The sequence below is a fragment of the Microcaecilia unicolor genome, chromosome 4 (assembly GCF_901765095.1).
Source record: "Microcaecilia unicolor chromosome 4, aMicUni1.1, whole genome shotgun sequence".
Classification (NCBI taxonomy): Eukaryota; Metazoa; Chordata; class Amphibia; order Gymnophiona; family Siphonopidae; genus Microcaecilia; species Microcaecilia unicolor.
Window position 1 is genome coordinate 170,993,052 of NC_044034.1, and position 576,716 is coordinate 171,569,767.

The following is a 576,716-nucleotide window of genomic DNA, read 5'->3' on the forward strand; positions in this document are numbered from 1 at the left end:
GCAGGTGGGGACTGGGTCGTGCAGGGGGGCTCAGATGGGATGTCGGGGTGGGGTGGGGTTCAAATTTATAGTATTTAACTTTTAAAGTTCATGGGGGGGGGGGGTAGAGAAGGGAAGAAGAAATGCATGCCCACCCAAACTACCCACTGGCCCACCCAAAAATTACATTCTGGCTACGCCACTGGTACCTGGATTGCTCTCTTGCCTGCCACCTGCCTACTGACTTGCCTATACCTGGATTACTCTCTTGCCTGCCGCCTGCCTACTGATTGTACCTGGATTACTCTCTTGACCTGCTGCCTGCCTGGCCGATACATTCATCACCCACTTCCAGCTCCGTCCCGTAAGTCCTGCAGGCCGCCCGCACCTAGGGGCTCAACCTCTGGGGAACAGCGGTCAACGCAGGTGAAACCTGGGGTTGTCCAGCCACCAAGCAGAATCTGGCCCAAGTACCGGGCTCAGCAGCGCTCTACTTGGTACAAGAACTCACAAGTCTGACACTCAGGGGTGGGGAGGGGTGAGCCTGAGTGGAGGCTGCCATGTGTTGGGCATGCAACAAAAATGGGCTGCAACCTGGGAGGAGGTCTGGCATTAGTAGGGTGCTGCCATCCGGAGGGGGATGCTAATGTTGGGGTCCATTACAGAGGGAGTAGTGATTTTAGTAAGGTGCTCCCACATCTATTTTTAGATTTTTCCCCTATGTGAAGCTCTCTAAAATCACTGGTCCCTTTGTATATGGACTGGAGGGACTTTGAAGTGCAGTCCTGCACCTATTTTACAAAAGGCTCTACATCTAGCAGTGCCTTTATGGCAAGTTTTTTTTTTTTTTCAAAACCTCTCCCTGACTCTCTATATTCTCTTTCCTTTGTCATCATTTTGGATCAGCTTTCCATTTTATGAAAGATGTCCTTGGTTTTAACAGCCTCTTGTTTACTGGTAATACAATTCTAAAATTTAATATTATTCTGGGAGCTTGTATCTCTCTATATAAAACGCACCTCCAACGTTCTGAAGCCTCTGTTAGCCAACATTCTAAGTGAAGGGGGTGAGATCGCATTGTGTCTGCCCCGCCCACGCGTCAAACGTGATGACGTCGAGGGCAGAGCAATGACACTCAACCAATCGCGTCGCTCGGCAGCGAAGCGTCAGGGAAGGAGGCGGTGCTCTCGACGTCTAGCCTTCCCTTCGCTGTGTTCCGCCTTCTTCTGACGTCAAGGATGACGTCAAAAGAAGGCGGAACACAGCGAAGGAAAACCTAGACGTCGGGAGCACCGCCTCCTTCCCTGACGCTTCGCTGCCGGAACCGCCACGGAGGTAAATTTAAAAACAAGAAAAAAAAAAAAAAACAACCATGTTGGGGGGAGAGAAGAGGGTGGCCACTAAAGTACAACAATAAGAGCGGGAGGGCAGGGGAGAAACGACAGCATGGATGCGAAGGGGGGGGGGAAGAGGGCGGGCCAGGCTGGGACATGGGAGAGAGAGGAGCATGGATGCGATGGGGGGGTCATGGAAGGGAGAGAGGGGACTTGCTCGAAAAGGATGAATGCAGGCGGCAGGGGACAGAGGAGCATGGATGGCCATGGATTGGGAGGGGAGGGCTCAGGGAGAGAGGGGAATTGCTGGAAAGGGATGAATGGAGGGGGCAGGGGACAGAGGAGCATGGATGGGCATGGATTGGGAGGGAAGGGCTCAGGGAGAGAGGGGAATTGCTAGAAAGGGATAAATGCAGGGAACAGATGGGCATGGATGGATATGGATTGCAGGGCAGGCCTCAAGGAGAGAGGGGAATTGCTGGATAGGGATGAATGGAGGGGCCAGGTGACAAAGGAGCATGGATGGGCATGGATTGGAAGGGCAGGACTCAGGGAGAGGGGAATTGCTGGATAGGTATGAATGGAGGGGACAGATGGCCATGGATGGATATGGATTGCAGGGCAGGCTTCAAGGAGAGAGGGGAATTGCTGGATAGGGATGAATGGAGGGGCCAGGTGACAAAGGAGCATGGATGGGCATGGATTGGAAGGGCAGGACTCAGGGAGAGGGGAATTGCTGGATAGGGATGAATGGAGGGGACAGATGGGCATGGATGGATATGGATTGCAGGGCAGGCCTCAGGCAGAGAGGGGAAATGCTGGATAGGGATGAATGGAGGGGCCAGGTGACAGAGGAGCATGGATTGGAAGGGCAGGACTCAGGAAGAGGGGAATTGCTGGATAGGGATGAATGGAGGGCACAGATGGGCATGGATGCATATGGATTGCAGGGCAGGCCTCAGGCAGAGAGGGGAATTGCTGGATAAGGATGAATGGAGGGGCCAGGTGACAGAGGAGCATGGATTGGAAGGGCAGGACTCAGGAAGAGGGGAATTGCTGGATAGGGATGAATGGAGGGCACAGATGGGCATGGATGCATATGGATTGCAGGGCAGGCCTCAGGCAGAGAGGGGAATTGCTGGATAGGGATGAATGGAGGAGCCAGGTGACAGAGGAGCATGGATTGGAAGGGCAGGACTCCGGGAGAGGGGAATTGCTGGATAGGGATGAATGGAGGGGACAGATGGGCATGGATGGATATGGATTGCAGGGCAGGCCTCAGGGACAGATGGGAATTGCTGGATAGGGATGAATGGAGGGGGCAGGTGACAGAGAAACATGGATGGCCATGGATTGGGAGGGCAGGGCTCAGGGAGAGAGTAGAATTGCTGGAAAAGGATGAATGGAGGGGGCAGGGCACAGATGGGCATGGATTGGGAGGGCAGGGCTCACACTCTCTCTCTCATATACAATGTCTTTCTGACTCTCACTCTCACACACTCTATCTCACACTGTATCACATTCACTCTCTATGTGCCACACACACTCACACACTCGCTTGGTCTCATACACTCACTCTCACAGAGAATCTGTGTCTCACACACACTCTCTCTCTCGCCCACACACACACACTCTCTCTCACACTGTGTCTCACATACACACTTGCACACACTCTCATTCTCACACACACACTCTGTCACAAACACACTCACACCCACACTCACTCTCTCTCTCACACACTCACACTCACTCTGACTCTCAAACAGTCACTCTCACATACACTCTCCCAAACATACACACTCCGAGGAAAACCTTGCTAGCGCCCGTTTCATTTGTGTCAGAAACAGGCCTTTTTTACTAGTCATTTAATATTGTGTTATTAGTTCCTGAGATACTCATCCTGTCATGACCTTTTTACTTTACAGTAAGCCAACATGTCAAAATATGACCTGATATGAACAACCTTATACAAGACACATCTTATAGACACAGATTATTCATTATCTGCAACCAACCTTGTCTAGAGGGCAAATGGACCCTTCTCCTCTTACAAAATCAATAAAGCCTAGATACTAGCATACTGCCTGCAGAAGAAAAAAGGGTATTAGTCACTTTTGAAACAGGCACAGACTAATCTACTCATCTAATCAACATCTGAAGCGCCAGTGAACTAGTTCATTAAAGGGAAAAGAATGCACGACTCATCCTTTCCTACCACTCGATATATGCCACTACCATTAGCTCTAAGCATTTATCTTCTAAAGCATGTGTATGTGACTTCTAACAAAGCTGTTGGTGACAAACAGCAAATTTGCATGTTACAGTACAGAGCAAGGCTGGATTATTTGTACAGTTGGGGATGGCTACAAATGATTTATTTTCAGCAAATACATTAATTTAACAAGATTTTATTCATAATAAGATAAACTCTTTTGTAAAAGTAGCTCTAAAATGTTGGGGTCAATTCTCAAAGGATTTAGGTGCCTAAGAGGCCCTTTTATTAAGCTATGGTAAAAGGAGCCCTTAGTTAATGGAAGCACAAGCTTTTGCCACGTGCAGAGTCCCCTTTTACTGCAGTGGGTAAAAAGGTGGGAAAAAAATATCCATGCGGTAAGTTCGCACTTGCCACACGGCCATTTTGGGGGGATCACTTACCGCCACCCATTGAGGTGGCAGTAAGGTCTCCTGCACTAACCCAGCGATAACTCCCTGTGGTGATCAATTGTGAAAAATTCCGGCAGCGCTGGGAATGCCGTGCACTGGGGGTGGAACTCTATACCTGAACAAGTTTGTGTAATTTCTAGTTATTTACAATTCAATTCCGCAAGGGCTGAAAACTTACCTTTTTGGTAAATATTTGAATGATTAACTTTTGTAAATTTTCTCAACTTTCCAGTATGTGTTTTGAATTTATGTAACCCGCTTAGATTCTTTATTGATATTAATGGCATATAAATACCTAGAACAGAATAGAACCCTTTAGTAAAAGGCCCCTAAGTTTGAGAGTTATACACTTTCATCAGTCCACTTCATAATTACTAAAGCCACACACCCAAATTTAGGGGTCCTTTTACTAAGCTGCGGCAAAAGGGGGCCTGCACTAATCAGCGTGTGTTTTTGATGCATGCTAAAGGGGCACACAATACCCCTTTTACTGCAGTGGGTAAAGGCGGTTTTTCTTTTTAAAGAAATGGCCGTGCGGCAAGCAAAGCACTTACCGCTCAGCCATTTGGGGGGGGGGGGGGGGGGAAGCACTTACCACCAACCATTAAGGTGGCGGTAAGGGCTCCCGCGCTAAATCGAGCACCGCCAATTACCGCCGGGTAAACACCGGTGCTACAAAAATTAAAATATTTTTGTAGTGCCGGAAATGGCATGTGCTGGGGGTGGGAACTACCACTAGGTTGCTGTGGTAGCCTGGCAGTACTTCCAGTTTAGTGAGCAGTAAGCCCGCGTTGGGCTTACTGCCTCTTAGTAAAGGACCCCCTTAGGAACCTATTTCCACCAGACTCCTAGGGCCCTGTTTACTAAGCCACGCTGTAGGCGTGCAAACATTTTAGCACAAGCTAATGCTAGAGACACCCACGGGAATATAATGGATGTCTCTATCATTAGCGCATGCTAATTTTTAGCATGTGCTAAAACGTTAGCGCACCTATAGCAGCTTAGTAAACAGAGCCCCTAAACTGTGGTTCCCACAAAGTGATGCCTATAGGAGTGGAGTTAGATCAGGGAAAAATGATGCAGCACAGATTTTTAGCACAAAACACATCACGTAGGGATCTTTTTACTAAGCTGTGGTAGAAAGTGGCCTTAGTGTGCTCTTACATGGGTTTTTCCCATGCGCTAAGGCCATTTTTACTGCAACAGTAAAAAGGCCGATTTTCCATTTTTTCAATTCATGGTCATGCGCTAATGTTGCCATTAGCGCATGGCCATAAAAAAAATTTGCATGCAAGCACTTACTGACACCTATTTTGTAGGTGGTAAGGGCTCACTCAGTAAGCCATGTGCTAATCAGTTAGCTCGTGATAATGTAGCTGCGTTAACTGATTAGTGCAGAAATGCCCACTCTTTTCCTCTAGAACTGCCCTCAGTGCAATAAAGTAAAAAATCATTTTTAGTTTGCATGTGCAGATCACAAAATTACCACAGGATACCTGAGTGCATTTTAAGCTGTGGTAAGGAATAAAAGAACCCCTTATTAATCTAAATCTAGGCATATGAATTGCCTTCCTCTGATTTTGGTTTCCAAATTTACAACAGACATTTTCAGCGAAAAATTTAGGTCTCTAAAAGAGGCACTGAGCGTTTTCCTAAAAACTGAATTCTTTAAGAGTACTAAATACTACTCAATTCCTCCCATATGCTATTTTGATGTATGTTGCTAAATCTTACTTCTTGAGTAGAAGCTATTCAGATTTCAGAGAGTATCCTTGGACATGAAACTATTCACAGCCTTTGCAAAAATGCCTACCCAGTTACACAGACAAAAGCAAGAAGATATCTTATATATATAAAATATTTGCTAGCAAGAAATACTAGCATTTTGGATTGAATTACTAAATAACCTCAGTTTAAAAAAAGGGGGTTTGTATTGTAAAATAATTAAAATGTTCCAAGTGTAACTAAGCATTCTCAGGGCTGGCATCCAAATTAGATAATTTTGGAATAAAGCCATCTATGTGCTAAGTCTATCAAATCCAGTATCCTGCTTCTAACGCTGGTTAACCAGGTTACAAGTACCTGGCCGGACCTCAAAAAGTCAATAGATTCCATATTCCTTACCTCCAGGGATAAGATGTGACTTTCTCAAGTCTGTCTGGCTAATAACGGTGAAATATTTCTCCAGGAACCTGAGCAACCTTTTTTAAAACTAGCTACAATACGTGCTTTTATTACACCCTCCAGCAACAAATTCCAGAGTTTAATTATGAGGTGAATGAAAAAAACATATTTTCTCTAATTAATTTTTAAATGTACTACTTACTAACTCCATGGCGTACTCCCTAATCTCTGAACCTTTGAAAGAGTAAATAAGCAATTACCATCTACCTGTACTCATGATTTTATAAATCTCTATCATATCTCCCCTTAGATGTCTTTTCTCCAAGCTGAAGAGCCTTAACCTCTTTAGTCTTTCCTCATACGAAAGTTGCTTTATCTCCTTTATCTTCTTTTTCTAATTCTGCGTGCTTTTTCTAATTCTGCTATATCTTTGAGATACAGCAACTAGAATTGCACACAATACTCAAAGTGTAGTCACACCATGAAGCAATAAAAGGAATTATGATATTCATTGCTGTATTTTCCAGTCTTTTCCTATTTGCTTTGTGTCAGGTTCTCAGGTTCAGAGCCCGCGGGGCCGGGCTCTGGAGCAAACGTGAGCCCTTGGGCTGCTGACGAGGAGCGACAGCAGCAGGCAAAACCCACCAACCAACACTGGGTAAGCACACCGGCAGGGACTGCAGGCACTGCCCAGCGAACCGGAACACATGGACTGGAATCCCCCGGACTGGAGGACACAGGACTGGAACACACACCGGACCGGAACACACTGGACTGGAGCACACCAGACTGGAACACCCTGGACTGGTCCCCCGGACTGGAGGACACAGGACCGGAACACGGGACTGGAGCACACTGGACTGGTCCAACAGCTTCACCTGTACTTAGCTACTAAGCCCCCCAAGAGTTGAGCTCCTGGGTTCGAGTAGCCGACAGGACTTACTGGATACCGGATGACATAGGGACCAGGACTGGAAACAGAAGTGCTCCTAACCCTAAACTGATCTACGTGCTCCCAAGCCCTAAACCAGCAGGAGTGTTCCTAACCGTAAACTGACAAAAGGACTTCCTAAGCCCTATACTAAACAGGAGCTCCTAATCCCTGCTCAAGAAAGGGACTTCCTAAGCCCTAAACTAACAGAGCAGGGAACTAAACACAAAGCTAACACAGGTGCTACTAAGCACCAAGCTACAAGCAGAGCTTTACACTAATAAGCTAAACACAGAACTAACCAGCTACCTAAGCACTGCTCTAGCCAGCTAGATACAACTAACAAGGTGCTTCCTAAGCACTACTCTGGCAAGCAACCAGAAGAGCTCCTAGCACTAAAAGGGAAGACAGGGGAGCCACAAGGAGGGAAGCTAACACATAAGCCAAAAGTGCTTCTAAAGCACCAAACACCAACAGCAAAGACTGCAATGCTCCCAATAGCACAAACACCAGAAGTACTTCTAACAGCAAACTCTGCAGTGTTCCTAACACCAAACCCTGAAGTACTTCTATCAGCAACAGAGCTTCCAAAGCCCTACACACACACAGCAATGCTTCCAAAACCAAAAGCAGGGGAACCATAAGGGAAAAACAGGAAAGCTAAACACACAGTCACCAGTGCACACTGCACTAACACTAACCTGGACCTTAGCAAAAGCAAGCAGGGAAACTAGACACAACGTCAGAAGTGCACACTGCACCACCCTACCTAAAGCAAACACCACCGTTGCAAAGGCCCTGAAGGAAACAAGACCACTTCCTTATCAAGGCCCTCCCTGATGATGTCACACTCCCTAGACCTAGGCAAAAGCACACTGACCCAGAGAGGCCCAACCCACACCAATGCAAAACTGTGAAACACTTGAAGCCAGTACACCCAAAGAGAGGTAGAGCAACTCAGGCAACATACCCACAGGTGCAGTGTAGTGAAACAATTAGAGCCATGCTGCTGGAAGCTGCCAGCACAGAGAGACAGAGCCAGCTCAGAAAGGACAGAGAAAAGAAACAGAAGCCAGCTAAGAAGCTGACCCCCAGGAAAGAGGTAAGTTTGAGAGGGGTTCAGACCCCAATCATAACAGCACCTCCCCCTCAAGGCTCCCGTGTCCCCACAGGAGCTCCAGGTCTCAAAAGACAATTTAGGTCTCCATGGGTAGCTGTGATGAAATCTCCCAATGGGTTTCACAACATAAATCTGGATGGCTGGGCAGGAAGTAACTAGTACATCTGGAACTTGGAAACCAGAGTGGCTTTGGCCGCCACGAGGCTCTTTAGTACGGCTGCTAGGCAGGATCAGAGTCTTGGATACACCAAGTGGAGTCCTATTCAACAGGAACCATCTCTTGAAGGAATCCACAACTTCCTTGACTTCCTGGCACTCCACTGTAGCAGCCAGAACTGGGCTAGAGCCCACACCCATCCTGGAATCTAAAGCCGGACAGGAACTCGAACAGGACTTCAGACTGGACCTTGCCTCTTGGCTGGAGCTGGAACTCAGGAGGGGTTCAACGTCTTGGTTGAAGTGGGAACTCAGAGTAGACTCAGCATCTTGCCTGAGACTGCAATCTGATCCGGCCTCAGCCTCTTGGCCGGAACTGCCACTCAATTCGGACTCAGCCTCTTGGCTGGACTCGGTACTCAACGTAGACTCAGCATCTCGGCTGGCACTGGGACTTGCTCCGGACTCAGCCTCTTGACCGGGACTGCAACTTGACCCGGACTCAGCCTCTTGACCGGGACTGCAACTTGACCCGGACTCAGCCTCTTGACCGGGACTGCAACTTGACCCGGACTCAGCATCTTGCCTGGGACTGGAACTCCAACTTGACCCAGACTCAGCATCTTGCCTGGGACTGGAAATCCAACTTGACCCGGACTCAGCATCTTGGCTGGGACCGCAACTCTCACCGGACTCAGCATCTTGGCCGGGACTGTAACTTGACCCGGACTCTGCATCTTGCCTGGAACTGGAACTCCAACTCTCACCGGACTCAACATCTTGGCCGGGACTGCAACTTGACCCAGACTCAGCATCTTGCCTGGGACTGGAACTCCAACTTAACCCGGACTCAGCATCTTGCCTGGGACTGTAACTCAATTCTGATTCGGCATCTCGGCTGAACTCTGCACTCGGTGCAGACTCAGCACTCATCGTGGACTCGTCATCTTGGCTGGGCTCTGCACTCATCGTGGACTCAGTATCTCGGCTGGCCTCTGCACTCGGTGCAGACTCAGCACTCATCATGGACTCATCACTCGGTGTAGACTCAGCATCCCGGCTGGGACTGCAACTCGATCCAGCCTCAGCCTCTTGACTGGAACTACAACTCGATCCAGACTCAGCATCTTGACTGCCAATGCTGCAACTCACTCCAGACTCAGCATCTTGACTGGAACTACAACTAGATCCAGACTCAGCATCTTGACTGGAACTGCAACTCGATCCAGACTCAGCATCTTGACTGGAACTGCAACTCGATCCAGACTCAGCATCTTGACTGCTAATGCTGCAACTCACTCCAGACTCAGCATCTTGACTGGAACTACAACCCGATCCAGCCTCAGCATCTTGACTGGAACTACAACTCAATCCAGACTCAGCACCTTGACTGGAACTGCAACTCGATCCAGCCTCAGCATCTTGACTGGAACTACAACTTGATCCAGCCTCAGCATCTTGACTGGAACTACAACTCGATCCAGCCTCAGCATCTTGACTGGAACTACAACTCGATCCAGACTCAGCATCCTGACTGCCAATGCTGCAACTCACTCCAGACTCAGTATCTTGACTGGAACTACAACTCGCTCCAGACTCAGCATCTTGACTGGAACTGCAACTCGATCCAGACTCAGCATCTTGGCTGCTCCTGCTGCAACTCGCTCTGGACTCAGCATCTTGGCTGTCACTGCTGCAACTCGCTCTGGACTCAGCATCTTGGCTGTCACTGCTGCAACTCGCTCCGGACTCAGCATCTGGGCTGGAACTCAAAACAGACTCAGGCACTGGGCTGGAACTCAAAACAGACTCAGGCACTGGGCTGGAACTCAGTGTGGACTCAGAAGCTTGGCAGACAAAGCCCTTCAGGCTGGACTCAGAAGTTTGTCGGGAAAAATCAGGAAGCCACCTTCTTTCAGCTTGGGCTTCAGGAGTATCCCGCAGGGTTGGCTCCGAGAGGAGTTGGAAGCGGTAAAAGAACAGCTTGGTAGAGGGATCAATAGCAGAAACTGGGTTTTCTTCGAACCCAAGCCAGGAGACACGCCTTCTTTCTGCTGCAGCTTCAGGAGTATTCTTCAGGGCTAGATCAGACAAAAGTGCAACCCGGTAATCCTGGAGTGTCAGAAACGGATCCAGATCAAAAATGGGGTTGGAACTGGGATCCAAACTGGTACTAGGAGACTCAGTAGACAGCGCCACTTGAACTGGATGCAGAGACTTGACTAGAAGCGCTGCTTGGACTGGACTCGGAGGCTCGGTCAGACGCATCCCTCGGACTGGACTCGGAGGCTTGAGTGGAAGCGCCACTTGAACTGGCATCGGAGGCTCGGTCAGCAGCGTCCCTCGGACTGGACTCTGAAGCTTGGCTGAACGCGCTGCTCGGACTGGATTCAGAGGCTTGTCTGGGCGCACTGCTTGAACGGGACTGGACCCCTGCTGGGCCCAGAGCGTGGCATTCCCAAGACGTCTTCTCTCAGCGACAGCTTCCGGAGTATCCCACAAAGCTGGATTCAGGACAAGGCTGCGGCGATACTCTGAGAGCATGATGAAAGGGTCCATATCTGAAACTGGGTTTTCAGCGATTCCAAGCCACCGGACACGTTTTCTCTCAGCTGCCGCTTCAGGGGTCTTCTTCAAAACAGGATGAGACAACAGTTTCCCACGATACTGACAAAGAGTCATAGAAGGATCAAGAACAACGATGGAGCTGGACCCCAGCTGGGTCAGCTGGGCGGAGGTTCTTGCCGGGCTCATGGCCTTTGCAATCTGTCAGGTTCTCAGGTTCAGAGCCCGCGGGGCCGGGCTCTGGAGCAAACGTGAGCCCTTGGGCTGCTGACGAGGAGCGACAGCAGCAGGCAAAACCCACCAACCAACACTGGGTAAGCACACCGGCAGGGACTGCAGGCACTGCCCAGCGAACCGGAACACATGGACTGGAATCCCCCGGACTGGAGGACACAGGACTGGAACACACACCGGACCGGAACACACTGGACTGGAGCACACCAGACTGGAACACCCTGGACTGGTCCCCCGGACTGGAGGACACAGGACCGGAACACGGGACTGGAGCACACTGGACTGGTCCAACAGCTTCACCTGTACTTAGCTACTAAGCCCCCCAAGAGTTGAGCTCCTGGGTTCGAGTAGCCGACAGGACTTACTGGATACCGGATGACATAGGGACCAGGACTGGAAACAGAAGTGCTCCTAACCCTAAACTGATCTACGTGCTCCCAAGCCCTAAACCAGCAGGAGTGTTCCTAACCGTAAACTGACAAAAGGACTTCCTAAGCCCTATACTAAACAGGAGCTCCTAATCCCTGCTCAAGAAAGGGACTTCCTAAGCCCTAAACTAACAGAGCAGGGAACTAAACACAAAGCTAACACAGGTGCTACTAAGCACCAAGCTACAAGCAGAGCTTTACACTAATAAGCTAAACACAGAACTAACCAGCTACCTAAGCACTGCTCTAGCCAGCTAGATACAACTAACAAGGTGCTTCCTAAGCACTACTCTGGCAAGCAACCAGAAGAGCTCCTAGCACTAAAAGGGAAGACAGGGGAGCCACAAGGAGGGAAGCTAACACATAAGCCAAAGTGCTTCTAAAGCACCAAACACCAACAGCAAAGACTGCAATGCTCCCAATAGCACAAACACCAGAAGTACTTCTAACAGCAAACTCTGCAGTGTTCCTAACACCAAACCCTGAAGTACTTCTATCAGCAACAGAGCTTCCAAAGCCCTACACACACACAGCAATGCTTCCAAAACCAAAAGCAGGGGAACCATAAGGGAAAAACAGGAAAGCTAAACACACAGTCACCAGTGCACACTGCACTAACACTAACCTGGACCTTAGCAAAAGCAAGCAGGGAAACTAGACACAACGTCAGAAGTGCACACTGCACCACCCTACCTAAAGCAAACACCACCGTTGCAAAGGCCCTGAAGGAAACAAGACCACTTCCTTATCAAGGCCCTCCCTGATGATGTCACACTCCCTAGACCTAGGCAAAAGCACACTGACCCAGAGAGGCCCAACCCACACCAATGCAAAACTGTGAAACACTTGAAGCCAGTACACCCAAAGAGAGGTAGAGCAACTCAGGCAACATACCCACAGGTGCAGTGTAGTGAAACAATTAGAGCCATGCTGCTGGAAGCTGCCAGCACAGAGAGACAGAGCCAGCTCAGAAAGGACAGAGAAAAGAAACAGAAGCCAGCTAAGAAGCTGACCCCCAGGAAAGAGGTAAGTTTGAGAGGGGTTCAGACCCCAATCATAACACTTTGTTGGCAGCCGCCTCACACTGAATGGCGAATATCAACATTGTCTATGATGATGCTTAGATCCTTTTCCTGGATGGCAACTCCTATTGCGGGACCTTCCTCCAGGTAGCTTATAGTTTGCATTATTCTTCCCTACATGCATAATTTTGCACCCCCTAGAACCAAAGTGAGGGGAAACTGGGCAAGGGAAAGAGCTTTTTCCTGAATAGCTCCCTCTTTGTGGAATACTATTCTGAAAGAAATACATGCTGAAATGAACTTAATGAAGTTCAAAATTATGCTTAAAAGTTTTTATTTTAGGTAGGTGTTTAATTTTTTTGGACAAGAGGAATTAAAATTTTGTTAGGTTTCTGTTTTTGTGAAGATCATAGCTTTGTAGATAACTTCTTGATGTTTTGAGAGAATGTGGTCAGGTCTTTCCTGTTAAATAAATGGCGTTCCTTTCCATTTAAAACTGTGATTTTATTATATTTTCAACCACCGTGATCTGTACAAACCACGTGGTATACTAAATCTCTACTATAATAAAAAGCACTTCCAATGTTCTGAAGCTGACTCCGTGGCTTCACTGAAGTGAAGGGTTCGTAAGGTTGGTCAGATTCGTCAGTCTGTCACCATCTCTCTCGGCCCCGCCCTCGCGTCAAAACGTGATGACGTCAAGGGCGCACCTATCAGAGGTGCGAGGGCGGGGCCGAGAGAGATGTTGACACACTGACGAATCTGACGAACCTTACAAACCCTTCACTTCAGTGAAGCCACGGAGTCAGCTTCACAATGTTGCAGGTGCATTTTATTACACTACACCTCCCTAATTTTGCAGTTAAACATCACAGGGTGGCTGGGGGGGGGGGAGAGGGGGGGCAACGACACTGGAACTGGGAGGGAGGGAGAGAGGGGGGCAACGATCATGGAACTGGAGGGAGGGAGGGAGGGGGGGGGCAGACCCTGGAACTTGGAGGGGGCGGGCGGACCCAGGACCTAGGAGGGAGGGGGGTGACCCTGAAACTGGGAGGGAGGGGGAGAGGGCCGACCCTACAACTGGGAGGTAGGGAGGGAGGGGGGCAACCCTGGAACTGGGATGGAGGGGGGCCCTTGGCACACACTCTCATTCTCACACACACTCTCGCACCCAGTCTCACTCTCTCTGTCACACACAATCACACATTCACTCTCTCTCTATCACACACTCACTCTCACACACACTCTGTAAAACACACACACTCTGAGGAAAACCTTGCTAGCGCCCGTTTCATATGTGTCAGAAACGGGCAGTGGTGTGCTGGTAAATTTTTAACAACAGGCTCTCTCCCCAGTCCACCTCAGTGTCCCCCCCCCTGTCCACCACTGCGCCCCCCCCCCCCCAAAATTGCAGAGCTGGCTATAGCAGGGGAGGGGGGCAATGCATTACTCTCTCCAGGAAAAAAAATTTAATGATCCCAGGTTCCAATCTAATTCATGTTTAATGTGGGATAAAATGCCATAAATAAGTAAATAAATATAAACTTATAATGTTGAGCACCTGATTCTCAAAGTGAACATATTCCAAACACTATAATGAAAATAAAATGATTTTTTTTCTACCTTTGTTGTCTGATGACTGTTTTTCTGATCATGCTAGCCCAGTATCCGATTCTGCTGCTATCTGTCCTCTTAACTCCGTTTCCAGGGCTTCCTTTCCATTTATTTCTTTCCTCCTTTCTTCTTCTTTTCTGGTCCTCAGCTTCTGCCTATTTTCTTCATCCATGTGCAGTTTTTCTCCTCTCTTCCTTTTCCCTCATCTCATCTCCTTCCTCACTCTTCTCTTCCCTCCATCCATGTCCAGCATTTCTTCTCTCTCCTCTCCTCTCCCCTGCCCTGCATGCACCCAGATGTCCAGCAGTGACCCTCCTCTCCCCTGCCCTGCATGCACCCAGATGTCCAGCAGTGACCCTTCTCTCCCCTGCATGCACCCATGTCCAGCAGTGTACCCTCCTCTCCCCTGCCCTGCATGCACCCATGTCCAGCAGTGACCCTCCTTTCCCCTGCCCTGCATGCACCCATGTCCAGCAGTTGACCCTCCTCTCCCCTGCCCTGCATGCACCCATACCCAGCGACCCTCCTCTGCCCTGCCCTGCATGCACCCAGATGTCCAGCAGTGACCCTTCTCTCCCCTGCCCTGCATGCACCCATGTCCAGCAGTGTACCCTCCTCTCCCCTGCCCTGCATGCACCCATGTCCAGTGACCCCCTCCATACACCCATGCCCAGCAGCGACTCTCTTTTCCCCCCTGCCACCCCCTCCCGAGTTGTTTTATGAAATTCTTCTTCTCCTCCCTCCCTCCCTCCCGATCCGGTCCCTCACCACGCGCCCGCTTGTTTTTTACATTCTTCGCTTCCAGTGCCGAGTCGCCGACTGTCCTGAGTCCTCCCTTGCCGATTCGCGCTTCAAAATGGCCGCCGAGACTTCAGACGAAGTCTCGCGAGGCTGCCTCTGGAAGTCTCGGCGGCCATTTCTTGGCAAGGGAGAACTCAGGACAGTCGGCGACTCGACGCTGGAAGCGAAGAATTTAAAAAACAAGCGGGCGGTGAAGCGGATCCGGAGGGAGGGAGGAGAGCCAGAGCCGGCTCGCTATTTGCAACAACCGGCTCGCAAGCCGGCTCCAGCACACCACTGGAAACGGGCCTTTTTCCCTAGTTTTTATAATAAACATAAACCTGCCAACATTATATTTCATCTGTCTTTTGGATGCTCAGCCTTTTAGTTTCCAACATCCTCTTGCAATTTCTTACAATCTGCTTGTGATTTAACAGCTTTGAATATGTGGAATGCCCTCCTGCAGGAGGTGGTGGAGATGAAAACGGTAATGGAGACAAGGTCCAAGATGGCCGACAGACAGGACGCTGAGATCACAGCTCCCCAAACAGAATCTAAAATTTATCCTGTTTAAATTTGTCTCTGATAAATTTTACCTTCTATGTTTGTGGAATGCCGAAGAGAAAGGGGAAATCGAGGGGACCTCTTCCTCCCAAGGTGGAAACCCCTTCTCTTCGCCAAACATCTATCTCGGCATTCTTGGCTTTCACTCCGATGGGCGTTTCCGCTGCCGGTGCTGGGGAGAGCACCAGCTTGGAGACTGGTTTCTCACTCAGGCCAGCTGACCCTTTGACTCCTCTGTTCCCGCAGCCGACCGTAGTATTAGTGCCGGAGAAGGTGAATCCTAAGTCTCCGAAGGAGAGGCAGACACCAGAAAAGTCCATAGAGGAGCGGGAGAAAATGGAGGAAGCCCAGTGTTCTCAGGCAACAGAGGCGGTCCCGACACAAGATCTTACCGCGTTACAAGCTGAAACAACTTTATTGTTGGCAGGGACACAGCCTCTGATAAGACCGGCTGAAATTTCGCTGGAGACTATTTGGACTGCGCTGGAAAGCCTCCACAAGGTCTGTTTATCTTTTATTTCTGTATCCCTGAATAATGCAACACAAGTAAAATCTATGAAAACTGAACTAGAAACTATTTCCGCTAAACAATTGAAAATGGATGGAGAGTTGAGAAAATTAAATGAAATCCAAACCCAAGTAGTTGGAGAAAAATTGATGACTATGAGAAAAATTGAAAATTTAGAAAATTCTCTGCGAAATCAAAATCTAAGAATTCTGAATTTTCCTTTGAATGACTTAATATCACCGAAAGAGATGTTCTTTAAATTTTTGAGAGGAGTTTAAGTACTCTGAACAAATGTACCCTCCTGTTCATAAAATCTACTACTTGCCAGTAAAACAGGAAATGTTAGAAGAACATGAACAAGGAATTCAAGATCAATCAAAAGACCAAGTAGAGGGCTTGGAGTTAACTACCTTTCTAGAACAATCCACTGAAGAGGAAAAAAGCGATCTACATTAATTGTGAAGTTTGTCTTCCTCCAAGATAAGGAAGCCTTATTGAAACTTTATTTTCAGAGAACTAAAATAGATTTCTTAGGAGGGAGAATTCTTATTTTTTCTGATGTATCAAAGTGGACACAAATGCGTTTTCCATGCAAATGTTTGGTATTATACAAGGATAAGAAATATGTTTTTTTATGAGGTTGATCAACTTTCTGACTTTATAAAGGCTAGGAGGCATTCTGGACAATCTTTATAGTTAATGGGTCTAAGTTATAAGAGAAGCCAAAAATGTTTGTTTTACTATTTTTGATTTACCACCAACTCCTCTTGGTTAATACTTAGGACATCTTGGATCCCAATTTGTGGACTAATTAGAGCCAAGAGTTAAGCTGATTTATATGTTTAAAACATTACCTATTGAATAAAAGTGTATCATGTGCTCTGTAATATTTCCTCAAAGATATTTATCTTTTTAAACCAAATGTTTAAAATGAATAAAAAAAAAAAAAAAAAGAAAACAGTAATGGAATTCAAACATGCGTGGGATAAACACAAAGTAATCCTGTTTAGAAGGAATGGTTCCGTGAAATCTTAGCGGAGATTGGGTGGCGACGCCGATAATTGGAAACAAAACGGGAGCTGGGCGACTTCTACGGTCTACACCCTGATCGTGACTGAATAGATAGGGATGGGCTGTAGTGTAAATTTTAAGGGGCTTCGATGTTAGCTTCAGAACTTAGTACAAGAACAGTACTGGGTAGACTCTATGGTCTGTGCCCTGAGAAAGGCAAGGACAAATCAAACTCGGGTATACATATAAAGTATCACATACCATGTAAAATGAGTTAATCCTGTTGGGCAGACTGGATGGACCGTACAGGTCTTTATCTACCGTCATTTACTATGTTACTATGAATATTTTTGTGCCATCTGCAAATCTAATCTTCTGATTCATCATTCCCACTTCCAGACATATCTTTGGTCTGATCCAGTACAGCAATTCTTACCAACATTCAAAACTGATCAATAATCTGCAGTTGCTGATCAATCTATATGTATCCATTTTCACTCTAATCCCAACGCATGGGGGCAGAGAATAGGAAAGGGAGGCCAGTACACAGCAGGGGGTGAGAGAGTGATTACAAAATGGGAAATATATGGTGGGAATGTAGTATTAGGACACGTTTGTTTCAAAATTGTATATAAAACTAAAGTGCCTGTAAAATATAAAATTGTTTTCCAATAAAAGTCACACTTAAGACACCCAGCATACTTTCATTTTTGAGATAAGCCTTTCTTTCCTAGTTCTTTCTTCTTTTTTGCAACCTTTTAATGCCTAGTTAATTATTTTAAGCCTGAAGTAAGTGTGGGGCTCTGGCTATTACATTAAAGTGACATGAGCTAAACAGCCTGGAATGAGTTAACTTACACACGAGGGGCGGGCACTGGGGAACTGGGTGGATGCCAAGGAGCTCCTGTAGATTGAGTGTTCTTAAGGGCTGGGAGTGACATCAGCTGACATGATATAAGGGCTTCCTCATGTTCTCTCAGGGGTTATATATTAAAGATACACATAGTCTAGTAAACAAATCTATTCATTAGCAAACAGTGTCAGCCACCGTGAAATACTAAGTGGTGAGTACAATATCATTCATTATGCTTGCTACATATACGTACAAGAAAAATGGTTTTACTAACATTTGATTATTCCACAGTTACATTTTAGTATTGTTTACATTATATATATATATATATATATATGTAGATATATATAGATATAATGAACAAGTTTAGGGCTTCTTCTACAAAGCCGCAATAGCGATTCCTGCGCGGCAAATGAGAGGAAGCCCATTCAATTTCTATGGGATTCTTCTCATTTGCCACGCAGAAATCAAGTATAAGAAACCAGGCTGCTATTATAATACTCATAATATAAAAAGTATCCTATTGTAAATGACAAATAGAATTTTATTTTGCTTCTAACAAATACTTCTTATCCTTGCAGTTTTAAGATTACCATTATTTCTCTTTTGTATAAAGTATAATAAGCAAGCACTTACTGACTATATCATTTCTTTATCTGCAGTTAACATGATTTTCAGAAGGGATGTGGCAAAACTTGCAGTCTTCTTCTGTGGAGTGTGTTTCTTTGCTAAGTGTGTGGGGAAGCCAGTTAGGTAAGTGCACTGGTATCCTGTGATTTTTAGTGTGCATTTTTAAAAAATATTTTCAATTGATTTACCTTGCCTCCTTGTTGTGCTCCAGGAAAAGAGCAGTAAGTGAAATGCAGCTCATGCATAGTCTTGGGAAGCACAGACATGCTACGGAGAGGCAAGAATGGCTGGAACGTAAACTGCAGGATGTGCACCCTGCCTCAGCCAGGGCACCGGAGAGCATCCAGACTGAAGCCATAGACTCTAAGATTCAGAGACCTAAACGGAAGGAGGAGAAGTGGAGAGAAATTAAGACCAGAAGGTTATTTCCAGACCAAATGCAAGCACTACAGAAGAAAGTCCTTGACAAAGTTTATATAGGTATACCTTTAAAAACAAATTCTCATTGAAAAGGAGTATATTACGTGGCCCTTTTACTAAGATGCGCTAACAGATTTAGCTTGTGCTAAATGCCGCGTAGCCCACTCTATACCTATGGACTGTGTGGCATTAAACGCACACTAATTTGTTAGTATGCTAAATCTGTTAGGGCACCTTAGCAAAAGGACCCCTATGTGTCTGTCTGCCTGCCTATTTATTTTGATGAGTGATTTTATTATCAAGGTCTGTTATTTTTAGATTATAATAATTCTTGGGTTCTCAAACTTTTAGTTTTGAGGTTGACGGTTGCCTGGAATTCTAATGCACCAGTACCTTAAAGGTTCTGTCATTGGCTGTTAAACAGCTACTTTGAAGAACTTGAACACATATCTCTGTTAATGTTAGATCACTGTTATTGTGAAGTGCATTTATACACTCTTCAACAGACAACAGAGATAAACTAAAATCTGTGCAACTAATATCTTGGCTGTATTACCAAAAATTAGAAGACTGCCAAGATGCCTTGTTGCACATCAGCAAGCAGCTCCAGTGTATGTGCAAGATGTGTGATCCTGTTAGTTTGCTGCAAGTGTCTTCATCTTGATGCATCACTGGATACAAAAATTCAAATCTGTGCTTGATTTTTGGCTCTAATATATTTGCTGAATAATACTAAGAACAATTATTTATAAAGATTTTCACCTGTATCTCAAAGACTTTCAAGTTAAAATGAAAAAAAGTAGCTTATTTTATTTTGAAGTTTTTAAAAATAAGGTACTTTCTAGAAGGAGTAAAAATAAATCATAGTCTGCAATGGCAAAAGGAAGCAAATCTAGTTATGCTCAAAAACTAGTTAGGTGCCTATATGTAATCTAGGAAATATGCATATTAGACTTCTGCACAGTCCCTTCAGAATCCCTAGAATTTCAGAGGCAAATGGCAGCAAGTTCAGTGCAGAGAAACCAAGCAAAACATGTTCCCCTTGCTCCCATTCCCACAAATCAGCCAGAATGAACTTATTTCCTTCTGCCATTGCAGGGCAGTACAGAACTAAATATAGTCCAGTATGAAGTTGGGTTTAAAGACACAGGAGGACCAAACGAGGAAAGGAGAGAAAAGAATAAAGCAAATGCCTCTGTAACTAACTTTCCAAGGAAAGCAAGCAGATTGGTGCGAATAAAAGGTAGAAGCTATTTAAAAAGATAAGGGAACATTAATTTAAAGTAGATTTGGAATTTGACATGGTGATGGAGGGCAGAGCAGTTCAAAGATGCAGGCAAAACATGTTGAAGACTGAACAAAAATAGGAAAGAGTAAAGTTGGTAAAAATGGAGAAGGTAGTGAGAAATTTCCTGGAAGTGGAGGTCAAGAAGAAACCATCAGAGTGTAAAAGAAGGGCAAGACATGAGGAAAGGGGGTAGTGAAGAGCTGAAAGGAAGTTTTGTGGACATAAGGAAAATCGGCAACATGTTACAGTAGTCTGTATTGCAAAGAACAAAGGCATTAGCCAGCATAAGACATGGAGATGGGAAAATGTGAACATAGACATTCATAAAATATGTCACAGAAAGAGAGTTATGGCCACCCCCCAAACTTGACAGATACTGAAAAATAGATTGAAGATTAGAGGTAACAAAATGGGAGAGGGGAGGGCATCCATGCTCAGTCTGAGGTGTGACATCAAAATGAATGTGGTTGAGAAGCAAGAAGAGATGTGAGAGAAATCAGGGAGGAAAGGATAAGAGGAGTTAGGTGTCAGAGTAACAGTGGCATAAAAAGTCAAAAAGAACAGCTAGGTGAGGAAGAGCATAAAAGGGAAAAGAAAAAGATTTTAAAAATCGAATCATATAGAATAGTGATCACACTAGGACAGGAAACAGGAGGTGGTGTTACTAAAAAGGAGCAACACACGGGTGGAAGAAAAGCAATCATCAGGATGGTCCAAAAACATTTATCGGCAGATAAGTAGTCCACAGGCCCAAACTTAGCTGGACTCAACACAAACCATGTTTTGGCTACCCAGCCTTCATCAGGAGTCCAATGTTGTGCAGATCGTGAGATTCAAATAAATGTGACCAACGCTGTACCTAGAAAACTCCTTATTCAGTTTAAACCCAACATGTAGTGATCTGTCGGATCACCAACCATAGAGTACAAGAACAGCTGTAAAACCAGTCAGTAATGCCTTGTGATTACTTTTCTTCCACCCGTGTGTTTCTGCTGATTATTTTGTGGACGTACTGGTTTTCCTTCTTGGCTATTAAAAAGGATACATGGAAAGAATGGGAGGCATGAAATTCACTGAATCAGGCTAAAATGCTCCATAATAAGTGTGCTCAAACTGGTTCTTGGCCTGCTTTTATCCTGGTAGGTTTTCAGTACATCCCTAATGAATATGTATAACTAATACCAAACTCAGGGTTAAATCATCAATCATTAGACATAATACATCAAAATTCCAACATCACTTGGCTAACACAATGTTTCTTTACCAAATTCAACACAAAACAAACATTCCAAACCCATTCATACATACATTTAAAATTACAATCTTTTGTAATTTTAAATATATGTATTAATGGGTTTGCAATGTTTGTTTTGTGTTGAATTTGGTAAAGAAACATTGTATTAGCCAAGTAATGTTGAAATTTTAATGAATATGTATGAGTTATATTTACATGCACTGCCTCCAATGTATATTTTATGCATTTTAATTAGGGGTAGCCTGAAATCCCCATGGCTAAGGTGGGGCCCAAGGATTGGGATGAACGCTATTTATAATTGAAGGGTGATGTTCTTGTCAATCGACTGCTCATCTATTTCATAGCGGTTATTTTGCCGAGCCTAGTCCTGGGGATCCTATTACTCACTTACATCCCAGGAACCAGGCCCTTTATAGAAAGTGAGCTTAGGCCTCTTCCTGTTTCACATACTTTTACTGGTCTCAGGCTTATGAAGGGAAGAGGGCAGAGATGGGCAGTGATGCAACTGAACAGCAGGAAAAGAACATTTACATATGAACAGCTTTTTCAATATTTTAGACAAACCTAAGCGGAGAGGTGGATTTATAGGAGCCAGCTCTGTGGGTGACAGTGGGTACTGAGCACCCCTCATTTTGAGGGAACTCCATTATGTTGAGGCAGGTATAATTTGTATTGTGTTTGGCAACCCCACCATTTTGAAATGTTTGTGTCTATGGGTGAGTTTATAGGGTTAAAAAGAGTGTCTTGAAAATATTCAGTGCTTAAACATATCAGATAATTTTCAAGAGAGGTAAAAAGAATCAAGAGATTGTGAGAGATAGGAAATAGACATAGTGAGGAAGAAAGACAGAAGGTAGAAAGAGAGATCAAGGGCATAAACAGAGGGCTAGACTCCATATATGGCACCAAAAAATAAGCATTATTCTATAAATGGTGCCTAGCGCCAGGAGCCACACCTAACTTTTAGGCATGAAGATTTACACCAACTGAAACCTGGTGTAAATCCCCATGCCTAAATTAGGCGTACATCAGGCATATTCTGTAACAGTGCATGCAAACTCTTGGAATGCCCATGACCCAGCCATGCCACCTCTTCAGATTCGCACACTAAAATTTACGCACGCATCTTTATAGAATACGCCTAGCAAGATGCATGCGCAAATTCTAAACGATGACAATTAGCATTGATAATTATTAGCACCCAATTATTGGCGCTAATTGGTTTGTTATTCAATTAAATTGCATGTGGAAATTGAGTGCATGTGCAATTTTGAGCGCCATATATATAATCTGTGGGAGAATATGATGATTAAACAAGCAGTTCTACCCAGAACTAAAAAGATGCAGATGTGTTGATCAAAAAAACTCCACCGATGTCGGAGTTCTGCAGTCCTTACTAAAGTCTTGAAATATAGTGCGTTCTCGCTATTTGCACATTTGCAGATATGTATATATAACAAAAAAATTGCCTTTTGCACTGCGTTCCTGGGTATGCGTGGACATGCATATTTTAAAACAATTTCTTTTGCATTCTTTGTTCATGCCATTTCCGGCTAATCATGGACATGCACATTTTAAAACAAGTTCTTTCCTTCGCTTTCGATTTCAAATGCAAGCCTCTCATGATCTACAGAACATAAAATCCTCACACACTTAAAGGAAGGAGCCTAAACTGCATGCCAATCCATTGGAGATGGACTGCAAAGCTTGGATAACATCCAAAATATTCTGGGATTGGTTCAACAACTGTTTCATCCCAGAAGTTGCACTCTATCTCCACCGCAAAAACATCATCTTCAAGGTTTTGCTGATTTTGTATAATGCCCCAGTACACTGTCATGAAGCCCTTGAACATGCTCACCAAGACTTCAAAGTCCTTTTTATTCCCCCGAACACTACTTCTGTCATCCAGCCCCTCGATCAGGGAATTAAAAAAGGCTTTCAAGTGTCACTATATGCAGGAACTTTACAGCAAAGCCTATGAAGCTTTAGATGCCAGCAATGAAACCACCATGCTTGATTACTGGAAGGCGGTGGTGATATGCAACTTAATTGACTAATGTTGGCATAGCCTGGGAAAGTGTGACACAGGCTACTATAAACAATTGTTGGAAAAAAAACTTGACCTGACTGCATAACAAACTTTGAGGGCTTTGAAGGTATTGCGGAAAATGTGTGTGGTGGGATAGTAAGCCCTAAATAAACTTGAAAACAAGATGTGGAAAACATAATGAGTTTTGCGTAAAGATTCAGTGGAGTGGGATTTAAGGACGACACAAGAAGATGTGAAGGAAATTTGGTTGAGACTGCAATACAGCCCAGCAATGAACAAGGCATCAGAGGCAGCGATGACGACAAAGAGAAAGATCAGCCTAAGGTTCCAAAAATTGTGCCTCTCACAACAGCAAAAACTGCAGAGTGGGCATCAATACTGGATACAATGTTCAGTGAAATGGAGGAATATGACAGTCTAAAATTTAAGCATCTTGCAAACTCTGCATTTGCCCCTTACACTGAGACACTTAGGGGGATTCTATACATGGCACCTAAAAATTTGGCACAGAAAACAGAGCCGACTAAGCGTATTCCATAATCGGTTCCTAGATTTAGGCGCCAATTATAGAATATGCTTAGTTGATAAATCAGCGCCTAGGTCTATGCGCAACCATTTAAACCAAAGAAAATGTGGCATCCCAGTGCGTAGATTGAGGCACACTGGGCCATATTCTATAACTAGTTGCCTAAATTTCGGAACACCCATGAAATGCCCATTTCCCCACCCATGCCCCTTTTTGCCTGCGCGTGTTAGAAATTCAACGCACATTGTTACAGAATACGCTTATAGTGACTTGTGCGTGTAAATTCTAATCAGTGCCAATTAGTGCTCTTATTGCTTGTTGAGTGCTATCAACGCTCATTGTTATAGAATCTGCACCAGTTTCGGCACGGATTTCTAGGCACACTATATAGAATCCTGGGGTTAAGGACTTAAGGAAAACCAAGCAGACAAGGCTGACACAGTTCTTCCAGTCAGCAAGACGTGAGAGCCAGGCTCCAGAGGTTCATCTGCCAGCTTCCCTATCTTTATTGTCTCCTACTTTGCAGTAGGCGCAAACCTCTTCTGAGGTCCATGGATCAGCCAGTGTCACATCCTGATTGTCTCCTACTGTGCAGGAGGTGCAAACCTCTCCTGAGGTCCATCAGCCAGTGTTGACATCTTCATTGTCTCCTACTGTGCAGGAGGTGCAAACCTCTCCCTCTCATGCAGTTGTTAATATATAATGCTGTTTTATTTTCCTGCACTATTTTCTGTGCATGTTTCTTTTAGTACTGTAACTGCTTTACTGTTACTGCAAATAAATAATTTATATTCAGTATACAGTGTTTGGTTCAGTATACAGTTTTTTGGTTTTTAATTGCCTGACAAGAATGCAAACTGGAACCTAACCCTGTACTTCTCACAGAAGCAATGCTGCCTTCACTTTTCACGAGATTGTCAGGAACCTAACCCTGTACTTCCCATAGGAACAATGCATTGCCTTTCGCAGCTTGCACAATTTTTTGAACCATATCTGCACGAACAGCGAGAACACACTGTGCAAAGATTATTAGAGCGTGAAAGAGACATAGAAATATCATGAGCCTTCCTTGCAGAGTAGGCTAAAATAAAAAAAGCAAGAAAAAGAATCAGGGCATGTTGGGGGATGAAGTAGAAATTGGTAAACTCAGAAAATGAAAAGGCCTGTCCTGTTAATAAGAAAAGTGCAACACCTATAGCTAGGGCTTAACTTCTAGACATAAAGGAGGTAGAGCTGTGGAGCCAGGGGATGCTAATTAGATAGTATATAAAAGAAATCAGAAACTTGAAAGGGGAGGGGGTGGAATAAGGGCAGGTGAAGAGGGGCTGGATTAAGGAGGAGAGCAACTGTTCTCTGCTCCACCTCCCTTGCAGTCTTCCTGGAAGAGAGGAGCTGAAGCAGAACACTTGTGTTGCTCTGGAGTCTGAAAGGAAGAGGTGGAACTGTGTTGTTTCAGGTCCTTATTCCCATAGCTCTAATGCTGCTAATTTATGATTATCTGTGTAAGATTTGCAAACTATCATGTATTTATTTAAAAAAACACTGTAAAATTAAAATGTCAAAAGTACTTTAAAAAACTGTATTTTAACTACTTCTGCTGGTTTAAAAAGCACTTTTAAGATTTATTTTTGTTAGTTTATTTATTGTATAATTTATAATTTTATAAAACTGCATTCTTGTGCCTTTATCCTAGACACATGCTAAAACCAAAGTTTATGTTTAATAAAACTAAAACAAAGATCTCTTGGAAAGTGTATTAAGAATATAACTGTTTAGCTCCTTGATCTGCGAAAATTTTGATTATGAGTTTCAAAAGTTTACTATTTTACTAATTTTCAACAAATAAAACATAATATTGTAATACGTATATGATATTATTTGGTTTTCTTTTACTTAAAGTATTTGTCTCCCATAAAATGTTTTTTTTTTCTTCCAACTTTATCATGTAGTAAGTGAAACAATTCATTTTCTCCAGATATTGCCTGCATTTTGCTTTTGTTTTAGTTTTTTAAGCAAGTGTTTCTCAGCCCTCTTTTGGAGGCACAACTAGCCAATCGGGTTTTCAGGATCACCACAACGAATATATATGAGAGAGATTTGAATACAAGAGGCCTCCATTATATGCAGATTTATCTCATGTATATTCATTGTGTAAATCTTGAAAACCTGAGGGGCTAGGTGTGCCTACAAGAGAGTACTGAAAAACACTGTCCTAAACTGTGTTTGATCCTTGTTTCTCTTGGAGGAAGGGTCTCCAAACGGGTTAGTTTCGTGCATATGCTCTATAGTGTGCAGAGACTTGTCATAATTTGTGATTGTGATGAGTAGACCTATATGTGCTAAAGTTTTATAGAACTGCAGCAACAAACCAAGAAAGAACCATTCAAGAAAACATAATTATATTGCACATTGAGGGGCATAATCGAATGGCGCTGGCCATCTTCAGGGCCGGCTCCACAAGGGGGCGTAGCCAACCATATTTTCGAAATATGGTTGGGGCCGGCTAAATCGATCACCGGGTTTAGAGGAGATGGCCGGCTTCATTTTTCAGCCATAATGGTCTCAAACCTGGCAAAATGCAAGGCATTTGGTCATGGGAGGAGCCAGCATTTGTAGTGCACTGGCCCCCCTCACATGCCAGGACACCAACCGGGCACCCTAGGGGGCAGTTCTAGAAATGAAAAAAAAAAAAAGCTCCCAGGTGCCTAGCTCCCTAACCTTGGGTACTGAGCCCCGCAAATCCCAGCCAAACCCCACAACTCTACACCATTACCATAGCCCTAAGGAGTGAAGGGGGGCACCTACATGTGGGTACAGTGGGTTTTGGAGGGCTCAACATTAACCACCACAAGTGGAACAGGTAGGGGGGTATGGGCCTGGGTCCACCTGCCTTAAGTGCACTGCACCCACTAAATACTGCTCCAGGGACCTGCATACTGCTGTCAGGGAGCTGGGTATGACATTTCAGGCTGGCAAAAAACTTTTTTTTTAAATTTTATTTGGGTGGGAGGGGGTATGTGACCACTGGGGGAGTAAGGGGAGGTCATCTGGTCAATTGGAGCACTTTTTTGTGACTTGGACCTAAAAATAAATGGACCAAGTGCAGCCGGCGAAATGCTCATCTGAGCCGGCCATCTTTTTTCCATTATGGGGTGAAGCTGGCTATCTCGTAACCACGCCCACGTCCCACCTTCTGTACCCTCCTTTGAAGGTTGGCCGGCGAAAAGCAGTTGGGGCCGGCTAAAATCGGCTTTCGATTATACCTATTGGGCCGGGATCAGGAGATCGCTGGCCATCTATCGATTTGTGTTGGAAGATGGCCGGCGATCTCTTTCGAAAATAAGCTGAACAGTCTCTGCTTTCCAATCAAGAAAGTACAATACAGCCAACAATCTTTCCGCTTTCTAATTTGGTCCTTTTGATGCAGTGGAACTTGAATGATTATAGTTAAATGCTGAGAAAGATGTCACCTAGATAGGATTCTAGATAGTGCTGGGGAGGAGTCCGCTGTCTTGGTACATGTGGGTACCAATGACATAGGAAAATGTGGGAGAGAGGTTCTGGAAGCAAAATTTAGGCTCTTAGGTAGAAAGCTGAAATCCAGATCCTCCAGGGTAGCATTTTCTGAAATGCTACCTGTGCCACGCGCAGGGCCCAAGAGACAGGCAGAGCTCCAGAGTCTCAATGCGTGGATGAGACGATGGTGCAGGGAGGAGGGCTTTAGATTTGTTAGGAACTGGGCAACATTCTGGGGAAGGGGGAGCCTATTCCGAAAGGATGGGCTCCATCTTAACCAGAGTGGGACCAGGCTGCTGGCATCGGCGTTTAAGAAGGAGATAGAGCAGCTTTTAAACTAGAAATGGGGGGAAGGCCGACAGTCGCTCAAAAGAGCATGGTTCGGGATAAGGTATCTTTCAAAGATATCACCATAACAGGGAAGATAGAGTATCCTGATAGTGAGGTTGCAAAAGAGATTGTAGTAGATCGGGTATCTTTAAATAACAATAAAAATCAGACAAAAGATTGCCAATTAATACTGTCAAGTACTAAGCATGATGTACTTAGGAACAACAAACATAGTTTGAAATGTCTATATGCGAATGCCAGGAGCCTAAGAAATAAGATGGGGGAGTTAGAATATATTGCACTAAATGAAAAATTAGATATAATAGGCATCTCTGAGACCTGGTGGAAGGAGGATAACCAGTGGGACACTGTCATACCGGGGTACAAATTATATCGTAGTGATAGGGTGAATCGGATTGGTGGAGGGGTAGCATTGTATATTAACGAGAGCCTTGAATCAAATAGATTGAAAATTCTGCAGGAAGCAAAACACTCCTTGGAATCACTGTGGATTGAAATTCCATGTGCAAAGGGGAAAAGGATAGTGATAGGAGTGTACTACCGTCCGCCTGGCCAGGACGAACAGACGGATGCGGAAATGTTAAAGGAAATCAGGGACGCAAACAAACTGGGCAACACAATAATAATGGGGGATTTCAATTACCCGCATATAGACTGGGGTAATGTAACATCTGTACACGCAAGGGACATAAGATTTCTTGATGAAATCAAGGACAGCTTCATGGAACAGCTAGTTCAGGAGCCGACAAGAGAAGGAAAAATATTAGACTTAGTCCTTAGTGGTGCTCATGATCTAGTGCAGGGGGTAACGATACGAGGGCCGCTTGATAACAGTGATCATAATATGATCGGTTTTGATATTGGCATTGAAGGAAGTGAAACTAGGAAATCAAGTACGCTAGCGTTTAACTATAGAAAAGGTGATTACGACAAAATGAGAAAAATGGTGAAAAAAAGACTGAAAGGAGCAGCTCGCAGAGTAAAAAACTTGCATCAGGCGTGGATGCTGTTTAAAAACACCATCCTGGAGGTTCAGGACAAATATATTCCACGTATTAGAAAAAAGGGAAAAAAGACTAAACGTCAGCCGGCGTGGCTAAACAGTAAGATAAAGGAAATCATTAGAGCCAAAAAACAATCCTTCAGAAAGTGGAGAAGAGAACCAACTGAAAGTAACAGGATAGATCATAAGGAATGCCAAGCCAAATGCAAAGCGGAGATAAGGAGGGCAAAAAAGGACTTTGAGAAGAAATTAGCGTTGGAAGCAAAAATACATAGTAAAAACTTTTTTAGATACATTAAAAGCAGGAAACCGGCCAAAGAGTCGGTTGGGCCGCTGGACGAAAATGGTGTTAAAGGGGCGATCAAGGAGGACAAAGCCGTAGCGGAGAAATTAAATGAATTCTTTGCTTCGGTCTTCACCGAGGAGGATTTGGGGGGGACACCGGTGCCGGAAAGAATATTTGAAGCGGGGGAGTCGGAGAAACTAAACAAATTCTCTGTAACCTTGGAGGATGTAATGGGTCAGTTCAGCAAGCTGAAGAGTAGTAAATCACCGGGACCTGATGGTATTCATCCCAGAGTATTAATAGAACTAAAAAATGAACTTGCGGAGCTACTGTTAGAAATATGCAATCTGTCCCTAAAATCGAGTGTAATACCGGAAGACTGGAGGGTAGCCAATGTTACTCCGATTTTTAAGAAAGGTTCCAGAGGAGATCCGGGAAATTATAGACCGGTGAGTCTGACGTCGGTGCCGGGCAAGATGGTGGAGGCTATTATTAAGAATAAAATTGCAGAGCATATACAAAAACATGGACTGATGAGACAAAGTCAGCACGGATTTAGTGAAGGGAAGTCTTGCCTCACCAATCTAATGCATTTTTTTGAGGGGGTAAGCAAACATGTGGACAATGGGGAGCCGGTTGATATTGTATATCTGGATTTTCAGAAGGCGTTTGACAAAGTGCCGCACGAAAGACTCCTGAAGAAATTGCAGAGTCATGGAATCGGAGGTAGGGTATTATTATGGATTAAGAACTGGTTGAAAGATAGGAAGCAGAGAGTAGGATTGCGTGGCCAGTATTCTCAGTGGAGGAGGGTAGTTAGTGGGGTCCCGCAGGGGTCTGTGCTGGGTCCGTTGCTTTTTAATGTATTTATAAATGACCTAGAGATGGGAATAACTAGTGAGGTAATTAAATTCGCCGATGACACAAAATTATTCAGGGTCGTCAAGTCGCAGGAGGAATGTGAACGATTACAGGAGGACCTTGCGAGACTGGGAGAATGGGCGTGCAAGTGGCAGATGAAGTTCAATGTTGACAAGTGCAAAGTGATGCATGTGGGTAAGAGGAACCCGAATTATAGCTACGTCTTGCAAGGTTCCGCGTTAGGAGTTACGGATCAAGAAAGGGATCTGGGTGTCGTCGTCGATGATACGCTGAAACCTTCTGCTCAGTGTGCTGCTGCGGCTAGGAAAGCGAATAGAATGTTTGGTGTTATTAAGAAGGGTATGGAGTCCAGGTGTGCGGATGTTATAATGCCGTTGTATCGCTCCATGGTGCGACCGCACCTGGAGTATTGTGTTCAGTACTGGTCTCCGTATCTCAAAAAAGATATAGTAGAATTGGAAAAGGTACAGCGAAGGGCGACGAAAATGATAGTGGGGATGGGACGACTTTCCTATGAAGAGAGGCTGAGAAGGCTAGGGCTTTTCAGCTTGGAGAAGAGACGGCTGAGGGGAGATATGATAGAAGTGTATAAAATAATGAGTGGAATGGATCGGGTGGATGTGAAGCGACTGTTCACGCTATCCAAAAATACTAGGACTAGAGGGCATGAGTTGAAGCTACAGTGTGGTAAATTTAAAACGAATCGGAGAAAATTTTTCTTCACCCAACGTGTAATTAGACTCTGGAATTCATTGCCGGAGAACGTGGTACGGGCGGTTAGCTTGACGGAGTTTAAAAAGGGGTTAGATAGATTCCTAAAGGACAAGTCCATAGACCGCTATTAAATGGACTGGAAAAATTCCTCATTTTTAGGTATAACTTGTCTGGAATGTTTTTACGTTTGGGGAGTGTGCCAGGTGCCCTTGACCTGGATTGGCCACTGTCGGTGACAGGATGCTGGGCTAGATGGACCTTTGGTCTTTCCCAGTATGGCACTACTTATGTACTTATGTAAATAACTCCTCCAACCTGTCACCCTTATTTCAATCACTCCACCATAAAACAAAAACATCTCCGGTATGAACTGCTAATTTCCGCAAACTACTAAAAACTTATCTCTTCGAGAAGATATATCACAAAGATCAACACGTGTAACTGCACAATCTTTAATATAGATAAGAATGTCTTATAACGTCTTTTGCTGTAATACAACCATGTACTTACCACCATGTAACCCAAACCCTCTATAAACCAAATGTATATTCTTTTCTATTTCCAATATTCACGATGAATTGTAAACCACATTGAGCCTGCAAAGAGGTGGGATAATGTGGGATACAAATGCAATAAATAAATAAATATGATATTCACATATAGCTTTTCAGTCTGCATGACCAGGGCCAGTGTCAGAAGTGCTGGGGCCCAAGGCAACAATTTGGGAGGGGGGCCAAGGCAACAACTTGGGAGGCTTCACATTCTTCTACTTTGGGCAGATTTGGAAACCCTTTGGCATGGGGGCCCAGGGCAATTGCTCTATTTGCACCCTCCCTAACGCTGACCTTGTATGTGATGAGTAACATTATCGTCTTGGAGCAGCATGAGAGCTTGAGGTTCTTAGAAATTGAGATGACCAGCTTCCTGTTTCATTGCTTACCTCATTAAAAACTGAAATTTTTTGGTCAAACATGACATCACATATTTGTACAAATACTTAAGAGCCACAAAATGAGAATTAAGAATTTTCATTTTGCTTTTACAAAGAGTGCTACAAAGGCAAAAATATAATTAATAGCACTCACTATTATCTATGATTTTCACAGAGCCACTAAGCAACGCACAGCACTGTCTATGTACTAGGCTGTATTAAAACTGTCCATTTACATAAATTAAACATGATTGTAATGCATCTTAGCAGCAAATTTAAGTACTGATGTACTAAAGGATACTGAGTGTTAAAAATCAGTTTTAGGATCTGTCAGCATTAAAATCTAATTACACTTCCCAAAGATTAAGTTAATGTGTAAACTATTGAGGTTAACACAAGATACCTCGCACAGAACCATGTGAGGTCAGCAAGTCACATTTCAAATTTGGTGCCAGCATGGTTGTGACATTTCAAAGGAACTGGACTGGATGAACAAGCCACTTTGATGTTGCACTTATTGTGAGGGGCATCAGGGCTCTGATGTTCCTTGATGTTGGGCTCAGGGGGAGGGAACTTATACAGAATAGAGTGCAACTTTGTGTTTAAGGTGTGCTGTTTGCCATATACTAAAAATATAAGTTTAATCATTAACCCTTATGCTTACTGTTCTTCACATTCTTATTGTTCAGGATGTTTTATTGGCGTTCTTTTAAGTTTTCTTCTTTAATATTTTAACATTGCAAATTATTTTAAGGGACTACTACTTATCATTTCTATAGCGCTACTAGACATACACAGTGCTGTACACTGAACATGTAAGAGACAGTCCCTGCTCGACAGAGCTTACAATCTAATCAAGACAGACCAACAGGTCAAATAAGGGATAAGGGAATTACTTAAGGTGGGAATTATAAAACAGAACATGTACGAGGAAAGGCTAAAGAGATTAGGGCTCTTCAGTTTGAAAAAGAGACGGATGAGGGGAGGTATGAATGAGGTCTACAAAATCCTGAGTGGTGTAGAACGAGTAGAAGTAAATCGATTTTTTTTACGTGCTCCAAAAGTACAAAGACTAGGGGACACTGGAGGAAGTTACATGGAAATACTTTTAAAACAAATAGGAGGAAATATTTTTTCACTCAACGAAGTTAAGCTCTGGAACTGTTTGCCGAAGGATGGGGTAACAGCAGTTAGCTTATCTGGGTTTAAAAAAGGTTTGGACAAATTCTTGGAGGAAAAATCCATAGTCTGCTATTGAGACAGAAATGGGAAGCAACTGCTTGTCCTGGGATTTGTAGTATGGAGTGTTGCCACGATTTGGGTTTCTGCCAGGTACTTGTGACCTGGCTTGGCCACTGTTTAGAAAACAGGATACTGGGCTAGATGGACCATTGGTCTGACTCAGAATGGCTACTCTTATGTTCTTACGACTTGGGTACTGAATAAGTGAATACAAGTTAGGAGTTAAAAACAGCCTCAAAGAGGTGGCCTTTTAGTCTAGACTTTGAAGATGGCCAGAGCTGGAGCTTGATGTACTGATTCAGGAAGTCTATCCTAGGCATATGGTGCAGCAAGGTAAAAGGAACGGAGTCTGGAGTTTGCAGTGGAGGAGAAGCGTACAGATAAGAGAGATTTACTGATGAACGAGTTTCCGAGGAGTGTAGGAAGAGATAAGAGTGAAAAGGTACTGAAGAGCTGTAGAGTGAATGCACTTGTAAGTCAGTAAGAGGAGTTTGAATTGTATGTGGAAACGGATAGAGAGCCAATGAAATGACTTGAGGAGAGGGCTAATATGAGCATAGCGACACAGGCGGAATATAAGTCATGCAGCAGAGTTTTGAACAGATTGGAGAGAGATGGCTTAGTTGGAGACCTGAGAGAAGCAAGTTGCAGTAGCCTAAGTGAGAGGCGGTAAGAATGTGGATAAGGGTTTTGATAGTGTGCTCAGAAAGGAAGGGACAAATTTTGGTGATGTTATAGAGAAAGAAATGACGTTTTAGCAGTCTGTTTGATATGTGCAGAGAAAGAGCGAGAGTCAAAGATGACCCCAAGGTTATGAGCTGATGAGAAGGGGGAAGACGAGAGTGTTATCCACAGAGATAGAGAATGGTGGAAGAGGAGAAGTAGGTTTAGGGGAAAAGATAAGAATCTCAGTCTTGGTCAAGTTAAGGTTCAGAAGGTGGTGAGACATCCAGCCAGCGATGTCAGACAGGCAGTTAAGCAGTATAGCAAATTTTCTATAAACCATACCAGTATACATATATTTACCTAATCATCAGAAGGAAATAAGAATTCTATCAGACCTGGGCTGAAGGCATTACTCAATAGTTCACAACTTTTTCCACCAAGGATCCTTTTAGCATCTAATTAAAACTTTCAGGACCCTGTTAATTTTCCCTGGATTATCCAACATCCACCAGCTGTGGTAGCAGCAGAAGCATGCTTCTTCAACCCGTGCTCCAAAGAGGGGCCATTTTGAAGCGAACTGACCTCCCTTGGATGACCAGCATCATGTTTTTTTGACAGTGAGGAAGATGAGGAAGAATCCTTTCTCTTCTCTGGGCAATGATCAGATGATGCCCGATCCCGACAGCCCCTATTGATGCTTGATGGAAACACTCCATGTCGATGCATCCCCAGGTCTGATGCAGCTCTGGGACCTATTAAGACTGATGCTTCCAATGCCAATGGGCCAGTTTTATCAGCCCCCAAAAGTTTTTCTTCTGAATTTCTATGGCATAAATCCTTCTCTTTGACATTTGGGAACACAGAATACAATGAGAACCAGGCTGCACTTTATAGCATTTTTTTGTCTTATTCACCATCCCTTTCCTAATAATTCCTAGCATCCCGTTTGCTTTTCTGGCCTCTGCTGCACACTGAGCAGATTTCAGCATATTATCTACACCACCACCTAAATCTTTTTCTTGATTTTAATCCCCAAGGTGGTCCCTAGCATCAGGTAACTACGATTCGGATTATTCTTTCCAATGTTCATCACCTTGCATTTGTCCACATTAAATTTAATCTGCCATTTGGATGCCCAATCTTCCAATTTCCTATGGTCTTCCTGCAATATTTCAGTATGTGTTTTAACAACCTGAATAGTTTTGTGTCATCTGCAAATTTAATCACCTCACTTCTCGTTCCGATTTCCATATCATTTAAAAATATGTTAAATAGCACAGGTCCCAGTTCTCCTGGGAGAACATAAGAGCTCTTGAACTGAAAGGACTAGATTCAGTAACTGACACTGAAAAAATCAGCGCTATTCTATAAAAGGCACAACAGGATGAGCGCCCTTTATAGAATAGTGCCTAGTGGGGATCTTCATGCCCAACTTTAGGCATGAGGACGTACGCCCTGAGGGGATGAGGACAGATTCTGTGGGTTTGGGAACAAGGTTTGTCCATGTGTCATTCTCTACTTTTGAAGGCTGTTAATGAATTCAACAATTATTTATGTTTGAGTGATGCAGGCAATGATGTTTTCATTTTTTTGAAAAATAAGCAAAAGTGCTGGCCACAACTGGCAAAATTTGCATGGGGGATCTTGTACATTGCTGCTATCTTCTCAGTAGTCATTTTCTTTTGCAGGAAGGACTGTGGAAAACAGGAGAGCTAGACTGAATCTTGAGATTGCTGATGTTATATTATTCATCCACAGATTAAAAAATCATAACAGGGCATATGCGGAATGGGTTGTATTTTGTACCCCATTTGAACAGAGTGATAGGGTTCCTTGGGGCTGTAGAAGTCAGCTATTGTTGGGATTGGAAGTATAGAGGGGGGGGGGGGCATTATAGTTGTTGTTATTGTTTTCTGTTTGTAATTTATAAACAACAGTTGCACAGAATATCGTTCCTTTTTATACTTTAATAATCAGATTTAAATACAAAATCATAAGTGTTCGAGGTGCCTTCATCTGAGGACAGAGCCCGCGGTGACGAATACTGACCCTGAGGGATGGGCCGGCGACAAACTTTGTCCCCGTGTTATTCTCTACGAATACAATGTAAAAGATAGTCCTTGCTTCACTGAACTTAGTCTAATCAGTTACTCAGATCTTATTGTTCTTGAAGGGAAATATACTTTCAAATTAAATCTTGCTGATAAAGATTGCTGGCACCGTTCCCTAACCATGTTTATCTGGCGTTACCAGTTGAGCCAGTAAATCTGCGAATGTGTATGAGGAAAGGGAGGAAGGGCAGCATCAGCACACCAACCCTGGCCTCGTCCCACACCACCGAGTTTGCTATACTTATAGGACAGGCGCAAGCAAAGTACAGTAAACTGCGAAAGTTTCAGAACGCCAAGTAAAAAAATACAGCGAAACGAACAAAGCAAAGCCTCAGACCTAGCTAAATGTTTACATCTACCACCCGCCGCTTCTACACCTCCACCGTCACAGGCTCAGCGTACTGCGAGACTCTGAGCTGACGCTTATTAACCGTAGTAGCCGGCGCCACGTCCGAGCGTGCTCACATCAATGGCGGTTGGGAGGAGTGGACTTCTCGCGAGAGCAGGGGCTGGGCCCGGGCGGGGATGGCATCTGCATGAGCACGCGCACGCCGGGCGGAGGCTAGTTGTTTCGCTCGCGAGAGTTGAGGCCGTGCTGGGTGCGCGGGGCGCGCGACTGCAGTGTAGTGGTGCGAGGTGGAGGAAGTCGAACGGATGCATTCGGTAGGTATCCTCCTGTGTATTGGTGTAGGGACGGTTGGATGTTGGGTGTCAGCGCTTTGGCGGATTTTACTGTGATGCCCTGGGCTTTGCAGAAGGTATGTGTCCCTGTTTTCGTCGCGGGGACTGGGTTTGTTTGTTATTGTTCGGTCTTTGCTGTGCGAGCAGGCCATGGTGGTGGAGGGCATCAGGTAGGAGACTGCTATTGAATGCCCTCCTACACCCCCCCCCCCCCGCCCCATCTTGGGCCTTGTCTTCCGGCCTGCCTCGGGGCACAGAGCCGTGTCACCGAGGGAACTGCAAGCGTGGTGTACAATTGCTCGGGGTTTATTTCCAGATCTCTGGGGATCGAAATGTCTGGGGCACTTCCTTTTCTTTTGGGAGCAATAGCTTCATTTTGATTTTGAATGAATGTGTGTGGAGTGGCTCTCGACATTGGGATAGATGGAAGGGAGGAAGGTCTGTTTTGGGAGTGCCTTTTTTTTCTGTCTTAGATAAGGTTTTTCTAATCGATCTGAGTAGTCGACGGTGTTAGTCTTAAGCAGATTTCAAAGATGTCACGAAATGGAGACATATTTCGTCTATATTTATAAAGATTATATTCTGGCCTCGCATGCTATAATGCTTAACAAAGTAGGGAGTTTTGTTCTCTTCAGATGTACTTTTAAGCTCGGCCTAAAGCATTTCGATTAAAAAAGTTACACGTTTTGCCTCTTAAACACACCTTGAAAAGTTATGATTATTTGTCTCTACGTTGTTAAGTGATTCAACAATTGACCCTTTTTATTCATCTGTAGCGATAGCCTACCTATATAATGACTTAATTTACAACATTTATACAGTTGATTATAAGGTTTCCCAAACTGTTTTGAGGACCCCACAGTCGGTCTGGATTTTAGGTTATCTGCATTGAATATGTACGAGAGAAATGAGCTTATATTCATTGTAAATACACTGACTGGAAACGTTGGGGTCTGGGACAGGCTTAGGTAGAACGGTTTCTTTCTGAAAACTAGACTTCTCCAAACTCGCTCGATTTCTAACATGACAGTGCATTGCCGTTTTGCTATCAGGCAAGTCCTCAGATTTAGTAGATTTTGGTTAGTTTGTTAGTCAATTTAGGAAATTCCTCTGCTAGAGTTAAAGTAATTTTGTATTTGAGAGGTTTTCAATGCTTGCCAGCCTGACCCGCAAACACAACATGTTTGGTCATTTGATAATCTGTTTTGTATTTGATGACCAATGGTAGTCAAGCTCTGTTTCTGCAAAGGAAGTGTCACCATTAATATGTTGATGTAATGTATGGAGAAGAAGCATTTTTCTAAATGGAAAAAAGTGGACTATATACAACTTATTCTATTTTATATTATATCTATCTGACACGTTTACCAAGTACTGCTATGAGGCATATTTTCAAAGCACTTTGGGAGGCTAAGTTCCATAGGTTTCTATGGAACTTTGGGAGGCTAAGTTCCATAGGTTTCTATGGAACTTTGGGAGGCTAAGTGCTTTGAAAATGAGCCTCTAAGTCTCCCAGAGCCAATTCAGTGATGTCTCATCAGGAACTTAAGTAGCTGACGTGTAAGCTGATAGTGTGACCTGTTTTGATGGATTGAGTCAGACAAATGAGAATTTACATAGCAGTTAAAGGTGCAAAAATTGACCATCAGACAATGAGGGCTAGATGCACTAAGTCCTCGGAAGAGCCGTTCCCTTACCGATTCTATAGCGAATCGTTAGGGAACGGCCATGCATCAAGGAAAGGGAATGCAAATGAGCTGCTCGTTGTAGCTTACTTGCATTCTCTATTCCCTCGGAAACCATTTGGCTGATCGAGTATGCGCAGAGCAGCCAAGTGTTATGCTGGCTGCTCTGCGCATGCCAAGGGCGTCCTTTGTGGACGTTCTTCACTAAAAAGAACAAACAAAAAAAAGGACGTCGTACTTCTTAATTTTTACTCTCGCTCTTCTGTTTTAAATCTTCCTTTGAGACATTTTTCCCTTCCTCATCGGCAGCTGGAGAGAGGGCTAATGGATGATTGTGAGGCCCCCCCACGGCCTCTCAGCCAATCACAGTGCGTTTAGCTGACACCAGTGAGAGCTAAACACGCTGTGATTGGCTGAGAGACCTAGAGGAGGGGCATAATGGAGCACCCTTGAAGAAAAGCTCGTCAGGGACGTCCTTTTTTTGGTTTAATGAAGGACGTCCACATTAGGCACTTTAGAAGGACGTCCCTGATGAGCCGGACGGCCTTTTCTTCAAGGGTGCTCGATTATGCCCCTCCTCCAGGTCTCTCAGCCAATCACAGCGTGTTTAGCTCTCACTGGTGTCAGCTAAACGCGCTGTGATTGGCTGAGAGGCCGTGGGGGGGCCTCACAATCGTCCATTAGCCCTCTCTTCAGCTGCCGATGAGGAAGGGAAAAATGTCTGAGGAAGATTTAAAAAAGAAGAGCGAGAGTAAAAATTAAGAAGTACGATGTCTTTTTTTTTTTTTTTTTTGAGTGAAGGACGTCTTTTTGGAGTGGTTTTTTATTATTATTATTATTATTATTATTATAAGTGAAGGACGTCCAAAAAGAACGTCTTTGGAGTGGGTTTTTTTTTTACAGGTGAAGGACGTCATTTTTTTTTTCTTCCCTTTGCCCCAACGAGAGGTGTAGACCTCCCGTTAGATTTTCCACGCTAAGTCAATCGGAAAACGGTAGTGCATCTCATTACAATACGATTTATACACATTGGGGTACTAATTTGCTCATCTGCATTCCGTTTTCATTAGCTGCTACCGTGATTGGAAAATGGCTCGGAGAAGCATTTAGTGCATGCCACGGTTTACTACTTGCTTGTTAATGGCTTGTTAAGTTTAGTGCATCTGGCCCTAAGTTCCCAAACTCTACTCAAGGTCTTCAACCAAATCTTTTTTTTCCCCAGGTCACTCAAATAATGTAACTTTTTGTGGTTGTTGGATAGTGTATATGTAACAATTTTCATTGTGGTTTCTAAAATACAGTTTGAGTATGTTTTGTTCTGAATAAGTGTATTGATAGCATAACAATATTTTGGTTTAGTAGTTTTCTTTCTGTTCATTTGGGCTTCCACCTCACTTCAATTTAAGCTATAGCATCTTGAGCCTTCATTGGCAAATATCTGAGGGGTAGATAATGAAAGGAATTAACCAGGCTTGAAGTGTCAGTTAACAGCACAGTTCTGCTGAGATCCAGTGTCTGCTGCAGCTCTATCTAGGGCAGAGGTGTGGTGGTGAAATGCCTGTCCTAAATTAATCAGGGAACTCACCTGGGTACTGGTCTGAAAATCGCTGATACCTGGATAGGTTCTGGGGCTGCCCAAGACCTGGATATTCATTGCTGGTGCCTGGATTGGGTCCAGCATTGAATAACCCAGTCAGACTCAGCTGGTGACGGTCAGTATGTTTGAAAATGCTGAGTACCACCACCTTAATATGGAAGGATGGGGTAATCCCAATTTGTAATCCATTCCAGTCCTTGACCTGGAGCCACTGACTTCAGTTTCCACTGCTACTGAGCAATCATCTCCTATTCCAAGGGTGAGGAGGGTTAAATTTTATTTGTTTCATTTATTTACACTTAGAGGCAGATGCACTAAACGTTTTTCATCGTTAAATGAGCCCTCGGGGAAGAATTTCCGATCCTTTCCATGCACTTAAGCCTATTTTCCGACGACAGTAGCAGCTAACGAAAACGGAATGGAGATGAGCAATTAGTGTGAAAACCCCATTGAAACGACATGCACTAACCTTTTCCGATTGCCTTTACGCAGGAAAAAGGCAGGAAAACTAACGAGAGGTCTGGACCTCTCGTTAGGACAGCTCCGTGGCAGGAAAAAGTGTTAAGTGAAAAAATAAACAAACTTTGAGCCAATCCCAGCGCATTAGCAGAGCTAAAAGCGCTGTGATTGGTCCAAAGGACCTCAGAAAACACATAAAAAAATAAAACTAAAAAAAGGATCGGGAGGGGGCAAGGGCGCTCATCAGGAGCGTCATGTACGGACGGCCTTGCCCCCCCCCCCGCCGCTGCTCCCCACTTTCCGCCGCTCCCCCCACCCCGAAAAAGCAAAATTGTAGCAGCCCCTGCCCCCCTCCCTTCCTCACTACTCTCAGCTCCGCCTCCCGACATCCTCCGTCTGTGCCCCGCCCCCTTTGGGGGTCGTCGCCGCCATTCCCCTTCTCCATCGGGCCCCCCTCCCTCTTACCGGGCCCGTGCAGCGCCTCTCTCCTCTGTCCGAAGGCGCTGCACGGGCAAGAAGAACGCTGAATCAGCTGATGCCTGCCTTCGATAGAGCGTCTTTCTCCTCCTGGGCCCGCCCCTGTCTGACGTCAGTAACCTACGTAGGTTACCGACGTCAGAAAGGGGCGGGCCCAGGAGGAGAAAGACGCTCTATCGAAGGCAGGCATCAGCTGATTCAGCGTTCTTCTTGCCCGTGCAGCGCCTTCGGACAGAGGAGAGAGGCGCTGCACGGGCCCGGTAAGAGGGAGGGGGGCCCGATGGAGAAGGGGAATGGCGGCGACGACCCCCAAAGGGGGCGGGGCACAGACGGAGGATGTCGGGAGGCGGAGCTGAGAGTAGTGAGGAAGGGAGGGGGGCAGGGGCTGCTACAATTTGCTTTTTCGGGGTGGGGGGAGCGGCGGAAAGTGGGGAGCAGCGGCGGGGGGGGGGGGGGGCAAGGCCGTCCGTACAGGACGCTCCTGATGAGCGCCCTTGCCCCCTCCCGATCCTTTTTTTAGTTTTATTTTTTTGTGTGTCAATTCAATTTGCCATGTGCTTGTGATTTGACTGTTTGTGGCATGCGCAGAGCAGCTAACATAACGCTTGGCTGCTCTGCGCATGATTTGGGGGCCGATTAACGATGTGTATTGTGATTCTTTGATACATTGTACGTTTCAATACCGATTCCAGCATGTGTGACTTTTTTTTTTGGTGCATTTTTCGTTATTTTAAAATCGTTAGGGACTTTAACGATTTAGATTTTTTTACGTTTGGTTGCTGCATCTGCCTCTTAATACATTAAGCCTCGACAATTTATATGCCACATAGTATGAAGGGTGGGTTTTGTTTTTGTTTGTTTTTAATATATCTAAAAATTATGTAGCCAGGGAAGCAGTAGACTGGAGGGTGTCATCACTGTGCTAGTTTGCAGGCAAGCCATAGACAGTTACAAGGGCAGTTAACATTAGCAGCAAGGACTTGACCGCTATTTAGTTCCAGCCCTTCTGTGGAACACAGGCATATGCCTGTATCAGAAATGGTTTTCAAGAGTGGTAATGCAGAGGAACGGAAAGAAATTTCATTTTACCTGAAAGATGTACTGAGACAAATTTAAAGAGTAGTAAATCACCTGAACTGGATGGCATACATCCAGGGGTACTCAAAGAACTCAAGCATGAAATTGTTGATCTGCAGTTAGTAATATGTAACCAGTTGTTAAAATCATCCATAGTACCTGAAGATTGGAGGGTGGCCAATGTAATGCCAATTAAAAAATTTTTTTTAATGGGTTCCAGGGGTGATCGGGAAATTGCAGACCAGTAAGCCTGACGGCCGTCCCTGGCAAAGTAGTGGAAATGGTACAGAGTTAGTATGGGTTCAGCCAAGAGAAGTCTTGCTTCACCAGTTTGCTTCATTTCTTTGAAGGTGTGAATAAACATTTGGATAAAGGTGAGCTGGTTGATGTAGTGTGCCGGTTGATGTAGTGTATCTAGATTTTCAGAAAGCTTTTGCTAAAGTTCCTCATGATGCTCCTGAGGCTATATTTCGCTAAAGATGTAAGAAGAGGTTCTTATGTGGATTAGGAATTGGTTATTTGACAGAAAAATGAGAGTAGGGTAAAATGGTCATTTCTCTCAATGGAGGAGGGTGAACAGTGGAGTGCTATAGGGATCAGTACTGGGACTGGTGCTATTTAACATATTTTTAAATGATATGGAAATCGTAATGGTAAGTGAGGTGATTAAATTTGCAGATCACACAAAACTATTCAGGTTGTTAAAACATGTGCGGACTGTGAAATATTTCGGGAAGACCTTAGGAAATTGGAAGGTTGGGCATTCAAATGGTAGATGAAATTTAATGTGGACAAATGCAAGCTGATGAACATTGGAAAGAATAATCCGAATCATAGTTACCTGATGCTAGGGACCACCTTGGGGGTCAGAATCAAGAAAAAGATCTAGGTGGTGGTGTAAATAATATGCTGAAATCTTCTCCTCAGTGTGCGACAGTTATTAAGCCTCTGTATCGCTCCATGGTGCGACCACACCTCGAGTATAGTGTTCAGTTCTGGTCACAGTATCTCAAAAAAGATAAAGCAGCATTAGAAAAGATTCAAAGAAGAGTGACTAAAATGATAAAGGGGATGGAAATTGTCTCGTATGAGGAAAGGCTAAAGAGGTTAGGGCTCTTCAACTTGGAAAAGAGAGATGCGGGAAGATGATTGAACAAGTAGAAGTAAATCGATTTTCCTTAGCGTCCCTCTGGACTGGCCCAGAAGATACTGGTGGGTTGTGCACTCCTTCTAGCAGGTGGAGACAGAGAGTCTCCTGGCTAGCTATAGTAAAATCCTGTATTCTTAGTCTCCAGCAGGTGGAAGGTGGTGAGCCCTTCAATCTCCTATTCTTGTTTAATATGTATCTATTTTATTCCCTGTTTCTGTTTTAAAGTATGTGTGTGTGTGTGTATATATCTATATATCTATATATAAAAGGCACCACCAACGTTCTATGAAGCCTCCAGCCGGAAGTGTGAAGGGGGAGAGATATCCGGTTTCCCCATGAGTGTCTGCCCCGCCCTCGCTCTCTCTGTAACACAAACAGTGAAGGAAAAAACACAGCAAAGCACGAAATCAAATCGCTCTCTCTGTAACAGTGAAGGACTCAGAGGGGGGAGGGGAGAGAGGGCAGAGGGCAGGGACACACACACTCCCACATGCACACAGAAGAAAACCTTGCTAGCCCCCCGTTTCATTTGCAACAGAAACGGGGCTTTTTTTTACTAGTGTATATATATAATTTCCTTGTCATCAAGCAGATGAAGCCATTACGTATGGGTTGTGTCCATCAACCAGCAGGGGGAGATAGAGAGCACTCAACTTTTCACAGTGCCTCATGGCCAGCCAGCTCCACTGCCTCTTCAGTATTCTCCATCTCCCCAAGCAGGGTGACTGCAGCTTCTTCGAGCTCCATCAAAAATCTGCCTGGGGGTGGCTCCTGGCTTGCCAGTTGTTAGCCGGGGTGTTAGAGGCTATAGCAGCTTCACTTTGAAGGCACATAGGTTAGCCCTTTCCCTGCCTTACCCATGCCCCCGTGGATGTGGACATATTAGCTTGCTTTTCCCTGTCCTTTCCCACTCAGTGGATGCAGGCACATTGGTTCGCCTTTCCCTGCCTTTCCCACTCATCTGAGCCTCCGGAGTTCTTATTACCTCTGCTTTCCTCACAGCGTTAAAAAAAAAAAAAAATGGAACAGAGGTTTTCCTTTGATTCTTCTATGGTACCGGAGCTGTGATACTCGGTCCGGTGAGGTAAGAGTGCTTTCTAACTCCTCTGGGGTGGGCCCGCGATCGGGGCTTTTTTGGCGCAAAACCGCCATTTTGAATTTTCCCGCCGTTTTCGGCGATGGCTGCAGAGAATGTAAAGCGCAAATCAGCAGCGGGACTCTGTAAATCGTGCTGTACAGGTGTAAGAGCCGGCTCGAGCATGGCGAGCGATGATTCTTTCCGCTCAGAGCTGGCAGCGGACGCCATTCTGAATTCTCCGCATGGCGCGGCCTCCGTAGAGACGGAGAGCCCTGAGCCCGGGGGGGGGGGGGGGACGGACCTCGAATTGAGGCTATTCAGGGAGCGGCTAGCCCCAGACGGGATCTGGGTGCCCAGGGCGAGTTTTTCTCCCCTGATTTTGTGTTGTTATTGCATAAAGCATACATGCTGAAAAGAGCTCTCCCTCAAGGGTCGTCTGAGGCCCCTTCTATTGTCCCCCCCCCCCCCGGTGGATTCTGGCCTGGGACTGCCCGCTGAGGTTATTTTCTCTGATAATTGGCATAAAGAAAAGCGTAGAAGGGCTAATTCCCCTTCAGATTTTGGTGCACCTCCTTTTACCCCCCCCCCCCCCCCCCCCTGTGGTCGGGCTGTGAGGATTCGGAGAGTTCTGGCAGGCCTTCGTGGTCTGAGGAGCCAGTCAGGTGCAGAATTACCACAGGATCTGGATGATTCCTCCGCGGTGAGGATTTTCCACCGTGATGAGCTGCCAGCGCTTATTTCAGATGCCCTACAGGTCCTTTCTATTGAAGAGCCTGACAGTGGCACGGCCTCCTCTGAATCCTAGGATGGCTAGTACCAAAAAGCCTGCTCGAGCCTTTCCTTTGCATGACTCCATCCAAGAGCTTATTTCCGCTCAGTGGGCTGACCCCGAGGGACCTTTGAAAGTTTTCAGGGCTATGGGGCAATTATACCCTCTGCGTGAGGAGCATTTGGCTCGCTTTGCAATGCCTAAAGTGGATTGCCCTAGTCACTGCGGTGACAAAGAGAACTACCCTCCCTGTGGAAAGAGGAGTTGCCCTGAAGGATATACAATACCGTAGGCTTGAAGCAGCACTTAAACGGTCCTTTGAAATTGCAGGTCTTACTGTTCGGGCGTCTGCATGCAGTTGTTATGCTGCTAGAGCCTGCCTGGCGTGGTTGCAACAGGCAGTGGAACAGCCCGGAGATGGAGCGGAGCCCTTCTCGGATGTGGCTCCGCGGCTGGAGTCCGCCTTGTCCTTTTTGGCTAATGCCCTTTATGATATTGTCAGAACTTCGGCTAAACAAATGGCATGGCAGCTTGCCGTCTTACTTGGCTACGACATTGGGCAGCGGACATGGCCTCTAAGCAAAGGTTGGTGAAGTTGCCCTTTCAAGGCCTTCTCCTATTTGGTGAGGAGTTGGAGAAAATTGTTAAAGGCCTGGGAGATCCTAAACCCCAGTGCTTGCCCGAAGATAGGCCGAGGCCTTCCTCCAAGGGCCAGGCGGTCCACTCCTCTTATAGACCTCGCTTCCGTGAAGCTAGAAGGTACCGCCCGGGGCGTTCTGCTGGGTTCACTTCTCGTGCCCGTTTTTCAGCAGAGGAACTCCTTTCGCTCGGACAAGCATTCCGCAGCCACCGACTCTAGGCCTGGAGTTCAGGGGCGACCCTCTCAATGATGGTGTGCCGGCCCCCTCCTCGCTTCCTGTCATCGGAGGATGACTTTCTCTCTTTGCTGAGGAGTGGGCCAATATTTCCTCAGATCAGTGGGTTCTGGACCTGATCAGAGATGGCTACAGAATAGAATTCAACGCCCCAGTAAGAGACGTGTTTGTGGAGTCCCGATGCGGTTCTGCCGCCAAATGGGCGGCGGTAGAGGAGACTTTGCAAGGTCTGATTCAGTTAGGGGCCGTGTCCCTGGTACCTCCCGCTGAACACGGCTACGGCTGATACTCCATCTACTTTGTGGTGCCGCAAAAAGGTGGGTCTTTTCGCTCTATTCTGGGCTTAAAAGAATTAAACAAGTACCTGAGAGTGCGGCATTTCCACATGGAAACCCTGCGCTCCGTCATTGTGGCGGTACAGCCAGGAGAGTTTCTCACGTCTCTAGACCTGAGAGAAGCTTACTTGCACATACTAATTTGGCCCCCGCACCAGACGTTTCTGAGGTTTGCGGTGTTGGGAAAACATTTCCAGTTCCGGGCCTTGCCTTTTGGCCTCACCACAGCTCCCCAAACCTTTTCGAAGGTAATGATGGTAGTAGCTGCTTTGCTCAGGTGAGAAGGTATCAGGGTTCACCCGTACCTAGACGACTAGCTCATCAGAGCAGACTCTGTAACAGAGAGCTATCATGCTACAGCCAGAGTGGTCTCAGTACTTCAATCTCTAGGCTGGGTCGTCAATATGGCCAAAAGTCACCTGACCCCCTCGCAATCTCTAGAATATTTGGGGACCAGGTTCGACACAGACTCGGGCTATGTATACATACCCGAGCTAAGGCAGTGCAAGCTTCAGAATCAGGTCTGTCTGCTCCTGAGGATGCCCCGCCCGTGAGCTTGGGACATTGTTCAGCTGCTGGGATCGATGACAGCCACATTGGAAGTGGTGCCCTGGGCGAGAGCGCACCTGAGACCCCTACAGTTATCCCTACTTCAAAGATGTTTTCCAGTTTCTCAGGATTATCAATGCAGACTTGCTTGGCTCCCTGCGGCCCGCCTCAGAATGGAGTGGTGGCTCTTAGACAGCATGCTGCAGCGAGGAATGCCGCTGGCGCTCCCCAATTGGTGTCTAGTAGTGACAGATGCCAGCCTGAAGGGCTGGGGCGCACATTGCAAGGGGAAGCATGCCCAGGGTCTATGGACACCCTAGGAGTTGGAGTGGTCCATCAACCGCCTGGAGTTGAAAGCGGTGTTTCAGGCGCTTCTGGCCTTTCAAGTGACACTGGAAGGATTGGCTGTCCGAGTGATGTCGGACAACACGACAGCAGTGGCCTACATAAATCGACAAGGCGGCACTCAGTGCAGAGCACTGGCCGCGCAGGCCGAACAGATTTGCCACTGGGCCGAGCTGCATCTTCAGTTTCTGTCGGCAGCTCACATTGCAGGTCAGAGCAACATGCAAGCCGATTATCTAAGCAGGCATCAGATCGATCCAGCAGAATGGGAACTAGCAGATGAAGTATTCCTGCAGATATATGCCAAATGGGGCAAGCCCGTGATGGATCTTATGGCGAAAAGTTCAAATGCCAAAGTCCCGTGCTGCTTCAGCAGACGAAGAGATCCTCGCTCGGCAGGGTTGGATGCCTTGACTCAGCCCTGGCCTCCGGGCCTACTATATGTGTTCCCTTGATAGGGCTCGTGCTCCTGCGAATTCGGCTGCACCCAGGAGAAGTGGTCCTCATCGCCCCGGATTGGCCCAGGAGGCCTTGGTATGCGGACCTCCGACAGATGCTAGTGGAGGCTCCCCTTTACCTCTGGTACCGAACCTGTTGTCACTGGGCCCGGTAGCCATGGAGGACGCCTGCCACTTTGGTCTTATGGCATGGCGATTGAGAGGGCGCAATTGAGGGACAAAGGCTATTAAAACAGTCATTTCCACTCTACTGCAGGCCCGCAAGCGTTCCACTTCCGTGGCTTATGCCAGGATTTGGTGCCAGTTTGAGTCTTGGTGTGCTTCAAAAGCGATCACACCCATGCGGGCTCCTGTCTCGCCGATTCTGGACTTTTTGCAGGATGGTGTACAAATAGGCTTGGCCTATAATTCCCTGCGGGTGCAAGTGGCAGCATTGGCCTCCCTTCGTGGTAAGGTTGAAGGCGTGTCTTTAGCTGCTCATCCAGATGTGCCACGGTTTCTTAGTGGGGTGCTTTGGCTCCAGCCTTCCGTGCGAGCACCCTGTCCAGCTTGGAAGCTGGGGCTAGTTTTGAAGGCCCTGCAGGCTTCTCCTTTTGAGCCGCTTCGGCGAGCATCGGAGAAAGATTTGACACTAAAGGCCATTTTTCTTGTGGCCATTACTTCGGCGAGACGGGTGTCAGAGCTCCAGGCGCTGTCCTGTAGAGACCCATTTCTGCAATTCTCAGAGTCCGGGGTCACGGTTCGAATCGTGCCTTCCTTCATGCCTAAGGTGGTTTCAGCGTTTCACCTAAGCCAGCCTATTTTCTTGCCCTCCTTTGATAAGGAGGAGTTTCCAGAATCTTTTGGGCAGTTGCACCTGTTTGATGTGCGCAGGACTCTGCTGCAGTATCTGCGAGTTACTATCTCTTTCAGGCTCTTTGATCATATGTTTGTTTTGCTATCAGGTCCTCGCAGAGGGTCTCCAGCGTCTAAAGCCACTATTGCCCGCTGGCTCAAAGAAACTATCTTTTCAGCTTATCTGCTTGCTGGCCGGTCTCCGCCTGTAGCCTTTAAGGCGCATTCTACCAGAGCGATTTTCTTCCTCTTGGGCTGAAACTGGAGCACTCTCTCATCAAGCGATATGTAGTACAGCAACATGGGCTTCTAAGCTCTCTTTTGCCCGACTTTACAGGCTGGGTGTGGCTGCTAGGAGGGATGCGCGTTTTGGAGCACAAGTGCTAGCGCGTGGTGTGACCTGTTCCCACCCTATATAGGGATTGCTTTGTTACATTCCATACGTAATGGCTTCATCTGCTTGATGACAAGGAAGGGAAAATTAGGTTCTTACCTTGGTAATTTTCTTTCCTTTAGTCATAGCAGATGAAGCCATGAGCTCTCCCTGTATGATTGTCTGTATGCTGTGAATTTGTTTCAGGTTCTGTTCTTGTTTCCTGAAGTTCCTTCCTTCGGAGTAAGTTGGAAAACAGTCTTCAGGATTCATGTTCACTTATAGGAGGATGAGTCCATTCCCTCCAGTTTGTTTTGAAGGATGAGTCCATTCCCTCCAGGAGGTTGCGTGTATCCCCTCCAGTTATACAATAAGGAGAACGAGTTTATTCCCTCCAGGAGGATGTGTTCATTCCCTCCTTTTGAGTTCATGCCCTTGTTAAGGGGCCATCGTTCGCTGTGAGGAAAGTTCATGTTATTCCCATTGCGGTTTGCCATACTGCTTTGGAAGCTTCAAATACTGAAGAGGCAGTGGAGCTGGCTGGCCATGAGGCACTGTGAAAAGTTGAGTGCTCTCTATCTCCCCCTGCTGGTTGATGGACACAACCCATACGTAATGGCTTCATCTGCTATGACTAAAGGAAAGAAAATTACCAAGGTAAGAACCTAATTTTTCCATACATACACACACACACACACACACACTGCAATCCGCTTAAGTGCAAGGGTCTTGGACCAATGAAATGCATGCAGTTAACCGGAGCGTGCACTTAACCGTTATAACCCAAAGAAGCTTGACATCTGATAAACGTATGTACAGTACTGTTTATTATACGTACAGTATGCAGTCTCAGTTAACTGACGTTAGGCTTACTTTAAATAATCAGTTATAGTCCTCTGTACACTATTGGGTCTGTGAGTTCCATAGACTACATCTGCCAGAATGTAAAAACTGGCAGATGACATACAGTGGCCCACACGGTGTTGAGACTCTTCAGCGCTCTTGCAAATGTGACAGGAGGAGGTTGTTGAATTTCATCAGCATGGGCCTCGCTGCTCATTTCGTCATCTGTTTCATCATCAGCCGTTGTTGCCTGCGTGTGGGTGCATATCTTGACATCAGTGCTGTCATCAGCTGTTTGTAGATCGTAATCAGCAGCTACATAGCGATGAAACTCCTCTTCAGTAACACCGGCTGGGATGTCAGTAACCTGTTCATCTGATGCGTTTGCAACAGCTGCATCTGTTTCGTCCCTCTCCACATCCTTAAAGCTTGCCCACTTGTAGCAGTTCACAATGGTTGCCTGTGTAACATGATTCCAGGCTTTTTTCTGCATATGTAGGGAATCCAACATTGATAGATTACGAGCCAGTTCAACAGCACATTTATCCTTGCCAGTCTGGTCATCCGTAACGCTCATCAGACGAGGTAGCACAAGAGCCCGATAATGTTGTTTGAAATTGGCTATTATGCCCTGATCCATAGGTTGGATCAGAGAGGTAGTGTTTGGTGGCAAGAAGACCACCTTGACGTTAGACAGCCTGACATCATCCCTGTGTGCAGCATAATTATCACAAATCAACAAAATCCGGCGCTTTTGTGCCCACATTCTAGTGTCTAACTTCTTTAGCCACTGCTTCCAAATTTCCCTAGTCCATGAATTTGCGTTAGCTTCTGATGACACAGGAAGTTGCTTAACTTTCTTGAAGCAACGACGAGGAGTTCCAACTTCTCACTCCCATCCATATTGCAGCAAAGGAGGATCATCAGTCGGTCCTTTGACGTTTTACCTCCAGTAGTTTCGGCATGTTTGAATGCAAGTGTTCCATCAGGAATCGCTTGCCACTAGAGACCGTTTTCGTCAGCATTGAAAATGTCACAAGGTGCAAACTCGTTCAAGATGGTAGGAAGAACTGAAATAACCCAATTTTCAGCACCAAAGTCATCAGCATCTTGTTTCTCACCATGCTGTTTCTTGAATTTTATGTTGTTCCTCTCCTTCCATCTTTCCAACCATCCAACAGTGGCTTTGAATTCAGTTAGTCCAAGACTTTCAGCTAGCTGGTTAGCTTTCTCCATATGCAGTGGACCACTGATAGGAAACTGTCTGCTCCTGATTCGAGAGAACCACCGAAGACCATCTTCTACCTCAGCTTTTCCCGCCCATTCAAGACACGTGAAATTTGACTGGGATTGACACCATATTCTTTAGCAATAGATGCTTGACTTTGTTTTCTAATTTTTTAAAGAACCTTCTATTCGTTCAGCCAGTGTTAAAGTCTTACAGTTCCTCCGCGACTACGACTCCAGCGTACACTCTAACAACATTCTTTCACTTATTCTGCTTGTGGCAGCTAAAGGGGTGGTAAATTTGAAATCTCGTTGGTTGTCACGTGCCAATCGGCTTCCATATTCCGTGCGCGCGCTTATGCAGAGTCTTTCCTGCAGAGGAGCGGTCTTAAACCATGCATATAAGCGAATCTTACACTTATCAGTGGTGCGCTAAACTGAAGTTTGTCCCCATAGAAATTGATGGCACCAAAAACGGGACCGAAGTACGGCATGCAGTTAAACAGAGCATGCACTTATCCGATGTGCACTTAAATGGAGTGCACTGAATTTACATTATTTCAGCTCTGTTCTGTGCAACGTTTAAAAAAAAAAATAGGCAAGCCTTATTGAGAGTGGAGGGAATGTGCTAGTATGGCTTAGTAAACGTATCCCTAAGGTTCTTGTTGTGGGAGGTACTTTTTTTTTTTTATTTTTTAACTTTATTCTTGTAAGCGTATTGTCACTTATGTGACCCCAGTCAATTGGAAATATTTCTTAAGTAAAAATCTATTTCTCTTAACACAGAATAACTTTATTTTTTTGTTACTGGTGAGGTTGGTTAGAGTTCTGAGAATTTTTGTGTATAACTGCAGCTAATTTATTAATAGTTTAGGTCACTTGTTTTCTTTTAACTGTTATCTTTGTTGACTTCTTCTCGATGTGGACTTGCTGCCTGTTGTTTTCCTTGGAAGTTTAATTGTATATTTTCTTTTAGGTATTTCCTTTATGTACTTAAAGATTAATATAAAAAAAATTGTGTAGCCTGCATCATCTACTGTATAGGACGGGTAACAAAACATATATAATCTTCAAGCCAAAAAAATTCAATATAAACTTCACACTGCAACGAGCATTTCTTATATTAACATATAATGCTTCCTACATGCAAAAATCCATTCTCTGCATAATTACCTGTGGTCTTATAGTGAAAACTCGGGGTCCTTCTACTAAGGTGTGCTAGCGGATTTAGGACCCTATTTACTAAGCCGCGCTAACACAGTTTAGTAAACAGGGCCCTTAGCGTGCACTAATGAATTAATGTGCGTTAAGTGCCATGCAGCCCCTAGGTATACAAGGGGCTGCACGGAATTTAGCATGCTCTAATCATTAGCGCATCTTAGGAAAAGGACCCCTCAGTTTACGTTTGTATGAATACCAGTGAATTAGTTCTCTTGAAATCAAAATGTGTTACAAATACTGTTTGAAAGTTAGGCAGAACTTACTATTTCTCCATTCACTAAGAGGAAGATTATCATGTTTAGTGTTCATAAATGTGAAGCTGTGAACTTAGTTTACTATTGTACAGATGTGAGGAACTGTAATAGTATAAAAATTACCTTTTGCTTAAGATGATAGTACTATAATATCAAATTGCTAATACTTTTGTTTCCTATTTTGTGTGTATATATGTGTGTGTGTATATATATATATATATATATATATATATATATATATATATATATATATTTTTTTTTTTTGTTTTTTTTTTTTGTTTCCTATTGTGTGTGTGTGTACATATATATTTTTATTTTTTGTTACATTTGTATCCCACATTTTCCCACCTTTTTGCAGGCTCAATGTGGTTTACATATAACCGTTAACGGTGTTAGCCGATTACGGTTTGAACAAATACATAGTATGAATGAATACAAAGTGATATTGTGGTATAATGAGGTGTGTGTGTGTATATATATAATATATATATAGCGAGAGAGAGACAAAATTTGGTTTTGCTCACACTTTTTTAGCAGTAGCTCAAGGTGAGTTACATTCAGGTACACTGGATATGTCCCTGTCCCTAGAGAGCTGACAATCTAAGTTGGTACCTGAGGCAGTGGAGGGTTAAGTGACTTGCCTATATATATATATATATATATATATATATATAAAACTCAGTTCTGTTCTTTTTTTTTTTTTATATAGGTTATGTCTGCTTCCAGAACAGTAATTTGAGGAAGTCTGGCGTGGGATGGCAGGACGGCCTCATTCTTATGACAGTAACTCCAGTGATCCAGAGAACTGGGATTGGAAATTGCAAAATAGACCTCGTAAACTTTATAAACATTCGAGGTTTGTGAATGATGGTGCCTGCAATATCAAATCTAACATCAATAATTTTTATATGAAGGGTGAATCTACTTGTCTACCCAGAGCTGGATTAGCGGGATATTGGGTTATTAGCAAACATATTTGTGGGCTTCTACCCCCATTCACTCACTCTTTCACATCCTCTCTGCAGAGCAGCAGCCTTTCCCTAATTCTCCCTCTTCCTGGTGTGTCTCCTCAGGCTTTGCTCCCCCACCCCCCAACCAGTGCATCTTTTCCTTAAATGGTTTGGAGTGGAGCCATTGTCTGATAGAGCAGTGATCTGAGAACCAGAGAAACCAGTAGAACATGCTTTTCTTCCTGATGTGCTATTTTCACCCTCCATTGCCTGTGGTACAAATGTAAATGGAAAGGACCTACCAACTGTATCTGAATTTGTAGTACACCTTTAACTTAATTTTGAAAAGATGAGCAGGAGGAATCACTTTGTAGCTTGAGTGTGTACTGATTTAGTCCATTCAGTCCCATACTTTTCCTTGCTAATGTCTCCTCTTCCCTTGCCTGAAATGGAAGTAGGAGCCAAAACCCCTGAGATTTTAAGCATCGCCATGCTGGGACAGACCAAGGGTCCATCGAGCCCAGCACCCTGTCACCGACAGTGGCCAAAAGAACAAGCAATTTGTCCAGCCCATCCTAGAAATACTGTATTATTCCCTCGTCCATTCAATAACATTCTATGGCTTTTTTCTCCAGGAAGCCGACCAACCCTTTTTTGAAGTCCGCTAAGTTAACCACCTTAACCACCTTTTCTGGCAGTGAATTCCAGAGTTTACGCGTTGAGTGAAGAAAAATTTCCATTTTAAATTTACCACACTGCAGCTTCATTGCATTCCCCCTTGTCCTAGTATTTTTGGAAAGCGTAAACAGACGCTCCACATCGACCTGTTCCATTCCACTCATTATCTTATAGACCTCTATCATATCTCCCCTCAGCCGCCTTTTCTCCAAGCTGAAGAGCCTCAGCCTATCCTGATAGGGATGTCGTCCCATCCCCTGTATCATCTTTGTCGCCCTTCTTCACTTTTTCCAATTCCACTAAATCTTTTTTGAGGTGCGGCAACCAGAATTGAACACAATACTCGAGGTGCGGTCGCACCATGAAGCGATACAATAGCAGAGTAATATCCTTATTTTTGTTTTCAATCCCTTTCCTAATGATACCCAACATTGTATTTGCTTTCCTAGCCGCAGCAGCACATTGCACAGAAGTTTTCAACGTATCATCAACGATGACACCTAGATCCCTTTCTCGGTCCGTGACTCCCAACACTGAGCCTTGCATGACGTAGTTATAGTTTGGGTTCCTCTTTCCCACATGCATCACTTTGCACTTGTTCACATTAAACATCATCTGCCATTTAGACGCCCAGTTTCCCAGTCTCGTAAGGTCCTCTTGTAGTTTTTCACAATCTTCCCGTGATTTGACTACTTTGAATAACTTTGTGTCATCGGCAAATTTGGTTACCTCACTAGTTACCCCCATCTCTAGGTCATTTATGAATATGTTAAAAACCAGACGTCCCAGAGGGACCCCGCGAATATTGACCTTTTAATCCTACTCTGTTTCCTATCTTTCAACCAGTTTTTAATCCACAGTAAGACACTACCTCCGATCCCATGTTCCTCTAATTTTCTCTGTAGTCTTTCATGAGGGACCTTATCAAACGCCTTCTGAAAATCTAGATACACAATATCAACCGGCTCACCTTTGTCTACATGTTTGTTTACCCCCTCATAGACATGCAGCAGATTAGTGAGGCAAGACTTCCCTTCACTAAATCCATGTTGACTTTGTCCCATTAGTCCATGCTTTTGAATGTGCTGTCTAATTTTGTTCTTGATTATAGTTTCTACCATTTTGCCCAGCACCGATGTCAGACTCACTGGTCTATAATTTCCTGGGTCTCCTTTGGAAACTTTTTTATATATCGGCGTTAACATTGGCCACCCTCCAATCTTCCAGTACCAAGCTCGATTTTTAAGGATAAATTGCAAATCAATAACAGTAGCTCTGCCAGCTCATTTTTTTAGTTCTATCAGTACCCTGGGGTGAATACCATCCGGTCCAGGAGATTTGCTACTCTTCAGTTTGGTGCTCCATTACATCTTCCAGATTTACAGATATTTCTTCTACTACTACTACTATTTAGCATTTATATAGCGCTACAAAGCGTACGCAGCGCTGCACAAACTTAGAAGAAAGACAGTCCCTGTTCAAAGAGCTTACAATCTAATAGACAAAAATAATAAAGTAAGCAAATCAATTAATGTGTAGAGGAAAGAGGAGAGGAGGGTAGGTAGAAGCGAGAGGTACAAGTGGTTACAAGTCAAAAGCGATGTTGGTGGGCTTTCAATCTAGATTTAAGGATGGGGCAAGACGTAGGGGCTCAGTTTGTACAGATTCTTGCAGGAAAAATAGACCTGAAATAAGTGTAATGAAATTAATTGGCAATGTGGAGAACTTTTCATTTTACTTGCCTTTACAGCTTTTGTTATTTTGCGGCTTTTGTAGATTTGTGTTTTCAAAATTAATGTACCATATCCTCCAGGATTTCATTTATATAGGGTTTAACCGGAGAAACCTTGTATTTCCATAGCATCCCACAGATCAATCCAGACACTTGTGGGTTATGTCCCTCTACCAGCTGGTGGAGATGGAGAACTTCAGATGTTTACTATATGTGGTCATGTGCAGTCACCTTAACTTCAGTATTCTCTCTATCTAGCAGGTGGATGGTCATATCTGTGCAGCTCTGGATTAATTGGCTCCTGGCCTGATCACCTGGATCTAGTCAAGCTGGGATCTGAGGTGTCCCAGTCCTGGGACTTGGGTGCACACCTGGTGGTGCCAGGTCCCTCCCTTCCTCACCCATCAACCCCTCCTCTCTGCCTGACTGGGATTTGTGATTCTCACTCTCCTGACTTTAAAAGGAGTCGGAGGTTTCTTTTGCTCCGGCATACTCTCCTACCTTTATAAAAAAAAAAAAAAAAATCTCCTCAGTCTGATTTGTCCAGTATGGCAAGCTCATGCTGGTTTGCAGTACCAGCTGAATGGTGTGAGAACCGACTTGGCATGTGACAGCGGTTCCTGAGGGGGTGAGTAGTGATTATCTTACCTGTACCAATGGGGCAGAGCAAAAGCGGTTCCCAGTGTGGGAGCCTCTGGGCTGCTGCAGTTTCCTGTGCTGGAGATCCACTGTAGAGCTCAACTCCGTGGAGTGGTGTGTTCCTTCCCTCCCGGCTCGTTTTGGCGGGCGGAGGGCAGTTATTGGGTGTGCATGCGCGTGTGAGGGTGCCATCTTTCTTGCTGCTCCACATGGCAATGCTGAAGCCCTGGCACTCCCCTGGGGCCTGATTTGCTTGCGATTCTGTCAGTTTTATGTGTAGGCTTTTCAGAAATGTGACTGGGGAACTGGAGTGGATCATTCCCAGTTTCTTTATATTTGGTATTTAAGGGCTTCTGAGAGAGTAGGCCTGGGACAGCTTTGTCTCCCGCAACTTTCCAGGGGCGAGACCCATTAGACCCCTGCAGCTGTTCTATGGCAGCGAGAGCCTTACGCTGCAGCTTGGAAAGTATTGACTATCTGAAAGTCTTCTGGTAGAGATGCCTGTGCTTCACTAGGTGATTTACACTAAGAATATTTCTGGATCCTCCTTGAGGAGGTTCAGGGTGTGTGTACATCATTAATGGAGGGGAGAAAGGGATCAGGATTAGGGATCCTACTCTAGGTTTTTCACTCGTTCCCTCTTCCCCTTTCTCAGAGCATGGCAGTGCAGTTTGTTTAGTTAGGCTTAGGGCTGTTGACTCCATGTTTCTGTGAGTAATGTTACATTTTGAGGCTAGTACAGACCTCTCAGGTTTCTCTCGGTTTCCGTGGTAATCCTGCACACTATGCTGCCCTGGTGGCATTTGCTCTGTGTGTACTGTTTACATCAAACTAGTTTTATTCAGTAGGGTGGCTGGCCTTTCAGCCTGAAGGTTGCTTGCAGTTCATCTGCATATCCTTTACAGCCTTCTCCGGGGAGACTCCCAGGTCCACTCCGATCCACTCAAGGCCTGCACTCTAGGTGCCGCGCACCGTTATTTTTCTCTTTACATTTATTTTTTCTCCCAGTTACTACTTATGGCTCCAGCACACTTTTTCTTCTTGGTACTGTCCCTTCCTAATTTGTTATTCCATCTTAAACCACTGTACACTGCAGGAACACATTGTCCACCCTCTATATTCATCATCTCAGCATCTTTTTTTTTTTTTTTCCTCTTCCTTTTTCTGAGCTCTCAACCTTCAACATTTCCTTCCTTCCATTCATCAATCTCCTTTCTATCTGAGTACATCTCGCCTTCGTCGCTGTCGTTGTACCTCTCCTACTCTTCTCAGTACTCTCTTGCTCCTCCTCCTGCTCTCCGCTGGGGACATTAACCCCAATCCTGGTCCTCCACATCAGCTCTCATCCTATTTGTGCAGGTCACATCGTGATATCTCCAATCTAATTTCTGTTCCTCTCCTCCTCCCTCCTTCCCTGCCTTTCTCTTGCGCTCTGTGGAATGCCTGCTCAGTCTGTAACAAACTTTCCTACATCCATGACCTCTTTATCTCTCGTACTCTCCATCTGCTTGCCCTAACTGAAACTTGGATTTACCCTGAAGACTCTGCTTCAGTCGTGGCCCTATGCCATGGAGGTTATCTTTTCTCCCATACTCCTTGCCCGGTTGGCTACGGAGGTGGTGTCTGGCTACTACTTTCACCCTCTTGTAGATTTCAACCTCTTCTTCCATATCATCATGCTGATCAATCCATAGACTGGTGGGTTGTGTCCATCTACCAGCAGGTGGAGATAGAGAGCAAACTTTTGCCTCCCTATATGTAGTCATGTGCTGCCGGAAACTCCTCAGTATGTTCTCTATCTCAGCAGGTGGTGGTCACACACAGCAGCAGCTCTGGCTAGGTCTCCAAGCCTAATTTTTAGGTTTTGTTGAGTACCTGGGGTTGAGGGCTCTTCTTGAGCAAGTGCAAACCTGGTGGTGCCTGGTCCCTCCTTTTCTCCCCCCTCCCGCTGGCTCCGTTAAAAAAAAAAAAAATTTGGACGTCCTTAAGGACGTTTATTTCAACGTTTATTGCAGCTACTCACTGGGACACCAGTTCGTTACAGCTCGGAGCGAGAAGCAGGTAATTTTTACCTTTTTGTAGCGGGCAGGGGGTTCCCTGATCGGTCTCCACGTGGCCTATGGCGTCGGAGGGCGAGGGCGCAAAGAATCGCTCCCCGGACCGCGTGTGCGCTTCTGGCGGGGATGCGGGGGTCTTAAAGTCTGATTCGCCCTTGTTGGGTGTCAGTTTGGATGCCGGTCAGTGTGCCGGTTCTTCCTCCGGTGCGGCGGTTTTTCCCCGCCATAAACTCCCATCCCCCGCTGCTCGCCTCTGCCATCTTGGCTGGCCACTCTGCTCGGACGGCTTCTTCTTGGGCCGCCCTTGAGGTGGGAGACGTTCATTCTATGGCCGCCCTTGATTTGGGCGACGGCAAAAAAGCGGCCAAAGTTAAGCGCCGTTCTTCCCGCGCGGCTCCTTCGCGGAGTGTCGCGCCGGACGCCATTTTGGATGCGCAGCATGTTTCTCCCCCGCTCTTGCGAGCGCCGGTTGAGGGTGCATCTAGGGCTGTGGCCCAGGCTGCTGAAGTGCACAGTCTGGGGGGTTTCTCCCCCGAGTTCATTTTGCTGCTGCATCAGGCCTTCCTTATGCAAAACGCTGCCCCGGCTCCCTTGTCCGATAAAGGGGTTGAGGCCCCCGGAAGTAAACGCCCTCGGGTGGATTTCCAGGCCTTAGAGGACTCTGTCTCCTCTGATGTAGATGAGGGCAGCGTATCTGGGTTCTCCCAACGGTCCCTTGGGGATTCCTTGGAGGAGACTGATTCCCGCTCGGATGGAGCGGATGACCCCTCTGCAGTGCGGATTTTTCGCTCAGAGGACTTGCCCAACCTGTTAGTGCAGGCCATGAGCATTTTGAAGATTTCCCCTCCGGAGGACGTCTCTCCCTCAGCCCCTGTTGGCTCCACCATTATGCTGGGGACGAAGCGCCCGCCCAGAACCTTCCACATGCATGATGCCATGCACACCTTGATTTTGGCTCAATGGGATGTCCCGGAAGCGAGCCTCAAAGTGGCTAGGGCTATGTCCCGCCTCTATCCTCTGCCTGAAAGTGAACGGGAGGCCTTTCTTTGGCCTACCGTGGATTCTTTAATCACTGCGGTGACTAAGAAAACGGCGTTGCCGGTGGAAGGTGGCACGGCCCTAAAGGATTCCCAAGACAGAAGATTGGAGGCGGCCTTAAGGTCGTCCTTCGAGGCGGCTGCTTTAAGTTTGCAGGCCTCAGTTTGCGGCTCCTATGTGGCCAGGGCGTGCCTGACGATTGTGCAGCGGGCTTCCCCCTCGGATCCTTCCTTGAGGGCTGATTGGCCGGCCCTGGAATCGGGCTTGGCTTATTTGGCAGACTTGCTGTATGATGTCTTGAGAGCCTCGGCTAAAGGTATGGCTCAGACAGTCTCTGCGCGGTGGTGGCTTTGGCTGAAGCATTGGTCTGCTGACCATGCCTCTAAGTCCCGCCTGGCTAAGTTGCCTTTTAAAGGCAAGCTGCTCTTTGTGGTCGAGCTGGACAAAATTGTGACTGATCTCGGCACGTCTAAGGGCAAGAGGCTACCAGAGGTCAGGGCTCGGGCCAGTGCGCGCCCCGGTAACTCCAGAGTACGGTTTCAGGAAGCCCGTCGGTACCCCCTGATAAGTGCCTGCCTTCCTTTCTTACTGACTTTGATGCTTGGATTTCCTTCTTTCTTGAACCTTCATCTCCTTCCCTCATTCTTTGGGATTTTAACATTCATGCTAATGATCCCTCTGACTCTTATGCTTCGCAGTTTCTTGCTTTAACATCCTCTTTCAATCTTCAACTGTGCTTCACTGCCCCCACTCACCAGAATGGCCACTGTCTTGATCTTATCCTTTTCTCAAACTGCTCACTCTCCAGTTTCTGTGCCTCAATTCTTCCCCTCTCTGACCATCATCTGATAACTTTCACACTTAAACACCCTCCTCCCCAGTCCCGTCCAATCTTAACCAATACATTTAGGAATCTTCAGGCTACTCTGTCCTCCAATGTTTCAAATCTCTTCTCTACCACTATGTTATCCAAGTCTGTCAATGAGGCTGTCTCTTCCTATAATACTATTCTCTCCTCTGCTCTGGATACTCTTGCTCCTCCCATTCCCCGTTCTGTAAAACATACTAAACCCCAGCCTTTGCTGACCTCTAGAATCCGCTGCCTACGTTCCTGTGCCCGCTCTGCCGAACGCCTTTGGCTGAAATCCCGTGCCCATGCTGACTTCATACATTTCAAATTCTTGCTGACCTCCTTCCAGTCTGCTCTTTTACTTGCCAAACAGGACTATTACATCCAGTTGACAAATTCTCTTGGCTCAAACCCTCGACGTCTCTTTGCCACACAGAACTCTCTCCTCAAAGTGCCTTCACCTCCAACCTCCCCTTCACTTCCCCCCAGACTCTGGCTGAGTTCTTTCATGATAAGGTTCACAAGATTAAACTTGAATTCTCAACTAGGTCACCTCCACCTCTCCTTTCCTTAGTCCATTCTCTCAACCCTCCAACCCCTGCCTCCTTTTCTGAAATCACTGAAGAGGAAACTACACATCTTCTTTCCTCCTCAAAACTAACTACCTGTTCCTCTGATCCTATGCCCACCCATCTACTTAACACTATCTCTCCTACTGTCATCCCTTTTATCTGTCATATCCTCAATCTTTCACTGTCCACTGCGACTGTTTCTGATGCCTTCAAACATGCCGTAGTCACACCTGTCCTTCCAACTATCGCCCCATCTCCCTCCTTCCTTTCCTATCCAAGATACTTGAACGTGCTGTTCACCGCCGTTGCCTTGACTTTCTTTTATCTCAAGCTATTCTTGATCCACTTCAATCTGGCTTTCGCCCCCTTCATTCAACTGAAACAGCACTTGCTAAAGTCTCCAATGATCTGTTCCTGGCCAGATCCAAAGGTCTCTATTCTGTCCTCATCCTTCTCGATCTATGTGCTGCTTTTGACACTGTTGATCAGTCTACTCCTTGATACGCTGTCCTCACTTGGATTTCAGGGCTCTGTTCTTTCCTGGTTTTCTTCTTATCTCTCCCAGCGTACCTTTAGTGTATACTCTAGTAGTTCCTCCTCTACTTCTATCCCACTGGCAGTTGGTGTACCTCAGGAATCTATTATGGGACCTCTTCTTTTCTCCATCTGTACTTCTTCCCTTGGTACTCTGATCTCATCCCATGGTTTTCAGTATCATCTTTACGCTGATGACTCCCAGATCTACCTCACACCTGAAATCTCAGCCGAAATCCAGGCCAAAGTATCAGCCTGCCTGTCTGATATTGCTGCCTGGATGTCTCGGCCCCATCTGAAACTAAACATGACCAAGACTGAGCTTCTCATCATTCCCCCTTAAACCAACCTCTCCTCCTCCCCCATTCTCTATTTCTGTGGATAACACTCTCATCCTTCCAGTCTCATCAGCTCGTAACCTTGGGGTCATCTTCGACTCCTCCCTCTCCTTCTCTGCATATATTCAACAGACTGCTAAAATCTGTCGTTTCTTTCTCTATAATATCACCAAAATTCGTCCTTTCCTTTCTGAGCACACTACCAGAACCCTCATCCACACACTTTATCACCTCTCGTTTTGACTATTGCAACTTACTTCTCACAGGTCTCCCACTTAGCCATCTCTCTCCTCTTCAATCTGTTCAAAATTCTGCTGCACGACTAATATTCCGCCAGTGTCATTATGCTCCCTCTCCTCAAGTCACTTCACTAGCTTCCTATCCATTTCTGCATACAGTTCAAACTCCTCTTATTGACCTATAAGTGCATTCACTCTGCAGCTCCTCAGTACCTCTCCACTCTCATCTCTCCCGACATTCCTGCCCGGGAACTCCGTTCACTGGGTAAATCTCTTTTATCTGCACCCTTCTCCTCCACTGCTAACTCCAGACTCCGTTCCTTTTATCTTGCTGCACCATATGTCTGGAATAGACTTCCTGAGCCGGTACGTCAAGCTCCATCTCTGGCCGTCTTCAAATCTAAGCTAAAAGCCCATCTTTTTGATGCTGCTTTTAACTCGTTCAGAACCCTTATTTTATCATCCTCACTTTAATATTCCCTTATCTCTTGTTTGTCCTGTTTGTCTGTCCTAATTAGATTGTAAGCTCTGTCGAGCAGGGACTCTCTTCATTTTCAAGTGTACAGCGCTGCGTATGTCTAGTAGCGCTTTAGAAATAAGTAGTAGTCAAGGCTGGTTTTATCCATCCTATTAGAAACTGTGGGCTCAGCTAGGTTTCCGGTGGGGCATATTTTATTTCATTGTCTCTTACTGCTTGCCTGGCCAGGCAGTTCTTGCATGACTGGAACAGTTATCGGAACTCTACTAAAGATTGATTGCCCTTCTCTCTGTCTCTTCGCACACTGATACTGGCCACACCTTTGCATACTAGCCTCAGCTACCCTGGTATCTTCAGCGTACCCGGTGTATCTCTGTTATAAATAGCCCCCAGATAACCTGAGAACCTATGCAAAAAGAACTTATAAAAGTGGATTGGTGAAACAAGTCTTAATTTATTGTTTTAAAAAAAACATACTTGCAAGAATGGGTGTCTGAAAGCAAGCAGGCACACCCTTCCTTAATGTTTAATAGTTTATGTTCTTTCTGGTTACATTAGGTGTCTGGATATTGATCACATTTACTCCCTATTACGCAAGTACTGATTATCATATGACAATCCCTTCTGAAAATTTTCCATAGACAGTGCCTTTGTTAGTTCTTCTGCTTGGTTTACATTTTCTTATCTTCAAACCTTTATGTGAGAACTCTGCATTAGCAGTTTTATACATGGTATGTTTCACCTTCCCCCCCCCCCACACACACACTTTCTTTTGGGTCATTCCATGCCAAGTGGTCTAAACCTTCCCACCATCATGTCTCCACTTTTGTTCAAATTTTATCTGTTGCGCGAGTCAGGTGTTAAACGAAGTTTCCCCAAATTTGAGGTCTCTAACTGCCAATAGTTGCAGATCTAGACCCCCTTTTCTGAAAGGTTGTCAGTCCATGAGCGTGCGACATTTACCAAAATGCCATTTTTGGGGTCTAATAAAATCCAAACACATTTATAAGAATGGCTAAAAAATTCAAATCCTGTACAGTTTTTTTTTATGCTATTTCCGATAAAATACATTTTAACATTATGGATGCAAAATCCAGTCAAACAAGTTGACTCAAAGTGTGCATCAAAATTGGTTGCGACTCATCGGAACATATTTGGACCAATATTCAGACCGCAACAACTTCCATGCAAACAAAGATACGGACTTTAAATTTTGAACAAGCATTATGCTTGTGCTGGACATAATACTGCCAGATTTGCAACTAACCAGCATCTATAACTGCCCTGCAGGATCTCTTCAAAGTTGGCACTGTCAGCGCAAATGGTAAAATGCACCAAAGTTCAAAGCCAATTATTAAAAAAGAATCTGCCTTTATCAGCTTGTGAACAGTATCATCTGAAAGAGAAAATTGTGCTCTACAACACTGATATGTTTTTGTTTTGCAATGCCACCATTAAGTAGCCATTTACTCAGGTTAAAGTATGTTATATTTTGTGTGTGCGATGTATTGCATTGGACCATGATGGCTGAGCCATTACTGGTTATCACATTGAAACCAGCATCCCCATCGCCATAGGGGCCACGCCCGATAGCCATGCAGTAACAGCCACGGGTGGGTATCTTTACTGCAGGATCCCAAGCCTGATTGTGGGTTTTGTGGGCCAGGAAAACTTCCACTATGACAAACCACCTGGTTGCTGGTAGAATGAGCTCTGTTTCAACTCCAGGTCTACCTATGCCTGTTGCATCCTCCAATGATGGAGTCTCAGTTCACTCCTTAGGCAGGACTCCTGCACTGGTTTCAGGAGGAGTGGACCAAGATTACCTCAGCTCAAATGTGTCTTAGTTTTTCTATTGCATGGTTACAACCTGGACTTCACTTCGAATTTTTCTTGGAGTCTGCATGCAAGCTCAAACACTGTCAGGCAGTTCTTGCCACTTTGCCAACATTTCTTCCTTTAGGCACAGCCGAGTCTATCTCCAGTTGCAGTTGGGGAATGGGAAGTTGTTCCTTTTGCTTTGTAGTTCCAACCAGGGAGCTTCCGTCCTGCTGAGTTTACGGTTCAACTTTTCACAATGGGAACCTTGCAGTGTGTAATAGTTCTATCTGGTGGGGAAAGTTTCTAGCCTCCCTGGACCTCAAGGAAACGTACTTTCTTACTTTTGTATTCCCAGTGCTCCTTTCTGCAGAGGGATCTTAGTGATTTATGACCATGTTATTCAGCTTTTCCACGTTGTCGAAGACATTTTTGCAAGGTCATGGGGGTAATGGCAGCTTTCCTTCGTGAGGATGGCTTGCAGGTTCATCCATACCTAGTGACTGGCTGCAAATTTCAACCAAGATAGCTACTCGTCTTCAGTCCTTAGGATTGGTAATCAGTGTCACCCAGAGTCAGTTGTTTCCAGCACAAATATTGGCTTATCGGGGAGTGCTGTTCCATATAGGCTTGGGAAGTCCTTTCTTCTTTTAGCTTCTCAGCAACAGGTGCCAACCCAAGTCAGGTTTTACTTTCCCCACCAAGTCCAGGATATGGAAATAGGTTCAAGTTATGGCACAAGGTTCTCTTTCTTGGATATTTTCCCTTGGGCCTGATTCCGTATCAGATCACTTCAGGGGTTCCTTCTCTGCTTTGGTCCCCATCTCTATGGTTCCCTTCAAGCCAACTTAGTCTCAATGGGTGATTTCAACACAGCTTTCCGCTGATATTTCAGAAGTTCTGTCTCCCTGGAGGTGGCTGTCTGCAGCTTGTAGGTGCTAGGGTGTGCCGTAGCTGGCAGCAACAGATTTTGGATCCCTTCCAGAAGGCAGGCAGTCGACTGCCTCCTCACTTGCCAGATGTAGAGTCTAGGCCGGGTTATTTGCCAGTTTTCTTCTATGACTTGTTTTGGGTGTCAAGTTGACGTTTTTGGCAGTCACAGCCTGTCATTTCATGTGGTTGCATTGCTGGGCGGTGAATGCAGCTTGTAACGGCGGGTGGTTCAGCTCCCTTTTCAGGGCAACTATTGTTTGAGGAATCCATGAAGTTGGTGGAAGATCTGGGTGACTTATAGACTTGGCGTCTTCCTGAGGACATGTCTACAAGTTCTTTTTGATCGGGTTAGGCTCGCCCTTATCTTTATGACACCAGGACTATCGTCTGGGGCAGCCTAGTTTTCTTTAGCAATCCAGTTCAGGCAGGATCTCGGAACTCCCAACTTCATCTGTTTGAGATCCTCTGGATTTCTACTGATGACGGGGCACACAATCCTGTCTTTTCTGCATACGGTGGTTTCTGTCTTCTATCCCATTCCACCTTTTTCTCTTCCCGCTTCTTGAATTTTCACCATATACTCCCATACTATTTGGAAGTGACCAGCGAGTTCTGTTGGTTAACTCGTTGCTGCTTGCTTTGCTCTGGACCACAGGAAGGTAATGCCCTTTCCAAAGCTATGCTGACTCGTCACTTTTAGATTGGCAGATGTGGGCATAGCGGTTTTGATGTCAGAAGGAGCAGACCTTTTGTAGAATAGGCGTCAGTGTGAAGCTGAAGAGCTGTTCAGCCTAAGCGCCATTTTATTCAAATGCTCCCCTTGCACCACACCTAGCTATGCCTCTGCATAGTGGGGCAGTGCCTGGGATGACCTACTGAGCAGAAGTGACTTCCTAGATAGGCTTATGCACTGCTAAAGACTGTAGCGGTCTTCTAGTGCTCACCATTTTAAGATTAGCAGATGCAGCAGTGGCAGGATCAGAAGCAGACATATTCAGAACCTGGAGATCCTTAGGTATATAGGAAGGTGGTGACTCCTTACGGAATACCCACACTGCGGTAGGATCATCAGATTCCTGACCTGCTGAGCAGAAATGCCTCCCGGCATAGCCTCATGCTGTCCTCTGACTGGTTACAAGAAAGGGGATCTGGCTTCAAGAGCCACAGTGGCCATTGGCTGAGAGAGGCAATTTCTTCAGCTGGCCTCTGTATGGGACAGTCTCTCCCATTGCGGGTGGCAGCACTTTCTTCCAGAGCGCAGTTGACTTCCTTTTTCCAAGTCCCGTCTGGCTTCCGTGGCTGCCCTTTGCAGTTCGGTCACTTGGTCCTCTGTCCTGCCGTGAATGGCTTTTGCAGATCGCCCACTTGATCTGCTGTCCTTCCCTTACCAGACTGTGCAGGCTTGGCATGGCAGCGCTAGGCATTTAAGATTTGACATTGCAGCGCATGTAACCGCGGCCTGTGGAGCATTGTTCTAGTCTGCTGAGGTTGTAGTACCGCTCCCCACTTGAGGACTACTTTGGTACATCCCACAAGTCTCTGGATTGATCTGTGGGACGCAATGGAAGGTAAACTTTAGTCCTTAACGGATAATTTTCTTTCCGTTAGTCCGAACAGATCAATCCAGAGGCCCACCCTTTGTTCTGGGTTGAGTGTTTTCTTCTAGTTGCCTCAATTTCATCAGATTCCTTCATTTGATTTTTGGCAAAAAAAAAAAAAAAATACAAAAGAAATCAAAACATAAAGGAAACCTTCTGTTACCATCCTGCAGGAGCGGTTGAGGAGCTTACGTGGGCTTTATGCAGACAGGAGAGGACTTCCTCTTTCGTCTTCCACTGCTTTGGTATCAACAATACTGAAGTTAAGGTGACTGCACATGACTACATATAGTAAATCTCTGAGTTCTGTCTATCTCCACCTGCTAGTAGAGGAACATAATCCACAAGTCTCTGGATTGATCTGTTGGGACTAATGGAAAGAAAATTATCAGGTAACGACTAATTTTACCTTTTCAGACTTTGACTTTTACATGTTCATGACTTAAGAAGCAGGTCAAAAGGTGTATGGTATTTTTTGTATTTTTTTTTTTTTCAGCTATGTATATGTGAATCTTAAGAGATGTTTAGTGGACGGCTTCATCTAGACAACTTACATTCATATGTTGAAACTAAGACATAACATAGAAACTAAGACATAACATAGAATAGGATGGCAGGTCAGTGGGGCCCATCTAGTCTGCCAAAATTACTTTGCTTGTGGTAGACCGCAGTTCTGCTTTGCTGCTGTTTGGATTTCAAAAACTGCTGGTTAGACTAAGTGGGTTGATTTGTTGGAATGTAAAATTCATGCAAAGTAGCAAAAACCTGAGATACCTAGGAACTGGTTTATGAGTGTCTTATTTTTCCATCATAATACTAATTTCATAAATCCAGAAAAATTCCTTTACTTCAGAAGTAAAATTCATGCAAAGTAGCAAAAACCTGAGATACCTAAGAACTGGTTTATGAGTGTCTTATTTTTCCATCATAATTCTAATTTCATAAATCCAGAAAAATTCATTTGCTTCAGAAAAGAGATGGAAGTATGAAGTGCTTTCCATTCTTTCACACTTCCTATTAGCAAACAGAAGTTCTTAGAAGGAACAGCTTTCTTCTTGAAGATATGGTTATCCTTATGTTGTTCCAAAGAAGTCCCCCCCCCTCCCCCCGGCTGGAATATTGTGTTTCATGATTTAAATTGATATAAGATGCTTATGATTTGACTGAGACCTTCTTGAAGAGTAATTGTTTTCCTGAAGGATTTTTTTTTCTTTGTAGAGGTTCTCATTTTATGTAACTTAGTTGTTTTAGAAACATTTTCTCCCAGATGTGCTTAATGAGAGAGCAGGGTACAGGATAAAGGATGCACATTATCCCCTTCAAATTGTGTTTTTCCTTGGATCTACAAGCTGCTTAGAAGTTGATGTGCCTGTATACAAATGCTAGAAACCTAAAAATTTATAGGGGAGAGTTAGAATAATGATGAGGTAGATAATAGGTTTCCTTGTCATCAGGCAGATGAAGCCATTACGTATGGGTTGTGTCCATCAACTAGCTCCAGTATTCTCTATCTCCCCAAGCAGGGTGGCTGCATCTTCTTCGAGCTCCATCAAAAATCTGCCTGGGGGTGACTCCTGGCTTGCCAGTTGTTAGCTGGGGTGTTAGAGGCTATAGCAGCTTCACTTTGAAGGCACATAGGTCAGCCCTTTCCCTGCCTTACCCATGCCCCCGTGGATGTGGACATATTAGCTTGCTTTTCCCTGTCCTTTCCCACTCAGTGGATGCAGGCACATTGGTTCGCCTTTCCCTGCCTTTCACACTTATCTGAGCCTCTGGAGTGTTTTTATTTACCTCTTTTGCCTCTGCTTTCCTCACAGCGTGAAAATAAATAAAGTCGCGCTCTAGCGCAGCGATCTTGGAAAAGAGGTTTTTTCTTGAGATTCTTCTGCAGGACTGGAGCTGTGATACTCCGTCTAGTGAGGTAAGAGTGTTTTCTGACTCCTCCGGGGTGGGCCCGCGATCGGGACGTTTTTGGCGCGAACCGCCATTTTTGAATTTTCCCGCCATTTTCGGCGATGGCTGCGGAGACTGTAAAGCGCTGTTCTAAATGTGGCAAGCACAAATCAGCAGCGGGGCTCTGTAATTCGTGCTGTACAGACGGTAGAGCCGGCCCGAGCATGGCGAGCGGCAATCTTTTGCGCTCTGAGCTGGCAGCGGACGCCATTTTGGATTTTCCACATGATGCAGAGAGCCCTGAATCCGGGGGGGGGGGGGGGGGGGTCCTCTGAGTGAGGCTAATAATAGAGCTGATAGCCCTGGGCAGGATCCGGGAGGTCAGGGAGCGGTTTTCTCCCCTGATTTTGTGTTAATGCTGCATAGGGCGTACATGTTTAAAAGAGCTTTTCCACAGGGATCTTCGGACCCTCTGCCTGCCCCCCCGGTGGATCCTGGCCTTTTGGAGTTGGCTTTGCCTGTTTCTTATCCTCCTGATAAACGCAGAAGGGCTAATTCCCCTTCTGAGTGTGGGCCCCCCCCCCCCCCGTGGTCGGGCTATGAGGATTCTGAGGGGTCTGGCAGAACTTCTTGGGCGGAGGAGCCAGAGTCGGGTGCAGAATTGCCACAGGAGCTTGATGATCCGTCTGCGGTGAGGAGTTTCCACCACAAGGAGCTGCCAGCGCTTATTTCAGATGCCTTACAAGCCCTCTCGATTGAAGATCCTGGGAGTGGCACAGCCTCCTCTGTTAATCCAAGGATGGCTAGTACCAGAAAGCCTGCTCAAGCCTTTCCTTTGCATGACTCCATCCAAGAGCTTATTTCGGCTCAATGGGCTGACCCCGAGGGACCTTTGAAGGTTGCCAGGGCTATGGGGCAATTATACCCTCTGAGTGAGGAACATTTGGCTCGCTTTGCAATGCCTAAAGTGGATGCCCTGGTCACGGCTGTGACAGAGAACTACCCTCCCTGTTGAAGGAGGTGTTGCCCTGAAGGATATTCAAGACCGCAGGCTTGATTCAGCTCTGAAGCGGTCCTTTGATTTGGCAGGTCTCACTGTTCGGGCGTCTGCATGCAGTTGTTATGCTGCTAGAGCCTGCCTGGCTTGGTTACAGCAGGCAGTGGAACAGCCCGCTGATGGAGCGGAGACCTTATCTGTAGTGGCTCCGCGGATGGAGTCGACCTTGTCCTTTTTGGCTGACGCCCTTTATGACATGGTCAGAGCTTCGGCTAAACAAATGGCTGTAGCAGTGGCGGCTCGCCGCACTCTTTGGCTACGACATTGGACGGCGGACATGGCCTCTAAGCAAAGGTTGGTGAAGTTGCCCTTTCAAGGCCTTCTCCTGTTAGGTGAGGAGCTGGAAAACATTGTTAAAGGCCTGGGGGATTCCAAACCTCAGCGCTTGCCCGAAGATAGGCCGAAGCCTTCCTCTAAGGGTCAGGTGGTCCACTCCTCTTACAGACCTCGCTTCCGTGAAGCTAGAAGGTACCGCCCGGGGCGTGCTGCTGGGTTCACTTCGCGTGCCCACTTTCAGCAGAGAAACTCCTTTCGCTCGGACAAATGTTCCGCAGCTGCCGGTTCAAGGCCTGGAGTTCAGGGGCGACCCGCTCAATGATGGTGCGCCGGCCCCCTCCTCGTTTCCTGTCATTGGAGGAAGACTTTCCCTCTTTTTCGAGGAGTGGTCCAAAATCTCCGCAGATCAGTGGGTCTTGAACCTGATCAGAGACGGATACCGAATAGAATTCGATGCCCCGGTGAGAGACGTGTTTGTGGAGTCCCGATGCGGTTCTGCCGCCAAACGGGCAGCGGTAGAGGAGACTTTGCACAGTCTGTGCCAGATAGGGGCGGTGACCCCGGTGCCTCCCGCTGAACAGGGTCTAGGCCGCTACTCCATTTTCGCCCGATCCTGGACTTAAAAGAGCTAAACAAGTCCTTAAGAGTGCGGCATTTTCACATGGAAACCCTGCGCTCCGTCATTGCGGCGGTACAGCCAGGAGAGTTTCTCACGTCTCTGGACCTGAAAGAAGCTTACTTGCACATACCAATTTGGCCCCCGCATCAGAAGTTTCTGCGGTTTGCGGTGTTGGGAAAACATTTCCAGCTTTTGGCCTCGCTACAGCTCCCCGAATCTTCTCCAAGGTAATGGTGGTAGTAGCTGCCTTTCTCAGGCAAGAGGGTATCAGGGTTCACCCGTACCTAGACGACTGGCTCATCAGAGCAGACTCAGAAAAAGAGAGTCATCTAGCAACAGCCAGAGTGGTTTCAGTCCTTCAATCTCTGGGCTGGGTCGTCAATATGGCCAAAAGTTACCTGACCCCCTCGCAATCTCTAGAATATTTGGTGGCCAGGTTCGACACAGCCTCGGGCTATGTGTATCTTCCTGAGCAAAGGCAATGCAAGCTTCAGAATCAGGTCCGTCTGCTCCTGAGGATGCCCCGCCCGCGAGCTTGGGACATTGTCCAGCTGTTGGGATCGATGACGGCCACCTTGGAAGTGGTGCCATGGGCGAGAGCGCACCTGAGATCTCTACAGTATTCTCTACTTCAACGATGGTCTCCAGTATCTCAGGATTATTAGTGCAGACTTTCTTGGCTCCCTGCGGCCCGCCTCAGTATGAAGTGGTGGCTCTTGGACAGCATGCTCTGGCAGGGAATGCCGCTGGCGCTCCCTGATTTGTGCCTGGTGGTGACAGATGCCAGCCTGAAGGGCTGGGGCGCACATTGCCAGGGGAAGCATGCCCAGGGTCTGTGGACGCCCGACGAGTCGGAGTGGTCTATCAACCGCCTGGAGTTGAAAGCGGTGTTTCTGGCTCTTCCGGCCTTTCAAGTGACCCTGGAAGGATTGGCTGTCCGAGTGATGTCGGACAACACGACAGCAGTGGCCTACATAAAATCGACAAGGCGGAACTCAGTGCAGAGTTCTAGCCGCGCAGGCCGAACAAATTTGCCACTGGGCCGAGCTGCATCTACAGTCCCTGTCAGCAGCTCACATTGCAGGTCAGAGCAACGTGCAAGCCGACTATCAAAGCAGGCATCAGATCGATCCAGCGGAGTGGGAACTAGCAGACGATGTATTCTTGCTGATATGTGCCAAATGGGGCAAGCCAGTGATGGATCTTATGGCGACCAGTTCCAATGCCAAAGTCCCGCGCTTCTTCAGCAGACGGAGGGATCCTCGCTCTGCCAGGTTGGATGCCTTGGCTCAACCCTGGCCCCTGGGCTTGCTGTATGTCTTCCCTCCGTGGCCCTTGATAGGGTGAGTGCTCCTGCGGATTCGGCTGCATCTAGGAGAAGTGGTGCTCATCGCCCTGGATTGGCCCAGGAGGCCTTGGTATGCGGACCTCTGACAGATGCTGTTGGAGGCTCCCTTTCCGTTACCTCTGGTTCCGCACCTGTTGTCACAGGGTCCGGTGGTCATGGAGGACGCCTGCCGCTTTGGTCTTATGGCATGGCGATTGAGAGGGCGCAATTGAGAGATAAAGGCTACTCAAATAAGGTAATTTCCATTCTTCTGCAGGCCCGTAAGCGCTCCACATCCGTGGCTTATGCCAGGATTTGGCACCAGTTTGAAGTCTGGTGTGTTTCAAGAGTGCTTTCTCCGTTGCGGGCTCCTGTTTCGCCGATTCTGGACTTTTTGCAGTATGGTGTACACAAAGGTTTGGCCTATAATTCCCTACGGGTGCAAGTGGCAGCATTGGCCTCCCTGCGTGGCAAGGTTGAAGGCGTGTCCTTAGCTGCTCATCCAGATGTGGCACGGTTTCTTAGAAGGGTGCTTCGGCTCCGTTCTCCCGTGCAGGCACCTTGTTCAGCTTGGAACCTGGGGTTAGTATTGAAGGCCCTTCAGGGGGGCTCCCTTTGAACCGCTTCGGCGTGCTGCAGAGAAAGATTTGACACTGAAGGCCGTCTTTTTAGTGGGCATTACCTCGGCGAGACGGGTGTCAGAGCTCCAGGCGCTGTCCTGTAGAGACCCTTTTCTGCAATTCTCAGAGTCAGGGGTCACGGTTCGGACCGTGCCTTCCTTCCTGCCTAAGGTGGTTTCAGCGTTTCACCTAAACCAGCCTTTTTTATTCCCTCCTTTGTTGAGGAAGAGTTTCCAGATTCATTTGGGCAGTTGCACCTTTTGGATGTGCGCGGGACTCTGTTGCAGTATCTGCGAATTACAAATGCTTTCAGGACCTCTGATCATCTTTTTGTGCTGTTTGCAGGCCCTCGCAGAGGGTCTTCAGCGTCTAAAGCCACTATTGCCCGTTGGCTCAAAGAAGCTATCTTTTCAGCATATCTGCTGTCTGGCCGGGCTCCGCCTGAAGCCTTTAAGGCACATTCCACAAGAGCGATTTTCCTCTTCCTGGGCGGAAACTGGGGCACTATCTCTTCATGAGATTTGCAGTGCTGCAACATGGGCTTCTAAGCTCTCTTTCGCTCGACATTACAGGCTGGATGTGGCTGCCAGGAGGGATGCGCGTTTTGGAGCACAGGTGCTAGCGCGTGGTGTGGCTTGTTCCCACCCTATTTAGGGATTGCTTTGTTACATCCCATACGTAATGGCTTCATCTGCTTGATGACAAGGAAGGGAAAATTAGTTTCTTACCATGATAATTTTCTTTCCTTTAGTCATAGCAGATGAAGCCATGAGCCCTCCCTGTATGATTGTCTGTATTGCAGTGATTCTGATTTTTAGGTGCTGTTCTTGTTTCCTGAAGTTATATTCCTTCCTTGGGGAGTCAGAAAACAGTCTTCAGGATTCTTGTTACAGTTATAGGAGGATGAGTTCATTCCCTCCAGTTCAGTTTTGGGAGGATGTTTATTCCCTCCAGGAGCATGCAAGTATTCCCTCCGTTTATACAAAGTGGAGGATGAGTTTATTCCCTCCAGGAGGATGAGTTCATTCCCTCCTTTTTTGAGTTTATGCCCTTGTTAAGGGCCATCGTTTGCTGTGAGGAAAGTTCGTTATTCCCATTGCGGTTTGCCATACTGCTTTGGAAGCTTCAAATACTGAAGAGGCAGTGGAGCTAGCTGGCCATGAGGCATTGTGAAAAGTTGAGTGCTCTCTATCTCCCCCTGCTGGTTGATGGACATAACCCATACGTAATGGCTTCATCTGCTATGACTAAAGGAAAGAAAATTATCATGGTAAGAACCTAATTTTCCCTTCCAAATTTATAATAATAATAAACATTTATACCTGTGAGCTTCTTAGCATTTTAACACTGCTAATTGTTAGTGCACCTTTAGTAAAAGCACCCCTTTGACATCAGTCTCTGAGCCTGGTATGCTGATTCTATTTTTATTCCAAATCTGCATGTCAGGGTAGTGGTGGTGCATAAACAGCAAGTAACAAAGTGTAGATTATAAGCATTGCAAGAGACATTTCGCTTTATCACCCCTTTCATCAGTCTTCATTAAGACTTGTGTGTTGGGCAGAGGTTGGAAGTCCAGGCATTGGACATGTTGGCAGACTCTCACTGCTCCTCCCACTCTTTCTGGGTCCTGTTCTATCCCATGTACAGTGTACATGTCTCAGAGCATGTGTATTTAATCTCGCTCTGGCCAACTGGGCTGAGTCCAAGAAGGACAGTCTTGAAATAAACATTGGATATATGTTCTGGGATGCACATCCATTACTGTGCCTTAAATTTAATGTGCACTAAATCAGTTTAATGCACGTTAACCTATGAAATCACATAGTTCATTTGTGATTATTAAAATTTGTATGCTAAAGTGCTTTTTTTGTTTTTTTTTGTAAAAGTAAAAAGTATGAAATGAACAGGAAAAAAAAATCTCTGAAAATTGAGACATCCAAAAATTCTGAAAAAGAAACGAAATTGTTTTGGCTGTGCATTGTTCAACCACACTTGCAAATGTTGTTTTGGCTGTAATTTGGTGGATTGAGCCCTTTGGTAGACAGATTAGGGCAATCCTATATTTGGATCCACTTACAGTGCTTTTGTTACTTTAGATTGTATCGAGTGATGCTTTATGGTGCTCATAGTGATGTGGCAGTAGTTTCCAGGGTTTGGGTATATTGCTAGGTTATCAGCAAACTACCACTGTAAAAGATTTGTTGATACTTTCATTCTAGAGTACTTAGGCACCATCAAAATATTTTACTATTGTGCATTTTGTTATAGTGTGGAAATTTATTCTTATTACAGTTCTAATAGAATTTATAGTGTCTTCTAGTGAGAATCCCAACTAAGTCAAATTTCTGGCACAACCTTCCAGTAGAAGTGCTGGACATCAGTATAGTATCAGAATTAGAGAATGGCACAGGGACAAGGTTTGTCCTTGTCCCTGTGAGCTCTGACTCCCATCTGCAAAAGCCTCAAATTGGACAATGTTGCCATATTTAGACTGACTCTGGACAGAATTTCAGCACGAAGGAAGCCCTTCCTTTTATTATTTAATACCTCACTGCATGCCACAAAACAAAAGGAGAAAGTTCCCATATGCCATCTTCGTTTGATGTAGGCATAGGAAAAAAGATGTTAAAAGCTCCCAAGTTTGATTGTTAAACACCTGATACTCTAACATGTCTGTTTTGGTGACCCTTTACAAGGTGAAAATATTTCTGCACAAATACAGGGAATCCCTATAACTAGCCCCTCCAAATGACACAATGATTTACAATTTAGAACTAATTACTACTCTTAACGGATGAAAACCAGTGCTTCCTCATTGTACATCCGTATGCTTCACAAGTTGGCATGCTTGAAAATGTAAGTGAGATCAAATAAAAATGCTACCAACAATAAAGAATGATAACTTGGACAGAGCAGCTTAAACTTTTGTTCACTTTGGGTGAACGGGGATGATGGCTTCGCAGAGGAGAGGAAAAGGAGACTACTAACCTCATGGGCTTCAGCCATCATGCTATCTCCAGTTCTCAATCTAACCTCTTTGGTCAACTCTTTCCTTCTCGCTCCCTGGGCCGCTGGCAGCATCAGAAAAGGTAAGTAAATATGCTGCCTTTGCTGCAGCCAGCTGGCAGCGATTCACCAAGACCAGCTCTGTAGCCTTCCTCCTCTCAAGGCCCGCCCTCTGTACTGCAACTTCGTTTGACGATAAGCAGGAAGTTGCATTAGAGAGGGTGGGACTTGACAGGAGGAAGGCCATGGAGCTGGCCTGTATGAATCGCTGACGCTGCCGGCTGACTGCAGGAAAGTGTAAGTCGTGACACCCGTGAGGAGGAGAGTATTTTTTTTTTTTTTACCTCGGGAACAAGGCTTTTTACCATTCTCACGGGGGTGGTAAATGTTTTGTTCCCACATCTGCAGGGATTTTTTTTCCAGTGTTGTCTTTACAATCTGTAAGGGGAAAGGGTTGTAGAGACTGGGATGTTGGATTGGATATGGTTTAGTTCCCTCCCCCCCCCCCCAGCTGGTTGCTGTTAGTGTGTGAATGCCTTAAAATAGGATAGCAAGAAAAAATTGCCAAATTACTGTTATGTGTAAACGTTTAAAGAAATGAAGTAACGTTGCTTAGAAGGCGGTGTCAGTGGCTGATGCAGGCACACACATTAGTTTAAATTAGTCTCAATTTGCTATTTGGAGGGAATTGCTTTGATTTTTCTTGATCTCCTTTAATCAGTTTTTGTAGTAGTAAATGGAGAATTGGTTACTCAGTATTTGTTACGATGCAAACTTGTTTTTCTTGTTCTCCTTTAATCAATTTTTGTAGTAGTAGTAGTAAATGGAGAGTTGATGTACTCAGTAATTTTATATGATTCAAATTTGTTGCAAAGAAACAAAGGCCAGGCCGAGTCTGATGTCCATTGGATTCAGCATCCTGTCCAACAGTGGCCTGTTCCTCTCCCCCAGTCTACCTGGCTAATAATTTCTTCAGGAACTTGGCCAAACCTCTTTCAAATCATGTTATATTGGTTGCCTTGTTTACATCCTCCAGTGCTGCTTGAATAAACTTTCTATAGTTTGTTTTCTTCTGCTGGTGAGTCAGTGGTTTAATGAAATATCGTCTGGGGTTTTTTTGGTTGGTTTTTTTTGTGGTATTTCCAAGTTATTCATTTTTTTGATATAACGTACCATCTGCAACTTCATCTGGACAGTTTACAAATACAATTAAATACTAATAGAAAAGAAATACAGCAATTCTTATAGAATAGAAATCTTAATCTCCATATGATGCAGCCTCTGCCACTGACCCTCTGTCAAGATTGACTCCTGACAGTGTTAGCAGTTAACATCAAGGGCTTTCTCATGTCAGTTTTTGACTAGATGGCTTTATGCGTAAAAAATAATGGTAGATAATTCCATAAAAATGGTCCTACCACCCTAAATGAACAAATACTATCGAGCCAGATTTAGTGAAGAGAGGTGTAACAAGAAGGTGTTGCTGTGATCTTAGGGAACAAGTAGGTACATAGTAAGTCAGTACTTGGGATGACAAACCCCATGCTACGAGTATTATGCACTGCAGTTAAATCTTGAAAAGGAATTCTCACGTAAAGTGGCGACAGTGTTCTTAAGCAAACGGAGTAACATGATCCCATCAAGTGGCTTCTGTTAATAAAAAACATTGCAGTTAAGGTAAGGTAATATCTTCAAATATTTGATTATCCATGAAACAGAGACCTGAAAAGCAGTTACAATAATCTAATTACCCTAGCACTAGAGAATGAAGTAGTTTCCATAAAGCTGTTTGATCAAAATAAGGTTTAACAGATCAAATCAGTTATTTTAATTTGTAGAATCATTTTTGGACCATAGAGGAAATGTTTCAAAGTTTTCCTATAAGAATCCCTAGGATTTGTGAAGGTCTTAAATATCAACTTTCACACCTTAGATTTTTAGACATATTTTGACAAGTTAAACATCATTCCCTATGTAACTATTCCATCCCATTCGTATCACCTCTTTTTTTTCTCCAAGCTGAAAAGCCCTAACCTGTTTAGCCTCCTCTCATAAGGAAGTGTTCCATTCCCTTTACATTTACTGAACCTTTTCTAGTTGCATTGTATCTTTTTTTTGTTTGTTTTTTGAGATGGAGTGACCTGAACTGCACACAGTACTGAAAGGTGCAGATATGCTAGGAACCCCATACATTAACATAATGATACCCAGATTTGTTCTCGGTCCTTTTTCAGATAATCCGTAACTAGGACTGGCCCAAGGATATGTGCCCTGGGTGAATCTTCAGCCAAATGTCCTCACTCCCACTTCACCACCACAGGACAGCTGAAGCCCCCCCCCCCCCCCCCCCCCATTGTGTCCAGCATCGTTTTCCCTAGCTTCGGAGTGATGCATTTGTGTCCTTGATTGTGCCTCGAGGGAAGAGCTGTGCAGGCAGGGAGAGGCAGCCTCTATATGTAAAAGGGGGAAAAAAACAAACCCCAAACCAAATGGCTATCGGCTGTTCTGTGAGGTCAAGCGAACAAAGCAGCTCCTTTTCTCCCCTTTGCGGCTGGACTTTCCTTTTCCCTTTACCGCCTTTGGTGGTGCCGCAGGTTGAACAAAAAAAAAGCGCCAGGTCTTTTTCTGTCGTCATCTATGTTACTTTGTTACTGTGTAGATTCACCTGTTGGGGCAGTCCTCAAGGCCGAGAGAATGGGATTCTCTTCAGGTTGGGTTCCATGGCGCCGGTGATTGAAGCAGTGCCCTGGGCACGGACTCATGTGGCCTCTTCAAAGTCTCTCCTATCCAGTTAGTCACCGCAGAAGTACATAAGTACATAAGTAGTGCCATACTGGGAAAGACCAAAGGTCCATCTAGCCCAGCATCCTGTCACCGACAGTGGCCAATCCAGGTCAAGGGCACCTGGCACGCTCCCCAAACGTAAAAACATTCCAGACAAGTTGTACCTAAAAATGAGGAATTTTTCCAGTCCATTTAATAGCGGTCTATGGACTTGTCCTTTAGGAATCTATCTAACCCCTTTTTAAACTCCGTCAAATTTGTCCCTGCCGACGCAGGTACGAACAGCCTCTGCTGGTGGCTCTGGAGGTCCAGTCTATTCAAGAGTATGTCCTTGCAGCAGCCGAAAGGAATAGTCGTCACAACAGATGCTGGTCTCAGGGGCTGGGGAGCTTGCTGTCAGGAGCAGTATGCTCAAGGTCTCCGGTCTTGTCAGGAGACATCTTTCTCGATTGACCTTCTGGACACCAGAGCACTTTGGCTGGCTCCCCAAGCATTTCATTGCCGGCTGGCGGGCAAGTCAGCCACATCGTGTCAGCCTACACCACAGCGGTGGCATATATGTATCAATCGCCAAAGGTGGTCAAGGTGTCGTCAGTTGAAGCAGGAGACAGTGGAACTACTTCATTGGGCGGAATTGCATTCAGTGGCTTTCTACGCTGCTCATGTCACAAGTGTTCAGAACGTTCAGGCAGGCTTTCTCAGTCGAAACACACTGGATCATGGAGAGTGGGCTCTCAGCAATGCAGTGTTTCAAGCAGTGGTAGAGCATTGGGGTCTTCCGACTGTGGTTTTTTTCGTGTCCGTGCTCAAGGCAAAGCTTCCTCTATACTTTAGTTGCTGAGAAGGCCCCAGAGCACAGAGGGGAGTTACTCTCCTTTGGCTTTGGCTGGCCAATCTGCTCTAGGTCTTTCCTCTGTGGCCTCTTAGGCCATCTCATTCAGAGGATTGAGGAGGCCGGGTAATTTCAGTGGATTTGGATTGGCCTTGCAGGCCTAGGTCCAGTGATCTTTGCTGCCTTCAGTTCGCCTGTTTGGATTGGCCTTGCAGGCCTAGGTCTATTGATCTTTGCTGCCTTCTGGTCAGTTCGCCTTTTTGGTTTCCGGTGTTGTTAGGTCTTCTGGGGCAGAGCCCAGTGTCTTATCCGGCTCTATTTGGTTTAAGTCTTTGCTCTTGAGTGGGTACGGTTGGCAAGCAAGGATACTCTTCAAGCGTGCTGGCCACTATGATTCAGTCAACGTGTCTGTCTCGGTTCATAATTTATGTTAAGACTTGGCGGATTTCTCGAAGCATAGTGTGAGGAGCTGAACATCTCCCTCTTTCGCATGTCAGTTCAGCAGTTGTTGAATTTCTTGCAGCAAAGTCTTCACAAAGAGCTGGCTTTGATCTCTCTTAGGATACAACTTGTCTCCTTTTCTTGTTTTTCGTAGTAGCGTTGAAGGTAAGCCCTTGGCCAGCCATCCGGTTGTAGCCGGGTTTTTTCCCCCTGCGGGGCAAGCCTTAAGAGTCCTCCTTCCGGGTCAGTTATTGTTTCTTCTTTGGGATCTTTTTGGTGCTCTCAGTTCTAACCAAGCCTCATTTGAGTTCTTGGTTCCCAGTACTTTATATGACTTCACATTTAATTCAGTATTTTGGTGGCTATCGCTTTAGCTTGGCGAGTTTCGGAGCTGCAAGCTTTTTCTTGTCTGTTTTTTGGACTTCTACGGATAGTGTGGACTTGCACCCCATTCCCTCATTTCTTCCCAAGGTCTTTTCTTGATCCCACTTGTCTCAGCCTGTGCTCTCATTGCTTCTCAGGGTCTTTTCTTGATCCCACTTCTCAGTCTGTGCTCGGTCTTCAGGATTGGAGGACCAGCGTCGCTTGGAATGTCTTGTTGTTTGGAAAGCTCTCAAGCTGTATTTAAAGTCTGTGGAGGACTTTTGTGGGGCAGATCTTCTGATCAGGGGTGTTACGCAAAGGTTTCATGGCTTCTAAAACCTACAGTTTCTCGTTGGCTTGGAACATGATAGTTTATGAGAGGACAGGCGGCCTCTTGGGCAGATTGTTTTTCTGATCCGTCCTTTGGAGTTTTTTCTAAGGCGATCAGTTGGTCATCTTTATATTCTTTTTCAAAGCTATTGGCTGGAGGTGCAGTGTTTTACAGATGCGATTTTCGGTTCATCGGTTATCTCGGTGGGGTTACTTAGCTCTCTCCCATGTTCATACTGTTTTGTTACTTCCCATCAGTCACATTCTAGGCCGGTCCGGAGGGATGCTAATAAAGGAGAAATTAGGCCTTACCTGCTAATTTGCTTTTCTTTAGTCCTTCTGGACCAACCCAGGTCCCTTCCACGTTTGCTGTTATAAATAAATGTATACATGCATAGCATGAAATAAAAAATTCAGTAAATAATTGAAAAGACACAACAAGAACTAAGTGCTCTGCCTGCAGTGGCATCTTTTAGAAGCACGTACGATATAAGGCACAGGCTCTATGTTGGCGAAGTGCCAGTGGCAGCTCAGGCCTGCGGAATATGCACAGCCGAGGTTCTCCTCCTTCCTTCAGAAAGAAACCACAGAGAGATAGCAAGGAATGAGACTGAAGGGCTCACCACCTTCCACCTGCTGGAGACTACTGGATCTTTCTCTAGCTGGCAAGGGCTCTTATTGGCTCTCTCTCTAGAGTCAGTGTTCTTAGTCTCCTTCTGGAAGACGTGCACAACATTCTGGGCCGGTCCAGAGGGACTAAATGAAAGCAAATTAGCAGGTAAGGCCTAATTTCGCCTTTAGTTGGTGCCGGTTTGGGCATCAACCCTCCCCAAATGGAGGAAGTTTACTTACCAGTCATCTGCCTTTTGTGGTGGGAGGAGCTTCCTAGCCTTAGACTGTTTTGGAGGCCTTGTGCTTTTTCGCTATTTCCACACCAGAGCCAGATAGAGCCCCACTTTGGAGGGCCTGGTAGGACTGCCCAAGGCCTTCTCTCTCCACAAGGCTCTCATACACATGATTTTGGCAGAGTGGTAGAGCCCAGAGGGGCTCTTGAGAGGCTTTGTCTCTGGGGTGCAGTTCACCATCGGGGAGGGGGGAAGGGCAGCAAATTTCAACTTTCTTTGACTTGGTCTACATCATGTCGCAATCAGTGCCCTCGGTCATGGCCAGGAGGCAGCTGTGGCTTCGCCACTGGGCTGCAAACACTTCCCCCAAGATACTTGTGAGTACTCTGTCCTTTTGAAAATGCTTGCTATTTGTAGAGGACTTGGAAAAGTTGGTCATGAATTTGGATGAGGCATGCCCACTTTGGCACCTAAAAGAACCTGGCTGGTCGGGACTGGGCAAGACCTGCTTGAAGGGGGTGCTGGCTGATTTTTGGCTGGATAATCACTCTCCAGGAGCATCCTGCAGTCCAGGTAAACCTTTCGGGGGAGGGTCAAGAGAACCTGGAGCCTAGGTGTCCTTAGGGGTTGTGGGTGCCATTGCCAGAGGAGTACAGTGAGGATTGGTTTTTTTTTTTTCGGGGGGGGGGGGGGGGGGGCGGGGAGCAGCAGTCTTCTTTTTTTTATTGCATGTAGGTCTGTATTACCTCTGATCATTGTGAGCCTTTGAGGTGTTCAGCCAAGGCAAAGCCTTTGAACTGATAGGACAAGTAACTAGATGCCTTCATGATCTCTTCCTGCGTCTTGCCTGAAAATACCGGGTGGTGGCCGTTGCACTTCTATATCTGCCCCATTTCTCCCTCAGAGCAAGGTGGAGGCTGCTATCCTAGTTTATGGTGCCACAGAAGGGAGGCTCTTAAAGACCCCTCCTTGTCCTTGAAGTTGATGCAATGCTCTAGATGCTATGGTTCAGGATGGAGATTTTTCATTTGGTGATTGCTTCAGTATGCTTGGGCGAGTTCCTCACCTCCTTAAGCCTTCAGATCCATCTCCACATTCCCTTCAGAGTGGGTCACAAGTATTACTTGAGCTTTTGTGCCTTGGGAAACACTTTCAATTCCATGCTCTCCCATTTGTTCTGGTGATGGTTCTATGCACCAGCGTAAAGATGATGGTGGTGGCCTAACTGTGCTTCCATGGCATCTGGATGTATCCCTGTCTAAATGATTGGCTGGTCTGAGCTGATTTGGAAGAGGAGTCCAGAACCACCCACCTTCCAGGTAATTCATCTTCTGGAGAGATTGGGCTGGGTGATGAAGCAGACCAGGCATTGCCTGGTTCCCTCTCAGTGGTTGGAGTATCTGGGAGTCTTGTTGATACGAGATTGGGCTGTCGAGAGCTGCAGTCTCAGTTGTGCATACTGCAGGCCCCGTGGGCGAAGGGCTACCTCTAAGGCCTGGGCTTCTTGGCGGCAGCCCTGGAAGTGGTCCCATGGGCACATATGCACATTAAGGCCTCTTCAGATGGCTCTCTTGTCATGCTGGTCTCTGAGGTCTCAGGGTTTCAAGGTTGGACTTCTTCTTCCATCAGTGATGTGAAGGAACCTGACCTGGTGGGATCACTCTGCCTGCCTCTTGAGAGGGTTTCCCTGGACCCACAAGAGCGGGTCATGATAACAGATGCCAGCCTCAGAGCGTGGGTGGCACAGGGGCACTGGTCTGGTCAGGAAGTATCCTGGTCGATCAGTTGCTTCAGGATGAGGACCATCAGGCTAGCATTCCTGGAGTTTCTCCTCATCCTTCAAGGAGGATTGGTCTGGGTGATGATGGAATGCTACAGGAGGTGGCAGTTAGATGTCAGTGGGTGGAGAGACATCTCTTGGTGCACTTTAATGGTCCACCAAGAGAAAGTCTGCTTGGACAAGACCATGTCCAAGCAGAATTTCTCAGCCTATTCATCTTGAAGTCTGACACTCCTTCAACTCTTGATAAACAGACAGGGTCAGTCAGTGCAGTGTTCAGCTTAATAGCTTTGAGGCACAACACCAAAGCAATTTTCAGTTCTTCAGTTGCAGAAGGGAAGCTGGCATTGCAGCTCTGGTGCTGGAGTGGCTCCAGCAGGTTCTTTTCTACTTTTTCCTCCAAAGCCTCTGATCAGGAGAGTGCCCCTGGTCGCTCCTTTCTTATCCTCCTGGAGGCCTTGGTACACAAACTTGGTTTACCTTCTAGCAGGCCCACCCCAGAGCTGCCTCAGACGAGCCAGTGGAGGATCCAGATCCTTTGAGAGACAGTTCTTTGCAAACTGAAGAGACTGTTGCTTCAGTTATTTCCACTCTTCAAAGGGCTTGTAAACCCTCTACTTTGTTGTCTTATGCTTGGGTCTGGAAGACCTATGAGTATCAATATGAGGTCTCAGTTGTGTTGGACTTCTTCATGTCTAGTGCGTTCGACATTGTAAACCATAGTATACTACTAAGCATCCTAGATTACTTTGGGATTGGTGGAAGTGTACTTAGCTGGATCAAGGGTTTCCTAACTACTAGAGCAAATCAAGTAAAATCTAATTCGAACATATCATCACCATGGAAAGGAGTCTGTGGAGTACCTCAAGGATCGCCACAATCACCGCTCCTTTTCAACCTAATGATGACCTCACTAGCCAAGTCCTTATCAAGGCCTTAACCCTTTCATATACGCAGACGATGTCACAATATACCTCCCTTACAAAAATGATCTAACAGAAATCACCAAAGAAGTCAAACTCAGCTTGAACATCATGAACTCATGGGCGAATGCATATCAACTAAAACTTAACACAGAAAAAACACACTGTCTTATCCTCTCATCCTATACAATAAAAAGCACCTCCAACGTTCTGAAGCCGAGAAAGTGAAGCCTTGAAGCATTCCTGCAACGTTCCGGAACTACGGCTTCAGAACGTTGGAGGTGCATTTTATTATATAGGATGTGCTTGGTGCTTTTCTGTAGCACATGGGGGGAATTTAATATATGCTGATTAAAGTGGCTGGAGGGGGGCAGGGGAGAGAGGAGATTTGCTGGGTTTCTGGAGGGGGGGGGGGCAAGGGAAAAAGGACAATCGCTGGGTGTCTGGAGGGGGGCAGGCAACAGAGGACAATCTCTCTCTCTCCTCTCTCTGGAAAACCTTGCTAGCGCCCGTTTCATGTGTGTCAGAAATGGGCCTGTTTTACTAGTCCCAATATAACACAAACATAACCACCCCAGATTATAGCCTGAAAATTCTCGGAGTTGCAATCGACAGAAATCTCGCACTAGAGAGCCGAGTGAAAGCTACAACAAAGAAAACGTTCCACTCAATGTGGAAGCTCAAACGAGTGAAACCTTTTTTCCCCCGAGGGAAATATTTTGCAGCTTCGTACAATCTATGGTACTAAGCCATCTAGACTACTGTAATGGAATCTATGCGGGATTCAAAGAACAAATCCTAAAGAAACTCCAAACTGCTCAAAACACAGCAGCCAGGCTTATATTTGGAAAAACAAGATTCGAAAGCACCAAACCCCTATGAGAAAAAACGCACTGGCTCCCAATCAAAGAACATATTGCGTTCAAAATCTGCACCCTGGTTCATACAATCATCTACGGCAATGTCCCAGGATACATGACAGACCTCATAGACCTACCAACCAAAAACACAACAAGATCAACACGAACATACCTAAATTTTCACCACCCAAGCTGTAAAGGGCTCAAATATAAATCAACCTATGCATCCAGCTTCTCTTATGTAAGCACACAACTATGGAATGCATTACCAAGCGCTGTGAAAACATATGACCACCTAAACTTCCAGAAACTCCTAAAAACTAACCTGTTCAAAAAGGCATGCCTTAACCCTGCAACACAACAAAATAAAAGCTCATACTGGACATAACTAAACTCTTCCACCTTTGATTCCCAATGTGTCTGTCACACATGAACTTTACCATAACCTCACTCTGTATTTGTTCATACCGGTATTGGCGATCACCTCTACGGTCCTATGTAAGCCACATTGAGCCTGTAAATAGGTGGGAAAATGTGGGATACAAATGCAACACACAAATAAAAACATAGCTTGGCCCTAAAATTCCTGGAGCTTCAGGTAACGGCGCTCACCTGTTTTGGGGGAAGGTTGGTCTTTCTTGGTGGCACAGCTGGATGTCTTGTGGCTCTTCAGAGGGGTGGTGCTCCGCACCCCCCACCCCTCAATGTGCCCCACATTACCCTCATGGGACACGAACTTCATATTGGATGTCCTGTTGTGTCCATCCTTAGAGCCATAGATGGCAGCCTCTCTAAAAGACCTTACATTGAAGGTAGTCATACTGCCATTGTGTTGGGGATGCAGGGTCTCAGAGTTGCAGGCCTTTTCCTGCCGCAACTTGTCCTGTTCAGAGGAGTCGTCTCCGTCTCCATCTGCACTGTATAGTCATGCCTACTAAAGGTTATTTCTTCATTCCATATTAACCAGGAGGTATCTCTCTCTTCTGCCTTAGAAAAATAAACGGACGAGCACTCCCGAAGGCTTCATAAATGGGATGTGCGGAGAGCTTTGCTCTGCTCTTTGCAGGAAAAAAAAAACCCTGCTGCTCAGACCATTTGTGCTGTTCCACAGACACTGCAAGGATCGAGCAGCTTCCAAGTCATTCATAGTGCACTGGATCAAAGTGGCTATCCAGGCGGCATACATTTGTCAGAACAAACAGGTGCTGAGGTGTCTTGGGGCTCACTCTGCCAATGTGCAGGTGACCTTGTGATTAGAAGCTAATGTGCTTTTGTGTGAAGACATCTGCAGCATCCTGTTTCCAGCAGTGGCCAATCCAGGTCACAAGTACCTGGCAAGATCCAAAAACAGTACATTTTATGCTACTTATCCTAGAAATAAGCAGTGAATTTTCCCCAAGTCATTTTAATAATGGCTTATGGACTTTTCTTTAGGAAGCTATCTAAAACCTTTTAAAACCCCTCTAAGCTAACTGCTTTCACTACATTCTCTGGCATATTACCTTAAGGCTTTTTTTTTTCTCCCCCCCCCCCCCCCCCCTTTCAGTTCATGCATTAGCACCAATTAAAATCTTTAACATCATTGGTGTTGAGTCCAAAAATAGTGAATAGTAAAGTTTTCAAGTGTTTGAAGGATTGTTGAAAAATTTGGAGGTGCAGTGTTTGAATTTGGTATTACCAGCTATTGAAGCTCTTGGAGCTGAGTAAGCTGAGACCACAAGATTCTGAGCGCTGGCCCCTATTTATAGTAAGAGTTTAAGTGTAGAGTTTATTAGATTTGCTTGTGAATCACTCTTCATATAGATTTCACTTTTTCAGAAAATAGGTAGGATATAAAATGCCTCCTTTTTGCCAAATCATGGACTTGGAGGCTTTCCAGCTTATTTTCGAAGGAGATCACCAGCCATCTTCTGACACACATCGGGAGATGGCCTGCGATCTCCTGAAGTCGGCCAAATCAGTATAATGGAAAGCCGATTTTGGCCGGCTTCAGTTGCTTTCCGTTGCGGAGCCGGCCAAACTTCAAGGGGGCATGTTGGTAGGGTGGTGAAGGCGGGACGGGGGTGTGCTCACGAGATGGCCGGCTTCACCAATAATGGAAAAAAGAAAGCAGGCTTTGACGAGCATTTCACCGGCTTTACTTGGTCCCTTTTTTTTCACAACCAAGCTTCAAAAAGGAGCCCCAACTGACCAAATGACCACCGGAGGGAGGGAATTGGGGATGACCTCCCCTTACTCCCCCAGTGGTCACCAACCCCCTCCCACCCCAAAAAAATATATATATTTTTTGCCAGCCTCAAATGTCATACCTAGCTCCCTGACAGCAGTATGCAGGTCCCTGGAGCAGTTTTAGTGGGTGCAGTGCACTTCAGGCAGGTAGACCCAGGCCCATCCCCCCCCCCTACCTGTTACACTTGTGGTGGTAAATATTGAGCTCTCCAACCCCCCCCCCCCCCCAAAACCAACTGTACCCACACCTAGGTGCCCCCCCCTTCATCCTTAAGGGCTATGGTAGTGGTGTACAGTTGTGGGGAGTGGGTTTTGTGGGGGAATTTGGGGGCTCAGCACACAAGGTAAAGGGGCTATGCACCTGGGAGCTATTTTTGAAGTCTACTGCAGTGCCCCCTAGGGTGCCCGGTTGGTATCCTGGCATGTCAGGGGGACCAGTGCACTACAAATGCTGGCCCCTGCCACGACCAAGTGGCTTGGATTTGACTGGGTCTGAGATGGCCGGTTTTGGTTTCCATTAATCGAAAACCGAAGCCGACCATCTCAAACCCGGCAATCTCAACATTTATGTCGAGATTTGGCCGGCCCCACCCATATGGAAAAAAAAAAGATGGCCGGCCATCTTTTTCGAAAATACGGTTGGCTCCGTCCATTTACGGAGCTGGCCCCAGAGATGGCCGCCCATAGAGATGGCTGGCCCCATTCGATTATGCCCCTCAATATGTACCAAATTAAGGAAACTAAAATTCTTGGATCAGAATTCTGTCAAAATCTTTGCAGGGATCCATTGGTCTGTGAATAAGATTAAAAGTTCAGTCCTGTGATGCTCATGTGCTTATAATTGTGTGAAAACTAAAGCGGAATATAGGTTAGATTTCAGCAAGTAAACTGAAAAGACCTCTCGCCTCTGGTCTGTTGCACAACATGTTTAGCAGATGACAATTGATGAACAAAAGACTTTTTGGAGGGGGGGGGGGGGGGGGGTGGCCAGATAATTTCTTCTTTGCTCCTTTTGGGCTTCTATTTCACTTAAAACTAGGGCTGGGATTTGGTACCATGAGTCCCATTCACAGCTTCATAGGGATATTTCTACTCCAGTTTTATTTTCTCTTTAGTTTGTTGCTGCAATGGATCAATCTTCAGCCAGTAGATTTAGAAAGGATGCCCCCTCCCATTTGTTCTGTTTAGTTCTTTGTGTGTCAGAAATGTGTTGTAGATTAAACTGAGACTTGAAATCATATTTAAAAGAAAAATCAAATAAGATAACTGTTCACTTTAAAAAATGCAGTAAGTGCTGGAAGACTGAGACAGGGAGGGATGGTATGGTAAATGGAATAAGCATACCTTTTTACAAACTACCTAGCTAACTGCCTCACAGCAAAGTAAGTTTGACATTCAAGCAGATTCTAGTTGATTAAAAGCGTGTGTTAAAAGTATGGTAAGATAGCTGTCGCCTTTTGAGATGTTGTATTGCAGTCTCTTAAATGGCAAGCTTATTCCTCTGGAAATAGCTTCAGAGATGGTGCTTGGCAGTATGCCCAAGTTCTCTTCCTCCCCTCCTCCTCACACCCAGCTTCCTGACTTTCTTTGCCTTGTCTGTCATTTGTATTATCCAGTAGCGGTTAGCGGACGAGGAAGTAGTTTAATATGTGCTAACAAACAGGAGGCTGTGAGGTTGAAGACGTCAGCATCACACTATGCACATTAGAGAGTGAATGACTAAGAAAACGATTTTATTAATACCTAAACCTGAAAGACTGCTTCGCCTGAGCATGAAATGACCAGACTGGCTACAATGAAATTAGCTGTAGGAAAAAGAGAAAAGAAAACGAAAGGCAGATTATTGGTGCAGTGGAACAGTGAAAAGATGATGGCAATATTAAATATGTTGAACTTGTCAAGTAATGCTCAAGGATGCTGAACTGACTTGGAAAGCTGCATTGTTTGCCGGAGCACAGTTCCTTTGTATTCTGATTCCAAAGATACTGCCATGTCTTTGTGTTTCTGCCCTGTCACTGACCAAGAGGAGGTGCGTATTGATAAGGACTTCCATAACCACAGGCAATGCATTAGGGGAAAGTATTCACTGTACCTTTTAAAACTTACTGCTGGTTTAAATTTCAGTTGAGACTTTTTAATTGTCTTTTATTTACACAATACTGGATATCAGTTGTTTTTTTTTTTTTGTTATCATTTTTGTATTGATGGGAGTTAAAAGGTGCAAGGATTTATTTGTTGGGGGGTGAGAGGGAGAAGTTTTTTTTTTTTTTTTTTGGTCTTTTTTTTTTTTTAAAACATGTTTTATGAATCTTTAAATTGCAGATGATACTTTAGCTGCAATCCCAAATATTACAATTAGTATATTTGAGTCAATTTACACATCACAGTTTTTGCAAACACTGGATAAAATTTTTAGCTGGATTTTTTTTTCTGACAGGTAAAACTGTATCTGGCTTTTTAAAGACAACAGGAACACCATACTGTTTATAAATACACATCAAGAAAACAATTTTATATAAAAAGTCTGTGTTCTTGACTCGGATAAATATGCTTTCTGTTCTTGGCTGTTTCAGCAAGACAATAGAAAGCATTTCCATTTATAGAGGCTGGACACAGTCTTTACCATTCTTGGCAGATTTCTCGTGTATATTCATTGTTGATATCGTGAAGACCTGACTGGTATGTATTTATACAAATTCATTTACAGAATGAAAGCTAGTTTATATCTTTCAGTTGCAGAAATTTTTATAAATTATCCCTTTTTTTTTTTTGACTGGAGATGAATATATGCATGTTCATGATAGGGATGTATATACACTAGTGTGCATTTGGGGGTCCTTTTATACTAAGTGGCAATAAGTGCTAGCCCATGCTTACCACAGTTTAAAATAGCTTACTGTGGGATGTACTTGGGCATCCTGCGTTGTTTGGGATCTGTGTGTGTGAAAAAATTTTGGAATTTTTCTGAGATGGGGCATATCTGGGAGCCAATCAGTATATCTATACTACTGCGCACTGATAGTGCAGGATTACCGTATGAGCCCTTACTACATACAAAATAGGTGGTGATAAGTGCTCACGCAGTAGTTGACTTTTAATGATAAATTTGTTAGCATTCGTGTAGCATATATGCATGCAGATCCCAAATTTAATGTAGCATGCCTGAGCACATCCCTCGGTAAGCGATTTTAAGCTGTGGTAAGCATGGACTAGCATTTAGTGCTGCTTAGTGCAAGGACCCCCAAATGCGCACTAGTGTGTATACATCCCTATCATTCTTCCCAGTTTCTTCTCCTCTGGTTGGGGATTATGGATTACAGATATTCATGTGATCCATTTTTTCTTTTGCCTTAGGCATATAGGAGGTATTTCTATAACTGTGCACCTCCACATAGGCCCCCAAGGCTGTGCAGCCTGGAACCTGTTTATTGACTGGTGCAGCCTGGAACCTGTTTATTGATTGTATTCAGACACTGTGGATGAAGGGTCTCTCTTACTAAACTGCACTAGCGATTCCTGCATGGCAATCGCGACTGGGCAGCGGTGCATTTTCACACTGAGAATCGCTAGCGTGGTTTAGTAAGAGGCCCTAAATTTTGGATTTTGTTTTATATGTAACTTTTAAATTGTGTGTTTTGTGATATAAATGTGGAAAAAAAGTGGCTGGATACTAATGGGGACAGTGCATGGCTATTAATACAAAAAAAATAGAAAACTAGACATTTTACTGCTGCAATAAAAGTGGCCTTGGTGCATGGGAAAAACCTGCATATGGGCGTGCTAGCACTTTTATTTTCCCATCATGTTGGTACCACTTCCTCTTTTTTTTTTTTTTTCTTGTATGCCTTTTGCTAATTCTCTTTCCAATCACTGCTATCCATTTGTGCTTTTTCCTCTTCTGTTTCTTGTTTTATTCCCTCACTACACCTGTCTGACATGATTTGTTTTGCTTTTTGCCCTTTCCTCCCTTTTTCTACTCTGCCTCTGTCCATTCAGTTTTCATCTTCTTTCTCTTTTTACTTTTTCATCTACCTCTGAACTTTCTATCTCCTTCTCTTATCCCCTAGCTCTCCCATTTCTCATCTCGCTCCTTCCTTAGCCTCCTATTCCCTTCCATCTTTCATCTGTGCCCTACTACTGCATTTCTGCTTACTGCACTCATTGTCCTCTCACTCGTCTCCTTGCCACCCACCCTTGGCTTCTTCCATATGGTTCCAGTATTGACAGCATCTCTCTCCTTCCATCATTGTAACCCAGCATCTCCTCCTACTCCCCCTTACCCCACTCTCGTGGACTGACAGCTCCCTGCCCTTTACACTCTACCCACACCAGCATCTTCCTGCCCCCTTCCCAATGGTTCAGCATATCTTCTCCTTTCCTCCCCCACCACTGTCTCTCTTTCTTGCTGACTTTCTATCCCCCTCCTCGTGATCCAGTGTATCTCCTCCCTCTGTCTAGCATCTCTCTCTCACTCCCCAGTAAACCCTGGAGCCTTCTCTCCGACATGTTGCGCCCACGTAGGAACTGCAAGTTGCATCGGGGGGGGGGAGGGAGAACAGAATGCCTTCATGTATTGGACACAATAAAAATTTCGGATTGGAAGTGCTATATAGCAAAAACACTGACAGTTATTGATGTGTTCAAATTTGCATTCTCTTAACCCAATTTCTGGCAAAAAAAAACAACAAAAAAACAGCGTTAGGTTAATACTAAGAACTGTCTTAAGTGATCCAACAGAATACTGCTAGTATTACGGGAGCCAGTTGGCCAACTCCTTCTAAAAATCCTGCTTATAAATCTGATGTAGTGTTTTAGCACTTCTCTCTATTCACAATATTTTAACACCTCTGTTGACTAATTTATACTAACTGATGCTAAATGTGTGTGGTTTTTTTTTTCCTTTTTTTTTAAAATAGTACTCCATCTCGTTGTAGTAAAGGAGGAGCAACAGGACACAGCAAAATGAGTCTTCACGGTGCTAGTGGTGGTCATGAGCGTTCAAGAGACAGGCGCCGGTCAAGTGACAGGTCCCGTGATTCATCCCATGAAAGGACAGAAAGCCAGCTTACGCCATGTATTAGGAATGTTACATCACCAACAAGACAGCATCACGGTGGTATATTAAGGCTTTTTCACATTTATTTGTTGGCCAAGAAAGAATTATATACCTTATTAGTTTGTAATCTGTTTTGTTCTGATGGAAGAATGGAATATTAGAGATTTTTTGTTATTTTATATGTAATATTGTTTTGACCATTTTACATCTTATTTAACTACGATGCAGTTCCTTCTCTGTGTAGTTCCAATTTTTTTTTTCCTCAAGAACACACAGGATAGTAAGGCCTTATGTATGAGTGGCATAGCCAGATAGAGCCCAGGCAGGTTTGTTTGTTTTGTTTCGAAGGTGACACACACCACCTTTGTGTATATAAATCTGCTTTTGGGTATTTGAATCAGAAGGGTCTTGGTGGATATGATAATCTTGTCTCAGTGATCTTCAACTGGTTGCAGGCAATTAAATCTTAGTATATACTGCCAAATTCATAATTTTCCTTTAATACTCTTGTGCATAATCTGTGTTGAATCTTATCCTTGATTATGTCTTGTAGATCGAGATAAGGAGCACAGCTCATCTCGGCCAAGCAGCCCCCGTCCTCAGAAAGCTTCCCCAAATGGCTCTAGTAGTAGTGTTGGGCTAAGTAGCAGGAATAGTAGCCAATCAAGTACAGATGGCAACTGTAAAGCTGCTGGGGAGATATTTGTTTATGAGAATGCAAAAGATGGTGCTCGAAATGTGAGAACCTCTGAACGAGTGACGCTGATAGTGGACAACACCAGATTTGTTGTAGATCCATCTATTTTCACTGCACAGCCAAACACAATGTTGGGCAGGTTTGTAATACATTTCTTTTACTACTTCAGAGGCTTAATTTCAGTCATATAACACTTCTAATTTGGTTTTAAATGTTTTAGATATTCTTTTATCATAGTTTTTTTTGTTACCTCTCAAATGTTTGTAATGGTTTGAATATTGATAACTTTTATTCAATGTTTTCTGGGTTAGCAGGAAACCAAATTGCTGTCCCCTTTGTTGTAATCTTTCCTTCCCAATGGAAGTTGGAAGGAATCATTAGAAAAGAAGTCACAAATGTCTGTCTAGGGGAAAACTAATTTGAATATTTAACAATGGGATGGAACTGGGTATGAGGGGAAGACAGGTGGAAAGATAGCTTCAGAGACATAAGCATCCTTCTCCCACCCCCTTCCAACAAAGGAAAGGGACCATTGCAGTTCTGTAGGAGATTATAGTTTATTAACATTTGCTGTACTGCCTGGCTTTCAGGTCTTGGTGGATTACAATAAAATACAAATATAAAGGGCAGAAAATAACTCCAGTAATATGAAAGGAAAGTGCAAACAACCATAACAGTAGAAAGTAAACGTCTAGTATACCCAAGGGAAGTATCACCTCCCACAAGCTCCTGCACCAAAGGCAGCCTCAAAGTAAGCCTTTAACTGTCCTTTAAACCTCTCTAGCAAACCACCTGAGTGATTCCACACTTCAGGCGCTAAAACAAAAAAAGCACACTCAAATGAATGGCCTGTGCACCCTAGATGGTGCTGGGATCTGTCAACCTGGCTGGCTCATGAGGATGATCAAGTTAGCAAGATAAGGTGGGAGCTTTTCATAATAAGTCCTGTGCGTTAACACAAGGAGCTTAAACCGGACATGATAAACACAGGTAACCAGTGATGATGTTGCTACAGTGGTGTCCATTGAATCCCGCCTCCCCCATCTTCCCCATCAAATTAATGGCAGTATTCTGAAGGGTCAGCAATGCTCTAATTGGCCTGGGAAATATAGTGCATTATCTAGAAAGATGGGAGATTCTAAAAATAGAATATTGGTGTGTCGGACTATGACACTTGTTATTTAAACCGCTCTGGCATTTCAGAGGAAATGTGGTTGGGATTTGAGGTGCAGGAAGTACCCGAAGGAGAAGAAGCAACAGACAGGCTAAGTCAATTTAAGCTAATCTGTGCTCTGAATGTTGCTATAAAGTGAATTAAATAAGCATTAAAAAATAAAAGAAAGAGTAACGAGGTTTTTGGCCAATGATGATGCAATCTTGCCCCTGAAGCTAAAACTTGAGCTGGGGGCTTCTTGAGGCCTTTTCCTCTGAAATGCCAGAGTGGTTTAAATAACAAGTGTCATAGTCCGACATACCAATATTCTACTTATAGAATCTCCCATCTTTCTAGATATCATGTTAATCATGTTAATTTACTCCCTGTTGAGTTTGACATATAGTACATTGCCATAGTTGAGATGAGATGATGATAATGCAGTTCTCACTTGAACAGCATAGAAAATAAGTTGGTGAGCCAAATCAGTTAGGGAATTGGTCCTTTCAAATGGTTTCTCTGTTCATTGTGCATGCATGTATTTTTATTCTGATCTATATTTGTTTCTTTGTTGTATTGTGAGAAGTAATGACTGAATCGGTCGTCTTGTTGGTTGCTAAGTGTGCTACCAACTAATATCGCTTAATAAAACAAGAGAATCCCACAGATTTGCTCAACACCTATTATGTAGTGTCAAAGATGCCTTAATTGGATAATATTGTAGAGTTCTCATAGTATTAGCAGGATCACCACAGACCCATAGGGTCCTCTATGTCCAAGTGTAATTTATAATCATTGTACTGTAAAAGGACTGAAGCAGTATCCATGCAGTAATGTTTCACAAAGGTGTGCACAGTGGACCACGTAGCTGCTCTGCAAATATCCTGCAGGGAAGTTCGTTGCAGATGAGCTTTCGTGGCCGCCATGGCCCTCAGATTATGAGCTGTAATATGCGGAATCTGTGAGGGAGTGGCTGCGGTGAGCTGGTAGCATAAGGTGATACAGTTCGCAATCCATTGGGATAGAGTCCCCTTGGTTACTGGCCTTGGGCAGTGAGGAGAGCGGAGTGAAAGGCATAATAAGGAAGGGTGGCATTGCCTGAGCCTGAGCCATAGAGGAGAAGTCTGCAGGAGTGACTGCTGCCCGAACTCCTGAATGATGGCTTGAATGATGTACAACTGTCATTCAGTCCTAAAAGGTTTCTACTTATTTATTAATTTATATTCTTCTGCCTAAGTACTAGGGGAATTGCAATAAAACATCCATAAACTTTACACTTACACAAGAGTAAAATTCAACATAAAACAAAAAGTAAACTGAAAAAGCTGTCCCACACTATAGACTGTACTCCCATTACACCAGAGGATATGCTAACAGAAAAAAATAGGTCTTCAACAGCCCTCTTAAATCTGGTCACTTTCGTGGCCAGATGTTAGTAACCCTGGCAAACTATTCCACAAACATGGGCCCTGCAGTCGTCTTGGGTCTCGGTCTCTGTTGAAATAGGCAGAGTTGGATGAGGACATTGGCAAACCACATACATACTTTCGACCCAAATGTTTAGGATGCCTTTGGGATGTAAGTAGAACTCAGTACGTTAGGGTTGCTAGCGTTCGGCTTTTCAGGATTCTACAAGTTTTTTCACACCATTTTGGATACTTGTTTTTTTTTTACTTTAAAACCGCTGAGTTTAAAACTGCTGACTGTATTTTTTAATTTCCACATGATGAGTGAGCCTTCCTGCCTGCTTCCAGAGAAAGTATTGCATAGAAGATAAATAGGCACCTCTTTCACAGCAGGGCAACAGAATAGTCTTGAAAACTATGCACCCGGATTCCCTCATATATAAGACAAAGATTCATGCTTCAATTTACCCTGTTTTTAGGGTCTCCAATTTTTATGCTGTGTGTATATTTGACGATGACCATGTGGGGTCATGCGTGTCTTGGCTTGCTTCTGCCTAGGCGTGATCCAAACACGCAGGGCCAAGACCCTCAAACAGTGGTAATTCAGCCTCCTGTCAAGCTTCCAGGCTTGAAGGAGATGATGATTCAATACCGTTTCTGGTACACCCAGGTACCAGAGGTTGCTCTTGGACTGATTCACAAAATCTTCTGTCTTTTCCATCTGGGCGCGCACCAAGGCCTGCAGCACTTCAACATCAGAGTGTGAGGTGCATTGCTCCAACTTAGTAGTGCCGGTTGGTATCAGCGAGCATTTGCTCCAGACGTGCTATCTGACCCAGTAGTTTGCTCAAATCAGGACTCAAGTGCCTTAACCATCGCTTTAGTTAGTTCAGCAAAAGCACTGAGAATTGCATTACATTCCCCACCCTCCGCCCGCCATCTGCTTGAAACAATCCTTTTCTTGCTTCGTGGTTTTAGCGGTCATAGTCATTCCAGTTTGTGACAGGTATTTGTCCATACACAAATATACCAGCTAAGGTGAGTAAACAACAGTTTGGGACTTGCGATTATGTAGATGCTGAGGGTGACACTGGTAGGCCTTGGAGCAAGTTAGGAACACGTCTTTCCCTCTTCACAGCACACTTGAGTCCACTTTCTGAAATTTTAATGGAATAGGTTGAAACTTGACCTGGAAAAAAAAAAACCTGGTGAAAAAGAGATCAGTCTGAAAATGTTTAGATTGGACTTGTGTTGGTGGGGGGAGGCTCCAGAGAGATAAGGCCAGGCCTGGCCTCCCCTCCCCCTCAATAGCCAGAGCATTTCTATGGGAGATGTTTTCATAGTAATATAGTAAATAATGGCAAAAAACCTGCACGGTCCTATTGTCTTGCTCATCAAGGGCAGCCAGAGCTGCATCCGCCACTCTGCAGGTTTCCACTCCTTCACGATTAAACACTAGCATCACGAACAGGAAACGTAGGCAAATTACCACAGTGCCAGCCTTAGAAAGGCCATATATGATGCAATCCTGGAGAATGGTTTTTGTATTTTGGTCTGCACAGGCGCATTCATTGTTAATATCATGATTAAACCAACAATCCAACAATTGTTAATATCACGTTTTATTTTGCTAATCTTTAATCTTAAGATGTCATCTCCCCCCACCCCCCCCCCCCCCCCCAATTGAGATACGTAACACCCACACTCATGCTTATGATATGGACGTTTTCTGCTTATTTTATACATATCCCAATTTTCGTTTTTGCAGTTTTGGGGACAAACTATCGAATATACCCAGCATTGGCCTTTATTCCTAACTGCTGGAATTGCTGCTGATACCCACTGTAACCTGTTCAGAACTTGTCCTTGCCATATTTGGAACACAAACCTTAGATGTCTGCCTGGCATTAGCCTTACCTTTCCAACTACTAGAGTTGCTGTCCTAAGCACCAATCAGTTTTGTTTTAATTCCATCTCCTTTCTCAGTTTACCCCATGCATTTTTGAATTCTGTCACTGTTTGTCTCCACTGGTTCCATTGAGAGCACATCCAAGCGTCCATCACCCACTCTGTCAAAAAGTACGCCCTTCTGTTACTCCTGAGTCTACTACCCTTCAACATCTATTCATGACCTCTAGTTCTAGAGTTTTCCTGTCTCTGGAAAAGTTGCTTGTTTGTATATTAATACCTTCCAGGTATTTAAATGTCTGTATCCTATCTCCTCCTATCCCTCCTTTCCTCTACGGAATACATGTTTAGGTCATCGTTTCTTTTCGTGTATCCTTTAGCAGAAACCCCATACCATTTGTGTCACCTTCTCCGAACTGCTTCAAGTCTGTTTTATGTCCTTAATGAGATATGGCCTCCAAAATTGAATCAAAAGCAACCACAAAAGTGGAGAAACTGGATCTGCTACAAGGGGAAGCACAGAAGCAGAGGAGTAGCATGATCAGCAGGACACTTCCAAAAAAAATCAGGAGACCGAAGAATAAGTAGTAATAATGTCCTTTAATAGTGGAAAATAAGACTCAACACGGCACTGTGTTTCGGCGAGAAACACCTGCCTCAGGAGTCTACAAATAAAAAAATCTCTCTATATAAAAGGCACCCCAACGTTCTGAAGCCTCCACGGAAGTTGAGGCACCCGAGATATCCGGTGTGCCCTGGAGTGTCTGCACCGCCCTTGCGTCAAAATGTCATGACACTCGAGGGCCGAAACGGAAACGCCACAGGCACGGCCACAGAGGCGCAGCAAAAAAAAAAAAACCCTCCCCACACACAGCGACGCGAACCTCGAACAAGGCAAGTAGCTCGGAGGGACGGAAGGAGGGGGCCCCCCTGCTAGCGCCCGTATTCATTGCGCATGTTTTCCTAGTATATAAATATGAGTCCATTAAAATGCATATAATGGAGTGGAGTAGATGGATATGTAATTATGCACATATTTGAACAGTAAAAACATATATAGCCATCTAGAAACACACACAAAGGTATATGGAAAACATAAAATCTAGGTACATAAAAGCATCTAAAACATACATAATTGTTTTTCCTTGTCATCAACAGCAGATGAATCCATTAACTGATGGGTTGTATCCGCCTACCAGCAGGTGGAGATAGAGAACACTGAAGAACCACAGTGACCCTTGGACGGCTAGCCCCATCTGCCTTTAGTATTTATCTCCCACCATCACTAGACCCTATCTGTCCTTCCAACTACCGCCCTATCTCCCTCCTACCCTTCCTCTCCAAGATACTTGAACGCGCCGTTCACAGCCGTTGCCTTGATTTTCTCTTCTCTCATGCCATCCTTGATCCGCTTCAATCCGGCTTTTGCCCTCTACACTCGACAGAAAGTCTGTAATGACCTGTTCCTTGCCAAATCCAAAGGTCATTACTCCATCCTCATCCTCCTCGACCTATCCGCCGCTTTTGACACTGTCAATCAAAACTTACTTCTTGCCACACTGTCCTCATTTGGATTCCAGGGCTCTGTCCTCTCCTGGTTCTCCTCTTATCTCTTCCACCGCACCTTCAGTGTACATTCTCAAGGATCTTCCTCCACCCCCATCCCGCTCTCTGTTGGAGTTCCTCAGGGATCTGTCCTTGGACCCCTTCTTTTTTCAATCTGCACCTCCCCTGGGTTCGCTGATCTCATCCCATTGTTTCCAATATCATCTTTATGCTGACGACACCCAACTTTACCTCTCCACACCGGACATCACTGCGGAAACCCAGGCCAAAGTATCGGCCTGCCTATCTGACATTGCTGCCTGGATGTCCAACCGCCACCTGAAACTGAACATGGCTAAGACCGAGCTTATTGTCTTTCCACCCAAACCCACTTCTCCTCTCCCTCCTCTCTCTGTCTCTGTTGATAACACCCTCATCCTCCCCGTCTCATCTGCCTGCAACCTCGGAGTCATCTTCGCCTCCTCCCTCTCCTTCTCTGCGCATATCCAGCAGATAGCCAAGACCTGTCGCTTCTTTCTCTATAACATCAGCAAAATTCGCCGTTTCCTCTCTGAGCATACCACCCGAACACTCGTCCACTCTCTCATTACTTCTCGCCTTGACTACTGCAACCTACTCCTCACTGGCCTCCCACTTAGCCATCTATCCCCCCTTCAATCCATTCAGAACTCTGCTGTACGTCTTATCTTCTGTCAGGACCGATATGCCCATATCACCCCTCTCCTCAAGTCACTTCACTGGCTTCCGATCAGGTACCGCATACAGTTCAAGCTTCTCCTACTTACCTACAAATGCACTCGATCTGCAGCCCCTCATTACCTCTCTACCCTCATCTCCACTTACGCTCCTACCCGTAACCTCCACTCCCAGGACAAATCCCTCCTCTCAGTACCCTTCTCCACCACCGCCAACTCCAGACTCCGCCCTTTCTGCCTCGCCTCACCCTATGCGTGGAATAAACTCCCTGAGCCCATACGCCAAGCCCCCTCGCTGCCTATCTTCAAATCCTTACTCAAAGCCCACCTCTTCAATGTCACCTTCGGCACATAACCATTATAGTGCCATTCAGGATATCTAGACTGCCCCAACTTTACATTTCGTTCTTTAGATTGTAAGCTCCTTTGAGCAGGGACTATCCTTCTTTGCTAAACTGTACAGCGCTGCGTTACCCTAGTAGCGCTTTAGAAATGTTTAGTAGTAAGTAGTAGCAGGTGTGGATGTAGCTTGATCAGCTCCTGGATTTCTGCCTGGGGTGACTCCTGTGCTTTGCCAGTTGAGCAGGGGTGTTGTGGCTGGTGGTGCCCACTTTAAAGGCATATAGGTTCGCCCTTTCCCTGCCTTACCCTTCTCCCCTTCTCCCCTCCTCCCGGAGTCCCTCTGTTGCTGCCTGCCTCCAACTTTCCTCACAGCGTTAAAAAAAAAAAAAAAAAGAGCGCGCCTTTACTAAGTAGCTGTTCTGAGGCCTTCTCCAGATATTCTTGTTCAGTGCAGCTTGACCGGAGCTCATTGACTTGGTCTTCTGAGGTGAGAGTGGTGCCCAGCTCCTCTGGGGAGGCTCCTGCGGACAGCGTTCCGAACGGGGTAAGTTTTGGTGCGAAGCCGCCATTTTGTTGCTATATTTCCATCCAGGTAGGCGATGACTGCTGAAGGAGTTAAGCGCTGCTCCCCCTGTGATAAGCGCAGGTCAGCAGCGGGGCTTTGCAGTACATGCTCCTTAGACGCTCGAGCTAGTACGAGCATGGCGAGCGGTGATTCTTCCCGCTCGATGGAGCTGGCAGCGGGCGCCATTTTGGAAGTGCCACATGCCTCGACCCCCGCGATGGCGGAGAAGTCTAAGTGCAGGGGGATGCCTCGTTTCAAGGCTGCCAGAGGAGCTCCAGCCTCCGTTTCACCTAATTCGGGGACGGCGGTCCAGGGTGAGTTTTTTTTCTCCCCTGAGTTTGTGCTACTGATGCATAAGGCCTTCATGCTGAAAAGAGCTGTGCCGCAGGTGTCTGACACTGCGTTGCATCCTGGGTTCCGTCTGGGTGTTGATGCCCCGGGGTTGGCTTCAGATGTTATTTCCTCCCCTGAGCATTGGAAACACGCTAAACATAGACTGGTGGCGCATATCCTCCCCCCAACCCCCCACCGGTGATCGGGCTGTTGGGAGTCTGAGGAATCTGGCCCTTAGTGACAGATGATCCAGAGGAGGGTGCCTGTTTGCCACTGGATCTGGATGATCCCAGTGCGGTTCGGATTTTCCACCGCAACGAGCTGCCAGCTCTCATTGCTGACTGCAGGCCCTCTCGATTGATGATCCTGCTGAAGGCGAGGCCTCCTCTGTTAATCTTAGGATGGCGAGTACTAAGAAGCCTACGCGGTCTTTCCTGTGCATGACTCCATCCAGGAGCTTATTTCAGCTCAATGGTCTGACCCCGATGGGCCTTTGAAAGTGACCAGGGCTTATGGGTCAGCTTTACCCTCTGAGTGAGGTCCACTTGGCCCTTTTTGGGTTGCCTAAAGTCACGGCTTTGACAAAAAAAAGACCACTCTCCCAGTAGGTGGGGGGGGGGGGGGGGGGGGGGGGGGGCGCTTTGAAAGACATGCAGGACCGGCGGCTAGAATTCGCATTGAAGCGGTCCTTTGAAATATCGGGCCTTGCCTTAAGGGCGTCTGTTGGCAGTTCCTATGCAGCCCGCGCCTGTCTTTCCTGGTTACAACAGGCGGTGGAGTAGCCCGCAGAGGGTGCGGGGTCCTTCTAAGGTTGCCCCGCGGATGGAGTCGGCCCTGTCATTTTTGGCTGACGCCCTTTATGATCTGGTCAGAGCTTTGGCTAAATAGAAGTCTGTGGCGGTTTCTGCCCGCCGCCTCCTTTGGCTGCGGCATTGGGCGGCTGACATGGCCTCTAAGCAAAGGCTGGTGAGGTGGCTCCTGTTATTTGGAGAGGATTTGGAGAAGATTGTTAAAGACCTAGGGGATTCTAAGCCCCAGCGATTACCTGAGGATAGGCCGAGGCCTTCTTCCAAGGGTCCTGTGTTTCCCTCCTCTTCCAGACCTCGCTTCCGTGAAGCTTGCAGGTATCGCCCGGGGCGCTCTGCTGGGTTTTCTCAACGTGCCCGTTTTCAGCAAAGGAACTCCTTTCGCTCAGACAAAAGTTCCGCAGTGGCTGGGTCGCGGCCAGGAGTTCAGGGGCGTACTCCACAATGATGGGACGCCGGTCCACTCCTCTGTCCTACAGTAGGAGGACGTCTTTCCCTCTTTCTAGAGGAGTGGACCAAGATAACTTTGGATCATTGGGTCCTGGACCTGATCAGAGAAGGTTACCAATTGGAATTCGGTGCCCCGGTGAGAGACGTGTTTTTGGAGTCCCGATGCAGCACTGCCGTCAAACGGGCAGCGGTAGAGGAGACCTTGCAAGTCTTGCTGCACCTCGGAATGGTGATCCCAGTGCCTTCCGCTGAACGCGGCTGCGGTCGTGACTCCATTTATTTTGTGGTCCCTCGAAAAGGCGGGTCTTTCAGACCGATCCTCGACTTACGACAAGTAAACGAGGCCTTAAGAGTGAGAGACTTCCGCATGGAAACCCTGCGCTCCGTCATTGCGGCGGTTCAGCCAGGAGCGTTTCTTACGTCTCGATAGGATGCTGCGACGAGGAATGTCGCTCGCGCTTCCTTCTTGGTGCCTGGTGATAACAGATTTCAGCCTTTTGGGCTGGGGAGCGCATTGCCAGGGGAAGCTATGCTGAGGGTCATTGGACATCCGTGGAAGCGGGGTGGTCCATCAATCGCTTGGAACTGAGAGTGATATTCCAGGCTCTTTTGGCCTTCCACAAGACTCTGAAGGGGCTTGCTGTCCGGATTCGGTCAGACAACACGACATCGGTGGCTACGTCAGTCGTCAGGGCGGCACTCAGTGCAGGGCCCTGGCCGTGGAGGCCACTCAGATTTGCCACTGGGCCGAGCTCCACCTGCAGCTTCTGTCAGCAGCTCACATAGCAGGTTAGAGCAACGTGCAAGCCGATTTTCTCAGCAGGCATCAAATCGTCCCGGCGGAATGGGAACTGGCAGAAGTGTTTCTTCAGATTTGTGCCAAATGGGGGACTCCCGGAATGGATCTTATGGGGTCAGTACAAACGACAAAGTCCCTCGCTTTTCAGCAGACGGAGAGATCCTCACTCGGCGGGGTGGATGCACTGGCTCAACCCTGGCCCTCAGGCCTCCTGTATGTGTTCCCTCCTTGGCCCTTGATAGGGCGAGGCCTCCTGCGGATTCGACTACACCGAGGATTGGTGATTCTCATCGTTCCAGATTGGCCAAGGCGTCCGTGGTATGTGGGGTGATTCTCATCGCTCCAGATTGGCCAAGGCGTCCGTGGTATGTGGATCTCCGCCGGATGCTGGTGGAGGCTCCACCTCCTTTGCCTCGGGTTCCGAACCTGTTGGTTCAAGGCCCGGTGACTATGGAGGATCCTTGCCGATTTGGTCTTACGGCCTGGCTCTTGAGAGGGCGTAATTGAGAGATAAGGGCTACTCTAACAAGGTCATCTCCACTCTCTTGCAGGCCTGCAAACGGTCTACTTCCGCAGCCTAAGCTCGGATATGGCGTAAGTTTGATGAGTGGTCTGCCCCGAAAGAGGTCACACCAGCGCGGGCTACGGTCTCGCTGGTCCTGGACTTTTTGCAGGATGGCTTACAAAAAGGCCTGGCTTACAATTCCCTTTGAGTGCAAGTGGCAGCGTTGGCATGCTACCGAGGGAAAGTCTCTGGCTTGTCCCTTGCTGCTCATCCGGACATTGCCCGATTTCTCAGAAGGGCGCGTCGGCTCCGCCCACCTGTGCGGTTGCCTTGTCCGGCCTGGAACCGGTGTTGAAGGCTCTCCAGCCGCTTAAGCAAACGTCTGAGAAGGATGTGACTCTCAAGACAGTCTTTTGGTGGCCATTACATTGGCTAGACGCGTATCTGAGCTTCAGTTGCTTTCCTGTCGGGACCCTTTTCTGCAGTTTTCAGAGTTCGGGGTGACGGTACGTACAGTGCCTTCCTTTATTCCTAAGGTGGTTTCAGCGTTTCACCTAAACCAGCCCATTTTTCTACCTTAGTTTTCTAGGGAGGACTTTCCGGATTCCTTTGGGCAATTAAATCTTTTGGATGTCCGCAGGGCTCTGTTGCAGTATCTACAGATGTCAAATGACTTCAGGACTTCTGATCATCTTTTTGTCTTGTTGACAGGTCCTCGACACAGGTGCCCAGCGTCTAAGGCCACTATAGCCCATTGGCTCAGAGAAGTCATCTTTTCTGCGTATCTGCTTTCAGGGCGGGCTCCCCCTGAAGCGTTTAAAGCGCATTCCACGAGAGCGATTTCCTCCTCGTGGGCTGAAACAGGTGTCCTTTCTCTTCAAGAGATCTGTCGTGCAGCTACTTGGGCTTCTCAACCCTCGTTTGTACGGCATTACAGGCTGGATGTGGCAGCGAAGTAGGGCGCGCATTTTGGAGCGCAGGTACTGGCTCGCTGAGTTGCCTGTTCCCACCCTACATAGGGAGTGCTTTTGTACATCCCATCAGTTAATGGATTCATCTGCTGTTGATGACAAGGAAGGGAAAACTAGGTTCTTACCTTGGTAATTTTCTTTCCTTTAGTCACAGCAGATGAATCCATGATCCCTCCCTGTCTGACTTTGTGTTTTTGTTCAGTTCTTTCATGCAGATATTGTATCTCATCAGGAGGAGTTGATGAACAGTTCTTACAGTTTCTACATGCTGTTCTATTGCAGGAGGTTGAGTTTGTCCCTTCTTTGTGTGGTTATTGCTCCGGTTCTGGGGCATTTATTCGCTGTGAGGAACATTTATGTGATGTTACCTTTCTTAGTCACTCTGCTTTGGAAATTTCAAATACTGAAGGCAGATGGGGCTAGCCGTTCAAGGGTCACTGTGGTTCTTCAGTGTTCTCTATCTCCACATACTGGTAGGCGGATACAACCCATCAGTTAATGGATTCATCTGCTATGACTAAAGGAAAGAAAATTACCAAGGTAAGAACCGAATTTTCCCTTAGGTCGTGTGTTTTTTTACCATTTAAGCCTATATATACATGTTCACGTTTCTTTTGTTCTCCATATTATGTTTTAGATGCTTTTATGTACCTAGATTTTGTGTTTTCCATATACCTTTATATGTGTTTCTAGATGGCTATATATGTTTTTACTGTTCAAATTAATATATGCATTTTAATGGACTCGTATTTATATATTTTTAAAATTGTAGACTGCTGAGGCAGGCGTTTCTCGCTGAAACATGGTGCTGTCGAGTCTTATTTTCCACTATTAAAGGACATTTTTACTACTTATTCTTCGGCTCCTTGGGGGGTGGTGGGGAGTGTGCTGCTGATTATGCTACTCTGCTTATGTGCACCAAAATTGAACGCCATACTCCCAAGTGCAGCCTCAACAATGACTTGTATAAAGGCATTGGTACCCTCTTTCGCTGGTTTTCTCCTCTGTACAGCCCAACATCCTTCTAGTTAAGGCTACTGCCTTACGATGTTTTTGCTGCCTTGAGATCATCAGACACTATCACTCCAAAATGTCTCTCCCAGACTATGCTTATCGACATCTTGCACCCTATCTCATATGTCTTTGGAATTTATACCCCAAGTGCATTATTCTGCACTCTTTTGCACAAAATTTTAACTGTCGGACCTCTGACCTCTCAGCTTCTGCAGAATAGAAAACAAGATGAAGTGAAACAAGTCAATTAGGGAATTCTGCCTTTCAAAGTACACCTTGTTTCCCTAGTCTCCCTGACTCCATCTCCTGAATTACCCCACCACTCGTGTTTTTAATATATGGTCATTCATCAAGATATCGTAGTTTACATACAGTAATATCAGAAAAGTATAGAAACAAGCATATGAGTGTGTAAAGATCCAAGGTAAAAGGATCCAACTTTGATGCATCCCATGTCCTATCCTGTTCACTCTCCCCCTGCACACAGGACCATCAATCCCCAAAAGGCTGGGAATTAAATGTAACCACAAAATAGGTTTGAAAGGGTTGGAAAGAATTCTGGAAGCCGTGCTATGCATGCGTTCTCCACTTGGCTGTTATCCCATGGAGACCAAATGATCAAAGTTCCAGAGAATCTACTACTGTTTCTCATTTTACCATGCAAATATCATTTGTCTAATTGTTTTTCCCATATTTCAGTTACATTTGGAATGTGTAAGGTCACCTCACAAGAGAATTTTAAGAAGGCCAAAGGTGTGTGTGTGTGTGTGTTTTTTTTTTAATCATTGAATGGTACACAGTGAGAACAAATAGTGACATTTTTAGAAAGGGTGTTCAAATCAAAATTGAGTTGTCTAGGATTTGCTGATACAGAGCCTGTTCTAAAATACATGAGAAATTAATCTTTGTGCATTGCTTATGTGTGGGGTGGCAGGAGCATCCATTTCAGAAACATCTAAAATATCAGCCAGTCTAGTGGGCACGTGTTTGTTTGCCATTAGAAACAACCATTTGTTTTTCCAAAAGCTGCCAGTTTTTTTTTTTTTTTTGTGGGGTGAGGGGGGGGATCAACTAATGGGTGACGTTAAGGAGGAAACTTCATCTAGTCCCTCTAAAGTACTGCTTAATATGAGCATTATTTTTAAACCTAGAAACCTGATGTCTGTGTTTATGGATGTAAAAATTCATTCCTCTTCTGAAATGGGGAACACGCCCAGACCATGCCCCGTTGCCCAGATGCATGTTTTTCAGTGTGTCCTGGCTTTGTAAAATACATGGCCAGTCTGTGCCTTTGGAAAACCCAAATAGAACTTTTACAAATAAGTACCATAATTTGATAAGGATGATATTGATGAACTGCAAGGATACTGATTTTACTTTTCATTCTGTGGTACTCAGTTAAACTTTTGATGAGGGTCAGGCAGTTGGAAGGAACTGTGCCTTGGAAAAGGCAGTGTTGCCTGACTAAAGAAACTCGTCATGCTATTTCTAACAGATACAGGTGCCCTTATGTTGGGACAATGTACACTAACTGTGAATGTCTGACTCTTGTCCTTGAAAGAGACTTATGTTGACTTTCTTGTGATGAGTAACTTATGGTTTTGTTGTACAGGATGTTTGGATCAGGCAGAGAACATAATTTCACACGGCCTAATGACAAGGGAGAGTTTGAAGTAGCAGATGGGATCAGCTCTACTGTGTTCCGTGCAATTCTGGTGAGATTTCCTTTCCCAAGTTGAGAACACTTTTCACATTTTTTTATTTCTTTGTTGAGGAGGTTCATGCAACTCTGAATTCTGGGCACCTAGTTCCTTGAGGTCTATCAGGATTTCCACAGTGAATGTACATGATATATATAATTCTGCATGCATTTGGTCCATGAGCCGGGTTGATTTTCTTAGTTTACCTGTCCTGAAAACCAGAGCTGTTGATTCTGGAGTACTAGCGTTAACTATCACTACTTTTTGAGCACTCTAATGACTCCAGAGGATGTAGAAATAAAGTTCAGTGAACAAGCTTTAGATGGTACCACTTTAATGGATTAACTCAGCACATCTGTGGTTAACTTTAAAGAGCTTTGCCTCTTTATCAGGTCAGTATAACTTGTATTGCATTAAGTTGAGGTGATTTCATCTTATTGGCTTGTTTTGATGCTTGTTTTTAGATATTCAAGTGGGCTAACATTGCAACCACAATATTAAAGTCTAGAAAATAAAAGTGAAACAGCAGTTTATATTGCTGTCTACCAGCTGCATCAAAGGGACACCTAACTGCTCTGATTTTCAGTTTATCTGCCACTTTACTTAATCATTTAGTTTGTGCTTTTTTCTAAGGCGAGTTAGATTTAAGTATGCTTCATATTTTCCCTGTCTCTAGGATGCTCACAATCTGAGTTTGTACCTTTGGGGCAATGGAGGGTTAAGTGATTTGTCCAAGATCACAGTGGGATTTGAACTGGGCTCCCTTGATTCTCAGCCCACTGCTCTATGTTCTAGGCTCCTCCTCCACTGCTTGAATATGCATATGAGACTTGGACACAGTGAGTCTTCAAATATGCAGACATTTGTTAGGTGTGACTCTGTGATTTGATTGGATAATGCCTTGGTTATAGAATGACTGTAGAATTGTATATGCTTTCTTTTCTCAATCTATACTGTCTCCACCATAGGACTACATTTCACTTAATTATGCACATGTTAATGTTTGTATAGCTGAAGAGCATAAACAGACCATTCACTAAACTGTGTTAGAAGGCTCTTGAATAGACCGTCTTTGTTTATACTAGCAAGAGGAGGAAAACACTGGATAAACATTTTAAATAAGATAATACAGTACAGTCTCGTTTACTTGACCTTCGCTAATCCGACCACCTGATATATCTAACAGACCCCTGGTGATGTCGTCATGTCTGTTTCCTTTTTCTGGCTTAGCATAGAAGGACGTTTTGCACCTGAGACGATTTGTTTCAGACTTGGCACCCTGCTTTTACAGCGTTTGTTTATGCATTGTTTGAGGGGTTAGCGTTGTTCTACGAGGGCAAGTAGGCTAAGTGTACAGCGACGGCCAAAAAAGCAAACAGGATGCTAGGAATTATTAGGAAAGGGATGGTGAATAAGACCAAAAATACTGTAATTCCTTTGTATTGCTCTGTGGTACATCCACACCTTGAGTATTGCGTTTATTTCTGGTCACTGTATCTCAAAAAAGATATAGCGGAATTAGAAAAGGTTCAAAGAAGAGCGACCAAAATGATAAAGGGACTGGAACTCCTCTAGAAGAGAGACTAAATTTATAAAGGGGATGGAACGCCTCTTGTATGAGGAAAGGCTAAAGAGGTTAGGGCTCTTCAGCTTGGAAAAGAGACAGATGAGGGGAGATATGATTGAGGTCTACAAAATCCTGAGTGATGTAGAACAAGTAGAAGTAAATTGATTTTTTACTTGTTCCAAAAGTACAAAGACTAGGGTACACTCGAGGAAGTTGCATGGAAATACTTTAAAACAAATAGGAGGAAATATTTTTTCGCTCAACGAATAGTTAAGCTCTGGAACTGTTTTAGCTCTGGAACTGTTTGCCGGTGGAAGTAGTAACAGCAGTTAGCGTATCTGGGTTTAAAAATGGTTTGGACAAATTCCTGGAGGAAAAGTCCATAGTGTGCTATTGAGACAGACATGGGAAGCAACTGCTTGCCCTGGGATTTTGTAGTATTGAGTGTTGGCATGATTTGGGTTTCTGTCAGGTACTTGTGACCTGGCTTGACCACTGTTTGGAAAACAGGATACGGCTAGATGGACCATTGGTCTGACTCAGTATGGCTACTCTTATGTTCTTACAATTCTCACAAGTGGGTAGAAGCATTCTGCGTCGCCTGGCCCAACACAATGCCAAAGAAAAAAGAATGAGAGCTTTCTGGAGTTGTGAGCAGCTCTCCAATGCGCTTTGTGAGTGCCTTCCCGCCTGCAGTGCAGCCGCGCCTTTCAGTTTCATTTTCCCTGCGTGAGAAGCAGCGGTTCTTTTTGCTTGCTCCTTACGTCCAGGAAAGAGATATTTTTATGCCTTTCTGCGGTGTTTCCTACCAACTTATTTTTTCTCCCTTTATTTTCTTTCAATTTGTCAAAAAACAAAACAAAACCCCAAATCCCTTACGATCCCTAGCTTTTTTGCCTGCGTTAAGTTTCTTTTTGGCGCTGGCCGGTTTTTGGCATGCTTGGTTGGGTCTCTTGTGCAGCCCTCCCCTTTTTTAAGCACCATCACAACTTTTAGATTCGCCGAAGCCATTTTTCCTTCCATATCATCAGTGCAACTGAACATCTCTTGGAAAAGACGCCCATTCTTGGTGTCTACAGTGCCTCTAGCCCGACCATAGCCCTGCCAATGGTGTCCTTTGTCTTCATATTAAAAGGACCCAAATTTCCAGAGAGGCTCAATATGAGAAGATATTTGGAGCCAGGTCTGGTTCTTTGACATTGGCATAAAGGTCTGAGGTGTCGACATAGAGTGTAGCACCGGCATTGGGAGTCACAGTAGGAATGGCTGCTGTAAGACCCCTAGACACTGGGAGCAGTGACTCATCGAGTTGGTATCCACCTGTCTGGAGGTCTTCTGCTGTGTAGGCCCCCGGGACCATCCATCGTCGGACCCGACGACGTCCTCATCGTTATCGAGTAGCATGGGTGATGTGCATCAGACGAAGACCAAGAAGCACCATCACTGATCTCCATCGACACTGTACTGGGAGCTCCGGGGTGCCAAGGGATTTGGCACCCGAAAAGCATTGATACCAAAGAGGAGCGCTCATGGGAATCAAAAGAGGATCCCAGGTACTTTTCTTCTGAGTATTTATTTATTTATTTATTTGGCTTTATTTACGGCCTTTTGAAGGAATTCACTCAAGGCTGTGTACAGTAAGAATAGATCAAACATGAGCAGTAGGCAAGTAGAGCAGTAAAAATATTCGAACAATACAAAGTATGGCATAGTATACTACTTGCAATGACAACACAATGAAGGCTAAGTGCTTTGAAAATATGCCCAAATATGTACTAGAATATTATAATTGGTAGTGAGGGGTAAGGCAAAGTTGTAACATATAGATGAGTAAGAAAGTAGGAAGAATTAGAAAGTAAGGTGATTGATTTGAAGAAAGTTGCACGTGAGGTCAGAGATGGTTAAATATTATCTCAGCTAGGGTGGGAGTGGATAAACATGTTCCGCTGCAGTATGTGCAGCCCGAGCCAATCCTTGTGTGTGTGAGTGAGACTAACGAGTTAGTTACTTCTTCCATTAAAGGCTTGGTTGAAGAGCCAAGCTTTCACCTGCTTCCTGAAGTAGAGATAGTCTTGTGTTAAGCGGAGCCTTTCAGGCAGTGCATTCCAGAGTGTGGGGGCTACTCCGGAGAAGGCTCGCTTGTGGGTATCACATCCTGTAATGTCTTTTGGAGAGGGTGTAGTTAGTGAAAGTCCTATGGGATCTCTTTTGAGCCCTCCCCTCCACCTGAGAGGAGACTGTCTCCATCTGAGAGCCTCTCATTCACCTCTTTTTATACAGGAAATGGCTGAGGCCATTCCATTCCCTGTAGATGTGGAGGATGAGCCCAGGGCCAAGATGCTCGAGTTCCTGGACTACACCTCCCCACTGAGGAGGCAGTGATGACTCCTCTCCACACGGTACTCAAGGCAGTCCTTGTCAGGAACTGGGCAACCCCTCTGTCCCTGTGGTCCCCAAGAAAATTGATACCCAGTATCTGATCCACGGGGAACCTGGGTTGGTGAGGTCTCAGTTACAAAAGGGAGAAACCACAGAAAAGGTTGAGGTGCACTTGTTCCCTACATATCACAATTTTATGCAAGAAAGGAGTAGGGAGAAATGGCTCTTCTCAAACAACGGAGGAGACATGTAGGTGGATAATAAAGACTTATCCACTTACACGTCTCCTCCGTTGTTTGAGAAGCCATTTCTCCCTACTCCTTTCTTGCTTTGAGGTCTCAGTTACCCCACTACTCCATGGTGGTGGGTGCTACTCTCAAAAAAGCCAGGACTAATAGGGACTATGCCTCGGCTCCCCCCAGGCACAGAAGCTAGTACCCTGGACTCTTTTGGGAGAAAAATGTATCAGGTTGCTATGGTCATCGCCTGTGTTTAGTCTTACCAGCGCTTCACCAGCGTTTACTTGCGGAACTCGATGCGGCAGCTGTCAGACTTGGTTGATGCGTTCCCTCCAGAGCAGGCCAAGCCATTTCGCCAGTTGGTCAAGCAGCAGAAAGCGTAACTCAAATTCTTGGCCAGGGCACTTTCTGACACTTTTGACGTGGTATCCAGAATTTCTGCCCAAGGTATAACAATCCGCAGACTCTCATGGCTGCGTGTCTCAGACCTGGACCATTCAGTCCAGCAGAGGATGGCGGATGCTTTTTCCAGGGGGGGGGGAATAATCTTTTTGGAGAAAAGGTCGAGGAGGTCGTTGACCAAATCAAGAAGCATACTGATGCTATGTCTTCTCTCTCCTGCCGGGTGTCTTCTGTAGCTGCCTTGTCATCCAGGAGATATTTTGGTAGGTCGCAGAGTGCCCCCCCTATTCCTATTCTAGGTATAGGGGTACACAACTGCGGTTCACCAGCCTGCTCAGGCTTAGTCCCAGTGCGCTCGTTCTCGTCAACAGCATACGCCCAAGGCCCCTGCTGCTCCCCAGCAAAAGCAAGGGACAAGCTTTTGACTGGCTCCAGCAGAGCATAGCCACAATCAAAGTGTCCGTCCCAGACTATTTGCCGGTTGGGGGGAGGTTAATGTTTTTCACCAAAGGTGGCCTCTCATAACCGACCGATGGGTTCTTCAAATACACCTTCAGTTTGCTTTCCAAACCTCCAAATTGTCCACTGAGAGCCCATTCCTTCAGCTCTCAGCACAGGCAGGTACTTGCAGAGAAACTCTGCCCTTCTCAAGGCCATGTGGTCAAACCCGTTCCACCAGGGGAAGAAGGGCAGGGATGTATTCCAGGTACTTCCTTGTGCAGAAAAAGACAAGGGGGATGCGTCCCGTCCTAGACATAAGGGCCCTGAACAAATTCCTAGACTGAGAAAAGTTCAGGATGGTTTCCCTGGGCACCCATCTTCCCATGATTCAGGAAAATGATTGGCTATGCTCTCTGGACTTGAGGATGCATACACGCACATCCTGATACATCCAGCCCACAGGAAGTATCTTCGATTTCGGCTCAGAGCACATCACGTTCAGTACGCGTGTTGCTTTTTGGCCTCGCATCAGCCCCAGGGTCTTTACAAAGTGCCTAGCAGTAGTTGCATTGTTTCCACGTAGACTGGGAGTTTGTGTTCCCACACAGACTGTGTTCCCTTATCTTGACAATTGGCTCGTGAAGAGCATCTCTGAGGATGGTGCTCAGGAGTCCATGTGGATGACTATTCGGGTGCTCGAACTAACGCAGGCAACCTTCTTTCCCTTGTGTCCAAGGTTCGGACATCGCAGCAGGTCACAGCTCGGCAGATGTTGAGAATATTGGGCCACATGGCTTCCACAGTGTATGTTACACCCATGGCACATCTACACATGAGATCTGTTCAATGGACCCTGGCTTCTCAGTGGTGTCCAGGCACGGGAAGTCTAGAAGATGTCATCCAGGTGTTCCCGGAGCTTGTGCGCTCTCTTCAGTGGTGGACAGTTTGGTCCAATTTGACCTTGGGACTTCCATTCCAGATTCCTCAGCCACAAAAAGTGCTGACAACGGATGCATCTCCCCTGGGTTGGGGAGCTCATATAGATGGTCTTCACACCCAAGGAGCTAGGTCCCTCCAGGAAACGAATCTTCAGGTCAATCTTCTGGCGCTCTGAGCGATCTAGAATGCTCTAAAGGCTTTGAGAGATCGGCTGTCCCATCTCAAACAGACAATCAGGTTGCGATGTATTATGCCAGCAAGCAAGGGGGCACCGGATCTCACCCTTTGTGTCAGGAAGCCATCCAGATGTGGCTTTGGGCATGCCGTCACGGCATGTTTCTCCAAGCCACTTATCTGGCTGGCGTAAACAACGACCTGGCCGACAGGCTGAGCAAGATAATGCAACCTCATGAGTGGTCTCTAAATATTGGCATAGCCCACAAGATCTTCCGAGCGTAGGGCATTCCTCAGCGGTTCTTTTTGCCACTCAACTCAATCCCAAGGTCCCTCAGTTCTGTTCCAGGCTTCAGGCCCATGACAGAGTAATGTCAGATGCCTTCCTTCTTCATTGGGGGACAGACCTGTATGCATATCCTCCCATACCTCTAGTGGGAAAAACTTTGTTGAAACTCAAGCAAGGCCGCGGAACCATGATTCTGATCGCGCCCTACTTAACATAAGTAATGCCACACTGGGAAAAGACCAAGGGTCCATCGAGCCCAGCATCCTGTCCACGACAGCGGCCAATCCAGGCCAAGGGCACCTGGCGAGCTTCCCAAACGTACAAACATTCTATACATGTTATTCCTGGAATTGTGAATTTTTCCCAAGTCCATTTAGTAGTGGTTTATGGGCTTGTTCTCTAGGAACAAATCTGGCCGCAACAGATTTGGTTCCCTCTTCTTGAATTGTCCTCTGAAGAACCGTGGAGATTGAAGTGTTTTCTGACCTTCATAACTCAGAATGAAGGGTTGCTTCTACATCCCAACCTCCATTCTCTGGCTCTCATGGCCTGGATGTTGAGAGCCTAGAATTTGCTCTTTTTGGGTCTTCCGGAGGGTGTCTTCCGGGTCTTGCAGGCCTCCAGGAAAGATTTCACAAAGAGGTGTTATCCTTGTAAATGGAGGAGGTTTGCCACCTGGTGTGACAGCAAGGCCATAGATTCCCTTGTCCTACACAGACTCTGCTTGAATACTTTCTACACTTATCTGAGTCTGGTCTAAAGATCAACCCCGTAAGGGTTCACCTTAGAGTAATTAGTGCTTATCAGCAGGTAGAAGGTAAGCCTATCTCTGGGCAGCCTTTAGTTCGCTTCATTAGAGGTTTGGTTTTGTCAAACATCCCTCTGTCAAACCTCCGCCAGTGTCATGGGATCTCAACGTTGTTCTCACCCAGCTGATGAAAGCTCCTTTTGAGCCACTGAATTCCTGCCATCTGAAGTACTTGACCTGGAAGGTCATTTTCTTGGTGGCTGTTACTTCATCTCTTAGGGTCAGTGAGCTTCATGCCTTAGTAGTGTGTGCATCTTCATACTAAGTTTCATCACAACAGAGTAGTCCTCTGCATGCACCTGCAGAGGACTGAAGAACTTTTCCTGCTGAAGGTGGTGTCTGAGTTCCATCTGAACCAGTTGATTGTCTTGCCAACATTCTTTTCCTGACCTCATGCCCACCCTGTCGAAAGCAGCTTCCACACCTTGGACTGCAAGAGAGCATTGACCTTTTACATGGAGTGGACAAAGCCCTTTAGACAAATCTGCCCAGTAGTTTGTTTCATTTGATCCCAACAAGGATGGTGGTCGCCATGGGAAAACGTACCATGTCCAGTTGGCTAGCAGATTGCATCTGCTTCGCTTATGCCCAGGCTGGGCTAACTTGGAGGTTCATGTCACTGCTCATAATGTTAGAGTCATGGCTGTGTCAGTGGCCCACTTGAAGTTAGCCTCCATAGAAAAGATTGGTAAGGCTGCAACATGGTCTTCAGTCCACACATTCACATCTCGCTACTTCCTTAAGCAGGATACCTGACGTGACAGTCGGTTTGGGCAGTCAGTGTTGCAGAATCTGTTTGTGGTCTAGAATCCAACTCCACCCTCCTAGGCCTGTTTTATTCTGTTCCAGGCTGCACCCTCATCTAGTTGTATATAGTTTCAGGTTAATATGCGTTAAGTCCTCGTCATTGCGAGGCCTAATTGACTAATGTTTGGGTGAGCCTGGATGCTAGGGATTCCCACTTGTAAGAATTGTAAGCCTGCTTGTCCTCGGAGAAAATGAAGATACTTACCTGTAGCAGGTATTCTCCAAGGATAGCGGGCTTATTATTCTCACAATCCCACCCACCTCCTCTTGGAGTTTTCTTTTCTTCATATTTTATTTCGTATTTTGCTTTTGTATTAAACTGAAAGGCGTAGCCTCGCTGCGAGCAGAAAGGCACTTGCCGGTGTGCGTTGGCGTGCTGCTCGCGCTCCAGAAATCTCTCGTTCTTTTTTTTTTCTTTGGTATTTTTGCTGGCCCCGGGCGATGTGGGATGAGTCTACCTACTTGTGAGAATATGAAGCCTTCTGTCCTCGGAGAATACCTGCTACGGGTAAAGTATCTTTGTTTTTCCGTATTATCTGGTTTTTCAGTTATCCAACAGTGGGTCAGTCCGGTTCATGTCACATAATAGAGATTCTGTCCATTCTAATATGCTAGTGTTTGCCAGACCTTTTTTACTAAACCATGTTACTAACCATAAGGCACAACCGTTAAATGAAATTAATTTATATTGGTCCCTGGAGGGTTGATTTTTGAATTGGGGTTTGGGGGGGTGGGGGGGGGTTAAGTAGGGCTGCATTTGTATTGCAATTTCAAATGGCACAATTAAAGGTATTTTTATTTATTTCCCACTGCATCTCCTTGTGACTCTGGGCAAATCACTTAACCCTAGGTGCACAATAAGTACCTGTATATAATATGTAAACTGCTTTGATTGTAACCACAAAGGCGGTATATCAGATCCCATCCCCCTTCCGTAATGGACTGATAATATCCCTTTTTCCCACTTCCAGTTTCAACATCTCTCCTTTTTCAACCTTTCATGTCTCTCCTGTTCCCCCAGGTCCATTGTTTCCTGGGGTCTCTCTCTGTCTCCCCCCCCACCCCACTATGAGTAGCACCAGCCTTCTTGTGGCTTCTGGAGCTCACTGTCTTGGTCATAGCTTCCGTTGGTGACCCCTCCCCCCTCCAGTTCTGCTTGGGGGTCTGCATCTCACACTTCTGGTCCTGGCAGTGGCATCAATGTATATATGCTTCTTGTGGCCTTCTCCTCAAGCTTTCCCTCTGGCTCATCCTGCCTCCTCTGCTTCTTGTGGCCTACTCCTCAAGCTTTCCCTCTGGCCCATCCTACCTCCTTTGATATCCCTTCTTATTTCTGTCTGGGCAGGACCAGACAGCATATGTGCAGTGTTGCCATTGGCGAGGATCAACAGAAGACCACCTTTTTAAGGTAGTCTGGCATGGGGAACGTGGGAGGGGAAATGAGTTAACTGCAATTAAAGTGCAGCTCTAGTTGTAAGCTGTTATGTGCTGTTGTAGGTGGAAATCTGGTAACTTGCAGTGTTCATGGAGACAGATTCTTGTCCTAAGGAAAGCATGTTTGTCCTTTTTGGAGACTGAGATTTTCTAGTGCTGTGGCAAGTGGTGCTAATGGTAGGGGCATATGTTACTGAAGAACTTTTCCTAGCGTCCTTAAAATTGTAAGGAGGCTTATAGTTCAGACTTCAACTCAAATATTTACAATGAAATTTGATTTTTTTTTTAAGCTCCCTAAGAAGAGCATTTAACTTCTAGCAGAGATTTTTATTTTTAAAATGTATAATGTAGAGATTAAGTATTCATCTTGTTGATAATTGGGGGGTCATTTACTAATGGTTAGCATGTGCTATCTGCTGCAGGGCCCATAGGAATACAGTAGATCCTGTGGCAGCTAGTGTGCACTAACTGTTCAGTGACCCCCATTTATCTTGTTGATTAAGGATTTCTAATATACACAACTTTGTTTTTCTTTCATGATATTTTGTTTTCACTAAAAAAAAAAAAAGATTGAGTAAATGTATTTTAAAAGCCACTGTCCTCTAGTACATATCTATATAATTCTAAGTAGACCTGCTTTTTGATTAAAATTAACAGGACTAATCACATGAATAAAGGTGTGTTTATTTTTCCTGCTGCAGCTCCTTGTGACTCCGGGCAAGTCACTTAACCTCCATTGCCCAGAGTCCCAAGTAACTACAGTGGGAACAAATATAAATAATCAATTAATCATAATTAAAAGTTTAATTGACATGCAGAGCTAAATAACTTCAAGAATAAAAAGTAATGAAAAAGATAAATACAAAATACAGATTGACACATTACAAATTTAAAGTGTTGGCATTGCCATGCAGTAGCCGCTAGTGAGGTTTAGTAATCGGGAGGATTAGTTTTCAGAGCCTACTTCAGAAAAGCAAGCCTAAATGTAACTATTTTGATTTAACTGTGATTAGTTAACTCTACATCTGCTTCTGCTACTGTTCTTAATAAAGAACTTTTTGTTTAAATGTCATGCTTACTCATAGTGGTTTCATTTTAGTATTTAATATTTTTTTAAATTTCATAAGGATTACTACAAGACTGGAATAATCCGGTGTCCTGATGGAATATCTATTCCTGAACTAAGAGAAGCTTGTGACTATCTGTGTATCTCATTTGAATATAGCACTATCAAATGTAGAGATCTCAGTAAGTATGGAATTTGTGAATGTAATATCTCAGCATAGTGTTACAAGGTACATACAGTGCTTTACAGACATGCAGGAAAGATTTCTTCCCCCATGGAGGTTTCCAAACTAGTTGATAGGATTATTTTAATGGATCAGGAATCTTGACATAATTTTAGCTGTAAAGAACAAGATTGACTGACTGGTATTAATTTTTTTTTTAACATTATGGTAAACATGTTAATAAAATTAGTAGTGAAAATATAGATCATAACTTAGTGGACATTTACAGGCAGAAATATTAACACTAAGAAAAGTGTGGTATTTTAAAACAACTATGCTGGTGCTCTTGATCTGCAAATATTTATACCATCTTATGTAAATCATCTAATTTATATATAATATAAATCACAATCATGATCATATATAAAACGGACACTACTCCAAAACTTACTCCATTCAACCTTTGGATTACTTTTTTAAAGTTAAATCAAGCCAAATATCCCTAAAGTAAGTGCCAGTATTAAAAGCTGTGGTAATATAAAATATATCACTTAATAAAATCTTCATTTATCTTGAATCTATTTCTCAATTGGTCCTTTCTAAATAAAGCAATTAACAGGCATTCTGAAAAGCCTGTGGAAATACTTGCATCTTAATGTGTTATGTAAACAATTGATAATTAAATACACATTGGTGAGCTGGCAAGCTATTCCATTGGTATGATTTTATTTATTTTATTTTTGTTACATTTGTACCCCACGCTTTCCCACTCATGGCAGGCTCAATGCGGCTTACATGGGGCAATGGAGGGTTAAGTGACTTGGCCAGAGACACAAGGAGCTGCCTGCGCCTGAAGTGGGAATTGAACTCAGTTCCTCAGTTCCCCAGGACCAAAGTCCACCACCCTAACCACTAGGCCACTCCTCCACTCCTGATGCTACAGCTGATAAAGCCCTTAGTCATTTCTAACCTCTTGATCCTGGTAAACAGCAAAAACCACTTCTTTGAAGGTTTAAGCTGATAGAGTGGGGAATATATCCTCAATGTGTTCTTCAAATATCTTCTTAAATGTTATTGTTCACCTGTGGAATTCAGATCACAGTTTGGAGAAACATGATCTACATACAATCCTCCCAGCAGACTTGCTGTATTTTAAACCAGTTGAAGCTGCAGCACCATTTGCTATGGAAACCCACAGTAGGCCATATTTTATTAGTCTAGCCTTAAATATGATCAGTGACTGGGCTGCTGAAATTAATTCTTTCATTAGCAGACAGCTGATGTGCTTTGTGTAATGGCCTAAAAAAGATGCATCCCAAGGTTATCTGGGCTGCTACAGATAACTGTAAAGATTCCTGATCTTGTATTGTCTGGCTGAGAGCGAGTGCTGGTTCCTCCCAATATTAAATGGAAGTTTGTTTTCCTTCCCAGTACAAAATATCTGTTCTTCCATATCATTCTTCTCTTTTGGAAAATCAAAATACAATTTCTATATAATGATCTCATAAGCTGAAAAACCTTGGTGCAGATGCTCCTTTCTATTCAGAAACTCCCTGTATTTGGTCCTATAGAAACGAATTAAATTACTGCATCATCGTGTCTGTAGATGGTTGATCATATCAAAGACTACAGACAGATCTAACAGAATAAGCACCAGATTACTTCCCCTCTATAGAGGTGATCCAGTAATGCAGTTAATATTGTCTTTCTGCATATCTTGCACAAAATCTTAATTGGTAGGTGTCCTGGTATTTCTGCCTCGTATTCAGAACCAAACAATTGGGTAGCTACTACTTTCTCCTGAGGACAAGCAAGCTGCTTGTTCTCACATGTGGGGTCGACGTCCGCGTCGGCCCGGGAACCAACATTTTTGCAAGTAAAATATAAAAACATCTTGCCAGAGCCTTCCCGCCCGTTGCGTGAGTGTTCCCGCTCAGTTATTTTTTCTCCGCGGTGAGGTGCGGTTGAGTTTTTTTTCTCCGCTCCTCTTAGGCCCGGGAAAGAGTCTTCCATTTTCTGGCTTTTGCCTTATTTCTTTATTTCTTTTAATAGATATTTACTTTAAAAAAAAAAAAACTTCCCTTTAGTTTTTCTGCCCTTTTTAAAGTTTTCTTTCTTTTTCAACGCGGCCGGGTTGTTCCCTTCTTTTCGTGTCCTTATTTTCTTTTCACAGGCACAATTGCGTCTTTTGATTTCGCTGAAGCTGTTTTTCCTTCCATGTCATCGAAAACACCCAGCAGCTTCAAACGTTGTACTCGGTGCAACCGGACCATCTCGTGTACCAATACCCATATCTGGTGTATCCAGTGCCTTGGGCCTGACCATAGTCCAGCCGCTTGTAATCTGTATCTTCGCATGAAGAAACGGACTCAAGTGTCTCGAGAGGCCCAGTGAGAGAAGCTTTTTGGGGCTCGGTCCGGTCCTTCGACATCCGTACCGAGGTTGGCGGCATCGACATCGGGAGCAAAGGTAATGGCTGTGGAACGACCAACTCGTGCTGGGAGCAGTGAGGCATCGAGTCAGTCTCCACCTGTCTCAAGGCCTCCTGTTATGCAGGCCCCCCCAGGACCAACCTTCGTCGGACCCGGCCCCGAGGAGACGTGAGGATTCCACGTCTTCCTCATTGGTCCCGAGGAGTCTCGATGACGGGCGTTGAGTGAAGGCGAAGAAGCACAGTCATCGTTCTCCTTCGACACACGGTGCCGGGAGCTCCGGGGTGTCGAGGGATCCGGCACCCGAGAAGAGTCGGCGCCAAGAGGATCACTCCTCCTCTTTTCAGGAGGTGCCAATGCGTCGGTCTAGCGGCCCGGTACCTGCTCCCGAGCCTCGACAGATTCTGCCACCGGCTCCTTTACCGACCCCGCAGCCTTGTCTGACGGTGGCTCTCGACGAGCACATCGGGGCCCTGCTTCCAGAGCTGGGTTACTGCGCCAGTCTGCTTCGGTGTCTGGGGTGCTTGTGCCTTCTGTACCGTCTGCTGCAGTGGTATCTGGCCCTTCGCCTGTGGTGAGGTCCCCGACCTCGGTGCCACCTGCGGCATCGGTCTCAGCTGCCACCCAGGTCGACTCCCTTTCGACGTCGGTGGAGGAAGCTTCACTGGAGTCCAGGTAGTCATCGACTTCTCGGCACCGCCATTGACATCATTCCTCGGCATCTAGGCAGGCTTAGTTTTGGACTGCTCTGAGAGATGTCTTGTCCTATACTGAAGATGAGCATTCATGGGAGGAAGAGGAGGATCCCAGGTACTTTTCTTCTGATGAACCCTATGGGATTCCTTCTGAACCTTCACCTCCACCAGAAAGGAGACTGTCTCCACTGGAGAGTCTATCCTTTACCTCCTTTGTCTGGGAAATGGCTGTGGCTGGTCCCTTCCCTATGGAGGTTGAGGATGAGCCCAGAGCTGAGATGCTCGAGGTCCTGGATTATCCTTCTCCACCTAGAGAGGCTGCAACTGCTCCTTTGCATAATGTACTGAAGGAAGTCCTTTTGCGAAACTGGTCGTTCCCTCTGTCTAATCCCAATATCGGATCCACGGGGAGCCTGGATTGATGAAGTCTCAGCTACCTCACAATTCCATGGTGGTGGACTCCGCTCTCAAAAGAGCCAAGAGTACTAGGAACTATGCCCCAGTGCCCCCAGGCAGAGAATCTAGAACCTTGGACTGTTTTGGGAGGAAGGCGTATTAGGCCACTATGCTCGCTGCCAAAATCCAGACATACCAGCTCTTCACGAGCATCCACTTGCGGACCTCGGTGAGGCAACTGTCTGGCTTGGATGATGCACTCCCTCCAGAGCAGGCCGAGCCTTTTCACCAGGTGGTCAGGCAGCGTGTCGAAAATTCCTGGCCAGGGGTAAGTTTGACACTTTTTTGATGCAGCATCCAGGATTGCTGCCCAAGATATAGTGATGCGCAGACTCTCATGGCTGCGTGTCTCTAAACTGGATCATTCGGTCCAGCAGTGGATGGCAGATGTTCCTTGCCAGGGGGATAACCTTTTTGGTGCGAAAGTAGAGGATCTGGTTGACAGCTCAAGAAGCACATTGATGCTATGGATTCTCTCTCCCGCCGGGCGTCTTCTGTTACTACCTCCTCATCAAGGAGGTTTTTTGAAGAAGAGGAGTGCTCCCTATTCCTATGCTAGGCGTAGGTACACTCCTGCTTCTCGGCAGCCTGTCCAGGCTCGTTCTCTTCAACAGCGTGCACCTAAGGCCTCTGTGGCTCCCCAGCAAAAGCAAGGGACAGGCTTTTGACTGGCTCCAGTTCAGCATAGAAAAACAACAAAGCAGATCAGTAGAAGATAATCAATTTATTAAATGGAGACCAAATATTCTAATCAGCCCGACACAGGCCGTGTTTCGCCCAGCAGGTCTGCGTCAGGGGCTATAAGACAATTAAAATAACATTTAGAAATCTTTATAGTAATAAAACAAATTAAAAAAACAATATACATATATTGATAAAATGACAAAAGAAATGTTAACTCAGTAAAAATTAAGCAAGAATAACATATAAATAAGAGAAGGTTATAACTTGTAGAGTCACCATAATATAAATGTAAATATCCCACAATCAGAAAAAGTTAACTCTCTCTCGTGCTCTCTCTATGAAGGAACAACCCTAAGTTGAGTTTGAGTTCCTGAAATGTGTGCCAGTTTTAGCCCACAAAGCAAGAGGGTTTCTCATGATTTCTGAAGAATTTCTTGGAATTTGTGTGGTGCTTGAAATATTGATGGACTCTTATTTTTAATTTCCTTTAGTTTCTTCAGACTAATCTTCCACCAAAGCTCTTCTCAATTTTTGCTGTCATATGTTCTGAATGTATGCTTCAAATATGACATTGAAGTAAAGATGTACTGTAGTTTAAAATAATGTTCCTGTTTTGTAAGTGCAGGCGATAATTACAGCAGATAAATATAGTACTTAAATTGCAACTCCACTGATTTAAGTAAAAAAAATATGTAAATGATCAATCTTCAATGATCATTGATGGAGGAAAAAGCCTCAAAGTATCAAGATTTATTAATATCCCTTACGGTACCAAATCAATCCCGTTTGCCGATTACTCGGTCATTTCAAAGGATTAGATATTGATCATCGGCTTTAAAAACCTCCTTACGTGTATGTGTGCGCGATGTAAAACAGATTAATAGGGCGCTCAGTGTCTTAGATCTCGCTCCTACTTGTCATCATTTGCATACACAGTTATATACGTTCACCAAAATGGACTTAGCTTGTGTTGTGCTTTCGCATGAAGTCCTCAATTGCCTCATCCAGATCTCCCCTGACCAACGGTGGCCAGCGTTTCACTGTGCTGTATACCAGACTAGCTGCTTCAGGGTCATATCGGGGAAGAGATCTATGAGAACGGTTCCAGCTTGGTTGCCAGTTCACTGCTCTCATTGATCTCTTCCCCAATAAATATCTAATCCCTTGAAATGACCGAGTAATCGGCAAACAGGATTGATTTGGTACCGTAAGGGATATTAATAAACATTGGTACTTTGAGGCTTTTTCCTCCATCAATGATCATTTACATATCTTTTCTTAAATCAGTGGAGTTGCAATTTAAGTACTATATTTATTGGAGTATCTCCACTACCACGTGATTGAGATTTAGAGGATTAAAGCAAATAAACCCATGATGCAGCTTTGACTTATTAAACTTCCATTCTAATATCCCCAAATTATGCATATATTGAATCTTAAAATTGTGTATCTGAAACCTTTGCTAGCATAACACTCATTATGCTAATACAGCCAAATTTTGATGATATTGATCATTTAAATTTTCATTTTCTCTGTTGTGCATCACATGCACATACAACACTTTTTTTGCTTTCAGGTAACAATACTGAATCTTCAACCCCTTCTTAATCCTTGAATAGTTCCTAATTTCCAGGAATGCTCAGCAAATTCTTGGCTTGCGAGTACAATACTGGACCTGGAATATAGTCCTGAAGCTTAGACTGAAGACATACAGGGACATACTGTGCATGAACTTTGAAAACTATAATACATTTGCTACTGTATCGGCAACCAGTATAAATGAGCCAGCACCAGAGATACCTGATCAAATTTTGTCAAACCATTAATCAAATATGCTGTGGTATTTCATACCAGCTGTAACCAATGCATATTCCTATAAGGTAGCCTCAAATAAATTACATTGCAATAGTCCATATGCAGAAGAAATAATGTTTGTGATAAATCCAAGCTGCATGTGAAACAAAAGGGCAGATGTGTAGTGTAAAGTAATAAACACACAAAAGCTTTGTAAATGGCTTATGAAAATTAATACATTCTTAATAGGTTGAAGTCTGACCTATGTCTTGTAAAACCTGCAACATTCATCTTTACCCATCTAACCCACTCTAGGACTCCATATAACTACTCATAATATGGTCACCAGTAACCACAATGGTTTCTGTAGCTAATATATTTAGTTGTCAGTGTTTAACCAAAAGAATATGCTGGATGTCTTTTTTCCATGCTTAAAAGGCTTTATTTAAATGTGCTCTTTGTACTGCAGCTATTTAATCTGATTGCTCTCTAGTAAATAAAATATGCTCTTTTGTATGACTTACACATGTCTTTATAAGGACAGTTCATTTACAATTGTGGCAAAATAGAATTTTGTTCAGCCAAGTAGAAGTATGTGCCTAGCTTGACACTAATCCAGTCTAGGCACAAGTGGGTCACTAGCAATCATATTGTAAATATGAGCGATGTACTGCTGAGAGCAGCCATTTTGTGTCACATTTGCTGCTTTGTTGATTTCAGCTCATTTCACTTTGAGTAGGCAACTTTTTTTTTAATCATTTATTTATAATTTTTCATTTTACAAGGGTCACTTGCAAACAGTAATACAGAGATGACTGACAATGAGGGTCCCAGAAAGTAGATCGTTTGCCATACAGAGATGACTGTACATTAATACAATATTAGAGGAAAACAATCTCAACTAGATAAATGGATTATATACAATCTTTCTCTTTCTTAGACCACAAAATAAATAGGGAGAGTGAAACAAGACAAGGAGATCAATTAAACAGTAAACAAAGAAAACGTGGTATTAACCTGATTATCCCTAGTTATTATTTATCTGAATCACTATTCCACATTGATTGGTTGGCTTCTTCAAACTTTAGATGGTATATAGTCAATTAATTTTGTTGGAAACACACTTATTGTCCAATATTAGTGGAAATAATACACCTGATTTCATTTTTTTCTCTTTTAAAACCAGAAATTATTTAACAATACAAACACTTGAATCTCTAATCCAGTTCCCACTGATTAAGGTAATCCCAGTTTCACAGGCTTCACTCCTTTTGAATTAATATACTTTTTTTTTTTAATATGACAGTAAGTGTTTTGTATCATCCATGGTAAAGAGTGTAATGCATTCAATTTTAAGTTTTTGCTGGACTGCATAAAAGAAATGTGGTTTAACACAAATATGGAACCGTCTTCCTTAAACCCTGAACAGTTCCTCCCCCCCCCCCCCCCCCCCAATTGTATCCACTCATAGAAAGTGAGCTGTGTTCTTCAGGTACAGGCACAACCTTGAAGACTCCTAATAGTAATTACAGTAGGAATCTTAAGGTTGCTGGAAGCTTGTTGTCTGACTAGACAGCCCCTTTCAGTAGGACCCTAGACCATTTCATTATTTTGTCCTGATAGATGTTCTTAATACCCCTTTGTTACATGGAGGTGTTGGTGACTCAGTAAAGCTGTGCTATAGTTCTTGTGAGATACAGATTTTTAAGGCGCCATGTTTATTTGTTTGTTTTTTTTTTGTGAGGATGGAGTAAAAAAAAAAATAAATCTTGAAATCAGATACATATTTTTAGGAAACTTTTAAAACCTCAATTTTTCAGTCTCCCAAATTTGCTTGTGATCTTGTTTCAGGTGCCCTTATGCATGAGCTCTCAAATGATGGTGCTCGAAGGCAGTTTGAATTTTACCTGGAAGAAATGATTCTCCCACTCATGGTGGCCAGTGCCCATAGTGGGGAAAGAGAATGTCACATTGTGGTGCTTACTGATGATGATGTAGTTGATTGGGATGAAGAATATCCTCCACAAATGGGAGAAGAATATTCCCAAAGTAAGTTGGGTTTTTGTGGATAAATTTGTTTGTATACAACTCTGCTCTAAGTGATCTGTCACTAATTTTTTTTCCTTTTTTTTTTTTTTTTTATATACCATCTCTTCAAAAAGCTTCAAAATTGTTTACAAGATAATCCTCTGTATTTTTTGGATTGTTACCTCTGTCACTTAAAAGGGCCATACTGTTTCTGAAACTATAAGTTATTAGTAATCTCTCACCTCAAGAGTTTATACTATAAAGCAGGCCCACAAGTATTGTCCTTGTTTTACTCTGCATTATACCCCCCCCCCCCCCCCACCCCCATGCAGTCCAATAATCCTAAGGCCCTAACTGATCTATACTACTGAAAGATCGTGCCAAATGCATCAGGTGCATATAATGTCTTAAACTAAAACAAACATTTTAAAATCTCTGTCCTCTGCTCCCTTTTTAGACACTAAGGTCCTAATTGATCTATACTGCTGAAAGATCGTTCCCAAATGCATTAGGTGCATATAGTAAATCTCTGTCCTCTGCTCTACTTCTTTTAACATAGGTCGAATGTGCTCTCAGAATTTTGTACCTGTAATCACTCTTTGTATCACCTGTAACTTTTGCATTTGGTATTTAGGCATTCACCTATTCAGTGAATTAAAGTAATCAAGCAGAGTGGTAATCCATGCATATACTTAAACAGCCAACTCTACTGTTGAGTCAAGATGGCAGCTTATTTGGAAAAACTGTACCACTGTGCTTCTCACTTAGTGTGGCACATGTCTTCACTTAGTGCAAAAAGTGACAAAGGCCATTGTCAGTGCTTCTGGCTTTGCGGTTTCAGGCGACACTTGGCAGTGCTTCAAAGTTGGCATGGGTGGCTGTGAAAGTGCAGCCCGGCCTGGCAGAATAGCTCTGTTAGGAGTCGGAGGGTAACATGCCGGCATGCTTTGAGTACCTTAACTTCTGCACAGCCCCTTGAACATCCGGTGCGGCACAGACAGGAGTCTGGTGGAATATTTTTCTGCCTTTTCCTTGGCGTTTGTATTGGTGCTTAACTAGGCCTCTTGTACAAAGCAAGGCTTGCTGATCCTGTCTACTCTGGATCCCACAGCTACCAGAGACAAGGAGAGGCCCTCTGGGACCAAGAGGCAGCACTTACCAGAAAAACAGGATCTAGATTTGTTTTCAGAGGTTTTTTTTAAAATCCCTGGATGAAGTTTTAAGCAAGGAAGCAGATTGGAAGGATGGCTTAGAGGCTGGAAGCTCAGTTTCCTATGAGTGAAGGCCCTACTGTAGCTCACATTTTCCTTAGACTGGAGCTTCCCTCCTTGATTACTTAAGTTTTATAGGTGATTTGCTTATCAAATGATGAGTCTCTAGTAACTACAAAAGGAGACCGATTTTTGAAAGGGATCAAGAAACCTTCGCTATCCTTCCGGTTATAATGAAGATATCAAGAGATGGTAGAGGCTGAATGGCTTTCTCCAACATGGCCCTAAGCAGAGCCATGGCTCACTTTTTTCAGTTTCCTTTGATGGATTTGGAGAATTCCAAGTTATCAAAGGTGGATGCAGTGGCCACAGTTGTCACCAAGAAGACAGCAATTCCCATTGAAGGAGGAGCAGCAGCATTAAAGAATCCTCTGAATTGAAGAAAGGAAGCCCTTATGAAGAGGTCCTTTGAGATCTCTGCTCTGGCATTGCAAGCAGCCATCCGTGGAAGCTGAGGTTGTAGCTTCTGCCTGTTCGCTGGGCAGAAAGACGTCCACATTCCCTGAAGAAACCACGGCACAAGTTTGAGGATGTTATAAACTCGGAGTTAGGTACAGCCTTTTTGGCAGACACCATGTATAATTTGGTTAGAGATTTGGCAAAGAATTTTCTCTTGGCAATGGTAGAGAGGCATTTCCTCTGACTAAAGAATTGGTCCACAGGTTTAGCTTCAAAGGTATGTTTGAGTCAGCTGCTGTTTAGGGGTAAGTTAACATTAGTGAAGACTTTGGAGAAGCCGGTGAATGATGAATCCAAAGTTTCTGGACTTCCTGAGGATGGATCTCACTTGGGGACTTTCTCAACAACCAAGGGGCGTTTAGAGACACGAGGAGACTGTCCAGGCAAGTTGAGTGAAGCCCAGTGAGGTAGGTTTTGGAATAGAGGTGTTCAGTCCCTTTTGAAGGAGTTTCTGTGGAGGTCAAGGGGCATCTGGAGCCCCTCAAGCCTCCCATTGAAGGTGTTCAGGCCCATCCTCCGATAATTCCCACAGGGGGGAATGTTGTAGCTGTTTCATTGGATATGGGCTCAAATTACCTCAGATCAGTGGGTTGTGGATATGCTCAGGCTAGGCTATGCTCTGGAATCTCTTGCAGGGTGAAACAAAAGTGTCAGGAAGAGGGTAAGTCCCCCTTCAAAGCTTTAGCTGTGTGTCAGACTTTAGACAGCTTTTAGCGTTGGAAGCCGTGGTTCCTGTTCCAATGAAGGAGGGATCTTATCAGCCAATTCTGGATTTGAAGAGGGTCAACAGGGCTCTGAAGGTTTTGTCCTTTCTCATGGAAATATTGCGGTCTGTCAGAGTGGCAGTCTATGGGGAATTCTTGATGTCTCTGGACTTGTCAGAGGCGTATTTGCACATTCCTCTTTGTCCAGATTACCAGAGGTGCGTCTTGGTGTGCTCAGGTGGACAACCTATACTGATGATTGTTGCCCCGCAGAACTGAGGGACAGTCTGGATTGGTGGCTAATCAGGAGTCATCTTCAACAGTCTTTAACAGGGGATGCTTCTTGAGACTTCAGAGTGGTTGTTGTAGACTTTATTTAACACTAGTAAAAATGGCCTGTTTCTGGCGGCGATGAAACGGGCGCTAGCGGGCAGGGGACTCTCTTCCCCTCCCCTTACGCGTGTCTCCCGGGTGGTCTAGAGGTACCTGTTCGGTGGGGGCAGGAAAGAAAGAGCCCCCTCTTTCCTGCCCGTAGCGGTGGTGGTAGCTTCCTTGCTGCATCGTGTGGGAGTCCAGCTCTTGGCGTTTCAAAATGGCCGCCGAGAGTTGAAGTCTCGCGATGCAGCTTGAACTCTCGGCGGCCATTTTGAAACGCCGAGAGCCAGACTCCCACACGATGCAGCAAGGAAGCTACCACCACCGCTACGGCCAGGAAAGAGGGGGCTCTTTCTTTCCTGCCCCGACCGAACAGGTACCTCTAGACCACCAGGAAGACACGAGTAAGGGAAGGGGAGGGGAGCGGGGAGGTGACAGGGGTGGAGGGACGTTGGTGAGGGTGAGTGTGGTACCGTGGGCGGGGCGGTAACTTCTAAGGGGTGGGGCTATGTGGCAAAAGGGGCCGGGTTGATGTGGACATCGTGGGCGGCTGGGATTTTTTGGAAGGGGAGGAGTAGGGAAACACGCTCCGCGTGTTTCCCTACTGCTCGCCGTGAGTTAATTAGCCTTGTTTTCGTGTTCCGCCCTCGACGTCATCATGTGACGCGAGGGCGGGGCATGAAGATGTTGTGATGGCTTCACCACCATGAAACCACGAACTGGTGTGTGAGTGACTTCAGTGACATCAGTGTCCTCAGAACGTTGAGGGTGCGTTTTATTATAGTAGATGTTTATATCCTGCCAAAATCCTAGGTGTCTTACAAAATTTACCATATATTATTTAAAAACAACAATATTGTATCATAACATTAATCTTTCTACATACACCATTAAACAAACCCCTCCCCCCCCCCCCCCCCCCCCCAGTAGACTAAGCCACTTAAAAACATATCCTCATCTGCTCCAAAAAGAAAATACCCAGCGCAAGGCCACTGGTCAAAGGAAGAAGCCCAGTGGCTGTTCAGTTGAAAATGAGAGCCATCCAACTGGCTCTCCTAACTTTTCGTGATCTCTTCAATCAGTGTTTAGGATCTTGTAGGATAACATGACAGCAATGGCTGTCAAGGGGGTACCATAGTCTACATCTGGCTCAGGAAGTGGCAAAGCTTTATGGCCTGGGCAGATCAAAATCTCTTGTGGCTCTCAGCAGTGCGTATGGCAGGAGTTTCCAAAGTAGAGGCAAACTTCCTCAGCACAAATTTTCTAGATCAGGGAAGTGGTCACTGTTGGTGAACACTTTTCAGTCCATTGCTCAGCACTTGCTAGCTTTGGCATTGACTGTGAATGTTGGTTTTTCAGTCTCCGGAAGGAGCCCCTGTCAGTGAGAATAGATGCTTTGGTACAACCAAGGTCCAGTCAAGGGGTGCTTTGTCTTCCCTTTGTGGCTGCTGTTCGGTCTTTATTGGACACTTTAGGGAGGCAGTAGCAGCATTATAGTGAGCCCCCAAAGGAGAGCTGTGTTAATGGGATGTCAGAAACAATAACAAAAGAAACTCGATAGGGCTGTCCCTTGTCCCACTTATTTATCCTGACATCGGACCTATATTTGTGAGAGGTGCAGAAAAACTCCAGAGATACAAGGGGTAAAAATTGGGCAAAAAGGAGTTTGATACAGCAGCATTCCTGGATGATTTGCTGGTCCATATTGAGCCTAGAAGATCACTGCAAGTATTAATGGACAGTTTGATTGGTAGCCTTTCGGGGCTGATATTTAATTAATCCAAATCTGAAGCACTGACTTTAGAGGAAGACCTCCAAGATGGAAGACTTTTCTTCTACAGTAGTCTAACTTTTCACCATAAATAAAAAGCATTGCTACTGTAATGAAATGAAGATAACTAATTCTGTTCCTCCAAAAGGGCATGTCATGATACTGGTAATGAATATTTGCAAGCCTTGTTTGCATGTAGTTGTTTTAAATGGAGCCTGTTTGTGTGTTGTGTTTTAACTTTTTAGAAGTCAGTTCCATCTGGTTGTCTCTCTATTTTATTTCTCACCTGACACAGTACTCTAGGTGACTTAAAGCAAGATAGATAAACATAATTACATGTAGAAAGAATTACGACTATATATGAATAAAATATACCACAAAATAACTACTGAAGAACACTGCAGTTTGTTTTGTTTTGTGTGATGATTTTTTTTTTTTTAATAGATATGCTCATTTCAATGGTAGTGCTCTGGGCCGCAGTGCAGAGGGCTTGAGCTTGATTTCCACCTCCAATCTCAACCATCTTGAGATGCTTCATAGGCATTATTCACAGCCTCTGGTGGAGGGAAATCCTATTCGTGTGTTGGTGATGCCTAGTGGCCAGACTTAAGCCCCATGATGGTGAAAGGAGCCTTAGCATGTTGCCACCAGTCAAGGACTATTAAGTACATAAGTATTACCATACTGGGACAGACCAAAGAAGGTCCGTCAAGCCCAGCATCCTCTTTCCAACAGTGACCAATCCAGGTCACAAATACTTGCTGGCAAGATCCCCAAAAAGTACAAAACATTTTATGCTGCTTATCCCAGAAGTAGTGGATTTTCCCCAAGTCCAATTTAATAATGGTCTATGGACTTTTCCTTTTTTTAAACTCTGCTAAACTAACAGCCTTTACCACATTCTCTGGCAACGAATTCCAGAGTTTAATTACATGTTGAGTGAAGAAACATTTTCTCCGATTCGTTTTAAATTTACCGCTCTGTAGCTTCATCGTATCCCCCCTAGTCCTTGTATTTTTGGAAAGCGTAAACAGACACTTAATGTTTACCCGTTCCACTCCACTCATTATTTTATAGACCTCTATCATATCTCCCCTCAGCTGTCTTTTTCCAAGCTGAAGAGCCGCAGCTGCTTTAGCCTTTCCTCATAGGGAAGTCGTCCCATCTCATTTATCGTTTTCGTTGCCCTCTGCACCTTTTCTAATTCCACAATATGTTTTTTGAGATGTGGAGACCAGAATTGAACACAATATTCGAGGTGTGGTCGCACCATGGAGCGATACAAAGGCATTATAACGTCCTCATTTTTGTTTTCTTTTCCTAATAATACCTAACATTCTATTTGCTTTCTTAGCCGCGGCAGCAGCATACTGAGCAGCAGGTTTCGACACTATCATCAGTGACGACACCTAGATCGCTTTCTTGGTTGGTGACTCCTAACGTGGAACCTTGCATAACATAGCTATAATTTGGGTTCCTCTTTCCCATATGCATCACTTTGCACTTGCTCACATTAAATGTCATCTGCCATTTAGACGCCCAGTCTCATAAGGTCCTCTTGTAATTTTTCACAATCCTCCCGCAATTTAATTACTTTGAATAACTTTGTGTTGTCAGCAAATTTAATTACCTCACTAGTTACTCCCATCTCTAGATCATTTATAAATATGTTAAAAAGCAGCGGTCCCAGAACAGACCCCTGGAGAACCCCACTAACTACCTTTCTCCATTGAGAATACTGACCATTTAACCCTACTCTGTTTTCTATCTTTTAACCAGTTTTTAATCCACAATAGGACAGTACTTCCTATCCAATGACTCTCCAATTTCCTCTGGAGTCTTTCATGAGGTACTTAGTCAAACGCCTTCTGAAATTCCAGATACACAATATCAACCGGCTCACCTTTATCCACGTTTGTTCACCCCTTCAAAGAAATGTAATAGATTAGTGAGGCAATCCTTTGTCTGATTTTTATTTTTATTTAAGGACATCTGATCTACTACGGTCTCTTTTGCAACCTCACTATTGGGATACCCTATCGTTCCTGTTTTGGTGATATCAAAGATACCTTATCCCGAACCATGCAATTTCTGCCTTCCCCAGTTTCTAGTTTAAAAGCTGCTCTATCTCCTTTTTAAATGCCGATGCCAGCATTTAAGCAGTCTTGTCCCCCCCTGGTTAAGGTGGAGCCCATCCTTTCAGAATAAGCTCCCCCTTCCCCAGAACGTTGCCCAGTTCCTAACAAATCTAAAACCCTCCTCCCTGCACCATCGTTTCATCCACACATTGAGACTCTGGAGCTCTGCTTGTCTTTTGGGCCCTGCGCGTGGAACGGGTAGCACTTCAGAAAATGCTACCCTAGAGGTTCTGGATTTGAGCTTTCTACCTAAGAGCCTAAATTTGACTTCCAGAACCTCTCTCCCACATTTTCCTATGTCATTGGTACCCACACGTACCAAGACAGCCGGCTCCTCCCCAGCACTATCTAAAATCCTATTGCTACAGTGATTTGAGTTGAGAGGAGAAATAAAATAGGAGGTAAGGTCCCTAGGTAGTTAAATTAAGGCTTTTTAGCACTAGATTCCATCTAGCACCGGATTGGAGTGAAGGAGTGGCCTAGTGGTTAGGGTGGTGGACTTTGGTCCTGGGGAACTGAAGAACTGAGTTCGATTCCCACTTCAGGCACAGGCAGCTCCTTGTGACTCTGGGCAAGTCACTTAACCCTCCATTGCCCTATGTAAGCCGCATTGAGCCTGCCATGAGTGGGAAAGCGCGGGGTACAAATGTAACAAAAATTTGATTTTAAGCTGGATGCCCAAAGGAACAACAGGAAACTGCTTGGTCAAAAAGTAACTGGATTCAGTCTGTTCTCGAATTACTATTTGTTTACTAACCTTGTGTGTACAATGTAATGGTCTGTAAAATACTTAATTATTTCCAGCTAGTTAATGTCAAAACGCCACTTAAAAATATTTTTCTTTTTCAGTTATTTACAGCACAAAATTGTATAGATTTTTCAAGTATATAGAAAACAGAGATGTCGCCAAATCTGTGTTGAAGGAGCGGGGCCTTAAAAAGATTCGACTGGGTATTGAAGGTAACCCCCCCCCCCCCCCCCCCCCCCCTTATGTTTTATTTTTGTTTTTTATTTGAGTTAAATGCTAACAGTAGTGAATTTTTTGCTGGTATTAGATTTGTGGTTTGACCTTCATTGCAAAGATTGGTACTAGAGATATTCATATGATTTTCTTTGTATTCCTAACTATAGTTGCCCCGAGTGAGTAGTTTGCTTTGTGCACCTGCTCCCTGATTATATTTTTAAATTGAGTTTCAGATTTCCTAGCTTCACTGTTTGGGAGGGGGGGTGGATTTTATAACAGTATGAATTCATTATTGGAGGCCTCTTAAGCTTATAAAGCAAGGGACACCATGTAAAGAGCTGTGAAGCTTGGCTGCACTGTTCTATGAGCAGACTGTTTGCAGTCCATCAGACCAACCATATGTAATAGAGAATTAATGCTTTCTGACAAGAGGCAGTCATTGTGATGGAAGTTGTGAAATAATCAGTGGAGTACCTGCTTTGCAAGTTCTGCATATATTTGGAGTCAACAGTAGCTTAATCTTTTATGTATGAATGAATTTAATTGTTTTTATTCTGTTGGATTGTTGCCCTACTTAACATTTTAGAGTAGCAAACTTTTTATCACTGGTTTGCACTGCACCACTCGGGCAACTAGAGGACATAAAATTGAAGTTGTGAGGTGGTAATTTCAGGAAATACTTTTCACAGAGGGCAGTGGATGCCTGGAATTCCTTCCCAGTGGAGATGGTGGAAACTAAAACAATGCATGGGATAGACACAGAGGATCCCTAAATAAAGAGGATAGTATCAAAACAAAACTTAAAAACATCAGTGAGATGTTTATTTTATGATGGGCAGGTGTGGTACTTATAAGACAGTTCCAGCAGTGGGAAAGTGAGGCCAGTGCTAGATGGGCTTTTATGGTCTGTCTCCCGTATATGGCAAGACAGATGTTAATATAGCAGAATGAACTATTAATATAACTTTTATAATATTAATATTATGGATTGGCTTTTTTTTTTCCAGGTTATCCTACGTACAAAGAAAAAGTTAAGAAAAGACCAGGTGGCAGGCCAGAGGTGATTTACAATTATGTCCAAAGACCATTCATTAGGATGTCGTGGGAAAAAGAGGAAGGAAAGAGCAGGCATGTCGACTTTCAGTGTGTGAAAAGCAAGTCTATTACAAATCTGGCAGCTGCTGCAGCAGACATTCCACAGGACCAGCTGGTAGTAATGCATCCAACACCACAAGTGGATGAGCTTGACATATTACCTATACATCCTCCACTGGGCAACAATGAAATTGATGCTGATGTCCAGAATCCATCTCTCTGATTTAGACTTATGATCAACAACTGGCATGTTTCTTCGAGCCCAGTGGCTCTAATCATATTGCACTGCAGTTGCAGTATTTGTTGGTTGTGTATTAAACATAACGAAAACATTTTAGGGAATTGCAGTGTGGACTTTTCAAAAGACCAAAGGAGTAAAACTATCATTATGGTTCTAGTTATATATTCCTTTACTAGTGGGTTTGTGATGTTGGTTCTTTGTATATTGGACTGTTTTTTCCTTGCCTCTTAAACCCCTCAACACCTTTCTCTAAAGAGTTGATGGATGGGGGGGGGGGGGGGGGGGGGGGGTGGAGAGAGAGTGTTTTCCCTGTTACATGGTGAACAAAATAGAGAATATGAAATTGATAGTAGCACTTTACAATTGGATGATAGGAGTTTGTAAAGCCATTTTTATAGTTGTAATGCACAATACTACCTAAAGTGCTTCTATAAAAAAAAAAATCTATATTCTTAATCTAATTATAGAGTTGAAAAACTTTTAAGTGATTTTATTATATATAGATGAGAGCACAAGGTGAATGTTTTCACCACAGGATTAAGTCAACATTCAGCTACCCTTTGACATCCTGTTCAGTTCTCTGCTAAGACATCCAGTGTGTTTGGATTTTTTTCCACTGATTTAGTATTAGATTGTGAACAGTTGATGTTGTCTAACTGAAGTTTTGTTCTTCTGTTAAAAGCATTTATTTATTTAAAAATAGTTTGACATAACTGAAGTGGTTAGGAAGGTGAGAATTGTTCACTCTTCATTTATTAAATGATTGTAAACAAGTTTTTCATTAAAATAAAGTTCCATTATTTTAATATTGGGTTCTTTTGTTATGGCAAAGTATAGACTGGAAGAGAAAGGGAGGTAGAGGGCGGGGGAGGACAGGCTTAACACTGAGGGGAGGGCTCCAGGAAGAATGGTGGGGATGAATTTGAGAGTTCCTGACCTTTTTGGAGTTAGAGGTTCCTAACCTTTTTTATTATGAGGACCCTTGGTTTAGATAAATCTTCAACCACATATAACAGTATATATTATTTTTGGCAAATAGGAAACCCAGGCTACTGCTAAGTGAATTACCTGAGAAAGCAGTAGGAAATGGAAAAGCTGTACATTAATAGGTAGCTAAAGGATCACCCTGACTGAGGGAGTTCTGAGTAGATCTATATTTATGGAGGTGGCTAAATATAAAAACCAACTATTCTAAAGCTTTGCTTCCTTAGCCTCTGCAGCAAACAAATCCATAAATTGGTGGGGTTGTCAATCTACCAGCAGGTGGATATAGATTACTGTACTGAATACAGTGATATAGGAAGGCCAGCCCCTTAGTCAGCCAGTATATCTCTCCTGCAGGCGGTGGATGGCAATCCGGTGCGTGTCCTGTCCGACATGACAGCAGTGGAAAGCATCAATCGACAGGGCGGCATACGGTGTCTGTCGCTGGTTTCAGAGGCTCAAGACCTCTTGGAGTAGGTGGAAGCTTGCCTGCTATATTTCGGTGGCTCATTGTGGGGAGCCTCTATTTGCAGGCAGACTTTCTGAGCCATAATGTCTTGGACCAGGTAGAGTGGGAGCTATTGGAGGAGGCCTTCCACCTGATCAAGCAGCAGTGAGGCACACCCACAATGGATCTCATGGCACTCTGGACAAACACGAAAGTACTCTGGGTTTTCAGCTGAAAAGGGAGGTCGGCTCCAAGGGACTCAACTCACTTTTCCAGCCATGGCCAGAGCCAGACCTGCTGTATGTCTTTCCTCAGTGGCCATTGATCGGCTGGATTCTGCACAAGATGGGGCACCACAGAGGACTGATCATTATAGTAGCGCCGGAGTGGTCCCCAAGGCCCTGGTATGTGGATTTGGTTCAACTTCTGGTGGACGAGCTTAGTCTCCCGGTGGCTCCCAGACTTCTGTTTCAGGGGCCCATGCCACTTTGGTCTTATGGCCTGGCTCTTCAGAGATCAAGACTGCAGCAAAAGGGTTATTCAGACACAGTGATTGACTCTTCTACGTGCTCAAAAGAGAGTGACTCTTTGAGGCATGGTGCGTATCCCAGACATGGGATCCCTTGCGGACGTCCTTGGATCTCTTACATTACTAAAGGATGTGCATCAAAAAGGTTTAGCCTATAATTCACTTCAGGTTCAATTTGTGGCTCTCACCTGTTATCGAGGGTGCGTGGCAGGCACCTCTCTGGCAGCCCACGCGGATGTGGTGTGTGTTTTGAAGGGGTGAATAATTTTGGCCTCCGCTTCATCGGCCATGTCTGGACTGGAATCTTAAGTTGGTTAAGGCTATGCAGTAAGTGCAGTTTGAGCCATTGCATGGGGCTTTGGAGAAAGATCTTATGCTGAAGGTGGTGTCCCTTGTCACAATGGCGTTGGCTCATCAGGTGTTCAGAGATTCAGACGTTGTCATGCAGGGACACATTCCTTTGGTTTTCCAACACAGGCGTAATGATACGTCTGACTCCATTTTTGATTAGTCATTTCAACTTTTCATTTTAATCAGATGCTGTTCCTGCCAGACTTTGCCGAATTGCGATGTGGATTGTGAAAAAAAAAAATGTAAAAAAGGGGAAGGGGGAATGAAGGGATATATTTGGGGAATTACATTAAACTGCACTGTAAAGTTTAAAGATGTGCTCAGAACATAAAGACCAGATATTTACCTTTAAAATGTTTATTTACAATACAGGCAATACAATAATGTTGTTAAGGCAGTTTTTAGGGATCTTACACAAGGAAAATGTGCCACAACATATAAATATTGTTAGAAAGTCTGAATTATAAATTAGGCTGAATTAATAGTAACTCACTCTGGAGGCTGCTGGTTGGACTGGGGAAAGAGGTCCTTGCTGGAAAAGAAGTCTTTTTGTTGCAGAGTTGTTGCTGGTGCCTGGAGAACGTCTTACCTTGGATGTGTGTGAAGTCCAGCAAGGCCCAGGGATTCAGTGACGGTCCTTAGAGGTGCAGATCAGGAAGGAGCAGAGAGTGAGCTGAGAATGTTCCAGGGTTTTATAATTTCTTGTTGGACCATAGGCTGAAGTCAGGTGGGGTGTATTTGATCCAATGAAAACTCGGGGATAGCTGAAAACTAGTTCCATCTAGTTTTGAGATGGAGCATGGTAACTGGTCACATGTTTAATGACATCATAAGAGTTCCTGTCTGGCTATCTGCTGTGATATACATCCAGAAGGTATTTGACAGGATTAAGAGTCATTGTCTGGAGTAGATGGGCTTTCTTTTGTTAGATTAGGTAGGTAGATGGGCTTTTCAGTCTGAGTTATTGTCTGTGAGTTTCATCCAATCTTTTTGATTGCTGTCAATATGCAGACTTTTGTTCTTTGGAGATATGGTGATGTTTTAAGCTAGCTTTTGTTACAGACCAGTTTTTCTGATACTACTTCAAGAAGTCTTTGCAAATATATATATATTTTATTTATATATGTATCTGATTCCAGCAAAATCAATAACTCTGAAAATTCCTTATCATGCTACATATTAAGTTCTAAGTTCTGGGACAGTCTAGAGTATAGAACTCTTATCATGCTACAGGATTTGCAGATGGTGCTCCTCTATTAGCTTACAGGTGACTAATGACTTCATCTTTTTGTCCTGCTTTTGGGTCCGTGTAGAGGCAGTGTGGCGTCCTAAGCGACCATTGCTCTGTGGCTAAAGGAGGTGTTTTTCTATCAGATGGTGGGGCAGTCGCCACCATTGACATTTTGAGCGCACTCAATTCGGGCAGATGCACGTGTTTTCGCTGGAAGAGATCGCTTGGGTGGCTACTTGGGCCTCCTGGCATACGGATATAGCTGTTTTGTCTGGGGAGAGCTTAAGGGTTTACTTTTTTTACATCCCACCAGTTTCTGGATTCATCTGCTGCAGAAGCTAAGGAAGGAAAAAGTATGTTCTTACCTGAAAAATTTCTTTCCTTTAGTCGCAACAGATGAATCCAGAATCCTGCCGTAGCACCCCGCTTCTGGGGGTGTTCCTGGATGGGGGGCTCTGTTGTGGGAGATAATGCAGGTAGTAATAGTTTTCCCTAGGCACAAGATGGTTCCTGACATGGAACAGGTTTCCATTCTCGCAGGCACTGTTTACGGCTGGCTTTGGATGCTACTGGTGTCTGCCTTGTTCTGTTTGCCTGACTGTGAAGAAGGCTATCAAATTATTTCCATTTCTTCTACTTTTGTGATAACATATATTGGCTTGACTAAGAGGCTGGCTGTCCTATGTCACTGTATTTTATTTTATTTTTTTTTATTTTTAATTACATTTGTACCCCGCGCTTTCCCACTCATGGCAGGCTCAATGTGGCTTACATGTACAGTAATCTCTATATCCACCTTCTGGTAGATGGACACAACCTATGTATTTCTGGATTTGTCTGCTGTGACTACAGGAAAGAAAATTATTAGGTAAAAACATTCAATTTTTCCTTTTACTGCTGTGAAAAGTTGGAAACACCATACTCTAGTTGCTTCTGTTTGAATAAAAACCTAAATTGTAGGCTAAGGTAAGTTGCTTCTAAACTATAACATTCTAGTGTCATTTATTTTACTCAGAAAAAAATGCAAGCATTATAGAATGCAGAAAACATTTTATTTTAAAAATAACTAATACATTATACTTTTTACCATATTTATAATAAAGGATTCTTACAAGAGAAGAAACTGCTTTATAGTACAAGTAATAAAAGAAATATCCACATGGAAATCTTTGTAGTGTAAAAACACCATTACATCTGAAATGACCATTGCATATAAAAGCTACTGTTCATGATCTCAAGTCCTTTTTCACATGATTAAAAAAAAATCAACACAAACATAATCCAAAATATACAATTAATGCAAGCTATACACAACTAACCAAATCAATGATGCAAGAACACTGTAGCAGAATGCTTTCCACTTTGTCTGAAATTATACATGGTATCTTCTGTTTATGGCTTTTATGAAATTTGTACATAAAAGCAGTCATGCTTTTAATCCAATATTTTTCATATACTGAAACTCCATTGGTAATGCACTTTTGATGCTGCAGATGTTGCTGAAGCAAGATGTGCTCACAAGGGCCATGGTAAGTCGCTGAAATCAACAGGGCCACCAAGACCTGCATCAGCCTCCAACAGGCTCATAATAACTGCCATAGCAGCTTCATCGTTGCTGGGGCTGCTAGAACCTGGGTCATTGTCAATCATGTCGATACCCATGTGGGAGTTCTCACCTGCAAGTATAGAGAGGAATATTTTGGATTTAGTTATTAGTGATTATGAAACAGCCTGGCTTAGATAGTTAAACATTCACTTAAGTATGATATATGCATTTTTAATAAGATGTTTACTCAAATCCTTATTGCACAGACCAGACGAGTGGGTTTGTAACTCTGCCAGTAGATGGAACCAGAGAAAAACAGCTCTGAGCTGACTTCCTTTATAGGGGGCTGGTGCTGCCTTCAGCTCCTCAGTATTTTCTCTGGCTCCAGCAGATGGTGCAGCAAGTACAAATAGGCTAAGTATGCCTAGATTCGCAGTAGTGCATAGACAGTCTTGGGATGCATGCTGTAGGCAACAGTCTTTTTGAGACTGATTTCCCTCCTCCACCAAACTACAAGACTAGGAGCCAAGGGATGCTGGAAGTCGATGGGGCTGGGTCCCTTCCTCCATAGTTGTGGGGCTTGTGGCTGCAGTGACTACAATATCCCTACTGGTGAGAGGGTAGCCAGAGACAGGTTCTCTTGAGTGCTGGCTAACTTTAAAAATTTTTGGAAGAGGAAGAAAAAAAAAAAAACCTAAAAAAAAATCCTTCAGTGCAGCCTCTTGGTCTGCTATGGTGCTGTCAGCTTGGGATTCAATCAGAGTCTGAAGTGATCATAACAGATCAAAATCTGCACTCAGGTTCATAAAATTATCTACTGTGAGGCCCCGGGATACATGACAGACCTCATAGACTTACCAACCAGGAACACAAAAAGATCAACACACTCGTACCTAAATCTCCACCACCCAAGCTGCAAAGGACTCCAATACAAATCAACATATGCATCCGCACGCAACTATGGAGCGCATGACCCTGCAAATTTCCAGAAATCATTAAAAACTAACCTGTTTAAAAAGGCATACCCTAATTAACCAACCTAAATGCCTGAACCCTGCAATACAAAGTAACTAATACTTGAACTGGACATTACCTAACTCCTCCTCCTCCTGTCTCCCTATTGGGCCTGTCACACATGAACTTTATCGCAGTACCACTCTGTACTTGTTATACTGGAACTGGCGATCGCCAAAACGGTACTATGTAAGCCACATTGAGCCTGCAGGAAAATGTGGGATACAAATGCAACAAATAATAATAATCTTGTGAAAGAGCAGCTGCATCTCCAAGTTCTGCTGCTGTAGGGACCAGTGAGAGAGCAGGGACTGCTGCAGAGGGTGCATGTGAGCCCTGGCCCAAGCCCCACTTGCAACGTAGCTGCTATAGAACCCAAGACCTGCAGATAATCCACCACTTAAGAGACTGAACTGACAAAAGGGTCCCTAACGACAAGAAAACGTGCTCGACCTGCATATTAAACAAGACCCCCAAATATTCCAGGACCTGAGAGGGAGAGAGCTGACTCTTGACTGGATTCACAATCCAACCTAGCTGTTCCAGAAATTACACCACACATGCTGTGACCTACTTGCTTTCTTGAAAAGACTTTGCAAAGAAGGCATTTTGGTACATCCCTATCTGGACAATTGGTTGATTTGAGCAAAGTGCTACTGCCATTACCATCACCTTGGGAAAAGTTCAAGGAGCTGTTGTGAGCCCGAATGCCAGTATGCAAAGTTGAAAGTGCTGCCCTAAGGCAGCAAAATGTAGGAACTGTTGGTGGGACTGGCAGGAATATGAAGATATGCCTCTGTAAGATCCAGGGAAGTAAGGAACCCCCTGTGACAATGCCAGATCTCAGAATCCTCCATATGAAAAGACAGCAACTTTAGGGTTCTGTTAACTTGTTCTAGATCTAAAATGGGCCAAAAGGGTACCCTCCTTTTTGGGGACCACAAAATAAATGGAACAACTGCTAGTTCACCGTGCTTCCTCCAGAATGGGCACAACAGCCTGCACTCAAAGGAGCTGCTGTAGCACATCCCTTATCACCCTCACCTTCAGTGGAAATAACAGAGGGACTCCAGAAACAGATCTGGTAGAAACTGCTTGAACTCTTGGACAATAGCTGTTCTAGATAGATGACCTCGAACTCTCTAGTCCTTGATAACCAGGGTCATCCTCTGGTAAAAATCTCTTAACTGAGCCCTAACTACCACTAGAAGATGGACCTTGGCGCTACATACCCAAGATGGCGTTGTGAATGGACGCACCTGTGTTAGCTCCTGGAAGTTGCTCTGTTTGTAGGTCCTCTTCGGTGCCTCTGTCGCCTCATCAAGCATGGGGAAACGGAGGGGAAAAGTGAAGGAACATCCCTCAGCTCCTGTGACTTCTTCAGCGACCAGGCAGACAACTTTGCAATTTTTCAGACAGCAACCAGGTCCTCAGGGCTTTTCGACCTCCTCTGCAACTCTCGGCGCTTCGGCGTCCATTGAGAATGGAAATGGGGCTTCCCTGAGCCCCGTGGAACGAGTTGCTCCACCTCAGCCTGGAGGGGAGTTGCTGGCAGCTCTGACAGGGAAGGAAGCCGAAGGGGCTTAGCCCGACCTGTTTGAGGGAGTGTCTGCAGTAACGGAGGCTGAATGTCAACGCTGAGAACTATTGCTACAATCAGCTTCAAAGGTATTGCCTCAGGATATAGTTTCTAAACTTGCTCGTGTTGAAGATCAACCTCACCCTTCTCCAGCCATTAGTGGTGTGAATAGACCAGCAACTGTGACATTAGAGTCACTATGGGATATGGTTTACAGCATTCACACTTCTATGCAAACTACTTTAAAAATGAATACTTCTGACATAAAGACTCTTTCTGAGGCTGCCCTGCTTCAGGTGCAAAAGACTGCACAGCAAACCTTAGATGTAGAGACTGTGAATATTAAAATTCAAGAAATGGGATCTGTAGAAACGGCTTTGGTTAAGGATAATAATTTCCTACATAAAAGATTGGAGTACCTGGAAAACCAGGCTAGAAGACTTAACCTCAGGTTTCTTAATTTTCCCAAATCGCCTTTAATTTCCCCTTTGGACATGGTTAAAAAAATATATGATTGATATTCTTGGAATGGATAAGGACTCACTGCCTCCCCTTACTCAGGCTTATTACATCAGGAGTGGTGGAAGAAAATCCCCCGATAGCAGGGGAAGGAATGGATCTTACTTCTTTCCTTGAAAGTTCATTGGAGATAATTACTCAGAGGTTGACTCTGCTTGTTACTTTTGTGCTGGAGCCTGATAGGAATACCGTATTAAGGCTTTCCTTGAGACACTTAGAAAATCTGTTTTTGGGCTCAAAAATTCGTATTTTTCCTGATCTCTCAAGGCCTACACAGATGAGACGGAGGGCCTTTTTGGAACTCCGCCCTAGGGTAGTGGCACTGGGAGCAACTTTTATATTACATTTTCCTTGTTATTGTAATGTAATGCTTGAGGGTAAACGGTTTCAATTTGTAGACCCAAAACGGTTAAAACAATTTCTAGATGCTAGAGTGGAATTGAATGTTGTGTGCCCTCCCTAAATGCAGGCTGGGGTCTGAACCTGAGGTTGCAACCACTAGTCCGTAATTATTGCTATATGTTTTACTTTAAATTCTAAATTCTTGGATTCCAGATTTCCTAAACTTGTGGACAGAAAGGCTCTTAATGATATTTCCTTTTATTTTTGCCTAATGCCGATTGCATATTCACGTATTGTGATGATATATTGAAATATATGAATAAAGAAATAATAAAAAAAAAAAAAAAAGAAGATGGACCTTGGCACCTTCACTAGAACTTTCTGGCCTGCTTGGCAGCCCCCAGGCCAGACTTGCACCTTCTGTGACTATCTCCATGATAGTTCTGCGTTCTGTGAAAGTAATGCCCCCTTTGGGTCCTGCTAGCTCTATCAGGCTAATAGTGACAGGCCTTGGTCTTCTGACTTGGGCAAGTGGGTAACTGAGGATTTGCCCAGACCTTTATCCATTTATCCACCTCCTCTCTAACCATAGATCCTCAGAATGGAAGAGTACAGTGCTTGGACTTGCTGGTTAGGCTGCAGATGTGGCTTCTAAGCCATAATACTCTGGGCTGCCACCAACAGGGCCATATTTGTTGCTGACACTCATAGCAGATCATAGAGCATATCTGCTAGAAAGGAAGAACCCATCTCTATCTGTGACATCCTTCTCCTCTTTTCACCTGTCTGGCAAAGGGCCTACCAGAAATAATCTCTGGCCACTAGCTTTCTGCAACTAGATGCTTGGAGTGCCAGCGCCAAGAGATCAAAACTAAACTTCAGCAACATTTCCATCTTTTCTGTGTATCTTTAAGCACAGCCCCGCCATCTACTGGGATTGTGGTTTTTTTTATGATAGCTATCACTAGTGTCCACTGTAGAAGGTTTAAAAACCTATCCTGATTGTGCTATACTAACTGCAGCAGCTATGGTTCCCTCTTGTTCTAGAATTATCCTCTGAAGAACCGTGGAGATTGGAGTGTTTTCTGACCCTCCTCATGCAGGACGAAGAGTCACTTCTGTATCCCAACCTCCAGTCTCTGGCTGTCACAGCTTGTTGAGAGCCTAGAATTCGCTTCCTCAGGTCTTTTGGAGGGTGTCTTCCAGGAAGGATTCCATTAAGAGGTGTTACTCTTTTAAATGGAGGAGGTTTGCCATCTGGTGTGAGAGCAAGGCCCTAGATCCCCTTACTTGCCCTACACAGACCCTGCTTGAAATACCTTCTTTTTTTTTTTTAATTGAGTATCTTGACTCATCCAAGAACAATATCAACAAATTGCATATATTGCATATCAACATAAGTAACTAAATAAATAACTTTACATTTGCACTTTTACCCTCTCCCACCTCTTGTGCTTCCATAAGATCTACTACATATAAATCTCCATATTATAACATAAAACTAGACTATTCCAATCTAAATCAACTGACCTTGATCCTCAATATATGCCTTCCCCCCCCCCCCCCAAACCATTCCGTTGCCCCATCCCTGTCCTCCCCCCCCCCCCCCCGGCCCTCCCTATCCCGTGATTCAATTTTTATAATTTGTTACCCACCCAGAGACAATCCCTATTCTAAGTACTACCCTCCCCCCTACCCCCAATATATATATTCCCAATCCCTCCCCTACAGCTCCTCCAGCATTTGATGAAGTCTTGTCCATCCCCTTTTACGCCGAAGTTCTCCCTCTCTCCTATATAGCGTCAGGCATTCCATCCACCATAATTGCCTCACTTTAACTTTCCAGTCACCCAAATTCGGGGGATCTGCTGCCTTCCAGCATCTCGCTATAAGGCATTTAGCTGCCGCCAATCACCATCTCATCATTTTACTCTCCTCCCAAGACTCCCATTCATTGTGCATACCTAGTAGACAAGCCCGAGGGCTGCACACCAAAGAAACTCCCATTATTTGAGCCAATGCTTTCATCACCTCCTGCCAGAACGGCACCACTCCTGAGTAAGTCCACCAGATATGCATAAAAGTGCACCCCTGTGCTTTATACCTCCAACAAACATCCGTAGCCCCCGGGTACATCCTTTTCAATCTCTCTGGTGTGTAATACCATCGCGTGAGTACCTTGTAAGCATTCTCTTGTACCAACACACAAACCGATGCTTTTTGAACTTCCCCACATATCCCCTCCCATTCTCGCTCACTAAATTGGCAATGCAAATCCTTCTCCCAAGCCCCCTGAAATGGATAAGGCTTTGGATCAGCTCCTCGAAAAAATTGATATATCACTGAAATAGGCTTCGGGACTTTCCCCAACAGTATCCACAGATTTTCTAGACACTTTCCCTACCTTGTATGTTCTCACTACTCCACCCAGATGTGGCAACAAAATGTTTTAGTTGCATGTAAGCAAAACTATCTCCCTCAGATATCCCATAATGGGCACACAACTCCCCCAAACTCCACAACTGACTCCCATGCAGCACATCCCTAAAGCACACCAATCCCTTCCGTTCCCATTTTGCAAATGTAGCATTTTCTCTATTTGCTCTGAACCTAGGCTCCCAACAAAGGGAAGCCAAGGAGGACACCCCCTCCCTCCACCCCCAGCGTCTCCTCACTACTCCCCATATTCTTAACAGAAGATATGGGCTACAATCCCCTGGTAGCCCCCTCCCCACGGCCTCAGTAGTCCACAAAAGAGAATGACCTCTGTGGCGAATATGATTGTTCTATCTGAACAGCGGATTTCTCTACTCCCCTCCCCCAATCCAAAATCAATCGAAGTTGCACCGCCAATAGTATCCAAGTTTGGTACCGCTCTTCCCCCCCGCCTTAAGAAATCTCCCCAGAGAACTCGCTTTGCCAAACGTGGCCTTCTGTTCCCCCATATGAAGTTTATTATAGACCTCTGCAACTTCTTAATAAGTGGTCTCGAAGCAGCGATAGGCAGTGATTGTGTTGCCCTGTTTGTTATTTTTATTTCATTCATCTTAATCACTGCCATCCTCCCCCACCACGACAACCACAAGCCTTTCCATCTCAACATATCATTCCTAATCTGCTCAGAAATACGGCCATAGTTAAGCTTAAATACCCTATTTAAGTCCCTGGGTATCTGTATCCCTAGATAACGAATTTGATGTGGCGACCATTTCATACCTTTCTCTCACCACCTCCTCACTTAAGATATACCCAACAATTCACTTTTGTCCATATTCACCCGCAAGCCCGCATACTTCCCAAACTCCCCAAAGATCCCCTGAATCACTGCGAGAGTCCTCCCCGGGTCTTCCACATATATCAACATATCGTCTGCAAACAAAGCAATATAATGCTCCCTTCCCCCAATCCTAATCCCCTACACCCCTGGATGGCCACGGATCAACTCCGCCAATGGCTCTATGTACAAAGCAAAAAGAAGCGGCGAAAGCGGACATCTCTGTCTGGTCCCTCTACCTCTATAGAAGAAGGGAGAATAATTCCCATTAATATTTAGACAAGCTCTCAGCCTCTTGTACAGACCTTCCAGCCACATACTAAAATTCCCCCCCCCCCCCCCCCCAGCCCCATTCTTTCCAACATCACCCTCAGGAACCCCCAACTTACCCTATCAAAGGCCTTTTCCGCGTCTATGGCCAGTAGGGCTATTCCCAGTCTGAAGCTTTGAGCCTCCCACAACAGGTGAAGTGTTCTTCTAATATTATCACCCACTTGTCTCCCTGGAATAAATCCTGATTGATCCGTGTGTATCAACTTGGGCAACAGCCTAAGTCTATTCGCCAAAATCTTAGCTAAGATTTTTGCATCCACATTCAACAGGGAAATGGGTCTATAAGACTCACACAAAGTTGGGTCTTTACCCGGTTTAGGCAAGACCGTCACCACCGCCTCTAACATTGATCTCGGGAGCTCCCGCCCCTCCAGTACTCCATTTCCCACCCTAAGCAATAAGGGGCTGAGTAGACTCTCAAAGTGTTTGTAAAACCAGCTTGTAAAACCATTCAACCCAGGGGCCTTGACATTAGGTAGCTTATTAATAACCCCCTGTACCTCTCCCAATCTGATTGGTTCCCCCATCCTTTGGCTGTCTGCCTCACTCAATTTATGTAAAGGAATCTGATCCACATATCTTACTACTCTCTCCTCCGACTCCCCCTCTGTAGCTGCATATAGCTCTTGGTAATATTTTAAGAAGCACCCTTCAATGTCCGAATCTGCATATACCCAACCTCCCCTTTCGTCCTTTATTTTCTGTATCAAGTATTTCTCCCTCCGAGCTCTCAGACATCGGGCCAGCATAGTACTTGATCTGTTCGCAAACTCAAAATACTGCTGTTTGAGCCTCATTCTCATATATTCGACCTCTGCCATCTGGGCCTGGTCTAACTCCACCCTGACTCTCTTAAGCTCAGCCTATACCTGGGGGGAGAGATTTCGTTGGTGTATCTTCTCCAACCTGTTCAAACTCTCACGCAAATTCATCAACCTCTGACCCATCTCTCTTTTCTTCCAGGCTCCCCACTTAAGACCCCCCTCCCCACACCACCACCTTCAAAGCATCCCACAACACCCCGTCATTTACCTCCCCTGTATCATTTAATCTGTAGTATTCTTGTACCGTTAACTGTATCTCCTTCCTCACCCTCTCATCCCCCAATAGAGATTCATTAAGTTTCCAAAAGCTAGTCCTCTTCTTGTGCCCCAGTCCTTTTACTTTTATCCAAACTGAAGCATGGTCTGAAATTTGAATGGGTTCTATCTCTGCTACCTCTACCATCTGCGCACTATTTCGGTGAACCCACAACCCATCTATCCTGGTGTATGAACATGCCACATGGGAGTAAAAAGTGTAGCCCCGTTGCACTCCATGCAACATCCTCCAACAGTCCACCAACTCCATCAGTCTCAAAAATGTATGTACTGCCTTTCTCCCAGGACCTGTCTGGTGTCCCCCTCCCCCAGAGTGATCCAATCTGGCCTCGCCCACGATCACCTGCCCTTCAAAATGTCCTTGAATCTCCTGTCATAAAGTATGATAAAATCCCAGCTGCCCTACATTAGGGGCATAGATGTTAACCAACGTAATCTCCTTTCCCTGCAACAGTCCCCTAATGGCTACGCATCTCCCTGTTGTGTCCTTAAATTCATTAGTAATGATCAACCCACATTTCTGCCCAATAAGGATGGCCACTCCTCCTGTCCTTCCCCCCCCCCCCCACTCCTCGCCCTGATGCACCACCACCTCCCTATAAGGTTTACCTCATAACAGATGCGCATCCCTCAGTCTCAAGTGTGTCTCTTGCAAGAAGGTCACATCCCACTTCAGCCTATACAATTCCTTCATAACTCTACTTCGTTTTCCTTGGTTATTAAGACCATTAACATTCCAAGATCCCACCCCCAATATCTCTCCTCCCTCCCCCTCCCCCTCCCATTCTCCCCCCATCCCCTCCCCTCGTTGTGATCTTGCTCGAATCGATCAGCCAAATAAGAAGTACTTCCCTCTCCCCCCCGAGGCCCCCATGCACCCCTAAACTCCCAAACCCCTCCTGTACAGAACCACATCTAGATATAGCCCTTACTCTATCCCTCCTTACTCCCCCCCTTTTACCACACATTCAGACATCAGTTCCCTTCTACTTCCAATCCCACCCTCTCCTCTCTATTCCTAATGACCCATAGGTATCCCCCTCTCCTACCTGCCCTAATCCATCCCCAACTCCTTACAATTCCCACGTAGGATCATCTCCTCACAAAACATTGCGAATATTCATTGTCCTTGCAATTTCACTATTCACATCTCTGCTCTTGCTCACTATGGTTATCAAGAAACCCTCTTGTCCACCTTCTTCCCACGAGCTGCCACCACCTGCCAAGCTGAATCCGTTCTGGGTTCTACCACCGATTGTGCCGGCTGCTCCCGGACTGGAACTTCCGCACAGCCCAGTGCTCTTAAAGCCTCCCACGCTTCTTCCGGCGTCTTCACCTTCCTCGATTTTCCCTCCACCGTGAGCCACATTGCAAAGGGGAAAAGCCATCTGTATCAAATACCCTTAGCTCGCATGAATCCTGTGACTTCCCTCAATGATCTGTGTTTTTGCAGCTTACTTCCAGCCAAATCTTGGTACACTCCAATCCTATAATTTTTCTATTGAATCACTTTCTGTTGTCTTGCTTTAGACAGAATCATTTCTTTAGTAGGGAAATCCAAAAAACAAGCTATTATGTCCTTTAGGGCAGAATCGCGCTGTGGCCCTGCACTGTGATGTACTCTCTGAAGACGGATGTCCTGCACACTCCCCTCATCCAAACTCAAAATATATTGGCACAATTCTTTAATCACCACCTCACAGTTAGTAAAAATGTCCAGCTCCAGGATTCCTTTGAACCACAGGTTATTGCGGCGCAATCTATGCCTGTTTTTTTTTTTTCATTTCTGCCTGGGCCATTTCCAGCTTCTCCACTTCATCCACACGAGACCCCAGGTCTCTGATCTCCGCCCGGATCTCTCTGAGAGAGCTTTGAATATCTTTTTGTACTCCCTCTATTTCGGACTTCAATTCCTTGAACCTGCCTACTACTTCCGCTTTTGTGATTTCTTCAGTGCTCTCAGGGACCTCTTTCTGGGGTTCCTCCTCGGAATCGGAGGGGATCACCTCCATCTTGTCATTTCTCTGACTTGGTCCCCCCGCCTCCGGCTGCGCCTTTCCAGTCTGTTCCACCGTATACCGGAATCTCCCCAAATTCTTTTTTGGTGGCATCCTGTATTGCTCCTATCTTCTTCCTTGTTTGCTCAATAGTCCAATTTGTCTTTCAGGGTGCCACCCTTTTACTATTCACCCCTGCAGGACTGCACCATAAAACAGCCCTCTCAGGCATTGACTTTCTGTCCTCGTTTTTATATCTTCCTTCTTCCAGCATTACCCTGAGGCAATTTGGAATGCAGCCGTCCATGTAGCCCAGCTGCCCGAATCAGACAGCCTTACCAGCCAGAGACTCCTCACTGCCACGCTTGCTGTCTAACCGCACTTTTTTTTTCCTTTGAAGCACTTCAGTGGCTGCACTCCAACTTCCTCTTCCCTTCGATTCTGCCTCTCCCTCCGGTACCTCCGTGGCCAATTCACTGCCAGTATGGCAATCCACTTCGCTCCACTACACTCCGTCACACTATCGCGCTGCCATCCGCTCCCTTCATCCGCACTCTCTACATCCTACACAACCTACTCGTCGTCTCCAACGTGGGGGAGGGGAAATCCACCGCGTCCACCTTCAGCGGCTCACACTGACTTCTCCGGACCTCCGCCTCTATTTTTATAAGCTTAGTTGTGTGGGAACAAAGCAACCATGAGACTACTGCAGCACTGACCTCAAACCATATAAGCAACTTGGAGGGTATTTTTGATACAATGTCTAAATCCAATTTTGGACGTTTTCAGAAAAATGTCCAAAATTCCAGTAGCAAACATGGCCATTTTCAAACCAAAACAAAATGGCCAACTTTGTTTTGAAAATGGCCAGTTGCTAGATGTTTTTGTGCTCAGTGCATCTCTCTTTTAGGGCCATTAAAAAAAAATCTAAGGGGAAAAATGCAGAAGCAAGCCATTGGGATGTAGTTGGGGGGGGGGGGGGGGGGGGAAGGGAACCAGCATTCTGAATAGACTGACTACATGAACATCCCAGCAGAGCAGTGGACTTCACATAAAAGGTCCCAGGTACACATCTCACTGTTACCCCCCTTATATAGTACAGTGAGCCCTCTGAAACCCACCAAAAATCTACTGTACCCAACTGTACACCACTACACTACCCCTTATAAGTACATAAGTATTGCCATACTGGGACAGACTGAAGGTCCATCAAGCCCAGCATCCTTTTTCCAACAGTGGTTAATCCAGGTCACAAGTACCTGGCAAGATCCCAAACCTGGCTGCAGGTGTCGCCTATATGCGAGTACAATAGGTTTTTGGAGGGTTCATACTTTCTACCACAAGTGTAACAAAGTGGATTATTTGGCCTGGGACCCCTTCACTGTGCACGGCACTAACCACTAGGCTACTCCAGGGATCTGCTTGCTGCTGTAATAGGATTGGCCATAACATCTAAAGCAGTTATAGTGGTTCATATGTACTGTTTCTTTTACTTCTTTGGGGTGGGGGGAAGGAGTATGCCTTAATTCCTCCAGTGGTCATCTGGGGCACCTGTTTGTGACTTAGGTGTGATTGATCTACAGATGAAACGAAATGTGAAGTCAGTCAAATATAGGAACCAGCTGATTCTTTTATTGCCAGTATCCGAAATATTCAAAGAGCCTGACACAGCTGTGTTTTGGCATAAGAATATGCCTGCATCAGGGGTTAAAAGAAAATCTTGTTTATGGGTAACAGTAGAAGGAATCAATGACTGGTTCTCAATTCTAATGCTCCACAGCAAAGTAATTTAAATATAGCTCTGCAAATGAAAACGTGTAATGTACTACTCAAACAGAATGCTTCGCTCTCAAATTCATCTGGTTCTTATATTTGCCTGACTCCACTTTTTGTTTCATCTGTGGCTCATTCCTTTTTTTGTTTTGTGTTAAGTGTGATTGAAACAGGTCTAGACCAAAATGTCTTAACTTTTAGCCTTGGATGTTTTTGCATTGTTCCATTATAGCATAAAAAGGTCCAAGTTTTGGGAAGTCCAAATCCAGCCCCCAACATACCTCCTTGTGATTTGCAAGAGAAAAAAAGTCTCAAATCAAGTTTCATAAAAATGTCTAAATGCCACTTTATCCTGTATTTGAGAGTTTTTAAAATCTTTTCCCCAAATCATGCCCCCAACATATACCTCCTTGTAATTTGCACGCACTGCAGAGAAAAAGTCTCAAATCCAAGTTTCATAAAAATGTCTAAATGCCACTTTATGCTGTATTTGAGAGTTTTTTTTTAATCTTTTGAAAATGAGCCCTTTAAAGTATAGGATTAGTTACCAAGCATAGAGGAACTGTCAGAATATGGATAACCAGGATTGTCTGGAATCTGCCCTGGCAAAGAACCGGCTGAAGAAATGTCTGGTGTTCCTCCATTTAAAATCTAAACAGAAAAGGAAATAAAAATATATACCTTGCTTTAGATAAAACAGATCACATCAATAATCTTTGGATAATATTAGCTATATATGATAATAGTAGACTTAAATGTGATGTTTTTAAATAACAATGTCCCTTACACAAGTTAAAAATTCAGATTAGCTAGGAGTAGCAGAATAAGTCTTAGAGGCAGATGCACTAAACGTTTTTCATCGTTAAATGAGCCCTCGGGGAAGAATTTCCGATCCTTTCCATGCACTTAAGCCTATTTTCCGACGACAGTAGCAGCTAACGAAAACGGAATGGAGATGAGCAATTAGTGTGAAAACCCCATTGAAACGACATGCACTAACCTTTTCCGATTGCCTTTACGCAGGAAAAAGGCAGGAAAACTAACGAGAGGTCTGGACCTCTCGTTAGGACAGCTCTGTGCCAGGAAAAAGTGTTAAGTGAAAAAATAAACAAACTTTGAGCCAATCCCAGCGCATTAGCAGAGCTAAAAGCGCTGTGATTGGTCCAAAGGACCTCAGAAAACACATAAAAAAATAAAACTAAAAAAAGGATCGGGAGGGGGCAAGGGCGCTCATCAGGAGCGTCCTGTACGGACGGCCTTGCCCCCCCCCCCCCCGCCGCTGCTCCCCACTTTCCGCCGCTCCCCCCACCCCGAAAAAGCAAAATTGTAGCAGCCCCTGCCCCCCTCCCATCCTCACTACTCTCAGCTCCGCCTCCCGACATCCTCCGTCTGTGCCCCGCCCCCTTTGGGGGTCGTCGCCGCCATTCCCCTTCTCCATCGGGCCCCCCTCCCTCTTACCGGGCCCGTGCAGCGCCTCTTTCCTCTGTCCGAAGGCGCTGCACGGGCAAGAAGAACGCTGAATCAGCTGATGCCTGCCTTCGCGATGGCGCGTCTTTCTCCTGCTGCGCCCGCCCCTGTCTGACGTCAGTTACTGACGTCAGACAGGGGCGGGCCCAGGAGGAGAAAGACGCTCTATCGCGAAGGCAGGCATCAGCTGATTCAGCGTTCTTCTTGCCCGTGCAGCGCCTTCGGACAGAGGAAAGAGGCGCTGCACGGGCCCGGTAAGAGGGAGGGGGGCCCGATGGAGAAGGGGAATGGCGGCGACGACCCCCAAAGGGGGCGGGGCACAGACGGAGGATGTCGGGAGGCGGAGCTGAGAGTAGTGAGGAAGGGAGGGGGGCAGGGGCTGCTACAATTTTGCTTTTTCGGGGTGGGGGGAGCGGCGGAAAGTGGGGAGCAGCGGCGGGGGGGGGGGGCAAGGCCGTCCGTACAGGACGCTCCTGATGAGCGCCCTTGCCCCTCCCGATCCTTTTTTAGTTTTATTTTTTTATGTGTCAATTCAATTTGCCATGTGCTTGTGATTTGACTGTTTGTGGCATGCGCAGAGCAGCTAACATAACGCTTGGCTGCTCTGCGCATGATTTGGGGGCCGATTAACGATGTGTATTGTGATTCTTTGATACATTCTACGTTTCAATACCGATTCCAGCATGTGTGACTTTTTTTTTTGGTGCATTTTTCGTTATTTTAAAATCGTTAGGGACTTTAACGATTTAGATTTTTTTACGTTTGGTTGCTGCATCTGCCTCTTAGTATGGTAAGGATGAGGAACTGTTTTGGGCATTTTCTAAGTCTAAAATTAGCAGTGGAATAATTTGTTGATTTTATCTTGACCCCCCACCCCCACCACTCCTATCTCATGACTAGTAATATTGGCAGTACCAGATAATCTCTGGCCCAGTCAAACTTCATTTACTTTGTTCCAGCTTATCATATTTAAAATTACTCCCTATGTGTGTATCTGATAACAGGAGTCTCTGAAGATGTGCATGTACTCTTCAGAGTATGTATCTTCATGCTTATTTCAGGTCCAAATATCCTTTATTGCATTTTTACTAAAAAAAAAACCCAAACAAACCAAAAAAACATGGAAACAGCAGACCATAAAGGTTCACTGCACAAAGGCAGTTATAAAGTTGAAAACATACTAACAAATTCCTAAAGCTTATTACATGATTGTTGACAGAGCAATCTGTCTGCTTTCACCAGCTAAAATTTATAAATCGTACAAATAGAATTCCACCAATAATGGAAATCAACAAGTGAAAAAGTCTTCCAATTTAGACAAAATAAAAATAAATAAAGCAATAGACATATCGAGAAGGCATCACTGCAGTCGTGATAAACTGTCCCGAAAAAGAGCAGACTTACGTATGATAGAAGCATAGAAAAGTCTCTACTGGAAGTGTAAAATTCAGAAATCCTTTCCCATACTGCATGCCAGACAGGTTGTAAAAAAAATACAGTAATATAAAATACACAGAACATTGCTCACAGACCACTACTGAGCTTGAAACAATTTAAGTGGGGTCTGGATTGTGCAATGTAGAACTGAAGTTAAACTGCATAATCTGAGTACAGGCACAAGCATGTGATGTCTTGCACCAGAGCTAAAGGCCACAAATTTTCTGCCTGCTCATTTTGCATCTCATATTTCCAGACTGACATCAAAGCAGTATTTCTGGAGCTATAAAATTCTCAACAACTCATAAAAGTTGGAAGCTATATGACCATCGCCATAAAACAGATTACACAGTCATAATATCCTGTTCTACATTAAGAAGTAGAAGGGAAGCACCACTGTGAATTTTATGCAGTGTTTAAGCTGAAGCCGTTTGAAAGATGTGATATATGGCTATAGTGCAGATTTATGGGACAGTACTGGAAATGTTAGCACACTGTCCTGCATAATTTGAAGTTTGAACTAATGTGTTAATCCCAACAAACCTGTTGCCATTTCCTCCAAAAGACACAATTTTTTTAAAATTTTGAACTTATTAGACCATAAAACTATTCAGTTAGCCTTATTCCAGGGTACATTTAATTTGCTATCTAGTTCCTGTAATACTAAGTAGGTTCATAAATCTTATGATTAGGGGGAGAGCATTTTGTATGCATATCCTTCAATTTCACTTATAGTTAAGAAGCTCTCAGGTTCAGGGAGCTAAGACAGATCTGGTTTCTTTTCAGGGGGATTCTCCAGCACTAATCGAGCAAGCACAGGACAATATTGCACCCCAGTGTCAGGTCCTTCAACCTTACAGCTTGGGTGTTGAAAGGGTAATATAGCTGTCCTGGATCTGATTTCTCTAGCAAGGTGATCTTATGGTTTTAGATTGACATGTGACTGAAAGACCTTTTATATCCCTTTTCCTGTGCCACATAAAACTACCTGAATAGTTTCACCTGAGAGACAGGTTTGAAAACAGGTTTTGAAAGCCTTAATGAGGGTTCATGTTAGTGCAATTGGTACTTACCAACACCATGTAGAAGGTAAAGCCTATCTCTGTATTGCCTCTACTTGTTTGATTTATGTGGGACTTGTCTCTATTGGAAAACTTCCAACAAATCACCTGCTGTGGTTTTGAATCTTGGTTTCACAATAATTTATTATTATTAGATTCTTGATATACCGCCTTTCTTTGATACATCCAAAGTGGTTTACATATTTCTCCATCCCTAATGAGCTCCCAATCTTAAATTTTGTACCTGGGGCAATGGAGGGTTAAGTGACAAGCAGCCACAGTGGGTTCTTGGCCCACTGCACTAACCACTAGGCTACTCCTCTACTCTAACCACTGTAACCCAGCTAATGAAAGCTTCCTTTGAGCCACTAGACTGGTGACCTGAAGATCTTATTTTTGGCAGTGGTCTCTTTTAGGACCACTTGACATTGACCTCTGTGGAGAAGATTTGCAAGCCTGTGACATAAATTTCAGCCCATACAGCCATATTTCATTAACATTCGGAAATGGATTCCCAACAAGACAGGTTTAGCTCATTGGTCTTGCAAAACTGCTTTGAGATTTAGAATTCAACTTCATTCACCTAGAACAGGCCATCTTGAAAAAAACAAAACAAAAAAAAAAACCCTTCAAACTGAAACTATCAGTACCAATAAAAGACTTGTATACAGCTCTATTCCCTTTCAGGTTCAACACGGTTCAAAAAGTGTTCAAATAAAAGTAACACATAATCTATATATATAAAAGGCAACCCCAACGTTCTGAAGCCTCCACGGAAGTTGAGGCGCCCGAGATATCCAGTGTGCCCTGGAGTTTCTGCACCGCCCTCGCGTCAAAACGTCATGACGTCGAGGGCGGAGCTATGACACTCGACGGCCGAAACGGCCCACAGCAAACAAGGCAAGTAGCTTCGAGGGACGGAGGGAGGGGGCCCCTTGCTAGCGCCCGTTTCATTCCGCTCAGAAACGGGCATTTTTTCCTAGTATACAATAATACTCAATCATACCATCCCCCCATAGCCCAACATCACTTGTCAAAAAAGTGTTGAACTTTTTTTGAAAAGTCAAGGATGTGGGCTCTAATCGAATCCAAGCTGGCAAACTGTTCCATAAAAGTAGCCTGTAGCTAGAGTGTCCTATCTGTGAGGACTTGTATCCTGCTTGCCCTAACAGAAAACTAAGTCACTTGTAACAAATGTTCTCTGTGGACAGTAGGATACAAGTCACCACATACCTACTGGAAGCAGAATACTGGGCTAGATGGACCATTAGTCTGACCCAGTATGGCTATTCTAAAAAATACAAAACAAAACCCCCACCATCTTAACAGTAGCCCTCTTTGATAACTAAATGGTACTATAACTCGAACATGCATCAGCTGGTTCTAGGCTTTATCAATAAAGGAACAAATTTATACCTTCTTGCCTCCTGGAGAAGACGCATCGGGAGGAGGTGTGCTGGTGATATTCAAAGGACTAGAACCACAGCTTGAAGGGGATGATCCTCTTATCCTGTCACATAGATAAAGGCAAATTAGGTGACCCTATTCACACCTTCAGCAAGCCATTTAAAATGTAACTCTACAGAATTATTTAAAGTTAAACATACCACAGTGCTGTAAGTAGCTACAATAATGGGTAGGTTTTTAGTCTTTGTGATAACAATAATGTACTAGAGATGAGCTGAAGAAACTCAGTGTGTGCCGCAAAGTATCTGTTGTAACTTAAAAAGCTACAGCAGTGGAGGCCTGGTGTCTTTTGTTCTGTCAGGAAATACTGGGGAGGCAATTCTACACCTGTGGCCCTCAGACAAAATGGGCTAGAGTACTTAAAGAATGTTAGCCCTTTACACACCTTTTAGACCTCTAAGATCCTCTCAAGGATCATCACTATCTGTCCCCTCATCAAACAACTTTGTACGATGTGATACCAGCCAGTGAGCATTCTCAGGAGTAGCCCCTATGCTCTGAAATTTACTCCCAGAGGGGCTACATATAACTCGAGAGTCTATTTCACAAAGCAGGTAAAAGCCTGGCTCTTCTCCATGGATGTAGTTTTTTTTTTTTTGGGGGGGGCGAGGGGGGCATTGGCAAACACCCACCACTAGCTTCTCCTCCTGGCTGCTGCTGTGGCAGCCTGGAGGAACCACGAGCTTCTGTGCTCTTTCCTTTCCTTCCCTGCCTCTCGCTCACTCCCTCCACCCCCCCTCCTTGGCAAAGCATAATGAAAACATATTTCTATTTTTAGTCTGTAGTTACATATTCTATATTTGGTGAGGGTTTAACTGCATTCTGCATGTGTGGAGGAGACCAGATTCTGTTAACACTGAGTGCCTATGCAGGATCTATCTGTAGTAATCTGGCTTGTTTAGTTTTCCAGTAGGTGTATTGATGTTCTAGTGCAGCTTTTATTAGGTAGGCCTTTCTTATGGTGCAGCTTTTTCTTAAAGTAGGCCCTTCTTGTGTGATTCCTGAAAATTAGTGGCAATTGTAGGGTTTGTATTACTTTACAGTATGTCTGATAGTGGATTTTGGTTTGAATTTAGATTACGCCTTTCTCAATAGTAGCTCAAGGCAAGTTATATTCAGGAACAGTAGATATTTCATTTTCCTGGAGGGCTTGCAGTCTAAATATGTACCTGGGGCAATGGAGTGTTGTGACTTGTCCAAGAAATCAAGGAGCAGCAGTGGGATTTGAACCCTGGCTTCCCTGGTTGGCAACCTGCTGCTCTAACCATTTGGTTCATCTAATACTGATGATACTTAATCCAAACATGTAACCCAACAATAAGCTAAAGGTTGGCAGATCTGAAGACTGTTGGCTATTTGGTAATGTACTAGGCAAATCAGTTAATGGTTGCTGGAAACCACAGGATTTCTGTTACAGTGCTGCCGGACATTACTGTTCACATGGCCAACAGGAAGACGCTGGACTAGGGAGCTAGAACTGATTGCTAGCCAAGTGTTAAAATACCTGCACATATTACCAGAATACTGAAAATACTAATCTGTTTAATATGTTGCTTCCCCCACTGTGTTGTGCTGTCCTTGCTTCCTCCACCTTGGTGGTGTGTTGTATTATTTTGCTGTACATTAATTAGATTTTTTTTGGCACTCCTGGAGTGGTGTTCAGTGTGCATATTATCAGTAAGAGAAATGATTGAGGGTGGCAGCTGTTGGCTCTGCAAAAGAGAGACCTTTAAGGGGTCTTTCCTTGCTGTGTTAAAAAATGTCCCTACTGTACCTTTACTGTTGATGTAAGAGTCCCCACCCACCACCCTAAGGATTTTAACTTACCCATCCCACCCCACCACCTTAGTCCCACCATCTGAACCTCCTCAAACAGTTGAATCATTGACTGTGTTATGCAAAATTTTCAGGGAGAAAAGATAAGTTGGAAGGGATATTTTAATGGAACTCTATAACAGGACACTTTATTTTTTGTGTGTGTGTAAAAAACTTGCCTTTAGTTTAGCCACCCATTTATTTATCCCAACTGACTCTACCACACATCTTGTCCCCATTTATGTATATCTGCATTTGGCCTCTCAGCTATATGGTAAGCAGTATTGTAGAAAAGCATTAGTATCATAGCAATGTTGTTTGAATGTTCTAATTGTGTGCTTATTAGATATTTCATCATTATTATGCTTGCATCCTATTATATCTCTGTTATTTGAATTTCAGAGCTGTTAAATGTGTATATTTTTGATCCTGTTTCATGGTAGCCCTATTATTAAGTTTCAATTTGCTGTTTTCAAATTTTCCTCTTTCATTGTATTTATACTTGCTTATTTTACTATTGGTATGCTATTAACAAAATTGTAAGTTTGATGTACTGTACACCACTTTGGGCGAATCTCTTCATAAAGGCTGTTAATAAGTCCCAATAAATGTATGTATTTCTGCATTCTTGTATCCCACTATTATCCAAAAAAACAAAGTGGCTAGTCAAATAGCACAGGGGTTCCCAAACTTGTCCTAGGGGAACCTTAACCAGTCAGGTTTTCAGGATATCCACAATGAATATGCATTAGATTTGCATCCCAAGGAGGCAGTGTATGCAAATCAATCTCATGAATAGTCAATGCAGATATCCTGAAAACCTGACTGGTTGGGGTTCCCCCAGGACAGGTTTGGAAATCACTGACCTAGTAAGGGCCTATTCTATAAAGAAACGTAGGCACCCACTTTCCTTTATAGAATACCGGGCAGACTCACATTTATATGCTGTAAGGTTTGTGTACATCTCCAGCATGTAGGCACAAGCACAAATGCCAGCTCTATGACAGGCGTAACTGTGCCTAAATTATAGGCATGTATTTTGGCATTTCAGTTATTTGATGCATTTAGTACCTTGGAGACATTTTTAGACAATTTTGCACAAGTTGCTACAGCAGGAACTGAACCTAGTTCCCCTGGTTCTCAGTCCACTGTTGTAACCATTAGGCAACTCTTCCATGCCACAACAGACAAAAATACAAAGACAGAGAGAACAAAAGGAAGGATATGAATAAGACAACAATAAATATCCCAAAATAGTGAATAGGTAATCATAACATTCAGACTGAACACAAAAGGAATACACCTCATGAGTAAACCAAAGAATGGAATTTACTTGCTGGCTTAATCAGAGGAATGCCTTGGCAAACTACCAAGTCTTCAATGCAGATATAAATCTTTGGTGGGAAGGTTACAAATGGAAACTCTGGTTCCAAAGAAAGCCATAACCAGCCAACTTCCAAGCTCATGATTTAACCTCACCATCTAAAAAAGGATCTTTCATGCAAAATGTCTTTCCTTGGATAGCTAAAACTGATTATTTGCTGGTCTTTCAGCTATTTATGCTTTGTAATAGAAATGAGTGGAGACTAGGTTGCACTGCTTTCTTACCTCTGAATCTCCATGATTTCTTCTGCTATCATTCTCCCTATCTTTCCAGCCCCTGCTCTTGTTCCCCCAGGAATGCCAGGTACAGTAGGTTGAGTTCTTTTGGTGCCACCTGAATTATTGACAAATTACTTGTGAGACAACATCACATCGGTATATGCTTCTTTATATCATGAAAAACAAATTTGAAAACTATACAGAGGGTAACACAGATGAAGACCCAGATACAGCCCCTGCAATACTTGTAATCATATTTTACAGCTTTCAAAATTCCACACAATTTTGGAAGAGGGAAGACCAAATTAGATTGTGCTCGCTCTTAAGTAGAGAGGTGTGGTAGCCATGTTAGTCCACTTTTAAAGGTAATCAATAGAAATAAAACATGGAAAAGAAAATAAGATGATACCTTTTTTATTGGACATAATACATTTCTTGATATTGCTGGCAGCAGGAGTAGCAGCAGTGCTGAAAATAGGCTGCCTGTGGGACCATCCCTTTGCCGATCTCGCCCCTCCAGAAACAGAAAGCAGAATCAGAGGAGGTGAGAATGGCTTATGGACCTTTCTTTAGGAACTTGTCTAAACCTTTTTTAAACCCTGTCAAGGTTTGGAATTTTTACAACTGATGCTCATTCTTAGATATTTTCTATAATTTTGTCATTTTTTAAATTAAACTTTTAGCTTCGTTTCCTGATCAGTTTCAGTTTGACAGAGGGCTGCTGTATTTTTTTCTCATTGTGTGCAGGACTAGGATGTCTGTCCTGCTTCTACTTCCTCCTCCACCCACTAGCAGTGTAGCCAGACCTGATTTTTTTGGTGGGGCCGGAGATTAACCTGGTTAGGCACAAGATGGTGCAAATGTTGACATCACCTCCAGCTCTTTCATTGACCTATGTGGCTGTCACTGACTGGGTGGTCCTGAGTTCAAAAATAGAAGGGCCCTAACTATGCTCCTGCCACCCTGTTAGGTCTGGAATGACAACTATAGAATGAGAAACTCAATTACGTGGCCAGAAGAGCAGGATATCAAGTTAAGCTTATCTCTCAAAATGCTGAATTTGAACCAGAAGCTCAATTGCTTATCTTAACACTGAATTGCTTATTAATGCATTTTTAAGGAATGGATCATTCTAATTGCAGAATTGCATTGCATCTTCTTAGTAAATATTAGAATATTCTGAGTTTGAAAAATGGCTTGGAAATAATACTTGGTGTTTCATATCTGCTAGGAGGCAAGATTTACCCATTAACAATTACTAGATTGTGTGTATTGTACAAATCCAGTAAATATATACAGCTTTGGTCTGTACTCCCAGTGCGAGGGCCTGGAGGGGTCATGTTTTCAGGATATACCTCTACTGAATGCAAATCTCATGCATATTCGTTAGTGATGTCCTGAAAACATGAAACTTTGGTGGCTCTCGAGGACTAGGAGTGAAGACCAAGGACACACAGGGATATTTACCTTCTCCAGACTGCAACACGCTGTCCATACTATGTGGAGAAGCCACTAGCTGAGGAAAGGCTGGGTCTCCACCATCAAGTAGACTGGTACTGCGGATTTAAAGTCAGCAAGAGAAACAGTTGCCATGTTAAAAGAAACATTTTCAAAGGTGGATGATAAACGAATAGTCAAAAGTTTTCAATGTGTCCACTAGTTCAGCAATAAGGTCCTTCCAGTCCAAGGGCCACACACTAGCTGGGTTTTCAGGCTATCCCTGATGAATACATGTGACATTTGCATACAACTAAAATGATGTGCTGAAAATCTCATGTATATTCATTATAACTCCTTCCAAATGACTGCAATTTACTTTGTGCTATTTATATTTTTTGTATTTTTATTCAATATCTAGTTTTTAACATGAATAACACCTATGTCATATTAGCATTTATTCTTAACTTAACTCCTTCCTCATGAGTAAATGGGGAACTGAGGAACTGAGTCGATTCCCACTTCAGGCACAGCTCCTTGTGACTGTGGGCAAGTCACTTAACCCTCCATTGCCCCAGGTACAAATAAGTACCTGTATATGTAAGCCGCATTGAGCCTGCCATGAGTGGGAAAGCGCGGGGTACAAATGTAACTAAAATAAAAAAAAATAAAAATGATTAAATGCTAATATGACATAGGTGTTATTCATGTTAAAAACTAGATATTGAATACAAATATAAAAAATATAAATAACACAAAGTAAATTGAAGTCATTTGGAAGGAGTTATATAGAGTCTGCAATATATCAAAGGGAGCTCATTTTGATATAGTATGTATATTCATTAGGGATACCCTGAAAACCCAACTGCTGTACAGCCCTCAAGCTTAGAGAGCCCCAAGTCCTAATGTTCCCTCACTGCACCACAGTAAAAAGTGATTTGCTGGCTGGCCTAGTGGCTCAGTGACAGAGTGAAAGCTCCTTTATTCAGTTCCTAGAGTAGGTAATCTGTGCTCCAAATTATGCAGATACAGCATTCACAGACCTGTGTCTTCATCAATAAAATCACCTACCAACCAGCTTTAGGGCCCATGATGCAGGTTCCAGTAGGAGCCCTGGTACAGGGTTGTCACTGCAAACACCACAAGAGGTAAGAGAGAGTATTAAATCTGGGGGAAATCCCCAGATACAGTGGTAGTGAATGAAGGTTTATGGCACCATGAGCCCCCGCACTGTTTCCAAGTGGAAAGAAAAATAAAATCTTCATTGGAGCTAGCAGACAGCACTTAGGAATCCAAGGTGCCTTCCCTAGATTACAAAGGTCTCAGTTTCATAAAAGTGAAGTTTAATCACTGGATTCAGTTCTGCTTTCAGATAATTTTGACAAAGAAAAGCAAAGCCATCTTTAAAAGCAGACCAATTTTTGCAAAACGATTCCAAACATTCAGTTGGTGATTACAGTACATAAAATATAATCACTAGGCCAGCCAATGCAGGAGCCTGTGAACTGCCTTGTGAATGTGATTACAAGCAGAAATACTGCAAATAGTGCACAAACCTGCATTTGTGAATTTCCATGATCTACGTTTACCACTGAATTTGACATATGCAAGAATTATGCAAAAATTGCTAACGAACTGAAGAACCATACAAAGCAACTTGCTAAACTGCTTGTGAAAAGAGTAGCAAAGTGATAATTTTGGGTGAAATTAAACTACATCTCTTTATTGAAACTATATAGTTTTAGCATGTAGACAGAGTACTTACGAAACAACAGTGTTGGTTGAAACTATATATTCTACTTCTTTGGTCCAAGGGTTCATGAAACTGAACCATCGACTGCTCAGTGTTATAAAAGAGCCATCTTTAATTTTAAACTTGTAGCAATTGGTGGTTATTTTTTCTCTTGTCTGCAAGACTGAAAAGAATAAAAGAATGTAAGAGTGTGCTAACAATTTCTTTGCTAACAAATAGAGCTGTAGTGAATATTTGTATTCAATTTGATTCGGCCTTGTGCCCCAGATATATTATTTGTATTCGGCCGAATAGCAATTTAAATTCAAATTCACATACAAATAATCTGGGGCTACTGTGCTAAATCCTCCTGAAATAAACATTTAGGGCCCTGTTTACTAAGGTGTGCTAGTGTTTTTAACGCATGCTAAAAATTAGCGCGTGCTAACCACGTAGTTGCTCATAGGAATATTATGGGTTTTTAAGCATGCACTAAAAATGCTAGCGCACCTCTAGTGTGGCTTAGTAAACAGGGCACTTGATTTCTGATTTCACATTTCTTCTTTTATTATTTGTTACGTTAAAGCTCAATGTCCATGATTCATATTCAGCTGAATAATATTTTTCATTATTCATATTCGGCTGAATAGTAAATTATGCTATTCGGTACAGATCTACAAATTCTGAAAGAATGCAGGGATTTCAGATACGAATCCTTTTCCCCTAGGGCACAGGTTCTCAAGTAGTGTGTTAGAACAAACTGGTGTGTCACTAAAAATTTGGCATTGACAAGCAAGCCTGTACTTTCCTTAACAACCATTTCTGCCTACAAGCTGAAGTGACCAGGGGTCCAGAGAATCAGGTACTAGAAATCCCCATAACTTGTCCCTGTTTCTGCTTCCTCATTACCCCAATGATGTATCACCGTGACCTGCCCCACTTGGACATATTGCAGGTCTGGTCTCCATAGGTAATGCTTGCTCTATAGTTTTTGAGTAGCATATTTGCAAGGTTTTGTGTTACTTCATAGTATCTGGCAGTGAAGAGATTTTGTTTCTGTCACTGAGGTGACCCCAGAATCTAAATATATATTTGTTCTGTATGGCAAGATGTAAGGAGATACATCCAACTTCTATGCTCTCTATAGATTTTACAATGGGTAAAATTTGCGTAATGTACGCAACATATCCATCACAGATTTCTCACTGCAAACAGAAAATTACAACTTTTGAGAAACATTGATGGTTATTTTTCAATGTGCTCAAGATGTTGGATAATTCGGCTTTCACCATTCCTTCGTGCCTGATTGGTGGGCTTTATGAAAAGCGGGCTGGAAGAGACATTTAATTTGAGTCTTCCTAACTTTCAAAGACCACTGCTTCATCATTTAAGTTTCCAGTTCATATACCTCTAGTGCAGTGGTTCTCAACCTTTTTTTAACTGTAACACACCAGAGCGACAATGTTCACATCTGTGATATACTGAATATTAAAATTCACAGCTGAACAAAAATAAATTCCTAAAAATGATTCAACAGAAATATTAAAATATACTTAAACAGTTTATAGGGGAAGGGGGATGGGATTTGATATACCACCTTTTTGTGGTTACAATCAAAGCGGATTACATACTATTCAGGTACTTATTTTCTACCTGGGGCAATGTGGTGTTAAGTGACTTGCCCAGAGTTACAAGGAGCTGCAGTGGGAATTGAACCTGGTTCCTCAGGCTGCTGCACTAACACGAGTATTACATTTTATTTAATACTTAGTGAATATTTTACAATTAAACATCTTATTTAAAACGATGTTTGTAAGGCTCTGTGCTCAGTACCTTGCTGGACAAAAAGCACCCCAAATTATTTGTATTATATCATGAAGTCTGAAATTCTTCTAATCAATATTTAGAAAACAAAATAAAGTTCAGCTTGCTTGCTAGGTAATCTGTTTCAAATACTATTTTGGTAAAGCAGCAATATAAAAGCAGTGTATATCCCTAGGTGTTTTAACATAGATTAAGACACGTTAACTGTTGTACTAAACACATAAGATGAAAATTCATGTGAAGCAGTGGAGAGTGAACCCAAAGGAAAGCGTGGCTATGGGAGGGGCATAAGTGGGTTAAGGGTGTTCCAAAGAATTATGCACAGTGTTATGGAATTTGGGGGGTTGAGCACCAGGATTTACACCAGGTTTCAGCTGGTGTAAGTCCTCAAGTCCAAAGTTAGGTGTTGAATACATGCTAAGCGCTATTCTGTACAGAGCGCTCAACCCAGAGCACCTTTATTAAATAGCACGGAGCATGAATTTTTTTCTGGCGCTTACTTTTCGGTGTCATTTACTGAATCCGGCCCCTTGTGCAGAGGTTAATGCAGCAGATAACACAACAATCAGAGGTTTAGTTAATGCTTGTTAACACTCGTTGTTTTGCATTATTTATTTATTTGGATTTTGCTCACACCTTTTTCAGTAGCAGTAGTAGCTCAAGTTGTCTAGCTGCCTTCCCTATCATCCGGGGAACAACCCTGCAGACGATTTGCACCGAGATGCATGTTTGTAAACAGGCCCTAAATGTTTTATGTTTAATTTGCTTTCCCAAAATGTTCATGCTTCTAAACGTATGAAAACAAATCCGTATACTTTTACCTTGCTTATGGCATTCTGCAAGATGCCCTATATCATCTTGGTGAAAATATTCATAACAAGATGTTCCTAAAAGTTCTTGTGGTAAATACCCCAAAATGGCTGTTGCCCTAAAATATAAAAACAAGAACAATTATATGTATTTTTCATAACCAATTATAAATAAGAAAACATTTCTCTCTATATATTTTTTGTCCTTACTGCTCAGGTTTGTAAAATTATGGTTATTAGAATTTTTCTACAGCAAAGAATGAATAAAAAAAAAAAATTTGAAAAGCCTCACCTCTGGTCTACAAACACAAATTTTCCATCTATCGCATGCCGAGAAACATATTCTGTAGATTTCACTCTAATTTCACCGTTGACGGGTTGTGGAACTATGTGAGGATGCAGGCGTCCAATTGCAACCAGACAGCTCAGGTTGCAGCCTTCGTTGTCTGGTTCATTGTCTTCATCCAAGCCCATCTTCGTAGGTGGCCAGCTTTTCAAATATCCTGTGCTATGTATAGTGCAAAAGCTTTTGCGGTCTGCTGTAAAACAAATAGTGTGGCCATCATAATCAATGCATGATATTTAGTCCCTTATATCCCACCTAGAGCCCTCAGATCTGCACAACTTCATCAACTCAATGTGCCATCTTATAGAGAGATCCATCATGAACATGTTAGGGATGCCATTTTTTCAGTACAAGTCCCAGAACTCTGAAATTCTCTGTAAATTACTTGAGACATTCCCAATTCTTTGATACGTTTGAAACCGACCTTAAAACATTTCTTTTTCAAGACGCTGATTCCACTAATTCATAATCCATATACTTTTATTTCTGAAATCGGTAAGATTGCTGCAGAGCTGGAAGGCAGTGTAGTATACCTTTCGTTTTTACCTAGCCCCACTTTACTATCATAAAATGGCGTTCTCCCTCCTTTCCTAATGTGTACAATAGGCTTTTGTGTGGAAATCATCTACCCCTTTTTATTTTAGAATGTATACTGCTTAGATGGAATTCCTATGGGCTCTCCCCGAAATGGCTGTGTCGCAAGTGCTTTACTTGCCGCACGGCCATTTCCTGCAGAAAAGAAATACTACCCTTTTACCAGCTGAGGTAAAAGGGGGCCTCGGCGTGCGTCAAAAACATACTGATGCCAGCGCAGGCTTCCTTTTGGTGCAGCGTGGTAAAAGGGGCCCTCAAATCTAGTTGGAAATTTGGTTGCACCACTTTTTAGAATCCCGAGGAATTGTTCTCATTACAAAAGTGATAAATTCGTATCCTGTGAATACGCAACTTATGAGCCACTTTGATAATATATTAAAAATATTCTGTGTGCTTTCAGAGTCAGAACTATCGATCAACCCACAGAAACTGAAGGGAATGACATTTTAATGACAATAGACTGCATTTCCCACAGCCCGTGTTCACATACACAATGACATCCTTCAAAAGTTTCAAGTGTTAAATTTTCTATCGTGCAGGAGCTGGAGTTGCGTGGACACTACAGGCCTTCCTCGGGGCGGACCCTTCCCTCCCCCGATACCCACCTTGTCACACACGTAGCCCACATTGGCTGTGACAAGCAGCAGCTCCACCCCACGGCCACCCAACCGCTCCCGGTCTTCCTCGACTCGGTCAGAGTGAGAACTTGCCACACCGCAAGCAACACCTGCCCCGGTACTAGTTCAGGAAACAGCAGCAAGGAAGCTAAGGCCACACCTTCCCACCCGCTAAGCAAAGCTGAAGAGATAAATCGCACCCCTCCCCCGCCGCTCGCTGAGCAGCTGAAGAGATAGATTCTCTGCTTCACTTACCCGGGTGTAGAGCTCGCAGGCGGACATGTCTAGGTGCTGATGGGGAGGGAGGGAGGAGAGCCGAGCCCGAGCATGCTGCGCGGGAAGGCAGCAGCGCATGAGCATAGGCGCCGACGCGCCAACGCGGTACGGTACGGTTTATTTTTTCAATTTTGAAATAGAACTCGACCGGCAGCACCGCGGCCGGCATAGCGCACTTGAAGGCAGGCACCCCCCTGCAGTGCTTACCCCGCTTACTGGGTTGGCACGGCCCTTGGAAATCCCTGTGCATGGTTTTAAGTGCATGCTTTGTTGCCAAAGCATGATTTTTTGAAGGTCCATGAATACAAAGGGTACCTGCAGGCCTGCAAGCTACTCATTGGGTTTACTGCCCTCACAATAAAAGACTGTACAGAAAATCTTAGGCTTACAGTTAGTCATGTAGATTGGGGGGGGGGGGGGGGTTTTTTAGCACATTTTTGTGTGCAATGTTTAAACCTTTTGGCAACCGAAATCAGGATTTTCAGGTTAGCAAAATCATTTGGAGAAAGCTACAGTCATGAATTTTCAGTCTTAAATTACAAATCATTAGTCCTGTATTCTAGTTGAGACTTTTATTGTAATATAAAAGTTTTCCATTTGTATTCTTGACATGAGGAAGTTAACACATTGTTATAAAAGAATAGGAGTGGAGGAGTGGCCTAATGGTTAGTGCAGCAGGCCTTAATCCTGGCGACCTGGGGTTCAATTCCCACTGCAGCTCCTTGTGGCCTTGGACAAGTCACATAACCCTCCATTGACCCAGGTACCAAAAAACTTAGATTGTGAGTCCTCTAGGGACAAAGTACCTGCATATAATGTGTACAGTACTGTGTACGTCTAATAGGGCTATAGAAATGATTAGTAGTAGTAGTCATTCTAAATAGATGTTACACATTATTCCTCATGATAGGTAAACACTATACCAAATTACTGACCTAATCCTGAATGCATTAGGCATGTAATGCAGCACAGTAATGGAACAATTCTATAACCTGGTGCCTCAGACTGAAGAAATCTTTCCTTGACCCTATCCATTCAGCTAATTATTGTCCCATCTTGTGGACAGACCTTCCTTACCTTTTTTCTTTGAGCAGGTAGAGGGAAAGTCCTTTTCCTCCACTTTCACCGACGGTCTATTGCATTTCATTCTACAGAAGAAGGAGCGCCTTGCACCAGAGCACAGCCGTGATGGCCCTGGTGTGATGTCAGTTTTAACTGGCAGGCCAGCTGCATTAATAGAAAAACAATTTAAGAATGCCTGATCTGCCTCAAAAACAAATGATAAATATACACACAAACTCACCTGCTGTAAACATTCAGAAACTTTTCATATAACAAAAAAATTGAATTCTAAGAATGTAACGTTTCCTAGGGGTATTTCAATTTCTTCAAACAACTGTAACCTAAGTAAAAGAATTCTTGACTTGTCGCAGAATTGACAGTAGGCTGCATTTACTAGAAACTGTTCTTCACTTTGGAGAAGAGACAGCTGACAGAAGATATGACTGAAGTCTAGAAAATTATAAGTGGGAAAGAACTGGTAAATAAGAAGTGGTTGTTTACCCTTTCAAACAGTACTAAGACTAGGGTGCACTTCATAAAGCTAAAAAAAAGAAAGAAAAAGAAAAGAATTCAGAAAATGTTTTTTTTTTCTCACTTAGGGCTCCTTTTACAAAGCGGCAGGTTGAATGTGAAGAAGCCCGTGGGAACTGAATGGACTTCTTCACATTTAGCGCGCCGCTAATCGATAGCGCAGCTTTGTAAAAGGAGCCCTTAGTATACAATTAAGTTACAAAATTTGTTACTCAACGATCTGGTGAAAGCACTTATCTAAACCCTTTTTAAATCCAGTTATGTTGAGCTCTTGGAAGGAAGGCCAGTAAACCACTATTAGCCTGGCAGACTTGGAAAAGCCACTGTTGGAAACAGGATACTGGGCTAATAGACATTGGTTCTGACCCAGCATGGCATTTCCTATGTCCTTACCACCAGTCCAAGTGTATGCAATGCGACCCATTTAATAACAGTATCTCTTAAAATAGTAGTATACATAAACCTAGCCCCCTATCAGCAACTTTTGGGAAAAGGAAACAATCCATGGGTTGTTGTGAATAAAGGGTCATAGCACTGGATCCCAGCCCTGGCTCTAACTGACTTGAAAGTACAAAGGAGCAGGAGAACTGTTGGGTCCAGAAAAGGAATCTTGACAGCTTACACAAGTGCAGTTTTCTGTTACAAATGTTCAAACTCTCTCCCTCCCACCCCTCTCCATTGCTCCTCATGAGAGCTTTACTAATTAATCTGGTTTCCTGCTCCACATTTCATTTTTCTAGATCTTTCTGTCCTGATGGTATATTTAAATTAATATGTCTTACAGCTACACTCCCTGCTTTTAAACATCTCTGTCTTCTTGAGTTCATGCATTCCTTGTCTGTGTGATATCTGCATGAGATTTTTCTGATGACTATCAGGTCAGTAGCACCTCGGGTGTCCTAGCACAAAGTTAGTTCCTTATCACTAGGAATGCAAGTACACAAATGTAATTAATTGCACACAGTATTTGAGGTGTGGTCGCACCATGGATCGATACAAAGGCATTATAACATCCCCATTTCTATTTTCCGTTCCTTTCATAATAATACCTAACATTCTATTTGCTTTCTTAGCCGCTGCCGAACACTGAGCTGAGGATTTCAACTTATCATCAACAATGACACATAGATCCCTTTTCTGGTTGGTGATTCCTAATGTGGAACAGTGCATCATGTAGCTATAGTTCTTGAAATTTCACACTGGATCAGATCAAGATCACTGTTCATTTTCTAAAGTTAGTATCAGCTGGGGACAATCTGTTATCCCATGCAATGATAACCAACAGAAATGAACTGAACTGGATAGTTTCAGTTTATGGTGAATCAAGTCAAGCTCAGTGACCAATATGCCACCACACAGAACATGAAATCATCTTATTCTATTAATTCTGAGCTAATTACACAACAGGTAATTAGCACTCTCTCTATATAGATTATAATGCTAGTCTTGCCACTAGGCTACATAAGAAATAGAAAAAAAATGTTAAAATTTGCTTAATATTTCAGAATGAAATGGTTCTCACTTTTTGCATCTATCAGTCTTTCCCGGGGTGCTGTGTCTGATGAAGAAAGCTGTTCCTTCACTTTGGCAATATCTTTAGGATGAAGGTAGTCAAACAAGCTTTGGCCAATCAAATCATTCTGTAAAAATACATCTGCAGGTTAATTAAATCCTACAATACAAAGCTCATCACAGGGTGAGAGGCAATTTAGACCAGGAGTTTGGAACACACACAAAAGGTGAAGCAGGTGCTATAACACTAGCAACAAAAAAAATAGGAGAGAGAGAGAAAGAACAGCATCAAGAAGCCGAAGAACCAGAAGTAACTTGAAAATGTTTATTCAACTTAGATCGTAGCCATGTTTCGCCCAAATGGGCTGCATCAGGGGTCATATATCATCAAAATGGATACGGTTTACTCAAATCACAGCAGAGCCACATTATCAAGTTCCTTTTCACAGGCAGACACCGTTGCAATGCTTGTGTGGAAGCAATGCAATAACTAAACTTTGGTCAGGTTACCTCTGGTTCTCCAAATTCTTAGTGCTGTTCTCTGTTTTTGTTTTGACTAGGAATTTGGTACAATCACATACACCAGCAAAAAGCAGCAACTGAGGCACATGTCAGCAAAAGGTAGTACATGTTAGCAGAAGACATCACCTGCCTCTCAGCAATTAGTGAAAGAAAATTATCTGAAAATTGTTTACATATGGTTCCAAACCATTTTAAAGAACTGAAAAGACCAAGAAGGGACTGTACTTTGCTCACTGCTCAGACTTTGTGCAGCACCCACATTGTCTATGCATCTTCTTAGCTAAATATAAAAGTGTAAGAAGAACAGTGACTTTATGGCTGTGATGGAGTATTTCAGCAATATAAGGGGTTAATCCCTTATTTGTACTGCAGGGTAGATAGCTGATAGCATCTAATGAGCAAAGTAATAAGAAAACTGCAGAATGGTTTCAGATGAAATCATAGAATGACTGAGATTTCTTTTGCTTTGTTTTTAACAAATGGAAATGAAAGAAATCCAGGTTTTCCAGAAATCACCCTCCCCTTCAGCTCTAAGGAAATTATAGCATAATTTATGTCAGTAGCAATAATGCCTGCCACCGTGTGAATTTGGGCTTAGATTGTAGGGCAGTGGTTTGCCATATGATCCTCAGGGTTCAAATGGCCAGTCAGGGTTTCAGTACAATATATCCACCATGAAATGTGAGTAAGATATATCTGCAAACAGTACAATGGAGGAATGTGCATTTTCTGAAAACCATTTGGGCAGATTATGTCCTTTAGGGCCAGGTTGAGAATCACGACTGTCACATATCAATCTTTAGAGTTTCCATAACTCAGTCTTCTCAGGATAAGCATGATAAATATTATGGTCTAAAAAGCTGGCCGATTTGCAGAGTGTGATAATCTTGAAAAGTAGACCTGCTCAAGAATTCCAAGGACAAGGTTTAGGAAATGTCCATATATTTCCACAGAAGTTGGGAGTTATTTAGCTTCTGCAATACACAGGTAATGAAATAGACCCTTGAACATTCAGAGAGGTAGTTAATGTGCATTAAGAACATAACACATTGACAGAAATAATATGCATTATATTACTACATTACAGGTTAATATTAGTTACTGTAGGATAAATACTAGTGAGATGCAAAGCAAGCAAATAAATGCAAAACACTTCATTACTGTACAAATCAAATAATGCAGCTTGCAATGAATACTGCAAGCTGCATTTTTCCTGGCCAGGAGTATCATGCTGTAGTCCAGTGCTTTCAGCCCACTTTTTAAAAAGGGGATGGACATTCATTTTCCCACTCCTTCCCCCTATAACCCCTCCAGTAGGCATATCCACCCCTCCCTTAGGACCCTTCCACTTTTACAATCCCTGTGGTCCGGTGGGGTGGGGACAGAAGTGATCTTCAGCCACTCCTTCACCTGCCAGTGCTGGGTTCAAAATTATGCTGGTGACCTCTAGCAGTAGTCTTGAGGTATTACTGCTAGAGGTCAAGCTGCCATATATGGGCAAAAAGTTGATTGCAAGCTGCATTATTCATATATCATAGAAATGACTAACCTCTAGAACTGATATACCACAGTTTAGTTATTCCTGCAGGAAATTAAGGTGTGGTAAAGGCCTGACTTTTAACCACACCTTAATAACTAATCCCCTAAGTAATTATTCTCATTTCCTGTATTGTACAAAAAAAAAGAAGTATAAAGTAGCTCTTGATATTCACATTTCTCATTTTGTAATCTAGTAATGAGGTACAGAATGTTACCTGACTGTAATTGAGGATCTTGAAAACAGATTCAGAAACAAACAGTATCTTCCCTCTGTCACAGCCCACAACAAACAGAAATCCATCTGCTGCCTAATTAAGAGAGGCATAAAAGTTAATAGGAAAGATTTCATCAAAAACCTGATGTTCACATTTTCTCAGAGATTTCAATTTAACTTTTACATTAGCTGTGCTGGAAATTCATTGGTCACATAACAGGTACTTCACGGGCGGAATAAATATAAGCTTTGGCTAGAGTCTGCTGGAGGGGAAGTTTGACTTCTGTGCTATTTAGATCTCTGGCTTTTCTGCTTAGACTGACAACAAATAACAAACAACAAATATTATGGGCAGACTGGATGGCCCAATTTCTCCCTATCTGCTAACATCTTCTATCTGGCCAATATTCAAAATCATTTAACTGATCAGGATCAGCATCTGGATGGTTAAATGCCCTCAAGCCAGCTATCCACTGATATTCAGTAGGAGATAACTGGATATCTCCTGCTGAATATCCCAGTTAGTGCCAATTCTTTGGCTGCTATAACTTAGCCGGTCAGCCGATCAACATCGGCTTAACCGGCTATATTTGACGTGCCCAAACCCCCCCCCCCCCCCCCCATAAATTCAATGCTGGTGGCTGGGTATGGCCCCGGCATTGAATTTCTAGGTTCACTGCCGAACATGGGAATTAGCCAGGCTAACTCCCGTGTTCTGAATATCAAGCCTTATATATTTGTGGCTCTTGGTGACTGAGACACTTGCTAGTAGAAGCCAGACTGAGACTAACTCCATGTGCCCTCCCTTACATACCCTCTATGGGTTTCATTCTTTATTTAGTTTACTAAGCCCATTATTTTAGAAACATATCCACATGACACAGTTCCATATACATGTGTATATCATACACATGTAAATACCGATTTCAGAAAGCCACTATTTACACATGGAGATTCACACCATGAAGAGATGAAGGGCACCTGGCATGCACAGGGCTAAACTCTAGAAACATTTTCCCATTTTACAAAGGAAGTTACATGTGTATGGGGAAAAATATCCATGTCAGGTTTTTAAACAAGTGCCTGTTTCAGCTGGGGCTTTAGATGAGAGACTGAGGGAATCATTATCCTTTAACCCTCCATTACTTATTTTTCCCTCCAAAATTAAGAAAGTTAAAATTGTGACCTCATTATTAATTGGTAGTACTTGCATGTATAGGTTTGTAAAATGAAGCATGTACATGTGTCCTTTGAGCAGGGACTGTCCTTCTATGTTAAATTGTACAGCACTGCGTAACCCTAGTAGCGCTTTAGAAATGTCAAGTAGTAGTGATGCCTCTTACACATGGAAATTATGAAATTGCCATTTCCACATGCAACACCGACACCCCCACATGGATTTGCTGGCATGTTTTACAGATACAAATTGAAAAACTGTATGCTGAGCTCATGCCATACAGTTTTTCAATTTGTATCTGTAAAACATGCCAGCAAATCCATGTGCATTCCTGTGAGCGTTTCAGAAATGTGTCAGCAGATCCTTTTGTAAAATACCACGAGAACCAAACATGTCTCGATCTAAATGTTTACATTGTATAGAAAATGAAGCCCCACATTATTTAATCATCCAAAAAAGAACTTTGTATTCGGAATAAGCCACTGTTAAAACTGAGCTCCTTATTAATTTCTTAGCATTGGCCCCTCGGTGTGGCAATGGCGAAATCAGGTACATCAGTTGGCCACATGGCAGGTGAGAGCTGCGTGAGGCTCCGTAAAGAGGAAGAAATCATTTTTACTGATGAAGAAAGACTGCCTATTCGAATACATTGAGTCCTAGAGGACGTATTTTATTATTGAATCATTTGTAAACATGGGAACAATACTTTTGAGTGTGAGTTGGTATGGGGGTGGGGACTGCCAGGAATGAGTCTTGTGGTTTGAGGGTGTGGGGGAGGGCTTCATTGGGGTGGAGGGATTGCTTCAAGGTCTACTTAAGGTGGGAATGATAAAACAAACATGGGTACTGAACAAGTGAATAGGAGTTAGGAGTTCAAAGCAGCCTCAAAAAGGTGGGCTTTTAGCCTAGATGGCCAGAGCTGGAGCTTAACCTACTGATTCAGGAAATTTATTCCAGGTGAATGGTGCAGCAAGATAAAAGGAACAGTGTCTGGAGTTGGCAGGGGAGGAGAAGGGTACAGATAAGAGAGATTTACCTAATGAATGGCATTCCAGGGGCAGAGTGTATGGAGAGATGAGAGTAGACACGTACTGAGGAGCTGCATAGTGAATGTACTTGTAAGTCAATAAGAGAAGTTTGAATTGTTTGTGGAAACGGATAGGGAGCCAATGAAATGACTTGAGGAGAGAGGGCTAATATGGGTGACTGGGGCTACAAGAGTAAGGGCTCACAGACCCCAGTGCTTCCATTTGTCATAGAGGGAAGGGGGGTGGTAAAAAATTTGATGACTGGTTCATACGTTTGAGTGTTGTTGAGGCTTTGCTCTGGTTAGTTAGTTAGGTGTGTAGGTATGTATGTATGTATTTTATTTATTTATGTGGGCTGGCAGGCAGGCTCTTCTTTGCCTATATCTGCTCTTGCTGTGACATCAATAAAAATTGTTGAAACCTCTTAACTTCTTAGCACTGGAAATTCAAGATTTCCTGAACAATGCATGATTCCCAACATCAACAAAGCAGAAGCCTAAGAAACCCTGGCTCTTGCTACTATAACATAGCACATTCTAGTCTCATAACCTGAGCAGTTTTATTTAATTATATCATCTTTCATACTAGAAATGAAAGTGCATTATCTTGACCAACTATTACTTGTGCATGGGTATTAATTTTGCATTGATTTTCAATTTAAAATGAGAAAAACGGATTAGTCTTACATCTCACTTTTGGCTGCTATTAGTAATTCTATATCCACAAGCAACATTTGAGCTAAATAAATCTGAGTCACCAACGCCATCTGTTAACAATTACAATACTATAAAGGTGGTAGCACTAATTTTATCTACCCTTTGTTGCTAATTTCAAGAGATAATCAGTTTGACAAGACACATTACTAAAATAACTATAGTTATCTGCAGTAGTGATTATAAGGATGGGAAGCCACATGAAGTAAGATGTTAATTATTCACCTAATGATACTATGATGTTATCAAGAGCTACGGTAAATACACTGCAGTTAAGCATCAGAGTTTCTACTGAAAGTACAAATTTAATTTCAGACATTTCAAGTAAGTTCTACATGACAGAATTTGCCTAGGATGTATGTTTTGGCTTATTTTCGAAAGAGAAGAGCGCCCATTTTTCGACACAAATTGGGAGATGGGCGTCCTTCTCTCAGGGTCGCCCAAATCGGCATAATCAAAAGCCGATTTTGGGCGTTCCCAACTGCTTCCCGTCGCGGGGACGACCAAAGTTCCCGGAGGCATGTTGGAGGCGTAGCAAAGGTGGGACTTGGGCGTGCCTAACAGATGGGTGTTAAAAAGGTGCCTGAACTGACCAGATGACCACTGGAGGGAATTGGAGATGACCTCCCCTGACTCCCCCAGTGGTGACTAATCCCCTCCCACCCTGAAAAAAACAACTTTAAAAACCTTTTTTGCCAGCCTCAAATATCATACTCAGGTCCATCGCAGCAGTATGCAGGTCCCTGGAGGGGGGGAGGTGTGTGTGTGTCAGCGGAGGCATAGTGAAGGCGTGGACGTCCTTCTTTCAAACATCCTGAACTGCCCCCCCACAGGGATGGCCAAATTTCAAGGGAGTGGAGTAGAGTGGAGGAATGGCCTAGTGGTTAGAGAACGGGTCTTGCAATCCAGAGGTAGCCAGTTCAAATTCCACTGCTGCTGTGATCCAAAATCCAAATAAATAAAGGGAGTGGCAGAGGCATAGCAAAGACATGGACGTCCTTCTCACAGAAACATCCAGGCATGGACATCCTCCTCACAGAAACATCCACATTTTGGACGTCCTCAACTGCCATTGCAGGGACGAAGGCATAGCAAAGGACGCCCTTCACCCATACTGTAAAAAAAAAAGACATCCCTGACTTGGACGTTTTCACCTGGACTTGTATTTTTCTAAGGTTGTAGACGGCTATTATACACGCTGCTTGTCTGCATGTATGAAGCCGTCTTTGGCTGCTCTGCACTGGCTTCCCCTCCTTAGGAAGGAAATCGTGTGCAAATGAGCTAACAGTGAGCAGTTCATTTGCATGCGATTTCCTTCATGCATGCCCGCTCCTTTTCGAATCACTAAGGGATCAGTAAGGGAAGGGCTTTTTCCGTTCAGTTAGTGCATCAGTTAGTCCACTGCAGTGCCCCCTAGGGTGCCCGGTTGGTGTCCTGGCATGTCAGGGGGACCAGTGCACTACGAATGCTGGCTCCTCCCACGACCAAATGAGTTGGATTTGGTCATTTTTGAGATGGGCGTCCTCGGTTTCCATTATCGTCAAAAACCGGAGACGACCATCTCTAAGGTCGACCATCTCAACATTTATGTAGACCATCTCTAAGGTCGACCTAAATGTTGAGATTTGGTCATCCCCGACCATATTATCGAAACAAAAGATGGACGCCCATCTTGTTTTGATAATATAGGTTTCCCTGCCCCTTCGCGGGGACATCCTGCAAGGACGCCCCTTCGATTATGCCCCTCTTAGCCTCACAAAGAAATTTCTTCATTTCAAGCAAGTAACTCAGGCACTCAAGAGAATTAGAATCTGGTCTTAGTAAGTCTTTACCATGTGGTAAGCCCAAATTCCACATGAAAAAAATTTAACCCATTATTGAATAATTTTTTCCAGGTTGTAGGCTAATGTTACTTGTAAAGAGTAAGGGGTCCTTTTACCAAGCCGTGGATAAAAAAGCCCCCAGACACACGACCATGCGGTGGGGAGCCCTTACCATCACTCACTGAGGTGGCGATAAGAGCTCCCGTGCTAACCCAGCGGTAACCAGGCAGCGTGCAGCGATGCCCGTTTACCTCTGGGTTATCACCGTGCAAGCCATTTCTAGGGGTTTTCTTTATCCCCTGGAAATGGCGCACGCTCAGGGTGGGACTACCACCAGCAGCTACGTTGGGCCGGTGGTAATCCCAGAAGAGCAAGCGGTAACCCTGCATTGGGCTTACCACCGCTCTATAAACGGGGCCCTAAGTGCAGAAACACTTTCTACCTCTTATTTAGAAGGCACAACATGCTCCCGCGCTAATTCAACACTAGTCAGTTAATGCACACTAATGCGAATGCGCTAGCTGGTTAGTGCTTCCACACCCATTCCTCACCCATGACACACTCCCTCCAAAACACATTTTTTAAAAATAACATTTTTTTTGTTTTGTGGTAGCCTGTTTTTTATGTGTTAAGCATGCGTTAGGGCTTAATGCCCTTCATTAGAAGGGCCCTCAATGAGGAGTGTTTAATACTATAAGATATAAACCACAAAAAAAGCGGAAGAAAAACCAAAAAACGAACCAGACAACAAGGGAGTAAAATCGCCAGAAGAGTTTAATGGGACCCTACACGGTCCGTGTTTCGGCCAACAGGCCTTCCTCAGGGGTCTAAAATGAACAACATATACAAATTAACATATATACAATTCAAATATTCCAAATTAATACATCAAAAATAACACATAAAACAATTCATATTAACAATAAATCTAAAAGGATTGTTATCAAAAGGATGCTGTAGCATCTTATGCACACACATAAATTATATAAATAAAAAAATAATAAAAGATAGTGATATGCTAAGAACAGAGAAAGAAGAGGAAGAGAGTCAAAACAATACTAATATGTTGTTCATTTTAGACCCCTGAGGAAGGCCTGTTGGCCGAAACACGGACCGTGTAGGGTCCCATTAAACTCTTCTGGCGATTTTACTCCCTTGTTGTCTGGTTCGTTTTTTGGTTTTTCTTCCGCTTTTTTTGTGGTTTGTTCTGGTTTTGCGGGAGATTTGGACTCCTTTTTTTGTTCGATAGATACTATAAGATATGCCATAAATGGCTCAGACCAAAAATCTCTTTTGAGTCCAATATTCTGTCAGACTGGCTGAATCAGGTCACAAAATACCCAGCACTGACTTGTTTTCATGTTTTATCTTGAATTTTTTACTTGCTGAGATCAAAATATATTAAAAGCCAGAAGAGACAAAAATCAGCTAATCCGATTGGCCACAATCACAAAAAAAAAAAAAAGAAGAGATTATGGGGTTGTCCTTTCACTAAGCTGCAGTAAAAAGTGACCTTAGTGCACCCTTACGCTGGTCTTTCCTGCACGCTAAAACATTTTTACCACACCTGTAAAATGGACAATTTTCTATTTTTTTCATATTAATGGCCATGCGCTAATGTCTCCATTAGCACACGGTCATTTAAAAATATTACCGTGTGAGCACTTACCACTACCCATTTTGTAGGCAGTAAGGGCTCATGCGCTAATTGTGTGCTACTCAGTCAGCACATGCTAATGTAGATGCATTCAAAAGTGCAGAAACGCCCCCCTCAACCAAAAAATAAAAATGTATTTTAAGCGTGCAGGTAGTGTGCACAGATTTAGGACTCCTGAGTGGTAAGCCCTTTTAAGCTGTGGTAAGAGCACACTAATGTATACTGCAGCTTAGTAAATGTCTCCTTTATTTGGAACCTAGCACTCAAATTTATATTTTTCCTTTAAATAATTCTCTTGGTAAATAAAACCACAGCTGTTCAATAGAAGCTCGCAGCAGTTCTGAATCACAAAAACTAAATGAGCTACAGTAGAACAAGCTGATATAAAAACTGATATAAAAACGTACACAGTATTCTGTTTTGGTGTATCATTCAAAGTTTTAAAAAGTTTTATCATCTACTGGTACAAAGGAGAAAATAAAATCTAAATACCCTGAGAATTAGATGTTTTAGTTCATCATCTGACAGAAAAGCAGGCTTGTAGTTTGCTTCTGTGTAAGGATTTGCGGCACCTTAAAAAAAGGAAAAAAGGTAGTCTAATTAAACCAAGATTTTTTAAACATTTGTACTGATCATGTTGGCATCCATTTCAATAGGGTAAATTCTAGAAGCACACATGGATTTCATACATATACCCCCAGATTCAATATAGCATGCCTAGAGTTATGTGCGGTTCCGCGCACAAATCTAGGCGTATTCTATAACTACTTGCGTAGATTCATTGCTTTAACAAGATGTTGAGCATTAACACCTCTTAACAAGCAATAAATGTAAGAGGGCATATCAAAAGTAGCGCAACAACAGAGAAAGGACCTTCTGCAAATCAAAGATAGTATATATATATATATATATATATATATATATATATATATATATATATACTATATTTGATATATATATATATATTATGATCATTTATCATCTGATATTATTAAAATATTAAGAAAATGTTTGCCATTGGTCCAGAACATACCATTTTTTTCAAATAAAGAATTATTAATGGCATACAAAAGGAAAAAGAATTAGAAAGATTTTGGCACCATCAGCACTGTCAATACCATTCAGGAAAGACTGTTTACAACGCTTAGAGGCATATTTTCAAAGCACTTAGCCTCCCAAAGTTCCATAGAAACCTATGGAACTTTGGAAGGCTAAGTGCTTTGAAAATATGCCTCTATGTCTGTTCAGTGAATCTTAAAACAAAATGTTTTGAACACCCGAGAACAAGAGAGAGATTTCAGTTAAAACAATATTCGAATTGTAAAACTTCACAAGTGATATATGCAGTATTTTGCCCATCTCAAAAACGACAAAATCCAAGCCATTTGGTCATGGGAGGAGCCAGCATTCGTAGTGCACTGGTCCCCCTGACATGCCAGGACATCAATCAGGCACCCTAGGGGGCACTGCAGTGGACTTCACAAATTGCTCCCAAGTGCATAGCTCCCTTACCTTGTGTGCTGAACCCCCACCCCCCACCTCAAAAACCCATTACCCACAACTGTATACCACTACCATAGCCCTTACGGGTGAAGGGGGGCACCTAGATGTGGTTACAGTGGGTTTCTGGTGGGTTTTGAAGGGCTCACATTTACCACCACAAGTGTAACAGGTAGGGGGGGATGGGCCTGGGTCCGCCTGCCTTAAGTGCACTGCACCCACTAAAACTGCTCCAGGGACCTGCATTCTGCTGTGAGGGACCTGAGTATGACATTTGAGGCTGGCAAAACATATTTTTAAAGTTGTTTTTTGAGGGTGGGAGGGGTTAGTTACCATTGGGGGAGTAAGGGGAGGTCTTCCCTGTTTCCATCCGGTGGTCATCTGGTCAGTTCGGGCACCTTTTTGAGGCTTGGTCGTAAGAAAAAAGGGACCAAGTAAAGTCGGCCAAGTGCTTGTCAGGGACACCCTTCCTTTTTCCATTATGGGTCGAGGACACCCATGTGTTAGACACACCCAAGTCCCACCTTCGCTACATCTCTGACATGCCTCCGGGAACTTTGGTCGTCCCTGTGACGGAAAGCAGTTGGGGGCGCCCAAAATCAGCTTTTGATTATGCCGATTTGGGTGACTCTGGGAGAAGGACCCATCTCCCGATTTGTGTTGAAAGATGGGCGCCCTTCTCTTTCGAAAATAAGCCTGATAGTGTACAACCCTTTTCCCATAGTTTTAAACTGAGATTTTCTCTAGAAATAGGCATTTTTCCCATAGTTTTAAACTGAAACCTTTTCTAGAGGTAGAAACTTAGCCTAAAACTCTTGTTTTAAAAGACAGTTATTTTCTGTTCTTTGGTTGCTGGAGAGGTAGCACATCCAGCGACCTAAATTAGGTGCTAACTAAGGTGTGGGAAAGTAGAATATTTGCATAGGTTGCAGAGGACATTTCTCTGATATGTGAACACTATTTTGCTTTGTGCTTTGAGAACTTAAAGATTGGGGTTTAAAGGAGGAATTGTAGGTTAGTGATAGGCAAAATAAAAATATAAAAAAGCAAAATTTGTCAACTAATCTCCATAGTCTTTTCCCTTTGTTTTAAAAACTTTGTACCACAGCATTAACAGATAGACTCTAGAAGGCACTGCAGGATCTAGTTTAGTAAATGGACGGGGAAAATCCACTATTTCTGGGATAAGCAGTATAGAATGTTTTGTACTTTTTTGGGGATCTTGCCAGGTATTTGTGACCTGGATTGGCCACTGTTGGAAACAGGATGCTGGGCTTGATGGCAATACTTATGTACTTATCAGGTTTAAGTTTATCAGAAGTATAGTAAAAGAAGAATCCTTTAGCATCATATTTTTTCAAATCCTGAGAGAATACTTTCAAAAGAACATCAATTGTGACCAAGCATGAGGAAATAATATATACTGTTATATGGTAAAGATACAATTTTAAGTATAACCAGTTTTATAAGAACATAGAAAGATCACTTTCTTGGTTCAAACCAAAAGGTATGAACTTCTGTTCTGCCTGCAATAATAGTCTATTTACATCTCCTCTTCTCCAAAGTGAATCAACGCGCGTCAATTTTGAGTTACTGCCCAGCTACCGCTTGGCCCTTGTGGTAATGTCATTTTTGATGCACGTCCACTATGTGTGCCGGAAAATATTTTTATTTTCTGGTGTGCAGGCAGTAATCGGCATTTTACATGCATAGACCATTACCACCCAGTTACTGCGTGAAACCTTACTGCTAGGTCAATGGCTGGCGGTAAGGTCTCAGACCCAAAATGGACGCACTGCAATTTTCATTTTGCCGCACGTCCATTTTCAGCAAAAATTTTAAAAAGGCATTTTTTACAGGTGCGCTGAAAAATGATTCTGCATGCGTCCAAAACTCATGTCTACACTAGCACAGCCCATTTTTCAGTGCACCTTAGTAAAAGGACCCCCTATGATTGTTGGGTAAGGAGGCCCCATCCATGCTGTAGATACGAGTGGCCAGACCTCACCCCATTTGCAAACCTTTGCCTGTAGGCTTATTAAGGGTAAGGAGGCCCAGTTCTAGCCATAAAAGCAAAAAATAGACCTTTCCAATGATCCATGGATAGCCCAACCCAGGCATACAAACATGAGAGCTAATTGCCCTCTAACACCATCATTATAAATGATAAATGAAATAAACTTCACTGAAATAATATAAAGAAGAACATAACTAAACCATATGTTAAGTAACAAGATATACCCAAATGTAAACCCTGAATGCACAATGCACAAAGTTACAACCTGTGAGGATACCCTATCCTTCCCACTCTATGTTTCTCCCTGGCCCTGAACTCTGTCCTTAGCAAGGTTTTGTTAGAGTCTGTTAAATATCAACCAACGTCTAGATAGGCCTGTGTGCAGAGAAAGCAAGAGGAGGCTTTTGTCTTTGACGCCATTGGATTTCCTTGTCAGACAAGCCCCCATGTAGGGTTGCTGGTGTGTTTTCACTATGACAGCACTGCAGGATTAAATTAAACACTGTTCCGTTTGTGAGGCACAAAGATTGGCTACCACAGTAGTAGGAAAATGCTGATAGGAGAGAGTCAATGAATGAGCAGCATTCTGGTTCCTCCCCCGACAACCCTGGAACTGGGAGGGAGGGAGAGGGGAGGGGGGATCCTGGCCCTGGAACTGGGAGAGAGAGGGGACCCTGTGGAACTCAGAGGGAGGGGGGATCCTGTTGAACTGGGAGGGAGGTGGACCCTGGAATTCGGGAGGAGGTGGAGGGGGGACGAGGGGGAAGGGGGAGAGGGAGAGGGAGGGGGACGAGAGGGAGGGGGGATGAGGGGGAGAGGGAGGGGGGACAAGAGGGAGGGGGGATGAGGGGGAGAGGGAGGGGGAGGTTGAATGGAACTTTGTGATAAATAATTAGATTTGGGGTTGCTGTTTGGGCACTCGTTCTCTGAAAGGTGGTCTCTTAAAGGTTTGCCATCACTGGCTTAGAGGGAAGAGTGCATGGTAGTCAGCCCAATCTCAGCTGACCCAGTACTGAGGAGCCTGGTCAGAGGCTGGGCCATAAAGCAGCAGGTATGTTGTGGCCTTGATTGCATTAACAGTGCAGTTGCTCAGGTCTTAGCTGCAAACTTTGTATGCAGTTTTTCTATCAAGAAATTATTACTAGGAGGTAGCAAGTCTCTCTGATCTCTTCTCAAGTCTTCCTTATTTGCATATAATTCCCAGTTGAAAGATTATGGAGCTCATTTTCGAAGGAGAAAAACATCTAAAAAGTGGCATAAAGCAGCATTTGGATGTTTTTCTCACAAAAAAGTCCAAATCAATATTTTCAAAACAAAATTTTAGATGTTTTTCTATGAAGTCCATCAGACGTGCATTGAACACAAGAGGGCGTGTTGGGGATGTGTTAAGGGTGGGATTTGGGCATTCCTAAGACTTGGACATTTTACAGCCATAATGGAACAAAACAAAACTGTCCACAACTAAAACTAAGATGGTTTGAGCTAGACCTGTTTTTATAACAAATAAGGCACAAAAGGGTGCTCTAAATGACCAGATGACCACTGGAGGGAATCAGGGATGACCCCACAATACCCACCCCCAGTGGTCACTGACCCCCTCCCACCCCCCAAAAATGTAAATAAGAATACAACTTCCCAGCCTCTATGACAGCCTCAGATGTTACAGCCAGGTCTATTAGAGCAGCATGCAGGTCCCTGGAGTAGTGTAGTGGTCAGTCCAGTGCACTTTGGGGGATTCAGGTCCCTATTTGCCTCTACCTGTCACATTTGTAGTGGAAACTGTGAGCCCTCCAAAACTCACCAGAAACCCACTGTACCCACATATAGGTGTCCCCTTCACTCATAAGGAATACTGTAGTGGTGTACAATTGGGAGTAGTGGGTTTTGGGGTGCTTAGCAGACCAAATAAGGGAGCAACAGTGCGAGCATGTTCTTTAAGTCCACTGCAGTGCACCCTAGGGTGCCCCATTTATCTCCTGGGATGTCTGGGGGACCAGCCTACAAAAAATGCTGGCTCCGCCCACATCCCAATGGCTTGATTTTGTGCATTTTGAACTTAGACTTTTTTTTTTTTTAAATGGACCAAAAAACAAAATGTCCAAATCACAAAACCTAGTTGAAAACAGTATTAAAAAAAATAAAAAAGATAGATGCTTTTCTTTTTTGAAAATGACTTTTTTTTATATTCAGATCTTGGACGTTTTGAGCAAAACATCCAAAGTCGGACTTAGACGTCATATCGAAAATGCCCCTTTATGTGCAATAATACATACGCTTCAAAATATGGAGACACTTTAAATAACCTCCAAAAGTCTTCAGATGGATGAAACGAATCATCACATACATTGCCTCAGGTACAAACTTAGATTGTGAGCCCTCCTGGGACAGAGAAATATCCAGAGTACCTGAATGTAACTCACCTTGTGCTACTACTGAAAAAGGTGTGAGCAAAATCTAAATAAATAATAATAATAATAATATGTTTCTTAGATATGTGAAAAATGTGTGGCAAGCAGAGGGAATCTATAGATTCCAATTGTGCATGCTCAAGGTCCTCTGACTCTTTCAAATAGGGCTGGCTTCATACATACAATGGAAAAAGAAAAGTGCTGTAGAAAACTTGACTCAAGAAGTGTTGGAGAAAATATGTCCTTCTTTCCTCACAAAAATAACTAGAATACAGCATATTTTTAAATAGAAATCTTCAGGGATCAAGACACTAGTCAAAAGGTAGTGCAACCATAAAGATTTTGGTCAAAGCTTCCCTCCTGCCTTGTTAAAGTACAGAGACAGTTAATACAAGATTAATGTAACACTAAAGTAAACATAGTAAGTTAAAATACAGTAGAATAAATACAGTTCAGGAAATTAATTTGCAACAAAATACACAATACATACAGGTTATAAAGTAAATACATTAAGTTTCAGTGATTTAAATTTATGATGCATTAAAATTAGCAGTCTGGTCTGAAAATAGTGAGATTATTTTCTAGTCTAATTATGAGAATTCAAAGACAGACTCATCCTACTATACTCCTTTTCTTCATAAACACACTGACAAAAAGCACCCAAAACAACTTAGCAGGGATGTGCATTCATTTAAAAACAAATAGAAAAATGTAACGAGATCAGGCCATTTTTGATCTAATCCTTCTAAAGGATGGCTACGGGTCCCTTCCTTTTCAGTGCCATTATAGTCTACATTTGACCAGTGTGAGGCTCACTAGAAACCTTTAGGAGTGGAGGCTACACAGTGGCAGCTGAAGCCAAGGAAGACAAACTAACGTAGAAATCAGCGTATACTTATCACCTGAGCAACAGAAGGAGAGGTATGCCCCTGGAGGATCCCAATGGGCCAGTATCAGGGGCATTCAATCAAGGACACATTCCATGCTGGACCAACAAGGCCCTTCAGGATAATCTCTCTCCTCCTGCTGCTTAGAGGAGAGCTATTTACTAGCTACTATCATGACTGCGCAGTTCCTGTGGCTTTTTCTCTTGTTTGTCATGAGTTCAATCTTCAGTAAGACTGGAAGCAACAAGGAAAAAGCAGGAAACTACTTGACCTAGCATCTCTAAAGTTTTTGAGAAGAAGTCAAACAAACCTGGCTCCAACACCATTTTCCTGCCATTTGTGTCAGGGGAGGTGTAGACTTCAGATGGAAAAGGGGTGAAAATGATCAGACACAGCAACAGAGAAAGCAAAGAACACACAAAGGTCTCAAAAACAGAAGGGATAGGAACTGAGTGGTTTGTATGTTAGTAAAAGGCAAGATCTGTAGTTCTGAGCAGACAGACTCTATTGAGAACCGTGAAAGAAAAAAAAAACTAAAAAGAAAGAAAAAAAAAACTAAAAAGAGCAAAGACAAGATAAGGCCAAAGCACAGTGGTAGGCAGAATATACACCTACTGAATTGATGTGTATAAAAATCACTTCTTTTAACTGGCTCTTCTGAAGTATCTACTAACTTTCAACTCTAATACCAGTATGATGTGTGCACTGTATATAATGTAATATATGGGGATTTATTGTTATTAACAATAAATCTTCATATATTACATTATACACAGAAACTGTTTGTTTCATTCAGACATGTCCATATATGTTCCATATATGTTACCATGTATGTATGCTCCTTAATGCAATACCATTTGTAATTCTGTTACCCGGAAATGGCAACCGCCATTACGGCAAATGTAAGCCACATTGAGCCTGCAAATAGGTGGGAAAATGTAGGATACAAATGCTACAAATAAATAAATAAATAAATAAATAAATAAATGTCAGTGCTTGCAAGACAAAGGAATGGGAATAGTGGGAGAAGCAGAGAAAGCTAGGTAGGTAGGGGATCCTCCAGAGAAATACAGTATAAATATTCAAAAATAAATTTTTGAAAATTTGTATAATTTTGTAAAAACTGTTAAAAAAATCACTCTTCAAAAGTGACAGTTCATAATGGCATCTTGGCACCAAAACACCAATACTAGCATAACCCATAATTGGAGCGCCTAATATTTACACACCATTAGCTATGCCAACCATTGACATGGCGTAATTGATGGTGTGTAAGTACAGCACGTCACATATAACTTACAGTATTCTGGAAGTTATGCATGTAACATGGCACCCCGTTCATGGCCCACCCAGGTCTATGCCCTCTTATAATTACCCATGATGCCTATGGAACTTATGTTTGTAACTGTCAATCTTCTTGGCAATAATATGTATAAGCGGCAAGCAAGTGTATGTACCAAGTTATAGAATTTCCCTTCACATTTAGAAAATCAATGAAGGAATATCACAAAGTATAACAGCAGCATCCAGTTTAATCTGTGTAACCACAAATCTTCAGGAAAGTACTTAAAGATATGTATAACTTACCTCGTAATGTCTTCATATGTTGAACAGCCATTCTGAGCACAGTTAGCTTATCAAGCTTTCGAGACATAGCATTGCACGTTGGTACCAAAGAAGCCAATTCATCAATAAAACTATTCATCTTATCTCTCCGTCTCTTTTCAATTTGACTGTGAGCCTCCCTGACCAATGAAAGGTTTTAATTTAGGTGACTATAAATCAATTCAGTCAAAAACATACCAAGACAATAGATGATGACAAGAAAGACCACCTGGACCATTCAGTCTGCCCAGTTACAGTGAGAATTAACTGCAAGTCCCACATTACTGAAATAATATTATATCATAGTCTTCAGCAGCAACATTAATTCTGTATAGTGTCAATGCACAGTTGGATATGGTTAGACATGAAATTTAGGCATGCATCCAATTTCCACGTGCAATTTGATTAACAAGAATTAGCACCAATAATTGTGTGCTAATAATTATTGGCACTAATTGGCCTTAATTGATATTTACGTATGCATTTTTAGTCACATGCGTATGCACGTAAATTTTAAATGCAGCTCCCAAAGAGGGCGAGACCATGAGAGGGTCATGGGCAGATCAGGGGCATTCCTAGAATTTATGCATGCTGTTATAGAATAAGGGAGATCTGTGCCTAATTTAGATGCAAGGATTTACACCAAGGTCTAAAATTAGGTGCTAACTGCTGGATTCTATATATCGCACCTTCATTTCCGTGTAGACATTGAAGCGTATTCTATAACAATGCGTGTAATTTTATTGGTTAACTAGCTAATCATTGCTGTCAATTGTATCCTAACAAGCAATTATCAGCACTAATTGGCATTAAGATTTATGCACAGAACTTGCTAAGTGTAACGTGGTGAATGTAAATTCTAAGTCACATAGTTGAAAAAGGGGCAAGGCCATGGGCGGGGCATAGGCATACCTAAAATATATGCATTTTATAGAATATACCTGCTTTGCACCTAATTTAGGCATCGGGATTTACACCAAGTAAAACATGGCATAAATGATCGCACTGAATCTGGTCATGTAGAGACACACTTGGATATTCTATATACCGTGCGGAAATTTAAGTCTATTCTATAAAATTTAGGCATACTTTAGAGAATACGCTTAGTCATATTTTTTTTCCGTGTGGAAATTTCAGGCTCCATATTGTGAGGAACCCCTGAGGGTCAGGGAAGAAGGGATCCGGGAGAGGAGCAAGATGGGTAGGTTTCATACCTGGGATTCCAACTACAAGTCCCAGGATCCTAGGGGCTGGGAAGCCTTGCCCCCATGGAAGCATAAGTTTCTCAAGAGCCGGAGAAGGGAGGAGGACTACAGTTTCCAAGAACCCCTTGAAAGCCCTGGGGGCAAGCAAAGGGAGCAGCAAGGGAACTACAAGTCCCAGGCTCCTGAGGGAGAGGAGAGGGATTGGCTGAGGAGGAATAATCAGGAGAGAGAGGACCAGCTGGGGACCATAAAGGGAGAGGAGCCCATGGAATGGGGGGTGGGGGGAGAAAGAGGTCGGAGAGGAGATCCAACCCAAGATGATTGGGGAAATGAGCCCATGACTTGAACTGTGTCCAGGAACCTGGCCATGCTGGGGAGGCAGTGAGTGATTTGAACTGTGTCCAGAAGTCATGCCATGCTGGGGAAGCAGTGAGTGATTTAAACTGTGTCCAGAAGTCATGCCATGCTGGGGAAGCAGTAAGTGACTTGCACTGTGTTCAGAACACTGCCATGCTGGTGAAACAGTGAGTGATTTAAAACTGTGTCCAGGAATCAGGCCATGCTGGGGAATCAGTGAATGATTTAAACTGTATCCAGAAACTGTGGCCGGCAGGGGGAAGGAACAAGGGGTGATATGTGTTGTAACCAAGGACTGTGTCTGGAAGAGGAAATGTCTTGGCCTTGCTGATGGGATAAAGCGGTTTTAAGCATATTTTTGGAGTCTGCTTCTGGGAGTGCTGTGTCCAGGGAAGGGCCCTTCCAGGGTCAGCCGAGTTCATACCTGCAGGAAGGCCTGAAGGTGGTGGCCTGCTGACAATATATAGAATCTAGCCCTAAGCATATTCTAACTTTCGTGCCATTTTAGCGTGTTATTTTTTTCAGCGCTATTTATACAATTTGGTCTAAAACTTTTCCAGTTAATGCATGGAACTAAAGCATAGAAGAGGGTTTCTGCATGAAAAATACAAGTGCAGGCCAAATGCAGGGCAGCTCTGTACATGCAAGAAAAGGCAGATACTGAGGAGACTAACCAATGCTGGAAAGAAATGATCACAGTCCAGAAAATATTTAATAAAACTGGCAAACAAGTGCTTACCGAGCATTTTTGATTCTACCCTGTTGGTCGGAATGCTCCAACCTAAAATAAAGAAAAAAAAGACTTGGTTATGTACAAGATAATCAACTCCATAGGTTTATTATATTATTAATTCTTGACAGTCAATATGGTGTTATGTGCTTTTTTTATTCTGTATTTCAGTATCATACACTAATTGACCTTATGGAACTGCTGAAGATAACGGATTATAACCAAATTCCTCATAATAAAAGGAAATGTTTATATTCATATCAGTCCAAGAAAAATTCTGGATTTTCGGGGGGATACTTGATACCGAACTAACATAAATACAACTGAAAAGGTTAATCTTAGGGGCATTATTTTAGGTTTTATTTAGCAGCCTGCATTTTAAAATTGTATGCTATCACATAGCACCTGGAGTAAATATTGCAAAAGGACAGAACTAGCAGAACTTGTTAAATGCAAAGCTGAATAAATGAAAATTTTACATCTCATCATTCAGAAAAACAGTTTCTCCAGTGGACAAACGACAGAGCAAAGCAAGGGACCTGTGTGATGTCTAGAACCCATGTGTGCACTGTGCAGAGGCTAGTGATTAGAACAGCAGGCAGAGTTGGTGAAAAGGTATTAGGTGCTTTAGGCAAACTTGCACCTCCCCCCTCCAGTTAATGGCAGGCCTCTTGGCCTCTGTTCAACAATCATGATCTCCATAGCACCATCCTTCCCAGAATAATGTGAGTAAATGGCAGTGGTGTAGCCAGAAGGCAATTTTTGGGTGGGCCAACAGGTTGGGTGGATGGGCACTAGAGAAACATCTGCCACCTGATATGCCCTGCCCACGCCCCTACTCCTACCGCACACCTAGCCCACTCCCAATAACTTCAATGGTTGTAGCAGTGCTGGCCTCTGTGGCTGCAGGCCACATTGAGAGCTAGGGGAAATATAAGAGGGTGCACTCTTCATCCTCCACTGAGCCACGGTCCAACACACATAGGCTTCCCTTAAATATGCCCTAAATATTACAGTGAGGCCCTAAAATATTTTGGTCACACATACAGAACACAAATGCCAAATACAGAATAAGTGACCACAAACCATAAACAAATTAAATCAAAATCCCAAGAGGCCAGACCTTGCATTTAGCACAGCACAGAGAAATACAAAGAGATGCATTTTCTCCTATACTGTGCAAAATCACATGCAAGAGACAGTGTTAGGGGAGGTACAACTAGGGCAACTGCGTTTGGCCCCCTAGCCAGAGAGAACCCCAGGCCAGCTGGAAGCTGAAGAAGGTGCAACCTATTAATAAGCTTTTGTGTCCCCTCCCAAATTTCTGCCTTGGGCCCCAGCCATATCTAGCAGGATGTACATTTTTGAAATCTGACATATTCTAGTCACAAAATAGAAAAATAAAATTCTTTTTTCTACCTTTTGTTGTCCGCTCATTTTATTTTTCAAGTCATGTTGGTCCCAGGCTCTGGTTTCTACATCATTCTCTTAACTCACTCACCAAGGTCTCATGTTCATTTGATAGTTCCACTCTCTCTCTCCATGTCCAGTATCCATCTTCTTCCATCTCTGTACCTCTATCTTCCTCCATGTTTAGTATCTCCCTTTCTCTGTGTCCCTATATTTCTCTGTCCAGCTTCTCCCCTCTCTTCGTTCCCAGTGCCAATATATCTCTACCCTCTCTGACCCTACCCCATCCAGCTTCTCTCCCTCTCACTCACTCCCCTTTCCAGCATCTGGTTAGGTTGCTTGGTTCCCTGCCTGCCCACCCACCCCGCCCTTCCTTCCTCCCTCACACTGTAGGTTTAGTATTTGTTCCCTTTTCCTTCATCTCTTTGGTCTAGTATCTCTATTTCTCTTCCCTACCTCCTTGTGCTGTACCAGCAGTTCTCTCCCTTCCCTCCAGTTCTCCTCCCCCTCTTCCTCCCACGTCCAGCAGCTCTCTCCCTTCCCTCCAGCCCCCTCTTGCTCCCACATCCAGCAACTCTCTCCCTTCTATCCAGATCCCCTCCTCCTCTTCCTCCAGCAGCTCTCTCCCTTCCATCCAGTCTCCTCCTCCTCTTTCTCCCAGTCTAGCAGCTGTCTTCCATCCCTCCAGCCCCCTCTTCCTCTGAAGTCCAGCAGCTCTCTCCCTTCCATGCAGATCCCCTCCTCCTCTTCCTCCAGCAGTTCTCTCCCTTCCATCCAGTCTCCTCCTCCTCTTTCTCCCAGTCTAGCAGCTGTCTTCCTTCTCTCCAGCCCCCTCTTCCTCTGAAGTCCAGCAGCTCTCTCCCTTCCCTCCAGTCCCTTCTTCCTCTTCCTCCCTTGTCCAGCAGCTCTCTCCCTTCTCTCCAGCCCCTTCCTCCTCTCCCTCCCCTGGCCAGAAGATTCCATCCAGATCCCCTCCTCCTTTTCCTCTCACCTCCAGCAACTTTCTCCCTTCCATTCAGTCCCCTCCTCTTCCTCTCATCTCCAGCAGCTCTCTCCCTTCCCTCCAGTCCCTTCTTCCTCTTCCTCCCTTGTCCAGCAGCTCTCTCCCTTCTCTTCAGCCCCTTCTTCCTCTCCCTCCCCTGGCCAGAAGATTCAATCCAGATCCCTTCCTCCTTTTCCTTCCACCTCCAGCAACTCTCTCCCTTCCATTCAGTCTCCTCCTCCTCTTCCTCCCACATCCAGCAGCTTTCTCCCTTCCCTCCAATCCCCTTCCTCCCACAAGTCCGGCAGCACTATCCCCCCCTCCCCAAGTCCAGCACATCTGCCTTCCTCCAATTCATCCTGCCCCAATCCAACACCCATGCTGCCTTTTCTCCCGCGGCTCCAGGTCCGGGAGCGTTGCCTGCCTCAAATTCTGCTCCTCCCTACCGCTACCTCGGTCCCTGCAGCATTCTTCTTCGGCCCATCGCCGGCAGCACTGCAATTCACACAAGCAGCTCTGCTCCCCTTTGCCACGCCCATCCGGCCCTCTCTGATGCACTTCCTGTTTACGTAGGGCCAGATGGACACGGAAGAGGGGAGCGGAGCTGCCTGTGTGAATCACAGCACTGCCAGCGACGGGCCAAAAAAAGAATGCTGCAGGGACCGAGGCAGCGGCGGGGAGGAGCAGAATTTGAGGCAGGCAACGCTCCCGGACGGCCGGAGCCGCGGGAGAAAAGGTAGCGGGGGATGTTGGGTTGGGGCTAGTTAGGGCGGGCCTCGAGCAGAAGTGGCTGGGCCTGGGCCTGTCCAGTCCCGCCCATGGCTACGCCCTTGGTAAATGGGCTATCTGTAAACTGCTCACTCTCCCAGCTGATATAAAATACCTCCTGCTATATATTTTGAGTCAAATTCAAGTGTGGAGGAAAGTGAGCCAGGACCCATAAAGCAACTTATAGCTATACTCATATATAGGTAAATTTTGTATATGATACATCTAGTTAGGGTCTAGAATATAGTGCACTAAGCAAGAATTCTATATCAGAGATTATGCACATAATACTACTATGCAGGAAATGGTTGAGCGGCAAGTAAAGCAATTCTGCGTGGCCATTTCAGGAGGGGGGAGCCCTTACCGCCACCTATTGAAGCTTGCGGCACTGCCCGATTACAGCTGGGTACACTCTGGCACTATAAATATATAATATATTTTTGTAGTGCCAGATATGACGGCAAGCTAGGGGTGGGAAGTACCACTGGGCTGCTGCAGTAGCCCGGCGGTACTTCCTGTTTAGTTAGCGGTAAGTCCACATTGGTCTTACCACCGCTTAGTAAAAGGGGCCCTAAGTCAGTATTTATGCGCCAACATTTAGGCAAGGCCACTAATGCCATATCAATGGCTGGTGTAGATGTCCACAACTAAATGCTGCATGTGTGCATGTAACTGATGTGATTCTTGAGGCTGAGCGCATAAATTTTTGGCACATCCCTGACCCAAATACCAATTCTCTCAGTGAAGGAGGGTGAATAGTGAAGTGCCCCAGGGATCTGTACTGATGCTATTTAACATATTTATTAATGATCTGGAAATGGGAACGACGAGTGAGGTGATTAAGTTTGTAGATAACACAAAACTATTAAAAGTTGTTAAAACACTTGCTGATTGTGAAAAAATTCAGGAAGACCTTAGGAAGTTAGAAGACTGGGTATCCAAATGGCAGATGAGATTTAATGTGGACAAGTGCAAAGTGTACTAGGTCAATCTTAGGAGTCAGCACCCAGGAAAAGGATCTAGGTGTCATCGTGGACTTATGTAGCGGTGGCCAAAAAAGCAAACAGAATGCTAGGAATTATTAGGAAACGGATGGAAAATAAGACAAAGAATATTATAATACCCCTGTATTGCACCGTGGTGTGACCTCACCTTGAGTATTGTGTGGAATTCTGGTTGATGTAGAATTATAAAAAGGTTCAAAGAAGGGCGACCAAAATAATTAAGGGGATGGAATTCCTCTCATATGAGGAAAGGATTAAGAGGTTAGGGCTCTTTAGTCTGGAAAAAAGTCGGCTGAGGGGAATATGATAGAGATCTACAAAATACTGAGTGGTGTAGAACGCTGAAAAGTACAGGGTCGGTCTTAGGGCAAGGCGATCGCATAGGGCCTCGCGCTCAAGGGGGCCCCGCGCGGCGTGCCTGAAGTCACCCCACCCCGCCCGAGCTCCAGTCCCCCCTCCCTTTGGATTTTAAAAATTACCTCGCGTTGACGTCGGGACGGGTAGCAGCAACAGCAGCCAGTGAAAAGTGTGCGAGCTGCTCGGCGCTTCCTTTCCCTCGCTCAGCTCTGGTCCCGCCCTCATGGAAACAGGAAATGAGGGCGGGACCAGAGCTGAGCGAGGGAAAGGAAGCGCCGAGCAGCTCGCACGCTTTTCACTGACTGCTGCTGTACATATGTATACATAAGTGCGGTCATAAACTAAGTACTGTACAGATACACTTGCAGGACAGAGGCAAAAATAAAATCATGCTGTGCCTGTGTTGGTATTGTAATAGCGATGTCCCCCACCCTAGAAAGGCGATATATGTGTCAGAAAAGGGGCGGTGGCAGATTCAGAGAGGCGGGGGAGGATCAGCAGGTATGTTTCTCCGTACCCCGGCGCTTAGCACCACCAGCCGGATCCGTGGTCTGGCAGAGAGGCCGGCGGTTGGTTCATCACATGCCCTCCAAACCATGCAATAAGCTAGCAGACCTCGTAAACCTGCCTCTTCTTATTGGCGGTGCCACCCTTCCCTTCCTTACTAGTAGAAACGGTCCCCCCCCCCCCCCCCCCCCCACACGCACCATTTCATGAAATCCACACAAACCTTCCTACCCCAAAGAAACAAGGAGTTGGGCTAATTCATCTGTCAGTCCAGTAAAACAGCAGCACAGAGAATAAAATAATGCTACGCGATGAACACGCAATCGGTACCAGCCTATAAGTATGTAGGAAAAGAAAACGAGCACACAACTTACAGTGTAGGTAGGGGGAGCGAGAGGTGCATGGTGCGGGGAGAGAGGCGGCGGATCCTGCCGGCGCTGTAGGTGAATGTATATGTTTGTGACAAGGGGGGGGGGAGCCCTGGAGCTGGCGGCCCTAGGGGGGAGGGGGCCTTGGAGCTGGGAAGGAGCGGCTTGGAGGGAGCGGCGGCCGGCCCTGGAGCTAGGGTGGGGGCGGGGCTAGGGTGGGGCCCCATCAAATTGGTCTGCATAGGGCCCCACACTTGCTAAGACCGGCCCTGGAAACGTAAATCGATATTTTACTCTTTCAAAAAGTACAAAGACTAGGGGACACTCAAGGAAGTTACATGGTACTACTTTTAAAAATGAACAGGAGGAAATATTTTTTTCACACAACAAAAGTTAAACTCTGGAACTTGTTGCCAGAGGATGTGTGTGCAAGATTATAGGATTAGGGGGATAATCCCTTAACATATTTCAGGAACTATACCTGAAAGTATTTATCTGCAAACATTTTAGAAATTCTTAAAAACTTATTTTAAAATCAGACAAAAATGATTTATTTGCAGATTGCTATAATTTGCACCAGATCAATATAAAAATAATTAAAGGAAATGATGAATACAAGTCCTTCAGAAAAGAGACTGTCAGATAAAAGATGGGATCTATTTGGTTAGAAAATTCAAACAGAACATTATGGTGCTCATTTTCAAAGCACATAGACTTACAAAGTTACGTGGTGGAGCATTTTTGATATGACATCTTAAGTCGATCTTTAGACATTTTGCATTAAACGTCCCAAATCTGAAAAGGAAATATGACCATTTTTGAAACAGCAAAACGTCTATTCTTTTTTTTATTTCAAAAATGGTCACACACAAGATGTTTTCGTGCTCTGGGCATTTATCTTTTTGGGCCATTTTCGAAAAAAAAAAAAAAAAAGTCCAAGTGAAAAACGTAGAAAATCAAGCCATTGGGATGTAGGAGGAGCCAGCTCTCATAGTAGACTGGCCACACAGACATCCCAGTGGATTTCATATAAAAGCTCCTAGGTAAACATCTCAATGTTACCGCCTTATACTGTATGCTGTGCCCTCCCAAACCCACCAAAAACCTACTGTACCCAACTATACCACTACAATAGCCCTTATGAGTGAAGGGGTCACCTGTTTGTGGGTACAGTAGGTTTCTGGTGAGTGTGGGAGGGCTCACACTTTCCACCACAAGTGTAACAGGTAGAGTGGAATATGGGCCTGGGTCCTCTTCTCTATAGTGCACTTCACTGATCACTACACTAATCCAGGACTTGCTTGCCACTCTAATAGACCTGGCTATAACATCTGAAGCTGTCATAGAGGCTGGAAAGTAATATTTTTAATCACACCTTTGGGGGATGGAAGACGGTCAGTGACCACTGGGGGAGTAAGGGAGGTCATTCTTGATTCTCTCTAGTGGTCATCTGGTAATTTAGGGCACCTTTTCGTGCCTTATTCATTCTAAAAATCATTTAACGATCAAAATAAACCAGCCAGAATACTTAAATATCAAACAAAATCCTAGCTGTGTCCAATTATTAATTTCTTTCAAATTCATTTCCAAATAGCACAAAATATTTTTTAAAGTCTTAAATATTTATTTCAGTAAGTTTCACTGATTTCAAAAAATGTTCTATGCCTTTATAAGCACATCTCTTACTCAACAATAAATTCTGGCGGACCACATCCTGAGGCAGCAATTGCGAAACATGCCGCATGTTGGTGGGGGTGTCTGTGCTCTGAAAAATGTGAAGATAAGTTTGAAGAGATTTTACCTGTGAACATTTTAAAGCAATTTCTAAAGAAAAGAAACGTGTTTGTAAAGACAAAGAACATGTTTTGAAATCAGTGAAACTTATTAAAATAAATGTAACGCCAATTTTTTAAAAAGGTTCCAGAGGAGATCTACTACTACTACTTAACATTTCTAGAGCGCTACTAGGGTTACGCAGCACTGTACAAAATAAACAAAGAAGGACGGTCCCTGCTCAAATGAGCTTACAATCTAAAGAACGAAATGTCAAGCTGGGCAGTCTAGATTTCCTGGGTAGAGGTGTAGAGGTTAGGTGCCGAAGGCGACATTGAAGAGGTGGGCTTTAAGCAGAGATTTGAAGATGGGGAGGGAGGGGTCCTGACATATGGGCTCGGGGAGTTTGTTCCACGCGTGGGGTGAGGCGAGGCAGAAAGGGCGGAGCCTGGAGTTGGCGGTGGTGGAGAAGGGTACTGAAAGGAGGGATTTGTCTTGAGAGCGGAGGTTATGGGTAGATCTGGGAAATTATAGACCGGTGAGTCTGACGTCGGTGCCGGGCAAAATGGTAGAGACTATTATTAAGAACAAAATTACAGAGCATATTCAAAAGCATGGATTAATGAGAAAAAGTCAACATGGATTTAGTGAGGGGAAATCTTGCCTCACCAAACTACTACATTTCTTTGAAGGGGTGAACAAACATGTGGATAAAGGTAAGCCGGCTGATATAGAGGCATATTTTCAAAGCACTTTGGGAGGCTAAGTTCCATATGTTTCTATGGAACTTTGGGAGGCTAAGTGCTTTGAAAATAAGCCTCATTGTGTATCTGGATTTTCAGAAGGCGTTTGACAAAGTACTTCATGAAAGACTCCAGAGGAAATTGGAGAATCATGGGATAGGAGGTAGTGTTCTATTGTGGATTAAAAACTGGTTAAAAGATAGAAAACAGAGAGTAGGGTTAAATAGTCAGTATACTCAATGGAGAAGGGTACTTAGTGGGGTTTCTCAGGGGTCTGTGCTAGGACCGCTGCTTTTTAATATATTTATAAATGACCTAGAGATGGGAGTAACTAGTGAGGTAATTAAATTTGCTGATGACACAAAGTTATTCAAAGTCGTTAAATCGCGGGAAGATTGTGAAAACTTACAAGAGGACCTTACGTTACTGGGAGACTGGGCGTCTAAATGGTAGATGACATTTAATGTGAGCAACTGCAAAGTGATGCATGTGGGAAAGCGGAACCCGAATTATAGCTACGTTATGCAAGGTTCCAGGTTAGGAGTCACGGACCAAGAAAGGGATCTAGGTGTCGTTGTTGATGATACGTTGAAACCTTCTGCTCAGTGTGCTGCTGCAGCTAAGAAAGCAAATAGAATGTTAGGTATTATTAGGAAAGGAATGGAAAACAAAAATGAGGATGTTATAATGCCTTTGCATCGCTCCATGATGCGACCGCACCTTGAATATTGTGTTCAATTCTGGTCGCCACATCTCAGAAAAGATATAGTGGAATTAGAAAAGGTGCAGAGAAGGGGGACGAAAATGATAAAGGGGATGGGACGACTTCCCTATGAGGAAAGGCTAAAGCGACTAGGGCTCTTTAGCTTGGAGAAAAGGCAGCTGAGGGGAGATATGATAGAGGTCTATAAAATAATGAGTGGAGTTGAACGGGTAGATGTGAAGCGTCTGTTCATGCTTTCCAAAAATATTTGGACTAGGGGGCATGCGATGAAGCTACAATGTAGTAAATTTAAAACGAATCAGAGAAAATTTTTCTTCACTCAACATGTAATTGGGCTCCGGAATTCGTTGCCAGAGAATGTGGAAAAGGTAGTTAGCTTAGCGAAGTTTAAAAAAGGTTTGGACGGCTTCCTAAAGGAAAAGTCCATAGTCCATTAATAATGGACTTGGGAAATCCACTATTTCTGGGATAAGCAGTATAAAATGTTTTGTACTTTTTTGGGATCTTGCCAGGTATTTGTGATCTGGATTGGCCACTGTTGGAAACAGGATGCTGGGCTTGATGGACCTTTGGTCTTTCCCAGTATGGCAATACTTATGTACTTATGTAAATATTTAAGACTTTAAGAAACATTTTTGTGCTATTTGGAACTGAATTTGAAAGAAATTAATAATTGGACATAGCTGGGATCTTATTCATTCTAAAAACAGGTGTAGATCAAAATGTTGAAGCTTAAGCCCTAAACGCTTTAATTTTCATTAAGGCTGTAAAATGTCCAAGTGTTAGGAACGCCCTAAGCCTGCCCCCGAAATACCCCCAACTTACCCCCAACTTACCCCCTTGTTATTTGGATGCACTGCAGATGAACTGCATAGATAAATGACTGCAAAACAGGTTTCAAAAATACAGACTTGGATGTTTTTGAGAAAACATTCATCCAAATGCTGCTCAATGACACTTTTTGCAGGTTTTTCTCTTTCAAAAATGAGCCCCATAGTAACATATGTAACTTTGTAAGTCTATGTGCTTTGAAAATGAGCCTCTGTATAAAATATGGAAGTTAAGCTGCTTAAGCAGCCAGAATAGGTTTTACTGCATGTTAGATGCTTGCAAGGACCCTCGCTAATGTCTACAGTGTGTTAAAAAGAAACAGCAGTATAGTAACAATATCCATGCTAGCTGCATAACATGGGTAAGGGTTAAAGCTGGACATTACATGGACGGGTTGTAGGTGTGGCTGGCTGTGGCATGCAGATCAGTACTCCATGCTAACTGTCATGACTGCCAACAGTGTGGCTACACTTACCGCCACATCAAGAGGAGGTACTAACTGTACACACAATACTGGTGAAGTTATGTGGCCCTCTCTTGCCTCCCCACAACATCTTATTTTCCTCAACATCCCCAATCGCAACCCCAACATCCCCCCGACACCCCTGATGTCAAGCATTCCAGTTTATTATACCACGTTGTTCACCTCCAGTTAAGTCCCAGGAGTGGGACAGGAAGTAGCATGGGGACAGAAATCCAACCCATCCCCGCAGGAATTTAACCCATCCCTGTCCGTCCTTGTGGGGAATCTAGCCCGTCCCTGCTCATCCCCATTGCAAGTAATCTTCCTCCATCCCAGCTCCTGGCCCACCAACCCCTTGTCATGCCCCAGTCACCTTGACCCCCCCTCAAAAAAAAGCCAGATTCTATAAGCAGTGAAAATACTAGTAAAAGTAACATAAATCATTTTCTTCCATACTCTGCTAAGACAGCAGATGTACAGATCGGCACAGGACCCAAATCAGTCCAAATTCAAAAACAAGTAAAGTCAGAAACAACAAAGTTTATATCTAATTGTTCAACCACCCTTAGGATTCACCTTTGGGATTAAAAAGCAAAACCATGTGCATGTAAGGACTGGATAAAAGAATTAAAATGAAGTTTAAAGCAAATGCCCTTAATATGTAATACTTGGTGACAATAATGAAACAGTGATAGAATATTCACATAGCAAGCAGCCTGAGGCAACTGATTTATTTCCTAGTGAACATAATTAACTTTGTATGAATTTGTTCGCTAATAGTGTGCTGAACTGGACAATGTTGGCACATTTCAACTAATGCTGGACAAAACTTCTGCATGAAGGAACCCTTCCCTAATTATTCAATATCTTTCTATGAAAAAGTAGTAGTAAAAAAGGCAAGTGCATTTTTATAATATACCACTGCAATTCACAAAACAAAAGGAGCAAGTTTCTACATGCCATCTTTTTCTTCTGATGTAGACACAGGAAATAATTTTTTTTAATGCTCCCAGGTTTCTACCTAATTCATGTTTAATGTGGGATATAAATATCACAATTAAGTAAACAGATAGAAGCTCTGAATGTTTGGCACCTGATTCTCATAATGTTGTCCGTTTTAGTGGCCCTTTACCAGGAGAAAAAATCTCTGCACAAATATAACAGTGCAAGGGTGTCTCTATAACCAGCCCCTTCAAATGACAGACTGATTACTATTTATAACAACACTACCTATGAAAAGTTATTCCGTCATTATACTTCCTCTGTGTACATCCGTATGCTGCACAAGCCAGCATGTTTGAAAATATAAGGGAGATTAAATAAAATGCCACGAACAATAAAGAACGACAACATGGTTTGCTCACTTTGTTTTGAGTGTACAGCGATGATGGCGGTGCAAGGAAGGGAAAACAGAGACACGCCCTTTCTACCATCCTGATTCCCAACTCCATCTATCCACCTCCTCTCCGACCCTGGGTGCCATCCCGGCACATAGCTCGAGGCCAGTGCTAGTTTACTACGTGATCATATTGGCCAAGTGGAAAGCGTGGCGTTAAAGGACAAGATCACTGCGCTGGGTAGACTGGTGTGTAGTCCCTTTGTATTACATAGTGTAAAATCAGTGTAAAATGTAAGAAAACCTAATAAGTATCAGATATTCTATGTTTGAAGTGTAATCTTGTGCAATCTACAATTAGGTACAGGTGGTGTACGGTGAATGGATGGAATGAGTGAGAGTTTTAGCTAGTTAGTAGTGTCAGTTGTTTTTGAGTGACACAATGGTTTAATAAAAAAGTCTTTTTTGATATTGAAAATACACTGGAGTCTTTGTGCAACAGGTTCTAATTTTGACTCTGGGAGTTGAGTGTTGTCCCCTAATAAGTAGTACTGCCCGATTACCGCCAGGTACACACCGGCACTACAAAAATAAACATATTTTTGGAGCACCAGATATGACGCGAGCTGAGAGTAGGAACTATCGCCGGGCTGCTGTGGTAGCCCAGTGGTACTTCTTTTTTAGCTTTGTAAAAGAGGCCCTAAATCTGTTCACGCTTTCCAAAAATACTAGGACTAGGGGGCATGCGATGAAAGTACAGTGTAGTAAATTTAACACAAATCGGAGAAAATGTTTCTTCACCCAATGCGTAATTAAACTCTGGAATTCGTTGCCGGAGAACGTGGTGAAGGCGGTTAGCTTGGCAGAGTTTAAAAAAGGGTTAGACGGTTTCCTAAAAGACAAGTCCATACACCGCTACTAAATGGACTTGGGAAAAATCCACAACTCCGGGAATAACATGTATAGAATGTTTGTACGTTTGGGAAGCTTGCCAGGTGCCCTTGGCCTGGATTGGCCGCTGTCGTGGACAGGATGCGGGCTCGATGGACCCTTGGTCTTTTCCCAGTGTGGCATTACTTATGTACTTATGTTCATCTACAGGGTGTCACAAGCCTCTGGAGTGTTTTTGAAAAACAAATTCACTTTGCTCCAGGACCAATAAAATGCTGCAAAGGGTGCAAAAATTCAAATGTATTCTCCTGTACCTTCCATGTAGGTCATCTTTGTCAGTGTCCATACCTTCACTGTAAAAGCAAACAAAAATAATTCCATTAACTGATGCTGTACTACCATCTGTGTTTGGTCTATCAATGATTTCAAGTGCAGGCTTATAAAAAGGAAACTTCAGAGTTTTTGTCAACGTCACTTTTTTTTAAAAAATTGAAACTAAGATCTTTATAATCTTAGGGGGTTATTTCCTAAAGTTTAGCTCGACTTATCTGCAGCAGGGCCCATTTTATTCCTATGGGCCCTGATGCAGATAACTCGAGCTATGCTTTAGTAAACAACCCCCTTAGACTGAATAGTTAACTTTCACATCAGCATAAACTGTGTTTAATTTTTTTTGCAATCCAACAGGTTGGAAAGAATTATCTAAAAGGGGTATTGAACGTCTGTCTGTCCATTCTTCTGACTGTCTGAAATTTTAATGGAATGGGATGAAACTTGGCAGCAGGGGAAAAAATGTAAAAATGTAAAAATAAAAAAGACACAAGTTCAAAAAATGGGCAAAATCAGACTAGGAGTTTCAGAGAAATAATCCCCCCCCCCCTCAAAAATGACCCAATACATTTCTATGGAACAAGGAGTTCCAGCTTTTGTATTAGAGAAAGGTAAAGCTCCTTTTACAAAGCTGCGCTAGTGATTCCAGTGCAAAAAAAGTGATAAAACCCTATGGGCTTCGTCGATTTGCCACGCCAGAATTGCTACCACGGATTTGTAAAAGGAGCCCTTCGAGTGAAATGTTGCAGGTAGAGAACAGAGAGATGATGTTTAAAGGTGGAATTCTCCATTCTTCCAAACACCACTAAAGTATGCCCTTGCTACTGCTCCATCCCTTCAAATGACCTCACAGCTCTAAAACCACCCACCTGCAAACCATACCAAAAAGCTAACCCCTACAACCTGCCCCATCCACAACAAATATTCCACTGCAACTGCCCCACCATCCTATACCCCCAAACTACCTCCCACAGTTCTCACACCCCGTAAACTGCTTTTTCCCCAGAATACCCCCTGCAACTGCCTCCTCCCCCGACATACTGCCCACACCCAAAACATATCCCACCACAACTGCCACACCACCCTGCAGTGACCCCTCCCCATAAATTAGCCCCTGCAACTGCCCCACAGCCATACAATTACCACTGCGATATCAACCCTAAACTGCTCCCACCCCCTAAAAATACACTCTGTAAACTGCCCTGCTCCAAAAACACTACCTTGCAACTGCCCCTGCAACTACTCCACCCCCACAAACTGCCCCATCTCCATAAACTACTCTCTGAAACTGCCCCACACCACCTCCATACTGTTCCTACCCCTAAAAATGCAACTGCCAAAATACCCCTAAAGTGGCCCCAACCCTTCCTGTAAATGCCCCATTCTTTAAAAAAAAAAAAACCTACTCTCCAACAGCCCCACCACTAGATAAACTGCCTCACACCCAAAAATGATGCTTTTCAGTTACACCCTACCTCCCCTCGTGTAAACTGCTCCACCCCTCCAACCTTCATCCCCATAAACCTCTACAAACTCTCAGACCTTAAATCTACCTTATCCACAACTGTCCAACACCTCACAAGTTGCCCCACCCCCAAAATTGGTACAACTACCATGCATGGTCAGAACTACCCCCTAAACTTGCTACCCCCCACCCCGCCACCTCCTCCATAGGCACAACACATGCCCAACATACACACAACACAGAAAAGAGATATATACAAAGGCACACAAACAAATACAGGGAATGTTAATATTCCCTATCCCTTTATTCCCTTTTTCTTTAGTGAATTATACTCTGAAGACTTCAGGAATCAGGCAGTTTTCTTAATGGGCAACGTGTATTGCCCAAGTGACATGTGTTGCCTTGGGCAGGCCCGGATTAAAACTTTGCACATACTTTGTGCCCACATGTTTAGGGGGGGGCCTGCGAGATGTCCTCATCACTCTGGAGGTTAGGACTGACAATTGTCTGACTTTTTTCAGAGGTCAGTACATTAATGTCCAGAATGTTGAGTGATGGGTAATACATCTGAACATTTTTCTGAGCTTAAAACCTGACATGACCTGACAGAAAACCACCACTGGTCTGTGGAGGTTTGTTCTAAAACCAGTCACACATCCTGATTTTGCCACTCAAAGAATAGTTAGACCAGACTTCACAACTTGGATAATATTCAAATGTCTCTTGCAAATCAGAACTAAGTGTATGCCCACCACAATTATAAAAATACCACTATAAATATGTGTTTATATATATGCAGATTTCACATGTTTTATATATTTATTGGGAACCCTCGGACGATACCACTTAACGGCAATTTCATTAGTTTTTTGCCTAGTGGCTAGGTCTCTCTTCATAGGGCATTCCCTTTTGTTAAACCATAAATAATTGCAGTTGCAAACACTTTCCACTCGTGCCCAAAAGTATACGTGCTCAAAATATAATAATTCAAAAGGAAAAAAGGAAAAAACTTATCTTGAACATTACTGCATGTCTCTCTGTTGAAGTCCACTTTGGCTTCCCCTAAATTACGCCTCAACAGCGAGAGTCTGCGTGCATGGACTGTTGAGGATTCAAGGCGGGCAAGATTAACCCGAGTCCCTGATGAAAATATTGAAACCCGCGGCGTCGGGCGTAATTTAGGGGAAGCCAAGTGGACTCAACAGAGAGACATGCAGTAATGTTCAAGATAAGTTTTTTCCTTTTTTCCTTTTTGAATTATTATATTTTGAGCACGTATACTTTTGGGCACGAGTGGAAAGTGTTTGCAACTGCAATTATTATGGTTTAACAAAAGGGAATGCCCTATGAAGAGAGACCTAGCCACTAGGCAAAAAACTAATGAAATTGCCGTTAAGTGGTATCGTCCGAGGGTTCCCAATAATATATAAAACATGTGAAATCTGCATATATATAAACACATATTTATAGTGGTATTTTTATAATTGTGGTGGGCATACACTTAGTTCTTATCTTTGGATGAGTGAAGAGCGAGATAGCAGTTTCCAAAGATTTGTGGATTGGAGACATTAGTGATTTCAGGTTCTTTGCAAATCAGGACATTGACTTTATTCAAGCCCTTGGCTGAACTTGAATCTTAACTATACAACTGAGATACTGCTTCATTCCTATCACTCATGCATAGCTGGCATTTTAAATGTGCATTTGCATACACACAGCCTGCATTTTTTTTAACACGTTAATATATGCAGCAGTGGTCACAGATACATTTTTAAAGTAAATTGTACCATCTTAGCATTAAAAAAAACTTATTAGTCAAACATGGCAACCCTAGTTATCTAGATAATTACAATTATCCTCCATAGTTCCAAAAATTAAAAAAAAAACACAACACTAAAGAGGCAATTCTATAACTTGGTGCAATCCAGTTAGCTGTGCATTGGAGCACAAGTCTATAACCACTTCTGTGCACCAGTACGTCTTTACAGAATACAAGCACGCACCTGACCTGGCGAACCTATATTAGGAATGATCACTTACGCCAGGCCAATGGAAGGCATAAATAGACGCGCCTAAGTGCACACTTGCAACGTACTTAACTTATTGTATTTTATCAGTTGCGCATGCAAGTTGCAGTCATGTCCATGCCCCTCCCAGGTTATGCCCCATATATGCCCCCTATGCAGTTATGTGCACTTATATGCTACCTTATAGAATAGCACATGATGCAAATACATGCTTAAGGGGTCGTTTAACGCTTAGCTTGAGTTATCTGCAGCAGGGTCCATGTTATTCCTATAGGCGCTGCTGATGATAACTCGAACTAGCTTTTAGTAAAAAAAACTCCTTAGTGCCAATTTCTTGGTACTTATGCATGAACTGCATGCACCCAGTTATAGAATTGCCCTGAATATGCTACCCTGCAGAAATGTTACAACCTTTTCCCCTCTATACCACAAACTCCTAATCCTACCAAAACCCACTGCATGAGAAACTAGCAAATACACAGCCTTTGGTCACTATTTGCAACTAATGGAGTTTCCTTCTATACAAACCAAAAAGGCAGATTATTAGTAACTGGTAAAGATAAATAGGTCTTCCACATATTCCAGTAATGCTCTCTCAGCTAGAAAGAAATGTTTATCTTCGAGAACGTATGCATGAAGAGATGCAAAACTTTCAGCTTGGAAATCTGCTGGCAATGGCCACAAACTGCGGGCTGGTTTAGAAAACAGACTAAGAAAAAAATGTGTTTAAATATGGAAACAAAATGATTAGTACAGCCTAGGATAAACAAAGACAGAAGAGTTCAGGAAAATGGTCTCTGGACGCTCAAGATCTCAAGAAGGATGAAGAAACGTTGGGAGAAAGAAGACAGTCCATAGCAATATGGTAACAGTTTGTTTATTGAGAACAGCCTGATGTGGCCAAGTTTCGGCTAATGCCTGCATCAGGGGCATACACTGAGATCCAGACTTCCAGCGGTCACATTAAAAAAGAAAGAAATGCACTTCTCACAATCAATTATGGAATATGTATCATTCCTTTAAAGACAGCAAACACCACTTGAATTAGTTGTCACACAGTCTCCTACCCTGGCTTTCAGCAGCTCATCTTACAAACACAACATGGCTGTGTGGGGACTGTCTTTCAAAAAAATGATAGTGATCTTACTGCTGCGGGACTTCCTTTTTTTCTTGACCTGGAGGTGTGTTGGGATTAACTCTGTCTGAAATCATGGCCACAGATGAAAAATAAACAAAAACAGAAGAGCATTGAGGGACTACTGCACCACAGAACTGTTGTATATGAGTGTGAAAGGCTTTGCTTTTGAGGATGGCTCTGAAAGGTTTGCCTTTCCCGTGCCAGCACAAACACGAGATCCCACATGTACAATTAAAGTGCACTACTCATCTATAGAGAAAAATGGCAATTTCTGGAACTAATCTATAATTACTTACATGCTAATGCATACAGTTATAGCTATTCTTGAATTCCCAAGATATGACTCCTCGTGAAACTTATCCCTCTTCTCTCAGCAAGACAGTTAACTGATTGGAGCTTAAACAGAGTGTCTTTAAATGCATGAAGGATCAGCATCAAAGCAGTTTCTTTATAAATGATTATTCTTGATCTTTGTTTCCATGCCTGCCCAGGGACTTAGCCAGAGAGGATAACATGATCATTTAGGCCCATCTCCTCAGCCTCTTTCTTAGGAATACCTTCATGTGCACAAACTACAGCATCTATATTTCATCTAAAATATATCACGTCAGTGCATTGTTTATTTGGTGAGGTACATTAAAATGTACTCCCCTTCTGTTCTTCTGTTAGAAGGAAAGCAAAGCAAAGCAAGAACTGTGACAGGCCTCCTTGTCCTAATACCATCTTTGCACTATGCCTGCTTAAGAGCAGGAAATGAAGGAAACAAGAGGTATTTTAGGCACACTACTGCAAATCCAGCTTATTTTATTTTATCATTGGGCAAGCACTGCTGTATTTTATAGCATTTCCTGGCTTCAAAGGGATGTCATTTCCAAAATCCCACCAGTTGGTGTCTCAGGAAATCGCACTGCCATGTCTACAACAGAGGAGGGACGGCACCAATAAAAAGGCTAAGGGGAGAATGGAGATAAAAGCCTAAGTGGCTGACTCTTTAAAGAAAAATGATGATGTAAGAGAGTCTGTGTGACTGGAATTAGTACGTCAATATACACTAAATACTGTTTTTCACAGAAAAGTATTCTAATTGTATGACGTTCAATCTAAATATAAGTTTAGAATGTAATATTCACCAAAACATAAAAGCACAATACACCATGACCAGGATCATACTTGGCAAATAAGTAATTCTGTTTCATTTGTTAATTGTGGTTAATGTACACAAATGAAAACAAACTGTCTGAATAATGCATTTTTCTGGTTAAAAAGATTTATGTATTTTCATGCAAAGTGACTGGTGGCTTTACTTGCCTATTCTTGTGCAAAGTTGCTATATTTATTTTAAAAGGCACATGTTAAGAGAGGGGAGAAAAAGAATCCAAAAATTATGTATTTGTTTACTTACTCAAAAGAAAAGCCATCAAGTCTGAAAAAGAAAGAACAATGTTGTAATACAAAGCACAAAAAGCATGCAATTAACCAATTTTAGCATCTGATATGGCATATTCTGCCAAATGTATTTAATTGCAGATTTGTGATTCAGTTTCTGATTTCAATGAAATAAAAAGTAATTTTCAAGGAAAGATGTAAAATGGAGAGGGAGAAGGAGGGATGCAAGCAAGCAGATTTTTGCCTTCTAATGAATTAGTTCATTTAGGGGTCCCTTTTTACTAAGGTGCATTAATAGATTTAGCATGTGCTAATGATTAGTGAGTGCTAAATAATAAGATCCAATGATATTCCTATGGGCACCTTACAAATTAGCACACAATAAATCCATTAGCGAACTTTAGTAGAAGGTAAACCCCTTATTTATAGGTGAATCCATGATTCCAGTGACCACTGCCAGGGTGTAGCTTCCCATACAAATGAGATCATGTGCTAGCAAAAGTAGGAATGGATGATCATACTGAACCAGTCAAGGTTCCCAGTGCTCATCAGAGCCCCAGGGTAACCATTTTTGTTGTGAATTGCTCCAAGAGTTTTGTAAATATCATGAAACATCGCAAATACGATGGTTCTTTACTGCTGACAAAGAGCTGTGAAATTATTAATAACAAACTCAAGTGGTTTGAAAGAGTAGCCCAATGCCTTAGTCTTCAATCCCAGTCCTTGAGGGCCACCTACAGGTCAGTTTTTCTGGATATCCCTAAAGAAAATAGAGCCCAACTGAACCCAGGATCTTCAGTTTGTGTTGAAACCAAATCTGCAACTAAATGGTCACCTTGGTTTCAGCAGAAACCTAAAAACTGCCCTCCCCATTTCCTCCTCCACACCTGACCAAAGAAGCCCTCCTCCTGAGACAACCTCGCCACCACTGGCCCCCACCTCATCTCCACCTCCCCATCCCACTCGACCACTTACCTTGGGAAGCACTTGTGGTCTAGTGGCCTCTTTGGAGACAGAAACAAATCCCACTCATTCCTGCTCCATGGCCGCTGCCCTAGCCAATGGTGACAACAATGCCAAAGGAGGTCCTGGCAGCCATTGCGATCGGAGCAGCAGCATGGAGCAGGAACGAGTGGGGTTTGTTCCTGCCCCCGGACCACAGAGCACCAGGGCTTCCTAAGATAGGCCTTGGGGAGGGCCTACGGGTGGTTGGGTGGTGATGGAGGGTGGGGAGAGAGTGATCGCGGCGGGGGAGGGGGGAGTGAGTTTCACTTTCAGGCCAAAAATGACACAGGCATTTTCTGCCAAAACCTGAACCTGGATTTCAGTCCAGTTTTGGTGCTGGAATTTGAAACAAAATTTGGTGGGCCTCTAAATGAATACGCATGAAAGAGATTTGCATACAATGGAGGTAGTAGGGCATGCAAATCTCTCTCATAACATATTTCTTAAGGATATCTGAAAACCTGAACCTTGTGCTGGTCCTTGATGACTGGGACTGAAGACCAAGGGGCTACTGGTTAGAAACATTGGGCTGAGAATTGGGAAGCCAGGATTCAAGTTCCACTGCCACTTCTTGTGATCTGGACAAGTCACTTAACTGTCTACTGCCTCAGGTTCAAACCTAGACTGTAAGCCGTCCAGAGTCAGAAATACCTACTATACCTAAATATAACTTATCTTCAGCTACAACTGAACTAAAGATGTGAACTAAATCCAAAATCCTTCCCTTCCATTCCATTTTCAAGATGAACACAGATCAAATTTATTGAAACTATCTTTAAAAGCTACCATACTATAGAAGCTACCACTTCTATCTAATCTATATGTGGCAGTTTGCATTAGTATATAATACATGACAGTATTTAATACCAACAAATGTGACCACTTTTGTTTCTTGTTATACCATACATCCTGTCTTAGTAGTCTTAGTAACCTTACCAACCTAAGGACAACTTTACAAGTGGCAGTACCCTACAGCCGCTTTGTTGCACATGTCAATCCAGCACTACTGCCGGGCTACTGCCATTTCTGGAGCTGAAAAATAAATTTTTTTTTTTAAGCACCAGAGGCTTATCCAGCGGTACTGAGGCAACCCTGTGTGCTGCCTGGTTACTACCAGGGTAGCACGGGAGCCCTTACTGTCTCCTAAATAGGCAGTAAGGGCTCCCCCAGGAAATAGCCGCGCGGCAAGTGGTTCATGTACTGTATAGCCATTTCCTTTTTTTTTTTTTTAAGTCTTTTACCCGTTATGATAAAGGGGGCCTCAGTGTGTGGCAAATCAATGTGCCAATGCTACCGCAGGGCCCTTTTTACCACAGCTTTGTAAAAGGGGCCCTAAGTAACTCTGAAAAGGTATTAATTTTTATAATAACCCAAATTAAAATACCAGAGTCCATGTAATGGGAACATATTGAAAAGAAAAATCTTGGAATCTTGGTATTGTTTTCCCCCCCAGTTATAATTTTCTTTTCATTTGGAAGTTTCCTTTGGCTCTTTTGGGTTTCCAGATCAATTGAAACCTGCTCAGTCTTTGATACAGCATCTTCATTTATAGCTATGGTTCACATATACTGTGAATCCTACATATGTCACTGTACTGACGAGGTCAGGGTTCTTTCTCCACTCCACGAGCTCTGAATGATTTGTTTTTCATAATCATGACAGCATTTAAATTTGCAGCAATGACTGACTTATTTTTTAACCAGTCTGAGTGTCCTGAAGCTCAAAAGAAAGGGCCAAAGATGACAAAAAAATGTGTAGTCTAAAGACCACCGTGATATCACTTATTAAAGGGAAAAAAAAAACCCTCGCTCAGCTGCCTCTCTCACTCTTAGTTTCAGTCTATTCCGTGATCCAAAGTGGAGGGGAAAATGAAATCCAAAGCTGTAATCAGTACCATGTTATAAGTAGGGGTGGCCCTACTGTTAGGCCACCTGAGGTGGGGCCTCAGGCAGAACCCTCCTAGAGCAGCATCTCCCCCTTCCTTCCTCCACCCCCGTCCCCGAGTTTACTCTTTCATTTTCCAAAAGCCGGCGGTGGCAGCAGCAACTCCCATTCACTGCCCTTCTGCTGGCAACTTTTCTTTTTACTGTAGTCCACCTGTCTGTTGTAACTTCCTGTTTCCTCAGAGGTGGGGCCGCGGTAGAGAAGAAGCTGGTGCCAGAGGCAGGGCAGCATATGGGAATCAATGCTGCCACTGCCTTTTGGAAAATGGAGAAAGAAGGTAAACTCAGGGAAGCGGGTAGAGGAAGGAAGGGGGAAGATGTCAGGCCGTGGCCTGGAGGAAGGGGGAGGCATCTCAGTCCTTCCTCAGCTGGAATCTTGCCTTGGGCTGCCCCCGGTTATAAGGGAGAAATATTCCTCAGGCTTATATTTATCTTGCTGCTTTCTGAGCATTGTGGTGTAGTCAAAAGATCCTAAATATATCAAATTTTTTAAAAACCTCAAAAACTGGAGTTAATCCTGCTCAACTAAACTGCAGAAATACAAAACTGTACAGGCAGATTCAGTCTGGTGGCACAGTTCTGCACTGTCAGGCAGGAAACCTCTGTTTGATTTCTGGGTCAGACTTTATGAGCTGGCTTGGGGATGGAGATGCTACAGAAGTAATGCTCAAAGACCCTGGGGTGGGAGAGGGAAGGAGAAGGTAGAAGTCATAAGAACATAAGAATAACCATACTGGATCAGATCAATGATCCATCTAGCCCAGTATCCTGCTTCCAGCAGTGGCCAATCTAGGTCACAAGTACCTGGCAGAAATCCAATTAGTCACAACATTCCATGTACCAATCCCAGGGCAAGCAGTTGCTTCTCTCAAGTACATCTCAATAACAGACTACTGACTCTTCCTCCAGGAACGTGTCTAAACCTTTTTAAACCCAAATATCTAACTGCTGTTACCATATCTTCCAGCAATGAGCTCCATAGCTTAACTATTCTTTGAGTGAAAAAATATTTTCTCCTATTCGTTTTAAAGCATTTTCATGTAATTTCACTGAGTGTCCCCTGGGTCTTTGTACTTTTTGAAAAAGTGAAAAATCAATTCACTTTTACCCGTTCTACACCACTCAGGATTTTATACATCTCAATCATATCCCTCTTCATCCATCCCTTTCCAAGCTGAAGAGCCCTAACCTCTTTAGCCTTTCCTCATATAAGAGGAGTTTCCATGCTACCAATCCTGCTTGCCCCAGGACTGGTAGCATGGAATGTTGCTAGTAATTGGGTTTTCTGCCAGGTACCTGTGACCTGGCTTGGCCACTGTTTGGAAAACAGGATACTGGGCTAGATGGACCATTGGTCTGAACCAGTATGGCTACTCTTATGTTCTTATCATTTTGGTCACTTTTCTTTGAACCTTTACTAATTCCGCTATATCTTTTTGAGATACAGTGACCAGAACTGAATGCAATATTCAAGGGGAGGTCACACCATGGACCAATATAGAGGCATTATAATATCATGGTATTATTTTGCATCCCTTTCCTAATAATTCCTACCATCCTGTTTGCTTTTTTGGCTGCCGCCACACACTGGGCAGAAGATTCAGCATATTGTCTATGGCACAGTCATTATTACGACATATATGTGTACCATGTTCTAGAGCACTGTTTCTCAAACCTCTCCTGGAGCCACACCTAGCCACTGTATTTTTCAGATTACCACAATGAATATGCATGAGAGAGATCTGCATACAAAGAGACTCCAGTACATGCATATTTATCTCATGCATATTCATTGTGGGTATCCTAAAACCCAAATAGCTGGGTGTGCTTTCCAGGAGAAAGTTGAGAAGTACTGCTGTAGAAGGAGCTGTGGTCTGTGACCCCCTTAACAAAAAACATTGGGGTGATACTGGAGCTATTATTAGGGGGTGGGTGAGTGGTAAAAAAAAGGGAGAAGTGAACCATAGCTAACTGCAAATGAAGGTCACTGTTTTGCAGATTAGTAGAAAGCATGGTACCTGAGGTGCATAGGCGCCCCGTATAAGAGGCTTGGGAGCCCAAATGCAAGCTCTTTTTGGAGCACTTCCCAATCTGGCGACAGCATAAAGTATTAACTGGAGCTTCCCCTCCCCGCTGCCTTTCTGCCTGAGACTCTCTGCTCCCCGATTCAGTGGCCATCAATAAACAGACTGTGTGCGGGGACATAGAGCTCTGCACGTTGCTGACAGCTTGCCGGTTCCTTCCTGAACAGAATGTTGCATCATAGAGGGTGGGACCCGAAGAGCTGTCAGCGATGCCGTGCAGAGCTCTATGGCTCTGTGCACAGTGTTTGTTTACCGATGGCCACTGAATCAGAGAGGCAGCGGGTTTGGCAGCAAGGCAGCATGGAAGGGAAGTTCCAGCTTCTTTTTGTTTTTGTGGCTAGGGGGAAGAAAAAAGAGAGAGAAGATAATGCTGGAGGCAGGAAATGGGAGGAAACAGAGAGGATGATGGGGGAGGGAAGAGGCAGAGGCACAATGTTGGATTGGATATTTGGGGGGGGCAGACAGAGAAGCAAGGCTAGTGTTTTGGGGGAGAAGAGGCAGATGGGCAAAGCTGGATATTAGGGGGAGAGAAGAAACAGAGGAGCAAAGCTAGATATTGGGAGGGGGGGGGGGGGAAGAGACAGAGGAGCAAAGCTGGATAGTGAAAAGAAAAACAGGCAGTGGAAGAAGACAGGCTGAGGTGTAGAGTGAAGAGAGAGAGGGAGGAGCAATGCTGGAAGGTGTGGGAGAGACAGAGTTGCATTATATGGGGAGAGAGAGACAGAGAAGAGATCTGTATGGTATGTGAGGTAGGGTGAGGTGGGAAAGAGAGAGGAGATCCTGGTGCCTGGGGCAGGGGAAGAGAGGAGAAGAGAGGTTGCATGGCAGGGAGGGGGAAGAAAGTTAGATGGAGGGAGAGAAACAGAGAGGAGATTATGGCAGGCAGGGAGAGAGACACACACACAAGATCCTGGATGGTGGGGTGGGAGAGAGAGAAACAGATTTGATATGGCTGAGGGGGAGTTGAGACACACACACACACACCCTGGGTGAGGGGAAAAAGATGGAAAACAGGGAAAATGAAGCATGGATAAGTCTGAGTGGTCGAGAGGTAGAAAAATGGAAGAAAGCAGAAAAGAAAAATCAGTGTCGGAGATAGATGTAACAGAAGATGTGAAGAAGACATGCGAAGAGAGAAAAATGATAAATGAACAGGAGATATGGAAAGAGTTAAAAGACAGAAAAGCAGTAACCAGATACTGCGACCTGCCCAATTAGAAAAATTAGATGCCAGATAGCAAAGGTTAAATTATTTTTAAAGTAGAATGAAATAGCCATGTTAGTCCACTTTACAGGTTAATAAATAAAAATAAATCAAAAAATGTAAAATAAGATGACAGCTTTTTATTGGACTAAATACATTTTTGACTTGCTTTCAGAGGTCTAAACCTCCTTCCTCAGGTTAGTAAACTCCAAAAAGCTAGTCAAAAAATTAAATTAGTCAAATAAAAAGGTATCACTTTATTATACATTTTTGTTTCAAATATTTATTCATTTTTAATTTTGTGAGTGGAATGTGTCAGTTTCAGAAATTTAAATCTGTTGGTATGACTCAATATGGCTATTCTTATGTTACAATCAATTTGCTTTATAGGTCCTGAGTGACTTTTTTAAGGTTTTGCATTACTTTTCAATATGCCTAATATTAGAATTTGGACTTAATTTAGCTCATAGCATTCTCAATAGTAGCTCAACTTTCACTTGCTAACCTTAAATCTCACTAATTGGGGTGGTACTTTTCACATTTGGGATGGGACACCCTTGGTATCTCTGCACTCTGGAAATTGGACCTTAGCACTGGTGCTTTTGTGTCATCCAAAAGTTCTGACTGCCTATTCTATAGAAATGCACTTTCCTTCCAACTATACTGTTCAGCCATCAAGCTCTCAGTTTGAGCAACCACTTTATTCTTTGACATATGATACATATCTAATATCTAAATTTAATAAAAGGTAGTACTTGTTACTATTTTACTTTTACTTATTTTTTTGTGTTGTCAGATAATTATGGATGTAAGCCCCACCCCTGGCACCGCCCCTGACCCAGCCCCCTTTAGCCTCCCCAAACAGTTGGGCCACCGGACCGCCTATGCTGAGGTGGAATTCAAAGGCAGGAGAAAATTGCTAGGCAATTGATCAAGCAATTAAATAAATAAGGGGGGAAGTTAACATCCTGGGCTACCATTAAGATGGGCTATTTTACCACAAGATCTCATTGCATAAAATGGTACTTATGGTAAAATAGCATGGCTCGTGGTAAAATAATCCATTTTGATGGTAGACTGCATTGATAACTTTTCCCCTAAATCATCATAATGCAAATTTTTAACTGGATGCTTTAAACTGCATACATTTAGAGAGGGAACAAGAGAGACAGCGAGAGAGAGAGAGAGAGAGAGAGAGAGAGATCTTACAAAAATTTATTTTGTTGTTAAGTTCTGCCTTCTGGACTTGTGCTTTCATTTGATAGAAACTGACAATGTGCTTCATCAAGAAAGATCAAACAAGTCATTTCATTAAAGCCAAAGTGTCCTGCTATACTGCAACAGGACTAAAAATACACCTACTGATAGTCCGTAGCACTTCCTTTTCTTTTCCGATTACATTCCATTCCTGCTGTTCCAAGAGAGGTAGAAATGAGGTCAGTGGGACCCGACGATATAAAATCGTTAATTGTAGAAGAAATGTCCATCCTCTGATCAGCCATTGGATCATCTGCAATGATGAAAAAACAGAACATCTGGATTCACTCACTAAATCTGATGTCAAATCTACGGCAAATAGTGTGGTTGCTGTGTTAGTCTACTTTAAAAGGTAATAAATCAAAAGAAAAGTATACATTTGTGACTAGCTAGGCCAGAACCTGCTACCTCAGGATAGAACAATATGAGAAAAAGATGACAATATCAGAACAAACAAGTAAAACATAAAGCCAATGACAGTGTCAAAGAGAAAAGTGGGGCTGAAGAAGGGGAGGGGGGGGGGGTGACAAACTGGGAGAAGTAGATGGATAACCACAAAGTAACAAAGTAGTATAATTCTATGGTTTATAATGTAACATGAAACCCAGATCTCTGTTAAGTTGTTTCAATGTCAAAATATTTTATCATCATCTTAACTTCAAAAGTCTTACGATTCTGGATTGTTTTACAATTTCTTTTTAGTACTCTGACTATAATGTCATTGATGCAGTGTTCTGGTCCTAAAAAGTGCTCTCCTCAAAGAGGTGACACTTTGGTTTCTTGGTTTCCTTTCTGGTGTTTTATGTGGTGCCTATGTGAGCTGATTCTGTCTTTAGCATCTGGCCTGTTTCCCCAGGACAGCACCTTTGTCCACATTTTCTGCATTAAAAAAAAACATACTACATTTGGGGAAGAGCATGAGTAGGATCCCTTTATGTTAAATGTTTTTCCCATGAGGGTAACTGTAGCATCCTGTGCTTTGTGTTGGCCCAAAATTTGCATTTTTGTTAAATTGCAGGAACTTAAGCCATTGTCTACGTTTTTGGGCTTTGGTTGGGAGCTTGCATTCCACTAATTTGTGCTTCAGATTTGATGCTTTCAGAAGGTCGGCATTGGTGGAGCTGGGAATGTCTCTTTCGGTAATCCTGGAGTAATGGCTGTAGGTCTTTTATGATTTTTCCTAGTTCTTCCAGCTCTGGGGGATGTCCTCTGAGGTTTTCTTTTTCTTTGTAGGTTTTTCCCTACATGATTCAGGTGAAGAGGCAATCTTCCTAGAGACTTGGGCATGTAGCCTTTTTGGTTGAAGAATTCAGTCAGAATTCTGGATGTTTGTTTCTTGGGTCTGAGCATATACAACGGTATTGTGTGGCTTGGCTGTGTATAATGAACATTTTTGTATGTAAAGGTGGATTGATTGCTAGTGGAGCTCGGTGTTTCTGTTGAGTAGTCAATTTTGAATCTTATTGAAGGATGGGATAAATTAAAAGAATTGTAAGATTGTTTGAGAGTCTCTTCTCCCTTAGTCCAAATCTGAGCAATATCTACACATACTCGCTCATTTCAGTAAACCTACTGGTCAGATGTATTGTACCATTTATTATTTTGCTATAAAACTGATATTTAACTTTTAAATAGCACGAACAGATTACATTTCCATTATGCAGCAACATCAGATACTTCTGACAGCAGATACAGCATTAAAGACTTCAGTACAACACATAAATAGATCAAATTTCTTGAATAAAAGCTGCACTACTTAGAGTTAATAGAATGTTACATAAAGCTAACACCATCGCTAGTGAAATAACCAGCCGCCTTAATATTTTATTAAGGTCAAATTGTAGAACAGTCTTGTTATACTAAAGTCCCTATTTACTAATGCTTTGTATGTGATAAATGTTACTGTGCATCCTACCACAAAGTTCACTGCTTAAAATGTGTTTTATAGTAGACAAAGCTAAAAAATCTCATCATCATGCACTGAACATTAGTAAGAAGGAAAACACCTTATCACAACTTAAAGAGCACTAAAGCAGGTTGTCTTGTTCAATTTAAGTCAGTGGTTTTCAACATGGTCCTCAGGGATCCCCTGGCCAGTCAGGTTTTCAGGATATCCACAGTGAATATGCAAGAGAGAGACTTGCGTACCAAGAAGGCCCTTGAGGATTGGGCTGAAAACCACTGATTTAAGTCACTGTGGGATACATAGTAATGAGATGCAAAACATGCAAATGCAGGTAAAGCAGCTCATTACTATGTAAATGCTATAATGCGGCTTATGGTACGCTAAGTGCACACAGCAAATTGAGGTGGAAACATGACTTCTAGAGGTTGCACCCTAAGACTATCACTATCACCAGCATCATTTTGAATCCCAGTGCCAGCGAGGGCAGAAGAAACAGGGGATTGCTCCTGCCCGCTCACTAGGTACCAGTGAAAATTTAACATTGGGGGGCGAGGGGAGGGCCCAAGGGAGACTACTAATATTTAAAGGTAATATTTAAAGGTGCTAGCCCCTTTAAGAAATGGCTTGGAAGCACTGGGCCGCACGTTGGTGGCCCAATAGACTAATATTGCTTGCAAGGTAGCTTGCAAGTAGAGTTAGTCCTTTACCACAGGAGTCAGCAACCTGTAGTACTGAGATATCAAGGGTTGGTGATTCCTGTGGTAAATCAAGGTGCAGTAAAAGCCCATTTTTACCACACCTTGATAACTTCCCCACTAAATGCTCAGTTCCATTAAATTTGTGAATAAGAAATATCTGGCAGAAAGACATTGAGTTAGAATTTAAATATTTTAATCACACACATTTAAAAAAAAAATCTGCATGACTACAATGCCTTTCAGATCTCACGTATACCAAAAAAAATTCAACTCTTATGTAAAGAGGTTATCCCCCCCACACAAAACCATATAGAAATATCAGCTTCATTATAATAGACATGTTTTGTTAACTATTTTCATATGTTACAACTCACTCCCTTCGCATCAACCCTTTTAGATGATGTGCCTTCAACATAGTCCATCTGAAGAAGGGACCACCTGTGAGGTCTCGAACGCTTATGTACAATTTGTATTATATTGGTCCTCTTAAAAGATACAGTAATCTAGTAGGGATCCAAATTTTCTCCAGGATCAATATGGCTGCAAGAATAGCATATACCAGTACTCCATTTGAGATGTTCACTCATACCACAGGAAAAACGTCAAAAACTCATGCCCATGAGTTTGTCACCATATGATCTCATTTAAATTTGCTCAAAAGACTTACATAACTCAACTGCATAAAAATCAGTGCAGAAATTGATCAGAGAAGTTGGAATATTTCATTTATAGTATAAAATATACTTTCCTATTTAAACCAAAATAAAGAATGATATATGCAGGATTTAGAGAAATGTCTCCTCTATGCTGAAATCAGAAACTAACCAAAAAAAGTCACTGGCAGAAAGCCTGCAGCATGGTTCATTCACGTAATTAAAATGTGCTTTCAAAACTCCAAGCATGCACTCAATAGCTCTGCTGGAATGATGAGCATTATTACAGTGTTATTCTGAGCCAGGAGTGTAGGAGAGAAGTTAACAGGCAGGGCAAGAGGAGGATACCAACTATTACCAGGACCAGTGCAAGGATATTAGGCACCAGAGGTGAACTTTCAGCCTTGCACTCCTCCATTAAGCTTCAGGCCCCTAGGCCCCCCTTGAGATTTTGATAATTTAAACTTAATCAGGATTTTTTATTTTTTTTACATTTGTACCCCTCACTTTTCCACTCATGGCAGGCTCAATGCGGCAGGCAATGGAGGGTTAAGTGATTTGCCCAGAGTCACAAGGAGCTGCCTGTGGCAGGACTCAAACTCAGTTCCTCAGTTCCCCAGGACCAAAGTCCACCACCCTAACCACTAGGCCACTCCTCCTCACCCTAACACCAGCCTATTGGTTAGTGCAGCAGCCTGAGAACCTGAGGAACTGGGTTTGATTCCCACTGCAGCTCCTTGTGACTCTGGGCCATTGCCCCACATTCAAAATATGTACCTGTATAAATATGTAAAACTGCTTTGATTGTAACCACAGAAAGGTGGTATATCAAATTCCATCCCCCTTTCCCTTTTCTTACCCCTCCCAGAACAATCCTGTAAAAGGAAAACAGGCTATTTGAAAATGGCCCACTTTACCTGCAGGTAAATAAGAATAAGAATAGCCATACTGGGTCAGATCAATGGTCCACCTAGCCCAGTATCCTGCTTCCAGGACACAAGTACCTGGCAGAAACCCAAATATACATGAATTCAAATACTGGGGATAAACAAAAATAAACTGGATGGGATAATGTTTGGGTGAGATCAGCAGAATATATAAATTTTTCTGACAAGAATATGTTGATGGAGTAGGGTTTTTTTTCCCCTTAATTAACCCATGTTAGAATTTTATTCTAATGAGCAAGTCAACATTGGACTCATTTGTTCAGATCTTGTGATTTTTTGGTTATCATTTGTTGTATTGATTATGTGGTCTGATTGGTATGAATGCATGGTTTGAGTGAGTATGGTGTGATATTGTTTAAATGCTTTAAAATTAAAAATCTGTATACTTTATGGGTTTGAATTCTGGAGTATTTTATTTTCATATGAGAAACCCAAATAATAACAACATTCCAGGCTACCAATTCCAGGGCAAGCAGTGGTTTCCCCCATGTCTATCTCAATAGCCGACTATGGACTTTTCCTCCAGGATCTTGTCCAAACCTTTTTTAAACTCAGATATGCTAACCACTGTTCCCACATCCCCTGGTAACGAGTTCCAGAGTGGAGAATGACACGAGGATGGCGACCTGCGGTATCCACATGGGCAGGGACAGAGACAGAGCCTATGGAGACGGGGAAGGGATGGTGACAGAGCCCATTGGACAGGGACAAACTTTGTCCCTGTGTCATTCTCTACTTTGAAGGCTATTAATGAATTGGACAGTTATTTATGTTTAAGTGATGAAGATGACAATGTTTTGATTTTTTGGAAAAACAAGCAAAAGTGCTGGTCAAAACTAGCAAACTTTACACAGGGGATCCTGTGCATTCCTGATACCAGCACTCCTTCCGAGAAGATATTTTCTATTGTAGGAAGGATTGTGGAAGACAGGAGGGCTAGACTGAATCCTGAGATTGTTGATGACTTATTATTTATCCACAGATTAAAAACTCATAACAGAGATTCATAGGACATATTTCTCCCCAAGTAGGGCATACAGAGTGGATTGTATTTTGTACCTCTGGACATTTTAACAGGATGGATTAGGGTTTCTTGGGAAGTCCGATATTGTTGGGGTTGGAAAGGTATAGGGTGGTGATGGGAGGGGGGGGGGGTTATTATAGTTGTTAGCTGTTAGTTGTTATTATTGTTTTCTATTTGTGATTTATAACCAGTTGCTCAGAATATTGTTCCTTTTTATACTTTAATGTAAAGATTTAAATATAAAATCATAAGTGTTTGAGGCTTCTGCAGATGAGGACAGGGCCTGCTGGTCCAGGGTAGGGACAGAGATAGGGCCTGCGAGGGGACAGGGCATGGTCAGAGATAGGGCCTGCGAGGGGACAGGGTAGGGACAGAGATAGGGCCTGCGAGGGGACAGGGCATGGTCAGAGATAGGGCCTGCGAGGGGACAGGGTAGGGACAGAGATAGGGCCTGCGAGGGGACAGGGTAGGGACAGAGATAGGGCCTGCGAGGGGACAGGGCATGGTCAGAGACAGAGCTTGCAGGGAAGGGGACAAACTTTGTCCTTAAGTCCTTCTCTATTTCAGAGCTTAACTGTTCTTGGAGTGAAAAACTTTCCTCCTATTTGTTTTAAAAGTATTTCCATGTAATTTCATTGAGTGTCCCTTGGTCTTCGCACTTTTTGAAAGAGAGAAAAATCAATTCACTTCCACCTGTTCTACACCACTCAGGAGTTTTTAGACCTCAAACATACCCCCACCCCACCCCAGCCATCTCTTATCCAAGCTGAAGAGCCCTAACCTCTTTAGCCTTTCCTCATATGGGAGGAGTTCCATCCTCTTTATAATTTTGGTCACTCTTCTTTATAATTCTGCTATATATTTTTTTTGCTCTTGGGACCTATTGTCTTGTTTTGACTACAGCTGCTCTTTACTGTTGTCCCTCCCCCCCCCCCCCCACCCAGTCTTCCCTAAAGACTAACAGGCTTATTTTCGAAAGAGAAGGACGCCCATCTTTCAACACAATCGGGAGATGGGCATCCTTCTCCCAGGGTCGCCCAAATCGGCATAATCGAAAGCCGATTTTGGGTGTCCCCAACTGCTTTCTGTCGCGGGGATGACCAAAGTTCCCGGGGGCATGTTGGAAGCATAGCGAAGGCGGGACTGGGGCGTGCTTAACACATGGGCGTACTCGGCCGATAATGGAAAAAAGAAGGGCATCCCTGACGAGCACTTGGCCGACTTTACTTGGTCCATTTTTTCTTGCGACCAAGCCTCAAAAAGGTGCCCGAACTGACCAGATGACTACCAGAGGGAATCGGGGATGACATCCCCTTACTCCCCCAGTGGTCATTAAACCCCTCCCACCCTAAAAAATATTTTTTGACAGCCTCAAATGTCATACCCAGCTCCCTGACAGCAGTATGCAGGTCCCTGGATTAGTTTTAGTGGGTGCAGTGCACTTCAGGCAGGCGGACCCAGGCCCATCCGCCCCCCTACCTGTTTCACTTGTGGTGGTAAATGTGAGCCCTTCAAAACCCACCAGAAACCCACTGTACCCACCAGTAAGGGCTACGGTAGTGTTGTACAGTTGTGGGTAGTGGGTAGTGGGTTTTGAGGGGGCTCAGCACCCAAGGTAAGGGAGCTATGCACCTGGGAGCAATTTCTGAAGTCCACTGCAGTGCCCCCTAGGGTGCCCGGTTGGTGTCCTGGCATGTCCAGTGCACTACGAATGCTGGCTCCTCCCATGACCAAAGGGCTTGCATTTGGCCGTTTCTGAGATGAGCGTCCTCGGTTTCCATTATCGACGAAAACCGGGGACAACCATCTCTAAGGATGACCATCTCTAAGGTCGACCTAAATGTTGAGATTTGGGCATCCCCAACCGTATTATCAAAACGAATGATGGATGCCCATCTTGTTTCAATAATACAGGTTTCCCCGCCCCTTTGCCGGGACGTCCTGCGAAAACATCCTCAGGAAAACTTGGGCGCCCCATTCAATTATGCCCCTCCACGTCACCCCTGTCACCTGCAAACACAACATGAAATCTTTCATGTCACACCTCTGTCACAACACTACATAAGACCTTATTTTCTTCTATGTTTATCCATCAAAGCTTGATCTCACAGATTATATCATATCTATTAGTACAGTGTGCTCTGGGTATCATGACAGGATCCTGAAAATTTAGCTACCACATCAGTCCTCTGGTACTCTGTGTGTGGTGTGAAAGGAGGGTGTGAGATAAGGACGTTATAATGACTTTTTATTGCTCCATGGTGCGACTGCACCTCGAATATTGTGTGCATTTCTGGTCACCGCATCTCAAAAAAGAAATAGAGGGACGTTTCGAAAAAACTGTCAGGGACATCCAAATCCTTAAATTTGGACGTCCCTAGAATTTGGTCGTCCCTAGACATGGATGTTTCTGACTTTCGGCAATTTTCGAAACCAAATATGTCCATGTCAAAAACGGCCAAATGCAAGCCATTTGATCGTGGGAGGAGCCAGCATTTGTAGTGCACTGGTCCCCCTGACATGCCAGGACACCAACCGGGCACCCTAGGGGGCAGTGCAGTGGACTTCATAAAATGCTCCCAGGTACATAGCTCCCTTACCTTGTGTGCTGAGCCCCCCAACCCCCCCCCCCCCCAAAACCCACTACCCACAACTGTACACCACTACCATAGCCCTTACGGGTGAAGGGGGGCACCTATATATGGGTACAGTGGGTTTGTGGTGGGTTTTGGAGAGCTCGCTGTTCCCTCCACAAATGTAACAGGTGGGGGGGGGGGGGGGTCTGGGCCTGGGTCCGCCTGTCTGAAGTGCACTGCAGTACTCACTAAAACTGCTCCAGGGACCTGCATGCGCTGTCATGGACCTGAGTATGACATCTGAGGCTGGCACGACATATTTTGAAAGATGTTTTTTGAGGGTTGGAGGGGGTTAGTGACCACTGGGAGAGTAACAGAAGGTCATCCCTGATTCTCTCCGGTGGTCATCATGTCATTTCGGGCACCTTTTTGTGCCTTAGTCGTAAGAAAAACAGGTCTGGGTGAAAACGTCCAAGTGTTCGTCAGGGACATCCTTGTTTTTTTCGATTATGTGTCAAGGACATCCAAGTGTTAGGCACACCCAAGTCCCGCCTTCGCTATGCATCCGACACGCCCCCTTGAACTTTGGCCGTCCTTGCGACAGAGTGCAGTTGGAGACGTCCTAAATCGGGTTTCGATTATACTGATTTGGACGTCCCTGGGAGAAGGACGTCCATCTTCCATTTTATGTCGAAAGATGGACGTCCTTCTCTTTCGAAAATGATCCCAATAGTGGAATTAGAAAAGGTACAAAGAAGGCGACAAAAATGATAAAGGGGATGGGACAACTTCCCTATGAGGAAAGGCTAAAGCGGCTAGGGTTCTTTAGCTTGGAGAAAAAGACGGCTGAGGGGAGATATGATAGAGGTCTATAAAATAATGAGTGGAGAGGAACGGGTAGGCGTGAATCGCTTGTTTACTCTTTCCAAAAATACTAGGACTACGGGGCAGGCAATGAAGCTACAAAGTAGTAAATTTAAAATGAATGAGAGAAAATATTTCTTCACTCAACGTGTAATTGAACTCTGGAATTCGTTGACAGAGAATGCAGTAAAAGCAGTTAGCTTAGCGGGGTTTAAAAAAGGTTTGGATAGCTTCCTAAAAGAAAAGTCTATAAACCATTATTGAAATGGACAAGGAAAATCCATTGCCTATTTCTAGGATAAGCAGCATAAAATGTATTGTACTGTTTTGGGATCTTGCCAGTTATTTGTAACCTGGATTGGTCACTGTTGGAAACAGGACGCTGGGCTTGATGGACCTTCAGTCTATCCAAGTATGACAATACTTATGTACTTATAACATTAGCTTGTCTGACTTGATGCAGTAGTGTATCCATAGTCCCATAAATGAATGTGAGTTGCACATTCGAGTGGACAAGAGGTATATGTTAGTACACACATCTTAATGCATGTACGTACAAGGATCAGCACATGAGATGTAACAATGACTGAAAGAGGGTGTACAGATGGGAAATAAAACCTAAGAGGTCCTTTTTTCCAAGCTGCGGTATAAGGGGACCTACGCTGGCATCAGTGTATGTTTTTGACACACGCTGAGGCCCCCCCCTTTTACTGCAGCGGATAAAAGTGAACCACTGAGGTGCCAGTATGGGCTCTCGCGCTAACCCGGTTGTAACCGGGCAGCATGCAGCACTGCCCAATTACTGCCGGAAGTGGCGTGTGCAGCCCGGCGGTAGTTCTGGATTAGCGAGTGGTGAGCCCGTGTTGGGCTTACCGCCGCTTCGTAAAAGACCCCCTAAGGGTCATAATAGGATAAGAGAGAGTATGACTGTTATATAGACTAATATAAGCATTTGGATACAGGGCCACCTTTTGGAGGTGACAGGCACTCAGATGCCTGATGAGACAAACAGCTTTTGCAGTGTTCACAGCTCCAAGGAATAAGTAGTGGAGTTATAGTATGCAATATAATGGATGCAATTAGGGCCCAGGATAGCAGGATTCCATGCATGGCCTCCAGAAATAGACTGTCATTTACTTTAATCCAGGCATTTCAGATTTAGAGAGGATATAAAAAGGTTGGGGGGGGGGAATGAATGTTGAATTGCTGGGTAGTTGTGAATGAAGGCCATGATGGCAGATCCCAGTCAGTGGTTCTGACTGGGCTGGAAGCCCGAAGGAATAAGAGGACAACTGGGTCAAAAACAAAAGTAAGTTTGCATTGCAAAAACTATCCAGCTTTTTCAAAATAAGGGAAGATTGCTAACAAAGACTTCAGGTATTTCTCAATAGATTAAAAGAAGGTTTGTTGCAGCTAACCTTCTTAGCTTCCCCTTAAGCATGTCAAGAATGGCATGCATAGGCATGAATAGAAGCGGCACAGCTTGTAGTAATACTCCAAATGAGCTTGTGCCAGCCAGGAGCAAGAGCAACCTCATTCAGGTCTAAGGACTGGAGAAAGTATACAAAAAGCACACGTGTTTATATGTAAACAAACATTTGAAAGCATGGAGAAGAATCAATGGAACACCTCCTTCTGGGCACTCCCAATAGCTTTCTACAGGCCATGACTATTTTTCTATTCTTTTTGGGCATGCTAACCCCCCTCCCCCCAGTACTTTACAAGTTGGTATTCAGATTTTCCCCAAATTCTTAATCTCCAGAGGCCAAACAGATTCTGGATAACTGAGCCCTCAAACACTATAAAAAGAAATCTAAAGAAGAAATACGAAAACAAAACTAGCAAGGCAAAATGAGAAGTTCTTACTTGAGAACTTTGTCTGAAAACCGATATCCACCAGTCTGGAGGGATTAGCCTGCTGATGAGGCAGATGTAACCAGTCACCTTAGAACTTGTTTCATGCCCGTCTCCTGCTGATCTACGGCTTTCCAAGTCTAGACACAAGACAAATGCATTTAGGGAACTTTAAAATCATTTTCTATTCCTATATTCCAATCAGTTAACATATTGTCCTCAAAACTCTAGGCACGATGCCAAAAGAACATCTCCTAGGCACTGTTTCCTTTAAGCTAAGCAGGAGTCCTCCAACCTCATTACTGCCAGTGGGTGGTGGTGCTTCACTATTGTGCTTTCATTTGCTAGGGACAGACAGGTTCCCTGGAGTTTTGCAGAGCTTGCCTGTTTCTTACTGTTGAAAATGTGATAGTGAAACAGCAACCCTCAGTGGCAGGACTGTAGGTGGAGAACTCACGCTCAGCTTAGACACACACAGCCAGTCAGGTTTTCGTGATACCCTTAACAAATGTGCATGAGAGAGATCTGCATAAAATAAAGGCAGTGTATGCAAATTTATCTCATGCATATTTGTTCTTGAAGAGTAGATCTTACAGAGTGAAATATCAGGGCCATCTATTGGGCTTGTGGAGAGCTATCAGTGGGGTTCCTCAGGGTTCCCCACTGTCCCCAATCCTGTTTAACATAGTAGCATAGTAACATAGTAAATGACGGCAGATAAAGACCTGAACGGTCCATCCAGTCTGCCCAACAAGATAAACTCATTTTACATGGTATATGATACTTTATATGTATACTTGAGTTTGATTTGTCCCTGCCTTTCTCAGTGCACCAGCTGTGTAAAACACTGTATCCCAGAGCTGTTTGGAAGAATGGCTCACTCCCCAGAAAATATAAATGGCCAATCCCCGAGCTTCCCTGGGACATGACAGCTTTGAAGAACTACCCTCTTTAAAAGACTGTAGATGGAAGGAAGGAAGGAAGGAAAGGAAAGGAAAGGGTTACCCCCCCCCCCCCCCCCCCCCCCCCCCCCATATTGTTCAGACATTCTGTAACTAAACAAAACACCTTAAGAGTGCTCTCATTCAGCATGATACTGGCAATACAAAAAGGAAGAAAGGAAATGCTAAGGAGAGAAACAAGCAGCTAAATACAAAGGTAATAAACAGGATTCATTTTACAGAGAAGGCTACCAAAGCACATTGGAAATTAGGTTACCAGCACAGGATAGACTACAGACAAGATGGTTCAAAGCCAGCATTAAAAAGAAAAAAAAAACCCACAAATCTAATTAAACAGACAAATGCAGATTTTGTAACACTGACTTGGCAACAGTCACATATCTCATTGCTAAGAGTGATGTGCTGATGTCAAAATTGTACACAGAAAAGAACTAAGGTAGCACTTCTCATGTGTTGATATGTTCTTAGATAGATATTTCTGCAATTTGAAAGTAAATTATTACATCTATGCAGATGACCTCACACGATTTATCCCAGTGGACAATAAGGAGCTAGTTCCAATTATGTTGATCCAGAATTGTTTCGATGTGGTGGAAGCATGGGCTTATACGTTTCGCTTGAAATGGGATAGTGTAACCCCCTTGTTAAGGCAATTACATTGGCTTCCTATAGAGGCAAGATCGTTGTTTAAACAATCTGCGTGGGTTTACAATGTGTTATATGGTTTAGCTCCGCCATCACTAATGTCTTTAGTATCATTCTTTACATTAAGAAACTGCCTTTGAGTGGAGAGTCAGTTAAAACTTAACTTTCCCTCAGTACTAAGAGTGAAATATCAAGAATCCAGTATCTGGAACTCCTTACCAAATGGAGCTCGATTAGAATCTAACTATTCAAAGTTTAGGAAGAAACTAAAATTCTGAATTTTTTGTATTTTATAATAATGCAATGTGCTGGGTGTCCTTGTAATTTTCCCAGTCTGATTGATCAGTTTGTTTTTCTTACTGTAATCTGCATTGAACTATTAGGTAATTGCAGAATATAAATGTAAATGTAATGTGGGAATCTTGAAACATATGTAGCCAGAGGCCTGGGTTGAGAATAGAAAGCTGCACGGAAATAGGGATTGCTGGATTCCCACAGGAATGGAAGAAGTCGTCATGGGATTCCCACGGGGATGGAAGACATTACCGCGGGATTCTCACAGGAGTGTAGTCAAAATCTCTGGTGACTCCAGACTGAGGCGTGAAATGCCCAGAGAGGCACACCAGATTGAGGCTTGGAACACTCATTGATTGAATAGTAAATACCATCCAAAAACCCATGGGAGGCTGTTGGGGTTGGGAGGAAACAGAGGGCTGTGAGCAAGTAAATAATAGCATTGACTCCTGCGAGTATGGGTGGGAATGGAGGAGATTAATTGTGGGGATGGAATGGATCTTAGCGGGTACAGGTGGGTATGGGTAAGATTCCATTGGGGATGGGTAGGGATGGGTACATTTCTGACCCCATGCAACTCTCTAGTTGAGAACCCGTGGCTTAGAGGGAACAGTGCCCCCAGGTAAATGGTTTAATCTAAGAGTTCTAAGGGTGAATGGTGCTATACTTCAATCTTGCACAGCTGGTGAAAGGCATTATATTTCAGTATTGCATGATGATGGAGAGTGTTTCAATTTGATTTTTTGACTCAGCCTGACCAAAGTACTTTTTATACATACTTTGTGTATATTGCTTGAACTCATTTCCTTCTCGGTTCTCAACACTGCTTATTACAAGTGGAGTGGAGGAGTGGCCTAGTGGTTAGAACACCAGTCTTGCAATCCAGAGGTGGCCAGTTCAAATCCCACTGCTGCTCCTTATGATCTTGGGCAAGTCACTTAACCCTCCATTACCTCAGGTACAAACTTAAATTGTGAGTCCCCCTGGGACAGAGAAATATCCAGTGTACCTGAATATAACTCACCTTGAGCTACTACTGAAAAAGGTGTGAGCAAAATCTAAATAAATAATACAAGCTGCTGCTTCATTTATCTAAAGTTTCACAATGATTCTTTTTCATCAGACAACAAATGCAGCAAAATCTACATTTAGAACGGGAGAAGATGTGGCCAGCTAGAGCATTATGGTGGCTAGGGCATTTGCAATGAATTTTACTAATAACATGCTCAGATCCCACATTAGATATAACTCTATTTCTACCCATTTTTGTTGTTTATTATTTTACTAGCCGTTAAGCCCGTTAAAACGGGCAAGATTTCCAGCTACCCTCCTCGCCACCGCTCCCTCCCCCCTCCGTGCCGGGCCCCCTGCACTGACCTCCGTGTGGAAGCGCTGCAGGCAGCAGCAGAGCAATCTACTGCTGCCTGCAGTGCTTTCACACGGAGGTGAGAGGCGCTGTCAGGTCAGTGCAGGGGGCCCGATACAGAGGAGGGCGGGAGCGGCTGCGGGGATAGGGGGGAGGGGGGAGGGTGGAGGTTGGTGCGTGCGATGTTCGTTTCCAGGTGGCAGCATCCGACAGTGACTCTGACTCCGTTTCCCTCTCTGTTCCGCCCTCTGACGTCATCATGTCTTGACGCGAGGACGGGACAGAGAGGGAAGTCTCTACTGCGCATTTGCAGGTGAGTCGGTCACTTGCCGTTTATATGTTTGATTTTTATTTCAACATTTGTACCCCATCTTTTCCAATGAAATAGGAAATATTACAGATACAATCTAACATGTGCTGCCTGTGTTATCACATATTCAAAGAGAGTGTGGATGAAAATATGATATTCCCAATATTGACCACAAGCCTTTAAAAAAGTATACGCAAGAGCAACAAAACCAAAATACTCTGACGTTTATGAGTATAAAAAAAATGGAGATGATTACTCTGCAGGTCAGTCCTGTCAAAGGGGTCATTTTCAAATAGTCTGCATTGGGCCAAAGTTCACGTGCACTTTAGCCACGGACTTTGCACCAGTTTTTAAAAGCAAAAGTAGGCAAAAAGAGGTTGTCCCCTCACCTCCAAAACCATATAAATAGTTCAGCTTCATTGTAACAGGCATGTCTCGTTAACCATTTTCATATGCTCCAACTCGCTCCCTTGACATCAACCCTTTGATGTGGGACCTGCTAAGGACTAATGCGGAAGCACTTACTATCTCTTATTTAGGATGCATTAAGGAGCAGATTGTATATGTGGCGCCTAAAAACTCAAAGCTGAAATCAGTACCAACTAAGCATATTCTATACACGGTGCCTAGATTTATTGCCGATTATAGAATAAGCTTAGTTGATATCTCAGTGCCTAAAACTATGCGCATCCATTTACACCAATGAAAACGTGGCATAAAGCCTGGCGCACAGGTTTAGGCACACTGGGCCATATTCTGTAACTATGTGCGTAAATTTCAGAACACCCACAAAATGCCCATTTCCCCACCCATGACCACGCCCCTTTTGCCTGTGTACATTAGAGGTTTGGAGCACTTCATTACAGAATACTTAGTGAGTTGTGCACATAAATTCTAATCAGTGCCAATTAGTGCTCATTATTGCTTGCTAAGAGCTTAAGAGCTGTTATCAACGCTGATTAACTTGTTAAGCCAATTAAGTTACGTATGTTGTTAAAGAATCGGCACGGATCTCTAGGCACACTATATAGAATCCGGGTGTAAATCCTTCTGCATTAACTCTGTTATTCGGTTAGTGTGTGCTAATCATAACAGGCTAGCCGGATAACATGGGAATGCCCGTCCTCTACTCATGTCATACCGCCTTTAAAAAAAAATCTAAGAAAATTGTTAATGCACGGGTTAACGTGTGCTAAAAGGCAAAATATCACACAATACTTTTAACGCGCTCTGCAGTAACCTGTTACTGAGTACTATCCACATGTTAAGGGTTTAACAACCTTTAGTAAACATACCCCTGTGTTTTCTTAATTATTTCAGTTTGTCTTGTTTTTCTATTAAAGAAAAACATACAGTGGGGGAAATAAGTATTTGATCCCTTGCTGATTTTGTAAGTTTGCCCACTGACAAAGACATGAGCAGCCCATAATTGAAGGGTAGGTTATTGGTAACAGTGAGAGATAGCACATCACAAATTAAATCCGGAAAATCACATTGTGGAAAGTATATGAATTTATTTGCATTCTGCAGAGGGAAATAAGTATTTGATCCCCCACCAACCAGTAAGAGATCTGGCCCCTACAGACCAGGTAGATGCTCCAAATCAACTCGTTACCTGCATGACAGACAGCTGTCGGCAATGGTCACCTGTATGAAAGACACCTGTCCACAGACTCAGTGAATCAGTCAGACTCTAACCTCTACAAAATGGCCAAGAGCAAGGAGCTGTCTAAGGATGTCAGGGACAAGATCATACACCTGCACAAGGCTGGAATGGGCTACAAAACCATCAGTAAGACGCTGGGCGAGAAGGAGACAACTGTTGGTGCCATAGTAAGAAAATGGAAGAAGTACAAAATGACTGTCAATCGACAAAGATCTGGGGCTCCACGCAAAATCTCACCTCGTGGGGTATCCTTGATCATGAGGAAGGTTAGAAATCAGCCTACAACTACAAGGGGGGAACTTGTCAATGATCTCAAGGCAGCTGGGACCACTGTCACCACGAAAACCATTGGTAACACATTACGACATAACGGATTGCAATCCTGCAGTGCCCGCAAGGTCCCCCTGCTCCGGAAGGCACATGTGACGGCCCGTCTGAAGTTTGCCAGTGAACACCTGGATGATGCCGAGAGTGATTGGGAGAAGGTGCTGTGGTCAGATGAGACAAAAATTGAGCTCTTTGGCATGAACTCAACTCGCCGTGTTTGGAGGAAGAGAAATGCTGCCTATGACCCAAAGAACACCGTCCCCACTGTCAAGCATGGAGGTGGAAATGTTATGTTTTGGGGGTGTTTCTCTGCTAAGGGCACAGGACTACTTCACCGCATCAATGGGAGAATGGATGGGGCCATGTACCGTACAATTCTGAGTGACAACCTCCTTCCCTCCGCCAGGGCCTTAAAAATGGGTCGTGGCTGGGTCTTCCAGCACGACAATGACCCAAAACATACAGCCAAGGCAACAAAGGAGTGGCTCAGGAAGAAGCACATTAGGGTCATGGAGTGGCCTAGCCAGTCACCAGACCTTAATCCCATTGAAAACTTATGGAGGGAGCTGAAGCTGCGAGTTGCCAAGCGACAGCCCAGAACTCTTAATGATTTAGAGATGATCTGCAAAGAGGAGTGGACCAAAATTCCTCCTGACATGTGTGCAAACCTCATCATCAACTACAGAAGACGTCTGACCGCTGTGCTTGCCAACAAGGGTTTTGCCACCAAGTATTAGGTCTTGTTTGCCAGAGGGATCAAATACTTATTTCCCTCTGCAGAATGCAAATAAATTCATATACTTTCCACAATGTGATTTTCCGGATTTAATTTGTGATGTGCTATCTCTCACTGTTACCAATAACCTACCCTTCAATTATGGGCTGCTCATGTCTTTGTCAGTGGGCAAACTTACAAAATCAGCAAGGGATCAAATACTTATTTCCCCCACTGTACCTGGCAGTACTCAGGCAGTAACCATGTGAAGCACAGTTACCGCCGGGTTAGCGCGGGAATCCTTACCAGCTCCTAAATAGGAGGCGGTAAGGGCTCCCCCAGGAAATGGCTGCTTGGCAAGTGCTAAAAGGGGCCCTAAATGCTTAGAAGCCCATTCAATTCCCATGGGCTTCTTTGCATTCAGCGCCTGCTAATTGGTAGTGTTGCTTTGGAAAAACAGCCCTTACAATGCTGTTAGTTGAATACTACACAAGTATACAATTTGTCTTCTGCTTAAGGACCATCAGAAAATATTTATGGGGAGATTTTGCTAAATAAGGTCTTTCGTAAAGTTCTAAATGGAAAGCAGAAACATCATCCCTTTCTCAGTAACAAAGCAGAAAACATTGTTTACAAAAAAATATAAAAAAAAACAAGTTGTAACATAAAATACAACAGCAGATACAATCACAACATCTCCATCACACGGCAGAAACTTTGGAAACATTACAACAGTGCTATACTGGAAAGCACTGGAATCACAACCCTAACAGAATTTTGAAGAATAATCCCCATTCCAACCGATACAAAGATGGATGCAAGGAAACCAAACATAATAATAAAAGAGATATTGATCATAGAGGTACAAATCACAAATGATTGAATTGTGAAGAAAGAGCGAGAAGATCCTCAAGTACAAAGAAATGCATTCAATGACCAAAAAAATGTGGCTGAAAGATATAGAAATAAACAATTCATATTTCCCCATTGGGTGCCACAGGCTTGATTAAAAGGAATTTTCGAGTGCACCTGGATAGGTTACTTATACTTTTACATCTTAGGAACTCCAGAATGAAGCTCTCTTTGGCACAATGCAATTACTGCAGAGAGCATTAATAGTAAATTTGAGGAACTGAGATCAACGTCTACATACCCTGGCTTAAGAGCAAAGTTCATTACTATCATGGTATGCGAAAAATTGACCCATTTGGAGACATTGCCCCCAAGAGAGAAAACAGTTTACAAGTAGTTTTTCCCATTCACACCCCTGTATTATTACCAGATCAGAATTGTCAGAGCCAGCGGGTTGCTCAATCCATTCCCAGAAAAAGGAAAATGATAAGCTAGGCCATGCATTTATGAAATATTGTTGCAAGCATCAGAGAGATGGAATAATCTGATATGACAAACCAATTTCTGATAATCCTAAATCTAGTTTTAGCAGGGACTCATCTACCTCTTTTTAGACGTGAATTAGGCTATGGTAAATAAAAAGGTGGGTTATTTTACCACTAACTCATATTATCTTAGACAGGTCCTATTTTAGGCAACAAGACTTAGTTACTAATAACCCAGGTTAAAATTAAAATAACCCATTTTAACAGCAGCAGCCCACATTGATAACTTCTCCTTTTGGTTGTGATTTGCTATCTTGCATCTAATTGGGCCAAATGTGCTAGACATGTTTCCCGTAGATACAAAATGTGAAGAGCTCTGTGGTACATCTGTCCCATCATGAATAGCTTTTATGCGTACTATAGAGTTTCCATTTTGTCCAAGTGATGTGGAAGATCTGCCCTTATTACATGTTTTCTTGTTCCTCTTGTCTTCTGCCTAGTTCCTTCCAGCTGTACAGATGACCTGTTGTGTATGGCCCCCTGCAATGAGTGTCTGCACATGGCCCTATATCCCTCCACATCAGCCACAGGCCATCCCTGCCTGGTAAGATACAGCAGCAGGTGGTTATTTCAGAGGAAGAAATCCAGAGTAATCAAGTACTTGAAAGCAAATTTCAATCTCCTTTCAAGTCCAGTGAGAGAATCCAAACAAAAGTTTTGTACTGGAAAAGATGCATCTGCTTCTAAAAACAAACAAAAAACAGTTCCCTACCAACAAGAAAAGTGTCACAGATCAGCTTTGCATTTTTACAACTAGAATTAAAAAAAAAAAAAAAAACCACCTTCTCTACTTAGAAAGATTTAAAGATGATATAACCCATAAGTCTTAACTATAAACTCATTTTGCAGTCTCTCTTTCCTGGTGTTTTTCTCATAATTTGCTACCTGTTAAAAACAAAAAACAAACCCAAATGGTGTTTGGAAGTAGTATGGCTTTTAAACACCAACAGATGTAAATACGTCTAACTGCTTCCAAATTATAACCCAGAATCTACTGCCAAGGCACTTCAAGGACCTACTTGAAAGAATGCCAGGTAGGCCATTTCCTCATTAAGCGCTCCTGAGAAACAAATTCAAAGCATGTTATGCCTGTCACTTCCATTATGTCTGTAGAGCTCAGCACTATACAGTACACGTATGCACCTATAGATATTCTCCCGGCACCATTTTCTTTTGTGTGTAAAAAAAACAGTGGTTTTCTTTAAAACAATATTAACAGAAACAAAACACCGGAAATGCCTACGGCTCATCTTTTTTTTTTTTTTTTGTTAAGGACTAAATAAAGTCACGTGATTGGCTTAGTCATACAGGGAAGCCAACAGTGTGTACAGTAACACCTCTGTGAGCAAATCAAGGTCAGAACAAAAAGTAGGTCAATTGAATTTGCTTAGGCACCAGCGTGAAGTTGAGGTTTAGACAGACATGCATTTAGTGAGTCAGATATCTTACTCTTCAGTGAATTTGTAGCTTTTTGTTTTGTTTTTTTGGTTTCAAAACAAAGGTATTCTTTTTCTTAATTTTAAATACTTTTCAGGATAACACCTCAAAGACAAGTTTAAACTGGCAGAAGTATGGCTTCATTACAGAAAAGGGGAAAAATGTAATTTGAGAAATCTTGAAACTATGCTACGTCCATTTTTACAACCATTTAACTTTCTCAAATACTATGATTACAATGAATGTGATGTTGTGCTACCTTTATATACCACATTCAAGAGCAGTCAAACAATCATAAATCAAAAGATCAATCCCCATGACCCTAGAGATCACAGCCGAACTCTCCAAAAGCCTGTTGAAAAAAATAAAAGGTCTTCAAAGAAGATTTAAAAGTTTTATAAAGCAATATTTCACAAGCATAGGGCAAGTACTTCAAGGCTGAACATTTTATGGAACTAGTAGCATCACAGTAGTCTACCCCCTCCTTGTCCAGCATTCTCCCTTCTCTTTCCTGCACCCCCCAGGTGTCCAGCATCTCCCCTTCTCTTTTCTCCCAAGGAGGTTTCACCATCTGCCTTTACTTTCCCTACCACCCTCCCCCTTTGAGGTGTTCAGCATCTGTTCTCTCTACACACCTGCCCCCACCACCTTTCCAGCATTTCCCCACTTTCCAGGGGCATAGTAGCTACCAATAAGTGAGGCCGGCAAATTGCCCAGAGCTGCCCAATGATAGGAGCTGCCTGAAACTGCACTCCCTTCCTCCCCCCCCCCTCTCCTATACTCAGGTCCTGTATCTCTCTACCCCTCCCCCCTTGCACCTGAATGGGTCTGACATCTGTCTATCTCTCCCACCCCCACCCCGCCAGTCCTCCAAATGTTGCAGGAGGTTGCTGGCTCAAAGGAGGGAGAGAGGGAGATGACAGACTACAGAAGGTGGGTGGTGGGTCAGAAGGCACAGGAGGAAGGGAAGAGAGAGGAGAGAAGCCAACCATGAAGAAGGACAAGGACACAAAAGGGATGCTGGTTTTGGAGGGAGCAAAGGGACACGAACACAGAGGGGAGACACTGGACAGAATGGATAGAGACATATAGAAAAATGGATAGTAGACATAGAGAAGAAATGTCAAAAGGACGGGAGACCCTGGAGAGAGTTAAGAAAAAACCCAGAAAAGCAGAAGACAGACACTAGGACCAAAGCAACACTCAGACAACTTGTTCTGAATGTATTAATTGTTATATGTCAGCTTAGGGAAATGTGCATCCTCCCCTCTTCTCCCCACTTGAGAGTGATGGTGTTATAGGAGGGCCCAGTCAATCCTAACTACACCACTGCCACTTCCCCTTCACCTACCAGGCCAAACTTGTTTCCCCTCCCATTCACTGCTGCTGAACTACAGCAACAAGAGTCCTGCAGCCAGCCAGTGGGGGGGCCTTGAGCATTAGTGCATGTACGAGGTCTGCAGCACTCTGTCCCATCCAAACTTCATGTTTCTGAAAATGGAAGATGGCAGACCTTGAGCACACATAGGTGATCAAAGCCCCAAGCCAGCCATGCAGGCTTTTGTGACTGCTGCATCAGTGCTGACCCCAAACTGTGCTGCCCTAAGTGGATGACTGATCCACCTAGTGGCTGGGCTGGCTCTGGGCACAAGGAATCAAGTCAAATGCTGCCCAGTAGTGTTGGTCACCAGTGTTAACGGCAACAGGTCTATTACCAGAAAATACTGATTACAGTTCTTGAAACCCCAAAAGGTGTTGCAATAAATAAATACATGTACAAAACTATCAAAAACAAAATGTTACCCAGAAAGAAATGTGCTCGCACATCCAGCGCATGGCAGAAACTCCTACACAGAGTAGCATTAAATGTCTTTCACAAGATAGGATACTTTGACCTAAGAAAATCAGTTCTTTCATAAAATAAAAATATATACAACATATACATTGACTCCTGTTTCTGTACATTTCACCTTGGCACACAATTTCCATTTATCAGATAGGATTAATTAGAGAAGGGCGCATTGCTTGTTAGAGTGCAATAAAAATTTTAATTCACAGGTTTGAGTGCACTAACACCTCCATAATTGGGAAAATTTCAGGAAAAAAATTAAACCTGAATTTTTGTTTTTGCCTGTGTACATCTTTGTACAGTCAAGAGGAAGCCCATTGACCTGCTAAGTCTCCCAACTGAAAACAGTAAATTTACAAGAGATATGGAATATTGGGGTCAGGGTAGGGTTTTCAAGCAGGTTTCTTTTAGTTAAGGAAAGCCAGAGCCTGGCACAGCCTTTGAAAATCAGTAATAACTAATAGCAATGCTTTTTTTGTGCTGGTACACACCAGTACGGCATACCGGCACCTTTTTTCTGAGGGCCGGCTCACCTGCCTGTCTTCAGCTCCCTGACTTTCCATTCGTGCCCCCTGCGTTGAAATCTTCTACTTTTTACCTGAAGTCGCAGATGCGAACCAGCAGTGAAAACAGCAAGCAGGCTCGCCTCCTTGTCGCTTCCCTTCCCTCTCAGCGTCCTGCCCTCGCGGAAAGGAAATTACATCAGAGGAGGGCGGGACGCTGAGAGGGAAGGGAAACGACGAGGAGGCGAGCCTGCTTGCTGATCTCACTGCTGGTTTGCCACTGCGACTTTGGGTAAAAAGTAGAAGATTTCAATGTAGCGAGCACGAACGGAAAGTCGGGGAGCTGAGGGCAGGCAGGTGGGGCTGGGGTTGGAACGATCTCAGGGGCAGGTGGAGGCTGGGGCAAGTCTCTGACATGGAAGGGAGGAGGATGGGGGCAAAGAAGAATCGCTGGACATGGAGGGGAGGGCAGAGGAGAATCGGTGGACATGAATGGGAGGGAAGGATAGGGGCAAAGGAGAATCGCTGGACATGGATGGGAGAGAAGGATAGGGGCAAAGGAGAATCTCTGGACATGGATGGGAGGGGAGGCCAGAGGATAATCGCTGGACATGGATGGGAGGGGAGAGAGGAGAGTTGCTGGACATGGATGGATGGATGGAGGGCAGAAGAAATGATGGACATGGATGGAGGAGAGGGAAGACAGGAAGGAGATACACATGGACGGAGGGGAGGGGAGAGAGGAGAAATGATGGATATGGATGAAGTGGAGGGCAGGAAAGAGAAATGCTGGAGGGAAGGAAAGACAGAGGAAGGAGATGCACACGGATGGAGGGGAAGGGAGAGAGTTGAAATGCTGGACATGGATGGAGAGGAGGAAAGAGAGGAAGTGAGATGAACATGGATGGAGGGTATGGGGAGAGGAGAAATGCTGTACATGGATGGAGAGAGGGAAGACAGAGGAGGAGATGCACATGGATTTAGGGGAGACGAGAAATTCTGGACACGGATGGAGGGGAGGGGAGAGAGTTGAAATGCTGGACGTGGATGGAGGAGAGGGAAGAGAAAGGAAGTGAGATGAACATGGATGGAGGGGAGGAGAGAGGAGAAATGCTGGACATGGATGGACGAGAGGGAAGAGAGAGGAAGAGATGCATATTGATGGAGGGGAGGGAAGAATAGGAAGGAGATGCATACTGACGGAGATGAGGGAAAGGGAAAAGAGGAGAAAAACTGCACATGGATGGAGAAAATAGGCAAAAACTGGATCCACTCTATACCTCCTCCAGTCAAGTCTGTGGAGGACCCAGCTTTTACCTATGGATGTAGAGCAAGAAATGAAGAAGAAAGGAGGAAAGTAAAGAAATAAATGGAATGGAAGCCCTGGAAACGGAGTTAAGGGAACAGATAGAGAGCAGCAGAATCAGAGACTGGGACCAACATAATCAGAAAAACAAAGTCACCAGACAACAAAGGTAGAAAAATCATTTTATTTTCATTTTAGTGTTTGGAATGTGTCCAATTTGAGAATTTACATCTGCTGTCTTTTTTTGCACTGGGTATACTGGAGCTGTAACAGCTTACAGAAATTATTTATAAAGAAAAAAAAAATCACAAGTTATTTTTTTCTCCTATACTGGTATAGTATTTTCAATGATGCCTGTTTATATGCACCATGGCTGGTATAAGGGGTGTGGCTACTGTGGGTGTGGCTAACATATGGGCGGAGCCATATACGGTGACCCCCACCCATATTGAGTACCGGTACCTTTTTTCCTACAAAAAAAGCACTGACTAATAGTCACATTCCTAAGAGTACACTTGCAACTAGTCCTTTCTAGATGGCTCCACTCCCACCCAAGGGCCAATGAATCCACATCTTCTCTCACTATCTGTCTAAGCTCTCTCACTCTGGCTTTGGGGATCCCTACCCCCTCCTAAGCAGCCCAAGGTAGCTGTAGAGGCTTGTTCCAAGAGCAACTGCAAAGCCTAATCAATGTGCACTCAAAGGCTACATAGGCAGGAGGCAGAGTGTGTGAGCATGTTGTTTGCTCAGTCCCAGAATTACCCCTGCAATTTTCTTCATGCCACTTCAAAAGATGGCAGCCTGTAGAAGAAAGGGGGTGGCAGACCAAGAATGGAAATCTCTGGGACTGGGGGACCAGGTTTGGGAACTGCTGCTCTAGGCATATGCACATTTGTTCCTGCCATTGATCTGATGTAAATGGTCATGCCATTGTAGGTTTATACTAGTATTTTGTAATGGAATTGGGATGCCCATCACATCATCGGGCCTCTAAATGGAGGCACCCCAAAAAACTTTAACTGGGCAGTCGCCATTTTGCTGCAGTTAAGAAGGCATGTAAGATTGTCCTTTTCCCCAGTTGATACCTCCTTTATTCATTTGTGCTACAGAAATTGGTCCCTTGAAGAAGGCCTGTACTGAAACATGGCCCGTGTTGGGTCACATTCTTCTAGCTGCACTGAGGTTAACTACTGACTTTTGTTTACAGTCGTGAACATTTGCACTTTGGTGATTTCCACTTTTGTTTTGTTTGTCTGAGGTATTATGTTGGACAAGAGTAGTTGGGAACTAAGGCCAGTGCCGGATGGACTTCTATGGTCTGTGTCCTGCAAATGGCAAAAAGACAAGTCTACATAATATATATTGCTTTATTATCATATGCTACGAATCAGGGTGCTGCGTATCTCAAGGAGGTTGGGAAAAATCTTAATGTTGAGATTAGCAAATTAAATACTGTTAGCAATACTTTTGGTTATAAATATTATGCAGTCTTGAGGCAGTATTTTAACTACCTGTATGTGGTTGGCATAATGACAAAATGCCAATCAGTGTTTCAGCATAAATGACTTGCTGAGCAGACTGGATGGATGTTGTCATTTTTTTAAGAGAATGGTGATGTTAGAACCAGAATTCAGTTGAGTAATTAACTGGGTTGAACACTCTATGGCATCTCTCACATCTGCACTATGACTTGTCAGTTTAAAGTCAACTGGGGAAGAAGTGTGTGGGGGGGGGGGGGGGGAGGGGGGACGAGGATGCTACTATCCGTTGTCCAATCAATAGCTTACTTTTGGATGAGCTGTAAAGGGGAGCTATTAATGAAGGAAGCATTAAATTTGCATATCTATGTACTAAAATCTGAGCTGGGGGCAAGCTTTTTATTTCTCATACCCCTTCACACTCCTACCTTCATTTTTGCATGTCAGTGGGAACATGATACTGCTATGGTGTTCATTAGCTCCCTCTACTATTCACATCATATTTATGAATGGACCAGGTGTAGGCAACCTTTATGCACAGAAGGCTACATGAAGGTTTGTACTATCCCTGGTGGGCCGCACCATCACATAATGGGAAATGCACAGAGCTCCATAGACCTTCTGTTATAAATAAATAAATAAATAAATACATAAATAAATAAAAATTTAACTAAATCAAGAAAACAAACTGCTAAAGTGGCTATTGTGAAAATATTTGTAAAATACAGCATTTAAAAGTCACCAAACCTCTGCTTAACAACATTTTCTGTTTACACTTCACATGATCTGACAGGCTACATAAAATTCATTGGGAGTTCATTACATCATAAATGTTTATAAATAAAATGTTGAATGTCATTCTATGAGTCTCATTCTACTACACTACCAGTTCATTTACAATCTATTTCTCATATTATATCAGGAACTAAAATATACAAAGATTTAGAAAAGCAGAGACAACATTAAACTTAAGAGAATGTATAACACCTAGCAGCTTTCTCACTTTACATAAGATTCAAGGCCTCTGGCCTTAAATTTAGCCAAGTAAATACATAAAGTACCCTTCTCTTCTAGAATGAAGCACCTGCTGGAGCAAACATGAGATGGGAATTTTGTTCAATGGAGATTTATGTTTGAAGACAGAACAAAATTCCCAACCATTCTCTCACTAAAGTAAAAGCATCCCATAGAAGGAAAAATAAACAAGCCTAGCTGAAAAAGAAAATCATTCTACAACATATTACCATTCCCAAAAGGCTAGTTACATCCTGGACATTAGCTGGTACACTTTAGGCCCTGAGCACTGAAAGCCTGCAGTTATGCATGTCTATTTTGGAGTCACTCATAACACAGCACATGCTCTGTTCTCACAAGAATAGATTCCTCTGAAAGAATAAAATTATTTGGCAAGTACTCTGCAGACAGTTCCATTTCCTTCTTTTAGAGCTTACAAACAAAATAATGAACAAGAGAATCCTGTGTCACAGAACAAAGAGTCCACTAGTCTCAAATTTTAAAAAAAGGGATGCCGCTTACTATTTCTATGGTGCTACTTTACAGTACAATAATTAGATGAGACTATAACATATTTAGATTACAGTATCTGTTCCAATGTTCATCTGATAGAAAATCACATAACAACTACTTTTTAGACAAGACACATCCTACATCAAAAGACTCAAAGTGCTATTTCCTATTTAAAACCATTTAAGAACTGGTGAGTGGTAATAAAACAAGATCTTCTATGACCAGACTCATCGTTCAGAGCATATTTACCTGACAACGTTTCTCCTTCGGTAATTTATAAATGTATTCCTTAAGAGGCACAGCACTTATTGCAACATGAAAATTGCTCACAAACCACTGTCATTTTATTTTCTGTAGAAAAAATGGTTTTACTGTAATGGAAAATCACTAAGGGGCCCTTTTACTAAAATACATTCAAATTGGCAGTTACCATGGCTTAACGTGGGTTTTACCACACAGTAGCTACAAATTTTACACAGCAACTTCCGGTCATATGTTAATGTTCCCAATAGTGTGCGGTACCCCCTGAGAAGTTAAATAGGAGGCAGTAAGTGGTCCCATGTTATTTCCAGTAAGGGGGCAGAGTTTGTGTGTTGGGGGACATCAGGGGTGCAAGGTAGGATCGACTACTGTCAGGGAGTTCTACGGTGTGACAGAGGATGGAGGGGGTCAGTAGCGTACCAAAGATCAAATCATAAAGAAACTTCAGGCCTCCCAAAACACAGCAGCCAGGCTTATATTTGGAAAAACTCGTTTTGACAGCGCCAAACCACTCCGAGAAAAACTACATTGGCTACCAATCAAAGAACGTATCACTTTCAAAATCTGCACGACTGTTCATAAAATTATTTACGGCGAGGCACTGGGTTACATGACAGACCTCCTAGACTTGCCAACCAGAAACACCACAAAATCTGCACGATCATACCTAAATCTCCACTACCCAAGCAACAAAGGACTCAAATACAAATCCACCTATGCATCCAGTTTTTCATACTTAAGGGCACAACTGTGGAATGCACTGCCAAAAGCAAGAAAAACTACGCTCGAACACCTAAATTTCCGGAAAGCGCTAAAAAAACTGTTCAAAAGAGCATACCCCACCGACCCAACATAAAATACCTGGACACTTGTGACACAATGTAACCAAAGACTGTAATGGACATTACTTGATTCTTCCTCCCCTCTCCCTATCTAAGTTCCCCTAACTGTACCTACCTTACATATACCTCATTCTACCACAATATCGCTATGAATTAATCCAAACCATGTATTTGTTCAGACCGGAATCGGCTAACGCCGTTAACGGTAATATGTAAGCCACATTGAGCCTGCAAAAAGGTGGGAAAATGTAGGATACAAATGCAACAAATAAATAAATAAAATAAATAAGGGAAGGGCGGTGGGGGCATCCACCCTGGGTGCAGACTGCAAGGGGGTGCAAGGTTCAGTTGCACAGCTGGGTTCCCTGCCCCCTCTGAAATAACTTCCTTTTCTGGGGCAGGGGACAGGTGGAGCCGACAGCCATGCGACTGCACCTTGCACCCCCTTGCTGCCTGCACCCAGGGTGGACGCCCCCACCGCCCTGCCCTTGGTACACTACTGCTCTGTGCACCCCCAGGTGGAGAGAATGGTGCACTTCGGGGGGAGAAGGGTGAAGCACCTGGGGGGGGTGTAGTGGGGACTCACCCTGGGTGGCAGCCAACCTAGGTACACCACTGCAGGAGCTGCAGAAGCGGGGGGAATACCGCAGCACCTACCCTGACAGTGTGCTGTGCTATCTGCCCGTAATGCAGCTAAACGTACAACCTCCCTTTGAGATGGAGATAAGTGCTACGCACAGTAAAATCCCATTCATTAACTGTCACAGCAAATCACTCCTCTGCCCGTCCATGACACAGTGCTGTCTTTTTAGCATAGGAGACAGTAATATAGGTCTGCGCTACTACCTTGTGGTAAGCTCCATGATAGCTACTTAATGTAGCCTGTCAAAAGGCCTCAAAATGTCCCTCAGTGCAAAAATATAGAAATAAATTTTATACATGCAAGTACAAATCATAACACACCCTAAAGGAGAACAGGTTTTCTGAGCCAAGATTCCACTCTAAACATTTTATGACTAATTTGTTATTCAGGCAATATTCATATTTAGCTTTATACGCCAAACTTCCTGAAAAATATGTTTCCTACAATTAGCCTGCAGATAATCAGAGCTCTTCAAATGCTGCATGGTTACTAAGCAAATTAGTTTAAAAAACACTACTTAAGGAGGAAACAGTGGAAGACACCACTGTGAGCAGCCTGAAGCGGGGACTCAATTGAGGGAGTGCAAAACGAGCTACACCAGAAACATCCTGGCCTCATGGTGATAAGTGACATCATCAAATGGTGTCCTGTGTGCATAAAAGCCCAAGCGAGCTGCGGCACATAGCCACAGGCATGTATTAAAAGGGGCGTGCCCAAATGAGCAGCGGAAAGTAAAGCCTAAGCCATCTACTCCCTCTGCCCAAGGGCCATTTTTTTATGTTTCATTTTATGCATGTATTTTTTATTCTAATATGGATTTGTCAATGATATTTATTATATGTTTATTTATAAGAAAACTCCAGTTTTATTTTATAAATGTTATTTATGTGTTATTTCTGATTGTGAGTGTGTACACTCCTGATGCATGCAATATTCATGTCGAAACACGGCTGTGTCGGGTCACTGTGTGCAATAAAAAGTTCCTTTGGTTCCACAAGTGGCTCTCGCTCTCAACTATTTTGTATTGCCAGCATGTAGTTCTGCACCACAAGACATGTACATGTTCCATCTGCTCTTTCTTTGGATGTAATCTCTAAACTCCACTGACAGGACTCATCCTTATCCAATAATTTCTAATGTTGTAACTCCTCTGGATATGGGGACCTAATACTGTGGGTTCCTCTTTGCCCTCAAACATTCCTAAATAGGTGGTTTTAACTCTGGAGGGTGGCTAGGCAGTACCAAATGAGACATCTGTAGATATTTCCCTGGTGGATATTTAGTCTCTAGTTTCTTGGACGAGAGACTAATTAAACTACGATCTCTCAATTATGTACTTTAACTTCGGAAATGGTTACTAAAGAATTAGTTACTAGATTGGCTTCAGTTGAGTCCTATGTTCAAGGTACTGAAACAAAGCTATCTCCTTACAGGCTTCTACTGTCTCTGTTATTAGAGACGGTCTTCATATACATTCTAAAATAAGTTTGAAGCAACGGAAAAATTCTATAAGATCAATGGATTTGAGGATTCTTAATTTTTCAAGGACACATTGATGCCATTTTCAAAGCAGATGGATGTCTTAAAATGCCTAAAAAAATCGCCCATCTTCTAAAAATGACATGTAACATAGCAACATAGTAGATGACGGCACAGAAAGACCTGCACGGTCCATCCAGTCTGCCCAACAAGATAAACTCATATGTGCTACTTTTTGTGTATACCTGACCTTGATTTGTATCTGCAAATCAGCAAAAGTAGAGGCTGACAAATGCACAAACCAATAGGGAGATAATATCAAAAACCAGTTTATTCAGAATATTCATATCAAGGACCCGACACGGTCCGTGTTTCGGCGCCAAAGCGCCTGCCTCAGGGGTCACAATCAACTTTCTCTGAGAAGAAGCTGATAGGCTTGAATAATTCCTTTATGTATACAAGTTATTCCACAGAGAGAACAAAAGAACAGCCAACCGATCAGCAAACACAATGCTCCCAACATGGTAAAATAACCTCAGCTTTTGGCTAGGGTTATTTTACCATGATTGTATGGTTGTAATACATCGAGGTATGCATCCGATGCTCACTGCAGGTCACATTATGGTTTTGACAGTGACCTAGATATTGCCACATCAGGACATGACAGGCTGCATTAGAACCCTTTATGTCTCATTAAGGGGCAATTATCTTGACAAGGCTCTAATGCAGCTTGATAACTTCCCCCTTAGACTGTTACAAATATTACTCCTGAATGGATAAGAAATTATAGAAAGGTGAAGTAACACTGTGGCCACAATATTTTGACAGTTGATTAATAGTGTCACAAGGTAACGAGCAGAGAATTTAATTTTCTTAAGGGTCCTTTTAGCAAGCTGTGGTAAGCACTAGTGTGTGCTTACTGCAGCTTCAAAGGGTACTGCGGTAAGTTCTCGGTTAGTGTGCACACCACACGCTAAAAAATTGCTTTTATTTTTACCGTGTAGGGGGCATGTCTAGGGGTGGAGAGTGGATGTTTCTGTGGTAATCAGTTGGTGCAATTACATTGCCACGTGCTAACTGATTAGAACAGGATTAGCGTGCGAGCCCTTATGCCTACAAGTTAGGCGGTGGTAAGGGCTCACACACTCTTTTTTAATGGCAACATTAGTGTGTGGCCATTAATACAAAAATCCCCAAAATTGGCCATTTTACTGCTGCACTAAAAATGGCCTTAGTGTGTGAGAAAGATCCGTGTAAGGGCCTCACTATGGCCACTTTTTAGTACTGCTTTGTAAAAAGGTCCCTTTCATGGATTTTGATAGTCTACCTTTCTGTGATACTTAGCAATCTATAACAGACCACAAAGCAGACCGAAATATGTGCTGCCCGAGAATTTGTTGAAATATTTTTACTTCTGCAATTGCCTTTTAGTTATGTTTGACTTATTCTTGCTGTACACTGTACCTTGGGTGAATTTCTTCAAAAAGGCAGTAAATAAATTTAAATGATAAACAACCAGCAATATCGCACAATGGAAGAATGATTTCTAGTTAAAGTTATATGTTTTGTTTGCTATACTGCCCTTCATAGCTATATTTACAATAAAATCATTATGGAACATATAGGCAGCTGGTATGCAATGGAACAAATAACCCTGCTGCTACATAATACACAGTTTGGCATTATACTACATCAGTAGTTAGGAAAATGTTTACTAAGCTGTGTTAAGTAGCTTAGCCATTAACACAGGCCTGTGCTAACAACTACTACATGATAAAACTCGCAGCACAGTCAAAATAGAAAGTTAACTGCCAGGGGTGATGGACAGTGGTCTGGGACCATAACCACCTATCAAAAGTGATTAAACTAGATGGAAGCTAGGGAAGAGTGGGCCGTCAGGCACTGCCCTATTACCTCAATGGTCAGTCTGCCCCTGCTAGCTACTTAGTGTGATCTGAGGGGCAGAAAAGGGTAGCAATAGGGAAGGGGTGTCCAACCTTAGCCTTCAACAGGTCGGGCTTTCAAGATTTTCCCAATGAATATGCATGAGATCTATTTGTATAAAATAGAGCACTGAATCCTGAAATCCTGAAAACCCAACTGGATTGAGGTTCTCGAGGGCCGAGGTTAGACAACCCTGCAATAGCGCATAGACTCATGCCTCACACTAGCTGTCACCACTGTTGTAAGATTGTGGCTGTGCTACTAGACTATCAAGGAGCACTCCTGACCCCCCCCTCCCAAACAAGCCCCTCCCAACAAGATTAATCCCAAGATCATAATTCCCCTGACACAACCCTACCTGACCCCAGTCCCTACCTCCTTCCAAAAAGCACAACCCAATCTCATCACTTACCCATTCAGTCCCTGGCTGTCTAGTGGAATGGGGTGGGAATGGTACCCTTGCTCTTCCCCTGTCTGGCTCTTGGTTTCAAAATGGTACCCATGCTCCCTAGTGGTAGTCTCGAGGTACAACCACTTGGGGTCCATCCTTTCATATAAGCAGCAATTGCCTTTATATGGAAGAATGATCCCCAGCAAAAGTACCTCAAGACTACCATTAGGTGTGTCATATTGAAACTCAGAGCCAGATGGGGTTGGAACAGAGGGGGTCTGTTCCTGTCCTGTTCACCAGATAACCATGGATTGAATGGGTAAGTGATGGGGTGAGGGTCAGTGTGTACATCAGGTGGGAAGTGGATGGGGGAATGGTGCAGGTTGTACTGCCACAGCTTCTACCTTTCAGGGTATTTTACCACTTGACCCCATGTTATGTGCCCCAGCAGACAGTGTGAGTGCCCCCATGCTATCTGCAGGGGCACGTAAAGTGGTGCCCTTGTGGAGGGTATTTGCCCTGTGCTCTAAATGCAGGGCAGATACTGGGCATGCTCTCTGTATTTACCACACAGGCTTTGTTCCTATTGCACCTTAAATTTCACACTTAGGGCCAGATTCTATATAAGGCACCTAAAAAATCCGCGTGGTAAACATTTTCACCTAAGCATATTCTATAAGCTGCACTTATATTTAGGCACAGTATACAGAATACGCTTAATTGGTATTCCAGTACTTAAAACTACACACCTCCATTTATACCAACAAAACGTGGAGTCAATCCCTGCATGTAGATTTACGCACACTAAGCCATATTCTATAATTAAGCACGTAAATTTTAAAGCGTCCACAAAATGCCCAGTTCCCCGTCTATAACCATGCCTCTTTTGAACTGCATGCATTAGAATTTAGGCGCAATTCATTACAGAATATGCTTAGCAAGTTGTGCATGTAAATTCTAACTATTGCCAATTAGTGCTCATTATTGCTTGTTAAGTGCTGTTATCAAAGCTGATTAGTTTGTCCAGCCAATTAAAGTATGCACATTGTTATGGAATTTGCTCAGATTTCGGCACAGAACACTAAGAGGCATATTTTCAAAGCACTTAGACTTACAAAGTTGCATAGTAACCTATGAAACATTGTAAGTCTAAGTGCTTTGAAAATGAGCCCATAAGTGTGCTATATAGAATCCAGCAGTTAAAGTACAGCAAAGGCCAAAACCTACTGCACTTTAGTAAACAGGTCCCTCAGTATTGAAGGTGTAACTCTGGACAGGTTAGAATTCTATAAATCATGTATACTAAATAGTTTCTCTCTAAGCTTTGGTTGTGAATAAAGTCAGGTGACAGAAACAAAAAAAAGAAAAGAAAAAGCACTGCATGGCACCACAAGATGGATGCCATCTAACTTGTGTCTACATATACACAGGAACAGGAGAGGAGTGGGAACAGAATGTACAGACATCCTCGGTCTGTTTCTTGAAGAGCCTGATTCTGTTCCCACTCCTCTCCCGTTCTTGTGACTTTACGTGGGACACTGTTGTTCTTTCCACTCCTATGGTTTTGTTACTTTCCACACATACACACACATCTATTAATGAAACACATCACAGAGTACATACAAACAAGGCTAGCTCCCAATTATGTAATTCTACTAGAAACCTGAAGTGTAACAAGACCCAAGAGTGGCTTGCCTCGTTGGGTGCTCCTTTATAAAGAGTTATTCCAAACACTGGTGTAGTGAGTGAAACAAATAATTATATCTATTGCAAGACAAGTACAGCTTAATAGTTTTTTTCCAAAACAGTAACAATTTTAAAATTATCTGTCCTGAATGCATAGGAGCCAACTTTTCAAAATTACTCGAGGTGCTAAGACCAGTGGAAATAACCCTTCCTTCGACACATACCGGTACAAGGAATTTTCTTAATACTGGGGGCGCTCAAGCACCCACAGAGTCGACTCCTATGCCTGCATGGATGAAAGAAACTTCCTTTGGGCTCTGCTGCATCATCATGGGAATTGACAAATGTGTACAAGAAAGTGCTAAGGATGTACTTAACAGTTGACTCCTTGGAAGAAGGTTTTCAAGGACTGCTGACGCTGCTTCTGCTTTTATCCACCAATGTAGCATAGCAGATATGACCACATGGGAATCTGTTTACAATTCTCTCACCAGTACCCATAACTGGAAACCAGAAAAAACAAAAGAACCCACAACTTTTTGGTTCACAGGGTTTGAAGTTCAGCATGAGGTGTCCTGAGATTTCTCTTCGAAATGTGAAAAAATAAATGTAAGTTAAGAAACTGACTAGTGTCTACTTTCTAGTTTTTGTTAAAACAAAGTTTTGTTTTGATTTTAAATACAAATTTTTATTTCCTCTCCTAGACATGAAGATATTCATAGAAAATCTAATGTGTAGGGCCTGCACTGTCATCTAAGGAGCCAACACAGTAAAATTCCTGTGTTAGCTGTCCAACAGAAGAATGGGCAAAAGCTAGGGTGGGTGGAGGAGTGATCAGCTGTGACAACTAGTGCACAAGTTGATACCATGTGCTAGCAGTCATGACAGCTGACACACCAATCACATTTACCGTCACCTCAAGAGAAGATGGTAAGTGCAGCTGCGCTATAGCAGTCTGATAGAAGGATGCCCCCTAGGGGCAGTCTTGGAGTAATGTCAGGAAGCATTTTTTCACGGAAAGGGTGGTAGATACGTGGAATGCCGTCCCGCAGGAGGTGGTGGAGATGAAAACGGTAATGGAATTCAAACATGCATGGGATAAACACAAAGGAATCCTGTTTAGAAGGAATGGATCTATGGAATCTTAGCAGAGATTGGGTGGCAACAGCGGTAACTGAAGAGTAAAACCGGTACTGAGCGGACCTCTATGGTCTGCACCCTGATCGTGGCTGAATAGATATAGATGGGCTGGAGTGTAAATTTTAAGGGGCTTCGACGTTAACTTCAGAACTTTTAGTACAGGAACAGTGCTGGGTAGACTTTTACGGTCTGTGCCCTGAGAAAGACGGGGACAAATCAAACTCAGGTATAAAGTATCCCATACCATGTAAAATGAGTTTATCTTGTTGGGCAGACTGGATGGACCATTCAGGTCTTTATCTGCTGTCATTTACTATGTTACTACATGTTACTACCACTAGGAAACGTCCTTCTATCGGACTACCATCTTCTCTTGAGATGACAGTAACTGCAACTGTGCTATCGGCAGTCGTGACAGCTAGTGTATGGTATCGACCTCATTGCAGCATTTTGGATCCTGGCATCAACCCAGGTGTCAGCAAAGGAGGATCACTGCCGCTAAGGACTACTGGGGAGATCGGATCTCCAAAGGGGGGAAACGATCAGATGCACATGGAGTGATCAGAAGTGTGCATGGGGTGCCAGAGGAGATCAGATAAAAAGTAGGGGGCTTTAAAGTCTATGATCAAAAGACAGGGCAGTTAGTCTGGGGGGAGGGACCAGGAATGGGTTGCAGCACCACAGGCTACTGATATCTGACAGCACACAAGCTGCATTTCATGAATGGGCTGACAGCAAAGGCCCTCCACACTATCAGCCCAAGCATGTAATGTGGTGTCCCCTGTGCGGTGTACACAGGGCATGCCCCCTTAATTTAACACACAGGATTTGTACTTACTGCATATTAACCTTTGCTGTTAACATGCAGTAAGCGCAAAACTTCCAGCACTTTAGTAAAAAAAAAAGTGTTACAACAAATATGAAAACCCACATTACTTTTATATTAAAAAAACTGAAAACATATTTAGAAACTAGCCAGCTGTACAAAGATCACAGTCTGCTAAACTTCTTCTCTGTTATGTTAAAGGAATTGCTCCTTTATCTTATGTATATGGTCCTTGCTGTGGAGCTGGAAGTTTGTGGGTTCAGGCCCTAAGCTTTCTAGATTAGAATAGGCTAGAGAACTGCAGACTGCACTAGCAAAAGATGGAACCTTTTATTTAGACATTATAATAAAACTAGATCACATCAAGAAAAAGACACCTGATTCTAGTTAGTTACTATGGAGACCCAAACAAGGTTAGTGCTGAAAATACACGCTTTGCACCTGTAATGAAAAGGTTTCTGAATTCAACAGCTAAAAATTCTAAACATTATATTCATTTTGTCTACACATGTCCAGGCTTCTGTCTGAAAGAAATGATTTTCTAAAACAAAGCAAATGTTCATTCAAATTACCGAGAACATGAAGAGAAACTTGCCGCAGAGGCAAAAGCTCACAGTAACAACTTTTTCAGGTACATCACAAGCAGAAAGCCTGTGAGGGAATCCGGAGCAAAAGGGGCACTCAGAGAGGACAAGGCCATAGCGGAGAGACTGAATGAATTCTTTGCTTCGGTCTTTATGGAAGAAGATGTAAGAGATCTACCTGTACCAGAAATGGTTTTCAAAGGTGATGATGCGGAAGAACTGAAAGAAATCTCAGTGAACTTGAAAGATGTACTGAACCAAATCGACAAATGAAAGCGTAGTAAATCACCTGGAATGGATGGCATGCATCCTAGAGTACTGAAAGAACTCAAACTCAAAATTGCTGATTTGCTATTCGTGATCTGTAACCTGTCATTAAAATTGTCCATAGTATCTGAAGACGGGAGGGTGGCCAATGTAACGCCAAGTTTTAAAAAAGGTTCCAGGGGATCTGGGAAATTACAGATGTCAGTCCCGGGTAAAAATAGTGGAAACTATTATAAAGAATAAAATTACGGAACACACAGATAAATATGGTTTAAAGGGACAGAGCCAGCATGGATTTAGCCAAGGGAAGTCTTGCCTCACCAATTTGCTTCATTTCTTTGAAGGCGTGAATAAACATGTCAAATAAAGGTGAACCAGTTGATATAGTGTATCTAGACTTTCAGAAAGCTTTTGATAAAGTTCCTCATGAGAGATTCCTGAGAAAATTAAAGAATCATGGGATAGGAGGTAATACTCTGTTGTGGATTAGGAACTAGTCATTGAACAGAAAAAATGAGGGTATGGTTAAATGGCCATTTTTCTCAATGGAGGAGGGAGATTAGTGGAGTGCAGCAGAGATCTGTACTGGGACCGGTGCTATTTAACATATTTATACAGTAGAACGTTGTTATAAGGGACTTCTGAGTACCATAAAAAATAATCCATTATATCCAAACGGTGCTATAAAGCACTTTTTTTTTTACTCAATGAAAGCTCACAGCCAATTGTTAAAAGTATATAAGTACATAAGTGTTGCCATACTGGGACAGACCGAATGTCCATCAAGCCCAGCATCCTGTTTCCAACAGTGGCCAATCCAGGTTGCAAGTACCTGACAAAATCCCAAAACAGTACAATACATTTTATGCATAAAGCATAAAGTACAGAATATGCAAATGCAAATATAAATGCAAAGACGTTTAGCAACACATTTCAGTTAAAATAGTCAAAAAGAGATGTTTGTTTAAGATAACATTCATGCTGGGTCCGTTGCTTTTTAATGTATTTATAAATGACCTAGAGATGGGAATAACTAGTGAGGTAATTAAATTCGCCGATGACACAAAATTATTCAGGGTCGTCAAGTCGCAGGAGGAATGTGAACGATTACAGGAGGACCTTGCGAGACTGGGAGAATGGGCGTGCAAGTGGCAGATGAAGTTCAATGTTGACAAGTGCAAAGTGATGCATGTGGGTAAGAGGAACCCGAATTATAGCTACGTCTTGCAAGGTTCCGCGTTAGGAGTTACGGATCAAGAAAGGGATCTGGGTGTCGTCGTCGATGATACGCTGAAACCTTCTGCTCAGTGTGCTGCTGCGGCTAGGAAAGCGAATAGAATGTTGGGTGTTATTAAGAAGGGTATGGAGTCCAGGTGTGCGGATGTTATAATGCCGTTGTATCGCTCCATGGTGCGACCGCACCTGGAGTATTGTGTTCAGTACTGGTCTCCGTATCTCAAAAAAGATATAGTAGAATTGGAAAAGGTACAGCGAAGGGCGACGAAAATGATAGTGGGGATGGGACGACTTTCCTATGAAGAGAGGCTGAGAAGGCTAGGGCTTTTCAGCTTGGAGAAGAGACGGCTGAGGGGAGATATGATAGAAGTGTATAAAATAATGAGTGGAATGGATCGGGTGGATGTGAAGCGACTGTTCACGCTATCCAAAAATACTAGGACTAGAGGGCATGAGTTGAAGCTACAGTGTGGTAAATTTAAAACGAATCGGAGAAAATTTTTCTTCACCCAACGTGTAATTAGACTCTGGAATTCATTGCCGGAGAACGTGGTACGGGCGGTTAGCTTGACGGAGTTTAAAAAGGGGTTAGATAGATTCCTAAAGGACAAGTCCATAGACCGCTATTAAATGGACTGGAAAAATTCCTCATTTTTAGGTACAACTTGTCTGGAATGTTTTTACGTTTGGGGAGCGTGCCAGGTGCCCTTGACCTGGATTGGCCACTGTCGGTGACAGGATGCTGGGCTAGATGGACCTTTGGTCTTTCCCAGTATGGCACTACTTATGTACTTATGTACTAAGTCAATGTTGAAAGTGTGCTGCAAAGCCACTTTGCTGTCCTTAACAGCGTAAAGATAGAGCTGTAATGTCTCCAAGGAAACTGGAAGACTGGGCATCCAAATGGCAGATGAAATTTAATGTGGACAAATGCAAGGTGATGCACATTGGGAAGAATAATCCTAGTTACTTAATGCTAGGGTCCAGCTTGGGGGTCAGCACCCAAGAAAAAGATCTAGGTGTTGTTTAGATAATACTCTGAAATCTTCTGTCCAGTGTGCAGCGGAGCAGCAAAAAAAACAAACAAACAGAATGCTAAGAATTATTAGGAAAGGGATGGTAAATAAGACCAAAAATACTACAATGCCTCTGTATCGCTCCATGGTGCAACCTCACCTTGAGTATTGCATTCAGTTCTGGTCGCCGTATCTCAAAAAAGATATAGTGGAATTAGAAAAGGTTCAAAGAAGAGCAACCAAAATGATAAAGGGGAAGGAATTCCACCCATATGAGAAATGGCTAAAGAGGTTAGAGCTCTTAGGCTTGGAAAAGAGATGGATGAGGGGAGATATGACTGAGGTCTACAAAATCCTGAGTAGTGTGGAAAGGGTACAAGTGAATCGATTTTTTACTACTATCAGAAGTACAAAGACTAGGGGCCACTCAATGAAGTTACACGGAAATACTTTTAAAACAAATAGGAGGAAATATTTTTTCACTCAACAAATAGTTAAGCACTAGAACTCTTTGGCACTGCCCAGCACTATCCCTGCCTCCCACCACCGGCTCTGGCACAGACCGTATAAGTCTGCCCAGCATTATCCCCGCCTCCCAACCACCAGCCCCGCCTCCCGATCTCGACTAAGCTGAGGATCCATTCCTTCTGCACAGGATTCCTTTATGCTTATCCCATGCATGTTTGAATTCCGTTACCGTTTTTATTTTCACCACCTCCCGCGGGAGGGCATTCCAAGCATCCACTACTCTCTCCGTGAAAAAATACTTCCTGACATTTTTCTTGAGTCTACCCCCCTTCAATCTCATTTCATGTCCTCTCGTTCTACCGCCTTCGCATCTCCAGAAAAGGTTTGTTTGCGGATTAATACCTTTCAAATATTTGAACGGCTGTATCATATCACCCCTGTTTCTCCTTTCCTCCAGAGTATACATGTTTAGTTCAGCAAGTCTCTCCTCATACGTCTTGTAACGCAAATCCCATACCATTCTCGTAGCTTTTCTTTGTACCACTTCAATTTTTTTTACATCCTTCGCAAGATACGGCGTCCAAAACTGAACACAATACTCCAGGTGGGGCCTCACCAACGACTTGTACAGGGGCATCAACACCTCCTTTCTTCTGCTGGTTACACCTCTCTCTATACAGCCTAACAACCTTCTAGCTACGGCCACCGCCTTGTCACACTGTTTCGTCACCTTCAAATCCTCAGATACTATCACCCCAAGATCCCTCTCCCTGTCCGTACCTATCAGACTCTCCCCGCCTAACACATACGTCTCCCGTGGATTTCTATTCACTTTGCATTTCTTCGCACTGAATTTTAATTGCCAAACCTTAGACCATTCTTCTAGCTTCCTCAGATCCTTTTTCATGTTTTCCACTCCCTCCCGCTGGACTCACATGCGCTGAGGCCCCCTTTTACTGCAGCGGGTAAAAGGCTGTCTCTTTTTTTTTTTTTTAAAGAAATGGCCATGTGGTAAGTGAACCACTTACTGCACAGCCACTTCAGGGGGAAGCACTTACTACCACCCATTGGTGGTATGGGCTCCTGTGCTATCCCGGTCATAACTGGGCACTGCCCAATTACTGCCGGGTAAAAACTATTTTTGTAGCGCCAGAAATGGCATGTGCTGGGGGTGGGAACTGCTGTGCTGTGTGCTATTCTATAAACAGGACTCCGGGTTGGCACCATTCATAGAACAGTGCATAGCACTGGGATCTGTGGCCAGATTTAAGGAGTGAGGATTTACACCAACTGAAGCCTTCCGTAAATCCCTTGTCTAAATTAGGCGTGGATTCCACCAAATTTTATAATAATGCACACATCTTTAGTACAGTGGCGTAGCGAGGGCGGCTGCCACCTGGGGCAGTTCACCGCTGCCCCCCCCCCGGGTGCAGCATGACACCCCCTCTCGGCGCATCACCCAAGCCCCCCCCCGAGTGCATTCTTGCCTGCCGCGTGCATACCGCTGGGGGGGGGGGGGGTGTCGGTTCCGCTGGTTCCCTGCTCCCTCTACCCCGGAACAGTAAGTAACCTGTTCAGGGGCAGAGGGAGCAGGGAACCAGCGGAGCCAACACCCCCCCCCCCCCCCGGTGGCGTGCACCCGGGGAGGACCGCCCCACCACCCCGCCCTTGCTACGCCACTGCTTTAGTAAACAGCCTGACCCACCCATGCCCCTCTCATGGTCACACCCCCTTTTCAGTTGCACGCCAAAGGATTTGCGCACACATCTTTACTGAATGGCACTTAGCAAGATGTGCACGTAAATCCAAAATGTTATCAATTAACACCAAATTGATTGTTAGTGCCCAATTATTGACACTAATAAGCTTATCACTCAGTTAAATTGTGAGCACAAATTGGGCATGCACCCAAATTGGCACATGCAACTTTAAGCACCATGTATAGACTTTCCCTGCATATATTTATGTTTATTTTAAAATCTTGTTATATGTCTTTTCTGAGGCACAGATCAATATGGAGTTGGACTCCAGTGTGCCAAAGCTTGTCTAACTGTTACTGACTTTATAATTCAACAGTACTGAATGCTATCAAGCAACGACCGAGGTTATAAATTTAGCATTGATTTTCTGCAGGATAAAATAAGGTAACCTATGATGGAGATATGGTAGCTTAATATACAGGGCATATTTGTTGTTGTTGGTTCATTTATTTCTAACACACTCAAAGGAAAATAGCCTCTTGGAACCCAGTTCAACCTGGTCACTTACAGGGGTTTTATGCATTTAAGAAAAAAAAAAAAAAACTTACCCCGCTGAAATAAACGTTACAAGCAGTCAAACAGAAGGTTTCAATTTACTAAATACAATATTCTGAGTACTTCATAATTAGAACAGATATCAAAATATAAAAATATGATAACCGACTATTAAGTATTACTGCATTTGTAGTCTAGTTTTGCTAATTAGAAGGGCAATTTGTAAAAATTGTTACAAAAGCTACTGCTGCATGGAAATCAGCAAAGAAACAAGGAGCATAAAAGCTGTAAACTTGTAAAGAACTTGACAATGGTCACAAAAAATAAATACGGTGATAAAGAGAAGTCCTTAAAACAAAGAGTATGGATCAGTCAAGCTCCTGACATCTGATGCGTTGGTCACCACAAAAAAATGATCGAGTCATATAACACACCCAACATTCCTTTCACAGTGTTTCCCCACACCACTAACAACAAGCTTTAGTCTCAGATGGACAAGGATCCAGCACCAGTAAGCCGGCTGTCAGTTCGTAGTATGGATGAACTTTTTAAGCGTATTCCGATAGCTATACTCGTACACCTCCATTTCTCAGTAATTGATCTTTTTCATCTCTGCTGTTCATAAAGAAGAACGAGCACAAATTCTGATCGTGAATCATGCAAAATCAATCTGTCAAAGCAGAACATCAACGTTCTGTCATCCAGAAAGGCGAGATGGTGCAGGTTTTGTGAAGCACACACAATGAACGAATACTCCAAAACCCAAAGCAACAACAACAAAACTCTGCCCAGTCTGAGACTGGAAAGATGCGAGTTCAAATGCACCGCATGGCCACAATATAAACCTCCGCTCCGTCTGACAGCACTTTAAAGAAATCAAGGTATCATATGTCAGTCTCACCTCGCCTGCCAAGAAGCAGGTACACCAAATGGCCCAGATACTGTAGCAAATACCAACAAGAATAACAATAAACAGAATAACGAGGAGGGGGGAGACCTCCTCGTCCGCGTGCAGAGTGGTGAGATGCCGCACACTCAGTTCCTCTCTCCATCTCTAGCTTCTACATAGACTGCCTTGGCTCGGTCTCTCGCCCACGGGGCGGCGGCACCAACGGCAGCCCCAGAGCGCCCGGTGTCATTCCCGCAGCGCCGTCACCCCCCAGACAACCCCTCACTCCCCCAGCCACGAGCCAGCGCAAGAACAACACCGCGCTCCTAACCACCAGCCTCCTGCCGCGGGGTACAGAGCCTTCCCGAAACACGGCTGCCACAGAGAAGGCAAGAAAAGGCAGAAGCCACCATCAACACTCACCGGCCAAAACGCGGAGCGAATCCCGGCGCTGGAGCAGAAATTGCCCAGGTTGGTAAACAGCAGCCGTCCGTGACCTACTTTCTGCTTTGGCTAAATGTCGCACCACTAACCTACTTTTCAGCCAATGGCGTTCCTGGACGGCCGGGCGCGCGCTCGCTAATCGGGGAGGTGCTCCCCGGCTCCACAGCCAACGGAGTGCTTCCAGGGCCGTGTGCGCGCTCGTCAATCAGGAAGGCGCTCCCCCGGCTCCACAACCAATGGCGGCCGAGGCCGACCGGACCAATTGTGTTAGTGTCTTTCGCTTTCTCCGTGCGTGCGGCCGCCGAGAATCCTAAAGGAACAATAAAAGGGAGGAAGAGAGCACGTGACTTTTTGACTTCTCCTCCTCCTGGCGCTGCGGGAATTTGGGAAATCGTCTGGCTGGCTGTGTGCTCTAGTCGCCCGGTGAGGCTCGCGGCTGCCGGTTCCCGGGCTGAGTGAGAGAGAGAGTAGTTTGGTATTGTTCGGATGAAGATGGCTCCCGGCCTGTTCAAGTGTGCCCTGTGAGGAAGCTGGAGCTCGCACATGTGGCACCGAAGGAACAGGCCTGCGCTGTCTTCTCTCATGAGATTCCTTTGCCCCGCTTTTCGGGCTTCGTGGGCAGAGACTGATGGCACATCGCCTCCTGCGCCTATCCCATAGCTTAATTGCAGCTCTGACTTTAGGAAGATTTGGGGGGAGGGGGAGGTGTGAAATCTATATGTATCTTCCTTAAAAAATTTAAACATGTAATGAACCAGCTATATATTTGGTTTTTGGGACGCTTTTCAAACTGGCTGTGTTGAATTCCCATAGTAACTTTGCAGTGCAAGGCGTTGAGGGGAATCAGTGCTAGGAATGGTGAACCTCACTAAACTAAATTGCTGTAATTTTACAGTGTGAAAGAGGTAGGGTATGGCTTTCAGCCACCGGCTGAGATTCAACTGCTGAATACGAAGTCGGAGCTGAGGATTGGCAGCTTTTTTTTTTTTCCTTCTTTCCTTGAGATTGACAACTGTACAATATAGGGAGATAATTTCCTTCTAGGGCTGCAACCGGGGTTGCACACAGGGTCAGGCAGCTTGGACTGAAAATATCTTCAATGGGGGCAATGGCGTGGACGTCTAAATTCCAACTTTATAAAACTAAGATATGGACATCCAAAACTACAGTACGTCCTCTAACCACGCAACCACACACTATGTAATCTATTATTCTGAACATGTAAATTGTTCTTTCAGTAAACTGTAAGCCTCGTTGAACCTAGGAAGGAAAATGTGGGATACAAATGCAATAAATAAATATGTTCCTATGCTGCCACAAAGATGTTCCATGACCCTTGTTCATAGTTATGGACGTTTCAGGTCACGCCCAATGTAGCCAGCACTTGGATGTCCATTTCTCATGTATTTTAGAACAGGCTGTATGTGAGTAGATCTTGTTGTAAATTACATGAGAAATAGACATCCGTATTCAGAGTTGGATGTTCTTTCTAAAAGCTGCCATCACCTGAATTAAATGTTATCCCCCCCCCCCCCCCCCCCAAAAAAAAAAAAAAAGTCATGAAAATATTGTTTCAACTGTGGATGAACTTTCCAATTTTGTTGGTGGAAAGAATATTTCTATATAAATTGATCCATTCCTAAATAGTTATATATATTGTAAGCTATACCACTGTTAATTATTCAAAAGGATAAAATTACACTGTGTAAGAATATTAATAAGTTTTTATTTGATTCTGATTTCTGATATACTCTAGGAGCAAAGGTGAATGAAATTATCAGATGTGGACTTTTATAATAATTGCCGTATTTGACATGCTTTAGGTGATTAGTTCAGAAATATTTCAACACAACACATTGAAAGGGAGCAGTTGTTTGTGCAACCCCTAGAGTTAGCATTTGTTTTATGTGTGCTGAGCTTTCTAGAGCTGTTAGGCAATAGTGCTATCATTTGGCCCTTCTGTTAAAGTTGGAACTTAGTCTGCAAGCCAAAGGGTGTAATTGAGAGATTACCTCATGGGAAACTCATATCCCTCCATATGGCAGCCTATAGGGATGTCCAGCAAGGTATTTTAGAAGTTGCATACAATAGAATATTAAAACATATGGACCTCATAGATGATGATGGCAAACTTCAGTCCTTTCAAACATTTATTGATCAGGGTCTACTCAATCATCAAGAAAACATTACCTTACTTAGTGGTCCTTTTACAAAGCTCCAGTGAAAAGTGGCCTTTGCCTGCCCCTATGCGGGTCTTTCATGCTTGCTAAGGCCATTTTTACTGCTGCTGAAAAATGGCGGTAAGGGCTCATACGCCAATCCTGTGTGGCGATATAGATGCACTAATTGGCTAGTGCAAAAATGTCCACTTTCCACTCCCCAGGTACACCCCTCCAAGAAAAATTAAAAAATATTTTTTAGCACCTGGTTTGCATACAAACATTTGGAACATACTGCGGGATGCCTCAGCACGTCCCACAATAAGCCCTTTTAAACTGCAGTAAGCGCACACTAGTGCTCGCTGCGGCTTGGTAAAAGGAGCCCCAATTAGTTACCCCCTTTTCTGAAGAAATTCCTCCAAGGCAGTGTACAGCTAGAATATTTTACATCCAAGCACTTGAAGCTAGAGATCTTCAGCTAGTGACTAAAGACAATTTAGAGCAGGGGTTCTCAACCCAGTCCTCTGGACACACCTAGCCAGTCAAGTTTACAGAATATCCACGATAAATATGCATGAATAGATTTGCATAGAATGGAGGTAGTACATACAAATTTAACTCATGCATATTGATTGTGGATATCCAAAATACCTGACTGGATAGGTGTGTCTTGAGGACTGGGTTGAGAACCCCTGATTTAGAGGAAAGTTTATTGTATAGTCAAGAAGGGGCACGAATAGCATTTTTATGAGTCCAGTGTAAGGTAAGTCCATGTTGGACTATGCAGCACAGGCATAGAAATGGGCACAAGATCTCGGAACACCTATTAATGTAGAGCTGCTTCAATACATATAAGTTAATCCAAAACAAACAGTAAATATAAGACTGCAGGAGCAGCAGTACCAGTATTTACTGAGAACCTCTATAGCCTCAAAAAGAGTATTTGTAGTAGGGGTATCAGAAGTTGGGTAATGTTTAAAATGTGAAGATAATGCTACTTTAGCCCACCTTGCAATGTGATCCAAAAATATTGGGAGCAAGTGATTAGATATCTGCAGCAGATTCTGGAAATGGCTTTTGAAGGAAGTCTTTCTACTCTTGTTTGATGTTTCTGAGTGGGGAAGAAATGGTTATTACAGAAGGGCCTGTTATTGTCTCAGAAATATGTATTAATCATTTGGAGACATCCAGAGTCGCCCACTATTACCCAGTGGAGAATTTTGCTGTTTGAATTGATGGTAATGGAGTGATGTCAGGTTAAGTGCACTAAACTGGGACAATGGAGGACTTTTCAAAATGTATGGGATCTTCTTCAGAACCCCCTTTCTCCTAAGCACAAAATTTATTACTAAATAATTAAAACAATGGTTTATTACTAAATAATTAAAACAATGATCTGGTGCTATCTTGATGAACACTGGGGCAGTCACTGTATGGTGGTGGTGGTGGTGGATTTATTTGGTATACTGGAAAGCCTTTCCTGGGAGGTGATGCAAGGAACCACACTGCCACTGAGAATACAATTTTCTTTTAGGAGGGAGAAAATTGAATATGTTTGCATGTAAGATGGAAGTTGGACCTGGACTTTTGTACACTCCAGTTTGCTGCTGTTCAATTGTGTATTACTATTTGTTGGACATAGTTGAAATAAATATATTTTTGGCCAAAACAAAATTGCGTGTGGAGGCTTTCTCTGTTTGAATTCAGACTGACCTACTATATGGGTGTTTGATTTTTAATGTTATGTCTGGCCTGGTGCAGCTCAAGGGGCTGTGGTGCCCTGAGTCAACTTTTGCATTGGCGCCCCCCCCCCCTCACCTTGCAGGTGATAAAGGGTGCCAAAATCCCGAATTCTGGCCTAGTATCTCTACCTTCCCACCCACAGGGGGTGGGAAGAGAGGGAGAGATCCAGACTGGGATTTTGGCACTCTTTATCATCAGCACCCTGAGTCAGTGCCTCACCTGATCCATAGGTTGAGCTGGCCCTGTATCTGGCTTAGACAGGAACTGTTTATGTGTCGTAGAACAGGGGGTCTCAACCCAGTCCTTGGGACACAAGTAGCCAGTCAGATTTTCAGGATGTCCATAATGAATATGGATGAGATAGATTTCCATAGTGCATGCAAATTTATCATCCTTTCTATTTTGTGCATAGTCATTGTGGGTAACAAGTTCAAGTTTATTCTAGACTTAATATATCACTTAAGAAAAAACTATCAAAACGGTTTACAAAATTTATAATGAGAAAAAGAAGAAAAAAAAAACACGAGGGAGCAAAAGAAATCCAAAACCAACACTGCAGTATGCCAGCCACCCACCCACACAGTAAGTCAGTGTGTCCCGAGGACTGGGTTGAGAACCTCTGTCTAAAAGAAAATGCAACAATTTTACACTGAATATGTAAACGATGATCGGTCATCCGTGCAAGAATAGGATGACAAAATCAAGTGGAATTCATGTTGGCAGATAAAAGCGGAACTAGGAATTGCAACTGGCACAAAATCCTTTTGGCAGTTTTCTGTGTCACGGCTATTAATTTCCATCCACTGAGGTATTTATTTTATTCCACTCATTCAGGTATATAAGGTATGAGTATATATTTTTTATTTTATTTAAAAGAATTTGTAACTCATTTTACAAAGATGAGGTATTAGTGTAATATGAGAGAGGAATTTGAAATCTACCTTCTGTGGAACGACTCTTTATAGGGGCTAAACATTCCCTTTACTTAAATTTCTGATTGAAAGAAGAGCTGGACTTGGGGATGATTGTATCTGATGATCTTAAGGTAGCCAAACATGTAGAAAAGATGACAGTCAAAGTCAATATCTTGCTTCAAGAGCTTAATGATAAATCCAATAAAATATTTATATGTTTGTTGGTGTTTAATGATATTTTTTGCTTCTAATCATTAACAAAATAGGTATTTACATAAAGCTCATGCTTATTATTTTTAGAAGCCAATCTTTCCATAAAAATGAGAACGACATACAGGATTTTCCAAAATTCTGTGAAGGAAGTGAGAGTTCCATCAGGTTTGGTTGAGGATAGTTAATTGAGCTCAGTTCTAATTCTTACCATCTTTTCCCTCCTCCAGTTGTGCTTCCATTCCTTTAATTAAGTAATCTTGGTTTTGGAAAGCTATAGGTTCCAGTCCGGTCTAATGATTTGAAGAAATAATTGAAAACTGTAGGGAAGTGAGTTGATGCAAATAAAGTGGAACATTACAGTAATTAGTGGGTCTACTGTACTGTTATAAAAATCACATAGTAAGATGCTATTTATTTTCTTTAGAACATGAATGGGACTTGAATACTAGTTTTGTTTTCTATCCTGTTCATTCATTCATGCATAAAAATAGCTTTTGACTAAAACAATCTTTTCATATTCATGGAGCCAGAGGGGATTGCCCTACTCAATATTTGCTTATGCATGCCTCATTGACTCCTAAAAAAAAAAAAAAGATCTGGGGATCCAAATGACTTAGTTCTTCTTTTGACATGCTAGCCACAAATGACCCTAAAGAAGGATGCATAATCCATCCTTAGTTTCTCGTGCACTGCTCGTCTTTCATTGTGCTGCCCAATGAAAAACCTACTTAAAAACAATCATAAACCACATCACAAAGCCTTCATGTTTCTTGTCTAGTGTTCTTGTACTATTTGACTAGAACAAAACACTTCCTAGATTTACAGTCATCACTGTCTCCAATTTTTCACTCCTACGTAGAAAAGCATTTGTTTAAGGACACAAAATCATTTTTGGTTCTGTCGTCGTAATTGCACTGTCAATGTTCTGCACTTTGCAACATTCATTTTGGGAGCTGGTTCCCATTTGGTTGTACCAATTGTGACTCAATGTATATTCTAAGAAACACAAAGAACAATAATTGTCATTTTGTCAACACATGAGGATTCTGCTTCCTTTCCCATAATTGAATCTTTTACTTAACATTATTAAGATCTATTTTATTCATTTTCTTCTTATTTTTTGGACACCTACCTCTAAAGCTTTTCGTTTATCTGCCTTATTTTGCATATGCAATATGTCTGTTTTTCATTCAGTTGTATTAGCCCTGGAATGCAACATAGCATCATTTCTATCTTTTAATCAATGGGAAAAATATTTCATGTTACTTGCTGTTTTGTGTGAAGATCTTACCTTGAGCATTTTTTTTTCATGCTTACCTGAAGCATGTTCAAGGGATAATCCATTTCCTCACTTATAAGCCAGTTTGGCCATAATAAATTGTTATAATATTGTGCATTTTTATTTCAGGTTGGTAGGTTTATCTTATCAGGTTTGATCAATCCATGGGAAGTCCTTTAAAAAAATAAAATTTAAAGAACTTAGAGCCCTGTTTACTAAGCTGTGCTATAGGCGCTCTAGCGGTTTTAGCACGTGCTAAAAATTAGCGCACGCTAAATGCTAGAGATACTCATAGGAATATATGGGTGTCTAGCGTTTAGCACATGCAAGAAACGCTAGCTCACCTTAGTAAACAGGGCCCTTAAAGGGCACCTAAATGTAGGCACCAATTGCACGTGCTAATTTATAGAATAGGCACACTTATGTGCATGAATGATGTCACAATATGGTATTTACACATTTGTGTGCTAGGCTGTCTTCTTCAAAATTCATGTAAGATGTGCACACTTCAGGGCACGATTAGGCACCAATAATTACATAGAAACATGACGCCAGATAATGTAAAATGGCCCATCATTTCTAACAATCCAAAGCATCCACTATCTCTTCCTCTTCCTACATGATCCTACATGCCTGTCCCATGCTTTCTTGAAGTCAGATCCAGTCCTTGTCTCCACCAACCATCACCACGGGGATGCTATTCCACACATCAACCACCCTTTTCATGAAAAAGTATTTCCCTAGATGACTCCTGAGCCTATAACCGCATCTTATGCCCTCTCATTCCAGAGTTTTCCTTCATTTGAAAAAGGCTCACCTCCTGTACATTAATGCCACAGAGATTTGTAAACATCTGTATCATATCCCTTCTCACCTGCCTTTCTTCCAGAGAATACTTATTGAGGTCTGTAAGTCTGTCCCCATACTGACCAATTTTGTAGCAACCCTCTGGACCAACTCCAACCTGTTTATATCTTTTTGAAAGAGCGGTCTCCATAATTTTACACAGTATTCTAAATGTGGCCTCACCAGAGACTTATACAAGGGCGCTATCACCTCTTTTTCCTGCTGGCCGTTCCTCTCCTTATGCACTCGAGCATCCTTCTGGCTTTGACTGTCATCTTTTCTACATGTTTGGCTACCTTAAGATCATCAGATACAATCACCCCAAGTCCAGCTCTTCTTTCATACATAGAAGTACTTCACCCCCTATACCTTTCCTTTAGATTTTGCAGCCCAACTACGTTACCACTGTCATTGACCTGGTGTAACTGTTGGCACCTAAGTTTAGGGGTACCAATGTCGACTTATAATGGAATCTTGGTGCCAAGAAGCCATTATAGAATTGATGCGAATCACATGGCATTGAAACACCGAAATGTTCACACCGATTTATTTATTTATTTAACACATGTGTAGATTGCTTAAACCAAAGCAGTTTACAAATAAAAGCGTACAAAATAAAATACAAAGAACACACCAAAAAACAACAAAATACATGCCATCACTGTATCCTATCCAGAACTTCCAGCAAAACTGTGCCATTATAACTGCTAGCTTTACATAAATGCCTCCACAAACAATGAAGTCTTCATTAGTCACTTAAACAGCAAATTTTCAATGCATAATCTCAATAGACCTTTTAACGCATTCCATAACTGCATCTCAGGCACAGAAAAAGCAGCACATCTAGTCTCACAGAATCTAACATGGGACACTACATCAGATGACTCAACGCATTGTTGTCTCTGACCTCAAACTCCTGGCAGGACAGTACACACAAAAGCTTTCTTTCAAATATTTTGGTGCAGATCTATAGATAGCCTGATGCACATAAAGAACCTTAAACTGTATTCTACTCTGAACTAGTAACCAATGTAGCTGTCTCAAAATTGGAGTAATATGTGTTGCCCGAGTTACACCTGTTACTTACCTAGCAATAGCATTTTGGACTAACTGCAATGTCCTAACACTGGTCTTTGCCATGCCAAGATAAAGAGCATTGCAATAGTCCAAAAGTGATAGCACCATACTCTGGATGACCTAACAAAAATCATGGGGAGACAGCATCGGTTTAAGTCTGAGCACTAAAATGGCCGCCTTTCTAGTTTTCTCTGTCTTATTTCAACATCCATCCAGTGATGTACTGAGCATGGCTGTTGTGGCTACTTTCTTATACTACTAAGTGCTGTGTTACCTTTCCATTTATTTTGTACTTTTATGTCTACATAATATTTTAAATAATGGTGATAGTGTATGCATAGTTGGTCTGTCTTCATTTTGAGAGGATAATATTCTATGAACAATCAAGTAGATATATAATTTTAGTCAAGGCAGAAATGTGGAAATATGACACATCTCTTTCTTCCTCCTTCTGGTATAAGTCAATACTCTCATCAAACTTTGACAGAAGTGACAAAAACACCTTTCCTAACAAGACATGAGATTTGTAACACACACGGGTTTAGAGTGTTATAGGCAGATGGAAGTTCATCAGGACTAGAGGATAAGTTGCAACACTATTTTTTGGCTGGTAAAGCTTCAATGAGTTTGTAAGGTAGCTTCCTTCTGAAGACAGGAAGAAAGCAATACTGTGAATTCTCAAGAGATGAACTGGAGTACTCACTTTATAATAATTAATGGCCCTTAAATGCTAGGTCTTGTCAAAAGTAAGACAGTTACAGTGTTGTAAACCAGTTACACGGAAACTGGATTGTTCCACCCATGGGTGTGTCTGACAAAATTCACAGAGCAAAAGGATTAGGTTAATGAAGTAGTCATCTTTGTTTTGCAAAAATAAAGGTAATATCAACATGAAAGGCATTCCCAGCAGGTCTTCAAGCTGACTTGCAGTAGAATTATATAAAAGACACTGGATCTTCAGCAGAAAGATGAAAGCATAGAAAACACATTATCTTGTTTAGGTAAAACTAATGCAACAGAGTCCTAAAACCCAGGCCATCCTCACTGGCCCGGGCAGTACCTATTTTGTGAAATTTTAGCTATGGAATGCAAATGAACTCCTGTTCATCTACATACACAGACAGATTTTGCAAATAACTTTTTTGCATGTTGCCTCTATGACCAGGAACTTGACATGTTCACAGCTGTGGCAACCCATGAAAAATCTTTATGAAAAGATAAACCATTTGAATGGCAATTGCTGAAATTTAAAGGGGCCATTGGGTCCCATGGGAGAGGCCCCATGGAAACTATGTCAGTCTCAATTCCTGGTGGCCCACAGCCTTACCTCATGGTCCTGACATATGGCTTAAAAAAGCCAGTTTTTGCCCTCCTGGCCTCCTTCAGCATGGGGACCTCAAGCTCCTTGTACTCTACTTTCCCTTAACATCCACCCCTCTCAGCCCAAACTCTTTGGGTCTAGGGGATTCTGAATGCAACAGTGATCTTCTCTTTCTTCTCTTGTGGCACCATCTTAGACAATGATGTCACCTGACCATCAGTGGCCTTTCTCAGATGAACCAGCAGCCCCTTTAAATTGCAACTTGCTGCCATATGAAGGCTATTTTGTTGTTGTTTTTTGTTGCTTCAGCAAAAACAGCTACACCTCCAGAAGTGAAGAGGGGTTTTTTTGTGTGTGTCAAAATGAGCCCATGAAGTCTTCCACACATTTGATTTTGCTGTTCTGGGCATTAATGAACTGCTTTGCATGAATTTGCATCACAGTAGCTCTTTCATGCCAAAGCTATATAAATGTTATTGTGAGGTAGATTTTGAGGAGGAAGTTTTCAATGTGGACTACCATTAAAATGGGATATTTTAGCACAGATCCCATTTTATATAGAGACTAATAGTGGCCCTTTTACAAAGAGGCAGTAGAGGTACTTTGTCACATGCCAATATGGCACTACTGCCAGCACAGGAGCCAGTAGTAGTGCCGCCCCCAATGCGCACCATTTCTGGCGTGACTGGAACGTTTTTTAAAACTGCTGGGTTAGAGTAGGAGCAGTCCGTTTTTTCTAGCAAAAAAGATGCCAGTACTCAAATGCCTGGCCACCCCGGTTGTTAGAGATTACATTGATTCATTTACATTTGCAAGGTTGTATGATGCTGTGTTTTACAGCGGTTGGCAAGATAATTATTAGTGCATATGGAATAGTCATTGGGTTTCTTGAGAAGACATTGTTCATTTCTTAAATGAAAAGATGCATTACAGTTAGAAGTTGTGTTGTGTATTGTTGTTCCAGAATGATTAGTGTATATTTTACTCATAGAATTTCCTGAAGAGGTAGGTCTTTAGGTCCTTTCTGAACTGGAGGTAGCTCATGATGCTTCTTATGACTATGGGAATTGAGTCCCACCATTTTGAGCCCAGGTAGCTAAATCCTGCCGTGTAGGTGGATTTGTATGACAGTTTACTTCTATGAAGTGTTCTTCTGTGAAATAACTGTGAATAAAAGAGAAAATATCTAATTTTTGGAACATGTTGCATTATTTTTCACATGAACTATGTTTTTGTGAGGTCAAATTTTAGTACACAAGGCCCTATGTTTATGAAGGGATACAAAGTGGCTTGTCAACACTCAGGAGGTGTAGGAGTGGAAAAAGTATCCTAACACTTAAATCAGAAAACTGAAAACCAGGGGAGCCAGGTTCAAATCCCACTGCTGTTCCTTGTGATCTTAGGCAAGCCCCTTAACCCTCCATTGCTTCATGTACAAATGTAGGGGCCCATTTGCTGAAATGTGTTAGAACATGGGCTTAACACCTGGTAATGTGGGATTTTGCCATGCACTAAGCCTAGATTTAACACAGTGCTTTTTACATAGCCTTTTTCTCCAATTCGCAGTACACGGACACCTCCACCTACATGCGGCATGTTTCGCAAATTGCTATCTCAGGGTGTGGTCCGGTCAACTGAAAATTTGAAAGACTCAGTCAGAATACTATGAAATACTGAATGCCAAACATTACATACCTAAAGTATAAATCTAAATGCACCACTAGCAAATAAATCTCTCTCAATACCATGGGACCATGGGAGGAGTGGTTGGCATTAAAAGCTTTGAGAATGGATGAAAGCCTAATTATACGCCGTGCAGACAAAGGAGGAGTGTTATTCCTACTGGATAAGGATTATTATGAAATAGAAATTCTCAACCAGCTCGCAGATGTCTCTACGTATATCCCTTTATCAGTTGATCCAACAGAAGAAATACAAAAAACGATATTAGATACGTGTAAAGAAGGCCTCGAAGCGGGCTTTCTAACACAACATGAATTTTCTTTTCTGAACAAACCACATCCTTTGGCACCTATGTGCTATACGGTCCCAAAAATTCATTAAAATGCCTGTACCCCTCCAGGACGGCCCATAGTGGCATTTATAGACTCAGTATTTGAGCCACTGTCTCAATATATTGATTGGTTCCTGCAACCGCTCGTGCAACAGAGTGAGTCATATTTAAAGGATAGTACTCAATTTTTGAACATCTTACACATCTTAGAAACAACAACATGGGGCAATCAACAATACTTAATGGTCACTAGGACTAGGGGGCTTGCGATGAAACTACAGTGTAGTAAATTTAAAACAAATTGGAGAAAATGTTTCTTCACCCAACGCGTAATTAAACTCTGGAATTCGTTGCCGGAGAACGTGGTGAAGGCGGTTAGCTTGGCAGAGTTTAAAAAGGGGTTAGACGGTTTCCTAAAGGACAAGTCCATAAACCGCTACTAAATGGACACGGGAAAAATCCACAATTCCAGGAATAACGTGTATAGAATGTTTGTACGTTTAGGAAGCTTGCCAGGTGCCCTTGGCCTGGATTGGCCGCTGTCGTGGACAGGATGCTGGGCTCGATGGACCCTTGGTCTTTTCCCAGTGTGGCATTACTTACGTACTTAGATATAGTAGCCCTGTATACCTCACTTCCTCAACACGATTGTCTACAGATTTTAGAACAAAGTTTACAAACAAGACCTCATCCACATCAAATTCCGACTTCTTTTCTGATTGCTTTTACCACTATAGCGTTAACAAAAAATGTTTTTTCTCTTCATAGACCAATTTTACCAGCAAAGAAAAGGAGTCACCATGGGGACAACGTGTGCCCCCTCAACGGCCTGTTTATACATGGTCCATTTTGACGAACGCTGGTTAAAGAATAACTCTTGGTCTCGTCACATAGCAAAATGGCATCAGTGACACCTTTATGCTATGGAATGGAGACAAAGAATATCTACAGCAATTTTTCGAGTGGTTAAATGCAAGGGACAAGAACATACAATTCACGATGAACCATTCAACAACACAAATAAATTTTCTAGATGTGTTAGTTACCCAACAGTATAACTCATTTACAACTTTGGTCTATACTAAATCTACAGACCGCAACACCTTGCTGCATTATAGAAGCAATCATCCCAAGAAGATGAAAAAAAGTTTACCCTTCTCGCAATTGCTTAGATATCACAGGATCTGTAGTAGTAATCTTTAAAAATCAAGCGAACACAGTGCTACAGAAGTTTCAGGTTAGAGGATACCCAGAACATGTGGTCAAAAGAGCCCTCACCCGAGCTAAATATAATCATTGCAGTAAACTTTTACAGCCTAGCAACAATACATCAGATGAAGACGGCAATCTACAAACGTGTGTTTTACGATACACTCAGGGTATCAATAAAGTTGTACTAGCAATTAAAAAACACTGGAAAATCGTGCAAACACACCCTACTTTCCACAATCATAAGTTGAGAATAGCGTATACTCGCAATCAAAATTTGCAAGAAATTCTACGGGATAAACCATTGACTAGCAGAGGAGGTATTCCCCAAGGGCACCAGGAATAAAAAAAATGTAAATTTTGTTTCATTATGCTAATGGCACAGCCCTTTGTAAATCCAGTGGACGCAAGAGAATATCAATTAAGATTTGATACTGATTGCAACACCACGCATGTTGTATACATATTATGGTGCACTTGTTCAAAGTTATATGTGGGGAAGACCACATGGCCATTGAAACAAAGATTTAGCGATCACAAGCATAACTTGAAACACTCACGTCTAGAAGCTCCCATTAGTTTCCCACAGTATTGAAAAATCTCACAAGTTTGAAGATTACAAATGTATGGCAATAGATCACGTTCCTGCATCAATACGTGGAGGAGACAGAGATCGGAGACTGGTTGAAAAAGAGCAATCTTTAGTTCCAGATGGTCTTAATAATCGTGTGGAATGGAAAGGCTTTTTATAAATTGGTTTAAAGGGACCAGATGAGTTAAAAGACCCCTAGAGGGCAGAAGAGTATGATTAAAATATGTTAGCCCTTTAAGTTTACAGCAGACATACGATTGGCAGATAGGGTTAGCGTCAGTTTAAAAACTGGCCGCCATCTTAGCACATAGAACTTCACAATAGACACGGAGTCGGTCCTACAATCAGGTAGGAGAACAAAACGTTAAATGCGGTTCCACGAGCTTTCTTAAACTCTCTATAAAGTTTACTAAGATTATCTCTGTTTATGTGCTTGCAGGGCATTTCATGAGGCTATGGGTTTTGCTCCTTAAGAAGCATCGGCGAAACAGGGGCTCGCTGTCGGGCGTCACCCATTAGTCCAAGTTGCCAGCAGATAAGTGTCTTGAGATTTATATAAGCATTTAAGACATTGCTAGAAAAAAAACTCAAAAAAATATTTATAAACAGATATAGTTTCAGAGGTTTTTGCGACTCATGACAATACTTGCCAGAAGGTTTACATCAGAAAAGTCATTTCAGTAGTAAATGCTGAGCAGCGCGATACCCACCGCTAATAAAGTTGCAGTGGCTATTGAGTATCTGAAGTTTTTTCCTCTCTGGATGTCTCATGGTATTGAGAGAGATTTATTTGCTAGTGGTGTATTTAGATTTGTAGTCTTAAAGCAAATACCAGGTGGAATTTGAATACCTAAAGTATTAATAAGTTCACCCACATAGCATCGGTGTCTGCCATCTTAACTCTTTAAACAGTTCACATGCCTTACAGAACCAATAGAATGCAAATATACCCAACTAGTAAAAAAGGCCCGTTTCCGAAACCAATGAAACGGGCGCTAGCATGTGGGTTTTTTTTGTGTGTGTGTATGTGTCACAGAGTTATTTTGTGTGTGTGTGTGTGTGTGAGGGTGCGGTGTGTGTGCAGGTTGTTGATGTGTGTCTTTTTTTGTTTTGTTTTGTTTTTTGCTTGGGGGTTGGGGGTTGGGGGCTGTGCTGTGCTGGCAAAGTGGGTTGGATTGGTGTGTGGCTTTGAGGGTGTGTTTCTGTTGTATTGTGTGTGTGTGGTTTTGTCTGTCATGGAGGTTTGTGGAGGGGGGGTCTTTCTGTTGGTGAAATGTAAATGTGGTTGTAGGGGGGTCAGCCTTTGTTGAGTGTTATTTTTTTTTCCATGTTTTTTTTTTTTGTGTTGTGCTGAGGCAGCAGTGTTGTTTTAGATGGGCGGAAGGTAGAGGAGCACGTTCTTTGTCTGTCGGTATTTTTTGGCCGTTTCAAGGCTGCTATAGGGGAATGCTGGAAGAGAAATGTGCTGTTGGAAGTAGTGCCATCTTTTTCCATTGGGCTGGGGTTCTGGGCATCCTGGAGGTGGGTGACGGCTTGCCTGAGGACGGGGATGGTTGTTTTAAGTTGGCAGAAGGGAGAAGAGCACGGTCTCGGGCTGTCGGGGGGGGGGGATATGGTATGTTTGGTCCATTTCAGGCCAGCTGCAGGGGAATGCTGGAACATTTATGCGCTGCAGGAATCAGCGCCGTCTTTTTCCGGGTGCTCGGGGAATCCCCGAGGTGGGAGACAGCTTGCCTGAGGCTGGGGATGGTTGGGCACGCCCTTGGCCGTTTCGGCAAAAGGGGAAGAGGAAGGGGGTGGGGAGTTACCTGCAGCCGCCTGAGAAACCATGTATTCTTTGTTTGTTTTGTATTAATAGTTTGCATTTCTGTTGAAGAAAGAGTGGATGCCTTTCTAATGATGGAGGTGGTGCGTCGGTGTGCGGTTGTTTCGTTAGTTTGGCAGCCAGTCTCCAGCGATTCCTAGGCAGGGAAGGAGTACTCCTCCCCCTTCCTTGGTCACTGTTTGCTGCTGGCTGGGTCGCGGGTAATCCTTCCAGCTGGGCCGCAGCTTGTCCTGTTCGCCCACGTCCCAGATGGTGACGGGCACGTTGTTTTCCTGCTCCTCTGACTCCATGTCAAGCGATCCCAAATATAGTCTGTGCTATAGGCCCTCTGGCACTCTTCAGTACTGGCATTAGGCATTTAAAAATTTCTCCCCCCCTCCCCCGGTCTATTTTTGCACATACCCACAGCAGGAATATTCTTCTCTCGTTCCAGCGGTGGTTCTGTGCTCTCCGTGCTGCACAGATAATGAGCCATTCTACTGGGGAATGCTCCTCCCTTATTGTCACATAGTTTCCTCTGATTGGTCCATCTTACATTGCCTAGTGTTGCCTGGGAACGGTGTTGTGATGGTCGTTTGTGTTTCAGAATGTTGAGGGTGTTTTTTCTGATTGGTCCGTCATGCGAGGGCGGGGCAGAGAGACATGATCAGTGTTGTGGCTTCACCACCATGAATCCATGAACCCTTCAGTGAGTGACTGAGTGACTTCAGAACGTTGTCTTCAGAACGTTGAGGGTGAGTTTTATTATAGTAGATGATGTCATTCATTTAAATTGCCGCAGACCAATCTATTTCTAAATTCAAACCTCCTGGAGTAACTGTTGTTAATGTGAATATCCACCATTGTTCCTTATAAATAAGAAGGCTGTCTACATCTTCCCCCCCTCTCTTCCAATTTGAATCTGATCAATAACCCGCCATCTATGTCTGTCCACTCATGCTGCTCCCCAAACCAGCTGGGTTTACGTTTGGTTATATGGAGTTACCTTTGCTGAAATTTCAGACCAATTAAGGAGAATAATTGATTTTTAGCAGCCAATTAAGTGTTATTGGCTCATTAATTACGGGGCCCTTTTACAAAGCAGTGGTAGGGCCAAATTGACATTATCATCCAGTTAGTGTGCCTTCCCAGTGGTCATTCCAAAGTTGGCACGTGCTGTTTCCTGTGGTAGTGTTCTCAGAGGTAATCACCAGCATGGCCACATTGGCGCATGCTGCATGAGTACTGCGCATGTAGCATGTGAGCCCTTACCTCTAGGTCAATGGGTGGCAGTAAGGGCTCAGGCAGTAAATAGCTGCACACTACTTTTAATTGTAGCCCAAGGCCATTTACTGCCCCCATTTTAAAAAGCCTTTTTTTCCAGGCTGCAGTAAAAAGTGGTCTAGCATGTGCCAAAACCACCCGCCCACACTAGCGCAGGCCACTTAGCAAGACTTAGTAAAAAGATTGCTAATTTAATTGTGTGCACAACTAAGGATTGTGCCCAAATTTGGGGGACTGACGTTGGGAGACCTTTATATGTTTATATTTATTTAAAATGTAATATACCACTTAACTCATGTTAGACCTAAGTAGTTCACAATTCAGTGCAATGAAAACAGAGGGATAGGAAAGACCTATATACATTCATACAGGAATCATTCATGCAGAACATAGTGCATGAAGTTTATTTTTCACTGAGATATTAATATGTCTGTTCATTAATATCACAATCCATATTGAACACTTCTTTAAAAAAAAAAAAAAGAACTCTTCAATATAATTTTAAAACTTATTAAAATTTTCCTCTTGTCAAACATAATTTGGAAGTTGATTCCATATAGCCAAGGAGCTGAATCTGGGGATAATTTTCTAGTCCATACAAAATTTTAAACATTTTTTCTGTTGATTAATAAAGGGTCCTGTCAGACTGTTTTCTGCTGGTATGGTGAAGATGATGGATATATTTGTCACTGAACGAAAATGACCTCTCCTCAGGGGAAAACAATGCACTATCCACAGAAAGAGTCGTGTCCTTGTAATGTTCATTTGCAAACTGTTTAAGTGTATCTAGGCTTTTAATTGTGACAAACATTTAAAGTAGGTTATAAGAGACTTTGGGGAACTCATAGACAGGCTGTTCTTATAATAGGTAATGAATTGCAGCTCATTTAATCACAGAAAGGAAGGCAGTCAGCAAACAATGGGGAAAGGTCATTGTCAAAGGATCTTAATTTTCTGTATTCTCTCATTTGAGTCCATGAGAAATTAGCATCAAAGACGTCAGAAGGTTCCCACAGACCTGTACTTTAAAATTTGTATCTGTACTTATTTGACTTTAAAAAGTAACCATCAATTGAGTGGCAAGGAAATACTGTAAGTGGAAATCAAAATGAATAGTGTCAGGAGAACAACACTGGCTTTGTTATCATGGATAATGTACATCTGCTGAGGTGAAATGATTATTTAAAGATCCAATCTGTAATCCCGTAATTTTCTTTATGTGATCTAGACAGGAAGACATGGGGGGATTTTGATTTTAAGAATATCCTATTTCACCGCAAAAACGAGCAGATGGGGAAATTGTCTCCCTAGCAGTTTGCTTTAGGAGAAAGGCTAGGCTAACACAGAAGTGTGAACCTGAAGGATACAGTTGATTTTTTTTTCTAATAGTATGCAAGGTGAAATAAATAACATCTAGAGCAGAGGCGCACTTTAAACTGCTTTCAGACAGGCTCACCTATTTTTATGACCACGTTACATGAGCCTCAGTTAAGGTGAATTGCTACACACCTTCCTGGCATCCTACTGACCTATAAAGAGAGAAGTGATCCAGAATGCAGACGCTTGCTTCTGGCAGTGCTACAAGAGATTCCCAGTGCCACACTACCTAATGCAAAAGGATAAAATATTCCACCTTTTGCATAGGCACAAGCTTTCCATTTTATTTTGTTGTTTATGATAAATTCATCTGCAACAGAGCTGCACTATTTTTTGACTCGCTAAAGGAACTCTCTCAATTTTGTGTCTTTGGGTTCTAGGCTTTAATGCATTGGACCCTACAAGAATATTCAGTCTGCTTGAAACTGAATTGCAGTTTATTTCTCTCGTTTTATCTTCCATTCTCAACTCTATGACTATAAGAGGGAGGAAGACATGCTAGATTGACTGCAACGTTTGTTTTAGGTATCACGTCTGCAGAAACTGCATAGATAACATTGCAGCTAATCTGAAAATCCAGTTTATGTAACAGGTAGCATTCCCAAAGGTCCCACAGTGAGTGCCTCTGCTCATTTTAGATTGCACTGAAAATGTCACTATCCAACACTCTAATTTGTGTATAAATCTTCCAATTATATTCCATTTTTTGAGATACAACATTAACATTAACCTCAATTTCTCAGTAGATTTGCTGCTTGATACACAGAGGAGCCTCTTCACCTCTTGTAAATGTTCTCTGGGTTCTTAGGAATTGATCTGAATTAGTTTTGAGCTCCTATTATACAGAGCAGGTTGAAGAGTGCTGAGTTCATCCCTATAGCAGCCAGTATTCTTCTGCTGCCCTTCATTAGTATATATAGAGAGGAATCTTACACTGGCAGTCTGCTTAAAGCACTAACATGGCACCTGAGAGACTGCCAATGTTCCATACACAAAAGGCTACTGACCACAACTTTATTTGTATACCTGCTTGAGACAAGTTGGAATTTTTCTTTTATCCCCCTCTCCATTTCCTCCTGTCATTTCTTGGAGTTCAGGTTACAGACCACAATATCTTTCCCCAATACTTTTTTTCACCCTGATTTGACCTCATCAGTGGCAGAAGACTACCAACCATCACCAGATCCTCAGTACAGACCCAACAAGCTTCTACATCCAAAGTTGCCCTTTAGGACATACCCCTTTTCATCCCATAATCCTGTTGAAGGCAACACTCATTCCCCTCCTACCCCCTCTGACCAGCAGATCCTATCCACCTCCTAACCCCATTTACACAGACTCAGGCTGCAGACACCACTACCGATAATAGCAATATATTACCACTTTATGGACAACCAAATCAAATGGTACCAAACTCAACATCTCCCAAAACCCTGACTACCCTGACCCTCTGTATAGGGCAGGATGGAGAGTGAGCAAATGATCAGTTAACAGTAAGGGAGCAAGGCAAATGCCATTTCCATATGGTACCTCTAGCTCCCAGTTCACTGCCATTTAAGATGCCCTCTCCTCCTCCAATCTGTGACCTTAACCCCAGCTCTGTGGTTTGAAGCTGAGAATTGCAGCTTGCCTCCTTATTTTTCCTCTGTACCCAACATTAGCACATTCCATTGTGCAAACCCTACTCTCCCCCCCCCCCCCCCCAGCAGCCCAGACCAGTTGAATGATCATATTTGCTTTTACTATGTAACTAATCTCCTAGAAGTATTAACCTCACCTATTGGCTTGGTTTACTGACCTGTACTTATTCAAGGTCTGAAATATTGGAAGGTATGGTTGATATAAAGCAAAGCTGTTAGCAGGTCAGGCTTGGATTTCTGATAATGCTGATGCGTTATGAAAGGTTGCCATCTGATTTCATATCATAAATCACAGATTAATTCAAGAGTAGTCTAATGGTTAGAGCAGTGATCTAAAACAACAAGGAAACCAGGTTCAAATCCTGGTACTCCTGCTTGTGCTCCTAACCTTCTTTGCCTCGTGTGCAAACTTAGATATTAAGCCCTCCAAACATGAAAATACCTACTGTATCTGAATGTAATTCACTTTGATTGACTACTTGAAAAGTAGCAAGCAAAATCCCTTCTCTGTTGCATGCATAGACTTGTCCTTTTGAGTTTTCCTAAGAAAGTCAAAACTACAATTAGAACTACAAGTCCATACATGCAATAGGGTAAAATCAGAACCAGATTAGCTTGTTCTTTGTGACTTGGAATCAGGTAGCAACCCTAGCATTCTGGGGTTTGTAGTGTTGATTTTAATGGATAGGATCAAGGATTAATGTTTTTGGGTGTAAATTCAAAGCCAAGACTGGCCAAAAAGTCTCACTCCTGGAACTGGGTGACTTGGCAGCTTTGGGTGATCAGAGTACAAGGTTTATAGATTTTCCTTCTTGTCTTAAAATCCTCCATGTCCAGAAATGTGGGTTTGAAGCTTTGCAACCTTTTCATGACTCAGGAAATTAACCTATTTGCAAGAACTTGTTGATGAGTTCTACAAGTGAATAACAATTAAGTTCCCAAGTCAAGCAGCTTCCCAAAGGGCGTAGTCTGGCTAGACAAAATTGTCTGCTTATTAGGATAGGAGAGCAATTCATTTTGGCTATGGAGAGGAAACATTTCTCCAGATAGGAAGGACATAAGGAAAGTTATGAAGCAACATATTCAGGCAATTAAAATAATACTTTCTCTGGTACCTTGAATAATAAAAAGAAAAAGATTTGCAAGATGTTTATTTAGCAGACATTCCACTTTCAAATGGAAGAAGTAAAATTGTATTCCAGTCTCATGGGTAAATGCTGCTTTTCTAGCTAAAATTTCTAAAGCTTCCAATTATACTTCCATGCTCAATAATACAAAAGTGGAAAAAAAGGATTACCAACCAGCTCCAGATTTTCAGGCCAGGCTTATGCAGTGCTGGTTTTACAGTGCAGCATGCATAGACTGACTGTTTCTCTTTCCTTAGAGCAGTGGTTCTCATCCCAGTCCTTGGGACACACCTAGCCAGTTAGGTTTTCAGGATATTCACAATGAATATGTATGAAATAAATGTGCATGCACTACCTCCATTGTATACAAAACTATCTCGTGCATATTCATTGTGGGCATCCTGAAATCCTGACTGGCTGAGTGTCACCTTTGGACTGGCTTGAGAATCCCTGTCTTAGGGGCCTTTTTTCTAAGCATCGGTAAGCTCACTGCAGGTTTACCGTGCGCCAGCCCAGAACTACTGCCGGTCTATCGCAGGAGCCCGGCAGTAGTTCCCATCCCTAGCATGTGCCATTTCCAGTGCTACAAAAATATGATCTATTTTTGTAGCGCCAGAACTTAACTGGCTGTAATTGCTGCCCATTACTACTGGATTAGCACAGGAGCCCTTACCACCATCTCAATGGGTGGCAGTAAGGGCTGCCCCTCTAAACTGGCCATGCGGTAAGTGTTTCACTTACCGCACAGCCATTTCTTTTCCTCAAAAAAAGACAGCCTTTTACCCCCTGTGGTAAAAGGGGGCTGCTGACGCTAGCGCAGGCCCCCTTTTACCACAGTTTAGTAAAAGGGCCCTTTAGATAATACAATAAGGAAATCAGAACTACAAACCTCTGCATGCAAGGGGTAAAACCAGGACTGGATCTGCCTGGTCCACAAATCTGGAACCAGCTGATACCCCTCAATGATTATTATCTACCATGCTATTTGTGCTGAATTATTCTCTTTATCATAAGTTAACCAATATACTTGAAGCTAGAAATGCCTTCTCCAGTTTCAAGTTATATTAGTGTATTATATGTTTTTAATGTAAAGGTTATATATCACAGGTTCCCAAACTGTACTGGGGGAACTCCAACCAGTTAGGATTTCTGGATATCCACACTGAATGTATATGAGAGAATTTTGCATGCAGTGTATGCAAATCAAGGTCATGAATATTCATTGCAGACATCCAGAAAACCTGACTGGCTGGGTTACCCCCAGAAATATATATATATATATATATATATATATATATATATATATATATATATATATATATATATAGAAGATATTTTTCAGTCAGCTTTAGGCTTGCCAACCAATTGTAAACATAGTGCCAATAACAAAAAAAAGAAAATCATTTCATGTTAGTAAGAAAACATCATGAGTAAAGGGATCTGTGTGGAGTGCCACAAGCTCATAGGCTCGTTCTCCCCATCTGTAGGAAGTATTGCCTTAACTCCAATTCCCAAATCCACTGGTGCTGACTTATCTCAAGTAGTTGATTAGAGACCTGTTGTTGGTATACCTTTTTTTTGCCAAACTGATGGAATTTGTGGTGAGTTCTCAATTAACTGAATTTGTACATAAGTTCAACTTGTTTCATGATTCTCAGCATGGTTTCAAGATGTTTCACAGTACCAAGACACTTTTACTATTATTAACATCAGAAGTAAATAAGGTATTGAGCAGAGGAAGAGACATTGTACTGCTTCAATTTGATATTTCTGCCACGTTTGACATGGTTAATCACAATAATCTAATTGATATATTATCTGAACTAGAGTTTACTTCATCTGTTCTTCGGTGGTTTCATTCTTTTTCGGTAAATAGGTATTATTCAGTAATGAAGGATGGAAAGTCTTCTAACTCATGGCAACCACCATGTGGAGTTTCACAAGGATCTCCTATATCTCCATTACTATATAATATAAATATAAGTTCACTTAGGCATGTAAAACTGGAGAATGGTATAAAACTTTTATCTTATGCAGATGATATTTCCTTATTGGTTTCTGGTGTATCTAGTCTATTTATCGATATTAAATCTGGAGTGGATTTAATAAAATGATGGTCCCTCTCAGTAAGACTTAAACTAAATGCAGAAAAGACAAATTTTATGGTTTAGTAATGATGAGTCATCAATCAAATAGTGGAGTAACTAAGATTTTTGCCATTAATTCTATATTTCACAACCCAAGCAGGATTGAATCTGTGAAGAACAGCTGATGATAGAGTATGTGAGGACATACCCTGAGGAAGTTAAGGGTGAAAGTTCCCGCATTAAGAAATCATATATATTAATTACATTTGTGGATGAAATAATGAATCTTAAAGATTGAGATTTAGAGATTATAGAATGCATTTAAAGACTGTGGAATCTCAACAGAGTGATAGATTTTGTTAGAAAATGTTAAAAATTAAAGAAAAAAAGAAGAATAGAGTGGAGGGTTTTTTTGAGGTCAATGATTGGAAATGAACAGCTGGATGCTAATAAGACTGGATGATGCATGAGTTCCAGAACCAGAAACAGTGCATCTTCAGCAATGATTGAGGCCTTTTCCTCCAAAGAAAATATAAGTAGTTAAGTAAAGGTAACCATAAAATATTAAATAAATGGTTGCAAATTGTGGAATTGATGGCAAAAATCTGATTTACTCTACTCTTTGATTGATTGAAGTATTTGATACTATTTTGAGTGGAGGTTTCCTCCTCATTTAACATTTTTACCTATTAGTAGAACAAATGAGTCAAGTACACCCAGTCATGCTTTCTGTTCAGATGGTTCAGTGCTAACTATTGATAAACAGTCAAAAATCTTAGGTACTATATTGGATTTGTCTATGAATATGAATGCTCAAATCAAATATGTTTCTCAGAAGGTATTTTTAAAACTAAGACAACTGTGGTTAGTTCGATCTTATTTCATCCTTGAACATTTTTGGGTCCTTGTTCAGCTATTGGTGTTATCAGAATTAGATTATTGTAACTCTATTTACATTGGGATCACTAAGAAGCAGCTGCTGAAGTTGCAACTTCTTCAAAACACAGCAGCTTGCAAAGCTAAATATGATTGAGCGTCCCCTTTGCCAATCGAGTTGCATTGGCCACCTGTAAAGGCAAGAATGGTTTTTGAAATATGTGTATGTTGATGGTTATTGCCCGACTGATCTGACTACCTTAGTTAAGTAGTTAGGCACAGGAAGAGAGCAATGAGCCTGTACCCTTTGAATGTTGAATGTTCCTTCTTTTAAAGGGATTAAAAACTTTAAAGTATTCAGGAAATGGTCTATTGTGGTCCAGATGGTGAAATGTTGGAACCTACTTCCAGTAGATATTAGGATAATTGAACTTTATACTCTTTCGGAAAGGTCTGAAAACTTACTTATTTTCAGAATATTTGTTATAAACAGTTTTCTGTTTCTGGTGTATGTGATTCAGTATTATATTTCTATTTTTTATTAACCTGCTCTGAACCTAAATTTAGGAAGAGTGGCAGGCTATAAGAACCCATCATCACCATCATAATATTCTGTAAGGCTGTCCTACTTGGGATTTGGAGATTAAGGTGGTTAGTTACTAAAGTGTGTTAAAGGGATAAAATAAGATTATTGCCACTCAGTGTTTGTTATAAAGCAAAATCCTGAATTATTTGCCCTTAAAGCACTTCTTTTTGTGCAGCACAAGCTACATAATAGTGAGTTACAAAACATGTAAAATGAATATTGCAGCTTGAATTGAACTTTGCAAACTGTGTCATTCATGGAAAAGTAACATCAGCTTTCAGTGGGTATTATTTTCACTTCCCAGAAGCATTGGGTTGCTAACAAATGGCCTCAAGCACCTGGAAAGCCTCTTAAAGGGGCTGACACCCAAAAGCATCCTCCTCCCCTGATACACATCCCCACTCCCTTATAGATTCTCACTCACCTTTTTATTTGGTAGCTTGACCCCTAATGGTTGTACTGTGAGACTACACTTGGGGGTCAGCTGGTGCTATTGTGAACCTACTATCTAATGGAGTAGGAACAACTGGGAATTGCTCCTGTCCCAGCTGCTAGACACCAGGAAAACCCCAGTAGGTCTCAGGAGAGGAATGATGGGTGTGGGTCTCAATCGGAGGGGTGAAGGTGTCTATCAAGAGGTAAGGTGCAGGATTCTAATAGTGGCAGATGATCAATGATACAGGATGATCTTCATTGTCAGAGGTGGGAGTGGGAGGTTTGGCACTTGCCTTGGCTCAGGCCCCTTTCAAGAGACCCAACTTGGGGTCTGCCATTTTTGCCTTGCTGTGGCCAACAACACAAAGTTAAATATATTGTAGGATAAAGTTAGTGACTCCCACTGTAAATTTTGCTTTCGTTAATCTGGATGAATCAGTAGAAAGTTTCATGAGTTGGCAGTGGTATTCAAGCAGAAATGTTGCCAGAGGATGTGGTCAAGTTTAATAGGACAGATGACTTTAGAAAAGGTTTGGAGAAATCTAGGGAGGGCAGGTTCATTTACAACTATTAGCTAAGTGGGGTTGGGGAACATCACCTCTTACTACTGAAAGCTGTCAACCACAGAGAATTAATTTCAACATTAGGATCTATTGGATACCTAGCAAGTTCTGCCAGTTCTGCCCCACAAAGCACAATTATGTCATGGGATTTTTAATTACATGTAATGCCTAATTCCTATGCTGTATACATAATTCTCGTTCTTAACATGCCAGCTCTCTGGCTTTCTCTAGGAAAATGTTTTCCAGTGCTTGCTTATTTATTTATTTATTAGGATTTATTTACCGCCTTTTTGAAGGAATTCACTCAAGGCGGTGTACAGTAAGAATAGATCAAACATGAGCAATAGGCAAGTACAGCAGTAAAAATATTCAAGTAACAATACAAAATATGGCATGGTATACTACTTGCAATGACAACACAATACGTAATAGAACATTATAATTGGTAGTGAAGGGTAAGGCAAAGTTGTAACATATAGATGAGTAAGAAAGTAGGAAGAATTTGAAAGTAAGGTGACTGATTTGAAAAAAGTTGCACATGAGGTCAGGGAGATGGTTAAATATTATCTCAGTTAGGCTAGGAATGGATAAACATGTCCCGTAGCAGTATGTGCAGCCCGAGTCAATCCTTGTGTGTGTGAGTGAGACTAACAAGTTAGTTACTTCTTCCATTAAAGGTTTGGTTGAAGAGCTAAACTTTCACCTGCTTCCTAAAGTAGAGATAGTCTTGTGTTAAGTGGAGCCTTTCAGGCAATGCATTCCAGAGTGTGGGGGCTACTCCGGAGAAGGCTCGCTTGCGGGTATCACATCGTGTAATGTCTTTTGGAGAGAGTGTAGTTAGTGAAAGTCCTTGGCGGTGTGTGGAGGATCATCCTATTCTTCAGATACTTGGGGCCATTTCCTTTCAGGGCCTTGAAGATCAGACATAGAGTTTTAAATTTAGCCCTGTATTGTACTGGTAGCCAATGAGGTTTTTGCAAAAATGGTGTGATGTGATCACGTCGCTTGCAACCTTCTATGAGTCTTGCTGCTGCATTCTAAATCAACAGGAGCTGGTGCAGGCCCTTTGTAGTCAGTCCATTGTATAGTGCATTGCAGTAATCCAGTCTTGATGTTACCATGCCATGCACAATTGGGATAAGATTTACCTTCTCAATGTAAGGAGAGAGGCAGTGTAGCTGTTGCAAATAGTAGAAACAGCTCTTGAATGTTGCTTGGATTTGGGGAATCAGAGTAAGTGTTGAATCTAACTGTATTTCAAGGTTCCTGACTTGTGATTTGAGGGGGAGTTCATACTTCCCAAAAGGGATTTTGATATCAGGTATGTATCCACTTGTGTTAGGGACCCAGAGAAGCTCGGTTTTACTTGGGTTCAGGAAAAGTTTGTTGTGCTTAGCCCATTCTTGAATTGATGTTATACAAGTAATCAGTTTATTCAAGGCTGTAGGTAAGTCAGGTTCAATGGGTATGAGTAGCTGCACATCATCTGCATAGATGTAGAACTGAGTGTCCATTGACCAAATCAGCTCAGCTGGTGGCTTGAGGTAGACATTGAACAGAATAGGTAACAGTATTGATCCTTGTGGTACCCCGCAGGTCAGTGTCCATGATGGTGATGAGTTGCTGCCAAACATTATGGATTGTTGTCTGTCTGACAGATAGAATCTGAACCAGGCAAGTACTGTACCATTGATACCTGTTTCTGTCAGTCGTGCTAGCAAGATATCATGATCCACAGTGTCAAAAGCAGCTGAGAAATCTAGCAGTACTAACATTGAGGTGAATCCCTTGTCTCGGTTTCTGTGAAGATCATCTAGCAGGGATACGAGGACCATTTCTGTTCCATAACCAGGTCAGAATCCAGATTGACATGGATCTAGCCAGTTACTGTTTTCTAGCCATTCATTAAGTTGAACACAGACTGCTTGTTCTATGAGTTTTCCCTAGAAACAGGATGTTGGATACTGGCCTGTAACTTTCAAGTTTGTCCTGGTCAAGGTTGTTTTTCTTCAGCAGAGGGCGAACCACTGCCCTTTTTAATGCTGTTGGTAGTTGCCCATTAGAAAGAGAGGTGTTGACAATTTTTGTGGCGCCTTCTATAAGGCCCATACTTGCCTGCTATACTGTCTTTGATGGGCAGGGATCGAGGGAGCAGGTAGTTGGTCGAAGGTCTCTTAGGATTTTGTCAAGGCTGTCCTCTGTCATTAGGTTAAAAGTGTTCCATCTGTCTCTGTTAGTAGGGGGCGAGTTTGTGCACCCCTGGTTGACTGGTTGGGCACTGGGTGGGATTGCCTGTAAATCCTGGTGGAGACTTTTAATTTTGTTGGCAAAGTATGCAGCAAAATCATTGCAGTTCAGTTTAGACTGGGCAGGCTGGTTTTGTTGTGGGGGTTGCAGTAGGCTGTTTACTATACTGAACAGCTGCTTGGTTGAATTGGCAGCCTGTGCAATGCATTGAGAAAAATACTGTTTTTTGGTTGCTGTTAAGGCTTGGTGGTACTTTGCCATGTGCTTCCTGCAGTTTAGCCTGTCTTCATCCAGGTGAGATTTGCGCCATCTCCTTTCCAGTTTTCGTCCTTCGCGTTTAAGGATCCGAAGTTCTGGAGAAAACCAAGGTGAGCGTTTGTAAGTGGGGCATAAGACCTTTTTTAATGGTGATGTTTTCTCTAAGATCTTGGCTAAGTGTGTATTCCAGATGTCAACCTGTTCTGTCACTGCTGTCTTTTCATCTATATGTGGATAGTCCAAGGCCTCTAGGAAATTTTCAGCGGTCAGCTTTTTTTTGTCTCTGATCTCCTGCCATACTCTGGGAGGTGCCATTTGTTTCAGGTGGTTACTAAGGGAGAATTTAATTAGAAAATGGTCTGACCATGATAGGGGAGTTATTTCAATACTGTTATCCCAGAATTCTGGGATATCCACCCCTTTGTAGAATACCAGGTCTAGTATGTGACCCTTTTCGTGGGTTAGAGAATTGATCACCTGTGTAAATCCTAGTGCTGTCATCATGTCCAGAAAGGCAGCTGTGGTGGTATCTGGGGTTTTGATGTGTAGATTGAAGTCTCACATGATCACCAACCTAGGGTAATTCAGGGTCACTTGAGTAATCAGGTCTAGGAGTTCTTGCACAGATAATGTGTTGTTATGAGGTGCTCTGTATACCATGAGCAGCCAGATTGGCTTCTCCTCTTCAAGTTGGATTAAAAGAGATTCTGATCCATGTAGCTGGGGGATGGATATTCTGCGCAGTTTGATTTTGTCCCGAATCAAGACTGCTACCTCTCCACCCTGTCTTAGAAATAGGTTTTCTATTCAGACATCCTATCTTGCTTTGATATTTATTTATTTGTTGCATTTGTATCCCACATTTTCCCACCTATTTGCTGGCTCAATGTGGCTTACATAGTACCGTGATGGTGATCGCCAATTCTGGTATGAGAAATACAGAGTGGTATTGCATTAGAGTTCAAGGGTGGTATAGAATTCAAGAGTGGTATGCCTGTTTCTTAAGGATAGTTGAGATTATGTTATGTGCAAAGGGTTTTTTTTAAATAAGAAAGAATATCCAAGTGTCCCATGAGATGGTTTGCCTTGGTCTGGATGTTGTGCTTTCTCCAAATAGGAGTAGCCTAGTGGCTAGCACAGCTGCCTGTGAACTAGAAATACCAGGGTTCAAATCCTATCAACACTCCTTAGGTTTGGGAGGCCTTAGGCAAGTCACTTAATCCTCCATTGCTTCAGGTACAAACTTAGAGGTCCTTTTACAAAGCAGCAGTAAGCCCAAAGCGGATTTATCGTATGCTAACCCAGAACTACCACCAGCCCAATACGACTGCTGGTGGTAGTTCTGCCTCAAGTATGCACCATTTCTGGTGCGCAGGAAAATTTTTTTATTTTATAGCGTGGAGCTAACCCGGTGGTAATTAGGCATTGCCGCATGCTGCCTGGTTAAAGCCAGGTTACCACAGGAACCCTTACCGCCACCTCAGTGGGTGACGGTAAGTGCTTTCCCTCGCATGGCTATGCAGTGAGGGTAATCTTACAACATGGCCATTTTTAGGGGCTTTTTACCCACTGCGGTAAAAATGGCCCTGGCATGCGGGAAAAATGTCCTCCACCACTACTGCAGGGCCCTTTTTCCTGCAACTTAGTTAAAGGACCCCTTAGAGTGTGAACACCCTGATCACAGGGGCATACCCACCACCATACCTAACGTAATTTAATGCTTTGAAATATACTGTGTACAGGTGAGCTTAATACTAAATAAAATGCTAAACATGGTGGTTTCTATTTCATTCACTTCCCCCAGAGCTTAGAACCATGAGCTGATTAAAAGTAGTCCCTATAGACAAGTACCAAGTCACAAATGACTTATAAGGGCCACCACTTGCATGACAGTTTCTTGGCAGAGTATTAGTAGGGTGGTTCTGGCATCACCTTCCCTATTTATTGATTAGTGCTGGATAATTAAGGCACTGATAGTCTGAGAGCTACTCAACTGATGTTTTGTGAAGGGAAGTTGCTTTTCTGTCACCAATGTCATTGCCTATTAGAGCTGGTCTACTCATTGCTTGTTGCAGTCTTTACACCATGGGTTCATTATTCATATTACAGTTCAGTGGCCTTGCTTTTATGCATTTCCACTGGTTGAAATGAAAGGTGATGAATGATAAATATATGGTGTGTCACACAGGCAAGGCTCTGCAGAACCCTACAGAATTCATCTTCATTATTCTTGGTAAATTTCCCAGGAATAAGCAGCTTTTATGAATGAACTTGCAACATTTACTTTTTTTTTCAGCACTTCATTCCTTGGCTTGCCCTAGCCTTTTTTTTTTTTTTTTAATGTAATTGGTAGAAGAAAACTGAAAACTGATTTTCTGTTAACCAGTGGACGGCTCTATTCCTGCTTCATCTCTCAACACAAAACTGAAATGAATAATTCAACCAATTAAATCCTAATAGAAAATTCAGAGCTTGTGAGGAAACTGTGCGAACCGTAGAACAGTGAAAGAGCTGGAGCTGTGGCTTGTTTCCAAACATTTCCATTTGTTCACATCATCTTATGTGACTGAAATAAACTGCATTTTATTCAGCTTCCACATATATTATCTAGTCTTTTCCAAATGTTATCTATTGTGTTGCCAGATTATGTGTGGACATTATTGCACATGTTTAGGTTTGCCATGGTTGTTGAATAGAATAAGCAACCAGGCCTCCTACAGTGTCAGCTGGATGACAGCTGATTCCACAACTGCACCCCTTTCTCTCTGACATTTCTTTGCCCTTTAAAAAAAAAAATCTTTTTTTTTTCAAAATAATTCAGTGTTTGTAAATGCTGCTAATTTGAGTGAATTGAAAAAACAGAGTTACTTACCCAGAGATCGGGTAAACTGCAGACAGCAGCCATGTAAGCTTTCCCACGCTGCCCTGCCAGTGTGATGCCGAGAGACCTTCTTCTAGTGGTGAAAGGGTAATTTACAAGGATAGGCATGGGGAACAATTTTGTACCATATATGAAGCGGAATATTTTATTTTCTTATGAATTGACATTTATATTCTCTTTAGACTTGCACAACACATTTTAAAAATCATAAGAAAAGCAATAGGAATTTAATAGGGTTGCCAACTAGATCCAGATTTGCCCAACAGGGTTGATCCAGTCTTGTGCTTACCCTGCTGCATGCAGGAATTTGTGGTTTTGACTTCCTCTTTTGATTCCTTAAGAAAAGCAAGGCTACAAGTCCCTGCATGCATTGGGGTAAGCACAGGACTGGATAAACCCTGTTGGGCGAATCTGGATCAAGTTGACAACCCTAGAATCTATGCTTCAGTAGGGAAACATTGCCTATCCTCCTTAATTATATTAACTTAAAAAAAAACAGCAGCAACAACAACAACAACAACAACAATAACTACCAAACAAACCAGCATAACTGAATATCCTATACAAGGAAAACTCCATGGGCCAGCTTTAGTAAAGACTTGTCTAGATGCCATCAGCATTGATCCTACAAGAACTCAGCTCAGCCAATAAAAATCCTCAGTATCATCTATGCTGTTTATTTGCTGCTAAAAATACCATTTAGGCGACCAATTGCTCTGAAAGGGCTTCCACCAGCTACTGGCTCAAGGGGTGCAAAGATTTATGCAATCAAAACATTTTGGGTTTTTTAGGTGCATTTTGTTTGAGCAATAGTGCTTATTGGAAAGGGCTGGTTCATTTGTCTCCCAATCCATATGCATGGTGTTTATTTGCCGAACTACATGCACTTCTGCAATTAAATATTTAACTAAAAAAGGTTTCCCCCAATGGCAGAAAATACATCCAGTGGAATGATCCTCCATCTGCTGGCACATTCTAAGGGCTGCATGTACAGCTTGAAGTGGGTGAAGTACCAGGCTGTTGCAGGAATGTGGCGCTAAGCAAAACCCATTACAAATGATGGAAAAACTGCACTGCAAACACTCTCTGAATCCTGCCAACTTCTGTAGGCAATAGTCTCTTACCTAAATGAGAGCCTGCATTCTAAGTGAACTGAGCTGAACCATACAAGATGGAAAAAGAAATGAAGAAACCCTGCAGCACTGGGCAGGCGAGCCCTCAACCCCAGGGTCATAACAATTCAATTTGGCCCTTATGACCAAGAGACAGTGCACTGTCACCCTGCAGCAATTAGGTAGGATTGTGTATATCTGAATTAATTTGCATACTAAAAAAGGGGGCAATATTCGGCCACTTTTAGCTAAATTAGACGTGGTTATTCCATGCTGGCCCTTATCCAGATACCAGAACTGACTACCCAGGTACTCAGTGGCCTGCTGATATTACTCAGGTACTACTGATATTCTACAGCAGTACACAGATATAGATAGCTATCTGGCTGACTCAAGACAACCTTTTTGCTGTCCTAATTAACCGGATACTTATCCAGCCACTGCCATTGAATATTGGTGGTGGCTGAGTAACTCCCAACTCTGCCCTCAGACTGCCACAGCACTAACCAGATAGTGCTGCGGCAGACTGCTTGAATATTTTGTGGTACTAATCATCTATCATTTAATGAGCAAATATCTGAGATAGTAAAGAAATCTTTTTATCATCTACGAAAACTGCATTCAATTAGAAATTCGATCGACAAAGATTCGCTATGTACCCTAACATATGCATATATTATGACACGTCTGGATTATTGCAATATCATCTATGTAGGCCTTACTAAGATCAATATAAAATGATTACAAATGATACAAAATACAGCAGCCTGTATTATTTGTAGGGCTTCAAAATATGATAGAATTACACCTCTCTTATACCATCTTCACTGGCTCCCAGTTGAAGTCAGAATAAAATTTAAGATTCTCTGACACATAAAGCCTTACATTTACTGACTCCATCATATTTAGCCAATCTCATTATACCATAATCTCCCATGCGAACACTACGATCACTTACAGATAATAGATTAGTAATTCCAACACCCCAAAAGGCCAGATAGGAGTCTACCAGAACCTCAGCTTTCTTTTTTCTAGCCCCTTCACTTTGGAACTGCCTTCCAAAAATTATTAGAATAGAAGAGTCCTATATTCACTTCCATAAATTCCTGAAAACATATTTGTTTCAGAATACGTTTGACAATAATCTGGGATGAAAGGGAAAACCAGACAGAATGAATATGTATTAACTAGTAATATGTATAATTATATTTTTTGGCATGGATGGTTGTATATTGTCTACATACCTTTTAATATGGATGTTTTTTGTTTTGCTGTGCTTTTCTATCAAATTAATGGATTTCCTGTATGTTTTTAATATAAATTTTCTTTTTTAAGATGTAAACTGTTCTGTTTTGCGAATGCAATAAGAAACGGTATAGTAAATAAACGATAAACAATAAATGATAATCAGATAGTGCTGCGATAGACTGCCTGAATATTTCAGGCAGTGATTTTCAACCTTTCATCTCGTGGCACACTTACAAGGCAAAAAAATTGTCAAGGCACACCACTGGAATCTAACCCATATTTAACCCAATCCCACTAAGATCTTTTCCATGCCCTCCCATCCCTGCAAGGAATCTCTTCCATCCACACCCGTACCTGTATTCTTGAGAAGTAGTTATTTCAGTTTATTATGCTACTGAAATACATTAGAGCACCAATATACCTGCTACTGTGAAACTTGAACAAGATGGACTGTTACAGATTCCTATACAGACACCACATGCCAGCAGTATCCTTCACCTCAGTTGCAGATGCAGAACATGACACTCACCTACTACAAAATAGGGAACCTCAAAAAACATGCAGACAAAAACTGAAAACAGAGATACTGGACTCTGCATTTCGAGCAACACTAGAGAAATAGAAAGAAATGCATGTCCTCCTGTACAGTGCAAAAAAAAGCTAACAGATTTAAACTCTCAACACCAACATAATTCACTAAACTGAAAATAAGATCATTTTTCCTACCTTTGTAGTCTGGTGATTTTATTATTCCAGTTATTTTGTTCCCAATCTTTGGTTCTGCTTTCCTCTATGTGTGCCCTTAACTCTGTTTCCAGGGCCTCCTTTCCATTTGCTATTTCTTTTCTCATCTCCTATCCAATGTCTTTTTGGCACTGATCTTTCATGTTCAGCTTTCTTCAATTTCTCTGCCGCCTTCTCAAATCTATTTGGTTTTCCCTCTCTCTTCCCTTCATGTGCAGCCTGTCTTTCTTCTTCCCTTCTCTTTATGTGCAGCCTGTCTCCCCTCTTCCCTTTCCTTAGGTGCGGCATGTCTCTCTCTTCCCTTTCCTTATGTGCAGCATGTATCCCCTCTTCCCTTCCCTTTATGTTCAGCCTGTCTCCCCTCTTCCCAACCCCTTTATCTTCAGCCTGTATCCCCAATCCCTTTATATGTTCAGCCTGTATCCCCTCTTCCTTCCCCTTCCCATGTAGCCTGTCTCCCCTCTTCCTCCCTTTCCCTTTACATAAGTACATAAGTAATGCCACACTGGGAAAAGACCAAGGGTCCATCGAGCCCAGCATCTTGTCCACGACAGCGGCCAATCCAGGCCAAGGGCACCTGGCAAGCTTCCCAAATGTGCAAACATTCTATACTTGTTGTTCCCGGAATTGTGGATTTTTCCCATTTAGTAGCGGTTTATGGACTTGTTCTTTAGGAAATCGTCTAACCACCTTTTAAACTCTGCCAAGCTAACCGCCTTCACCATGTGTAGCATGTCTCCCCTCTTTCCTTCCCTTTATGTGAAACATTTCTCTCATTTTCCTCTCCGGTCCTGGCACCTCTCCTCCCTCCCCTCCCTCCCCAAGTCCAGCACCTCTTTCCCTCTCAGTATTCCCTCTCTTCCTCACCCACCTTATTGGATGCTTCCCTAACTGCCCTCCTTGTCCAGCACCATTCTCCCTCCTTGGCCCTCACACAGAATCTTTCTCCTTCCTTGACCCCTTGATGAAGGACCTCACTCCTTGCCCCCTCCCCAGTGCAGCTCCTCTCTCCCTCCTTGCCCCCCTAGAGGAGTGTGAGAAGAGGGAGAGTAGTTCTGCATGGGGGCAGTGCTGTAGCTCTCCTTGTCCCCTTGATGCAGCACTGTTCGTCCTCCTTGCCTCCATGCAGAACTACTCTCCCTCATTCTCACACTCCTCCCGCCCCAGTCTAGCACTTCTCTCTCATTCTCTAACCCCCAGCTCTAGTCCAGAACCTCTCCTTCATTCTCAAACTTCCAGCCCCAGTCCAACACCTCTCCCTCATTCTCAAACCCCCAGCCCCAGTCCAGCACTTCTCCCTCATTCTCAAACGCCCCACCTCCACGTCCTACCTTCAAACATGCCTATGACAGCCTCAGATGTTATAACCGGTCCTATTGGAGCAGCAAGCAGATCCCTGGAGTAATCCAGTGGTCAATGCAGTGCACTGTAGAGAAGGAGACCCAGACCCATATCCCACTCTAACAGTTACACTTGAGGTGGAAAGTGTGTCCTCCAAAACCTACCAAAAACCTACCGTACCCACCTGTAGGTGGCACCTGCAGCCATAAGGGCTATTGTAATGGTGTGCAGTTGGGTACAGTAGGTTTTGAAGGGCTCACCATACAATATAGGGAAGTAATGATGAGATGTGTACCTGGGACCTTTTATGTGAAGTCCACTGCAGTGTCCCCTAGGGTGCCTCACTGCTCTGCTGGGATGTCTGCATGGGCATAGTTTGTTTTATTTGGGGGGGGGGGGGGGGGGCAAAGGATGTGTATACATCTCTTACATATTCATTATGGCTATTTAAAAAAAATTGCACCAGACTAAAATGCTGAATATGAAGCCAGCATATCAAAAACAATAGGGCCAGATACATTCTAAAATAACACAAAACCCTACAAAAAGACACTCAAAACCTATACAGAAAACTTAACATACAACAGCCCTAACCCACCTATGAAAAGACAGTGCTATAAATATTACACTGGACCTAGAGCACCAATATACCTGCTACTGGAAGACTGGAACAAGCTGGACTGTTACACATTCCTACACAAACACTACATGCTAGCAGAATCTGTCACCTCAATCACATATGCAGAACATGGACAGACCCTCATGCGATACAAAATAGGGAACCACAAAAAACATGCCCATAAAAACTGAAATATATCTCTTCAAGAAAGCCCGACTCTGTAAGCAGTGCAAATACTGGTAAAAGAGAAACAGAAATGTATTTTCTCCTGTACTCTGCAAAATACAATAGAAAAAAATGTACATTTCACAAAGCAGGCACATCTTAGTCCTTAAAAAGCATTAAATAAAAAGAATGTTTTCTTTTCTACCTTTGTTGTCTGAGCATTCTATTTTTCTAGTTGGACTGGTCCCTACTTTCCATGTGTCAGGCTTCTTCTAGAATTCTTTTACAGGTTGGCTTTTCCATTTCTTCACTCTTCTCTTGTCTTCTTCCTGTCCTTCTCTGCATCTGTCTAGTACTGATCTTTCATTTTACATTGTTTTCGCACTTTTCTCTCACTCTTTAGTCCTTAGTATCCATCTACCTGTTGACTTTGACCATATCCCTCTCATTCCCTCTCCAACACTCCCGTTCCCCCCTCTGTCTCTCCCTTATCCAGTTTCCTAAATTCCTCCCCACTTCATTAGTCCCCCATTCCCATACTCTGTACTCACCCTCTTTGTCCTCATCTACCCTAGTAGGATAGTGATAGGAGTGTACTATCGTCCGCCTGGCCAGGATGAACAGATGGATGTAGAAATGTTACAGGAAATTAGGGAAGCAAACAAACTGGGCAACACAATAATATTGGGTGATTTCAATTACCCCAATATTGACTGGGTAAATGTAACATCAGGGCATGCTAGGGAGGTAAAATTCCTTGACGAAATCAAGGACTGCTTTATGGAGCAGCTGGTACAGGAGCCAGATAAAGGTGAGCCAGTTGATATTGGGTATCTGGATTTTCAGAAGGTATTTGACAAAATACCTCATGAAAGACTCCAGAGGAGATTGGAGAGTCATGGGATAGGAGGTAGTGTTCTATTGTGGATTAAAAGCTGGTTAAAAGATAGAAAACAGAGAGTAGGGTTAAATGGTCAGTATTCTCAATGGAGAATGGTAGTTAGTGGGGTTCCCCAGGGGTCTGTGCTGGGACCACTGCTTTTTAACATATTTATAAATGACCTAGAGATGGGAGTAGCTATTGAGGTAATTAAATTTGCTGATGACACAAAGTTATTCAAAGTCGTGAAATCATGGGAGGATTGTGAAAAATTACAAGAGGACCTTGGGAGACTGGGAGACTGGGTGTCTAAATGGCAGATGACGTTTAATGTGAGCAAGTGCAAAGTGATGCATGTGGGAAAGAGGAACCCGAATTATAGCTACATCATGCAAGGTTCCACGTTAGGAGTCACAGACCAAGAAAGGGATCTAGGTGTTGTCGTTGACGATACGTTGAAACCTTCTGCTCAGTGTGCTGCTGCGGCTAAGAAAGCAAATAGAATGTTAGGTATTATTAGGAAAGGAATGGAAAAAAATGAGGATGTTATAATGCCTTTGTATCACTCCATGGTGCGACTGCACCTTGAATATTGTGTTCAATTCTGGTTGCCGCATCTCAAAAAAGATATAGTGGAATTAGAAAAGGTACAGAGAAGGGCAATGAAAATGATAAAGGGGATGGGATGACTTCCCTATGAGGAAAGGCCAAAACGGCTGGGACTCTTCAGCTTGAAGAAAAGATAGCTGAGGGGAAATATGATAGAGGTCTATAAAATAATGAGTGGATTGGAATGGGTAGACGTGAAGCGTCTGTTTACTGTTTCCAAAAATACAAGGACTAGGGCACATATGATGAAGCTATAAATTAGTAAATTTAAAATGAAATTGGAGAAAATGTTTCTTCACTCACTGTGTAATTCAACTCTGGAATTCAATGCCAGAAAATGTGGTAAAGGCGGTTAGTTTAGCAGAGTTTAAAAAAGGGTTGGATGGCTTCCTAAAGGAAAAGTCCATAGACCATTATTAAATTGGACTTGGGGAAAATCCACTATAAGCAGCATAAAATGTTTTGTACTTTTTTGGGGATCTTGCCAGGTATTTGTGACCTGGATTGGCCACTGTTGGAAACAGGATGCTGGGCTTGATCGACCTTTGGTCTGTCCCAGTATGGCAATACTTATGTACCCTCCACTGCATCTCATCACTCTATCAGTCCCAGCTCCATCTACATCTCTCCTTCCTTCCTTCCCTTGTCTCCAAGGCCACTCTTCTGTCTGTTACCCTATACCCCATGCCCAATAGCTTCTCTTTCACTATCTTTTAACCCCTTTTTACCCTAAGTCAACCCCCTTCAGAGACTCATCCCCTTCTCCTATACTCCTCACCAGTATCCCAATACCTTTTCAATGCCTCTTATCCTCTCTCCAGTCTTCCAAGTCATTCACATTATGTCTCAAACATTTCCCACATCATCCCCTTTTCTTGCCCTTCTTCTCATATCCCTCATTTCACATCCTGCTTCTTCCCCTCTCCCACCCCCAGTCCCATCCATCTTCTACTCCTTCCCTCTGCTCACCACCACCCATCCCATCCATCTTCTACTCTTTCCCTCTGCTCACCACTCCTCCCAGTCCCATCCATCTTCTACTCCTTCCCTCTGCTCACCACTCCTCCCTATCCCATCCATCTTCTTCTCCTTCCCTCTGCTCACCACTCATCCCAGTCCCATCCATCTTCTACTCCTTCCCTCTGCTCACCACTCCTCTCTGTCCCATCCATCTTCTACTCCTTCCCTCTGTTCACCACTTCTCCCAGTCCCATCCATCTTCTGCTCCTTCCCTCTGCCCCACTTCTCCCAGTCCAGATTGCACCCCCCCCCCCATCCCCGAGGTCCAGCATCATGCAAGCACACACACACTTTGAGGACTGGGATTGTTATTCCCTTCCCCTCCTCTGGCGCTGCAGTCTTTGTCTGGTATACATGCTGCCTTTGGTCTTCCTCGGAAGCTTTCTCTTCAACTTCCTGTTCCCGCATAGGTGGGACAAGGGACGCTGCAGAACGAAGTCTTTTGGGGCAGTGTGAAATCAGCGTGTATACATCACTAACGCTGCTGGGAGCCCAGACAGATTGAAGACTGCAGTGCTGGAGTGAGGGAGGAAGGGAGGGGGTAGAGGAATCATCATGGATCATGCAGGGCTTCGGTGGAGTAAGGTGGAAGAAGAGAGGTCATGCAGGAGGTGGCAAGCCATTTGGGGGAGCACTGCACCCTTGCCCCCCCCAAACTACGCCCATGGATGTCTGTATGACCAGTCTACTAAGAATGCTGGCTCTTCCTACATCCCAATGTTTGTGTGTTTTTCTCTTGGACATTTTTTTAATGGACCAAAACTATAAATGCACAGAGCACAAAAATATCTAGCAACTGGCCTTTAAAAAAAAAAAAGATAAGACATTTTGCTGTATTTGCCACTTGGATTCTGGTCATATTGAGCAAAACATCCAAATTTGGATTTAGAAGTCATATCAAAAATGCCCCTCCACATGAATCAGCAGCACTGTGTATTCATATTCTGCTGGATTCTATATATATCGAGCCTTAATTTCTGTGCGGAAATTGAAACATATTCAATAGCAATGCACTTAATTGGTTAACTAGGTAATCAGCGCCGTCAATTGGATGTTAACAAGCAATTATCAGCACTAATTGGCATTAACAAAGATTTACATGCAGAACTCGCAAACCATATTTTGTAACAGGGTTGCATAGTTGAAAAGGGGGTGTGGCCATGGGTAGGGCATGAGGGTTTCTAAAGTCTATGCACATTGTTATAGAATATACCCGCTCTGTACCTAATTTAGGCATCAGGATTTATGCTAAATAAAACATGGCGTAAATGGCTGCAACTAAATTTGGTCACATTGAGAGACGCTCAGCATAATTCTATATACTACGCAGAAACTTAAGGCTATTCTATAAAATTTAGATATCCTTTAGAGAATACACCTAGGCATATTTTTTTCCATGTGGAATTTTCAGGCACCATATATAAAATCTAGCTCATTATGCAGTCACCAAACTTATCCAAAAGCTGCTGAAAATTGTCACTGTCTGGATAATTAGATGTTCAGCCCTTCCTCTGCCCCTTAATTATGCAGATTCTATCAGACTATTCAGATGGATTTTCAGCCCAAAACTATCCATACAATTTTTGAAGATATACAGATAGACTGGTGGTCAGTGAATGTACAACTGGCTTTGAATATTGGCCCATAAGAGGTAAATGTTATCAACTGTGCTTTAGAACTGGGCAATGAAAAACAGCACAAAGGTTTTTTTAATGCTTGTGTAAAAATACCTCCAAGTCCAGACACACTAAACTAAATGGCATGTGGCATTAAAAGAGTGCACATACAGGAATATATGTGCACACAAGGTAATACCAATTGCACACAGTTTTCTGTACTGAAGTATCATACTGTGTGCACAGAAGGGCTGGAAAAATAAGAACAGCTGTAGAGCTATTAACCCCCAGGTCAGACCTCTGTTAGTTCAACTACTGTTCAATGAACTGAAACAATTGAAGTCTGACCTGAAGGTTAAGCTGTGGTTGGAGTAATTACTATAGCTCTACAGCTGTGCTCATCTTGCACCTGTCTGTCCCTTTATGTATATGCTTTTATTTCCTGGATGAACAATATGTATGTGGAGGGGGGTGGCAAAGCTGGGGGAGGGGGCAGACACACTAGGGTGCACAGGTGAGTAGAAGGGTAGGTGGAAGGTCACTGAAGTATAGGCAGAGAAGGGGGCTCATTAAAAGTCAGTGGATGACTTTAAAGTATTTAGGTGGTTAGCATCCACTCCACCCTACCATTCTACCCTCTGCTGGGTCAGAGATGAATGAGGAAAGTAGTGAGCAAGGGGTAGTGGTTTGTGTGTGTGTGTGTGGGGGGGGGGGGGATTCAGCAATCTCTCCAATGGAAGTAGAAAATATTATGATTGGCTTGAAATCAGCTGCCTGTTCAGTTGGATCATTTGCCAATGGGAGGCTGGTTTCTTTGATGGATAGTACCAGCTGTTTGTAGAAGCAGGGGTAGTAGAATAGCTTTACGGTTGGAGGGGCTAAACAAATCAATCTCTGGCCCTACTCTAGTCTCTCTAGTTGCTGATGAGTGGAGGAGTAGCCTAATGGTTAGTGTAGTGGGCTTTCATCCTGGCAAACCTGAGTTTGATTCACACTGCAGCTCCTTGTGACCTTGGGTAAGTCCCTAAACCCTCCATTGCCTCAGGTACAAAAGCCTAGATTGTGAGCCTTCTAGGGATTGAGAAAGTACCTGCATATAATGTGTACAGCACTGTGTATATCCAGCAGCACTATAGAATTGATTAGTAGTAGTAGTGCTGGGCAAAATAGAAAAGGAGCAGTGACAACTAAGAGGAGGGATGATACATGGCTCAGGAGTCCAGCAAATTGGAAGATTTAGTGCAAATCCAAATAAGAAATGGCATTCACAGAGGCCCAGCAGTCAAGAAGTAGGGGTGGACCAAGAAATCTCGTCAGCCAAGGTTGATTGAAGTGACTTTATTAGCACCAAATGTGACCCGACACAGGACTGTGTTGACGATTTTAACGTCTGCCTGAAGGCTCAAACACTACATACAAAATAATATATAAAACAAAATTAAAAACAGTTAAAACATGTGTATGATAATAATGATAATAAATACCATGCTAAATAAATGATAAAATTAATAATAAAAATGATAAAATAATAACCATCGAAATATACATGTGATGGACAATATCCAAATATTAAAAAATGAATGAACTAAGATGGCAAAACAAAATTAATATGAGGACGAAAACGTAATGTAATTAGAATGATAACATGAATATTGGTAATAATAACTAATTATAATAAAACTGATCTTCTAAAGAAGTATCACATTGAATGAGTGCTTAGATGAAACAGATTTGGAAATAATATCTAAGAACAAAAAAGGGGGAACAAATTACTCAATCATAAAAAGGCAGAACACTGGAAACATTTAAAACTTTTTGTTTTATAAAAAAGAAAAGGCAGAACACTGAAACACATGTAAGTGGTCATAATATATAAAATATATATATAATACTTAAAAATCAATATTTCATAACAAACTGAATTGGCAAAAACTGTAAGCCAACACTTTTTATTATTAAAAAATGAGTAAGTGGTGTGTAATATATCTATCTGAATATAGAAAAAATGTGGGAAACAATAAAAATGTGAAAGAAGGACACCAATGTAGGACAAAAATAGCTGAAAAGGGAAGATGTAGGCAAAACCTAACTACATAGAAGGGACAGCGACTAAAAGAAAAAAGTGTGTCGCGTGCTTAAATACAGGTCAAAGGCAAAGAATCATGGTGCTACATCATAAATATAAAAATTAAAAAAAGGAACAAACACAGGAGCACCATCGTGCCAAAAAAGACCACCAAAAGTTAAAGGTAATGTACAACAACAGGACCAAGAAGGTGAAAAAAAGTAAAAATAAAAACCTAAGAAGAAAACTGTGCATTCAAATGTAACCAAATAGCTGTAAACTAAAAAGGAAGTGTTGAATGGTAAAAAATTTTTTAAAAAAAAGAGAGTGGGTGGGGGTTGGAGGGCAAATATAGCAAAAAGGGGCATGGCACATAAAATGGTGGGACCACTATGATAAGAAAAGCTGTAAAACGGTAGCGTTGCTAACATGAATAACCAATAAAAGAGGCCCAACATGGACCATGTTTAGGTGAGAAGTGCCTGCATCAGGGGTCCTCAAACTTCAGAGCATATATGAAAACAGGCATCTTGTGTAGGATGGTGATGTTAATAGAAGTTAAAACTTGAACACAAAATACAAGTAAATGCCCTTTTATTCAACACCCAGTGGTATCACATCCATAAAACATCTACAAAGGTGTTTGCGTCTCCTGTTAAACAGTAATGTGAAAACCATGTATTGTGAAAAGTGGTGCCATCTGTTCATTTACATAAACGAACTAAAAGTAGTTCTGTGTTATTGAATCAGTTACAAATGATATAGCTGCTTGGCTTGTTTCCATATTCTAAATTACATTATCATGTATCACAGTGTCATTCCATAGTTCCTCAAATAGCAAAAATATTTTTCAGTCATTGAACTATACTATATTGCTTCTAATTAAAGACTATGATGGATGGAAAGAAAACAAATTCATGAACATGCTTCCCAGGCCTAGATTCTGAAAGAATATATTTTAACGATGGACCGGTATATGAAAGTTATTCCATAGCTCAGAGCACACTTACTGGCACAGACACAGCAAAAGTAGGATGCAGAAAATTTGTGCTACCTCACGTCTCCGTCATAAAATAAGGTGGCAGATGAAAGATTTACTTGATGTTCGCTCTGAGACTCAACTATTTTTCTGCTTTTTTCCCCAGGGTAGATGGTATTTGATAAAGAGACATATTAACATCTCATGATAGTTTTCTTCTTTGAATTTGAAATTTGCACATGGCTATGCCAGCCTTTGTTATGGGAATTACTATTTATGGAAGTCATTTATGCTGATAATATTTTACTTTTATATCATACAGACTTTAGCCAATCAGATCTCATCCCTTTACAGGACTGTTTAACCTCAGTGGCTGATTGGTTAAAGGAACATTATATAGTATTGAACCTAGACAAGACAACTGCTTGATGGATTTCTGGCCACTTGTCTACACCTTTTATGAATCCAGAATTATTCAGTTCACCAATTCAAATGGTTGACTCTTTTAAATATCTCTGGGTCACTGACAGCTATCTTTTGGTCCCCAAATATCCGTAGTAGTGGTGAAGATGCAGATGAAACGTCTGGGGAAAAAAACAACAGCACGCGAGGAAGACAGGGGAACAAAGGTTGGCGCGCTCGAGGACGAGGATACAGAGGCCAGGGTCAACGGCCACAAACGAGATCACAACGGCACGTCCAGCAGTGGTGAATTTGTCCACTAGGATATTAAGTGTAGATGAAGTGAGTGTGTTAAGCAGAGGACTCACATTTATACCAACTAATTTTCATGATGCTTTTCAAATACGTATGGACGTGGAAAAATTTATTCGTAAATTAAATTTGAAATTATTTTTTTCGACATCTCAACAGGAACAGATATTGGACAGGTCAATAGTAAGTGAACCTTCAAAATGGACCCCTTCTGGAGCGTTGGATGCGGGGTTAGCTACTTTTAAGAAATGCATTCTTCATGACTTGGAGAGAGAAGAGACAGTATTGCCAAAACGGGGTTTAAATCTAAATGCTGGAGAACGCATTGCTTTAAGAGATTTGAAGAAAGATGTAGCCATTGTCATTCGTAAAGCAGACAAAGGTGGGGCAGTGGTCATCCAGAATACAACTGATTATATGGCGGAAATATCTCGCCAATTATCTGACACGACTACTTATGAAGAAGTCGTGGATGATCCCTCTATTCGAGTACAAGCCATGCTTCAAGACTTGTTGTTTGAGGGTAGAAGTTCAGGATTTCTTACCAAAAAGGAATTGGCTTTTTTGGATTTTCGGGGCTTTAAAATTCCCGTATTCTACACTTTGCCTAAAATTCATAAAAATATGGTTCAACCGCCAGGGCGTCCTATAGTATCAGCTAGGGGATCGTTATTAGAACGTCCAGCTCAATTTATAGACAAGATTTTGCAACCTTTTTTGTCAAAAATAGAGTCGTATGTGAAGGATAGTTCTCATTTTTTAAGACTCTTGGAAACAAAAAGAGCTGAAATGGATGGGACTACATTGTTGGTGACATTAGATGTGTGTTCGCTTTACACCTCTATTCCTCAAAACGAAGCGATTGGGATTTTGGAACAAATCTTGAATAAAAGAGAACGGCCCCATTTAGTTCCCACAGATTTTATATTAAACCTCATCCGGATCACATTAGCTGAAAATTATTTCACCTGTAATAAGAAATATTATATACAGAAATCAGGGGTTTCTATGGGAGCAGCATGTTCGCCTACTATTGCAAATTTGTTCATGGAACATTTTGAATGCGAGTGGGTGTATAATTCAAGATGGAAACAGATGTTGAGAAGTTGGTGGCGGTACATAGACGACATTTTTGTGCTTTGGGGCGGCACTGCCATAGAATTGCATGAATTTGTGACATATCTTAATGAATGTCATGAGACAATTAAATTTGAACACGCCTATAGTGAGGTTTCTATCTCCTTTTTGGATGTACAGGTTCAGGTCGCTCAAAGTAAATTAGAAACGTCGGTGTTCGTTAAATCCACGGACCGGAATACTACATTGCATTTCCAAAGTATGCACCCGAGTCATTGCAAGACAAATGTCCCCTTTGCACAATTTTTGCGATATCGTAAAATTTGTTCCACCACTGAGAGATATTTTCAACAAACATCTTATTTACAACATAAATTACAAGATAGAGGTTATCCGAAGTCCTTGGTATCACGAGCAAGAAAACGGGCTTATTATAATCATAGAGAATGGTTACTGAATCCAAATAACAGTACAGTGGAACAACAAGAGGTGGTGACTTTTGTAACAAAATACAATACCCACACAAATAGGATGATAAAGGTCATCAAAAAACATATAGCAATGTTGCATATTTATCCTTGTTTCCAGGATTTAAGGATTTTGTTTGCTTATCAAAGACAGAGCAATTTGAACGATTTGCTATGTGTAGCGGACACATGGAATCGTGAGGCACAATTGGCTGCCAGAATAGGACATCATAAAGCATGTGGGCAGTGCTCTGTGTGTCACATTATGTTGGATGTGGATGCATTTGTGGATTCTTGCACGGGAAAATCGTATTATTTAAAGTCCTGTACGGATTGTCAATCCATGAATGTGATTTACTTATTAAAATGCACTTGCAATTTGTATTATGTGGGACAAAACTCTAGAATGCTAAAAACGCGATTGATTGAACATAGACACTGTATACAGGCTAAGAAAACATATGAACCTCTTGTTTCACATTGTCTCTTGAAACAACATGAGTTTGGTGATTTACAGTGTGTGGTTCTGGAGCAAATTCAGATTTCAGAACGCAGAGGGGATATAAGAAAGAAATTAAGACAGAAAGAGCAAAGATGGATTTACACGCTGCAAACCGTAATCCCTAAAGGGTTGAACATTTCAATCGAATGGAAAGCTTTTTTGTGAATTGGATGTCTGCCAATAAAGTTATTGTGTTGAATTCATTACGTTTGAGAACAAGGAAATGACGTATATATAGAAGAAGGAAGTGAGATTCGCGTCTAAGACGCCAACCGGAGGCAGTTGAAATGCGGTGAAGTTGAATGATGGAAATTAGCTGTCTGGATTAAAATTTTTTGCCCTTGAAACTGCCTATTCGGGGCGAAACAGGGTCTCCTGTTGGGCTTTGGAAATAGATGAAGACTGGACAGTTCTAAGAACATTTAAGTTAAGTAGTTTTTCTTTCACCAAATGTTTTGGATTAGTTGCCTTCACCTTTGAGTATTGTGTTAGGTGTATGTGCACGCAGTATATGAATAAGAAGAGTGGAGTTTTTTTTGTGAAGACTAGTGATTGAAGAAGTGGGGTGCTCCACAGATATATGGTGGTTTCCACACAGGAGCATTCTCTAGGATTTCTGAAGTCTTTTTTTCTCCACATTTCATATATGTTAGCGATCACACACCTCCAATACCCAGGTATATAATAGTGGAATTTGTGGGTTATATATTTTGGTAATTGAAATCACCCATTATTATTGTGTTGCCAAGTTTGTCTGTTCATCCTGGCCAGGCGGACGGTAGTACACTCCTATCACTATCCTTCTCCTCTTTACACATGGAATTTCAATCCATAGGGATTCCAAGATGGTGTTTTCTTTCCTGCAGAATTTTCAATCTATTTGATTCAAGGCCCTCCTTAACATACAATGCTACCCCTCCATCAATTTCCATCCACCTTATCACTACAATATAATTTGTACCCCAGAATGACAGTGTCCCACTGGTTATTCTCATTCCACCAGGTCTCAGAGATGCCTACTATATCTAATTTTTCATGTGGAGGGGCATAATCGAATGAAAACGTCTATCTCCATGGGCGTTTATCTCCGAGAACGGGTCCGTGAAGGGGCGGACTGAACCGTATTTTCGCAAAAAATAGACGTCCATGTTTTATTCGACAATTTGTGAGCTGGGCGTTTTTGTTTTTCAGCGATAATGGAAAATGAAAGCGCCCAGCTCAAAAACGAATAAATCCAAGGCATTTGTTCGTGGGAGGGGCCATGATTCGTAATGCACTGGTCCCCCTCACATGCCAGGACACCAGCCGGGCACCCTAGGGGGCACTTTTACAAAAACAAAAAAAAAGGGAAAAGAGCTCCCAGGTGCATAGCACCCTTCCCTTGTGTGTTGAGCCCCCCAAATCCCCCTCAAAACCCACTGCCCACAAGTCTACACCATTACTATAGCCCTAAGGGGTGAAGGGGGGCACCTACATGTGGGTACAGTGGGTTTGGGGGGTTGGACGACTAATAAAGCATTAAGCAGCACAATTGTAACAGGTAGGGGGGGATGGGCCTGGGTCCACCTGCCTGAAGTCCACTGCACCCCCTAACAACTGCTCCAGGGACCTGCATACTGCTGCCAGGGAGGTGGGTATGACATTTGATGGTGAAAATAAAAAGTTGTGAAACATCATTTTTTTGTGGTGGGAGGGGGTTAGTGACCACTGGGGGAGTCAGTGGAGGTCATCCCCGATTCCCTCTGGGGGTAATCTGGTCATTTAGGGCACTTTTTGGGGCCTTATTCGTGAAAAAACAGGGTCCAGGAAAAGTGCCCTAAATTCTAGCTACAAACGCATACTTTTTTTCCATTATCAACGAAAGGCGCCCATCTCTGTTCGGGTGATAACCATGCCCCAGTCCCGCCTTCACCACGCCTCCGACACGCCCCCATCAACTTTGTACGCTTCCGCGATGGAGTGCAGTTGAAAACATCCAAGTTCGGCTTTCAATTATACCGCGTTATTCGTTTTTGTGAGATAAACGTCCATCTCCCGATTTAGGTTGGAACTTGGGCGTTTTTCTCGTTCAATTATAAGCAGGTTAGTGCAATATATTCTAACTCTCCCAGCTTATTTCTTAGGCTTCTAGCATTCGCATATAAACATTTCAAACTATGTTTGATGTTCCCATTTACATCATGCTCAGTATTTGATAGTATTAATTTGCAATCTTTTGTTTGATTTTTATTTTTATTTTAGGACACCTGATCTACTATGGTCTCCTTTGCAACCTCACTATCGGGTACCCTATCTTCCCTGTTTTGGTGATATCTTTGAAAGATACCTTATTCCAAAATATATGCTTTTGATCGACTGTCAGCCTTCCCCCAGGTTCTAGTTTAAAATGATGCGATTTGCCATTTTTTTATCAACTGTCATCATCACTGACAGTTCTTAGCAATTAACTACTTAGAAGATTTAAGGTCAAATTAAGGGACTTAACAGACATTTTTAAACATATTTTTGAGAGAGATCGTGTCATGGGTGGGGAATGAGCATGGAAGCATTATGCAGCCAGGGCTTCTTTTACCAAGCTGCAGGAAAAAGGACCCTGTGGTAGTGGCAGGGGCCATTTTTCCCTAATGCCAGAGTCCTTTTTACTGCAGTAGGTAAAAAGCCCCCAAAACAAAAAGGCCATGCAGTAAGAAAAATCTTACTGCATGGTCATGCGGTGGGAAGCCCTTACCATCACCCATTTAGGTGGCAGTATGGGCTCCCACAGTAACCCAGCAGTAAGCGGGCAGCACTCGGCGATGCCTGATTACCGCAGGGTTACAACCATGCTAACTATTTCCAAGGGTTTTTCCCCCTGGAAATGGTGTGCGATTGACCCAGAACTACAGCTGGAATAGCGAGTGGTAAGCCCATGTTGGGCTTACTGCTGCTCTGCAAAAGGGTCCTCTAGTGTACTATGATTAGTGTGAACTAACTAGATAATACAAACTAAACATGAGAACACGTGGAGGGGCATTTTCGACTGGGGACGCCCATCTCTAAGGGTGCCCATCTCCAAGGATGGCGCTGCGAAGGGGCAGGGCCGACTGTATTATCGAACGAGATGGGCGTCCATCTTTTGTTTCGATAATACGGTTGGGGGCGCCCAAATCTCAACATTTAGGTCAACATTAAAGATGGTCAACCTAAATGCTGAGATCGCTGGATTTAGAGATGGGCACCCTCGGTTTTCGCCAATAATGGAAACCGATGGCGCCCATCTCAAAAAAGAACAAATCCAAGGCATTTGGTCATGGGACGGGCCAGGATTCATAGTGCACTGGTCCCTTTCACATGCCAGGGCACCAATCAGGCACCCTAGGGGGCACTACAGTGGACTTCGCAAATTGGTCCCAGGTGCATAGCTCCCTTACCTTGGGTGGTGAGCCCCCCAAAACCTACTCCCCACAACTATACACCACTACCATAGCCCTAAGGGGTGAAGAGGGGAACCTACATGTGGGTACAGTGGGTTTCGGGTGGGTTTGAAGGGCTCCCATTTTCCACTACAAGTGTAACAGGTAGGGGGGGATGGGCCTGGGTCCACCTGCCTGAAGTCCACTGCACCCACTAAAACTGTTCTAGGGACCTGTATACTGCTGCGATGGACCTGAGTATGACATTTGAGGCTGGCATAGAGGCTGGCAAAAAAGGTTTTAAAGTTTTTTTGAGGGTGGGAGGTGATCCCCGATTCCCTCCGGTGGTCATCTGGTCAGTTCGGGCACTTTTTTGGGACTCTTGACCTGAAAAATAAAGTGGACCAAATTCTCGCCAGGGATGCCCTTCTTTTTTCCATTATTGGCCGAGGGCGCCCATCTCTTAAGCACGCCCCAGCACGCCCCTGTCCTGCCCTCGCTACCCTTCCGACATGCCCCCAGGAACTTTGGCCATCCCGGCGACGGAAAGCAGTTGGAGCCGGCCAAAATTGGCTTTCGATTATACCGATTTCGCCGGCTTCAGGAGATGGCCGGCCATCTCCCGATTTGTGTCGGAAGATGGCCGGCAATCTCCTTCAAAAATAAGCTGGATAGCGCCTCCTAAATATGTTTATTTTTTGTAGGTCCCACACACTAATGGAAAAATTAGTGCAGGACCTGCAAAAAGAAACAAAAAATCCTTGTAGAATTTCCACGTTAAACCTGGGTTTAACATATGGGAAAATCCCACGTTAAAATGCGCTAATCCTAGATTTTAACACATTTTAGTAAAAGGGCCTATAAGTACTTAGGCAAAAAAAAAAAAATAACAAAAGGCTGAAAATCTGCAAGTCCCTTTCCTTGTACAACCTTGAAATGCTGGAAAGGTAAAATAAAAACCCATAGAAAAACTGTAAAGACAAAAACACATACGTCAAATATTGTGCAACAATATTCCAATTCTTAAAGGTAGTACTTTGGGCAATAGTTTGAGCTTTGACTCTCAATCTTTTGTGAACCTTTAGTTGCAGAGCTAGTTTTTCTTTGGACTATGATTCCTATACATTGTGGCCTGACAAAAGATAGGAGGTAGGGGGGCAAAACCTCAGTGTCTTCATTAGAAATAACATTTTCCATGTTGTTTTATGTTTTTTTAAAACCCCAAATAACAGGACAATACCCAAAATGTGTTTTTTCAATGTCTTCATAGTTCATATGATTGCTATTGAGCCATGAAGGCAGATTTTAAATGTGCAGAGGGCAGTGGCGTAGCCAGACTACCAATTTTGGGTGGGCCTGAACCCAAAGTGGGTGGGCACAAAATTCTCTCTCTACCCCCCCCCCCCCCCAGCAAAATTTAGTCACACTCAGATGCATTTGTCACACAGGGTAAAGTGCTGCTTTTCAGTGCATCAGACAATTTATTTAATAGCCTAATCCTTTTCAGTGAGCTTTCAGAGGCCAAAACCTCCTGCCTCAGGTCAGTATAATGCTGTTACGGTATCCTCTCCTGACCTAAGGAAGGAAGTATTGGTCTCTGAAACTTTATTAACACCATATTACTTTATCCTAAATTAAAAATAAAATTATTCTCTGTACCTTTGTTGTCTAGCCATTTACTTTTTCTAATTGTGTTGGTCCCAGTCAAGATTCTGCATTCCTTTGTCTTCTCTTAACTCTCTTGCCAGGGTTTCCTGTTCATTTGTAATTTTTCTCTCCTTTTTCTTTGTTTTCTTCAATTTATTTTTCTGTCTCACTCTCTGTCCAGATTTAATGAATTCTTACTATCCATTCTTTAATTTCCCTCTTTTTACTTCAGTGTCTCTCCCTCTCTCTGAATCCAGCGTCTCCTCTTTCTCTCCCTAACCTTCCATCCAGCACCTTCCCTCTTTCTCTCCTACCCTTCCATCCAGTGTCATCCCTCTTTCTCTCTCCATCCTTCCACCTATTACCAATCCATCCATCCATCCATCGTCTCCCTCTATCTCCCCTTCCTTCTAGACAGTTATCTCTCTACCCTTTTCCATTCAGCATGTCCTCTCTCTCCCCCCCCCCCCCCCCCATCCTACCAGTGGCTTTCCTTTTTCTCTTCCTACCCTTCCATCCAGCGTCTTCCCTCTTTCTGCTCCCTTCTTCCAGCATTTTCCCTCTTTCTCCCTCCTTTCATCCAGCATTTCTCCATTTGACCAGCTAAGGTCTCCCCCAGTTTCTCTCCAGCAGCTTCTCTCTCTTTCTCCTGCCATTTTCCATGTCCCCTCCTTCTCTTCCCCATCTTTCTACTCATCTCTCTCTCTGTGTACCCCTCTTCCATCTAGCATATTCCCTCTTTCTGCCCCTCCTTCTAGCATTTTTCCTCTTTCACCCTCCTTTCATCCAGCATTTCTCCTCTTTGTCTCTCCATCTGACCAGTCAGGGTATCCCCCTTGTTCCCCTTCCTTCTCCCCAGCAGCCTGTCTCTCCCCTGCTCTTTTCCATGTCCCCTTTTTCTCTGGCTCTCCCCTGCTCTTTTCCATGTCCCTTCTCCCACATGGCTCTGCCCTCTTTCTCTCCCCTGCTCTTTTCCATGTTCTCTCCCCATTTCTCTCTCTCTCTCTCTCTCTCTCTGGCTCTCTCCTGCTGTTTTCCATGTCCCCTCTCTCCCAATCTCTCACTATCTCTCTCTGTATTCTCCAGCGTCCTCTTCTTTTTTTCTCTCCCCTCTGCTCTCTCAGACACCCTTCCCCTACCAGCCACGTTTCCTCTCTCACTCTGGCCCTCTGAAGCAGGAGCAGCATCGTCAACACAAGAAGAAAATCAAGCGCGGGGCCGCCCGCAGCAGCCTTTACTCATGCACTTTCGGCTCTCCCATCCTCTGCCCCCGCTGACGTCAATTTCCCGTTCCGGGAGCAGAGGACAGGCAGAGCCGACAGCGCATGACTGAAGGCTGCTGTGGGCGGCCCCGCGCTTGTTTTTCTTCTTATGCCGGCTGAATTGAAGTGGTGGCTCGGCGAAGCGCCTGTTTTTGTTCCTGCTGCTGCTCAGGAGAGAAGCGGCGGCAGCAGTTGCAGCAGTGGAGTTCAGCGGGAGACCGGGAGATGACCCGCCAAAGCGGGATGCGGGAGACTTGGCACGAAGGTGGAGAAGATGTCGGATCATGGATGGGCGGGCCTGGAGGGAAAGTGGGTGGGCCTGGGCCCACCCAGGCCCACCCGTGGCTACGCCCCTGGCAGAGGGGAATTAGATGTCCAGGTCAGTATTTTACAAGTATTTTACAAGAAGCTTTGCCAAACCTGTAAAGATATGCAGGACTGCGCATTGATCTCTCTCTACCTCCACTGGGGGCAGAGGTTTTAGAATTTTTCACATGGGGAAAAAATACATACATCAATACCCCAATACGCCTGTATTCTTCATTCACAGTCCAATCCTCCAGCACAGGTTGTCCATGATCATCCTTCTGACATGCTTTCCCCCCCCCCCCCCCCCCACCAAGGCATCTGAACCTTGCTCCTGCATGATGATCCCCCCCTCCAAAAGCCCCCACAGCAGACCCCTCCCCCTGATTCCATTCCCACTCTTCCTTGGTGTCCAATGGGAGCAGAAGTTACCCCCAGCTGTTTCTGCTCTGCTGTTTTTGAGTTCAAAATGTTGCTTGTAACCCCTTGGGGCAATCTCATGGTACTACCACTAGAGTTCAGGTTGCTGAATAAGGGCAAACTGGTAAGAAGTAGGGGGAAGGATAGGATACCTCTGGCAGGGGTCAAGAGTGTAGGGGAAGGAGCAGACGTCTTGGAAAAGGATCATATGCCGCAAGAGGTGAGGGAATGGAGAAATGGGGGTCAGAGAGGTGAGGAAAGGATGAAATGCCTCAGGAAGGGGTTGGGTGCAGGTGCCTGACCTCAGCCTATACACCTGCTCCTACTAGAAGGCATTTATTCAAGCCTCAGAGCAGATATAAATGCTGATGCCCAAGATTTTTTCTTATAAAATGTGGATTCCCCTTGTTAGATGGGGAGTCCACATCAATATGGCCTGCTGTGAACCCCTTGAATCAGACAAAACTGTCTGAACTCCAGATTTATTGGTTTGAGGAGCTTACCAAATGAATTTGACAAACCATCTTTGTATAGCGTGATGCCTTGTGGTGTGCTACAAATGGGTCCGCACATACCATTCCCTCTCCAAGCCCTTACCACACCCCTCCTCCCAGCTCACTTCCTCATGTGTAAATGTCCCCTTTCTAAAATGGCTTTTTCAAATGTATTTATTTTATTTTTCTTACATTTGTACCCCACGCTTTCCCACTCATGGCAGGCTTAATGCGGCTTACATGGGGCAATGGAGGGTTAAGTGACTTGCCCAGAGTCACAAGGAGCTGCCTGTGCCTGAAGTGGGAATCGAACTCAGTTCCTCAGGACCAAAGTCCACCACCCTAACCACTAGGCGACTCCTCCACTAATGTATGCCAATCTAACGTGTAAAAGCTCCTATTTACACATGGGGATGTTCTAAAATAAAGACCATAGTGTGCACCATTGATAACTTACCCCCCCCCCCCCCAAAAAAAAACAAGCAAAATTTAAAAAATCCTATATGAAGTGAATGTCACAGGAAGCTAAACAAAATGAATATTTTTTTTGTTTGCAGATTTCTAGTAAAACTTTCAGATTGTATCTTTTGTAGCACATGACAAGGCATCATGCTCTACAAAGTTAGATGGTTTGTCAAATTCATTTGATAAGCTCCTCAAATCAATAAATCTGGAGTTCAGACAGTTTTGTCTGATTCAAGGGCTTCACAGCAGGCCACTGCAGTGCAGATACCCCAGACTGGTGAGTCAATGGCAGATCTGCATAGAATCTGCTAATATTTTCTCCTGATTTGCTGGAGAACTTTAGACAGCGAATTTAGGGGACATCTGAAAATGCTGTGAGACTCAAAGGCTGTAATTTGTCTGGTTGAAGTTTGATTACTAAATAGGCCCTTTTACTAAGCTGTGTTAGGCACTAAAGGCCCCTTTTATCAAACTGCAGCAAAAGGGGGCCTGCACTGGTGTCAGCAAGTGTTTTTCACTCGTGCCGAGGCCCCCTTTTACCTCAGTGGGTAAAAGGGAAGTCTCTCTTTCCTACAGGAAATGGCCATGTGGCATGGTCATTTGGGGGGGGGGGGGGGAGCCCTTACCACCATCCATTAAGGTGGCGGTAAGGGCTACCGCCATAACCTGGTGGTAATCGGGCACCGCACAACAGGGTTGGGAAGTATTGCAGGGCTGCTGGCGGCACTTCCTGTTTAGTGAGCAGTAAGCCCGCATTGGGCTTACCACCGCCTAGTAAAAGGGGCCCTAATATGCTTAACACAGCTGAAAATGGCAATACCACAGTCATAGGCGTAGTTTGACTGTTTCATTTGGGGGGGGGCAAAGGAAGGGGCGGGGCATATTAGCATATTCATTTGTAAATATGTATATGCAAATTATGCTAATATGGAGGAAGGAAGGGAGCAAGAGCTGGCTTTTTTGGGAATAACCAGTGTTCGTTTGCCGATGGATAGCCACTGAATCGGAGAGGCAGCGGGTTTGGCGGCAGGCAGTGGTGTGCTGGTAAATGTTTAACAGGCTCTCCCCCCGGTCCCCCTCTGCGCCCCCCCCCCCCCCAAATTGCAGAGCTGGCTATAGCCGGGGAAACAGCCTGGGGGGGGGGGGTATAAATAAGTAAATATAAACTTTTAATGTTGAGCACCTGATTCTCAAAGTGAACATATTCCAAACACTATAATGAAAATAAAATTATTTTTTTTCTACCTTTGTTGTCTGGTGACTGTTTTTCTGATCATGCTGGTGCAGTATCTGATTCTGCTGCTATCTGTCCTCTTAACTCCGTTTCCAGGGCTTCCTTTCCATTTATTTCTTTCCTTTCCTCCTTTCTTCTTCATTTCTGGTCCTCAGCTTCTGCCTATTTTCTTCATCCATGTGCAGTTTTTCTCCTCTCTTCCTTTTCCCTCATCTCATCTCCTTCCTCACTCTTTCCTTCCCTCCATCCATGTCCAGCATTTCTTTTTTCTCCCCTGCCCTCCATCCACCCATGTCCAGCGACCCTTCTCTCCCTTTGCCCTGCAAGCACCCATACCCAGCGACCCTCCTTTCCCCTGCCCCCATGCCCAGTGGCCCTCCTTTCCCCTGCCCTCCATCCACCCATGTCCAGCAGTGACCCTCCTCTCCCCTGCCCCCATGCCCAGTGGCCCTCCTTTCCCCTGCCCTCCATCCACTCAGACCAGCAGTGACCCACCTCTCCCTTGTCCCCATGCCCAGTGGCCCTCCTTTCCCCTGCCCTCCATCCACCCAGTCCAGCAGTGACCCTCCTCTCCCCTGTCCCCATGCCCAGTGGCCCTCCTTTCCCCTGCCCTCCACCCACCCAGTCCAGCAGTGACCCTCCTCTCCCCTGTCCCCATGCCCAGTGGCCCTCCTTTCCCTTGCCCTCCATCCACCCAGTCCAGCAGTGACCCTCCTCTCCCCTGTCCCCCATGCCCAGTGGCCCTTCTTTCCCCTGCCCTCCATCCACTCAGTCCAGCAGTGACCCTCCTCTCCCCTGTCCCCATACCCAGTGACCCTCCTTTCCCCTGCCCTCCATTCACCCAGTCCAGCAGTGACCCTCCTCTCCCCTGTCCCCATGCCCAGTGGCCCTCCTTTCCCCTGCCCTCCATCCTCTCAGTCCAGCAGTGACCCTCCTCTCCCTTGTCCCCATGCCCCGTGGCCCTCCTTTCCCCTGCCCTCCATCCACTCAGTCCAGCAGTGACCCTCCTCTCCCCTGCCCTCTCTTCATCCCGCTCTCTCCCCGTTCCTTCTCCTCCCTCCCCCCCCCGCAGCGAGCCAGTTCTCCTCCCTCCCTCCGGATCCGTCCCTCACCAACTTGATCTTCGAATTCTTCACCTGCCCGCTAGCGCTGACTCTCCCCTGCCGGTTCGCGCTTCAAAATGGCCACTGAGACTTCAGCAGAAGTCTCGCGAGGCCGCCTCTGGAAGTCTCAGCAGCCATTTTTAAAGCGCGAACCAGCAGGGGAGAGTCAGCGCTAGCGGGCAGGCGAAGAATTCGAAGATCAGGTCGGTGAGGGATGGATCCGGAGGGAGGGAGGGAGGAGAGCCAGCTCACGGGAGCGCCAGGGGGGGGAGGAGAAGGAACGGGAAGAGGGCGGGGCGAAGGGAGAGCTGCCTGGTGCCGGCCCTGCGTTTGAGGGGGGCATTGCCCCCCCCAGTCTATGCCTATGACCACAGTACATGTTCAGGCATCCTGCACTACCTGCCAAGTGTGTGTGCACTAACAGCTTGCTAAAAAATATATTTTTTGAGGGGTGTGACAGGGGGTGGAGAGTGGGTATTTTTGTGCTAATCAGTTAATACAGCTAACTGGTTATTTATTTATTTAGATTTTGCTCACACCTTTTTCAGTAGTAGCTCAAGGTGAGTTACATTCAGGTACACTGGATATTTCTCTGTCCCAGGAGGGCTCACAATCTAAGTTTGTCCCTGAGGCAATGGAGGGTTAAGTGACTTGCCCAGGATCACAAGGAGTAGCAGTGGGATTTGAACTGCCCACCTCTAGATTGCAGGACCAGTTCTCTAACCACTAGGCCACTCCTAGTGGTTAGAAAGCATCTAAGTCCTTATCATCCCTCAAAATGGGGGGCAGTAAGGGCTTACACGGTACATTTTAAAAAAATAGCTGTGCACTAATGGCAATATTAGCGCATGGTCATTGATACAAAAATACAAAGAGGCTATTTTTACGTCTATGGTAAAAACGGCCTTAGAGTGTGAGGAAAAACCAACGTAAGGTTGTGCGAAGGACACTTTTCACCATGGCCTAGTAAAAGTGCCGAAATGATAAGTAGTAGTAAGTAGTAGTTATCTACAGGCCTCATGTACTGAATGCTTATATCACTTGTGTAGGTGAAAGGTTAGGAGGCCCAAACCAAAACAAATCTGTTCAGTAGGAGGTAATCATATGGTATTGTGTACTGTGCAGGGATTGTATATAAGCATAAATAAGGTGTGGGACAATGGAGGTTCAGTGGGCGTTAATTGGAACTGTTTGTTCTTTCATTATCTCCTCTAAAAGGTTTGGACAACCTCCTGGAGGGAAAGTCCATAAACCATTGTCAAGGTAGACCTGGGGAAAACCACTGCTTATCCATGGAGTTAAGCAATATGGAATCTATCTACTTTTTGGGATCCTGCCAGGCATTTATGACCTGCATTGGTCACTGTTGAAAAGAAGATACTGGGCTTGGTGAACCTTTAGTCTGATCCAATATTGCAGTTCTTATGATCTTATGAAAGAAGCCAGGAGCCTGAAGTATAAAGGGAAGATGCTACGGGAAGTGTCAGTATACTAGTCTGCCACTGTACTGCATACAGTCTATAATTATGGTTTTGTTATTTTATTTAAGTATCTATAGTCTCTTTAGGGCTAGGGCAATCTATCTATTAATTGAAAAACAGGCCAGTAGACAAGAAATCAATATTTCCCTCTTCTTTGTAACATGAAGAAGTTAGCATCAATAATTAAATTCAGGGAAATGAGTGTACATGTGCAAACTTACACCGCCTTGGGTGAAGTTCTTCGTAAAGCAGTTAATAAATCCCAATAAATGGAAATAAATAACATAAGTATCGATGTAGTAGGAAAAATAGATTTTCTTATTTGTGGTGGATATTTTCTGTGATTATTGAAAGCTGGTGCCTTCTCTAGTAAACTACTACTACAGAATTATAAATCAACATGTTTGTAATCTGCTTTTAAACAATTTCTGCTATATAATGTGTGATTTCTGCTTTTTTTTTTTTTTTTTACTTTAAATCTAGCTTTGAAAAGTATTCACAATTGGTTTGGCTCTACAATAAATATTGGAGGCAGTACATGGAAATCTACCTGAGCCGGTACGTCAAGCTCCATCTCTGACCGTCTTCAAATCTAAGCTAAAAGCCCACCTTTTTGATGCTGCTTTTAACTCCTAACCCTTGTTCACTTGTTCAGAACCCTTATGTTGTCATCCTCACTTTAATATTCCCTTATCTCTTGTTTGTCCTGTTTGTCTGTCCTAATTAGATTGTAAGCTCTGTCGAGCAGGGACTGTCTCTTCATGTTCAAGTGTACAGCGCTGCATACATCTAGTAGCGCTATAGAAATGATAAGTAGTAGTAGTTTACATATTCATTTTGGAGATTCTGAAAACCAGCCCTAGCAAGGAGGACTGAGTTGAGTCATTGAAATTTTGCTTTTGATTCCATCCTCTTGTTTTAAAAGTTTCCATTTCATCCCATGCCTTTTTGAATTTCATCACTGCTTTTCTCCCTGCCGCCTCCACTGGGAGGGTATAGAATAGAATAGAATGTGTCATTCTAGAAGAAGGTTCCCAAACCTGTCCTGGTGAGCTCACAAGGAAAATGTATGGAATACATTTGTATATGCCAGTAAATGCAAATATATCTTTCATTATGGATATCTTGAAAACCTGACTGGGTACCAAGTCAGGTTTGAAAACATTATCTTCTAGAATGCCTGAAACCCTCAAAATCATCAAAGATGTGACCCTCTCACTCTGTGCTACTGACCTGCTAACCTCCCTTGGCTAATCCAGGGACACTTGCGAAAGGACATCATGTTCTTCATACACTGCCTCGTAAGTGGGTGGCTCTAAATCAGATTGTTGTGTTCTATTTCTGGCACCATTTTAGCAAATTAGCAGCCGAGTTGGAGTGTGTGAATGGGTGGAGACAGAAATAACATAATCCTCTTGTCTGCAAAGTAGACCTACTAAACATAAGCTTGACAACTGACCTGTTTTGATATGATTTCTACTTCTAGGTTAGTCAATTGTGGAGTGTCAGATCTCACTTTCTGCTAAGGTTAATCTTAAACAGATGATGGCAATACTTGTGGAATGAGACCACAGGGCAACCAATTTCTTAGTTAATCTATAGGTGCCCTCTACTGGTTCATGTAGGTTAATAGCAAGTAGGGATATGCGTGGAAAAAAATTAATGTGGTTTTTGGTTCATTTGGGGATTTTTTCACAGTTTTTATTGATTTTATTTTGGGGGGGGGGTCACTTCACAGATTTATTTTAATATCATTTATTGATGAATGTTACATTAATTTTTTGTGCTTCTCGTTGTGCACCTATATGAACAGTGCATTTTAATTTTATTTCTTGGTATTTATTAACCATCTTTATAAAGAGAATCACCTAAGTACAGCAAGTACAGTTTGACATACAGTAAAACTTAATTTTGTGAACAGCATAACAATAATAAGATGCCCCAAATATTGAATCCTAATAAAAGGGCTAACAGATACAGTATCAGAAATATACACATTGAACAGCACTGTAAAACAATCATATAACAGAAATATGATAAATATCCGCAGAATATGAATAATACCATAAGCCACATTGAGCCTGCAAATAGGTGGGAAAATGTGGGATAAAATCTAACAAATAAATAAATAAAAACTTTTAAACAACATTGATATCATATCTATGATGTCAGCACAACACAAATGAAACACCTCAATATGCACACATTAGAATAAGCAATTTTATTATTATTATTATTTATTTATTTATTTATTTTTGCATTTGTACCCCACATTTTCCCACCTATTTGCAGGCTCAATGTGGCTTACACAGTACCTACAGGTGTTTGCCAAGTCCGGTAAAGAACAGATACAAGGTTATGTTGTGTTCGAATAGGTAAGTGTATTCCAGGCTCCTTTAGGGTAGAAAGGAGAAAGGTTGTATATTGTCCAGTACGATCATTGGTTTAGTTGTGTAGCCAGATGTGGGGATTTATGTTGGATCTGTAGGGTAGACGATTTTGAAGAGGTTGGTTTTTAGTAGTTTTCTGAATTTAGGTGGTCTTGGATTGTTTTCACAACTTTTGGGAGTGCGTTCCACATTGGTCTCATATTGCCTGGTGCCCTATTCTGTTTCAGTCGCTGTGTAAGCTCATTTTAATGAAACTGAGCATGCGCAAGCATGCTCAGTTTCATTAAAATGAGCATGGACAGTGACTAAAAACAGGACAGGGCGCCAGGCAAAGTGAGTCCAGTGCAGGACAAAATGCTTTAGCTGGCGGGGGTCGGGGCCCCTGAGCCAATTTGGGTGGCCCAGGCCCCCCCCCCCCCATAGTTATGCCACTGTATGGGAGTAGTTATTAAGGTGGGAGTAAAAGTTGGACTTTTACCTCTGCTTAATTTACTACAGGAGTGATTAACTTTACTCTTTAGTACCACAAGTTAGTAACTCTCACATTACAAGATGAACACTGCTTGTGATCAATCTCTGTACTGGAAGCATCGGGCCATTAAGCTATTGCAATTCTCTATTTTTGGGTTTCTCTAAAAATGATTTACAGGCCTTTCAAATTGTCCAGAAAGCTGCTGTCTGTTTGATTACCGGGTGCCCACATTATGAACATATTATGCCATTTTTAAAACAACTTTATTGGCTGCCTGTTACTTGGCGAATATGTTTTAAAGTTCTAACATTGATGTTTAAAAAAATCTTGTTGATAAAGTACCGTCATGTTTAGCTGCTACCTTGAAGATCCATATTTCAACCCACTCTTTATGCCCCAGCAACCAGGTTCTGCTCGAGGTTCCAAGTTTTCAACACATCAGGCTGGATGTATATAGGGAGTCAATATTTATGGTTGTGGTCCAACTTTGTGGAATTTACTGCCATCAGATTTGAAACATACTGAGCCTTTACTTCCTTTTCAAAAACAGTTAAAAGCTTACTTGTTTCAACAGGCATTTTGTTGATTATTCAATATATTTTTAGTTTTTAACATTTTGTTGTGTTTTTTCTGGTATGTTGACATTTATGTTTGATTTTATTATGCAGATTCGAAGGTAGGTGGCATATAAGAAATGTAAAACAAATAGGAGGCACCTTAAATTAACATTGTACAACCCTGGTTCCCCTCCCCCCCAACAGCTTCTTCCCCCCTCCTAAAAACTCTCCACCTCCTTTAGGGCCCCCAGGTCTACCTTAAGGGTTCCCTGGTGTCTAGTGGTGTCAGGGCAGGAGTGATCTCCTGTTGCTCCTGGCCCTTGCTGGAGCTGGGTTTCAAATGGTGCTGGTGACCCCTAGTGGTAGTCAAGCTGCAATATAAGGGCCTTTTGCATGGCTGCATATTATGGTTTTATGCAATAAAAAAGATGAACTTGTGCTTTTCTCTTGGTGAATGCTACAATTTAAGGATATATAAAATGCTTTAATTAGGTTCTTTACAGTTCCTACCCAAATAAGTCCTGCTGAATGGGTCCATACCTAGATTTTCAGCAGCATTATTTGGATAACACTACTGAGTATCCAGTCAGACCAGCTCAGCACTATCCAAATAATGTGGTACAAAGTGATTTACATTTAGTGGACTCATAATCTAAGTGTTTTGTCCCTGGGGCAATGGAGGGTTAAGTGACTTGCCCAAAGTCATAAGAGCTATAGTGGGAATTGAACCCAGTTCCCCAGGCTCTCAGCCCACTGCACTAACCATTAGGCTAGTCCTCCACTCCAGTACTTGGATAAGTGGGTCTGGCTGTTTTATACCTAGATCTTTGATGCCATTATCCAAGGATGGTCTGGAACTGAATATCTATATATAAAAAGCCTGTGATGCCTGGTATTTAAAAAAAAAAAAAAAGTTGAACATAAGCTGAATGTTGACCTATATATTTGATTGTACTTAACTGTATAATTTCTTCTGTCACCACTTTGAAATGTTCTTTTTGGATCCAGGTGCAGTGGAGCACCAAACCATTCTGAGATTTTTTCAATGGCAAACTGTGATAGACCGTAGACAGGAGGCAGTTAATATCTCCTTAGTAGAAAATATAATTCAAAGGGCCATCTTGGGTCACATGAAATATAGCCTTCTGAACTAATTTTTCCATGATGTTGGCACTTTAGAACATATGACGAAGACAGGGCAAGATCAAGATCCATTGCTCTGAGAGGTGAGAGCTAAGGACTGGATAGATGTAGAAAAAAATGTAGGTACTCACAGGCACAGCCATCTTTAAAGGATGCAGTGACCACCTGGAGACTCACTCGCCTTATGGCCATGCCCCCTGCAAACAGCAAAAGGTCCATGAAGAGGCAGCATTGCAAATATTACCCCAGTCCCCACTCCCTAGAATACACCTCTTATTGTGAAAAGAGAACAAGCCAGACTATTACTAATCCTTTCAAAGAAAAAATATGCTTGCAAAATACCCCTCCATGGTCACATTGCAGAACAAGGAGAGCCTCACTAAATATAGAGGGGTCACTATTTCATGGGACTTACCCAGGAAGGAATGGCTCCTACCCAGATAATTCCTGCTCACCTGGTCCAGATCTGAATTTTAAGTGGTATTCTCAGATAATGAGACTGAAAATCCAGACAGACCACCGCAATACTATCCATGTAATGCCAGGGTAATCTGACGGAGCCTGAGTGGAGCTGACATTTACCAGGTTAGCAGTGATATGACCAAAACCGAGCTTCTCATTTTCCCCCCCAAACCCACCTCCCCGCTCCCCCCGTTTTCTATTTCTGTTGATGGCTCTCTCATTCTCCCTGTCTCCTCAGCTCGAAACCTTGGGGTCATCTTTGACTCTTCTCTCTCCTTCTCTGCTCATATCCAGCAGATTGCCAAGACCTGTCGTTTCTTTCTTTACAACATCCATAAAATCCGCCCCTTTCTTTCCGAGCACTCTACCAAAACCCTCATCCACACCCTTGTCACCTCTCGTTTAGACTACTGCAATCTGCTTCTTGCTGGCCTCCCACTTAGTCACCTCTCCCCTCTCCAGTCGGTTCAAAACTCTGCTGCCCGTCTCATCTTCCGCCAGGGTCGCTTTACTCATACCACCCCTCTCCTCAAGACCCTTCACTGGCTCCCTATCCGTTTTCACATCCTGTTCAAACGTCTTCTACTAACCTATAAATGTACTCACTCTGCTGCTCCCCAGTATCTCTCCACACTCGTCCTTCCCTACACCCCTTCCCGTGCACTCCGCTCCATGGATAAATCCTTCTTATCTGTTCCCTTCTCCACTACTGCCAACTCCAGACTTCGCGCCTTCTGTCTCGCTGCACCCTACACCTGGAATAAACTTCCTGAGCCCCTACGTCTTGCCCCATCCTTGGCCACCTTTAAATCTAGACTGAAAGCCCACCTCTTTAACATTGCTTTTGACTCGTAACCACTTGTAACCACTGGCCTCCACCTACCCTCCTCTCCTCCTTCCTGTATACATTAATTGATTTGATTTGCTTACTTTATTTTTGTCTATTAGATTGTAAGCTCTTTGAGCAGGGACTGTATTTCTTCTATGTTTGTGCAGCACTGCGTATGCCTTGTAGCGCTATAGAAATGCTAAATAGTAGTAGTAGTAGTAGTAGTAGTCTGCTAACTAGGTAACTGCCCAGATAAAGTTAGGACAGCAACAAAGTTGTCCTAACCTTTAGTAAACTTTTCAGGTACCAGTGGTGTAGCTATGTGGGGCAACGGGGCCCTGGCCCCCCAAATTTTCTCTGGGCCCATAGTTTGGCTGGTGGGGGTTTCCAACTCCCGCCATCTGAAGCCTTGTCCAGTACCGGTCTCTGGCACTGCTGCATTGCCTGCCCTGCTCTGTCTTCCCCTCACGTCCAGCATGCTCCTTTTAGTGAAACTGAGCATGCTCAATTTCACTAAAAGGAGCATGCAGGACATGAGGGGACGAGAGAACAGGGCAAGCAATGTGGTGGCCCCGGAGACCAGTGCTGGACAAGGCTTCAGCAAGTGGGATTGAGGACCCCTGCCAGCCAAGGTATTTGCTGCAGCAGTGGGTGGGGAGCGGCAGGGTGGCGAGGCGGCAGGGGGATGGCGGCGATGGGGTGGCAGACCAAAATGTGCTCCCCCAACTTGGGCTCTTGACCCCTCTCACCACGAGGTCTGGCTATGCCCCTGTTGGGTACTGGTCTAAATATCACTAATACCTGGATATGTAATGCTGGACAAGTTATATCCCGATAAGTAGCACCAGCTGGTATCCAGATACTGGTGCTGAATATGTGGGGATTTAAAAAAATGTAGAGGCCAGCGTTTATGAAAAAAACACTGACTGTCACAGGCTGCATATTGGAGTGGAGTGGAGGGGGGGGGGGGAATAAATAGTCACAATTTCCAAATGGAAATACATCAACAAAAACTGAACTGGAAGCTCCAAGAAGCCAGGCTTTGCATACAGTGCAACACTAGAGAAAAAGAAAAAGAAATGTATTTGTAAGTGTAATGTATTTCTCGAATGCTTCCAACTCCCACTATCAGTGGTTCAAAGCAGGTAACAAAATATCAAAAAACAGAAAGGGAAAAAATTTTAAAGAATAAATTTCTTAAGATAGAAATCATTTAAACAAATAAGATTCTTACGAAATTGAAAATAATAGAAAGAACTTTGGAGTGTAATTCAAATTAAAATTCAATGCGAAGAAATGCTAAGTGATGCACTTAGGGAGCAGAAACCCACGAGAGATGTATGTGTTAGGCGGTGAGAGTCTGATAGGTACTGAGGGGGAGAGGGATCTTGGTGTGATAGTATCCGAGGATCTGAAGGCAACGAAACAGTGTGACAAGGCGGTGGCCGTAGCGAGAAGGTTGCTAGGCTGTATAGAGAGAGGTGTGATCAGCAGAAGAAAGGAAGTGTTGATGCCCCTGTACAAGTCATTGCTGAGGCCCCACCTGGAGTATTGTGTTCAGTTTTGGAGGCCGTACCTTGCGAAGGATGTTAAAAAAATGGAAGCGGTGCAAAGAAAAGCTACGAGAATGGTATGGGATTTGCGTTCCAAGATGTATGAGCAAAGACTTGCTGACCTGAACATGTATACCCTGGAGGAAAGGAGGAACAGGGGTGATATGATACAGACGTTCAAATATTTGAAAGGTATTAATCCGCAAACAAATCTTTTCCGGAGATGGGAAGGCGGTAGAATGAGAGGACATGAAATGATATTGAAGGGGGGCAGACTCAGGAAAGATGTCAGGAAGTATTTTTTCACAGAGAGGGTGGTAGATGCTTGGAATGCCCTCCCGCGGGAAGTGGTGGAGATGAAAACAGTAAAGGAATTCAAACATGCGTGGGATATGCATAAAGGAATCCTGTGCAGAAGGAATGGATCCTCAGAAGCTTAGCCGAAATTGGGTGGCGGAGCAGGTGGGGGGAAGAGGGGTTGGTGGTTGGGAGGCGAGGATAGTGGAGGGCAGACTTATACGGTCTGTGCCAGAGCCGGTGATGGGAGGCGGGACTGGTGGTTGGGAGGCGGGAAATACTGCTGGGCAGACTTGTATGGTCTGTGCCCTGAATAAGGCAGGTACAAATCAAGGTAAGGTATACACATATGAGTTTGTCTTGTTGGGCAGACTGGATGGACCGTGCAGGTCTTTTTCTGCCGTCATCTACTATGTATGCTACTATGTAATAGGAAGGGTAAGTCAAAACTGAGGAGCTAAATAGCAGAAAGGCATCATTCTTGTATTTAACTCATAAAAAAGATAGCATTAGCAAATAGTCTCTAGACACAGATAAACCATGGACACTGGGAAATGAGATCAGATTTAAAAGGTAGTCTGCAGACGAACCATCAAACATTTGAAAAACAAAACAAGCTACCTTGAAAAGAGCTCTACAATGAATACCACAACAGTGCCAAGATGCCAAAGCAGCAGTACAGCTATCAAATCTCTTAAGTCCCAAAACAAGTTTGGCTGCTTTGTTTTCAATAATTGTAATCTAGACTTTAATTTAACAGAAATAGAAGCATATAAAATATATTACAGTAATCAAAATGACTACTACTACTTATTTCTATAGAGCTACTAGACATACACAGCACTGTACACTGGACATGAAGAGATAGTCCCTACTTGAAAGAGCTTACAATCTAACTAGGACAGACAAACAAGAGAAATAAGGGATAAGGGAATTACTAAGGTGGGAACGTTAAAAATGGGTGCTGAAAAAGTGAGTAAGGGTTAGAAGTTAAAAATGGCATTAAAAAGGTGGGCTTTTAGTTTATATTTGAAGACTGCCAGAGATGGAGCTTGAAGTACTGGCTCAGGAAGTCTATTCCAGGCATATGGTGCAGCAAGATAAAAGGAATGCAATCTGGAACATAAGAACAGCCATACTGGGTCAGACCAATGGTCCATCTAGCCCAGTATCCTGTTTTCCAAACAGTGGCCAAGCCAGGCCACAAGTACCTGACAGAAACCCAAATAGTGGCAACACTCCATACTATAAATCCCAGGGCACGCAGTTGCTTCCCATGTCTGTCTCAATAGCAGACTATGGACTTTTCCTCCAGGAATTTGTCCAAACCTTTTTTAAACCCAACACTAACCACTGTTATCACCTCCTCTGACAAAGTGTTCCAGAGCTTAACTATTCGTTGAGTGAAAAAATATTTCCTCCTATTTGTTTTTAAAGTATTTCCATGTAACTTCCTCGAGTGTCCCCTAGTCTTTGTACTTTTGGAATGAGTAAAAAACTGATTTACTTCAACTCATTCTACACCACTCAGGATTTTGTAGACCTCAATTATATCTCCCCTCATCGGTCTCTTTTCCAAGCTGAAGAACCTTAACCTCTTTAGCCTTTCCTCATACAAGAGGCATTCCATCCCCTTTATAAATTTAGTCTCTCTTCTAATTCTGCTATATCTTTTTTGAGATATGGCGACCAGAACTGAACACAATACTCAAGGTGCAGACGCACCATGGAGTGATAGAAAGACTAAACTAGGTCCTGCAGTGCCTGCTAGAGGCTGTTTGTTAATGCTGTAGTACAAAGTTCAAGTTTTAAAACTAGGGGGAAAAGAGTATGGAGATTAGTTAATAAAGTTTGTTTTTTTAATATTTTTATTCTGCCTATCACTAACCTACAGTTCCTCCTTTAAACTCTAATCTTTAAGTTTCCAAAGCACAAAGCAAAATAATGTTCACTTACCAGAGAAATGTCCTCTTCGCTCAGAACTTCTCAGAAAGAAAGTTCAGTGGGACCTTTCTTCTTTATATAGTTTTGAATCTAAGGGGACTGCTTCAAACAGGCCCTTTCAAGCCAACTCAGTAATCGGGTTGCCCTTAGTAACCTCTGCAATATTCTACTTCCTCACACCTTAATTAACACCTAATTGAGATCAGTAGCAGTACTACCTCTCCAGCAACTAAAGAACAGAAAATAACTCTTTCTTAGAACAAGATTTGAGTCTTCTATCCTTTTAAAGTTCTTTGGCTGTTAAGTTTCTACCTTTAGAAAAAGTTTCAGTTTAAAACTATGGGAAAAGTGTCTACTTCTAGAGAAAATTTCAGTTTAAAACTATGGATAAAGGGTTATACACTATAAAAACTAGTTAATAATGCTTGCTTTTCTCTCTTCCCCCTCCCCCCTAATACTAAACTAGGTCTTGCAGTGCCTGCTAGAGGCTATCTGTTAATGCTGTGGTACAAAGTTCCAAGTTTTAAAACTAGGGGGAAAAGAGTATGGCGATTAGATGATAAAGTTTAGTTTTTTATATTTTTATTCTGCCTATCACTAACCTACAGTTCCTCCTTTAAACTCTAATCTTTAGGTTTCCAAAGCACAAAGCAAAATAATGTTCACTTACCAGAGAAATGTCCACTTCTCTCAGAATTTCTCAGAAAAAAAGTTCAGTGGAAGTTAGCAGTGGAGGAGAAGGGTACAGATAAGAGAGATTTACCCAGTGAACGGAGTTCCCGGAATGAGTGTAGGGAGAGATAAGAGTGGAGATGTACTGAGGAGCTGGAGAGTGAATGCACTAGTAAGTCAATAAGAGGAGTTTGAACTGTATATGGAAATGGATAGGGAGCCAGTGAAGTGACTTGAGGAGAGGGCTAATATGAACATAGCGACACTGGCGGAATATAAGTCGTGCAGCAGAATTTTGAACAGATTGAAGGGGAGAGAGATGGCTTAGTGGGAGACTTGTTTGAAGCAAGTTGCAATAGTCTAAGCGAGAGGTGATAAGAGTGTAGATAGCGGTTCTGCTAGGAAAGGATACATTTTGGTAATATTATAGAGAAAGAAACGACAGGTTTTGGCAGTCTGCTGAATATGTGCAGAGAAGGAGAGAGAGGAGTCGAAGATGACCCCAAGGTTACGAGCTGATGAGACAGGGAGGATGAGAGTGTTATCCACAGAGATAGAGAATGGGGGAAGAGGAGAGGTTGGTTTAGGGGGAAAGATAAGAAGCTCAGTTTTGGTCACGTTTAGTTTCAGATTGCGGTAAGACTTCCAGGCAGCAATGTCAGACAGGCAGGCTGATACTTTGGCCTGGATTCCTGCTGAAATTTCTTGTGTAGAGAGTCATGAGCGTAAAGGTGATACTGAAAACCATGGGATGAGATGTACAAAGGGAAGAAGTATAGATGGAAAAAAAGAAGAGGTCCACCAACTGATAGTGGGATCAGAGGCGTAGCCAGGTTATGATCTGAGGGGGAGCAGACTTTTATAAAATAGGCGCCGGTTGGTGTCAGTTACACAGCAGTGTCTGTGTTGTTGCTCAGGGGCTGTAGCGGGCAATGATTAATACAAGCTGTCTATGTTGCGTCCTGCCTACAAGGAAACAGTAAGTTACATCAAGAGGCAGGACGCAGAAGAGATCCCTGGACTGGCCAGAGCAGGTAACCTGTCTTCTTAACTACAAAGTAAAAATATTCAAATCGTGACCGTCACCTTAGGAATAGTACACACATTCCTTCCACTGCTAGACACCTTGTTTAAATCAGATGGGCGTTTGTGTGTTGATTCTACAGGATTTGAAGAACACTAGTCCTGAACATTTTTATTTTAGGTGACAAGGGCCCTTGCCCCAGAGCCTACTTTCAAATAGGGATAGACATTTTGTGAAATAACACAAACCCCTGCAAAAAGACACCCAAAACCTATACTGAAAACTTACTACACTATAACAGCCCTAATCCACCTACAAAAAGACAGTGCTATAAATATTACAGTGGGACCTAGAGAAGTGTTTCCCTATTGGTCCTGGAGTACCCCCTTGCCATTCAGGTTATCCACAATGAATCTGCATGAAAAAGATTTGCATGTAATGGAGGCATTATATACAAATCAATGTCATGCATATTTATTGTGGATATCCTGAAATCCTGACTGGCAAGGGGGTACTCCAGGACCAACTTGGGAAACACTGCTCTAGAACACAAAACCTGCCACACCATAACAGCCCTAACCCACCTATGAACAGACTGTGCTATATATATTACACTGGGCTCTAGAGCACCAATTAACCTACTATTGGGAAACTGGAACAAGCTGCACTGTTACACATTCCTACACAGATGCTACGTGCTAGCAGAATCCTTCACCTCAGGCACACATGCAGAACATGGACAGATCCTCATCTATATAATATAAGAGTAGTAATGCTGGGTCAAACCAATGGTCCATCTAGCTGAGTATCCTGTTTCCAACAGTGGCCAACCCAGGTCACAAGCACCTGGCAGAAACCCAAATTGTGACAATATTCCAATCTAATACAGATTAGGGAGCCACAAAAACAAAACAAAACAAAAACAAAAGAAACCACCAGCAGCAACAAAAAGAGAGAACCCCCTCCTCTCTGCCCAAGGAAGCCAGACTCTATAAATAGTGCAATACTGGTAAAAAAGAAACAAATACATTTTCTCCTATACTTTGCAAAATAAAAATACAAAAAATGTACATTTTATAAAGCAGGTTCATCTCAGTCCTTTCAAAGTATTAAATAAAAATATTTTTCTACCTTTGTTGTCTGGGAATTCGGCTGATCCCAGTCTTTTTTTCCATGTTCTATGAGTCAACCTTATAAATTCTTTTCCAGGTTGGCCTTGCCATTTTTTTTTGGTTACATTTGTACCCTGTGCTTTCCCACTCATGGCAGGCTCAATGTGGCTTGCATGGGGCAATGCAGGGTTAAGTGATTTGCCCAGAGTCAAAAGGAGCTGTGCCTGAAGTGGGAATTGAACTCAGTTCCTCAGGACTAGAGTCCACCACCCTAACCACTAGGCCACTCCAAACCAAATTAAAACAAAACTTAAATGACCTTAATGCTGATGTGTTATGATGGGCAGGCGTGATGCGCAGACGGCTACTCCAAAGTTGGGAAGTAAGGGCAGTGCTGGGCAGACTTCTATGGCACGACAGATCGGGCAAGTCTGTTCCAAAAATGGCAAGACAGATCAGAATCAAGTATGCGTATTTTAAATCTCATTTAAATCAAGTGGTATGAGAGGATGTTTTGTTTCTCTATTGGCATGGTGGTGGCACACTGCAAACCATAATAAACTGCTTATATGTGATGAGCAAGGTGACAAATTGCTGATTGGCCCAAGTGTAATGTCAGTGTTCAAGCATGAAGGAGTGTAACTTGCATAGAGTGGCAGATACAGCAGGATGGAGCATGCATGCAGGTCTTTATCTGCCATCATTGTTCCATCCCTCCCCAGACTGAACATTGTTGGCTTCCCCAGCCCCTCCCATTCCACTTACATGTTTCTTTGTCCCTTCCCTCCATACATACATACACACACACACATACATTATGGGTTTTTTCCTAAAATTTTGGTAAGTGAAATCCACCTGCAGAGATATAACAATACAATGACACATTCTTTTACAGTTAACATTTTTCAGGGGGATGCAAAGGGTGATCGTAAGCTCACTTGCTCACAGCTCTGCAATTCCTTCACCCAAAATTTCACTCACTGGAAACTGCTGCTGTCTGTTATATCTGTAAAAGAGAGAGCAAGAGGAACAAGTGCATAAGCTGTCGCCATTACAGCTGCTTTCAGCATCCTGTCCCTGTGCTCCAGCGCCCAGAAGCAGCACTTCGTAACCTTGAACAATTCAGTGGAGTTTGTGCAGGTGAAGGGGGGAGGATAGATAGATGCATGGCCTCCACTGTCCCGCACTATTCCATGCTACAATCTGAAAAGGCTGAAAAGATTCTCCCATTTGCTCTCTCTTCCCTCACCTATTTCTTTTCCCACTTCCATGTCCTCCATTTCCCCCTCCCTCCCATTTCTCAGTAGCATGTGGCTAGCACCATCTCTCTCTCTGTAGTTCAATAGCAAACTTATCTTAACACACTACTCCCTTCTCCACCCCCTACCGACCTAACGACTTCCTTAGCCAGCTTTTTCTCCCTTCTCCACCCCCTACCTCCCTCTCTTCAGCCCGCTCTCTCCCATCTGCATAGTTATTTTTACTTGAATACGGCAGGTACAAATCAAGGTAAGGTATACACATATGTTTGTCTTGTTGGGCAGACTGGATGGACCGTGCAGGTCTTTTTCTGCCGTCATCTACTATGTTACTATGTTACTTCCCTGAAGCCTTTTCCCTCCTGCTGCACTGGCGATTCAGTCAGCTGTTTGCTAGCGTCGGGGCCTCTCCTCAGACACGTCTCTGCCTACTTCCTGTTTTACGCAGAGGTGGGACGCGTCTGAGGAGAGGCCCCGACGCTGGCAAACAGCTGACTGAATCGCCGGTGCAGAAGGAGGGAAAAGGCTTAAGGGAAGTAAAAATAACTACGCGCTGCGTATGGGAGAGAGAGCAGGCAGGAGAAGAGACAAGAGAACAGATGACTCGCGCCAGATGGGGGAGAGAAAGATTTTGCATGTGGCGCATAGGCGCCATTTTTTCAAAATATCTGTTTAGGGGAGCGACCGCTCCCCCTGCGCCCCACCTAGCTAAGCCACTGAGTGGGATAGAAATGGAAGAAAATCTATCAGAGTATACACTAAAAGTACAATGGGAGAGATAAGAAGAAAACCAGGAAAGAACAGAGCCCTGAAATCCAAGTGAGGAAAGCATATCAAGGAGTAATCAACAGTGTCAAAAGCAGCAGATCGAGAAGGGTGAGAATAGAGTAGAGACTTTTGATCTGGCCAGGAACAGGTCATTGGAGATGACTCAAGACACATGCTCGAACCAGAGTGGCAAAATACTGTGCATCTTCAAATCACTATCAAAATTAAACATGTTTTTCCTACCTTTATTTTCTGGACACCTTAACCTCTAGAGCCCATGTCTCCTACAATTTGCATGCATCTTCAATTCTCCTGTAGGCAGACTCAGGTCCCTAATGTTCTCCTGTGGGCTATTGGGGACTGGCGAGTAGACTGTTTTCCACAGGGGGCACTCTCTATTTGTGTGTTCAGGATGCACAGGCTTTGAGTTCTTTCATAATAGCTGGGTCACTTTTAGCAGGCAATGGAAAAGGTGCTGGTACTCACTACCTGAATAAAAACTCTGGATGTAGGAGAGAGCAGAGAGGTACAGATTAAATTAAAATGGAATGGAGCAATTGAGTTGCTGGGAACCATGTCCTTCCTTTACCATGAATCACTAGGGACTAAAGATTTCTCTGTTTAGTTGCATGACTGTGTGTGGAAGCATCTGAGGGGCATTGAAATTTTTCAGAGAACTAGCTACAAGATATGTATCTCATAATTGGAATTATATGTATTATTAATTTATTGGTAACTATGACAATTACAGGGTGCTGCGGTGCACAGACATGACTGTAATAAATCATGCTTGCTCTATTGTTGTGCATGGCTTTTACTACAGTGTGACAGATTGTCAAGATGCTCTTAGACTGAATAAAAAGACTTGTGGCTTTGATTCAGTGACTAAGAATTTAGTGCAGATCTAAATGAGGATTTTACAAGTTGAACCAATCCTTTTATTTCCATTTACCTTTCATATTCCTTCCTGCAGATGGGCAGTCAGACTGGCAATGCCTTAGGCATACCTGTGTGTTTTATGACTCCGCTCTGATATACAGCTTGGCTCATGAGCTGAGAAGAATGTGTGCAATCAATATGAATTAGATGAGTCACATCTGTAGCAGAGACCTGGGCCTTTTTGAAAGCTGTCATAGAGCCTGGTCTCCCTTGGGGGGAGAGGAAGGGGGATAGCAACCACTGGGTGATTAAGGAAGAGTCATGCCTTAACCCCTCCAGTGGGCAGCTGTTCAATCAGAGCACCTTTCTGTAACCTGGACGTGCCAAGTACCAGGTCTAAATATGGACTTCCACCTTTTTAGACATGGATGTCCCCTCTCCTTCTGTGATCAGAGTTGGACATCCATCTTTTGCCCCTCCCTAGTATCATCTAAAACACATCAGCAGGACCACCGAGAGGGGGGGGGCAAGATTCCCCTGGACCTGGCCTCCAAGGGGGGCCTGGAGCCGGGCTCTGTCTCTCTTCTGTTCCTGACGGGACCCCATTCATCACATTAACACAATCACCCAGGTCCCGACAGGAGCAGGAGAGAGACAAACTCTGGTGCCGCCGGCTCCCCCCCCTCCCTTAGAGGCTGGGGAGAAACAGACACAGGAGGATTACAAATTGGGTTCGGCTTCAGGGCCTCTGGTTTGGCTGGCGGGGTTCCCAAGCCCTGCCAGCAGAAGCCCTCCTCCAGCACTGTGCTCCACCACATTGCCTGCCCTGCGGCTGCTTCCCCTCACATCACGCATGCTCGGTTTTGATGAAACTGAGCAAGTGCGACATGAGAGGAAGCAGCCGCAGGGCAGGCAATGTGGCAGAGAACAGTTCTGGAGGAAGGCTTCTGGTGGGGCTTGGGGACCCCTGCCAGCCAAATATGTGGAGTTGCAGGGAGGGGGTCAGGGAGGTGGGACAAAATGTGTCCCACTCCACTTTGGGCTCCAGCTCCCCTAATTCTTGAAGTCTAGCCACATGGTGTCCTGGGGGGAGGCAGTGGCAGTCCTGCCCTGGGCCCAGCTCAATCTCTTGGCGGCCCTGCATGTCAGAACACACTTCCTTGCTATATGGATGTACTGCAATGTTAGAGGTCCATATCCTGGCTTTATACAGTTGGCACTTGGACATCCATGCACTATGGATGTCTAAACACCAGTTTTCAGACATCCAAAGCAAGAACAGAGCTTCTAAAATAACCACCAAAGCCATAGAGTGGAGGAGTGGCCTAGGGGTTCACACAGCAGTCTTGTAATCCAGAGGTGGCCAGTTCAAATCCCACTGCTGCTCCTTGTGATCTTGGGCAAGTCACTTAGCCCTCCATTTCCTCAGGTACAAACTTTTTTTTATTTATTTATTTTTTTATTTTTTATTTATTCATTTCAAAATATATTCAAGCATACTATCTTGATTACAGATAAAGACGATTTTGTATCTTGATAAATTCTTAAAGATACATCTAAAAGAAAGAAAGAAAAAAAAATTTTTATAACAAGAAGATCATTACTCGTCTATAGTCCACTATATAGGGGAGATATCACAATTTTCAGGTAAATATTCCAATTTTGAAGACAACTTCAAATTTCTGCCCAGTGTAATATTTATGGTACAGTAAGGTTCTGAGTGTGTTTTTGCACAAAGTTGTGCATAGTGTTTTGCAGTTGAGTGATTGCGCTTAGAATATGCTTTGAGCAACCACTTTATTCTTTGACATATGATACATATCTAATATCTAAATTTAATAAAAGGTATTAATTGTGATTATTTTATTTTTATTTATTTTTTCTCTGTGTTATCACACAATTATGTATATAAGCTCCGTCCCTGGCTCCACCCCCTAACCCCACCCCCTTTAGCCTCCCCAAACAGTTGGGCCTATGATCACCTAGTTTCCTCACATACAACATGTTGTGGTGGGTGGGTGAGTCTCATTGGGAGGGACTTCTGAAACTGAACTTCTGAAGGTCCACAGGGGTACAAGTAGTTACTTTAAGGATGGCCAGTAATAAAGGGGTCCAAAACAGTCCAGGCTTGCTTGCCTGTATATCTTAGATCAAGGCCTTGCAATTCATCAGATCTTGAGGTGATGCCCCTTATTGCCAATATTATTAAAAGGGGGACTTGCATCTGAATGTGCACTTAAATGGAGGCTGATATAAGATTACCGAGCAATATACAATTTTTATGGAGTTGAAGTTATTATTGTTCCTGATAATGGAGGATGTAAGTCTCTCAACTTTATCTCAAGAAAAGAGTTTAATTGATTAGCCTCAAAAAATACATATTTAATTGAATCAAGTTTTATCACGCACTTGCAGGGAAAGTTCAGCCAAAATAAGGCTCCAAGTTGTATTGCTTTTGGTCTCAGCTTCAGAAATTCCTGTCTTTTCTTCTGAGTGTTTCTAGAAACATCCGGGTAGATTCTTATCTTGCAATTTAGGAAATCAGGTCTCTTATTTAGAAAAAATTGTTTAAGAATCCAGTCTCTATCCGGTTGGAGTATGAAAATCACTTTAAGTGTTGCTGTTGTTAGACCCTCATTGTCTCCTTCAATAATCTGAGTCAAATTTAAATCCAATGATTGGATTTTAACTTCCTCCCTTTGTAAAGAATCTTTCTTGCGAAATGGTTCTATGTAGAAAATCTTTGAGATGGGTGGATGTGATTTTTCTGGAATTTTTAAAGCGTCTGTTAAATATTGCTTGAAGGTTATCAATGGGGAAATAGCAATTTGTTTTGGAAAGTTTATCAATCTGAGGGCATTTGAACGCTGGTAGTTCTCTAGTACTTCAATCCTATTTTGAAGATACATATTCTCTTTTATTAAATTTATTTGTATTTGTTGAGAATTTTTAATTGCAAAGGAATTAGTTTCAACTTCCTTGCCCACAGATTTTAACATCATGTCCATTTCAGAAATCTTTTCATTGTCTAACGTGAATTTCTGATTTAACTGAGTAAATTGTTGGGTAAATGAGGCTTCTAAACCTACAAGCGCTTCCCATATATTATCCAAAGTTATTTGTTGGGGCTTTTCAGGTAGAAACGACTTACTTGGTAAATCAATTGTTGAAATTGTAGGCAAAGTTGATTGACCTCCTACTGCTCCAAGCTCTTCCACAGGAACAATCTCTCCTCTCTTCACCTCTGTGTTCTCCACAGAAGGAATCCTCGGCTTCTCAGGCGCCGACTCAGGGCCCGTGCCAGGAAACCCCGTCGCGACTTGCGCACCAAGGGGTCTCTGGTCCAAGTTCGACGTCGTAGCCGGCATAGGAGGAGGAAGCCTCGTCTCGGGGCTAAAAGATATCTCGTGTTCAAGCTGGGGGAACGGGAGACCTCTCCCTAATCCCTCCAGCAGCGAAACAGTCCCCGATGATGTGCCCGGTAGAAGGAAGTGCTCCATCGTTCCAGCTCTAGGTAAGGAGGGAGTAACGGGGCTTGCTCTCGCCCTACCTCTCCTTTTAGGCATATTTTTTTTAAAAGGTTTCAAACTAAACTAGGCAAAAAAGTTACAGGAGTAGAGCGGCAAACAGCGGAGCTATCTTCACGACGTCTTACTCAGCCGCCATCTTGTCCTCAGGTACAAACTTAGACTATGAGCCCTCCTGGGACAGAGAAGTTTGTGTATAGTGTTTTGCAGTTGAGAGATTGTGTTTTGGCCTTACTGAGGTGACACCAAAACATCAGAAAAGGTGTAGAGCCCAAATCATGACACACTACCTCTTGAAGGATCAACATATGGTGCAGAGGGGGGAGCAGGGGTGGCCCGGGCCCAGCCCAGGCCCAGTCTCTCGGTGGCCCTGCCTCTTGTAATTTTTCACAATCCTTCCACGATTTAACGACTTTGAATAACTTTGTGTCATCAGCAAATTTAATTACCTCACTAGTTACTCCCATCTCTAGGTCATTTATAAATATGTTAAAAAGCAGCGGTCCCAGCACAGACACCTGGGGAACCCCACTAACTACCCTTCTCCATTGAGATTACTGACCATTTAACCTTACTCTCTGTTTTCTATCTTTTAACCAGCTTTTAATCCACAATAGAACACTATGCTATGGCTTTGTCTTCCCTGATCGCCCCTTTTAGCCCTCGGTCATCTAGCGGTCCAACCGATTCTTTTGACGGCTTCCTGCTTTTAATATACCTAAAAAACTTTTTACTATATGTTTTGGCCTCCAACACAATCTTTTTTTCGAAGTCCTTCTTAGCCTTCCTTATCAGCGCTTTGCATTTGACTTGACATTCCTTATGCTGTTTCTTATTATTTTCAGTTGGTTCCTTCTTCCATTTTCTGAAGGATTTTCTTTTAGCTCTAATAGCTTACTTCACCTCACTTTTTAATCACGCCGGCTGTCATTTGGTCTTCCGTCCTCCTTTTTTAATAAGCGGAATATATTTGGCCTAGGCTTCCAGGATGGTGTTTTTGAACAGCATCCATGCCTGATTTAAATTTTTGACCCTCGCAGTCGCTCCTTTAAGTTTTTTTTCACCGTTCTTCTCATTTTATCATTGTCTTCTTTTTTAAAGTTAAACACTAACATATTTGATTTCCTATGAGGCATATTTTCAAAGCACTTAGCTTTCCAAAGTTCCATAGAAACCTATGGAACTTTGGAAGGCTAAGTGCTTTGAAAATATGCCTCTATGTATACTTACTTCAAAGCTAATATCAAATCCGATCATATTATGATCACTGTCATCAAGTGGCCGCAGCACCATTACCTCCCGCACCAGATCATTCTCCACTAGGTCTAGAATTTTTCCTTCTCTCGTCGGCTCCTGTACCTACTGCTCCATAAAGCAGTCCTTGATTTCATCAAGGAATTTTATCTCCCTAGCATGCCCTGATGTTACATTTACTCAGTCAATATCGGGGTAATTGAAATACCCATTATTATTGTGTTGCCCAGTTTGTTTGCATCCCTAATTTCCTTTAACATTTCTGCATCCGTCTGTTCATCATGGCCAGGCGGATGGTAGTACACTCCTATCACTATCCTTTTCCCCTTTACATGTGGAATTTCAATCCATAGTTATTCCAAGATGTGTTTTGTTTCCTGCAGAATTTTCAATCTATTTGATTCAAGGCTCTTGTTAATATACAATGCTACCCCTCCACCAATTCGATCTACCCTATCACTGCGATATAATTTGTACCCCGGTATGACAGTGTCCCACTGGTTATCCTCCTTCCACCAGGTCTCAGAGATGCCTATTATGTCTAATTTTTCATTTAGTGCAATACATTCTAACTCTCCCATCTTATTTCTTAGGCTCCTGGCATTCGCATATAGACATTTCAAACTATGTTTGTTGTTCTTATTTACATCATGCTCAGTACTTGACAGTATTAATTTGCAATCTCTTGTCTGATTTTTATTTAAGGACACCTGATTTACTACGGTCTCTTTTGCAACCTCACTATCAGGATATCCTATCTTCCCTGTTTTGGTGATATCTTTGAAAGATACCTTATCCTGAACCATGCGATTTTGAGCGACTGTCGGCCTTCTCCCTGTTTCTAGTTTAAAAGCTGCTCTATCTCCTTTTAAATGCCGACACCAGCAGCCTGGTCCCACCCTGGTTAAGGTGGAGCCTGTCCTTTCGGAATAGGCTCCCCCTTCCCCAGAATGTTGCCCAGTTCCTAACAAATCTAAAACCCTCCTCCTTGCACCATCGTCTCATCCACGCATTGAGATTCCAGAGCTCTGCCTGTCTCTTGGGCCCTGCGTGTGGAACGGGTAGCACTTCAGAAAATGCTACCCTAGAGGTTCTGGATTTGAGCTTTCTACCTAAGAGCCTAAATTTGGCTTCCAGAACCTCTCTCCACATTTTCCTATGTCATTGGTACCCACATGTACCAAGACAGCCGACTCCTCCCCAGCACTATCTAAAATCCTATCTAGGTGACACGTGAGGTCCGCCACCTTCGCACCAGGCAGGCAAATCACCAGGCGATCCTCACATCCACCAGCCACCCAGCTATCTATATGCCTAATGATTGAATCACCAACTATAACAGCTGACTAAACTAGATTCTGCAGTGCCTGCTAGAGTCTATCTGTTAATGCTGTGGTACAAAGTTTTTAAAACTTAGGGGAAAAGACTATGGAGATTAGTTGATAAAATTTGCTTTTTTATATTTTTATTTTGCCTATCACTAACCTACAATTCCTCCTTTAAACCCCAATCTTTAAGTTCCCAAAACACAAAGCAAAATAGTGTTCACTTACCAGAGAAATGTCCTCTCAGAACTATGAGCCAGCTCGACCACAGCAGTGATGCTCTGTAGCCACGGGCCACAAACTGCTGCTCCTATTCTGAGTAATGTGGCTCCTAGGTCTGATCAGTAGGTGTCACCATTGAGCAGAGGCTGAGACTCCCCCCATCAGGGGCTGTGAGAATGCTGCCTCCAGGAATGACAAAAAGAATTGAATTGAATTGTATTTATTTATTTATTTATTTTCACTACTTATATACTCCCTACACCTAAGTGGTTCACACAGGTATTTGTACAGGTACTTTCTGTCCCAGGTGGGCTCACAATCTAACCTCCCCTCCCCTTTACAAAGCCAAATGGGCTGTGTTAGCGTTACTGCACAGCTTTGTAAAAAAAAAAGAGGGGGGTAAGTGTTATTTGTACCTGGTGCAATGGAGGGTTAAGCAGCTCACCCAAAGGTCCAATCTACTAAGCCACTGGCAAGCTATGTATTTGTAATGAGTAGAAATTCATGACCTTTAAGTGCATCCACTCTGCAGCCCCCCATTACCTCTCTGCTCTCATCTCTCCCTACATTCCTTCCCATGAACTCCGCTCACTGGACAAATCTCTCTTGTCGTCCCCTTTCTCCCCTACTGCTGACTCCAGACTTCGTTCCTTTTCTCTCGCGGCACCTTATGCCTGGAATCGACTTCCTGAACCTATACGTCTAGCTCCATCTCTACCTGTTTTCAAATCCATGCTGAAAACCCACCTTTTCACTGCTGCTTTTGGCTCCTAGCCCTCATTTGCCCTCCCTTCTCACCCAGTACTTCCATCATCCGTAACTGTCTTGTCTGTCTGTGTTATTTAGATTGTAAGCTCTTTTGAGCAGGGACTGTCTCTTTGTGTCAGGTGTTCATCGCTGCGTGCGTCTGATAGCGCTATACAAATGCTAATAATAATAATAATTTACCTCTACAATGAAATGACCTATTAAAGCATATGCAACAGTTCCTTAAGGCAAAAAGTGAATCTCTTTGAATATGTGGTAAATTTTGACATATAAATAAAAATCAGAAACTCCAATTTTAACTTCAAAATTTAAATATGCAAACAATTAATAGATTAAAACATTTTTATATAATATGTGCTCAGTTTTAGGTGTATACACTTGAACTCAGGAACTGAGATGTTATAGCACCTTTCCATACATCATAGCACACCCTGCCTCCTCCTGATAAGTTATAACTCAGTCAAATCTTCAAAGTAAACCAAAAAAAGTTTTTTTGTTAATGCAGATTATGTAGCAACTATTACTTAGCTTGATCAGTGGGTTTAATGCAGTCAATGGTGTGTACAAGTCACTTCGTACAGATTCCTGGTTAGTGTATAACTTTTTTTATATATATAGTGCAAAACTTTTTCATTCAAAACTTTCCAAGTTCCCTTCATGGGCCATGTTTCACAGGCTAAGACCAATTTGGAGAAGTTTTCCTTCTGAACTTGCTGTATTTTGAGTTCCCCTGAAGACGCTATTTGATTGGCGAAACATGGCCCATGTAGGGAACTTGGGAAGTTTTGAATGAAAAAGTTTGCACTATATATATATAAAAAAAGTTATACACTAACCAGGAATCTGTACGAAGTGACTTGTACACACCATTGACTGCATTAAACCCACTGATCAAGCTAAGTAATAGTTGCTACATAATCTGCATTAACAAAAAAACTTTTTTTGGTTTACTTTGAAGATTTGACTGAGTTATAACTTATCAGGAGGAGGCAGGGTGTGCTATGATGTATGGAAAGGTGCTATAACATCTCAGTTCCTGAGTTCAAGTGTATACACCTAAAACTGAGCACATATTATATAAAAATGTTTTAATCTATTAATTGTTTGCATATTTAAATTTTGAAGTTAAAATTGGAGTTTCTGATTTTTATTTATATTCATATACAAGAAACTGACTTTAAGAATACCCAGTGTATACACTCATATAAAATTTTGACATATGCCACAAGATACTAATTTATTATTAATGCATGGAACATGAACCTTTTCTGTTAACTGGTGTTAAAATAGGAGAGTGTCTCATGTGCACAAGAGTGAAAACTCTAGTACAAAATCTGCTCTTGGATGCATCCGGTCTGTCCCTGCATCAAAGTATAGCAAATTGGACACAAGGGGGCAGAGCTGTATAGTAAAGTATGTGCCCATACATGATTAAAGAACAGGAACAAAAACCGGGTGAGTTTTTTTTTTTTTTAATGAATCTGTTAAATCTGTGTACTCTGTGGCTTGCCTCACAGACCTGATAAATTCAGTTTTCATGACATCCCTATTAGATTTTTTGTTTTAAGGAATGCTTTGTTTGTCTGATTTGTTTCAGAAATGAGTTACAGTGTTCCTGAGGAAGATGTCATAGTAACATAGTAGATGACGGCAGAAAAAGACCTGCACGGTCCATCCAGTCTGCCCAAAAAGACAACTCATGTGTGCTACTTTTGTGTATACCCTACTTTGATTTGTACCTGTGCTCTTCAGGGCACAGACCGTATAAGTCTGCCCAGCACTAGTCCCACCTCCCAACCACCAGCCCCGTCTCCCAACCACCTGCTCTGGCACAGACCGTATAAGTCTGCCCAGCACTATCCCTGCCTCCCAACCTCCAGTCCCACCTCCCACCACTGGCTCTGGCACAGACCGTATAAGTCTACCCCGCACTATCCCCGCCACCCAACCTCCAGCCCCGCCTCCCACTACCGGCTCTGCTATCCAATCTCGGATAAGCTCCTGAGGATCCATTCTCGGTTAGAAGAGAGATGCTTTCTGTATGTCAGTAAAGCAGTTGGTTGCCATGTTAGTCCACTTGGCTCAGTGGTGAAGCCATGGGTGGGCCAGGACCAGTCTGGACCCCTCCACTTTTGCCTCAGTCCCACCTAGCTGTCAGATGCACCATTCATGTAGCTGGTGGGGATCTCCAGCCCCTGCCAGCTGAAGAAATCCACAGCCCGCCCTGAGTCAAATAAAGTATGGCAGTCAGCGACAACCCTTTGAACTGCTTTACCAACATTGCGGACTTCCTCTCATGCTTGCAGTGCCGGTATTAGCATCTCAAAGTGCTGCTACTGATTGGCACACTTCAGCAGATTTGGTGCAGGCTCCGGATTTCTTCAGCTGGTAGAGCTTGGGGATCCCACCAGCAAAGGTATTTTTAACATTATTTTGGGTGGGGGTAAAAGAAGCAAAAGAAGAGAAAAGGGCAAGTAAGGGGAGGCAGTGGAAATGGGTGATCCATGTTAACCACTGGCCATTCCTAAAAATTCATATCTAATTACGCCACTGGCTTGGCTACATATAAAAGGTGAACTACAGACCTATAGGTGAAATTGCTTAATTGGACTAATTTTATTGGTTTCTGACCAACTTTCAAGAGCTGGGGGCCTTCATCAGATCAAGGCAAAATGAGAAGGAGAATACAAAGGCCTGAATGTGTAGCACACATATATCACAGGCTGCGTTACACTGGGGGTGTACAGTAAAAGGGCGAGAGTTTGTGGTGGGTAGAAAGAGAGGTAGTAGAGGGGGTGATGTGTTAGCCTACTCTTCTCAATCCAAAAATGAAACACAAAGGGCCAGTGGTGTAGCCACAGGTGGGCCTGGGTGGGCCAGGGCCCAACCATCAGGGCTCAGGCCCACCCAACAGTAGCATACGTTTAGTGGTAGCTGGTGGGATCCCAAGCTCGACCAGCTGAAGACTTTCTCCTGATGGTAATGAAAATGCTACTCTCCACGATACCGGCACCTGCGCATGCTGCTGCAGACTGCCAAGGTGGAAAGAAGCATTTTTCCACCAGCTGAGATATTTGTTGAGTGGTGGTTGGGGGGGGGGGGGGGAGAGAATACTTGGTGCCCACCCACTTCTTGCCTAGGCCCACCTAAAATCTGTTGTCTGGCTACGCCCCTGCGAAAGGGCTCTCAAGAAATGGTATGTGTGCTTTATTTATGACCCGACATGAGCTGCGTTTCAGCGTAAAACAATGCTTGCCTCAGGGGTCAATTCAATAGGACAGCACAAATAACATGAGCTGCTACTCAAAATGTAATGCTCAGTGTATTGTCAATCTGCTCTAGGAATGGAGAAACACCGACTTGATGTGGTACAAACTGCCATGGATACGAACTAAGTTGGTGTTTCTCTGTTCCCAGAGTAGATTGACAATATACTGAGCATTATATTTCGAGTAACAGCTCATGTGCTGTCCTGTTGAATTGATCCCCAAGGCAGGCGTTGTTTTATGCCAAAACATGGCCCGTGTCGGGTCATTAATAAAGCACACGTTCCCAGGGGCGTATCTAGATTTTGCCAGAGCCGAGGTGAGGGGGCACATTTTAGCCCCCCCCCCAGTGACCCCCCCAGTGCCACCAGAACCACCGCCAACAACTATGGCCCGCCCACCCAACGACCCTCTCGACCGCCCGACAACCCTCTCGACCCCCCCGCCCGCTGTCGCCTACCTTTGCTGGTGGGGGACCCCAACCCCCGCCAGCCGAGGTCATCTTCTTTCGTTCGTTTGGGTTTCTTCTTTCTGAGTCTGACTCTGACGTCCTGCACGTACACACAATGTGCAGGACGTCAGACTCAGAAAGAAGAAACCCAAACAAACGAAGGAAGACGACTTCGGCTGGTGGGGGTTGGGGTCCCCCGACAGCAAAGGACATTGATGGCAGGTTGGCGGCGGGAGAGGGGTTGCGAGGGTCGTCGGTATGGGGGGCCAGGGCCAAATCTACGGGGGCCCTGGCCCACGTGGCCCCATAGGAGATACGGCCCTGCATGTACCATTTCTTGAGATCTCTTTGTGCTTCTTTTTTGGATTGCTTTGCTATGCACTTTGACCCTCTCCACTGTATGCAGCCCACTCTTAAGTACATAAGTAGTGCCATACTGGGAAAGACCAAAGGTCCATCTAGCCCAGCATCTTGTCACCGACAGTGGCCAATCCAGGTCAAGGGCACCTGGCACGCTCCCCAAACGTAAAAACATTCCAGACAAGTTATACCTAAAAATGCGGAATTTTTCCAAGTCCATTTAATAGCGGTCTATGGACTTGTCCTTTAGGAATCTATCTAACCCCTTTTTAAACTCCGTCAAGCTAACCGCCCGTACCACGTTCTCCGGCAACGAATTCCAGAGTCTAATTACACGTTGGGTGAAGAAAAATTTTCTCAGATTCGTTTTAAATTTACCACACTGTAGCTTCAACTCATGCCCTCTTGTCCTAGTATTTTTGGATAGCGTGAACAGTCGCTTCACATCCACCCGATCCATTCCACTCATTATTTTATACACTTCTATCATATCTCCCCTCAGCCATCTCTTCTCCAAGCTGAAAAGCCCTAGCCTTCTCAGCCTCTCTTCATAGGAAAGTCGTCCCATCCCCACTATCATTTTCGTCGCCCTTCGCTGTACCTTTTCCAATTCTACTATATCTTTTTTGAGATACGGAGACCAGTACTGAACACAATACTCCAGGTGCGGTTGCACCATGGAGCGATACAACGGCATTATAACATCCGCACACCTGGACTCCATACCCTTCCTAATAACACCCAACATTCTATTCGCTTTCCTAGCCGCAGCAGCACACTGAGCAGAAGGTTTCAGCGTATCATCGACGACGACACCCAGATCCCTTTCTTGATCCGTAACTCCTAACGCGGAACCTTGCAAGACGTAGCTATAATTCGGGTTCCTCTTACCCACATGCATCACTTTGCACTTGTCAACATTGAACTTCATCTGCCACTTGCACGCCCATTCTCCCAGTCTCGAAAGGTCCTCCTGTAATCGTTCACATTCCTCCTGCGACTTGACGACCCTGAATAATTTTGTGTCATCGGCGAATTTAATTACCTCACTAGTTATTCCCATCTCTAGGTCATTTATAAATACATTAAAAAGCAACGGACCCAGCACAGACCCCTGCGGGACCCCACTAACTACTCTCCTCCACTGAGAATACTGGCCACGCAATCCTACTCTCTGCTTCCTATCTTTCAACCAGTTCTTAATCCATAATAATACCCTACCTCCGATTCCATGACTCTGCAATTTCTTCAGGAGTCTTTCGTGCGGCACTTTGTCAAACGCCTTCTGAAAATCCAGATATACAATATCAACCGGCTCCCCATTGTCCACATGTTTGCTTACCCCCTCAAAAAAATGCATTAGATTGGTGAGGCAAGACTTCCCTTCACTAAATCCATGCTGACTTTGTCTCATCAGTCCATGTTTTTGTATATGCTCTGCAATTTTATTCTTAATAATAGCCTCCACCATCTTGCCCGGCACCGACGTCAGACTCACCGGTCTATAATTTCCCGGATCTCCTCTGGAACCCTTCTTAAAAATCGGAGTAACATTGGCTACCCTCCAGTCTTCCGGTACTACACTCGATTTTAGGGACAGATTGCATATTTCTAACAGTAGCTCCGCAAGTTCATTTTTTAGTTCTATTAATACTCTGGGATGAATACCATCAGGTCCCGGTGATTTACTACTCTTCAGCTTGCTGAACTGACCCATTACATCCTCCAAGGTTACAGAGAATTTGTTTAGTTTCTCCGACTCCCCCGCTTCAAATATTCTTTCCGGCACCGGTGTCCCCCCCAAATCCTCCTCGGTGAAGACCGAAGCAAAGAATTCATTTAATTTCTCCGCTACGGCTTTGTCCTCCTTGATCGCCCCTTTAACACCATTTTCGTCCAGCGGCCCAACCGACTCTTTGGCCGGTTTCCTGCTTTTAATGTATCTAAAAAAATTTTTACTATGTATTTTTGCTTCCAACGCTAATTTCTTCTCAAAGTCCTTTTTTGCCCTCCTTATCTCCGCTTTGCATTTGGCTTGGCATTCCTTATGATCTATCCTGTTACTTTCAGTTGGTTCTCTTCTCCACTTTCTGAAGGATTGTTTTTTGGCTCTAATGATTTCCTTTATCTTACTGTTTAGCCACGCCGGCTGATGTTTAGTCTTTTTTCCCTTTTTTCTAATACGTGGAATATATTTGTCCTGAACCTCCAGGATGGTGTTTTTAAACAGCATCCACGCCTGATGCAAGTTTTTTTACTCTTCTCACACTCCCTTCTCTAGTTCTCCTTCCCTGCCCTTGCAATTAATTAAAAACATTCTAGGCTATCTTCCCTAACTTAAGCAGGATGTCCATGGTGGTGCACAAAAAGCACTGGGGTCCTTACTGAAAATGATTTAACCTGGCAGGAGAGGCTCCTGCCCATTAGACCAAGCTGAGAGGCCCTAGAGTTAACTGGAGAGTGCTGCTGAATACCTGCTCTGAATGATGCGGAACTTTCCAGTTAGGGGCAGAGTTGGGACACATTTAGAAGTTAGCCAGGCCTCATTGATATACAATGCCAGCACTCAGATAACTATCTGGACAAGTAGGACTGCACAATTAGCTGTCCTAATTTATCCAGGTAGTTATTCAGGTCTGGCACTGAATATTGGTCGGCATCCAGATAATTTTGGGCAACTGGGCAATACCCAGATCTTCAGCACTGATGTGTGTGGATTAGGACCAGCATTGAATATCTGAGTCAAATTCTGCCCAGGGTGGTCCGTTCTTTAAAAAAATGCTGACTCTTGCCGGCTGAATAACAGACCCATAATATATAATATTAAAACTACATAACATAAAATTACAACAATAACTACATGCCACCATTACAAAATAATATTACATAGCATAAAATTACAATAATAACTACATGCCCCCATTGTAGAATATACTCCACAACATTAAAACTACATAATATAAAATCACAATAACTACATGCCCCTATTGTAAATAATAGTACATAACATTAAAACTACATAGCATAAATTTGCAATAACTACATGCCCCATTGTAAAATATAGTATAGTACATAACAAAACTACATAACATAAAATCACAATAACTACATGCCCCCATTGTAGAATATACTCCACAACATTAAACCTACATAACTTACAATCACAATATAACTACATGCCCCTATTGTAAAATATAGTATATAACAAAACTACATAACATAAAATCACAATAACTACATACGCCAATGTAAAATATAGTAGATAACATTAAAAATACATAACTTAAAATCACAATAATAACTACATACCTCCCATTGTAAACTATAGAGCATAATATCAAAATATATAACATAAAATCACAGCAATATCTAGACACTCTTACTGTAAAGTAACCCAGATGATTTACATGTATATTCAAGCAGCCTCATCCTTTGCTGTGACCTGCCAAAGGAATGCAGCTTTCAAAAGATGGCTAGAAATTTATAGAATTAGTTCATTAAAAAAGGATATTTATTTAATCATTCATTCATCTTATAGACCTTTATTTCTATTACTGGACAGGACAAAATGTTTCCCCATTCCTGGCATGTGATGCACACATGTACTGTAGGAACTGGTCAGCATTTCAACAAGAATACAAACAACCTGGACCACATCTGTTTCGACTGCAGCTGTCTGGTTATCAGAAAAGCTTGTGTTCAAAACTTAGACAATGGCTGCGCCAGTGCAGAAGGAGGAATATGTAGGATGTATTGTCCAACTTCAAAGTGATGGACTATGGCAACATAAATGCAAATACTTTTGTTTCCTTTGGCTGTAAATTTAGGTCTGGACTGAAACTTTCCATAGTGCCAGAGGTAGCAGTGAAAGTCTCACCATCTGTTGCATCTTCACACACAGCCTTTCATTTGAAAGCAGGTGGTGTGTCCAAGTCTAACATTTTGACTGTAAATTATGATATCTGCAAAGTTTGGACTGTCATTGTGGCTGGAGAGAAGAACAGCCCAGTCCATTATCTGCCATGGCTCCGCTTGACTTATCCAATCTGTCGGCTAGCAGCTGACTTTTCTAGTTGTTGTAAAATTCATAGGGGGAGGGGGGAAGGGGGCAGCAAATGGCCCAGGTGACTTGCTTAAATCATGTTAGAATCAGACATAGCTGCTGCCCTTGAGGAATGCAAACATGTCGGCTTTTGATCTTGGTGAATATTCACAAATGAATTTGCATACATGGAGTCTAAGAATTTGGTTCATTTGCATAACGCCAGACTTGGGGGCTCTTGAAAACTCAAGCTGCTTTTCCCTGTAGGACACAAAACTATTCTCAGGCTACAGATTAGCAGTTGGTGGTCTAGGGGTGATTTCAGCATTGGCCCATAACTAATCTAATGCAATCTAATCTGGCATTTATTAACCACTAATTCCTCCATAGATACAAAGCAATGTACTAAAGAAGACATCATATACAATGTACAATAGAGATATACAAAATACAAGTTACACCATACATCTAAAATACACACAATCCATTAAACTAAACGTATACAGGTTATACAATGCAGCTACAAAGTGCACACAATCTTTTAAACTGAACTTGTAACCAAATATTCATTAAGGGGTCCTTTTACCAAACTAATAGTAAAAAGGGCCCTGTGGGTAAAAAGACATGCCCATGTGGTAAGATTATTCTTACCACATGGCCATATGGGGGGGGGGGGAGGGAAGCACTTACCACAACCCACTCTCACTCACTCACACACACAAGGATTGACTCGGGCTGCACATGCTGCAGCGGGACATGTTTGTCCACTCCTACCCTGGCTGATGGTGTTTAACCATCTCTCTGACCTCACGTGCAACTTTCTTCAAATCAATCACCTTACTTTCTAATTCTTCCTACTTTCTTACTCATCTATATGTTACAACTTTGCCTTACCCTTCACTACCAATTATAATGTTCTAGTACATATTGTGTTGTCGTTGCAAGTAGTATATCATGCCATACTTTGTATTGTTGTTCAAATATTTTTACTGCTCTAATTGCCTCCTGCTCATGTTTGATCTATTCTTACTGTAAACCGCCTTGAGTGAATTCCTTCAAAAAGGCGGTAAATAAATCCTAATAATAAATAATAATAATAATAAATAAACCCATAAGGTGGCAGTAAGGGTTCCTGCAATCATCCGTTGGGTTAACCCCACGCTAGAAATTATAGAATTATTTTCCATAGAACTGGAAATGGCACGTGCTCGAGGTGGAACTACCTCTGGCGGCCGTGTTGGTCCGGCGGTAGTTCCAGGTTGCTGCACGACAACCCTTTAGTAAAAGGGCCCCTAAATAAGAAAGTTTAAGGTCCTTGCGAAACAATTCATAGGAAGTTTCAGGTCTTAAATTCAATGGTAAAGAATTCCAAAAGCAAGCTGCCTGGTAAGAATAAGATCATTTGTGGTTCCATTTAAATGTCATATGTTGAATAGATAGATGCAAAAGAAGATTATTGACCTTAATGCTATATGTCAACTTAGAAAAAGAACGGCACAATAAAATACAGATAAACAGATCCTTGTCCATATAAAGATTTGAACACCAAGAAAGACATCTTACATATTATCCTACCTCTAACTGGCAGCTAGTGGAATTCAACCAACAAATGTATAACCTTTTCATATCTATGACACCCAAAGATCATTCTCACAGCAGTATTCTGCAATAAGTGAAGCCTTTCAAACACTTTTTTAGAGAGTCTAACATAAACCGAATTGCAATAATCTAGCTGCAACAATAAAAATGATTGGACCAGGATAGCAAAGTATTTTTTAGAAAAATATGAAGTTCTTGGTGATAAGTTAAAGATTTACATTTGGCATTTTTTGCAATCTTTGGTAAGTTCTTGTGTTGTCCTGGGGCCTACTTGCAAACCATATATTGGTATTAATAGACATTCTTCCAACTCACAAACACACCCCCCTCCCTGCCTAAACACCTCTCCTCCAGACTCAGACCCTCCTCTCCCCTCTTGGGACCTACCCAGAGGTCTTCATTGGTAGATCAGTGGGCCCAGGTGGGAGTGGTACCCTTCTGTTCTCACCTGGATGTGCCAAGATGCAAAATGAATATTATGATGCCTAGCAATAGTTTCACAGCATTACCACTAGGGGGGGCATCTTTCCATATAGGAATATCTCTTTATTTGAAAGAATGCCCCTAGAAGTAATATCATGAGACTACTGCTATGTTTATATTTATTTCTGACTTATCGTACCACTTTTACTAAGCAAAAAGGTCAAAGTGGTTAACAATACAAATTAAAAATACAAAATCTTCTGGAAAGGAATGCCAATGTTGATTAAAAAAAAAAAAAAAAAAACACCACACAAGACACAAACAAACCAGTCAGAGGTGAAGGAAGTAGGGGAGAGTGGAAAGAGGAGGAAAAAAAACACAGGGTTTTGTGAAGTCAATCCCAACAGGAGTTGGATAGTTAAGGCTAGAATAAAAAGCCAACTGGAAATAATGAGTTTTAAGTCATTTTTAAAGATTTACCGGGGATCATAGCTGCCATTTTGCATTTCAGCACTGTCTCATCTGGGAGTAGTAGAGGAGTACTGCTCCCGCTAAGGCTCTCTGATCTACCAATGAAGACCCCTATATACAGTAGGTCCCAGGTGCTCATGGGATGAGAGGAGGGTAGGGGGGAGGCATTTAGGTCTGAGATAGGGCTTAGAACTTAGGGGATGGAATTTGAAATAGGGGGGAATTAGATGGGGGGATGTCACAGGATGAGAGACCAGATCAGAAGATTGCCAGGTAGATTGGATGTTGGGGGAGGGGGGGAGAATTCAGATGTAAGGATGGTGATCAGATTGGGGAGTGTATTGCATCAGCAGACTGTGACTTTTTATTTATTTATTTTGGAGTTGGCCTACACTGCATTGCATGCAGTGGCAGATAGCAATGGTGCTCCTGTGCTTCCTTTACAAAGCCATGCTACAGATTCCTGCACGGCAAATGAAAGGAAACCCATTGGAATTGAATGGGCTTCCTCTCATTTGCCACACAGGAATCACATCCAATCTACCTGGCAATCTTCTGATCTTGTATTTTTAATTTGTATTGTTAACCACTTTGACCTTTTTGCTTAGTAAAAGTGGTACGATAAGTCAGAAATAAATATAAACATAGCAGTAGTCTCATGATATTACTTCTAGGGGCATTCTTTCAAATAAAGAGATATTCCTATATGGAAAGATGCCCCCCCTAGTGGTAATGCTGTGAAACTATTGCTAGGCATCATAATATTCATTTTGCATCTTGGCACATCCAGGTGAGAACAGAAGGGTACCACTCCCACCTGGGCCCACTGATCTACCAATGAAGACCTCTGGGTAGGTCCCAAGAGGGGAGAGGAGGGTCTGAGTCTGGAGGAGAGGTGTTTAGGCAGGGAGGGGTGTGTGTTTGTGAGTTGGAACTTTGGGTTCAGGGTTTAAGCTAAGGAGGGATTGCATAGGGGGAAACATCACAGAGGGAGGGGATAAAATTGGGGGAAGGGGTGTTGGAGAGGGATCAGATGTCAGGGGGAAATTAGATTTCAGGATGGGGGATTAGATTGGGGGGGTTGTCATAAGAGGAGATTGGATTTGGAGCGAGATGCATCACGGGGATCAGGTGTTGGGGTGTGTACTGTCACATCTCAGCTCCACTACCAGACTGCTGATAACATGGGTATACTTACTGCCGCTGCTTGAGATGGTGATAAGTGCCACATGCTACCAGCCATTGTGACAGCTAGTCAGTGCGTTTTTTCTAGCAAAAAAGATAACGGTACTCAAATGCTAAGCCACCCTTCAGGAGTGAGGTGATCAATGAGGGACCCACCCCACAATAGCCAGGCCCCCTGCCACCAGTCACAGAATCTATGACAAGGTGGAATTGGTGGGTAGAGCCTGAGATCTTTCATTAAAACTTGAGGACCATGAGTCAATTTTAGCAGACAACGGAAAAGGTGCCGGTACTCAGTACCCCCAAGTACCCCCTCAAAAAAAGCCCTGCAGCTAGTGCACAGTACTGACCCATGTGCTAGCTCTCACAGCCAGTCACTCTTCCAACCCACCCATGTCATGCCTCACTCCTGACCCGACCTGTGTTAACCAGCTAGCGTGGATTTTGTTACCACACTGCTGGTTTTAAAACACAGTAGATTTTAGCACGAATGTCTACTGCTCAGTGAAACCCATGCCATCTGCATAACACAGCTCTGTAAAAGACCTCCCTTTATTATTCTTATTGTTTGTTTTATTAAAAAAACAAAAACCAAAATAACACAAATAATGAAATAACACAAACCAAAATAATGAAACAACAGATAAAGGACTTACAAAATTTGGGGGTTTGTGACTCACTGCTTCCAAAGTCTGAAAAAAAGGTCTATCTCCTGAGCTTGCTCCAGTCCCCCCAGACCTCCACAGCTACCCCTTCTCAATATCTTACCCCATTCTTGAGAGCTTCAGGGAAAGCGTGACTGGGGATAAGGCTCCATTATTTTAAAACTAGTAAAAAAGGCCCGTTTCTGACACAAATGAAACGGGCGCTAGCAAGGTTTTCCTCGGAGTGTGTATGTTTGAGAGAGTGTATGTGAAAGTGAATGTGTGTGAGAGAGAGAGTGAATGTGCAAGTGTGTGTGTGAGAGAGAGAGAGTGAGTCTGGGTGTGAGTGTGTATGTGAGAGAGAGAGTGTGTGTGTGAGAATGAGAGTGTGTGCAAGTGTGTATGTGAGACACAGTGTGAGAGAGAGAGTGTGTGTTTCACACAGATACAGTGTGTGCGAGAGAGAGAGAGAGTGTGTGTGAGACACAGACTCTCTGTGAGACTGAGTGTATGAGACCAAGAGAGTGTGTGAGTGACTGTGTGACACATAGAGAGTGAATGTGATACAGTGTGAGACAGAGAGTATATGAGAGACAGTGTGTGAGAGTGAGAGAGAGAGAAAGACATTGACTGTGAGAAAGAGAGAATGTGTGTGAGAGAGAGAGTGTGTGTGTGACAGAGATACCTCCCCCCCCCCCTCTGGTGTCAGCCCCCCCCTCCCTCCCTCTCTCTGGTGTCAGCCCCCCCCCCCCCCCTCTCTGGTGTCTGAGCGTTACTGTGCAGGATGCTGAGCTCTGGCTATGCTTCAAGAAACTGACCAATCCTATTTAATAGAATGCACCTCCAACATTCTGAAGCCGAGAAACCTCGTGTGGTTGGTCACTTCTGCTTGTGATGAACCCGGAAGTACGTGATGTCAATTCAGGAGATGGATACAGAGAGCAGGAATGCCTCAGCCATGCAGTCAGCTTCAGAATGTTGGAGGTGCGTTTTATTATATAGGATGGTGCTAGATTCAGGTTGACTTGTGTCATTCTCAAACAAACTGTGGGCTAAGACCATCTAGGTATCCCACGCGAAGTATGTTGTGTCAGCCTACTCTTGTATGCCAAGTGTTTCATCCAAGATTTGTCCACATCAAGGCATCTATTTGTCAAAGTCCATTAACAGTAACCCAGACAGACATTAACACAGGTTAAATGCCTGTTACTTAATGCAAGCACTTACCATAGTTTAGACAGATATTAACCCACTTACATTAATGGTAAAGCACTTATGAGAGTGCCTCTACTCTGAACTGCTGCCAGATAGCTTCAAATGACCACAGGGCCAGACAAACTTCCAGCAAGAAGCATTCTGTTTATTTCTAGGTCTGCTACTAACAGCAAAGCTATTCTGATAACCTCCAGGCAGCAGGCTAGCATTAAACTTCACAGATAACCCAAACTCCCTTTTGTGCTATAACCTGGCATATGATGATGCCACCATCATCCAGTTTTATTAGGACTAGAATAACATTGACACAAAGATTTAACTACATACCTAAATCTGTAATTTATGTATTTAAATCAGGTTTTCAGGATATCCACAATGAATATACATGAAATAAATTTTCATTTACTTCCTCCATTCTATGCAAATCAATCTCATGCATATTTATTGTGGGTATTCTGAGAACCACTGACTGGGTGAGTCCCGAGGATTGAGGTAAGAAGCAATGATTTAAAGCATTTGCATTGATTGTGATATTATTTTTTTTTTTTGTTGTTGTTGTTGCATTTGTACCCTGTGCTTTCCCTCTCATGGCAGGCTCAATGTGGCTTATATGGGGCAATGGAGGGTTAAGTGACTTGCCCAGAGTCACAAGGAGTTGCCTGTGCCTGGTGGGAATTGAACTCAGTTCCCCTGGACCAAAGTCCACCACCCTAACCACTAGGCCACTCCTCCGCTCTGCAGATGTTTCAATTCTTTAGCTCATGCAAAGTGCTGCTGTGAACACAAAGGCCCTAATTCTATATATGTTGCCTAAAAAAATTGGCACTGATCAAAAACACGCTTAGACATATTCTATAAGCTGTGCCTAAAGTTAGATGTGGTTTATAGACTATGCATAATGTTGTGCACACAACTAAAATCTAGGCGCAGCAAATTACGGCAATGAAACCCTGGTGTAAATTCTCACGCCTAACTATAGGCATGGAATGTGTTATTCTATAACATTATGCATAAATTTTCAGAATGCCCATGACCCGCCCATGCTCCTCCCATGTCCATATCCCTTTTTGAGATCTGTGCAATACAGATTACACACATTGCCTTATAGAATATGCTTAGAGGGGCAAAATCGAAAGGGATGCCCAAGTTTTTCTGAGGATGTCCTCGCAGGACGTCCCATGAAGGGGTAGGGAAACCCATATTATCGAAACAAGATGGACGTCCATGATGGACGTCCATCTTTCGTTTCGATAATACAGTCGGGGGCGCCCAAAGCTGGAAATTTAGGTCGACCTTAGAGATGGTCGTCCTTAGACTTGGTCATTTCTGATTTTCGGCGATAATGGAAACTGAGGACGCCCATCTAAGAAATGACCAAATGCAAGCCATTTGGTCGTGGGAGGAGGCAGCATTCGTAGTGCACTGGCCCCCCTCACATGCTAGGACACCAACCGGGCACCCTAGGGGGCACTGCAGTGGACTTCAGAAATTGCTCCCAGGTGTGTAGCTCCCTTACCATGTGTGCTGAGCCCCCCAACCCCCCCCCCAACCCCCCCCCAAAACCCACTACCCACAACTGTACACCACTACCATAGCCCTTATGGGTGAAGGGGAGCACCTAAATGTGGGTACAGTGGGTTTGTGGTGGGTTTTGGAGGACTCACATTTACCACCACAAGTGTAACAGGTAGGGGGGTGGGCCTGGGTCCACCTGTCTGAAGTGCACTGCACCCACTAAAACTGCTCCAGGGACCTGCATACTGCTGCAATGGAACTGAGTATGACATTTGAGGCTGGCAAAAAATATTTTGAAAAAAATGTTTTGAAGGTGGGAGGAGGTTAGTGACCATTGGGGAGTAAGAGGAGGTCATCCCTGATTTCCTCCAGTGGTCATCTGGTCAGTTCGGGCACCTTTCGTGGCTTGGTCATAACAAAAAAAGGACCAAGTAAAGTCATCCAAGTGCTCATCAGGGGCGCCCTTCTTTTTTCGATTATGGGTCGAGGACGCCCATGTGTGAGGCACGCCCAAGTCCCACCTTCGCTACGCCTCTGACAAGCCCCCGGGAACTTTGGTCATCCCTGTGATGGAAAGCAATTGGGGGGGTCGCCCAAAATCGGCTTTCGATTATGCCGATTTGGGCGACCCTGAGAGTAGGACGCCTATCTTCCAATTTGTGTCGAAAGATGGGCATCCTTCTCTTTCGAAAATAAGCCTGAGAGTGAGCTATGTCCCTAAATCCCAATTAGTGCCAATTAGTACTGAGGTTGACATTCAATTATCAGCACTGATTGGCTTGTTAACCAATTGAGTTGCGAGCACAAATCAGAATATGCCTGGATTAGCATGTGCAACTCTAGTTGCACTATATAGAATCGGGGGGGGGGGGGAATGCATAAAGGTTTTAGGAGTAGCTTAGTGGCTAGGACAGTGGGTGAAGGTAGGGTTCAAATCACACTGCCATTCTTTGTGACCTTGAATAAGTCACTTAACCTCTATCACCTCAGGTACAGACTTGAGGCCTGTTTATTAACCCGTAATAAAAGAGCATTTCTCTATTGTATCACAAGTTAGTGAATCCCACGATACATTTAATTTTGCATTATTGCAGTTGGGGATTTTGTGTGCTCTTTGTAACAATACAGAGGTAGCAGACCCAAGACAAAGCCACTATCTTGAAAAGGGCTGAACCAATGCTTAGTAAACAATACACCCATCCCAGTCGCTTTTTAAATATTCCTCCCCCCCATCTGCCCTGGATCCCTTTTCCAAACTCCCTTCTTCCACCCCTCATCTTCTGCACTCATCCTGAACATTTTTGGAGTTACCATTGATCGGCACCTAACACTTGAGAATCACGCGAAAAACACAACCAAAAAGATGTTCCACTCAATGTGGAAATTAAAAAGAGTAAGACCATTCTTCCCAAGAACCGTCTTCCGTAATCTGGTACAATCATTAGTACTCAGTCATCTAGACTACTGCAACTCTCTCTATGCTGGCTGCAAGAAACAAATACTCAAAAAACTCCAAACAGCCCAGAACACGGCGGCTAGAATCATATTTGGAAAATCAAAATATGAAAGTGCAAAACCCCTACGAGAGAAGCTACACTGGCTCCCACTCAAAGAACGTATCACGTTCAAAATATGTACCCTAGTACATAAAATCATCCATGGCGATGCCCCAGCCTACATGTCAGACTTGATAGACCTACCACCCAGGAATGCTAAAAAATCATCTCGCACATTCCTCAATCTTCATTTCCCCAACTGTAAAGGTCTAAAATACAAATTAATGCACGCATCAACCTTTTCCTATATGAGCACGCAATTCTGGAACGCACTGCCACGCAACCTAAAAGCGATCTATGAACTGACCAACTTCCGTAAACTACTAAAGACCCATCTCTTTGACAAGATATACCACAAAGATCAAATCATGTGAAACTCATACATATACCCAGAAATGTTACTAATGCATTCTATTATATTACTATCATGGATTCCATCACCAAGCAATCCAACATCCTTCTGTAAAACAAACCACTTGTGTTTGTAACTTTCCAGGTACTGGACCCCTGAACCAAACTCTTGCACAGTAAAGTAAATTCTGACCTTTAAATTCCAAACTTCTCAACTTTCTGGCTATAGGTACTGGACCCCTGAACCAAACTCTTGCACAGTGAAGTAAATTCTGACCTTTAAATTCCAAACTTCTCAACTTTCTGGCTATAGGTGAGATACCTGATATTCTCTTTAATTTAATGCTTATTGCTTAATTAATTAATTTGCCCTGTGAAACCTTTTATTTCTTTCTTTCTTTTCCTGCCAAGCTCTGATAGAGAGGAGAGGCTGTTTTAAACTGCATAGCATTCAATTGAGGCTCTAAAGTTGCATTTTAAATTGCTGAAACTGCTATCATTATTGGGAATATTTAGATTTATATCACAAAAAGGAAAGTTTTATATTCTAGGGCAATTTTGAAAGTTAAATCAATTGAAAATTCTTTGATCAGACTGTACCAATTCTGGTCCCCATCTAGAGAATTGCCTTGATAACAGCAGTTAGCTGACACACTGGGACTTACAATCCTACCCACCCTCCCCACATCCCACCCACCCCAGGGTTTTCCACTCATTTATAGACAAACCAAACCTCATTACCTTTACTCAATCATACAAAGGCAGTCTTTCAGACTGTTAACCCAACATAGTACACCTGTTCATACCCATTTCAACCAATCAGGATGACTTTTATTCTCTGCAATAACTGTGGTGCTTTAGTTTCAAGGCCAATCATCTGGAGACTTAAAGCTTGTCCTATCTGTCTTCAGCTATCTAGTTTTAAACAAGAGCTTAGTAAAGTAATGCAAGAATTGGATGCAATTAAAGCAGCTTCTAGGACTGCACAGAAAAATAGCTTCTCACCACTCCCTCAAAGAATAAAACCACATAAGAACAGATGGTTCACAGTAGGCTCAGGCAGACTTCGTCATGTGACACAGAAGCATCCGCCCGCACAAGTGTTGCCACTAAAGAATTCTTTTGCTCCATTACAGCACTGTAATGCTCCAGAAAATAGAACTGAGGCAGAGGAAAAAGCAATAAAGTTTGAACAAAAAGACATGAAGGTACCCAAAGTGAAAAGACACCCCCAAAATCACTAATGTTGAAACACATACCAAGAAATATAGATGGAAAGCGATGGCCACAAATGCTCGTAGTGTAAGCAATAAAGTTCATGACCTTCAAGCCCTGATGTTGGAGGCAGACTTAGATGTTGTTGCAATCACAGAGACGTGGCTCAACGATTCCCACGAATGGGATGCAAGCATACCAGGCTATAATCTATTTAGGAAGGATAGAGAGGGTCATAAAGGTGGAGGAGTAGCTCTGTATGTGAGGAATGATATCATGGCAACTGAAATGACAGGGACCTGGGGAAAGGAAGAAGCGATATGGATCACCTTAAAAAGAGATGATAGAACCTCTGTCCACGTGGGTGTTGTCCATAGGCACCTGGTATAAGAGGCTTGGACAGGCTAAGCCTCCCCTGCTGTGCTCTGAGGGGTTTAAATTGTTGATTTACCTCCATCCTTACAGCAGGAGCTGCAGTAAAACCCCTCTAGCCTTGTGAATCAGTTGATTTATGGTTTGTTTACCTTACTGCTGGGAGAGCAGGGGGAGGGGGGGGGTTGACTGGGTTGCCAGGGAGATATTTAAGGAGGATGACTTCCTGACCTGCACTGAGAACAGATAGCAGCAGAATCGGACAACCAGACAACAAAGGTAGAAAAGATCATTTTATTTTCATTATAGTGTTTGGAATATGTCCACTTTGAGAATCAGGTGCTCAACATTAAAAGTTTATATTTATTTACTTATTTATGGCATTTTATCCCACATTAAACATGAATTAGGGTGTTTTGTGGCTCTACATGAGAATTGTGATGATATGATCCCTTGTTTCATATTGTTGACGGTCTGCATTTTCCGTATGTGTGGTATATTGGTGTATTAGGTTCTGCCCAGTGTAATATTTATGGTACAGTAAGGTTCTGAGTGTGTTTTTGCACAAAGTTGTGCATAGTGTTTTGCAGTTGAGCGATTGTGCTTAGAATATGCTTTGAGCAACCACTTTATTCTTTGACATATGATACATATCTAATATCTAAATTTAATAAAAGGTATTAATTGTGATTATTTTATTTTTATTTTTTTTTTCTGTGTGTTATCAGACAATTATGGATATAAGCTCCGCCCCTGGCTCTACCCCCTAACCCTGCCCCCTTTAGCCTCCCCAAACAGTTGGGCCACCGACCGCCTATGGTGTTGTCTACAGACCCCCGACACAATTAGAGGAACTAGATAAAGATCTGATCGCAGATATTCAAAAATTAGGAAAGAAAAAAGAGGTTCTGTTGATGGGAGATTTCAATCTGCCGGATGTAGATTGGAAGGTTCCGTCTGCCAGAAAGAAGTAGAGAGATCGTGGATGCTTTCCACAGTGCTCTGCTCAGACAAATGGTGACGGAACCCACGAGGTAGGGAGTGACACTGGATCTGGTGCTCACAAATGGGGATAGTGTGTCAAATGTCCGAATGGGTGCACACCTGGGAAGCAGTGACCATCAAACGGTTTGGTTTGATATAACGGCTGAAGTGGAGGGCGGCCACTCTAAACTCAAAGTCCTGGATTTCAAGCGTGCTGACTTTAGTAAAATGGGGGAATACCTGAGGAAGGTGCTGATGGGCTAGGAGGACATACAAGAAGTGGAAGGGCAGTGGTCCAGGCTGAAAGAAGTAATAAATAGGGCCACAGACCTTTATGTAAGGAGAGTAAATAAAAGCAAGACAAAAAGGAAACCGATATGGTTCTCCAAGCAAGTGGCTGAGAAAATAAAGGCTAAAGAGTTAGCGTTCTAGAAATATAGAAAATCTCAAGAAGAGGAACACGGGGAGGAATACTGGATGAAACTGAAAGAAGCCAAGAGAGAGGTACGTCTGGCGAAGGCGCAAGCGGAAGAACAAATGGCTAGAAATGTAAGGAGGGGCGACAAAAATTTCTTCATATTAGTGAAAGGAGAATGACTAAAAAGGGAATTGTGAGACTAAAAGATACAGCGAACCGCTATGTAGATAATGATGAAGAAAAAGCCAATTTGCTAAATAGATACTTTTGTTCTGTTTTCACTGAAGAAAATCCTGGAGAAGGACCGCAAGGGACTGGCAAAAGTACACCTGAGAATGGAATGGATATAGCACCGTTCACGGAAGAGAGTGTGTATCAACAACTTGGAAAGCTAAAGGTGGACAAAGCCATGGGACCGGACGGGATCCACCCCAGAATATTGAGGGAGCTCAGAGAGGTTCTGGCGGGTTCCTTAAAGATTTGTTTAATAAATCCTTGGAGACGGGAGAGGTTCCGAGGGATTGGAGAACGGCGGAGGTGGTCCCTCTTCACAAAAGTGGTGATAGGGAAGAAGCTGGAAACTACAGGCCGGTAAGCCTCACTTCGGTTATTGGAAAAGTAATGGAAGCGATGCTGAAGGAAAGGATAGTGAATTTCCTGGAAGCCAATAAGTTACAAGATCCAAGACAACATGGTTTTACCAGAGGGAAATCGTGCCAAATGAATCTCATTGAATTCTTTGATTGTGTAACTGGAGAATTGAATCATCGACATGCTATAGACGTAATCTACTTAGATTTTAGCAAAGCTTTTGACATGGTTCCCCACAGGAGGCTCTTAAATAAACTAGATGGGCTGAAGATAGGTCCCGAAGTGGTGAACTGGATTAGGAACTGGTGGACGGACAGACGACAGAGGGTGGTGGTAAATGGAGTTCACTCGGAGGAGGGAAAGGTGAGTAGTGGAGTGCCTCAGGGATCGGTGCTGGGGCCGATTCTGTTCAATATATTTGTGAGTGACATTGCCGAAGGGTTAGAAGGTAAAGTTTGCCTATTTGCGGATGATACTAAGATTTGCAACAGAGTGGACACCCGGGAGGGAGTGGAAAGCATGACAAAGGATCTGAGGAAGCTATAAGAATGGTCTAAGGTTTGGCAATTAAAATTCAATGCGAAGAAATGCAAAGTGATGCATTTAGGGAGTAGAAAACCCATGAGAGACTTATGTGTTAGGCGGTGAGAGTCTGATAGGTACTGAGGGGGAGAGGGATCTTGGGGTGATAGTATCCGAGGATCTGAAGGCAACGAAACAGTGTGACAAGGCGGTGGCCGTAGTGAGAAGGTTGCTAGGCTGTATAGAGAGAGGTGTGATCAGCAGAAGAAAGGAAGTGTTGATGCCCCTGTACAAGTCGTTGGTGAGGCCCCACCTGGAGTATTGTGTTCAGTTTTGGAGGCCGTACCTTGCGAAGGATGTTACAAAAATGGAAGCGGTGCAAAGAAAAGCTACGAGAATGGTATGGGATTTGCGTTGCAAGATGTATGAGCAGAGTCTTGCTGACCTGAACATGTATACCCTGGAGGAAAGGAGAAACAGGGGTGATATGATACAGACGTTCAAATACTTGAAAAGTATTAATCCGCAAACAAATCTTTTCTGGAGATGGGAAGGCGGTAGAACGAGAGGACATGAAGTGAGATTGAAGGGGGGCAGACTCAGGAAAGATGTCAGGAAGTATTTTTTCACAGAGAGGGTGGTGGATGCTTGGAATGCCCTCCCGCGGGAGGTGGTGGAGATGAAAATGGTAACAAAATTCAAACATGCGTGGGATATGCATAAAGGAATCCTGTGCAGTAGGAATGGATCCTCAGAAGCTTAGCCGAAATTGGGTGGCGGAGCAGGTGGGGGAAGAGAGGTTGGTGGTTGGGAGGCGAGGATAGTGGAGGGCGGACTTATACGGTCTGTACCAGAGCCAGTGATGGGAGGCGGGACTGGTGGTTGGGAGGCGGGAAATACTGCTGGGCAGACTTGTACGGTCTGTGCCCTGAAAAAGGCAGGTACAAATGAAGGTAAGGTATACTCATATGAGTTTATCTTGTTGGGCAGACTGGATGGACCATGCAGGTCTTTTTCTGCCGCCATCTACTATGTTACTATGTAAAACCAAATGTATATCCTCTTCTCGTTTCCATTATCCATGGTGTTTTGTAAGCCACATTGCGCCTGCAAAGAGGTGGGAAAATGTGGGATACAAGTGCAAATAAATAAATAGTTAGTGGGGTTCCTCAGGGGTCTGTGCTAGGACCACTGCTTTTTAACATATTTATAAATGATTTAGAGATTGGAGTAACTAGCGAGGTAATTAAATTTGCTGATGACACAAAGTTATTCAAAGTCGTTATCTCGCGACAGGACTGTGAAAAATTACAGAAGGACCTTACGAGACTGGGAGACTGGGCGGCTAAATGGCAGATGACATTTAATGTGAGCAAGTGCAAGGTAATGCATATGGGAAAAAAGAACCCGAATTATAGCTACGTCATGCAAGGTTCCACGTTAGGAGTTACGGACCAAGAAAGGGATCTGGGTGTAGTCGTCGATAATACACTGAAACCTTCTGCTCAGTGTGCTGCTGTGGCTAGGAAAGCGAATAGAATGTTGGGTATTATTAGGAAAGGTATGGAAAACAGGTGTGAGGATGTTATAATGCCGTTGTATCGCTCCATGGTGCGACCGCACCTTGAGTATTGTGTTCAATTCTGGTCGCCGCATCTCAAGAAAGATATAGTAGAATTGGAAAAGGTGCAGCGAAGGGTGACTAAAATGATAGCGGGGATGGGACGACTTCCCCATGAAGAAAGGCTAAGGAGGCTAGGGCTTTTCAGCTTGGTGAAGAGACGGCTGAGGGGAGACATGATAGAGGTATATAAAATATTAAGTGGAGTGGAACAGGTGGATGTGAAGCTTCTGTTCATGCTTTCCAAAAATACTAGGACTAGGGGGGCATGCGATGAAACTACAGTGTGGTAAATTTAAAACAAATCAGAGAAAGGTTTCTTCACCCAACACATAATTAAACTCTGGAATTCGTTGCCGGTGAACGTGGTGAAGTTGGTTAGCTTAGCAGAGTTTAAAAAGGGGTTAGACGGTTTCCTAAAGGACAAGTCCATAAACCATTACTAAATGGACTTGGGAAAAATCCACAATTCCAGGAATAACATATATAGAATGTTTGTACGTTTGGGAAGCTTGCCAAGTGCCCTTGGCCTGGATTGGCCACTGTCGTGGACAGGATGCTGGGCTCGATGGACCCTTGGTCTTTTCCCAGTGTGGCATTACTTATGTACTTATGTACTGACCATGGATAACCCTGGTTGGTGGTAGAGAAGGCAGGAGTAATCCCTGGGCACTTCTACCCCTGTCTGGGGCTAGTGAAGAGTACAAAGGGATTTGGAAAAGGGATCCAAACTGGGTGGCCCCTTTAAGTTCCTCCCCTGATCTCTGGCCCCTTTAAGTTGGTGTCTGATCTCTGGGGGTGGTATTAACTTTTCATGAATAAGATAGCTTGCAAAGTTTAATGCATAATAATGAGCTGCTTTGCATGCATTTGCATGTGACATTTAATTATATTTTTTAATCTTGTGTTGGGTCAAATCTTCATGCATTATGAAGAAACAACATGTGTTAGACACAACTGACATGCACTAGAGGTCATTCTCTTTCATAGTAAGCCCTTCAAGTACAGGGAAATAGCTAACTAATCGAATCTATTGCTTATGTACCACACAAATCCCAGCGAGTGGTTCAGTGGGGTTTACTGTGCAAGATAAAACACAAAGCCAAAGGCGGAGAGAAGAGAGGGAGGTAAGGGAGAAGATGCGAGGGTTAGATTAGCGCAACGACGTGTGGTACATGAGTTGCTAAAATTTGTCGAACAGTAGGGTTTTCAATTTCTTGCTATTGTTTCTGGATGTGACTCGCCTTGGATCACTAGTGAAAAGGCAGGAGCTAAATCTAAAATCCTTTCAGTAACACAGGTGTTAGAAGCCTGCATGTTAGAATTGTATGTTAGCTCAGTTGCATAGAGAGATCTATACATTTTATCTGCCACTCTCAGTTCATTTGTTTAGGTCTTTGTTTTCTTTTACAGTTTGTGACACCCAAAATGTATTTACAGTGTGACAGTTTGGTATTTTCTGTTTCTGCAGTAGAACACATTTGTGTGCTAAAATCTTTCAGCAGTTACTGAAACACATTGGTTCTTGCTTCTAAAAGGATTAATCTCCTTTTGTGCCCATGGATAAATTCTTTTGAAAACAGAACTTGGCATGCCTCACCAGTGGCAGCACTTCTGAGTGAAACTTCTCACAGTGCTGTTTAAAATCAAACCTTTCCGGATCTTCCAAACCAAACAATGCAGGAAAATAATATTCAGAATGTACAGGGCAATATTTCTATGATTTCTACAAAATGCACATTTGAAAAAAAAAAAGGTGGGTAGAAAGAAGATCCTTAGCGCGTTGAGGGCAACTATATGAAGTGGTGCCAGATCTATAATGGCAAGGCACACCTAGCCCGCTATAAAACAGTAGCGCAAGGCTGCTTTGGCACGCTGATACATAGGTGCAACCACTTACACCAGGTCAATGGCTGATGTAATCTGCATATATTGCATGGCAACTGATAGTATTCTAAAAGATGAGCACATTGCATAGTGACACGCCCATGGCATACCCGTACTCCAACCATAGGTATGATGATATGCCCATGACATGCCCACACTCCACCCACAGGTACGGTGACACACCCTGACATTCCCACAGGTATGATGACACACTCGTGATATGCCCACATTTCAAAAGCAACAAAACAAGCGGAAGAAATCCAGAAAGACCAGACTGAAACCACAGATGGTAAAAGCACCAAGAACATTTTATTGGGACCCTACACGGTCCGTGTTTCGGCCAAAAAGGCCTTCTTAAGGGGTCTTCAAATTGACGTATACAAGTGTTCCTCCAAAATAATCACGAAATGAGACAATCGTCAGGGAGGCGAAGGGTAGAAAGCACTCCACAGCTCTCCAGCTCCGCTGGAGGACAAGAAGGGTGCTGGATCTGGAGAGTGCGCCCTTCTTGTCCTCCGGCGGAGCTGGAGAGCTGTGGTGTGCTTTCTACCCTTTGCCTCCCTAACGATTGTCTCATTTCGTGATTATTTTGGAGGAACACCCGTATACATCAATTTGAAGACCCCTCAAGAAGGCCTTTTTGGCTGAAACACGGACCGTGTAGGGTCCCAATAAAAGTTTCTTGGTGCTCTTACCATCTGTGGTTTCAGTCTAGTCGTTCTGGATTTCTTCTGCTTGTTTTGTTGCTTTTGTGGTTTTTGCGGGAGTTTTGGACTCTCTTTTGTTGTTCTATGCCCACATTTTACCCATAGATATAGTGACACGCCTGTCAAATACTCACACTCTGCCCACAGATATGGTGGCACACCCATGACATGCCCATACTCTACCTACAGGTATGAAGACATGCCCATGACATGCTTACAATCCGCCCACATGGTATGGAGAGATGCCTGTGACATGCACGCACTCTGCCCACAGGTATGGTGACACACCCATGACATGCCGACACTCCGCTCACAGGTATGGTGACACGCCTATGACATGCTCAAACTCTGCCCACAGGTACAGCCTAATTGTAGTTGCACATTATAGATTAGCGCCAAGCACTCATGGGTGTAACAACCAATTAATGGCACCAATGACATGCATAAGTGCTGCTAATCTATATCTTTTTGGCACAGAATTTGCATCTTGTTCAGGAGCAGCTTATAGAACTGCCTTTATTTTACCTATGTCAACAATAATTGCGTAGCAAGATGTATGAGGAGAGACTTGTTGACCTGAACATGTATACCCTAGAGGAAAGGAGAAACTGGGGTGATATGATACAGATGTTCAAATATTTGAAAGGTAGAAATCTGCAGACAAACCTTTTCTAGAGATGAGAAGATGGTAGAACTAGAGGACATGAATTGAGGTTGAAAGGGGGCCGACTCAGGAATAATGTTGGGAAGTATAGCTAGATAGCTAGAATGCCCTCCCATGGGAGATGGAGGAGATGCAAACGTTAACGGAATTCAAAAATGCGTGGGTTAAACAGAAAGGAATCCTGTTTGGAAAGAATAGATCCAAAGAAGCTTAGTGGAGATTAGATAGCAACACCCCTAATTGGGAAACAAAGCTAGTGCTGGGCAAGACTTCTATGGTCTGTGCCCTGATCGTGGCTGAATAGATTTGGATAGGTTGCAGTGGAGCTATTCAGGGGCTTTGACAACTTCAGAAATTTAGAAAAAGGACAATTCTTCTGGGCAGACTTCTACAGTCTGTGCCCTTAAAATGGCAAGGACAAATCAAGATCAGGTATACATATGAAGTATCACATTATACCATATATAGAGGGGCATAATTGAACGAAAACGCCTATCTCCAGGGGCGTTTATCTCCGAGAACGGGTCCGTGAAGGGGCGGACCGAACCGTATTTTGGGAAAAAATAGACGCCCATGTTTTATTCAGCAATGTGTGAGCTGGGCGTTTTTGTTTTTCAGCGATAATGGAAAATGAAAGCGCCCAGCTTAAAAACGAATAAATCCAAGACAGTTATTCGTGGGAGGGGCCAGGATTCGTAGTGCACTGGTCCCCCTCACATGCCAGGACATCAACCGGGCACCCTAGGGGGCACTTTTACAAAACCAAAAAAACAGGTAAAAGAGCTCCCAGGTGCATAGCACCCTTCCCTTGTGTGTTGAGCCCCCCAAATCCCCCTCAAAACCCACTGCCCACAAGTCTACACCATTACTATAGCCCTAAGGGGTGAAGGGGGGCACCTACATGTGAGTACAGTGGGTTTGGGGGGGTTGAACGACTAATAAGCATTAAGCAGCACAATTGTAACAGGTAGGGGGGATGGGCCTGGGTCCACCTGCCTGAAGTCCACTGCACCCCCTAACAACTCCTCCAGTGACCTGCATACTGCTGCCAGGGAGCTGGGTATGACATTTGAGGGTGAAAATAAAAAGTTGTGAAACATCATTTTTTTGTGGTGGGAGGGGGTTAGTGACCACTGGGGGAGTCAGGGGAGGTCATCCCCGATTCCCTCCAGTGGTCATCTGGTTATTTAGGGCACTTTTTGGGGCCTTATTCGTGAAAAAACAGGGTCCAGGAAAAGTGTCCTAAATTCTAGCTAAAAACGCATACTTTTTTCCCATTATCGGTGAAATGCGCCCATCTTTGTTCGGCAGATAACCACGCCCCAGTTCCGCCTTCACCACACCTCTGACACGCCCCCATCAACTTTGTCCGCATCCGCGACGGAGTGCAGTTGAAAACGTCCAAAAATCGGCTTTCGATTATACCGCTTTATTCGTTTTTGTGAGATAAACGTCCATCTCCCGATTTAGGTCGGAACTTGGGCGTTTTTCTCATTCGATTATAAGCAGGATAATGAGTTTATCTTGTTGGACAGACTGGATGGACCATAGGTCTTTATCTGCCATCATCTACTATGTTACTATATAATGTATAAAAAGTACTTAGTGACCAAAGGTTCTAAACCGAATCCTCAGGACACATCTAGCCAGTCCGGTTTTAAGGATACCCACACTGAATATATATGAGATAGATTTGCATACAATCAAGGTAGTGCATGCAAATTTATCTCATGCATATTCATTATCAATGTCCTGAAAATTTGACTGGCTAGGTGTGTCACAAGGATGGGAGTGAGAACCTTTGCATTAGTGTGATCATATTTGTTTATTTATTTGCAGCATTTGTATCCCACATTTTCCCACACACAAGCAGGCTCAATGTGGCTTACAAGACAATAATAAATAGGGTCAGGTAATGGAGGGGTACATGTGTAAAATAAGAAACAAATATGTAATAAAATTGTCCTCTGCATCAATTGGTGGGAAAACGTGGGATAGAAATGCTACAAATAATAATAATAATAATAATAATACAAAGTAGAGACTACTGAGTAGCAGCAGTAGGATAGGCCCGACAAAACAAATAACAAATATAATTCCATCAGGCTTAGTCAGTCCTAGCTTTACCTTATTGAATGAAGGGAGTTGTAGTTCTGATTTCACAATTGATTTCTCTGAAAAAAACTCAGGAAGCTACCTTCATGCATGCAACTGGGTAAAACCAGGAGTGGTTCAGCCCATGGTTCCGGCAAAGAAGACTACTGATGAACAGCACAGCAACATGCTAACCTGCATCAGGGATGGGAGGTACAAACACAGCAAAACTTTTAAACCTTCCATGCATTAATTTTGCTTCCCTAATGAATTTACAGTCAGTACCACAGGAGGCTGTTGATGGTTTGGCTTGTTCTTACTGCTGCCTGACCTGTTCTTGAGCAAATAAAGGGCGTTACAGTTACTGTTTTATAGGATTTGATTTCTGTGTAGAAAAATGACTACTTTAGCTAATTAGTACCAAAAAAAGACATTGAGATGGAAAATCTGCTTAAAATAAGTGGTATTAAATGCACATTCTTACAGTTTAGCTGTATTGCTTTGTAATTTACCTAAATGCAGGATTTGCCTACTTTTTCTTATCCTCATCCACCCACTGAGCCCCACCAGATACAGATTTTCTCTCTCATTAAGTAATACCACAGATCCATGGGATTGGTAGCATGGAATGTTGCTACTATTTGAGTTTCTGCCAAATACTTGTGACCTGGATTGGTCACTGTTGTAAGCAGGTTACTGGGCTGGATGGACCATTGGATTGACCCAGTATGGCTATTCTTATGACAAATTTTAGGTATAGAAAGAACAGATCCACTCATTGGGAAAAAGACACATGGTTCTTGGTGGGTTTTTTAATTTTAATTTTTTTTTTTACATTTTGTGCTTTTTAGAAGGACTCAAACTGATAAGTACATAAGTACATAAGTACATAAGTAGTGCCATACTGGGAAAGACCAAAGGTCCATCTAGCCCAGCATCCTGTCACCGACAGTGGCCAATCCAGGTCAAGGGCACCTGGCACGCTCCCCAAACGTAAAAACATTCCAGACAAGTTATACCTAAAAATGCGGAATTTTTCCAAGTCCATTTAATAGCGGTCTATGGACTTGTCCTTTAGGAATCTATCTAACCCCTTTTTAAACTCCGTCAAGCTAACCGCCCGTACCACGTTCTCCAGAAACGAATTCCAGAGTCTAATTACACGTTGGGTGAAGAAAAATTTTCTCCGATTCGTTTTAAATTTACCACACTGTAGCTTCAACTCATGCCCTCTAGTCCTAGTATTTTTGGATAGCGTGAACAGTCGCTTCACATCCACCCGATCCATTCCACTCATTATTTTATACACTTCTATCATATCTCCCCTCAGCCGTCTCTTCTCCAAGCTGAAAAGCCCTAGCCTTCTCAGCCTCTCTTCATAGGAAAGTCGTCTAAGATGGGGTCTCCCAAGCAAAAGAGCCTGGTGTATTAAAGCTGCTGTTTAATTTGTTCACATGCTGTGTAATAAAAGACTCAACAGGTTTCTTCATGTCCCTGCTGGACTGCAGCAACAAAATCCATTCATCTCTCTCACTATATATCTTCGACCATTTCTTTATTTATGTATGTATTGTTGATGACAATGGATAATGATCAACTGACTACTCCAGTCAGTATAAATCAACATACAAAGGGAACACCATTGGCAGATAGAGGAAGAGGCTGTGGGTGCTGTGGCAATTTAATTCTCACCAAGCCAAATGCAAATAAGCCCTATTTGGTTTGCTAAAGTGCTCTACTGTGTTACTAGTAAATAGGCTCCATTTCATTGTAATGTAAGCCATGTTAAGACTGGCCATTAAGATATGTTATAGTAGATTTCTGTGCTACACAGTAAATCAGCTTAGTGTAGTAACTGAGATGTTTTTAAGTCTTGAAAATTAATTCCTATAAGTGCTTGTGGAGAAATAAAATCATTGGCCAACTAAAGAAACACTGGATTTGCTTACCTTTCTAACCTGCACGCCAGGTGAATTACAAATCAGGTACTCTGAGTAGTTCTATAATCTGAAGTTTGCACTCAAGGCAATGGAGGGTGAAGTGATTTCCCTACAGTCACAAGAAGAATCAGTGGGAAAAGCAAGATTTGAACCCCAACTTCTCTGGGTTACAACCTACTGCTCTAATCTCATTACTATGCAAATACTACTACTACTACTACTACTATTTAACATTTCTAAAGCGCTACCAGGGTTGCGCGGCGCTGTACAATTAACAAAGAAGGACAGTCCTTGCTCAAAGGAGCTTACAATCTAAAGGACAAAAAGTGCAGTCAATCAAGATTGAGACAGTCTAGTTTTCCTGGATAGAGGTACAGTGGTTAGGTGCCGAAAGCGACATTGAAGAGATGGGCTTTGAGCAAGGATTTGAAGATGGGTAGGGAGGGGGCTTGGTGTAAGGGAGTTTATTCCAAGCATAGGGTGAGGCGAAGCAGAAAGGGCGGAGTCTGGAGTTGGCAGTGGTGGAGAAGGGTACTGAGAGGAGGGATTTGTCCTGTGAGTGGAGGTTACGGGTAGGAGAGTAAGGGGAGATGAGGGTAGAGAGGTAGTGAGGGGCTGCAGATTGAGTGTATTTGTAGGTTAGTAGGAGAAGCTTGAACTGTATGTGGTACCTGATCAGAAGCCAGTGAAGTGACTTGAGGAGAGGGGTGATATGAGCATATCGGTCTAGCAGTGGCGTACCAAGAGGGGGGGCGGTCCGCCCTGGGTGCACGCTGCTGGGGGGGGTGCCGCGGCGCACCTGTTGCCCTGTTTCACTCCGATTTCGCAATTCGCATGTGTTCACTGCTCCCTCTGAGTCTGCCCCGGAACAGGTTACTTCCTGTTCCGGGGCAGACTCAGAGGGAGCAGTGAACACATGCGAATTGCGAAATCGGACTGAAACAGGGCAACAGGTGTGTGCCGCGGCACCCCCCCCCCAGCGGTGTGCACCCGGGGGGGTGTCATTTCGCCGGGGGGGGGGGGGGAAAGAGGTGTCATTTCACCAGGGGGGGGGGGGTCACGCTGCACCCGGGGGGGGGCGCATTGGTGATCCGCCCCGGGTGTCAGCTAGGGTCGGAACGCCACTGCGGTCTAGGTGGAAGATAAGACGTGCAGCAGAGTTCTGAACGGATTGAAGGGGGGATAGATGGTTAAGTGGGAGGCCAGTGAGGAGTAGGTTGCAGTAGTCAAGGCGAGAGGTAATGAGAGAGTGGATGAGAGTTCGGGTGGTGTGCTCAGAGAGGAAAGGGCGAATTTTGCTGATGTTATAGAGAAAGAAGCGACAGGTCTTTGCTGTCTGCTGGATATGGGCAGAGAAGGAGAGGGAGGAGTCGAAGATGACTCAGAGGTTGCGGGCAGATGAGATGGGGAGGATGAGGGTGTTATCGACTGAAATAGAGAGTGGAGGGAGAGGAGAAGTGGGTTTGGGTGGAAAGATAATGAGCTCGGTCTTGGCCATGTTCAGTTTCAGGTGGCGGTTGGACATCCAGGCAGCAATGTCGGATAAGCAGGCCAATACTTTGGCCTGGGTTTCTGCAGTGATGTCTGGTGTGGAGAGATAAAGCTGGGTGTCGTCAGCATAAAGATGATTTTGGAAACCATGAGATGAGATCAGCGAGCCCAGGGAAGAGGTGTAGATTGAAAAAAGAAGGGGTCCAAGGACAGATCCATAAGGAACTCCAACAGAGAGTGGGATGGGGGTGGAGGAAGATCCATGAGAATGTACTCTGAAGGTATGGTGGGAGAGATAAGAGGAGAACCAGGAGAGGACAGAGCCCTGGAACCCAAATGAGGATAGTGTATCAAGAAGTAAATTATGATTGACAGTGTCAAAAGCGGCGGATAGATCAAGGAGGATGAGGATGGAGTAGTAACCTTTGGATTTGGCAAGGAACAGGTCATTACAGACTTTAGTGAGTGCCGTTTCTGTCGAGTGTAGAGGGCGAAAACCGGATTGAAGTGGATCGAGGATGGTATGAGAGAAAATCAAGGCAGCGGCTGTGAACGCACCGCGTTCAAGTATCTTGGAGAGGAAGGGTAGGAGGGAGATGGGGCGGTAGTTGGAAGGGCAGGTAGGGTCTAGTGATGGTTTTTTTGAGGAGTGGTGTGACTACAGCATGCTTGAAGGAGTCAAGGACAGTTGCAGTGGAGAGAGAGAGGTTGAGGATATGACAGATGGGGGGGTTGACAGTAGGAGAGATGGTGTTTAGTGAGTTAGTGGGGATGGGATCAGAGGAACAGGTGGTGCATTTCGAGGAGGAAAGAAGGTGGGCGGTTTCCTCCTCGGTGATATCAGGAAAAGAGGAGAAGGAGGCCTGGGTTGGTTGGTTGAGGGAGTGGGTTAAAGGGTGAAGAGGAAGAGGTGGCTTGGTAGTGAATTCGAGGTTGATCTTCTGCACCTTGTCACGGAAGTAGTCAGCCAGTCATTGAGGAGAGAGTGAGGGGGGTGGGTGGGAGCGGAGGGCACTTTGAGGAGGGAGTTAAGGGTGGCGAAGAGACGACGAGGGTTGGAGCCGAGAGAATTAGTCTATTGGGTGTAATAGTCCTGTTTGGCAAGGAATAGGGAGAACTGGAAGGAGGATAGCATGAATTTGTAATGAATGAAGTCGCTATGGGTGCGAGATTTCCTCCAGAGGCGTTCAGCAGATCGGGCGCAGGAGCGAAGGTATCAGATGCAAGGGGTCAGCCAGGGCTGGGGATTAGTATGCCTTGTGGGACGGGAGATGGATGGTGCAAGGGTGTCCAGAGCAGAAGAGAGAGTGGCATTGTAAGTAGAGACAGCCTTGTCGACAGACTCGGAGGACATGATGGACAGGAAGAGATTAGAGATACTAGAGGATAAGGTGGGAGGGTCGACAGCCTGGAGATTCCTGAAAGTAGTGGTTAGTGTTGGGCGGGACTGAGGGGGAGGGTGATGGTGATCAGGTGATGATCTGAGAGAGGAAGAGCAGAGGCGCAGAAATTGGAGGGTGAGCAGGTAGAGGAGAGGACGAGGTCAAGACAATGGCCAGTTTGGTGAGTAGGGGTGGTGGAGCTCAGCTGGAGGTTGAAGGAGGATGTCAGAGTGAGGAACTGAGAAGCGTAAGAGTCGGATGGATCGTCAGCGTGTATGTTAAAGTCTCCAAGAATGAGGGACGGAGATGAGGGTTCAAGAAAAACAGAGAGCCAGGCATCAAAGTCAGTAAGGAAGGAAGAGGGGGACTTATCAGGGGGGCGGTAAATGACTGCAACTCTGAGTGGCAGCGGGTAGAATAGACGGATGGAGTGAACTTCAAAGGATGAGAAGCAGTGAGACTGCGGTAGGAGGAGGGGTTGAAAACTACAGGAGGGCGAGAGTAGAAACCCGACGCCTCCTCCGCGGCCAGCTGGGCGGGGATTGTGGGAGAAGAGATAACCTCCATGGCATAGGGCCGCGACTGAGGCAGAGTTGTTGGGGGTGAGCCAGGTTTCAGTTAGGGCGAGCAGTTGAAGGGAACGGGAGATGAAGAGATCATGGGTGAAGGGAAGTTTCTTGCAGACCGAGCGGGCATTCCACAGAGCACAAGAGAAGGGGAGGGAAGATGGGGGGAGGAGGGGAATAGAGATGAGATTGGAGACATCCCGGAATCGTTTGCATGGATAGGACAAGGACAGGTGTTTGCATGGATAGGACGAGAGCTGATGTGTAGGACCAGGATTGGGATTAATGTCCCCAGCAGAGAGCAGGAGAAGGAGTAAGAGAGTACGGAGAAGAGTAGGAGAGGTACGACCACAGCGACGAAGGCGACGAAGGTGAGATGTACTCAGATAGAAAGGAGATGGATGAATAGACGGAAGGAAATGTTTAAGGTTGAGAGCTGAGAAAAAGGAAGAGGAAAAAAGAGATGGTGAGATGATGAATACAGATGGTGGACAATGTGTTCCTGCAGTGTACCGTGGTTTAAGATGGAGAAACAAATTAGGAAGGGACAGTGCCAAGAAGAAAAAGTGTACTGGAGCCTTAAGTAGTAACTGAGAGAAAAGTAGATGTAAAGAGAAAAATGCCCCAGTGCGCGGCACCTAGAGCGGAGGCCCTGAGTGGATCAGAGTGGACCTGGGAGCAGTGGCGTACCAAGGGGGGGGGGCAGTGGGGGCGGTCCGCCCCAGGTGCATGCCGCTGGGGGGGTGCCGCAGCGCACGCCTGTCTGCTCCCAGTTCCCTCTGTTCCGGGGCAGAGGGAGGGAGCTGCAGCGAACGAATGTAACATGGGGTTAGGGAAAGAAGAAAAAAACAAAGTGGTAAAATGGGGATTTACTTGTGCTGGTGAACATTCCGCCAGTCAGCAAGGTAGCTTAGAATTTTGAGAAGGGTTTTGGAATGGGAAGCTAAGGAGGGGTTACCTGGGAGACGGGGCTGGCTGGCAGTTGCAGAGAAGTTCTGGCAACTGAAGAGAGTGGATGTGCTGTTTGATGTGGGACAGGCAGTGTGGAATTGAAGGAAATTAAAAGTTTTAGGAAGTGAGTTTGGCTGGTAGTGAAAGTATTGAGGTGAGAGTGATAGTAAAAGTGAGATTGAGAAAGTGAGATTTGGGAATCTTGTGTAAATGTGGAGTGAATGTTGGACAGTCTGAGAGAGAGGAGGTGTACTTGGTGATGTGGAGAATTGTATGGTGTTTGAGAGTTTTTAATTTGAGAGATTTTATAGTGAAATTGGTTAAGGCTTAGTGGGAAGGTTACAGGTTAAAAGAGAAGATTTTTAGGGTGTTTTAGTGGGAATTTTGAGATTTTGGGAGTTAAGGGGCTAATTATAAGGGAAACAGGGGAAGAGTCTAGAAAGGATTGTTTAGGAAATAGTGTATTTAAGCAAGAGTTAAGCATATAGGGATAGGGGTTAAGTAGGGATTAAGTTGTGGGTTAATAGGGTCATAGCTTAGTTTTAAATTGAAGGGAATGTGGAAGGAGGATATGTGTGTTGTGAATAAATGGTGAAAAGAAGAAGACTGCCAAACACATCTGTGTTAGTGCTAGTTAGGGAATAAAAAAAGTTTAAGTAGAGAAGGAAAGGATCTGACAGAGAGGGAATCTGAAATTATTTTTTTATTTCTTCAGCTAGAAGGCCACAGTGAAAAAAAAACATTTGCTTCCCTGAAGTGCAGAATCCTTATGGACTTAAACAGAGTAGCTAGGGTCTTGCTTCCATTTACTTTAAATTTAAGGAAAGGTTTAGGAAGAAGAGTCGTGTACACATTCTTCTGAAGACGACTGCAAGGGCCCCGACGCAAGAAAGATTTCGCTGCACGTTTGAGAGAAAAGAAGTCTGAAGCATCAGCAGCTAAGTGACTGTGGGGGGAAAAACGGGACTGGGGTAAAGGATAAGGGACAAGTGAGAGAGACTTACCTGGGAAGGGAAAAGGAAAAGAGAAAGAAAATAAATAAAGCACTTACCTGTTCCTGTAAAAGTGAGTGGAGACGTCTCCTGAAAAACATAAAAGTTGACACAAAGTATCAAATTCAGAAAGAAAGTTAACCAAGGGGCATTAAGAAGAGTTTAAAAGGGGAACAGAACTAAGGAAAAAGAAATGTAATACTTATCTGACTTCTTTAATCTGATGCAGAGGTGTGAATTCCTGGAAAGAAAAGAAAGTATTTTTTTAGTTGACTGTTGGGTTTGTTGTACAATTTTTAATTGCATTAAAATTACTTTGTCTATTTCACTGAAAAAGGGGTACTATTAAATGTTACTTTTGTTATTGATTAAAAAAAACCTGTTTCTGTCTGGGTTTGTATGCTCAAGTAAGCAAGTATCCTGAAATTTAGTTTCATTTCCTCACTGAGTCCGAGTGGCTGAGTGACGTGGTTAGTTATTGTACCCACTCCTCATTCTTGGTGTCAGGTGTTCCGACAAGGCTGGCACGACTACAACCATCAGGCTGTTGGAACACCGTCAATTTTATACATCACTCTCAAGAGTGTGGGGGTGGGTAACAATTGGCGTAGTCGGCAGGATTTTTCCTGTTTTGGGGGGTAACCAGTGGGGTAATCTGCAAATACAGAAGTGTGTATTGTGTTGTGGGAATTTGGGAAAAAGGGAATTGACTAATTTTCCATTTTAGAGCTTCCAGTGGGACGGTATAGCTGATTTAATAAAGTTATTTGGGAAAAAAAGGGTCTGAGTTTTTGTCTCCCGGGGCCTCTGTTTCTGCAACAAACCCAGTCTCCGGAGAGAAGAAAGAGAAGATGGAAGGGGAAGCCGCCATGGGAAGCCGTACCCTGCCACAAATTGTGACCCACACGGTGGTAATCCCGCATGATAGAACCATGCCGGATTTTCACGGGTTCCCGAAAGGACCCGATGACCTTAATGTAGAAGAATGGATCGAGAAGATGAAATCGAGATTGAGAATTTTAAGGGTTCCTGTAGAAGACCAGGTTGAGGTCATTCGTGATCACCTGAGGGGAATAGCGCTGGACACAATCAAGTACTCCTTACCGAGAGATTGTTCTGTGGAGGCCATTTATGATGTGCTCCGCCAGGTCTATGGAGACAAGGTGGCTCTGGGTCTTCGGATCCAGGAGTTTTACAACTACCGGCAGGGAGAACGTGAATCCATCCGAGTGTTCGCTTACAAGCTACAAGAGAAGATGGAGATTATCATGAAGCGGGACAGAAGGAGGATGGGGAATGCCGAAGAATCGTTAAAAGAGCAATTCTTAATTGGGCTGAGAGACGAAGCCTTGAGGAGAGAAATTTCAAAGCGGAGCGAGGACAATCCAGCCATGCCGTTCTCAGACTTGATGCAAGCTGCCATTCGGTGGGCAGGAGAGGAAAGAGAACAACCGCCAAAGAGGATTCTTCAAAGGAACCGGGAGGAAGCTGGCGATTACAGCCGTCCTGGGGAGTCAGCTATGGTTGCTATGATGCAACAAATGACCAACATGTTAGCCCGGATGTGCGAGCATCAGGAGGCGGAATGGGACAGGCAGCGGAGAGAAAGAAATGACTGGAGGTATGCGAATCCCCCAAGGGAACGTGCAGGATCTAGCCAGAGCTGGGGGCCGACAAGAACACAGTCGAGGAAGATCATCTGCTTTCGGTGCCGGGAACCAGGGCATTTCGCAAGAGATTGCCAAAGTGAGAGCATCAGTAGACCTTATGCCGGACCAAAAAGGGAAGAACCAGCTGTACCAAGTACAAGTGAGAATGTCCCAAGGAATAGCAGTGTACGTGGTGATCCGGTGGAAACATCAAAGGGAAGTGATCCTCATGCGGTTGTCAGAATGCAAAGGAACTTGAATAGTACGGAGCCAAAGGAAGAAAAGCTTTTTGGAGAAAAAGCTGTTGGAGCCAGTCCGAAGCTTAAAGTGAAGATTGATGGTGTGGAGATGGTGTGCACAGTGGACACAGGATCTAGCGTCTCCACTATCATGGCCAGTTTTTTCTACAAAAACTTCAAAAACACTGATTGCCTGAAAGATGCTAGTCAGCTGACACTGGTAGCAGTTAATGGGACTGATCTACCAGTACTAGGCTACATTGACGCCGACGTTCAATGTTTAGGACAGCGGGTGCCAGAAAGGTGCATTTTTATCGTGAAGGATAATTTCCAGGATGGGCAAGTGGACACTACTTCCTCACAAGGCATTGTGGGGATGAACGTCCTTCGACATCTGGAAGGGTTATTTAAGGACCTATCCTGTTTTATCCTGGAACCAATAAAGATAGCGGGAATCCTGTCCGAAATCACACAGAAACATTCCAACTCCAGAGAAAATGATGGAGGGGTAAAAGTGCAAGAGACCGTGAAGCAAATTATTCCAGATATGTCTGAGAAAGCTGCCAGAAAAACTTCCGGAGTTTTATCAATGTCTGTCTCCAGAAAGATTACCTTTCCGAGTAAGATTATGTTTGCAAATAGGATGGTCAAATCAAATCGAGAGAATTTTCTGGGAAAAATGAAAAATAGAGAAGTACGAGATGTCATAATCCCAGAAAGGACACAGTTCGCAGATGAGCCACTAAGGGAGAAATCTAATGCTGAACCGGAGGTCAGTAAAAAGGCTAATAGGGGAGATCCAATGATAGTTCTGAGTCTGCTTCAAGAACAAGATAAGTTGCTTCTGGCAGTAAAGGAGGAGGCTGATCTGACCAAGGAGCAATGTAAACAGTTAACCCAGGCGCTCTTAACAGAGAAGCAGAAAAGCAGTTTGTTTGAGGCTAAGATGAGAGAACGGATCAGTACACTAGAGGAAGAACATGCAGCTTTACAGAACAAAATGCATACCAGATATCAGGACACCCAACAAATGCAGCTGACATTCAAACAAGTTAGTGCGCAGATGGAGAATCGGATCACCCATCTGGAACAGGAAAATGGTATCCTTCAAGACGCAATTAGCTCTGCTACCAACCAAATGGAAAGCAAGCAGACTTCTGAACTTAATAAATTGCGCCAGGATTGTGCACGGCTTATGAATGAGTTGGCTGAAAAGAATAGTAAAGCAGCTCAGGAAGAACTGCAAAAGAAGAGGGCAGAACAAGCAGTGGCACAATTAACGGCTCAACAGCAAGAAGCTGAGAGAAGAAGGGAGGAAATTGAGATCTATTTAAGGAAAATGACAGTACAATATGAAGACATACGGGCTAAGTTGTTGGCCAAAGAGAATGAAATCAAGAGTCTACACAGTAAAATGACGGATACAGTGGTATCCAAACAACAGCTGGAACAAAGAATGATACAATTAATTGAAGAACAACAAGCAAGGGTGGAAGAAGATTCACAAAGAATACAGATGCAGGAACGGGTGGAGAAGAAGGAGCTAATGAAAGTTCAGAAACAAAATTGTCCCACACAGGTGGCAGCCCAAGCCTCTACATCAATTACTGCGAGAGTACAACAGGTTGTTGCGGAGAAAGAGAGATTGGGTTTTGTTGTGGGGACAGAGGTTCTCGGGGCAACATAAAATTCAGGACGTCTGGGAGGCTCAACTGGATAAGCTGATAGAAATTTTGGGAAGTAATGACAATGTTTTAAGAATAAGGAATGGAAAACATGGGGAAAAATAATTTATAGAGACTTAGTGAAAAAATATGTTTTGGATGTTATGTCAGAAAATAATCTAATTCAGAATGTTGTTAATAAACAGAGAGATGACTTGTGTACAGCACCTGTATTAGATTGTCCGAAATATGGTTGGTACATTATATGTACTGATATAACTATTATACCTGCTGAGCCAGATTATGAGAACACCGATAGTGTAAGAAACTCTAGTAGGAGCGCTAAGGCAGTGCATTCGCCATATTTGAGTGGATGGTTGGAGGGATGATTGAGGGTTGGAGGGAAATTTTTGTTTGATTGGTTGGTAGGGAATGGGAAAGAATGGGTGTAAGGATGTATTCTTTTGGTTGGGAGAAAAATTTAGAAAAGGGGGATCTGGGGGTTTGGGTAGAGGTGATGCGAGGATGAGTTAGTGTGATGAAATATTGGGGACAATATTTGTTTTCAGCATGGGTGAATGTAACATGGGGTTAGGGAAAGAAGAAAAAAACAAAGTGGTAAAATGGGGATTTACTTGTGCTGGTGAACATTCCGCCAGTCAGCAAGGTAGCTTAGAATTTTGAGAAGGGTTTTGGAATGGGAAGCTAAGGAGGGGTTACCTGGGAGACGGGGCTGGCTGGCAGTTGCAGAGAGGTTCTGGCAACTGAAGAGAGTGGATGTGCTGTTTGATGTGGGACAGGCAGTGTGGAATTGAAGGAAATTAAAAGTTTTAGGAAGTGAGTTTGGCTGGTAGTGAAAGTATTGAGGTGAGAGTGATAGTAAAAGTGAGATTGAGAAAGTGAGATTTGGGAATCTTGTGTAAATGTGGAGTGAATGTTGGACAGTCTGAGAGAGAGGAGGTGTACTTGGTGATGTGGAGAATTGTATGGTGTTTGAGAGTTTTTAATTTGAGAGATTTTATAGTGAAATTGGTTAAGGCTTAGTGGGAAGGTTACAGGTTAAAAGAGAAGATTTTTAGGGTGTTTTAGTGGGAATTTTGAGATTTTGGGGGTTAAGGGGCTAATTATAAGGGAAACAGGGGAAGAGTCTAGAAAGGATAGTTTAGGAAATAGTGTATTTAAGCAAGAGTTAAGCATATAGGGATAGGGGTTAAGTAGGGATTAAGTTGTAGGTTAATAGGGTCATAGCTTAGTTTTAAATTGAAGGGAATGTGGAAGGAGGATATGTGTGTTGTGAATAAATGGTGAAAAGAAGAAGACTGCCAAACACATCTGTGTTAGTGCTAGTTAGGGAATAAAAAAAAGTTTAAGTAGAGAAGGAAAGGATCTGACAGAGAGGGAATCTGAAATTATTTTTTTATTTCTTCAGCTAGAAGGCCACAGTGAAAAAAAAACATTTGCTTCCCTGAAGTGCAGAATCCTTATGGACTTAAACAGAGTAGCTAGGGTCTTGCTTCCATTTACTTTAAATTTAAGGAAAGGTTTAGGAAGAAGAGTCGTGTACACATTCTTCTGAAGACGACTGCAAGGGCCCCGACGCAAGAAAGATTTCGCTGCACGTTTGAGAGAAAAGAAGTCTGAAGCATCAGCAGCTAAGTGACTGTGGGGGGAAAAACGGGACTGGGGTAAAGGATAAGGGACAAGTGAGAGAGATTTACCTGGGAAGGGAAAAGGAAAAGAGAAAGAAAATAAATAAAGCACTTACCTGTTCCTGTAAAAGTGAGTGGAGACGTCTCCTGAAAAACATAAAAGTTGACACAAAGTATCAAATTCAGAAAGAAAGTTAACCAAGGGGCATTAAGAAGAGTTTAAAAGGGGAACAGAACTAAGGAAAAAGAAATGTAATACTTATCTGACTTCTTTAATCTGATGCAGAGGTGTGAATTCCTGGAAAGAAAAGAAAGTATTTTTTTAGTTGACTGTTGGGTTTGTTGTACAATTTTTAATTGCATTAAAATTACTTTGTCTATTTCACTGAAAAAGGGGTACTATTAAATGTTACTTTGTTATTGATTAAAAAAAACCTGTTTCTGTCTGGGTTTGTACGCTCAAGCAAGCAAGTATCCTGAAATTTAGTTTCATTTCCTCACTGAGTCCGAGTGGCTGAGTGACGTGGTTAGTTATTGTACCCACTCCTCATTCTTGGTGTCAGGTGTTCCGACAAGGCTGGCACGACTACAACCATCAGGCTGTTGGAACACCGTCAATTTTATACATCACTCTCAAGAGTGTGGGGGTGGGTAACACGGGGCAGAGGGAGGGAGCTGCAGCGAACGAGAGAATTTAGCGAGCGTAGCAAATGGGGAGCAGACAGGCGCATGCTGCGGCAACCCCCCCAGCGGCGTGCACCCGGGGGGGTGTCATTTTGCGGGGGGGGGGGGGGGCGCATCGGTGATCCGCCCCGGGTGCCGTCGAGGCTAGGAACGCCACTGCCTGGGAGTCACCCCGGAGAAGGCTGTAAATGATATGCAGTTGAGCTGCAAGTCCTCCACAGCACCTGAAAGGCAGCCGATGGTAGAGTTGGGCACCTCTCAGCTGAGGAAAAGGCTTAACAGGGGTTAGGCCGAAGCCTGCATTCCTCCCTCTGAGGGTCGCCTGATCTAACATGACTTGCGGTGATACACTGCAAGCTGCATTAGGGCCCTAAAATCACAGTAAAATAACTCCAGCTTTTTGCTGGGGTTATTTCACCGCCTGGAACCATTGGGCTCCAAATTTGCAGCCCGATGCTTTTATGTCAGCAGAGCAGGGCCCTCCCCCTGCACAAGGCCTTCCTGGCACCAGCTCCCAGGCCCCGCCTACCCCCCCAAGATTCCAGAACCCCCCAACTCTGAAATGTAACTCTTTGGAAGCCCATCATCCCCCACATGGGCTATCTTTGAAGGCATTGGTGGTCCAGGGAGTCTCTTTGGGTAGGGTGAGGCCCAGTCAATAAAATGGAGCCCTTATCAGTAGTTGATCAGGGAGGTCATATGCTGGGTGGGGGGACCCTGCTGTGCTAGCACAGGATCATATGTATAAGGTACCTGCAGACTGTAGGGTGTTCTAGGAAATACTTATTTCTCCTATACCATGGATTACAATATTCTCTATGGCTTAAAACATAGACATCATAAAATACGAAAGAACTCTAAAACATACACTACAAACAAGTTAAATAGGATTCAATAGCTACACTCCAAGCCCAGAAAACAGCCAGGTGTTTAACTGTGTTTGAAAGTGTTTTGACATGAATATGTGACTAGGGTTGCAACTAACAGACTATGGTGCTCATTTTCGAAAGAGAAAAACATCCAAAAAGTGTCATAAAGCAGCATTTGGATGTTTTCTTCTTAAAATGTCCAAATCGGTATTTTTGAAACCTGTTTTGCAGATGTTTATCTATGTAATTCATCTGCAGTGCATCCAAATCACAAGGGGGCATGCTGGGGGTGTTTTGAAGGCGGGATTAGGGCTGGCTTAGGGCATGCCTAACACTTAGATGTTTTATAGCCATAATGGAACAAGGTCTAGACTTGTTTTTAGAATGAATAAAGCACAAAATGGTGCCCTAAATGACCAGCAGGGGCATAATCGAAAGAGAAGGGCGCCCATCTTTCGACACAAATCGGGAGATAGGTGTCCTTTTCTCAGGGTCGCCCAAATTGGCATAATCGAAAGCCGATTTTGGGCGTCCCCAACTGCTTTCCATCACAGGGACGGCCAAAGTTCACGGGGGGTGTTGGCACCGTAGCGAAGGCGGGACTGGGGCGTGATTAAGAGATGGGTGTCCTCGGCCAATAATGGAAACAAGAAGGATGTCCCTGACAAGCACTTGGCCAACTTTACTTGGTCCATTTTTTTCTTGCGACCAAGCCTCAAAAAAGTGCCCGAACTGACCAGATGACCACCGGAGGGAATCGGGAATGACCTCCCCTGACTCCCCCAGTGGTCACTAACCCCCTGCCACCCTAAAAAAAAATAAATTAAAAAACCTTTTTTTTGCCAGCCTCTATGCCAGCCTCAAATGTCATACTCAGGTCCATTGCAGCAGTATGCAGGTCCCTGGAGCAGTTTTAGGGGAGTTTCAGGCAGGTGGACCCAGGCCCATCCCCCCCTACCTGTTACACTTGTGGTGGTAAATGTTGAGCCGTCAAAAACCCACCAGAAACCCACTATACCCACATGTAGGTGCCCCCTTCACCCGTAAGGGCTATGGTAGTGGTGTACAGTTGGGGGTTTTGGGGGGCTCAGCGCACAAGGTAAGGGAGCTATGTACCTGGGAGCAATTTATGAAGTCCACTGCAGTGCCCCCTAGGGTGCCCAGTTGGTGTCCTGGCATGTGAGGGGGACCAGTCCACTACAAATGCTGGCTCCTTCCACGACCAAATGGCTTGCATTTGGTCGTTTCTGAGATGTACGTCCTTGGTTTCAAAAATCGCTGAAAATCAGAAACGACTATGTCTAGGGACGTCCATCTATAAGGATATCCAAATTTAAGGATTTGAACATCACCAAACGGTATTTTCGAAACGAAAGATGGACATCCATCTTGTTTCAATAATACGGGTTTCCCCGCCCCTGGATTGGGACATTTTGCAAGGACATCCAAATTGAAACATGGACATCCCTTTCAAAAATGCCCCTCCACGTGTCTGACATGGACGTCATATTGAAAATGTCCCTCCACATGAACTGAAGCGAAAACCAAGTCAGGTACCTGAGCTCAGAAATCTAGGGAGTTGAAGAGGCTTGCATAAGTTATCTAAGAACTGTGTTGCTACTGCTAGAGGTGCGATGGAAGCTACAATTTAAGTATACACCACCTGAACCTGATAGCTAGAGGATGTGCAGAAATGGGGTTTTCTTTTATTTATCAGTAATAAATACCAACTGCACCAAGATGAAACCTAACAGAAGTGAGCTCTAAGACAGACTTTAAAAGATGTGGAAGTTTTTCCAAACAGTTTTATGTGGCCAGAAGGGAGATAGGAGCTTTTCCTCATACCAGATAGTAGACTTCTATTTAACAAACTTTCTGGTGGACTCTTTTCTAGAATACAGAAGCCTCATCAGAGGGGAAGGGGAAGGGAAATGGGACTTGATATATTGCCTCTCTGTGGTTTTTGCAACTACATTCAAAGCAGTTTACATAGTATATACAGGTATTTATTCGTACCTGAGGCAACAGGTTAAGAGACTTGGGTTAAGTGACTTGCCCAGAGTAGAGATCTGCACGGGAATGGGGTTCACGGGGTTCCTGTGGGGATGGAAGCAGTTCTGCGGGATTCCTGTGGGGATGCAAATAATTCCTGCAGGGTTCCCATGGAAGTGTAAGCTGCACCTGTGCCAGCCTTTCATTTACTGAGTACCAAGTTCTTTGAGTGCTGTCTCCTCCTCCTTGCATTAATAGCACAAATGGAGAAAATCTTCCATTAAGGAGGTGGTAGAAACACAAATGATGATTGAATTCAAAAAGGCATGGGATGAACACAGGGGATCTCTAATTAGAAAATGGAAGTTATAAAAAACCTAACCTTAAATGGCTGCATATGTGTGGATGTGTCGAATGACGCCGAGATGACGACTCTGGCTATGATGAAATAGGGCTGATACTGGGCAGACTTGTATGGTCTGTGTCTCATATATAGCAATCTGGTTTAGGATGGGCTGGAAAGGTCTTAGACAGCAACTTCAGTGGCTGGAATATGAGGACAGTGCTGGACAGACTTTTACGGTCTGTGTCCCACAAATAAGAAGACTGGAGTGGGCTTCGATGGCAACTCCAGCAGTTGGAACATAAGGATAGGGCTGGATAGACTTCTATGGTCTATGTCCCAGAAACACCAAAGAAAGATCATAATCAAGTATATAATATCACACTCGTTGATTTAATCATGAATTGATAAGGCAGACTGGATGGACCGTTCAGGTCTTTATTTGCCGTCACTTGCTATGTTACTATTAATAATCTTTGCTCTCGGGCTGATGTTAGACATCAGCTCTGACACAGGCACGAGTATAAAATGTCACCTGACCTATTGTCTCATGCATGTGGCGACCTCTCAGTGAATCAGAAACAAATCTTATATATGCTCACCAGAGTGTTCCAAGTTCCAACTTCTGTGCCTTCCTTGCCTGCAGTGAGAGACTGAGAGAGCTGACCAGAATGTTCTTTTATATACCATTAAATTCTTGCGGGGACTGGTTGGTACAGGTTAAATTCTTGTGGGGATGGGTAAGATTCCAGCAGGGACGGGCAAGATTTCTGTCCCTGTGCAACTCTCTAGCCCAGAGTCACAAGGAGCTACAGTGGGAATTGAACCCAGTTCCCCAGGATCAAAGTCTGCTGCACTAACCACTAGGCTACTCCTCCACTAGCAACATTCCATCTAGAAGCCTGCCCTTGCAGATCAGCAACGCGGCCGCGCAGGCTTCTGTTTCTATGAGTCTGACGTCCTGCACGTACGTGCAGGACGTCAGACTCACAGAAACAGAAACCTGCGCGGCTGCATTGCTGATCTGCAAGGGCAGGCTTCTACATGGAATGTTGCTAGTGGAATAGCAACATTCCATGTAGAATCTCAAATAGTAGCAACAGAATCTCAATAGTAGCAACATTCCATCTAGAATCTCAAATAGGGAAAGGGAAATGGGACTTGATTTACTGCCTTTCTGAGGTTTTTGCAACTACATTCAAAGCGGTTTACATATATTCAGATACTTATTTTGTACCAGGGGCAATGGAGGGTTAAATGACTTGCCCAGAGTCACAAGGAGCTGCAGTGGGAATTGAGCTCAGTTCCCCAGGATCAAAGTCTGCTGCACTAACCACTAGGCTACTCCTCCAGAGAACCTGAAAGACTCCATTATGTGCTACTTAACATTCAACTGGATGCTGGGATAGAGAAAGGCTTCCTGGCTTCGTGTGCTAAAAAGTAGAGGAAATTTCCAAGCTTATGATTTCTTCAGTAATAAATTCCAGTGAAGTGGAAAATTGATTACATCCCTAGTGTGTGTGTGTGTTACGCATGTTTTATGGGTGTGCTGTGCATTAATTTTGTCTATGTGTGTGGGGGGGGGGGGGGGGGGGGGAGGGGGCAGTGCATCAACCAGACTATAATAATACTCTAAGACTCAAAACACAACACACAAAATAATTATAATCATAAAGCAGTATTTAACATACATATAATCAAATGTGATGTGATGGATGATCAGTTCCATGACAGTGGAGCATTATGTAAGAAGCCTCCGTGAATACCCTTCAGGGGGACCTTCTTATCTGATCCACCAAACCACCAGCCCTATGATAATTTCCAACCTACCTGATAACCTCCATGGAACACCTCTACTAATCCTATGAACATCACATTCAACATATTAAATAAAATCACAAGAGTAAAAGCTTTCATTTTAGAAACTCCCATTAATCATCTAAATCTTTCTTAACTTAAAATATAAAATTCATATAGTCATACTCATCTCTGATCACATCCTTCTCTCCTCTTTTATTTCAAACCAGACGCTTAGATGAATAACCACATTTGAAATCTCCGTTAAAAGACCCATAATCCTTTAAAAGGTGTAACTCCTTTGGTAGAACATTCCAGATCTAAGGTAACAGCACACAAGAATCCTCTCTGCTTAGTCGTAGACAGCTTAGCTTATTTCACCAACAGGACCACCAGAAGAGCATCCTCATCTGATTTTAGGCTGTGCTCAGGAACAGCATAGATGTTTTATGGCAAACAAAAGGCATAAACTTGAAAATCACAAATGTGCATTATATTTTTTCATCCCACCCAAAACAAATCCTAAATTGTAGATAAAAAATAAACACTTTTATCTGGATTGGGAAGGGGGTGGGGGTAATTTTCAGACAACTAATTTCCCTGAGCAGCTTGTGTTTGAGCATAACTGCAAACAGGTACAAATGCTGGCAGAGAATCTTTTTTAAAATATTATAAAATGGAACTGTATATGCAATGTTTCGGCCTACCAACACTCATTAATTTACTCACCACCAAGGTTAGACTAACTGGCAAGTAGTTGCCAGCCTCCTTTACTTTCTCTTTTCTGAAGAGTACACACATCTACCGGTTTCTAGGCTTCCAGATTAATGTCTGACTTTACAGAAGCACTGAAATGTTAAGACAGCAGAGACGCCATAACTTCTCTTAATATCTTCAGGTGTATCTTGTCTGGCCTCATGGCTTCATTACTTTCTCCTCACATACACAGAATTCAAGTAGTTGTTTTGAGGTTGATTTCACTTCCATTTATATTCATGGCAGTTTTTGTGGTCCCACTTCTGGACCTTTATCTGTGAACACTGAGCAGAAATATTTGTTGAGCAATTCTGCTTTAACTCATCAGCCTCTAAAAAATTTCTCCCCTTTACCTCTCAGACTCACAATGCCAGTTTTGCACTTCCTTCTGTCACTAATTTGTTTCCTTATTTTACTACTAGTAAAAAAGCCCCGTTTCTGATGCAAATGAAACGGGGGCTAGCAATGTTTTCTTCTGTGTGCATGTGGGAGTGTGTGTCCCCCTGCCCTCTGGCCTCTCTCCCCTCCCCCCTCTGAGTCCTTCACTGTTACAGAGCCAGCTATTTGATTTTGTGCTCTGCTGTTTTCCTTCACTGGCTGTGTTACAGAGAGGGCGGGGCAGACACTCATAGGGAAACCGGATATCTCGCCCCCTTCACACTTCCGGCTGGAGGCTTCATAGAACTTTGGTTTTGCCTTTTATATAGAGAGATATTAGCTCTTTTTTCTTCTATTTGTATCTTTGCTTTCCTGATGACTTTCCCAACCTCCTTAACGGAGGAGTAGCCTATTGGTTAGCGCAGTAGTGTTGCATAGTAACTAAGTAAATGTAACTAGTTACTATATTTAAGTAAAAATTTTGTCACTTTTATTTGTAAAAAAGCACAGGAAACATTTTGCACTTTTACTTTTACTGAAGTAATAATCTCCCCAGTTTTTACTATTTTTACTCAGTTACATCTGATGCTTGCAATTAAAAGTAAAAAGTAAAAGTGGAAGCGAGATGTAAATGACGATTCCTCAGTAATCATTTAAAACAGCAAAGTCTGAAACAGAATTTTGCTATTGCAAACCTCGGCATGTTGTGTAGTGGAGTTGCTTGTCTTTGTTGAACTGGGTACAGAGCAGTGATGATTGGGTCGTTTTGAAATGGAGATGAAGTTGAAGCCAGTTGTAATTCTTGGTGAATAGACATATGTCTCAACAGACTACTGGTCATCCCATGGAAAATTCTACACTGGAGTAACTATCCACTAGATTGACAGAATCTATAGAGAAGAATCTCTGCCTGGACTTAATTGTTCCCACACATTTGACATTCTTGCATCAGTTCTTGAAGATATTCAAACAGAGTTTGCCATCAGACAAAAATTTGTTAGAACAACAATAGACAATGATTCTAACTTTGTGAAAGCCTTCTCTGTAATTGGGCATCATGACAGTGATAATGAAGATGAAGGTGATGTTGCAATGTTGTTTTTGCCCGGTGCACTAAAACTTTTTTGAGATGATTACAGATTGTGCAGAATATTGCAATAAGATTGATTTGCTTGAATTGCATTGGCTTTCGGTCGAGGCAAGTGTTCAATTTAAATAGGGGGTGATGGTTTTAAAAATATTACATGGTGAGGCTCCACCTTATATGACAGACCTGGTTAATCAGCTGTTAGGCCAAAAATTGGGCCTTTTACACAATCAAGTTTTATTATCTTATCCACAATGAAGAAGGTGTTATCTGTTGAATTTATGACTTCTTTTGCATATCAAGTTGTGTCCGTGTGAAATTCTCTATCATTTGAAATGAGAAGGATTAGAAATTATCATGTTTTTAGAAGGCTGTTAAAGACCTTTTTATTTCAGAAATATATAGTACCTGGTTCTACTTAAGATTTCATTAATTGATGGTTTTATGTACTTGTGTATTTTGTTTTAGGGGTCTGTTTAAGAAGCAGTGATAGTGGCTGTCCATGCGCTGACATGGCCCATTCAAAGTGAACGGGCCGTGTCGGCACTAGTGTGTGGACAGCCGCTAGCGCTGCTTAGTAAACCAGAGCGTTACTGTGTTATTCTGTTATTAGTTTGAATGATTGGTTCATTTATTGCCAATATATTGTAACCTGCATAGTGTAATGTAATTAGACAGCTCAACTTCTAAACTTTATTTTTTTAGCACATACACATCCTTAAATTACTGCAGGACGCCTCAGCGCACCCTGTGGTAAACCATTTTTGCTACAATAAGCCTACGTTAGTGTTTCCTGCAGCTTCATAAAAGGGCCCCAAAGTCTTGAAGAGAAAATGTTGTTCCTGATATCACCAATTCTTAGTAAGTGAAGCCAGAGGAACCCAGGATGTCATAAGAATAAGAACAGTAACAATTTTGGGGGATTTTTAACTTGCCTTTGAGTAAAGTGGTGTGGTAGCCATGTTAGTCCACTTTTAAAGGTAATACATAGAAATAAATCAAAACATAGAAAAGAAAATATGATGATACCTTTTTATTGGAGTAACTTAATACATCTTTTGATAAGCTTTCAAAGGTAACCATTCCAATCTGAAGAAGAAGGGTTACCTTCAAAAGCTAATCAAAAGATGCCTTAAGTTAGTCCAATAAAAAAGGTATCATTTTATTTTATTTTCTATGTTTTGATTTATTGCTATTTATTAACTTGCCTTTCAAATGTTGCTTATGGTGGTTTACTGCATTATTAAAAGAGTCAATAACCCAGTGCATAAAACATATCTGTAGATGGCCAGGCACAATGCTATGATTCTTGTGTTTAGTAGTCATTTTGAAGGAGCCCATTTAAAAAAATAACTTTAGTTTTATTCAACATTTATAATAAAATACACAATTCTAACAACTTGTGCATTATCACATCTGCATCTAGGAGGCCTAAATACCAGTAAAGGAAGGCATACACTTTTTCCATTTGCCTGATATTGAAACTTTGTGACAGTAGGGAAGTCTTGAGGGAAGCATGTCCTGAAAGGTCAACCTTTGTTGACCTTTCTCAGTTGAAGAAGCTACTCTATCTGACCTATGAATCTTTATGTGGTTGTTAAATGGTGAAAGCACTGACCTTTGCATGTCTGGAATACTGCAGATACCTATTCTGAGAGATGCAGTATGATGGACCATTTGAGCTTTACTGCAGTTACCTCTGAAGGAATTTGCAAGCATTCCATTTCAAGGGTGTTTGGCATGGAATGAATGCATCTACTTTTAAGTATTTCAGTAACTTGCCTTTCAACCAACATCTAGTCATCTCTGAAAAGATTCAACGCTCTCATCTGTCTATCTACACATATAGTTGACATGCTCAAATCAATAATTAGTCACTTATAATGCAAAATACACTCATGAAGCATTAAAGGTCAGTTATTGTTTATTTATCCATTTCCTGCTAAAAAGTGTCACAATGATACATCAGTGCTTCTCAACTCTCTCCTGCTCAACCACCTAGCCAATCAGGTTTTTTTTTTTTTTGTTATATTTGTACCCCGCACTTTCCCACTCATGGCAGGCTCAATGGGGCAGGCAATGGAAGGTTAAGTGACTTGCCCAGAGTCACAAGGAGCTGCCTGTGCTGGGAATCAAACTCACTTCCTCAGGACCAAAGTCCACCACCCTAACCACTAGGCCACTAGGATTACACTGATGAATATACATGAGGTACATTTGCATCTATTGGAAATCCTTTGTATGCCCATCTCTCTCAGGCATATTTATTGGGGAAATTCTGCAAACCAGACTGGCTAGGCAGCCCTACGTATATAGTAAAGTTTAGACATGATTACTGAATGTATTGTCAACCGAAGATCACATTCAGATAAAACATTCTGAATATTATGGCTCTATCTTAGCAAAAAAAAAAAAAAAAAAAAAAAGCAGTGCCTATCTGTTAATGACTGTTGTTTTCCCAGGCTTACAGCAAAATCCACTTGATCTTTTAGTCCACAATACCTCTGATTTATGACAGATCAATGACATCCAGATAGCCATCGAGGAAAGATCATAGTTTCAATGATCTACTGCCTTGGTCTCCCAAGGGCATGGAAAATTGTATATAATCTGCAGACATCATAAAATTAACTGCTATATCAATTTCACTAAAGAGGCTGAATACAGATTAAATAAAGCAGGAGATAACAAGGATCCCTGTGAAAACCTTAGAAAGCAGGAGCTGAGAAGAAAAGCTTTCCAGAATCTTTATGATAATCCAAATCAGAAGAAAACCATTCCAAGCAAATCCCAGATGTCCCTGTGTCCTGCAGACACTCAATCAGAATGTGATGATCCACTATGTTGAATACTACTACATTGACGTTTATCAAGGCCACCTTGATCCACAATCAATCAAAGCTGCCAAGGAGGCCTCAATACCATCTGATCATCTTTGAAGAAGACTTAAAAATCATGCTGCAAGATTTGGAGCATTTCACAAACTGTGAGCTCAGACATTGGTGCCTCTGTGCCTTGAGAACATTATTATGAATTTGAAAAGTGTTTTGGTACCAACCCTGTAATCAGCTTCCAGAGCTTGCCTGACTCTTTTACTCTGTTGAACATTCATCATGCGTTTGGTTTTCACTATGTGTGTTCTACAGCAATGAGAAATCAGAGCTGTGTTAGCAGAATATTTAACTGGTTACATATTGCCTGGTTATTATAAGAGTCTTACATTAGTAAGTACCAAGGGCCTTATTCTATAAATGTTATGCTCCTAAATGTACACTCCTAAATTTATGAGCATAATTTATGCTCCTAAATTATGAGCCTAACCTATGCTCCAAAATAGATTACACTCATAATTTAGGAACATAAATTTTAGGAGCGTAAATTTAGGAGCATAACCTTTATAGAATATGGCCCCAAATACTTGAAAAGTGTAGTAATAAACATTTTATGAATCTTTTACTGTCCAAAAACAGTCAGGCAGATACTCATATGCACAGGTTTTGTGACTGTGCAATGGTTATACCATGTTTGGTTTATGCTGCAAAATATAAGACTTGGTTCTGTGCGTTATAGATAAGATTCAGCGAATCATAAACTGAAATGCCAAGTATTGTTTGCACTGCTTATTCCAGAAGCTTACACTTCAGTTTTGTGGGGCAGGAATGTCACTGTGGAAACTGTCGTGCATTCCCTTCAGGCTTCCAAGTAGCTTATAAAGTCATACCCGAGGTGCCCTTTCTGCTTTCACTTATTAGGCCTCAGTTCACCTTTCTGCTCTAGTGAACACAACTTCATGACTTCACAGCTCAGGAATTAGGCCCAGTATACAATACAGCTTTAGCAGCAATTGTGTGCAGATGAAATGAAATGACTGTTCTTGTACAAAGTGTCCACATTGTGTTGAGCGGTACTGCTCAAGCGAGTTTGCCTGCCACTTGCCTCGTGCTTCTAGCAGCCAGAGCGTCTCTGGTGTTCATAAATGAAGTGACCTGCTTGAAGACCAGAAAACTTGTACTTAGGGCTTGATTAAGCAAGGTCTGAGGAGAAAAGTCTCTTAGAGAGTTAGACCCCTAGGGTTCCACAAAATCCTGAGTGATGTGGAGCGGGTGGAGGTGAATCGATTTTTCACTCATTCAAAAAGTACAAAGACCAGGGGACATTCAAAAAATTGCACGGAAATACTTTTAAAACAAATAGGAGGAAATATTTTATCACTCAAAAGAATAGTTAAGCTCTGGAACTCGTTGCCGAAGGATTTGGTAATGGTGGTTAGTGTATTTGAGTTTCAAAAAGGTTTGGACACGTTTCTGGAGGAAATGTACATAGTCTGTTATTGAGATGGACTTCAGGAAAGTCACTGCTTGCGCTGGGATTGGTAGCATGGAATGCTGTTATTAATTGGGTTTCTTCCAGGTACTTGTGACCTGGATTTGCCACTGCTAGAAGCAGGATACTGGGCTTGATGGACCATTGATCTGACTCAGTATGGCTGTTCTTATTGTAACCCATAGAGGGTTAAATAATTAAATTTTACCTGGGTGCCTCCGTGACCGGCCGTGGCTCCGGGGACATCGCGTCAGCTGCGGGGAAGATTTTTTTAGATGATTTCACTGCCGTGTCCATGGCGGGGGCCCGGAGGGTTTTTGGCGCGAGAGCGCGTTGGCGCGTCGGCGCTATAGCGGCGGTAATGAGGCCACATCGAGGGGCGGAGCGAAAGCGAAGAAGGGAGCCCGGGGAAAGCTTGGAGAGGGTTCTGGGCTCTGATTGGCCCTGCGTCGGCGTCTGACGTCGACGTAATGACGTCAGACGCACGTTTTTGACGCAGGGCCAGGGATTCCATAGGTTTAAAGGGAACCGGCTCTTTTAAAAGTGCAGAGCCGGTTCCGAAGAGAATAATGAGCCAGCGTGGGACCGGAGGAAGTGAGGAGAAGTGCTCCGATGCACTCCCTCAGCGGTTTTATTTGTTTTTTAAAATAAATCGGTCAGCTGCGATGTTAGCGCTGCACGCGCTGAATAGATAGGAGAGACGGGTGCAGAGGTGGGCACGAGCCAGCCACTAGCTCGTGGACGGAGCTGAGCAGGAGGCTCGTGCCAGAAGAGAATAAGGAAATCTTTGGGTTTCAGGAACAAAAAGGTATTAATATTTGCATTTATTTAAACAGCTGTTTATTTCTTTAGGTTTAAAATGTATTTAATATAATGTGCAAATGCTTTATTTGTGTACTGGGGGTTTAGAGTGCCTGGGGCTCGTGCTTAGAGCTCGAGCTCTGGCAGAGATGTCATCAGGTTCTAAACGGAGCAGTTGGCAGTTGGGAGGTAGGTGCAAAGCTGACCAGACCTGTAGTATAGGTCTCTGGTCAGTGGAGAGTGAAAACATTATAAAACCGGACAAGTTAGAGTTTTGGGAAACGTGTGTGTATAGAGAGTGATTTAATATGATTGATTAATTTGTCTAAAGCCTGCCGCGTCTTTAAAGGCTTTTTAAAGTTGTGGTTGGGAACTGTGTGAGCTGGCTGAAGTGTTTAGGATAACATAAATTAATACAGTCAGCAAGACTTAACTGTTTAATAAGCTGGTAAAGCTTGTTCAATGAACTACTTGTCTTGTGAAATGTACAGGACTAAGGTGACAGTTTAAATGTTCATTTCTTACTGTCAGATTAAGCAGGGGTTTTGTGGATAATTTCTAAGGAGGAAAGAAAATCCCTGCAGATTTCAAAATTAATTGCTTTTATGGTTTTAACATTTTAAAGTTAAAGTGCATACAGTGCTACTATGTGAGACTTTCTGACTCAGAAGAGTTCAAACTCTCCGCTTTCCTTTGATGATCTCAGTGAGTCTGGTCATAAAGGATTAATTATTCTGAGAAACATTATTTGAAGGGTGGGATTAGATTAGGGTCAAACAATTATATATTTCTTTTATTGGGGAAGCTAGTTAGGGAAATATTTTTTTTAAGAATAATTTATTGAAAAAAAAAACTATTTCTTTACAGAAGGAGGTAGGGTTTAGGGTTTTTCTTCATTGCTTTTTAAAGCTCAGGTTAGTAGGTACCCCGAACCACGTTCCTGCCTCTAGCTGACTGCAAAAATACGGTACCCAACGTTAAAGAAAGAAGAAGAGCAGAAGATATACAAGAAAGCAGCAAAACCAAAGCTAAGTTCATTTGCGTCCACATACAGAACAGCACAAAAACTGATTTACAAAAGACCAACAAAAGAGATAGAGAGAAAAACACAAACTATACTTACCTGATTGATAAAGGAGGAATCTGAAAAAGAAATAATAACAAAGAATCAATTCTTATAGAAGAGAGGAATGTTTAGTCAAAATCTTAAAATGAGATGCATATTTAGTTAATAAGCTTTGCTAAGATTAAATTATACTTACCTGATAAAATGTTGAAGTTGATCTGTTGAGTTGATATTGTACTGAAAAAAAATATATTGAATTTGTTAAACGGATAGGAACTTGACATATATCCATAACCTAAATAAAAAGTATAATTTATTGAATTATCTATGTAAAAGTCATTTGTTCTCCTGAGTTATAACAAAAATATAATAACAAATTTAGTTTTTATTCCTCTCCCCGTTTTAGAAACAGGGAGACGTGGCTAGTTTTAATGTCTGTACCTTAACCCTGTCCGATACACGATATTTTGCCTGAGGTATTCTAAGGGTATTGTAGGGTGAAGTATCGTGCCCAGGGTGAGGTCACGGTTACATTATGTTCTTGTGTGACTAAGAAGGAACCTGTTGATTGTTTTCTATATTTTGCTATAACTTGCCCTGTGCGATTCTGGAATGACAGTTTGAACATGGAAATAAATAAGTAATGTTTTCTTAAAGAGGGTAATTGTATAGAGCTTTCCCACATGTAAAGAGCTTTTTAAAAATTGCACAACTGTATGCATGTGCACCTATTTTTACGCAATCTATGTGTAGGTGTTCCTGAGGCTGTGGTTTGGGTGGAGCAGAAGTGGCATTGTGAGTATGTACATATTTTATAAAACTGCAAAATTCTATATAGAGGATATGGAACTAAATAATAATAATTCTGACATTTGTATCTTGCTTAAATCCAGTAAAAACATATTAAACAGCAGAATCAATTTAATAAATATTTTTGAAACATGCAAAATATCTCCAAATCACTCCACTCAATCAGCACTTCACACTCAAAAAAGCAAGGAAAAAGCCTCAGGGGCCCTTTAACTAAAGGGTTGGTATGCAGCAACAGGCTTGGCGAACGCCATTCCAGAAATTCCGCCAGCCTACTGTAGGAGCCCAGCGGTAGTTCCCACCCCCAGCACACGACATTTCTGGCACTACAAAAATATTTTCTGTCTTTTATATATAGACTCTACAAAAATATTTTCTGTCGTTTATATACAGGCTCCTGAGGCAGGTCAGTTGGCTGAAACACAGTCATGTCTAGTTTTTATTGTTGGAAAATAAAAATTTAGACCGTTTGAGCATCGTCAACGTATCTTTTTGAGTCACTTTCGCTGTTCTCTGTTTGTTTCAAGTCTGCGGAGACCTTTGTTCTTCTATATGTATGACATTTGGCAGCAATTTCGCTCTATCATGCCCGTCCACTGATGATCCATCATAGTTTATGCAGTGAGAAGATATTTGGGCCTTTATACAATAAGCTTAAAAAAGGCTCCTTTTTGGACCTGGCACAGAATCATCCTGTTATAAATTCTGGGGTCCTTTTGTTAAGCTGTGGCAAAAAGTGGACAGCGGCAGTGGAGCACATCTTTTGGGCACATGCCAGGCCACTTTTTACAGCACCCTGGAAAAAGGGCCTTTTTTAAGGGGCTGGAAAATGGACATGCGGCAAAATAAAAACCAGCACATTTCCATTTTTGGCCTGAGACCTTACCGCCACCCATTTACAGCAGTAAGGCCTCACACACTACCCAGATGGTAGGTATGCAGTGCGTGCCCACTGCTGTTTATTGAAGGGTAAGCGCCATGAAGTAGAAAATAGAAAATATTTTCTATCGCATGTTTTCAGCACACCCCAAATTCAGAATTACCACCCGGGGCACGCGATAGCCAGGTGGTAATGCCGATTTGGCGCATGCTGGATGCATGTAGGCCCTTATGTGCCTTTGTAAAAGTGACCCTCAGGTCCTCAATGTCAGAACTATGAAGTCTGATTTTGCCCTAGTTGTCTAGGTAGAAAAAGAAAGCTTCAAGTCAGGACATTGTACATTTTTATAGTATTTTGTAAAAGGCTCAGAGAACATGAAGCCTTTTCTAAAAATGCCTTTTAAAGCTATGGATAAAACACATGTAGCTGGTGTCATGTAGAGCAGCAATAGCCATTTTACAAAGTAACATGTTCAAAGAAAGAGCAGCATCTCTTGGAGCTCTGATTGTGTCTGTAAGCGGCAAATTTTGCAATCTTTGTAAGTGCTGGACTTTACAAAAATGGATGTCCAAGAAGAGCCAGTTATGAAGCCAAGCTACAAAACTCTAATTTTTGGATTTTTACATTGGTTTTACACAATTGCCCTCTCAATCACTCTCCCAATGCCCAAGTTAAAAGTACAGTTAGCTGATACACATGACTTAAGACTGGCGTAAACCCCAACATACAAAATAGGAAATAGGAAATACAGATGTACTTTTCAGGCCTGCCCATAACATGCCCCCTTCAAAACTGTGCCTGGCGCAGATATATATATGTAATTAATGGCTTTTTATAATTGCTGCTTTCCATACTTGCCTACTATTTACGCACCATGGAACCCTTCGAAAATGATTTTCATCTTAGTAATTAAATGAAAGTTTGTGTGACATAGCTTGAAATTAAACAGGCTTCACAAGGTTGATAGGGTGATCTTGATGTAGAGAGCAGATGCTGGCACTTTGTCTGAGCAACCAGTGATTGCTGGAGATTCAAGATGCACAGACGATAACCATTCCAGTGGCCATGGAGACAGTGCAAGTTCTGCCTTGGAGTCTACTATTGAGCGGCATGGCTCTGACTATTTCAATGGCATGGACAGACCCTGATGGCCCAAAGAGCAAGGAAGTCAATCCTATAGGCCTTGGGGAGGCAGAGAAGACTTAGATTCTTCAACAGGAGTTACAGAGATTAGCTTATATACTTGTTTGATGCTGATGCATTGCCTTGAAGCTAATATGGGTAGAAAACTCAACAATATTTTGTTTATTCCATTTTATTTTTTAAAACTTATGTACTGCTTATTTGGCTAAAATAAAGCCCTTCAAAGGAGTTTACAATATGGAAAGCAATTAGAAAGAAGAGACTGTTAATATGCCTATTTAGTAAATAGGTTGCTTTGCACAAAATGGGACCTGTGGTATATATGTCAGCTTATTTTCGAAGGAGATCACCGGCCATCTTCCGACACAAATCGGGAGATGGCTGGCAATCTCCTAAAGCCAGCCAAATCGGTATAATCAAAAGCCGATTTTGGCCGGCGCCAACTGCTTTCCGTTGCGGAGCTGGCCAAACTTCAAGGGGGCATGTCGGTAGGGTAGCGAAGGTGGGATGGGGGCGGGACTGGGGCGTGCTTTGAGATGGCCGGCTTCGCCCGATAATGGAAAAAAGAAAGCCGGCCTTGATGAGCATTTCGCCAGCTTCACTTGGTCCCTTTTTTTTCACGACCAAGCTTCAAAAAGGTGCCCCAACTGACCAGATGACCACCGGAGGAAATGGGGGATGACCTCCCCTTACTCCCCCAGTGGCCACCAACCCCCTCCCACCCCCCCCCCCCAAAAAAAAATTAAAAAAATATATTTTTTGCCAGCCTCTATACCAGCCTCAAATGTCATATCCAGCTCCCTGACAGCAGTATGCAGGTCCCTGGAGCAGTATTTAGTGGGTGCAGTGCACTTCAGGCCGGTGAACCCAGGCCTATCCCCCCCCCTACCTGTTACACTTGTGGTGATAAATGTTAAGCCCTCCAACCCCCCCCCCAAAACCCACTGTACCCACATGTAGGTACCCCCCTTCACCCCTAAGGGCTATGGTAATGGTGTACAATTGTGGGGAGTGGGTTTTAGGGGGGATTTGGGGGGCTCAGCAACCAAGGTAAGGGAGGTATGCATCTGGGAGCAATTTTTGAAGTCCACTGCAATTCCCCATAGGGTGCCCGGTTGGTGTCCTGGCATGGAAGGGTACCAGTGCACTACAAATGCTGGCCCATCTCACGACCAAATGACTTGGATTTGGCCAGGTTTGAGATCGCTGGCCTCGGTTTCCATTATCGGCGAAAATTGATGCCGGCCATCTCAAACCCGGCCATCTCTGACATTTGGCCGGCCCCAACCGTATTATCGAAACGAAAGATGGCTGGCCATCTTTTTCGATAATACGGTTCGGGATTGCTCTTTGCGGCGCCGGCCAAATAGATGGCCGGCGCCGTTCAATTATGCCCCTCAATGTGTGTTAGAACACTAATGTGTAGCATCTTTTAGTAAATTCAGTCCTCAAAGTTAATAAGACTGATTTGATTTGAAGAACATTAAGCAAGATATGACTGCTGGGAAAAAAAAGTCCACGACCCTTATCAGAAACAATTAGGCACTCTTGACAATTATTTGAGAGTTAAAACACTAAGAAGGCCATTTTAGAACCTGTCTTAAAGTATCTGCTTGTTATACTACCATTAGGTTTGATCATTATAATGTTGCCCAAGATTCTTCTGTAACACTAAATGTCTTACACTATCTGCTTGTTATCCTACTATTATGTTTTATCATTATCATGCTGCTTAAGATCCTTCTGTTACACTAAATGTATATTTTCTAATATATTTTCAACATCCATGTTGTACTGTAAGCCACATTGAGCCTGCAAAGAGGTGGGATAATGTGGGATACAAATGCAATAAATAAATAAATAATTTATTTATATTAAAAAAAATTATAACCCACAGTTACTACAGCTCAAGGTGAGGAGCAAATTAACATACACAATTGTTACAATAAAAACCATATAATACAAAATACATAAAAACAAGAAAAAACGGACTTTCCATCATAGCTCAAAGCAATACACCAATATCACTGCCATCAAGATAAATCACAGTTGCACTTCAAGCATCTACATACTAAAAGCCCGTGAAAATGAAATGTTTTCAATCACTTTCTAAAAGCATATACAAATATAAATGGAGACATTTATGCTTGTTGATAGCATATTTGTAAACAGCAGATTCAGAATGCTGATATATTAATGTTGATATGGCCTGGAATACTTAGATTTACAGGGTCATGTTATGGGTGGGTCAACCAATTTATACATATAATGTAGTAACAGATGGCAGATAAAGACCTGTATAGTCTATCTGGTCTGCCCAACATGGTGACTGGAGTCATACATGCTGCCCTGTGAAAAACATGCAGGTTACCTTCCTCTATGCCCTGGGTGCACGCTGCAAGGGGGTGCAGGGAGCAGCCACGCGGCTGTTGGCTCTAATGGTTCCCAGCTCCCTCAGACATTGCTTCCTGTTCTGGGGCACGGAACTGGTGGAGCCGACAGCTGCACAACTATTCTCAGCACCCCCAGGAAGTAAGATGGGGGGTGGTGATGATGCATTGGTGGAGGTGGAGGTGATTCGCTGGGGGGGGGGGGGGGGAGAAGATGCACTGGGGGGTGATGCACCGGGGGGGGGGGGGGGGTGCAGCCGCAATCTGCCCTGGGTGCCAGCCAACTTAGGAATGCCACTGCTGTGTGTTAAACCGTGTGTTACCCAAATTTTTAGGGTTTTTCCGTCAGGGGCTATGGCATGGGTGGAGAGTGGGCAAGGAAGGTGTTTGGCAGTTATTATGCTGGACTTACTGTGAGCTAACTACCTCACACAAAATTAATATGTAAGACCACTTACCACCTCCTAAATAGGAGGCGCTAACCTCTGGATTTTGTATATGGTGCCTTAATTTCCACATGGATATTATTCTATAACAATGTGCATAACTTATTTGGTTAACTAGCTAATCAGCATTGTTAATTGGATGTTAACAAGCAATTATCAGCACTAATTGGCATTGAGATTTACATGCACAACTCACTGAGGGGCCCTTTTACGAAGCGGTGGTAAGCCCAATGCAGGCTTACCGCTCGCTAAAAGGGAAGTACTGCTGGGCTACCACAGCAGCCCGGTGGTTGTTCCCTCCCCCAGTGCATGCCATTTCTGGCACTACAAAAATATTTCAATTTTTATAGCATCAGTGTGTACCCGGCTGTAATCGGTCAGTGCCGCAAGCTGCCTGGTTACCGCTGGGTTAGCGTGGGAGCCCTTACTGCCACCTCATTTGGTGGTGGTAAGTACTCCCCCCAAAATGGCCACATGGCAAGTGGTTCACTTGCCGCATGGCCATTTCTTTCAGAAAAAGGAAACCTGACTTTTACGGTAAAGGGGGCCTCAGCTCACATCAGAAACACACAGTGCAGGCCCCCTTTTGCCGCAAATTCATAAAAGGACCCCAAAGTGTATTCTATAACATGATGCACCTAAATTCTAAGTTGCATAGGTGAAAAGGGGGTGTTGCGATGAGGGAGGCATGGGTGTTTCTACAATCTATGCGCATTATTATAGAATGCACCCAATCTGTGCCTAATTTAGACATTGGGATTTACACCAAGTACAATATGGCCTAAATGGATGCAACCAAATTTGGACATGTGGAAAACCACTCGACATAATCTATAAATCATGCGGAACTTTAAGCCTATTGTATAAAATTGAGGCATACTTTAGAGAATATGCCTAGGCGGAGTTTCTTTCTGCAGAGATTTTTCAGGTGTCATATATAGATTCTAGCCCTAAGTGCCTCCACATTAGCTGGGAGCAGGTGCCATGCATTAATCCAAATGTTAACAAACAACCTGCAATAAAAAATAGTGAGAACACCCCTTCTTGAATCAGCATTAATTTTAGGTTTGCCACATGTTAAAATCCCACGTTATAGCATGTTAAAAGTTAATGCCCTTTACTAGAAGGGCCCCTAAATGCGATCTCTGAGTGGTGCTGTAGTGAGATTTGACTTTTCTTGGTGAGTTGCATGTCACAGATAACTGAAGAAAATTAAAAAAATATCCTGTTCCCTGTACTACAGAGTTCTTCACATCAGAGAACTCCGACTCGCCTAGTTTTCCAAGCAAAGCTGTCAGTTGTTCTTGGGTATAAATCTTTCTGAGAGTATGAGGGTGGCTGACCTGAAGTGCCACTTGTTTACCATGTGACGAGATTCATAACTAATCTGATTTTTCTCAGACAGGTTGAAAAATTGGGTAGTATTGTGAAATAAGCAGATTAAGTGCTTCTTGCCTTATCCATCTGCTGTTTTTTTTTTTTTAAATACAGGCACATCCAGGCATGAGGTTATTTTTCAGCATGTCAGCTCCTGTCATTGTTCATATTTGACAGTAAGGAAAGAGCAGAATTACGTCCCATGAATGGCTGCCAACTTTCAGCTTCACGGGCTGAAACACCTGCGTTATCGTATTTATTTTTGCAGGGTCCATCTGTAGCAATTTAAATAAATTAGTTTTGACCAGCAGCGCATTGATAATCTCAATGTCCTTCTGCTCTACATGTGTCTAGGATTTTTAATCAGAAAGACCTTTCCAATGACAGATTAATTCTATTTCATGATTTTCTTACTAACTTGTCTGTCTTCCTTTCATGTTTCATAGTCTTCCTGCTGATATTTTTAAATTTATTTTTAAACAACATATTGTATATAGGAGCGTCACTTTAACTGGCTAGAGACGTTTACAGATGCTGATGCACTGTGCATAATTATTTTGATGCCAAAGTAATATGCATTCACACATAAAAATATACCTGTGGGTACTTGTGACCCAGACTGCGTTGGTGACAGGATGCTGGAATTAAATGACCTTGGTTTAACATGGCTCACTCATCTTAAATTCTTAGGGGTCCTTTTACTAAGCTGGAGCAAAAGGTGGCCTTAGGGCACCCTTATGTGGCTGTTTTTTGCATGTTAAGGCCATTTGTTCCGCAGGGATTAAATGGCTGATTTTCAGATTTTTCCATTAATGGCCACGAGCTAATCCTATTAGCATATGGCCATTAGTGCATGAGCTCCTACTGCCACCTATTTTGCAGGTAGTAGTGACTCACACGCTAAACCTGCGCTAATTGGTTAGCATGTGGCAATGGTGATGAGCTAGCCAATTGGCATAGATGCCCACTCTATGCCCCCCAGACATACCCCCTGCACACAAAAAATGCAAATTGCAAAATTACTGCAGGACGCCTTAGCGCACCCCACAGTATGCCATTTTTTTGCTGCACTAAGCACACTTTAGTGCTTACCGCAGCTTAATAAAAGCATCCCAAAAATACCAAAGCCCTTCTTTGGAGCATCAGACAGCTTGTCATCTTTTTCTGCCCTATGGAAGGTGGACTAAAATGCAGTGATACAAAAAGAAACCAGCTAATAAGAATAAAGGGGGGCTTTTATAGTCGATTGTATAGGTGAAAAATATAGTACAGTCTCAATTATCTGACCTTCGCTAATCCGACCATCCGGCATATCTGAAAGACCCCCCCCCCCCCCCGGTGATGTCATTGCATTTATTTCTATTAAAAATCTTTGTTTTAGAACAAGCACATATACAGTAATTATATTTTAGTGCTCCAATCATACTGCAGAATGTGCTATAGTGTTGTTAATAAACAATTTTTGAAACTCGGGAACTCTGGGGCCCTTTTATTAAGCTGCAGTATAAAAGGGCCCTGCGCTAGCGGCAGGGGCTGTTTTTGCCTCATGCTGAAGCTCTTTTTACTTCTGTGGGTAAAAAGACTGAAAAAAGACATGGCTATGTGGTAAGATTGCTCTTATTGCATGACCATGCAGGGGGGAGTACTTACCGCCACCCATTGAGGTAGCAGTAAGGGCTCCTATGCTAACCCAGCGGTAACTGGGTAGCGCATGGTGCTGCCTGATTACTGCTGGGTAACCCCCTGCATAAATATTTTTTGAATACTTCCACTAGTGTCAGAAATGCCGTGCGCTGGGAGGTAGAACTACCTCTGGCACCCGTGTTGGGCCAACAGTAGCTCCAGATTGGGCCATGGTGGGCTTACCGTTGGTTAGTAAGAGGGCCCCTCTATACCTTTGTTTATTCATAGTTGAAGGGGTTTATGCATGGCCAATTTGCACACACAACTTTAGTTGCCATATATGGAATCCAGGGGCTAGCATGCAAAATTGCACACACGTCAGTTGTGGGTGTAACTTAATATAATAATTTGCTGCTAATTGATGTTAACTGCCAATTATTGCCTATAAATTGACCCTAATTAGCAGTTATGCACATAACTGCTCTTAGGATTCTGCAAATTGCATGCACAAAATTCACAGTACACATCTGCAGAGGGGTGTGGTCAGGATCACGCTTAGCACTTTTGAATGTAGGTTATAGAAAACTTGCAGCTACACAGCTAACTGCCTATGGTTAGGTGCGAGAATTTACAGCAGCTAACGATGCTAATATTCTATAACATTGCTTGTGCAATTGCCTTTCTAGAATTCACGTTTAGCATACATAATTGCGGCATTTAACTTTGGACAACCTATAGAGAATTACCCCCATTATCAAATCAGATCAATTCTTGTATACCGCTAATATCTCCTTTCCAGGGTTCAGTGTGGTTTACATTCTAGCTGAGACAAAAGCCGATAATGTTAGTGTGAGGTTTCAGAACAATTAGAGACCATTGGTGTAATGCTTGAGACCAAAAACATTATAAGAAAGGGTAATGGGTGATACTAGGAGGTAGAAGTCAATGGATTGTTATGAAGAAGTCTTTGGGAAGAGAAAGGTTTTTAGCCTCTTTCTGAAGCTAAGGTAGTGCATGCAACTTAATTGCTTAACAAGCCAATCAGTGCTGATAATTGGCCTTTATCAAGTAATTATTGGCACTAATTGGCACTAATTAGAATTTATATGCCCAATTTTCTAAGCATATTCTGTAAAGTGATGCGCATAAATTCTAACATGTGGATCTGAAAAGGGGGTGTGGCTATGGGAGGGGCATGGGCACGTTATGGGCATTCTTAAAAATTTCACACACTGTTATAGAATATGCCCAATCCACACCAAAGTTGGACATGGGCATTTACACCAGGGTTTAGATGGTGTAGATGGTTGTGCCTAAATTTTAGCCATGGTGATTGGTGCTACTAGGTGAGGTTTATAGAATAGCATTAAGCGCGTTTTTTTCGTTGTGATTTTTTAGGTGCCATATAATAAACACATTGTGCATGCAAGTTTAAAGAATTAGAAGGAATACTGGCACCTCTTTGAACTTCTTACTCAGGCATCCACTTCTTAACATCAGTCTAATGGGTGTTTTTGTTTACTTACATAACATTTTCCAAAGGAAAATGGCAAATCAAATGCTCTGTTTTACCCATCCCTACTCTGCAAAATCATGAAATGATAGAAAAGATACTTTCAAATGTGAGTAAACAAAAAAAAAAAATCAAATGTGGGTAACTATTTTCCAAAAATCTAATTTCAAGGATTTATGAACTATTATCTTGTTGAAACACAACCAATTAAAAATTTATGAAACCATCTTTCTCTGTGTGTGTATCTCTCTCTCTCTCTCTCTCTCTCTCTCTCTATATATATATATATATATACTCACACACACACACACACACACACACACACACACACATATCATTGGGTGAATGGGGTACAGCATTGTACCTGTCTTGCTGTTTTTGGCATTAGCGTTAGTGAAGGACAGACATGTGCTGGAGGTAGCAAGCTAGAGCCACTGCTGAAGAGGAAGGCAAATTGCCTTGAGGGGGAGAGAACAGAGGGAGATAGAGGGGCCCTTTTACTAAAGGGTTGGTGAGCGGCAAGAGGCTTGCTGCACACCAATCTGGAACTATCACTGGGCTACCCCAGCGCTACAAAAATATTTTCAATTTTGTAGCTCCAGTGTTTACCCGGTGGTGTGCTGCCCGGTTACCACCAGGTTACTGCGGGAGCCCTTACCATCACCTTAATGGGTAGTGGTAAGTGCTCCCCCTGAAATAGAAGCTCAGCAAGTGGTTCACTTACTGCACGGCCATTTCGTTTTGAGACAAAAAGACAGCCTTTTACCTGCTGCGGTAAAAGGGGGCCTCAGCGCGTGTCAAAAACACTCACTGATACTAGCGCAGGCCCCCCTTTACTGCAGCTTAGTAAAAGGATCCTAGAGTGCCCTGTTGGGGGAAAGGGGATAAAGACAAAAAGTCTGGGGTGGGGGTAGGGAAGAAAATGGAGAGAGTGTACCACATGAAAGGGAAGATAGGGATTTTGCTCACATCTTTACTAGTTGTAGCTCACGGCGAACGACAAAAATCGAATAAAGCAAGGATGACCAGATGACCACCGGAGAGAATCGGGGATGACCTCCCCTTACTCCCCCAGTGGTCACTAACCCCCTCCCACCCTCAAAAAACATCTTTCAAAATATGTCATGCCAGCCTCTATGCCAGCTTCAGATGTCATACTCAGGTCCATGACAGCGCATGCAGGTCCCTGGAGCAGTTTTAGTGGGTACTGCAGTGCACTTCAGACAGGCAGACCCAGACCCATACCTCCCCTACCTGTTACATTTGTGGAGGAAACAGTGAGCCCTCCAAAACCCACCACAAACCCACTGTACCCACATCTAGGTGGCCCCCTTCACCCGTAAGGGCTATGGTAGTGGTGTACAGTTGGGGGTAGTGGGGTTGGGGGGGTTGGGGGCTCAGCACACAAGGTAAGGGAGCTATGTACCTGGGAGCAATTTATGAAGTCCACTGCAGTGCCCCCTAGGGTGCCTGGTTGGTGTCCTGGCATGTCAGGGGGACCAGTGCACTACAAATGCTGGCTTCTCCCATGACCAAATGGCTTGCATTTGGTCGTTTTTGACATGGATGTCTTTGGTTTTGAAAATCGCCGAAAGTCAGAAACGTCCATGTCTAGGGACGACCAAATCTAGGGACGTCCAAATTTAAGGATTTGGATGTCTCTGACGGTATTTTCAAAATGAAAGGTGGACGTCCATCTTGTTTCAAAAATACGGGTTTCCCCACCCCTGGATTTCGCCAATTTGCAAGTACGTCCAAATCACAACTTGGACATCCCTTTCAAAAATGCTCCTCTAAAAGGCCACTAGGATTTAGATATGCTGGCCTTTTGTTTATTATTGAGTTACAAAACATGTTTAGAATGTTTTATATATATTAGCTGTACCTAATACTTAGAACATTAGTCTGAGAACCAGGGAAGTCAGGGTTCAAATCTCACTACCACTCCTTGAGATCTTGAATAAGTCACTTAACCTTCCATTGCCTCAGGTACAAACAGATTGTAAACCCTTCAGAGATAGGATAATTACTACTGTACCTGAATGTAACATATATTCAGCTACAACTGAAAGAGACATGAGCTAAATCCAAATTCAAAATCCAGTACCATGCATACTGTGCAGTAATACAAAAACCTACAAAATTACTCAGGACCTATAAAGCAATTCTACCATACGATCACAGTAGTAACTTCCAGTGGCCACACAACAAGGGCCATCCTCAGAAAAGGCAGCACCGTCAACATTGCAGTGGGCACTAGAACATTTATACACCTATTGGAAAACTAAACAAGTTGAAAAAATACAGATCAATCCTCAGAAATCCTATTCTTTTTCACACATGAGCACAGGTTGACCCTCATCAAGTATAGAATAAATAACCATAAACTAAAAATAGAAATATATAGACAAAAATTAAACTGAACCCCCTAGAAGCCAGACTCTGGATACAGTGCAACATGAGGGAAATAGAAACTGACACATATCCCTCTGTACTGTGCAAAGTATAAAGATAGCAGATGTAAATTTTAAAAACTGACATATTCCAATTGTTACATTTAAAATTAACAAGTAAAATGAAAACGCAAATAAGGTGATACCTTTTTATTGGACTAACTTAATACACTTTTGACTAGCTTTGAAGGGCAAAATCTCTTTCTGTAAGTCAGGACATACTACAACAGCAGTATACTGTCCTGACCTGAAGAAGGTGGTTCTAGCCCCCAAAACCTAGTTTAAAAAGGTATCATCTTATTGTGACACAATTGGGAATGGTTTTTGTTTTTTTTTTTCCTTTTCTTCATATTTATTAACTTTTAAAGTGGACTAAAATGATCTAGGTGTCATTGTAGATAATACGCTGAAATCTTCTGCTCATGTGTGGCGGAGGTGGCCAAAAAAGTAATGCCTCTGTATCACTCCATGGTGCGACCGCAGCATGAATATTGCATTCAGTTCTGGTCGCCATATCTAAAAAAAGATACAGTGGAATTAGAAAAAAGTTCAAACAGCAGCCAAAATGATAAAGGGGATGGAACTCCTCTCATATGAGAAAACGCTATAGAGGTTAGGGCTTTTCAGCTTGGAAAAAAGACAGATGAGGGGTGACATGATTGAGGTCTACAAAATCCTGAGTGGTGTAGAATGAGTAGAAGTAAATGATTTTCGATTTTTTTACTTGTTCCAAAAGTACAAACACTAGGGGACACTCAAGGAAGTTAAATGGAAATACTTTTAAAGCAAATAGGAGCAAATATTTTTTCACTCAACAAATAGTTAAGCTCTGGAACTTTTTGCTGGAAAATGTGGTAACAGCGGTTAGCGTATCTGGGTTTGAAAAGGGTTTGGACAAGTTCCTGGAGGAAAAATCCATAGTCTGCTATTTAGACAGACATGGGGAAGCTACTGCTTACCCTGGGATTTCCAGTATAGAATGCTGCCATGATTTGGGTTTCTGCCAGATATTTGTGACCTGGTTTGACCACTGTTGGAAACAGGATACTGGGCTAGATGGACCGTTGGTCTGACCCAGTATGGCTACTCTTATGTTATCTTTTTTCTACCTTTGCTGTCTGGCCATTTCATTTTCTTGTGTTGATTCTAGTTTCTGGATACTGCTTTTCTGTCTTTTTTTAACTCTCTTTGCAAGGGTCCCCTGCTTATCTGTCATTTTTTCTCCTTCTGTCTTCTTCCATCATCTTCTCACTTCCTCCAGTATGTCCAGCTCCCACACTGATCAGTTCCTTTCAGCTTTCTTCCATTTTTTGTGTCTCAATCTATTCATATTATCTGGTCTTATCTCCCTCTGTATTGACTGCTTACAGTTTTTTTAAAATCTTTTTCCTTCACCCTGACCTTCTCATTCTCCTTCCTCATATTCCCCAGTCTTTCATTAACTCTTCCCCCCTCTCTCTCCCTCCCCCCCATCATCTAGCATTTCTTTCCACCTCTCTCTATCACTTGCCATCCAGTATCTTCTCTGTCTCTCCCTCTCTCCATCACCATCTCACATCCCTCTGTCTGTCTGTCCCCCTGCCATCCAACATCTCATAAGTACATAAGTAATGCCACACTGGGAAAAGACCAAGGGTCCATCAAGCCCAGCATCCTGTCTATGACAGCGGCCAATCCAGGCCAAGGGCACCTGGCAAGCTTCCCAAACGTACAAACATTCTATACATGTTATTCCCGGAATTGTGGATTTTTCCCCAAGTCCATTTAGTAGCGGTTTATGGACTTGTCCTTTAGGAAACCGTCTAACCCCCTTTTAAACTCTGCCAAGCTAACCGCCTTCTACACGTTCTCCGGCAACGAATTCCAGAGTTTAATTACACTTTGGGTGAAGAAACATTTTCTCCGATTTGTTTTAAATTTACTACACTGTAGTTTCATCGAATGCCCCCTAGTCCTAGTATTTTTGGAAAGCGTGAACAGACGCTTCACATCCACCTGTTACACTCCACTCATTATTTTATATACCTCTATCTCCTCTCTTGTCTTTTTCCCTTTGTCATCCAGCATCTTCTCTCTTGTGTCTCTCACTCTCTCCTCCCACCTCTGTCATCCAGAATCTACTCTGTCTTTCTCCCTTGCCTCACCATTCAGCATTGCCACATCTCTCTATCCCCCTTCTCTTCCCCTGCACCATTCAGCGTTGTCTGTCTGTGTGTCTGTCTCCCCATGCAGTATTGTGTCTGTCTTTCTTTCTCTCTCCCCATGCAGCATTGCCTCCATCTATCTCTCCCCCACCATCCAGCATTCCTCCCCTCCCCCACTATCACCTGTCTTTCTTCCCTTGGTATGCTGCATTACTCCTATTTCTTTCTAGTTTCCCCCATCCAGAATTGCCCCTCTCTAGCCTGACTCCCCCCCCCCCCCACCATGCAGTATTTCCTCTCTCTGCTGTCTCTCACTGTCTTCATCCCATCAAGCTTTGTCTCTGCATCTCTCTGCCCCCTCCCATCCAGTATTGCCCCGTCTCTGTCTCACCACAGCTATCATTGCCCCTGTTTCTCTCTCTCTCTCTCCTCTCATTCAGTCTTGCCTCATTTCTCTCCTCCCATCTTCTCCCCAAAGCATTCCCACCTATCTCTCCCTCTCTCTTCTCTCTCTCTCCCCTAACCCCCACCACAATGCAACATCTTTTTGGCTCCATTCCTTCTATTTCCACCTCTGTCGGGTTCATGCTAGTTAACGTGGAGTGAAGATGCACAGGACTGTGGCTCTTCCTGCCTCGCTACTGCTTCCTCTATCCTGCCACCTCCTTAAAGCAGTTTTTGTTTCCCTTCCTCCTGTGTCCACCACTGCCGGGTCTGTGCTAATTAACGCGAAGTGAAGGCATGTGGGACCGTGGCTCTCCCTACTTCCTCTGTCAATCCCGCCTCCTCTGACATAAGCTTCCAGGATCACCAGAGGAAGCAGTAGTGGAACAGAGAGAGTTGCGGTTCCGTGTGTCTTCATTCCGTGTTAATTAGCATGGACCCCACAGAGGTCGAAATAGGAGGAAGGGAAAGAAAAGGTGTTGTCAGGAGGTAGCAGGATAAAGGATTGAGAGAGAAGGGCAGTGCAATACGGGCAGGCGGTTTTCCAGTGGGCAGGAAAGGTTGCAGTTGGGCCTGGGGAGGCTAAGCCTCTTATACAGTGGGCCTATGGTTATAACTATTACTAATACACCAGTAAAATTTGATCCTTTGACAGTTTTAGTGAATCAATAAAATAGGAAAGGGGTTTACTGAACACATATTTAAGGGTGTTTCTGCACTGTGGAAAATAATTCCCTCCTCTCATCAGAAATTAAATGGCTACAAAGGGTGTGGGAAATATATTTAATGGATAAACTTACCGCCCTTAGAAATAACAAGCCTGAAACATTTGAAGAAAACTGGCACTTATTTTATTAATTACACAAATACAGAGAGCACATTATTTTCGAAGCCAGAACACTGAAAGACCTGAATTACATAACCAGAACATTCACTCTGTCTCCTCTCTCCAAAGTATCATCCTTCTGGTTGGTTGAAAATGATTAAAGTTTGCTCATATAAAATGAAAGTGTTCTTTGGATGTTAATATATTTGACTCCACAATCTTATCAGTCAATAAAAGCTAAAGATAATTTCCAATTATGTCACCAAGTAGGTGCCAAACTGAGGCCCTGATGCTCAGAAGCAAATGCAGGTGCCAGAGGCCATTAGTGCCAGACTAGTGCCCACGTTTTCCAGTGCACCACGCTTAACGGCCCCTACCGTGGGAAATAGTGACCACGCCAAGGGACAGCGTAACTAACATGCAAATGCATGGTGATGAGCTAATTCCCTATTCCTCCACAATGCTCAGTGGCAAGCATGCCAAACAAAGGTGCTATTGCCGCTGAAAATCCTACACCAGTTCGGAGCTGGCGTTAGGGTGTCCTAGGAAGGAGAAGCAAGTTTACAACAGCATCGGTGCTTGTCAGCTCAACACCACTGCCCTGCCTCTTGTCTAGGAATACAACTACAGTGGTGGAAATAAGTATTTGATCCCTTGCTGATTTTGTAAGTTTGCCCACTGACAAAGACATGAGCAGCCCATAATTGAAGGGTAGGTTATTGGTAACAGTGAGAGATAGCACATCACAAATTAAATCCGGAAAATCACATTGTGGAAAGTATATGAATTTATTTGCATTCTGCAGAGGGAAATAAGTATTTAATCCCTCTGGCAAACAAGACCTAATACTTGGTGGCAAAACCCTTGTTGGCAAGCACAGCGGTCAGACGTCTTCTGTAGTTGATGATGAGGTTTGCACACATGTCAGGAGGAATTTTGGTCCACTCCTCTTTGCAGATCATCTCTAAATCATTAAGAGTTCTGGGCTGTCGCTTGGCAACTCGCAGCTTCAGCTCCCTCCATAAGTTTTCAATGGGATTAAGGTCTGGTGACTGGCTAGGCCACTCCATGACCCTAATGTGCTTCTTCCTGAGCCACTCCTTTGTTGCCTTGGCTGTATGTTTTGGGTCATTGTCGTGCTGGAAGACCCAGCCACGACCCATTTTAAGGCCCTGGCGGAGGGAAGGAGGTTGTCACTCAGAATTGTACGGTACATGGCCCCATCCATTCTCCCATTGATGCGGTGAAGTAGTCCTGTGCCCTTAGCAGAGAAACACCCCCAAAACATAACATTTCCACCTCCATGCTTGACAGTGGGGACGGTGTTCTTTGGGTCATAGGCAGCATTTCTCTTCCTCCAAACACGGCGAGTTGAGTTCATGCCAAAGAGCTCAATTTTTGTCTCATCTGACCACAGCACCTTCTCCCAATCACTCTCGGCATCATCCAGGTGTTCACTGGCAAACTTCAGACGGGCCGTCACATGTGCCTTCCGGAGCAGGGGGACCTTGCGGGCACTGCAGGATTGCAATCCGTTATGTCGTAATGTGTTACCAATGGTTTTCGTGGTGACAGTGGTCCCAGCTGCCTTGAGATCATTGACAAGTTCCCCCCTTGTAGTTGTAGGCTGATTTCTAACCTTCCTCATGATCAAGGATACCCCACGAGGTGAGATTTTGCGTGGAGCCCCAGATCTTTGTCGATTGACAGTCATTTTGTACTTCTTCCATTTTCTTACTATGGCACCAACAGTTGTCTCCTTCTCGCCCAGCGTCTTACTGATGGTTTGTAGCCCATTCCAGCCTTGTGCAGGTGTATGATCTTGTCCCTGACATCCTTAGACAGCTCCTTGCTCTTGGCCATTTTGTAGAGGTTAGAGTCTGACTGATTCACTGAGTCTGTGGACAGGTGTCTTTCATACAGGTGACCATTGCCGACAGCTGTCTGTCATGCAGGTAACGAGTTGATTTGGAGCATCTACCTGGTCTGTAGGGGCCAGATCTCTTACTGGTTGGTGGGGGATCAAATACTTATTTCCCTCTGCAGAATGCAAATAAATTCATATACTTTCCACAATGTGATTTTCCGGATTTAATTTGTGATGTGCTATCTCTCACTGTTACCAATAACCTACCCTTCAATTATGGGCTGCTCATGTCTTTGTCAGTGGGCAAACTTACAAAATCAGCAAGGGATCAAATACTTATTTCCACCACTGTATTTAAAATGAGGAGTTGCTAACTCACAACCTATATAGGCTGAAGACATCTGTAGGCAAAGGTTGGGGTAACAACAGCTCCCCATCACACTCAAGCAAGGAGACCACTGCAAGCGGGATGCCAAACACCGAACAACCATTTGTGTGGAGAGTGCTGCAGGCTCAGTCGGGGCAAAAGCGAGCAGCTCTCATCAAGTCGACATCTCTTCTTTCTCCTTCCCTCCTCCCCCCTCTGACAATCTGGGCATGTGCTCAAGAGCTATGCCTAATGCACAACTCTTGAGTGCTTGCACCAGGCACCATCCTCCCCCTGGACTCCCTAATGCTCAACACCTAAATTTGCATATCAGTGTGGAGCATTAAGGAGCTGGGTTGTAGCACTGTTGCGGTCATATTTTTCCGGTGTTGTACTGAACAGTGCTGGAGTTTTGAGCATCTGGGTCAGAAGGCACTCAAATGGAAGTTAGGTGCTCCAACAGGGGTAAACACAGTTAGACATCTAACTTCAGTTAGGCACAATTCTGTAAGTTAGCACCTCAATGCTTTAGTACATAACTACAAAGAGGTGTGTGCATGTGGACAGGGCATAGGTGTGTCACACACTTAGGTGCCAAACTTATAGAATATTGTAAGTTGTGTGCATACGTGCCAATGTGTAGGTGCTGAGATTTACACCTGCCTTTTACATGGTATAAGTGTTGGCACCTAAATGCTAGTGCCCACATGCCAATTTAGGCTCTATTCTATAATGGAATCTAGATGCTCAGATACCATTATAGAATTCTAACTTAGGGGTCCTTTTACTAAGATTCGTAGATGCCCACATGCGTACAACATGTATCAAATTAGAACTACTGCCCAGCTACCGTGTGCCCCGGGCGGTAATTCTAATTTTGACGTGCGTTCAAAACGCGCGGCAGAAAATTATTTCTATTTTCTACCGCATGGCGGTAATCGCCAGTGTATGTGCGCTGATGATTACTGCCCAGTTAACACGTGAGACCTTACCACTTAGTCAATGGGTGGTGGTAAGGTCTCAGGTCCAAAATGGACGCGCACTGATTTTCAGCAAAAAAGGCTTTTTTTGCAGGCACACTGAAAAATGGACCTTTGCACGTCCAATACACGCGCCTACATCAGCGCAGGCCATTTTTCAGCATACCTTAGTAAAAGGGCCTCTCAGTGCACTGATTTTGGGTGCCTAATTTTTAGCACCCTTTGTAGAATTTCCCCCTATATGCATTGGGTTATCTGTTGTGCAGTTAACATGTGGTAACAACATTTCTCTGCATTAACTGCATGGCAAAATGCTGGGAACACATTCAACAGTTAATACAGATTTTTGGCAATTATGGCCCTGTAATTCCCTGTGGCTTAGTGCCTATTTAGTAAAATGCATTTTCTGTGCAGAAGTCATTTGTCTGAAAATTGCCCTCCTTGAAGGCAGCTAAGCATGTACATGCAACATGCTGCACAATGCTCAAGCTATTAAGAGGAGGTGGTCCCGGGGCATACACAGAGGACTAGATTCTGTAAATAACACCCAAATTTGGGCACTGAAAAAAAAAAGTGGTAAGCACTATTCTTTAAACAGCGCTCCAAGTTCAGCACCAGGGTTATAGAATAACACTTAGCACTGGGATACATGCCCAATTTTGGGTGCAAGGATTTATGCCAGCAGAAACCTGGTGTAAATCCTCACGTCTAAATTAGGTGTGGATCTGCTATATTCTATAACAGAATAATGCTTAACACTGGGATCCATGCAGAATTTCGGTGCAAAGATTTATACCAACCAAATCCTGGTGTAAATCCTTGCATCTAAATTAGGTGTGGATCTACTATATTCTAACAGAATAGTGCTTAACACTGGGATCCATGCACAATTTTGGTGCAAGGATTTATACCAACTGAATCCTGGTGTAAATCCTCACGTCTAAATTAGGCACAAATTTGCTATATTCTATACCAGAATAGTGCTTAACACTGGGATCCATGCACAATTTTGGTGCAAGGATTTACACCAACAGAAACCTGTGTAAATCCTCGCATCTAAATTAGGTATGAATATGCTATATTCTATAACAAAATAGTGCTTAACGCTGGATTCCATGCCCAATTTGGTTGCAAGGATTTACACCAACTGAAACCTGGTGTAAATCCTCACATCTAAATTAGGCGTGGATCTGCTATATTCGGGATCCATGCACAATTTTGGTGCAAGGATTTACACCAACAGAAACTTGGTGTAAATCCTCGCATCTAAATTAGGCATGGATCTGCCATATTCTATAACAGTGTGTGCAAATTCTAGGAATGCCCTTGCCTCCTCCCATGGCCATGCCCTCTTTTAAAATCTATGCGTAACTTACACATGCATCTTTATAGAATACCGACTAGGAAGATGCACACGTAAATTGAAATGGTTGCCTATTAGCACCAGTAATTGATGGCTAGCGCCCAATTATTGCCAATTAATGGCTTACTTGTCAATTAAGTTGCACACACAATTATGGAATACGTTCGATGTGTACCAAATTTCAGCATGCAATTTTGGGCACCATATATAGAATATGGAGGAGACTGTATTTTCAAGAGTATGCATGCTATTTTCTATGAAAAAAAGAACCCAGACAAAAAGCAAGTACAAGTTTCCTATTGAGAACTGGTGCAAATCTATCAGTCAAAAGCAGTTACAGACATTATCCCATTATTGGCAGTTTGAATTTCTAAAGTAAGAAACATGGAAATCAAAACCAAAGAATTATTAAGCTGAGGTCTGAGCACAGGCTGTTCTTTGGAATCTGAGACTATTATCATTAAACCCCTTCATATCCGCTGGGAGACTGTTCCAAACCCTCTTCCAGAAGAAACATTTTTTCATACCACTTTACAGGAAGAATTTACCATTTGAGTTCCATTTGCACAGGACATTCGCTATATCTCCTGTCTCAGATCTGCTGTTCTCTCTCAGACTATTAGAAAAGGGATCAGAAAGGCAGAAAATCTATGCCTACATTCATGGATTCACTCCAACCTTTTCTTTATCTTTTCAAAAACCTTCATTTACAGATCATCTAGACATGCTTTACCTACAACCTATGTCAAAAAAGGTCAGGTACATATTCGTTGGAAGCCTGAGCACTTGCAAGATTCTAAACCATAGCACTGATTCTCTCCTTTATCTTGGCTTGCCAGTGTTCATAATAAAAGCCCATTGCTGAACAAGGGCTACATTTCATGTAGAGATCTCACGTCAAACAAAATGAGCTTGAAAATTGCCCTAAGTAGAATAGAAGAACCAAGGTATAAAAGGCCGGATTTGTTTATCTCTCCAGAATGTGTAGAGCAGTGTACGGAGGAGATAGTTGCTCTTGTCTTCTATGCTCTTTACAGATCAAGATCTTGCAAAAGAAAACTTTTGGTTCAGAATTCAAATGAGCCTCATGAATCATTCCCAGGTTGATAGCAATCACGGGCACAGTACTGCCATTCATTTTGCTGCATGAGATCATTCCCTTCATGAGCGCCTGCCTAGAAAAAAGAAATACAGTTAATTAGTTTTTTTGCCCAGCGGACTGCCAGTCTTTCATGGGCTGGCTCTCTCTTTCCCTCCAGTCAGTATTTTTAAGGTATATCAATAGTGTCTTTCTTTGGTTATTGAGTACAGTATCATTTATATTAACAGCTGCTGCTGGCATCACACTTGATGCTGAGATTTTTCTTTGTACTTTGTCCATTTGGAAAAGTGAGCACATGTAAGGATTAATTCATTTTGTAAGAGTTTAGCAATTAATTTGGCCTGGCCCATCTTTTGTCTCCTGGAAGATGGAGCATTGAAGTCTTATGCCAAAAGGGGAAAACCAGAACAGGGTTTGGCCAGAGCGAGAAGAGACATGCTTTATGTACTCTACTCTTCCAGAAAGTCCAAGTGAAATGAATACTGAGCATCTGATAAATTACAGGGCATTGATTCCATCAGACTGGTTTCTGTAGCGTAGCATGAATACTTTCCTGGTGTCAGTTCAACCGTGACCATGAACTCTTTCCCTCAGGTATTAGTGGTAGAGAGTTCTTGGCAGGAACTGCAGTGTGAGGAAGCACAGGTGTAAGGCGCCATGCACAAAAAGTTTACTTACAGGAATGTCAATTGTGACAAGTAGCACGAAACCCCTATTTCCTTTTCATATTCATATTTAATTGATGGAGTGTCAAAGAATAATGTAGTGGTTGCATTATTTGTTGTTGTTGTTGTGATTATGGATGATAGATTGTAGACTGCATTGAATGGTTGCTCATTAGAAATTTTATGGCACAATATTCAAAAGTGGTGATCTGGGTGGCAACACTTGCTGCCTGGATAAGTGTCCCTAGCTGGAGCCAGTCAGTGATCTGAAGACCCCCCTTATTAAAGTGGAGGGTATAACGTTGGCTGAACAGCAGAGAGCCACTATAACAGGGAAGGAGGAGGGGCTTACTGTAAAGAGAAGTGTAGGAAATTTGGGACATTATTAGGATGTTATTTAAATAAATAATTAATTAACAAAATGTATCTAAGTATGAAATTGAGATATTTTTGAGAAAGGGAAAGCAATTGGTGAAAGAAAATGAATGGGAAGCAGGAATTGGATAAAAAGTGTGGTGAGGGCGGGGTTTGTTTTAGCAGAGATGAGGAAGAATGGTAGGCAGGAAGAAGTTGTGTGAAGAGAGAGAAAGGGAGGGCATTTTGGGTAGGTAAAATTCACCGACCCAGCCCACCCTTGCTCACGATTCAGGTTTTTTTTGGTGGGTTGTTTGGAATAGGGAAGGGTGTGGAGGTTGCAGCTTTGTTGCTGGGTATTAAGTTTATTTCTGTAAATTTGGGCAGAACTTCAAATCTGAGGGCCTAAGTTAGGCCTAGCAATTATGGTTTATGTGTGTCACCGTCACCGGATGGGGCACTACCCTGTGGTACCGTGGGTCATAGGATGGGTAATGGGGCAGTTATGATGGTGAATAACTGAAGGGTGAAGCTAGTATGTTACCATCTAGCTATGTGGGGTGGTGGGAGTTTTATGATAATATATTTATTAAAGATTAGTTTGTAAAGTTTTTTTTAGTAATAAAGATGCGGCCAATGTCTTGCCAATTTGAGAAATATATTTGCCTCACTTGTATCATTGGGTTTGACTATGGGTTTGATGTGGCGAATGAAACTTGTGAATGCCAATGTTATCAGCAGCATTACCTAGATAACACTGCTGAAAATGATTAGAGACCACTCCAGTGCAATTTGGACAGTGCTGGGGTGGTGCAGCGAGGGGAGTTATATGGCTAGCAGAGATATTCAGTCCACTAACTAGAAAGTATTCTGGATAAAGGCTGTCCTAACTTTGGGGCTGTTTTACTGAACCATGTTAAGCACTAGTGCACATGCACAGTGGGAGGGAAAAGCCTTTCAAAAAACGTGTTAAAGTATTTTGCAGTAACTTGCCTGTCAACGTGTTTTAATTGCACATTTTTTATTTTGTAATTCTTTTCAGAAAGGGGCATGTCATGGGCTGGGAATGGGTGTGGAAGTGTTAACCAGCTAGCGCATTTGTACTAGTGCATGCTAACTGGTTAATGCAGCTATTACGGGAGCACATAGGACTAGATTCTGAAAATGGCATCCAAATTTGGGCACTGAAAAAAATGGTGCTCCAAGTTGGGCACCATCTATAGAATAGCGCATAGCATCAGGATCTGTGCCCCACTTTTGGGCATGGGGATTTACACCAACTCAAACCTGGTATAAATCTTCACAGGTAAATTAGATGCGGATCCCCTGAATTCTATAATACTATAGTGACTGCCCCTCCCCACATGCCCCTCCCATGGCCACATCCCCTTTTCAGTTGCACACTAAAGGATTTGCGTGCTTATCTTTAAGGAATAATGCACAGCAAGATGCGTGTGCAAATCCAAACTGTTGCCAATTAACGCCAATAATTGATTTTTTAGTGCCCAATTATTGGCACTAATTGGCTCATGACTCAGTTAAATTATGAGCCCTAATTTGGAATGCAATTTTGGGTGCCACACATAAAATCTGGGGGTTAATTACTTCCTAAATAAAAGTTGATAAGAGCTCCCGTGTTAACTATTTCAGGTAATGTGTGCTAATGCAAATATGAGTGCAAGACCTAAAACAAAAATTGAAAAATGCCTAAAATACTGAATGCATTAACATGTTAAGTCCATTTTCTAATTCAGCTTAGTAAAGGGGCCTCCAAGTGTCCATATAATGAACTGAATAGCATCATTACACAGATAGCACTGGCACTGTCTGACCTATTTGAATATACAGTGTTGGCCACTATCTGGAAATAATTCAGCCATGTTAGTCGACATGTTTAAAAAATCTCTGATTGCCATGGCTAAATATTAACAATACAATACAATTGGCATTTCTAGCCTGCATTTAACGCTTACAGATACATTACTAAGCATTCCTAGGAAGATACATTATCAAGTAAATACAGAGTTTTAACATACATTGACAAACTTTCAAAAAAAAGTAAGTCTTAAGCATTTTTCTGAATTGGTTATAATTTGATGAAGATCTTATAACCATCAGTAGAGAATTCCACCAGTAAGTAGCTCGATATGAAAAATTTTTTTTGTTACATTTGTACCCCGCGCTTTCCCATTCATGGCAGGCTCAATGCGGCTTACATGGGGCAATGGAGGGTTAAGTGACTTGCCCAGAGTCACAAGGAGCTGCCTGTGCCTGAGGTGGGAATCAAACTCAGTTCCTCAGTTTCCCAGGACCAAAGTCCACCACCCTTGACCTGCAAACACCTTCTTACATTTAACCCAGTAGTCTATAAATATTTGGAAATAAGTAAATAGATTGGCAGCTGCTCATGGAGGAGGATTAGCCTTTTCAGTAAAATTTACTTCAGGAATGGTTTCAGAAACCTGGTTGTCTTCCTTGGCAGTGAGGCCATGGTACAGTAATGCTCTCTGCACGGCTTCAGATCTTGAGATGATTCTGCCATGTTCACTAAGGCCGTTTTGGAGAGGGTGGAAGGCATCCCCTGATGCAAATGTATCCTGCAGAGGCTGTATTCACAACCTGAAATTGATGCCAAGGTGTGTTTAGTTAAGAGAAGGTTTCGGGAACTGGGGCAATAAGGGGAGCTTGTCTATTAGATTGTAAGCTCTTTGAGCAGGGACTGTCTTTCTTCTATGTTTGTGCAGCGCTGCGTATGCCTTGTAGCGCTATAGAAATGCTAAATAGTAGTAGTAAGATGTGCAGTTTGTGTGAAATTAGCCACTTAAAAGGATTTAGTGAAAGGGTGCCTAAGAGAATTTAGGATATCCCCACAGCAGCATACAATCTTTTTCTGCTCTTTTCCAAGTTTGCTTTCATTAGGCAGGTAGAATTTTACCTTTTTCACCATTTGTGCATAGGGTTCCTAAGAAGTACTTGAGTTGTAAAAAAGATGATGGACATTGTGTTGGAGATAGGGTTGCCAACCAATTACAGTCCTGCTTTTACTCTACTTCATACATGAACTTACCAACGTGTTATTCTCAGGGGAATCTGAATTACAAATCCATGAATGCAATGGACTAAAACCGGGATCAACCCATCCTTAAGAAATGGATGCCAACACAGGAGCCAACTTTTCAAAATGATTGGAGATGATAAACCCAGGACAAATTACCCTTCCCTGGACACAATCAAGGAGTTTGCTCGATATTGGAGGTGCTCAAGCACCCAAAGAGCTGGTTCCTATGGATGCCGGTTGGCTTCCCTAATTGGAGAGGTTGCAGTGCTTTTATTGAAATTCTAGGGAGGTTATCTCTTGCTGCCTTACTTCATGATAAACATCAGAAGCCAGGCTGCATAATATCATTAGGATGAATATCCAGAAACTGATAATGAGAGAAGTAGATACACAAAAGAGGGAGACAATGTTTTCCTCCAATCAAATGCAGGAGTTGTCAGGATTACAGAGGCTATGAACACCTGCCTGGAGAATGAAAGATTGAGAAGACTGTATGTCCTGCTTCTGGGGTAATCCTTATTACCATTCTTCTCATACTAATGTTCCACCTGAGGAGTGATTTTTCTTACAACCCTTGACGGAAAGACTGGAATCCCATAGAAACACAGGGGCGGTCTTAGGGAGGGGCAACAGGGGTGGTTGCACAGGGCCCCGCATCTCTGACAGGGGCAGTCACACAGGGCCCTGCGCTCCTAGGGGCCCTGCATCTCTGGCACGTCTGTCCTCCTGTCTTGGAACACCTCCCTGCTCCATACCTTAATGTGCATCCATATTTCAGCAGACAGCATTAGGCAGCGGCAGCAATTTATATATCCTGTTAGCTTCCGAGCCCAGAGCCTCCTCGCTGCTGCGTCCCATCCCCTTTTGATGTCACTTCCTGCTTCTGTAAGGGTGGGACGTAGCAGTGAGGAGGCTCTGGGCTTGGCAGCTGAAGGGATATGAAAATCGCTGCCACTGTCTGCTGCTCTCTACTTAAATGTGGTGGATGCACATCAAGGTATGGGGTGAGATGGGGTGAGATGGGGTTCCGAAAGCTCTAAACCTCCTTTTAAACCCTGATAAATTATGGCTTATGGTGGCGGGAGGGGGGCACTGAAATGTTCTGCACAGGGTCCTGCAATTGCTAAGACTGGCCCTGTAGAAACAGATGCAGATTTGCCCAGTTTGCCCAGCACGGTGGCTAGAGTCATACTTGCCACTCTGTGGAGAACAGGCATGTTGCCTCCTCTATGCCTTTGTTCAGGATTTTACCTGCTGCTCCATGCAGGTTACACCTTTCAATATCATTTGTTTTCATTTGATCCCATTCTCTGTTTTTATCCCACATCTTTTTTTGCATTTTGTCACTGGTTTTGTCCCAATCACCTCCACATAAGGCAATTGCCCAAGAAAAGTGAGGAGAAGGGAAAGGCACAAAGGAGTCCATTTACAAAGGTGCACTAACAGTATGGTAAGTATAAGTTTATAATCCAGAATTGCAATCCAAATTTGATTTGATCTGCCGCTTGTTTTGTGACATGCAGGCGGTCTTGGAATACTGATTTTTTAGTGACTGTGATCCCATCTGTAATGTTTCGTTAAGACACTATCATAATTATTATCATTTTTTTCTTTTTTGCCCATTAATTTCTTTGGGGTCCTTTTACTAAGGCATGCAAACAGGTTTATCATATGCCAAGTACAATGCAGCCCATTCTACACCTATGGGTTAATTTGTACTCGGCGTATGATTAACCTGTTTGCACGCCTTAGTAAAAGGACCCCAAAGAAATTAATGGGCAAAAAAGAAAAAATGATAATAATTATGATAGTGTCTTAACGAAACATTACAGATGGGATCATAGTCACTAATATTTAAAAAATCAGTATTCCAAGACCACCTGCATGTCACATAACAACTGGTAGATCAAACTGTGACCTCAAGAGAACCTGCAGGCTAACTATTTCCTGGAACTAAGCAAACTACATCAGCTGGGCTACTTGGTCAGCTCAATCAGGTGATTCCATATTTGGGCTTTGAAGAGCTGATCATTTTGACCACTAAGAGATAGTGTTCCGGTTACCTGGTGGGATATTGTTTAATGATTTGTGATGTCCAGTTTCCTCTTTGAGAAAAGTGGAGTCTGAACTGAAAGACAGATTAAAACCACCATGGGATTGTAAGAGGACGCTCCATCCAGCCAAGCTAAAAATGTTCTTTGATATTGATTGATTTGGGATTCTGTATTTTTACTACTACTATTTAGCATTTCTATAGCGCTACAAGGCGTATGCAGCGCTGCACAAACATGGAAGAAAGACAGTCCCTGCTCAAAGAGCTTACAATCTAATAGACAAAAAATAAAGTAAGCAAATCAAATCAATTAATGTGTACGGGAAGGAAGAGAGGAGGGTAGGTGGAGGCAAGTGGTTACAAGTGGTTACAAGTCAAAAGCAATGTTAAAGAGGTGGGCTTTCAGTCTAGATTTAAAGGTGGCCAAGGATGGGGCAAGACGTAGGAGCTCAGGAAGTTTATTCCAGGTGTAGAGTGCAGCGAGACAGAAGGCACGAAATCTGGAGTTGGCAGTAGTGGAGAAGGGAACAGATAAGAAGGATTTATCCATGGAGTGGAGTGCACGGGAAGGGGTGTAGGGAAGGACGAATGTGGAGAGATACTGGGGAGCAGCAGAGTGAGTACATTTATAGGTTAGTAGAAGAAGTTTGAACAGGATGCGAAAACGGATAGGGAGCCAGTGAAGTGACTTGAGGAGAGGGGTAGTATGAGTAAAGCGACCCTGGCGGAAGACGAGACGGGCAGCAGAGTTTTGAACCGACTGGAGAGGGGAGAGGTGACTAAGTGGGAGGCCAGCAAGAAGCAGATTGCAGTAGTCTAAATGCGAGGTGACAAGGGTGTGGATGAGGGTTTTGGTAGAGTGCTCGGAAAGAAAGGGGCGGATTTTACGGATGTTGTAAAGAAAGAAACGACAGGTCTTGGCGATCTGCTGGATATGAGCAGAGAAGGAGAGAGAAGAGTCAAAGATGACTCCAAGGTTTCGAGCTGAGGAGACAGGGAGAATGAGAGAGCCATCAACAGAAATAGAAAACGGGGGGAGCGGGGAGGTGGGTTTGGGGGGGAAAATGAGGAGCTCGGTTTTGGTCATATTTAATTTCAGGTGGCATTGAGACATCCAGACAGCAATGTCAGACAAGCACGCTGAAACTTTGGTTTGGATGCAAGGTGAGATATCAGGGGTAGAAAAGTAGATTTGGGAGTCATCAGCATAGAGATGGTAGGAAAAGCCATGGGATGAGATTAATGAACCAAGGGAAGAAGTGTAGATAGAAAAGAGGAGGGGACCAAGAACAGAACCCTGAGGTACGCCGACAGGCAGAGGGATAGAAATAGAAGAGGATCCACCAGAGTGAACACTAAAGGTGCGGAGGGAGAGGTAGGAAGAGAACCAGGAAAGGACAGAGCCCTGGAATCCAAGTGAGGACAGGGTATCGAGAAGTATGCTGTGATCGACAGTGTCAAAAGCAGCTGAAAGATCAAGAAGAATGAGGATGGAATATTGACCTCTGGATTGAGCCAGTAATAGCTCATTGGAGACTTTAGTAAGCGCAGTTTCGGTTGAGTGGAGAGGGCGAAAACCAGATTGTAGTGGGTCAAGAATAGCATGTGAGGAGAGAAAATCAAGGCAGCGGCAGTGAACAGCACGCTCAAGTAATTTGGAGAGAAAAGGAAGGAGGGAGATGGGTCGGTAATTAGAGGGACAAGTAGGGTCGAGTGAAGGCTTCTTAAGGAGATATGTGACCACAGCATGTTTAAAGGCAGCAGGGACAGTCGCAGTGGAAAGTGAGAGGTTGAGAATGTGACAGATAAAAGGAATAAGAGCAGGAGAGATGGCATTAAGAAGGTGGGTGGGAATGGGATCAGAGGAACAGGTGGTACATTTTGAGGAAGAAAGGAGAAGTGTAGTTTCCTCAATAGTAACTTCAGGTAAGGAGGAAAGAGAATGAGGGGAAGGAGAGAGAGGAGAACGGACTAGTGGAGGGAGAGGTGGTGAGGTAGAGAATGCAAGGTTTAACTTTTGAACCTTGATGTGAAAGAATTCAGCAAGGGTCTGAGGAGATAATGAAGGGGGAATTGGGGGAGGGGGCACCTTGAGGAGAGAGTTCAATATGGTGAAGAGAAGTCGTGGGTTAGAGCCAAGAGAGTTGGTCAGTTGGATATAATAATCCTGTTTGGCACGTAAAAGAGCAGATTGGAAGGAGGTCAGCATGAATTTAAAGTGTAAGAAATCAGCAAGGGCCCGAGATTTCCGCCAGAGGCATTCGGCGGAGCGGGTACAGGAACGTAGGTAGCGGATATCAGAAGTCAGCCAAGGTTGGGGTTTTGTACGCCTTACAGGGCGGGTCATCAAAGGTGCAAGAGTGTCTAAGGCAGAGGACAGAGTATTGTTGTAAGAAGAAACAGCCTCGTTGACAGACGTGGATGGTGCCACAGTAGAGAGGAGGTTTGAAATATGGGAGGATAGAGATGAAGGGTCAATATCGTGAAGATTCCTAGATAAATTAAATTAGATAAGATAGGACGGGACTGAGAGGGAGGAGATTTAAGTGTGAAAGTTATAAGATGGTGATCAGAGGAGGGAAGATCAGAGGCAAGGAAACTAGAGGGTGAACAGTTGGAGGAGAAGATGAGATCAAGACAGTGACCATTTTGATGAGTGGGGGAGGTGGAGCATAGATTAAAGGAGGACGTTAAAGCGAGTAACTTGGAAATATAAGAGTTGGAAGGATCATTAGCAGGAATATTAAAGTCACCAAGGATGAGAGAGGGGGAGGAAGGATCATGGAAGAAGGCAAGCCAGGCATCAAAGTCACTGAGAAAGGATGAAAGGGACTTATCAGGGGGATGATAAATGACCGCTATTCGAAGAGGCAGAGGTGAGAAAAGGCAGATAGAGTGGACTTCAAAGGAGGAAATACAGTGAGATTGAGGTGGAAGAAGGGGTTGAAATCTGGAGGAGGGAGAGAGAAGTAGTCCAACACCGCCCCCGCGACCAGCAGGGCAAGAAGTATGTGAAAATAGATAACCACCATGGTACAGGGCTGCAACTGAAGCAGAGTCATCAGGGCAGAGCCAGGTTTCTGTTATGGCGAGCAGATGGCGGTGACGCGAGATAAAGAGGTCCTGGATATAGGGGAGTTTGTTACAGATAGAGCGGGCATTCCATAGGGTGCAAGAGAAGGGCAGAGAAGAGGAGGGGAGTAGAGAAATAGAGATGAGGTTAGAGAGGTCACGGTGAGATCTGTAGAGTTGGGATAATAGTTGGTGAGGGGGACCAGGATTGGGATTGATGTCACCGGCTGAGAGTAAGAGAAGGAGTAAAAGAGAGCGGAGGAGGGTAGGAGAGGTGTGGCCACGAAGGCGTCGAAGGCGAGAGGTATTTAGGTGGAATGGGGAAGGCAAAATGGAGGGAAGAAAGAGATGGAGATTAAAAGCCAAGAGGGAGGAAGAGGGTAGGAGAGAAGGTGAGGTGATGAAGTCGATGGATGGGCAGTGAGTTCCTGTAGCGGAGAGAGGTAGGGGGTGAGGGAAAAGATTAGGAAGGGACAGGGCTAGGAAAAGAATGTGAATAGGGGCCATAAACAACTGAGAAGCAACTGGGAAGAAGATTAGATGTAAAGAAAACGCGGCACCTAGAGCGGAGGCCCTGAGTGGATCGTTGTGGACCTGGGTGTCACCCCGGAGAAGGCTGTAAGGATATGCAGATGAGCTGCAAGTCTTCCACGGCACCTGAAAGGCAGCCGGTGGTAGAGCTGGACACCTCTCAGCTGAGGAAAGGCTTACCAGGGGTTAGGCCGAAGCCAGCATTCCTCCCCCTAAGGGTTGTTGAACAAAAGTATGAAAGATTTGTTGAATAAAAGTATGAAAAATGCGGAGTGGAAGGCTCCATGATTACAACAAGCTGTTTTAACACTAACCCTCCTGAGGCATGAAAAGAATGTGGCAACACATTAGCCAAAGGCAGGCTCCAGAAAGTCTGTGGGCTAAAAGGTAGGGGGGTAATAGAAAGCAGATGTTCTGCACATGATTAACAGTTTGTGGTATTCAGAGACTTGCACAGGAATGTTGTATGAGAGAATTGGTCAGATGCCAAAGAAGAACGATATAAAATCAGATTGGAACAAAGAGGTAGCAAGCATTTTGAATTTTTCTTTGTCTGTCTAGAGCATTTTTGATTTGCCTTAAGCTTGCTGTAAATTGCTTGTGTGTGTAGATATGCTTTGAGTATAGAAATGCTTCCTGACTACCCCTATTGATGGTAATCAGCTTGTACACTAAACAAATGAGTAAACTGTTTATATTAAATATGAAATTCGTCTGGCCTTCTCTACAAAAGTGGCGGCATCCTTTTATACAAAAGTGGCGAGCCAGCCAGGAGTAGGCCGCATACGGAAAAGAGAAGGCGAGACGAAGGACAAATTAAGTTGTTGTTAATGAAGTTTTTTACAGGATTGAAAGTAAAGCAAGCGTTGTTTAAACCTGATGATTTCTGTGCTCCACTGATGTGGGATTGATCAAACTACTGACGTGGACATACAGGTGATAACTCCTGGGCTTGCTAAAAAGAGAAATAAGAAGACGCGTGAGTAAGCTTACACTGTGGCCTTATTACCGATATATTTGTTTAGCTTTGTAGTTTTCTTTTTTGTATATTTTCTTTGTTTAAGTGCATTAGTATATTTTTGTAGATTGTGGCTTTATAGGAGAAATTGTAATAGTCAGAATAAAATGAAAGGGAAAGGAGCAGATAAGAAAGAAAAGCCTCCTGTGTATGCTATGTATTTAGATTTAGATAGTTCAAAAAAATGCTCCCCTTTGCAGCATGTCATAGAATTATTCCCATTAGAAAAAAAACAGATTGAAAAAATACATGAGAAATGGGTCAAATATGAAGGAAAAGATTCTGTTTTGAGCTGGTCTCAGGATGGATCGTTTGATCGTCCAAAATTATTATCTCTCCTGACATATATACAAGAAAATAAGAAAAAGAAGAACAGCTTAGAAAAGCATCTTACAATTTGGAATTTATTTTCTGTAGCAGCAGATCTTCTTCATGCAGATGTAGAAAAAATACAGCGAGAACAGGAAAATCAGCCTTTGGTTCAGCCTGAAGGTTGAGGAATGTCATCTGTTTTTGATTTCTCGGGTGTCTGGCTTGGCTTCAGGAAGAACTGAAATTTTTTTTGTTCCTTTTAAAAGATTGTTTTAGATTAGATTTAAATAAGTTCTTTGTCTTATAGGGAATTCTGATCTCTGTTTATTTTAAAATATGTGTTATTCTGTTTCTAGTTCTCTATGTGGAATGTCTTTGCAATTTAACTTTGTTTGACTCTTTTTTAAGTGAGATTCCTGCAGTGTTAAGAGATCATCTGGCTTGAATTAGTCACATTCCTAGCTAGTTTTGTGTGTAGGGCTAATAGGGAAAGAGGTGATTTAAAATCTTTAATAACATCTGAACAATATAATTTGTCAGCAATATGGTTACTATGCTTCAGAATGTTATCAGAATGCAGGAATGCCCCAAGTACAAATGCAGACGCAGCAAGGATTAATGCCACAAGTAGTAGGGATGCCTGCGAGTGCCCCGCAGACTGCAATACAGCAGCCGGCGATGCAATCACAGGGACCAGGGGCTGCAGTACAGAGACAAGGTACTGTAAATGCCTTTCCAACTTGGCAGAATATTCCAGACTGCTGTTTTGGGAATGTTAAATTACTGCAGACAATGGATACCAAATTATACACAAAAAGTAATGAGACTTTATAAACATTTGAAACTGCCCGCAGCCACACCAAAGAATACACTAATTGTATTGGAAGAACAGGATAAAATAGTGCTGGCTAAGATTGTGAGGGATTTGTTATCCCCAGGACCCTTAGCAGTAATAGATATCCAATCACCTGTGCATTTGTGGGTAAAAGACATGGGAAATAGTTGGGCAGCTATGATTAATCAAAACAATGAAGTAAATGCACCAGTAGCTTTTTTGTCAGGCTCTTTTAATCATGTGGAAAAGGGAATGAAAGAAATACCAAAGTTACTGACAGCTATTGTGGCAGCAGTAGGTAAATGGAGAGCACAAATGCCTTTTGTTCCTATTGTAATACATACCAACCACACGATTAAAACGCTGTTGAACTCTAGCCAGACGGCATTGACAGCCACTAGATTTGGAAAATATCAAGCAGTACTTTTAGGACAAGATATAAGAATAATACCATTAACTAAAGAACAGAGAAATAAGATAGATCTGCTTTTTCCTGTCGATCAAGAGGGTGAGATTGATACTATAGTAATCCCTACATTTCATTGTCTTACTTTTGAACCCTTATCTGATGGGTTAATATGGTTTACAGATGGAGCTTGTGAAAGGACTGTTGCAGGCTTTGCCTGCGTGCAGGTAGATGAGAATCTAAGAAAGATAATGCAAGTACAATATAAAACCCCTCCTGATCATACTGCACAGCATGCTGAACTTTTAGCCGTTATTACGGCCTTACAACACACTGATATGACTCAAAATGTCACTATATATACTGATAGTGGTTACGTTGCAAGTTCACTACAGTATCATATATTAAAATGGCAGCGTAGGGGGATGATAACCAGTGCAGGTAAAAATTTACAACATTACACATATTGGAAATTGCTGTTTGAAATTTTGGCAAGAAGGGAACGTGAAGGTAGAAAAACTGCAGTTGTGTGGACCCCGGCCCACACTGAAAAGCCAACCTTTGAAGCACTAGGTAATGCAATGGCTGATGCAGCAGCAACGGAGGTGGTTAAGCAAAGTGAAAAGATTTTGTATAATACTAGACAGACACAGGAAGGGCCACTTACGAATGTAGATAAGATTGAAATGTGGCAGCCAGAGGGACAGGAAAGTGAAAAATGGTTGAAGAGAGGATGTATGAAATTGGGAAGTGAATGGTTTAATGCAGAAGAAGGATTACCTTGTATGCCAATGAGCCAGGCGATTAAGGTATTGGCTGGTTGGCATGCAACCATGCATTGGAATAAGGAAACAATGAGACAACAGTTTGAACAAAGGTTTTGGACCTTGAAAATTGATAACTTGATTCAACAGGTTGTGCAAAATTGCATGGTATGCAATATTAACATACCTAAACGAGGTCCTAAAATATCACCTGGGACAATTCCAATACCAGAAGGCCCAGCAAAAGAATGGTATATCGATTTCACCGATATGATTGTTCCAGTGCAGGGAAAAAGGTATTTGTTAGTTTGGGTGGATGCTTTTTCAAGGTGGATAGAAGCATTTCCATGTAAAAGGGAGACAGCACATGAAGTGGTACAATGCCTGGTAACTCATATTATGCCAAGACATGGGTGTCCGTCTAGAATAATTTCTGATAACGGGACACATTTTAATAACAGTGTTTTGAAAGAAATGGAAACGATTATGGGTTTAACACACAGAAAAGTATCAGTGTATCGCCCCACCTCCAATGGTTTGGTGGAGCGCTACAATGGTATTTTAAAAACTAAATTGAGAGTATTACTGAAGGCTTTAAACAAGGAAACAGCAGGTAAACCATATACCTGGCTTGATTTGTTACCATTAGCTTTGATGGTTATAAGGGCCCAACCTAATGGGCGTACTAAATTGACCCCATTCCAAATTCAGACAGGACGTCATTTCTTCCCGATGCAGACAGCAAGTACTGATAGCACAGCTCAGTACTGGCAAAAGCTACAACCTATGTTGAACCTGACAAGTGATATGATCCGAACAAATGTAGCATCACAGGCAGGGACTACTAATGATGTTTGTGCTTTTAAAGTAGGTGATCTAGTACTGCGAAAGAACTTTACACATAAAACATGGAAGGATCCTGTGTATGTAGGACCTTTTGCTATCACGGCCCTTACTCAGACCGCTGCCCGTCTGGAAGGTCATACTTCTTGGATACATTTAGCAGATAGTCGACGAATTAATAACATTGAAATGGACAAAGAATAAACAAACATCATGTCCCTAAACATGATGGTATTGGACTGTTGTTGTTTGTTAATGGACAATGAACACATATGAGAATAGACTTGTTACAGTGGCCAAAATGTTGAATTTGACTGATTGTATCATATGTGCCCACTGATTGACATCATCCTTGTCCTTGCCAGCTATGATATATGGGACTACAATGATAAAATCATGTCTGTTATCCCAATAATACCTGTGTAAGGGACTTCATTGGACAAATGAGACTATTTATAAGCAAGCCTTGCTTATGGACAAGTACCCACAGACATCATGTTGGTGTCTGATTAATAGTATGACAACTGAACACATTCCCCCGATAAAGTGCACTTACACGCAGAATGTTGTAACAACTGATTCAATGAATGTTATGCTTTTAATTTGTGTAATTTTTAATGCCACATCAACTAATGAGAAGTAAGAATGAATGACAGTGTATTCCCCTTTGATGAAGCTCACTGTCTGTATTCAAAGGAAATATAAATTTTGTACCCTAGTACAATTGAATCTGTTTAATGCAACATGTATTAGCATGTTTGCAAAGATGTGCCAGGATGTTTTTAAAATGATAATGATAACTGAAATCAGGAATGAATAGAACTTTAATATGTCAGCCAAAAATATTGAAAAAGCGTGCAGAAACTGAATGCCACAAACAAGGGGGGAGGAAATTTAGAAGGGAGGTAAGGATACAGACTGGAGCTAAAACAGATGTTTGAGTCCTGGAATACCAGGCCTCAAAAGGGAGGATTTGTTGAACAAAAGTATGAAAGATTTGTTGAATAAAAGTATGAAAAATGCGGAGTGGAAGGCTCCATGATTACAACAAGCTGTTTTAACACTAACCCTCCTGAGGCATGAAAAGAATGTGGCAACACATTAGCCAAAGGCAGGCTCCAGAAAGTCTGTGGGCTAAAAGGTAGGGGGGTAATAGAAAGCAGATGTTCTGCACATGATTAACAGTTTGTGGTATTCAGAGACTTGCACAGGAATGTTGTATGAGAGAATTGGTCAGATGCCAAAGAAGAACGATATAAAATCAGATTGGAACAAAGAGGTAGCAAGCATTTTGAATTTTTCTTTGTCTGTCTAGAGCATTTTTGATTTGCCTTAAGCTTGCTGTAAATTGCTTGTGTGTGTAGATATGCTTTGAGTATAGAAATGCTTCCTGACTACCCCTATTGATGGTAATCAGCTTGTACACTAAACAAATGAGTAAACTGTTTATATTAAATATGAAATTCGTCTGGCCTTCTCTACAAAAGTGGCGGCATCCTTTTATACAGGGTCGCTGTGGAGTTTTTTTGGCCATTGTTTTTTGTTGTTGTTGTTGTTGTTGTTTATTTATTTATTGGGATTTATTAACCGCCTTTGTGAAGAGGTTCACCCAAGGCGGTGTACAGCAGGCACAGTTCAACATAAAACTTACAATTTTATTAACAGCATAACAATAGTAAAATAACCAAGAATAAACAAAATACAATAAATGAGGTATTGTTGCCATGATCTTTTTCTCCACACTTATACTAATTTGTTGTAATTGAAATTGGGTAATATGGAGCTTATATGAAGCCGATGATATGAAAATGGTACCTGTTTAAAACACCTATTGAAAATTATTGTTTGGGGGGGGGGGGTGTGGGGGGGGGGGGTTCCTGGGGTTTCAGCTCCTATGCCAATTTGAATTAGTATCCAGCCTTTCAGTGATATTATTGGCTTGCTGTTTTTTCTATATATATACCTGCTCAATCAGCTCCCAGAGTACAGCTAGGAAAACATGCTGTGAGTGTGCTACAGCCACTCATATCCCAAGATCACAAAAGTTGGTGAGAGGATGGTAAACGCCTGAGACGAATCTTCCAGAAGCTTAACTTACTCCCTTGGAGCTGCCCTTAGAAGTGCCATCAAATTTTATTGCAGTGAATCACTTGAATATAGGTTACAGAAATAATGGAGATTTGATAGTTGATATGTGAATGTTGAAAGACATTGCATAATCAAGGAATTAACCTGCTGGTTTTTGGAAGGATTTCAGAATATTGTTCATGTTATGTATGGAGAATATATCATCCATTCTCTAAAGTGGGTGACTCCACGTTTTATTACAGCCCTCTGAAAAGGAAATTAGAATGACCGTTTGCGGATTTCTTCTCCCTTTGCAGATCCTATAGCATGAAACATGGCCAGGAAACCTAATCAAGCATTAACAGAACTTACATTTATCTCCCCTAAACTCTAAGGAAATGTGGTTCTTAAGTTGAAAACTGATTGCAAAGCTTTTAAGGCAAGTTACACATTTCAGACATGATTATCAGAGACCTTTACTGACTTTTTTTTAAGGGAAGGGAAGGACTTTACCCACGAATTTTCTGCAGTAGCCTGGGGTAACTTCCTGTCTACAGAGAAGTTGCAATCTAAGAGGCACAAACTGGGCAGGCAGCACCTAGCACTATCCTTTCATCCTTAAACTATACACAACATATATCAATACTTAACAAGATATCTGAGAAAGAGTGGAATTTATTATGGCTGCAACATTCTATAATTTACATATGCAAATATGCTCACAATAGCAAACAATTTCATTCCTATATACATCTTACATTAATAAACAATTCACATATATTACTTAATTATCTATCTAGAGCATTTGGGGGTAAAGTGGCCTAGCCATTTGAGTCACACAGCTTCCTCTATTTTGCCTTAGTCACAATCATCTTTCGACACAAATCGGAAGATGGGCGTCCTTCTCTCCGGGTCACCCAAATTGGCATAATCGAAAGCCGATTTTGGGCGTCCCCAACTGCTTCCCGTTGTGGGGATGACCAAAGTTCTCGGGGGGGGTGTCAGAACCGGAACTGGGGCGTGCCTAACAGATGGGCTTCCTCAAGCGATAATGGAAAAAAGAAGGGCGTCCCTGATGAACACTTGGCTGACTTTACTTGGTCCTTTTTTTTTTACGACCAAGCCAAAAAATGTGCCCTAAATGACCAGGTGACCACTGGAGGGAATCGGGGATGACCTCCCCTGACTCCCCCAGTGGTCACTAACCACCTCCCACCCTGAAAAAAACAACTTTAAAAATGTTTGTCTTTTTTGGAGATACGAAGGAGGGATTTGGGAGAGCTGGAATTGGAGCATCCTAAAAGGATTGGGATGAAGGAGAGGGGAGAAGAAGATATAATGTGAGGGAGAAGGATATAGGTGACCTCCAAAATACAGCTGGACAATAGGGGCACAAATGTGGATGGTCTGAACCGGTCAATCTGTAGTTCCGATGATACATAGGTTACACAGCATACATCCAAACAGCTCCCACGTTAGTTACATAAGTAAAGTTGGGGAGGGAAGGGGGAAATTCAGGCTGGGAGGAGATTTGTTATATTCTAGATTTAAACTGGCTTGTATTGGACTGGTTAGAATTTCTTTCCTTGTTGTAACCAAGACTGTTATGGATAAAGAGGGATGGGACGGGGGGGGGGGGGGGGGGGGGGGGGGATGGGGGATATACTGTAAAAGGGGGGAAGAACTGGATGATGGATAATAGAAAATTTGAAACTGAAGAAAGCACTTATAAGTCTAGATGTATGTATTTTTCTAGTGTTAAGTGAACAATTATTTGTCATCAATAACAATGTTGAACTTAAATATATAAAAATAGAAGGGTGGGGTGGGGATAAAGTGTTAAAAGTTTGATGACGGACGGTATCCTGTTGTTATCACTGAGTACAATTTCATATTTGACTATCTGTTACTCATTTTGTTGAATGTGTTTGTTTTGAATTGTCATCAATAAAAATGTTGAACCATAAAAATGTTTGTCTTTTTTTTTTAGAGTATGGGTGAAGGACCTCCTTTGCTATGCCTCCGTCCCTTCGATGGCAGTTGAGGACGTCCTTCGCTATTTATTTATTTAGATTTTGCTCACACCTTTTTCAGTAGTAGCTCAAGGTGAGTTACATTCAGGTACACTGGATATTTCTATGCCTCCGTCCCTGCGAAGGCAGTTGAAGATGTCCAAAATGTGGATGTTTGTGAGAAGGATTTCCATGCCTGGATGTTTCTGTGAGAAGGATGTCCATGACTGCTATGCATCCAACACCCCCTTTATTTATTTGGATTTTGGATCACAAGTAGCAATAGTGGGATTTGAACCAGCCACCTCCGGATTGCAAGACCAGTGCTCTAACCACTAGGCCACTCCTCCACTCCACTCCCTTGAAATTTGGCCATTCCTGTGGGGGGGCAGTATGCAGGTCCCTGGGGGGCGGTATGTGTGTGTAAGCAGAGGCTTAACGGCGTGGATGTCCTTCTTTCAAACATTTTGGACATCCTCAACTGCTCCCCCCCCCCCCCCACAGGAATGGCCAAATTTCAAGGGAGTGGAGTGGAGGAGTGGCCTAGTGGTTAAAGCACTGGTCTTGCAATCCAGAGGTGGTCAGTTCAAATCCTACTGTTGCTACTTGTGATCCAAAATCCAAATAAATAAAGGGGGTGTCGGAGGCATCACAGGCATGGATATCCTTCTCACAGAAACATCCAGGCATGGATGTCCTTCTCACAAACATCCACATTTTGGACGTCCTCCCATAGCCGTCGCAGACCCAGAGGCATATCAAAGGACATCCTCAACTGCCGTTGCAGGGACGGAGGCATAGAAATATCCAGAGTACCTGAATGTAATTCACCTTGAGCTACTACTGAAAAAGGTGTGAGCAGCATAGAAATATCCAGAGTACCTGAATGTAACTCACCTTGAGCTACTACTGAAAAAGGTGTGAGCAAAATCTAAATAAATAAATAAATAGCGAAGGACGTCCTTAACTGCCATCATGGAGGCATAGTGAAGGACATCCTTCACCCATTCTCTAAAAAAAAAGACAAAAGTTTTTAAAGTTGTTTTTTTCGGGGTGGGAGGTGGATAGTGACCACTGCATGCCTTTTTCCATTCAGTTAGTGCATCAGTTAGTCCACTGCAGTGCCCCCTAGGGTGCCCGGTTGGTGTCCTGGCATGTCAGGGGGACCAGTGTACTACAAATGCTGGCTCCTCCCACAACCAAATGACTTGGATTTGGTCGTTTTTGAGATGGGCGTCCTTGGTTTCCATTATCGCCGAAAACCGGGGATGACCATCTCTAAGGTCGACCTAAATGTTGAGATTTGGGCGTCCCCGACCGTATTATCGAAACGAAAGATGGACGCCCATCTTGTTTCGATAATATGGGTTTCCCCGCCCCCTTCACCGGGACGTCCTTAGAGATGGTCGTCCCCATTTGATTATGCCCCTCAATGTATATTTTCTGCTCTTTCACATGCTCATCTTCCAATGTGGTATATATCATTCAGTGTAAAAAATGCAACGAAGGCTGCTACATTGGAGAAACCAGTCAGATGCTAAAGAAGAGATTTAATTTACATAGAAACCATATGAAAAATGCCTGTACCAATAAAGATGTCACGCCTGTGGGGCAGCACTTTACAAAACCAGAACACTGTACCAGTGACTTCAAGAATCTTAAAAGGGAACTTTAAAACAATACAGGAACGTAAGACCTTTGAAGTCAGAATGATTAAATATTTTGACACCCACCAGACAGGACTTAACAAAGATCTGGGTTTTCTAGCCCATTATAAACCATAAAATTGTACTGCTTTGAAAATTGTACTGCTTTGTCACCCTCCTATCTCCATGCATGTCTCCCTGTCCCTCTTCCTGTCTCTCACCTATCCACCCCCATCCTGTTAGACTGTCACTGGAATGCTTTGATGTTTCACTTATATATACTGTCATCTACCAACATTTGCTTATTTCCGAACTGACGAAGAAGGGCAACCTTCGAAAGCTAATCAAGAAATGTATTAAGTTATGTCCAATAAAAAAGGTATCATCTTATTTTCTTTTCCATGTTTTATTTCTATTGATTACACATAAGAACATAAGAAAATCAGCATATCCACAATGTATCTGACCCAACAGTCCAATCTTCCACAGCCCCCTTTCTCCAGCAGTGGCAGCTCCAGGTAGTAGAGGGGGCAGGAAATTAGACATGTTACTCGACATACGAGGAGAGACTTGATGACCTGAACATGTATACCCTGAAGGAAAGGAGAACCAGGGTTGATATGATAAAGGCGTTCAAATATTTGACAAAACTTTTCCAGAAATGGGAAGGTGGTAGAACTAAAGGGCATGATTTGAGGTTGAAGGGAAGAAGACTCAGGAATAATGTCAGGAAGTATTTTTTCACTGAGAGGGTGGTGGATACTTGGAATGCCTTACTGCCGCAGGTAGTGAAGATGAAAACCGTAACAGAATTCAAAAATGTGTGGGATAAACACATATGAATCCTATTTAAAATGAGTCGATCCAAAGAAGCTTAGCAGATACTAAGTGGCAACACTGGTAATTAGGAAGCAAAGCCAGTGCGGGGCAGACTTCTAGGGTCTATGCCTTGATTGTGGCTGGATAGATTTGGATGGGCTGAAATGGAGCTTATCAAGGGGTTAGATAACAACTTCAAAAGTTTTTGAACAAGGACAGTGCCAGGCAGACTACTACGGTCTTTGCCCTGAGAACAGCATGGACAAATCAAGTTCAAGTATACATATGTTGTATCACCTCATATCTTATTTATTTATTTATTTGTTGCATTTGTATCCCACATTTTCCCACCTATTTGCAGGCTCAGTGTGGCTTACATTGCTCTGCCCTGGCTATTGCCATGGCTGAATAGAAATACAATTAATAATAATAACACAAGAATATAAGTAACATAATGGAATGAAACATTAGGTATAACAAAATCAATAATGAAATAACAGTTAAAACAGTAATGTACTAGAGTTCAAGTGATGGGTCGTTATGATATGTTCTATTGAAGAGATAGGTCTTCAGTGATTTCCGAAAATTGATAAGGTCACTTATTTTTTTCACATCAAGTGGTAATGCATTCCAAAGCTGCGTTCCTATGTAAGAAAAACTGGATGAATGTATTAACTTATATTTTAGTCCTTTGCAGCTAGGGAAGTGAAGATTTAGGAATGTGCGTGAAGAGTTTATCTCTTCAGGCAGACTGAGTGGACCATACAGGTCTGCCGTCATCTACTATGTTACTATCTTAGAGGAAACAGCTACGGGGGGGGGGGGGGGGGGGTGAGCAGGAAAGTACATTTAACACACAGCAGAAAACAAAATGGCTATTGCTCCCAGACCCCTGCTTCTGCCGCAAAGCAGGAATGGCACGTGGACTGGGCCCCGATGTTCTCTGGGCAGATTGGCGATTCTCAGGTGTCTGGTTGCCAGTGCTAGTGAATCAATAAGTCTCTCCTTTGCTACCTGTTAGCATGAACAAACCACTATATGGTAACATAATCACAGTCAAACAAAAAGGAGTGAGAACTGGATACTAAGTGGCAACACTGGTAATTGGGAAGTGGAGGAGTGGCCTAGTGGTTAGGGTGGTGGACTCTGGTCCTGGGGAACTGAGTTTGATTCCCACTTCAGGCACATGTAGCTCCTTGTGACTCTGGGCAAGTCACTTAACCCTCCATTGCCCCAGGTACAAATAAGTATCTGTATATAATATGTAAGCCGCATTGAGCCTGCCATGAGTGGGAAAGCACGGGGTATAAATGTAATAAAAAATAAAATCAGGCTCTTTGAAAACAGACTCAGGACTCCAAAATGAAATTAAAGGTATTTATTTAAGCTGGCTCGACATGGCACCATGTTTCAGCACATATGTGCCTGCCTCAGGAGTCTTGATGTGTATACATGACAGTCACATAAATCCTTGGTAAAAGCGTCTGGTAAAGCAAACATGAACTGGTTTTTAAAAAGACCATTGGATAAGGAAAAAGTTCAATGGCTTATGAAATGGCCAGATAGGTAGCCTAATAGCACACAAAATGGAGGCGAGCATGACACTTTTTTTGCCACAAACAAGATGGCCATGGTTCTTGTATGTGAGGAAATGGCTGGTTAGCACAACCCCATTCATCACATGGTAGCTGCATTCATTAATAGTATGAACCATCTAGCCCCCAAACAAAATGGCTGACCAGTAAACCACTGCATGTACCACAATTAAATGACCACTTTAGCTACTAACCAGGTCCAAACAAAGTGACGGCTGCAAGATTCCTCCTGGGCAACCTAGGCAAAAAACATCTCATTGGACCCAAAAGGCATTGCAAACTTAAGCCTGTTGGCAGTGATGCAGGAAGCCGTAAGTGCGAAAGGAATCCTGAGCACATAAGAGTGGTTCAAAAGTACCCCTGACCCCACCTGAGGGAAAGTGTGCAATGCAGTACAGCAATAGCACCCTGTGCACTTGAACCCCATACCCGACAAGACTCATCCTCCCCCACAAAAACTGGCCCTTCACACAGGAGTAGAGTCCACCCCAACACAGGCACAATTCAGCCCCAAGCGAAATGGCTGCTGGCTCTAGAATGGGAGCTGAAGCCCAAGAGAGAAGGCCACCACATCTCAGAGGCAAATGTGCCCCCATTAATGGAAAAGTCTGCGGGAGCAACATCACATATCCGCAGGGCCCACATGGCCATTGGGCATGGGCAACTAAATGCGGGAGGGCACATAGCTTCGTGTGTGTGACCACATCACCCCAGGGGTAGAGGAAGCAGAGAAGTTGCGCCTTGGTTGGACGTGCACCCACCACTTCAGAGGCGGTCATGCACCCCGTTGGTCTCCCAGGACAATACAGTAAAAAATGTTGCACCTTTGGCAGACCCGCACTAAACTTGTAAGCATCTGACTTCGCCCCTTGTGTCCTAGACCCCAGCACTGACATCAACCCCCAAGACTATCCTGAGGACTTACCCAGGCCCCAACAACTACCTGGTGTGTAAACATGTCAGCATCAGACACCAGGATTGGGTCCAGCTCCGACTCCGTTCCCACCTGGAAGAGAAGTAATTGCGTGGTGCATAAGGGAGCAGGACCATAAATGAGCTGCATGGATAGGCAAGTCAATATGCAGTGTAAATTTTAGTGCCACCAACCGGAGCAGCCCCCGGAGCAGTGAACTGCTATACAGGAGGACAAAATCGTGCCGCTCCAGGGCTTTCGCACTAGGCCAAGTCACTGCCATGGAACTGCACCCATCTAAAGCCTGCAACCAAAGCCCAGTGACCACAGTGCCACACCTCCCTGTTTCAACAAGTGTGCACCTCATTACTGAAGCTCCACTCACCGTGCAACCCACAACGCCCGGAAACAGGGAAAGTACGAAAGGAAAACGAGAACCTTCCGCACACACACATGTCTGTGCTGATCACAACTCCGGGCCAGCACTCTAGACATAGTTGCCTGCTGCATGGGAATTATAGAAAAGGAACAGCGACTGAGCCATGCGTAAGAATTGTAGAAAAGTTAACAGACAGGAACAGAGGTTAAGCCATTAGGGGAGCCCGTTTGAGCCATTGGAGCAGCAGGCAAAAATGGCAATTGCACCTTTGCAAACGTCGCCTATACTGGTTCCGGTGGCCACCTCCTTCCCCGCCTCCTGTATTTCCTCTCTGTTTCCTACCTCCCCATCCCTCCTTTACCTATGCTACCCCCCTTTCTTATCCCTGACCTAACTTGCTTATTTTCTACTAGCCCTTTCCTACTTCTCATCAACCTCCCCTTCCCTCCCTCCTCTTCCTGCTGAGCTGGGCCACTGTCTGTTTGTGCTTGTGACCACCTAAATGGCTGAGTCACTGTCTTTTAAGCACTTAACATGCAGAAACAGGTTCCCAAGGGACCACATTAAGGGATTTTGCAGTAGTTGGCCTGTTACCACGTGTTAAACTGTTGCTTACCTTTCGTGGCTTTCTCTGTCAGGGAGTGAGGGAAGAGTGGGTATGGAAGGTGTTTGGCAGTTAATGCACTGCACTTACTGTACACTAACCTCCAGATTCTATAAACGGTGACCAAAATTGTGCACAAAATTCAGCAAGCGTAGCCAATTTGCACACCCTGCTTAATTGTTAATAAGCTAATCAGTAAATAAGCTAATTGGCACTAATTAGAATTTATGTGAGCAACTTTCTAAATGTATTCTGTAAAGTGGTGAGTGTAAATTCTAATGTGCGGATCACAAAAGGAGGTGTGGCCATTGGTGGGTCATGGGTGTTCCTGAAAATTATGTGCACTGTTATAGAATATGCCCGATCTGCGCCTAAATTAGGCACGGGCATTTACATCAGGTTTAAGTTGGTGTAAATGGCTGTGCCTAAATTTTAGTCATGGGGACAGGCGCTGTCCCCCGGATTCTATATTGGTCACCCAAAGGTCAATGCCAAAATTTGTGTGGATTCTATAACAATGCATATAATTTAACAAGCTAATTACCACAGATTAGAATTTAAGCACACAAATTGCTAAGCATATTCTGTAACAAAGTGTGCTGGGATATCAACTAAGCATATTCTATATATACTGTGCCTAAATCTAGATGCCACTTGTAGAATACGCTTTGGTGGAAATTTATTCCATGCAGATTTTTCTGGCACTATATATAGAATCTAGACCACTAAGTGTTAATCCAAATACTAACACATAACCTGCAAGAAAAAAGATAGTGGGAGGAGCACCCCTTCTTGCTGCAGTGTTAGTTCTGGGCTTACTGCATGTTAAGGGGATCTTTTACAAAGGTGCACTAGTATTTTAGTGCACGCTAATGATTAGCACGTGCTAAAACACTAGAGACGCCCATAGGAATATATGGGCATCTGTAGCATTTAGCGCATGCTTATTTTTAGCGCACACAAAAAATGCTAGCGTGTCTTTGTAAAAGGGGCCCTAAATTCCTGCATTAAAGCATATTAAGCACAAAACTTAAGGCAATTAAGTAAAAGGGGCCCTAAGGGGTCCTTTTACCAAGCTGCTATAGGCGCTAGCACATGCTTACTGCAGCTTAAAAGGGCTTACTGGGGGCATGTTCAGGCATCCTGTGCTAAGTTACCATGGACGCACATGCAGTAAAAAATTATTTCTATTTTTACCATGGAGGGGGCATGTCTGGGAGCGGAGAGTGGGTGTGTCTGCAGTAATCAGTTAGCACAGCTACATTGCCACGTGCTAACTGATTACTACTACTACTATAAATCATTTCTATAGCGCTACCAGTCGTACGCAGCGCTTCACAATTTAACATGTAGAAAAGACAGTCCCTGCTCAAGACAGCTTACAATCTAATAGGACAGACAGACAGGGCAAATAACAGATAAGGGTGGGACAGACAGATGGGACATATGGGGAAGGGACTATTGAAGAGAGGAAGACAAGATAAAGGTTACAAGCAGGTGACAAGTTAGGAATTAAAAGCAGCATCAAACATGTAGGCCCGGATTTGAAGGCGGCCAGGGATGGAGCTTGACGTAATGGCTCAGAGAGTCTATTCCAGGCATAAGGTGAGGCAAGATAAAAGGAACGGAGTCTGGAGTTAGCGATGGGGGAGAAGGGTACAATTAGCATGTGATTAGCATGTGAGCCTTTACTGTCTACAAAATGGATAGCAGGAAGGGCTCACACACTAATCTCTTTTAATGACAACATTAGCACATGGTCATTAATACAAAAATCTGAAAATTGGACATTTTACTGCTATGCTAAAAATGGCCTTCACTCGTGGGAAAGACCCAGGTAAGGGCTCACTACAGCCACTTTTTAGCACTGCTTTTCAAAAGGTCTTCTGAGTTTGTAACTGAGGTAATAGAAAATGAAGGGACTTGCCCAAGACCTCATGGATTAGAAGTGAGATTTGAACGAGGCTTCCTAATTCTTAGTTTACTGCTCTAATCATTAGACTTTCATATATAAATGGAGTAACAGTGTAATCACATCCATCACTTTATTCAGAATTAATGCTGAGTTGAGAACTGCAGGTGAATCTCCCCAGACTAAATCTGATCTAAAAAGCTTGCAAGACACATGGTTTGTGGCTTATTAGACGTGATATACGGCAAATAATAAAATACAATAAATGATAATAATGGAAAATAAAATAAGCCTTATAAACCAAAATATTATCCCCCCCCCCCTGTTTACTAAGCTGTGCATCAATGATATCGACCTTGAAGTAACTGCACACAGAAAGTCAAATACGTTAGCGTTTAACTTTAAAAAAGGAGACTATGATAAAATGAGAAGAACGGTAAAAAAAAAACTTAGGGGGGCAACTGAGAGAGTAAAAACTGTACAACAGGCGTGGACGCTGTTCAAAAATACCATCCTGGAGGCCCAGGCCATACATATTCCGCGAATTAAAAAAGAAAGACGGAACTCCAAAAGACAGCCGGCCTGGTTGAAAAGTGAGGTGAAAGAAGCTATTAGGGCTAAAAGAAACGCCTTCAGAAAATGGAAGAAGGAACCATCTGAAAATAACAAGAAGCAGCATAAGGAGTGTCAAAGCAAATGCAAGGCACAGATAAAGAAGGCCAAGAGGGATTACGAAAAAAAGATAGCATTAGAGGCAAAAAAACATAGTAAAAATTTTTTTCGATATATTAAAAACAGGAAGCCGGCAAAAGAATCAGTTGGGCCGCTGGATGACCGTGGGGTAAAAGGGGCGATCAAGGAAGACAAAGACGTAGTGGAGAGACTGAATGAATTCTTTGCTTCGGTCTTCACCGAGGAAGATTTGGGTGGGATACCGGTGTCGGAAATGGTATTTCAAGCGGACGAGTCGGAGAAACTTACTGACTTCACGGTAAACCTGGAGGACGTAATGGGGCAGTTCGGCAAACTGAAGAGTAGCAAATCTCCTTGACCGGATGGTATTCATCCTAGAGTACTGATAGAACTGAAAAATGAGCTTGCGGAGCTACTGCTAGTGATATGCAACTTATCCTTAAAATCGAGCGTGGTACCGGAAGATTGGAGGGTGGCCAATGTAACGCCCATTTTTTAAAAAGGCTCCAGGGGAGATCCGGGAAATTATAGACCGGTGAGTCTGACGTCGGTGCCGGGGAAAATGGTAGAGGCTATTATTAAAAACAAAATTACAGAGCACATCCGAGGACATGGATTACTGAGACCGAGTCAGCACGGCTTTTGTGTGGGGAAATCTTGCCTGACCAATTTACTTCAATTCTTTGAAGGAGTAAACAAACATGTGGACAAAGGGGAGCTGGTTGATATTGTGTATCTGGATTTTCAAAAGGGGTTTGACAAGGTACCTCATGAAAGGCTACAGAAGAAATTGGAGGGTCATGGGATAGGAGGAAATGTCCTATTGTGGATTAAAACTGGTTGAAGGATAGGAAACAGAGAGTGGGGTTAAATGGGCAGTATTCACAATGGAGAAGGGTAGTTAGTGGGGTTCCTCAGGGGTCTGTGCTAGGACTGCTGCTTTTTAATATATTTATAAATGATTTAGAGATGGGAGTAACTAGTGAGGTAATTAAATTTGCTGATGACACAAAGTTATTCAAAGTCGTTAACTCGCGACAGGATTGTGAAAAATTACAAGAGGACCTTACGAGACTGGGAGACTGGGCGGCTAAATGGCAGATGACGTTTAATGTGAGCAAGTGCAAGGTGATGCATGTGGGAAAAAAGAACCCGAATTATAGCTAAGTCATGCAAGGTTCCACGTTAGGAGTTACGGACCAAGAAAGGGATCTGGGTGTCGTCGTCGATAACACACTGAAACCTTCTGCTCAGTGTGCTGCTGCAGCTAGGAAAGCGAATAGAATGTTGGGTATTATTAGGAAAGGTATGGAAAACAGGTGTGAGAATGTTATAATGCCGTTGTATCGCTCCATGGTGCAACCGCACCTGGAGTATTGTGTTCAATTCTGGTCGCCGCATCTCAAGAAAGATATAGTAGAATTGGAAAAGGTGCAGCGAAGGGCGACTAAAATGATAGCGGGGATGGGACGACTTCCCTATGAAGAAAGACTAAGGAGGCTAGGGCTATTCAGCTTGGAGAAGAGATGGCTGAGGGGAGACATGATAGAGGTTTATAAAATAACGAGTGGAGTGGAACAGGTGGATGTGAAGCGTCTGTTCACGCTTTCCAAAAATACTAGGACTAGGGGGCATGCGATTAAACTACAGTGTAGTAAATTTAAAACAAATCGGAGAAAATCTTTCTTCACCCAACGTGTAATTAAATTCTGGAATTCATTGCCGGAAAATGTGGTGAAGGCGGTTAGCTTAGCAGAGTTTAAAAAGGGGTTGGACGGTTTCCTAAAGGACAAGTCCATAAACCGCTACTAAACGGACTTGGAAAAATCCAAAATCCCAGGAATAACATGTATAGAATGTTTGTACGTTTGGGAAGCTTGCCAGGTGCCCTTGGCCTGGATTGGCCGCTGTCGTGGACAAGATGCTGGGCTCGATGGACCCTTGGTCTTTTCCCATATGGCATTACTTATGTACTTATGATGACACAGCCAATTCAAAGTGAATGGGCTGTGTCGTCATTAGCGCACCACCAGCCACTAGTACGGCTTAGTAAACAGGGAGGATATATTTCTTCGATTCTAAGATTCACTTCCTCTTTGCATACAAGGGGGAAAAACACTCGATTCTAAGATGCCCTTGATTCTAAGATACACCCTCATTTTGCAAAAGTGAAAAATATGGTAAATAAATACCCTAAACAAAGCTATGCAAAAAGAAAAGCACAAACACATTTATTTTCAATTACTGGTAGCTATGTGGAGAGAATAAGGAATTAGGCTGCATGATTTAACATTTTGGACCTCCATTCTAAGACGCCACCGAATGTAAGCTGCACCTACTTTCTACAGACATTAAAACCGGAAATAGTGCATTTTAGAATCAAGGAAATACAGTAAGATATAAAGGGTAAAATAGGTACTTAAAAATGTCAAAAGAACAATAATGTCAATTAGTGCAAATCTGATGCAAGACTAATCAGAACTACTCATTAACATGGGAGACTTTGGGCTGACTTTCTAAAGAGGTCAGGGTTAAGGTATCCATGCATGTGTGGACCATTCTTACCCCTTGAGGCATCCCTGAAGTCCCCCCCCAAAGCATCACTCACTCCCCTGAAGACCCTTTTGGGACCTACTTGGGGAGGGGGGTTCTCCTACCTGCTCCAGTATTGGTTGTCTCGCAGTATTACCACTAAGGCTCCAGCTGCCAAATAAGTGCTTTTGCTCTTTAACTGGTAGCTTGACCCCTAGCAGTAATACCATGAGATTACTGCAGAGTCAGATCAGTTGGTACCATTTTGGACCTGGCACCAGAGCAGGCAGAAGCTAATGGGGATTGCTCCTGCCCTTTAGCCCCTAGACACCAGGGAACTCCCAGTGGGGGGGGGGGTCTTCAGTAGGTGAGTAATGACTTCCAGGGGGAGTCGGGGGGGGGGGGCTTGACTGGGGGGGAGTGATGTCTTCAGGGGGAAAAGGAGATTGAGGTAGTCCATACATGCACATGTGAATCCTTGACACTAGTTCCTATAAGAATACTCTGGACCTTAAGACTGAATGTTAGTGGCTTGGAACTGGCATTACTTTTACAAGAATAATACAGCTTGCAAAGTTAATTGCAAGCTGCATTTTTCAATTTGCATAATAAGGAGGTGGTATGCATGGAATGTTGCTACTAATTGGGTTTCTGCCAGGTACTTGTGATCTAGATTGGCCACTCCTTGGAAACAGCATACTGGGCCGGATGGATCATTGGTCTGACCCATTATATGGCTTGCATTGGCATTCTTTGTCTCTCATCATTATGTAGCCTGTGTTGCCTTATAGTAATATGCATTAAGGTAAAATAAGGACCCCAAACGAAGCAGATACGTATGTGGAAAGCAATATTTAATTGATATGGATCAATAAAAAATTAACAAGCCCAACACAGGCTGTGTTTCGCCCCACTGGGCTGCATCAGGGGCTACAAAACAAACAATCATATAACAATTAGAACAAATATAAAAGCAAGTAAACATAAAAATAGATATAAAATAATAATTACATTTCATTACCATAATCTCATACTCGGCTGATAGTAATAGAACACCATGGTGATACAGTTAAATAAAAAATAAATTAATTAATTGAAATATCAAAATGATATTGTATAGAACTTAATTGTACACATTGAATAAAAACTATGAATAAAAATAATATAATGTAAGTCACTAACATAACATTCATAGACATATATATATGTATCCTGTTAAACAGACATCAAATAAAACACATATTATGTTAATAAATAATCAAAAACTTCATAATATATTTAATATATAAATAAATGAAGTAAATTGAATTAAAAAGCCAATGAAATATATGCTGCATATATGTTTAAAGTAAATTTGACACATACCTAATCGATATCTATAAAAACATATAGTCTCCACTTGAGTATCTAGAGAATATTAAATAAAAAGTGAAAAATAAAAAATGAATATAAAAAAATAGAAATACAAAAATAATCACTAAAGATTATAGAAAAATAAATACCGAAAATTATAGACAAGTATCCAAATCTAAATCATTAAATAAATAAATATATACATATATATACACATGCATAAACATACACATATAAATATACATACATATACATACATACACACACATATATACATACATATGTGTATGTACAGTATATTCTTTATCAACTAATCTACTTCAAAAATTAAATTTATAAATTATGAATATCTTTTTATATATATTTTGTAGATAAATAAATGATCTACTATAATTAGTAATATAATTAGAATATGATGTAAATTACCTATTTGTTGAACTCGCAATTAAAATGCACACTTTGACAGATGGCACTTCACAAAAACAAACCTGTAACAATGTATCAGGGATATAATAAATAATAATTCTTACAGCAGACATCCAGTGAGAAACTTTGACAGAGAGCTTAAGTGGTAGATAGCCAACAGGCAAATACATAAGTACATAAATATTGCCACAATGGGACAGATCAAAGGTCCATCAAACCCAGCATTCTGTTTCCAAGTGACCAATACAGGTCACAAATACCTGGCAAGATCCCAAAAAAGCTCAATACATTTTATGCTGCTTATCCCAGAAATAAGCAGTGGATTTTCCCCAAGTCCATTTTAACAATGGTCTATGGACTTTTCCTTTAGGAAACCGTCCAAACATTTTTAAAACCCAGCTAAGCTAACCGCCTTTACCACATTCTCTGGCAACAAATTCCAGAGTTTAATTACACATTGAGTGAAGAAACATTTTCTACAATTCGTTTTAAATGTACTACTTTGTAGCTTCATCGCATGCCCCCTAGTCCTAGTATTTTTGGAAAGAGTAAACAAATGATTCACGTCTACCCGTTCCACTCCACTCATTATTTTATATAACTCTATCATATCTCTCCTCAGCCGTCTTTTCTCCATGCTGAAGAATCCTAGCTGCTTCAGTCTTTCCTCATAGGGAAGTCATCCCATCCCCTTTATCATTTTCGTCGCCCTTCTCTGTACCTTTTCCAATTCTACTATATCAGGTTAATGATCAGGTTAATAGTGAAAAGCTCTTACACATCTGTTTAAATGAAACAATTGCTGTTGTATCAAGACTTGCAAGCGTTAGTAAAAAGTGTTAGTAAAAATAATAATTAAAAAAGCACTTATATATCTACCCCCTCCTTCTTTAACAGGTTGCCTAAACCGAAGTGTGATTTGGGTGCTTATTTATAGGATACTGCTATGTGCATGTGTAAATATATAGTAACATAGTAGCTGACGGCAGAAAAAGACCTGCACGGTCCATCCAGTCTGCCCAACAAGATAAACTCATATGTGCTACTTTTTGTGTATACCTGACCTTGATTTGTTTCTGCGATTTTCAGGGCACAGACCCTAGAAATCTGCCCAGCACTAGCCCCACCTCCAAACCACTAGCCCTGCCTCCCACCACCGGCTCTGCCACCCAATCTCGGCTACGCTTCTGAGGATCCATTCCTTCTGAACAGGATTCCTTTATGTTTATCCCATGCATTTTTGAATGCGTGGATAAAATCAAGTGTGGTAACAGAAGATTCAGGGTGGCCAATGTAATACCAATTTTTAAAAAGGATTCCTGAGGTAACCTGGGAAATTGTAGACCAGTGAGCCCATCAGTGCCAGACAAAATGGTAGAGACTATCATAATGAACAAAATTACTGAGCACACAAATAGGATTGGATTAATGGGAGAACAACAACATGGATTTAGCCAAGGGAAATCTCGTCTCACCAATCTGCTACATTTTTTTTAAGGGGTGAATAAACATGTAGATAAACCTGCGTTGGTTGATATATCTGGACTTTCAGAAGGCATCATGAATGACTCCTGAGGAAATTAAAAAGTCATGGGATAGGAGGCAGTGCCCTATTATGGATTAAGAACTGGTAAAAAGAGAGAGTAGGGTTAAACAGTCAATATTCTCCATGGAGAAGGGTAAATAGTAGGGTTCCCCAGAGGTCTGTACTGGGTCTGCTGCTTTTTAAAACATATTTATAAATGATCTTGAAATGGGAATAATGAATGAGGTGATTAAATCTGCTGACGACACAGTTAAACCACAAGAGAATTGTGAAAAATCGCAAGAGGACCTTACAAGACTAGGAGACTGGGCATCCAAATGGCAGACTGCATTTGCTCACAATAAATGTCAAGTGATGCCCATAGGGAAATTAATCCAAACTACAGCTATATGATACATTAGGAGTCACTGCCCAGGAAAAGGATTCAGGTGTTGTCATCGCTGATATGTTGAAACCCTCTGCTCAGTGTGAAGGGACAGCTAAGAAGGCAAATACAATGCTAGGAATTATTAGGAAAGGAATGAAGAACATACCTAAGATTATTAAAATGCTGCAAATATTGTGTGCAATTTTGGTCACTGAATCTCAAATAAAGATATAGCAGAATAAGAAAAGGTACGGAGAAGGGGGACGAAAATGATAAAGGAGATGGAATGACTTCCCTGAGAGGAAAAGCTAAAGAGGCACAAAGGGGTGTTTTCAACAATATGTCTAAGTCCGTTTTGCTCAAAATTGAGTGGTGAACATTGAAGTTTTTCGGATTAAAAAATGGCTATCTTTTTGGTCTGGAAATCGCCTTTTTCTAGTTTTCTTGTGCTCAGTGTATTTTTCTCTTGGGACCATTTTGGGGAATAAAATGTCCAAGAGAAAAACACCCAAAAAAACAGCTGTCTAGGGGCCATCACTCTACTACATACTAAAATAGCTCAGGGGGTGGTCGCAGGGAGAGGCTTGGGTGTCTCATAGGCATCAATGACATTTACATACTTAACTTACAGAATACTTTAATTTACGCATATAATTGTCACATTAGGCACATCCAGTTATACCAGCCATAGATCTCATGTACATGTGGGCACCTGCATTTAGGTGCCAATGCTGGCTTATGTTAATATTTAAGCGTTCAAATAGAATAGGTTTGTGGAAATTTGGCAGTTACATTTTGGTGACTTTTCACAGAATAGCCTCCCCAGTGACCACCATGAACCCCCAGATTCTATATAAGGTGCAGAGAGTAGCATGTGTTAAATTTTTTTTCTTTTGTTACATTTGTACCCCGCGCTTTCCCACTCATGGCAGGCTCAATGCGGCTTACATGGGGCAATGAAGGGTTAAGTGACTTGCCCAGAGTCACAAGGAGCTGCCTGTGCCTGAAGTGGGAATTAAACTCAGTTCCTCAGGACCAATGTTCACCACCCTAACCACTAGGCCACTCCTCCACTCCAATTTATGTGCCAATTTATGTGCGCTACACAATTGGCAATCACTAATTGGCAATAATTGGAATTTAGGTGCACTTCTTTTTAAGCATATTCTAAAAAGAGATGTACGTAAATCCTAATGCACTTAGCAGAAAAGGGGGCACACCCATGGGAGGAGTGTAGGTGTATTGGGGGTGTCAATCACATTTATGCTTTGTTATAGAATTCGGGGGAATGCGCATACATTTAGGCATGGGCATTTACACCAGGTTTTCATTGGCGTAAATGGCCGTGCCTAAATGTACACACGTTCTCCCGGCCTATGCGCTGTTCTATAAACTACATTTTACTGTAGATACAGTTTATAGAATAGCACCATTTACAGAATCTGGTCCTACATAAGAACATAAGAATAGTCATACTGGGTCAGACCAATGGTCCATCTTGTCCATTATCCTGCTTCCTACAGTGGCCAATCCAAGTCACAAGTACCTGGTAGAAACCCTGGCAGATGTTCAATGGAACAACGTATCTTGATAGTGTTGCTGAAAATGTTTCTAACCTCTGTGATACTGTCAGGCTTATTTTTGAAAGAGAACGACGCCCATCTTTCTACACAATTCGCTCACAGGACAAATCCCTCCTATCAGTACCCTTCTCCACCACCGCCAACTCCAGGCTCTGCCCTTTCTGCCTCATCTCACCCTATGCTTGGAATAAACTTCCTGAGCCCATACGCCAAGCCCCCTCCCTGCCCATCTTCAAATCCTTGCTCAATGCCCACCTCTTCAATGTAGCTTTCAGCACATAACCATTTACCTCTATTCAGGAAACCTAGACTGCCCCAATTTGATTGACTGCATACTTTGTCCTTTAGATTGTAAGCTCCTTTGAGCAGGGACTGTCCTTCCTTGTTAGATTGTACAGTGCTGCGTGACCCTGGTAGCGCTTTAGAAATGTTAAGTAGTAGTAGTAGTAGTAGGTTTGCCCAAATAGGCATAATTGAAAGCCGAATTTAGGCGTCCCCAACTGCTTTCCATTGCGGGGACAACCAAAGTTCCCGGGGGCCTGTCGGAAGCGTAGCGAAGGTGGGACTGGGGCGTGCTTAACACATGGGCGTCGGAAGATAATGGAAAAAAGAAGGGTGTCCGACGAACACTTGGCCGACATTACTTGGTCCATTTTTTCTTGCGACCAAGCCTCAAAAAGGTGCCCAAACTGACCAGATGACCACCGGAGGGAATCGGGGATGACCTCCCCTTACTCCCCCAGTGGTCACTAACCCCCTCCCACCCTAAAAAACTTTTAAAATATTTTTTGCCAGCCTGAAATGTCATACCCAACTCCCTGACAGCAGTATGCAGGTCCCTGGAGCAGTTTTAGTGGGTACTGCAGTGCACTTCAGGCAGGCGGACCCAGGCCCACCCCCACCTACCTGTTACACTTAGGGTGCCCCCTAGGGTGCCCAGTTGATGTCCTGGCATGTCAGGGGGAATAGTGCACTACGAGTGATGGCTCCTCCCATGACAAAATGGCTTGGATTTGGTCATTTCTGAAATGGGCGTTCTCGGTTTCCATTATCGCCAAAAACCGGGGATGACCATCTCTAAGGTCGACCCAAATGTTGAGATTTAGGCGTCCCCGACCATATTATCAAAATGAAAGATGGACGCCCATCTTGTTTCGATAATATGGGTTTCCCCGACCCTTCACGGGGGGACGTCCTGCGAGGACGCCCTCAGGAAAACATAGGTGCCCCGTTCGATTATGCCCCTCCACGGGGCTCATTTGCAAAAGAAAAAAACAAAAAGTGGCATAAATCTGTATTTGAACTTTTTTCTCACAAATACGTCCAAACTGGTATATTTGAAACCAATTTTTAGACGTTTTTCTATGAAGTCTGTCAGAAGTGCATGTCAGAGGCGTGTTAAGGGTGGGATCTGGGCGTTCCTAACACTTAGACATTTTTCAGCCATAATGGAACAAAACAAAATAGTCCAGGACTAAAACTAAGACGTTTTGAGTTAGACCTGTTTTTATTACGAATAAGGCTCAAAAAGGTGCCCTAAATGACCAGATGACCACTGGAGGGAATCAGGGACAACCTTCCCTTACTCCCCCAATGGTCACTCACCCCCCTACCATGCTCCAAAAATGTGATTAAAAACATTACTTACCAGCATCTATGCCAGCCTCAGATGCAGGGGCGTATCTAAAAGTCGGCAGTAGCAGGGGCTGGAGCCAGAGTGAGGGGGCACATTATAGCCCCCCCCCCCTGCCGCCGCCATTTCTGACCCCCCCCCCCCCCGGCCACTATTGCCGACCCTCCCCCCCCCCCCCCCCCCGCCACCGTCACCTACCATGCAGCGACGTCAGACTCCGAAAGTGGATTGAGGTAGCAGCGCCAGCTTCTTTGAACAGCATGGAGTGAAGGAGCCTAGGACGAAGAAGAACTTAAAAGCGACAGGAGGAAGCGGATCTCGGCTGGCGGGGGTTGGGGTCCCCCGCCAGCAAAGGTACCCATGGCAACGTCGGGGGAGGGTTGGCGGCGGTAGGGGGTCCAGGGCGAAATCTGCGGGGGCTCTGGCCCCACGCAGATACGCCCCTGCTCAGATGTAATAGTCAGGTCCATTAGAACAGCATGCAGGTCCCTGGAGTGGTCTAGTCATGGGTGTAGTGCACTGCAGACAGATGGACCCAGGCCCTTAACTCCCCTACCCAAACAGACAAAGCACAAGACCTTGTTCAAAATGGTGTTTAAAAAAAAAAAAGATAGACGTTTTTCTTTTTTCAAAAATTACCTTCTTTGCTATTCGGATTTTGGACTTTTTGCAAAACGTCCAAAGTCAGACTTAGACGTCATATCAAAATTGCCCCTCTATATGGAGAGTGCTGCGACAGAGTTAAGGTGGCGCACCTAACTATATGGTTAGTGATGATTTCAGCTGCTATCTGGGCGGCTAAAGTTGTTTAACTTAGGACAGAAAAAAAAACTGTCCTAACTTAAACCAGTTAGGGGGTTTGTTATTAAGGTGGGTTATGGCTATAACATACATTACTTGTCCCTTATTGTGCGTTAAACAGCAATAATGTATGATATATTGCTGTAATACACACTAATATTAGTTACCATGGAATACATACTAATGAGAAGCAAAGCATGCAAAACACCTCATTACTATGTAAGGGCCCTAAGCTGTGCTGTAGACGTGCTAACTTTTTAGCTTGCGCTAAAAATTAACACCCCCTATATTCCAATGGGTGCCTCTAGTGTTAGCGCATGCTAATTTTTAGTACATGCTAAAAAGTTAGCACGCCTATAGCACAGCTTAGTAAACAGGGGACTAAATCTAATATCACAGCTTGACCCCTAATGATAGTACCATGAGACTATTGCTAGGGGTTTCCAGCACCAGGATGGTGGTGCTGGTGGTGTATGTTTTGAACTTAATTTTTAAGAACATAAGAACATAAGCACTGCCATACTGGGAAAAGACCAATGGTCCATCAAGCCCAGCATCAAAAAATTTTTTTTATAATGTTCAATGGACTTTTCCCTCAGGAATCTGTCCAAACCTCCTTTAAACTCCGTAAGGCCAGCTGCTGTCACTACATTCTCTGGCAACGAGTTCCAGAGTCCAACTACACCCTGAGTAAAGAAAAACTTTCTCCTGTTTGTTTTAAATCTACCATATTCTAGGTTCATCTTGTGTCCCCTGGTTCTATTGTTGTTTGAAAGTGTAAACAAATGCTTCACATCTGTCCGCTCTACTACTGAACAATAATTCATAGTGATAAGAAGCAAGCATCACAAACTACCTCCAGTTCAGAAAAGACCAAAGGACCTACCTCTTCATGAAATTGTATGAGTGAAATATGCACTAATCATTCTGGAACAACAATACAGAACACAACATCTAATTGTAACACATCTTTTCATTTAAGAAATGAACTAATACATATCTTCTCAAGAAACCCAATGACTATTCCATACATACTAATAGTTATCTTGCCAACCACGGTAAAACACAGCATCATAAATGTAAGCCACATTGAAACGAAACCCATTTTTGGACAATTGTGGGATACAAGTATGAATAAATAAATTGTGGATAGGGTAGACATTTTAGAGAAGCAGAGGCTGGTGCAGTTTAACCTGTCAATGGAAATGCTTTCTTGAATTGCTGCTGCCTGTGTGTGTTACTCTGTCTGTTATATTTGCATAGGTCTGAGGCTATGGGCCCCTATATTTCAGTTAAGCTGAATTGAATCAAATAGAATCAAGAAACCAATTCATATGAGCAAATCGAATTGAAGCATTTTTGAGTGAATTTATTTTTGTTTTATTTTTGTTACATTTGTACCCCGCGCTTTCCCACTCACGGCAGGCTCAATGCGGCGGGCAATGGAGGGTTAAGTGACTTGCCCAGAGTCACAAGGAGCTGCCTGTGCCGGGAATCGAACTCAGTTCCTCAGGACCAAAGTACACCACCCTAACCACTAGGCCACTCCTCCACAATCGGACAGCACTAGTCGCAGTGGCAGAAGAGACTATGGATCACTCCTGCGCTATTTTCCTTAGACCCACTCGCACTGGCTCGCAAGAGCCAGTTGTTAAATTTTTTAGCATTTTGTGAGCTGGTTGTTCTGGCAGGGCGAGCCGGCTCTCCCCCCCCACCCGAGCTACAGGGTCCCAGGCTCCAGCACAAACCTGAAGAAGACAGCCACCCTGGTGGGCCAGTGGATTCTTTGGGGCAGGAAAGATCCCCAGTCTTTCCTGCCTGCTGCCAGCGCTGACCCTCCCGCTGCCGAATTGTTCTTTAAAAATGCCTGCTGAGACTTCCAGAGGCAGCCTTGTGAGACTTCTGCTGAAGTCTTGGAGGCCGCCCTTGTAAGTCTCAGCAGCCATTTTAAAGAGCAATGCGGCAGTGGGAGAATCAGCGCCGGCAGCGGGCAGGAAAGACTGGGAATCTTTCATAAGAGTAGCCATAAATGAGTCAGACCAATGGTCCATCTAGCCCAGTATCCTGTTTTCCAAACAGTGGCCAAGCCAGGTCACAAGTACCTGGTAGAAACCCAAATTGTGGCAACACTCCATACTACAAATCCCAGGGCAACCAGTTGCTTCCCCATGTCTGTCTGAATAGCAGACTATGGACTTTTCCTCCAGGAATTTATCTAAACCTTTTTTAAACCCAGATATGCTAACCGCTGTTACCACGTCCTCTGACAAAGAATTCCAGAGCTTAACTATTCATTGAGTGAAAAAATATTTCCTCCTATTTGTTTTAAAAGTATTTCCATATAACTTCCTTGAGTGTACCCCAGTCTTTGTACTTTTGGAACGAATAAAAAATCAATTTACTTCTACTCGTTCTACACCACTCAGGATTTTGTAGACCTGAATCATATCTCCCCTCACCCATCTCTTTTCCAAGCTGAAGAGCCATAACCTCTTTAGCCTTTCCTCATACAAGAGGAGTTCCATCCCCTTTATCATTTTGTTCGCTCTTCTTTGAACCTTTTCTAATTCTGCTATATCATTTTTGAGATACAGCGACCAGAACTGAACACAATTCTCAACGTGCGGATGCACCATGGAGCAATACAAAGGCATTATAGTATTTTCAGTCTTGTTCACCATCCCTTTCCTAGTAATTCCTAACATCCTGTTTGCTTTTTTTGCTGCCACCACACACTGAGCATAAGATTTCAGTGTATGATCTACAACGATACCCAGATCTTTTTTTTGAGTGCTGACCCCCAAGGTGGACCCTAGCATCAAGTAACTATGATTTGGATTATTCTATCCAATGTGCATTACCTTGCATTTGTCCACATTAAATTTCATCTGCCATTTGGATGCCCAGTCTTCCAATTTCCTAAGGTCTTCCTGCAATATTTCACAGCCCGCATGTGTTTTAACAACCTTGAATAGTTTTGTATCATCTGCAAATTTGATCACCTCGTTCGTCGTTCCGATTTCCATATCATTTATAAATATGTTAAATAGAACCAGTCCAAGTACCGATCCTGCCCCGAAGAATCCACTAGACCACCAGGGTGGCTGCCTTGCGGTATGTGCTGGGACCCTGCTGCTCAGGGGAGCGGTGAGTAAGTCTGCAATAGATCGGGTGGGTGAGGTGGGATGGGGACCGGACTGTGGGGAGGATACCGTAAAAAAAACATGCCGGCTTGTGCATAGGATTTACACAGAGGAAGTATAATGAGGGAATAATATTTCACTGGGGGAGCGGGGAGGAGGTCTGGGTGAGGTGGGGAGGGAACCGTGGGGAGGATACTATATTTTTAAAAAAGTTATATTTTCAAACATGCCGGCTTGTGCAGCATATGGATGTATACAGAGGAAGTATAATAAGGGAATAACTTTTCATAGGTAGAGTAGTCATTTGTTTATAAATCGTAATTAGTGTGTCATTTGGAGGGGCTGGTTATAGGGTCACCATAAGTCTGTTATATTGGTGCAGAGAATTTTTTTTCTCCTGGTAAAGGGCTTCTAAAAACAGACATAATGTTATGAGAATCAGGTGCTCAACGTTCAGAGTTTCTAACTATTTATTTACTTCTTTATGGCATTTTATCCCACATTAAACATGAATTAGACTGGAACCTGGGAGCATTTAATTTTTTTTTGTCCTGGAGAGAGTAATGCATTGCACCCCTGTCTCTCTCCCTGGGTATAGCCAGCTCTGCAATTTTGGGGGGGAAGGGGGGCGAAGAGGTGGACCCTCAAGGATTTCTAAAGGTGAGCTTCGGAGGGGTTCGGGGGAGTGGGGGCAGGGTCTTTGGAGGAAAGGGAGGAGTTCATCAGGAGGGATTATGATGTGAGGAGGCTTCAAGGGGGGGGGGGGGGTGATGATGACGAACTGATGTACATTAGATTGCCTGATCCCTTATGATGTAGCCCAGGAGCATTGGGCCGTGGCTTAAAGGTGTGATGCTCTCAGGCATTAAGAATAGTGCTCCTTGAGGGGCTGATATACTGAGATACTGCAGGTAAGTGACTCCCACAATAAACTAAGGTGTGGTAAAAGCCCGATTTTTATCATGTCTTAATAACGATCCACTTTAGCAATGCATATAGCAGCAGAATATAGCTGATGGCAGTGACCTCCTTATACAAGTATTCTGGGCCACAAACATTAAAGAAGAGAGGTCACCCAGGACCATTGTCCTTTAAAATAAGAAGAATCATGAACCTTCAGAAATGCACACAGGCGTTCCATATGTGGGAGGGACCTTTGTTTACACATAAAACAATTAAAAAGAGGAGGGGAAAGGAAAAAAAAACACCAAAGAGAAACATTGATGTTACTGGTACATGCTAGAGGCATTTCTAAAAAACAAAAACACACCCCATAAAACAGATATTATATGTCTGGAGATGAATGCTGGGCTTGGAAGAACATGTCGGAGTCGGAGGAAATCAGTCAGCCCTGCTTCGTGCTGCATGCTAGTCTAGTATTTTGGCAGTAAGAAAAGAAAGCTAGATCATAAAACTTTTTAAAGCAAAGTTTCACAACCACATGATGAAAAAGGGAGTGTGCTCTCCTGTCTATAGTTTTTCTGAGTAGCAGGTATGAAAACGAAAAGTTTGGCCTTCATCATCAACTTTTGGATTTGAATAATTTGATAAATTATGCTAGGTAGAGTAAGTCTCAAACCTTTCATTTTGTACAACATCTTTTGAACTCTTCGCAAAGGCAAAGCTGTGTTAAAACACCGGGTGGCTCATATTGTGAGCATTGGCACAGCCAGGCAATTTTAGGTGGGTCTGAGCAAACCGTGAGTGGACAAAACATTTTCTCTCTGCCCCCACCTTGCATTCTAGTATCTTCCCCCCTTTCTTATCGCCTTAATCTCTGGTTTACCTTATCATGTGTTTTCATTTATAGAGGTTCCCAGCATGATTTTCTCATTCTGTCTGTGTCCGACCCTAGAGCCTTCTCTCTGCCACTTCCCCCCTATGGAAACAGGAAGTTGCATCAGAGGAGGCAAAAAGCAGCAGAGGGAAGGCTCTGGGGCATAGGCGTAGTTTGACTGTTTCATTTGGGGGGGCAAAGGAAGGGGCGGGGCATATTAGCATATCATTTGCATATATGTATATGCAAATTATGCTAATATGGAGGAAGGAAGGGAGCAAGAGCTGGCTTTTTTGGGAATAACCAGTGTTCGTTTGCCAATGGATAGCCACTGAATCAGAGAGGCAGCGGGTTTGGCGACAGGCAGTGGTGTGCTGGCAAATGTTTAACAACAGGCTCTCCCCCCAGTCCCCCTCTGTGCCCCCCCCAAATTGCAGAGCTGGCTATAGCCGGGGAGAGAGCCTGGGGGGGGGGGGGGGGGGTATAAATAAGTAAATATAAACTTTTAATGTTGAGCACCTGATTCTCAAAGTGAACATATTGCAAACACTATAATGAAAATAAAATGATTTTTTTCTACCTTTGTTGTCTGGTGACTGTTTTTCTGATCATGCTGGTGCAGTATCTGATTCTGCTGCTATCTGTCCTCTTAACTCCGTTTCCAGGGCTTCCTTTCCATTTATTTCTTTCTTCCTTTCTTCTTCATTTCTGGTCCTCAGCTTCTGCCTATTTTCTTCATCCATGTGCAGTTTTTCTCCTCTCTTCCTTTTCCCTCATCTCATCTCCTTCCTCACTCTTTCCTCCCCTCCATCCATGTCCAGCATTTCTTTTCTCTCCCCTGCCCTCCATCCACCCAGTCCAACAGTGACCCTCCTCTCCCCTGTCCCCATACCCAGTGGCCCTCCTTTCCCCTGCCCTCCATCCACCCAGTCCAGCAGTGACCCTCCTCTCCCCTGTCCCCATGCCCAGTGGCCCTCCTCTCCCCTGCCCTCCATCCACCCAGTGGCCCTCCTTTCCCCTGCCCTCCATCCACCCAGTCCAGCAGTGACCTTCCTCTCCCCTGTCCCCATGCCCAGTGGCCCTCCTTTCCCCTGCCCTCCATCCACCCAGTCCAGCAGTGACCCTCCTCTCCCCTGTCCCCATGCCCAGTGGCCCTCCTTTCCCCTGCCCTCCATCCACTTAGTCCAGTAGTGACCCTCCTCTCCCCTGCCCCCATATCCAGTGGCCCTCCTTTCCCCTGCCCTCCATCCACTCAGTCCAGCAGTGACCCTCCTCTCCCCTGCCCCCATATCCAGTGGCCCTCCTTTCCCCTGCCCTCCATCCACTTAGTCCAGTAGTGACCCTCCTCTCCCCTGCCCTCCCTTCATTCCCCCCCTCCCCCCCCCCAGCGAGCCAGTTCTCCTCCCTCCCTCCGGATCCGTCCCTCACCAACGATCTTCGAATTTTTCACCTGCCCGGCCCGCTAGCGCTGACTCTCCACTGCCGGTTCACGCTTCAAAATGGCCACCTAGACTTCTCGCGAGGCCGCCTCTGAAAGTCTCGGCGGCCATTTTTAAAGCGCGAACCAGCAGGGGAGAGAGTGCTAGCGCCTAGCGGGCAGGCAAAGGATTCGAAGATCAGGTCGGTGAGGGACGGATACGGAGGGAGGGAGGAGAGCCGGCTCACGGGGGGGGGGAGGGAGGAGAAGGAACGGGGGAGAGGGTGGGGTGAAGGGAGAGCTGCCTGTTGCCGGCCCTGCGTTTGGGGGGGCATTGCCCCCCCCTCGCCCCCCCCAGTCTACGCCCATGCTCTGGGGTCAGAATGAGTGAAATCCGCTGTTGCTGGCGACCCTTATAAACAAAGACAGATATTAAGGTAGACCAGTGGAAGAGGAAGGTGATGGTGGACCATGAGGGTCCCCAGTAACTGTTGCCCAGTTCCCCCCTCCCCTCCAGTGCTGGATGAACCATTTGATGATTGGGCCCCTACTCACCCAGGCCCACCAGTGGCTATGCCACTGATTCAGAGTCGCTTATGTGGTCAGCAACAACGTGATCATATTAGCAACATTCATGAGCTGTGTGCCAGAAAACATGTGCACAGTTGTTGAAAGGCACGCAGAAGGATTACCCCATGGCCACAATTAACATGGCAGTAGCCACATGTGGAGTCAGGCTTCCACCTTGGCTCCCCAGCCAGAAATGAATCGGGCCAGGATTTGGGGGGGACTCCCTGCTGATGTCACCAGTGATGTCACTGGTGACATCTTGGGAGGCCATTAGATGCTGGTTTACTGAGGGGCAGAACTGCCCTGCACAAAACTGTAGGCAGGGATTTAAAGTCCCTGCTTCCTCTGGGGAACTCCTCTTCACTTCAGATCAGCTTCTCTCCTGCCCATTCTTACTGTTCATTGATTTTACATCCAAAGGCGCAATGTCCTCTATGGCTAGTTCATTGAAACCATTGGAGGAGTAGCCTAGTGGATAGTGCAGTGGACTTTGAGTTCGATTCCCACTGCTGCTCCTTGTGACTCTGGGCAAGTCACTTAACCCTCCATTGCCCCTGGTACAAAATAAGTACCTGAATATATGTAAACCGCTTTGAATGTAGTTGTAAAAAAACCTCAAAAAGGCAGTATATCAAATCCCATTTCCCTTTCCCTATACATTGTCACAGCTGTGGAGGCACCCAAGCTCAGATAAGCTGTGGGCCATCAGAAGAGGAAACTTACACTGGGCGGTGGCCCTGTTATATGCACATAGCTGGAACATGGTGAGCATGGGATGATGAATGAATGTAGCTTAAAATTATGGAACAGTGCGTGGCCTAGCTGGAGAAGAAAGCACAATGCAAGCCAGGTTGCACGAGAAATACAGCATTCCTCCTTAGCTGACACAAGGCGGAGCGTGGATCAGCTGAACTATTGATTCACTGGCTCCGGTGCTTAAATTTGTTAAGTAAAGCTGTGACTTGAATTCCCACAAATCTACCAAGAAACCGCTAGCTGTGTATTGATTATTAGAGATTAACAAGATGTTTCACCTGCAAGCTTGGGCCTGAGTGAGGAGTGTGCTGCCTGCCTATGTTAGTGCTTTGCTGTGCATGGCTCAGTACTTGCTACTATAGATATGTTCAGCTGTACTATTTAAACAGCACCACACAGAAGGGTAAAGATAAGCACTGATTCTTAACTTTAACTGCTGGTTGACCCTGCTGAAAATCCGGTTCATGCTGTTTTATAAGGAACGAAACCGAGATTATTAATAGGAAAACAATGCTTTTAGCCAAGGGCAGGTGTTTAATCTCGCCAGTGTGCTTCAACACAGTGAGATGATTCACCTAGAATACCCTTTATCTTACTACTGGTTTTGTGTCTCTCTCATGTTATTCATGTCTGCACACATACAAGTGATATATAAAGCAGCAAGGGATAAAGGCAGAAACTGAAAGGCTCAAGCCAGTTTTTGAGAGCACGCGTCCAGAGCAGTGACAGAATCATTCATATCGCCTTTCCTGTCAGACTCCTGTGGATCTGAATTGTGCTGCTTACCCATTGCTGGCTACTGACAAGGGCACTGAGAGCATGACGCATGAGTTAGCTGGTTTTCGATGACCCATAGATTTCTAGGCTTTGATGCACTATCCCCTTTTCTGCATAATTTCTCTTTCCATAGCATTCCACTCCATGCTAATATTTGAAAGCAGTTATGCAGCTGATGGTGCCAGCACAGGTGCCAACCACACACTCATATTTCTCCTGCTAGGTGACCCCTCCACAGCCGGAGTCCATTATGTCTGTCTTGGACAAATAGCCACCTCTGTCCACTCCAGCATGGACCCTGCAGTTTCATCTAACCAGTGCATTTTTTTCTAGCAAAAAAGGTGCCGGCACTCAAATGCCAGGCTACCTTTCAGGGGGTGGGGTGATCACTGAGGGACTCACCCCACAATAGCCAGGCCCCCTGCAACCAGTCACAGAAACTATGACAAGGCAAAATTGATGTGTAGAGCCTGAGCTCTTTCATTAAAACTTAGGGACCATGGGTCAATTTTAGCAGACAATGGAAAAGGTGCCGGTACTTAGTACCCTCAAGTACCCCCTCAAACAAAGCCCTGCATCTCTCCCTCCCATTTAGCCTGACCCTTCATGAGCAAATTTCCCTGTTTTCCATTGTGATTGGTGGCTCTGTGGCTCCCTCCTGTCCTTCATCTCTTCTCTCTCATCTGTTCCACCTGTCCTGTGGCTCACTCCTGCCCAGTGACTTACTCTTTTCCCACCATTCCCTCCTTTTCCTTCAGATTCCATCTGCTCTGCTTGTCCCACACTCCCCATTTCGCTTCAGGCCTGTGGTCAATGGAGTCCTGCTTTGGGATGCACAGACAGACTGTTACCACATTTTGTCCTAAATGTATTCCACCTATCTATCTAATCTCTCTCTTCATTCATTCGTGTTTCCCATTATTATCCAAAAAGCAAATTTCGGTTCAAAGTGGCTTGCAATTTACATTTTGGTGGAGTTACAATAGTGTGCAATGTGGAGAGGGCATCTATAGTTCGTGTGGTTATATATAGAGTTTTTGAAGAATTAGATTTGAAGAGGAAAAGGTAGTAGTAGCTTTTGTGTTCAGTTGTAGACAGCGGGGGAGAGTCAGCGCTGGCAGCAGGCAGGCAAGAGTGCCTGCCCCGAAGAATTCGAAGAGCCAGGTTGGTGACGTGAGGGACCGGATCCGGAGGGAGGGAGGAGAGCCAGCTTGCGCGTTTCAACAACCGGCTCGCAAGTCAGAAGCAAAGTTAACAACCGGCTCTTGCGAGCCAGTGCAAGCCGGCTCCAGCACACCACTGGTTGTAGAGTTTCGGTGATATTTATTCATAGTTTTTGAAGAGGTAGATTTGAAATGAAGGTGATGATATCTTTGTGATTAGCTGTAGAATTTTTTGAAGAGGTAGGTTTTCATTTCTTTTCTGAATTGGAGGAGATTTGCGATGCTTCTTATATATATATATATATATATATATATATATATATATATATATATATATATTACTACTACTACTACTATTTAGCATTTCTATAGCGCTACAAGGCATACGCAGCGCTGCACAAACATAGAAGAAAGACAGTCCCTGCTCAAAGAGCTTACAATCTAATAGACAAAAAATAAATAAAGTAAGCAAATCAAATCAATTAATGTGAACGGGAAGGAAGAGAGGAGGGTAGGTGGAGGCGAGTGGTTACAAGTGGTTACGAGTCAAAAGCAATGTTAAAGAGGTGGGCTTTCAGTCTAGATTTAAAGGTGGCCAAGGATGGGGCAAGACGTAGGGGCTCAGGAAGTTTATTCCAGGCGTAGGGTGCAGCGAGACAGAAGGCGCGAAGTCTGGAGTTGGCAGTAGTGGAGAAGGGAACAGATAAGAAGGATTTATCCATGGAGCGGAGTGCACGGGAAGGGGTGTAGGGAAGGACGAGTGTGGAGAGATACTGGGGAGCAGCAGAGTGAATACATTTATAGGTTAGTAGAAGAAGTTTGAACAGGATGCGAAAACGGATAGGGAGCCAGTGAAGGGTCTTGAAGAGAGGGGTAGTATGAGTAAAGCGACCCTGGAGGAAGATGAGACGGGCAGCAGAGTTTTGAACCGACTGGAGAGGGGAGAGGTGACTAAGTGGGAGGCCAGCAAGAAGCAGATTGCAGTAGTCTAAACGAGAGGTGACAAGGGTGTGGATGAGGGTTTTGGTAGAGTGCTCGGAAAGAAAGGGGCGGATTTTATGGATGTTGTAAAGAAAGAAACGACAGGTCTTGGCGGTCTGCTGGATATGAGCAGAGAAGGAGAGAGAAGAGTCAAAGATGACCCCAAGGTTTCGAGCTGAGGAGACAGGGAGAATGAGAGAGCCATATATATATATATATATGTGTGTGTGTGTGTGTGTGTGTGTGTGTGTGTGTGTGTGTATGTCATATATGCTTTTACAGTCACAAAAGAGAGGGAATACAGTATACAAGAACAACCAAACAAAGCAAACACTGGGCCTTCAGGATTGAGAAAAATGTAGTTCTTTATTTATAATGGAGACCCGACACGGTCCGTGTTTCGGCGTACAAACGCCTGCATCAGGGGTTCTCTGAAGAGGAGGCGGGGCCAGCGCAGAGGAAGAATTCCTAGCGTGCGGAGGCCCTGGCGCTGCGCGGCTCTGCTGAAGCAGCGGAGCTAACACAACTGGCGGTCCGGACGGGGATGATGACAGTGGAGAGAGCAGGGAGGTAACAAATGCCTGCGGCGTTCTGTCGGGTGGCTGGGAGGAGGGAAAACTGAAGTGAGCAGCAGAGCCGCGCAGCGCCAGGGCCTCCGCATGCTAGGAATTCTTTCTCTGCGCTGGCCCCGCCTCCTCTTCAGAGAACCCCTGATCTTTGTCCAGCTTCTCCCAATGTGCTGGAGGTCTGTAGATAACAGCCACCTAAATTTTCGGAAAGCACTAAAGACAGACCAGAAGAGCATACCCCACCAACCCAACATAAAAATACCTGGACACTTGCGACACAATGTAACCAAAGACCATAACAGACATTACCTGACTCTTCTTCCCCCTTTCCCTCTCTAAGTTCCCCCCAATTGTACCTACCATACATGTACCTCATTCTACCAAAATATCACTTTGTATTCATTCATACCATGTATTTGTTCAGACTGGAATTGGCTAACATGAGTGGAGGAGTGGCCTAGTGGTTAGGGTGGTGGACTCTGGTCCTGGGGACCTAAAGAACTGAGTTTGATTCCCACTTCAGGCACAGGCAGCTCCTTGTGACTCTGGGCAAGTCACTTAACCCTCCATTGCCCCAGGTAGAAATAAGTACCTGTATACAATATGTAAGTCGCATTGAGCCTGCCATGAGTGGGGAAAGCACGGGGTACAAATGTAACAAAAATAAATAAAAACATTGTTAACAGTTATATGTAAGCCACATTGAGCCTGCAAAAAGGTGGGAAAATGTGGGGTACAAATGCAAAAAATAATATATATATATATGTATGTATTAGCAAAGTGCAACATTAATATTCAGCTTTTTAAACTGTATTTGTTTTTAACAACTTATAAGTTTTATTAAATTTTTCATATGGAAAATTGGAGGTTCAATTTGGATATTTTAGGAGCCTTGTTTCTCTTGGGTTTTGAAAGTATAAGGTTATAATATTAAGGAATTGGACTGAGGATCTACGAATGATTTAATGTTCTTTATTGTATATCATATTGGAAAGTACTATCCTGACACCACATCAAAAACACGTAAAAGCCCCTGCCTCATTCACCTGCAAATCCAAAATTACTGTACATGTCATCCAGTGTAAGAAATGACTCAGTGCATGCTGTGAGAGAAAGACCAAACAGGCTCATCATACCAGGATGGACCTCCATCAAGACATTGTATGAGACTCAAACATCAACATTTGTGTGGGATAGTGCTTTACTTAACTAGTGGACTCAATTAAAGGTCCTTTTACTAAGGCTTGCGTCATGCAAGGTTCCACATTAGGAGTTACGGACCAGGAAAGGGATCTGGATGTCGTCATCGATAATACACTGAAACCTTCTGCTCAGTGTGCTGCTGCGGCTAGGAAAGCGAATAGAATGTTGGGTATTATTAGGAAAGGTATGGAAAACAGGTGTGAGGATATTATAATGCCGTTGTATCGCTCCATGGTGCGAACGCACCTTGAGTATTGTGTTCAATTCTGGTTGCCGCATCTCAAGAAAGATATAGTGGAACTGGAAAAGGTGCAGCGAAGGGCGATGAAAATGATAGCGGGGATGGGATGACTTCCCTATGAAGAAAGACTAAGGAGGCTAGGGCTTTTCAGCTTGGAGAAGAGACGGCTGAGGGGAGACATGATAGAGGTATATAAAATAATGAGTGGAGTGGAACAGTTGGATGTGAAGCGTCTGTTCACGCTTTCCAAAAATACTAGGACTAGGGGGCATGCGATGAAACTACAGTGTAGTAAATTTAAAACAAATTGGAGAAAATGTTTCTTCACCCAACGCATAATTAAACTCTGGAATTTGTTGCCGGAGAACGTGGTGAAGGCGGTTAGCTTAGCAGAGTTTAAAAAGGGGTTAGATGGTTTCCTAAAGGACAAGTCCATAAATGGACTTGGGAAAAATCCACAATTCCAGGAATAACATGTATAGAATGTTTGTACATTTGGGAAGCTCGCTAGGTGCCCTTGGCCTGGATTGGCCGCTGTCGTGGACAGGATGCTGGGCTCGATGGACCCTTGGTCTTTTCCCAGTGTGGCATTACTTATGTACTTATGTACTTAGTGTAGGTGTGGGTTTTGGGCACTCACTGATCCATTTTTCAGCACGCCTGTAAAAAAGACCTTTTAAAAATTTTTGCCGAAAATGGATGTGCGGCAAAATAAAAATTGCCGCAATTCTATTTTGGGTCTGCGACCTTACTGCCAGCCATTGACCTAGTGGTAAAGTCTCATGTGGTAACCGGGCAGCAATGACCTATGCATGTCAAATGCCACTTGGTGCGCGTCCGATACGCGCATCTGAAAAAATTTTCGGCCTCGCATATCGGACGCACACAAAAAATGAAATTACCACAAGAGCCACGTGATAGCCAGGCGGTAACTCCATTTTGGCACACGTTGGATGCGCGTAGACAAGCGGCTTAGTAAAAGGGCCCCTTAATTTAAAAAAAATACATAGGAAAGAAAAATATAGGAGATGCAAACTTCCATCTATTAGAGTTTTTTTTTTCAATAGGCTTATTTTTTCTTTTTGTTGAACCTAATATTTTAAACTGTTTCATTTGATGTGTTCAGCAGTATATCAAATACAATAAATACATTTTAAACAGAATGGATTGAACCAAGACATTGGATTCAGAATTCATTATGGTAGCCTTTAACAGTTTCCATTCATAGTTCTGTTGAGGTGGTATATTTTCCTCCTGTTCACACTGGGCTAAAATGATTACCCCAGCTCAAAATTTAGAAAAAAATATGGCAAATATAAATTTGCTGCTGGGCAAATCAAAATTGTTGTACCCTAAATATGAACATACCTGCCAAGAGGCCCCATGTTTCTCAACGGACCCTTTCTGCATCGCTTAATAGTTCTGCCCATATTCTCAGCTTCTGAGACTCATTATCCCTATTCAGACAGGCAGAGTCACGCTGCTGATGCCAGTAGCATCTTGAATTTGGTAGAAGCAAATGGAGCATTTTGATAACATGACATTAGCATGCCCTAATGTCCGCTTGTCCACACTCCAGTTCACTGGTTGCCACATTTTGGGGTAATTTTATAATTATGTGCATTAAGAAAAAGTATATGTACACTTTTCAGTACACATATTGTGGAGTATTTTCAAAGTAAAAGTACATGCATTCGCGATTTGGACATGTATATGCTGGTGGTGCTCTAAAATTGGAATTTACATCTGTAAATGCTATACACATCTAAATATTGGTTTACATATGTGCAAATCACAAATAGAACTTATAAAATAACCACCATAATTTCACAACTCAACAGCAAAAGAGGATTGGTTAAAAATGTAAGGATTATTCCGATCACACATTGCTATAAGCTGGTCCTCCCTTTTCTTCAGCCCTTAGTTAGATCACATATTGCTATAAACTGGCCTTCCCTTTTCTTCAGCTTTCAGTTGTCCTTATGAAAAAGAATATGGTTAAACCATTTTATAGTATTTTTATAGAGCTTAAAAATTATAGACGTGTCATCCAAAGAAATCCATGGAGTCCAGTCCAAAATAGAAAATAAGCAGTGCTCAGCATCCCCAGGGTTTGAGGCTTCAGAGAAATAAGCATGCATGCAATGAAATATTAGATCATAATGTTCCGTTTCACTGAATGTGTTCTGCATGCTTCTGAAAGTGCAGGAACTTTAGTTTTGGTTACTGTTCTAAAGGCTAGACATTGCATTGTATCTTGAATCTGGAACTTAAAAGTAGTTGTTGTCAAAACTAGCAAACTACCCCTCATCGGTGTAGTGGAGGAGTGGCCTAGTGGTTAGGGTGATGGACTTTGGTCCTGGAGAACTGAGGAACTGAGTTCAATTCCCACTTCAGGCACAGGCAGCTCCTTGTGACTCTGGGCAAGTCACTTAATCCTCCATTGCCCCAGGTACAAATAAGTACCTGTATACAATATGTAAGCTGCATTGAGCCTGCCATGACGCGGGGTACAAATGTAACAACAACAACAAAAAAAGAAGGTGTTAGCTGCAAAAGATATAAGAGCAACCCCTTTGCAAACCTGTAAGATGCAGGATTCAGAGCATCTCATTGGTAAACTGCTGGGGGGCACTTATGATATACAAGTGAACTCCAAGTTACAGTCTACTGGTGGGAATGATTTCAGTCTCAAAAATGACCAGGTAATTAGATATTCTATGTATATCTCTTCCCCTACAAACACAATCGAAGAAACACCTTAGTCTAGCCATTCCCAACCCAGTCTTTGGGGAACACCTAGTCCCATCAGGTTTTCAGGATATCCACAATGAATATGCATGAGATAGATTTGTATGCGATGCCTCAACTGCATGCAAATCTAACTCATAAATATTCATTGTGGATATCCTGAAAAACCGATGGGACTAGGTGTTCCTGAAGGACTGGGTTAGGAATGGCTAGTCTGTCTAGCCCAGAGTTTATTGCCTAGGCTATTTGTAGGATTTTCATATGATGACATTATCTAAAGGAGGAATGAGAATTGTAACTGTAAATACATTTCCATATGACTTTCACCTAATGTCCATGTCAAGGGTTCTGCTATTCATGTCAAGGGTCCTGCTATTCATTTTCACTAAGTGGCAGTAAGCATAAATGCATGCTTACTGTATGCTGAAAAGCACTACCACGGGATGCGCTCAGATGTTCTGAGTCTTTCTGGGATCAGTGCGCATGTGGGGAGCAAGTTTGGGGGTGGAGAGCAGGCATGCCCTGCACTCAGTGGCGTTCCTACCCTCGATGACACCCGGGGCGGATCGCCGATGCGCCCCCCCCCCCCGGTGCAGCGCCCCCCCCCCCCCCCCCCGTGAAATGACACCTCCCCCCCCCCGGCGAAATGACACCTCCCCAGGTGCATGCTGCTGGGGGGGGGGTGCCACGGCGCGCGCCTGTCAGCTCCGAGTTCGCTACACTAACTTCGCTGGTTCGCTGCAGCTCCCTCTGCCCCAGAACAGGAAGTAACCTGTTCCGGGGCAGAGGGAGGGAGCTGCAGCGAACCAGTGAAGTTAGCGTAGCGAACTCGGAGCTGACAGGCGCGCGCCGTGGCACCCCCCAGCGGCGTGCACCCGGGGCGGACCGCCCCCACTGCCCCCCCTTTGTACGCCACTGCCTGCACTAATCGGTTAGTGCAGGCAAATCGCTGTGCGCTGCTGATTAGCACAGGGTTAGCACATGAGCCCTTACTGCCTACAAAATAGGAGGCGGTAATGGCCAATCTAATTGGGAAATTAGCGCATGGCCATTAGTGGAAAAAAAGAAAATTGCGGCCATTTTACAGCCGCACTAAAAGTGGCCTCGGCTTGCAGGAAACCCATGGGCCAAAAATAGCGCAGGCCACTTTTTAGGACAGCTCTGCAGAAGGGCCTCTATCTTTTCTTGTAGTGAACACTGAGCTAAACTAAAATGAAACTCAGGAACCCCTTGTATACTGACTCTTAAGATCATGTGTATCTTCCAGGTGGTAAACCTCTTGGCATTGTTAGGCTTGGCAGGCATACAGCTGCCTATTGATGTTCTGTAAATAGGGAGGATCAAGTGACTGTGGTTCTGCAATAAAGCTCCCATTAGAATGCCAGGCATGCTTTTTACTTGCCTGTTATGAATGTGTTGATCCTGGCTTAGGTTTACTTACTGTACTATGTGCGTGTTGCACATTAAACCAGAAGTGTCACAAATCTGCCAAAATGATTTTCTTTTTGTTTGCTGAAAGTGTTGTATGACTATATTTAGTTTACAAAATCAAGTAAAAGAGGTTTCGTTCACTAGCTTCCTCTCAGTGCTCATTCTCTTTCCCCTGTCTTAGTCTTCTTCCTTCCTTTTCCCTGCATCCCAAGCCCAGGAACATTTTTAATTCCTACACGATCTGGGAATGTCATAGTTTCTTTAGATATAGTTGTTATACTAAGATCCACAAAGCATGAAACATGAAAAAAGAGGGGGGGGGGGGGGGGAGCATAGTCCAGGGGGAAATAACCTTGAGTGAGACAGAAAAATTAATAGAAGGATACAGAAGCTACCATACCATAAGAATTAATCCTTGCATCAATGGATTTGGGTCAAAGAACAGGTTACTATTATCACTATACTTAACACTTGCATGGAAACTGTTGGAGAATTGTAAATTCTAGGGCCAAAACCTGTGGACACACAGCCAAGAAGCCTTACATCTCTCCTAAGTGGCCCTGAACAATCAGGAAAAAAATTGAAACTTGCTGACCCACAAATAAAACATCTTTATTTCGGAAACATAATCTCAAGACCCAATTCCTATCTGGTTCTAAGGCAACAGTAGTTATTGAAGTCATCTGGGAGAAAGAAACCACTTGGAAGTATTCCAAAATGTTAGTCAGATCCAAACTATCAGTAGCAGGCTCATATCTGTGATCTCTTCCACCTGCTTACCCACCAGATCCAACCATAATATGCAAGTGATATAGGAGGCAAGGCATCCCTGTCTATTTGAACATCGCCAATAAAGACTTCTTTACCATATTAATAGGTGATATCCTCTACCCCTATCTCATATGTCCTAACCCAAAAAGTTATAACAGTTTTCAGAAACATACACAAATTATAAGCTACTGATGATTGAATTTGGGCTATAATGTGCCCTAAATATGCAACTCATAAAATCCCTCTTACAGAGGAAATAACCATGCTTTAATTTAGGGAACCAGTATGTACTGTATGTATGTTATGGAAAATTGTGCAGGGATTAGTACCTCAATATTTAATATCTCTTGTACACGCGTTAGGAAGAAAGTTATATAACACTCATAATTCTCTTCCGTTTGATTTTCCAAGTCCCAAGGGTATCCCTGGGAAGAAACATTTTATATGTCTGTTTGCATTTCAGGCAGCCCTTTGGAAATCTCTGCCTTTCAGTTTACAGTTTTTATTATCTTATGATACGTTTAAGAAGGGCCTTAAGCCTTTATTGTTTCTCAATATGTGGATAGGAAATAGTGGATGTCAGCCTTGTTATATTTTCTTTAAACATGCTGCATCCTAGGTGTTTTGTGGTCTACAGCCTTTCTATAATCCGCTATGAACTATGCAAATGGAATTAGTAGAATATAAGAAAAATAACTGTAACTGGAATTATTCTCTTGATGCAAAGTCAAGGGCAGAGAATTCCATAATTTTGGTCTCAAATAAGCAAAGACTCTCTGTGGTGTACTTTGCAAAGAAATGTGAGAAGGTTAGACCAACAATGATTGCTGTGAGGTTTGAAGCTGGGTCTCTACTGGAGCAGGATAGGCTCGGCTCCTGCCTGTCCACTTCCCCATCAAGTAATGCATCTGTACCAGTCTCAGCAGCAAACTCTCAGAGCTGGTCACTCTGCATCTGCTCCAGATAACCATCTTACTCCTCCCCTCCAAGAGCAATCAAATTAACAAAAATAAATGCAAATTCAAAGTTTCTGTGGTGATCTATACAACAGAGCACCTTACATCTGACAAGGGTTGTTCTGGATACTGTATCTTTACGGATAATGGAAGTTTCCCCATATATTGACAAAGAAACAGAGAAACCCGGAAGTCTCTGAGCCAATCACAGCACATTTAGCTGAGCTAAACGCGCTGTGATTGGCTCAGAGACTTCTGGGTCTCTCAGCTGAGTGAAGCACAGCCAAAAAGGATGTTTTTATAATTCTGGGGTTGAATGATGTCCAAAAAAGAGCTTGCAGGATCGGATCCTGTTTGATTTTTTTAAAATAAAGGTTCACTTTAAAAAAAAACCACGTACATTTGTGCTGCCTCCCCCCCCCCGCAATAATAAAAATGTCCTTTTTGGCCGTGCTTCACTCAGCTGAGAGACCTGGACATAAGGGAGAGGCACCTAAGCAAGTAGAGTTGTAGCCTAGTGGTTACAGCACTGGTCTAGTAATCCAGAGGTGGTGGATTCAAATCCCATTAAAGGATTGGATTTTTTTTCCACTTTTTTAAGTTGTATGAATTCTTTATTGAACATTTATCAAAACAGCATTGGAGCCTGTTTGATTTTTTTTTTATATAGTGAAGAACATCCATAAAGGACGCTCCTGACGAGCACTTGGCTATTTTTGCCCCCCAATTTTTTTTTTTACATTTTAATAATTTTTCCAATCCCACGCAGCCCCAACGAGAGGTACAGACCTCTCGCTTGATTTTCCAGCGTTTTCCAGCATTAAGGCAATCGGAAAAGGTTAGTGCATCTCATTACAATAGGGTTTCTACACGATTTGCTTATCTGCATTCCGTTTTCATTAGCTGCTACCGTCCTCGGAAAAAAGTGTTTAGTGCATGCCAGGGTTTACTACTTGCTCATTAATGGCTCGTTAAGGGCTCGTTAAGTTTAGTGCATCTGGCCCTCGGTGTCTGCGTTGCTTACGATACAATTTTTTTTATCTAACTCAGTTTGGGGTTTCAAGCACACCAATTATTTACGGTAGATGCTTAAAGGCACCCGATTCGTCACTGGTCCCTTTAATTTAATGTACGTAGGCAGAAGTGGATGTCCTATAAAACTGAGATTAAACGAGCATAAATCAAGGATCAATACAGAAAATCTACAAGCCCAGTTAGTGATTCACTGGCAACAACATTCCCATAACTGGCAAGATATAAGATGGCGAATAATTGACACAGTGCAGACAGGGTGGGAGGGAGGCCATACAGACAGATTACTTAACTATCATGAACACTTCTAGATTTACACACTTAATACAGCAACCCCTAGGGGTTTAAACGCAGAACTTAGAATGGTCCACCTTCATTTAAATATTCATGTCTATTCAATTAGAATCTAAACCTCCTCATTGGGCCATGTCATCCAAAAGTAGACCTTTAAATTAGAAGCAGGACGCTTAGCCGCCATCTTGGCATATTTTAAATCCCAGATCGTCCGGCATGTTAGCACAGCAGCAATAAGAGGTATGAATAACTATTTAACAAAAGGTGACCTTGCCCCCAGTATACATTGACAAATATATATATATATACTAGTAAAAAAGGTCAGTTTCTGACAGAAATGAAACAGGCGCTAGCAAGGTTTTCCTCGGAGTGTATATGTTTATTTATTTATTTATTTATTTATTTGTAGCATTTGTATCCCACATTTTCCCACCTATTTGCAGGCTCAATGTTTGAGAGAGAGTATGTGTGAGAGATGGAGTGTGTATGTCAGAGAGAGAATGAGAGAGAGACAGAGTGTGTGCGTGTGTTTGTGTGAGAGAGAGTGTGTGAGAGACAGAGTGTCTGTGTATGTGAGACTGTGTGTGTGTGACAGAGAGATAGAGTGTGATAGACAGATAGTGTGTCAGAGAGAGTGTATGTGAGAGACAGTGAGTGTGTGCCCCCCCTCTCGCAGGTCCCCCACCCCCATCTCTCTGGTCTCAGGACCCCCTCCCCACCTCCCTCTCCCCTGCCCCCCCTCCAGCCATCCATGTCCAGCGACCCTCCTCTCCCCCTGCCCCCCTGCAGCCACCCATGTCCAGCGACCCTCCCCTCCTCCTCCCCCCCTGCCCCCCCTCCAGCCACTCACAGCTGATTCCCAGGCAGGGGGAGGAGTAGGGAAACACACGGAGTTGCTCTGTGTGTTTCCCTACTCCTCCCCCTGCCTGGGAATCAGCTGTGAGTGACGTCAGCCTGGCTACAGAGCCTAGCTCAGCAACTCCAGGAGCCACGGACACAGGCAGCTACTTTAGAACGTTGGTGGTGAGAATTATTATATAGGATAACTGAATGGTGATTAAATATTTATTTTATATCCAGGGGGAATCCTTGAAAAAACTGCTCAGCGGTGAAACATGACTCATGTTGGACCAACATCCCTCTGAAGCCGACACTACTCTTTCGCTGAAAAAGCTAAGTAAATTTATAGCATACTAAAAGTTTTTAAACAAAGGAAAACTAACAACGAAAAGAAAAAGAAAAAGAAAAAAATAAAAAATTTTCCCAAAAATTGGTTTCACTATAAACACGAGTAATTTAAAGGGACCCGTGACGAATCGGGTGCCTTTAAGCATCTACCGTAAATAACTGGTGTGCTTGAAACCCCAAACTGAGGTCTCAGTTAGATAAAAAAAAATTGTATCATAAGCAACGCAGACACATATTTATTTGGATTAGGCATGGATGTGAAGTCTGTGCAGTGCCAAATCTCAGATAATAGGTGTTTTTCCAGGTAACAGAATGTGAGCTGAAACCTGTCATTTTCTCTATATGATGGGAGTTTTCAGATAAAGGAACTTCTGATGTAAAGTGCTCTACTGTTTTGAGCTCTGGCATGGAAAGAGGATTTATCATTTTGGTCTTCAAATTTTAACCTGAAATCCTAAGAAATTAGACTCTGCATTTAGCACAATACCAGAAAAACAGAAAGAAATACATTGCAAAATAAGACAGCAGATGTAAATTCTCAAATTGGACATATTCCAAACACTAAAATGAAAATAAAATTATTTTTTCTACCTTTGTTGTCTGGTGACTTTGTTTTTCTGATCATGTTGGTCCCAGTCTCTGATTCTACTGCTCACTATCTGTTCTCTTAACTCCGTTTCCAGGGCTTCCTTTCCATTTATTTCTTTACTTTCCTCTTTTCTTCTTCATTTTTTGCCATACATCCATAGGTAAAAGCTGGGTCCTCCGCGGACTTGACTGGAGGAGGTATAGAGTGGATCTAGCTTTTGCCTATTTTCTCCATCCATATTTAGTTTTTCTCCTCTTTTCCCTTTCCCTCACCTCTGTTCAGTATGCATCTCCTTCCTCTTTCTTCCCTCTCCTCCATCCATGTCCAGCATTTTTCCTCTCATCCTTCCATCCATGTCCAGCATTTCTCCTCTCTCTCCTCCCCTCCATCCATGTGCATCTCCCCTCCCATCTGTCCAATGATTCTCCTCTGCCCTCCCCTCCATCCATGTCCATCATTTCTCCTCTCTCCCTTCCCCTCCATCCATGTGCATCTCCTTCCTCTATCTTCCCTCCCCTCCATGTCCCAAATTTCTCCTCTCTCCCCTCCATCCATGTGCATCTCCTCCTCTGTCTTCTCTCCTCTCCATCCATGTCCAGCATTTCCTCTCTCTCCTCCATCCATGTGCATATACTTCCTCTGTCTTCCCTCCCCTCCAGCAATTTCTCCTCTCTCCCCTACTCTCCACTCCCATCTGTCCAGCGATTTTCCTCGGCCCTCCCCTCCCATCCCATCTATGTCCAGCGATTTCTCCTCTCTCCCCTGCCCTCCCCTCCCATCCAAGTCCAGTAACTCACCCCAGCCCCCTCCTGCCCCCTTTTCAGCCCCTGAGTTCCAGTTCCAACCCCAGCCCTCACCTGCCCGCCCTCTTCTCCCACAACAGCCCTCCTTTCCTTCCTTTCCTGATACAAAAGAGGCCAATTAGATGCTGATTGCTTACCTGTTATCATGACAGCAACAAACCTACACAGGCCCCAATACTCCTGCTGCTCCCTCAATACAACAATGGTGCCCAAGCGCTCTGGCAAGTCTACTTGACCCCCCAAAGTCCCTCTGATCCACCCATACTTCTGTGAAGGCAGAAGGGGCTCTTTAGCTCCTGTTGTATTATTGTCAAATTCCTCAGACTTTGTCCACATGCAAGTAAAAGTGTGAGGCAGTGTTGAGTGGGTACCAATAGGACAATGAAGGGAAAGGCAGCAGGAGGGAGAAGTGGTTCAGGAAGATCTGGGGTCTGGGAACCTTTGAGAGGTGGGTGGCCCAAACCTGGCTAATGAACTTCAGGAAGATGAGCAGGACAGAAAAAGGGACAGAAGCGGAAGGTACATTTTATATACCTACACAACATCCTTCTGCAGACAAAAAAATGAAGAAATCATAAGAAAGCATCGCTAAACGTTGCAGGACAGAGTTACCATAAGGAATGCACTGCCACCCATTCAGGGTCAATTGAATTTTTAGTTTAAACTTAGAATTAGGGTATTGCTGGGGCTAAGCATCACTTCAGAGAGTCCCAGAGGATGGGCTATTTCTTTCTCTCTCTGGAATTTCAGCTGCCTGTGCCACGAATGTCAGAAAATATTTTTAAAATACAAATAATTAGGGCTGCATTTTGATTACAATTTTAATTGCGTGATTAAACATGCTATTTATTTACTTTTTTCCCACTGCAGCTCCTTGTGACTCTGGGCAAGTCACTTAACCCTCCATTGCCCAGAGTTACAAGAACTGCAGTGGGAACAATAAAAAGTGAATGGGCTTTGTTGGCATTACCATACCAGGAGCCACTAGCACAGCTTGATAAAAGAGGCCCTAAATAATATACCTTTAATTGCATGATTAATCATGATTACAAATTTTAATCAAAATGCAGTTCTAAAAAAATTAAAGAATAAAAAGTAATAAAAAGATAATAAATACAGAATACAAATTGAAAAATTACAAATGAAAGAATCTAAAACAGCATGCGGAATAGCTATAAACACCCTTACAGTGTTCAGAACCTACTTCAAAATGCTGCCATATAAATAATCTAAAATGCTCCAAAGTCACATAATCTCAAATACATGTTTTTATTCAGGGTTGCCACCTCAGCCAGGGTTGCCAGATGGGCGGTTTTCCAGCCCAATTGGCCGGTTTTCCGCAACCCGCCGCGGAAAACGTTTGCCCGCGGCGGGTTGCGGTTTTTTGGGCTTGTTTTTTTTTTTTTTGTGCAGCCTTTGGGCGGTTTTTCGGCCGGCGGGGGTGGGGCTAATGGCGACAGAGGCGGGGTTTGGTGACGTATTGGGCGGGACGAGGTGACGTATTGGGCGGGGTGATGACGATGGGGCGGGGCTGATGACGGCGGGGCGGGGTGATGACGGAAGGGGTGGGGCTGATGACGGCGGGGCGGGGTGATGACGGAAGGGGCGGGGTTGATGACGGCGGGGGTGGGGGTGATGACGGAAGGGGCGGGGGTGATGACGTCGGGGTGGGGTGTGTGCGGTTTTTGGGCGGGTTTTGGGCTGTTTTGGGCGGGAATTTTTTTTTTAATATGGCAACACTGACCTCAGCCCAGGTCCACCAAACAGGCTGATTCACCCCTTGTTTCTTCCCCCTTCCACCTCCTATGGGAGTTATAGTGTAAACGTCTAAGTCAGCAAGTAAGTGTTCTGTAAGGGGGTAATTCTAGGTGCCCAATGCAATGCAGTGAAAGGCTATTCCAGATGGACATCTGGGCACCCAGATTACATTATAGAACATTAGTGTAACCTTATATTTAGACCTCCCCTTAGTTGCCACCCAGGGTGGAGCATCCCCTCCTCCGAGCAAGGGATGCACCGAGGAGGATGAGAGCATTTGTCAGCTCTGCTGGTCCCCTGCTCCAGAACAGGAAGTTGATATCAGAGGAGGTAGAGGACTGGCAGAGCCAACAGCCGCGTGCCTCCTTGGCGCACCCTCTTGCTAACTGCACACAGGGTAGACCACCCCCAATGCCCCGCCCTTGGTACACTAAAGGACACCAGGCTTAGAGCTGGTATAAATATGAAGGCCCAAATGCTACAAAGTCACATGTACCTTACTGTGGGGCCCTTTTACTATGCACGTCCAACATGCACCAAATTAGAACTACTGCCTGGCTAGGGCAGTAATTCAATTTTTGATGTGCACTCAAAACATTTTCTATTGCTTGGCACTTACCCGGCTGTAATCGGCAGTTTACAAGTGCTGGCCGCTTATCGCCCAGTTAGCATGTGAGACCTTACCGCTAAGTCAATGGGTGGCTGTAAGGTCTCCGGTCGAAAATGGACGCGCACTGGTTTTGCCGCACTGAAAAATTGACCTGTGTGCATCCAAAACATGCGCCTACACAAGCACAGGCCACTTTTCGGCATAACTTAATAAAAGGGCCCCTATATTCTGTAAGTGGCAGTCCTGCCCATGCATCCCCCTTGCATATATGGGTTATGCCACTTACATGTGTCCTTCCAGAATAGTGCATAGGTGTTCTGTTGCCACTTTGTGTTCAATTCTGGTCGCCGCATCTCAAGAAAGATATACTAGAATTGGAAAAGGTGCAGCGAAGGGCGACTAAAATGATAGCGGGGTTGGGAAGACTTCCCTATGAAGAAAGACTAAGGAGGCTAGGGCTTTTCAGCTTGGAGAAGAGACGGCTGAGGAGAGACATGATAGAGGCATATAAAATAATGAGTGGAGTGGAACAGGTGGATGTGAAACGTCTGCTCACGCTTTCCAAAAATACTAGGACTGGGGGGCATGCGATGAAACTACAGTGTAGTAAATTTAAAACAAATCGGAGAAAATATTTCTTCGCCCAACGCATAATTAAACTCTGGAATTTGTTGCCGGAGAATGTGGTGAAGGCGGTTAGCTTGGCAGAGTTTTAAAAGGGGTTAGACGGTTTCCTAAAGGACAAGTCCATAAACCACTACTAAATGGACTTGGGAAAAATCCACAATTCCAGGAATAACATGCATAAAATGTTTGTACGTTTGGGAAGCTCGCCAGGTGCCCTTGGCCTGGATTGGCTGCTGCCATAGACAGGTTGCTGGGCTCGATGGACCCTTGGTCTTTTCCCAATGTGGCGTTACTTATGTACTTGCATGTGTAAATGTCCATGGTCGTGTGAAAATGGCAGCATTCTATGCATTTATGCTCAAGCGGTGCATATGTAAGTGGGAGCCCCACCTATGCCAAATCCTTGTGTCTGCTTCCCTTGAAAAATATGCACTGTGTAAGTTAAGTGGGTTTAAGTGACTAAAATGTACACATATGCACCTACGGCTGGTATTGTAATGCATGCGTCAATGTTTCCTTAGGGAGCAGTGCCTCCAAATAGGATAGTTTTGCGCAGACCATAACAAGAATAAACCTCACTCCTAAACCAGTCTCTCACATTTACTGCTAATGCTTGCTGTAGTACTTGCATCCTGCCAAAGAGAACTGGAGTTCATAAGATGTGACATGTGGAGGAGTGGCCTAGTGGTTAGAGCACAGGTCTTGCAATCTAGAGGTTCAAATCCCGCTGCTGCTGCTCCTTGTGATCTTGGGCAAGTCACTTAACCATTGCCTCAGGTACAAACTTAGATTGTGAGCCCTCCTGGGACAAAGAAATATCCAGTGTAACATAGTAACATAGTAGATGACGGCAGAAAAAGACCTGCACGATCCATCCAGTCTGCCCAACAAAATAAATTCATATGTGCTACTTTTTGTGTATACCTTACCTTGATTTGTACCTGTATTTTTCAGAGCACAGACCGTATAAGTGCCAGACTCTGCCCAGCACTATCCCCGCCTCCCACCTCCGGCTCTGGCACAGACCGTATAAGTCTGCCCAGCACTATCCCCGCCTTCCAACCACCAGCCCCGCCTCCCACCACCGGCTCTGGCACAGATCAAGGCAGAAGTGCCCATAGGCACACAGACAATAAACAAATCAACAGGAAATCAAGGCAGAAGTGCCCACAGGCACACAGACAATAAACAAAGCAGAAGTGCTTCACTGCACATGGACTAACCTGGAGACCTTTGGCATTGCAAAGGCACTGAATGAAAGTGCACCACTTCCTTATAAACAGGACAGAGGCAGGAAATACACTGAACCCAAAGTGAGGCTTGAAACATGCAGGAAGTGGAGACCCTATGGACAGAGACAGGAAATACACTGAACCCAAAGTGAGGCTTGAAACACACAGGAAAGAGACAATGCAGACAGTAGCCATCTCAGCAGCTGACCATTGCGACAGAGGGGAATCACGACCACAGTCGTGACAATATGAGAGTGTATACCTGAATGTAACTCACCTTGAGCTACTACTGAAAAAGGTGTGAGCAAAATCTAAATAAATAATGTATAGGAAATCTATCCAGGTGCACTTGGAAATTCTTTTGAATCAGGCTTCCAATACAATGGGAAACATTTCTGCATCTTTCTGCCACATTTTCTTGGTCTCAGACTGCATTTTTTTTGGTACTTGAAGATCTTTTCTCTCTTTACATTATTCACAGAGATGTCGCTTACTGTTCTGGAGATTTTCTCTTTTCCCAGCATGTCTGGTTTCCTGGCACTCTGTCAGAATAGGGATGTCTCAGGTGATCATAGCCTCTTCATTCTCCATTATTCTCTTAAGGTCCTGATTCCAGGGCTTTCCAGCTCCTTTCTTTTCTTTTTCCTTCTGATTAAGGACATGCTACATTTTCATTTGGATGTATGTATTTTCCTGTTTTGATTGAACATTGTACTTATTTCTGATTTCAATGTTCTTGAAATTGTTGGACCTGGTATTTAGTCAATGATGGTGTGCTGCACTTACCCTCTCCTCAAGGTGGCAGTAAGTTCAGCTGTGCTATCAGCAGTCATGACAGGTAGCGGAAGGTACCGACCCATGTACAAGCTGATATTACCTTTCCAATGTGTTCTACTATTTCAAAGGAAAACAGTGTACTGTAATTCAAGGGAGTTTGTGTTTAGGAATCTTATCTTTTCAACTAGTTAGGCTGCTGTAATATATGATAAGGATAGTTTATCTCTCAAGCAGAAGAAATTACTGGGCTTGCTCTGACGCATTATCATTCAGTTTGTTGCACAGAAGCAGCCTTGAAGCAGAACCAGCTGCCAGTGTAAAGAAACACAAGTTCCATGAATACTTTTCACAAAATAGTTTAGTCAAAGCCACAGAATGGAAGAAATCCTTTTGAAAAAGGAACATTCAACAGACTAGAAGCGTGGTGCGTCTCTGTTTCAGCTTGCTAAAGAGGTGGATGAGGAGTCTGAAATTGTTAAAATGATTTGTGAAATGTTCCTTTATCCTCCATCTACATTTGCAATGGAGGCAAAGTTAATCTCTCTTAGTTATTCATAGAATTGAATTTGTTGCAGTAAGTTCAGTGATAAACTGCCTTTTTTTCATTGTTTTTAAGGAAATTCATCATTTATCTGTACAAATCAGTCTGGGTTTATGATTGAGCAGATCAGTGATTCCTAAACCTGTCCTAGGGGCAGTGGCGTAGCGAGGGCGGCTGCCACCCGGGGCGGTTCGCTGCTGCACACACCCCCCCCCCCCCCGGTGCAGTATGACAGCCCCCCCTCGGCACATCATCCAAGCCCCCCCCTCGGCGCATCACCCAAGCCCCCCCTCCGAGTGCATTCTTGCATGCCGTGTGCACGCCGCTGGGGGGGTGTCGGTTCCGCTGGTTCCCTGCTCCGTCTGCCCCAGAACAGGAAATAACCTGTTCCGGGGCAGAGGGAGCAGGGAACCAGTGAAGCTGACACCCCCCCCCAGCGGCGTGCACCCGGGAGGGAACCGCCCCCACCGCCCCGCCCTTGCTATGCCACTGCCTAGGGGTACCCCAGCCAGTCAGATTTTCAGGATATCTATAATGAATATTTATGAGATCGATTTGCATGCACTGCCTCCTTGGTATGCAAATCTGTCTCATGCATATTCATTGTTGATATCTTGAAGGCCTGACTGGATGGAGTTCCCCAGGACAGGTTTGGGAACCTTTGGAGTAGATACTGATATACATTATGGGAAAGTTTCTCAATACAAGATCTAAAATCAGTTTAGAAACTGAAGAGCATGGCTGGCCTTCACACTCTTTCTGCTTTAACTAGTTAAGTTCTTGAGAAGCCTTAGTGAGATCATGAGGCTGAGATCCAGGAAAGCCTGGGTTCACATCCTGCTGATACTCCTTGTGATCTTTGGCAAGTCACCTAGCTCTCCATGCCTCAGGTACAAACTTAGGCCTCTGTTTCCTAACCCAAAGTAAAATAATACATCAGTTCACAAGATTTACAAACCCATGGTAACTCAGCACTGTGCTATTACAGGTTAGTGAATCTCATGGTATACTGTATATATTTTTTGTGTCACATATTCCCAGCTGCAGGAGGGCAAAGATAGTAGGCCCAGAACTTAGGCCTACCATCTTTTAAAGGGGTTATTGATTAGCAGAAACAATAGGAGCCCACCACCTGATTCTTCTACCCCACCGTACCCTTTTACTGGAGCTGTTCCTCGATTCTAGTGAGGGGCAGGAGCAGGTCCTGATCTCTCATAGTAGCTCCATCTTCCAAAATGGCTGCCCGAGCCCCTAGCAGTTCTACCTCTATGGTTCAGGTTGCGAATTAGGATATATTACCTTATTTTGTAGCCTGAACCCTAGCAGTAATACCATGGTTCTAGATTCAGGCAGTGAAGTCCTGGCAGCCACCAGCACTGAAGGGCTCAACCTGAAGGGAAGGTGGTTGCTTCAAGCAGAAGACTGTGCCCTACCTTCTCCTGGGTCTGAAGTGGAGGACACCACACTCTATGGGGAATCTCCGTGGACCTAGCCCGCTCATCACACTTGGGTCTCCTCAACTGACAAGAACCACACAGATGGCTTCCTGTTAGTAGAATGGCCTTAATTAATTTATAAATATCTGTCTTATTCTGGAAGAATATATGTTTTTTTCCTTGCAGTGAAGATTTATGCTTTTCTTTGGAAAAAAATTCCTGATCACCAAAAGCAACCCCATCTTTACACATAACTAATATCAAAAGAAGTCTAAAGAAACTCATGAATCCTGGACAATCCCAAGAAGCATTAGTAAATACATAGTCATAAAGCCATGGGAATAAGTAGGCATACCCATGGTGTGCCTTCTGTCCTGACCGATTTCTGCGATGGGAGGTCATCTACAGGAAAGGAAAGGTGAGCAAACAAGTGCCCTGGGTTTTAAATAAAACTTTACTTTCAATTTGAGAAGCATGCCATATATATTCTGGAGTTTGAAGATATTTTGCTATAGTTGACCAGTTCATCAACATGCACAGCAGCTGGATTCATCCACCTGCTTCTGCATTCCACCCGCCTTTCTCTGGGGAGCATCAACCAGCATTATTAATTTAACGTACTTTTCGTGTATCCACACTTCCTCCTGAATAGAATCTCTTCTACCTCACTTGAAAAAGAAGGAGCGCTTGACTTCCCCAATAAACCATAAATCAAAGATGCATTTATGAATGGGTGTTCCCATAGCTTCTCTTCATGTACCAGAAGCACAGAGGACATGGATGCACCTTCTGCTTCAGGCTACTTCCGACTCTGAGCACAGGTCGCAGGCTGGGTGCAGTTCAGCAACAAGTCTGCACAGGACAGATGTGGGTGAATGGAAGCACTTTAAAAAAAATGAAATGCCAGAAGGACAGACATGACCTGGGCAACCTCTGTCAAACATATATTAGGCATCTATTTCCAAGTATAAAAGTAGACTGAGAGCCAAAGAAGATGGCTAAGGGGCTCTTATACTAAGCTGCGGTAAAAGGGGTCCTGTGCTAGGAGCGGTGGCCATTTTTGCTGTGCACCAGGGCCCCTTTTACCGCAGTGGGTGAAAATAACCAAAAATGAAATGGCCATGTGGTAAATTTGCTCTTGCCGTGCAGGCATTTCAGTGGGGAGCACTAACCACCACCCATTGAAGTGGCAGTGAGGGTTTCCACGCTAACCCAGCAGTAACCAGGCAGTGTGCGGCACTACCCAATTACCGCCGGGTAACCCCCTGTGGAAATATGTTTTCAATATTTCCACTAGCACCAGAAATGGTACATGCTGGGGGTGCCGGCGGTAGTTCTGGGTTGCCGCGCAGCTAGTAAAAAGGCCCCTAAGCTGGTGCACTTAAAAGTAGGCAAATATTTGATAAAAGACTCAGTGAGTTCTTAGCCTTTTATAAATTATGTGTAATGCTGGCTGAAGATCGATGTGTATATGACAAGTGCACAAAAGCACTGGTGATTTCCAGATCAGGAACACAGCCATATAATATTTATAGTTATTTCCATGCACACAGCAGGGAAGAAAGGCAAACTTTGCTGCAGGGAGGCTAGAATTACCAATGAGTCATGAATAAATCATCACATTCAAGAATCCTCCAAGCCCCAGGCCTCAAAAAGTAAATGTATTGGGGTCCACCTTGGGGATCAGCACCCAAGAAAAAGATCTAGGTGTCGCTGCAGATAATACACTGAAATCTTTTGCTCAGTATGTGGCGGTGGCAGCCAAAAAAGCTAGGAATTATTAGGAAAGGGATGGTGAATAAAACTGAAAAATACTATAATACCTCTGTATCGCTCCATGGTGCAATCTCATCTTGATTATTGTGTTCAGTTCTGGTCGCCGTATCTAAAAAAAGATATAGCGGAATTAGAAAAGGTTTAAAGAAGAGCAACCAAAATGATAAAGGGGATGGAACTCCTCTTATATGAGGAAAGGCTAAAGTAGTTAGGGCTCTTCATCTTGGAAAAGAGACAGGTGAGGGGAGCTATAACTAAGGTCTACAAAATCCTAAGTGGTGTAGAATGAATTGAAGTAAATCAGTTTTTTACTCATTCCAAAAGTACAAAGACTAGGGGACACTCGAGGAAGTTACATGGAAATACTTCTAAAACAAATAGGAGGAAATATTTTTTTCACTCAACTAATAGTTAAGCTCTGGAACTCTTTGCCGGAGGATGTAGTAACAGCAGTTGGTTTGGACAGCAGTTGGTTTGGACAAAGTCCGTAGTCTGCTATTGAGACAGACATGGGAAGCCACTACTTGCCCCAGGATTGATAGCATTAAATGTTGCTGCTAATTGGGTTTCTGCCAAGTACTTGTACCCTGGATTGGCCACTGTTAGAAACAGGATGTTATTATTTATTATTATTATTATTATTATTTATTGCATTTGTATCCCACATTATCCCACCTATTTGCAGGCTCAATGTGGCTTACATATTTTGTTAGTAAAGTCATTGCAGGGTGACAGATACATTTAATATTGTGTCAAGGTTAGGTAAGGGTAGGAGGAAGAAGAAAGGGGTGATTAGGTAGTTATAGTAGGTGAGTTATCTTGGCTGAGTGGTAATTATAGTCATAGGAGCCAACTTTTCAAAATTATTGGGGGTGCTAAGCCCAATGGAAATTACCCCTCCCTGGACACATACAAGGAATTTTCTCAATATTGGGGGTGTTCAAGCACCCACAGCACCCACAGAGTTGGCTCCAATGATTATAGTAGGTGAGTTATCTTGGCTGAGTGGGTTGTCAGGAGGATTTGTGTGGCCGTTAGTTCTCATTGTATGCCTTGTTGAAGAGATATGTCTTTAGAGATCTGCAAAAAATAGTTGTTTCGTTGATTGTTCTCTGGGCTAGATGGACCATTGGTCTGACCCAGTATGGCTGTTCTTATGTTCATATGTACTTGTATCAGATTATAAAACACAAAACACACATATGCTTGGAAGGAGCACCCAGCACACCCCTCTTTTTCATATGCATAAATCCTCTGTTTTTTTATTTTTTGTTACATTTGTACCCCACGCTTTCCCACTCATGGCAGGCTCAATGCGGCTTACATGGGGCAATGGAGAGTTAAGTGACTTGCCCAGAGTCACAAGGAGCTGCCTGTGCCTGAAGTGGGAATTGAACTCAGTTCCCCAGGACCAAAGTCCACCACCCTAACCACTAGGCCACTCCTCCACTCCACTGTGTTTGGAGGATACAAGTTCAAGGTGTATCCTGCACAAAATTGTAGGTTGTGCATATTTTGTTGTTTGCATTTATAACCGGCCTTTAGGTTTGGAAAATTATCTCCAATGTTACTCAACTTGTACAAAGCCACCCAGATTACATATTTAAATGGTTTAAAGATATTTTGGTATAGTCCACTAGGTCAGAGAGTGGCCTTGGAAGTTTTTTGTCATAGCTAATAAAAATGCTCAGAAATGGTGTAATCCACTTATTAAGCTGGGATAACTTTCAAAATTGTTCCCCCCTCAATATGACTGAATGTATTCAGTGTTCCAGGGGGCATATTGTGGGTGGCATTAGATCGGGTTATATGTGTGGGGGTGTGGGGGAGGTGTTGATTTATTGTTATATAGGGAAATGTGTTTTTAAATGTAACATGCTTCAATTGTGGTGGTAGATGCATGTTATCAAAGTTTATAGATAAATACAAATAAATATAACACATATAGGACTAGATTTTATATATAACAACTAAAAGATTGGCACTGGAACAAAATATGCCTAGGCATGTTCTATAAAGTACACCTACTTTTAGCCGTACTTTATAGAACAGGCCTAAATTTCCAAGCAGTTTATAGAATATGCTGGGTGCCCGTCCACGTGACTAAATGTAGTTGCAGACAGTTATGCCACATAAAACTTGGTGTAAATGCCTAAATTAAGTGCAGACTGGGTGTATTCTATAACAACATGCATAGATTTTAGAATAAATTTAGAATAAATAACTGCTTGTTAACAAGCCAATTATCGGCACTAATTAGCTCATTATTCAATTAAATTGTGCACACAAGGTAATTCGAGGCTATGTATGCTGTGAGCCTATTCTAGAGAACACTAGAGTAAGTTGGCATCAATGCGCCTACATTTAGGCATGCCCACTTATGCCAGGTCTAAGGCTGACCTAAGTGATGACATCTAAATGCGACTGAAATGGCTTGGGCTCTTCAGCTTGGAGAAAAGACGTCTGATAGAAGCATATAAAATAGTGAGTGGGGTGGAACAGGTAGACGTGAATCACTTGTTTACTCTTTCCAAAAGTACTAGGACTAGGGGGCATGCAATGAAGCTACAAAGTAGTACATTTAAAACAAATCAGAAAAAATATTTCTTCACTCAACGTGTAATTAAACTCTGGAATTCGTTGCCAGAGAATGTGGTAAAAGCAGTTAGCTTAGCGGGATTTAAAAAAGATATGGATAACTTCCTAAAAGAAAAGTCCATAAGCCATTATTAAAATGGACTTGAGAAAATCCACTGCTTATTTCTGGGATAAGCAGCATAAAATGTATTGTACTGTTTAGGGATCTTGCCAGGTACTTGTGACCTGGATTGGCCTGTGTTGGAAACAGGATTCTGGGCTTGATGGACCTTCGGTCTGTCCCAGTATGGCAACAGTTATGTACTTATGCTTACAGTATTCTACAAGTTCTGCATGTAACTGTTAGACCTGCCCATGCCCCTTCCCTGTGAACACCTCCTTACATTTATTAGAATACTTCAATTATAGAACAGTGCTGAGCACCCTGCTAACACATTACCCACACCAGGGTACATTCATGCACATAAGTATTCTATTAATGGAAGAATGCAAATGCTGATAAAATTTAAGTACCCTGTTATAGAATGAGGTGAATCCACACCAAGAGAAGGGCTAAAATTTGAGGGGAGGGTATTCAGCTGCGCTAGCCGCTGGAGCTTATATGGGCCCTGAATAACTTTAAAAACATTTCCCTCCTCAAGCCCCCCAAAGTAGCTTACATGTGCCTCCTTCCCCATCCCACACCAGCAAGCACCCTCTCCTCCTCCTGAAACAACCTCACAACTCCTCTCAATATTGCCACATCCCATAACCGCCAGTACCTCCCCAATACTGCCCCCTGTACTGCCCCTGCCCTGCCCATATTTTTTTGTGCCGGTCAGAGCTGATGTTCAGTAGCAATGCCCGGTGAAGTGCTGCTGAATATCTTTGGTTTGGTGGCCCCAGGCAACTTAGGCAAGCCAGAGTCTCTCCTGCCCACTTAAATCACTTTAGCCAGCAAGTACCCATGGCTAAATTCAAAGTGAATGTACACATGTACTCTTTCTTTGACACTAGGTGCAAAGTTCAGACTTCGCCAAAGCAGACAATCTGAAATTGTTTTGAGGAGAATGTGGTTAATATCAGTTAGCATATCTAAGTTTAAAAAAAGGTTTGGACAAGTTCCTGGAGGAAAAGTTAATAGTATGCTATTGAGATAGACATGGGGGAAGCAACTAACTGCTTATCCTAGGATTGGTAGCATGGAATCTTGCTACTATTTGGGTTTCTCCCAGGTATTTGTGACCTGGATTGGCCACTATTGGAAGCAGGATACTGGGCTAGATGGACAATTGGTCTGACCCATTATGGCTATTCTTATGTTCTTATGTATATAACATTTTTCTTTTCATATCTTCTTTTTCTGATTTGGATGCAATAGGATTTGTTTCTTTGCCCTGCCGCTGTTCAGAGCTGTCTGTGCAGTCACACTTGCTGCATACCATTGTAGGCAAGTTGCAAGTACAATATTTTTTTGGATCTGGCCTCTGCTGTGCTATGGTGCTCTGAGCCTTTGTTTACTGCTACCCAGGAATCTTTTCCCTATTTCATATTCCCTCCCAATTCACTTTGGGCTTAGATCCTGGTAACCTGGGTTCAATTCCCACTGCAGCTCCTTGTGACCTTCGGCAAGTCACTTAGGGGGGCCTTTTACTTAGGCGCACTAGCGCACGTTAAAAATAGGTGCACACTAAACGCTAAAGATGCCCATAGGAATACATTGGCGTCTTTAGCGTTTAGCGCGCCTATTTTTAACGCATACTAAAAACCCCAGCGCACCTAAGTAAAAGACTTCCTTAACCCTCCATTGCCCCAGGTACAAAAAAGTTAGATTGTGAGCCACTAGGGACAGAGAAAATACCTGCACATAATGTATACAGCACTGCATACGTCTAGTAGCACTCTAGAAATGATTAGTAGTAGTAGTAGTAGTTGAGATCCATATTTTAGTCAAATTCACATCAGGCTAAAATCCATCTGCCCAGTATTCAGTAGAACTTACTACTTGTATTTGTGTCACCGACTGGGGCAACATCTGGATTTTCATTGGCATTATCCGAATAATGCCCACTGAAAATTTCTGTAGACATAAGAATATAAGAGTTCCCCACTGGGTCAGACCTAGGGTCCAACAGTGGTCAACCCAGGTTATAGGTACCTGGCAGAGTCCCAAAAAGTAGCAAGATTCTATGCTACCAATCCCAGGGATGAGCAGTGACTTTTTTAAAACTCAGCTACATTAACTGCTTTTACCACTTGCTCTGGTAATGAGTTCTAGAGTTTAACTATATGAAAAAATATTTTCCCCTATTTGATTTAAATGTGCCACTATCCAGCTCATTTTCGAAAGTGATCGCCGGCCATTTCCCGACATAAATCGGGAGATGGCCGGCGATTTCTTAAAAGCGGCGAAATCGGTATAATCGAAAGCGGCATGTTTGACAGCATCGCCACTTTCCCGTCGCTTCGCTGGCGAAAGTTCAAGGGGGCGTGTCGGTAGCTTAGCGAAGGCGGGACATGGGCAGGCATGGGCGTGGCTTCCAGATGGCCGGCTTTCACCGATAATGGAAAAAAAAAGCAGCGTTCAGCAGTATTTCGCTGGGTTTTCTTGGTCCTTTTATTTTCATGACCAAGCCTCAAAAAGGTGCCCCAACTGACCAGATGACCACTGGAAGTAATCGGGGATGACCTCCCCGTACTCCCCCAGTGGTCACCAACCCCCTCCCACACTAAAATAATAAAACTAAAAAACTTTTTTGCCAGCCTATATGCCAGCCTCAAATGCCATACCCACCTCCATGACAGCAGAATGTATTCTATCCTCTGACAGCCTTTCCCTGGTTGTGATGTGGCTCTCGGGTGAGTGTGACACCTTTTCTGTTAGGTGCCCTGCAGAGTCACATCAGCAATGCATTGTGGTGGGTGTAGGGTAGTGGGCTCTACTCCCATGGTGCTTTTCCCCCTGCTAACTGGGTTAGAGTGTGTCCAGTTTTGTTTCTGGTAGTCCATGAGGTAGTGGCCATTTTTGTAAGCCAGTTTTAGATCCCTTTCATGTGTTACCCACGTTAGAGAACTTAGTTATTACCTTGAATGTTGCGGAAAGAGGGCATTGTACAGCATTCTGCCAGCTCTGACCTACTGCTAATCTCAGTACCAGGGAGACTCTTTGCCAGTGGGGCACAACCTCTGATCTGCAGTTAACTGTGAGTAAACGTGCTTATTCAAATAAAGGACTTTTTCAAAGAGATTAGTTTTCAGGTGTCAACTGGTGTGCCAAGGTTATACAGCAGCAACAAGTCCTAGAGGCCAGCTTGTAAGCAGGTACCTGGAGCACTTGTAGTGGGTACCGCAGTGCACTTAAGGCAGGCGGACCCAGGCCCATCCCCCCCCCCCACCTGTAACACTTGTGCTGGTAAATGGGAGCCCTCCAAAACCCACTGTACCCACATGTAGTTGCCCCTTCACCCCTAAGTACATTTGTGGGTAGTGAGTTTTTTTTTGGGGGGGGGAGTTGGGGGGCTCAGCACCCAAAGTAAGGGAGCTATGCATGTGGGAGCTTTTTTTGAAGTCCACCGCACTGACCCCTAGGGTGCCCAGTTGGTGTCCTGGCATGTCAGGGGGGCCAGTGCAGTACAAATGCTGGCTCCTCCCATGACCAAATGCCTTGCATTTCACCGGGTTTGAGATGGCTGGCAGTTTTTTCCATTATCGCTGAAAAACAAAACCGGCGATCTCAACCCCGGCGAACTCTGGCATTTGGCCGGGCTAAACCGTATTTTCGAAAAAAAAGATGGCCGGCCATCTTTTTTGAAAATACGTTTCTGACCAGCTGTTGCGCCGCCGCCAAAATAGATCACCGGCGATCTATTTCGCTGGCGACGTTCGATTATGCCCCTCCATGTAACTTCCAGGAGTGTCCCCTAGTCTTTGTACTTTTTGAAAGAGTAACCAATTGATTCACGTTTACCCATTCCACTCCTTTCGGGATTGACAGCCCCTGTGCCAGCCAGATAACAATGAGGTGGTCTAAGGATGGTGCCTGGTGAATCTGGGAGTTGCCTGGAAACCAGTGATAATCAACGCCAGTATCTGTGTAACTTAGGGTAGCAGTCGGCACTTAATATTTGGTTATAACCTGAAATGATGTGGCTGGCATTTAAAGAAAATGCTGATTGTGGAGATTTAATATCAGCCTGTATCTGACTTGAGTTTGACTTTGGAATGTTTGCATCTCCCTAATTATTAACACTGAAAGCTTTTCCACAACACATGCATTATACATGTAGCAGTAAATAGGTGAGCTGAAGGATGTCATCCCATGTTTTTCTTTTGTAAAGTCATGAAGTACTATGGGATATCTAAACCTTGCAACACACTAATGTTTTATGTGTAAGAATTTGATATTCAGTTCTCAAAGAACCCTCATTAGAGACCTGTAACTGATAAAACTCCACTTGCACTTTTAAGCTGTATATTATGTAAGAAGTACCGCAGTCATTCTCCTGGGATTTGACTGGTTTTGTCATTTGACCCATGTAATGGGAACTTCAGAAGAAAGCTCCTCAAAGACCATATTCAGAAAAGCAGTTTGAATGGTCCAACGCTGTACTGGAGACCAAGGCAGAGAGTCTAAAGGTACAGAGGAAGAGCGAATGTGCACACAAAGAAGCAGGATTGTAAGCTGTTATTTGAGACAAATGTCAAGAGCTTCACACTAGCACAGCCAGGTAGGCGACATCAGTAGAGAACTAAGATGAACAGAAAGGTCCAGAAATGAATCTCGTTAGAAGGGATTTATACACAGTGGGCTGAGAACTGGAGGAACCAGGTTCAATTCCCACTGCGGCTCCCTGTGACCATGGGTAAGTCTTTTAACCCTCCATTGTCCCAGGTACAAAACTTAGGGCCCTGTTTATTAATGTGTGCTAGCATTTTTAGCGCATGCTAAAAATTAGCGTGTGCTAATGGTGTAGACCCTCACAGGAATGCTAAGGCTTAGTAAACAGGGCCCTTAAACTGTGAGCTCACTAGAGACAGAGAAAGTACCTGTATATAATATGTGTAAACCTCTTTGGTTGTAACACAGAAAGGAGATATATCAAGAGGTTAATAATACATAAATAAACGATGGCCAAGAAAAGCAGGTCGTTTTAGAGGGGATAATTGTACAAAGTATTTCCACATGTAAATCCTGTTCTACACACAGAAAAAGGATTTTATAAAGTTGAGTGGCTACATACGTGTGCTTGCTTTTCAGAGTTTCGCACATAGGCATTCTCAAGGGCCTTCTGGGGACAGAACAGAGGCAGGGTTGTGTGTACACGTACACAGACAGAGCACAGGCACACATGTACACTTTTAGGCAGCAAGTGTAAATTTGTCCATTGGCATTTGCATACCGTTCAGCTGGTTCTTGGAGCCTATTTTATGAAGGCAGCACTGAAACTGGCAACATTTGCAGATAAGACTAAAGTTTAATAAATAATTTAGCCTATTTTATGGATCTGAAGTGCTGGAAAAAGTGGTATTATGGACCAATGATTAAATTGTGGTACTGAAGACATGTGAAAGTGGCTATTCCACTCTATAACTTAAATGCCTGAACCCTGCTACACAATTAACTAAAGCTAATAATGAACTTAACGCAACTCTTCCTCTCTACGATTCTGAAATGTGTCTGTAACACATTAACCTTATTATTCTACCATAATACCACTTTGTATTTGTTCTTTACCGGCTTGGCGAACACCTACGGTATTATGTAAGCCACTTTGAGCCTGCAAATAGGTGGGAAAATGTGGCATACAAATGTAACAAATAAATAAAATAAATAAATACATATAATATCCTCCCATTATGAATGTCCAATATTTACACATTTTGTGGCGATAAGTGGCTAAGAGGACTCCTGCCTGGTTAATTCTCGCTGATGGAGTGATCTCCAGATTTTCGGTGGCACATTACTACATAGTACTGATAGAAATCCACAGAGACCACTTAATGTTAGTTTCCAGCTAGTGCCGTGGTGGTCCGGGGGGGGGGGCGGTGGAGTCAGGACAGCGCTGCTGATTTTCAGTAGTGGTTAAATTAGGACTGTAAAGGGGCTAGTATATAAGTACTGCCACACTGAGACAGACCAAAGGTCCATCAAGCCCAGCATCCTGTTTCCAACAGTGGCCAATCCAGGTCACAAATACCTGACAAGATCCCGAAAAAGTTCAATACATTTTATGCTGCTTAACCCAGAAATAGGCAGTGGATTTCCCCCAAGTCCATGTTAATAATGGTCTATGGACTTTTCCTTTAGGAAGCCATCCAGACCTTTTTTAAACCCCACTAAGCTAACCACCTTTACCACATTCTCTGGCAACAATTCCAGAGTTTAATTACACACTGAGTGAAGAAACATTTTCTCTGAGTTGTGTTAAATGTACTACTTTGTAGCTTAATTACATGCCCCCTAGTCCTAGTATTTTGGAAAGAGTAAACAAATGATTCACTTCTACCCATTCCACTCCACTCATTATTTTATAGACTGGCTGTGTGAAGTTAACTGGATAACTTTCTGGGTAGCACCATTGAATATTGCCAATACCCAGGTAATTCCTGGCTAGCTACTGACAGCCCGGAGATTCAGTGTCAGTACTAAATATCCAAGCACAGTTCAGCCGGCAGTGACCAGCGTTTACAACAATACTGACCACCAGCAGCTCAATATTAGCCCCCCCCCCCCCCCCCCCATTTATTAATAAGAAGACCAGAAAGTTGTTGAAGATGGCTACTACAAAAACAGGCATTTTTTGAAGCTGACAAACTACAAACAATTACCCAGATTCAGTTTGCTATAAAACACCATGAGAAATAAATAATAGCATTTCAATTAATGGAATGGACTGTTAGCTTTTGCACTTTTGTATTCAGAAATGAATCATTTGCTTGTTCCCATTAAGAAGTTCAACACAATAAAATTACCTTTTGGTATTAAGAGAATGTAAGATGAATCACCAGGGAAAGGCCCTTCAATACAGGTAGACCTGCTGTTCATAAAACTCAAGAACTGCTACAGATAACTGAACAGGGAGAGAAGGCTAAAAGAATAACAACAGAGAAAGTTAATCATTTATGGGTGAGCTCAGTTTCCAGGGTATTGCTTGAGCTGGCTGAAGGAGGATGTTGTTACGCTGTACTGGATGGACGATGAGGCTTTGCTTTCTTTGCTGGCTTGAATGCACAAGGTGAGTCCAAGTTATGGTTAATCTGTGGTGCAGAAATGTTATAATGGATTAAGAGATGGGCCAAGCTCTTTGACGTATTCTCAAAACTCCCAAGTACATACTCGATCACAATCAACATCAAAACTTAAATTGAAAGGGATTCCTGCATCCATAGTCATGGAGATGAAAAAGAGAGTTAGACTATTTCAATATCTTTCCATGTTTTTTTTTTTTCTTTTTGTGGCCTGGTAGCTTCCTTCTGCTCCTTTGCAGAGCCAGTGCAAGGGTATCAGGCACCCTAGGGAAACCTTTAGCCTTGTACCCCTTCTATTAACGTTTAGACCCCATAGAAATGTGGCAATCAAACTTCTTACAGATGCATGAAAATTCAATCACATCACTCCACTTTTAAAGGGATATTTCATCTAGAATCCTGTGTAAGAAGATCCTGGTGTTGGTTACATAAAATATACTATTCTTATGGAAGGAAAAATGATCCACAGGAAAAAAAAAATTTGTGCAAGACAAAACTTTTTGCAAAAAATCAACATGGGCATCTTGCCTGACAGTTTATGAATTGAAGAAAAGGCCCGGAACACCTTTTCAAAGGATTTGGTGTATATGGCTATAAAAGTTTGGAGGGGTAAATTTGGGCAACTTTCATTTTTGAAAGTTTTGTGTGTTATAGGGTCAGTAGAATGGGGCTATGCAATTTTTTCCATAACGTTGATGTTTTTCATGTTCTTCAGGCTAAAAACTACCAGTGCCTAAAAGGTACCTGTATATTACATTTTCTATTGCTAAACATTTCTCATTTTTTTAAAGACATAATTGGTTCATGCATGAGGTTGAAATTTTGGCAGGATTATGCAGTTGATATCCCTCTATTCTCTCTATCATATGGTATAAATAAGTCACATACGCCACTTTTGATACCTTTTCACTGAGCAGGTCACCCCCCCCCCCATATTTATATACAGTGATGATCTTCATGGGGGAGAGGGGGCACACACCTAGGCTCCTTCCAGAACCCTGTGATCATGAGCACTATGTTCAATAGGAGTCATCTGAGATGTTTTGCTAGAATGCCTAATATAACTGAATTGGGAGGGAGGGAAATATAAAATAGGAGAGGAAGGGGGATTCCCCAATTCATGACATTATAGTCCAACAGACACTTGTTCCAAGTGAGCTGGAAGCATGGGCGTGAACATTTCAAAATGATTGAGGTTTCCAAACACAACAAATTATTTGGCACCTCACAACTGGAGCGAGCTTTGATGGCAGCTTCAGAGGTTGGGAAGTACGAGCGATGCCGGGCAGACTTCTATGGTCTGGGTCCTGTAAGTGGCAACAACAGGTCAGGATCAAGGCTGGAGTGGGTTTCAATGGAAAGTCCAGTAGTTGGAAAGTAGGACTGGTGCCATGTAGACGTCTACAGTCTGTGCCCCAAAACTGGCAAGGAGAGAGTATACCAGTTTTTAATCATGAAAAAGCGGAACCTGTGCAAAGTGCTAGATCAACTCTGGCCATCCTGATGGGCAGACTGGATGGATCATGCAGATCTCTATCTGCTGGCATTTACTATGTTACTATCGGGCTCATTTTCAAAACAGAAAAACATCTAAAAAGTGGCATAAAGCAGCATTTGGACGTTTTTCTCACAAAAATGTCCAAATCAGTATTTTCTAAACCTATTTCTAGACGTTTTTCTATGAAGTCCATCAGAAGTGCGTCCAAATCTCAAGGGGGCGTGTCAGGGGTGTGTTCAGGCTGGGACTTGGGCGTTCCTAACACTTAGAAGTTTTTCAGCCATAATGGAATAAAACAAAACCATCCAGGACTAAAACTAAGATGTTTTGAGCTAGACCTGTTTTTATAACGAATAAGGCACAAAAAGGTGCCCTAAATAACCAGATGACCACTGGAGGGAATCAGGAATGACCTCTCCTTATTCCCCCAGTGGTCACTAACCTCCTTCCACCCCCCAAAAATGTGATGAAAAATATTACTTGCCAGCCTCAGATGTTATATTCAGGTTCATTAGAATAGCGTGCAGGTCTCTGGAGTAGTCTAGTGTTGGGTGCAGTGCACTGCAGACAGGTGGACCCAGGCTTCTACCTCCCCCTAACTGTTACACTTGTGGAGGAAACTGTGAGCCCTCCAAAACTCACCAGAAACCCACTGTACCCACATATAGGTGCCCCGTCACCTGTAAGGGTTATGGTAGTGGTGTACAGTTGGGGGTAGTGTGTTTTGGGTGGGTTTTGGGGGGCTCAGCACACAAGGTAAGGGAGCAAGGGTGAGATGTGTACCTGGGAGCATTTTTGAAGTCCACTGCAGTGCCCCCTAGGTGCCCTATTGCTTTCCTGGGATGTCAGAGGGACCAGTCTGCTAAAATTGCTAGCTCCTCCTACATCCCAATGGCTTAATTTTGTGTGTTTTGCACTTGGACGTGTTTTTTTTCGAAAATGGACCAAAAAACAAAACGTCCAAATCGCAAAACCTTGTTCAAAACAGTATTTTTGAAAATGATAGGTGTTTTTCGTTTTTAAAAATGCCCCTCCACGTCACTAGGGGTGTTCAGCTCGAAATCTTTCATGTCATGTTGTTTCTCATATTGTTTATGGGAATGTTCGTTTTGTTTGGGGGGGGTGGCATTTTTTCATTATGGGAGCAATGTCATTAGGAGTGTGTGCTCTTTCAGGCAGAGTGCCCACTAGTCACAGAGAATGCACACCAATTGTCAATCATAGGGCCCAACAATCTGGAACTACTGCTGGCCCAACCTGGGTGCCAGTGGTAGCTCCACCCCCAGCGGCAAGCCATTTATGGTGCTAGTGGCAATTAGGGAAACATATTACTACCGGGGGTTACCCGGTGGTAATCAGATAGTGTCGCATGCTGCCTAGTTACTGCAGGGTTAGTGCAGGAGCCCTTACTGCCAGCTCAATGGGTGGCAGTAAGTGCTCCCTCCGAAATGGCTGCACAGCAAGTGCAAACATATTGCACAGCCATTTCATTTTTTCAATTTTCAACTGCTGCGGTAGAAGGGGTCCTGGTGTGCAGCAAAAAAATGGCCACAGTTGCTAGCGCAGGGCCCCCACGTGCACTCTTTGTAAACAGTGTGCAATCTTTCAAAAGAACACACGCTCTTAATGACACATGAAAAACACACAATTTCATGTTTGTTCTGTCAATTTCATTTGAAAACAACATGGGAAATGTCATCAACATCTTCCAAATCATATCAAACAAATGTGCTTCCCTAGACATTCCCCCTCCCTGGAAGGGGCTTACTCAATAGCGGGGGTGCTCAGCACCCACTGGCATCCACAGAGCTGACTTCTATACACACCATAGATAAAATATTATTTGATTAACATTGTACAAGGAAAGATACTTGCCAGTTCCCCTTCTTTGTTCCCTGCCTGATCCCTAAAGCTCTCCCTTTGAATCTTATTCAAACTTCCTATCCCAGTATTATGACATGGTCTCTGTAGGTATATAATGTGCGTTCAAGAAAAGTTCACAACACAGGCTTGTGGGCAAAAAGTTATTTTCGGCTGGCTTTTATGTATTACATTTTTTCATTGGTAAATAAACTAAGCCTTTGTAAATATTGATGATAGCTGTGACTTCTCAGAATTGAATGTTTGCTTTACAATAGGTACTAGGAACATGCCAGGACTTTATGAGGAGCTCCCCATTTCTCTATGGTGACAAACCATCCTCTTCATGCAATACTGAAAACAACAAATTGAGAGAGGCAATAAGTTCTCGCATACGTCTCACTGTTCTACCTCCCCTGCCTGTATAAGAAATGTTCAGTGTACAAGCAAAATTGCATGCTATTCTCAGACACACATGCAACTGAATTGGCTAATGAGCCAATTAGTGCTAATAATTGGGAGCTAACAATTATTGGCGTTAATTGGCAACAATTTGGACTAAGCATATTCTAGAAAGATCCGCACGCAAATCATATTGTGGGCCTTTTACAAAGGCACACTAGTGTTTTTAGTATGCACTAAATATATGTATGTACTAAATGCCCATATATTCCTATGGGAGTCTCTAGAGTTTATTTATTATTACAGTGAAACCTCGGTTTTCGTTGACTTTGGATTTCGTCATTTTCTGTTTTCATCGAATTTATTAGCGAAAAATTTGTCTCGGTTTTCGTTGGTTGCTTCGGATTTTGTTGGCGTGCCCACACTGCTAATTTTGCATTCTCCTGCGGCGTTCTTCCCTGGGCGTCGTGTCTCGTTGTGTGATCACTGCCAGCTCTCAGACAGCAGATTGCAAATAAGAATTTTGTTGTTTGTCCCACACTGCGTTGTTTCTCGTTGTGTGATCACTGCCTGCTCTCGTTTTGCCCACACTGCTGCTTTTGGTTCAGTGCCTCTTCATAAATGACTGTGGCTTGATGCCTCAGTTTTCGTCGGTTTTGGTTTTCGCCAATTATTTTCGGACGGATTATCGACGAAAACCGAGGTTTCACTGTATTACTAATCATTTCTGTAGTGCTACTAGACATAGTCAGTGCTGTACACATTATATACAGGTACTTTCTCTGTCCCTAGGGAGCTTACAATCTAAGTTTTGGGGGGTTTTTTGTACCCAGGGCAGTGGAAGATTAAACAACTTGCCCAAGGTCACAAGGAGCTGCAGTGGGAATCAAACCCAGGTTGCCAGGATCAAAACCCACTGCACTAACCATTAGGCCCCTCCTCCACAAGCTAATCATTAATGCATGCTAAAAATGTTACTGTGCCTTTGTAAAAGACCCCCCATAGTGTGCAACTCGAAAGAGGGCGTGGCCATGGGAAGGGCATGAGTGGGTCAAGGGCATTCACTAAAGATTCACACAGTATTACTGAATACCAGGGATCTGTGCCTAACTTACATGCCGAGATTTACACCAGGTTGGTGAACATCCTTGCACCTAAAGTTGGGAGCAGATCCTGGTGCTATGCACTATTCTAAAAGGGCACTGATCCTGGAATGCTAATTATAGAATACCGTTCAGCTCCGATTTCATTTGGCGCCAAATTTTGAGTGCCATTTACTGAATGCAGCCCATAGTGGTTGAATACTGTCACTTAGACATATAAACTAGACATGCAATTTTCACCACTGATGGAATGTCCCAAATCTTGCCCTCCTTTTCTGGTCAGATAATTTTGAACGTATACAATACATATTTATTTATTTAATTTATACATTCTTGTATCCCACTATTATCTAAAAACAAGTTTCGTTTCCAAATGGCTTACAATTTACATTCTGGTGGAGTTACAATAGTGTTGTGCAATGTTGAGAGGGCATCTATAGTTCGTGTGGTTATTAATAGAGTTTTTGAAGAGATAGATTTGAAGTGGAAAAGGTAGTGGTAGCTTTTGTGTTCAGTTGTAGAGTTTTGGTGAAATTTATTCATTCAGTTTTTGAAGAGGTAGATTTGAAAGGAAGGCGACGATATCTTTGTGATTAGCTGTAGAATTATTTTGAAGAGGTAGGATGTCATTTCTTTTCTGAATTGGAGGAGGTTTGTGATGCTTCTTATGGTTTTTGGTATTGAGTTCCACCATTTGGAGCCCAAAATTATCCATTCAACACCTGGAAATGTTTTTTTAAAAACATGATTCGTGTAGTTGGCCCCATCTACAACTACTTTGGAATACAAGTGCTTTGGAATATCGACCCACTACGTTTATTTTGTGTAGTGTTGACAATGTGTGAAATTATATTTAATTTTGTTTATGACAGTCCTTATTTTTAATATGAATTTTATTATGTATGATATTTGTAAGCCATCTAGAATTGGAGATAGTGCGGACTATAGGATTTCTGAATAAATAAAATAAAAAAGACCTGCTAATGTATAAAAGACTTTTGTTATCCTACAGGGGCCAGAAAGCCTAACGAATCTAGCCATTAGCCATCGAGTTTGGACATAGCCCTCAACTTACCACAGTGGTCTTTCTGTGAGGGCTTCCAGTCTTGATCTTCCCAAATGTTTCCTTAGCGATGTTTTCCTTTCATTATTGCCCCTCACGGCTGTATCTTTTCATCTTCTCTCACCTGAAAATACATTTCTTCTGCTAAAAATCAAGACACAGACATAGGCAACACATAAAATATGCATTGGAGGGGTTAATAAAATTAACTATCTCATTTTTTTCCCAACTACCTGAATTATTTTAATCTGATCAAAGCAACAAGTGTCAAAAATCACATACTGTGTAAACACCGTAACACTGAGTGGGTGGAAAAGAGGGATTTTTGTGCATATTATTATCATTGGCTGGCTTCCTTGGATAATAAAGCAGTAAAAAGCAAAAACATCAGCTGAGCTTTAGTGAGACTGAAAGGAAAGAAAATTAAGAAACAAACATATTCAAGAAGGCTTTAAATCCAGATGCCCACCAATGACTTGTAGCTCTGAGACTAATGAGAAAGGTTATGCAGCAATCAGCATGCGTGTGTGTAAAGTCAGCACATTCTGAGAGAGCTTCTTAACTGTGGCAAAGTCTGAATCAGAGCATTAGCAAGTTTTAGACTTTAATCCTACTGTCTCAGCTTGCCTATGTAATTCTCTTGATTAGGATGGGTGGGCAAGCTAAATGACAAAAGCAGGGATAACAGGCAGCCCACTGAACAAAATAGAATTGTCCTTGGTTCCAGGCTTCCAATGACACACAGAAGAACAACTTGGCAGCTCAACTTTGGATAGGTGATTTTTCAGAAACAGTGAAGAGAGCCAGTAATCAGAGTCTGGGATCAGGAGATGCCGAGCTAATCAAATCTAGGGATGGTGTCAGGAGTCTTATTGTGTGTGAGAATAATATCATGGTTATTATTGTATACGTTATAGCTTAGGACCTTACCAAGAGGTTGGCACCAGAGAGGGCAGGGTTCAAATCCTGCTCCTCCCATTGATATCCCTTGGGTTGTCTTTTTATCTCCTGTTTCCTCAGATACCTTCTTAGATGTTACATTCTTTTGGGACAGTGCTGCATGCATCCAGGAATGTTAAACAAATGATAAGTATTATTAAGATGCACAATGAGAATTGTCTTCAAAACATTTTGGGCCCAATATTCGCAAAAAGCTCAACTCTTAAATTTATGCTTCTAAGGCAGGCTCCTAACTGTGTTCCCTATTTTCAGCCAAACTGAAGAGCATTGATCTCCAGCTAAAATGTATCTTAATTTAGGAGCTTAAAAGTAATGTATATAAATCTAGGCCTGTCATTTGTTTGCCTAGATTTATGAACTAGAGCTGGAAATCAGTGCTAAACTCCTAACAATTTTCCCTGCCCTAAATCCACCCCTGTTGCCACCCACTTGTAAATTTAGGAGTTTAGTGAAATTTTGAGTGTAAAGTTATACACTCAGCTCTGGTAAATTTTTAAAGCAGCCAATTTATGAGCATAATGCTCAAAGGGCCCCTTTGACCAAGCTGCAGTAAAAGGGGCCCTGTGGTGGTGTAAGCACATGCATTTGCCACGTGCTAAAGCCCCTTTTTTCTGCAGCGGGTAAAAGGCTATTTTTTGTTAAAAAAAGGAAATGGCCATGCGGTAAGTTAAATACTTGCCACATGGCCATTTCCTGGGGGAGCCCTTACCGCCACCTATTTAGGAGGTAGTAAGGGCTCCCACACTAAACCCGGTGATAAGCCCCTGGCGCTAAAAATAAAAACATATTTTTCAAACTTCGGAAATGACGCAAAGTGAGGGTAGGAACTACCGCTGAGCTCCTGTGGTAGCTCAACGGTAGTGCTGAATTGGTGCATGGCAAGCCTGCATTAGGCGGGGTTTTGCCAGCCTGCCTGTTTGTCTGGATTTCCGGACAAACGGGCAGGCCGGCAGGCCTAGTAGTGTCCTATCCTCCACTCCCCTTACCTTACTATACTGCCCTGGTGGTCTAGTGGCCTCTTCGGGGCAGGAAAGAGCCCCCTCTTTCCTACTCCCAGTGCCTGCATACTGTTCCTTGCTGACAGCCCCGGCGCCGATTTAAAATGGCCACCAAGAGTTGAAGTCTTGTGAGGCCGCTTCAACTCTCGGTGGCCATTTTGAATTGGCACCGGGACCGGAGTCGGCAAAGAACAGTATGCATGCGCTCCGGGCAGGAAAGAGGGGGCAGTATAGTAAGGTAAGGGCAGGGGAGGATAGGACATCCTTAGGGGTGTGTGAAAGGGGCAGGGCAGTATGTGAAAGGGGGCAGGGTGGGGTGTGAAAGGGGGTGGGATGGGGCATGATGGGTGGGATGGGGCAGGGGGCAGGGCATGTGTCCTCTTTTGGGGGGGGGAGCAAATATAGTAACTATGTAAATGGGCCTCAAAGTTAGGAGCATAAATCCTTTGAGTATCTGGCCCTTAGCCTGTAGGAACATAATAGAAAAGATTTATTAGTTACCTTCCCAGATCCAAGCTCAAGGTGAGTTTAGTTCAGGTACGGTTCCCACAGTGCTTACAATTTAAGGGGCTGATGTATTAACTCACAGTACTGTCCATGATGAAAGGTCAATTTCCACAAAAGCTTGCTATGGATGCAAATCTGTTCCAGGTCAAACATTTAGAATACATTTCATGCACTTCTCAGCAGTAGACCCAATTTAGCAGTTGCTATACTTTGAAGGGGCCACAGACAGGATGAAAATCCTCCATTTTCCTGCCAATCTCTGGTGGTTGTATTTGGTAAGAGGCAACCTCTGCCCATAGATACGTTTAAGTGTAGACTGGTAGCAACTTCTGCCACACTCAAACCTTGATCCATCTCTCCACTTCCCTTTTCTCTAGCTCTTGTAATGCCTGTATCCAAGTGCTTTGAAACCTCTTGGGTTGTACATCCTGTGATGTTCTTGTGGTGCCCACAAGCATTTGCTACAGACAGATATGTACAGGAGCAATAGAAAGCAATAGGTTTGTGGCATTCATGTATCTTCAGCTGGCCAGGCTTGAGGATCCCCGCCAGCTGCAGTATTCTTTCCAGGAGCACTAGAGGGGCCTGAGTCAAACATGGAGGGGCCTGTATTCCTCCAGCCCCTCCACTTCCCGTAGCTACTTCCTTGACTTCAATAGGAGCCTATTGAGCAAGAGTGCACACTATTAATGATAGGGAAAAGCAAAATTTCTGGGTTTCTTTCCTGTAATTTCAGGTTAAATGAAATATGAAATGAAATAACAAGGGGCACTTCACATGTCTTTTCTAATGAATGCAAATCCCTATTGTACATGTCGTTGCATAGCTGCTTTTTTTACCATTCATGAAAATGCTGTTTTCTTTCCATTTTAGTGCCCCTGAAGAAAAATCAACACAGCATGGTGAAATCAGGAAGAGAAGGACATTTACTCCGGATTCTATATAGCTCGACTTAAGTTGTGTGCGTAAATCCAGTCATAGTCTGGATTTGTGCATACAACTTAGTTAACAAGTCGTTCAGCATTGATAATTGCCAATTATAGACACTAAAAGGCATTAATTAGAATTTACATGCAGAACTGCTTAAGCATATTTTATAATGTGATGTGTGTAAATTCTAAGTTGCATAGTTGAAAAGCGGGCATGGCCATCGGAGTGGAATAGGTGGGTCATGGGCATTTCTAAAATCTATGCGCGTGGTTATAGAATACACTAGGTCTGTGCCTAATTTAGGAATCGGCATTTACACCAAGATTTACTTGGTGTAACTGCCTGCTACTAAAGATAGTCACATGGATGAAAGCTCGACATATTCTATAAACCGCACAGAAATTTAGGCTTATTCTATTCTGACTAAATTTAGGCATACTTTATAGAATACGCCTAGGCATATTTTGTTTCAGTGGTGATTTTTAAGTCGTCATATATAGAATCTAGTCCTTAAGGGCCCTTTAGCTAAAGTGGCTTAATAGGTGCTGCTAAGGGATTAATTCTCAAAAGGACACCTAAAGAGAGGCACCGGGATAGCCTGCGCTAATCATGCAAAATTGCCATTATAGAATACTAACGTAAGTCTTAAGTTACGTGTTTAACTTTCAGAGCAAGCAATTAGACTAGCATAAATGTGTGGGCCTAACTGTAGTAGTATTATGGTAGTATTCTATAAACTGAGTGCGTTACTGGTAGGCCCGCCCTTGACCTGCCCATGCCCCTCTCAGGTCCTCGCCTCCTTGAAGTTGTGTATGACAGATTTTTCGTATGCAATTTATGGAATACCAACTAGTGGCACTTATGCACCTAACTATTAATCAGTGCCAATTAGCACCAATCAATACCAATTATACAACATACTGCCTTACTCAAGACTAAATCCCACAATCATATTCTTCTCTCTATCAGAAATCTTCATTGGCTCCCTCTTCCTTTCAGGATCCAATTAATATGACCAGATGACCACCGGAGGGAATCGGGGATGACCTCCCCCTACTCCCCCAGTGGTCACTAACCCCCTCCCACCCTAAAAAAAATTTTTTAATATTTTTTCCAGCCTCAATGCCAGCCTCAAATATCATACCCAGCTCCATGACAGCAGTATGCAGGTCCCTGGAGCAGTTTTAGTGGGTACTGCAGTGCACTTCAGGCAGGCAGACCCAAGCCCATCCCCCCCTACCTGTTAAACTTGTGGTGGTAAATATGAGCCCTCCAAAAACCACCAGAAACCCACTGTACCCACATCTAGGTGCCCCCCTTCATCCCTAAGGGCTATGGTAGTGATGTACAGTTGTGGGGAGTGGGTTTGGGGGAGGGTTTTGGGGGGCTCAGCACACAAGGTAAAGGAGCTATGCACCTCGGAGCAATTTCTGAAGTCCACTGCAATGCCCCCTAGGGTGCTCGTGAGGGGGACCAGTGCACTACGAATGCTGGCTCCTCCCATGACCAAATGACTTGGATTTGGTCGTTTCTGAGATGGGAGTCCTTGGTTTCCATTATCGTCATAAATCGGGGACGACCATCTCTAAGGACGACCATCTCTAAGGTCGACCTAAATGTTGAGATTTGGGCATCCCCAACCGTATTATTGAAACAAAAGATGGCTGCCCATCTTGTTACGATAATATGGGTTTCCCCGCCCCTTTGCAGGGACTTCCTGCGAGGACACCCTCAGGAAAACTTGGGCGCCCTGTTCGATTATGCCCCTCTATGTATCTTTATTAAAAACACCCATGGATAAACCAGCAGACATCGCTGCTAGATTGAAGCACTCAACAGGCGTAAATATTGAGATATAAACTGTATAAACAGGTGTATAAATTGTGATTTTGCCTGCAACGCCACTTATGCTCCATCCCAGAACATGCTTTGGGTCACTCAGTATTACACCGCATCAGGGCCGGACTGACCATTGGAACAATAGATCAGTGTCCGAGGGCCCACAGCAGTAGGGGGGCCCACTCTTCTCTAGCTTCCATCTAATTTTATCACTTATGATAGGTCGTTAGGGGCCCGGGGCCCTTTTTGCCCGAGAGCCCAAAACTCTATCACTCTGCCCCTGCACCGCATGCACTTCTACATGTGTAACTCCTGATGTAATTTTCAAAATGCCCTTTACATGCATTAAACAGGGAGCTAGGTGCAAAAACAAAATATTGATGAAGTTACCCCTATATTGTTCTAGTATCACCTTGTTATTGGGAGCCACCATTTTACTCTATTTCCTTTGCAGTGCAGACCCGGTTACTAGAAAGATCATCTACAGGCTTTTTAAGGACAACCATGCAACATATATTTTTCTATTATGTCAGGCTGTAGGGGAATGTTTTCTGAAAAATTAGTCCTGGATCTCAATGAAACAAACAAAACTGTTTTTCTAAGCATTATTTTAAGTGAAACTGTAGCTCAAACACAGGAATTGGCAAAGGCTCCCTATAATGCTGAGGCAGAACAAATATTCTATCCTCGGAGCAGCCAAGGCAGCTGGCCAAAATCTTTACAACTACAAATTTCTCTGTGCCCTATAAGCTAATTTGAGATCACAGACAGATGTGATTCAAACACAAGACTATTTGTTTCTGGGCAAAGCAAATAATTAGGGAGTAGAGGGAATAAGATGCCAGTGTACACCGCACAGCTTCTACAAGGCTGTAGAGAGGACAGGGATGTGGGGTACAAAATCCCTGTAAAAGAAACCACTTCGAAATTTGTCTGCCTAGTAAGGACCAAGTGAGTGGTTTCTAGAACAAAATATTTAATGAATGTAACCTCTGGATATTCAGTTCCATAGAATAAAAAATAGAAAGTGTGTAAATGTTTATGCTTTTTTTTGGGGGGGGGGGGGGGGGAATCAGAATTTGCAGGCAATAAATGAAAATAAGCAAATGGAAAAATGAAAATAAAATAAAACATTCTAGTCATGTTTTGATCTGCCAGTTTCCTTCTGTTCCTTTGGGCATCCAGTTCATTTGGATTCAGGGGATAGGATCTGGCACTATGGATCCTGCAACTGTCAGGGGATCTGCCCCCTATTTAATATCTTTATCACCTACTCCAGCATACATTGTCTGGTTTTGCTGAGCTCTTTCTGGAACTCTATAATCATGGGTCCTATATCCCATCCAAGAGGTGTTATCCTTAAGCAATGCCAATGAGTTCCTCCCCTGTGGGCATTGGGAACAACATCCCCAAGCCTAACTGACCCAGACGTGTAGGATCTAATCTGTGGATTGAGATGGACACCTTCTACACGGTAATTGCCCCTGAGGTATGAAGGGGGTCTTTGCCACATATGTTGATAGTTTTCATTTGTCTTTGTGAAAAATATAGCAAATGCTTAAGCAAGGTAAATATTAATGAAAGGAACTGAGGGCGGTGGGGGGGGGGGAGGGGAAGGTTTAGTAACAGTTGTCCTTCAGTAACTTATTCTTAAAAGTTGAAAACATGGAAATGGAACTGAGAAAGGAAATAGTCTGGCCATCTGAAAAATACTGTGCTGTATTACGCAGGGTAATCCTATAGCGCCATATCCTGGTTTTCCACCCACTGGATGTTGGCACTTGTAGTTCTTATTTCAAACATGCAGCAATGGTTATGATTAAGCTTATTTGATATGCCGTCTTTCACAAGGACAAAACAAATTGGTTTCCAATCCAAAATCATGAATGTGAAAAGGACTGCCAGTATTCAAATAGGAGAGCAAGGAAAAGAAAGAAGGAGATGGCAGAACTGCATGCCTGCCCAATCCTCTCCGGAACCTTAGGTTCATGCCAAAGCCTCACTCATAAAATAAGTTTTTACAGCTATCTTAAATTTAAGAAATGATTATTTAAGCTGAATAACTGGTGGAAGGAGATTCCAGGATGTAGGAGCCATAAAGGAAATCAATGAGCATCTAGTGGTATCAAGATGCACTGAGAAAGGTGGAGGTATAAAAAGCCACAGTAAATTTGATGAACATCAAAGATGGAAAGATAAGTACGGGGTGATAAGTGCAACCAGATAGGGAGGATTACTGGTATAGACAGCTCTGTGGGTGAGAGCCAATGATTCAAACTGAATTTGAAACATGACTGGAAGCCAGTGATGGTGATGAAGTAAATAGAGTGATGTGATCAGATCTATGTGCATGGCAGAGAAAACGGATTGCGGATTTTGTAATAATCAAAGACATTTAAGAAGAATCAGTGGAAGCCCAGTGTACAATAGTGTTACAATAATCTAGCCAAGATGTGACATGAACGTGCAGCAACATGAGCTGAGAGTCTTGGTTGAGATATGACCTGGTAGATCTAAACTGCTGCAATACCTGAAGAAGGTGTGGACAACATGAGAGATCTGAATTTCAAAAGAGAGTTGCAGGTTGATATAAATGCCAAGGTATTTAAATGAGCCAACTAAGGTGATTGGCTCTCCTGCCAGTGTCGGGGTAAGTGATGAACAGTTCTTGGCACCTGTATCTCAACAAATGACTGTTTTTGTAGGGTTCAAAATCTAACGCTTAGATTGGAACCAGAGATGAACTGAGTTGTGATAGTATTGGACCTGGTAGAGATCAAGGGTAAGATACTCCTGTAGAACAAAAAGAAGGATGCCATCAGCCTAGAAATAAAATGAAATACCTGCATTCTGAGTAGTGGTAGCAAGAGGGCTGAGAAATATGTTGAAAAGAAGAACCCTGGGGTACACCACACGTGAAAGCTAGTGTGGAGAGAGTAGAATGAGCACAAACTGAGAAAGAACAATCGATGAGAAAAACTTCAACACTTCCAATATGGTACCAAAGTGTCCACAATTGGCAAGACGGTGATGAAGAAGCTAATGCTCCATGAGATCCAACCCTAATCAAGGATAGAGTGCATCTCACTCCAAAGACCAGTCAGGACAGTCTCTGTGCTATAACCTTTGAAAAAGCCTGCTTGACATAGATGGGGAATATGTGTGTCTTCTGCATAGGGGAGGAATTGAAAGCTCTATCACCTTAGAATATAGTGGACTCGAACTGTATACTAATCTTCTATGAGTGTTGACAGCCAAATGACATTATGCTTTGAAACAATAACCTGGACCTGGATTTCCCCATCTCTTCTCAAAAGTGTTCCCAGTCCCATGCAATCCATCAGAACACCAGTGTGTTCCAACGTCCTACGTTCATACACTTACCAGTTTCTAGAACACTCTCAGCCTGCTAAGCAGACACACAGTGGAGCTGTCCCTGAAAGTCTCAGAGTTTCTCTGGGTCATAGGAGCAGATCTTATGGCACAGCTGACATCATTTCCTCTCCACCTCCCCCCCCCCCCCCCCCACCGTGCTATGCAACCAGTGGTGGCATTGTACCCCCACTTCTTTCCTGCAGAGACTGCCTTCTGTAACAACTTGCAGATATGCTGGAGCAGGGCATGCGGCATCATGCAAGTATCTCTAAAAGTGGAAGAGATCAGATGAGTCCCACTGCAAGTTTCAAAGTGTCACTGGATTCTTGTCCTAGTACCATATTTAAGTGATTTTTTGATGATCAAAATGGCATTTTTCACTGTTTCATCACACCAAAGAAGGGCTAAACAGAACAAGAAAGCTCAGTTTATGTGCATTATGCCCAAAGAGAGCAGGATTTTAATTTCCAGCACAGTTTCTGAATTACACATGTGAACAAAAAACATTGCCTAGAGTTAGAAGTTGTTTGAGCTACTGAATCAAATGGTCAGGTCCTGTTTAAAAAGTGCCATGTTTTAATGAAGGCCGGCTTAGTTGCTGCACTCTTATATGTTGATCACCATTTAAGGTAGAATATATTTTTAATTTTGTAATTATAACGTGTACAAGCAAAAAGCACACGACAATAGAAGCAGATCAAAAGTTCTCACATAATGAATCATCCTTATCAACATAGCCCACATTAAGGGGAAGAAAAAATATTAAAGGAAAAAGCAATAATAAATGGATAAACTGCCTTCTAATTAATGACAAATAACCTTCTTCAAACTATATAAACCCCCAAAGACGTTTGCTTAACAGATACTCATGTCACCTCCTTATCCTGCAAAAAGTTTTCCAGCTGTGTAAATAATAAAAAAATAGTAACAGAAGGGTAGAACATTTATTTTCATCTCAACTATTGCTGTTAGAGATATCTGAATTTAAGGAATGCCTTCATGCATAAAGAAGAAATTTGTGCCTAAGCAAAGACAACCTGTTGAAGGCTTAAGACCTGTGGAAAGTGTTAAGCATGTGACATTTTAAACCACTGGTTCAGAAGGACACAAAGGCCCAGCAGGCAGTCGCTCAAAGTGCTATGGCTCTGTGACCTCAGCTTCAGCAGTAGATGCCTGCTTATGAAATGGCGTCACTGGGCTTCTGTCCCTTCGAGCGTGCTGCTTTTTTCAACTTATTTCATGACTCTTAAGATGACAAAAGTGAAGAGAATAGCCAAAGGCCCGAGTACTGCATCTCTGCTGACCTCGGCCAGCTTCACAATATGGCAAGGACAGGAGTACAAAAGCTTTCAACCCTCCCATTGTGCTCAAGACCTGTTGAGGAACAAACCAGACCCACCACCTCATTCTATCAAGGGAGGTTTGGAGCTACTCTCAGAGACAAGTAGGAGGAATGAATGAAAACACTTGAAATGTTTCCCCTTACAAAAACAAAATCTGTACCACCACCCGGATTCTGCTGACATAGACCAAGGTGACTGAGTAGTACACCAACTCCTGTTTAAGTGTAGAAATAGAGGCCCACAAATCATTTGTAGTTAACAGCTTTTTAATGAGCTAATGTGAAACATTTGTGATTGACTTTCAGAGACCTGGGCTTTCAGGTCAATACATTTTTTCTATATATCTATGTGCCCTAACATGGCAATTGCTTTACTCTTTTTAAGGGACACTTTTACTAAACTGAGTTAAGAAATGGGCTTAGCACATTATAATATGGGACTTTCACGTGCGCTGAGCTCATATTTAAGGCACCAGTATTTTAAGGATTTTTTTTTTGCATATCCCATGCTCTGATGCTTCCTTCCACCTTCCTGTCAAGCTCTGATTCCCCCTTCACACCTCCCCAGGAATAAGCAGTGGATTTTCCCAAGTCCATCTTAATAATAGTTCTGGTACTTCACCTATGTAGCAGCAAAAAAATTTCTAAGGTCCGTTATAGCCATTATGTTAATAAGTTGTGCTAGTGACTACATTGAATCCTCCAAGCCTGTTTAACTTGAGACTTAAATCCAGAACTCTAGCCACAAAAATTGAGAGAATGAAACCAGCTATCAGAAGAAAACGTCACCTTTAACTATGACTTAATAATATGCATGAATAACTCTTAAGTACAAGCCAAAGCTTGAAATAAATTACATCTTGCATTTGATTACGTCCATAGCACATCAGCTATGATTTAATTGCCAGTTCCCTTTGGTGTCTGTTTTATTGCAGTGCTTGCAATTCCTGGTAGCCATGCATTATAAACCTCTACTGAGGTGGAGATTTGTTGACCACAAAGGGAGGGGGAGGGGAGGTCTGAATTTCTAGGTTCCTGAATTTTGAACACTCTGGCATTCCATTTCCTATTTATTTTTTTTATCTTAGAAGTTTCTGTATCCTAGAAATAGAGGCGTCCTTTTACCGAGATCCGGTAAGCACTAATGCATGCTTACTGCAGATTAAAATTTCGTTCTGTGGGTGCACTCAGGCATCCTGCGGTCATTTATGAATGTGTGCATGTAAACCGCACATTCACGGAGGGGGGATGTCTGGGGGTGCGCATGTCTGTGCTAATCAGTTTAGCTACATTGCCATACGCATGTTGCTGGATTCTATATATTGCACCTTAATTTCCACATGGAAATCAAAGCGTATTCTATAACAATGTTTGTAATTTAATTGGTTAAGTAGCTAATCAGCACTGTCAATTGGATGTTAACAAGCACTTATCAGCACTAATTGCCATTAATTAAGATTTACGCGTACAACTCTCTAAGCATAATCTGTAACATGGTGTGCATAAATTCTAAGTCACATACATGAAAAGCGGGTGTGGGCACTTCTAAAATCTATGCATGTTGTTATAGAATACACCCACTCTGGACCAGATTCTATATATGACGCCCAAAAAATCCACACGGAACTCAATGTCACCAAAGCATGTTCTATAAGATTTATGCGCGGTATATAGAATACACTTAGAGGCCCTTTTACTAAGCCGTGTAGGTGCATACGCACAACCTACGTGCATCAGTTTAGAGGCCCTTTTACTAAGCCGTGTAGGTGCATAAGCACAACCTACGTGCATCAGTTTGGAGTTACCACCTGGCTACTGTGTGGCCCAGGCGGTAATTTCATTTTTTACGCCCATCCGCTATGGGCACCAGAAAATAATTTTTATTTTCCTGCGCATGGCGGAAACCGGGCAGTAACCATCATTCTACACACACAGATGATTACTGTACGGTTACTGCATGAGACCTTACCGCTAAGTCAATGTGTGACGGTAAGGTCTCAGACCCCAAAATGGACACGTGACAATTTTTATTTTACCGCATGCTCATTTTTGGCAAAACTTTTAAAAAGGCCTTTTTTACAGGCATGCTGACAAATGGATCTGTGTGCGCCCAAAACACGCACCTACACTAGCACAGCCCACTTTTCAGTGCACCTTAGTAAAATGACCCCTTAGTCAATTTCATCGTGCCTAAATCTGCATGCTCCCATTTACACCAACGAAAGCGTGGTGTAAATCCAGGCAGATAGATTTAGGCGGACCACGCCATATTCTATAACTACGCACATAAATTTTGGAATATCCACAAAATGCCCATAAACATGCCCCTTTTGAACTGTGTGCATTTAGTTTGAACTGTGCACTTCACCATTTAGTCGCAGTTCATTAAAGAATGTACTTACTGAGTTGTGCGTGTAAGTTGCAATTATTGTCAATTAGTGCTCATTATTGCTTGTTAAGTGCTGTTAAAAATGCTGATTTGCTTGTTGAGCCAATTAAGCAATGCGAGTAGTTTTAGAATGTATCTGGATTTCTGTGCGTAAATCTAGGCGCCATGTATAGAATCTGGCCCTCTCGCCTAATCTAGTCATTGGGATTTATGCAGAGTAAAGCATGGCATAAATGGCTGCAACTAAATTTGGTCACTTGGAGAGGAGCTTGGCCTATTCTATATACCACGCAGAAATTTAAGCCTATTTCCCAAACTGTGCGCCACAGTACCCTGGTACGCCGAAGCGAACTCTCTCCCTCCCTAACTGCTACTGCAGACAGCAGCTGCAGAAAAACAAAAACAAAAAAAAGCAAGCACAGGGCTACTGCAGCCTTCAGGCAGGTGCTGTCAGTTCTGCTGGTCCCCTGCCCCCGGAACTGGAAGTTGACGTCAGCAGGGACAGAGGACCAGCAGAGCCGACAGCACGTGCCTGAAGGCTGCTGCGGCCCTGCGCTTGTTTTTTTTTTTTTTTGGCGCGGCCACTGGGGACAGGGAGTACACAACCTTTGGGACTCGCAGAGTTGACTGCCAAGGAGGTTGGATGAAAACTGGAAACGGGATGAAGTCAAAAAGTTGAAACCAATAGGTCAGTCTCTGTTTCCCTTCCCATTCAAAACAAAGCAAGCAAACCTATAACCTGCAGCATCCAAGTTGTCATTCTTTATTGTTGGTAGCATTTTTTATTTAATCTCCCTCAACCAACCAACCCAGGCCTCCTTTTCCTCTTTTCCTAATATCACTGAAGAGGAAGCCGCCTATCTTCTCTCCTCCTCGAAATGCACCACCTGTTCCTCAGACCCCATCCCCACCAACTTACTTAACACCATCACTCCTACTGTCACCCCCCCATCTGTCATATCTGTTGGATTATTTGTAGTAAATAATTAGCAGATTTTAGTACACACAGCTTCAGCTTTAGAAATGTTAATTTCTTTCTTCATCTCTCTCTCATTCACCCCTGAATAATTCACTGCTGAGTCACTTTAAAGTTGAAGTAACAAAACATCTGTTTACTCACAGTTTGTAGTTAGATTATAATCAGACAGGCTTATATATACATATTACTATACATTTGTATTATCAGCTCATTCCATGTGCTTAGATGGTAATGGATGCTCACACCACCATAGATCCTCTCAGGTTAGGAGAGATCATGAGCTCCATGTGCTCCATGTGCTGCATGTGCTGTGTCTGCTGCATCTAAACCCCCACCAGGAAGTTGCATAGCTGTGTGACCTCTCTAAGTAATTCACATCAGAGGTCACAGAGTAATCACAGAGAAATAATAGGTGACAGGCAATGCATGTAAAAATACAATTACATTCCAACAAACCCCTTCTCATGCATAACTGTCATGCAATTATTTATTCATACAAAGTCCAAGCTTTATACGCAGATCCACAAAATGTTCTCTGGGTAACGGTTTGGTCATGATGTCAGCTGTCATCTCACTGGTGTGACAATAGTGTAGACTGATGACCCCTTCTTTCGCCAACTCTCGCACGTTGTGGTATTTCGTTGCGATGTGCTTGGTGCGTGACTGAACCTTGTCATTCTGTGACAGTCGGATGCAGCTCTGATTATCTTCCATTATCTGGATTGGTCTCTTTTCAGCTATTCCAAAATCCAGCAAAAGTTTTTCAATCCACATCAGTTCTCTGCACGCTTCCGATACGGCCACGTATTCAGCTTCTGTAGAAGACAAACTCACAATACTTTGTTTATGACTGGCCCATGAAATTTGTACATTTCCATACATAAACACATATCCACTTGTGGATTTATAATTAGAATGATCCCCTGCCCAATCTGAATCACAGTAACATATTAGTTTTGGATTACTATTGGCTGAAATCTTTAATTTACAATCAATGGTACCCTTTAAATACCTTACCATCCTTTAACTGCAGTCCAATCTGATTTGGTAGGTGAGCTGACCCTTCTGCTCAAAATTCCTACTGCATTTGCTATATCAGCCCTGTATGTGGTAGCTAGATATAAAAGCTTACCTATGGCTGATCTATATTGGATGTTATCTGGTAAAGGTTCTCTTACTGTTTCATCCTTCAGAAAATCAGTGATCATGGGAGTGCTTACAACTTGGGCATCTTGCATACCTAAACTTTCAATAAGCTCATTTATTTTCTGCTTCTGGCTTAGAAGATAAGAACCATCATTTTGTTTCTCAATTTCTATACCAAGATAGTATGACACATTACCAAGTTCTTTTATCTCAACATTGAGGTTTAAACACTTTACAATGTCCTTGTACTCTTGCTCACTTTTGCTTGCAATGAGCAGATCATCAACAAAAGCTAAAATGTATGCATATTGTCCATTTGTGCACCTAGTGTACAAACATTTATCTGCTTCACCTTGCTTAAATCCTAAATTTGTCAATATTTCATGCAATTTTTCATTCCAACATTTTGCACTTTGCTTTAATCCATAAAGACCTTTGTTTAATTTACACACTAGCTGTCTTTGTTTTGTATTTATGAAACCTGTTGGTTGTTCCATGTACAAGTCTTCAGTTATTTCTCCATGAAGAAACGCTGTTTTCACATCAACGTGGTTGACTTGCATGCCTTTTGAGACTGCAATGCTCAGAAGTGTTCTTATTGTCGTGTGTTTCACTACAGGTGCAAACACTTCATCAAAATCTTCTCCATATTTTTGAAGATATCCCTTTGCCACTAATCTGGCTTTATACCTTTCCACTTTTCCTTGTGCATTCCTTTTTAACTTGAATACCCATTTGCATCCTATAGCTTTCTTGCCAGGAGGTAATTTTGTAAGAATCCAAGTATTATTTTTATCCAATGCATCAATTTCTTCTTGTGCAGCTTTATGCCATTCAGCAGCTTCTTCTGCTGGCATTTTCTCAATCTCATCCCATGTTAAGGGCTCTTGAGCTTCTGCTGACTTTGTTAAGTAAGACAGTCTTGGGGGTGGAACACCTTTGTTTTCCCTGGATGAGCGTCTGACAACAGGTTGGTCTGACCTTTCCGCATCCTCTAAATCTGAGAGTTCTTCTCCAATTGATTCCCCTTCTCCAACTGTACTGTCTTCTTCAATGATCCTTTCTGTGTCTGCTTCCTCTGCCTGTTCCTCGTTAGATACAGGTGAGTTGCTTTCAGACATCTGCCTTGGTATGGCATTTATATACACTGGCATGTCTATTATGGTTCTAGTTTCATATTCTGGATGATAAGGCTCATCTGGGATAATCCAGCCTTTATCAACCCTTTTGTTTTCATCAAAATATGTAACATGTCTTATGCCAACAATGCCAGTTTTCAGATTCAAAATTCTATATCCTTTGTGTCCTGGAGTATAGCCAACTAAAATGCCCCTTTCTGTTGTGGAATCCAGCTTATGCCTTCTTTGCTTTGGTACATGAGCATATGCTGTACTTCCAAATGTTCTTATGTGTGACAGGTTTGGCTTCCTACCATGCCATGTCTCATGTGGTGTGCGCTCAGCGCCTTTAGTTGGCATTCTGTTTTGTAGGTACACTGCTGTGAGAATGGCTTCCCCCCATAGTCTTTTAGGGAGATTGCTATCTGACAGCATACATCTGGTCATTTCCACAAGTGACCTAAATTTTCTCTCTGCAACAGAATTTTGCTCTGGTGTGTAAGCTACTGTTGTGATATGCTGAATGCCTTCTTGTTCTAGAAATGTGCGCATGCTTTGTGAAGTGAACTCACCACCATTGTCGGTCTGAAGAACCTTTGGTTTTCTTTCAAATTTATTGCTCACCATGGCTACGTATTTCTTCAGCATGTCTGTGACTTGACTTTTTTCTTTCAGCAAATAGGCCACACAATATCTAGAGAAATCATCCAAGAATATTAGCACAAATCTGTTATTTCCCAATGATGGGATATTAAACGGTCCACATAAGTCACTGTGTATTAAGTCCAGTACTTTATTACTCCTATTTCCTGTGTATGCAGGAAATGAGGGTCTCACACCTTTTTGAGTAACACAGTCTATGCATTTCTCCATTTTACCAGCATCTGCACTTATCTGAATGCCGGTGGCCAGTTGCTTACTGTAAAGATCCTGGATCACCTTAGAATCACGATGTCCCAGGCGGCGGTGCCAGATTTCCAGACTACATTTACCATCATTCTTCCTTACTTGCGCCATATGTGAGGCTTCACCTGAAATGCTCAGTTTATAAACATCATTATGCATAAAAGCTTCAGCATACACTTCATCATTTTTAGAGATTGTGCACTTACTGTTTTCAAAATGAATCACAAATCCCTTCTTATCTAATGTAGATACACTAAGCATATTGCAAACTGCTTGGGGAATATACAAGACATCACTTACAGGAATTTCTTTAACTTCATTAGACACTTTGCATTTTAAGAATCCAATACCTTTTGCTTGGATCTTAGCAGTCCCTGCGTTTGCAGTTTTAAGAATACCTTCCTCTGGACACATTTCCTGAAAGAAATTCTTACAATTGGTTAAATGGCATGTGCTCCCTGAATCCAAAATCCAAGTACTTTCATTTGAATTATTATTTACCATAGTCAAAGATTTTTCTGCCATTAGAAAGCCCTTGTGTTTATCTTTGTCCTTCATACATTTCCTGGTTTGAAAATTCTTTAGTTCCATTGGCTTAGGTGAGCTAGAGGGAGTGTTTTGTGTTTCCTTACACCATTTAGATACATGTCCCTCCTTTCCACATGAGTAGCAAATCAGCTTGCCCTTGGGTGGAGTTTTCCCATAGCTCCGCCTTCCTCTGTTCTTTGCCAAGAAATTTGTTTCATTTCTCTCTGACTGACTTTGAGAACACATCTCCTCAGAATCATTTATTATGCATTCCTGCCTTAGTTTTGATGTTGTCTGTTCAAAAGATTGCCCTTCAATGGCCTCATTTACAGACCTAAAAACATCAAACTTCTTTGATAGTGAGGTAAAAAGAAATGCTCTTTTCAATGCATCACACATGGGAATTCCAGAAAGTTCTAGCTTTTGAAATGAAGACATAAGATACATAATGTGATCATTACATTTACTTTTATCCCTTAATTTGGTTTCATTCAACTCTGCCAACCAAATTGGTTGCTGCTTTGCATATGTAGTTGCATACATAGTTCTCAGTTTATATAAAATGTCCTTTGGTGTATCTTTTCCCTCCACTAATATGGCTTGTTTCTCTGAGAGAGCTTCCAAAAGCATGCACTTCACATAATAGTTTGCATTGTCCCATTCAGCCATATTTTCAGCTGTTCTGTCTTGGTCTAAGCATATATCTAATCTTTTTGCTCGAAGGAAACATATGAATCTTAATTCCCACTGCCGATAATTAAACTCAGTTAATCTAGGCACCTTGAGAGAATAGAAAAATGGTGAATTTCCTCCCTCAGCCATTTTCTTAGCCTTCTGTCTGCTGTGTGGGGGGAGAGAGAGACAGACTGAATCTTTCCTTTAAAACTTAAGAGAAAAATGTGGCCTTTTTTTCTGCCTGGTAATATTTCTCTTCTTTTTCAATTCCTGGACCCTGGGCCCATAACCCTTTTGTTGGATTATTTGTAGTAAATAATTAGCAGATTTTAGTACACACAGCTTCAGCTTTAGAAATGTTAATTTCTTTCTTCATCTCTCTCTCATTCACCCCTGAATAATTCACTGCTGAGTCACTTTAAAGTTGAAGTAACAAAACATCTGTTTACTCACAGTTTGTAGTTAGATTATAATCAGACAGGCTTATATATACATATTACTATACATTTGTATTATCAGCTCATTCCATGTGCTTAGATGGTAATGGATGCTCACACCACCATAGATCCTCTCAGGTTAGGAGAGATCATGAGCTCCATGTGCTCCATGTGCTGCATGTGCTGTGTCTGCTGCATCTAAACCCCCACCAGGAAGTTGCATAGCTGTGTGACCTCTCTAAGTAATTCACATCAGAGGTCACAGAGTAATCACAGAGAAATAATAGGTGACAGGCAATGCATGTAAAAATACAATTACATTCCAACAATATCCTCAACCTCTCTCTCTCCACTGCAACTGTCCCTGACACCTTCAAGCATGCTGTAGTCACACCACTCCTCAAAAAACCATCACTTGACCCTACCTGTCCCTCCAACTACCGCCCCATTTCCCTCCTACCCTTCCTCTCCAAGATACTTGAACATGCCGTTCACAGCTGTTGCCTTGATTTTCTCTCCTCTCATGCCATCCTCGATCCGCTTCAATCCGGCTTTCGCCCCCTACACTCGACAGAAACGGCACTATCCAAAGTCTGCAATGACCTGTTCCTTGCCAAATCCAAAGGTCACTACTCCATCCTCATCCTCCTCGACCTATCCGCCGCTTTTGACACTGTCAATCACAACTTACTTCTTGCCACACTGTACTCATTTGGGTTCCAGGGCTTTGTCCTCTCCTGGTTCTCCTCTTATCTCTCCCACCGCACCTTCAGAGTACATTCTCATGGTTCTTCCTCCACCCCCATCCCGCTCTCTGTTGGAGTTCCTCAGGGATCTCTCCTTGGACCCCCTCCCTGGGCTCCCTAAACTCCTCTCATGGTTTCCAATATCATCTTTATGCTGATGACACCCAGCTTTATCTCTCCACACCAGACATCACTGTGGAAACCCAGGCCAAAGTATCGGCCTGCTTATCCGACGTTGCGGCCTGGATGTCCAACCGCCACTTGAAACTGAACATGGCCAAGACCGAGCTTATTGTCTTCCCACCGAAACCCACTTCTCCTCTCCCTCCACTCTCTATCTCAGTTAATAACACCCTCATCGTCCCCGTCTCATCTGCCCGCAACCTCGGAGTCATCTTTGACTCCTCCCTCTCCTTCTCTGCGCATATCCAGCAGATAGCCAAGACCTGTCGCTTCTTCCTCTATAACATCAGCAAAATTCGCCCTTTCCTCTCTGAGCATACCACCCAAACTCTCATCCACTCTCTCATTACCTCTCGCCTTGACTACTGCAACCTACTCCTCACTGGCCTCCCACTTTGCCATCTATCCCCCCTTCAGCCCGTTCAGAACTCTGCTGCACGTCTTATCTTCCACCTGGACCGATACACTCATATCACCCCTCTCCTCAAGTCACTTCACTGGCTTCGATCAGGTACCGCATACAGTTTAAGCTTCTCCTATTAACCTACAAATGCACTCGATCTGCAACCCCTCCTTACCTCTCTACCCTCATCTCCCCTTATATTCCTACCTGTAACCTCCGCTCTCAAGACAAATCCCTCCTTTCAGTACCCTTCTTCACCACCGCCAACTCCAGGCTCCGCCCTTTCTGCCTCGCCTCACCCCATGCATGGAATAAACTCCCTGAGCCCATACGTCAGGCCCCCTCCCTGCCCATCTTCAAAGCCTTGCTCAAAGCCCGCCTCTTCAATGTCGCCTTCGGCACCTAACCACCATACTTCTATTCAGGAAATCTAGACTGCCCCAACTTGACATTTCGCCCTTTAGATTGTAAGCTCCTTTGAGCAGGGACTGTCCTTTTTGTTAAACTGTACAGCGCTGCATAACCCTAATAGCGCTCTAGAAATGTTAAGTAGTAGTAGTCAAACATGCTGGCTTGTGCAGCATAAAGATGTGCAAAGAGGAAGTATAATAACAGAGTAACTTTTCATAGGTAGAGTAGTAATTGGTTATAAATCGTAATCAGTGAGTCATTTGGAGGGGCTGGTTATTGGGACACCCTAGCCCTGTTATATTTGTGCAGAGAAAAAGATGGCGATCTGTGTGGCTGGGGAGGGGGGTGCAGAGACCTGTGTGGCTGGGGAGGGCGAAGATCAGTGTGGCCGGGGAAGGGGGTCGGGGGGAGGGTGCCACAAAAAATTGCTCGGACACGAATTTTCAGCACTAGTCACCTAACCTAGGCTCATAAAGCTAGGAAATGAATGCATGCCTTAATAAAGAGCATAACATTTAAGGTCTTAGTTGTAGGTGAATTTTCAGCAGAAAACTTAGGCGCCTATGTTTGAAAATAGGAAACAAATTGAGGCACTTACCTTGTAACAGCAGCCAAATTTAGGAGCTCAGCAGTTTTTGAAAATTGGGCTATAATGTTTTAGTTCCACCCATCATTTTCATGCTAGCTGAGGGTCAACAAGTTGGAGTAGAGGTAACAGGCTTCAGTTCTGAAAAAAAATATTAATGAAAATAAAGAAATATTAAAATGTTTCACAAAAGTCTCCCATGTGTCTTCATTTATAAGGTCATATAGATGAGGGCTTTCCAAACCTGCCCTAGGAAGCCAAAAACCAGTTGAGTTTTTATGGCATTCACAATGAATAGACATGAGATACATTTGCATATAGTGGAAACTTAGCATATGCAAATTTACATCATGTATATTCACTTTCGATATCCTAAAAATCCAACCGACTGCAGGTCTCTAGAACAGGTTTGGAAAGCTCTGTATAGACAATTATGTATAAATAAGATAGGACTTACATATTATTTATTGTTTGGGATTTATTAATCACCTTTATGAAGAGATTCACCCAAGCAGAAACACATTTTATTGTATGTTATGCTCATAAGCTGTCTTTTACCCAAGAAAGGGGACCTGAAGTGGTTTATAGTGTAGAAAGCAAATACATGTATAATAAAAAGTAATCAAACATATAAAGAGGAATCCAATAAAATTTATATGAAAATATGATGTTTGATTTTAACAAAATATTTCTAAAAAGCAAGGAAAAGACCTCAAAATGCTCGACCGCTTACTTTCAGTTTTCGGCGGCTTTAACTGGGGGCATGGTGTTCATCACTGGTCATAAAAACCTTACTTGGAAAGAATTATTTTAACTTTTAATTTATTTCCAAATTTATTTCCAAAACGATTTTAGCAATTTTGCTATTTTTTTACAAAAAAGTTTTTTTTAAATATGTTGACAATATCAATGCTATCTTCAAAATTTATTTAATTCATAAAAACCTTCACTGATTCTCATGAAGTGCTATAAAGCAGCTTTGCAAAGATAAAGTAAAGTCGAGCACTGTGCTGCTTTGAACTATGCCATGATCAGATCAAGAGAGAGGAAAAAAATTTTCTCAATGCTCTCTCTGTCGAAGCACAGCCCTTGAAAAAGCCTACAAGCGAAACGGATGGGGCCACCGTCGGGCAACAGATAAGTGCTCGACTTTACTTTATCTTTGCAAAGCTGCTTTATAGCACTTCATGAGAATCAGTGAAGGTTTTTATGAATTAAATAAATTTTAAAGATAGCATTGATATTGTCAACATATTAAAAAAAAACTTTTTTGTAAAAAAGATCAAAATTGCTAAAATCTTTTAGGAAATAAATTTGGAAATAAATTAAAAGTTAAAATAATTCTTTCCAAGCAAGGTTTTTATGACCAGTGATGAACACCACGCCCCCAGTTAAAGCCGCCAAAAACTGAAAGTAAGTGGTTGGGCGTTTTGAGGTCTTTTCCTTGCTTTTTAGAAATATTTTTTTAAAATCAAACATCATATTTCCATATAAATTTTATTGGGTTCCTCTTTATATGTTTGGTGACCTTGTATCTTGGAGTCCTGTATGGTGATCCTCCTATTGTTTATTTTAATAAAAAGTAATACAATACAATACAGTGCATCAACAGTATGATCAAACTAAACCTGTCCCAATCATTAATCTCATCAGGAAAAGGAGACAGGTCCCCTTGCTATTTGGACATACTGAAGTGTTGGACGTCTCTTTTTGGCCCCGGATGTCAATTTGAGCATTTTGAGATGTCCATATGCTTTGAAAATAAGCTCCATAGTTTATCACCAAAGATATATTTCTCTCTATTATTAAGGGGCTGCCATAAATCCTTGTGCTGTCTTTGTTTTATCTTCCACGCTTGATTTAAGAAGTCATGGCTGATGAGGAGATGGTTTACTGAAAGAAGTGGATTGCCAGAGTCATGGCATTTGCATAGAAAATATTAGGGCTTCCGAACAGAATATAAGAAAAGCCATGCTGAGTCAACCCAAGATCCATCGAGCCCAGCTGGTTTCAAGTCAGCTATACAAATGAATCCCTCTTAATTTTACCATGTATTTTTTGCAGTGCACAGAGAAAAATCAGTTCATTTTCAGATCAATTTTGGAGTATTTTGTGCAGATTCTCAGATATTTTGGGGGTCTTTTCAGAAATTGATACATATACAATTTGATTACACTTACACAATATCTTAATGTGCATAAATCAACTTTTTACACATTAAATTATAGGTTTTATGCTCTTTCCATGCATAACATTTTATGAATGGAAACCAGAAACCAAATGCACATCCCTAGGGGCCCTTCTACTAAGCTGGGTAGGCGCCTATGCACGCCCAATGCACATCAATTTTGAGTTACCACCTGGCTACCATGTGGATCTTGCGGTAATTTCATTTTATAAGTACATAAGCAATGCCATACTGGGAAAAGACCAAAGGTCCATCGAGCCCAGCATCCTGTCCCCGACAGCGGCCAATCCAGGTCAAGGGCACCTGGCAAGCTACTCAAACGTACAAACATTTTATACAAGTTATTCCCAAAATTGTGGATTTTTCCAAGTCCATTTAGTAGCGGCCTATGGACTTGTCCTTTAGGAAACCGTCCAACCCCTTTTTTTTTTTTTTTTATTCATAAATTTCCAAATTTCTTACAAGCATATCACTTGTTACAGAAAAACAGCATAATACAAACGTTAAAGAAAATAATCAAAGGAAAAATTATACATGCTTCCTTAGACCTCAAATTGAGGGGAGAGTTACAGTTTAGTGGAGTTTTATACAGGTATATTAGCACAAATATAAAATAAAAATAAAAAAAATGCGGTTTAAGTGTGTAATTCGTCACATATCATTTAACTAATTCTACATTAAGCTGTTTCATATCCAGAAAGGATTTTAGCTGTTCTGAGTCATAAAATACGTACTTTATCCCACTATACCTGACCAAGCATTTGCAAGGGTACACTAGCAAAAATGAACCGCCCAATTTTAGAACATCCTGTTTCAATGCTAGGAATAATTTTCTGCGTTCTTGGGTTACTTTAGTAACATCTGGAAATATCCATATTTTTGTTCCATAAAAAGGAACCTTTGAAAACTTAAAGTATAACTTTAATATTGCATTGAGGTCTTGTTCGAATACTAGCGAAACCAGAAGGGTGGCTCTTTGTGGAGCTATTTCAATAGATTGTTCTAGAATCTCAGACAAATTGTTAAAGTCTATACCATCCAAACCTTCTTTTTTTCCTTCTTTTCCACCTGAACTTGTCGGAAGATAATAAATTTTATTTATAGGAGGAATAAATTCTTGAGGCATTTTCAAATTTTCTTGTAGGTATTTTTTAAATAACTCAATAGGCGTCTTATCAGGAATTTTTGGAAAGTTCAAAACACGGAGGTTTAGTCTTTTATTGAAATTCTCAATCTGTTCAATTTTTCTATGTATTGCCAAATTATCTTTTATCACCGTCATTTTAAAGTCTTGCAATTGATCCATATCTTTTTTTAAATCTTTTACTTGAGTCGTCAGGTCTTCTTTAACCATTTCTAAATTTTTTGCCATGTCCTCAATTTTCAAAGACAAAGTATTTACCTTTTCTGAAGCATTTTGAAGCGTAGAGTCCATTTTACTCAGCTTTAGCCAAATCTTCTCTAGATTAACCTCCGGAGTTGTTATGGGTCCCTTAAATCCAAGGACCTCTCTCTCCTGGCTACTTTCCTGTGGCATGGGACCTCCGTCCGCTGGCTCCTTGTTCCCCATGTTGGGCTCTTGGATGCCTGCTCCCCTCACCACATCTGTAGCCGGACACGGAGGACATTTAGAATCGGGAGGCGGGGATAAAGTTGTTTCTAGGCCCATCAGGAGCTCTGCTCCACCGGTTGCCCCTGCTGCAGGCGACCCCGTCTCTTCTCTCTGTGACGGGCGCGTCAGGAAGCGGACCATGCTGCCCCGGAGTGGAGAAGAAGAAGCTGTGGGCGGCGGTGGAAGCCTCACGGCTCCTTTTCGTTTTGTGTGCGGCATTGTGAAATAAAGGAATCTCTTCACCCACGAACAGCAAGGAGCGGTTTCGCCGAACGCGCTCACACTTCCGCCATCTTAGGTAACGCCCCCTTTGCCCTCTGGAATGCTCCGTCCAACCCCTTTTTAAACTCTGCCAAGCTAACCGCCTTCACTACGTTCTCCGGCAACAAATTCCAGAGTTTAATTATGCGTTGGGTGAAGAAAAATTTTCTCCTATTTGTTTTAAATTTACTACACTGTAATTTCATCGCATGCCTCCTAATCCTAGTATTTTTGGAAAGCGTGAACAGACGTTTCACATCCACCTGTTCCACTCCACTCATTATTACCACGCGTACCGGAAAATATTTTTATTTTCTGGCGCATGGGTGGTAATCGGGCAGTAATCAGCATTTTACACGTGTAGACCATTACTGCCCACGCAAGACTTTACCACTAGGTCCATGGCTGGCGGTAAGGTCTCAGACCCAAAATGGATGTGCAGCAATTTTCATTTTGCTGCATGCCTATTTTCAGCAAAAATTTTAAAAAGGCATTTGCCTTTTGATTCTGCGCACACCCAAAACACGCATCTACACTACCGCAGGCCATTTTTCAGTGCACCTTTGTAAAAGGGCTCCCTAGTGTCTTTGATCACACCATGTGATTCTCCTGGTTACAAAAAAGTCACAGTCCCTTAATATTATGGTGTGAATGAGGCAAAGCTGAAAAGCAATGTTTAGATAGCCAGTTGTGTCTCCCGGTGGAAGAATCAACCTTTGGACCCCCAAAATGGCTTATGCAACTTTGTATGGTCTCTCTAGTGGTCTATACTATGCTGCTGCTGCTACTGTTGTACATCACTGTATTGATAAATGACTTGTTCCTATGTTAAGAAACATACGTGGCATATAAGAGGAAAGGTTTAAAGCTTACATTTGCAATAGGCTGCATTGTTAAACTCTCACTGGTAGGATGTCTCAATTTATAGTGTTTATAAAGCAAGCTTTTCCACCCTTCCTTCATTTTACTCAAATCCAGCCAGAAAGTTGTAAGTTTTTATCTCTAATCCTATATAAATTAAGTTTCTTGGTGCTCAATAATTTTTGATCTGCAAGCAAAGACTTGCATAGCAAGAAACACGTTAACAACTGCTGATCCCGAGCACGTCTTGAATTGGAGATTAACCTCCCAGTTACATGTAAAATATAATTAAGATGTTATTATTTTTACCACAGAAATGTTGATTAGTAGTGTATTCTGGAATAGCAGACCCCATCCAGTTTTGACAATGGTTGATCAATTAGGTCAGATTCTTGCAGTTCTACAAATACTGCATTTTTGTTTTAAACAATCACACTCTCACAAAGTCTCTTCTGTTCTCTATCAAACTTGCTGAATATATTTCTGACAGCATTTAATGGAGTACTATCCTGTATATGACTGAGAAAGTGCTTTCCAAGCACAGACTTAATGCATAATGATCACCCAAAGACTAAACATTTTAGCAAGTCTGCAGTCTTGAAGCCACCCACAGAGTTAGTAGATCAGCAGAACTGATGTTCAAACATGATGGCTGCCAGGAAGCTAAGCGTGTTTTCAGTCATTTCATGATCTTGGTGATTACTGGTGAATTGTAACAGACATGGGCTGCTACAGGACCAGTCATCTGCTTCTGTCTATTGCCACAACTCCCCAGGCTGCTTTTAACTTCTAACTCCTATTCACTTGTTCAGTACCCACCATGTCTGTTTTAGCATTCTCACCTTAAGTAATTCCCTTATCTCTTATTTGTTCTGTTTGTCTGTTTTGATTAGATTGTAAGCTCTGTCATAAAGGGACTGTCTCTTACATGTTCAGTGTACAGCGCTATGTATGTCTAGTCATGCTATAAAAATGATAAGTACTAGTAGTAAAAGTCTTTGGGATTCCGGAATCTTGCTATTCTTTGGTATTCTGCACAGAAAGCGAAGTTACTTACCTGTAGCAGGTATTCTCCGAGGACAGCAGGCTGATTGTTCTCACATGTGGGTGACGTCCACGGCAGCCCCAGGTCTGGAAAATCTTCCTAGCAACAAAGGTTGCTAAAAGCCTTTGCGGGTGCACGCACGCACAGCTGTCTTCCCGCTCGTCGCGCGAGAGTCCCGCTTCAGTCAACTTATGAAGCAAAACCAAAGAAAGGAACAACTCCAAAGGGGAGGTGGGCAAGTTGGTGAGAACAATCAGCCTGCTCGGACAACACCTGCTACAGGTAAGTAACTTCGCTTTCTCCAAGGACAAGCAGGCTGCTTGTTCTCACATGTGGGTATCCCTAGCCCCCAGGCTCACTCAAAACAACAAACAGGGTCAACTGGGCCTCACAATGGCGAGGACATAACAAAGATTGACCTACGAAGAAATATCTAACTGAGAGTGCAGCCTGGAACAGAATAAAAATGGGCCTAGGGGGGTGGAGTTGGATTCTAAACCCTGAACAGATTCTGCAGCACCGACTGCCCAAACCGACTGTCGCGTCGGCTATACTGCTGAAGGCAGTAATGAGATGTGAATGTGTGGACTGATGACCACGTCGCAGCCTTGCAAATCTCTTCAATAGTGGCTGACTTCAAGTGGGCCACTGATGCTGCCATGGCTCTAACCCTATGAGCCGTGACATGACCCTCAAGAGTCAGCCCAGCTTGGGCGTAAGTGAAGGAAATGCAATCTGCTAGCCAATTGGAAATGGTGCATTTCCCGACAGCTACTCCCCTTCTGTTGGGGTCGAACGAAACAAACATTTGGGCAGACTGTCTGAAGGGGCTTGTCAGCTCCACATAGAAGGCCAATGCTCTCTTGCAGTCCAATGTGTGCAACTGATGTTCAGCAGGGCGGGTATGAGGACGGGGAAAGAATGTTGGCAAGACAATTGACTGGTTCAGATGGAACTCCGACACCACTTTCAGCAAGAACTTAGGGTGAGTGTGGAGAACTACTCTGTTATGATGAAATTTAGTATAGGGAGCATGGGCTACCAAGGCTTGAAGCTCACTGACTCTACGAGCTGAAGTAACAGCCACCAAGAAAATGACCTTCCAGGTCAAATACTTCAGATGGCAGGAATCCAGTGGCTCAAAAGGAGCTTTCATCAGCTGGGTGAGGACAATGTTGAGATCCTATGACACCATAGGAGGTTTGACAGGGGGCTTTGACAAAAGCCAACCTCTCATGAATCTTGCTACTCTTTGATATTCCGGAATCTTGCTACTGTTTGGCCTTTTCCCTTATTTGTTCTTTTGGCTGTCTTGATTAGATTGTAAGCTCTGTCGAGCAAGGACTGTCTCTTACATGTTTGGTGTACAGCGCTACGTATGTCTAGTAGTGCTATAGAAATGCTAAGCAGTAGTAGTAGAAAGAATTGCTATAGTTTCAATTTATTTTCTTCTTTTATTTCCTTCTTTGTACATATTATTTTCTGTGTACTGAATTCAGTGTGTGGTTGGTTGAAACTCACCTGGGACTTAGAACATTTTCTGACAAAACTTTATTTACTGTCCTGGTTAAATAAAATTGACCATGTTCTATGTATGAAAAAAGCTGCAGGACTCCCCCACACATCTTGGCAAGCCTGTATTAACAGAGAATATGAGACTGTCACCCACTTCCTTCCAAGAGCATTTACGAAGAATTAAAACACTTGTAACCTGAGACATACTGATTGCAACAGATAGACTTAACAGAAATGACGAGATCAGTCGTGAGTGATGGGTAAAACTTGGCTGCAGCTCCGTTTATTGGTATAACAGATCCTGAGCTAAAAATAAGTGCAAAATACAAAACACAATAAACCCCAGGACCACCCGCCATAACTGCTGAGAGTCCAATTGCCACACTAATCAAATTGCATAAGTAATACCCCATCAATACACAGAAGAACAGGAACCTTCGCAGTCTCAATGACATGCCAAACACAGCAAAGGTGACAAAAAAATAGAAGCTAGATGATGTTGATGATGTACTATAAGTTTATCAGAACATCCAGGGGCCCTTTTACAAAGCAGCGGTAGGGCTACCGGGAGTGTAGCACATGCCAGATCGATGCTACCATCCAGTTAGTGCGCCCACCCGACAGTAATGCCAAAGTTGGAGCGTGATGTTTCCCATGTTAAAAAACATTTTTCTATTTTCTACCGTGGGGGGCGTTCCCAGTGGTAATCGACAGCAAGGCCACATTGGCATGCGCTGCATGAGTACTGCTCATGTAGCGTGTGAGCCCTTACCGCTATGTCAGTGGGTGGCAATAAGGGCTCAGGCAGTAAATAGATGTACGCTACCTTTAGTTCTAGCACACGGCCATTTACTGCCCCCATTCAAAAAAGCCTTCTTTCACAGATGTGGTAAAAAATGGCCCAACGCATGCCAAAAACACATGCCCACACCACTGCAGGCCACTTTTTACCGCAGCTTAGTTAAAGGACCCCCCCCCCCCCCCCCATGACTTGACACAAGTTGTGTTTTGGCCTCAATGGCCTGCATCAGGACTCTTCGGTCGGATGTTATAATGGATAGCTAGTGATTACATAGTAACATAGTAGATTTTCTGCCGTCATCTACTATGTTACTATGTAATCACTAGCTATCCAAATCTAGCCGTGGATAGTAAAACACTGTTGGTGAAGTCACTCTCCAGTGATGCAATCTTGAACGGCAGGACAAAAACCGCTAAACAACTTGTGAACAAAGGAATCTCTCATGACCATGTATTAGCCCATGATCGCTCAAAATAGCCTGGGTTTCCCCCCCCCCCCCCCCCCCCAACTGTGACAAACTCCTGAGTTACAACAGCAAATTGCATATAACAAACATCAGATGAAAGAAGAAGAAGGAGAAAGGGAGGGTGGGATGGGTGATCGAGTTGCCTCCAGGGAGCTGGAAGGATCCTGAACCTCGGAGGTGCTCCTTTAAATTGCCTTGCCAGATCCCTTCCCAGTAGCTCAGGAAGTGCTCCCCTTTGGGAGAGAATTCCTGTCATCAGAGTTTTAAAATTAAACTGCCCAGTTAGGGCTACTGCCGTTAGTTTTTCTGGCTCCTTCTAGAGCCAAGTGTCTATTCTTCCCCTCCCCCTTCTCAGCTTCCTGCCAGGTCCTCAGCTATGCCCAAAGGATTGGGCCTGCCATTGAGCTCCTAGCACCATCAAGGGTGGTATCTCATCCCCCCCATTAACATCGGGCTTCCATATGAGCCACCGCCCTTGAACACAGCTGTCTCTCTCCCTCCCTCCTCATTCTCAGTACATAATATGCTATTGGCTTCATTGGCTCCCCTCTCTTCCTTTCCTCCTCAGTTATTTCTTTCTCCCTCTTGTGACCTGTATTTTGTACTATTGTTTGCTTATTAACTATTGTACGCCACATCGAGCCTGCCCTTGGGTGGGAATACTGTGGGATATAAATGTCATAAATAAATAAATAAAAATAAAATAATATGTATGAGGCTCATTATCCCTTTTCAGACAGGGAAAGTCACTTTCCCCCAGATTCTATATATGTTGCCTGAAAATCAACATGGAAACCGAAGGGTATTCTATAACAAAGCGCATTACTTAATTGGTAAACTTGCTAATCAGTGCTGTTAATTAGATATTAACAGGCAATTATCAGTATTAATTGGCATTGAGATTTACGCTCACAAAGTGCATTCTATAACGTGGTGCGCCTAAATTCTAAGCCGCATAGTTGAAAAGGGGGTGGGGCCATGGGCACAGCATGGGTATTTCTAAAACTTATTTATTTATTTATTTTTTACATTTGTATCCCACATTTTCCCATCTATTTACAGGCTCAGTGTGGCTTACATAGTACCATAAAGGCATTCGTCAGGTCCGGTAGAGAAACAAATACAAGGTGATGTTGTGGTCGAATAAGGTTCATGTGTTTCAGGAATATTGGGGATCGAAGAGAGGAAAGGCTATGTAGTGTCCTTTACGAGCTTTGGTTTTGCTGTGTTGCGGAATGTAATCATTTATGTTGGGTCGGTAGGGTATGCCTTTTTGAACAGGTTGGTTTTTAGTGATTTCCTGAAGTTTAGATGGTCGTAGATTGTTTTCACGGCTTTTGGCAGTGCATTCCATAGTTGTGTGCTTATGAAGGAGAAGCTGGATGCATAGGTTGATTTGTATTTGAGTCCTTTGCAATTTGGGTAGTGAAGGTTTAGATATGTTCGTGATGATCCGATTGTGTTTCTAGTTGGTAGGTCTATGAGGTCTGTCATATATCCTGAGACTTTGCTGTAGATAATATTGTGAACCAGGCATAGGCGGTCGGTGGCCCAACTGTTTGGGGAGGGTAAAGGGGGCGGGGTTAGGGGTGGGGCCAGAGGTGGAGCTTAAATCCATAATTGTCTGATAACACACAGAAAAAATAAATAAATAAAAATAAAAGTCACAATTAATACCTTTTATTAAATTTAGATATTAGATATGTATCATATATCAAAGAATAAAGTGGTTGCTCAAAGCATATTCTAAGCACAATCGCTCAACTGCAAAACACTATGCATAACTTTGTGCAAAAACACACTCAGAACCTTACTGTACCATAAATATTACACTGGGCAGAACCTAATACACCAATATACCACCCATACGGAAAATGCAGACCGTCAACAATATGAACCAAGGGATCATATCATCACAATTCTCATGTAGATCCACAAAACACCCCAATTAATGTGGGATAAAATGCCATAAATAAGTAAATAAATATAAACTTTTAATGTTGAGCACCTCACGGAGAGGGTTTCCCCCCCCCCCCCCCAACTGTGACAAACTCCTGAGTTACAACAGCAAATTGCATATAACAAACATCAGATGAAAGAAGAAGAAGGAGAAAGGGAGGGTGGGATGGGTGATCGAGTTGCCTCCAGGGAGCTGGAAGGATCCTGAACCTCGGAGGTGCTCCTTTAAATTGCCTTGCCAGATCCCTCCCCAGTAGCTCAGGAAGTGCTCCCCTTTGGGAGAGAATTCCTGTCATCAGAGTTTTAAAATTAAACTGCCCAGTTAGGGCCACTGCCGTTAGTTTTTCTGGCTCCTTCTAGAGCCAAGTGTCTATTCTTCCCCTCCCCCTTCTCAGCTTCCTGCCAGGTCCTCAGCTATGCCCAAAGGATTGGGCCTGCCATTGAGCTCCTAGCACCATCAAGAGTGGTATCTCATCCCCCCCATTAACATCGGGCTTCCATATGAGCCACCGCCCTTGAACACAGCTGTCTCTCTCCCTCCCTCCTCATTCTCAGTACATAATATGCTATTGGCTTCATTGGCTCCCCTCTCTTCCTTTCCTCCTCAGTTATTTCTTTCTCCCTCTTGTGACCTGTATTTTGTACTATTGTTTGCTTATTAACTATTGTACGCCACATCGAGCCTGCCCTTGGGTGGGAATGCCCTCCCGCGGGAGGTGGTGGAGATGAAAACTGTAATGGAATTCAAACATGCGTGGGATATGCATAAAGGAATCCTATGCAGTAGGAATGGATCCTCAGAAGCTGAGCCAAAATTGGGTGGCGGAGCAGGTGGGGGAAGAGAGGTTGGTGGTTGGGAGGCGAGGATAGTGGAGGGCAGACTTATACGATCTGTGCCAGAGCCAGTGATGGGAGGCGGGACTGGTGGTTGGGAGGCAGGAAATACTGTTGGGCAGACTTGTACGGTCTGTGCCCTGAAAAAGGCAGGTACAAATCAAGGTAAGGTATACACATATGAGTTTATCTTGTTGGGTAGACTGGATGGACCATGCAGGTCTTTTTCTGCCGTCATCTACTATGTTACTATGTTACTATGATTCTCAAAGTGGACCTATTCCAAAGACTATAATGAAAATAAAATGATCTTTTCTACCTTTGTTGTCTGGTGACTTTTTTGATCATGCTGGCCCAGTATCTGATTCTGCTGCTATCTGTCCTCAGGGCAGGTCAGGAAGTCATCCTCGTTAAATATCTCCCTGGCAACCCAGGACACCTCCAGCCAACCTCCCCCCCCCCCCCCCCCCCCTCTCCCAGCATTAAGGTAAACAAACCATAAACCAATTTCTATAACTGGTTACACAAGGCTAGAGGGCTTTCACTGCAGCTCCTGTTGTGAGGATGGAGGTAAATCAACAATTTAAACCCCTCAGAGCACAGCAGGGGAGGCTTAGCCTCTCCAAGCCTCTTATATCGGGTGCCCATGGGACCAGGGTGCAGATTTTGAAGGTAATACGTTATGTACATTATTATAGAATACACCTGATCTGCTTCGGGATTTACACCAAGTGAAACGTGGCCTAAAGGGATGCGACTAAATTTGGTCATGTGGCAAGTCGCTCGGCATATTCTATATAACGGGTGGAAATTTAAGTCTATCCTATAAAATTTAGGCATACTTTAGAGAATATTAGCAACATCTGGAAAGAGGAAGCAAATGGAGAATGCTCAAGATGTGATATCAGTGCAGCCTATGGACAAGGAATCAAAATCATTACCCACACTTCAGTCAGTCTCCTTTAAATATAATCTGAAACACTTACACAGTCCAGATCCAAAATAATCAATGGGTTAGAAAGGAGCATCAATACACTTATGTGTCTCTTAAACCAGAATCCTACTTTGTTTATGGCCTATGCTCTATTTCTTTCTCAATTGATCAGCTCATACGCATCATAAAGGTATATTAGTAACAGCTCAGCTGGCAAATCATACTTTTCTCTTAACTTTGAAGAAGTAGTGCTCTATTTTTTTCAACATTAAATTGGCTTTACAACTCAGAGGCTTAAAATAGGTCAAGTGGCATCATCAAAGTATTGCAAAACATTACTCTAAATGCACTCAATGAAAAGATATCTTATATACCCATGTGAAAAGATGCCCTATATGCCCAAACATTCTATTCGGAACCCTTTCAGCAGTATGTCACCTGAAAAAGAGGAGGAGAAAGACCTCAAATGTCCCAGCTTAGCAGCTAGCAGTAAATTCTTACAGCCAGCATTCATTGGACTCTGGTTTTCTTATAGGTCTAAAAAATCTCCTTTAAAATTTTTTACTATAATTTTTTTCTATCTATGGTGCACTCCAAACTGTTTCCAATATTACTAAGTCTCAATGTGATATACTCAAACATTAAATAATATATTTAAAGCACTTAGCTCTATGCTTTCACACCCAACGGGGCTCTCCGTTTCACTTTTACACAAGCTTCCTCAGAGGACTAAGTGCTGCATACAGGCTTATTTTCGAAAGAGAAGGGCACCTATCTTTTGACAAAAATCGGGAGATGGGCGTCCTTCTCCCAGGGTCGCCCAAATCGGCATAATCGAAAGCTGATTTTGGGCGTCCTCAACTGCTTTCCATCACGGGGATGGCCAAAGTTCACGGGGGTGTGTTGGAAGCATAGCTAAGGCGGGACTGGGGTGTGCTTAACACATGGGCGTCCTCGGCTGATAATGGCAAAAAGAAGGGTGTCCCTGATAAACACTTGGCCGACTTTACTTGGTCCTTTTTTTTTATGAACAAGCTACAAAAATGTGCCCTAAATGACCAGATGACCACCGGAAGGAATCGGGGATGACCTCGCCTACTCCCCCAGTGGTCAATAAGCCCCTCCCACCCTAAAAAATTTTAAAATATTTGTTCCAGCCTCTATGCCAACCTCAAATATCATACCCAGCTCCATGACAGCAGTATGCAGGTCCCGGAGAAGTTTTAGTGGGTACTGAAGTGCACTTCAGGCAGGCGGACCCAGGCCCATCCCCCTCTACCTGTTAAACTTGTTGTGGTAAATGTGAGCCCTCCAAAACCCACCACAAACCCACTGTACCCACATCTAGGTGCCTCCCTTCATCCCTAAAGGCTATGGTAGTGGTGTACAGTTGTGGGGAGGGGGTTTGGGGGAGGGTTTGGGGGCTCAGCACACAAGGTAAGGGAGCTATGCACCTGGGAGCTTTTTCTGAAGTCCACTGCAGTGCCCCCTAGGGTGCCCAGTTGGTGTCCTGGCATGTGAGGGGGACCAGTGCACTATGAATGCTGGCTCCTCCCATGACCAAATGGCTTGGATTTGGTCGTTTCTAAGATGGGCATCTTTGGTTTCCATTATCGCCAAAAATCGGGGATGACCATCTCTAAGGTCGACCTAAATGTTGAGATTTGGGCGTCCCCGACAGTATTATCGAAAAGAAAGATGGCCGCCCATCTTTATTCGATAATACGGGTTTCCCCTCCCCTTTGCGGGAACATCCTGTGAGGACGTCCTCAGGAAAACTTGGGCGCCCCGTTCAATTATGCCCCTAAAAAATGTAAAATACAAAATGTCATTGCATTCAATAAATATGAATAACCATACTAAAGATGAACAAACTTATTCTTTTAAAAGACTGCATCAGACTTCAAACATGGTGCTTACATTATGTTCCTCCTAATGTCCGGAGAGGAGATCGGGATAAAGTGAGTCGTGAACAATGGTGGATACACACTTTAAAATCCTTGGAACAGCCAGTATTCACACATTGAGTGGACAGCCTCTTTTTGAGGATACAATTTGATGGAAAAGAAGAGACTCTTCATTATATTTGTAAATATTGTTTCCTGATTAAGCTCTATTGGGTCTTTATGATATTAGAGATCTATAAAGTTAGTTAAGCAGCGATAGTTCTGCTTCCAGTCAGGGACAATGTTGGCGTTAAGCAGCTAGTAAGCACCAGATCTTTGCCCATCCTTTGTTGTGTCCTTTCATCCCTCTTTCCTGCCTTCACAGCTTCCCTCTTGAGCCAAGAAAGATGGCAGCAAACATAAGTGATGGAGATCAGTAGGAATAAGGGGTAGGAAGTCTCAGGGATGGCTCAAGGGATTGTTATGCCCTGAGCCAGCTTGCATGGGCATGCCACCCCTCCTACAGTACATCGCTTCCACCCCACCCCCATGGGTCTGGCACCTCTCCTTCTCTCCCTCAGTCCAACGTCTCTCCCCTTCTCTCCCCATTCCCCCCAGCCCAGTCTCTCTCTCTCCTCCTCCTCTCCTCTCCACAGGTCTGGCATTGCTCCTTTTCCTCTCTCTCTCTCAGCAGCAGCCTGAAGAAAGGCTGCCTTCAGCCATGCCCTGGGTCTTCCCTCTACCATGTCCTACCCACAGGAAAATGCAGCAGAGGAAGTGGGATGCAGCAGATGGAAGATCCAGGGCAAGGGCAAAGGCAGCATGCAGTGTACAGTACTGCAAGGGAAAGGGAAGATGGAGAGAGGAGAAGGGGTTATGCTAGACCAGTAGGGAGGGGGGTTCAGAGGGGGGAGAAAGAGACTGGGCTGAGAGGATGGGGGGAAAAGGGGAGAGATACTGGCCTGAAAGATGGAGAGAGAGATGCTGAAGCTATGGGAAAGAGGGGGAAGAAAAGGCTTAACCATAAGACCAGGTGATGTCAGAGGTTATTTTGTCCCTGGCACCCTGACCCAGTGCCTCACTTGCTCCAGTGGTTAATCGGTCCTGGGAAGTGTCTTGTATGGTCCAGAATGCATAACTGGCTTTTCAACACCTTAAAGATCTGCTCTACAATTTTATTTAATAATATTTATATTCTGACCCTAGTGAAGTGATGGGCATGATTGTAACACTTTGCTGAGGCAGAGGAAGGATGAGGAATGGAAATCAGCAGCCAGATCAACAGGGTATATCCTTTCATTACCTTAAGCACAGACAAGAAGTGTTGCATCCTTAACTGCTACATACTATGAAGACATCACTAAGAGAACTGAAATGTTCCTTGGTTCCATCACTCACTCAGTAGAAGGCAGTCTTCTGAACCCTGAGCATACATACTTACATAAGGGGCTTTGCCTTAATATATTATAATTATATCAAGCTCCAGGAAATTCTTTCAGTACATCTGTTACCAGCAAACTATGATCACAGCACTTCTGGATATTCAGGCAGTGATAATACCTATGGTCTCAGGCAGTACAATGTTTTTGCAGTGATACAGAAAATAGAAAACGATAACCTTACATTTCAGAACTGGTACTAAGATTACTGTACTTGCGTCACTGAAGTCAGCTGGTTTTACCTCATATCTTATAAACCACAAGTATGTGTTCAGCATCAGCATAGAATGAGGCACAGAGAGATCCACATTTTGATAGGGTACCCTGTGTGATAGGTGCATGCTACTCGTTAATCTACCAATGTGATGGAAACCAGATCAGCAGTGAGTTGGGATCTAGCTTTGCAGGTGCCCTGAGCCTTTGTTCGCAGCAGGGAGGTGCACAGATAAAGCTAGCATGAAAGCTACAATTATGTGAAATGAGCTATAATATAATCCAATTAGGCAGATGAAAGCAGCTGCTGTGGTTATTCTCTGAATGTACTCAAACAATGGCATGCCTTTTAATCCAGGCTTCAGTACAGTAAGCATTGTGGGTAATGTCCTGCAAAATGGCAGAATGGCATTAACCAGTGTATAAATACGATAGCTGAGTAAGGTGAACACATTAGTCCTTAGCTGAGACCGCCAATGATATAGAGAAAGCTTGTGATAGATCAGGAAAGTGCACTATGCACAGCACCATAAAGTTGCTTGGAATCTGCAAGCTTGTGCAATGTCACATGTCAGGGTCCATTTTCAGATCTGCAACTAACTGCAAGGATGTGCAATTTTGAAACACAAGGAACCCACATAAAATGAGTTAGAATTTTGAGTATCCCAGGGTAGCATTTTTAGAAATGCTTCCTTGTTTTATGAGCAGGACCCAAGGGGTAGGCAGAGCTCTGGAGTCTCAATGCATGGACAAGATGGTTCAGGGAAGAGGAATTTAGATTGTTAAGACCTGGACAACATTTTGTGGAAAGGGGAACTTATTCCAAAAAAGATGGACTCCGCCTTAACTGGGATTGAACCAGGCTGATAGCACTAATGTTTAAAAAGGAGATAGAGCAGCTTTTAAACTAGAAATCAATACTCTACAGCTTAGATGATAAAGAAGACCCTACTATTAAGAACCATGAATAAACTTAATGATCTGTATCTGTCAACTGGGGGCAGAGCTGACAGTCACTCAGGAGCACATGGTTTAGAGTAAGGTATCTTTAAAGGATACTAACCAAACAGGGAAATTAAGGCATCCTGATAGAGAGGTTTCAACAAAGGCAAAAGTAAGCCAGGTGCCTTCAAAGGAAGAGCAGAGTGAAGACTGCAAATTATCCATGTCAACTGCTAAGCAGCTTTTAGATACAAACAAAAAGCACACCTTTAAAGGTCTGCATACAAATGCTGAAAACCTAAATAATAAGATGGGAGAGTTAGGAGCGTAGTTATTAATGTGGGCTACAGTTAAGATATGTTATTTTACCTATAACTTGTGCTATTTTAGCACAGATCCCATTTTATGCAATGAGACCTGGAGTTAACAGTAAAAAAATACAACTTAATATCCTACATTGATAACTACTCTGCTAAATGAAGAGGTAGATATAATAGGCATCTCAGAGACTTGGTGGAAAGAGAATAACACTGGGTTACCATAGCATGCAAATTATATTGTTTGACATTTGTGAGCCCTTGGCCTAGAGGTGGCTGCATGAGAATCACCCAACCACCTCTGGGTAGACTGAGTCCCCTCAGAACTAAGAGCACTCCCAAGAACTGCATTGGATCCCAAGTGGAGATGAACTGAGGCAGCTTTATTAGTAGCAAAAACACAAGGCGAAAACAGTAGACAAATGGCACAGAAAGGAAAACATGCAGCCTAGCTATATAGTTTAACCTAGCTGAAGCAAGGCTAACATAAAACAGAATAAGGTAAAGTAGAACAGCCTAGCTGTATAGGGAAATCAAACATAAGCAGCCTAGTAGCGCATCTCAATACTAGCGGACACAATACAAAGCATAAAGTATACAGTAAAAGTAAAGTAGAACAGCCTAGCTGCATAGGGAAATCAAACATAAGCAGCCTAGCTGCACATCTCAATACTAGCAGAGCAATGCAAACATATGGCATACAGTAGAACACAATAGACTAGACAAAGGGCCCACCCTAGTGGGACAAAGACAAACAGGCAATACTTGGCCGACAGAGGTAACACCGCTAGTGGTTAAGAAAAGGGTTCATTCTGTTAGTACACTCAGATGAACCGCTGAACAACTGCAGCAAGCTCCCTCAAAACCAGAGTGGAGCAGAAGCAAAACAAAGGGAAAAGAAAAGAGTCTTTTAAGGACCTGCACCATAGGTAGAAGCAAGCGGGGGTCACTCCACTCACAGAAGACTAGGGATGTCACCTAAGACAAGCCAACAGTCACTGAGGCGCCCGAGCACAATGCTCCCAAGGCAGGCAAGATAAAGCAACAAAGCCTGAGCCGACACTCTCAAGGCAAGCAAGGTGAAGAAGTCAAACCAGAGCCAATGATCCCAAGGCAGAAGACTAAAAGGTGGCCCTTGCCCCAGAGCCTACTTTCAAATAGGGATAGACACTTTGTGAAATAACACAAACCCCTGCAAAAAGACACCCAAAACTTATACTGAAAACTTACTACACCATCCAGCTTATAATCGAAAGAGAAAAACGCCTATATTGCGACCCAAATCGGGAGATAGACGTTTATCTCCCCAAAACGAATAAATCGGTATAATCGAAAGCCGATTTTGGACGTTTTCAACTGCACTCCGTCGCGGATGCGGACAAAGTTGATGGGGGCGTGTCAGAGGTGTGGTGAAGGCGGAACTGGGGCGTGGTTATCGGCCGAACAGAGATGGGCGCATTTCACCGTTAATGGAAAAAAAGTATGCGTTTTTAGCTAGAATTTAGGACACTTTTCCTAGACCCTGTTTTTTCACGAATAAGGCCCCAAAAAGTGCCCTAAATGACCAGATGACCACCGGAAGGAATCGGGGATGACCTCCCCTGACTCCTCCAGTGGTCACTAACCCCCTCCCACCACAAAAAATGATGTTTCACAACTTTTTATTTTCACCCTCAAATGTCATACCCACCTCCCTGGCAGCAGTATGCAGGCCCCTGGAGCAGTTGTTAGGGGGTGCAGTGGACTTCAGGCAGGTGGACCCAGGCCCATCCCCCCCACCTGTTACAATTGTGCTGCTTAATGCTTAGTCGTCCAACCCCCCCAAACCCACTGTACCCACATGTAGGTGCCCCCCTTCACCCCTTAGGGCTATAGTAATGGTGTAGACTTGTGGGCAGTGGGTTTTGAGGGGGATTTGGGGGGCTCAACACACAAGGGAAGGGTGCTATGCACCTGGGAGCTCTTTTACCTTTTTTTTTGTTTTTGTAAAAGTGCCCCCTAGGGTGCCCGGTTGGTGTCCTGGCATGTGAGGGGGACCAGTGCACTACGAGTCCTGGCCCCTCCCACGAACAAATGCCTTGGATTTATTCGTTTTTGAGCTGGGCGCTTTCATTTTCCATTATCGCTGAAAAACAAAAACGCCCAGCTCACAAATTGTCGAATAAAACATGGACGTCTATTTTTTTCGAAAATACGGTTCGGTCCGCCCCTTCTCGGACCCGTTCTCGGAGATAAACGCCCATGGAGATAGACGTTTTCGTTCAATTATGCCCCTCCATATCAGCTCTAACCCACCTATTAAAAAATGGTGCTATAAATATTACAGTGGGACCTAGAGAAGTGTTTCCTTAGGTGGTCCTGGAGTACACTCTTGCCATTCAGGTTTTCAGACTATCCACAATGAATCTGCATGAAAAAGATTTGCATGTAATGGAGGCAATATATACAAATCAATGTCATGCATATCTATTGTGGATATCCTGAAAACCTGACTGGAAGGGGGTACTCCAGGACCAACTTAGGAAACACTGCCCTAGAACACAAAACTTACCACACCATAACAGCCCTAACCCACCTATGAAAAGACAGTGCTATATATATTACACTGGGCTCTGGAACACCAATTAACCTACTATTAGAAAACTGGAACAAACTGCACTGTTACACATTCCTACAAAGATGCTACATGCTAGCAGAATCCTTCACCTCAGTCACACATGCAGAACATGGACAGACCCTCATCTATATAATATAAACCAATGGTCCATCTAGCCCAGTATCCTGTTTCCAACAGTTGCCAACCCAGGTCACAAGCACCTGGCAGAAACCCAAATTGTGACAATATTCCAAGCTACCAATCTAATACAGAATAGGGAGCCAAAAAAAAAAAAAAAAGAAAAGTAAACACCAACAACAACAACAACAAAAATTGAAATAGAGACCCCCTTCTCTCTGTCCAAGGAAGCCAGACTCTATAAACAGTACAAGGAAACCAATTTTGGTCCAGTGAAGATTAACTCAAAATAACCTGGTCCTTAGCTGGGCCCTAGTATTACCATATTAAAAATGCGACCATACCATGTCTCTGTGGCTATGTTCCACTAATGTTAAATGATTAACTGGATTTCTTGAAAGGACTATATAAATGTAGGATGCATGACTAGGGACACAAATATACACATATTTATTCAATACCACAATTCCTCATCTACAGCCACAAAACAACTTTTTAGGGTGGATAGTATTCCTATTATCATCGACCAAATAGAAGTAAGAGTTTTTAGTTTTGGCACAGGATAAGTCATCACAAGAACAAAATATAAGAAAACCAATGGACTGCATTAGGGGCTTAAAGCCCATTTATGTTTAAGCAAAAGAGATCTGCATGAAACAAAATATTTAATTTTATTTTGACTTATAAAACCACTTGCCCCTGAAACATGTTCAAAACAGAATAATCCATTTGTGTACCTAAAAGGTAAACTACAAAACAGATGAAGATGTGATTCCATGTGCTACAATGAAAGGAGAGTTTAATTCCACTTCCATTTAATGTCAATATATTCTATCATCTTTATAACACCAGGCTTCACAAGACAGATTACAACAACAGTTAAGATGAACTCATCAGGAAACAGAATATCCTCACTGAAATCTGGACGTCTGCATTGTATAGAAGAACAGTGAAGAAAAATCAAAGAACTACAGAGTTTATAATTGCGGTTTCTACCAGCTACAATAATTTTTGAAGCCGTTTTAGTGATATTCAATTGTTACTACTTTTCTTCTCCCACTTTTAAGGCACTGCCTATCCAACTGAAACAGCTTTAGACTTGTTACAGATAAAGAACGACATGGGTGCAGCAGCAAATGCAATAAATAAAAAAATTAAATAAATAAATATGTTTGCTTTCTTTGTTTCGCGTGAACAGTAATGATGACTGCGTGGGGGAGTGAAAACAAATTAATCAAACTGTCTGGCTTCCTTCCTTACAGTGGACTAGATGGCTCACTTCCATTCCTGTCTATTAAACCAAATTGGGCAGCTTTTTTTCCCTTTTCCCTCTTCCTCCCCCCCCCCCCCCCCCCCCCCCCCCCCCCGCTACCCGCTGCCATGTCTTACATCTTTCTCCCTCTTTTGAGCTCGCTCTCTCCCATCTGCATGGTCATTTTGACTGCCCTGAAGCATTCTTCTTCTCCCTCTGGCACCGTCGGCGATTGACACAGTCAGCCAGCCCTTTGCAAGTGTCAGGGCCTCTCCTCAGGCACATCCTGCCTACTCTAATGCAACTTCCTGTTTTCCACAGAGGTGGGACGCGCCTGAGGAGAGGCCCTGACGCTGGCAAAGGGCTGGCTGACTGTGTCAATCACTTGTGTCAATGACTGCTTCATGGAGTACTGATTCAGGAACTGCCAAGAGGTGGAGCTACTTTTAATCTAATTCTTTGTGGAATGCAGGACTTAGTGCAAGAGGTAACCATGTTAGGTTTGCTTGGCACTAGTGTTCATAACATAATCAAATCTGAGTTAATAATTGGAGTGAAGACACTAAGGAAATCTACTTTGTCAGCATTTAACTTTCAAAAGAGCAACTATGATAAAATGAAAAAAATGCTTTCAAAGGAACAAATGCAAAGGTTAGAAGTTTAAATTAGGCATGATGTTTAAAAATACCATCTTGGAAGCACAGAGCAGATGTATTCCACATGATAAAAAAGGTGGAAGGAAGGCCAAATGACAGTTGGCATGGCAAAAAGATGAGATGAAAGGGGCTATTAGAGCCAAATCTTTCAAAAAATGGAAAAAGGATCCAAATGAAGAAAACAGGAAGCAGCATAACCATTGGCAAATTAAGTGCAAAGCATTGATAAGGAAATAATTTGAAAAGAAGCCTGTTGTAGAAGCATAAACTAACAATAAAAACTTTTCAGGTATATTAGAAGTAGAAAGTGTGTGAGGAAGTCAGTTGGACCATTAAATCATCAAGAAGTAAAAGGGGTATTCAAGGAGGGCAAAGCCATAGTAGAGAGACTAAATGAAATCTTTCCTTTGGTTTTTACTGAAGAGGATGTAAGGGAACTACCTGTGCCAGAAATGGTATTTAATGGTGATGATATGGAGGAACTGAAACAAATCTTTGTGAACCTGGATAATGTAATAAGCTAAATCAGCAAGTTACAGAGCAGTAAATCATTTAGTCCAGATGGTATATACCCCAGAGTACTGAAAGAATTCAACAATGAAATTGCAGATCTACTATTAATGATCTGTAATCTGTCATTAAAATCATCCATAGTACATGAAGATTGGAACATGGACAATTTTTTTAAAAAGTGTTAAAGATGTGATCCAAGAAACTACAGAGTGGTAAGCTTGACATCAAGGCAGGGCAAAATGATAGAAATGATCATAATGAACACAACTGAAAACATAGACAAACATGAGTTTAATTGGACAGAGCCAACATGGATTTAGCCAAGAGAAGACTTGCCGCAACAATTTGCTACATTTTATTTTGAAGGTGTGAATAAACATGAGGCTAAAAGTGAGCCAGTTGATGTAGTGTATCTAAATTTTCAGAAATCATCAAACATATAAATGGCGAGTGACCGTACTCACTTGCAAATGCGCAGTAGAGACCTTCTCTGCCCCGCCCCCACGTCAATACGTGATGACGGGGGGCGGAACACAGAGGGTCTGTACTGCGCATTGCTGAGGGAGGGACACCGCCGTCTAACGCTCCCCCCACCCGAGTCGCCGCCGCCACCCACCTTCTACCCGGTCGGGCCCTCGCTCCACTATTGAAACAGCGAGGGTCCAGGAACGCAGCACTGAGCTCTGCTGAGCTGCCGACATCGCCCTTCCTTCTTCTTCTCTGCCTCTGTCCCGCCCTCGACGACGTTACGTCACACGAGGGCAGGTCAGGCAGAGAAGAAGAACGAAGGCCGACGTCGGCAGCTCAGCAGAGCTCAGTGCTGCGTTCCCGGACCCTCGCTGTTTCAATAGCAGAGCGAGGGCCCGGCCGGGTGGAAGGTGGGTGGTGACGGCTCGTGGGGGGGCGCGAACTCAGAGGGGGAGGGGCAGCGGCAAACTCGGCGGTGGGGGCGGGCCTTTCAACCCCCCCTTCCTATAATAGCCCGTTTTTACGGGCTCAAAGTCTAGTCTTTTAATAAAGTACCTCATGAGAGACTCCTGAGAACATTGAAAAGCTATGGGATAGGATGCATTGTCCTGTCGTGGATTGGAAACTGGTTAAAAGATAGGAAGCAGAGAGTTGAGTTAAATAGCCAATGAACAATGCAGAGTCCATAAGTCCTTTGAGCCTACAAGGCCCCATGTAATTCAAATCATTGGATGATTGGAAAAACTCCAGGTGAGCAGAAAGGACTTAGAGCACTCTACCCAGGTTTATGAGAACATATGTCTAGCTAATAAAGCTTCTTCTTTCCTTCTGCTCTATGGGTATTTATAGCTCCATTGAGGCCTTTCTAGTGAACTGTGTCCAGATAAGGAAAATGGGGAGCTCTGTCCTAACCATACACCACAGTTCCAAGCCAAGTCGCCTATCCATTTCTTTCACCTGTCTTCTTTCCAAGATTAGGAACATCATGGTACTATCCTGCAGCTGACTTTCCTTCATTCTTTAGTGTCAGTCAAGTGGAATCTGTCTCATGCTATATATTTTTAAATTCAAAGTAAAAAAAATAGTGATCACTCCTAATACCCTTATCTATTCTGTAGATCTTTATCAACAATCGTTCATTAGTTTTTAATAGGAAAAGAGCCTCAGTTATTGCTGATGCCCTTATTTTAAAGGGCATTCATAAGAACTGCCTAATGAAGCATTCTCTGCTCAGCTGTACTCAAACATCGGCTCCAAAAAAACCTCCATAAAAATTATGCACATCATGTCCAAGTGAAAGATAAGTCTCTCTCAGTCCTATCTTATGCTCAATAATGGAAAATAAAAATAAAAAGATAAAGACATTAATGTGCATGATTTTTATGGAGTTTTTTTGGAGCCGATGATTGTGTACAGCTGAGCAGAGAATTCTTCATTATGCAGTTCTTTAGAATGCCCTTTAAAATAGGGGTATCAGTAACAGCTGATGCTCTTTTCCTCCTATTAATGATAGACATTAAAAACTAATGAACGATTGTTGATAAAGATCTACAGAATAGATAAGGGTATTAGGAGTGATCATTATTTTTTTGACTTTGAGTGGAAACTTGTTTGCAGTGATCGGGTTCTTCACTCGAGTTTGTATATTGATATATATTTTTACATACACTAATTTAGTTTTGAACTTCTACAGAAGTTCCTTAATCATCTGATATGCTGTCATGAACTGTCTTTCCTGCCATCAAATGAAACATATTGTTGCATTCACAGCTAGAGCTCTTTTATCTTCAGTTTGGGGTTTTAATTAGAGTTTTCACAATTATTTGCAATTGACACCCTGCACTGCTGGGCTGTTACTGATGTGTGCACCACTCATCCCTCAACTTTCAAAAGTCTGTGAAGTGGACAAGTTTTCTCTTGCCTAGTAGGACACATTGGGGCTCATTTTCAAAGCACTTAGACTTATAAAGTTCCTTAGATTACTATATAGCTTTGTAAGTCTGAGTGCTTTGAAATGAGCCCCACTGGAAATAAGACCATTGAAGATAAAAGGGATAATTTTTAGCTTTATTTCTGTATTCTCTAGCACAGTGATGCTTTTAGTGCTGTCAAACACAGTACGAAAAACAGAGAATAGCATTGTTCCAATGTGCAGCAACACTGTTTCACCAGGTGCTACTCAGGCAGAACACTACGATGGGGTCTCTAAAATTCTTCTATGTGCCAATAGCATCAGAAATAAAATGTAAATTTAGTGGCTTCAACCCCTAACTCACTTTCTACTGGCAGTAAATAGTGGGGTGCATAGGTATGTTAATAGTATCTTGCCCAGTTTACAGCTGGCTACAGCATATAACATTCCACATATTTGGCACCATTATGTGTATCGGTAGCACAGCCAAATATTTTTATTTATTTATTAGGATTTATTTACTGCCTTTTTGAAAGAATTCACTCAAGGCAGTGTACAGCAAGAATAAGTCAAACATCAGCAATAGACCATTACAGCAGTAAAAATATTCAAACAATGTCAACACAATATGTAATAAAACATTTAAATAGCATAGGGTGTAAGCAAAGATCAGGGCCACCGAGAAGGGAGGCAAAATTCCCCGGGCCTGGCCTCCAAGGGGGAGCCCGGGCTCGGGCCCAGCGCCAGCAAGCTTCTTCCTGCTTCCAAGTCTGTCCTCCCCTGCTCCTGCGTGCCGCCCAGGACCCGGATGATTGCATTAGTGCACGGCACGGATAGGAGCAGGAGAAGACAGACCATGGGAGCAGGCACACAGGAAGCGGCTTGCTAGTGCCAGACCCGGGTCCCCCCTTGGAGGTAAAGACAGAAAGGTAAGGGGGTGGGTGAGTAGGGGAGAAGCGCAAGTGGGGGTGGGGGGACTTGTGGCGGTCTGGTTCTGCCCCGAGCCCAGCTGTGTCTCTCGGTGACCCTGGAAAAAAAGGAACATATAGACAGATCAGATGGAGTACCAGGATTAAGAAAATAAGGGACTAGTTAAAGAGAGTTGCAAATGAGGTCAGAAAGGTGCCTGATCATTATCTTGGCTAGGGTAGTAGTGGATAAACATGTCCTGCTATACTATGTGCAGCCGGTGTCATTTACTTCTTCCGTTAAAGGCCTGGTTGAAGAGCCAAGCTTTCACCTGCTTCCTGAAATATAGAGTCTTGTGTTAAGCAAAGCCTTTCAGGGAGTGCATTCCAGAGTGTTTGGGCTACTTTGGAGAAGGCTTGCTGGCGGGTATCACATATGTATTTGTATGTATGGATAGTACAGTGACTGCACTGGCAGTATCTATTTAGTTTAATCAGCAGGCCTAAAATAAACATTTATCCATTTAGGACCAAATTCTATACATGGCGTCAAAAACTCAGCACCAAATAAATGAGCACTAATTCTATAAATGGTGCTCTGAGTTGGGTGCCATTTTTAGAATAGCGCCTAGCACTGGGATCCACAGCTAACTTTTAGGCATGAGGATTTAGACCAATTGAAACCTGGTGTAAATCTCTGCATCTAAATCAGGCATAATCTGTAACAGTGCTTGACCTGCCCATGCCCCTTCCATGGCCATGCCCCTTTTCAAATCCATGCACAAGAATTTATGTGCACATTTTTATAGAATAGCATCTACGAGATGTGCGCGTAAATTCTAATTATTGTCAATTAGTGTCAATAATTGATTATTAGCACCCAATTATCAGTGATAATTGATTCATTATTCAACTAAATTGTGCGCCACCCAAATTTGTGCACACAATGTTGTGCACCATATGTAGAATCTGAGGGTTAGTGACTGAATATCGCTGGTAAATGGATCATTTTTTAGTCCACCCTTACCCCAGTCCAAACCTGGTCTCTTATAGAGATAATATTGAGCCATTCAATTATATATTCATCCTAATACAATCTGTATACGTTTTGAAAATACAGGAATAGTACAGTTACAAGCTCACCAGTGGCCAGTGAACATAACTCCTTTTGTTTTTTGGCTCGATTGTCCACAGGGGAGGTGTCAGTGATGTCATATGTAAGTTTAAAAACCTATGTTTGGGAGGGGATCTTGTCCTTCCTTTCTTCTCTTCTTTGAGAACACCTGGGCTCCAGGGAGTGGGATCTTGGGCCAGGAGATCTGAAGTTAGGGAAAGGAAGTCCACTGTTATTTGGGGTCTGTTTCCCAGGAGATCCCTAGAGGAAGGTTTGAGGAATCAAGAAAAATGAGAGTTTAAGAATAAGAAGGCCTGTGTGGAATTCTGGCCACTAGCCAAGTGAGAAGAGCACTAAGTTCCTATTTATTCCGTGTGTCAGGATGACTTGGAGTCTGAAGAGAGGAATGAAAAGGTTCCAGGATCCACAATCTAGGTTCATCTTTGTATTTTCTTTTTTGGATTTTGCTGAGTACTTGTATGTGTACCTGTTGTGAAGGATTTTGTCAGTAAAGAACTCAATTTCTTTAGAAAAGCCATTCCCAGAAGACATTTGCATTTCTTGAGAATGACAATGCTGATTGATTCTTGGGGACAAGAGATGAAAGTTCCACAGAGGCAGGGCATTCACAGCCTGCTCTACCCCCTATCCAATATGGCTCCAAAGGTATAGAGTGTGGAGTTCTAGCTCCTACACACTCAGATATCCTAGAACTTACTCAGGAGGTACCCCAAGGCTATATAGCAGTAATGCATGGATTACGAGAACAGTAAATATAGCCCATTGAAATATGCACTGTCTCTACTGTACCAGCAACTGCGGTACAAAGATAGAGGAAACTTGTCCATCAAGCTTCTGTTGGCTTAAAAAGCAGAAATATGGCAATTTTCAGTTGTTCAGGCTTGCTCACAACGTTCAGTAGCATCAGACCGGCCATATCAAATGGCTTTGACAGTTGGTGTCATGGTGAATTAGGTTTCTAGAAGACACAGGTTTTAAAAAGTGTTGGTTTCAGTCAGCCCTTTACAGGAGGGATTAAGAGAGCAATCCTCATTAATCACCTACTGTTACTTTCTCCCTCCAAATAGTAAAAAAAAAAAAAAAAAAAAAAAAGAGGATTGAAGACTGTGGAGGTAATGAGCAGCAGGTAGATGTATAGGTTTGGAAACAGATTGACATACATGTGCAAGTCGGTATTTAAAAAAACATACATGTGTATGTGTCGACATTCTCATGTGTAAATTGCTGGGTTTTCACCATAATGCCTCCTCAATCTGCATGGGCAGGCAAATTACATGCAGGCTCTGGTATGTATTTTGGAAAAGGCTTTACCTTGATAGATCCTTTCCTAAAATACTATTGGAATTGTATATCCCACAACTAGAATGCGTCAATTCCTATTTCTACATTCTATCTAAAATGTGCTGTCACATTAAAAGAAAATCCAATCCAGTACAGAAACTGTAGCCATCAGGCTGCGCTATAAAACATGTTGAGGCCCAGGGAAAAATTTTAGATGGAGGCCCAGCTGTATTTCCTTCAGATCTAGGCAGGCTTGGGGGCTCCTTGTCAAACAGGGGTCGAAGGCAACTGCCCTGTTTGCACCTCTCTAATGTCAGCCCCGGTAGCAAAGGGTGCTCCTTTATCTGTTTTCATTTGTAAAGCAGAGTTAAATGTGAAAGGCAGATGCAAATGTTATTTTCTGTGCTAGAGTGATGAAGTTTCTCTCATCAAAAATGGCTTTTTTCATCCATTATCCAACGTATTGTCACTCGGAATGGCAGGCAGCTCTTTTCCACTGTCTACTTACGTGGTTAGCATCCCTGTTTCAGAAACGACACCGTAATTGCATACAAATCTCTGGAGCTGCCCTTTGGTTGAGGGTTAAACTTAGCAGACCGATTATGCATTTCGGACCAGATCCTATACATGGTGCCTAAAAAATTGTTCCTGAAAAAACACGGTTTAGTGCTATTCTATAAACCTCACCTTAAGTTAGGCACAGATTATAGAACATGAGTAACACCTGTTCCCACAACTAAAATTTAGGTGCAACCATTTATGCCAACTAAAACCTAGTATAAATGCCCGCGCCTAACTTAGGCACGAATCGGGCATTACAATATATGCACACACTTTACAGTATACGCTTAGAAAGTTATGCAGATAAATTCTAATTAGTGCCTATAATTGCTTGTCAGTGGCCAAATTATCGGCACTGATTGGCTTGTTAAACAATTATGTTTTGCACGCAATTTGGCCTCACTGTCAAATGTCATCATATATAGAATCCAGAGGTTAGCGCCAGTAAAGGAGACTGTTTACTAAGCTGCGCTCTAAGCAAGTTAACTGTTTAGCACGTGCTAAAAATTAGCACAAACTAACGCTAAAGACAGCCATGAGTGTCTCTAGCATTAGCATGCGCTAAAAAGTTAGCATGCCTATAGCGTGGCTTAGTAAACAGGGCCCAAGGATTTTTAATCCCTAGTCAGAACAGCAGGCAGTCAGCAGCTACAATGTGAGTCACTGACACTGGCATCACAAGCATGCTCAGTTCCCCATGACCTGCATTTCTTCAGCTAGTGGGGCTTAAGGATCCCGTCAGCTAAAGTATATTTAATTTTAATTTTGGTGGGGAAGAGGAAATGGTTTATGGTTTATTTCAAATTTGCTATACTGCCCAATCTAAAGAAAGGTCTAGGCATTGTACAAAAATTAAAATACGAAGTTAAGAAAGGATGCCATTTTATGATAACAAAGAAAACAGTCGGGTACCTAGTGCCTACCCATGTTAAACATTGCCCCCCCCCCCCCCAAAAAAAAAAAAAAAATAAATAAATGTGTTTCTGGCTAGGTCACTTCTATGTAATACGAAAAGGAACTTTGCCATATCATTTGCAGTGTGTTAAGGGGGAGGGATGTTACTACTACTTATCATTTCTATAGCACTACAAGACGTACGCAGTGCTGTACACTTGAACATGAAAAGACAGTTCCTGCTCAACAGAGCTTACAATCTAATGTTCCTCTTGTGTGTTTTCCTTTGTTCATTACTTTGCATATATCACACATCTCTTTTCCTATGATGTGGACTTTCAGATTTGCTTCTTATGCTTTACTTTTTCATCCCTTTAACTTGTCCATTTCCTTTTTCTTTTTTGGACTGTAAATGTTAAATATCTAAAGAAAAACAAAACTCCATTTGTTCCAGTGACAAGGACAGTGACAACATTCTTTCACACCAGTTCAACTTTCTGCACCTTACTTGTAAAATACCATAGAGAGCAGTAGCTCACTTTAATATTAAAAAAAACAAAACGGAACCAATCTTCATTTAGAACTGAAAGACAATTTAAAAATAAATAAATAATGCCTTGGGAGAAAATCCAAGTAGGAGGCATGTTTGCATGTCAAGGCTCAGGGCTATCCAACACGCGGAGCTCTTTGATTGCACATGCTTGGGCAGGTAGTGTGCCAGACTGAGTTATTATTCTGCAGTAAATGATTTAATTAACAGTCATTAAAGGAGATCCAACAGAAGCAGCCTTGGTTGCAGCCCACATTCCAGATGGACACTAACAACATTTTTCTTTCCTTTGCTCATCTTTATTTCCATTCATACGTTGGCACAATCCTTTGGCTTCTTCTGGCATCCAAGTCCTGATCCTAATTTAAATAATGGGTCAGTAGGTGAACCTGAACTTTTCAGCTGAACCTCCTCTTTGTGCGGTAACCAGAATGACTGAGGATCATCTCAGGGCCTAATGTTTTGAACCAGGTTTTTCTTAGAATTTGGAGATGAGTTGGAAACCTCTTGCATCTCTCGTTAGTAGGTACAAGATAGTACCATCTTTTACTAAAGCAGTTCTCCCCCCCCCCAAAAAAAAAAAAAACAGTTTTATATAAATGTTATCAAACTTTTGGGGCTTCATAATACTTCTCCCTCAGATTATGTGCAAGACTGATGGATTTCATAGTGAGGGCAATAGAGATAATTAGAAATTTGGCATCATGTTTCCTGCTATTGACATCATCTCTTTGAAATTATAGAGAGGGTTTAATTGGGTTGATATACTGGGTAATGATAAGATCAATAAAATGGGTAATTACAACACTGCAGCCTTCAGACTCTGATTAAGAGAGCATATTGCTTAATGTTGTGGTTTTATAAAATCTTTACAGTTTCTTTCAGGGAGCTAAATTGGCAATGCAACAAAATCATTAACATTTTTGGTACTGATTTATGTTCCATTCCTGAGAAGATATGAATATTTGAAGTCATAAAGCGTAAACTGTACAGGAATCACTGGGGAATGAAGAGCTGAAGAAAGGGTCAGGGCCACTGCAGCTCCTTGTGACCCTAGGCAACTCTCCTTTACTCCAGCTACAAAATTTAGCCCACTAGGAACAAAGAAAGTACTGCATATAGTATATATACATTGCTTTGATTGTACCACAGAATATAAGAACATAAGAATAGCCATACTGGGTCAGACCAATGGTCCATCTAGCCCAGCATCTTGTTTCCAACAGTGGCCAAGCCAGGGCACAAGTACCTGGCAGACACTCAGTTGGCAGCAACATTTCATGCTACCAATTCTGGGGCATGCAGTTGCTTCCCTGTGTCTGTCTTAATAGCAAACTATGGACTTTTCCTCCAGGAACTTGTCCAAACCTTTTTTAAACCCAAATATGCTAACTGCTGTTACCACATCCTCCGGCAAAGAGTTCAAGAGCATAACTATTAAAAAATATTTCCTCCTATTTGTTTTAAAAGTATTTCCATGTAACTTCCTTTGTCCACATTAAATGTCATCTGCTATTTCAATGCCCATTCTTCCAATTTCCTAAAGTCTTCCTGCAATATTTCACAGTCCTCACGTGTTTTAACAACCTTGAATAGTTTTGTATTATCTGCAAATTTAATCACCTCACTCATTGTTCTAATTTCCTTATCATTTATAAATTTATTTATTACATTTATAACCCACCTATCCAAACATCTAGGCGAGGTACAATAAAACATTCATTAAAAAACACAACAATACACAATCTTACAAATCACAAATTCTAAAAACTCAGAACCCCCCTCATCCAAATGCTGGTCCCAGTACAGATCCCTGTGGCACTCCACTGTTCACCCTCCTTGTAGAGAAATTATTGAGTTAATCATTTTAACATATACTAAACTTAAACTTATACTAAACTTAAACTTCCCACTTAAACTTCAGGAAATCACTCAAAACTCACCTCTTCAAAAGGCCTTTCCCACCGATCCAACATAAATCCCAGCACCCAGCAACACAGCATAACTAATGATCGTACTGGACAATTTATAATCTTCACTTCCTTCAACCCCCATGATGCCTAATCCACACCTACCTCATCTGACCACAATATAACTTTGTATCTGCTATCAACCGAATTGGCAAACGCCTCTATGGTACTATGTAAGCCACATTGAGCCTGCAAATAGGTGGGAAAATGTGGGGTACAAATGTAACAAATAACAAATTATAAGAAAAGAAACGGCTTCTGACCTTGTGTGTTACAAGAACTGAATGTTCTTAGATATGCTTTTTGGCTAGCTTGTAAAAACCTCCTAATGGTCTAAAACTGTAACATGTTCATCCAAGCTTAAAAGATATGCTTCATGTACAGCTGCACGTAGATGAGAGTCTAAAAAAGTATATAAGTATATAGGGTGGGAGGGGGTTAGTGACCACTGGGGGAGTAGGGGGAGGTCATCCCCGATACCCTCCGGAGGTCATCTGGTCATTTAGGGCACATTTTTGTGGCTTGGTCGTAAAAAATAAAAGGACCAGGTAAAGTCGGCCAAGTGTTCGTCAGGGACGCCCTTCTTTTTTCCATTATCGGCTGAGGACGCCCATATGTTAAGCACGCTCCAGTCCCACCTTCGCTATGCTTCCGACATGCCCCTGTGAACTTTGGTTGTTCCCGTGACGGAAAGCAGTTGAGGACGCCCAAAATCGGCTTTCGATTATGCCGATTTGGGCGACCCTGAGAGAAGGACGCCCATCTCCCGATTTGTGTCGAAAGATGGGCGACCTTCTCTTTCGAAATGAGCTTATTAGTGTCCTAACCTTAACTGCTGATTCTTTTAGTTTCTTTTTAACCATTTTCCTCATTTTATTATAGTCGCACTTTCAAATCAAATCAAATCAGCTCTTGTATACCACTAAAATCCCCTTCTCAGTGTTCAGTGCAGTTTACATAATGGGTGAGACGTGGAGGGGCATAATCAAAAGGGACACCCAAGTTTTGCTGAGGACGTCCTCGCAAAATGTCCCGATGGAGGGGCAGGGAAACCCATATTATCAAAACAAGATGGACGTCCATCTTTTGTTTCGATAATACGGTCGGGGACGCTCAAATCCTGAAATTTTGGTCATCCTTAGAGATGGTCATCCCTAGACTTGGTCATTTCTGATTTTTGGCAATAATGGAAACCAAGGACGCCCATCTCAGAAATGACCAAATTCAAGCCATTTGGTCATGGGAGGAGCCAGCATTCGTAGTGCACTGGTCCCCCTGACATGCCAAGACACCAACCAGGCACCCTAGGGGGCACTGCAGTGGACTTCAGAAATTGCTCCCAGGTACATAGCTCCCTTACCTTGTGTGCTGAGCCCCCCAAATCTCCCCTAAAACCCACTACCCACAACTGTACACCACTACCATAGTCCTTACGGGTGAAGGGGGCACCTAGATGTGAGTACAGTGGGTTTGTGGTGGGTTTTGGAGGGCTCACATTTACCACCACAAGTATAACAGGTGGGGGGATAGGCCTGGGTCTGCCTGCCTGAAGTGCACTGCACCCACTAAAACTGCTCCGGGACCTGCATACTGCTACGATGGACCTGAGTATGACATTTGAGGCTGGCATAGAGGCTGAAACAAAATATTTTTAAAGATTTTTTTGAGGGTGGGAGGGGGTTAGTGACTACTGGGGGAGTAAGGGGAGGTCATCCCCGATTCTCTCCAGTGGTCATCTGGTCAATTCGGGCACCTTTTTGTGCCTTGACGTAAGAAAAATAGGACCAAGTAAAGTCATCCAAGTGGTCGTCAGGGATGCCCTTTTTTTTTCCATTATGGTTCAAGGACGTCCATTTGTTAGGCACACCCAAGTCCCACCTTCACTATGCCTCTGACACGCCCCCATGAACGTTGGTCGTCCCTGTAACGGAAAGCAGTTGGGGACGCCCAAAATCGGCTTTCGATTATACCGATTTGGGCGACCCTGTGAAAAGGACGCCCATCTTCCGATTTGTGTTGAAAGATGAGCGTCCTTCTCTTTTGAAAATGAGCCTGAAAGTGAATTGAAGGAACTTAATCGTGAAATCAGATGGATAGTATGAGGAGATAACTGTTATACAGGTTTGTTATGAAGCAGTCTTTGGAAAGAGGAAGGTTTTTAGTCTCTTCTGGAAGCTATCTATTAACTGTTCTGATGATCATAGGTAGAGAGTTCCATGTTTTAACTCCAAGTACAGGGTATAGAGATCCAAAAGTCTTCTGATATTGGATTGCTTTATGAAACGGTGTCGCTAGCATCATTTGTTCTTTTAGTCTGTTGGACTGGGTCAAGCATAGTGAAGCAACTCTCATTAGCAATTCTGATGTATAACCCTGTAAGATTTGATAGCCTAGGCAGGCAGCTTTAAACCTTATTCTTTCTGATATGGGAAGCCAATGAAGATTGATAAGATAGGATGAAACATTAGAATATCTGTTCAATCTGAATATTAGTCTGGCAGCTGTGTTCTGTATATGTTAATGTAACTCCCATGGCACGTCTACATATGAGATCAGCTGAATGGACCCTAGCTTCCCAGTGGTTTCAAGCTGCGGCGGATCTAGAGGATGTCATCCAACTGTCCACTGGCTTTTGGAATTCTCTCCACCAGTGGAAAGAATTCCAATTTGACCATGGGACAACCATTCCAAGTTCCTCAGCCACGAAAAGTGCTGACAACGGATGCATCTCTCTCCTGGGGTGGGAAGCTCATGTAGATGGGCTTCACACTCAGGGAGCCTGGTCCTTTCAGGAAAGAGGTCTGCAGATCAACCTCCTGGAATTAAGAGCAATCTGGAAAGCTCTAAAGGATTTCAGAGATTGGCTGTCCAACCAAATCATTTTAATTCAGACAGACAATCAGGTTGCCATGTATTACACCAACAAACGGGGGCACCGGATCTCGCCCTCTGTGTCAGGAAGCCGTCCAGATGTGGCTTTGGGCTCGCCGTAACAGCATGTTCCTCCAAGCCCTTATCTGGCAGGCGTAAACAACAGTCTGGCCGACAGGTTGAGCAGGATAATGTATTCTGCTTTACCATGTATGTATGCACATGGTATATATATATACCATGATTTTTTCCATATATATTATGTTCCATGTATGTTACCATGTATGTCTGCACCTAACGCAATGCCATTTGTAATTCTGTTACCTGGAAATGGCAACCGCCATTACGGCAAATGTAAGCCACATTGAGCCTGCAAATTGGTGGGAAAATGTGGGATACAAATGCTACAAATAAAATAAAATGAATAATCTTAAATTTTTAATGATATTTCATTTATTTCTTTTTTTAGTAACAGATTGTAACATATAGTAGATGACGGCAGAAAAAGACCTGCACGGTCCATCCAGTCTGCCCAACAAGATAACTCATATGTGCTACTTTTTGTGTATACCCTACTTTGATTTGTACCTGTGCTCTTCAGGGCACAGACCGTATAAGTCTGCCCAGCACTATCCCCGCCTCCCAACCACCAGTCCCGCCTCCCGATCTCAACTAAGCTCCTGAGGATCCATTCCTTCTGCACAGGATTCCTTTATGCTTATCCCACGCATGTTTGAATTCCGTTACCATTTTCATTTCCACCACCTCCCGCGGGAAGTGTCATATTGACACTTAATACCAAGAAATAGGACATTACAATAATCCAGGTGTTGTAAAATTAGTATTTCAACTAACAGTGCAAAGGTTTTTTTGGTTGAAGAAGGATCTGACCAGACGTAGTTGTCTCATTTTGAATAGAGATTTCTTCCATATCTGGTTAATGTGAGAGGAGAATGTGAGGAGTCTAGCACGACCCCTAACACTTTGGTTTCTGGCTCCACTGCCAAGTTTTGACTATTAGATAGAGATATTGAAGATGGGACCATAACTCCCTGACTCCTGAACCACAGAACCTTGGTTTTTTGCTCATTCAATTTCAGTTTGTTGGTCAGGACCCAAGTACTAATAGCATTCATGCCAGCTGTTACCGACTGAATAGGGTCTTTATTTGTAGAGGTTAATGGTAGGAGAAGTAGGATGTCATCAGTATATGATAGTAGAAGCTCATTGAGTCTTTGATCTATTGAGCCAATACATGAAGAAATTAAACAGGATGGGAGACAGTGGAGAACCCTGAGGAACCCCACAGTTGGGTGACCAGTAGTCGGAAAGTTGGTTATTTTGCTTAACAGAGTAGCTTTAGTTTGAAAGGAACTCGCTGAACTATTTGAGGACCGTATCTGTTATTCCTAACTGATCTAGTCATTTGAGAAGACGTGCGTGATCAACCACATCAAACGCCGCCGAGATATCAAATTGGAGAACTATTACTTGATCTCCTTTGCATAGATGTTGTTTGACATATGTCATTAGAACAAGTAGCAATGTTTCCATGCTGTGTGCCAGTCTGAAGCCAAATTGTGACAATGCAGAATAGAGAATCTTTCCAGATGTAATGATTTCCAGATTGTTTGCTAATGTAGGTTTCTAATATTTTGGTTAAAAAGTGGTATGCTAGCCACTGGACTGTAGTTTGCAGCCAATGTTCAGTCTAGATCAGAAACCTTCAGCAGAGGAACGAGAACAATTTTGCCCTACTGGAAGCGAGCCAGATTATAGCAGTCTGATGAGATCATCTTGTATCCAATGAACTGCTTCTGCAGGTTTCAGGTTGGCCAGTTCTTCTGAAAACCATGGAGAGTTTCTGGTTGTCCTGACTTTTTTAGTAATGAATGGACCAATTTTGTTCAGCACCGTCTCTACCTTAGTATTCCAGAGTGGTTTAACCGAGTCTTGTGTGGGGATCCAGTGGGTAAGGGAATATTTCAGCTCAGCCCAGAAATTAACCTCATTGATTTTACCTCATGTAGATATGAGACTGAAAGGTTTGTGTTTGGTTGAGCTTGACATACATATATCAATAGTAAAATCGAGTTGGAAGTGATTGGACCATGGTATTGGCATGAGCTAATCAAGCCCATAGGATAGAAGGGCACGAAGTCTAACATATGACCTTGTTCATGAGTTGCTCCTTCCCACCTGGGCAGAAGTTCTCGGAGACATATCCTCAGTGCGAGAGGATAGTGTATCCCCTGGTGGGTAGATCCTGGCTATAGGAGTACTTCCTACTGCACCAGGGTGATGCTCTCCTTCTAGGAGACCTCCCTCCTCCAAGGCAGCACAGGGGCTGCCAGACTGGAGGTGGGACTTGTAGGTCTCCTGTATGTACCTCTCTGTCTCCCTCTGTTCTTCCAGGTCTGCTACTCTAGCCTCAAGAGAACAGATCCATTCTTTGACAGCTAGAAGCTCTTTGAATTGGGCACACACATATAACCGCTCGCCAACCAGGAGAAAATCATACAGTGACACTCAATGCAAAAGACTAGATAGCACCCCTTTCACTGCTGGACTGCTGTCTCTGTCTTAGTGTTTTTGAGTTTTTCAATAATTTAAAACTTGCTAGGTATTAAGGATATTAGTCTAGTATAAAAAAAAGTATTTAGCTTATATAGTATATTGTTTGATTTATTTACTGTTTTCTTCTTTGAAAGTAATGAAATGTAATTTTAAAAAACTCTGTGAAAGCACTCCTCCCTTGTTATCCTAATTAGAATAATTGATCATATATATATATACAGAAAGTCAGTATATCAAATCTGTGACTCTTTACTGAATGAAATACAGGAGGCATAGCCATAATTAAGCATCTTTCATTACAAAAAATATTAATTTGCCCACTTGTATTATAATTGAGGATTGCTTATATTGTATAACTTCATTTGTTTTCATGTTTATGTAGAGCACTGTACCAAGAGCTGTGTGAGCAATCTGGCTGGGTATGTAGTTGCTACCGAGATACTGCTCAGATTATGCACTATGTCCCTTGTGCAATTTTCTTTAGGAGGAGAGGAAATTTAAAACAAAAATCCTCTTCACAGCAACTCCTGTCACTTTCCAGAACGCTCTATGCTAGTTGACCCAGGCAGAACCTTGTGGAAGGGGGCAACCCCACTGGCTCTGAACCAGTATTTTTAAAAAATGTTTTAGAAAAATATCACTAACTCTAAGCTAGAGCTTCCCCAAATCTGTTCTGGACTTTCAAGATATCCACAATGAATATACATGAAATAAATTTCCATATGCTGAGTCTTCAGTGTATACAACTCTTTCATTCATATTCATTGTGGATATGCTGAGAATCTGACTGGCTGTGGGGTCCCCAGGGCAAGTTGAGGAAACCCTGTTCTAAGGTTCTGTCCGTTCTAGCATTAGCCATGGGGGTCCTCTTACTTAATGAAGTGCATCATTCACCACCTCTCCAAGCATGCCATTTGTTAGAGGACACCACGTATAGTATGGTAACAGAGGGACATATATGTAGCAAAAAGTAAAAGACAAGCAGATATTATCTATCATGTTATGAATGCTGTGAAGTTTTCATCACTTGGATTTGCATTTTATAATTGTATTTTGTGAGTGGATTTTTTTTTGTTTTGCTGTATTGCACCTTGAGCTATCTAAGAAAGATGAGTTACAAATAAATTGATTGTTTATTAGAAGACAAAGATGCCAGGATTCCATGCCAGGCAATCAGAAGGAAAGGGAGTGGTCATTAAGGACCAAGGTGAGAAAGAAAGCATTTAAAATATGAATAAAAAAATTCTAAATGACTGTAATTAGAATTTATTACCTAGGTGTAGTTCATTTAAAAATGAGGAACTGCTCTTGTTAAGCCAGTGACGCAAAAGAAAACCTTCTTATGCTAAAGACTGTCAGTATTCTATCTAGTCTGGCAAATTTATCTTTTGATCAGGTTTGATTTAAACCTTATTATATGAAAGATAAAAAGATAAAATGAATATAATACTACAGAGCAGTATGTTTTATGTTAGGAGCTTGTTACATAACTTAGCTGGCATTTAATTTTATTATACTTCTATGAAACTGTATACTGTGGAGAATAACTTGGTATAAGTCAAAAAATAGTCCGTTTACGGACATGCATGCAAAAATCTGAGCATATTAGAAAAGGCTCAATGAACATGGAGATTTTTTCTAATATATCACAATCAAACACTTTCATTAGCATATGAAAGATGGGATTCATAAGTTATGTGTGTATATACTATATATTGATATCATGAAGATAATTCTTGAATGAGGTGTGTATTGTGAATATTGGAACTTTATGGTTTCAACTTCTTGGGTTGTTTGGGCCTCACTTTTTTTTGCAATCGATACACAGATTTAAGCAACCTCCAGTTTAAAAGTCACTTTCAATAAATGAACTTTATTTTTGAATTAGGTCTTCTTTTCCATTTAAATTTGTTTAGATGTACAAAACTTGTGATATTTGAGATTATTCAATTGCATGAAAGGATCTGAATAATTTAGGAGAGCCTAGTGTGATTTGGATATTTGTGGTTTTGTGGACTCAATCTCTGGGATTGGATTCTTGAATCTGGAAAGAGCTCCATTTAACCAGCAATGAGCGTGGATATTCAGTGGCACTGTTTGGATAGTGCCTCTGAATTTGTCAGGACGGTGTGTGGGTGGAGCCTGGCAGTTATCTGGAGACTGGTGAAATAACTTCAGATACGGGAGTTCCACCTTTCCTCTACAATACTCTCATTGCAACCCCTGCCACCCCTCTCACTATCATTCTCAGGACACTCGACCTCTTGAATAAAAACGTCACACCCTTGTGGAATAAATAAAAGGCTGCAGCTTCCTTATTATAAAACAGTTTAAAGTCAAGAACAATTAATATACAATTTAGCCCGAGCTACAACACACTCACCAAACTTGATTAGCACTCGTAACCACTTGCCCCCACAGCAAAGTGGCATATCAACTCCCTGGCCCAGACTCAGACAAGTGGCACTGGCATGTCCCTCCATGCCTGTTTATTCACCCAGGTTACCTGATCCTTTGATTACCCTCTGGCTGAACCCCTTGAGTCATTGGCCCTGTAAGTGCAGGCTCCCACCAGCTGCAATGAGACCCATCCCACCAAAACTTCCCACTCGTTGCCAGTAAGCTAGGGTGGGTAGGTGGGAAAAGCCACCTCCAAGGAGCAGGAAAAACCCTATTCCCTGGAGGCATTCCCTTTAAGTACCCCTCCCACCCTGCAACACTCAAATGTGCTCCTACCAATCCCCTCTTTCCTGCAGTCTGGCTACATTTTAAATGACCCAATAGCCAGCCGCTCTGTCCCCTAACTTCCCTTTGCCTGCTCCTCTGACCCTCTTTTCCTGCTGCCCTTTCACCTCTCCCCCCCACCAGAAAGGAGGGCCCCTGTCCATCAGTTAGGGGTCGCCCTCCAGACCTGCTCTCGAGTTTGGCAATTGTATTATCTTGATAACTACCCAGATAAACTTAGGAAAGAAAAGTTGTTGTCCTGTCTTTATCTGTTAGCTCTCTGGAGAGTAGTTTGAATATCCAGAAAACAGCACTCACTGCTCTTCACGGATATTCAGCACTGCTCACTCTCTCGATAATGCCACCGAGTATCCATGAATAAATTAAAGACCATGGCAGGCATTTAAAACAACTGCTACAATAAAAAAATGTATATATTGAAAGATACAGTGTGTATGTTGCTATTTGCCCTGGGCCTTTTAGAAGTTGGCAGAATACATGCTTGGTGCAGCAAGCATCCTTATAAAATATTCTCCAACTTCTCTCAATGTCAGCATGTCCCATCCTAATTTTAGATCTTGTACATAGGTTATTATTTCATTATAGCGCTTTGCACTCAGGAGGACTATTACATTAGCTTAGTCAAATGTTGCAGTAGTTTCTACAGGACAGAGGGGTTAAAAAATAACAGAATGCTTATTCTTGAAAAATTAGGCCAGTTTAATAGTGCTAGCACTGCTTCATTTTGATTGGAGAAGCAGCAGGACTGCTGAATATGCCTCTATGTGATTACTGATTATCATTTGTTCATGCTAATGTGTTAAATACACTCAGATTTGGTTGACTCCTGACCCAGGCATTCTCATAGAAACATAGCACCGTGTCGAGTCTACATCCTTATCTGTTGGAACACAGTCAGTTTTGTATATATGAATATTGTAGTTTTATGTGTGGGACTGTTAATAAAACTTATACTTTTACCTTTTGGAAAAGTGTTTTGAATATACTTGGATTCTTCCTACTAGGTTTCCTTCTCCATGTGTATTTGGTTTTTTTTTCTCTACTATTTCTTTAGCATTTTGATTTCCTCATAGAGATATTGTTCTCCTCTCCCTTTTACAGCTTAAAACCAACCAGTGTCCCACAGACAAATTTGGCTTTATTAGGATTGGAATGTGCAATATTGAAATAAAACACTACATTGAGGAGTCCTTTCACTAAGCTGTAGGGAAAAGTGCCCTGCAATAGAGGCAGGGACTGTTTTTCCCATGCACCAGGGCCCTTTTTACTGCAGCGGGTAAAAAGCCCCCCCCCCCCCCCCCAAAATGGCTACGTGGTAAGATAACCCTTACTGCATGGCCATGCGGCTGGGAGCACTTACCAGCACCCATTGAGGTGGCGGTAAGGGCTCCTGCAGTAACCTGGCAGTAACTAGGCATTACACTAGGGAAAATAATTTTCACGGAGTGCTGGAAATGGCGCATACTCCAGCCAGAACTACCACTGGCCAGTGGCATAACTAGGTTGGCTGCCACCCAGGGTGGGTCGCTGCTATGCCCTTGGCACACCAGCCCATGGTGTGTCACCCCCTCCCGCCTCTTGGCACATCACCCCTCTCCCGGTGCATCACCTACCTCCCCCTCCTCCCAAGTGCATCAGGAAGTAACGTCAGCCAGTGGATCCAACAGCCAAGTGACTGCTCCATGCGCCCCCTTGCTGCTTGCATCTGGGACGGGCCGCCCCCACCATCATGTCCTTGGTACGCTATTGCCGCCGCCGGCCGCATTGGGCCAGCAGAAGCTCCGTTTTAGCATGCGGTAAACCTGCATTAGGCTTATCGCCACTTTGTAAAAGACCCCCTGAGAAAAGCATTAGCCTGTACAGCTCAGAAGAACAATAAACTTATGGAAGAGAGAATTTCATAACATATGACTAATTGACATTAAAAAAACCAACCATACCTTCTTCTGAGAATCTGAGTGTTTTATTTTTTAATGTTATGCATATTGAACTCTGTAATCTAACCAGCAATGAAACAACCCTGCTAAATTAAGCAAAGCAGGAGAATCGTGCTCATCTTTGAAAAGAAGAAGATCTCTTTAGGTTGAAATATAACACACAGCTGCAGACAAACAAGGAGGCCCATCTAGTCTGCCAAGTTGCACATCAGTAGCTTAACCGCAAATGGCGTTACCTTGGTTACTAACATGAGCACCTGTTGCATACTTTTAAAGTGATGGCCTTCATGGACTGTAGGTTCTTTCTCAATTACACTAGATTCAGAATTACAAATTTTCATCTTCTACTCAGGATGCACATGGGAGCAGCAATCAATTATCTAGCGATATGGTTTTATGCATATCTCTAAAAACAACAGGGTTGGAAAGGTGTATTCTACAGACTACATGAAATTTGCCAGGGCATTCTTTACATGGACATCAAGCTTACTAATGGACCACTTTGATTTGCAATTGTTGCATGCATCACATGTATATCCTACTGGACTACAAGAGTGCATTTTGAGCTGACCTGGTATCTTAGTGGTAGTGCTATGTATTGCCATGCAGAAAGTCCCTGGTTCAATTCCCAATGACTGGAGCAGGGGAAGGTGTAGAGGGAAGAAAGTTGTGATCAATCTCTTAATGATGACACCTAGAAACCAGAATCAAGGCCCACGACTGAAGAGTCTGAAGGAATCCCTGGTGCACTGTAGCTAGCCAGAAGATTGTTGGCTACAACTGCCAGACTAGGGGTTCCTTTTACAAAGCTGCACTAGCGTTTTTAGTGCATGCTAAATGCTAGAGACACCCATAGAAATATATGGGCGTCTCTAATGTTTAGTGCATGCTTATTTTTAGTGTGCACTAAAAACGCTAGCATGCCTTTGTAAAAGGTGTACTGTAAGTACTGGTGGTGAGGATGTGGAAAATATAGCAAGGAGAAAAATGCCAGTCTATTTGGAAATAGAAGGCTAATGGGAGAAAGATCATGGACCTGATTCTAAGCTATAAGCAGGAGGAAACTATGGGGTGTCCACATAAAGTTCTGGGAGGAGAAAGAGATAAAGTGCTCTGGAGGAAAAGGAAGTGAAGGAGAGAAGATTTGGGATTATGTTGGGAAGACCATAAATCTTGAAAGGTTATGGGAGGTGGGAGGTGAGATCAAAGAACAGAGAAAAATATCTCTTCCCTGCCACCAGTCCTTCTCCCTTTCACATCCCCACCCCTTTCTAAGTGCTCTTCAAACCCTACTCCATTCCTGTTCCACCAAAAGTCTCACAAGCCTTCTCTCACATCATCCTATCCCTTCTCTCTTTCACAACCAACAACAATTTCTTCTTTCCCAAGTACACCATTCTGACCTCTCTCTCAGCCTCAGCCCCTTCTAATCATATCCAAGCCAAGCTCCTTCTGACCACCCTGTCAGACCCTTCCCTCCACCAATTTCCCTTTCTACTGTTGAGAATTCATTACGTATATGCTTCCAAATGGTTAAATGTTTTTATTTATGTATTTATTTATTTGTTACATTTGTATCCCACATTTTCCACATGTTATATTGGGATGAGAGGATGAGACAGTTTGTTTTTTCTGTGTTGAGTTTAAGTTGAAATGCATTTGCCCATGAGTTCATGATGTTCAAGCTGAGTTTGATTTCATTGGTGATTTCTGTTAGATCATTTTTGTAAGGGATGTACAGTGTGACATCGTCAGCGTAAATGAAAGGGTTAAGGCCTTGATTGGATAAAGACTTGGCTAATGGGGTCATCATTAGGTTGGAAAGGAGCGGCGATAGTGGCAGTCCTTGAGGTACTCCACAGTCTGCTTTCCATGGTGATGATATGGTCGACTTTGATTTCACTTGGTAAGTTCTAGTCATTAGGAAACCCTTGATCCAGTTAAGTACACTTCCACTAATCCCGAAGTATTCTAGGATGTTTAGTAGAATGTTATGGTTCACTATGTCGAACGCACTAGACATGTCGAATTGTAGGAGAAGTATGCTTTTGCCTGTTGCAATTTCTTGTTGGATGCAGGTCAACAAGTTTAAGCTGAATCTCGCTAAATCTCAGATTCTATTTTTGTCAAGTAATATTGAACCTTCTGTTGTTTCTCCTGAGGTTAAAATGGATGATATCTCTGTTCTGATTGTATTACAATGTTGTTATTTGAGAGTTATCATTCTTGATTCCTATATGTAGTAAGATATGACCAGTTAGATTGTATTAACCTTGATTAATATAATATTCTTGATTCCTAGTTATCTCTTAAACCTCAAGTGAGTAATGTTGTTCAAAAGACATTTTATAGCCTAAAATCCATTCGTAGACTGAATGATTTTTTATCAGTTGATAATTTTCAGACTGTGTTGCAAGCTTTGCTATGTCCTATTCTTGACTATTGTAACTCTGTGCTACTAGGCCTTCATAAACATTTAATGCAGGCCTTGCAACTTGCTCAGAATTCAGCAGCTAGATTACTCACTGGACTCCCTCGATCATGCCACATTTCTCCGGTATTGAAGGAACTCCATTGGCTCCCAATATATATTTATTTATTTACGACATTTATTCCCCACATTATCCCAAGCAACCTCAGGTTCAATGTGGCTTACAAAGCACAGTGAAAACAAGCACACAATGAAAACAATATATAATACATTACACTCAATTTCAAAAGCACAAAACCATTCTTGGAACCAGCTTGGAAAAGAGACGAAAGAGACGGATGAGGGGAGATATGATTGAGGACTACAAAATCCTGAGTGGTTTAGAACGAATAGAAGGAAATTGATTTTTTATTCATTCCAAACGTACAAAGACTAGGGGACACGCAAGGAAGTTACATGGAAATACTTTTAAAATAAATAGGAGGAAATATTTTTTCACTCAACGAATAGTTAAGCTCTAGAACTCTTTGCCGGAGGATGTGGTAACAGCGGTTAGCGTATCAGGGTTTAAAAAAGGTTTGGGCAAATTCCTGGAGGAAAAGTCCATAATGTGCTATTGAGACAGACATGGGGAAGCAACTGCTTGCCTCGTGATTGGTACAATAGAATGTTGCTGCTTATTGGGTTTTTGCCAGGTACTTGTGACCTGGCTTGGCCACTGTTGGAAACAGGATACTGTGTTAGATAGACCATTGGTCTGACACAGTATGGCTACTCTTATGTTGTTATGTTCTAATATTCCAAAGATAAACACTGCCAAGATAACACAAACTTGTGTAGAATTGTAATCCTAAACTAAGCCTGGTGAAGTTCCCCTGTGGTGGTAAATTTCCTAAAGAGGAATGACTGCAACAATTTATGGTCTCTTGTTCAGTTCAAAGTATTGCTTTTAATTCACAAAGCATTGAATAATGAGGTGCTTTTAGCCTTAACAACTGCACCGAGAATCAATCGTCCAAGTCGCAGTTGGAAGTCAGTTGATCAACTTTTATGGGATGTTCTCAGTTTTCAACATGTCAGACTTGACACACATGCTTTTTTATCATATCCTTCCCAATCTCCTTCCATTTCACCTTTTCTAGCCTATCCTTGTTTACCTTCCCTATTATAATTCAAATATTCTTGGGCATTGTTGCCACTGTGCTTATCACAGATTATAATATTCCTCTTACATGTTCTTTATAATGCTTCTTTACTATCCAGCTTATAATCGAAAGTGATCACCGGCCATCTTCCGACACAAATCGGGAGATGGCCGGCAATTTCTTAAAAGCGGCGAAATCGGTATAATCGAAAGCGGCATTTTTGACAGCATTGCCGCTTTCCCATCGCTTCGCTGGTGAAAGTTCAAGGGGGCGTGTTGGTAGATAAGTGAAGGCGGGTCATGGGCGGGCATGGGCGTGACTACCAGATGGCCGGCTTTCGCCGATAATGGGGAAAAAAAAGCGGCGTTAAGCAGCATTTCACCGGGTTTACTTGGTCCTTTTATTTTCACGACCAAGCCTCAAAAAGGTACCCCAACTGACCAGATGACCACTGGAGGGAATGGGGGATGACCTCCCCATACTCCCCCAGTGGTCACCAACCCCCTTCTATACTAAAAAAATAAAACTAAAAACCTTTTTTGCCAGCCTGTATGCCAGCCTCAAATGCCGTACCCACCTCTATGACAGCAGAATGTGTTGTATCCTCCGACAGCCTTTCCCTGGTTGCGATGTGGCTCTCCGGTGAGTGTGACACCTTTTCTGTTAGGTGCCCTGCAGAGTCACATTAGCAATACATTGTGGTGGGTGTAGGGTACTGGGCTCTACTCCCATGGTGCTTTTCCCCCCTGCTAACTGGGTTAGAGTGTGCCTTGTTTTGTTTCCTGTTGTAGTCCATGCGGTAGTGGCCATTTTTGTAAGCCAGTTTTAGTTCCCTTTCCTGTGTTACCCACGTTAGAGAACGTAGTTCTTATCTTGAATGGTGCTGAAAGAGGGCATTGTACACCATTGTGCCAGCTCTGACCTACTGCTAATCTTAGTACCAGGGGACTCTTTGCCAGTGGGGCACAACCTCTGATCTGCAGTTAACTGTGAGTAAACGTGGTTATTTCAAGAAAGGACTTTTTCAGAGAGATTAGTCTTCAGGTGTGAACTGGTGTGCCAAAGTTATACAGCAGCAATAAGTCCTAGAGGCTGTATGCAGGTCCCTGGAGCAATTTTAGTGGGTGCAGTACATTTGTGGGTAGTGGGGTTGGGGGGGGGGTTGGGGGGCTCAGCTCCCAAAGTAAGGGAGCTATGCACGTGGGAGCTTTTCTGAAGTCCACCACAGTGACCCCTAGAGTGGCTGGTTGGTGTCCTGGCATGTCAGGGGGACCAGTGCACTAAAAATGCTGGCTCCTCCCATGGCCAAATGCCTTGAATTTGGCCGGGGTTTGAGATGGCCGACATAACTTTCAATTATCGCTGAAAAACAAACGCGGCCATCTCAAACCCGGCGAACTCCACAGCATTTGGCTGGGCTAAACCATATTATCGACAAAAAAGATGGCCGGCCATCTTTTTCGATAATACGGTTCTGGCCAGCTGTTGCGCCGCCGCCAACATAGATCGCCGGCGATCTATTTGGCCGGCGATGTTCGATTATGCCCCTCTATGTAACCCACATTGAGCCTGCTGTATGTGGGAAAGCGTGGGGTACAAATGTAATAAATAAATAAATGGTTCAGATTGAAGTAGCACATCTTTGGAACACTCTTCCCCAAGAGATCAGAAGTGTAAGCTCAGTTTTATAGTTAAGAAAGTAGCTCAAGGGTTTCTTATTTGCATAAGCCTGTGGTCTCTGAATATATATTTTATTTTATTTTTTGATTGTCTTGTTTGCTTGTTATTGAATTTGTATTTGATTATATTTTAATATCTTTTTTGACTCTATGTATGTTGATTTTGTACACCATCTAGAATGTGTAGATAGTGAGATTTATAAATATTTTAAATAAAATTAAATTTCACCTACCGTTGATTAGGCTTGCAGAAGGAAAAGGAAGACAGTTGGCCATGTGTCATGTCCTCCTCCCCTGCAACTGGGAGCCTGACTGACATTCTGAGCTCTGCAGGACACTGGTGGGCTTTAGTCGTTGGTCTGTGCCGCTTCATGTCAGTGGCATCTATTGCTGCCATGGTCCTTATCACCATTGCTGCTGGAGCCATCTGATGTACCTCTTTTCTCTGTGTTTTTCAAACTACATGTATAACTTTTCCACTGATGTTGGTAGGCAGTGAAATAATGCTTATGAGTAACTATGCATGCACAAATGAAAAATAATGCAAATCGATGTGGTCAGGCACGTAATGCGTTCCACATATATTGTAAAGAATATCTAGAAATTATTCATCTCACTAATCAAAACTTCTATTCCTTCTGTCCTATTGTGAGAAACCTCAATAATTATTTAGCCAAATGGAGAAGTAGCCTACTAATTAGAGCAGTGGGCTGAAAATAAGGGAAGCTAGGGTTCAAATCCCACGATTATTCCTTGGGGCAAGTCACTTAACCCTCCATTGTCTCAGATAGAAACTTAGATCATGAGTCCTCTGGGGGCAGGAAAATAGCTTGGTGTACCTGAATGTAACTCACCTTGAGGTACAACTGAAAGAGCATGAACTAAATCCAAATAATAATAACTTTATTCTTTGTGAATTGCATGGCTATAACAGTAACCATTCTCTTGAAATATAGAAGTGCATTAAAAGATTAAAAGCAAGGCATTGTAAGCATAGACAAATTAACAGATTAAAGCCTCGTCTTCCCTTAGGCTGCATACGCTCATTCAGTTAGCCTACCCTGGATCATTGTACAGGACACAGAGAGCTTTCCCCTCAATGAACATAAGCCTATTAAGCCTCGTAATTAATATCCAGTCACATGTAAATCTGGTAAGCTGCTGCCTGTCACCTTATGATATCTGTTTCATTTTACTTGGAAAAAAGAAATTCAATTAGTATATGACTGGTGATAATAACTTTGGAGAAATACATTTCTCATGGGGGCAGTGTGTCCAAATAGGTTTGCTTTAAGCATACTTTGACAGGAGTGAATGTCCCTCATAAGCTGGGGTTATCTTAAGTATGGTTTCAGTTTCTCAGAGTTCTAGTGCTCTTCTTAATATTTGCATTGTGCCACAGAGAGCCTCCTTTTCTGGCATAATGTCTTTGAATGAATTAATTTTTCAGATTCCATGACTGGAATGAATCTCACACTAATGCCAGAATATGTTGAAGATGATCTCAGCCTCTCAGATTCACTGCTATTGCTGGTCTCAACACTCACATTGTTGCAAAGAGTGCCTTCTTCTGGAGTTTGTAAGGTAAAATATACACAGGCAACCCATCAAGATGCACTTGGAAGTTCTTTTTAATCAGGCCAGTGGCTCCCAATACAGGTAGGACAATGTCCGCACCTTACTACCATATTTTCTTGGTCTCTGATTGCATTTGTTAGTATTTAAGTATTTTCTCTCTTTCTTCACTCTTAATACAGAATAGTCACCTAGTAGCAATACTTCTATTAGTAACACTATTCTTGTAGTATCAAGGTTTTTTATTAATTACCTATGTGAATTGGAATATCCCAGATAGCCTCCGTTGCCTGTATATGACATCTGATGGAGGGACTTGCGGTCCTCTAATAGAGGTTCTCCTAGAGATGTTCATAAATCCTTTCACTTCATGGGAGTATTTGAGACCTTTGCAAGAAATGTAAGTTGGGTGGGAAGAGGTATAAACATTGGCTTTCATTACCTAACACCAATGAGGTGCTACCAATTTCCTTTGAAGGTAGAATGTCAGTCACTAGAATGCATTGGGGTCAATAATATGCAATAAAAATATTCAATAATATGCAATAAAAATATGCACTTAACTGATTTAGCATACTTTTATTTTTTTTTCAATATTTATTTAGTCAAACAACAAAATAGCCAGTCAAACATACAAAAACAAGATGTCAGAAAAAATGGACACATCTACAATTAAGTTGTACATGCAAAAAAGAGTTAGGATGAACCAAATATAATGCTCGAAAATTGGAGGGAAAAGCCAAACTGAAATAAAGTCTTAGTTAAGTATGAGAAAGATCAACCTTAAGCAAAATAAAAATAACTATAGTTTACAGTGACGTTGTTCTTTCCATGAAGAATATCCCATCTGGGTCTCCGTTACATTCGATAAGGGAAAGGACAGCCAAGGAAGCACCTGCCAGCTCTTTGTTCTTCTTTTCTTAAAATGTAATTTTACCTAACCTGAGATACCTCAATTTCTACAAGGACTACACCTGATGACCGCTGTGCACACCTAAGGCCCTGTGATACACAAACCCATGTAATAAGAACTAGAAGACCAGACACAGAGATAAGTAAAAGGAACTGGGCTGCATCAACCCTATCTGTAAACCTAGAATACATGTAAAGACATTGTATTTCTGATTGTTGTGGTTGTCTGGGTCTTGCCATCATATATGGCTTTCTTCAGGGTGAAGAAAGTCACAGCACAATGGCTGAAATGTCAATTACACTTATTCTGATGCAGCAAGACCTGGAAAAATGCAACAATCATGATACCAGCTGCAGAAGACTAAGAGAATATACATTGTATTTCTATTTGCATTTTAGTTTATATCCTGCCTTCATAAGAACATAAGAATAGCCATACTGGGTCAGACCAAAGGTCCATGTAGCCTAGTATCCTGTTTCCATCAGTGGCCAATCCAGGTCACAAGTACCTAGCAGAAACCCAAATAGTAGCAACATTCCATGTTACCAATCCCAGGGCAAGCAGTGGCATCCCCATGTCTATTTCCATAGCAGACTGTGGACTTTTCCTCCAGGAATTTGTCCAAACCTTTTTTAAATCCAGATACACTAAACACTGTTACCACATCCTCTAGCAATGAGTTCCAGAACTTAACTATTTGTTGAGTGAAAAAATATTTCCTCTTATTTGTTTTAAAAGAATTTCCATGTAACTTCATTGAGTGTTCCCTAGTCTTTGTACTTTTTGAAAGAGTATGATTCACTTCTACTCGTTCTACGTCAATCAAGATTTTGTAGACCTCAATCATATATACATTTGTACCCGCGCTTTCCCACTCATGGCAGGCTCCATGCGGCTTACTTGGGGCAATGGAGGGTTAAGTGACTTGCCCCTGATCCCGCAAAACGGGACCCAAAGTGGTTTATGTTTAGGGACAATAAAATACATCTGCATGGATACTGCTTTCATTGTATGCAAATCTATCTCATGCATATTCAGTAAGGATATCTTGAAAAACTGGCCTGTTTGAAGCACTCAAAGCCTGAACTTCTGTATCCCTGCCCTGGAGGCTCTTCTCCAGCAAACACCCTGTAAACTACACCTAGCTTCATGCAGAACTCAGACTAATGTAAAGTGGAGTGGCCAAGTGGTTAGAGCACCAGTCTTGTAATCCAGAGGTGGCTAGTTCAAATCCCACTGCTGCTCCTTGTGACCTTGGGCAAGTCACTTAACCCTCTATTGCCTCAGGTATAAAATTAGATTGTGAGTCCTCCTAGGACAGAGAAATATCCAGTGTACCTGACTATAACCCACTTTGAGCTACTACTGAAAAAGGCGTGAGCAAAATCTAAATAAATAATCCTTGCTTAGACAGTCACATTGGTTACCAATGAGGAAAAGATGTGCTTTTAAATTGCTTTGGATGGCATTTAAGGCTATGTATGGTGATTGGCTACAATTGCTGCATCCTGGTTAGCGCAGTATGTGACTACACATTTTCTTTGGTCTTTTGACACTTCCTAATGCAGTTGTTATGAAAAAGAAAGTATGGAGAAAGAGGGCATTTAGAATAAGGAATGTGTAACAGTGGAATAAGCTGCCTGATGAACCTAGGAGGGACGACTTGGACTCGTGGTTTAGGAAAGCAGTGAAAGCACTGCAGTTCTCTTGATGTTATGTTGGGGGTTTAATGTTTTATGATTGTACACCATCTTGATTGGCATTTTGAGATGCCAAGAAGAGGGTATATAAATGTTTATAAATAAATAGGGTGCTAACATTCTGGTCAGTCCTGGGGAGGTGCACGATGTGGTTTAGTCCATCTTAAACCCACTGCCTTCTATATGGAAACCAGAGTGGAAACATAGGCCACTGGTTAAGGATATTGGCCTCTTTAAACATAATATATCAAAAAGCAAACATAAGAACACAAATACTGTACACATGAACCAAACTCTTATTATAATTACTCATTTATCTTACTCCTAGCAGCAGTCTGCTTATCACTATTTCTAGGAATAAGTTGCATCATCCATTAGCTGTTTATCAAACAGCAATGGTGATATTCACTCCCAGTCCTCAAGAGCCACAAACGTGCCAGATTTTCAGGATATTTCTAATAAATATGCATGAGATATTGAGCTGGTATTCATGCAAATCTGTCATGCATATTCATTAGGGATATACTTAAAACCCAACCTGTTTGCAATCCTTGAGGACTGGTTGAATACCACAGAATCTGAAGAACAAAAACTGGCAGTTGTTAAGCAGGAACGAGACCTAGGAATGATCATCTCAGATGACTTGAAGACTAAAAGTAGAGCACATATGCAGAGATATGGTTAGCTGGTGAAATAGAGCTTTGTGTAGGTCTTTGTGAGATCCCACCCTCAAGGCTAGAGATGTGCATTTTTGTTTTTTCTCATTTCTTAAGCATGCACTATTTCATTTAGAGGCTCATTTACTGACAGTTAACTCATGTTAAGGTCATCAGTGCATGTTATTTACTTCAGTGTTCCCTGTGGCAAAGGGGCCCTTGGGTATGTTTACTAAGGTGCGTTAGCATTTTTAACGCGCCTGTAAATTTAAGGTGCATTAAACGCTAATGCGCCTATACATTTCTATGGGCGCATTAGCATTTAACACGCATAAACCATTTATGCACATTCAAAATGCTAATGCACCCATAATGCCGCTGAAGTAAACATAGGCGTTACTAAGCTAATTAAGTGGTAACACACACCTAATGCAGCTTAAAATGGTGGACTGTGGGATGCGCTCAAGTGTCCTGTGGTAAATGGCAAATCAATGTATGCTAATCCGAGCACTAAAAAATATTTGCTTTTTTTTTTTGAGAGGGGACGTGTCAAGAGGTAGAGAGTGGGCACTCCTGAGCTAAACAGTTAGTACATCCACATTAGCACATGCTAACTGTAGAAAATCATTAGCATCATATCTATGTTAGTTGAATGTTCTAATGCATGCCTATTAGGTGTATCATTAGTATTATATTATATCTCTGGTATTTGAATTCCAGTGCTGTTAAATGTGTATATTTTTGATACTGTTTCACTGTGGTTCTATTATTAGGTCTCAATTTACTGTTTTCAAGTTTACCTCATTTATTGTAGTTATGTTTATACTTGGTTATTTTACTATTGTTATGCTGTTAACAAAATTGTAAGTTTTATGTTAAACTGTGCCTGCTGTACACAGCCTTGGGTGAATCATAAAGGTGGCTAATAAATCCCAACAAATAAACTAGTTAGTGCAGGATTACCATGTGAGCCCTTACCACCTACATAATGGGCGGTGGCAAATGTTCACATGGCAGGTTTTTTTTTTTTTAATGAATGCATTCTAATGGCAACATAAGTGCATGATGATTAATAAAATAAACAGAAAATCAGTTATTTTACAGTCGCAGCAAAAGTGGCCTTAGCTAGTAGAAGAAATCCACACAAGGGCGCGCTGAGGCCTTTTTTAGCTGCAGCTTAGTAAAAGGACTTCAAAGCACGTTATTAGTTCATGTTAACTGTTAGTAAATGATCCTGTTGGTGTGCAGTAAGTAGTGTTCTTCTCTGAAACTGTGCACTGGAAAACAAAAGAAAGAAAACTAAAATAGAAAACAAAGCAAAAGGAGTGGCCTAATGGTTAGTGCAGCAGGTTTTTTTTTTTGTTACATTTGTACCCCGCACTTTCCCACTCATGGCAGGCTCTATGCAGTGGGCAATGGAGGGTTAAGTGACTTGCCCAGAGTCACAAGGAGCTGCCTGTGCTGGGAATTGAACTCAGTTCCACACTTCCCCCGGACCAAAGTCCACCACCCTAACCATTAGGCCACTCCTCCACTCCCAGGTTGCAGACCTGGGAAACCAGGTTCAATTCCCGCTGCTGCCTAATGGTCAGCAGTGGGTTGAGATCCTGGGGAATAAGGTTCTATTCTCTCTGCAGCTCTGTGTGACCCTGGGAAAATCACTTAGCCCTCCATTGCCCCACTTACAATATAATGCTAGATTTTGAGCCCATTAGGAACAGCACCTGAAAAAGAAAATTGTAAACTGCTTAGGTCTAGGCAGTATATAAATACATTAAATAAATAAATAAAATCAGATGAGAATTTTCTGCATGCATGCCCCTGATCAGTTCTGGAGGACGTATCAACAGAATGGAAGGAGTTTACATGCTACCTAAATAGTGGAGGGATATTTTCAATATGATGTCTAAATCCAATTTTTCAAAGTTGACTATGAGGGAAAATAATTTCTATTCTGATGAACACTCAAGTAGCCGTGTTCTACATGAAAAAAAAACAGGGGTAGTGGGGGGGGGGGGGGGGAGCAGGTTCTTTCTGATTCCGCATGGAGGCTTTGAGAATCTGTTATCTTGCCCTATCTACGCAAACTACTCTCCAGGCAGCACATCTACCATGAACCAGCCACCAAACTCCAGATTCACTACCTGAACTTATACAAAAGGCCCCCTTGAGACCAGTGTATTCATAGCTACAGCAATTGTAGATGGCAACAATCAGGCAGACTGGATGGGCCCACTGGTCCTTATCTGCCATCACCTACTGTGTTACAAAGCATGAAACAACTAATACTGTCAGGAAATAGTCCTTTAGTACAATGTGGTCAGCCTTGTATGCCACACATTAGACTCCCAGAGGCAGACTAAACACAAACCTGCACCAAGGACGCATTCGATCTCCTAACAAACATAGAATTGACTATGAATGAACAAGCTTACAGGTGCTCCCTGGGGATGGATTTTTTTTTTCTTTTGTAATTTTAAAGATACCCTGACAGGAAAGAGTGAACTTCTATATCCGACAAGTGATTACTGTCAGAGCAGATGACAGTCCCATTTAATTAGGTTTTGTTATCCCATATCTATCACACTGATGATTGTCCTCCCGTCCTACTAAGGGAGATGCTGACAAAACATCAAGACAGCCTTATCCCCCTGACTCTATTAAGGTTGCCAAAAATTGCACACACAAATTTAGGCATGTACCTGATTTGCACATGCAATTTAATAGAATAATTAACCAATTAGTGCCAATAATTGGCTTTTAAACAAACAATTATTGGCAGTAATTAGATTTAATTGGGACCAAAATGTGTAAAGTTAGGCGTAGGATCCAAGCCTAAAATGTACTCAGGGTCCAAAGTAAGGGGTGCGAAAATGGGAGGTTATGGATGTTTTGGGGTGGAATGGGGGTGTGGATTCGGGTTACGTGTGTAATTGCAGAATAATGATGCTACGAGCATAAATTTAGGCACAGACATTTGCACCATTTTCACTAGTGCAAATGGCCATGCCTAAATTTACACACAACTTTCCAATTAAGCATGTATTCTATAAACTGTGCCAAACTTTAGGTGCAGCTAATAGAATGCCATTTCTGTGGGTATGTTTCAGCACCAATTTTTTAGGTGCCATATATAGAATTTAGCCCATGAGTTCCTAGTATAACCTATAGAAAACATGGGCCTGACATCTTTAAGTTCATTTTATAAAGCATTTTCCATGTGTAAAAAGAGGTGGAATATAGCTCTTATAAAACTGAGGGGGGAGGAGAGTAAATACAGGAGTGAAAAGTAGGCAACTTTGGAAGGCTAAGTGCTTTGAAAATGAGCCCCATAGTGAGCCAACTCCAAAGGGGGAGTGGCCATGGCAGAGAGCATGGGCGGGTCAGAGGCGTTCCCAGAATTCAGGTGTGATGTTATAGAATAGAGTAATTTAGGTGCCCAACTGTCATTAGTTGCATGCCAGCATTTACACCAGATTTCAACAGGCAGAAGTGCGGTGTCTAAAGATAGGCGTGAGATCTGCGCTAAACTAGTATTCTCTAAAGGATACTCTGCATTCAGCACCCACTGCAGATCTTCCCAGCACCTAACTCTGGGCTTCATTTAAGGGTCCTTTTACTGAGGTGCGCCAAAAACTGGCCTACACTGTTGTAGACACATGTATTGGATGCAAGCAAGTCCATTTTCCAGCACGCCTGCAAAAAAGGCCTTTTTTGGCCAAAAATGGACGTGTGGCAAAATGAAAATTGGCGTGGGTCCATTTTGGGCCTGAGACCTTACCACCACCCATTCACTTAACAGTAAGGTCTCATACGTTAACTAGGCGGTAATCATCAGTGGGCGTACAATGCTGATTACCACCCCGTTAACACCTACTGGACATGCATACAAATTAAAATTACCACCCAGGCCATACGGTAGCCGGGCAGTAGTTCCAAACTGGCACGTATTGGGTGCACATAGGCACCTACACGGCTTAGTAAAAGGGCCCCTTATAGAATTCCCCCTCCCCACACACACACACACACACACTGTCCTTTATAGAAGTAATTCCCAAACCTGGTCCTGGAGGCACCCCAGCCAGGCAGGTTTCCAGGATACTCACAAAGAATGGAGGCAGTGCATGCAAATCTCTCTCATGACTATTCATTGTGTATATCCTAAAACTCTAGCTGGCTGGGGTACCTCCAGGACCAGGTTTGGGAACCACTGCTTTATAGAATAAACTTCAAGTAGGTGCCTTTATGGTGCCTAAAAATAGATGTCCCTTTCTATAATCGCCCTTCATGGAAGCATTTCTACAATGGGACACACAATGTACATAATACTGACATTGACATATGTGTGCAATCGTCAATAATCCCCCTAAGCACTTTTCATGCCTAAGTGGCATAGGTGGTTATTTTAGAAGCTCTAGTCGTGTTTTGGATGTCTGAAAACTAGCATTTAGACATCCATATCGCAGGGACGCCCAAATCCCGATTTTACAAAGGCAGGATATAGACATTACACTGGTGATGTAGAAGAACAAGGAGATGGGGGTGTTAGCAGCATGCTGGATAAACGGATAGAAGGACAGCAGGACAGAGCCAGATTTACCACTGAGACCACCTTAGGAACAGGAGCT

At 43.1% G+C, this 576,716-nt stretch overlaps 2 protein-coding genes across 6 annotated transcripts; one reads left to right on the top strand and one right to left on the bottom strand.

The window, feature by feature from the left end:
* The first annotated feature begins 36,257 nt into the window (after positions 1 to 36,257).
* Positions 36,258 to 135,274, top strand: BTBD10 (BTB domain containing 10). Of its 4 annotated transcripts, none has more exons than XM_030200959.1 (9): positions 36,338 to 36,424; positions 52,758 to 52,904; positions 91,604 to 91,803; positions 92,297 to 92,579; positions 106,566 to 106,668; positions 117,260 to 117,380; positions 125,274 to 125,471; positions 133,018 to 133,128; positions 134,140 to 135,274. In XM_030200959.1, exons 2-9 carry the CDS (start codon positions 52,804 to 52,806, stop codon positions 134,448 to 134,450), a joined length of 1,428 nt encoding a protein of 475 aa, XP_030056819.1. In that variant the 5' UTR covers positions 36,338 to 36,424; positions 52,758 to 52,803; the 3' UTR covers positions 134,451 to 135,274. The 4 variants fall into 4 exon arrangements, with proteins under 4 accessions (XP_030056818.1, XP_030056819.1, XP_030056820.1 ...); XM_030200960.1 differs by lacking the exon at positions 36,338 to 36,424 and adding an exon at positions 36,447 to 36,519; XM_030200958.1 differs by lacking the exon at positions 52,758 to 52,904 and having other exon boundaries at positions 36,258 to 36,424.
* Positions 135,275 to 139,055: 3,781 nt separating this feature from the next.
* On the bottom strand, positions 139,056 to 259,221 carry ARNTL (aryl hydrocarbon receptor nuclear translocator like). 2 transcript variants are annotated; one of them, XM_030200962.1, is made up of 19 exons: positions 259,110 to 259,221; positions 226,990 to 227,117; positions 216,561 to 216,708; positions 208,979 to 208,999; positions 202,931 to 202,969; positions 190,469 to 190,510; positions 188,150 to 188,307; positions 180,243 to 180,322; positions 173,354 to 173,446; positions 171,088 to 171,205; positions 169,050 to 169,199; positions 166,432 to 166,678; positions 166,152 to 166,258; positions 163,540 to 163,690; positions 161,805 to 161,893; positions 160,344 to 160,452; positions 156,870 to 156,963; positions 152,037 to 152,139; positions 139,056 to 139,687 (listed from the first exon to the last, which is right to left on the bottom strand). In XM_030200962.1, the coding sequence occupies exons 3-19, from the start codon at positions 216,698 to 216,700 to the stop codon at positions 139,527 to 139,529; spliced, it is 1,902 nt and encodes a 633-aa protein (XP_030056822.1). In that variant the 5' UTR covers positions 216,701 to 216,708; positions 226,990 to 227,117; positions 259,110 to 259,221; the 3' UTR covers positions 139,056 to 139,526. The 2 variants fall into 2 exon arrangements, with proteins under 2 accessions (XP_030056822.1, XP_030056824.1); XM_030200964.1 differs by lacking the exon at positions 202,931 to 202,969.
* Between the last annotated feature and the right edge of the window lie 317,495 nt (positions 259,222 to 576,716).

Coding starts and splice junctions, on each gene's coding strand:
- ARNTL (XM_030200962.1), bottom strand. CDS start 216,700: ATGGCTGATCAGAGGATGGACATTTCTTCTACAATTAACGATTTTATA. Junction 171,206..173,353: donor AGATCCTCAATTACAGTCAG/GTAACATTCTGT, acceptor GTATTTTTACAG/AATGATTTGATTGGCCAAAG. Junction 163,691..166,151: donor TGCAGAATGCCATAAGCAAG/GTAAAAGTATAC, acceptor TATTCTTTTCAG/TCTTGCAGACAAGAGAAAAA.
- BTBD10 (XM_030200959.1), top strand. CDS start 52,804: ATGGCAGGACGGCCTCATTCTTATGACAGTAACTCCAGTGATCCAGAG. Junction 52,905..91,603: donor AAACTTTATAAACATTCGAG/GTTTGTGAATGA, acceptor TTTTTAAAATAG/TACTCCATCTCGTTGTAGTA. Junction 92,580..106,565: donor CCAAACACAATGTTGGGCAG/GTTTGTAATACA, acceptor TTTGTTGTACAG/GATGTTTGGATCAGGCAGAG.